The 576716-nt window shown below is 41.9% G+C and overlaps 7 protein-coding genes across 11 annotated transcripts; 2 read left to right on the plus strand and 5 right to left on the minus strand.

The window, feature by feature from the left end:
• Positions 1 to 7513: 7513 nt before the first annotated feature.
• efl1 (elongation factor like GTPase 1) lies at positions 7514 to 147180 on the minus strand. The gene is made up of 23 exons (XM_079555021.1): positions 147145 to 147180; positions 146626 to 146751; positions 146402 to 146469; positions 146236 to 146320; positions 146013 to 146146; positions 144145 to 144282; positions 143674 to 143891; positions 141284 to 141407; positions 135583 to 135662; positions 134262 to 134398; positions 134041 to 134163; positions 128539 to 128638; positions 112724 to 112869; positions 111919 to 112082; positions 107582 to 107720; positions 52471 to 52602; positions 51208 to 51355; positions 32101 to 32230; positions 31894 to 32020; positions 30713 to 30917; positions 28758 to 29233; positions 18264 to 18448; positions 7514 to 8023 (listed from the first exon to the last, which is right to left on the minus strand). Exons 2-23 carry the CDS (start codon positions 146714 to 146716, stop codon positions 7835 to 7837), a joined length of 3339 nt encoding a protein of 1112 aa, XP_079411147.1. The 5' UTR covers positions 146717 to 146751; positions 147145 to 147180; the 3' UTR covers positions 7514 to 7834.
• Positions 147181 to 148442: 1262 nt separating this feature from the next.
• adamtsl3 (ADAMTS-like 3) lies at positions 148443 to 421267 on the minus strand. Its single transcript, XM_079555014.1, has 33 exons — positions 421007 to 421267; positions 416806 to 416915; positions 379431 to 379553; positions 268619 to 268770; positions 256804 to 256849; positions 251771 to 252007; positions 241740 to 241866; positions 231976 to 232050; positions 225945 to 226102; positions 224530 to 224641; positions 221867 to 222005; positions 221411 to 221461; positions 219847 to 220057; positions 219206 to 219353; positions 217992 to 218076; positions 211399 to 211679; positions 210803 to 210932; positions 203105 to 203315; positions 199158 to 199337; positions 192884 to 193037; positions 186790 to 187230; positions 185413 to 185706; positions 185043 to 185283; positions 178354 to 178478; positions 177747 to 177884; positions 177044 to 177241; positions 176053 to 176160; positions 174559 to 174795; positions 172443 to 172626; positions 169512 to 169716; positions 167300 to 167403; positions 163205 to 163425; positions 148443 to 149865 (listed from the first exon to the last, which is right to left on the minus strand). The coding sequence occupies exons 2-33, from the start codon at positions 416863 to 416865 to the stop codon at positions 149747 to 149749; spliced, it is 5295 nt and encodes a 1764-aa protein (XP_079411140.1). The 5' UTR covers positions 416866 to 416915; positions 421007 to 421267; the 3' UTR covers positions 148443 to 149746.
• Positions 421268 to 423656: 2389 nt separating this feature from the next.
• Positions 423657 to 437040, plus strand: LOC306962018 (lamin-B3-like). Of its 3 annotated transcripts, XM_079555032.1 has the most exons (12): positions 423657 to 424068; positions 425266 to 425422; positions 425878 to 426003; positions 426181 to 426351; positions 427031 to 427156; positions 427296 to 427516; positions 427637 to 427856; positions 428764 to 428871; positions 430652 to 430768; positions 430925 to 431026; positions 432055 to 432093; positions 432685 to 432772. In XM_079555032.1, the coding sequence occupies exons 1-11, from the start codon at positions 423659 to 423661 to the stop codon at positions 432091 to 432093; spliced, it is 1797 nt and encodes a 598-aa protein (XP_079411158.1). In that variant the 5' UTR covers positions 423657 to 423658; the 3' UTR covers positions 432685 to 432772. The 3 variants fall into 3 exon arrangements, with proteins under 3 accessions (XP_079411158.1, XP_079411160.1, XP_079411159.1); XM_079555034.1 differs by lacking the exons at positions 432055 to 432093; positions 432685 to 432772 and adding an exon at positions 436922 to 437040; XM_079555033.1 differs by lacking the exon at positions 432055 to 432093 and having other exon boundaries at positions 432685 to 432801.
• LOC306962030 (E3 ubiquitin-protein ligase MARCHF3) lies at positions 434368 to 442837 on the minus strand. The gene is made up of 5 exons (XM_079555051.1): positions 442677 to 442837; positions 440703 to 440913; positions 440425 to 440620; positions 436948 to 437154; positions 434368 to 434621 (listed from the first exon to the last, which is right to left on the minus strand). Exons 2-5 carry the CDS (start codon positions 440897 to 440899, stop codon positions 434457 to 434459), a joined length of 765 nt encoding a protein of 254 aa, XP_079411177.1. The 5' UTR covers positions 440900 to 440913; positions 442677 to 442837; the 3' UTR covers positions 434368 to 434456.
• Positions 442838 to 450881: 8044 nt separating this feature from the next.
• On the plus strand, positions 450882 to 452066 carry gjd6 (gap junction protein delta 6; the record flags this gene model as incomplete). The annotated part of the gene is made up of 1 exon (XM_079555238.1): positions 450882 to 452066. The coding sequence occupies one exon, from the start codon at positions 450882 to 450884 to the stop codon at positions 452064 to 452066; it is 1185 nt and encodes a 394-aa protein (XP_079411364.1).
• Positions 452067 to 456888: 4822 nt separating this feature from the next.
• Positions 456889 to 493412, minus strand: sh3gl3a (SH3-domain GRB2-like 3a). 3 transcript variants are annotated; one of them, XM_079555043.1, is made up of 11 exons: positions 493204 to 493412; positions 466365 to 466433; positions 466169 to 466241; positions 464556 to 464699; positions 464228 to 464361; positions 463989 to 464147; positions 462904 to 463007; positions 461066 to 461190; positions 460918 to 460947; positions 459556 to 459621; positions 456889 to 457477 (listed from the first exon to the last, which is right to left on the minus strand). In XM_079555043.1, exons 1-11 carry the CDS (start codon positions 493246 to 493248, stop codon positions 457275 to 457277), a joined length of 1152 nt encoding a protein of 383 aa, XP_079411169.1. In that variant the 5' UTR covers positions 493249 to 493412; the 3' UTR covers positions 456889 to 457274. The 3 variants fall into 3 exon arrangements, with proteins under 3 accessions (XP_079411169.1, XP_079411170.1, XP_079411171.1); XM_079555044.1 differs by lacking the exon at positions 459556 to 459621 and having other exon boundaries at positions 493204 to 493411; XM_079555045.1 differs by lacking the exons at positions 459556 to 459621; positions 460918 to 460947 and having other exon boundaries at positions 493204 to 493411.
• A 17733-nt stretch (positions 493413 to 511145) lies between these two features.
• bnc1 (basonuclin zinc finger protein 1) lies at positions 511146 to 535460 on the minus strand. The gene is made up of 5 exons (XM_079555022.1): positions 535033 to 535460; positions 523339 to 523441; positions 521483 to 521718; positions 515030 to 516969; positions 511146 to 512448 (listed from the first exon to the last, which is right to left on the minus strand). Exons 1-5 carry the CDS (start codon positions 535039 to 535041, stop codon positions 511635 to 511637), a joined length of 3102 nt encoding a protein of 1033 aa, XP_079411148.1. The 5' UTR covers positions 535042 to 535460; the 3' UTR covers positions 511146 to 511634.
• Positions 535461 to 576716: the final 41256 nt, after the last annotated feature.

Genomic DNA, 576716 nt, shown 5'->3' on the forward strand with positions numbered 1-576716 from the left:
GAAGTGTTCAGCGATTCCCAATTAATATGTGACTTTTTTTCCCCCGCGGCACAGAAAAAAAAGAATAAATGTGTCCAATGTGGCAGAAATTGCTCATATTTTCAAACAGCTTTTATTGTGTATTTTCATTTTAAGTGTACTTTTCAATCAGTTCATACATTTCTGTAAAAAAAAAAGGAACTTTATGTGAACAAACACATGGAATTCAGACACTGAGAGGTGTTCTCTTTTAAAGTGCATATGACAGGTTTTAAATGCTTTTTTTCATCAGTTGCATAATTATCATTTTGTTTCAGTGAAGACACAATTTTAATGACGAAACGTTGGGCAGAAAAGTGATTTTTACTAGAATTTTTAAGCAGCCGACAGGAAGTGATATAGATAAAGGTAAAGTTCCATTTGTTTGTAAAGTGATGATGTCATCGCTCCACTTCCGGGTCCAACAGAGATTTAGCCCTATTCTTTAATGGGATTTTGATGATTTTAACGACAAGGCTCTTTTTAAACATCTGCTCACAAAGAAATACTACTTTTACTCTGGATTTCTTCTAGTGATGCTTTTCTGACATGAATTATCAAATTATTTTCCTCATACACAATGCAGGCTTGTTTTAAAAGCAAAAATCTTTTCATTTTGCTTGGAGAAATGGTGATTTATATTATTCTAATTAGGTGTAAAACAGATTTTGGACTTTTATCTATTGTTATTTCAGCAGGAGATTGTGTTTTTCGCTGTGTTTTTCTAAGGAACTCTCAACAGTTTGGACCCGTTTGCCTCTATCTATGTCACTTCCTGTCGGTGTGCATGAAGGAAGTGAAACTGGGTATAATCTTGAGCAAAAATTGTGTCTAATGTGTCATATGCACTTTAAACATTATCTGCGGCAGTCGGTCAGGTCTATGTTCAGCAACACTATGTCCCCAAAGACCGACATCAAAACAAGACCTTGGTGAAATCTTGCAACACTGACACTGCAGAAGCTGAAACAATGCCACAGCGAATGCGTGCTGTGATCAGAGCAAAGGTCAAGGTCCAACCAAATATAAGAAGGTGTTTTTTTGGGTCAGGCAGTGTATATTCCCTCAGAATTTAAAACAACATTGCACCGGCTGTTAAAAAACTACATGGTGGGGAAAAGTGTGAATGAAGCCTCATATGAATGTACTCGCCCCAATCAACTCAAGTAGCTCTTTGACTTTTGTACTGAAGGGTATGTAAATATGTGTGTGTATTATGAATGCTGCTATACTTGAGTACGGAGCAGGCTAATGGTCAGAAGCTACAAAAAACAACCCCTTATGTTTAGTCTTTGTCAAATAAAGGCTGGAATATAAGTGGAGAAACGTTAAAAGCTTTGTGTTCACACAGTAGCATCTTCAAATGGGAATAGGTGAACTCGATGGGACACAAATTACAGCAAGCATTGAGTTACATTGTGCATGAAATGCGTGGTATAAATAAACATGCCTTACCATCAGCTCAGCTCCAGCTGTACTTTGTTATTGCAGTAGCAGTAGCAGCCTCAATTAGGAACATAAACTTGACACTTAAGGAGCATTTTGTTTTGTCAGACTTTTCTTGACACTCCATTAAAGGCGCTCTACCTGTTTTTTCCTTCTGTTCACAAACAAGGAAAGAGAGAGAAAGTACATATTAAATTGTTAGCTGTGGCGTTTAACATCCAGCCGGCAAAGTGGATCTAAACTTAGTAGTGATGCATCAAATAGCCTGAGCTTGATCACACTATGTAGATGAAAAGGCTTTGTAATTATGTTTTACTATATTGGACTAAACTAATTTGACATGGGGTATATCACACGAGTGGCAGGTTTTCAGGTCTACTTGCATCATTGTTTTAAGGAAGTCTATATCATACGCTCTTGACCCACTGATTACTCGGGAGTCGGTTCGTGAAGCCTGATTTCCTGTCGGAGAGCTCACGCTGAGGGGGGGGAGCTGAAGTGCCCCTCCGCTGATTGCGAATGCCCCTAAAACGGTGCTACATTTCTACATTTATTTTTGTTTCTCGGACAAATCTGTGTCACCAGGAAAACTCATAGAGCAGCAGACGGACCCACGGGGAGAAGGGGGCAATTTGTCTCAGAGAAAAGTGGCATCAGGCAAAACTCAGGTGCGACGAACGGCTTCAAAATCACATCACTGAACCCACAAACCGGACGTTTGGTGGTCTGATAACATGCCCGGACCAGCACCTTTAGTCCTCCTTTAGACCTGATATACTCCTAGTTTAGAGCGTACGGTATTTAACCACAGTCTTTTGTAAACTGGTCTTGGTCTTGGACAAATCACTAAACCCACCTTGCCAATGTATTAGTGTTCTCAGGTTGACTATTTTATAGATTTAAAGCAGTACTAGTGAACTTGTTTACCTTAATAAATCCTTTCCGTAGTTGCTCTGGGGGTAATACAAGTGTTAATGGGATGATTGGGGGGCCTGTGTAGTAGCAAGTTACGATTTTTTAACTTATTAATTGTCTTGGAGAGTAAATACTACACTGACAGGAAAGGCGAAGGGAGAGAGGGTTACTGTGCATCCAATTATACAATGGAAATATTTTTTTCACTCAAACTGGGCTGTAAATACTGTTTAAAGTGACGTTAGCCCGCAGTTAGCTTTGCCCGTTAGCATGTTAGCTTCTTCTTCGTGATTCCATTAGTGTGTATTGGTGGCTCCGGTCCGGTGGCAGTCAAGTTGCAAACATGGTTTTCTGGTCAGAGACCCCAGGGGGAGATGAAAGACCCTCCAATCATCCCATTAACACTTGTATTACCCCCACAGGGACTACGGAAAGGATTTATTAAGGTAAACACGTTACTTAGTACTGCTTTAATGAGTAAAAATAAAAGTGCAAAACTTGCTACGACACCTGCAGTGGCGCTTATGACCTCTAGGGCCGTAACTGCAGGTTCTATATTAAGCTCGTGCATGATGTCACTACGGACCCAAAGTAACAGCTTTTTGAGTGACAGTGCAGGATTTTAGAGGCAGTTGTGGTGAACAGGTCTGGGCTCATTCTACACGTTAGGACATTGCTGGAACATGTAGGGGGAAAAGACTTCGTTTTAACATGTTTAAACTCCGTATAGTCCCTTTAATGCAGACACAGATGCAACGAAAAGCTCGCTGAGGATCTAAAGGTCCTTGAGCAGCATTTGAAACCGACAAATGAACAGATTCATTCTTCTGAAACACTGAGGCGGGACCAAGAGCCCCCACACCGGCAGCACAGTGGAGGCGTCAGAAAAGGCACAAACAAAAATGGGGCAAACGAAGAGGTATCCGGGCAAGACTCGCAGCAAAGCCGCACAAGCCTTCCATCACTATTGTTCAGGCTAATGTACGTTCACTGGAGAATAAACTGGATGGCGGAGTTTCACAGGCGACCCTCAGGGGAAGAATGGAGTCAGAGCCAGGGGAGAAGGAGGAGGACAAAGATGAAGATGAGGAGGAGGAGATGGAGTGGCAGGGGCGGAGGGAGGTGCTGGTCATGTTGGCCCACAGTGATGGCCCGCAGAATCGCAACGGCTCAGGACCAACCCAACATTTGAACGACGCAATTTCGTTGTACAATTGTATAATACAAATAAGCCACTTACGTGTGAAGAAGGAAAGGCACAAAAACCTAACTATTACCATCTGCTTTTTGAAATCCAACAATCATTTTAGTATTATTAAGTGGCCTACAGTGGCCTCACAGTGAAGAAGAAAGGATTTGAAACCAGCAGTGGAACAGTCGAGTACGTACCGCATGTACTGTCCAAGTGTCCAACAGTGAAGCATCAGATGAGTAGCTGTCCCCGAGCGTCCACTCTCTCCTTGTCAGCAGGAAGGTAAAAATAAAAACACTGAAGGACTGATCTGCTCTCATGAACCTATAACATAAAAAAAAGAGAAGAGGGCTCTCGGCAAGGCTCTTCGGCGTGGCTTAACGGTTTAATAAATTGACATTTTTACCTCCATTCTGTGCCCGAGAAACCACAAACTCTTTCGCTCTCACAATCTCAATATAATAATCCGCGAGTGCACTCAGACAGTGGAGGCAAAGTGGGTGAAGATGTGCCTCGGCAAAGGACACATCGACAAAATGAACGGGTGGGAGCGCGACCCAAACCGCCAACTTTGCACCCAGACTCCCTTCGACTTTCAGAAGAACAATTTGAACAGTTTATTGAAAAGGTGACTCTGGGTAAATGCGATTAAACTAAAAAGGAACCGCGCCACTAACCCGGCTCTGGTCTGTCCTAAAACGGTGACACAGTTTGAAGTACTTTTCGAAATGTGCCGTGTTTTGGTGTTGTGTCCGAGTGCCGAGGTACCGGTCTATCCTCGGGCCTCTCTTCACACTTGTCTGGTTCCTAAATGAGCCGTGAGAGCAAGAACAACACACAAAGTCCAGCTCGCAGCAAACACAAGAGAGAGAGAGAGATGGTGAAAGAAAGAGAGAGGGAAGAGAGAAGTCTGACGCTCAGATTTTCACACCGTGTTAGTGAAAATGTCTAAAAACAGCACGAAACCAGGCCTAAAATTGACTGAAATTGGACAAAAATACATGGAGAACAAGGAATACCATGTCTATAATAAACAATATCAACATTAAGTGAATTCATATTCGTTATAGGTAGGGCTGTGCGATTAATCTAAATTCGATTACAATTTCGATTATTACACTAAACGATTATAAAATTAGCATAATCGAAAAAAACAATATATATACATATTTTTTTCTTCACATTTTTGCAAAGCAGTCTTGCATTATTTAATGGCGCTGGGATTATTTTCCCTTCACATTTCACGTGCCATAAAAACAAACAGCGATGTGTGATGATGTCATCAAGCCGCGCTGCTCAGTTTGCTTGTGCAGGTGTGAGGGCTGGCCAGCAGGGGGCAGCTGTGAAACAGAGACCTCTCCTTAATCGAGGCAAACTTGAAATCATTTGTACTTTTATGACTGTTCAGAAAACAGAAAATATTCAGCATCGTTTTTTATAATAATTTTAATTTAATTTAATCATTTAATACATATATAAAGAAAATAAATACTTTTTTTTTTAAAGGCAACAAATAATCGTGATTTCAATTATGACTAAAATAATCGTGATTATAATTTTTTCAATAATCGAGCAGCCCTAGTTATAGGTGATCAATGTTAAAAACTGCATATTTAGCTCAACAGATCCTTGCTATATCACAAAAGCCCACACTTTTCCATAGCTTTCCCCAATCCGTTGCTCTGAATAAGGGGCCAGGAGGAGGTGTATGGGGGGGGGGGGGGGGGGGGGGGGGATCTCTTAGAAAACCTCTTCGTCATGTGAGTCACTTCCCGAGGGTGTGTTTTCTGCAGCTGTGTGCGTGACCCCTGACCCTTGGACCCGAAGGAGAGGAGGGTAGTCACGAGGTACTAACTTTTGAGTAAACAATACTTACACCATAGGATTAGTTCGCTCAAAGCATATGGGTTTTATTGACAGAAACATGTTATAGTATTGCCCATTTCTGTGTTTTAAAAAAAAAAAAATTATCCTGTATTACAACCTGGAAAGTCCCACGGAGTTTTCAGAAACTCATTTTCCGGGGAGTCCTGGCCCCAGGGGAGAATGAGTACTTGAGTTACTTGAAAAGCTTTGGATTAGGGGTCATTCAAACCTTGGAAAGTACAGAACTTCGATGTTATATGAAATTCTAAATGAAATGAAATTTGGTAATAGTGATGTGACGTCATGAGCGACCGGCTCTTTTGACCGGCTCTTTTAGGTGAACAACCGGATCTGAGTTGTGAAAAGAGCCAGTTCTTTTTTTCAGTCAATTTTACCCAGAAATCCCCCCGAACAACACGTTTTTCAAAGTAAATATTAGTCCCATTGTAGATGATTTTAATAAAAAAAAGTTGTATTGATTGTGTATATTAAGTTATGCGGCTGGCGTTATTCAAATTTAATATTAAAAAAAGCCAGTCTTTTGAACTGATCCCAGAAGATCGTAAAGCCGATCACTACATTTTCATCACACTGTGTTGGTTAGAAAATGATGTAATGTTGATCTAAAACGGCGTAAACAGAATAAAAAATGTTGTTTCATTTCCGCATTTTCACGCAAACTCACTGTAAGCCCCTCCACTTCCTCCCCTTCGCTGTGCAGCTGTTTCAACAAAGAGAAAAAAAGAGAAAAACATAGTCCATGCGGCTGCAGTGAAGCTATGGCGATTGATTTTACTTCGCGGTGAAAGGACTAAGCTTAGCACGGGGTCGAGAGGCGGGGAAAGCATTTCCTGGATACGTAAGGACCTCAGGAGGAGGTCTTTGGGAGCCGTCGCTGTGATGCTAAGAACTGAAGAAGATTCAAAGATTACTCAAAGATATGTGTCACAGCTGCAGGTATGTTATTGAACCACATGGTAAAAAACGAGCTCTGAAATGTCAACTTTACATCACACCCCCAGTTTAAATGTTTTCTTTGTTGTCTACTCTCTATAAAGGAACGCACTGTGACAAATGGACACATGGGCCCTCGTCTGTCAGCCCCTCTCGGCTTTGACTGTGTGTCTTTGGGCTCTCGTGTTTCCCCCGGCTCCGGCACTCTCTGATAAAACACCGCCGAGCTCGGGTTTCTCTGTGAGGCCGTGAGCAGGAGGAGAAGGTCAGGCTCATGTCATTTTCCTCAAAACACACAGTTTTTTTTTTTTTTTTGCATTCACGCAGAGCAGAGGAGGAGCTGTGCCAGGGGCATGTCGGGACTTGTGCTTTCTGAGAACAAAACACATGTTATTTTTGACCTGTCCAGTGACATCTGTATTTACCACAATGTTCTCACAAACTTTTAAGTCAATGTTTTTATCATAAAGATAAAAAAAGCACACGCACATGAGTTCTGGATTATTAGAAGAGGTATGCTTACTTTGTGTTAAGGACTCTTTCCCTCAATCCAGTAGAAAATCTTGACCTTTTTGGTATGTTTAATTTGTGCTGACACCCATCTAGTGCATACCCTTGATACCAAGTGTTGATTTTCTTTAAACATTGACTTGTTTGTTGATTTGTTCTTTTTTTTTTACATTAAAATGTAGAAATGTACAACACTAGTTAGTTACATTTCTATTTATCAGGGGCATATGAAAATATACCCCTGATAAAATGCTGCTCAGGACATGCCTTAACTACTCACTGAATACTGAATAATAAAATCTCAAATCTAAGGCAATCCGAGCTGCTTTATCTGTAAGAAAGGGAGAAAGTGGTGATCTGCGTCATCGAAGGGGCACAGCGGCCCTGTTCACAGCTAACCTGGCAAAAGCCAGATTGAGCGCTACGCGATGAGTCTAAAACACTGTGGCTTATTTGCCAAACTTAGAGGTTGAAGTTCTTCATCCTGTATTTTCATCTTGCAGCGTAAAGTGAGTTTTCCACAGCAGTGTATTTAAACCTGAAAGTTCATACACCTCTGTTGGTTGCGTATTCTCTTGACCCCAGCCTCCCCTCCCTCCTTTCAGGTTTCTCCTGTCTCCACGGAGACGGGGCCCTCACCCTGAGTCTGACATCACCCTGAGTCATCAGATCATCTTCTGGTATCAAGGATTCTGGCCCTCATCATCTTTTCAATTTATCTCGTCTAATACATATTTCTAATCTACTTTCTGTTGTGCTGTGGTCCTTGGAAGCAAAATGACAGCGAATTAAGCATCAAAATAACCAATTTATTATATACTAAAGAGGGGTGAATTAATTGTACATTCTTAGAGGCAATGTGTATTTTGTACAGTACAGAGATTAGTCAAAAAAGCAGCTCATTGTCCTTCAGTGAATGTTGTCAAGCTTCGTTCACTTGTTTTTGCCGAGAGTCCTCTGCTTCTCCGCATGCTCCACGGTCTTCTCCTCCACGTACAGGCCTTTGCGCCGGCGGACGGCGTTCATGTATTTGAGTGCCTGGTTGGCAGAGTCGGCCTTCTCCCCGAAGTGCAGGTACTCCTCCTCCGTGGTGGGCACCCAGTACGGGTCACTGCTGATCACCTGAGGACAAGACGAGTGAAAGTGTGGGTTCAGATAAATAGAATTAGGGTTGTTTTTGCCTATTGAATGCTTTTTTTATGCTGTTACAGGTAGACGTCGACTGATATGGGGTTTTCTAAGGCTGATGCCAATTTTGGGGGATTTTTATTGGCCAATACCGATATGCACAGCCAATATTTTCTGCCGATATTTCCAAATGTCTCGTCTATAATCCTATGTGTGACAGTATGGGGGTGCTTTATTGGGGCATAGGGCTGATATATTTATGTTTAGTAGGTACTTTAAAGTTCCATGATATCGGCCGGTGTTTGTATATGTATGTTTTAGCCATAGGATCTGACAAGACATTGACAGATATAGAAAAAAAAAACTAAAAGCTATTTTATTGAGTGTATAATGCTTTCAAAAAAAAAAATATGATCAACAATCAACCAATTCCTTCTCATAACAAGTCAATGTTGTCCGGAGGAACTAAAAAGGCAATCCTAGAGTATGATTAGTTCCAAACAGCTAGCTTATGGGCTAAAGACATTTGAGACCTATATATTTCTTCTTCTGAAACACTGAAGAGGCACCAAGGGCTCCCCACACCACGGCACAGTGGAGGCGTCACAAGAGGCACTACCGGAAACAAAAAAGGGACATACAGGGAGGTATCCAGGCAAGACTCACAGCTCGGCTACACAAATCTTCTATCCCTACGATTGTTCTGGCTAATGTTCGTTCACTGGAGAATAAGACGGGTTTTATTCATCTGCAACGCTCTTCCCAGAAGATGGTGAATGACTGTTGTGGAGCGGAGGGAGCTGTGCAGGAGGAAAAGGAAGGAGGAAGTGGAGGAGATGACTTCCCTGGTCTGCCAAACTACATGCTTTTTCATAGATATTTCAAAGACATGTAGTCTGAGAGCAAGCATGATCATGACGATTTCCCGGTGGGCGTGATTGACAGATGGCATCAACCAATCAGAGCAACGCTAGATATGTCGCAGCAACAAGCGGCAGGAAGCCTTTCCAAAAACGTCCTTTTTTACAAGAAACGCTTTGAACGCTGTTTTGTGCTCCAGTTTTAGGGATTCATTTTTTTTTCAAATGATTTAAAACAGACGAAAGAGCAGAAGAAAACATCGTCACTCGCCGCGCACGCCGTCTCTACTGTTTTGGTAGAGTGTGGTGACGGGGGAATGAAGTCCCGCCTCTCGGTGCGTGATTGGACCGATGTGGCTAAAATCGTGAAATGATGGGCTGCGAGGAGCTGTCCAGACGGTTCTTCTTTTGTACAGAAAGGAGGAGTGTCTGGCAGGCCAGGCAAGGAGATGACCAGTGCAGGACACCACGCTCTGAGACAGGGACAAACCCAGGAGGCGCAGCACCGATTCGGAGGAGCGCTGAAGGCAGCCGGCCTCAGTCCCAGCGGCTCAGGACTAACCCAACGCCTGAACACAATTTCGTTTTACAATTGCAAATAAAGCACTTACTTACTGACTTTAAGCGTCGAGATACTTTGTTAATCAAACAGGCAAATGTAAGTAAAGTAATACGCGTTCGGGCCATTTCTCTGCGGCATTTCCTTTGTTCAATGTTTGGTCTGTGATTGAAACGCTCGCCTGTTGGGTCTAATCCCTCGGCCGTTTCAAAAGGCTGATTCCTGGAACAAAAAACTGGAGAAGCGGCTGTTGGCTGCTCCAGCTGCTGTGTAGTCCCAGAGGAGGAGAATGGTGTACGGTACAGGGGCCCGAGCGCACACACAAACGCCTCATAGAGAGGATGAGGCGTGACACTGCCCCCCCCCTTCCTCTGTCTCTCGCCCCCGTCCCGTTTGTCCTGTCCCCGCTGCGAGGGGCTACAGTAGGCGCACCTGGCTCTTGGTTTACACTGGGACAGATGGCACCGAGCGGCTACAACGACCAACGGCTTACAGCGAGCGGCACACACTGCACTCGTGAGCAGCATATGCCCCGCGCATAATAATAGGGGTGCCGCAGGGGGTGGGAGGGGGGGGCGTTCTGTCACAGTCAAGGGCTCTGCTTCAGTGGCTAAATGCTGTCGGACGTCTGTTGCGGGAGAGGCAGGACTGACGCGGAGTTAATGCGGGCGAGCCGAGTGTGACCGCGGGAACGACCCGGGGAGATCAAACTGAAAACGGCTGCACAAGAGGGAATCCAAAAGTTCTAGAATAAGCCTAAACATAAAAGAATACACAAGCACGGTGAAATGTTAAGCTGCAGTGAGCAACATGCAGATGGTAAACAAACGCAATCACGTATCAAACAGGTAGGTCGAGGTCATGGTGAAAGTTTTGGAAAAAAAAAACATTAGAATTGACAAGAGTTACCCGAATGACTTGACCATAATATAAATCCTTTCACATCTAACTTTTGAAAAACAGGCAATATCGCTTTGATTTTGAGGCTTTACCATTCTGTTATTTTCAAGCACATGATGGAAGGAAACAATAACCAATTTGCTTTTCAAACACAATCTTCTGAATCTCTCTCAATTTGCCAACTTGCAAATTCAGAGTGCCTCGGCTTCTTCTCATTATCCGACACTGTTTTGACTGAATGAATTCGTTCAGACTTTAGCAAACATATCGCTGCCTCGGGCGTCCCAATATTTCAACCTACATAAAAGAGAAAACACCAGTCTCAGTAAGAGTGGGAAGAAAGTGCATCACTTTTTACTTCACAGAACAAATCTCAGCTTCCTTAAATTGCTCACAAAATAAATAGTAAGTGCAGAAGAGAGCGGTTTGGTGATTTGTTCCGACACTGAAATACTTTTTAAATGTTTGTCTCTTTCTGGACGGGCTTTAATTATTATTTATTTCAGTTGTCATGAAGCTCAAATGTAGCTTCCGCCGTCCCGTTTGAGAGTCACTGTGCTGCACATGTTTTGAGTCACTATGTTGTACTTCCTTCTGTCCAAGTACAAAAAAAAACAGCAATAACAAAGTCATACTGAAGTCAAGCTCCGATGTTATGCAATCTATTGTTTCTGCCTGTAACACGGGAAAGTGGCAAGAACAAAGACTAGTGGATATGGTATGACCCGATACAAGTTTATGCGCCGATACTGAACGCGTCTGCCTGTCGAGCTCCTTTTGTCTGCTCATTCTGTATTGGAGGGGGGTTCAGTTATGTAATCCAGCTTCGGGGCACATTTCTGTTGGTACGACAGACACGTAGTGAATACTTTGAATATGTGGCAGCCAAAATATTGTGAAGATCGTGTGAAGGGTGCAATAATGAATTTATTTTATTTATTCATGTGAAGAAGAATCGAATATGGAACAAAAAGGAGCGGGACGAGCTGAAAGCACAATAATGCATAAGCCGTGGCCCTTTTCTCTGTCACATTACATTGTGAGGGTGGGTTTCAGAGACGTCATTTTTCGTATGATTTCCATATCTCATCTCGAGGGATTTTGACCATTCAAAAGATGAAAAATGATAGAATACAGTGTGTTCTGAATTGGCCGCACTGTGGTGAAAACTATTTTAAAGATCCCGTGTTCGATACCCAGTCCAGGTTTTCCACATGTTCGCTATGGCTGCCACTGTTTCCCACACAAGGCGTGCACAGGAGGCTAATACCTCCACTAAAACAAACATGATTAGTGTTGTCACGATACTAAAAGTTCTCAATAAAACATGATCTTCATACTGAAACAAAAAACATCTATACTCGATACCGATTTCGATACCACAGCATAAAAATAAATAAAAAATCCCACTTTCAATATATACCATATTTGGTTCTCTTTTTCCTTCTGCACTGCATTATCTACATTGCAAAACACTCAACTCAATTAGTTAATTGGGTTCAACTATGTTCTTGAAGAATCTTGAATTCTTCAGCTGCAATATTTATAGTTAATACTTATACTGTTCTAGGTGATGTAACCTACAATATAAAGTATTCACAGACTGGATTTGGCCCATGACCATCATGTCAAAACAGTCTGTGTCACCTTCAACAGTGAACAGTCACTTTTAGGTTCATAACAGTGCATTTATTTAAAGAACAGGCCACCGTTTTTCCATACTGAGATGTGTTCTTACCTGAGCTTAGACGAGTTGATGCGTACCTGTCTGGTCTTTGTGCCCGTGGAAGAGCGTGGCAGCTTCCAATTTCACCCCCGTTTGGAGCTATAGGGATACATTGGGAGAGGCCAAATGCTAACAACATCTTTGGTCGTTTTGCGTGACTGAGGGCACGCACAAAGACCAGACAGGTACGTATCAACTCGTCTAAGCTCAGGCAAGAACATATCTCAGTATGAAAAAATGGTGGCCTGTTCCTTTAAAGCATTAAAATGCCTCCAAATAAAGTCAAATACAAATTGTAAACATGTAACTGTACATGATATATACAGTGGGGAAAAAAGTATTTGGTCAGTTTCACATAGACATTGTATTGGATTTTGGCCAAATACTTTTTTTCCCCACTGTACATATACATATCATATACATATATTGATATAATTAAATTTTGTTGAGAATTTATTGAGAAAAACGCCCTAATATCCAATGCAAACTGATGTAAATGAATGGCAGTGGCTAGGCTGAGCTAAGCCATAGTAATGAATGGGAGGCGAAGCTAACATGAGCGGCACTCGCTAATTCTACAGTTTCATCAAAACGCCTGCTCCTTTCATCATGCCCTGGCAGCAGTCGCATCACACATTATGATATCGGATGCATGTAGTTTTAGAACTTGATTCGAGAAAGTTTTGCGATACACGGCACTAACTGCATCGGCCGTGGCGGCTGAGCAGCAGGGGGAGGGGCTGCTCTGAACGTGATAAAAATGAAGCAAAGAAAATGAGAGAAAGCATCGATACCTGCTCAAATTAATATTTAGCCTCAATACAACTTTTAGTGTCAATTTAGTACCGAGTAATAGATTTCTTTGACAACCCTACTGACCAGGATCCTGGCTCAGGGGCTCAAGGGCTGGCTCTCCCTGGACACTGCACTGTGGCCGCCCACTCGTCCTGACAGGTTGCTCTGAGCCACTGGATGAATGATTGATCAAATGCAGAGAACATAAATCTCTACAAGGTCTACACATATGAACATAACACACATGTTAATTGCCATAGCAACAGCCCTATTCAGACCCACGGATGGGCGAAAGGTGCCTTATGAACCAACATATATGTCACGTAAATACCAACAACCGTGTCTAGCAATTGTGCGCAATAATATTGATTCGAAATTTCCAAACAGATGTCTGGCGCATTGACCAGACTGAAAAATGCGTCTGGCCGGCCGTGTTTGAAAAAGCGACAATACAAAACACATATACAGCTATAAGGCCCGCAGTTTGACACAGAGGTGCAGGGCTGATCGATACGAGACGTTATTCATTCACCGCCGCAGTCTCGGGCCGCACAAAGCCCTCTTTCTGATGTAAATCTAATGTACAGGTCCCGGAGGAGCCACTAACCCGGTCCTTACACACAACAGCGCGCCGCTCCAAACGGGCTCCCACACTCGCACTCATTCTTATGTTAATCCAATACACGGGCCATATCAAATTTGTTGTCAGGAGGAATGCTGATATAAGCACTAAGCCACAAGCAGGGAGAGAGAGAGGGGGGAACTGAGGGGGGGAGAGGGGCGCATAGAGGGGACACAGAGGGACCCAGCGGGTTTTTTTTTTGTGACTAAGCGTCTACAGCACACGAGCGAGTGGACACGGACGGACGGGTTTTAATGAGGCAAAGACAAAAGCGGGGAGGGGGGGGGGGGACAATGCGCTGGACACGGGCCGACAGTGACGAGAGGTGACGAGACGGGGAGAAGAGAAACGTTTGAACATGTAGATTCGTGCAGCACATTAAGCTCCTGCATACGAGTGATTAGTGACATTATTTTAAATATTTTTAAAGGTCTAGATTATGAGGGCTCGAAGGATAAAAGCAAACAAAGGCTCAATCATTATTGAAATGGAATCAAACGTGAAAAAAATGGTAGCATGTACATCACACAACCCAACCTCGCTCTCTCCATGCTCCCCATTTTACCGTAAAGCCTTCAATATGTTATCTATACACAGAAGTGGGTAAATACTCACTTACATTTACTCAAGTACATGCACTTAAGTAACTTTTTTTTGTCTTTTTTATTCTTCTACATGAATAATATTACAATGAAGTATCTGTACTCTTAAAGCACAACTGAGTAACTACTAATGTGTCGTAGCATGTTGCGTTTTTTAACTTTTTAATTGTCCGTGAGAATAAATACTACGCTGACAGAAAAGACAAAGAGGGAGAGGGACAGCTTTGCCTGTCAGCCTGTTAGCTTCTATTTCATGATTCCATTAGTGTGTATTGGGGCCTCCGACCCGTAAGGCAGCAAAGTTGCAATTGTGGTTTTCTGGCCAGAGACACCAGGGGGAGATGGAAGACCCCCCGATCATCCCATTAGCACTTGTATTACCCCCAGAGGGACTACAGAAAGGATTTATTAAGTACTTAGTTTAGTATTGCTTTAATATATCAAAAAATCGTAAAAAAAAAACATACCGGGCGCCTCACAGATGGAAAAATACCACATTTGGGTTGTGGTATCATCGCGGGCACCCTTCGCAGAACATGTGGATGTGAAACTGGTTCTAATAATTCCATTCATTATAATCTCTAACCCAGTATGAACACTGCAAATGACCAGGAAACATGGTTCAGGGCGACCAAAGGACCTCAGAATAAATTGGACTCTAAGTCAAACTGAGGTCTACAAGAAGTCTACAAGTCAAATTGCTCAATTATATAATTCTATAGGGGTATATTAACAATAACTGAACTCGAATTCTTTATTCTGGCTTTAAGCCTCCTTTTGGACCACTAGCCTCTGTATTTTTATGATGGAAAAAAAACAAAAACACCTAGACTTCAGATGTTAGAAAATGCAGCTATACAAAACACCAGTTGAGGGCGCCAACCTTAGAGATAAAAGTAAAAACAATAACGTGGGAGACGAAAGATGGAGACAGACTAAATATGCAGGATTACTGAACACGCACGAATGAAACAAAACACCACAACGACATCTTTTGGGGAATTGATCCAGGCTTTGGAACTGGCGCAGAGAACAAACTGTCTCGTGGCCTTTTTGAAATAAATTCAAGGTTGATGCGCAGTACTGACAAATGTGCACTATCCTCCCGGCCTCGCATACCTGCCAACTTCAGATGATGAGCCCTCATTTGTATTCCAGGGGCTTCTCTGTGCTTTCCAACAGAAGGATGTCTCCATAAAGTTAATAATAGTCATTTACGGGGTGCATTTTGGGAAGACGCATCGACTGTCAGGCGCGTCGGGGATAATGGCGGAATATCAAACTGGCTCCATTCCTCACGTGAACCCCACTCTGACGCCACTAAAAAGCCCTTTACCTGATTTCTGAAGTAGTAAAATTTAATTCTTGTCCTTCAGGATACTGCAAACCCTTGTGCGGTGTGCATTCGAATGTAAAGGCGTGTTGTCGTCGTCGTCGTGCGGATCCTTGAAAGATGTAAATTAAAAAGCAGTCCTCTCTGAAATAAAGTGGGATATCTGAAAATGCACTCCCTCTTTTTTGTTTGTGTAAATAATGCTTATAATGCAACACTTTCTCTGAAAACACGGAGCCAGCTCAGTGAATCTGTGCGTCCACATGGATTGACTCAGGTCTGTTATAACGCCGCAATACATCTGCCAGGCCTGTGTGAGGCGCTGTGGCGATACTAAAGAAAACAGAACAAGGCTGTAGAAACCGCACCGTTTGCTGTAAACTTTCTGCAATGAAAACAATAACAGCCTGTGATGCATGACACTCTTCCATGGAGGTGGAGGTGAATTTATTCTTCCGACGTCGCAGGACTAAAGGTGGGAGGGAGTGTCCAGCGCGGCCCACGCTAGAGTTGGGAAATGTTGAACTTTTTGGAGAAATTTGCGAGCGTTGACCAATCAGGAGCTTTCTCCAACAGTGACGTACATATCAGTCACGATGGAGCCACATAAATGGGCCCAGAGTCTGGAAAATGTTAATTTAGAGACCCCTCAAAACACCGGGTTCGTGTGGATGATACATTGGATTGATAAAATATTGTTGCTGAGCTTGACCTCGTGTGGACAGGGGCCTCACTCTGTAATTGTCAATCTAAAAAAATGCAATAAAAAAGGAGGTACCTAACTAAATTTAGCACAATGTAATGTACTCTGTAGTAACGTGTACCTATGCAGTGCTCGTATCAGTACTTTGTAAGTATTTAATGTAATAGGACATGAGACCCTTAGGGTTAGGGCTTAAGTTTAGGGTTAGAGTTAGAATTAAGTCTTATTACATGATGTACCTATAAAACTACAATGTTATTTCATTGTGTATCTAACCCATAGGAACAACTTATTACACATTGTTGCGAAGCTAAATTTAGTTAGGTAAAATGTATCAAGGGTAGTGTAAAAATAAAGTGTTACCAAAAAGGATTTTGTTTTTGGGATGCGCAACTTGAATAGTTTGTATGATTCATTATTGGCAGCATTTTACTAAACAGCTCAGAGACAATATGATCGAAATCGCATTGAAATAGCATTGTACCTTAAAAGAATATCTTTTCATACTGTCTGGTCTTTGTGCGTGCCCTCAGTCATGCAAAACGACCAACGATGTTGTTAGCATTAGGCCTCTCCCAATGTATTCCTATAGCTCCAAATGGGGTGAAGGTAGAAACGACCAAGCTCTTCCAAGGGCACGCACAAAGACCAGACAGGTACGCATCAACTCGTCTAAGCTCAGGTAAGAACATATCTCAGTATGTAAAAACGGTGGCCTGTTCCTTTAAACATTAATGTAATTACATGGAAACAAAGCACAAATGTATTTCATTTAATGGCACATATTGTATCCGTACCTAGTATGAAGCCTATGAATTGCAAGGAAACATTATCTTGGTAATGAAAAAGCTATTTCCATCTTTTTCCTGTTGAGTTAAGTGAGACCTCATTACTGCTCTTCATTGAAATTTAATTTTCAACTTTAGTCCATAAAACTGTCACTACACTGGTAAAACCGAGATCAATACCAGAGGCCCCTCATACTAGATAATAATTAGAAAACACTTTAAGGACTTATTAAGTAACACAAGCCCTTTAAATCCGGGAGACAGTGCTGCGTCACTCCAGCCACCCCATCACGCTCGCCCTTTGACCTGGGCCGACACTGTGCATATGGCGCAGACAATGGCGGGACGCCCTGAGATGAGCCGGGGGCCGGAGGCAGTGGAGCGGCAGGTATAACGGTCCACGGGGCACATGTCGTCTCGAGGGCGCTTTGATCCCCGTTCCCCCGAGAGCGCCGTCTCATTAAGGCAGGACCCGAAAAACAAAACGCACTCAGACACACGAGCCGCGGCTACGCTAACTGTTGCTTTTGCCCAATTAGGAGATTTAAAGCGGTTTAGAGGCACTGATCCCGAGTGCAGCCGTGTTGAATGTACGGCGGGTTCTGAAAGGATAATTACTTTTTGAAATTAGTCTAAGCATCAGAGAGATAAGAGCATAGCGGTGATGTTTAAGGTTTAGAGGCATAATGGGGGATAGGAAAGTTTGAGTTTTACGATTAGATGATTATAAAAAACTTCAGTCAGCGTTAATAATGCGTTTTGATGCAGTATTTCCTGATTTCTTTTGTCATACAAAACGTGTCCCTCCGTTGGAACAAAGTAACCAGTACTGAGGCCGTGAAGTAACCGAAAAGGCTGCCATCCGCCTCTCTAACCCCTGTCCGAAGTATCTGGTTCCAAGACCATCTGACCCAATGTTACCCAAATAGAGACAGCTAGCTCCTTGAATTGGAAATGACAGCGGCAGAATTTTAGATACCATGTTAAATTAAGATGCATTGTGTTGATACTATTTCCGAATACTAATTCAAGATTCTATTTCAACATCTGGACGTGAAAAAACTGCAATCTCAATTTTGCGACTGGTCAATCTCAATTGGTCAAGACTAGACCTGCAAAATGTAATATTTTTGGAAACTGCAGTGGAAAATTACCTGTAGTTTTGTTTAAGCTGAGGTTTATCTAAAAGGTCTATCTTTGCCATGTTCATACCCAATCTACGTATAAATTATATCTATCTGTTATTTATATGAAAAAATAAAATGGAAAAACAAGCATGATCAATGTGAGGAAGAAACAAAAAAAGTTGACTTTATTTTGCCATATGGCCCAGCCCCAGTATTTACCTCCCAGTGGCTGAAGATGAGCTGAGGACTGGCCAAGCCGCTGGTGCGTTTGCGGATCTCGTCGGCGAAGCCAAAGCTCTCAGCGACGGGTAAAATGGCGTTAATGGTGAACATGTCTGTGCCCTCCTTCATCTCCTCGTGCACCACTCGGCCCTCTCTCTTCCCCAGGACGCCGTACACTCGTCCTGGAAACACACACACACAAAAAATCATCATTTATTGTATTATTGCAGAATTAAATCATATTATTAAAATCAACTCAATACTAATATAATAATAATAAGCGTCATGGCGACATGTAGACAAGCAGCAACCTCCCTCTCTCTTGGTACAGCTGAATTTTTGCCTTTTTCTGAGAACTGCATTTGTGGCTTCTGTGTTCCACATTGTTTTACTGGATGCTTTTGTCTTTGCCGTGTTTTTGTGGCGGTTCGGTGGATTTTCTTACTGCAGAGAGTCCACAATGGTCCTGAAGAAAGCAGCTTTTTAAAAAGTAAACAAAGTGCTAGCATTTTAGACGTACACATTTCTTGTTCTGAAACACTGAAGAGGCACCAAGAGCCCCTACACCTGCAGCACCGTGGAGGCGTTACACGAGGCGCTACAGGAAACAATGCAATAAGTCATTATGATGAAGAAGATCGTCAAAAAACAGTTTTTAGGTATGTTCATATATTTTTTAAAGGCACTCAAGTCACGTGCAGTTTTTGGAATTGCTTTAAGTTGTCTCGTCTGATTCCGCGTGGGACTTTCAAACGATTTTCAGAGCAAAGAATGGACTGGAATGAAATGAATCATTATTGTAGAAATCTATTTGTTATATTTTGTGACTTTGCTTATGAAGTGTGCTTACTGACCAATTGGCCAAGTCCTTGATCGCAACAGGTTCTTATCTTATTAAACAAATAACATTTTAAAACATTACAATATTGCCAATTGTTGTTACAGAGGTGTATTGGGTTGAGCGCTCGCCCGCCAACAGGAGCGCAGGCAGTCCATACCCTCAGTCAGTTACTGGTGTATTAATATGGCAAAATCCATTGAAGCAGCTAGATGTGTTCATCGTTGCTCAGCTCTAATTAGCAGGATCTTACTCACTCACAAACCTGTAGGAAAGTATTAAAGTTTTTAGGTGATTTTCTCTGGCTTTCCACGCGGCTGCCTTGATTTGGCCCACGGATCGATTGTGCGCCTAACGAGCTGCAGTGGCCAACGCCGGAGCTGTGTGGCAGCCATTGTTTACAAACATGCTAAACGCCATTTCAGGCCTCATTCTCAGCCTAATGACTTTACACAGCGCCACGGTTTGGGGAGCTCTAGTCGATGGAGGGGCAGAAAGGCCAAACCTGGAACCGCTGTTAATCAAAGGCCAGTGACTCAATGTCTGCTGTAATAAATGCAGAGGGGAGACGATAGATTTTAAACAGAAACTATCAATTAGGTTTACCTTTCTCGCCAATCGATTCAATGGACGTAGGTAACAAACAGCAGCCACACTGGGAGGAGACAGACTCATTCTTTATGTAAATCTTGTGTAGCCAGGCAGACCAATTCATTTGAGGCTAAGTGGAACTGGCCTCGACGAAAACGCAACGGAAACAGTTACTGTGGAAGGAAAAAGTGAGTACACCCTTTGGAATTTCTTACATTTCTGCCTAAATTGGTCATAAAATGTGGTCTGATCACAAGAATGAGTAAACACTGCGTCTGCTTAAACTCATACCACCCAAAAAATTCGATTTTATCAGATTTCTAGTGGCCGTAACATTCAAACATTCACATGACAGCGTGGAATAAGTGAGTACACCCTTGACTCAATAGCTGGTTAACCCTCCTTTGGCTGGAATAACTTCATCCAAATGTTTCCTATAGTTGCAGATTAGACGTGCACAACGATCAGGATGAGTCTTGGACCACTGCTCTTTACAAAACTGTTGCAGTTCAGTGAGATTCCTGGGATGTCTGGTGTGAATCTCAATCGGGCTTAGGTCAGGACTTTGACTGGGCCATTCCAGAACACGGCAATGTTTCTCAACAAGAGACCATTTTTAAAATATGGTATTTTTCAGTGTCTAAATGTCTGCATGAATTTGTCTAATTAGCTTTTGGAGGATCCTCAATCAAGGGGGTGTACTCACTTATTCGTCCCTGTCCAGACACTGTTTACTCATTCTTGAGATTTTGATAAAGATCAGACAATATTTTATGACCAATTTAGGCAGAAATCCGAGAAAGGGTGTACACACTTTTTCCTCCCACTGAACTCGTCTTTGTACCAGCGTCCTTTCCGTTTATATCTAAAAGATCGAACAGGAAGAGCCGTTCAGAAGCACCAAGCGACAGACAATTGGGCTGGTTTTGTCGCCTGGATTGGCAGTGCCCGGTGGTGGCCCCCCCACATCGTCCCCAAATTGCGCTTTAATTTTTTAACCCTAAGAGGTCCATCTACAACATTGCTGACTTTTGGACATAACTTTGGAACGGAAAGTGATAGAGAGTTGCGGCCTTTTGTGTTGGAAAGTAAAGATTTCAAGTTTTCAAACTGGTCCTCCCCGGTCCTTCAACATTTCGGGGGAGCTGTGAACACTGCAGTTGAAATCTGCAAAGTTCCATCAGAAGTGGCGGCTCCTCTTATAAAACTGTAGTGCGCTCAATTGCACATGTGCCAATTGTGAAAAAAAAAAAAAAAGAATAGATCGATTGATAAAAATATTGACCAAATTCATTATAAATAAAACTAGGTTTATACAAAAATGTGTCTAAAAGGAGTGGTATAGCAAAAAAATCTATGAAAAATAAGGAATGCCATTTGGTTGAAGGCATTTCAGAAAAGGCTTTGTCCCTGTATGCACGCGCTAGAAAAACACAAACAAGTATAAATGCTGCCAGTAGAACATGATAACAGTATTTTTAATAAAGGTCTGAACTGTGCACATTTGCTCCAGGTCTTAGCTTTCAAATGAGGCATTACTCTGGCCTATAGGCTGTGCGCTTTTAGATTTGGGTAAAGCTAAACAGGAGAAAATGCACTTGGTTAAGGCAGGGGTTAAGGGGTTAAGATTGCACTCAAAGCCCAATCTTCCCAAGGACAGGTGCAGTGGTCCTCGACTGGGCCTAAAAGGAATTCAGCTATATCTATGGAGACTAAATCTGTATTTGTTTGTTCTCCTTTTCTTCTTTCTGGCGGATTTTGTTCCTGCGGGCTTTATAGGATAAGACAGTTCCGAGTGGAAGGTGATGAAGAGCGGGGAGTGACATACAGTCCATTCTTCTTTTAGAGTTAAAAAATAAGTAAAAATAACCATAAATAGCATGTTCTTGTTTTGGGACCTTTGCTAGAGAATTTTTTCTCAAATTGTAGCTCAGTGAATTTTCGTTCATGAGTCCATGGTATAAGTTAACTGTAAGACACATTATCTAACCTACCCTGGCAGCTGCCAATGGCTTCATGTAGAGAACAGCAGACACTTAACAGAGAACAGACTCCAGACTGATTGAACACTGTCGATTACTGTTGGCTTTGATTGACATAAATAAAAATAAAAAATCCATCTTCCCCTTTGACTTGTGTGCTTTTATCGTAAAGAAGGTAAAGCTAAATGGTAGACTATAAAAGTAATGGCCTTCACGTTGCTCTAGAGAGCCGCAGGTGTTTGAGAGAGGGCTGCCCACTGTGCAATGATTGATGCCGTTTTATTGGAACACCTGAACCATTTGCCTTTAAATCAGAGCCTAAATTACATAGAAGATATTGTACATTACGACAAGTGTCTGGAGAACAGCACGGCTTACACTTGGAGTGGGAGAAAATGTGGGAAAAATACTGAGCAATCATCAATATCATTTTTAGAGTGAAAAAGCCTGCACTTTCACTTCAGTGTACTTGCAGCACTATAGTGCAGTGATAAGAGCTCATGCCTCACACTAAGAGTGTCCCAGGTTCAATTCCCAGAGTGGGTAGGGCCTTTCTCAGTTTGGATGTTTCCTCTTGCGCCCGTGTAGGTTTACCCCATGTCCGATTTCACTTTCCAAATGACAAATTAAATGTTTAAAAGTAAAGGCATAAATATTATAACAGATTTGCACAGACAGAATCATCTATAAGAGTATAAATGATAAATATTGAAACATCCAGTTATCCCCCAGACACACAAGACTCTCCTCTGATAAATCCATCTACTGTCAGTGACAAATGCTGATCTAACGGTGATGTCAGCCCAGTGTCAGGAAACCATTGAAACGCGGTGATGTCATCCTCAGTCAGGTCACATGATCTGTCACCTGACTCCGGCTCGGCTCGTGGAGAAGCGGTGTTTGTTGGCCTCAAAGTGCTATTGATCTTCTCTGATGTCAGCGCTTTGGACGCGGATAAGCTTCCTCTCTTTTTTATCAAATAAGACGCTGCTTTAGAGGAATATCACTGTCATCGTTTATCACCAGCGAAGGATTGTTGCAACGTGAAATTATAGAGTTATAGTAACAATTTCCTCATAACTGACACCGGGAATAAAAGAAAATCTCTGAGACTGATGAATTGTCAAACCTATAATAATGATAACTGAAAGTGTTTGCTTTGAAAGAATGCTTCTGGACAACTGCAATTATTTCTAAGTTGGAACTTTTTATGGCTACATTAATGAAAAGAAGTTGGAACCAAATCTGTATGGTCTAGAGTGTTACTGACATGGGAAGAAAGAAACCCATCAATAGACCACAGGTAATACAATGAAGCATGTATTTCAGTGCTGTCGATTGAAATGAATACATTGATCTAATGAATCACAGTTTGATTAATCATGATTAATCACTGTAATTATTGTAGTGAGCAAGTGCTTTATTTGTCATTGAACACCTGAACACAAAATAGTGTTCAGGTGTTAGTCCTGAGCCGCTGCGACTGTGGGCCAACCTGACCAGCGTGTTTCAGGGAACCCGTAGCACCTGGAGGAAACCTGGCTGGCTGCCTCCAGTGCTCCTCTGATCCTCTGAAACGGTGCACCGTCTCCGGGGTTTGTCCCTGTTTCAGAGCGTGGTGTCCTGCACTGGTCAGCTCCACCTCCTACTTCCTCTTCCTCCTGTGCCGCTATCTCCGCTCCACAACAGTCTTTCCCCATCTCCTGGGAAAAGCTTAGCAGTTAATCTGTTTTATTCGCCAGGGAACGTCCATTAGCCAGAACACTAGTAGGGACAGAAGGCATGTGCGGCCCAGCTGCGAGTCTTGCCCGGATACCTCGTACTTTGTCCCTTCCTTGTTTCCTGTAGATCTTGGTGCCTCTTCAGTGTCTCAGAAGAAGAAATGTGTAGGTCTCAAACGTCTTTATCTCATAAGCTAGCTGTTTGTTGACTTTCTTCAGGAGAATGATGGACTCTTTGCGGTAAAAAAAATCTGCCGAACCCCACAAAAAAAAACAGCATCCAGTTTTAAACAATGCAGAAAAATAATAGTGACGTTTCTTTTCTCTGTAGACATAAAGCATTTGCTCATATTTAATGAATAAACTATAAACTGTTTCATCAGTGAGAAGCCCAATTGCTTACCATTTGTAGAGTCCAATCCAAGCCTAAGCGCTGTGTTTCATATTAAATCCATGTATACAAATGCCTCAGGTAACCCCTACCTCGAGGATCCACTCAGTATTATTACAAAGTGACCAACTAAAGAGATATTATTCAGGGTTTCAAAGTGTGTTTGAAAAGCTAAAATACTCTCACATTCAAACCTTTTACAGGAAAACATCAGTAAAAGAAAGTTTTGATTAAAAGTTGGAGACACAGGCGATACAGCTCACGATCAGGAAATTGTTCTCCGAGTGCCGCACTGTATTTCAGGGTCAAATGCAGCAAACACATTTCCCTATGTTGACAAGAAAGTCTATCCACTCAATCATTTCAGATTTCTTTCAATGACAAACAAGCAGAAATCGACTCCTGCCACATGCAACACAAAGCGTTCCCGAAGCAGATGAGCTGATGCATGAGCTCAGAGACGATGTAAATGTTGAAGTAAGTGTTGCGATGAGTGAAGCACTTCAGATTGAAGTCATTTCCTTACCTGTCCAATTAACAGCTTTGACTTGAGCTCATATCCAGGCTATAGGGAAATGTTTCCACCTCAGCTCTGCCCAGCGCCCCTCCCTATAATAATGTATAGTGCACACTTTATAATGATTACGTCATTTTGTAAGAGTCCAAATGGCCACTTTCTCACAGTACAGGGATCCTACGCACATAAAAAGGTAAACAAAACAATCCATTGGCGTAGAGATTTTTAAACATCTTCATAAGGACGAGCAGAAGCTGGTTATAGCACCCTCTGATGGCACTTTGAATAACTACATTCTATAGCATTTGATGTACTTGGGGTATTTTCTGGACACAAACATTATTTTAAGTCATAACCCAAAAAATGTTGAGGCCAGGGGGTACAAACGTAGTTCCAAAGCCTCCCCCATAATTCTATGAGCCGCGTTGTTAAATTGCTAATAACATCAAGGCTATTTATTTAAAAAAGTAAGGTCAGCTTGTTATGTAAGTCTATTATCGCAATGGTCCGGCAGATGATTACATATAGCCCCGCGCTGCGTGATTAATGGGCCATAAAAATAGCCTGAAACCTTCACCATTGAGCTCATTATTACAGAGCCCTATACATGGACTGTAAAGGAGGGAGGGGCAGTCAGAGAGCAGCATGCATCTGCGCTCACTGCCAGGGAAAAACGGAAAGGTGGATGAGCAAATCACTATGAATCACTTTGTTAGAGACATTTTGAAAGGAGGAAAAAACATTCTTGAGTAAAAGTGATATGCTGCACACTTTTGCTGAAGTGAACTTATTAGAGTAGAAATGCTTAGTGCAATGAGCATACCAAAGACTTGCTTTATTCGTAGATTTTTTTTTTTTTTCTTATCCATCCTTAAAGGGGCTAGATGCAAGTTAGCCATTTTATACTCACTACTGTCACCTCAGGTCATAGGTGTAACTGCAGCGTCTATATCAAGCTCGTGCATGACGGCACTTCGGACCTGAATTTTTGAGTGACAGTGCAGGATCACAGAGGCAGTTGTGTTGAACAGGTCTGGGCTCATTCTACACCTTAGGACATTGTTGGGAAAGGAAAACACTTAATTTTAACATTTTTAAACTCCGTATAGTCCCTTTAACTAGTAGGCCAGAAACAACTTACCGCGCAACAGATAAAATAAAGGACAATAGCGTTGTGAGACTTGATTAATACATGAGCTGTGAGCCTAATTACAGGAGGGTGAACACTATCACAGCGCTATGAACACAGTGCATCCATCTGTCAGTCTGTATAGTGTTCGGCGCATGTTTCCACATTATTTATAGATTTGTTATATGCTGCTTTCAGAGCGAGGCGGGGTGTAAACAAGACAGCGTCAGAGAGGGCTTTTTCTGACGGCGACACTTTTACTAAACTCAATGGCGGCGGAGAGACTGAACAAGATGCCAAAACCGACAGCTCCTGTGAGATAACATTTTTGGGATTCAGCCAAACAAAGGCATTGCGGAGAGCCCGGTGACATTAATGACAATGTTTGTCCAATATGTATGAAAAGCCTGAAGCCCAATCGCTTTAGCCAACAATCACAATACAAGCGGGAGAGTCCCTTAGGGGGAACATTACTCTGAATAAACATGTTAACGTTCAGCACTGTTCAGTGCTTAGAAATATGCTGCTGCGCTTCTCTCCAACAGCCTCTCGAGAAGGAGAGGTTATTTTGAATAAAATAAAAAAACATAGACGAGATATGCTCTAGTTCTGCATTAATGTAATTCAGTTAAGCTACAGTATACTTTAATGATCCCCGTTGGGAAATTCATTCTCTGCATTTGACCCATTTTCAGCTGGTAGGCATGATGTGGAGCCAGGTTAATGGTCATAATCATCTGGCTGGAGGATTAACCTATTGTATATGTTTTAGTTGTCCGCAGGCATGGGAAAAACGCCAAACAGAAAGGCCCCGTCCAGCACTAGTGTTAACCGCTGCGCCACTGTGACACCATTATGTTCAAATCTAATCAGGTTTAAAGTATGACAGAACTGAGTTTTCCTTTACCTAGCATGATTGCACCAGCTTTATAAAACATTCTACAGAAGAATATTGTATATCGTCCTTAAATATATTTTGTGGCAGGCCTATCAACAAGTGCCCCAGGGTACATTGTCTGGAGCAGTGGACGGCTAAAGTGCAGCGCCTGGGAGCCTCCAAATCCTGATCCAGGATCTTGTTCCTAGCGAGAGGATTAGTCCACTGTGCATGTGTTGGGACAATTGGGGAAACCGGAGTGCCTGGAGGATAGCCATCCACGGGAAGAGAGATTTGGCTACTTGCAAATTCCTCCATTGCGAAAAGTATTACTATATGGTGTAATAAAAATGCAGAACACTTCCTTGCAGCAACAACTCATATAGAAACCAACATCATATGGAATGACGGAAAATGTATTAGCTGCCAACAGTTCAGTGAGTTCAGTAAGGTAATTCAGAGCCGGAGACTGGCTAAATAAATTGCGTGCTGTAGTGGTCACCTGCTGTGGATGTTTAATTTATAAAACAAAAACAAAGAGGCTTCTGATGTTATGGCCTGTCTCACACTGGGCACGGCTCAGGTCTCATTAAACTGTCAGAAATGGCGTTATGTAATTTTCATTAGAACAACAGCGTGTGGTCCCGCTTTAATCTCTGCTCTGTGGTTAGCGTTCATAAGCACCTGACAACTGAATTTATGAGCTTTTTTTGTGTAACCCTATACGACCACTCAGGTACTTTTGGGGGGGAGGCTGACCAAGCACCTTTGCATAACATCAAGAGCAAAGATCACTGCCATTAGAGCATTGTTGGCAAACCACGGAATGTAACACACTGAATAAAGTTGTAGCGCTGTATTGTCTGTCTGTCATCATGTCTAAAACATCAACTAGTCACACAAAAGTCTGGGATTTGTATTTACATATTCTAACCCCCCCCCCCTGCAGAAATGACTTTAAATTGAAAAGCCATTGTAGTGCCTGTCATTTATTGCTCAGTTATGCGCCCATTTATATGTAAATAGATCCATGTGTTCCAAGTTACTGTCACTGCATTTATGCTTAAACACGTTGATATTGTCCAGCATGCATTTTCCAAAGTTACCACCAGAGGGCGCTGGAAAATGTACCCAAACGGGAGAGGAAGAGCTGGGATCAAAACAATGTGGCGCTACCCGCAATGTTTTTACACCACATTTAGTCAAGAAAATGAGATAACCCAGTGGTGGTTTTGTTTGCAAATGATTCAAATCACTTTTTAGGAGTTCAGCTATTAGTTCTGCTTCACCTGTTGAGCTGTAGCGGTTAGCTCATGCACTGCTACGTTACAACGTCGCACGGACAGAATCACGCAGGAGTCGGACAGAAAGCTACGTATGCATTTCAAACAGAGAGCAGAAATGAGCCTTTAGTTGGTAAAAGGACACGAAGTGTTGCACTGACCCTCTTAAATCGGAGCTTATTATTTGCATTTGTTCAATTTTAACATAATGTTTAAGAAACAGTGGGTGAACGGGAGAATATTTTGACGTTTGTGTCGTAGCCTACGTTTTTGAAGCTGCTCCATGCGCTGTGCTCGTAGCCTCGTACCTCCTGCACTGCACCTCTATCTCTCCTCTCTCGGTCCTTCGTGAGAATATCCAAACCCATGTGCTCGTCTCGTCATTTTAAAACTGTTTAGTTTCCATACAAAAAGCAAAGCAAGACCATGCGGTGTTAAACACTGAAGCTGCTTTCAGAGAGAGAGCCCCGCGTGTCAAATAGAGCAGCGCTGCGTCTTTACTTTAATATAACGGCTAACGCATCATGTCTTCTGGCTTCTGGCGGGCTACTTAAACTAGCATGCATGCTAGCTATATTTGTGATTTCATTTACAGTGCAATCCCTGTCAGTATGAGTATGTCAACAAAAAAAAGTGAGTCTCTAGCCCATTCCTGTGCGGAGTTTTATAAAGAAATAATCAGAATGCTCACTCCAGCCACTAGGGGGCAGCTTCAATAAAGAAACACGTGTCCAGCGGAGGGCACTGATATAATCAGAGATCAGGATATAAACAACACATTATTGCCCTGGTAAATGGACAGACTGCCCCAGGGGCGTCTGTGGCTACAATGGTAGCTTACGACCACCGAGTGTGGAGTAAATGGATAATGACTACAGTGAAACAGAAACTTGTGACACAGGCTTGTAAGGTGCAATACAAGTGAAAGACATTTTTTATGAGCTTGCAGTCCTATCAGGCTCATTACTCATTCATTTATTGAAAAATAGTATATTTCCAATCAAAGCATATTTTACAGGAGCTTTTGTTTATGGACCCGGCAATACACTCCCAATATCTTTTGGCCCCAGGGAAATTTTGTTGGAAACCCCTGCCCTAGTACACACCAAAATACATACAGTAGATTGAGACCTCGGACAAAAATATCTGCAAGTCCACTCACCCAGCACCTCCGCGGTGGCCATGATCTCGCAGGTGTACATCGCTGCCATCAGTCTCTGGGGCTGGGCCTGGAAGGCGTGTCGGCAGGCCTCTTTGGTGGCTGCTATGAGCTGGCCCGACACCGGCCCGTAGCAATCCGCCTCCGTCCTCCGCTTCGCCTGTCCCACCGCTCTGTTCTCCCCTTCGGCCTCACCGTCCCCTGGAGCGTCCTGGGACACAGAGTCTTCTTCCACCGAGTCCTGGTGGGGCACACTGGTGGAGGTTTGGAGGTCCCAGCGCTCCACGGAGAAGCACACGCCCATCAGAGGCTCTTCGCACAAGGGGCCGGAGAGAGTGGCGAGCTGGAAGCCGCTGACGATGCTGTTGTCCAAGTCCCGGAGCGCGGTTTGCGGTTTGTCTGCGGAGCGGTTCAGGCACTGCCACACAGACGGGCGCTGGTAGGACTCCACACTGTTCAGGAGGATGTTCGGACCGTACCTGAGCCGGACAAAACCAGGTCATTTGGACAGATGGATTAGACACATTTGAGAAAATACTGAAATTACATACACACAACCGCAGAGAGATTGGATATTCTGTTGTCGGCAGCTTTTATGATTTACTCATTGCAGCTATTAAAATTGCAATAAATTTGGCACCTCCAAAAAAACACAATATTTATTTGTCAGGTGTTAATTCATGAACTTAAACAGACCATTTATGCAAACCTCAGCTCAAACAAAACAAATGCTTCCTCCAGTTTCATTTAATGCAGAAATATCTTCCATCATCTCGTCCAAAACTTGGTGCCGTTTCTGCCAAAGAAATGGCCGTAAACCTCATGACTATAAAGTCCCATGACGATTATTGAGTATGACCGAAGTAGAGAATGCGATTTCGATTACATTTCAATTACTTGCCCAGCCCCAGCTCCTGTTGTGGCCACAGCTGCCCTGGGCTAGACTGACTGAAGAAAGGTAGCCAATCTGTGCCATCATCGGGTCAGGGGTTGCAATATAATTTCTGGGGTCAACGCATCATATGGGAGGGGCATCTCCTCCGTAGTTCGAACAATCATGACTAATAAGGTTGAGAAGCTGCTTTATGAGGCGACGGAAGAGACTTAAACTTCACATTTTTGTTCTAGGACAAAACATATTCAAACATGTTCTTTCAGTGTAAAAAAAATTAAATGCAGAAAATTCACAGACATTAAAAAATCACAATCTGATGACACAATAAATCTTCCATAAAGGCTCTTTCAATATAACCGATGTTCCTGGAAAAGTAAATCTCCCATTCGGATAACTATGCAATGCTCATAGTAATCATAATTGGATTTCTAATAGATTGTTGGAATCTACTTCAGCATCACATGGAACCAATGACAACAGGACGGCTCTATCAAGGGCCATTACAATGACCAGAACATGGACATCGAGGAGGATCCAGGTAGAATTAAAATTTCTTATAATATTATTGTGCATTTTTCATTACGTTGACCACTTGTATGTATCCACTTAATTTCATTATACTAAAGCTTTATTGAGAACAGTACAGTGATTCAAGGATAGGTTTTGTATTATTGTATAACTATATCTTTACTCTAAATGCAATAAGTTACTCCTATCAAACATGGATTGATATCTGGATTTGTATATCTGAGTAATGTGGATGTGGAGCAGTACTGTGAACAGTGTTGACCTTTTATTTGCATCATCTTATGAACAAATGCATCTAAAGAGGAAAAGGTCATGCTAATCCTGGATAGAAAAACAGACAGTTTCAGCACTCACAACAAACAAAACCAAAATCTATACTTGTCACCCCTGTAGCTGCATAATACATGGTCAAACCCTCAGTATCACAATACGCAAAATCCCTTTGCAAAACGTCACAGTATTTTACTATGCTGCTGAAAAAGGTGTTTTCCCCGTATAGATACAGATAATCAGAATAAACAGGGTGAGGTCTGACCTGCGCGGCCCAAATGCCCAGATCCGCTCCACTGCGTTCCTCCAGCGATGGCCCGGCAGCAGAGTCTCCAGTCGGTCCTTTAACGCCGCGATGTCCTCCAGCGTCCGGGGGCTCACCTCCAGAGCGCGTCCCTCCCTCAGAGACATGTTCACCTGCTCCAGGGTCCGGATCAGCTCCGCACTGCTCTCCAACAAACTCATCACCTCTGAAGGGCGAGGTGCAGCACACAGGGAATAATGGCATCAGCTATTTTAGGATTTTTAAAAAAAGAGGGGGTATAGTGCTTTTTGCTGTCATTTGGTAATGACATCATATTTTACACTTTGGTTCAGAAAAATGCAAAGTCGATCCAAATCAACTGAAACAAAGGATCCAGTGAATCTAGTGAAACTATGGTGAGTGTTTCCTAGACGAATGTTCTTGAGTCTTCATCTGGTACTCTGCAATTGAAGTCTAGGATGGATAACTCCTGTATGACTTAGTTTACACAGATATAGCGAAAATTGAGAGGTGAGGAAAGCTCAGGAGGAGCCTTTTGGGAGATGCCGCCCAAGATTTAAAGATTACTCAAAGATGCGCGAGTGGATCAGCTCCAGATATGCCTTTGATGAGAAAACATTGTAACATGGTAATTTTGCATAACAGCCCCCTTTGACGCCATGACAACCTTCTAATCATTAAGTAGACGTAATGCAGAATTGTGGTTTATAAACCTGCTTTTGGGCACCTAAAAAGTGATATTTGTAATATATATTTTGTAACAAACTTTCTTTCTGTGTCTGAAACCTCCACTGCCAGGTTTTTTTGTGTTTGAAAGTTTGCTCGACGCGCCTTCCGCAGGCAGGAGGGCGAATTAAACATGCTAAAAATAGTATATAAGCTCCCATTTTTACCCCAAATGGCATGCTATCAAATTGATGGCGCCAAGATAAACACAAATGGAGTCCGGTTTGTGGGTTTGGTAAATAATAATAAAAAATAATAATCCGGGAAGTAAAACTCAGATAGCTGCTGCAGTAGAAGAAGAAAACAACCAAAACCAAAACTGCATGAATGACGTGTAATACTACTCCTGTTATGCATTACAGTATGTGTAATCATTGCATGTATTTTCTGAGGAACTTTATCTCAGAGTGTAATTGCAAATGAAAGTTACGTCTTTAATGGGGCCTTGTTCTCACCCTGTGGCAGAGCGATGGCCCGGATGCTGACAGTGGCCAGTCTGTTCGGGGTGGTGAGAGTGACCAGACCACCGGAGTCCACATGGAGAGTATCTGAGGAGCGGCCCTGCGAGGAGTCTTCCTTCACCTACAAATACACATCCAGTTTCATGTCCCGCAGCAATGACAACATTATTTTTAGGTGAGTAACTCTATTTATAACATTACCTGGTGAATAATAGCTACTTTCTGCTGCTTGCCCAGGTCCTCGTTGACCATGTCCACTTTGGGAGGTCTCACCACGGTCTCCCTGAACGGTATGATGGGCTTCGAGGCGCTGATTTCAATTTTGGCAAACCTGGAAAACGAAAACACAGCAATGTAAACAACGGCAGGAATGTAAAACAGTTAACACCAAGAAAACCTCCAAGTTATGACAGAATAATATTGAAAGAGTCAGATGTGGTTGTTTAGCTCTCAACCTTCTCTACCCAGCTACTTCAGGCCTAATGGGCCAAAATAAGCAATAAACAAGAAGACTTGGTTCAGTATTATTTGAACTAGTTGAATATGACAATAATGGTGACTGTATGGGTAATCCACAGTGCGACATAATGCTACTTTTGTAAAGGGGTTATAATAATCTCTTTTGAGGTAACAGAAACCTCTCACAAAATCATCATTCCTTATCATGTCCACTCCTTTTTTTTTTACAATCGAAATCCCGAAGATAGAGCATGTAAGAGATTTTAGAAATATTTCACAAACGTCATCTATCTGTGTCTCCAGATTTACAAAGTAATGGTGCAGAATGAGAACCACACTGAGGGTTTGCCAGATCCTATGGCTAAAACCATCTTAGAAAGAAGCGAAGCGTCCTCAATCTACACTATTAGGTCAATGATACAATATTTTACTATGTGTATGTGTCTATACAATAAATTGAAAATCAACAATACAAAGCAAAGATCACACATCCTCAAACACTAAGGTGACTAATATGAATATAACCTACAGCAGGTTTATAGCTTTAATCCCAACAAAAACTCCAGGCCAAAGAAAACACACAGCTTGTCTTTGCCACTGATTCATGTACACACATCGTGCCGGCTCTAAATATTCCCCGCCGCTTCGTAAACAACTAGAGAAGGTCTGGATGTGATCTCTGTGTGATAGTGTAAATTTATCATGAACAATAGCAGAGAGTGGGAGGACGAAGGGGAGGCAGCCAAGCCCAGACTGGCAACGCAGCGGTTCACTATGTGCCTGAATTATTCACATTATTACAGTTAGGTAAGTGTGAGGGAAAAAGAGCTTTAAGACGGAGAGAGGAGGGAGCGGAAACCAGGGTAGAGAGAGAGAGAAACTGAGAGAGACTATGTTAGCCACGCAATGCGAGTGGCTCGCAGGGCACTGGAAGCATGCCAAACACTACAAAGCCAAACTAATGTAAATCAGGTTTGTGCGCTACACTAACTCACTCCACATTGTCTGCGCTGCTGCTCACTGTGGCCGGATCATCCTCGGTTCTTTTCAGGATTTATGCAGGTTACATAAATAAACCTCTACGGCAGCCGTACAAATTGGGATTCATTGTGACTAATCAATTCTTGAGGCAATGATAAACAAACTTGGTAATCAAATAATTGTTATCTTGAATATGGGTTCATCACATATACCGCGTCTGAAAAGATATTTCTAAAGCATTTTTTCAAAACTGATGGCATGCATTATTTTTAAGTCTAGAACAGGCATGGGCAAACTAAGGCCCGCGGGCCTTATGCGGCCCTGAGCCCTTCAGTCCAGCCCTCAAAAGATGACTATGTCTGATATGCATTGCCTAATAAGGGAGGAAAAATACCAATGTTTTCATTTACAGTCTATTTGAGAATTGTAATCGCTTGAAACAAGGAAAATCTCAAGGAAAGTTAAAAAACCCAATGTGGCCCTCGCATCAAAAACCTTGCCCATATCTAGTCTAGAACCAGAATGTGTTTAAAGAAGTCTTATTTGTTAAATAACCATTTTAAACATTTTTTAAATATATTTGTAACTTCCCCGCATAAAAAATGTCAGGTGGCTCAACATACTTTTTTTTAAATTAATTAAATAGTTTAGAGTCTCTGTAGTAAGCAACACATTTTTTGGTTGTGTTTTTGTATGTACAGTAATTTAAGATGATTGCATTCTAATGGTCAAATATCTCATGCAAATGATTAAATTCAAGACAACTCCTTTTCTCATCATAGTTATTCACCATTAGTTCACTTAAACCTATGTTTTATTTGTTTAAATTCATCTTTTATCTGGTTGCATCACCTGACAATATCAGTTGCGCCGCCTGACAAATTGAGTAAAGACAAGAAATAAACCAGGTAATTGCATTTTTAACAACTTCAAATATAAAACAATACATTTGTCAACAGTAAAAAAAAAAAGAAAACATGAGCCACAGAACATTTTCCTATTGTTTTCTTTTATTACATTAATTTTGTCGTCTTGCTTCAACAACCCACAGACTCCAACACATGTCATGCGCTGAGAGAAAAGCTTTTGTGAAATTGACACAAGAAATGCAGTGTTTGGATGAAAAAAACTATTTTGACTCCAAGTGCGCTCTATCAAGAAGTCCTCGAGTCGCATCACTTTAGTTTCATCCAACATGTTTTAGTAAAAAGTCTCATATCGATGTGCCTGTCGCAGTTGAATGATCGATTACCACAAAAACCCTGTTTGCTCGATTAACCAGTAACGAAAAGAAATCATTGGTTTTATGGACTCAATGAAAAAGCAGCTGGAGACACTTTTATTTGAACGAACTTTGAATAGATATTTTAAGGCATTTTTATTTTTTAGATAAAGCAGCATAGAGTGAAATGACATTGTCGAAGCCAGCAGTGTTTCCAGATATGTGGCAGCAGCCTGTTATAATGTCAATTGTGTTGTTTCAGCGTGTGTTAAGTGCTTTGAAATTTTCTTTTTTTCCCCCATTACTCATAGACTGATATTGTTTTTTCCCCTGAATGCCAAGTATAAAGTTAACTCACAGCAATCTCAATAATGTCAGCAGCATTACAAAATAAATCATTTGTAAAAGATTTCACATCTGCATAATTCAGTCTAACCCAGCAGCACAGCACCTGTCCATGGAGACCTGTCATCTAAGGGCTTTGTTGAAATGCCAATCACTATTCAAATCTCACTAATCGGAGCAAACTATGTGGCATTAAGACCAGAGCGCCAAGACAAAGCTCCTCAACAGTCGGACAGAGGTCATTAAACACCATTGTTCTGGAGTTACACAACACAGGGCTCAGTCTTCCTGCTTCAGCGCAGGCCTGAGTGAGCAGCCGTCTGCCCGTCTTCATCTGCAGCTCGAGGCGTGGCCCATATGCCCCGTCTCGGCCTGGCGTCCCGCTAACCCAGGGGTCAGTGGGTCATTCCTAAAAAGGCTTAACTACTCATGCTTAGGAGCGTACAAAGGTCAACTAAGGCAGCGTGATATGTTGCAGGATGCCGGTTAATGGCGAGAGAATATCTAAACAGCGAGAAACAGTAAACCAATTGTGATTTTATCTGTCAAAGTCGTAACTGGGTAAAGTAACAGTTTTCTTAATCGTAATTTGGCCTTATTCACAGACACTTTTTGGTGAATCATTCGTCAAGGGTCACCGCAGTGAGCCAGTGGCATAGTCATTTTCCAGCTTTTTTACAACATAACTTCCAATCACTAACCACTACATTACTGATAACACTGACATGTCTAGGCCAAGGATACAAGAAACCTACTGAGAATCAGTAGTGCTTCTGGGGCGGTTTGAACTGGCAACCCAATGGTGAAATGGCAAACCTAAATGGAGCCGCTGTCAACTATACAGTAGTATGCATAAGTATGGGCCCACCTTTAACTTCTCCACATTTTGCCATACTATGGACGACAAAGCTGGGTTCGATTATAAAAAGATTTCCAAAGCTTTGAACATCTCTAAAAGTACAGTTAAATACACCATCCAGGAATGGAAAGAGTATGGTCCAATGCAAACCTACCAAGACCCGGCCGTCCACCTCGACTTACTGACCAAACAAGGACAGCACTGACCACAGCCGTGACCAAGAAGCCTATGATGACCCTGGATGAACTGCAGAGAGCTACAGCTCAGGTGGGGGAAACTGTCCACAAAACAACTATTAGTCGTACACTACACAAATCTGGCCCTTAAAGCTCCTACTGAGAATTCACTCTAAAGTCATGTGACTCGTACTTATTGTCCATTCTCTATTCCACATGAGTCAAGGTCAAGGCCCTTTGAGGAGCATGAATTCCTGAGTTTGTAAAAAATAAAAAAGCCCATTCCTGTGCGGAGTAATGGATTTTTAACGAAATAACCAGTGGGCACTGACATATTAAGAGATCAGGGTATTTCTGTCCCGTTAATTCCTGATGTGTTAGTCGTGGTGTCTGGTCCAAATACATAAATAGCTCAAGATTTTTGTGTGGGGCGACAGTGGCGCAGTTGGTAGGGTGGGTCGTCTGATGATTTACAGGTTTGAATCCCAGCTCCTTGGGCAAGAGCAAAGAATTAACTTGAGGAAACTTCTGCGGTCATCACGATTGGTGCTATAACTATTAAAACATAAAACTATTGACCAAAATTATGAACCAAACGACACATGTCACAACATCTAAATCCACACTTGTTGCCGACTATTTTCTCAGTGCTTTCCTTCTCATTTGGAGCGGCCGTGAGTTAACCCTGCTCTACTCTCTTGACAGCACAGGCACAAAGGCAGAGAGATGGAGTCTTCTCACCTAATCCAGTTATAATATGGGACAGAACGCAGGCAATGCAGACGGTCTGACAAGTCATCTATCTCTCACGGAAATCAATTAGCTCGATACAAGCCGCAGCCCCTGGATGAGCTCAGTGGAGAGGCCTTTGTCTGAGGACGGGAGAAATACGCGGCGCAGGTGACAAATAAGAGGTGCTTGAGACAGTGTAAGCAGCACGCCCACGCCACAATTCAACTTCAATGACAAACGCCGTCAATGGAAGAGGCTCAGAGTTTAAACAAATGTAGATTCAATGTCTTCTTGTTACAGTTACTCAAGAAGATGTTTTAAAGTGGACGTATCGTGTATAACATTCTTCAGCGCACCTCAGCATTGATATTTTACGTTTCAGAATTTAAAATGATGTGTAAGTATAAGAGAGCAAAGACTGGGACACAGGGGCCAGGACAATTTGTCAATATTGAGTACTTTCAATCCAATTTCTGCAGTGAAAGTAAACTATCTTTTGCATGTTGGAAGAGTACGACACTGACGCCAGGAGTCCAGTGAAATATCTCCCAAAACCTCTTTACACTAACAACTATAGATTTTTTTTTTTTAAATAATCCTTTTTTTGGGTCAATATAGAGCACTTTGAATCGATTTCCTCATACTTTCTGCAGTAACAGCGCCTCCGTCCTTTAATTCAGTCTTTAATGATAGGATTTATGGCTGTTTAATGAGAGCTAAACCTTTGGGATCCATTCATTTAAAAAAGGTGCTCGAAAGACTTCTATTCTCTACAAACACATTCATTTAGAGGTTAGGAATTTTCATCAAAATTACAAATGTTTACAGTGGGATTCAACTTTGAACCTTTGAAATGAGGAAAAGAGGCTAAAACCAGAGCCGGTGCTGGCCCTTCTGGGGCCCTAAGCAAACATCCACTCAGGGGCCCTACAGTTCGCATCCCAAGGCTATTTGACGAAGAGTGAATCCATTTACGGTCAAAAACAGTTCCACTGTGGGTGCAGTAGTGCAGGGCCGAACTGGAACATAATGAGCTCAATTTGGGCTGAGACTGGGATTTAAGACGACACTAGTCTATTTTCCCACTTTTTAAAATGGTAAATTGTCTCATTCTCTCAGAGCCGTGGGAAGATAATTTAGTTAGGGGGTGCTGAGGGACAAAATTCACCCCAAAAAACGCTTTTTCTGTGCATATTTCCTATTCATTAATATTGCCTGCAGTTCCCAAACTATCCACCAGGTGGTGCTGCAGCCCCCTCAGCACCCTGGGTTCCCACGGTCTTGTTCTCTCACCTCTGGTCCCTGAACCACAGTTTGAGAACCGCTGATTTAAAACTAACTGAAACCTGCTCCTGATGGTTGTTTCTGACCACTGAGAAATTCAGTAATTCATGTTAGACCATGCACATTCTCAGAACTAGAGTTACTGAAAGTAACTGCGCTCATGAGAACCAAGTGGATTCAACTCCCCTTTAAGACAAATACAAGTTTTTTCTCTCTCGTCTATGCACCAAACTATTGTACTCATACTCCGCAAGAGACAACAAGAAGATAGTTTAAATGAGTGTGTGTCCGATGCAGCCCAGAGTCCACACAGAGAAAACATGAGGCGAGCAGTGCCCGGGAGACGGGACACATGCAGCATGAGGCGAGAAGAGCACCGGGAGACACACAGTCGAGAAGGGGCACGAGCCGAGAAGCACTCGCGCCTTGAGGGTGATGGGGGGAAGGCAGAAGGTCTTTCCTGCTCATCCACTTCAGCAGACTGCTCCATGTTGGTGCTATATGGCAAAGTAGCCATGGAGTGAGTGAGTGCTGTCAAAGAGCCTGTCACCGTAACAACGCGTTCATTCATCAGCGACAACGCCGTCATTTGATTGAGATGTATGGGGCCCTTGCGGCTGTGGGGCCCTGCGCAACTTCCGTAGTCTGCGTATAGAAACGTAAAGCTGTCTTGTGTGTGTGAAAAAGCCTCCCAAAAAACATTCAGTTGTGGTTTCTGCTCAGTTACATTTGTGCAAGATTGCATCAAAGAAAAAAGACCTGTCTCTACACATAAATAATGTCCCATTCAAACTATTCACATCAACGAGCTGATTCACATCACCGCTCTTGACACATTGCCCGCAGGGACTGGTTGAAGGATGGGCCAAAAGCAGAGTACAAGAGGTCGTTCAATAACTGGCCCTATCAGTAAAGAGTTATGCACATTTTATACATTTGAATCTTAACTTTGGATTTGTACCTGCAGGATAACTAATTAGGCAGCGCTATAAAAGTCTAAAATCTAATTCTGTCCTTATTGGTAAACTGATCCTGTGGAAGGAATATAGTTTTCTATCATATTTATAGCACAGGGGGAAGTTTTTTAATAAGCGGCTGAGCTGAAATGACAGAGCCCTAATAGACAAAGTAAATAATCAATCTGGTGTCTTAATATAATTCCTCCCCTTCCTGTTTGGTGCATGTGAAGCCGCTTTGGCACAGAGATCAACGGCGGCAGAGCGCGAGCAGACAGCGGCAGTTAACGAGATCACGCTCGGGCCGCTGTGATGTCACCATGACCTCATTCTGGGTCAGGGAGGCGGCGGGACGAGCACCTGCCCGGCCAATCACGGATCATGACACAAATGGACCAATCAAAAACGCGTGGCCTCGGCCCGGTCGCGAGAGGCTGTCCTGCTTTGGCCGTCTGGGGCGAAGCAGCAGCAGCAGCAGCGAGAGCAGCAGCGAGAGCAGCAGCGGTCGGACACGTGCGGCCTTGTTTGTGTCGACTCTAAATATGGACCAGGAGGACACGCTTCGGAAGTGCTACAGACACACAGGCGGAAAAATATTTACTCAAGCAGGGGAGATGTTACTTTACAATTATTTACTTAAGTGGAATGAAGAAGTCACCCACTTTCTTGAATAAAAGTAGAAAAGGAGAAGGTGTTTGGGTGCAAAAGTCTGTTGCGTTGTAGTAGTGACATAATCTGATAGCAAAATAAATTAAATAAAAGACAAGAAAATGAGAATATTTCTTACGACACAAATAATAAAATAATAAAATAAAATAAATCATTTTGAAGATAATGATACAATCTAGGGCTGTGCAATTAATCAAAATTTGACTTTTCCCTTCACATTTCATGTGCCATGGTTCATGCTTTTGCCTGACATAAAAACAAACATGTATGATGATGTCATCAGGCCGCGCCGCTCAGTTTACTTGTGCAGGTGTGAGGGCTGGCCAGCAGGGGGCAGGTGTGAAACACAGACCTCTCCTTAATCGAGGAATACTTTAAATCATTTGTACTTTTATGACTGTTCAGAAAACAGAAATTTATTTAGCAAAGTTTTTTTTCTTAATAAATATATAAATAAAATAAAGACTTTTTTTTAAAGGCAACAAATAATCGTTTGAATAATCGTGATTTCAATTATGACAAAAATAATCATGATTATTATTTTTTCAATAATCGAGCAGCCCTAATACAATCTTTTTCTATTATTTCTTTCCTATGTGCAGAGCTTTTGTCATCAAAGAGAAACCAACTGTTTATTGATTGACTGACCTGGAATACCAAAACGATAATTTTTCCGATACATATGCTAGAATATTTGTCGTCGAGAAAAATCTACAACATCGGGTTCATCTCCAATGTCAAGAAATGTGTGAAAAACGGGGAATAATAAAAAAAAAAAAAAAAAAGGGGGCATGAATAGAGAAATAATTTGGAGAAAAGTGTAGAACAAATTGTAGAAAAATTGGGCAATTTTTTTTAAATTTTCAAATGGGAAAAAAGCCTTTAATCCTGGACCAAAAGCATCAAAACTTGGACCTAAACATTTTTTTTTTTCGGTACATGCTTTCAATACTGTCATTTTTTTGATACTAGTAGAATCTAAACTTTGCGATACTGTCTGGTATGGTTTAATAGCACCCAGCCGTACCACGGATGTACAATTTCATCATGAAGTTAATAACATCGGCTAAATGCTGCTACCTAACTGTGCAAACAGATAATGGCTGGTTAAGACTGAATGACAAAGATACAGGATTTTAATTCATGACATTTGTCAATTGTCCCACAAATTTAAATCCAAAAAATTTCCAGACTTTGTTGAGTAACCTACTGCTTTATCTTACTGTAATATTTGCTTGGATTTAACCACAATGTCCCGGACCCTTTCCTAAATAACAGACCGAACAACAACAATAGAAAAAAGGTGCTACTTCACATAATGCGTCCTATAAAGTGCAATCAGAACAGCCCTGCAATTTCCATTTTAGAGGTCACAGACGGAGCTCTCTTCTCGAATTAAATTTCTGAACACACATTATTTCAATGGGCGTAATTCAAAATGTCACATTTACATAGACTGTTGAAAGGATGTAGCTTCATAATTGGGTCTATAATCAGAAAAGCCCGTCATTATGGTTTCGGAGGTCACTTTAACACTGTAGCTCTGACTGGCGAGGCTTCTTTTGTGAATTCGTCCAAAAATGTGACAATGGGGAGCGTTTAAAAAGGCACATTCTGGCTGACGTCACCGCTTCAGGGCGCTCGGTACAGTAACAGTGTTGCCTTGAGTTGCATCATGCAATTGTTCCAGGTTTTGCCAAATGAGCCGTGCTAATGCCTTTTCGGATATTCATTACACTAAACCTTGTTTAAATAAAGACTTAAGAGCCAAAAAGTAGTTTTGATCACATGTAATGTTACAGAAATAGGGCTGCACGATTCAAGAAAAATCTCTATTTGTGATATTTCTGATGAGTAATGCAATGAGCTTTTATTGCTTTTTGGTGCTTTTTTATCCTGTTTTCACCATGTTTTTGTCAATTTTTTATTGTTGCTTTTCTGGCACGGTTTTGTTGCTTCTTTGTGGCTTTTTCCTCACTTTTTAATCGTGTTTGTCGCTTGTTTATTGTGGTCTTGTGGCTTTTTTTTTGTGGCTTTATATTTTCATCCTCGGTTTCATCGCATTTTTGACACTTTTTGGGAAACTGGAGAAAATGTGCTCAGTTCAGGTGCGGGTTGAGAGTTTAAACAGCAGATTTGCAGGTTTATGCATAAAAAGACAGCAAGGAGAAAAACTATTCTGTCATCCCTCTAGATAAAATCACTTTAACTTTGATTATCACGGCACAACATTTCTGTGACGTCACAACATTAAGTCTGTCTGGTCACACATTTTGTGGCACTGGCTTTGGCTTTGATTACAGAACGCATTCATTGCAATGTCACAAGATCCAGTGTTGCATTAATCTTTCACCAGGATCTTATATTGATGATGGGAGAGTGTGACCCCAGCGCAAAGCCTTCTCCAGCACATCCCAAAGAGTCTCAATGCTTTTTCAGTTGAGTTTTTGTAGAATTTCCTTGTATTTTGGATGATTTTTTGCTTTCAACCCATAGGCCAGTGCAATGCCTCATTTGAAAGCGAAGACCTTGGAGTTTCTGAAAATATGCGTATGATCTGTGTGAGTAAAACACAACTGTGGTGTATGGGCGCTCTGGTTAAATCCAGATAGATAGATATATATACAAACTGGAGAATTCTTTAGTGGAAATGCAATATTCCACATAGCTGACTTTATTACAGATGACACTCCCTAAATCAGAGTCTGTGCTGGATTTAACCAGAGCTAAATGTTGTTCGTGCTGCAGTGTGGAGTCTGCAGTGTTTACAAGATACAGGCTAATGTTGCTAACTACTAGCCGGTAACTCCCTGCTAACAGTTCTGGCGATTCTTACGCCGTTTTGTGCCCAGGGGCTTTTTCGTCTGAAAAACTAACCCAGCGACTAAAAAGTCCTCAGAAAATCCAAAATAAAGAGATTCCATATTGAGCGAAAATGAGCTGCAGCCATACAATCAAAATTCTGCAGCCACTCGCTAAGTTACTATAAACAAATTAAAAAAAATCCACACAGAACTGTAGTAAAGGCGAAAAAAGACCATTAAGCTGCAGTAATAAGTAACCATCTCAATACTATTGTTAAATAAAAATAGATAAATGAACAAAGCACAAGCATTGAGGAGCTTTTGGACATGAGCTGTTCTGTTTATGATGGACTGAGCAATGAAAATTAAAAATAATATTGAATGAAAAAAAAAAAGTTCAATTTTGATATTACTTCTCTTAAAAGTGTCGGTTTTATTCGGTTTTATTGATTGATTTATTGATTAGAGTCCGATCACTGTGCACAACCTTCTCCATCGCATCCCAGAGATTCTCAATGGGTCCCTCAACCACTCGAAAACAGGACACAGCTTTATCAGACTTTTTGGTGAAATCCTCATCCTTAAAGCTGATGTCTGCCCCCTTAAGAGAGCTATAAATGTTTAATAGAGTCCACTGATCTAATCGTGAGGAGAGCACCTTTAGCGCTTTCACGTGTTATATAAATGTCTTTGCACACTGTGAAAAGATAAGCAGGTTTTTTGAAGAGTCTGACGGACTGGAGTGTTCAGCAGCCTCAGTGAGCGCTGACCTACTGAGCCACTTTCTGCTCTTGAATATTAATGGAGATGTGCATTTATGTAGGAGGTCTGTCTGGCCCGTACAGATGACTTCATATGAGTCTGACCTTCTTCAACTGCCGCTCCTTCTCTCTCACTCTCTCACCCTCCTACACTCCTCCAATCATCCTCTTCCCTCTGCTCCTCTTCTCCCCCTCACACCAATCACCCCACCCCTCCCTCCTCATCCTCCTCCTCCAAAATGCGGTTTTATTCCTCTTGATTTAAACTTGATGAAACGGGGCTCTCGTTTCGCCGCTTGATGCCTGGGTGAATTCAGGAACATGGCTTTTGGTAATTACAAAGTGCAGAGAACAGCGTCCCGCCGAGAAAGTGCTGAGTCGGAGGATCCGAGCTGAGCTGCGCCCAAGCTCGGAGTGAAGGCAGAAAGTAACACTATGGAGACTTTGATTACAAAGAAGAGAGAGCGGCGGAGGGAAGTAACTCAATAAGTCTTTTTTTCTTAAGCAATTACTTTTTGTAGAAGAGAAAATACTATTCTATTGCAATTTCTGTCTTTACATTTTTCTCCAGTCCCTAGAGTTTATTAGACAGGAGAGCAAACAATGAGAAAGAGATGAGAGAGTGCAGGACAAGGTCAAGAGATAGAGATTAGCCTGGAAAGGGAAATATCGCCGTCCACAGACATGGTCACAAAGCGCTTCACATGGGACCCTTTGCATAAACATAATGTACGTACAAACGCACCAATCGTTCGCTCACACACAGCACTCACCCTGGCTTATTTCACATGGTCAAAACCATGGTGTCAAAACTGTTTTTCCCTCGGGGGCCGCATGTTGAAGTGTATGGTATGGAGGGCCACAGATCGGTGGTCAGTGCAGTCAAACCTTCGATGCATTTAAGAGCGGTTTAAAGTGTTCCCCACACCCAACACATTCTCTCTAGTTGGCTTCACCCAAAACCTAAAAGCTTAAAAAAAAAAGCATAAAAATAGCGCTGAAAACGAGGATGTAAACGCAGCAAAAAAATGTGACAAAAACCTTCCGATCACTTTTGTGGGCCTTAGCTTTCAAATGAGGCATTACACTCTTGCCTTCCACATGAGAAGCTTTTAGATTTGGGTAACACTGAACTGGAGAAAATGCACTTGGTTCAAGGAAAGAAGTTAAAGCCCGCTCTGTATCACAATCAAATGTTACTTTTTGAGGTCTTAATCTTGCTGAATTATTCAACTTGCAGTAAAAATCCCCATCTCTGGGGATGTGTGCCTACAGTTAACTAGCCTGAGGGCCCCATTTGGCCCCCGGGCGGCACTTTGGGCACCGATACACTAGGACATCCAGGAAAATATAGAGATTTTTTTCATCATAACCAATTGCAACACTAGGAGCCCAAAGAATGAGATCAGTTGACGACCAGGTTATTCTACCAATGTATTTCTTCGTCCCTGATGGCACAGGCATATTCAAAGATGATAATGCCCGAATTGATTGGGCCCATGTTGTGAAAGAGCAGTTCAGGGAGCACAAGGCATCATTTTCACACATGGATCAGCCGGCCCAGAGTCCAGATCTGAACTTTTCTTTGTTTTGTTTGTTTGTATACTTTATTGTCCCCGTAGAATTTGACCCATCCTTCGATGCCACTGGAGCAACCCGTGAGGAGCAGTGGGCACCACGATGTAGAGCCAGGCTGATGGTCAGAATCACCTTGTTGTTAGTGGCAGGAGAAACCGGAGTACCCGGAGAAACCTACGCAGACACGGGGAGAACATGCAACCTCCACACAGAAAGGCCCCGTCTAGGTAGGAATCAAACCCAGGACCTTCTAGCTGTGAAGCGGAAGCGCTAACCGCTGCGCTACCGTGCCCCATTGAGAATCTTTGGGATGTGCTGGAGAAGGCTTTGCGCAGTGGTCACCCTCGCCCATCGTGTAACACTGGATCCTATGACACAACAAATGTAATCAAAGCTAAAGGTGGTCCAACCAAACATTCAGGTCCGGCAGAGCAGACAGGACCGTAGTAGTGGTCACAGCAGGATTAGTCCGTGCAGTGTGATAGTAGAGGCTAATGAATGTGAGCATATGCGCCTGTCATTGTCTCGTACAAAATGACTGATAATCTGTAGATACTTTACTTAATTTATGAGCAACATCGACTTTTCAGGAACAATTTGACTTTGCTGTTGGCTCGTCTCTCAGGTCGCTTCCACTTAGTTCCTGGCAACTGCACTCTCGTAGGTCTTGGAGCCAAATGCAGCTGTTGCTTCTGCCATAAATACTTTGACACAAACAGGCAAATGAACAAACATCGGAATAATGGGAAGCCTTGTTCACGCCGGATCATTTACTCCGCACCCAGGCTCAAACAACAAATCAATTACAATAATAATTATAAGCTGCTATCTAAGTATCAAGAGAGGGAGCAAATAAGGGTAAGGGTTTTAGCCCCAGGGAGTGAATGCAGTCTTGCCCATGGGTAGACAGATAGATAGATAGATAGATAGATAGATAGATAGATAGATAGATAGATAGATAGATAGATAGATAGATAGATAGATAGATAGATAGATAGATAGATAGATAGATAGATAGATAGATAGATAGATAGATAGATAGATAGATAGATAGATAGATAGATAGATAGATAGATAGATAGATAGATGGATGGACCAAAAAAAAAAGGTGGAAAAACTGGTTAAAAATGGGGAGGGGGGACTACGAAAAACTTGGAAAGTGTTTTTTATGCCCTTTTGTAGTTAAAAGAAGTTTCTTGGTAGTTTCACCTCAATCAAAAAATCAAATATTCCTCTTGTGAAATGTCCGAACGAGGCAAAACGAGGTGGATTTATCACTGAAACCCCACGGCTCGCCACTGGGTTTGGATGAGTCTTGAAATCGTCCTGCCAATGGAACAAGCAGCCTTCCGGTTAGAAAACATTTAATTATCTTTTTTCTATTTCAAGACTAGCGCGAACCTACTCAAACTAAAGATTCCAGATGGTCTTTTCATGTGTGAACAGCCAGAACTAAACTGATTTAGTCTTGTTAAGGATTTGCAGCAGTCTTGCCAGCTGTGTTTAGCGATACATTGCACTTCTACTGTACTGGCTACGCTGTCAGTACGGCAGCAATGAAGCTACTGAACGTAACTTCAAAATGTTCCGAACTCTCAGACTGTGTCCTTGTGCATAACATGGAAATTGAACAAGCTATCTGTCTAGAATTTGAATCAACTCATGGTTCCACACTTTTATCTCATTAAAATAAATACATAAATGCACACTGAAGGCAGAATGCTTGATTGTTTTTCTTTGGTGAACACAAAAGGGAACATGAGCAAACTTTTACCCAACGATACTCCCAAAGCAGGCCTGTATGTATCGACTGCTCTGACGTCACCTCCGCCGATCGCAGGTGCAGGCAGCAGTGACCGATCACATGGATGACAGATGGGTTCCTCAATAATCCATAAGTGTGATTGGGAAGGTTCAACGTATATGCGGCAGAGGTCAGGCTGAAGGCCACAGGGGACATGGATCTCTCCAGGGAATTAGCCCAGTGCATGTCCGCCCATACGCTAAAACCACAGGGAAATGCTAAGTGCCGTCTCAGAGTTAGATACAGAATGTTATGGTTACTCGTGAATGTTATATTGTTTTGGAGCAAGACTAAAACATCTTCACAATATTGTAAGTTAATGTCACCTCCTGTCGTTTTCAAGAGGGAAGAGAGAAAATGCATAAATGATGGTGTAATGCACAGTTTTAAGGTTTGACTTCACAAAAGAAATCTTGCTCAACGAAAATTCCCTAAATGAAACAATCATGAGACATCTAAAGTGCATCAAAAGTCTGGTGATCTGATGGAATAATAGGCCGCATCCTGTACAAGAACACCATGTAAGATCCCTTTGAGAATGTCTCTTTAATCCAATTCAAATGCGATAATAAGGGCCTCATGTTCTTTTTGAAGATTTCAACTCAATGTCAATGAACATACGGCGAATGGGGAAAGTGGCAGGCTAATAATGTTCCACTACATAGAGGACAATAGTGTGATTGGCATCCAGCTGTAGGAATAATACTAGTACTTAAACATGCAGGTCTTTAAAGTGCCCAAGGTAAGTGAGGGCAATTTGTTCAACAAATCCTTCGACTTCTATAAGACGTCTTCTGGCTACATGCAACAGCTATTACTGGTAACAGCTTTATCTCATTACTGAATATGGTGAGGATTTTTAAGCTTTTCCTAGCATCTTGAGAGTTTGGGTGAATCTTCAAAACAACTCAATAACTGAAGCAGATCACTGACCTAACCCACTGTTATTACCCCAGGCCTCCAGTCTCCCTCCTTTTTGTATTAGTTTTGTGTGTGTGTGGCTAATTTCCTCTTTCCCTTTATGGAAACCTGGCTGTGTGAGCTCTGGCCTGGGATTGGAGGACTGGTTTCCAGGTCTGTTCTGATTGGCTGCTGCTTCCTGGTCTTGCTTGGTGCGGCATCTGAACTCCTGGGCCTCCTTAATAAACCACCTGTTGCAGCCACACTTATAAAAAGCCAAACCATGGAACATTTGGAGCTGCTAAATAAAGGAAAAAAAAAGAAAAAAGGAAGTGTCCGAGGCACTTCCAGGTCACCGCTGCCCCTGCGGACAAAACTAACGCACCCCCTGAGCGTCTGAACAGATGTCATGTTTGCGCTGGAAGCTGTGAAGAAGGAGCTCTTTCTAACCTACTCTGGACGCCTGTTCTTTTTTCTTACCTAACGATGATGTCAGAGAAAAGTGAGTTTGGCTGCAAGAGGTACAGAACTTTATTCACCCCAGGCTCACATTAACTATGGTCCGGGTTCGGTCCTGATCCAGTCCTGGTTTGCCCCAAACTACCACTCACAGTGAGTCCACTCGTCAGAAGTTGAAATTTCTTTCCGGGATTCAGCCAAAATAGTGTCTGTGACTGTCTCTTGATGGATGTTTGGTGAACCTTGGCCAGAACCAAAGTGGACTAACTTTTATAACCAACGCGAGTCCCATAACGTAAACAGCGATGGAGCAGAGCGGTGAGTCAATCCAAACGCTTGTGTGTGTTGGCCATTTATGAAGCTGTGTTGCAGATGTCAACTCCTTCTAACTGCACCGTGAAGTAACTTAACTTTTTGTTGTGTATTCATATTTCTACCTAAAAAAGCTAAAGTTGTATGAGCGGAGTTTTTTTTGTGATCTATTTATCACAAAAATGTGTGCTCCATAGTGGTAGAGGTACAATCTATTATAGAAAACGCTATCTCAATGGCCGCCGCCTGGGCGCCGCCATGTTTATTTCCCATACCGACTTTGAAGCTAAGCAGGGACGGGCCTGGTTAGGACTGGGATGGGAGACCGTTTGGGAACACCAGGAAGCCGCGGTGCTGCGGTGCTGCTGTCCGAGGACAACCCACCGTCACAACTACGCGAGTGCACGAGATCTGACTGCCGTGCGTGTGCGCGCATTCAACCAGGGCGATGTGTGTGTGTGCGCGCGTTTGTGTGTGTGCGCGCGTGCATCCAAACAGGGCTGCGTGCGCGTGCGTGCGTGCGTGCGTGTGTGTGTGTGTGTGTGTGTGTGTGCGTGCGCAGGCGTGTATGTGTGTGCGCACGCGCATCCAAACAGGCCGCTGTGTGCCATCGTCACTCACCCTAAACTGCAGCTGTAGACGCTCCGCACAGGTACAGGTACATCCTCCAAAAGACATCTGCGTGTCTTTGTTTAAGTCTCTCCTGCCCAAAACCTGCTCCAACACGAGCCTCTAATCAAACGCGCTGCTCCGACTGATTTATCCTCCGTGTGAGTGAAAGCGAAAATGAAACTACAACTTCACGAGCGCATGGCCTGCACTGCGTAGTTTTTTTCTTTTTTTTTACTTTGCTGCTTTACCATTTGTTTTCTTTTTTGCTTTCACGTATTGTGAGCCCAGAGGTACATTTTATCCTAAAGCAGCTTTGAAAGCATTGCCAATTTTATTGTAAGGTTATACATACTGTCTAACAACGATCATTAGGCTATTTCTGTTCAAAACCTACTCATTATTTGTTTTATTGTACACTACCATGATGCACCAAGCCACGGGTCCTGCACCGTGACCCAAACCGTTAGAGCTCAACCCCTCATATTTATCCATAATTATTCCACTGTCTCTTGAATCCTGTTCCCCGAGTTTAGCGAAAATATTGTCGTAGTTTATAAGAAAGGAGCACGGGTGCATCAAACACTCCAATTGCAGTTTGTTTGAAATTGTTTTTTGCCTTCATTATTTTACACATTTGTAGTGGCCATAGTTTTTGGAATGGGTTGGGAACCACTGGTCTACAGCTGAACTGTGTGACGGGTTGGACATTTCTTTGTAATCACTCATAATCTCAGAATATCAAATGTGGAGACTAGCGAGGCCCGGCCGAAGGCCGGGTCTCAGCTAGTATATCATATAAATGCCTATACTTTACTTTGGAATGGCTAAAATAGAAATATAGGAACTAGAAACAAGTTGGTCATTTATAAACTCACTACTGCCACCTCAGGTCTAACGCATAACTTCAGTTTCTATATTAAGCTCGTGCATGAATTAACACCTTTTTGAGTGACAGTGAAGGATTTAGAGGCAGTTGTGGTGAACAGGTCTGAGCTCATTCCAAACATTAGGACATTACTGGAACATGTAGGGGGAGGAAAATACTTAATTTTAACATTTTTAAACTCTGTATAGTCCCTTTAATGAACACACCACGTCTGATTGAAGCCTTGGGCTAATTTACATCCGTTGTCCCACACTCACACTCTTATTCATCCTGTACATGTTTTTAGTGGTAGGGGAAACCGGAGTACCCAGAGGAAACCTACGCACGGGGAGAACATGCAAACTCCACAGAGAAAGGTGTGACACTTGTTTGTTTAGCTCATTTCAGTAACTTGATTCTGTACACCTTTTGGTTTCCTTAGGTTTCTGTTAACTTGTAAATGTGTGTACAGTATAGTGCAAATATCAATATATATACACAACTTTTCCCCTTCATTTTGCTACCAACTTCCACTAATTCCTCTGTGAAGGCTCCTACAGAAGGTCCTTCAATAGAGCACTTGGGCTTTCAGACGGACTCTCCCTAATCCCACGGAACAGACACGCCCCCTTACCGTGACTCTGCTCACTAATGTTACAAGAACCACAAGTTCAACTGATAATACTAAGTAACTTGAAAACAGGGTGAAGAGAAATTCAAACTGATGATTTTCCTTGGCCTTCAACAAAAAAATAGTATAACCTAAAGGACTAGATATAGATGTTCATGTTGGTACTTCAGGAAACTACCAAGAAACACAGCGTTACCTCATCTCTCCCCTGCCGTCTGCTCAGTCCAATTGATTTCATTAAAACCCCTTTTAATTAACTGGGGCCTCTCCGAATGGTGTCACCTTCCCCTGCGCTAACGAGACAATTACAGCGTTTGATTTTTGCCCAGGCTGAAAGCGTTTGACTGTCTCCTAATGACAAATCTAACAAGGACTTAGGCCCGTTCTGGCAAAAAGTCTGTTTGTCAAGAGCTGCTGTCCATTGCAGTAACTCAGCCGAGCAAGGAGCCGGTCAATAATTCATAGCACTAATGTCATTGTGTAGAGAAAAGTGAAACCAGTCTTTTTCTAAATATTTGAGACAAAAAATATTGGACTGAAAATCCATTAATCTCAACATGGGAAGAAGTCTGGCAAAAGAGTGTGAAGGAAAGTTAAGACAGCAAATTACAAGAAACTATTTTCTAAGCATGATGTGTTGGCTGCAATAGTTGCGCCACTTTATATGCAAATAAAAGAACCACAAATCTAAAACTACTTTTCACTTTTAAAGGTTTACAAGGAATTCCAAGCTAAGATATGCAAATATTTCTCAGCTGGTCCAATACTTTCTGTTTATGCCCAGGGTCTAATATCTTTTCACAGCCTTTTTTTGTGCATATTTGTTGAATGTCTACCTTCTTGAAACTCCTATTTGAATATGAAAATCATATCACAGATTTCATTCTGAGTGACCAGACCTTTGGCGGAGGTCGTCGAGGCAGCGCTGCAGGTGCACCTCTCCAGCTGTGACCAGCACGTGCTCCCCTGTCTCCTGAATGAGCACCTCTGCACACGGGTCGGCCTGGTTCAGCAGACGCATGCCCCGCACCAGCTTTGGCATCTCACCTACACACAGACAGGGTACAGTCAATACAACAAGAGAGCAACAGTGGACCTTTCACATTCACCACCCCTGTACCCCTGTACACACACCGCCGTCCACTCATAGTAATGACTGCAGTTTCCAGCTCGTGACAAGATGGGGGCACAGACACAGAATCCATTCAATCATCTATACATTTTGTAATAACCTTTACTGGTTAGCTGCTGGATGCTAAGAGTGTAGCCAACCCGATGCGAGCTTGTGCCATTGTGCACTGAACCTACCTGTCATGCTTTCAAATGTCCATTTCTCCTGAAAGCTCCAATTAAGAAGTAATAAGAAGTGAGGAGGCTAACTGTGGCTAACTCTAAACATAGTGTAGTGCACTATGATGCTCTTAAAGGGGTATTTCAGGATTTCACATAGGGCCTCACGTCCTAGTTATTCAGAGTGGAGATTTTTTTTTTTTTAATTCATGCAGTCCTTATATATTTGAAGCGTTTAGTGGTGCTAGGCTAGTGCTAGGATAGTGCATGTCCACGGTAAATAGTAGCCTGCATTGAACACTTCTTCAAAATCATGGGGTCGTCCTCCAAACGTTGCCATATCTGATTTGTAGAAAGCTCCTTTGTGAATTCCACGTGTAGTAATGCCGGCCGCAGGTAAACAAACTAATGTAGATCCGGTAACCGAGGAGATCACGCCGCCGGTATGTAGCTACAACCAGGAAGCTGATGCAGCTCAAATATAAGTTCTTTTAAATGCAAAATGGTTATATTTAAAAAAAGATTCAGTGAACACAGACATTAATATTGGTAGTCTGGCGTTATAAGTAATTTCACTCAGGTGCACTGTGCTTGGGTCAGACTATTTTTAATGTCGGCTACTAGTTACCATGGACATGCGCTAGACTAGCACTAGCCTAGCTCCACTAAACTCTTCAAATATAAGAACTGCATGAATTAAAGAAAAAATCTCTCCAGAAATTAACAACACTAACTAGGAAATGAGGCCCTATGTAAAAAATCCTGAAATATCCCTTTAAACAAAAAAAAACATAAAATACACATAATTATTTCCACAATTTTGAGAACCACATTACATAAAAACAGTAGTGCTTTGTTGAGAGGAGACGTACTTGGGTGTTTAGGCTCAATGGCGACCCGTACGATGGGCGTCGCTTCAAAGTTCAGTGGTGTGAAGGGAGGGCAGGCTGGAGATGAGGACAGAGTGGCTGACTTCAATACAAAATCTTCAAGACCGCCAATACCTGCAAGAGAGGAGGACCATGACACAAATGCAAATCTAAGCTTGAATGTATAGTAAAACAAAGTTCTATACAACAATGTAACAGTTAGAGAGGTTTACAAAACAACAAAAACATTGTGAACAGATTTTTAACTTTTCCAAGAAAACATGCTTTCCAACAACAACTGCTGAAATTGCATTCTTCCTCTAAAATGTCATTCACTGCTATTGAAAACACAAGTCACATTCATAAGCAAAGAGAAAAATTCAAATTGAGAGCATGCCAGGGCAAATACAATACATTTTTCAAATGAAATCTCCAAAGGCAAAGCTCAGGTTTATCTTTATCAATGTTTCTTTTTTGATTGATTGAGTGATTGAGCTGTTTACATTCATATTCTTACAGTCGATAAGCTCTTAGTGAGTGTGTTCACAAATGAGCCTTATGTTAGAGCTTAAAGTGTGATAAAGCAATGCAAACACTTATTGATACTTGTGTAAATGTGTTTGTGTTGACCACATCTATGATCATACTATCATAATTAACTTCTGCAATATCCACAACACAAGAAGCCATGACACGTCGCAAGATGTATTCATTTCTTTGCCTAAATATCATCCAAAATAGTTAAAGTGATAGTCTGTAAGTTTGCAAAGTGAGGAGAGATAGGGTGAAATGTGAAAGTGAACTCCTCCCCCTCTTGGACCAGAAAGCCCTTCTTAGTTTGCAAAATGAGGAGAGCAGAAACAGAATTTTAAAGTAAACGATCAAGCTCCTCCCCCTCCCTCCTGATTGGATCTGGCAGGCTGGTTCACAGGAAAAGCTCGTCTCATTTGTCAACGCGGGAGGATACTAGACTGTGATTAGCTGCGGAAACCTGGGAAGGAGGGATTATACAAAAAATAATTTAGGCATATTTGTACTTACTTTACATCAAAATGCAAGACCAGGTGGTTGATTTTGCACATTAAAAAAAAAAATTGTAAAACATTTAGACTTCCAGACTATCACTTTAAGTCCTTTCCAGTTGTGTATGTGATTGTCCTAATTTAGATCTCATTTTGGTCCTGATTAACTGATTAACTCCTCGCTAAGTTTTGATGCTGACACAGCGTGACACACTATCACCATCATGCATTTATTTACTAACCATAATCCACTGAAAATGAAAACTCTATTGTTGTGGCATCAGTGCTAATCATATTTTTCCGTTCTGTCTCAATGAAGATTGACGTCGATATTGTTTATGTTAACATGACAATGCTGTTTTGTTGCTTTACAAAACATCTTCAAATCTCTTCATCTTTGTGGTTTGGAGATTTGGATGACTCTTCTTTCAAAAACTGGCACATCACTTGCACTACCGCCCAAGTATGAACGTCTAAGCCACACTTTTAGAATAAATATGTTTTGACACGCCGCAATTATCAGCAAAAGGACTCCATCCTCAAAAGAGCCCCAGGATTCAAGCAGCAGAGACGGATTTGTGTTTGGTGAAATGTCCGGACCCCGCTGTGGGTGTTACGTGGGTAGGGTCCGACATTCAAAAACACAAATTCACTTTTGGAGCCAAGACACGCACACAAGGCCTGAGCAGAACTGCGAAAAGACTTAAATAAATATGAGGGATATTGACAAAAGAGACCAGGAGTGGTGCTAGCAGCTTCTCTCACATTTCAAGTTTAAATCTGAGCGTTTGTGGGATGAAAACTGGATCGGTTTTAAAGCTCAGCGTGTGCCCAATGCTCTTTCACGCTCATTATGTTTACCTGCGTTTTATTTTTTGCTCGCATTACACAAGAGCTGTCATTCATGTGGCGAGAGTAAAGAAAAAACGCACAAAGGAGAAATAACAGGCATTCTGCGCTGAAACTTCAAACACAATAACGTGACATTTTCTGACATCTAAATTACACATAACAGTTCCAGTCGGGAAGCAAAATGATTCCAAAGAACAAATAGCTAAGTTTATAATTATCTAAAAAAATACATGACATCCTTCCACGACACATGCTGAACTAAATAAATACAGACCACGGTTCCTGCACACAAGCACCCAGTCCAGTCGACATTATTTGATAAGCTCTACAGTGATGGAAAAGTCTAAACTGTGGTGGTAAAGAATCCCCAATAACCCCCAAAGATTAAAGAGGGGGTATTATGCTTTTAGCAGGTATTGATCTCAAACTAATTTTTATCACTGTCTTTCGTTAATTAGTAAAAGCTATATTGATCCAAAATATCCAAGAGTTTCATTTCCTGATTTTTAGCTATCTCCTTTTAGATACAGACAACATCTTAGGAATATATGGCTATGTTCGAAGCAGCCAGAGGGGGAAAACAAAGCGAAAAAACTAAACTTTCCCTCATCCCTCCACCATTATTTTAACAAAATGCTGAATTACGAATACATTTTTTTCTACTAAACAAAGATACAGAGACATTGAGGGGAGCATAGTGGCTCAACAGCTAAGGCTAATCAGAAAGCTACGGTAGCTTCATGCTACATATGCTAACGTTAGCAACAGGTGCCATTTTTTCGATTCTACTAAACACTTTGCTGTGAAAAATATGGACCCAAATTTAGCTTGGGTTTATTGGTGTGTAATAAATATGCTCATAGTCTGCCAGAAAACGGCAAAAACGTGGGAAAAATCGTGATTCTCATGAGAGGTTTTCTTCCCCCTTGGCTAGGCCACGCCCCCTTGTATGATGCGCTTCTGTATTTATACATTTATTTTATTTGACCTTCATTTAACCAGGAAAGTCCCACTGAGATTAAGAATCTCTTTTTCAGGGGAGTACAGGCCCCAGAACCTATTGTACATGTTTTTGCAGGTCGTTGGGTATCATGGCCCCACAAGGGACGAGAGTTTGACCTATATGGGTTTTTCTAAGGCAGGAGCCGTTTTTGAAATTGTTTTTATTGGCCGATGCCGATATGCTCTGCCGATATTTGTTCCTGATATTTTTGGCCGATTTTTCCAAATGTCTGGTCTAAATCCTGTAAAAACATGAATACTTGGCCACTCCAGCAATGGCCGATTTTCTTTTAGATTCTGTCCCAGCTTTGATTAGTTGCCGATAGCATTAGCATACTGTTGCTAGTCGCAGCATTTTGCACACCGATCAAAACTACATTTGCAGAGGTTAAAACTAACTCAGCAGGTTCTGTGCTTCAAAAATGACATGTATTCAACAAACTTGTAGCTAACCAATTTTCATCGCAATGTTTCTCAGCTCGGGAAGACTCTATCACTTTTGGTCCGGGAAATATCGGCGCTAGATCGGCCGATAGTCGATACTGTAAAATTCCCACATATCGGTAGACCACTGAAAGGGACACGATTATACATGTTTTCGGTAGTCAGGAAAACCGGAGGAAACCGGCACAGACACGAGGACACGAGGACACGCCGAAAGGCCCCGCCGTGCTCGCTGAATCCAGCCCGTGATCCTCCTGAGCTAACGGCTGAATATTCCCCGCCACATGCTCAGCGATTAACGTTCGGTGTGAATGAACGGTGCAGAATGAGTTAATGACGTCCACTAAGCTCATCGCTGGGCTTGTTGATAAGTCTGATGGGCGTGGGTTTCTGAGGTGTGATGTGTTAATGAATGGAGATGCCGGGGGCCGTGCGAGGCCAGACACCGGGCTGGAACAAAAAAGCCCCTTCAGACGCTGCTGCCGATAATGAAGTTCGCCGCACTTCACGGAGAGAGAGAGTAAGAGTGAGACAGAGAAGGGGGGGGGGAGCTTGATTGTAAACGCCCCGCACTTCATTAAAGGCGCTGAGGGGAGAGTCGAGGCTTAGCAACAAAAATGACTAATGAACCCGGCTTGCTGAAGTTAACCGGAGCTGCAAGGGCAAAAAGAAAAAAAAAAAACATAACAGCTTAGAGACACGAGGAAAAGCACTTAAGCAGACTCAACTGTTGGCGATGATAATATCCATATGCCACAGACTCAGCGTTATTGATGGACACTGTCGGAGAGCTGCAATATGAAGCATTTGGATATTAGATCAGCTACAGCCACCGTGATTTCAATAAAAGTCGTTTTCTGGCATGTAAACATAACAAGTTTGGCTTTTACGTGGATTTCAACAGTGCGCAAGCCCTATGGAACAAGTGCACTATACGGTTTTTGACATGCAATTTGGAAATTACCTTGGCACAGTGAAGCTGACATAGAACTAGGGCTGCAACTAACGATTATTTTGGTAATCGATTAATCTACCGATTATTTTTAAGATTAATCGATTAATCGCTTGAAAATTGTATTTTTTCATTTATTTTTAATCACATAAAGCTAAAGTGACATCTCTTGAGGACATGTTGATGGAGTAAACTTAAACTGTGTTGTAAAGTGTTTTTGTAGTGCCAGTTCTGCTTTATTAATTGGATGAGACACAGACAGATATGTATGAAATTTTCAATGTACAAAACTCTACAGACCCTAACTTGACCCTAACCATCAAAAATAAAAAATGTTCATGTAATTCTTGCTCTTTTTAAGTCTGTATTCACTAGAAAACCATTAATCGATTACTAAAATAGTTGACAACTATTTCAATAATCGATTAGTTGTTTCAGCCCTACATAGAACAGTGAGCCAACGTGCTGAAATGGATTGTTTTGAAGAGTGAGTGTATTTTTTTTTTTGCCAGAAAACTTTGTAGTATGGCACACACACCACACACACACACAAAGAGTTAAAAAAAAAAGAAGTGCCCAGTCATAGGTTAACAGTACAGGGAGCCTTGTGTTTCATTGTGGTCCATGGGAAAACCCTATGGAACTGTTTCTGAAATATGAGCTGCTCTTATAGAATTAGAGAGTGGGCAGTCTGTCATCACAATCTCATTATACAACGGTGCACTGGCCCGGACTGTAGAAACGGTCGGGTTATTGGGGTTATATGGCCCCACCTGTTTTTGGGAATCAGAGCAGACACCACACACAGTGAACCATGAGAGTTGTTATTGGGGCAGGTGCGGCCGTGGAAATTAAAATAAGCTAAACACTGCCAATCAAAAAAGCTACAAAAACAAAAAAAATAAAAAGGTTGCCATCTGGATTTCAATGATCTGGGGTTGGTGTAGTTGGTCTCGGTTCAGCAACGTCATGCTCAAAGAATGTTGGATTTTTCTTCCCTGATGGCACAGGCGTATTCCAAGATGACAATGCCAGGATAAAATCGTGTTGTAATTATGATAGAGTGGTTCATTTTCACACATGGAGCCCAGATCTGAACCCCCATTGACAACCTTTGGGATGGGCCGGAGAAGGCTTTGCGCAGTGGTCGGACTCTCCCATCATCAACATAAGATTTTGGCCAGGTAGTGTAAGTTCAATGGTCAGTCAGAGTTACATTACCCGAAATTGTTGCTCTCATAAAAACAAAAAATTGGATGGATTCATGATTTTCTTTTTGCAATGATGAGAAGATGAAGGCAAGACGATAAAAAAACATATTTGTGAATGTGGAAAGATGGCCTAATTAAACTGGTTACCAACTACTACCATGTTCACCCATACAACCAGTACAGTCCAGTAAACTGGTCAGGGTGACTGCAATTAAAATCTCAATACAACACAATACAATATTGTTCTAAGTTTAAAACCACGGCAGAATGTGTTCAAATGACGCATATCAGGTTAGTTTTTTATCATGATTTCAATGAAAGACTGATGTGGAGCGGAGGGAGCTGCGCAGGAGGAAGAGGAAGGAGGAGGCGGAGGAGCTGACCAGTGCAGGACACCACGCGCTGAAACAGGCGCCGCACCACTTCAGAGCAGAGCAGTTTCCATACCTCCAAAAACATGCTGTCATGCAACTATGATTTTAATACATTTTATTTGAAATAAACTTTAAACAGTCTCCTGATAGTTCATATGAAGAAAACTGCTCAGATTCCTGCTCATTAATATTTCATAATGTAGCTACAATTAGGCCCATTAAGAAAACATAACCCTTTATTTAAAAATAGTTATTTCTGTTTTAGATATTCCTCGTCTGCTCTCAAAAGTAAACCCTCTTAATAAGAGTTTTCAAAAGTGTTTGTTTTATCGTCTTCATGCCTCTGCTGTGATTGACAACCGTCTCCATGGGGACTCAAGGGAAAGGGGCGGAGTTAAATGGTCCGCTCAGAGCAGAGTGAGAGAAAGGCACAGGAGCAGACCAGGGGAAAGAAAACTCAACCGCGCACTCTTAAAACACAACACGCGGCCTTTGTGAAGCAGCAGAGATCGTCAGAAAGTCTCTGGCTTCACCGCTGGTGTCATTTTGCTACAGAGCACCTACAACGCTGCTAAATTGGCCCCACGTTGGGGCGACATGGAGCGGCGGATGCGATTATATTAGCCATTTTCCAAATCGTCTGTTTTGAAAAGCATTACTTTATTGAATTAAATTTATCGCCCAGCCCTAGGGGGGAACACAGTATATGTATGATATATATTACAAGTTAAATATATATTTGGGTTGCGACTTCTGGAGTAATGGTGGGTCCTGCATGGCTCCATACCAGTGAAGAACCACTGGCATAAAGCAATGACTCTCAACTGGTCTAGCTTTGGGACCCACATTCAATGTATCACAACTAGCCCCGACCACTAAAAAATACCCATTTTATTCAACTTATAACAAACTATTTCTAGTTGGGTTCTGTTTCGGTGCCTCTATCATCAAAATGCAGCTTCCTCACAGAGATTGGTTGATTCAAAGCATAATCTAGCAACACAACATTTTCAGCACTGTTATTAAGCGTCGTGTCTTTGTGGGCTCATCTACAGAATGAAGCCTGTTATTTTGACGTCCTCCACAAACATGTTCCGAAAAGCGTGTGATTCTCTGATTAATTTAGCAATTCATTTCCCAGTCTTCTTTCAAATGGTAATGTTCCTGTCTATGTTGTCCCAGTGTGGTATTATTTTTTCCTAAACTAAACGCATTCTGGCAGCTGAATCAATATTGAACCAGGTATCCCACAAATTATACCGCGCAATCTTTTTCACACTGAACAGGTAAAGACAGCGGGAAAATGCTTTATGTTCTGCAAAGAAGAAGTGGGTGACGCTTCTGCGCCATAAAGTAGTCATCTCAGAATATGAAATATAACATGCCCAATAAACAAGGACGTAAAAGTGGAAGTCCATCATGACCCGAGAGGCCACTGAGTGAGCTGTACGTAGAAAGTTGATTAAAAGAGGCCTTGGTCATGTCCTGTATGAAAGCGGCTCGAGTGTTTTCATTAGAGCACGGGGATAAATGCAGCTCTCTTTTATGTGAGCGAGGTCGGCCAGAGGATGCATCATCAGTGCTGAGAAAACACAGACACGCCGCGCCGTCTAAACATGACAGGGAAACATACGGAAGAAATTGGGATTAAGCAAACATCAACGGTTTCATCTTTTTCCCATGTACATCTTAATTCAGAGCAAATTTCTGACACTATAAATTGGTTAAACCCTTCCTGAATCAAGTCAAATGAGGCTAAAAACAACTAATACAGCTATAGGCCCGAAAAGGATTCGTATTAGGATGGACCTTGGGTTTCCGGACAGTCCAGTAGACGCTCAAAAATTCCATGTGTGCGCCATTTTCCAAGAGGGTTTCCAATGATACCTATTCTGTAAGAAGACCAAATGTCAGACCACGAGGATGACATTTTGGTTGTCTTTTCTTTATTCAGAGAGCCTCTTCTTCTTCTCTGAGGACTGTGATGAGGACATACTCTCCATCCATCCATCCATCCATCCATCCATCCATCCATCCATCCATCCATCCATCCATCCATCCATCCATTTCCACTTTTCCGTTGTTGGGTCACATTGCACCGGCCCCTTATGGCTCCTCCTGCTAGCCGGGCCTATTGGTCTCTCATGAGGAGCTTCTGAACCGCTCTTTGTCTGACCCGTCACCAAGGACATGTTTGCCATGGGAGACCCTACCAGGGGCACGAAGCCCCCGACAACAGAGCCCCAAGGATCATTCGGGTGCTCAAACCCCTCCAACATGTTAAGGTTGCGGTTCCAGGAGCTGAGGACATACTCTATAATGTATTATTCTGAGAAGATAAGGAGGATGAGTAAATAGTATTCAATAGTTACAAAGCAGGAGTGCATCAGTAGATCCAGGTAAAAGCCATTAGGTTCTCTTCATGGACAATAAACGTCGGTACATGAGACATCAGAAAAACGCTCTTGAGAAAGTGAATACAAAGCGTACCGAGAGAAGCGGCGGAAGATCTGAGGCACTCTGTAATGTTTTCATATTAGAGTTTACAGGTAAAAAAAAGAAAAAGAAAATATGTGGAAAAAGATCTGTTTGGTCATATATTATTTTTTGGCGCCTAACATGCTTTTCTGAAAAAGCAGGGCCCAGAGAATATTTATATGAATTTGTGAAGCTTGCGTCACAAATTGAACAATTTCAGGCCTAATCCGCTTCACTAATAAAGTAATCCGAAGGGAGAGCGTCCATTGCAGAGGGACTCTAACCCACCTCTCATGACTGCAGAAGAGCGTTCCAGGCTACACAGCAGTACAAATTGTTTTCAATGCTTAAAGCCACATTTAAAGAAGAGGAAAAAAAAACATTGACAAACACAGTTAACCAATGAACCAAAAGAGCAAAGGAAAGAGCTATAGGCTATATGAACCCAGCTTTATAGAAGAGAAACGTCAACCGGAGATCAGGGCTGAACGATTCATCGCATATGCAATTTTATCGCAATGTTACACAATGCGGGTTCCAAACAGCAGAGGCGTGCCATTTTGGCCCATTGATGTGAATGGAGCGGTGAGAAATGGCGTGCGCTTTGTTTATTCCTCAGTCTGAAAATATCAGCGTTTATAATGCGGCCAACGCAAAGGACTAAGCTATTATCTCTGCTAGCATTGAGTTAGCCGCCGCCCCGATCCCTCCATTCAGAATCCCTCGCTGCTACACGCTCTGATGCACTGATCACATCTCTCTCACCTCCGAGTGTCTCTGCCTCCACAGGGACGAAGGTGAGCCTGTGCTGTTTGCAAAGAGTAAAGAGTCGTTTGCAGCTCACTTTAGGAGGCTTATGTTTGGGAATGTTTTGGATAAAGATAAGAACTTAACTCACAAGCACTGAAGCACAATTAAATTAAGAGCAAATAGCACAAATTTAGAGTCTATTCAATTTGGTAGAAGCTAAATGTAAACGATATAAATGGCGGTTTAGGCTGTATTTTAGTTATGTGCAACAAAAAGTTATCAACGGTAAATGGAGGGGGGGGGTAGGAATCAAAATAAATTCAAAATCGCTATATTGATTTTTGCCGAAATGGTTCAGCCCTTCCGGAGATGACACAGAGACAAAGAGATACTTGAGCCTCTTTGAAGACTGTGTAATGTACAACTATGCCGCTTTATGGAAATATGGAAAACCCCTGAACATAAGGTCCACTTGAGGATAATCACATTTTCCATGCTCACGGTCACAGCTCGGTTCCTCAAATTACTTTTCTCAATGAACAAGATGAGGCTGCAGTACAGGAAGTAATTCGAGCAAATGAGAGCATGTCCAAACGGATGTTTTTCCAAATGTATTTCCTGGCAGAGTTTTAGGCTTCAATACGTATTAGAATATAAAAATAGACGAGTACATCGCAGTGCTGACCTAACGGAGGGGTCGTATGGTCTGGTTACATAGGATATAGAATTTCCCGAGTTGTGGTATAGTATACAACACTGCAAACTTTGAACCCAAGTCATAAGTGTGATAGTACGCATAAAATAAAATAAAAACAAATACGAATATGTCACGTGGAAAGTACTGTATATTGCCACTACTAAAAATTATACTATCGGACACCTGTGTTAATTCAGTGAACGTATGGTTATTACCATTAATGTGCTGCATTTATGATGAAGGTGAAGGGCAGGCACAATAAGCTTTAGCTTCTGCCTGCGCCTGGTCATTTGTTGTGTTCATTGTTTGACTTGTATGTTTTGAATGTTTTGAATCATTTGTAAATGACCAAACCGAAATAAACCGAAACTTTGAAGCAAGCATTTGACATTCTGCTGCAGCACGTTTTGTATGACATCCAACGTACATCTTTTGAGTTGTTAAAGAGGGGGTATTATGCTTTTTTCAATCACATGGCACCAGTCTATAGCACACTACAATGATGACCAAACCTCTTTAGGATCCTAAAGATAAAATAACACAGGGGGAAAAACGCCATTTACGAGATACCATGCAAATCATGCAACAAATCATACATAGGAGAAACAGGACGACCTTTCCAGATAAGAAAAAAGGAACACCAAACAGAATGCGAAAAAGAAACAAGGGGACGTCTCACACGAACAAAAAAAGAAAAGGCAGAACAGGAGAATTTAAAATCGGCTATTTCGGACCACTGCAAAAGAAACAACCATATCATGGACTGGGACGAGGCTCGGGTCATTGGATCGGAAACCAATAAATTCAAACGCTGGATAAAAGAAGCCATAGAAATCAGGAAACGGAGAACCGACACCATCAACCGTGACGAAGGAGCGTTTCTCCTGTCCCACACCTGGGACACCCTCCTCCAATGATTACGCCCCCTGTCGCCCTGAATCCACCGGGCGGCAGGGGGCGTGACCAGTCTGTCGGACCTGTTGGGACCGTCAGACTGGTCACGCCTCGGAAGTAAGAACAGCTGATAAGTGACTCGTCACCGCACGCCGGTGATACTTCTGATGACGGCCTGCAGATGGCGGCTGAAACATGTAGAGGTAAAAGATCTTTAACATCTCTAACCTTAGTGTCTGGCAAAACGAACCTAAAAAGTGATACTAGGCCTCTGTCTCTTTAAGAACTTCTGACCCTTTCAGACACGCCCCCTCCACACGCCCCCTCCACACGCTGTCTGTAGCATCAGTGGGGAGGGGGTTCTGCTGACGAGCAGTGGTTGGTTACTCGGCTGGTGGCGAAAGCTCGGAGGCGTCTCCAGGAGGTGGGGGCGTTCCTAGGAAGACTCAGGCATAGCTATCCTTAAAATGGCTGCCAACAGAGTTTTTACAGATTACTCAAAAATACGTGAATGTGCCAAGGCAACACTTCAGGTATGTTTTTAATGAGGGAATGACATAATAACATGATGTAAAGCTTGAAAAAGTCAATTTTGCACAATACCTCCCCCTTTAAGAACGGCAAACGGATGAGCTCAAATCAGAGTTTTTGCCGTTGAAACTCCGCGGACTGCTGCTGTGTGATTCTCTCTGAGCGCGTTTTCTTCTTGTATGTACATAAAGACAATGGCAGACGCGCAGCGGCTCTAATGGCTTTTACAGGGCACATCGGGACAGGACACAATGTACTGTAAAGACAGACTACAGACACAAAGCAGCTGCCCCTGTTCAACTCTGCAGCACAATTATTACATTTACGGGCAAAGCAAAGGTTTTTCCCAGTGAAACCAAGCTTTTTACGGAGAAAGAGTTCATGCTGGTACACATTATAGACAATATGTGTATTCTATGAAGAGGACAAATTTCCCCTACCAGGCAGACCAACAAATACAACTTACTGAAAACCTTTTGAATGCATTGGGGCTGTTGTGCTTCAACATTTCCAGCGATTACAGGAGGATTATTTGTCCAGTATGCTCCTTATTCTGGAGGTCAGAGCATTTGTCTTAAAGACAAATGCTGTGAGACGTTCATGCATTGGGTGGGATGGGTCTTTTATAATGTCCCGGAAAATGGATGACAAACTGTAACACTCCTGCTTGTTCTCGAAGGACTTTGTGATTAAAATGCTGTTTGTTGCCTATTTTTAGCTCCCCGCGCGAAAGTTGACCAGACAGTGGACCGCGAGAGCTAATCCATTATTTAACAGAGAGAACCGGCAGCATATCTTCAGAGAATGCTCAAAATGTTTCGATTTTCAGCTATGTTTTACCATTTTCGTTTCATCTCTTCCCTGCGCTATTAACTTTCATTTTAGACAAACTTGTTTCTGACTAGATGAAAAGAGAGACTTTCCCTATAGGTTATGTTCTTGTGATGTCATGACATTCTAAAGACCCTGTAAGAAATAGCATTAAAACGGTCATAATGCAGATGTTTTGACCTGGTTTACTAGTAATATTATGTTTAAGTATATCCACATGAAACACAAGTACCCGGTCTGCTAGTACCCGGAAGTGGAAGTCGTGACGTCACACTTAACAAACATCCCAGTGATTTAACAACCGGATTATATATACGAAAATAATGCATGCCTGTTAGCACCCACCAGCCAATCAGAATCGAGTATTCACCCAGAACATGGTATAATGTTTAAAGGAATAGGCCACCATTTTTACATACTGAGATATGTTCTTACCTTGGCTTAGACGAGTTCTTTAGTACCTGTCTGGTCTTCACCCGTGCCTTCAGTCACGTAAACACAGCACAGACGGCGTTAGCATTTAGCCTCTCCCCCTCTCCACTATAGCTCCAAAACAGGTCAAGATAGAAGCTACCAAGCTCTTCCACAAAATTAAATAATGTGGATTTTCTAAGCGGATAAAAGGGGGGACTATATTGTAAGGCGTAATAATACCAGGAGTAGTTCGGCGTCCGCACAGTAAAGTGAAGATATTACTGCGCGGATTTCGAACTACTCCTGCACTGTAAACCCAAATTTTCTTTCACATAATAAGTTAAGCTATTATTACTAATCTTTTCATTATTTTACAAAAGGCGGGACCATTACTAAACCAAATGTGAATTGTAAACTACTTAAAATTAGTATTTGCTATACTAATGACTCTGAGCAGAGATACCTCACATTTACATGTTTTTACCGATTTTGGGAGGGGCTTCACCGGTGAATTCAAACAGGAGCACGCCTCTTCAGACTGTTGGCTGCAGATTGACAGTACCAGAGCTTATGAGATGAAGTGGAGGAATCAACGGCAGTCTGGTTCATAATAGTTTATCAACGCATGGTAAGTGCACACATTTGGTTCCGTTAGCAGCATAATATTTCAACTTGCTTAGTAAAGTAACATTTTCGACGCACGTACCTAAGACAATGTCAACCTCGCAATTTAGCCCTAACCTGCGTTATAAGTCAATCATATCTGAGAGTCCTTTGTAGTTTTCTTTTCTTTTGTGACTGAAAAGTGCTTGTAGTGAACATAAGGCTTACTGCCACCAACAGACAACGGCTAATGCTAAGTGGTAGCCATCGGTAATGTTAGCTTGCTGTTGTGTACAGAGTCATTTATTACATGCTTTACATTTTTCGTAACTTTGACAGACAGGGAACCGTGCAAACAGTGATTCCTGGCGCTGTTGCCATACATTTTGCTTTAGCATAAAAGCATTCATACAAGTGAAGAGTTCTCCTTACATACATAATGCAAAATCTGATGTGACTTCTTTCCTCTAGATGACGGCACCTGAGAAAAGGACCATGAGGGCCATCTTTACTGAAGCTGATGCACTAGAACTGACACTGGAAACCAGACCCACAGAATCTTCCCCAATAGAGAGTGGTGCTGTGAGTGGGGACCTGGTCTGCACTCCTTGCAGGTATACATAACTATTCTGTATGGTCATTTGCTCTCTAGTTGTACAGCACACTAACTTCTTTCTTCTTCTTTTTTACATTTATCTGGAAATCCAAAGGATTGTGGGAAATTGTCAACATTTGGCACAGCTTTTGCAGCAAATGCAGGTAACACTTTATAATCGGGACAACACAACAAAGCACAAATTGTCTTGTATGTTTGTGTCTCTGTTGGAGTGTATGAGATACTACTTTTTCTTTTAAAGTATCATGCTTTCTGTCTTACAGTCACTGGATCCCTCTGGGAAACAAAGAACAGTTGCACTGAGAGGACTTCATCACCTACTCTGAGACAATCACTGAGTTCTTCAAATCTAGCTTTGTAAGTATACATTTAGTTTGTAATGTGCATCTTTAATAATTTGACATTCATTGTCTAATTTGAACAAGCCAAAATTAGCCTTCGTTAGGAGCTCCAGCCAGTCCATAAATATTCTTAATTTAACACAAAACAAAAAGCGAGATAACGTTTCGACATAACCAAAATTAATAATGATTGCAAACAATTTGAAGTATCTGCCACCTGCTTGCTATATGAAACCGCACCCTTAGACACCTCACAGGTCGTCTTTAACTAGTTCCTGTTCTTGTAAGTCTTAATGGTGGTCTGTTGTAATTCAGTCATTTTTTTTCAATAATGGTTATATTTCTGGCAATGTTTTTTGTTTGTCTTTAGGACGGTGATGAGTGCTTTGGCCAAATGGACGTTGGGATCTTGTTGGTGAATCCAGAAGATGCCTCTCCCTCAACATCAGATCTTCACCCAGCGAGCCTGAAAATCATCATTGAGGGCAAAGTTGTGGAAAAGCTGACGACCAGCCGCTGTCTGCCTCCTTTTTGAACTCACATATGGACTCCACCTAAACTACCCCATGAATATCTGAAATACCCTCCAGTTCATTCAACAGGTATTTTATAAAGCAGAGACTTCAAACACTGAAAAATCTATTGCTTATGTAAAATAGTGCCGGTCCTATTTTTTTGGCAAGACAAATAGGTCAACAAAAAGTTTGGTGTTTTGAAAATGTATTTAGCAGCTAGAAGTTTGTATTTTAAAAGGTGGCTACAAATATATCCAGCAGTACATATTTCATTAAAATGTGAAGTGAGTTAAAATGTATGTTTACCTGTCTAAGCCATTCCTGGGTTCCATAGTCTTTTGACCACATTAAAGATGTAAATGATGTACTTTACTGTACTTTACTGTACTTCTTTTTGTTTTATATTAATGTTAAAAATGTTTAACGCTTTGCTTATTGGTAACAGAAGACTGGAATACTTACATTTAAATGTTTAAAATGTTGCTATTGCACTATTTTTACAAAAAAAATTGTGGAAAATAAAATGAAATTGTCTTTTTTATGTAAGAAACAATGGATATACAGTCTATTATTGTGTAATGTAAAATAAAAAAAACATGATTATGATTTACATTTAATAATTCTAATAAACAAGGGTAATACATTCTCATGAATATGATGCATAAATACTCATAAACATGATAAATAAATAATGATAAACATGTATAATGATTACTAATATACACGGGTAATGGTGAAGTTGATTACTCGTAAACATTTGTTTTAAAAGCTTGAGTTCTTTAGTTATGAATTATCTTGGACACAAGACTTTACGTGAACAGAGCTTGATTTGTTAGGTTTTGGATTTTGTAAAAACTAGACATCCCAGTGCAATCACTTACCATGCGCGGCTTTAGTAATGATTACTAATTTGGGTTTACAGTGTGGTATTACTACACCTTACAATATAGTTCCCCCTTTTATCAGCTTAGAAAATCCACATTGTTTAATCTTGTGTAATTATACTTTGTAGTGTAACGCTTCACGTAACCATATTTAAATAGGGAAAACGTGGAAGAGCTTGGTGGCTTCTATCTTGACCTCGTTTGGAGCTATAGAGGAGAGGGGGAGAGGCTAAATGCTAAAGCACGGGTGAAGACCAGACAGGTCCTAAAGAACTCGTCAAAGCTAAAGTAAGAACATATCTCAGTATGTAAAAACGGTGGCCTATTCCTTTAATGCCTTTAATGTCTGTCAGCACAAATGAACTAAGATGAAACGATTTGTTTCACTATAGCAACAAAAAGTGGAGAAGTTCGTCAAACACACGGGTGGAGCAGTGGTTCTCAAACATTTCACATCGAGTACCGCGGCTGGAAATACCTTGTTTACCAAGTACCATGGGGCAAGACCAACACTAATTTCAGTCTAAAAACAGAATCCTAAATGCATTACTGAAATGTCCATCAAACTCCAGCTAAATCAAGTCTATTAAGATGATGACGCTGAGTACCAACAAAGAAGTCCAAGTTGAATAATTACACACAATGTTATTTGAAGACTTTAGTGTAAGATGGAGCTGCATTAAAGGCCCTGTGCCTGACTTGTATCCTGATTTTGGAATGAATGTGTTTTATCCTTCAGTATTTGTTCACGTTTTGTGAAAAGACGCTGTGCATCTAATTATAAAGTGTTTTGTTTTGTTCGCTCAAGGCAAGGCAAGTTGTTGTTTGCGTTACTGTGACAATGACCCTGAAAGTTGTGAAACGTGCCAATAAACTCATCTCTGCGAAGGTTTGGTGTGGTTTGGCCACAACTTGCAATTTAAACTTTACAAACATTAAAAGCAACAGAAGTAAACAAAACAAAAAAAATCAGGTATAAAATCAGGTATCACTTCCATTGGCCCCTGCCTCCCATTTGGAATTCTGACATCAAATTCTAGAGCGTGAACCCAACCTACTCATCTAACGGACTCCAAATGTGCTCCGGGCGATATCCTTCCCTCCTTTCTCACGGCATTCTCCCGGCGGATTTATTTCAGGTTTATCTGCCGATCTCTCTCCCGGGTCATAACTGAGCAGAGAACATGTGAGCGCTGCAGCAGATGCAGGACATTACAGAGCCGCGTAACTCGACACTGTAATTACTCGAAGGTGACTGGATCCCCAGAGGCCAGCGCAGCCAACAAAGAACAATAAAACCAGAAGAAGGAAAAAAAAAAAAAAATCAGGGTGGAAAAATGGAGTGTATGGACCGCGGCCAGTTCAGAACCTGCAGATGTACACATGGCTGCAGGTTGACACAAAGCAGATTTGTAATAAGTTTAACAAAGCCAAGCAGATTTGAACGTAAACTGACTCAACTCACTACTTTACAACTTTTACAAATCTCTTTAGCCTCCCAGTCTGAGATCTTTTTGCCTGTCACACAACTTGGTAACTGGTATATTGGTTATATCAGTTGGGATGTTATTCTGTAAGCCTTCCAGGGTCTGTGGACAATTGTTTTAAATTAGGGATTTGAGGTAAACCCCACAGGAAATAATCACAGGGCTAAATCAGGCGAGCGCGCAGGCCAGTTTACGTCCCCTCTCTGCAATATCAATCGCCCGGGGAAGGATCCTTCCAATCCATTGAAATAATTTAATATGGGTGAAGGTGGAGTTCATCGAGAAGAACGTACCGACATGCCAAGGGCAACTGAATGTTTACGAGCAAGACGCTTATGACAGCGCAGCATAAACAATATTTTCAGGCGTTTCCCTGAAACAAAGCGATTTGCGATCAGGAACATGGCCTCACGTGAGGATTTCCAAGTGACGATGAAAGGCGGAGCCGTTACAAAAATACGCTTCTCAGGCAAAAGTGCGCTGCTGGCAGTACCATCCCACTGTGACCCTCCTTAACATCATCACCCTCTTTTCAAATAAGGAAGATCTTCCACCAAAAACTGATTACTTATACCACTCCAGCATTTTATTAATATAAAACATTACATTTTACTGCCCCAAAGCAGGTGTTGTTACTGCTAATTGCACAGTACTACTTTACATCTTATTATTGTATTCATTAGGGATGGGCGGATCGATGCCAAAGTATTGATTAAAAGTAGCCGTTTGGTATCGATATAAGTATCTATATTGGGCAAAAAGTATCAATACTAATTTGCATATGTAAAAAGAAGGTGGGGCAGCAATTATCAACACAATTTATTTCTTTGTTCTGAGCCAAAACAGTCCACAACAGCAAAGGATTGAACTGAGCCAGGCATATCATTCTGGTTTAGGTTCAGTTTGTCATTTAAAATGTTGTGAATTTATTTAATTTCATATTAGTATTGTTTAATTAACCAGTTAAAGTAATATAATTTTAATTGACCATTAATTATATAAAACAATCACCCATATGAAATGACCAGTAACGGTATCGGCATCGACAAAAATGACCCCAAAAGTAGCGGTATCACATCGATCGAAATGTGGTATCGTCCATCCCTAGTGTTCATACCGTGGTAAATACAATATGTTGCTGTAACTTTACAGACAGTATTTGGTACAGAGACAAAGATATTCAAAGCATCTGGAATCTGAGACAATTGCAGGTTCTCCTCTGTCTTTTCACACAAGCTGTAAATCAGAAAAGACACTTCACAGCCAGCGCTGACCACTGCCTCTCTGACTGGGACCAAGGCGGCTGTTGCATAATGTCACTTGATTTAGGTTCAAAGGAGGCTCTCTGTGGGAATGCACAGTACAGGACAAGCACAAGATGTTACCGTGGGTTGAACTTACTAACAATAGGGTCGAATATACGGGGACTTCAGATTATGATCCGTTTCTCAGATGGAAACAGGGACCACTATTTGAATATCAAACCAGATGGCATTTTTGTTGGACATTTCTAAAATGTTGTTTCCTTCAGGTACCCATCTCCAGCTACTCCAGGCTCAAACTGAAGGGGATAAAAAGTCTCTAGGCGCTACAGAAAAGTCTCCCTCTGCCTGCATTGTTGTGTATTTTGTGTCTTTACTACTAACAAGGCGCTTTTGGAGTAAAGTCATAATCATTTTTATCTGCGGCGGCTCTTTCATTTACTACAAGCAAACCTGAATTTCCCCCATAATTTCATAAAAAAAAGACAAATGAAATCCATTTTATTTAGCAAATTTTGGTATTAAATGTCATGATAAATCCACTACAGTGTGTGAGTCTTCCCGGTCGACTCCCTGTCCCCTCAGAGCTGCTGAAGCTCTTTGGGAATTTCCATTGATGCTCGCTTATTAGAATGTGGCCTCTGATTGGCCGAAACTTGATTGCTTTAAAGGAACAGGCCACCATTTTTCCACACTGAGATATGTTCTTTCCTGAGCTCAGACAAGTTGATATGTACCCGTCTGGTCTTTGTGCGAGCCCGTGGAAGAGCGTGGTAGCTTCCAACTTCACCCCCGTTTGGAGCTATAGGAATAAATTGGGAGAGGCCAAATGCTAACAACATCTTTGGTCATTTTGTGTGACTGAGGGCACACACAAAGACCAGACAGGTACGTATCAACTCGTCTAAGGTCAGGCAAGAACATATCTTAGCATGTAAAATAGGCGGCCTGTTCCTTTAAAGCTCGGCATCAAAGCAAAGGACGGGTTGTAACACCCACCAGCTGAATGCCTCCACAAAAAAGGGGAAAAACAGCTTCTCCTTGAAGCCGATACTTTGTAGCTATAGCATTAGCATTAGCATTAGCTGCTGTTGCTGTAACGCCACAAGAGGAAACTGAGGCTGTTAAGAACAACATGCCTGAGATGGACTTTATTTCAGTCATCTGTTTTATGGAAGCTTTCAAAAGAATGTATTTTGTGGATGAGACTTCTGTAAAGCAGGAGGAGCTAACGCCAGGAAGCATGTTTTCATGCTCCCTGGCGTTAGCTCCTCCTGCTTTAGCTGCCATTAGCCACATACAGCTACATCAAGACACAAGGACAACAGCTCAGAGTTAGCCCTGTGGACCTGGTTTCTTTGTTTAGTCCTAGTTTGGACCTATTTTAGTTCTGGTTTAGCCCCAAATTTTCTATGTTTAGTCCAAGTTTTGTAGCGTTCCAGTTTAAAACCGGTTAGTCTTTGGACTTGGTTTAGATGCCAATGCAGGAATAGCCTACAACATTTCCCCCTAAATATAAGCATAATTTAATTGTTGCATTTTCACATACCCAAAGTCAAAACAAATCTTGCATGCACACAAAGGGCTGTGGTACAATGTTGCCACAGGTATATGCAGGTCCATGATGAAGAAAATATCTTCCTCTGCCGCCACTGGTTTAATGCAACGTTTTAATCAGAAACATCAGGTAACGGGAGGTGAAAAGATGATGATGACCAACTGAAAGAAAGAAAAAGAGCGGCTTCTTTTTGATTAAATGTAGATCTTTTAGATGGACTGCTTTATAGATTTGTCTTTTTTCTTTCAGACACATTTTCATTTAACTTGTGTGCTGAGCTTTGAATCATGATTTAGTCAGAGTTTAGGCCTATTTAAGTCCTTTCCTGTTGGCACTTACAAAGCAAAATTCAGGATGCGGCACTCACAGTAAAACTTTTGAGAACTACACCATGAATAAGTTCAACTAAAACAACAAAGTACATTCCTCTGTACACGTGGAAATGTCGTATTTCATGTGGACGGGTTATAGGGAGGCAGTTAATGCAGCTGTATTGAGTGAATTCGGCCGTGTCCAGGTTGAAGCGCTCAGTCAGACAGCTCTATGGGCCCAGAGCTGCATGACTCAAGCCTGAAGACATTTCCTCTCACCGCGAGCGCTTTGGCTGTGACTCCCGTTATATAAAGCACTTTTTTTTTTTTTTTTCTCATCTTCCTCCTTTTTTACACTTCCACCTCCCAACACTCCCCCTTACAAGATCCATTAAAACTGGCTCCCGACACGAACAAAGAAACCAGGCAGAGATGGGACATGAGCGGAGAGAGAGAAACAGCTACACTTTGGAAGAGGCCAATGCGGTGTCTGGACTGAAAAGCAAATCCTACCTGGTTTGCACTTTTAGATACAATCCTAATCTCTAAACCGGGTATAAAATCAAATATGGTGACACCATGGCTGGAGTGGGTTGAGTTCTTGTCTCAAGAGTGTAAGAAGGTACCGGCTTCCATCCCGGACTGAGAGGGGATTTCTGTGTTGAATTTGTAAGTTCTCTTTGTCTCCATCAATCCAAAACATGCACAACAAGCTGCCACTTGGTAAATCTGAGCATAAAGCTGGCTCAAGTTCTGCAATGAGACTACACTGCGCTTGTCCTGCAGCTTGGAAAAATGGGACACATGCAGAAGATACATTTCCCAGCAAGAACAATAAAGTGTATCTTATTCCTTCTTGTGCTAACGTGTACACATTTTCTCGTCCATTTTTTTTTTAAAACCTGACAGTTTCGACTGCTCACTTTCTGCAGTCTTCCTCAGAGTTTGTCACATGATGTTACTGTGATATGTCTCGTCAGCTCATTTACACAGGTTTTGGTCACTTTGGTCGTTTTCTTCTTCTTCTGTTGAAGCTCTCCTATCGGTTTTCTAGGGTTATACTGCATCTTAAAGGGGCTAGATGCAAGTTAGGCATTTTATACTCACTACTGCCACCTCAGGTCATACGTGTAACTGCAGCTTCTATATTAAGCTCATGCATGACGGCACTTCGGACACGACACCTTTTTGAGTGACAGTGCAGGATTTTAGAGGCAGTTGTGGTGAAAAGGTCTGGGCTCATTCTACACCTTAGGACATTGTTGGAACATGTAGGGGGAGGAAAATACTTAATTTTAACGTTTTTAAACTCTGTATAGTCCCTTTAAGTAAAACATAACTGTCCACCACATTTTTAAACCCCACAATCGGATCGGCTACTACAGTATAACACTTCTGCAGTAAAAGTGTGTTCACACAGTGCCACGGATGTTGCTTACCACGCTGCACTGTAAATTCCCATTGCGGTCATTACATGAAATTAAGTGTCATAATTACTACGAGGCCATAAATCTGCTGTAGTCACCCTCTAGTCTATTTCTCTTTATCCTGTAGCTGCATGGTCTTAGTAACTCTCATCTAACATCCTCTACTGCCCCCCGTAATGGGAACTTGATTGTCTAGTAACCGTAACTGACAAAACTAAGCTATATTTTATGTTGCCCGGAACTGGTTCAGGTCATATGTCACAGACGGTGGGGGAAAAAAAGTATTTGGTCAGTTTCCCATAGACTTTCTATTGCATTTTGGCCAAATGTTTTTTTTCCCCACTGTATACCAGCAGAATAAGCCAATCAGATTGCACTGAAGTGTTTTCAATTCAAAAGAAAAGTGTTCAACAGCCCTCAGTGTATCATCGAGCAGAAACAGCAGAAAACAGAACCTTTCCCCATTTTACTTCTAATTAATCAACATAAGAATGAGAGTTGTTTGTGAGTTTGTATTTGTTTGTATGTGGTTAATGGCTTCTCAGATAGTAAAAAAAATGTAGCCAACATGTGTGCATTGCGACCCCAGCCGCCACTGGTACAGAGTATCTAATGAGGCTTGAATAGAAAAAGGCAACGGTAGCTGATCAGGCAGGGGTGAGTTGGGTCCAGTGGAAAGTTGAAGTTGGTTGAGATTTTGATGGAACAAAGTATTGACTTTTATTTGATGACAGAGTGGGGGCGAGACCACACAAACCGAGACCAAGTACTGAGGCAGACCAGGGAGATCAAGTCGAGACCAGACCAGAGTTTGATGATAGACTGGAAAACTTAATCCAAGTTAAATTCCACGTGAACGGCCAGTCACTTTTACAGGTCCAAAACTGCAATCCCACGGCAAAGACTATAAGACAACGTAAACCAGGTCACATGCTGATTACTCGCAGTCGAGCACATTTCAAAGGGAAAACCTTTTGGGGCTGTCTTGTTGTAATGTTCATTTAAAAAAAAAAAAAGAAGAAAAATCCTTAATGTTGGAGTAATTGAGAGATTCCAGATATGTCTGATGTTGAACATTACTGTCAAAAACGCACAATAAACGTAGAATATAAAGACAGGAATGTCAAAACCAAGGCCTTGGAGTGAAACGCAGCTCTCTGATAGTAAAACCTCTGCTACATGCACCAATTTGAATGATTTACTTTTTTTTTTGCTGATACAAGGCAACATCAGTATGTAGCGTTACGCATTTTCCAGTATGTAGCAGTAAAAGAAAAAAAAATGGACTGGACTGGACGCCCCTGACATATGACAAAATAAAAACATTACTTCAACTGTGTAAAAGGTTTCTTGCGAGATAAATTACAAATCACGGCCATCTGCGTTTGGAAACAATATATTTCATACTGAGCACATTAAAAGCTCATTGTGTGAAGGAATGTGACCACTTTAACAGTTATGGAGACTTTCACGAGCGACTGAGCGCACCTGGACCCGAACGCAATCGGGCACAAGAGGAAAAAACATGTCGGCAAACCAAAAAAACAGTCAATGGTTTTGCAGCTGATCGACTCTTTCTCCCATTTTTCCCCTTGGCTATTAGATTCACGATCACAGTCACAGATCCTCGGCCAAATGCTGAGTATTTTTAGGCCGTTCTCAGTAAAACCCCAGGCCGTTTTGGTGGGGGATTTTGGCAGATTGGAGCCATTGGTGTCCAAGTACTTTGATCAGAGACAGTATTTATCAAACTAAAGTCACTGAGGCACATAATGCACTCACCAGACCACAGACGTGGCTCTGCTCCATGGTTCAAACTAACTCCCCCGTGAGGAATGTTTCAACACACATTTCTATATTATTTATTAGGTTTAAAAATAAAACCAAGAGGCTTTAAAATACTTCTTTCTTAGTTTACACATTTATTTGACTGAAGCGGTAAAACCAAAATGGGCCAATGATGTCTGACAAAGACACCATAACAAGAATTTTTTTTCTTCAAGTACAGAATAAGTACTTATGACCAGTTGCCAGTAAAGTGAGTAAAGTCAGCAGACACAGCAATGACCAAAACAAGGCTGTCACTTGACTGTGGGACCACAACTAAAAATAAATGCTGATTCAGAAAGAACATTATCAATTATCTCCCCTGTAAAAAAAAAAAAAGAGTTAGTACTTCGTCTGTTGATTTGGCTGATGGCACGGTTTCTCGGCCGTCTGTGTGACTTTTATTAGTTTCTTTGTGCTCGGGTATTTTGGTATGGATGGATCATGCATTGTTGTAATTGGTCACTACGCCAACCAGTCATGCCCATCGCAACTCGTGAAGATAACAGGGTCCTAAATTACACCTCGATTGGAAAGGCGTGGTGTACAGTCTGGCTGACCAGGCTGTAGCATTTCTCGATCCCCTTGAAGACAATTTGCAAACCCGATCAATGACACATTGTGTTTCTGAACGCAGCCTGTAGACTGGACTGACAAGCGCTGCTCTGCAAAATCTTATGTTATGTTATGCAGGGTAAAAGTAGTCCTACAGACAGAACAGACTTATACCTACAGACCTACAGACTTACTCTCTATGGTGTAGTGATTGTGCTGAATGTTAACATGAGATTTTCCAACATTCTACCGGTCATTACTTTCTGACCTCTGAAAAAAATAATGACTGCTGCCAATGGCAACGGAGTTCGTGCTTGTAATACAGGTGTTTCGTATCCCGCCGCACGTAGTAGTAGTAGTAGCGGACACTATCTCTGTCCCCGACACTGCGAGAGGAGTTGGGGGAATCGCTTGTGAAGTTAACGAGAGTCCAACTTTCAGCTTACCCAGAGATTCACCACCATTCCTCCTCTCCAACTGCACCTTCATCTAAGTAGCTAGGCTAGCTACTAGCCTTGCTGCTACTAGCCTCGCCAAACGTTTGCCAAGCAACGCACAAACTTTTGGGAACTATTTGCAGCGGAAGTCATTAAATAAACCTTTCGGCCTTAATAAAAAGTGTATGAAGTTTATGTTGTGTGTGTTCAGTTGGCAAATGGCGTCGGGGTCCGGTTCGCCCTGTCGGTACTTATTTTCCCAATAATGACCAGCATTCTATACATTATCCCTTACATAATGATTGTTGCCGTTATTGTTGTATATTGTTTACTTTTGGCAATCTACATCTTGCCCAGGGACTACAGTTGAAAACTAGCTTTAGAGATAAAACTGGCACATTTACGGTGATGTTAACTAAGGTGCATTGTCCCTGTTCAGATAAACTATTAAAATAAAATAAAAAATACATATTTTCGGCATACCGGGGGGGCCAGGGAGGTGGCTGGCGGCACGTGCTGGTGCTTTGATCACGTTTCTGCAGCGTGCGCAGCCCTGCGCTCTTCAATACCAGCACCAGAGAGGGTGGACAGTGTTTAACTCACAGTGGGATAAATGAAATTTGTAGTTTGTCATGACTGAAGTAGATCAACAGTGGATTTTGCGCACTTGCAGCACACCATTCCTCAGTCGGCTTCATTTTTTATAAGCGACATCCTCAAGTCACTGGTCGCAAGCGCTGACCTCGCACGCGGAAGATCAGGCCCTATGACTTCAAATGAAACACTTTTTCAGGGGGTAAAACTGTAACCACATCTCAGAAGCACATGTTATCTATAAATAGTGTATTGCCTGTTTCATTTCCTCTCGGAGCCCGATAACGCTCCTCATTCGGACAGAAGAGGAAGTTCGACTGACTTCATGTCTTTGTTCACAGATGTAACAGAGGAAGTCTTCTGTCATTCTCAGGCAGCGCCTCAAATCAAAGCAAGATTTTGTGACACCCTTCTCCCCTCAAAAAGCTTTTGAGAAGCACCAGATTGAAAAGCGCATTAGAGACTGGATACTGTTAAATGTCTGCAGATAGATCATGTTTTATTAAGTAAGAAAGGCAAGCCTGGAAATGTGCTCTCCTTTAACATCCTATGGAAACTCCCTCGCACTGGAAAGTCCCCCCTCAGCTCCACGAGTCCAACTCTCCATGTGTGTGTGTGTTTTAGAGGGAGCACATTGTGAATGCATTAGGGCCAGACAGGGAGCTGCTGATTATTATATTAAAAAGTCATGGGAAATATGGTTTACATGGGGCTATCTTAATAAAAGCAGACGCCAGAAATAGGCACAGATCAAAGATTGACACGAGTAGGCAGTTTCCAAAAATAATAATAAAGGGGAAGTTAAATGGAGCAGGAATGTTTGAACTGATGGCATTGACTTATTGTGCAAAATAAAGGAAAGGCCACAGTATTACAAAAAAATGAATTTAAAAAACATAGTTTAGTAGATGTATACTCACCATTTCATTTTAAGAACAAAGTCACTTAATTATGAGAGAGAATTTAAGTGAATGAGAATGAAAGTTAATGTAAAAGTAAAAATGGTTTTGCCTTGAACGACTGCTTTTCTTCCTGACCTAGTAAACTGTCTGTACATCAGAGGCGCAGACAGCTTTTTGGACCAAGTATTCACCCGACCTCTGCCAAAGAGGAACTGGCCTGAGGCTAATTCAAACAGTAACCAACACACAATCTGAAAATAATGTGCTCGCTCTCCCTCCAGCTCCAGAAGACATAAAACAGCAATTCATCACAGTGACCGGCGCGCACAGGGTTTATCGCTTCAATAACCTATAGTGCATCGCTGGCAAAAACGGGCTTCATTCACAAACTGGGCTCAGTCATTCAGAATAGCAAGCTTTACGTAATTGCAGAGAACACGTGAGAGTGGCACGGCGGCGCTTTCACCGTTAGAAGGCCCCAGGTTCGATCCACGGACCGGACCTTTCTGTGTGGAGTTTGTATGATCCCGTTTTGTGTGTAAATAGATCAGTAAAAGCGTAGTCACCGTCACTGCGTTTATGCTTCCACACGTTCCTAATGACCAGCATGTGTCATCGACAGCTCCAACCAGAGGGCGCTGAAAGTGCGTGAGAAGATACAAAACGGGAGAAGAAAGCGTAAACAATATGGCGTAGCCCGCAATGGTTTTTACACCACATTTACTGACGAAGAGACAAGAAAGTGAGGGAAAGCAATGACGGTTTGTTTGCTAATTGCTTTAATCGCTATTTCGAAGGTTAGCCGTTTGTTCTGCTTCACCTGTTCTGCTTCATGTACGGAAAACGTGGAATAGCTATTCAGTGTTTTTGCGTGACTGAGGGCACGCGTAAAGACCAGACAGTTACGCATCAACTCGTCTAAGCTCAGGTAAGAACACATCCCAGTATGTAAAAACAGTGGCCTGTTCCCTTAAGACTGCAGTCTTGATCAGTGCCCGGCCCAACTGACAGAACCGGAAGCTGAACTCTCCCCCTCCCTCCCTCCGCAGCTATGTCCCATCGATGATACTGCTCTGTTAAAGCTGGGGTAGCTGATTCTTCCCGTTCAAATTGTGATTTTTTTTTTCTTAAGGTTTTGGCTCATACTCGTTTCTAGCTCTCACAATCCCTCCTGCACACCCACATCGATCAAGCCAATTTATTATTTATATTTGAGCTGTGGCAAAGTGAAGCGTGGGAGATGTCTTCACCTAATATCTCCCATATTAGGTTTTTTTTGTAGTGTTTATAGCATACATTTACTCTACAACACATGTGTGAAGGTCAAGGCCACATGCGAGATGATTTAACGTGGGCCTTTGGAGAGCATGAATTCATGAGGATGTCAACAAAAGAAAATGTCTCTAGCCCATTCCTGTGCAGAGTTATGGATTTTTAACGAAATAACCAGCTTGCTCAGTCCAGCCACTAGGGGGCAGCTTAAATTAATAAAAGGAATGGATTCCACACATGTCCAGCAGAGGGCACTGACATAATAAGAGATCAGGATATAAACAGCATATTACAGCCATGTGGTAAATGGTCAGTCTGCCCCAGTGCAGCTGTGGCTACAATAGCAACTTACTGCCATCGAGTGTTGAGTGAATGAATAATGACTTAATGTAGCACTTTGAGAAACCTGTCTGATAAGTCGTTATCATTTATTAGGCCACAGTCCTTTAATACTTGCGGCCCTCGACCCGCTGTGGGGGCTGAATTTCGGCCCACGACCCAAACGAGTTCGACACCCCTACTATACAACAACAAAAACTATTGTTATTTATGCAGCAAACGTTTAAGAGAAACACAATTTAAATGCTCTATTGACAATAAACTAAGCTGCCTGCTGTCTGTTCTTCTAACAATGTAACTTGAAAGATGCCTTCAGTATTAACTTTCTGTCCCTTCCTGCTCCATTGGGTTTGCATATTGGTGTTTGAGCATTCAACTTATTTCAGAAACCAAAGACATGCCCTGAATACTTATTGCCCCCAAAAACCAAATCCTTACAGTCTGGGCTTAAAAAAAAAAAAACTCCACTCTTTAAACCGTCTCTCTTGCTCGACGTCGATCGTAAAACTGCCACTACACTTTAAACGCTTTAAACTCAACACTTGGCAGTAAAGTCCTCCATTTCCTTCATATCTTAATCCTGGCGTGTATCGTTTTACATGGGCCCCGGGTCACGGAGTGCGGGTCGGTCACGTCCAGCTGCCATCCAGACACCCCTCGGACCGTGCAATCTGGCTCGTTCATCATCGCACAGAGGCGCAGAGAGAGAGAGAGAGAGAGAGAGGAGCATGTTTTTGACTCATTGAACCCCCCCCTAAAAAAAGTCCCATTAGTTGAAGCACTCTGACATTTTTTATCGTTTCAGCATTGTGGTTTTCTCATTATTCTGGATTGAGTTGGACGTTACAGATGTATTTATAGTCTTTCTAATGAAACCTCGTGGATTCGCACAGACTGCCGTGCAAAGAACACTCATACAAAGGCTTTGGTGGAATAATTAGCACAGCGCCGGGTCAATCTGAGCTGAAGCATTGGGCAGAACATGAAGAAGGGGTTAAAGCAATCACTGGAAACTGCTGTGAAGAAAGCGGCGCTGCACGATATGAAAAAGAAAAAATGATATTCGAGATTGAACATTTTACTGAACTATTTTAACATTTGATTACATCCAAACGATAATCTTAAAGAGACGAGATGCAAGTTGGTCATTTTATACTCGCTACTGCCATCTCAGGTCTTATGTGTAACTGCAGTCTCTATATTAAAGGAACAGGCCACCGTTTTTCCATACTTAGATGAGTTGATACGTAGCTGTCTGGTCTGTGTGCCCGTGGAACAGCGTGGTAGCTTTCAACATCACCCCCGTTTGGAGCTTTAGGAATATGCTGGGAGAGGCCAGACAGGTACGCATCAACTCGTCTAAGCTCAAGTAAGAACATATCTCAGTATGAAGAAACGGTGGCCTGTTCCTTTAAGCTCGTGCATGACGGCACTTTGGACCCGAAGCAACACCTTTTTGAGTGACAGTGCAGGATTTTAGAGGCAGTTGTGGTGAACAGGTCTGGGCTCATTCAACACATAAAGACATGGGTGGAACATAGGGGGAGGGAAATACTTAGTTTTAATTTTTTTAAACTCTGCATAGTCCCTTTAAGCAAATGTGCCAAACCAAGATTTAGAAATACTAGATTAGGACCAACACAACGCGAAAATGTAAGTGAGGAAAACCATGACTTACCATGACCGCGCACATTTTCTCAAGTTGGGCTTTGTCTGAATAAAAACTTGAAAAAAAAGTCAAAATAGCGACAAAAACAAGATGAAAACAAACAAAAAGAAGTGACAAACGAGATGACAATTAACCGACAATAACATGACGACAAAAGGGGTGAAAAAAAACGCTAAACATGACGAAAACAAAAACAAAAAAGAGCAACAAAAAAGCGTCAAAAAAGTGACAAAAAAAAACAAAACGCAGTGACAAAGTGACAAAAAAGCTATGATCACTTTTGTCGATCTTAGCTCTCAAATGAGGCATCACACTGTTGCTCTCCAGTTGAGAAGCTTTTAGATTTGGGTAACTGGAGAAAAATGTGTGCTCGGTTCAGGCGGAGGTGAAGTTGACACGCGTTATTAAAGGCTGTGTTGGCAAAAAAAAAAAAATTCTGTGTCATCTCATGCCTCAGAGCAACACATTCAAAGGTTTGCGGGTGCTCCGGTTTTACATAGTTTGCCTGCTGCTAGAGACAGCTTTGCCCAAAGAATGGGTCAATTGTACTTCAAGGGGCTCAAGCACAGCTAAACCTCGTCTCCATCGCTCTTGACCTTGTATCTGATATGCATCTTTATTTTTTGGTCAGATCTGAGATTGCAGGCAGAGCACAACAGACATAAATATTGATAAAGTAATCAGGGGCAACAAAGACAAAAGCAAACATTGTTATCTCCAGCTAGGCCCAACGCTACTCAATGAAAAAAAAAAAGCCAAAATGAATTCTTTGTTGCATGTCTTGAAGTGTCAGACATTTTGCTTGAAAAAAACAAAAAGTGAAAATATCGAAATGAGAAACAAATGCCTTGTAATGGATTCGGTGAGCGAGAAAAATCGTCATGGCAAAGTCGACTCATCCACGGTGTCAGTGCAGTATGCAAAACGTGACCCGTGTGCATAAATAAATAAATTGAACAGGAATTCTCCCCGGGATCCAGGGAGATAAATAAACCAAGTCTGACACACTGACACAGCAGGACAATAATACCATTTCTAGACAACAACTAACTAGAAAAAACACTGTGTGACCAGTGAAACGAATTTGCCATTTTTAACCGATCAATATGGAGAAATACGAGGCTAAAGCTGGCCCCTGATGACCCTACTATCACGAAACAATGGTTTAACAAACACGGATGGGCGTGGTGAGTGCGGACCTCGCCGTGCACTTATCCTCCCACCGGCGAATTGATCAGGAATCCATACTCTGATCAATGACGCCTCATGCATTGGCGCAGGATCCATAAAGACACCAGCATGAATGCGTTGTGCCTATTAAGACTTTAAACGAAACAACACTTAACGCTGTCAGACAAGGTCTCAATGAAGTAAAAAACAAGGCGTACGGAGAGGGAAAACATGACTCTCTCAGTGAATGGGAAAGTCAGAAGTTAAGAATATGCATTAAAACTAAGCAAAACTTTCAAAAATGTAGATGTGTCTAATGGTTCAGTAATTCAGGAATCAAGCATTTTGCTCGATACGTTGAGATTTTGTTTGGCAGGTCATCAACCGCAGCAAATGAATGAGGGTGAAGTGCCTTGCTCAAGGACAAAACAGCTTTCTTTATAATGTTGTTGGGAGATCCCTTGACCCACAGTGCTGATATTTGACCACTGAGCTGGGACAGTGTCAGCTTGTGCTCCACAATTCTCCCCAATCCAATCGAAACTGCAATTTTACAAGTAACAAAACATCCCTTTTCTTGTTATGTCTATCTGACCTTGTAGTTTTGACCTCTTGAATGTGTGGAGATGTTGTACTTAGCAGTTCATAATTCAATCTTCTTACAAATATTATCGCTCCTGGGCATGTTTAAAGTTGTGAGCAGAATTGTGAAATATTGATTTGAAAACGTACATCACAAACCGACTCACCATTTCACTTTAGTGCAGTCAGTGGATTTTATACTCAGCGTTGGGGGCAACGTACAGGTGCTCGTCATATAAATAGAATATCATGAAAAAGTTCATTTATTTCTGTAATTCAACTTAAAATGTGAAACTAATATATGATAGATACGTTTGTTATAATTTTGATGTTTATGGTTTACAGTCCATTCTCAAAATATTCTAATTTTCAGCAATTTTTGATTTGGGGTTTTTACAAGCTGAGTCATAATAATCAAAATTACAACAAATAAAGGCTACATATCTCACTTTGCATGTAATGAATCTATCATATACTAGTTTTACAGTTTAAATTGAATAACAGAAGTAAATGCACTTTTTCATGATATTCTAATTATATGTCGAGCGCCTGTATTACAAAAGTAACGACTTACAAAATATCTCACTTTATTCAGTAATTAAGGAGTATAACATATTACTTACACAAAATACGAGAATATATTAGTCATTACATACACAAGTTACAAGTGCATTTAAATGTATGAACAAAAAATGCCAAACTCCCACCAAAGAAGATGCAGAATAGTTGGACTGTGGTGGTGTATAAAATCAGCAGTCTGTATGTCGTCAAAACAAAACACGAGAGAACTCAAAGTAATGTAACTCAGCTACATTTTTGAAACAGTAATATGGAATACAAACATGTCACATTTTTAAAGCTGTCATCACTAATATAGAATATATTACCATTTTTAAGTAACTTGCCCAACACTGTGTTTATTCCGTACATTAAGTCCATATTATAACTAGAAGTCGATATTTGGGTCATTTACAATATCGGCTATAGGCCAACATCCTGCCACTAAAAGGCCGATATCTCCAGAATCAAAAGTGAAAGAGACTGGAAAGGGCTCAGTCAGAGCCTCAAAATGAGCCCTCCCACAACTTCCTAAGCCTCAAAGCAGCTGAGAAACATCGCGGTCTCAAATCGGTCACACGTTTGTACACATATTACATATATTTTATGTTTTGGAGACCATGTGGACATAGAGATGCACTGTTTTTTGTTTTGGAGTCTGCTGTTTTTCATCTTTCCTCTGATGCATCAACTAAACATCATAAATTAGCAAGATGCCACTAATACAGTTTAGAAGCATCATACACAGGATTATAGACAAGACAAAATCGGCAGTGCATATCGGCCAAACAAAATCTACAAAAATTGGCCTTGGAAAAATCCTTATCGGTCGACCTCCAGTTATAACACGTTTATTATTTGTGCAAAGAAAATGTGACTGCACAAATAACTGCAGGCAGTGCTTTACAGTCCAAACAACGATTTCGATTTGATTGCGCTTAATCTCACTACAGCAAAGATTAAACTCCGTTGCACCGAATGACAGCTGGATATGACGGCGCAGCATTGACTTGTTATTATCACCCGAACTGAGCCAATGGTCGATAAATGAGACAGCTCCCTAAACCGTTATGGCAAAGCGCAAGCCCCAGGCATCACTGAAACAAGAACTGACACTTTCCACTGGACAGAGGCCAAAGTCTCTCCAATCCACTTCAGTGGACGGCGCAATGAGAAATGTGCTCATGTACAGTAAAACATGTGGGCAGAGCCGGCCTCCTCCAACTAATGGTTCAATCGATTTAAAAATGTTTATACCGTAAACGTTGAGGGGAAGGACAATCAAATATTCAAGCAAAGAAATGCCTTGAAGGGCCTTTATTATGAAAATGTGACCTTTTTTTGAGGTTTTAAAGTTACATCCACTAAAAAACATACCTGGGAAGGAGTTTTTGTTTCATTTGTTTTAAGGTTAACGTGTGCAAAGTCGTTATGAAAGTCTGAATGAAGCATAGGATCTTCAACAACAAAAGCTTCACATGAACAGTAATGCATTCTGACGAGAAACGGTGACCATTTCAGGGAACTCCACAGCGTCTTCCAACAAACACAACAACCATTCCTTGGAATCCAACAACAATATTTTTCAAAACCCTTCCGACAACTGAGAAACCTGCATATTACTAATGCAGAAAGTATTTTCACCAGTAAGCGGCTGAATGTAATAAAGGAAGATTATTTTAGGTGAACAGCCAACTTCTGTGGTCAAAGATGAAATGTAACTGTTGGATGTTGATTGTTATTCAGGCTTTTTAAAACCACCACAGGGCACTGGGCAAATAACTTGGAATAACGTGCCTAGGACAATACTTGGTTGCCACGAAATCTGGTACAAAATGGGGCACAAAGACTGCATTTTCTGAGAAGCATTGTGTTAGCCAGACTACTCTCCTCTGTTTATTCTACACAAATGGATTTCGAATGTTAAGAGAAAGAAGTGCGTATGGCTGGCCAGGCTCACATTTTGGATCAAGCAAGCAGCAGTGTTTCTTAACTGCTTAGTGAAGGCAGTATGAGCGCTGACATTTTGGTGTATAGACTTTACAAACATAGAGGAAGTTCTTGGATAGAGGTTTGTTTGGGCCGGGGCCGGGGGGGCTCAAGCATTTACAGTGGGAGGAAAAAGTAAGTACACCATTTGGAATTGCTTACATTTCTGGTGTACTTACTTTTTCTTCCCACTGTATAGTATCTATTTGTTTTAAAGTCCGCGGCTAGGGGACGTTTGCCAGAGGGACTGATTTTGCCCCTGGGCCTGACGTTGCCTTCTTAGAGCACAGGTTTTAAGTTCTTTTTATGAGCCAATACAATTATAACATGGCCAAAAGCACATAAAGTCAGTTTAAGACAGTGTGGGAGTGTGACCTTTGAGCTTTATTCAAGGTTGTCCTGTGATCCAGGACCCTCGAACATCCGTCGATACACACAACCTGCCATTAATCTCAGTGCTATTAAGACGCCTGGATTTTCCACTTGGCAGCACAATGCGGACCCTTGTTGACTTTTGTGTTATTATTATGGGAATGAGGGCCGGGGCTATTTTTAAAGTGGTAGAAAAACAAGGTCCTCCGCCGAGATGCCGGTCTCATTTTACAGCCAGACTGCGTACAGTATGTCATTCTTCCGCGGCGCTGGCAAACACAGACCCTATGACTCACTAAATGTATTCTCTAAAGTGGGGGCTGAAATGTCAAGGCACACAAAGCAACAGCAGCAGCCTGTCTTCAGTCAGAGCGCTGTTATTGAGTGTGTCTCGCTCCACCAGACAGCCTTCAGGTCTCTATATACTGTTATACAAGCTGAGCACGGATATATCTAAAAAGGAAAGATATAAAGATTTAGATGAGATAAACGGCACTGGTGAGTTTTGCAGTGGTTAGGTAAATGAGCTGACTTTCTATAGGCATATTCAAGTGCTGCATGACATTTCAGTTTGGTTAAAACATTCAAAATGAACAATTCCTTCAAATAACTGATTTGTTTATAAGTCTATTCATTCCAGTCTCTACTCATCTGTACTGATGCACAAATACATGGGCTTTATGGCAGGAGTCCTTCAAAGAAGTGACCTGATATCTTCTGCTGTGTAGATAAAAGAAGTGCTGTTTGATTTGGTTTGAGCGCCACATTTTGCAATGATCAGCATTGGGACTGACCACAAAAGCACAAGGAGCCTTTAGTTTGGCTGTTCACAAGTGTGTTTATGTGTTACTGATGTTACTGAAGTTACTGATGCTTTTGTATAGTGTTGTTTTAGCTTCACATCTTCAGTGTAGCAGCCGAGCACATGAATTAGCAAACCAATCTGTAGTCTCAGCAGGCAGTCCCTGTTATTTTATGGCACGCAATCAGCAGGGGACCTAGATGCAATGTTTAATGGCTTGAAATAGCAATCTATAGAAAAGTGAAACAAATGAAGTGCAAGAGAGGATGGAATATTGTCCACAAAAACAATAACAAACAAGTGTTTAGTCGTTTTTTAAGTCTATAATGCCTTATCTACAACAAACTAAGTTTTCCAGCATTGCTGGCACAAAAATTGATCCTGAGATCAATCATGGAGTCTTGATATACAGTATTATAATACAAACAACTATACTATAAAAGCAACTGACTATGTACGCACATTGCAAAACTAAAGGAACTAAATATTTCATTGAGTTTTTGATCGTCATTAACACAGCACTCTTTCCTCACAGCAGGAAGGCCCTGTGTTCGATCCCCAGGCCGGGAGGGGCTTTTCTGTGTCTGTTTATTTGGCCGGGACAGTGCATGTTAATGAACACACATGGGACTCATGCATGTAAATACGCCACACTGGAGTGTAGCCTTGGGCTGATTTCCATCTGTCGTCCCACAGTTCTCTCAAACACACTCTTTCATCCAGGCCTATTGTACATGTTTTTAGGGGAAGCTACGCAGACGGGGGGCGAACCTGCAAACTCCACACGGACAAAGGTCTCAGGAAACAAACCCGTGACCTTGCTGGTGTGAAGCACAAGCTAACTGCTGCACTCTAATCACTAAAAACATGTACAATAGGCCCAGATGGATGAGAGTGTGTTGTGGGACGTCAGATGGAAACTAGCCCATGGCCACAATCTGGTGTGGCGTGTTTTCATCAGACCGATGTGTGTTCATTAGCATGTCCTATCTGACCAAATAAACAAATGAAAATGAATCTGCCGTTTTAAGCCTTGCATTTAATCTAACAACGAAATGACATGCAATTTGATAAGAATGACATTTAAAGATTACAAACAAAAGCGACTGCACAGATTTCACGCAATAGGTGTCCTTAATTTATAATTAATGAAGTCAAATTACAGGAAAAGTGTCTGTTGGTACTAAATACTTCAAGATCCCTCCTGTACCGAGAAACTAGTCTCATGTAGAGCTCATTTCCGATTCTCTTTTAAGTATGTGAAGGATGTGAAAACTGAAGACAATGCCTCTTCCACCTGCTGTATGTTTTCCTCCATCATAACATTTTAGACGAACTGCACTTAACCTTATTTCTTGGAGCCAGGCTGTATCCACGGCTACAAACTGTAAATTTGCTGTCACCATTTCCTTAAAGCAGTGTGGAGAAAGCCTGCTCTGTAGCATCCTTTGTTTGCCTGTCTCTCTTTGTCTGCCCAGCCCCTGCCTCCTGTGGGCCCGTTCCCTTCTCACTAGCGCCATCTATCGTCCGTGTAAAATGCCTGAGCGCTGCAGCAGGATGAGGTCATTACATTTTTGGAGCGGAGCCAGAGTCGGGCCGTGCTGCTGCTGCTGCTGCTGCCATCGGGACAGAGGTGAGACAATGGAGGCAGCGGGAAATGTAGGTTAGCGGCCGAATCCTGGAGGAGCCACCTGCCCCCGCTTTTTTGTCGGATCACGCCCCGCTTCTCGCTGCGGGACGGCTATTTAGGCCACTGACTTTCTAACTTTGCAACATATTGTATTGACCCACCTTCCGGGGACAACTTTTACACATTATATTATAACAACATCACACTGAAGAGGTTTCTCACTACACGTTTCGTTATTCGCACAAAGAAAACATGAATCCGTATCATAACATGTCAGAAACACCTCTTTTATGGCACATCATTGTTGAATTTCTTGAAGATCATCTTGTGACAATGCATCTGTGCTTACGTATTTTTGACAATATGCAAATTCATAACGCCAAGTCAGCCATTACAAAAACAAAAGTCGCCCTCACCTTTTTAATGGGCTTTGGACAGATGCAAGAGCTACATCTGACAGAGAGCTAGTGCTGCGTGTGTCACCAGTATGGGCCAACCTGACCCACATGTTTATTTTAGGGAGGGGAAACCAGAGCACCCAGAGAAAACCTACACAGACACACATGGAGAACATGTAAATTTAATAAACACAGAAAAGCCCAGTCAGGTCTGGGAATCGAACACACGGTCTTCTTGCGGGGACTCTTTGTGCCACTGTACTCCCAGCTTGTGATTTATGTACAGTGCCGGTCAAAAGGTTTGGTAACACTTTTCATATATTCATCTTATTCCGCCCCGCCCACTTTTGCCTCTCTTGGCTTTGTCTCGGCACTTCCTTTGTCATGACACTTTCAGTCGAGCGTGAAGCCCGTTCATAAAGCGGAGAACGAGGGCCGCCAAAATCTGATGTTTGGTAGATTGATTTGTGTAAAATGTCCAATGTTCTTTTGCTCCAACAAGTCAACACTGCACCGTTTCACTGTGCGGACTGAAAACAGCTTTGTATTCATGTAGTAACTGGTTTTCTCTGGACTTCTCCAGTCCTATGCAAACTAATAGAGTGGGGTGGGCACAATTCATGGCGGCGCCCGCGAAAAACCTCTGGAATAAGGTGAATAGCCTTTTCTTTATTTTCAACACTATTTAGATCAGAGGTGTCCAAACTTTTTTCATCGAGGGTCGCATGTTGAAGTGTATACAACGTGGAGGGACACAGACCGGTGCTCGATGCAGTGAAAATTTCAACAGCGTGTGTTTAACAAAGTTTTAACCCGTGCCACTGTTATTTAGGCTCGGAACCTTAACTGAAACCAGTGATTTCTCCCCAAAAAATGATAGTTTTTGAGGCTATAATTGTATACAATTATGAAACTTGTAAAAAGCAACATTGCGATGTGTGCCATTTCATCAAGAAGCTTGGGGGCCACCAAAAATTGGGTCTACGGGCCGCATTTGGCCCCCAGGTCGCGCTTTGGGCACTCCTGATTTACATTGTGTGATTCTCATTGAAGACATTAAACTATGGAAGAACACATGGGATTTAAAATTGCCACCCATTCTTCTTGTCATTTTCTCCATGGACTTCGTAAAGTCGCCCCCTGATGGTTTTCAACAGTCCTGCGCAGTGAATCATCGTGTGTTGCTTCATTAATGAATACCTTCCGTACTTTTGACTGGTAGCGGAGATAGAAAAAATAAATCAACGCTAGTTTACTCTCCACTTCTCACAAAACAGTATCTAATCCTGGATAAGTGGAGATGCCATACCACATTTAAAAGCTCAGAACCTAAAAGAAGCCTGCACTGACACAAATTAGCACTTGATTGGAAACAAGGCCTCTATATGTGGTAGTTAGTGTCGCTATGTAGACTTTATTCATTTTATACACAGATCAATGTATTCATGCATTAAGTTAAGGTCTTTTTCTGGTTTAGACATGGTTTACTCCCAGGTCAGACCTAAATGAATCTGGTCTTGGTGGTCTTGGTGGTACTGGAAAATCTAAATATTCTATGAGGTGGTGAATGGTGTGAAAAGTTACTTATTTGGATCACAGAGAGTCTTTTATAATGACCTCCTTTAGCCTTCGGATGCTAAACCCAAACGCAATTGCATAAAGTAAAAATATATCAGTCAAATCAATACTTTTCGGATGCACAATAGACACATTTCCCCAATGCCAGTCAACGCTGTCACTATCTGTTGATTTATTAACTGGTTTTCCCAAAGACCGACGGTATGGATAGAGCGGCGGATTGACGCAGAGCGCAGGGGACAGAGGGGCCGGCGGTGGGCTGGGTATTTCCGAGGGGAGCGTCAGGACTGATGAGGTGCAGTTACTCCGTCTGCAGTGGGATCCGAGCCGGAGCGGGACGCCACGGAAACTGTGTCAAGGACGAGAAGAGACAGACGAACTCATCGACACCGAGATACCATCAGCGCTGGCATCGCGGAAATGTAACAGGTTTATACACTTGGGGCAGCAGCAGGAGCTCACTTAGCAAAGACGCTATATGGGGCTGAGAGATTCTCTGCACTCAAGATTGAAACTTCTACAAACATGCGGGTGATTGGCTCATACTCCAAATCCTCTCTGAAATGTTAATGTCCTGAATGTGTTTACAGTCGCTGCTCACACGGAGGTACTAAAAAAATCCGTTCAACAAAAAATTCGGCATGCGCGGTGTGAGCAGGAGGCTTTTCGCTCGGCGGTGCTAATGCAATGTGCAGCACCGGTCAAAAACCTGTCTTCCATTTTGGACAGATGGTTGGCAGAGCAGCAGTGGCCGGCCATCTGTGCGGAGTGACCACTCTGCTGACTGCACTGTGCCCACTGCCCACCTTTACCTCTTTACCACCGTGCTCGTTTTTGGAAATGGAAAAGTGAGGAAATGAAAATGCTGCTTTCCGAAAGTAGGAGATGCATTTTATTTTATATCTAAAATAGGACTCCAGTCAGAATTTCCATCCGGGAGGGTATTTGGTGCAAAATGGGTTCCACAATGCTACTACCCAAGGTAGTTATTCGACCTGGTATGACAACCCTTGAACATCAACCCTCCAGCAACTGTGCATCCTCCGGACTAAGATCTTAGCTCCACCCATTGAAGGATGGGTCAACTGCACAATAGAACATTAAATGCAACAGATTCAAACTCCGAAGTTGCTGTTTTTTTCCCCACATTCAGACAAAACAGAGACAGCAGCAGCAAACAGTGGGGAATACTCTTGGCTATCGATACATCCATCAGTTCAAGCTTAACAAAAGGACTAAGCATACAGAGGAAAAAGAAAACGCACGATAAAAATAATGTGAGGAGTTAAGAAGAAACAAATAAGTGCCAAGAACATGTAAACAGATGAGGTGGCTGCGTTCACGAAACGTCGCAACACTCTGAAAGAACATAGTTTAAGATTGAGGTGGTGGAAAAGTAAGAGCTGCAGATGTTCTTGTCTTGGACCTTAGCCAATATCTCTGCCATTACTGGAACAATCCACACGAAACAGAGACTGTGGGGAACTTTGACGTCTTCTATCTCAGCAAATGTAAACCAACTACCAATTATTTTCTCATAAAGGTGTCCAAAAGTGGTGACAATATTCCAAAACACTCGATTGATGTTGGTCAGTGGTAAAGACTCTCAGCAAGATCAACATGACCAGATAATAATCCATTTCAACATTTGTCCATTTTCCTTTCGGATGTTCAAGTGTTTAGTTCATATTTGGATTGTGGCTTGTCATCCCAGAGTGATGGTGGGCCCAATGCCATGTCGGTTGGTTTAGGGAAACTATGGAAACTTGGTTAAAAAGTAACTACAAACCCCATCAATCCTTAATTGTAGGTTTGACTTTCTAGGACAACTGGAAAACTACATTTTCAAGGACGGCAGCAGAAGCAAGGGAAGTGATTCAACCGTTTGACCACAAGCCAAACAGATGTTGCGAGACCAAGTCAAACCAATGCTTCAGCATTATTATTGACAATTTGAACTGTCCCAAGTTGACCAATCGTCGTGACCCCAACTGTCCCGAGTCGAGCTTCAGATGCTAAAACACTTTATTTGGTGCTTAATTCTGGTATAGATCTAGGTCGGGAGTGAGGGCTGGCAGCCTGAGAGGAGCCTAATGCAGAACAAATGTTTTCAGAAAGTCGCCCAGTGTTGAATCAGCATCATTCATTTCACTCAGGCCATTACTTTTTTTTTTCTTCTTCTCCCTTTTTTTTTCTCTTCTCATCCGTTTTCCTGTTTTCCCCTCCCTAAGGACTTTCGCACAGGGGCTGGGGTTGGAGCCTCTGTCCACAGCTGTTTTGCATTTGTTTTTTTTTCGGTGATGAGAGTTTGATTCAGCCCACGCCTTTAACCCCCGAGACAGACTACTGGCCTCTCCATAAGGCTATCATCAAACGGCATCGACAGCGCAGCGTTTCGATGGCTCAACCGAAGCAATCACAGATAAATCCCAGCACTGGCGGCACAAGCCTAATCGAAAACAGGGGAGAAACTCGCCAAAGCTCTTCAGAAGGACTTACGAGTACAAGATACAAGAGACTGCAGTTGCTTGGTCTTTACAAGTGCTTTGAAGTACACCAACTGATGCCACAAACGGCAATCCTATATACACTGTGCAACAAATTCTTAGTGCTGTCATATTAAGTATAAAGTACATAGGCAGGTGATTGGAAAAGAACGTGAACTATTAGATGTAGTGGAATGCAAAACATAATAGTACAATACACAATACAAAGGTAAAGTCCTTAAAATAAGTAAATGATATAAGTAACTCCAGTAATTCCAAGAAATCTGTCCATGTGGAAAGTTTTCTTCAACAATCTTTTTTCAAGTAAAGATTTTTTTAATCTATTTTTGAGTGGAATGAGATTGTTTTTTGTTCATTTAAGAGTAAAAAACTTGCCCTGTAGGCACATTTCTTGAAACCAGAAATTAGGGACCAATTTCGTGTATCTCTGGATTACTTTTTTCAGTGTGGCAATTGATTTCAGTAGCCCGTGCTCAATGACACGTTTTTCCTTTCTTTCTTCCACTTGACTTCTTTGTAACATGTCCTTGCTTGCGTACAATGTGATCGGTTTTGACCAATCGTAGCTAGACACAAAACAAATTTGTACAAAAGCATTGTATTTTTTAGGCTACGTGCAGATTTCAGTAGGACTAGTAAAGATTGTGAAAATAGGGACAAAATCCAACCATTTCTAAAGTTTTTGCCGTTCTGTCAGCCAGACATAAGCAGTTAGTTCTAGCATGATTTCCCATGATGCTCTAAGAGGAGGAGAATGTGCAGAACCATGGAGAGATCACAAAAGCCACTTTTCCACTGGCAAACACTACACAGCCCAGTGCCTGGTCAACCCGGTTGGGGTATAAGTTTTGGCACCAACCTCTGGCTGTGGCCAAAGTGCTGAACCAAGACTAACGTGACGTGAACAGACGCTGGCCTCTGATTGGCAAACGAGAGAGAGGACAGCTCTCATTATTGACACGCAGGTCATACGGATTTAATATTTCACAACATTATACTGCTGTTCTAAAAAGGGGATTTTGCCAATATTAGCATTTAGCCTTCATAGCTCGAATTTTAGCTGCTTCTTTCCTCTAGTATTTGCCTTGACTCCTCTGAATGATTCCATAAACCCCACCAGAAGGCAACATTTGTCCACATTTGTTCTCATTGCAGCTTACAAAACTTTTCAGGCTGTTCTGTAAAGTGTGCTCCTCTGTGGGGCTACCTCCCACAACAAATGCAGTTGTGTAGTGTAGTGGAAACACTGGGTAGAGTTGATACGTAACAAGGTGAGTACATAGATCGTGGTGTGCGTGGTAGAACCGTGTTCAGAGGAAAGGTGGCTTAATTAAATCTGCGACAAGCCAGAGAGGGCGGGACCTTATCCAGATCTTTAAAGAACATCCATGCTTGATTACTTTTACTTCATGAAATAATGAAAATTTTATTATTGCAACAGAAAAATACTACTAAATGGCACAATTGAGACTTGAGTGTTGAGTACTGTGGATCAATGAAGCTCATACAATAGTTTTATCTGCCAACTGTACCTACTCTACATTGACACTCAACAAAACTTACAAAGCGAACACGGAGGACAGAGAAAAGGGCACTTCTGACAAATCAACAGGTGACTTTAAAAACACTGTCAATCAGAGGTCAGAGAAGTCAGAGTTTGCTCTGTACAGTAAATATTTTGCCAATAATGAGGAGTTGTCTTTCGCATGTGTTTGATGTTGCAGATAAATGGCTCAAACTAAAACAAAAAAAGCAAAGAGCAATAAACAACTTATGCCAACTAAATAAGCACATACTATCACTTAAAAGTCTGATCATTCTTGTTGTACATTGACATGTTTGTATCATACTCTCTGCACTAATTTCCTCTCAGTAGCTAATATAAATCGCGCTAAAGTAAGAAGAATCTGTCCTGTTAGCGTTAGCACCAATCGTCTCCGTGATGAAGTGTGTGATTACTTAAAGAGTTGCTGAAGCAGACGGGGCCCTGCTGTGAGAGTTAATACAGATCAACATGAGCAGGGAGCTGGAGGCATCCGAGTCTGAGGAAGGCTTACTCCGTTACAGCCCAAGTCTTCTTGTTAGTCCCCCGCTGGAGCTCATCATCTGAACAGCGCAGGAAGTGGGGGTTTTGAAATAAAGGATATGTCTAATCTGTGATTGAAAATGGGGATTGTTCCAGCTGACATTACGCAGTTAAAGGAATGTGTGTGGTCTTTAATAGTCTGTGGCAAACGTACAGATAAGGGATAAGCAAGAATGACGGCTTTTATCCGTAGGCTCACAGCACACAAAGATCTCAGGTTTGATTCCCAGCATGAGATTGGGAGGAGCCTTTCTGTGTTGGGATTGCATTATTGTCATGAAGACAGATTTGACCCCATTGACCTGCTGTTTTCTATCCAATTATAACTTGAACCATGTTAGAGCAGTTGGCCCAAGACCTCTGGCCTCTCCTGCAGACCTGAGACACTGGACGAGGGGATGCATCATATGCGGGGGACACATTTCTCAGTGGGGACAAAAAAGTTTCCAAATGCAAAATACATATCATATCATGATAAGCAGAAGGATCCCGGTGTCGTATCATTAATCCACGCTGGTTGCAACTTTATATTACGTGATAACAGTCTGCGCTAAACTGGGTGCGGTTGGCAAAGTATACAAGTGAGAACTTCGCTAACTTCTTCAGTTAGCCTTGAGTTTCTCCCCTGCTCCCTTTGTAGCAGCCGCAGACGCTCCACGTTTGATCATGCACCAAATACCGAACTGCCACAGGCTTTTTTTTTCAAGTGTGTACAACATAAACAGGAGAAAAACAGTCTACAAAAGCCACCGATAAACTGTGTAGTTTGTAAAACGCTTTTGCAAGTTCTTCCCATGACCTGCTGAGTGAGGTTTCTATGGGTTCTCTGGGGTTTTTCTTTGCCATCAACCAAGTCCTGACCAACAATCCGATCCTTCGCCCACTGCTTGCTTGCCCCTGTCAAACTTTCCTGAAAACGTCCATCTTCACCTTATCCTTGATTGCAGCGACTTTGCAATTGCAAGTCTTCCAAGTTGTTTAATATTACATGACACATTTTTTTTTTTACATTTTGATTGACACCAGGCTGGGAGTTGACTTTACTTGTTGTGCAAAAAAAAAAAAAAAAAGTATCTCCATTACAGAGCGTAACAACCCACCCCTATAGGAAAGTGCTCCCATCTCAGATAAAAGCAGCATACACCACAGCAGCATCTGCCTTCACTTTGCCTGTCAATGCTACAACTATGTGCACGTGGCCCATTCAGAGCCAAGCACAATGCAGGAGGTCTCACCACACTTATCTGTTTATAAAGGCTCTCTCAGACACAAAGACTGCACTGTGCTTAGAGCCGTGGCCTTCATCAAACGCATCAATTTCAAATGCAGAAACACAAAGAGCACGCAGAGACTTATATTTTGAGAGAAGGTGATGCAGAGGACAAGGATGGAAACGCAGATGATTCGCTGACCACCCTTGGAGAGAAAAAACAACATTAAGAGGTACTTTGACTTCACACTGATTAACTTCATTAATATCATTTCCATAAACACCCTAGCTCTGAAGAGGTGAATCAACACGCAACAGCGCAAGTACGCATAAGGGCTTTACATGAAAAACGTCTTTCTTTTTTGTTGTGCCAATTCATTACAAACCAATGATTAAAAAACAATCAAAGATCAAGTTGCTAGTTGCACCCCTACAGTGTCCTTCCTGTGTGACATTGGCTTCTCTCCTCTTCCTCCCACAAAGATTAGCACGGAGAAGCGATAATTGGAAAATGGAGAGACTACAGCAGTGGCTCCCGACCTTTTCGTCTGGCGCACACCTTGAACCTTCTGTTTGTACTCAGTGTACCCCCGACCTCAAGAGTGTCGATGATTATCTATACAATGTCAACTAAAAGTGTTATTTATCACAAAAAGGGAATAGAATGAAAAAAAAAAAAATCTGTACTTACAAAGGCTGTGCTATTTTATAAAGGGCAGAATTCAAAACTCTTACATACATGGGTGCTTTACTTGCCATTAACCTCTTAACCCCTACTTTAAAGGAGCACATTTTCTCCTGTTCGGCTTCACCACAATCTAAAAACGTATTTTTTCGTCGCTTTTTGTGTCATGTTTTTGTTGCGTTCTTGTTCCTTTTTTGTTGCGTTTTTGTAACTTTATCGCCCCTTTTTTCAATATGGACATGCTGTATCTCTTTATTTTGGATTTTCTGAAGACTTTTCAGTCGCTGGGTTAGTTTTTTTCAGATGAATAAACCCCTGGGCATAAAAACGGCGTAAGAATCGCCCAAACTGTTAGCCGTGAGTTAGCAGCTAGTTTAGCAACATTAGCCTGTATCTTAAACACTGCAGACTCCACGCTGCAGCACTAACAACATTTAAATCTGGTTAAATCCAGAACAGACTCTGATTTAGGGAGTGTAGTCTGTAATAAAGTCAGGTCTATGTGGAATATTGTATTTCTACTAAAGAATTCTCCAGTTTGTTGCAGTTTTCTGTAGGAGCGCCAGGCCACACGTCAAGTGGTATCGGTTTCTGGCATCGGGACCAGAAACCGATGAGTATGAGTACCAGTGTGTGGTATCGGCCCGATACCTAATACTGGTCACGTTGTTGTTGTTGTTGTGTTTTTGTTGCCTTTTGATCCTTATTTACGCTTCATTTTCGTCGCATTTTTGACCCTTTTTTCAGGAAGCTTTTCGATTTGGGTAATGCCTGGATACCTGGATAATAACTAGAGAAAATTTAAAGGTTAATAAAAGGATATTGCCAACTTATTTCTGAATAAACAGGGCATCTGTAATGTATTATTATTATATTATATTTATACGTACGTACAAATATATATGACTCCGAATGCTGGGTTCCATCAGGAGCAGGATCGTGTACAGAACTGGGGACTTTTTTTGTTCGTAAGAGTCCTCCTTACTGTGGTTAGGATTTGTTCTTACAGAGGAACGTTTTCAGCTAAGAACAACTTTTGTGAATGTCAAAAATCTTAATAAGAAGGTGTAATGAACAAATTTGTGCAGAGGAACGTGTCGTGAATGCGGCCCAACTTCATCTTCATGTGACCAACAGTAAAAGGTGCAATGAATTCTGTCACACAAGAACATTAATCGACAGTCAAATGTCAATGTTTTCATTAAAGTTGAAATAAATACGTTTGGGGGGCGGGGTCACGGCTTGCCATGATGCATTCAAGTCGAAAGCCTTTTTTGTGTCAAACTGTTGTTTTTCTTTATGGGAAAGTAAATTTTAGCTCAGTGCACATGTGTGGGTTTCAAACAACCGCATTGAGCAAAGATCTTAAGATGCGTAAGATGCACGGGAGGACAAACGCCGCTCCGTCATGCCGCCGCGCACCGTCATGTGGTGAACTGTCCCACATCAAAACGCAGCTGTGCCTGTGTGTGTGTGAGAGAGAGAGAAAGAGGGTAACGTCGTGGACTCACTTCTTCCCTTTTGCCAATTTTACCTCCAGTGCAGCTATAATGCGGCCCTATTAAAGACCTGGGAACGGTGCTCAATCAGCAACCCCTGGTCCACTAACGGGACAGGACTGATGGCTCCCACATGTCCCGCGAGCGAACAGGCCGCAGCTAAGCAATGGGGCACACAAATTGTTTCCACACAGGCTGCACTTTGGTCGGACTTGTGCTGCTGACTCATGGAGATTCAGGCATGCACTGAAAGCCCCGGGGGAAGAAGAGCACTGTCTAACTTCATCATTATGTACCACTTAAAAGGAAATAGAGACAAAGTGCCCCCCCCCTTCAGATGTAAAACAGCACTGGGCCATGTGCACAGCTGAGGACTAGAGAGTACAGGGGAGGAATTCATTTTGAAGGATTTTTTGGTCCATAGGCTTTATTTGACAGGACAGGTCAAGGTGAAAGGGGGTGACATCCAGCATAATGTGGGAGCACTTGAACCCACAGCGCTGGGGAAAGAACAGTGCTCTCTCATGTGTGCAGCAGCCTTAACCATTAGACTAAGTAATGTAAGTGAAAGATAATTGAATTACATGTATCGGGCAAACATCATCATGGTCTAAAATAGGAGAGGACAATGACTGAACACAAATAGTTCTAACTAGATGTCGACCCATATGGGGACCCATAAGGCTTTTGGGGATTTTTATTGGCCGATGCCCATATGCACAGCCAATATTTTTAAAATTAATTAAAAGAAAAGATTTTTTAATAGGAAATATAAGCCGATCTCCATGGTCCTGCCCTGAAACATTTAACAAATCATTGGTCATAGCCTTCGGTCTGGCGCAGATTTTGCCACATACTATTGCAGATTGTCACTCATTATAAATATACATCATGGGATTCCTTTTTTTTTTTTTTAACGACAGACTACAGACGATAACTCAAGAACTTTTGTCTCGGACTTTTTCATCAAAGCTCAAAAGAGCCGCATGTGGCTCTTAAGATAGAGGTCGCCTTTACCCTGGTCTTGTGTATGATGCCTCTAAACTATGTGTCAGTGTTGAGCTGTGACAGCTTTATTAGGGGCATAAGGCTAGTTTATGCAAGATATTCCGGTTTTCCGGATACTTCAGAGGGAGCTCACTTTAAAGACAAAACAGATTCCTAAAGTAAAAACTGTAGGTCTCTATCTCTTATGGTTCCGAAATTACAAGCAAAAGCAACAAAAAATATATAAAATTACTAGCCTGGCAAACGCCTGACTAAAATCACAAGTGATTTTTAGTCTGGGGACCACCAATTCATTTTCTCGTAGGAGAGGTGTGCTTTATGATCGTCTGCATGTAGCCATAACCAATCGTATCATCGTATCCGATGACGTATGACATACCCGCTGTGAACTTTCGAGCTAAACTATTTAGAACATGGTCTAAACTTTAAAGCTTGATCGAAAGATGACGTCGCGTCTGCTGCTGTCATGGTGGATCCGAAAACAAACTACAAGCTTCCATATGTCGAATATCGCGTCATCGTCTAGTCGTCCCTCCTCGTTCTGTGATTGGTCACTAAAGCCATGTGAAAATTTCGGCCATGGTCCCGGGCTGTTGTGCAGTTCGAAATGATTCGAGCGCACACAGCAGTCTGGTGTTAGCCAGGCTATAAAATTACAACCCAGAGTGTACAAACTTGTAACCAATTTTCATCGCGATGTTGCTCAGTTACCCTGAGGCATTGGAAGTGGTGTGAGGGCTCATCTTAAAGACAGAGCTCTTTCCAATGCAAAAAAATCTATCACTTTCAGTTCTGGATAGCCTGGTCTTACCATACCCTCATACTCATTTCGTACAGAGGGTCTGGAACTTCACAATTGAGCTCAGTTTTTCATGTGGGAGGGGTGAACTCCTTTGAAACAATTAGATCGTTTTTCAAACTACAACCAGCAAATCCGGTGTAAATGCTTAACGTCACCTACAACACCCGCCTCTCCGCTCGCTGAGTGGTAGGTTGAAATTCAACTGATGTAACGCGGCCACTGAGATCAGATCCAGACGTACATGTAGGGAATGATGACTGACTGGAGTTTACAGATGGCTAAGGCCAGGCTAGGTTCTGGAGACATCGGCTTAGCATTAGCATCAGCAGTAGATCTATTGTACAACACCCAAATAGAAGTATTTACCAAAGTAACCCCTCTGAATTTACTATTTAAACCTTGACAGTATTGGTAAAAAATTGATTATTTAGAAATTCCTGAAACAGACAAATGCCGTTACTATTTTGTGATGTGCACTGTGTAACGCTTGCTCCAGTTTTTTCGCCCTAGTTTCCTTGTTTGACATATCTGTCATGTCTTACAGAAATAGAGCATGATGTGAGATTGGAACACTGCTTAGGTGTAATCACACAACAACACTGTCTTCATACATTTGCCGCTGTTCTGTTGTAAAACTATGATCAATACTTTAAAACAACCAGCATATCCTCATCAGACAAAGTAAGAACATAAAAAGCCGTGGTCTGCACTCACAGCTATACATTCTCGGAGCACTGTCATTGGATGGTTTGAAACATGGCCCATGGAACAAAGCAAACACGCTGTGAAAGCTACAAAGTAAGTCATGAGTGTGAATGTCCTTTCAGCTCTCCACAGCCCGTGACCACTCAGTGCAACGGCGCATCAATATCCAAATGCATGGCTCCTTCATAATTCATGACAGCTTGACACTGGTCAGATGTTTATTCAGCGTTTATGGCACTCAGAGAGCACAAGGACACTAATGGGAGGGCACGTCAATACTGCGCTTCTAACAACCACCAGACGGATGAAAGCATTCAAACAATATGAACGAATCGCTGCAGATGGGACTCGAATGGCAAAAGAATACTAATGTAAGGCCATGGTGAGAAATGTTGGAGAAAGCGATGCAAAGGGAAAGGCAGTCGTCACCTGGACAGAATTGTGTAGAAGTGAAGCCAGATCAGTTTTCTTTGCTGTGAAACTTCTGAGCTCAACTTGTGGAAGGAAGTTGAGGAAAAAGAAGTTCTAGAGACAGACGAAAGAGGAGATATAGAGAAGAACAAGAGAAAATGGTAAGTGTGAGAAGATCCAGACGAATATGTTATGTGCATCAAAATCAAGCAGAAATTAATTTAATTGAATGTATTACCTTTACAGATTGCTTTAAAGCTCTTTGAAGTAATCAAAAAAGACTTCTCATTTGCACTTAGTTTCCCCGCTGAAAGCTACGGCAGCTACATAACCACTTCCTGTATTGGATTTGACAGTATAATGTGAAGGAGCCTCGCTGTGAAGCCATTAGGAGAATAATGTGTTATCTGATCCTCACCAGAACATTCTGTACTTTACACAGGTGTGGCTGAGTTCAAGTTTGTGGAGGTTTTTAGTTAGTGGTTTCCGGCTTTCTACAACCATATCACAGCCAGGGTGGAAGCCTGATAAAATGTAGATAAATTTAGGACAATTATGGTAAATATATTCAGTCAGCCGGTAATGTATTGTATTCTGTTTTTTTAATTTTTATCCATAGTTCTAAGTAATTAACAAATGAATGAAATGAATATAAATAACACTTTATAAATACACTTTCCTTAAAATACAGCTGATCCTCGGGTTATCTCATCTTAAAAAAGGATGTAGCCAATGAGCTGACTGGTGAAATGGGTCAGAGAGAATAAGTTGGAACACAACTGAACAACTCATTTAATGGATTTAGTTTCACTTAGAAGTGAAATAAGGGCGACGGTGGTGCAGAGAGTAGAGCAGGTCGTCTTGTGATCAGAGGATTGGCGGTTCCAGTCCCACAGGTGCACACTGTCGTTGTGTCCTTGGTGACTGGTTCCTTGATCTAAAGCGCGTTGAGAGCCTAAAGCAGGTGCGGCAAGGTGGTGCAGTGGTTAGCGCTCATGCCTCACAGCAAGAATGTCCCAGGTTCGAGTCCCATCTGGATGGGGCCTTTCTGTGTGGAGTTTGCATGTTCTCCCCGTGTTTGCGTAGGTTTCCTCCGGGTACTCCGGTTTCCCCTACCACTAAAAACATGTACAATAGATTCCCCTCTGGGGCCAGGACTCCCCTGAAAAAGAGATTATTGATCTCAGTGGGACTATCCTGGCTAAATAAAGGTCAATAAATAAATAGAAAGGCGCTATATAAATGAGACCATTTAGCATTTTACCATAAGCAAATGCAAATGTATTATCTGCATTTCACCCATCCTCCAGTGCCTCTGTGAGCCTGTAAAAGAAAGGGACAGCTGTGCAGTGCAGCACCTGGGGATCTTTTCCGAATTTCTATCCAGGATCCTGGACAGGAGTACTTACAGTAGCTGGTAGCACATACTGTACATGCTTTAGTTGATGGAAACCCATTAAAAAATGTATACTGTGATACACTATACACTACATCATAAAAAAAAATCTTTATCTTTGAGCTTGAACCATGTTATATTCCTCAGAAGAGTCACGTGACCTCATCTGAGGAAGGCCGCAGAAGCATTCTGAAACTGTCAAGGTATGAAATAACACACAGGCCTGGCTATAACAACATGTTGTCAATTTTAATAACAGGAGCTTTTATTTTGTGTTTATTAGAGTAAATTCTCCCGCATGCCAGTGGAAAATGCTCCGAGCAAAATGCGAGATGCTAAAGGAATAGTCCATACTCATACGTACATGTTTTTCATACTAATTTAAGTTTCTTAAACGTGAGATATTAAATCATGAGGTGGCCAGAAGCAGGTTTGTAAGACACAATTACATATACAAATTTCCTTCATAATTATTGCAATCTGATTTTCTATAAAGCTCAAAACAAGACTACAGCAGCTCTAGGCAAAATGCCATTTGAGAGCTATAGGCAGAAAATGTCCTGACAGCACATAGGCAGACTTCAAAGACCATTCTGCACAGTTCCTAAGGCGGAGGCAGGAGCCAGAGGGTGTATAAATAGTGCTTAATTAGCTGTAATAGCAGTCTAAACGTGTTGCTTGGTGAAAGGGGTCATTCATGAATACGGAAAAAAGCAGTTTCCCCCGGTCGAAGGGCAGGAGGTGAAGCGAGCCGGCAGAAAACTCCAGCGGGACCAATCAGCAACAATAACACGGCCTGGGAACAGCAAAATATGAAGGCTCATATTTGTTTAGGTGAGTCATTAAATAAAGACGGAGAAAAGTCCTGTTTTTGTAACTCAGGACACACATAAGTTTTCAAGGGAGCAAAGAGGAAGCGAAACACATGCAAGTTTGTGGTCGGACAATGAATCATCTCTGACACAAGTAGGTCAGTTAAAAGATTCAAGAAGGAATCAAGAAGGATGCAGAGCTAAGATCAAAACAAGCGGTGAAATCTTGTGTTTACTTTTTGTATTTATGGAAACTAGTCGCAAAACAAGTCAAGTGCAAGACAAGTGCACACGATTTGTCATGTCTTCCTGGAGACTTTCTTTGTGCTTGCGCAGAAAAATAATGTATTTTCAGGTAAGCTGATAGGGGGAAATAAAGCACTCCCATAAAATTGATGGAAACTTCAAAATATGACCACAACAAAGTACAAAAGGTACAATCACATGAAGTGGCTTCCATTTTGTGAAAAGTGGTTTGTCTTTTGCTAAGGGTTGTTGACAGACCACAAGAATTTCAGTTCGAGAGACTCTGACCCCGACGTCAATCTCGCCATCGCAATCTCCGGCTCAACAAACTCAAATTCTTACACATGTGTATTTTTCCAGCGTCTGACGCAAGAATATACTTCACTTGACATACATCATACACAGGAGCTACAGTGCTTTACAGAAGGAATAAGGCCCAGGAATATTATAAAAAGGCAATATAAAACAGACATTTCACAGATCATATCAACGCTGCATCAAAATGTTTCACTGCTGCAGATTTGAGAGCCCTTTTCGTTAAGAGCTTTTGGGTTTACATTAGGGTTAAAGAAACTCCACACGCAAAATGGCTTGATTATAAAACAAACACACGTCTTTCCATCTTCTCCAGAGTCGCTCCCAATGATAAAAATCTGCGTGTGTTTTAGTTTAAAATCGGTAAATAAGCGCCACTCCCGACAGTTTAACTCAAGCGCCCAAGCCCCCAAAAGGTAAATATATTCGTTACACGTGCTGTCCATCCTCATTTACAACATGTCACGTCCCGTTGTCTTCACTGAGCCCGTCTCCAAAGGCTGACAGAGCAGATATATTCTCGGTTAAACCGACGCAGCTGTCCTCGGTAGCCACAAATGGATCCATTTCAAACGCTTTGCTCTTGTTATTTAAAAAAAGTGGCAAACTTCTCTTGGCTTTTTTCCGTGAAAACGTTTCCAAGCACGGAGGAGCGCCATGAGGCTATCACGCACTTAAAGTCAAAGATTTTTTTTTTCTTTTACAAACACGGGTCGAGTACATGTGTGTGAAACAAATGTGTGATATTCAGAATTGATAACGTCTGATTAAAGCAGTACTAAGTAACTCATGCCCCTAGAGTCCATAAGCGCAACTGCAGGTGTGGTAGCATGTTGCGATTTTTTTAACTTATTAATTGTCTGTGAGAGTAAATATTACGCTCACAGAAAAGGCGAAGGGAGAAAGGGATATTGTACATCCAATTCCACAATGGAAATATTTTTTTTTCACTCAAACCTGGCTGTAAATAGCTGTTTAAAGTGGCGCTAGCACGTAGTTAGCTTTGAATGTAAATGTAAAGTATCGAAAGCAGGTTTGGTATCGGAAAAAAGTATCACACAAAGTATGGTTAAAGTACTGGTATCACACACAAAAAAATGGCACCCAGCCATAGCAGTGGACAACGCTACACTGCATGTACATTTGTGTAGTGATATCACAGTTAGACAAACGCATGCACATATTATCTGAAAATGAACAGCATTAGCCAGTTGCCGCAGCGCAATAGAAATGATTTTTTATAAATTAATTCGACATTTACCCAAGCTACATGTGTCTTTCACCTTGATTGCTCATCATTTTGGCCTTTCACTTGCGAGGTTTAATGAACTTTCTATTTGAAACCACCTTGGTCCGAATGATTCACTTAGTTTTCCCAACTTTGACTTTGAAAAAAACTCCGGGACATCCAATTTCCAGCTTGTCCCCCATAACTCTTCTTTCCCCCAATAGACCGGCTAAGGCTTGTAAATCACTTCCACCTCTGAGGCTGAATCTGCACCCGAGTGAGAAGATGCCAGTCCAATTAACAGGAGACTTAGCAGCGCTCTAATGAAGCAATCAATATCACCGCGTTACACAGAGCACAGAGAGATTCATATTTAGGTGGAGGGTGGTCAGAATTCTGCGGTTGTATTTGCATATTGCAGCGGTTTAATGGTCAATATCTCGTCTAACTGGATCTATTCATGTGAAACAAGCGCCGTTTTCTTTCAGCTCAAACAAACTTTCAAAGTAGTGTCAAACATTGCCCACAACCACACTGGCCAGTTCAAAACATAAGATTTCTTTGGAAAACAGGGCTTCTATTGGAAATGTTGACATGTCACAAAATGAGCCATGGCAACGTGTAAACAAGCAGCAATTTCCCTCTCTCTTGGTACAGCTGTGTTTTTTGCCTTTTTCTGCGAACTGCTTTTGTGGTTTCTGTGTTCCACATTCTGAAACACTGAAGAGGCACCAAGAGCCCCCCTACACACGCTCTAATATTTTTGTTGGCCTGCCTAGTTTAGATTACAGCACACACTCGCTGTGCCCTTGTTTCAATAAGCTTCTGCAATGTCAAAAGATCCAGTGGTGCATTCATTTTTTTCCCAAGATCTTGTATTGATGATGAGACCATTGCGCAAAACCTTTAAAGATTCTCAAAATTTCACAATGTGAGGCCAATGAACCCTGGCATTGTCATCTTGGAATATACCCGTGCCATCAGGGAAGAAGAAATTCATTTATGGAAAAACCTGGTCATTCAGGGTGTTCATGTCGTCAGCTGATCTCATTCTTTGGGCACATAATGTTGCTGAACCTAGAACTGACCAACTGCAGCGACTCATAACGGCATGCTAAATCCAGGTGGTCAGGTAGAGTATATTATACAGATACAGACGGCATCTCTGGAATCGCCCATATATGGTCATTTTTGAAAACAGTTAAGGGGGAAAACAATTTTGAAAAAATGTATATTTTCTCTAATTATTCAAAAACTACTGTAACAAATGCTGAAATATGAACATAGTTTCTGCTAAATAATGATACAAAGACATGGGGAGGAGCAAAGTGGTTCAACAGCCCATAAATACACGAATAACGGAGAATGCTAACTTGATGCTACATGTTAGCATCGGGCTAATGCTAACGGTTAGCTAGCGCTTGCTACAACTGCCGTTTTTTCACTTCTACTGAACAATCTGCTGTGAGAAAATATCCAAATGGGCCCGATTTACACCTGACTTTATTTATGTGTGATAAATAAGTTGATATTCCACCAGAAAATGGCAAAAAAAGAGTGAAAAATTGTGTTTCTCTAAAGATTCTATTTTCCCCCTCGGCGAAGCCACGCCCCCTTCTATGACGAGATGCCGTCTGTATCTATATAAAGAAACAGGCCACGGTTTTTACATACTGAAATATGTGAACTGAACATGTGCATTTGTTTTGTTTCGTGCAACGCCAGGCCGATCTGCGCCACAGCGGGACCGGCACAGGCTACACTTCTTTCTCTCAAGACATGAACATTGTTTAGCTCACGATGGGGTTAAAAAAGCTTTTAGTTTGACCTGTGAGAGCCTAACGCTTAAGGAAGAACACAAGGCAACGCGACGTGAACGAGGAAATGAATGTCAGTGCTGCTCCTATCAGAGGAGTCACCTCCTTTTGCGACGCCCTCTCACAAGTTGCGAAGGAGCATAACGCATAGCTCCATCATTCTGAAAATCTCATTTCGCTAGGGGCCTGCACCGTGTGCCAGGCACAAGATCTGGCCCTGTATGTCATGCTGTCTGGAGACAAATAGATGGACTTACCCAAGACGTTTCCAGAAGGCACTTCCTCCAGCTCCTCCAGCTCTCGCCCCATCAGGAGGTACAGGCCGCCCAGGGTGCAGCAGGACAGGTGGGGGGTGCCCGGGAGAGAGTCGGACTGAGCGCTGCACCCCTCCGGCAGCTGGGGCGGGAGGAAAAATAAAGAAACCCATGAATTAGTAGAGACAGGGGAGCATTTGTTTCCTAATTGGCCGGACTGATAAACTACAGATGGTCTGGCCCTGATTAAATGCTTTATTAAGACGTGTTTGGCGGTGGCCAGGGCTGAGAGTGTTGTGTGGTCCGTGTTTTCTAATTCCAATAAGTGCACTCTGCTCAGGAGGATACAAGCGGCGGAGATGCTTCTGATAAACGCAACACAAATTTGCTTTCAATTAAACTGACATAGGATTATTAGCAAGTTCTGAAAATTGCTTTTATATAAGACAATGTGCTTCCTTAGAAGGTAAATACTGATGCCTCACAGTAGTACGAGCACAATTCCCATTCATAAACAAGAGACATATACAGAAAGTGTCTTTCTCTGAGTTTCCCATCCCCATAAGTGAGCTCGGTCTGAAATCGAGATATGAAGGTGTCTGATTAGTTTCCTTCTAGATCATTTACATTTTCATGCAACATTTGCAGGAGTTTCGCTGAAGGAGGTTTTGTTTGTTTTTGTATTTAACTGCAAAAGTCCCACTGGGATTCAGAATCTCTATTTCAGGTATGCCCCAGGAGGATTTTTGGAGTCCGATACAGTTATGAAGGGTGTTGGAAAGGTAGTTGATACATAGGCCATTATGATCGGCAATTTTATATACTGAATGTTTTATCTTCCAAATAGCCTATAGTTAAAGGTACATTATGCAACTTCTTATGTGAAACAAAAAATGTTGAAATGTGTGTGCTTTTGACCTTGTAGTGACCCAGAGGCGGTATTAGTGGTCAGCATGACACCTTTACTTTACATCGCAGGTCTCTGAGACGCTCCAGGATCAATTATTTGGAAGGTTTTCGTTGCTGACGTAGCCTCTCACCAGAAAACCTACAAAACAATTGATCCTGGGGCGTTGCAGAGACCATCATGATCGAAACAAAGCGCCACTCGTACAGCCGCTGGGTCACTACAAAGTCAAATACACACAAATATAAACTTTGTTTTGACACTTAAAAAGTTTCATAATGTGCCTTTAATTTACGACTATAATAAAGGTTTCAATCATGCAAATAAAAGTTGTCACATGTAAAAAATTACGCCTTATATACACACATATATATAAAAAGTCAAATAAAATGTCCTATTGCAAAGCCACGTCTTTAGAATAAACAGGTTATTTACATGTAGCTTGAGGGGCTACAAGCTAACACAATCCAAAAAATATTCAAAACATTCAGGCGAAAACTTAAATGGTTATTAATCTGACCTTCCTGGGGGCACCCTGCTTGTTTTCTTACTATTTTGACAGTAATTCTGCTCCATACAGTTGCAAAATGTTTGACACTAAGGCTCAAATCAAAGTTCTGACCCTCCTCTTTTGATGCAAAAGACTGTATCACATTTTTTCCCCTCTGGGTGCTTTTATCAGTCGATTAAATTAAATTCAAATTTGAGGTATTTGTCACATTTTATCACTTTGAATAAGGTTCAGCCTACAAGCATTGATATTTTCTCTTTTATTTATATGCAGTGAAACATTACAAATCTGAATTGAATATATTTAATAGGGAATTTGGCTTACAAGGAGACCGCAGCTTTGGGAATGGCTGACCTTGTCAAAAAGAAGTACTTTGCAACAACTTTTATAGGGCGTTGATTATTTGCAAACATTTGGTTAACAAAGCCACACGCCACCAGTCCGTCAGGAAGCTAATGCAAATTCAGCAGGCCCATGTCATAATGCACATTTATTAAAAGCCTGAGGTAACTCAATTTTCACTGTTAAGTCTGCATGAAAAGGGTTATGTCTGACCTCCTTTGGCGCTGTGTGTCCACTTTCCAATCTTCCCCCATTTACATATTCATTATTCAAACCTTTTTTAGATGAAAGAAAGACGTGCCGAAAATGACTTAAATTGACTTGAGTGTTGTGGCACGGTACCGCGGTTGCCTGGGCGACCGAATAACTGCAGAGCGTCACCATTCACGGCTAAATTGAGTGAGAAGTGAATGAAGGTTTATGAATAGTGGTTCAAATTGTGTGTGTAAAATTGAGTGTGTAAAAAGGAAAATATACATCAGCAAAATATGAAGTCTGGATTTGTCACTTTATCGCACACTTTGCCACACGTATAGACCAACTTCAAGATATTGGGAGGATGAAAAGTGGTGAATCTATCCTAGCTATTTAGTAGGTATTTTCTGCAGATTGACTCATGTGTGTTTGTTGAACGAGAGACGAGGAATGAGAGGCCTAACTGGGGCTAAACGAGGTCTGCAATAGGCAGAGTTTACACACCACAAGTCAAAATGATCACTTTTTGATGCCACTTTAAGGCCTAAACACGCTTTTTTCACTTTTTATGAATTTTTCGCGTACCAAGCAAGGTCCCAGAGTAGAAACATCTGAAAATGCCATTTAAGTGGCTCCATTGTTGCAACTTTTCCTAAAATGAATAATTTTTAGGTTATGAATAATCTACTAACATTATAATGACTTTTACTGCACAATTAGAGATGACCCGATCTGATACTGTTTCAGATATCGGAGCTGATACTGGAAAATGTTTTAAAAACACAAATTTCACCAACTAAATCTCAGTGAACATGAATATGTCATTCTGAAGCTAAACTTGTTTACCAGCAGTAACTCAGCAGCTAACGGAGTTGTTTCACGGCTATTTTCCTCCACTTTTTAAACTGTTTTTAGCTAATATTAGTCAATGGAAATGTATGCTAACAGCTGCAAAGATGGCGGATCTCCATGGTCACTGTAGAATTTCCCGAACTCTATTGCTAGAGGCAGCATGCTAATGCTAACGTCAACTAATCAAAGCTCGGAGAGAAATTATGATTGGATCACCTAATAAAATAAAACAGCCACTGCTGGAGCGGCAAAGTGTTTTAGTTTAGTTTTGGAAATGCTGTTAAAGAATACCTGATCGATCATATTTGTAATGCACAAGTTATAATGATCAGATCACTTTACTGTATGAGAGTTGTTTACATTAATGCAACCTAAAGCCTGTTTTATACACAAGGATATTTAGTGTAGAAAAGTCCAGTGACCCTTGTGAATTGTTTTTCCATTAGTTTATTGAAGTGGAAGTGAAGAAAAGATGACCATTCACTTTTTTCACTCACAGCAGCCACTTTTGAGAAAGCCTCTTGGCTTTGGTAAATATCCGATATGGGCAGATACTCAAACCCCCAGTATCGGTATCAGCTGGATCAGCGCACAATTTCTGGGCACAATCCTTCACTCCTCTGCTCCACCACGAGTCACAGGTGACAAGGAAGAAAACACTATTCACCTTGTTCCGCCCCGCCCACTTTTGCCACTTTTTACTTTGTCTCGGCACTTCCGTTGTACAGACACTTCCGGTCGAGCACGAAGTCCGTTCATTTAAACGGAGAACGAGGGAAAACATTCTCCGCTCAAATCTGATGTTTTGTCGATTGATTTGTGTAAAATGTCCGATGTTCATTTGCACCAACATGTCAACACTGCACCGTTTCTCAGCGAGGCCGAAAAACGGCTTTGTTTTCGTGTAGTGACTGATTTTATGTGGACTTCTCCAGTCCCATGTTAACAGATAGGAGAAAAGGGGCGGGCACAATTAATGGCGGCGCCCACGCGAGCCTCCGGAATAAGGTGAATACAGTTAACCTGCATTCAGTGTGTGTTTTTAGACTCACAGTTCACTGACAGAATTTCTGCTTCACGTCTGAAGCTAAAGCATAAATTCATCTCGTCGTCTCTTCTGTATATCGAAAAGCCGTGGTGCAGTTTCATAATTACCGCAATGTTACTGTTTTCATTCCAGAAAGTTTGCAGCTCACGCGCGATCTTCAGTCTTGTTCTACATTCTGTGGTAGCGTCACAGCGCCACACGGAGGCCTGGCAGATGAATCACACGAGTGGCTCCATGAGGACGTGCACATTTACAGAGCTGGCTCCGTGTTTATAAAAATGTTTTTGAAATCAGACGCGTTTTGTCTTCGTGTGGATACAGCCTTAGATTTACAGACAAAAAAGCGGATGGAAATGTAAAACCAGGAGAAACATTAACCACAGTTTGAGGAAGCCTAGTCTGAACAGTGAAGTCCTTGTTCAAAGCATTAAAGTCAGATTCTTGGGAGACTGTGAGGCAGGTGTTTGACAGACAGCTGTGTTTACCGTGTTCAGCCCCAGAGCCGGATCGTACTTCGGGCCCAGCACAAAAACCCTCTGTCCCGGTCGGACCACACCGCTGTAAACCCGCGCAAAGGCTACGAACGTCTCCCTCTCCTCCTCGGCACTCTGCTCCTTCACTGCCAGCGCCTCCATCTTTGACGACACATCTGGAAGACAACAAGTGAAGTAAGAATTATTGCTTAGATATGTAGATGGACTTTAATTCATAGTAAAGTATTTCATCCATCCATCCATCATCAATCTATCCTCCAATCTAATCCATTCATCCATATTTATTCATTCCCTAAATGTAGGAGTGTACACCGTGGCTTATTGGAATTTCAGTTTATTTATGAAGAGTCATCACAGACAGAGGCAGAGGGAAATATTAGCCGTGGCCTTTGGGGGGAGCCTGTGTGACTCCTAAATCAAATATGACATTTCAGCAAAACACATGCAATATGAATGTTTTGAAGGGAAGATGAAGCAGGGGAAATGTGATAACGGGGGCCTGACCAGAATAAAAAAGGGAGTTTTGAAAGGAGACCTTCACTCTCATGGTTCCCTCTAGTGTAAAAAAACACACGGGAACACTTCTAACCAGACAATTCACAATTCCAGACACTGTTCAGTTACAATAAATACGTAAAGACAATTCTATCAAACAAAGGTTTCTGAATTACTTTCACACCAATCTCTAAAACTTCCATTTTAATTGCAACGACAAATTCACTTTGACTTGACTTGTTGTGGATGGTCAGAGAGACAGATGGGGCGGTTTTGGATCTCAGTGCTGGGCCTGGATTACCTGCGCTGTCTGCAGATGGCTGCTCCTCCTGTGGCGCGGTCCCGGTTTTGACCTGGTCTGCGTGGTTTTCGGCCGACGCCATCCTCTCGGCGTGCCTCTGCCGGGCCACCTCTCTGCGCTGGGCCATCTCCTCCTGGGTCAGCGGCCTGAACGCGGACACACACAGGTCAGATGTAGCAGATGTTTTTGGAGGTTACCGGCTGCACATGATCAGAGCGGAGGGTTGGAAATGTGACTGGAGTTTTAAAAAATGTTTGCACAGCTGTTTAAACACATAAATGCCCCAAGAAGAAAAAGTCAATATTTCAGCAGAGCTTCATGGTTAAGAAAATAAGAATGTATGTATAGTGTATGTTATATAATTTAGTAAATATAAAGATGCTATACAACGTTACATAAACTTGGACTGATGGGGGAGCAATAAGGCCAAAAATTCTATATGATAGGGCTGTGCAATAAAAACAAGGCAACTTTATTTATACTGCGCATTTCGTACACAAGACGCCTTACACAAGAAGATGCAAAATGACCATCAGGTTAAAGTTAAGGCAAAGCACATACATTAAAACAGGGGTCACCAAACTTATTTCAGCTGAGGGCTACTTTAAGAGCATTAAGTTGTTCGAGGGCTACCAGTTAAAAACAAATCCTAAAGACTTAAACGTACACTGTTCACTTATAGGATATTGACCCCAAATTATATTAAAATAGCTTTATTTTAAACTCATACTGAGTCACAAGAAGCGAAATAACTGTAATTTTAAGAATTAGATTCAAGAAAATGAAGTGTTTTACACTTTAGAAAAAGTCCCAAGGGCTACTGGACATGCCCCAAAGGGCCCCTGTGTGACCCCTGCATTAAAACATCAAGACATGGGAAATACACAGTACGCGGTGGAGTTGAGAAAAGGTCATGAATGCAGACGCAGAAGGATTGGGCCATGGTTAATCTTTGCAATACTAACTTTGGTCAATATCAAATATTGTGATGGGCCTCTCCCAAGGGTGTGATACATTATACTGGAATGGAAAGTATTCATTTTCTTACCACCTGCCGTAACCGGGTGTATTTTTTCCAGTTTGGCTTTACCCAAATGTAAAAGCTTCTGAACTCGAGAGGTCACGGCCAAGAGGCCAGTGTAACACCTCATTTTTGTTGATTTTTTTGCATGGCTTTTTCATTGAGGTTTTAGTCACATTTTGCAACTTTTTAAAAGCGTTTTTGTTGCTCTTTTGTTGCTCTTTTGTGGTCATTTTTTGATACTTATTTACTTTATTTTTACTTTTACTTATTACTTTATTGCTTGTTTTCTTCTCATTTTTTTTTCAATATTTTGAGACTTTTTTTCCAAGAAACTTTAAAGCCGTACTAAGTAACGTGTTTACCTTAATAAATCCTTTCCGTAGTCCCTGTGGGGGTAATACAAGTGTTTATGGGATGATTGGAGGGTCTTTCATCTCCCCCTGGTGTCTCTGGACAGAAAACCATGTTTGCAACTTGACTGCCACCGGACCGGAGCCACCAATACACACTAATAGAATCACGAAGAAGAAGCTAACATGCTAACGGGCAAAGCTAACTGTGGGCTAACGTCACTTTAAACAGTATTTACTACCCAGTTTGAGTGAAAAAAAATATTTCCGTGGTATAATTGGATGTATACTACCCCTCTCTCCCTTCGCCTTTCCTGTCAGCGTAGTATTTACTCTCCAAGACAATTAATAAGTTAAAAAATCGTAACTTGCTACGACACCTGCAGTTGCGCTTATGGCCTCTAGGAGCAAGAGTTACTTAGTACTGCTTTAAGATTTGGGTCAAGCCACACTGGAGATAATGTGCTCGGTTCAGCTGGGGGTTAAGAGGTTAATCATTATCATAATACTAATACTAACTTTGTATTGCGCTTTACTAGCTTGAGATGGCAAGTTGAAGTTATACTTTATTCCTTATTGTAAAGAATTTGTCTCTGCATTTGACCCATCCTCAATGCTGCTGTGGCAACATGTAGGAGCAATGGGCAGCCAGCAAGGGCCAGCGCTCTGGGGGTCCCATCTCCAGATGTAGAGCCAGGCTAATGGTCAGAAACACATGGCTGGAAGATTCACCTACTACACTGCGTTCCAAATTATTATGCAAAAGAGGATTTTGTTAGGGAAAGCACGGCTCTTCTTTTTGTAGCATAGAAGACAGTGGTCAGTCAGAAACTCCACATAGTTTTCAATGGTCATTTTCACACCTTCAGGGAGCCTAAAAGGGCCTAAAGGGGCCGACCAGCTCTCTCACCATGATTCTGGCCCAAAACATGACTCCGCCACCTCCTTACTGACGTCACAGCCTTGTTGGGACATTGTGGCCATTCACCAACTATCCACTACTCCATCTGACCATCCAGGGTTACACGGCCTCATCAGTGAACAAGACTGTTTGAAAATGAGCCCTCATGTATTTCTGAGCCACTGCAGCCGTTTCTGTTCATCAGCATTCAATTAACAGTTTAGGGGAGGCCCGGATAGAAGGTTTATGCACAACTGCAGCCTCTGACTCCAAAGGCACCAGCAGCTTCAAATACCTGTATGCTGCTTTGTAGCATCTGTTCTCTTAATCTGATGTGTTTGTCTGGCAGAAACCGTCCATATTGTGCCTTTATCTGCACAAACCGTAGTGTGCTCTGAATCAGCCACAAATCTCTTATCAGTATGATGATTATGCTTAATCTTTCATGAAATATCGAAGGTTTTCATACCTAGACCAAGGCATTCAACTATTTCACTTTTTTCATCAGCAGAAAGACCCTTTTTCTTTACCATATTGCTTGAAAATGATGATCTGCATAATAAAGTGGAACACCCTTTTTCAGTAGTTTTTCAACTGGGCTTAACCTTAACTAATCATCCCAGGTCTCTGAGATTAATGTCAGTGATTCATAGAGCTCCAAGACACGATACCATCCATGAGTTTCATTATTATTGTTTTTTTTTCTACCTTTTTGACACAAAAATCCAATTTGCATAATAATTTGGAACGCAGTGTATATATGTTTTTAGAGGTAGAGGAAGCCGAAGTACCTGGAGAAAACATACACTTCAGGGGAGAACATGCAAACTCCACGCAAAAGGCCCTGTTCAGGTGGGAATCGAACCTGGGACCTTCTTGCCATGAGGCACGAGCGCTAACCACTGCACCACCGTGCCGCCCAAACTGCTTCACTGTACGTCTTTAATCTTTTTCAGCTGCCCCGGGGTAGGCGGACATTTTGACGCCTTTGCAAAGTGGAAAAAAGTTCACAGAAAACACTTTTCTTCCCGTATTTCTTTATACGTTTTGAGCTCCTCGTCAATTCTCCCAACACATCTCAACCTGCCCCTTCACTCCGGTCTCTAAATGCATTTCGAGGCCACGGAACACTGTCCGTTCTGGAGGGCAGAGGAGCTATGAGAGCTGAAAATCATTACTCCCACATTAGTTTAGCTGCAACCTGACCCGAGTGTTTCGAGTGCGGTCAGTGCCATCCTCAAAAGAGCCGCAGTGTCTATAGCAACACAGCTGCACACAATGGACCGACGGACCGAGTTCACCTCCATCACCAGAACCCACTTAAAACAAGCCATAATTTCCCCTCAGACAACAGAAATAACAGAAACAACAGCCACCCAACCATTTGGTATGAAAATGACTTAATACTCTATGCCTGCATGATGAATCCCTGGAAGAAGTTCTAAAGGGCAAAAGCACTAATGAGTATTCAGCCTCAAACTGCAAGAAACGACCGCGGAGGAGAAGTATGTCACAAAATCAGCGTGAGTAAACAAAGGCATGGCACACAGATGTTTAGTTAAAAGGGGGTTCCCGCTCTTTCTTACGGCATTTCCCGAGACACAACGATCAGCTATTTGCTTTGGAGACTTACTTGCCTAAACTGAACTATTCACTGCGGATTAGGATAGTTTATTTTGAATAATCCCTATTTTTTGGCCACAACAACTCAATTCGTCACAGTCGAAATATGAACCCAATGATTTGTTTTGACCCAGTTTTTCAAACAGTCAACTTCATTTCCATGACTTTGACAATTGGAAGTAAGACTATAAATATTTAATTTCCTCCAGGATGTGCGGATGAACACTTAATATCTCAAATCCTGCTGAAACATCAAAAAAAAAAAAGTCAAAAAAACATACATCTTGCAGCAGCAGTCATTGAGGTCAGATGATTGGTAATGATGCGATTGCCAGGACTGGTTTTGTGGCCTGGCTCGCTGCGGTTATGAAGTAATGGCCTCCGAATTCTGGGGCAGGACGACGCTAACCACAAACAGACAGAAACCGAGGAATAAAAACTGCAGTGGAAAAATTCAACATTGTCCTGATATAAAAGCTGTCCATAAAGCAACACTTCAGTGATCACGAGGACTACAGATTTGGGACTTTTTTTTTTGTTTCCATTCCCTCGCATCCTGGATCGAGTGTGCGAAAAAGCCGCAGCCAATGACAAGGGTGAATATGGATTTTGACGTTTATGTGAAGCCCACATGCAGGGGGAGGTATGTTCGGGCCGAGAGCATGGTACGCAAAGACAGCTGTGCAGTGTCTAACATGATAAAGTTCAGTGTGCAGCAAGGGAATAGGGATGTCATGGCTTCCATGTTAGGATTATTATTAGAAGAAACAAGCAAAGTCAGGTGTATTCTGCGTTTCACACTGCCTGACTAACAACAACAAGAAGTTGGCACAAAATAAAAAGGTCACAGCTACTATTTAATATTCCGTTGGACCGTGTTTAACTTTGATTACAGCACGCTTTGGCTAAGCCTCTGTAACATCAAAAGTAGAGGTCGACCAATATATATCGGAATTTACAATATCGGCTATCGGCCAATCTTGCGCCGTTAAAACCGATATCTCCGGGAGCAAAAGTGATAGAGATTTTCCTTTTTTTTGCATCAGTAAGGGCGAAGTCAGGGCTTTAAAACGAGTCCGTACCACAACTACCTCAGCCTCAGGGGGAAACGAGAAACATCTCAATGAAAATTGGTTAGCTACAAGTTTCACTAAAGTTTGTTAATTTCATTAAACCTCGGTGAACATGGACATGCTGTATCTCATTTTGAAGCACAGAACCTGGAGAATTCAATCGCTGAGTTAGTTGTAACATACGCCTTTGTAACACTTTACATTACGTGCCAGTAAGTCCTTGGTACTACAGTGGTAATTACAGTGGTACTTATGATGGCATTTACACTGGTAATTCTAGGTACTTATTGTGGTTCTTCCAGTGGTACTTACAATGGTACTTATGGTGGTAATTACAGTGGTAATTCTAGGTATTTCTAGTTGGACTTCTAGAAACAGTGGTAACTCTTAGTAATGAAGGTTGTACTTCTTGTTTTCCCTAATGCTGTTTTATGTTGATTTATAGTCACACAATCCTAGAAATTACTTCTGTATGTATAAGTACCACATTTATTATGAATTGCTGCTGTAGTATCCTTGAATTACCAATAAGTACCATAGATGTATCACTGAAACTACTAGAAACTATCATTTAAAGTACCAAAAGTACATAGAAGTATGACCTTCATTACTAAGAGTTACCACTGTATCTCTTAGTGAGAGATACAGTGGTAACTCTGTGTCTCCCTAACCCCTAACCCTAATGACTAGTAATTATGACTTTTAGTACCACAATAATAACCTAGTAATTATCCTGTAATTACCACTGTAAGTACCACTGTCATTACTAGTAATTACTACTATAAGTACCACGGACTTACCGGCCCATAATGTAAAGTGCTACCATTACCTTAATTATTATTCTTGAACGCTGCGCAAAATTTCGCGGCTAATGCTACTGGCAGAATGCTAATGCTAACGGCAGCTAATCAAAGCCGGGACAGAAACTATGAGTGTATCACCTAAAGTAATAAAATAAAAATGGCCTTTGCTGGAGTGGCCAAGTCTTTATGTTTTTACAGGATTACACACCAGACATTTGGAAAAATGTTAAAAAATATATCGGTCAAAAACGTCGGTATCGGCATCGGACAATAAAAATCCCCCAAAATCAGCATCGGCCTTAGAAAAGCCTATATCGGTTGACCTCTAATCAAAAGATCCAGTGTTGCGTCAATTTTCCACCAATATTTTGTATTGATGGTGGGAGGATGTGACCACTGTGCAAATAGGATCCAGCACACTGGCTGAGAATTGTGGATGTGTATGTGTCTTCTCTCCTTAACCACTGTGCAAAGCCTTCTCCAGCACCGGAACGATACTTTTTCCCACTTTTTCCCATACTCAAATATTTCTCATCTAGAACCAGAAAACAGAACAATCATGTGTGGGAGATATGCAAATGTACAATATTGAGTTTATCTGCAATGTCAAGAAAGGTGTGAATAATGAGGGAAAATTGTGAGAAATTGTGGCGAAATTAAGGAAAGAATGGTTGGCAAAAATAGGGGGGGGGGGGAATGGTGGGGAAATAGGGAAAGACATTAGGGAAACAAACTGACAAAACAAGACAAAAAATTGGGACACATTTTTTTTTAAAAGGTGAAAAATGGGGCAATATAGGGAAAGATTGGGGGGAAAAAAATGTTTATTTGAGCTGTAACAACTTCCTTTAATGCTGTTCCTGGACCAACAGCATCAACACTTGGATCTAAAAATTGTTTATCGGTACCGGAGACCAGACCAAGTGCAGAAACCTTCAGATCTTAACAGTTTACAGACTTTTTTGTTGGTTTGTATCCAGACGGTCGGGGAATTGTTTTTGCTTTTTGCTTGATATTGTGTTCAGTTTAATTTAAATTTTCTGTATTTAAACTTCTTTTCTTCACCCATACTTGAATACTTAACTTCAATTGTATAATGACAATGAAGTTCTTAATTTGTTTTCATAAATGTGGAGCACAACAATACACACATCACAGCCAGAAAAGATAAAGTAAACTTGCACTACGGTTGAAAATTGTGGACCTTGTGGATTTTCTCCACTGATTTACCAATTTAAACATTTGAACTGAACTCAGATGGTTTTTATCATCCACGAAATATATTTCAGTCATATCTAACTTCGAGCTGTCAGCGCGGGGTTATATCCAAGTCACCTCATAAAATGAAATGAGTCGATCGATATCAAACATGTGGCTCGAAGTGAAACTGAGGCTTTGGAGAAAGAATAAAATAGCAATTCTAGAAAGTCGGCTCTGAACCATTTTATTATGTGTTTGAAACAAGACCCCGATTAACAGCACAATCTATAACCGTCTATGTCACAGTATATAAATAAAGTGGGACCATCTTGGTTAAAGGTGCAACTTAAAGGCACACTGCGTAACATTTTGGACGATACTGTTGCCGTCAAAACAAAACATGCTCCTAATCATCATCAACCTTTATTGCAGACTCGAGTGACCAATTCAACAGAAAATGCTATAACTGCAGTGGGTGATCAAAGAAAGGATTTGGATGAAGACCTAACCTGTTTAAATCTCTAATTCTGCTGCCGAGCTGGAGACGTACCCACTCCCAGTAAAGTTTACAGTCATGTCTTAGGAGAGATGAGCCTCATATGTTTCAATGTTTGTTTGTACATTTATGTGGTATTTTTCAATGATAAAAATATCTGTCATAAAATAAATGCTTGTATTTCAATTATATGTATTGGGTAAAATCCTATGCAGTGTGGCTTTAAGTACAAGTTGGCAACTTTTGGATTATAGGGCAAACAACCAAAACTCCCCAAATATAGAGGGCTGCTTCTAGATAACAATAGGAGGTTTGAGTATTCTTAAAAGTTGCTGCTGAGAGTGAAAAAGTGATGAACTGCTCGTTTGAGATCTCCCACAGTGGCTCAATGATACTGAGGTCAGGACACTGAGATGGTCACTAACGGGACCTTCACTTTATTCTGTTGGAGCCACTAGCCTCAGCGAACCACCTCCATATTTCACAGTAGTTGTATAAACAACTCAAATAAAGTGGTCTGATCATTATAAGTTGTGCATTACAAATATGTTAGATCAGCTATTCTTTAACGACATTTCATAAGCTAAAATACAAAAACTTGGCCGCTCTAGCAGTGGCCAATTTCATTTTACTAGGTTACTTGAGGTTACTTTAATCCAATCAGAGTTTCTGACCCAGCCTTGATTAGTTGCCAGTAGCATTCGCATGCTTCCACAAGCATTAGCATACTGTTACTAGCGCTACTCAAAAATACTTTTGCATACTCATTGAGGTTTAGTTGGTGAAAGTTCCATCCATCCATCCATTTTCTTCCACTTGTCCGTTGCAGGGTCATGGGGGCAGCTTATAGCCCTTATAGCTCCTCCAGCAGGTGGTGGGCCCACAGAAGGACGGCCTCATAGTTCTTACTGGGCCTGTTGGTCTCTCATGAGGGGCTTCTGAACCGCTCTTTGTCTGACCCGTCACCTCGGACCTGTTTGCCATGGGAGACCCTACCCTACAAAGCCCCACCATATTCTGCGTAGTCTGTGACCTGTATTGTCTTTATTATCAACTGCGAATTGACATCCCGGTCAATACTTTGGCGAGTTTTGCCGCCAGGTGCAGGTGGGTCACTGCTGTAAACTGTAAACCGACTGGGGGTGACTGTGAGAGCGCGAGCAGTGGCAACAGAGATGTCGGCGCTGAGTACACAACACAGTGAGGCTGCTGCAGGTATAACAAGCACAGCACTCCTCATTAGAACACATTTTGGACAGCCGCTTGCTTCCTGGCTCCCCATCGGTGCTGACCTTCTCTCGCTGCTTTCTTCTCTGCCTCTTTCATACACAGCAGCGCGGCCGCCTCTCCCCTCTGCTGCAGATTGGTTCCTCTGACAGGCTGTCTCTACCCACCACACGCTCCACAATTAGGCCCCGGAGCTGTCACAGGGAGGAGACTATATCCAGCCAGTAGGCGCGCGGGTTTGGGGAAAATCTCTCTTCAGTGTATCTGAGAGGGAAAAAAAAGGGGAGGATGTCCTGTCTGCTGGAGGTGGAAACTGAGGTGAATAGCAGCACCTTGTGGCTGAGTAAGGTACTACGAAAACAGAACAGTGATTGTCAGGATCAATTTAACGCAATCAGAATCATGAATCAGAGAAAAATGCGAAATGTTTTAATAGTAGTCATGTGGAATCAGTTATTAAGTTGATGATGTTTTACCTCGCAATTAGTTCTATGGTTCTTCAGGGAACTCAACCTAAATATTCCTCTGAGTATGGGAAACATGAAACTAACGTCCAATTTAACTTTATTAATCCAAACAGTGCAGTTAGAGAAATAAAATAAACAATGAACACATCGTTACACACCAAAGAGCAAACAAAAAATAAAAACCTTGTACAACAGGTGCATCATGGGTGCTTTAAAGGGGCAGGCCACCGTTTTTACATACTGAGATATGTTCTTACCTGAGCTTAGACGAGTTGATACGTACCTGTCTGTTCTTTGTGCGTGCCCATGGAAGAGCGCGGTAGCTTCCAACTTCACCCCCGTTTGGAGCTATAGGAATACATTGGGAGAGACCAAACGCTATCAACATCTTTGGTCGTTTTGCGTGACTGAGGGCACGCACAAAGGCCAGACAGGTACGCATCAACCCGTCTAAGCTCAGGCAAGAACATATCTCAGTATGTAAAAATGGTGGCCTGTTCCTTTAAAAGACCGTTATCAAGAGTTCAGCAGCCTGACGGAGGCGGGTACAAACTCCAGCTGGACAGACAGTGACCCTATCTCGGCATGGGCCTATTGTCATGTGCTAAGAGGGTGAAGTGAAACGCCTTCTACAAAATCACCCAGTGTGGATAAATGAAACATGCTCGAATTACGCACTGCATCTCATTCTTATTGTATCTTATTCTGTATTCATATCCAGTCTTCATCAAACTTTGAAATTCAAGGTCTCAAAGATGGGAGTTACATCATACATCAGCTAATCTTGCTCATTTATTTAGAAAAATCCCTTGACAGTGTTGATAAAAGAACTCTATTATAACCATTGGAATTCAAGCATTCTGTATGTATTTATTTTTCCACAATGACCTTGCTGTCCTGCATGTTGTCTGCGTATAACATAAAACCTAATCAAAGCTGGACCAAGATTGAACATGTAACACCACACTTTGCCTGTCCTGTGAGCTGCCGAGTGTCCGCTCTCGGAGAGCACAATGAGGCAGAGACTTTTGGATCATTACTGGTTCGCACATGCTCCACAGACCAGGCCCATTAGGATCACTGTCCACTGATCCAACTCACAGCTTCAATCCCAGCGCACTACAAAGCCACTGCCAATGGGGAATACAAATGTTCCACTCATTAGGCCAATTTATCAAGCACGCTCATCGCCATTTCCATTCTCAATTCATTCGGACTAAAATAACCTCATAAGACCCATCTTCAATGAAAGCTCATATAACGACAGAAAGCAAAAAGTATCTGAAAGTGCCATTAGGGCTGTACAATGTGTTGCCAAATTACTCTTATAACAATATTAGGTGAGGCTATATACAAATTGCAAGAAATAATTTTGCTAAATCAATGAGGTGGCTGGGAATAACACTTTTCTTGCCAACACATCCTTACACAGAAATTTTAACTTATACAAAAATTCATTCAGTTATTTTCAAGTCTTGCGATTACAATCAAAAAACAAAAACGGCTTACAGCTTTTGTTTGAAAGCAATGGAACAATGGTTTGGTAAAATATTCAAGATGCAGTGATAAAATATTGCAATTATTGCTAGTGGATACAGACGACATCGCATGTTTCAGGAACATTTCACTCTTTTTCACTCTGTAAACTGATTTATCGCACACAAATAAAGTCTAAATCCGGCGCATATGGATGCATTTTTTTTCACAGAAGATTGTTCAGTAGAAGCAAAAAAGCGGCTAGCTAGCGCTCATAGCTAGCGTTAGCATGTAGCATGATGCTAACATGAAGCATAATTTTAGCATTCTTTGTTATTTATGCAATTATGGGCTGTTGAACTACTTTGCTCCTCTCCATGTCTTTGTATCTTTATTGGGTATAAAACTATTAAATTAAACTATTAATAATTCTGCATTTCTTAAAGTAGGTTTAGAGTAGTTAAAGAAGGTTTCGATTTTTCTCCTCTTTGTTTTCCCGCTCAACTGCTTCAAACATGACCATATTATATGACGAGCATATAATCGTCATATAATTAGAATATCATGAAAAAGTGCATTTACTTACTGTTATTCAACTTAAAATGTGAAACTAATATATGATAGACTCATTACATGCAAAGTGAGATATGTCAAGCCTTTGTTATAATTTTGATGATTTATTACAGCCCATTTTCAAAATATGCTAAATTTCTGAGATTTTTAATTTGGGGTTTTTATAAGCTGTGAGCCATAATAATCAACATTATTACATATAAAGGCTATATCTCACTTTGCATGTAATTAGTCTATCATATTAGTTTCACAGTGTAAGTTTAAGTACAGAAGTTAATGCACTTTTTCATGATACACGAGCACCTGTAGATGCCGTCTGTATCTGTACCGTGCAGCATTAACGGCCATACTTGCGCATTGAGTATGAAATGTGTGGTATAAATAAATATGCCTTGCCTTTAAATAAACATAGTTTTATCAAATTTGGCAACAGCAGTCACTTTGTATCTGCTGCATTATGTGCCCTTAACAGAACACCAGTGGCTTGTGCATTGGCCCACAATCAAAGTGTTTTTAGAATATGCCCGACAAGTTTCAAATCAAACAACTCCACAACTTTAAAAGCTACACGACTCCCCCTCAGAAGACCCCAATATATCTGCTGTTAGAGCGAGTGTGACTTTGCTCCTCTCTTCATACGAGAGAGTGCAGCTCTGCTAATGATGTTTTGTTATATATGGTATAGTATCACAAAAAACACACACATTTCTGACATTTAACCTATTGTAAATACAAATTGTGCTTCCATGAGGTTTGGGTATTGCATACAGATTATGCATCACCTTGTCTGTATTTACTGGGAAAAGTAGCAATTCAAACAACTGATGCTATTGTGAACACTATGGCATAAGGTGAATATGAACAAAGCTACATGTAAAAACAGCTAAAAGTCTGCAGGCTCATAAGATTGTACAGAAATGTTTTGAAGAGGAATGGCCCAAACTGACAGCGTATTAGCCTCCCACGCGAAGACAGTACATTCATTTTGTTTAACGACTCATCCTCAGAAGACCCCTGACTAACTTTACAGAGGAGTCTGACTTTCCCAATCATCCCAAGGTGGAGCCAACCTTGTCTGTGGGCTTCAAGATACAAAGAGAAGCAGCGGGCTCCCTGGATTAATGGGGCTATGCCGGAGGAGTGTTTGGATATGATTGAACGCACTCTGGCCCTAGAGTGAGACGGGGGGGGTCGTCTTGGGCCAGACCAACCCCATCGATCAGACTGCGGCGCCGGGATAGGGGGCCTTTGGTTTACCCTGGGCTCACCTCCACAGAAGGTGACACGCTTGCTCAGCACAAGCAATTTCAGATTCACTTAACTCGTGCTTTTATTTGTACAGAGAGGAACCCAGAGATATGACAGGGACGTGTAGACAGATTAGCCAGTACAGGCGACAGTGGCTCAGGCGGTACAGTGGCTTTAAATGACCAAAAGAGAGGCAAGAATCTAGAATCTAGAATCAAGAACTAGCCAGGTTTTTAAATCAGATCAATGTAAGGTGAGGTGTGGTAAGGTGTGGTAAGGTGTGGTAAGGTGTGGTAAGTTATGGCAAGGCAAGGCAAGGCAAGGTGTGGTAAGGTGTGGCAAGGCAAGGCAAGGCAAGGTAAGGTAAGGTAAGGTGTGGCAAGGCAAGGCAAGGCAAGGTGTGGTAAGGTGTGGCAAGGCAAGGCAAGGCAAGGTAAGGTAAGGTAAGGTGTGGCAAGGCAAGGCAAGGCAAGGCAAAGTAAGGTAAGGTAAGGCAAGGTGAGGTGTGGTAAGGTAAGGCAAGGCAAGGTAAGGTAAGGTAAGGTGTGGTAAGGTAAGGTAAAGTAAGGTAAGGTAAGGTAAGGTAAGGTAAGGTAAGGTAAGGTAAGGTAAGGTAAGGTAAGGTAAGGTAAGGTAAGGTAAGGTAAGGTAAGGTAAGGTAAGGTAAGGTAAGGTAAGGTAAGGTAAGGTAAGGAAAGGAAAGCAAAGCAAGGTGAGGTAAGGTGTGGTAAGGTGTGGTAAGGGAAGGTAGGGTAAGGAAAGCAAAGCAACGCAAAGGAAAGGGAGGTAAGGTAAGGTAAGGTAAGGTAAGGTAAGGTAAGGTAAGGTAAGGTAAGGTAAGGTAAGGTAAGGTAAGGTAAGGTAAGGTAAGGTAAGGTAAGGTATGGAAAGGGAGGTAAGGTAAGGTATACTTTATTGTCCCCATGGGGTAAATTTGTCCATTCCTATTGACCCATTTTTCAAAACTGTTGGGGCAACCTGTACGAAGCAACACCAAGGTACCCACCTCCAAATCGTGAGCGAGGTCCATGGTCAGGTTCATTTGGATTAATGGGGAAAACGAGAGCAACCGGATGAGATCCACCCAGACAGCATACAAACTCCCCACAGAAAGGCTCAGACAGTCCAGAAATTTAACCCGGGACCTTGTTGCTTGTGAGGCAGAAAGGGAATGCCTAAATAGTGACCTCTCATATTGAAGATCAATATGAATTAAGGGCATTGGAAGAGAAAACGACCCCGGTACCTTGCACGCACATACCTGCTGCGTCAGTGCTTTTGACAAGTGGCCTGAGGGCATCGCCAAGAAAAAAAAAAAGAGTCCGATTGCAGTAGGGTGTGCTGCAAGAGCGCAAAAAATCCGCTGCTTTCCATTTGCAGAGTCTTCTCATCTCATGTAAATGACTTAATTCAGCATTTAAGCTTTCAAGTTCTTACAGGAACTTTATGTATCCCACTGTGAGTTAAACACTGTCCACCCGCTCTGGCGTTGGTAGAGCGTGGGGTTGTGCACACCGCAGAAACTTGAGTGCCATTCACCATGAGTGTCTGTCCAGCCCACTTTATTACGTCAGGTCTGAAGCTGAAGATTTCCCAGAGCAGCCCCCGATCAGCGTCAGCGTCTAGTCATTTAGAAACACCAACATCGGGCCCAATGACTTACATATTCTAATGGGACCATCTATCAGACTGTGGTGCCTTGAGCTTACCCTGGGCTCACCTCTGGAGAAGGAGATGCTCCGTGGGACGGGGAACAGCTGCAGCCCACACTCGGGGAGCGGGAGAGTAATTGGATTTGAAGGCCCAGCGATCACAGGGAGAGTTATAGTGAGATCAGACGTGGGGATAAAAATAACAGCCCTGTCCTCAACTTTAATGGAAACGGCTAAAGTGAGCGATACTGAGGAGGGCTTTGTCTCTTAAGTACAGATTAGGACATGTCAAAATGCTGGGAAAGTTTCTCAAAACACGGACTGGCCAAATTGAAAGTTTAACCTTCGCTGGGCTTATGGGCTTCACAAGTTGAATCAATAGATAAAGATGGTGCATTCACTTTTATGATGAACTCAAGGTTTTATGTTACCTTTCTAAGAAGGCTGAGCAGTGAGAAATACAGAAATAGTGAAATATGAAATGGAACTTAGTCTACCAACCAGCAGTGTAATGGATTTCTCTCAAGATCAAGAGAAAACAAAGAGACATCAATGTAAAATGTAGGTATTCTCAGAAGCGTCTGGTTGAAGGTAGGAACTTTCTGTGCTTGTGTATGTGTGTGTATACGTGGCTATGGGGAGGGGGGCGGGGTGATTATGAGTGTTATTGTCTGCATGTATTTGCACGAGTTGGCAGGCATTGTTTTTAATCTGTAAAGCACTTTGTACTACAATTCTGTATGAAATGCGCTCTATAAACAACAGGACTGTTCAAATAAAAAAGGTTTGGGGTCACCCAGGCCAGTTCTATAGTTTCTCTAAAGAGTTTTCAGCAGTGCTAGCATAATTACACAAGGGTATTCTAATCATCAATTACCCTCCAACACGATTTGCCAAGACAATGTACCATTAGAACTCTGGAGCGATGGTTGCTAGATACGTAGGTATTCTATTAAAAATCACCCATTCCCAGCCAGAATATGAATTCACAACATTAACGATGTCTAGACTGTATTTCTGATTAATTTACTGCTATCCTCAATGAAAAAAAAACAGTGCTTTTCTTTCAAAAAGCACTGTAGCATATGGCACAAAAAATGCCATATGCTACCAGACAGGGCAGCACGATATGACAGAAAGTTCATTCAATTATAATAAAAGTAAACAAAAATTGTAACCAAATTAAATACGGCCAAAACAAGACTTAAAAAATGATGACCAAAACGAGAACTAATTAAGGAATTTCAAGACTTAGTTACCAATCTGTTTCTCAGTCAGTCCTACAACCAGATAAGGAAAACGACAAGCATTAAAGGTTATGTGACGTCCACATTCCAGACATGTCCAAACGTTCCAGCGGGTCATAAGCAAAAGCTGTAACAACAAAAGCTGAGTAGAAAATAAGGCACTGAGGACAAGAAAAAGGTGCACTTTAATGTCCCTGTAGGCAAAGCGGCTCTCTGCATTGGACCACTTATCAACCACAAGAGTGCTAACTTCTTTGTCAGTCAGCTCTCACAACACACTGCTTTGACATGTCTTTTGTTTGGAAGAAGCGGAGACATTACGGCCTAATTCATGCAAGGAGACAGTAAAGTGACCTACCCTGATTATCATGACTGCTAATACAAAATCATCATGTTTTCCCCCAAACCGGACATGAAACAGGAAAGCCGAAGCACAAAAACTAGCCACACTGTACCTCTGTCTGTTGTGAGGAAGGGCCTTGCAGTCCACAGCGAACATCTTCGACACAAACACGATGACAGGAGCGTTATCTTCACCCGAGCACTGGAGAAACACTGCAACAGAGAGAACAGCGCAAATGTCAGGGTCAAAGATGTGTTTTGACAAGACGTTGACTGTGGACATGAGGTTAGGGCATACAATCACAACTGACTGAGCTCAAGCGCCTGAGCTTTTTCAAACAGAAAAAGACACCGGAAGAAATTTCTAAGCAGAGATTTAGAAAAATTCGACAATTCTTTATACTATACAAGGTTGTCAATGTTTTCTTTCTAGTTTCATGTTGTGCTATTTATGCACTGACCTAGCATATACTCATCTTATTCCCTGATTTCCCCCACACTTGGAACATAAAAAAACATTTCTGATCACTTCTCTTCTGTTATGTCTTGCTGGTAGTCTCAGATGGCTGCTCAGAGCGTGCCCAGGCTTCAGCTCTTTTAGTGTAGGAGCCGTGTGAGTCAGGCCCATAGACGCAGCCGTCAGTGGGTGAGATTAGATCATCTAATGAGACGATTAGGGAGGACATGAAAGACAGGGGGCTACCAAGCAGAGACTGCACTTCTTTAGAGCAAGACAGGCAGAAAGAGAAAGAGAAAAAGAGAGAGGGGCAGTTTGCACCTGTGGAGATCATTTTATAGATCTGCAGAAATGGACTAAACCTCCAAATACTGGCTGTGCTGGGGTACTTCTTCAACACTGTGACTCGGGGGTCGGCAACCACTATCTGAAGAGCTGCATGCGCCTCTTTAAGCCTCTGGTGCGGCTCCATTGAGCTTTGAACCTTTGAAGTGCATTAAAACTGTATGAGTGATGAGCTGCGATAGGCAGGTACTATCTGTTGAAATTTCCAGGAAGGGAATTAACAACAATTAGCCACTTTGCAACTGTGCACCTATTAGATTTACATTTCAAAAATAAGTCACAACCAATATTTTGTTGTTCGCTTTAGCACGGTTTCAATACGCTTCTGCAATGACAACCGATTAAATTCTGTCCAGGGCTGCATACATTTTTCACAAATATCATCACATCCCAAAGATTGTCAATGGATTCAAGCTCTGGACTCTGTGGTGGCCAATCCATGTGTGAAATGATGTCTCTTGCGCATAGACGTAATAATTAGAGATACATTATCGCCATTTATGGTAATGGACCCATGTGGTGTGTGAAATTAACATGCTGCTGCACCTTGCTCCTCCTACAGAGAGGCAGGCAGACTGGCAATGAGCCTCCACAATTCTCCAGGGCCTGTAAAACAAAGCCTTAAGCTAAAACTTTAAAAATCCAGAGAGCAAAAAAAAACTGTGTGGTTAAAAATGTGAGACTCTTCTCCGAGTTGTCACAGAAGGAAACATTTTATTATTTTTTTTGTAAAACTTATTGGAGTTAATGTTGACTTTGTAAAGTCCCCATTGTTTTCCATGTCATAACCTTCTGAAGTTGCCCCTTGCCACTAGGGGGTGATATCGCAGCAATCCCAGCACCAAATGAGAACCAAAAAGAAGTGCTATCCTCACTTATTGTTCTTGCTCCCTGAACCACTCTATCACAATGTCAGCTAAATGCATCCTGGCATTGTCATCTTGGAATAAGCCCGTGCCATCAGGGAAGAAAACAAACTGAGAAATAACCTGGAAATGCAATATATTCAGGTAATAAGCTGATCTCATTGCAACCGCAGACCAAGTTGAGTTTTGTTTCTGTCTTGTGTATTTAGTCAATTAAGTCAAAGGTCCCGAAATGAAAACTAAAAACTACAAACCCTCAAGTGCTGTTACAAATAACGATATTTGGGGATTTTACAATATCGGCTTTTGGCCGATCTAGTGCTGGTAAAAGCTGATATCTCTGGGATTGGAATGAGCAATCTTAGGCCTCAGGGGAGCGGAGAAATTGCAATGTGACTAAAGTTAGTCAGTTTCTCTAAACCTAAGTGAATATGGACATGCTGCAGGTGAGGTTTGAAGCACAGAACCTGGAGGATTCAATAGTTTTTGTGCAAAATGTCGCGTCTAGCAACAGTATGCTAATGCTAACGGCAGCTAATCAAAGTGGTGCCAGAAAATAATACAGTAAAATTGTCCTCTGCTGGAGTGGCCAAGTACTTATGTTGTAGTACGATAATAGACCTGACATTTGAAAAAAATCAGCCAAAAATATCGGTCAATAATATCGGTCGATAAAAAATCCCCCAAAATCGGCCTAAGAAAAACCCTTATCATCCAACCACTAGTTACAAATAAATAAAAGTTTGGTGAAACTGCCTTCACAGACAATCACAACCTCCTTTAGAGCGTATTAGGTTCATTTCGTACATCCGAGCAGCTTGCAGAGCATTTGCATATACGCGCCGTACCTGTACTTTGGAGTTACACATTAAACAATAAGTCACTAATACAAGCAGATTCGGATATGCGAATGCACTGCAGCCCATAACAGGATTAGCTGCACTGTATTAGATAAAGAGTAATAAATGGCACACCTTCCAAGGCTAACGATGCATCAGTGAGAGCTAAGTGCCTCAAACTGGAGCAGAGAGGGAAATATCTGATTATACTGTGGGCTTATGCTGCGTGAATACAGGGAGAGTAGCTATACGGCACGGAGGTTATATGGAATACATGATACAGGCTAAAGTACACAACTCCACTCACCATTCATCCTAATAATAGTCTTTAGCCATATTGTGCTGATGGATCATTTCTGCTGACTCATTGGAAATGCTAAATGATGAACTAAAACAATGTGTAGGATTGCTGCAAAACTAACTGGATAACAAAAAGTGTTTGTGGAAATGAATTGGCATTAAAGTAGTTTTAAAAGGTTTTAGTACAGCAGTAGAGCAGTAGAGCAGTTGGTAGTTTCAAAATGAGCCCCCACTACCTGATGCAGTTACAGTCAGAAGGTGCTTAAGAGTGTTCTTCTGGAGTTGCGAGGCTCTTCCGGATATTCTTTTGCCTCTTGTTGCCTGTACGCAGAGGTGGGTAGACGAGCCAAATATTTCCTCAAGTAAGAGTAAAAAAGTACTTGACTACTGTGAGTACCTGAGCAACTGTTAGAGCGAAAAAAGTCTGATTTATTTTCAGTGACGCCTAGCCTGGCTAACACCAGACTAAAATCACAAGTGATATTTAGTCTGGGGACCACCAATTAATTTTTTCGTAGGAGAGGTGTGGTTTACGATCGTCAATAGTCGTTTATTGGGCGATACGAAAAAAAAAAAAAAAAGTCTCATGCGTCTGCACGTAGCCATGGCCAATCGTATCATCGTATGAGATGACGTATGACGCACCCGCTGTAAACTTTTGAGCTAAACTATTTAGAACAGGGTTTAAAGCTTGATCAAAAAATACCATCGTGTCTGCTGCTGTCACGTTGGATCCGTCAATACACTTTTTTTTTATTATCCGTAAATAATCTACAAGCTTCCATATATCGAATAGCGCGTCATCGTCTTGCCGTCCCTCCTCGCTCTGTGATTGGTTCCCAAATCCACCGGAGATTTCGGCCATGGTCCCCAGGCTGTTGTGCAGTTCGAAATAATTCGAGCGCACACAGCAGCATGGTGTTAGCCAGGTTAAGTGACGCCGTAAATTGTGTGAAACAAGATATAAAATATGTGGAAATCGTGATATTTTCTCCATGGAGACGAGCTGGAGACGTACCCACTCCCGGTCATGTCTTAGGAGAGGTGAGCCGCTCACAGCAAAGGCACATGTCTGTTTGTACATTTATGAGATCTTTGTCAGTGATGAAAATATCTGTCATCAAATCAATCGAGTTTACTCAAGAGTATACTTCAGTGTAATTTTACTCAAGTAGAAGTGAAAAGAAACGTATGATAAAACTACTGTTAGAAGTACACTTTCTTACTTGTTGTGAGTCATTGCATTGACAGTAAAGTTGCACAGCGCCACCTACTGTTCTCTTTTCTTTTTTTTTTTATTGTAGACTAGGGCTTACAACTTTTCAATTATTGAAATAGTGAACAACTATTTTAAACATTGAGAAAACTATGTCAGTAGATCATAATAAACAAAAACAGTTCAACTCTGTGTGGAAAGCAATATTTGATGCCCTGTAACTGCCCCAACGCAAGCTCAGCTTAACTCATTTTTTTCTTTTTTTCTTTTTTTAGTGGTTGCTAATTCTAACTTTGTAATGCTAAACTTTTTCCTTTTTCCTTTTTTTCTTTTACAGTTCATTCAAAGAAGCACCACCAGTGTAACGTGTGCGTTTTTTGTGTGAATGTGTGAATGAATGAGTCCTCTTTTTCTTTTTCTTTCTTTTGTTTGTTTTGTTTTTCGTCTGTTTTGTTTTGTTTTTTTTGTTTCGTCTTGTTTGTGTGTCTAGTCTTTTGTGTTATTTGTCTAAATTGTTTGTCTTGTCAATGTCCCTTGTCTTATATGTAATAAAGAAAAAGCGTTGTATGTAAATTGAAGGGGAATGTACATTTTGGTTTTCTTTCCCCTCCCCCTATTGTATAGGGGACATTGTTTACTTGGATGGAAGACCAGTTGTCTGTTTGCCCTGCCATTGTGCTATTTTTTTAATAGCATAATAAAAACAATGAAAAAAACCAACAACAAAAAACAACTATTTTAGTAATCGATCAATGGTTTTCTAGTAAACAGACTCAAATAGAGCAAAAATTCCGTGAAAACTGTGTATTTTTAAGGGAAAACCTACTTTGTTTTTAAATTTAGGGTCTGTAGTGATGTGTACATTGAATGTGTCTCATCCAATCAGAAGCAGGACATGTCCTCAAGCAATGCCACTTTAGAGTTGTGATAAGAAAAATGAAAAAATACAATTTTCATACACCATTCACAGCCAAGCGATTAATCAATTAATCGGGAAAATATATATTTTATAAATATTAATAAATATTAAGCAGAGAAAACTACCACTACCGCCTCCACCACAACTAACACTACTACTAAGACAATAATTTGATAAGAAATTCAGAGTGGAATTAAGTAAATCCACAGAATAGGAAAGGTAACAAATGAAGAAAAATAATCAATGGGTTTCATTAATTAGTTGATAAATAAATTGTTGTAATTGGGCGTGTTCCGCTCATCCAAGGCCAGTTAGTCACGCCGAAGAGAGAAATGTCAGCGCGCCGCCCCACAGCCCACCTACTGTTCTGAGGTGTAAAGATGGGACAAAAGATGTTCATAACTTTTTACTTTGGAGCGTTTGTGGTGAATGTAGTGGAGTAGAGAGTCTTTCAAATGTAAACGTAAGAGCTTTCACCCACCAATCCACAGACAGACTTGGCCCGCCCAGTGTTAGTGACAACATGAATGTAAATTAGCTGACGTCCACAATACATGCATCTCATGTGGACCTTACTTGGCACTGTCCAACCAAATAAATGAATAGTGATAACAAATAATAAACTGAAGGTGATTAATGTGTTGCCCTGACCCGGGGGAGTTGAGCGCTGTACCTTGCTTGAGCTCCTGTGTCTGCTCCGGTAATGAGTCAAACCTCCGCGCTCCCACGCTCAGCAGCTTCTCCACTCTCTCCGCGGACATCTCCAACGGACTGGGCAGCTTCTCACACACCATGGCTGCACAGGCATTAAGGAAATAACAGCAAAGAGAAAGCAGCCATAAGAGCACATAGTAGCAGCAGTGTCCCCCATGGAGGTGAGTGGGTGAAGGATACAGAGCACAGCCTGGGGCACCGGTAACCACTGGCTGCAGATGGCCGACAGAAGGACTTTAGGGTCGGAGTTTCTCGTGTCCCGGGCCATAACCTTCACCCCTAAAGAGGACATCACTTTGTCCACTTTCTCTTTGTCTCTGAACAAAAAACACACAGCACAAAGTAAGATAGCAAGAACAAACCGTATGCATTTATCTCAAGGAAAAGGATTACTGGTGTCAGTTTTCATGTATTTGCCGTATCGAAAAACAGGCACTATTTAAAAGTCAATTGGCCAGGAACTAGCTTATAATGGTAAATGGTAAATAGTCTCAACTTATATAGGCCCAAAAGCGCTTTATAGCAAGGAACCAGTCACCCATTCACACTCTCATTCATACACCAGTGTACGCAGACATTGGAGGCAAGAAGGGTGAGGTGTCTTGCCCAAGGACACAATAACAGTGGGCACCTTCAGGAGCTGAGATTCGTACCCCCGACCTTACGATCATGAGACGACCCACTCTACCAACTGCGCCACCGTCACCATTAGGGATGTACCGATCCGATATTCAGTATCGGTATCCGATCAGGCTTTTTTAGAGTATGGGATTGGATCGGATGTGATGACTGGACGGGTCCGATACAAGACGGCCGTGAATCTGTGGTCCTGAATACCCAAATGCTGTAGGCCAGTGTAACGCCTCATTTGAAAGCTAAGACCTACAAAACTCATCAAAATGGATCTTGTTCCTCATGTCATCAAATTTTTTTCCATCTTTTTTTTGGGGGGTATTCAACTCATTTTGTAACTTTTTTGTAATGTTTTTTAATCAATTTTTGTCATTTTTTGTCTTTTTTTTTGTCATTTTTTTTTCTCACTTTTTTGTCACATCTTCATCATTGTTTTCGTCTCAATTTTGTTGCTATTTTCACAGCTTTTTTCCAGAAGCTTTTGGACTGGGGTAAAGCCAAACTGGAGAAAATGTGCTCGGTTCAGGTGGGAGTTAAGGGGTTAAAATTCAAAGCTAAAGCCAAAACGTCTTCCATGTTTATGAAAAATATACCACTGGTAAAACTAGTGGTAAAACTGGTAATATCCATAGGCAATAATATATAATGATACACAGTATATTATATAAAAATCTAATAATACAAAAAGACTGTATCGGATCGGTATCGGATCGGTATCGGCCAGATGAAGTGTCAAAAATATCGGATCGGATCGGGAGCTCAAAAAAGCGGATCGGTGCATCCCTAGTCACCATCTCATAAAAGAGGCTTCCCCAGACCAGTGCGCTCCATCAGGGAGCATTAACCTCCAAAGGCCACACTGACTCACCTCTTGGTGACCACAGCGTCGTATAAACTCCAAATGTTGTCGAGCACGAGTTGCACAAAGAGCGGCTTCTTCCCTTTGGCCTGTGAGAGCGAGAGAGAGAGGTAGAGAAAGAGAGGGAACACAGGCAGAGATGGATGAGGCAGAGGAAACGGCGCTAAAGCGAAAGCTACAACAAAGATTTACTGTGACTTAGAGGCTGTTATGATTCATCCCAAAAGTCTGCTAAAGTGAAAACACAGGGTTTACTGCCTCATGGCTTTATAGATCTGATATTATGCATTTGTTAGGCAATGCAAAATGCATTTGGACACCTTAGTGTTGCCAAGTCATGTATTATAAATGAAAATAATTGAATAAAGTTCTATTTTATGAGAACACAAAATAGCCAGCAGGCGGTGCATGCATGCAACTGCTAGCCAATTAGCATGTGCTGCGATGGCAAGATGAGGAATAAAATAATTACAGCAAGCCCACGAAAGACTGAACAACACAGGAACAAAAAGGCTTTAGACAAAAAGTGAACAGACGGCTTCAACCTCAACATCTGTGTTAACGGCAGTGTATGTAACATGGGTACATAAGGTACAACGATATCAAAAACTGGGCTTCCTTTAACTTGGGTCACATTAGCTGCGTGAACACAAATACAAGTTTCTGGACATACCACACTGTACCTCAAACTCACAATCCAGGTCAGAATTCAGTCTCGGAAATGAAAGTACTGGAGGCACTGATTAGGACTTGATTGGGGGGCAGAGACTTTGAGAGAGAGAATTCTCCTTTTATGTTACTGTAAGTGCAAACGGCTTTTAGCCATAGGAGTATTATGAAACACAGAACTTACAAAAAAATCCTATTTACTCTACCTTTAAGGCAGCTGAATGTAATATTTGGATGCAGCAAAAAGGCAATGGCACAAACGGCACTGGGAGGAGAGAGAAACTGGAGGTGATTTATTGTTGCACCCCTGAAGCACCCAACACATCTGAGAGTGCATCCAGCCATATTTACTGAGCTTTTCCGAGTATTTTCTACCTTCTGACAGTGAATGGGAGAGCGAGGATAACAGCCTGTTCCTGTGCACCCGTGACCCACACAATCCGGGGCGCGCGCAGAAGCACTAAAGCATTTATCATGAGCTGCTGAGGGGACCAGAGGCTGAGCTAAGGTCCGCACATATCATAGAGCACTGATTACTGCGGCCGGAGCTTCTGTGGAGGGATCCTGGTTAGTGATAGCATCTGAGAAAAATGTCTGACTGCAACTGTCTTTAAGAAGTTTCGCAAAGCCACACATTCTCACATACATGTAGTCGAGAGGTTTAAACAGTCGTCTCGAACAAGCCTTACTGGCTCTTGGCTCTCTTATGACGCCCCCTCTAGGATGATTTAATCCCTCTTCTGTGGAAGCATAGTTATACTTTAATGACCAATACCATCACAGTGTGTTGAGCGTTTATGCCTGAACTGATGGTACATAAACTCTATCTGTTTATACATCCAGTGTCTACTGCCTCTCTTTGCAACTCTACATCAGGACTAGAGGTCGACTGATATGGGTTTTTCTACGGTCGATTTTTGGGTGAGTTTTGTTGCCTGTGATTAAATATTGTAAAATGTCCAAATACCGATATATAGGTTTCTACCTGAGAATATCATATTTGTACTCCACCATGCTATCGTCATGTTTTAGATTAAAGGGACTATACGGAGTTTAAACATGTTAAAACTAAGTATTTTCCTCCCCCTACATGTTCCAGCCATGTCCTAATGTGTAGAATGAGCTCAGACCTGTTCATCACAACTGCCTCTAAAATCCTGCACTGTCACTCAAAAAGCTGTTAAAGAGGGGGTATTATGCTTTTTTCAATCACATAGCACCAGTCTATATCACATTACAATCATGACGAAACCTTCTGTTGGTCTGTAAATGCAGTAAATTAGAATAACTGCCTTGTATAAAATTGCTCTCTCAAAATAGCTGTAGTGAATGTCTTGAAAAAGGCCTCTGTCTCTTTAAGAACCTCTGAGCCTTTCCGACACGCCCCCTCCACACGCTGTCTGTGGCATCAGTGGGGAGGGGGTTCTGCTGAGGAGCAGTGGTTGGTTACTCGGCTGGTGACGAAAGCTCGGAGGCGTCTCCAGGAGGTGGGGGCGTTCCTAGGAGGACTCAGGCAAACCTACCCCTAAAATGGCCACCATCAGAGTTTTGACAGATTACTCAAAAATACGTGAATGTGCCAAGGCAACACTTCAGGGATGTTTTTAATGAGGGAATGACATAATAACATGATGTAAAGCTTGAAAAAGTCAATTTTGCATAATACCCCCCCTTTAATTCGGGTCTGAAGTGCCGTCATGCACAAGCTTAATACAGAAGGTGCAGTTATACGTATGACCTGCAGTGGCAGTAGTGAGTATAAAATGGCTAACTTGCGTCCAGTCCCTTTAATGTCCTCGGGCCGGAATTTTTACTTGCCTGTGATTCAAACAAATTGCTGTCAGAACTCATTTATCCCTTCTGTGATGAGCTTCTGAAACTCACAGTAAGAGTTTTGTGTCTTGCTGGACCTTGTGAACCTGCGAACTGTTGTGGCACATACTGTAAATGTTTGTTCTATGTTTGGCCGGGTCGCTGCAAGGAATTGCAATTCATGGGATTAAGAAAGTTTTCTGATTCTGATTCAGTTGATAGTATATACATCCAAGGTCATTTAACAAGGCTAAACCACCCTTTTCACGCCATTCTTGTGCTTTGCAAAAATATCTAGAGTTGACGCTTTTGAGTATTTAAATTGCGAAAGTGTTTTATTTCGTTTCCTCGTTCTACTATGTTAGACGTGAGCATTGAAAGCCCCTGTTTAATGAACACGCACGTGATGTTGCCTTCGAGGACATGTTTCTTTGTTGGAAGAAGCGTTCCATCCAATTGGACCGCTCCGGCTCTGACCTCGGTTCAGTACGTGCCGCGCTGTAAAGGCAGCAGAGGCTAAAGGGAGACTCCATAAACATCAAAACATCCAACGCTCCTGAGAAAAATATCAATAAAACACAGGCGGGGAAAGCAGAAAAGTGTAGAGCTAATAGTGGATGTATAACTGAGCATATGTGATGTATAATCTGTCTGCAATAAAAGACGCACTTAATTAAAAGCAATGAAAAGATAAATGGCACATTTCTCAATGCAAAGATGAACAAGTGGAATACGCAGATGCTTTCAAAAACAACAAGGCCGGATGAAGGAGCCTTTCATGTTGTCTATTGTTCTGTTTATCTTATACCTCAGCCTCCAGGCAAGTTCACAGTTCTGAAAGGAACATGCATTGCTTATAGTGTTTCTATTGAAATCCAACAGGAAAAAAAAAATCCATTCCTGAGTCAACTTAACAGGATCTTTATGCTGAGAGCGAAGCCTTTGTGATGTAGTGAAATGGAAGTACGGCTGGGCAATGTAGAAAAAAAAATAGATCATAATAATCAAACTCAATACTGATTTCTAGTTGTATTCAAAATAAATATGGTTTTATAGTTAATGCAGACATAGAACTAAGTCACTTTTTTATCTTAATATGTCCTTTTCGAAGTCCCTCTGATGGGATGATTGGAGGGTCTTTCATCTCCCCCGGTGTTTTTGGCCAGAAAACCACACTTGCAACTATCCCTGCTCCGACCCAGCGGCCCCAATAAACACTAATGGAAAACATCTCCCATGCTGCTCTCAGTCGTCGAACAAAATCACTTTTGGTTCACATTTCTGAGGTTTATGACACGATACAGGTAAGTCCGGACTGTATTCCGTCTACAGCTTTCGGTTTCTTGATGAACATTTTGCAAAACGTTGTTATTTGGTTTATCACTATTAGAAGAAGCTAACAGGCTAACGGGCAAAGCTAACTGTGGGCTAGCACCACTTCAGCAATATTTACAGCCCCCCAAAAAATATCTCCATTGTGTAATTATTGGGTTGTGGCACAAAGTACACTATTCCTCTCTCCTTTTGTCTTTTCTCAGAGCATTTACTTAGCCTGGCATAAATCTAGACTGACTTTATTTATAAATACATATAGAGACAGTCTGGAATTGTGGTAATAGGACGCGATTTCCAAATCGAGACTGGAGGCATGGCTAACGATTGTGGCTTGAACGAGACATCTATTAATAAATGAATGGAAAAAGATTGAACAAGGATCACTGGTTTTTCAACACTATTATATCCTAGGGACCGCCTATTGGACATTATTATAAAAAGCTCACATAAAGTGATCTGATCATGACAACTTGTGCATCAAAATATGTTAGATCAGTTATTCTTTAACAACATTTCATAAACTAAAATACAAGCACTTGGCAACTCCAGCAGTGCCCGGTTTAATATTTTTACTTAAAGGTATTTTTATCTGACCCAGCCTTGATTAGTTGCAGCTAGCATTAGCATGCTCTTGCTAGCTTTAGCATGCTGTTGCTAGCCGTTGCATTTTGCATGGCGATCAAAGGAGGCTAAAACTAACTCAGTGATTGAATTCTCTTAGTGACGATATCCAATACCAGTATCCGATCACCGCATCCCTACTTACTGAGACATATTTTAAAAATTACAAGTAAAAAATCAAAGCCAAGGCACCCAAAGTAAGATTTTTGAGCCTATTTTTAAGCTCCACATGCATGACAAGTCCACTTTAATACATGTTTCTGCAGAATAAATCACAGTGTATGCATGACAAGTTCGCTGATAATCATTATGTAGTCAGAATCAGAATAATAAGGTTCAGAAAGTGGACATTTTCTTGGGCAACATTAAATGGACCTGCAGTAAAAACAAATAATAATACTTTAATGGCATGTAAATAAAAAATAGAACAAGTTATGGGAAGATAAAAATGAGCTTGAGTGCTAATTTGGTTAATTCCCATGCCACAATAATTGCAGACACCGACGACAAGCCTCTTGGCCCTTTCCTTGAAGCGCGTATCATCGAACAGCCATTATATTGAACAGACAGGAGTCATCACAGTGACACAGCGGCGGAGTGATGGCTTGATGAGAGTCCAGACTGCACTGTGACTGATACACAGATGGCCCTGGCGCTCTCTGAGTGACAGGAGACCACTGATAACATCGACCCGAACCTGCGACAACTTCACCGCTGACTGCACCGATCAGAGATAACAGGCTCTTCCCACACACCTGCTCTGTGTGTGTCCATGAGCTTAGAATGCAGATGGGGAAACTGCTCAATTGGTCATGAAAGCTGAATACGAATAGGAAACAAGATGTCTCTACAAAATGTCTTGCTTTAAGGGACTTTAAGGGATGGCATGATGCAAAAGTTGTTTGTGGAGATATTGTTGTTTTGTAGTTTTGTAGTCAAGAATATTATCCAACCAGAAAGCAGAATGAGCTCATGCTTAGCGAGACTAAAGTATATCCTCTGGCAAAAGGAATACATTAAGGCACTCTCTCATACTTCCACCATCCCAGCACCTGACCTCAATCAAGGCCTCCTGTAGATAAAAAAAACTCACTGACACTGCCTTTATTTAAACCACTGAGAGCACAATGTCAAAGAAGTGCGGTCTTTAATATTCTCCTCCACACATCCAACATCTCTCACACAGGATTACCTTCCTCTTCCCCTTGTGTTCAAATGTTCAAAGTTTCAGATAAAGGCTGATACAGAGAGACGCGGCTCCCGAGGGCCCTACCTGAGCTCCCTTCATGATCTTCTTCGCCTTGGCGTTGAGGTAAAAGTCTCCCCACAGCGTCTTGAGCAGCACCCCCGGCCTGATGCCCATGCGCTGGCTGTAGATCTCGGCGAACTGCTGGATGCTGCGGGACACAACGTTATATAGGTGAAGATATATCGATCACACAACAGGATTAATGAGACACACGATCCAAACTTACTCCGCATTCATTCATTTTACAAACACTAATGGAACTCTTTGGGTGAGCAATTTTAGTGGTCAGATTTGCTACCAGTCTGTGCCAGAAGCAGGATATCTGTCACCCCGAGACCACCCGTGGCTACAAAACTAACTTACCGTTATCACTATTTCAATTGCTTATATCTTACTTTGAGATCATTTCATTTTTTATGAAGTGACACAGTAAATTAAGGATTCTGGCTTGACACAATTTAAAAGAAATTTAGTCCAATTTAGAATCTTTTCAGACCCGGTTTAGTCCAGGTTTGAGCTTCCTAGACTTGGCGGTACAACAAAAAATATACAAAAGATACATACGCTACCGGTTAGAAGACATTAAACTATAAAAACACACATGGGATTATGTAGGAAATATAAAATGGTGAAATAACTTAAAATATGCTTTACACTTGTTCAAAATTGCCACCCTTTATGCACCCTGAAATAGTTTAACAGTATGTGAAGTGAAAACCATTTCTGTGACTACATCGTGAAGCTCATTGAGAAAAAGTCAAAGGTAGTGTGTATACAGATATATACAAACAATACAGTGGCAAGAAAAAGTGACTACACCGTTTGGAATTTCTCAAAATCACAGGAATGATTGTTTGCCTGAACTAATACCACCCAAACATTTACATTTGATCATAGTTTTATTGGTTGTAACATGTAAACATTCACAGGAGAGCGTGGGATAAGTAAGTACACCGCCTGAATCTCACTGAACTGCAGCAGTTTTGTAAAGAGGAATGATCCAAGATTCTTCCTGATCATTGTGAGCGTCTAATCTGCAACTACAGAAAAGCTGTTATTTCTGCAAAAGAAGGATCAGCAGCTAATTAATACACTTACTTATGCACTTATTCTCGTGAATTTCTCAGGTCTCTCTGCAAAATATCTTGATAAAGCTGTGAATTAATTCTTCTATTGATGAAATCATGTTGTCCAGAACCTGAGGCAACAAAACAGCCCCACACTACGACTCTCCTGCTCCAGACTTCACAGTGAGGATAGTGTTGATAGTATTTTGATGTTGATGTGCGGTTCAATTTGTCCTCCACACATGACGCTGTGTGTTCCTCCCAAACTATTCAACTTTGGTTTGCGTAACAGCTCTTGGATGCTCCACAGCTCTACTGGAAAAATATACTGTGGACTGCTGCAGTTCAGTGAGATTCAGGCGGTGTACTTACTTATTCCACACTCTCATGTGAATGTTTACATGTTATGGCCAATAAAAAATATGATCAAATGTAAATGTTTGGGTGGTATTAGTTCAGGCAGACACTGTTAAATCATTCCTGTGATATATGAATTATATATAACACATTTTAAACACATTACTTATCATAATAATTTACTGTATCGCAATACGTATCATATCGGCCCCTGAGTCTCGTGATATGTATCGAATATATTTATATATTGCAAAGTAAAAGCCACATACTCATTTATAAATGTCTATAATAGTAGAAAGCTAAGTGTAGTGCAGTGTGGTGTCTGATATTTCTTGCAAATTCACACACAAAAAAAGTGCGATCTAATTAGTAAAACTGCGAGACAAAACAACTAAGCCAAATGTTCAGTCAATAAAAAAAAAAAAAGACACTCCAAAACTCAACATAAAAATCTAACGGGCAGATATTAATTATGCCAGTGGCATCTTTCTGAGCGACGAGACAAGCATCAGCAAACATAATTGTGGTTATTAGCTGTGAGTGTCTGGGGTTTGAAGAAGCCTCGAGTGTCCACTGAGAGGCTGCTGATTCGTCTGTGGGGGCGGCAATCACAAAAGGCTGAGAGGGAGAAGTACAAGTGCCAGGGTCTGTGGCATTTTTCGCAGACACACTTGACCTAAGAGATTATTTGCAGGGTTAATATGAGTGGCACTATGGGGAGATAGTTTTGAAGGTTGAAGAAGTTTCCTCTGTGACGTTAGCGTCTGAATCTCGGCCCAGCAGCCTCGAGCTTTCACAATAATCGCCGAGGTCACGTGACTTTGTTATGTAGCTGGTAATGATGACAGCAGCAGAATGACTAACAATCGCCTAGGATGAAATTGAGGGAACACTTCCATCTAGTGGACACTTTGAAAACAGATAATCATGATTGGTTTTTTTTCTCATGATTTCAGTGTTTTCTAAACATCTACACATCAAATCACATACCTGAACCCCCATCCGTCTATGGCGCTGGCGAACACCACGTTGCCCTGGTCCGGAGAGAAGTAAAGGTTGGAGTCGTCCACTTCTTCGAGGCCTGCGCTCCAGTCGTAGACCACCTCCCCCCCAGACACAGACGCTTCCCTCTCGGGCTCCTCGCTGTCCTTCTCCGCTCGCTCCTCCAGCACTTTGGACGTGAACAGGGACCCAGTCACGGCATTCACCTATAAGTCAGGGGTCATGATTATTCGGAAAATAAACCATTCTGTCTCACTTGGTGGATTTTTATGAAAACAAGTTTAGTAGAGTTCCGTAGTCGTATTATACTTGTTCAAACTCCACATTACAAATCAACAATCAATAAATGCCCACTTTGCTTTTACTGTCAATTAACAATAACTTTCCTGTTTGATAAGACTGTTATACTCAATCCTTGCCAACAAATGAGAAAAAACATATCCCAGTGTAAGTGAGTACCTGTTCGAGTATCTTCTGCAGGTGACTATAGGCCTCCAGAGACGTGAGCTTCAGCTCCAGGATCAGTCGGTCAATTTTATTTATGACCAGAACTGGACGGATGTTCTCCAGCCAGGCCTGACGCAGCACCACCTGAGTCTGTGAAGATTCAGGGCAGAATCAGTTTAGAGCTAAGCTTAAAATCTATCCACTACTTTCTACGCCTGTCAATTAATTACAATTACTGTATGTTCTGGATGACATATGAACAGGTGAGTAGTGTAGCCATAACATTTAATGTTACTTTGATATCATTTTACTCTGGTACAAGTAATAAATCGTGACCGAAACAATTACTCAAGTAAGAGTAAAAAAGTAACTAAACTGTGAGTATGGAGTTACGCGGAAAAGTCTAATTCATTTTCAGTGATGCCATGAATAGTGTGAAACAAAACACATTAATGTGGAAATCGTAATAATTACAAAGAAAATGGCAAGAAAATGGCATAAAATACAGAAAACCTAATTCATTTTAAAGAACAAGGTTCATGTGACGATCTACATCTATTTTACAGATCAAAAAGAAGTGTTTACCATTGAAATATTTACTCACAGTGGAAAGTAAGACTCACCTCTGCATATGAATATTTTTCAATGATATTTAGTCATTTAGTTATGATAAGTTTAATGTTCAGACTGTAAGTTAACATCAACCTGTCCAGGGACTACATAACTAGCATGTGTGTGTGTACACTGTATAACATGGTATATGGCATATTTCCTGTTTGATTTTGACAAAAAACATAATTGCGATTTGTCTGACAAATCTTGCATTTGCAATTCGATTTGCGATTTTTATATTTGATGCATTTAAATGCATAAACTGCTAAAATGATGAGTGAAGGAAGTCACACAGCATATTGTTGCTGAAATTGCCCCTCATTAGAATACACAAGAATCTACTTTAAAAAAAATGTGTTTTTATGTGGACAGCACCCACTCTGGAGGTGTTTCCCTGAAATTCAGAGTACCTCTGGGGGACAGCCACGTGACTAAAATAAGTCCGAGATGGAATTACATAATGTCTTAACACTTTAGAATCTGCTTTATGGAAACTCAGACCTTGAATTTTTTGCGACTAAACCTGAGTTGTTGTGTGTGTAATGTTGATTTATCTACGTTTGATAAACATACGAAACAGCAGACGTGTTCGCCGTAACTTTGTGATGGTCCAGATGTTTCAGGTATGTTGTTTTGTTTAATTTTGGCGCTTTGCTCAACTTGGCTGAAACTACCACGGTGTCTAAAAACAAGACGGCCTACACATTCAGATCGTATAGTTTACATCCAGTCTATTGTTAAACGATGAAACATGATGCATTACTGTTTTCAATAGGTCAATCAATTATCATCTATGTCACATAACAGCTAGTCAGTAGATTGAGCACGAAACATCTGCATGTACTCGGGGCACACACCAGGACACACACCCACCGGTCAGTGTTTATTGACAGGCAGACTCGTAGTCAGCGACTTTCAAACTATAACGTAAAAGTCCATTGCATATACATCTAACAAACACATTCCAACACATTTCAGATTTTTTACAGGTTTATTTGCGTATATATTCTTGCATTTGGAATTGTCTCTTCCACCGATAGCCGCCATCTTTATACTCCCTTGGCTGCAAGTCTGCTCCTGAGCTGACTTGCAGCGGAGGGGCCTTTTCAAGGGGAGATAGCCACTTCCTCTTGCTCCCTAAAGTATTGGGACACCCTACTCCTCCACGGGAATGCGCAAAAATCTAGGGGAAGGGCTCAAATCTAGGGCTAGGGTTTGAATTGAGACAGGGCCTAAGAAGTCTCCAAAACAGAGTGAGTAAGAGTTACCTGAGGACACACTCCTTCCACGGCATCCACCACCACTATGGCCCCATCGCACAGCCGCACGGCAGTGGACACCTCAGAGGAGAAGTCTACGTGGCCAGGAGAATCTATCAGGTTCAGCAAATACTCCTGCTCTCCTGGAAACAGACACCATAGGGACACAAATGTAATAATTGCCACAAAACAACACAATTCGGAACTGAAGCAAAATATACACAATGCTTACGGTGTGTGAAGTGAAGCGAGATGGCACTGGACTTCATTGTGATTCCTCTGACCTGTTCATCCTCTCTGCTGTCCAAGTATCTCAACTGGGTGATGGGCATCGAGGGAAAACGTATGAGCACATGCTTTTGACTGTTCAAAGACACTTTTAAGATCAAATCATTTACCTTCCCTGCGAGTCGGCTCGATATGATCCCATTACTGGCAACTAAGCAGTCTGCCAGTGTCGTTTTACCTGTACAGACATCAGATATAAAGACATTTGATATCAGTGGAACAGAAATGTAGATGAATATATTTCAATAATCATGTCTTTCATTCATGTATATCGTTGGTCATACCAACAATAACTCTTTTGTATTTATTGGTAAAGCACTTGCTCTAAACTTACCGTGGTCCACATGAGCCAGAATACACAAGTTCCTGATGTTGGCTGGGTTCTTCTGAAGAACTTTGATCTTCTCCAAACTCGCGAGCCCCATCGTGAACACAAGCTAGCTTCAACTTTGGGAAAAACCTAAACATTACAAAAACACGCCTTAGATGAACGGTATGGGAACACTTATTAGCTTATTATCGTATTAGCTAGCAGGAGGTGCTACGTAGTAAAGGCAAGCAAAAACACAAGCGTTTAGATAACCTGAGATATAAATAGTTTAATTTATACAATGCCAGAAATAAAAGCTCTCAAGCGATTGTAACTGCTGACACTGAAGTTGTTCGAGAACTGTCACTGATGAAGTGGCTACTTTGACAGCAGCTAACAACACAGCAACAAAGTTCCCCAAAACACAGACGTTTATCATATCACAACACTACATTGCGACTTAGCTGTCTTGTTGTACCTTAGATACAAATATACAGATGATTTATGCTATTTTCTACCCCATGTGCAGGCGTCTGTACTCACGTTGTTTTCCCGGAAGTAGCTGCTGCAAGTTAGCTCCGCTTACTCCGCAGACATTGGTGCCGCCTTCAGGAGCGATCGTCCAAAGGGGGACTCCGCTCAAATGTATGTATTTAAAAACATCATTTTGAACGTTCAATAAATTAGAAATATATTTGTTTTGAAATACAAGCTACGAAAGGTAATCCTACGCAAAATCTTGAACACTGTGCACATTAACCATATTATTCTAAACATTAGAGTATAATAAGTTCCTTTTTTCCCTGTATTGAATGCAGCACAAGGGAGGCTGCTCTGTTGCTAAGTAACGTTTTGACAGAGCTTTCACATGTGGATGCAGAGTTTAGACTCCCGAAATGTGCGGCATTTCGTGCATGTGGGGCAGGTTTAGCAAGGACGCCACCACTAATGCTTTATGTCCCTGGCTTTCGCAATATTTGTCCCTCGTTTGATAATGATGATACATTGTTTAACCTCCTTACCCTCGCCCTTAACCGAGCACTTTTTCTCCAGTTCGGCTTTACCCAAATCTAAAGGCTTCTTGAATAGCGACAAAAACGAGAAGAAAACAAGGATGAACAAGCAATTAAAAAAAAAATCAAAAAGTGAACCAAAAACCCAACAAAAGATCAACATGGAAGCAACACGAATGTGACAAAAAAGCGACAAAAGTGACAAAACCTCAACAATAACAGTGGCAAAAACACAATACAAAAACCACACACAAAAAAATCAACAAAAGCAACACAAAAGTGACACAAAAAGCGAGTAAGTCTTGGCTTTCAAATGAAGCTTTACACTGGCCTATGGTTGTAAGGTCCAGTTGAGAAACCTTTAGATTTGGGGAATGTCGAATTGGAGAAAACGTGCTGTTTAGTTGTTGTTGTTGTTGTTGTTGTTATGTCCAGGTTTGGAAATGATATGTTCATTAACTTGCACTGTCCTGACCAAATAAAGAAACAAACAATAGGCCTACCAGATGAAGTTGTATTTTTGCCACAACAAAATATAAAATCTGTAGTTTTTTTATGGTGGCAGTGTTGGCCGACATGACATAGACCCGCCCTTGACGAAATGCACTTAGGAAATCTAACGCCTATCATTTTACATCACATTGTGGTATAAACTAAATACTTTCAGGTTTGAAGTCTGAACATTCATGCTCAAAATCCTTTTTTTTCCTTTTCTTACACATGAACAAATGTTATTGAAACAATAAAATCTCCATGAGCGTAAAGCAGTATCAATACATCGTCTCCAATGTGAAAATTGTCTTTATTCCTCTGCAATGTTAACAAAAAGCACCTTTAAAGGCTTGTTATTTTGTTTTCCATGTCAAACTGCAAGTCTACAAGAAACATACACGACCACAGATACATTATGTAAATGCATCAGCAGCAAAAAGAAAAACTGTAGCATCACCATGGAGCAAACTCTCATTGTAAGGCATGCAAATAAAAACAAAAGTGGCTTGAAGGTCTCACTTGTTCAACATACGGTGTTCTACTATACTTAGTTAAAAAAGACATTTAAAGGTTATGAAAATAAACATCTGAAATCATACACTCATAATGATATTGCACTTTGACCACAGTATTTACAGGACACTGTACATTGCAGCAGACCGCGACCAACATGTCTTTGAACTGCACCTCGGCTCAATAACTGGAGGAACTAAGCATAGTAGCACTACAAAATGATGTGAGTATATGACGAGGGAACGTCTTCAGTTTGAATTGTTTCGTTGCTATGGTCGTCTTTCATTGTTAGTCAACCTTTCAACCTACAAATAGAAGTGAATGGTCTGGGTTTTTCTGATATTCATGTAGTGCATATCACAACAATTTTACAACAAAAAGGTTGTTGCCAAGTCATTAAGATTCTTCATCAACATTGACCTCCAGTGCAGGAATGTTATACATATTTTATTGCATTTATTGTCGTTTAATTTAGACTCACTCGGCATTGGTGTGTAATGATTCTGTTCTTTATCTCCACCTCTTTCTCAGCCAGAATGACATTGGACTCGTGTTTGCAGGTATGGGAAACATGCTTTTAGTGGATTAGGTTTTAAAACTTCATGAAAGGTTCATAAATAAATAATTGTGTTTAAATATAAAAGAATCTAATTTGAACACTATGCATATCCTTTTGAGTTAAATAACACTGGAATTCAGACCCATTCACTGTAAAATCATCATTTTAGATCAGCCAGTGTGCTCCCAAACACTCGTCTCTTTCTCTCAACGTTGTCCGACTCTGATCTGTAAATGCATATTGACTTGCATCAGAATGACTTCACTGTCTCAACCCCTCACCTCAGGGACACTGGCACGAGCTAACTAATTGTCTGTCATGAAATATTCAGGATGGAGGAGATTTGCGCGAGCCGCAGTGCTTCACGATTAAATGCTGGCTGGGGACGCAGGGGGCAGTGGTTCATCATGTGATCCAGTCTCACACACTCTTCCTCTCGAGTCCGTCCCTCCAAACACCCTCGAATGTGTCCATCATTGTCTCTGTTCAGTGTCCCATTAGGAAACGGCGGAGTCTCTCAGTCCATCAGTTCATAAAAGGTAAGAGTATGCAGTTCCGCTGGCTGCCACTAGGTGGAGTCCAAGTCCAGTGAACAGGATTGGCAGCAGCGGTGTTTGTATGTCTGAGAGTGGCACAGTCTGAGCCTCCGCACCGCGCTGCAGTGCTGGGTGCTGTCTCTGCACTCATCTGGAAGAAAAAACAAAATCATAAAAGAAATGATGAGCAACCAAGGCTTTAAAGCGCATATGACACATAGCACCATTTTAGCTAAAACATACCTAAAGGGACTATACAGAGTTTAACAATGTTAAAATTAAGTATCTTCCTCCCCCTATATGTTCCAACAATGTCCTAATGTGTAGAATGAGCCCAGACCTGTTCAGCACAACTGCCTCTAAAATACTGTCACTCAAAAAGGTGTTAATTCGGTCCGAAGTGCCGTCATGCACGAGCTTAATATAGAAGCTGCAGCTACACGTATGACCTGAGGTGAGTATAACAATGATCAACTTACATCTAGTCCCTTTAGCAGAGTAAATACTACAGAAAAGACAAAGGGAGAGAGGGATATTGTACATCCAATTACACAATGGAAATATTTTATTTCACTCAAACTTGGCTGTGAATACTGTTAACAGTGGCGCTAGCCCGTAGCTAGCTTTGCCCATTAGCCTGTTAGCTTCTTTGTGACTCCATTAGTGTGTATAGGGGCCTCTGAACCGGCGGCAGTGAAGTTGCAGTTGTGGTTTTATGGCCAGAGACACCAGGGGGAGATGAAAGCCCGCAATTAGCGGGAAAAGCTATTAGAATCTGTATCATTTCATAGATGCAATTACACAACTCTTCCAATAGAGGGATGTGACGCCTTTTATACCCTTCTGCTGGGGCTTTCTTGAGTTATGGTTCCCAGATAAGTAAGGATTAAACAACGAGGAGCCGTGCATTACGGTTATAATGCACGAGTCAAGAACACCACGACGCACAGCGGAATCCGCTTATACCATGGTCCCACAAACATAACATTTCTAATAAATGTTTTTTTCATTTACTAAACTCACTAAATATGCCAGACCACCGGGACTAGTTTCTGTGGGTTATTAGCCGGTCACTGAAGGCTCTTCTCAGAGCGAGTCATTCTCCACAGCTATTACGAGGATCTCAGTCAGGCTCAACAACACAACATCAGCACAGAATCACAACACAACAGGACAAACCCGGCACTTTTCCGTGGAAGTAAACACCGATATGCGGCACTCGTGGGCAGGAGTTATTTCACTTTTACGCTGTTTAACCTGAAGCTAGCTACTGTTTATGGAAACAGCTGTGGTGGAGTCGCTCACACCTGGGCCCCACGAACTGAAACTTTTATGTTTGACTTTACTAATCCAGACAAATATGCTTAAATGCAGGATCATTTTATGTACGCCTGAAAATTATGAATAGTGCCTTAACCATTTAAATGGAAAGCTTGTATTTTATTAACAGTAGCTAACCTAGCTGCTCACTCTGCTCTACTTCACATTTATCAAACATTTTGTTTTGGCCAAAAACGTTGCAAATAACCACAAAATCCATCTCGTATACGTTCCTGTCAGTCACTAATTACGTGTTTATCTGATTCAGCTGTGCTATGCGTTGCTATGGCGATGCCCACAGCGGAGTGATATCCCAGTGATTTAACTACCGGACTATGTGTGCGGTTATACCAAAATAATGCACGCTTGTTAGCACCCACCAGCCAATCAGAATCGAGTATTCACCCAGACCATGGTATAATCTCTATAATGAGCAATGGGCCTCTGGGACATAACACTCATGCCCCTCACATTGCGAATATAAGAGGAAATAGTTTATTGTAACTCCCTCCAGGACCCACAGAACCTTAGACCTCTATTTTTTATAAATTTTAGACAAATGTTTGCAAAGAAGTGCATGCTGGGAGTTGTCAGGTGACTCTGTCTTGCCCCTCGTCATCTGTGCGCGCAGTTTGGAAATCTTCTAGTTTCCATTGAAAGGATTTACAATGTGTGGCCTTTTTGAGACTTCTCACTCCACACCTCTCTAACTGTGTGGTGAGTTTTATCATTTCATCTTCAATCTACAGTGGGATCATGTGGTTGGTTTTGAGAAGTTTATTTGTGTTGCAGTCGCGAGAGGAACCTCATTAACGGAGCGCACATTTTAAGATTGTTAAGTAATTTTACAAAAGTTCCTTCAAGTTATAAATGAGAAGATTAAAGTGTTGAGTGCTGTGAGGCGGCACGGTGGCGCAGCGGTTAGCACTCACGCCTCACAGCAAGAAGGTCCCGGGTTTGATTCCCACCTGGACGGGGCCTTTCTGTGTGGAGTTTGCATGTTCTCCCCGTGTCTGCGTAGGTTTCCTCCCGGTACTCCGGTTTCCCCTACCACTAAAACATGTACAATAGATTCCCCTTTGGGGCTAGGACTCCCCTGAAAAAGACATTCTTAATCTCAGTGGGACTATCCTGGTTAAATAAAGGTCAATAATAAAACAAATAATGAGGGGTTAGCTTGAATTCGGCAGAAACAACATGAAGCTGTTGCCTCGATCCGTAGCTTATACTGTTTTAGTTCAAGCAAAGGGCTTATTGTTTTGCTCATCACCTCGACTATTGTATTGAATATGACTGTTTTTTTTTTTTTTGAGGGCCAGCCTTGACCCAAAAGTCCCGGGCTGATTTTTTATGCCAGTCCAGCCCTGCCATCAACACTTCTATTAAGAATTTATTATGGTAAACAAGTTACTAAGTACTGCTTTAAAACCTGCCATGAGCAGTGTAGCTTAGAGTTCCTTTTTTGCATGTGTTTTGTTCAGTGACACAATAAATCTGACGTTTAGAAAATCATGTATCGAATTAACAGTGATTAGTTTGTTGCCAAATTATTTGTTCACACTAATTATGGACATTTCTTTCCCTGCTAACTGCACGCCACGCTCAGAGGTTTCACCGCTCCTGTTGACATGGTGACATTTCTCAGCTGTGGTCAGTCGGACAGACCTGTTATGTCCATCCGCCTGACCTCTGCCTCGTCACCACATCACCAGGAGCATTGTTACCTCTGGTGTTAGCTGCAGAAACACGCAGAGCATGTGCAGAAACATCTGTAATGCTAACATTTTCAATTTAAGTGAATAGACGAGTTGCCATGTAGCTTAGAGTAACCTTTCTGCATTTGTTTTTATACGTGCGTGTCTGCCTGTCTTTGCAGGGGTGGGTGGGCATTGTTTTAATCTGTAAAGCTCTTTGCACTACAGCTTTGTATGAAAAGTGCTTTATAAATAATGTTTTGATTGATTGATTGATTGATCACCACAACCTGAATCTGCCAATCTGATTTTTGTGTCACTGAAATTATTTATCAAATTTATAGTAATGCCTGTGAGCCACAATACAATTGCTATTGTCTTATCAATTGTCTTGTTTTGTTGCGTTTGGAGCCCTTTTAATCTGTTATACAATTTATGGACACTTCTTTCCCTGCTACCTGCACGCCGTGCTCAGAAGTTTCACCGCTCCTGTTGACATGGTGTGTTTCTGAGCTGTGGTCAGTCGGACAGACCTGTTATGTCCGTCCTCCTGACCTTTGCCTCGCTCCAGATGTTTCTGCACCTGCTTTGCGTGTTTCTACAGCTAACACCAGAGGTAACAATGCTCCTGGTAATGTCACCACATCACCAGGAGCATTGTTACCTCTGGTGTTAGCTGTAGAAACACGCAAAGCAGGTGCAGAAACATCTGGAAAGCTAACATTTTCAATTTAAGTGACTAGAGTAACCATTTTGCATGGGTTTTGTTGTGTATATGTGTGGGTATATGTGTGTGCGTGTGGGGATTATTTTTAAGGGCTGATTCTTGGGAGCTATGAGGTGTTAATGTCAGCCTTCAATGCCGAGTTCTACTGATGTCCTTTGTAGGATTGGGTTTAGCGGCGGCCAAACCACTTCCACTTCTGTTTGCGCCGATTCTCAGGCTCCTGAATCTGCTCCTCTCTGGTCCTGACAGTTTCCTGAAGCTCGTGGTTCTTTGTGAGCAGAGCAGAGTTGTTCTCCTGTGAAGCCTTCAGTGCGTCAGAAAGCTTCTGTATCTCACACTGCAGAACTACCCTTTGTTCTTCTGAGCTTTGCAACGCGCTCACCTGGTTTCTGTGGACGGCTGTTAGACGCTCAGTTTCCTGTCTGAGGTCCTGCGCCTTCTTCTCCACGTCCTGTTTTTCTGCCAGGGCTGCAGACACTTTGGTGCTGGCGTTCTCAACCATGGTCTTAAACATGTCCCGCGCTGCCATGAGGTTCTGCTCTAAGGCCTGTGCTGTGACCCTCTGGTTTCTTAGCTCCTGCTCCTTCTCAGTCACTTTGGAGCGAGCATCTTCTGTGTCTCTCTGCTGTTTGGTTAAGGCAGTTTTTAGATTTTCCACTGAGGACTGCAGACCGCCTTTTTCCTTCTCCAGAGATTTGACTCTGCTCTGGGCCTTTTGCAGGGCTGTTTTATTTCCTAAGAGGGCAGATTCAAGGTTGCCCACCTGCAACCGTAGGCCATCTCTTTCCGCCTGTAATCCGCCCTTCTCCCCTTCCAGATGTTTATCTTTGGTCTGGGCCTTTTGCAGCGCCAAGTTCTTCTCACAGAGGGCAGATTCTAGGTTGCCAACCTGCAAGCACAGGCCATCGCGTTCTGCTTGTAGTTTCGCTCTCTCCTCCTCCAGAGATGTAACTTTTCTCAGACCCTCATATGCTGCCAAAGTCTTTTCACGGAGAAGAGATTTTTGTCTGCTGATCTGCGAGCGTAGTTGGTCCCTTTCTGCTTCCAGCCCAGCCTTCTCCTCTTGGATACATGTGTTCAGGGCCATTCGGTGGCTTTTTTCTTCACTGAGGTCTAATTGTAGCCTCTTCACTCTCTGCAGCAGCATCTCTCTCTCTTTCATCAGATTTTTATTTTTGATGGGAGAAACTCCTATCATGAAAAGGGGAGTCTCTCTCTTTTTGGTCTTTTTACTTAGGGCAGACTTTAGCTGTTTGATTTCTCTCTTCATGTACTGTGCCTCTTTCTCTAAATGCTCCACTCTGCAAAGGTTTACATCCTTGGCGCCCTCCTGCTTTCTGAGGGATAACATCGAATCAACGTATTTTCCTTTCCACTTTTTCTGCCTCTCAGCCTCCTGAATCTGCTCCTCTCTGGTCCTGAGAGTTTCCTGAAGCTCATGGTTCTGCGTGAGCAGAGCAGTGTTGTTCTCCTGCGAAGCCTTCAGTGCGTCAGAAAGCTTCTGTATCTCACGCTGCAGAACTACCCTTTGTTCTTCTTCTGAGCTTAGCAACGCGCTCAGCTCGTTTCTGTGGACGGCTGTTAGACGCTCAGTTTCCTGTCTGAGGTCTTGGTTGCTGACCTGTGAGCGTAGTTGGTCCCTTTCTGCTTCAAGTCCAACCTTCTCCACATGAAGCTTCAACACGTCCCGCTGCAGCTTCATCACTTCCTGCTGCATATGACTACTCTCGTCCTTTAGACTTTTATCCGTGCACTGAGTCTCTCCCTTTGTCGTGATGGTTTTGTCACGGATCACAGATTTAAGGGTGCTGTTCTGCAAGCTTAGTTTGTCCTTTTCTTTCTGTAATTCAGCCATCTTTTTTTGCAGGTCAGTGAATTGGTTCTGGGGCACTCGGTTTCTTCTTTCCTCGTTAAGGGCAATTTTTAGGTTCTCAATTTCCGTCTTCAGCCCATTTATCTCACCATTCAGACTGATGACTTTGCTCTGAGCCTCTGCATTTCCCTTATTCTCAGCATTTAATCTATCCACCTCCAACTGGAGGCCACATGCACCTTCCTGCAGGGCATTGGTTTGTCCCAGAGTCTCGAAGGCGATGCCTGCTTTCTTCAGATCCTCCCCTCGGCTCTGGACATCTGCACCTTTTGGCTGTTTGCTTAAAGCCGTTTGCAGACTTTTCACTGAGGACTGTAGGTGACCTTTCTCAGCTTCCAAACTTTGTACTCTGCTCCCGGCTTCTTGCAAAGCCTTGTTCTTTTCACAGAGCGCAGACTGAAGCTTCGACACTTTCCTCTGAAGCTCATTTATTTGGTACTGGCTGTTGGAGCCACTGGGCCCTGCTTTCTCCAGCTCTGCCAATCTGCTCATAGCAGCGTCAGTGATCTGCTCTTGTTCAGAAAGAGTTGAGGTTAACTGCGCCACCCGGATACACAAATCCTCGTGTTCTGCGTCGCTGTGGGTTGACTGTAGGATCGATGAGGCCTCTTCCTGGCGCTCTGCGTATGTTTTCACCTGCGTACTGACCCCAGGACCATTCACATGTTCATGGATTTCAATGATTGAGTCTTTTTGAACAATCTTCTTGTGTTGTTCATTTACCTGTGACATCAAAATATCGATTTGCTGTAGGAGATCATCCCGGGAAGCTTGGTATCGCAAATAATCCATAACTTCAGAGTTATTCATGACTCGATGGGTCTGAGCGGTGCCTTCTTTGTTCATTTTGCCTTTGTTTTAAGCAAAGCTCACTCTGTAACGTGAAATTAAAGAACAAAGATGGATTTGCAGCCTTTAAACCAAGTTAAAAGCTGTTTCCGTCGTGAGTCTTAAGCTCACAGCCGCCTGCGTCAGTGTGGGACACCTGAATGTGACAAAATGGTGAAATGGTCGTCATGACATCACTGTCCCCTTATGTTCCGTATATGTACTGTTGCCGCGACGATGCTTTCAGGTTCTATAATGTGATGATGTCATATAGATACAGACGGCATCTATGGAATCGCCCATTTATGGTCATGTTTGAAAACAGTTAAGGGGGAAAACAATTTGGAGAAAAATCTAAACATTATCTATTTATTCAAAAACTACTTTAACAAAAGCTGAAATATGAATATAGTTTCTACTAAATAAAGATACAAAAACATGGAGAGGAGCAAAGTGGTTCAACAGCCCCTTAAATAAAGGAGAATGCTACATGATGCTTCATATTAGCATCTGGCTAATGCTAGCGGTTAGCTAGCGCTAGCTATGACTGCAGTTTTTTCACTTCTACTGAACAATCTGCTGTGACAAAATATCAAATATCAATATATTAATAAGTTAATATTCCACCAGAAAATGGCTAAAAAGACTGAAAAATTATGTTTTTCTAATGATTCTATTTTCTCCCCTGGCGAAGCCACGCCCCCTTCTATGACGAGATCCCGTCTGTATCGCTAAGCATCATGGGATTAGCAGCAGTGATAAACTAGCAGAGTTTTTAGAGTTATTGTTCACATTAAAACACTTGGACACCACAGTGTGACAGATGTATTTTCCAGTAGTGACTCTGCAGCTAACGGAGCTGTTCCATGGCTTTTTATCTAATGTTAGTCTATGGAAAATGTATGCTAACAGCCACAAACATGGCAGATATCCATGATAACAGTGGATTTTCTCAAACTCTATAAACTGCATTACACTTTCACAATATCAAAACAGAAAATGTATGTATTACCCTTAATGACACCTTTAAAAAACTTGCGTTAAGGGAGCTTCGACACAAAAATGTGCTTGCAACTTTAAAGAGCTTTAACTCAATGACGGAACAATATTTTTTAAAACTTTTTTTTTTATTTTGAAGGTGTGACTGTCCTCTTTTCATACATATAAAGATACATATATTATAACTTTATAAATATTTTAACCCTTCAAATGCCAACTGTCTGACCCAAAGTTACAATGGTGCATGTTCAAAAAACACAAAAAATGAAATATCTAAAATTTTCCCGAGCAAAATGGTAAATTTCTGTTCTGGCTGATGTGGCCTGAGGTCTGTGACATTTGACCCGAAGGATTTGTTTCTAAGTTAAAATGTGTTTATGTAGCGACGATTTTAGTAAAAAACTCACGTTAAGGGAGCTTCGACACAAAAATGTGCTTGAAACTTTAGAGAGCTATAACTCAATGAAGGAACAATATTTTTTTAAACTTTTTTGTTTCATTTTGGAGGCTGACCTCTCCTCTTGTCATATATATAAAAATAATCAAACTTTTAAAATATTAGAACCCTTTCATAGCCAACTTTCAATCGTAAAGTCACTAAAATGTATTGCCATTGTGGCCCCATTCATTTACATGGTCCATAGACTTACATTGTAATCATGATTTTTCAAAACGTTTCTAAAAAACAGATTAGAAAAATTATTTCAAACTTCTGCATATTTTCTGAACCTTGAGGCTTCAAACTAACACCCTGACATATTTTTTTCACCATGAGGTCATTTTTACCTAGTGTGGCAAGAGGAAGAACATGCCTGTTATTTCAATTATTAGTACAGTCATAAAGAACAGAAACACCCGCATTACTTCATTGTTACTGAATCTTTCACTTTATTTTGTGAGTTTGTGCATCACAGTGAGTCTGTGGAAGTGTTTATGAAGGGGAAAGACAGAGTTAGAGGTTTTTGAACTGGTATTTGGACAAAAAATATAGGAATTCTACAGTCGTCGCCATGCCCCCTGTAAACAGCTGGTCATCAAGTCTGATAGTCTTTATTTGCCTCTGCAAATGTTCCTTGTTTTTGTACAAATACCAGTTCAAAAACCTCTAACTCTGTCTTGCCCCTTCCTAAACCCTTCCACAGACTCACTCTGATGCAGAAAGTCACAAAAAAAGGGAAAAAATCAGTAACAATGAAGTAATGCAGTTGTTTATGTTATTTACGACCGTTTACTAATATTGGAAATAACAGCCATTTTCTTTCTCCTGTCAAAATAGGTAAAAATGACCTCATGGTGAAAAAACTGTGTCAGGGCGTTAGTTTGAAGCCTGAAGGTTCAGAAAATATGCAGAAGTTTGAAATTAAATTTTTAATCCGTTTTATAGAAGCGTTTTGAAAAATAATGTAAGTCTATGGAGTCAATGGGCACACAATGGAAATCCATTTTAGTGACTTTGCGACAGAAAGTTGGCAATGAAAGGGTTCTAATATTTTAAAAGTTTGAATATTTTTATATGCATGACAAGAGGAGAGGTCAACCTCCAAATTAAAACCAAAAAGTTTAAAAAAATATTGTTCATTCATTTTTTTATAGCTCTCTAAAGTGAAAAGCACATTTTTGTGTGGAAGCTCCCGCAATGCAACATGTTATACTAAAATTGTCGCTACATAAACAAATTTCAACTTAGAAACAAATCCTTCGGGTCATCTTACACAGACATCAGGCCACATCAGCCAGACCAGAAATTTACCATTTTGGGTTTGAAATTTTAAAAATATATAATTTTTTGTGTTTTTGGAGCATGCGCTGTAGCAACTTTGGGTCAGAAAGTTGGCAATGAAAGGGTTAAAACATTATGAAAGTTATAATATTGTTATATGTATGCAAAGAGGAGAGTCAGACCTTCAAAATAAAAAAAAAAGTGAAAAGAAATATTGATCCGTCATGAAGTTATACCTCTCTAAAGTTTCAAGCACATTTTTGTGTCGAAGCTCCCTTAACGTGAGTATTTTTTTTAGGAGTGTTTACAATGGGGTAAAAATCCAAATGATCCTAAAATTATTTTAGATCACCAAAAAATACACCCCCTGGGGAAGCTTCACCCAACTGGCTTTAAAAATGTAGGAGTTCTGCAAAAAACAAAAGTCCCAAAGCACAAAAATGTGCTTGGGTGTAATTAAGGGTTAATAACTCTAGAGGTTGTGAAGTTGTAACCTATGTCTCCACAACTCTAGTTTCAGAGCTTGTCAAATCCCTGTCCACTTTGAGTGTCCCTTTGTTGAAATATTCCTTCACAAAAATAAAAGTCAAACTGCGGGGAATATTTATAGACCACCCAATGTTCCGTCTGAATCCACCAGATGCAATATGTCCACTATTAATTCACTAGGTCATCATAACAACTGGTTAAATCGCATATGTTATAATGATCTGGCGTGTTACCGGAGTCTTTCGTATGGTGTACTGCATATGGAGAAATAGAGTTCCCCTTCGTCCGCCAAAAGGGATTAAAATAAGACAATATAAAAACTTAAACCTTTTATTTTATTTTACTTTTATTCATCGTTTATGAAGGTAAATGCTTTAAAATAGCAAAGAGACAAGACGTGGGTCAAATATCGTCAAACAAGGGGCTCCTCTGATCACAGCAACTACAAAGTTTTAAGACATTTGTGCACTGCCAGAACCCAAAATGCTTAAGCATATTTAGTTGCGGTTAATGGTATATTTGCATTGAGAAAGTGTCAACAAAACAAAAAAGGTGGGGGAACAAAGCCAAAAATGAATATTCATGTCTGCCTTATCCCTAGTTGCCATACTATTTCCATCCCATTACCATGTTATTACAATGCTGTAGTGCTACCTGAATAACAATAACTCAACAAACAATATAAAAATAAGGACGGGAAATAATAAGCAAATTGTTTTCATAATATTGGAAACCACAGTGGCAGTCGACAGTGGATTTCACTACACTTTATACTGCATTAGATATGTTTTTGTGACAAAACTAAACCAATGAGTTGCCCGTATTTTGGACAAGAAGAGGCGGACACGGACACGGCCACATTTTCTTTGAGCGAAGTCCCAATACAGGCAATAAATTCTCACTTAACCTTGTCTTGCTCTTCGCTCATCAGGCCTCTCAGAGTTGAAGAGCTTTTCTTTTTTTTTTTTTAAGAAAAAATACATTTAAAAAAAACTTTCCAATGTCCATCAGAAGGACACTTTAATGCCAGAAACAAAAAGTAAAAGCGTTTCTCAAATTGTGTCATCTGTGTAGGTCTTTGTGCGTTCTCCCATTGCGTGGGTGGGTTTCTCCTCGGCTGTTTTCCCTTAACAACCTCCTAAAACATGTACAATTGGATAAAACAGCTAGCTGGTCCTCAATGAAATCTGGACAAGGGTTCTCGAGGGCTACAGTGTGGTCGCTCCTGACAGACTGCAATAGAATTTAGCATGGTTCAAATACTGGGGTTCACTTCAGTTTTCCTCTTCCTTTTCTAACAATAATTATATTTTTAACGCCTCTTGACAGTCGTACTACGTGCAGAGTTGATCTATTTCCCTTCGTGCTTCCTACTGCTCTTCTAACTTTGTGCCACCCATGCGTCCAAGAGGCATTTCTCCCACAGTTAATGTTTTTATGACTACCCTCTGAATAAGTCTCTCTGAAGTCTGTCTGAAGGGAACAGCAGAGCATTTATCATCTTTAGCAGTAAGTGCATTGAAGTGTGCTACAGTGGCCTGTGGGGGCCAGTCTATAGGGAAGCCATTCGTCATTTTTTTTCGGGATACTTTTTATAAGAACTTTTTCAAAACCTTTTCAGACGCCACAACTTGGAAATTGACTCCCAGTTACAGTCCTGGAGCAGCCTTTGAAACGTGAAGTTGCATTTGTTGAGGAGGGGAATGACATGGGACCAAACTTCAGAGGGCTTTTATTTTTTTTATTTTTTATTTTTTTACGCAGCCAAAGTTGAATATAGCAATCACGGTGCTGTTACTGCGCCCCGTGAACGAGATCCAGACCACTGACTGAGGCGGGTGAACCGAGTGGACCGAGTCTGGCAGACCAGCAAGTGTGGACATGCCCCCGATTAGGAACAAACCATCCACTTCATTTGGTGTCGGGGCGGAGCGGGTCGGGTCGCGGAGGTTGCAGTCTGAGCGGAGATGCCCAGCCGTCCCGATCCACGCACGCTTCCCGTAGCTTTGTCAGGTGAGATCTCAAGGCATTCCCAGGCCATAGAGATATATAGTTGGTCAGCAGAGTAATTTGCACGTTTTGAGCTCACGCAGCATTCTCACATACACATTTATTTGTTTATTCGATAGGGACAAGTCTGTACAAATAACATGTAACAGCGTTTGGAATGATGTCCTAAAGTACAAATCTGATTTACAGCTCTATTTCTGTAATACAGTTTGTAATGGCAAATTAGGTGCAACATGCCCACTTCCTGCTACACTTGCAGTTTCGCACTTATGTAGATTTTTTTTTTGTGACCTTTATTTTACAAGGAAAGTCCCACTGAGATTAATAATCTCTTTTTCCTGGCCCCAGAGGGGAACTTGTTGTTTTTAGTGGTAGGGGAAACTGGAGTATATAGAGGAAACCTGCATAGACATGGGGAGAACATGCAAACTCCACACAGAAAGGCCCTGTTCAGGTGGGAATCGAACCCGGGACCTTCTAGTGTGAAGCATGAGTGCTAACCGCTGTGCTACCGTGCCGCCCTAATGACCCTGAAGGTCTGTCCAGCGAGTCCTAGGTCTTCCCTGGGGTCTCCTTCCAATGGGTGTGCCCGGGAACAAAGATCTTTAATAAAACTCTCGATAGGACATCACCAAAGTAATGAATGAATGGCAATTCTGGCGGCCATATTAGGAATGTCCTTAAGAACCTCGTGCCATGTACACCAATAGGAAACACCTATTTTTGTACCTTTAAAAAACAAACCTGCTCATTTCATGACTTTATTCTAAATACTAAGTGTATGTCAACTGTAGAAAGAAAATGATGGAAAATGATGATTAGTTTTGCTTTTTTTTTTAATTAAACAGTAGAACAGATTTTTTATGGTCATATTTAGCTACATTTTACATACTGTAGATTCCCCCGTAAACATGTATATTTGCATTTGTTTCATAAAGTATTTAATACTGTATTACAGGACTGTTTATATTTGCACCATACTGTACAGAATAGTGCTAAGACAAAACAACAGTCCTTTAAAGGTGCATTATTCAACTTTTTATGCGAAAAAAGAGTTGATATTTGAGTGCATTTGAGTGGTCAGCATGGCGGCTTTACTTTCCATCACGGTCGTCTCCACAAAGCTCCAGGATCAATTATTTTGTAGGTTTTCTGGTGAGAGGGTCTGTCAGCAGTGAAAACCTTTCAAACAATTGATCCTACAGCGTCATAGAGGCCACTGTGATGGAAAGCAAAGCCGCCATGCTGACCACTCACACAGCCGCTGAGTCACTTCAAGGTCAAAATGTCAACTTTTTTTTTTCACATGGAAAAATTGCATAATGCCTCTTTAAAGAAATACAAAACTCGTTATTTCAGAGTAAATATGTCTTACCTGAGACACTTAGACTTACCGGCAATACAACAAATCAAAAACAATAACTGTATCTGGCAGCCAATCACAAGATGGCTGCCATGTCAACTTTTATTAAGAGTTTTGTTAAAGATCTTTGCCCGGGAACACCTCCCCAGGGAAGCAAACAGGATGTGGTAAACTGGCTCCTCTGCACGAGAATGAGCAGGAGCTCTGCTGCGAGCTCAAACCTTTGCATGTAAGTTTGTTAGAATGATAAAATGATTACATTATGAGAGAAAATGTAGCTCAAAGCAGGCAAGACTTGGATAGGCCTCGGCACTCCACACATTTTCAGCAAAAAAACATGAGAACTTGAACTGAGCACTGTGACGCCAGCTTTTGGATGACAGGAGGGCACTGTATACAACGGTATTGACAGCACTACACATCCTCCGCTTTTCCCCCTCTTCATTAACGCCCTACATGAGCCTTACCCGGTCTGCTGCAGTCGCTGGAGGTGCAGGTCTGCCAGGTGGTGGGCCTCTGTATCCAGGCGCAGTGCTGATGGGCCAGAGTGCGCCCCGTCCTGAGGTGCACACAGTCCACTCTGCGCGACTGGAACCCGCCGCAAGGGGGCACACTGCAGCCCCCCCACGGCCCGGGACGCCACTGGACACTGCACAGGTCCGAGGAGCAGTTACGCACCGACGCTGGTCTGGAGAGGGCAGGGGGAGGTTAATGAGAACACGGATGAGGGCCCATTAGGTGGTCCAACTTGTATCAAGGCAGGTTAATTAGGGGTCATTTTAGTTTAGAATTAAAGTAAGTTTATAATTTATTTTCCAGGACAAATATATGTAGGCTAAATAAAATTGCATTTTGCTTAAGGTGTTGGGACATGTACTTCATATTCACAATCTGAAAGTATGTTGACCTTAACTTGTATTGCATTTTTGGCTCTCACTGCTTTAAAAACATAACTTTCACCAACTAAATATAAGTGAATATGCTGTATGTCATTTTAAAGCGAAGAATCTGGAGAATTCAATCGCGAGCCGTGGCATTGACAGCATGCTAATGCTAGCGGCTGTATGCTAATGCTAACGGCAACGAATCAAGGCTGGGTCAGAAACTATGATAGTTCATAAAGGGGCCAAATGAAATAAAATCAGCCAATGCTGAAGTTTCTTTTCTGAAATGCTGTTAAAGAATAACTATGATACTAAGATATTTGTAATGTACAAGTTGTAATGATCAGATCACTTTATGTGGGCTGTGCACAGGTGAAACTCGGAAAATTGAAATATCGTTCAAAAGTTTGTTTATTTCTGTAATTCAACCTAAAATGTGAAACTATATGATATGGATTAATTACATGCAAAGTGAGATATGTAGCCTTTATTTGTTATAATTTTGATGATTATTAAGCTGAGCCATAATCATCAAAATTATAACAAATAGAGGCTACATATCTCACTTTGCATGTAATTAATCTATATCATATATTAGTTTCACAGAGGTGACCAATCCTTCCAGGCTGTTGCTCCCAGGCTCTGGATTGATCTTCCAACCTCTTTGCGCTCTATTGACTCTGCTGATTCTTTCAAAAGCAACCTTAAGACACATTTATTTGTTCAAGCTTTTAATTAGCTACTTTTGGGCTGCTATGATTTCTGTGTTGTTTTGACCCCTTTTTATATTGTATGTAATTTCTGCTTTTTAACTGTGTTGTGAAGCACTTTGTGGCCTTTGTCTGTGAAAAAGGTGCTATATAAATAAAGATTACTTACTACTTACTTACTTTAAGTTTACAGAAATGAATGCATGTTTTAACAATATTTTGATATTCCGAGTTTCACCTGTACATTAATGTAAAATAGCCTGTCACCAGGATAGTGTAGAAAATCCAGTGATCCTTGTTAAATGTATTTCCATTATTATTTATTAATTCATATAATTGATAATTGATCTGTAACATCATGACAAGAAAAGATGGGACTTCATTGATCTTAGAATAGAGAACAGGGGACCATTCACTTTTTCACTCAGAGGAAACACTTTTAAGAAAGTCTCTTAGAATTGGTGAATATTGGATATTGGCAGATATTCAAACCCCTAATATCGGTATTGGATGCAAAAAAGTTGGATCGGTGCATCTAATACAAAATAATATTTGAGTGTAAAGGTAAGTAATGCACTTTGAATAAAAAAAACTAAAGAAAAACTAAATTCTATTAAAAATGTATAAACCGCACAGCACTTAACTGTGATGACTGGATTCTAATCAGCACAGGTTCCGTCCTCTGCACTTAGTGCGCACTCACAGCAACACTATCCTAACTCCATTCAGACTTAAATGTCACCTCCATCTCAGGACAGCCTCCGGTGGGACCTGTGGCCTTTAGCTCTGCCCCGTCCCGCTTCTAATCTGGTCCTCTCACAGTTTGGAGGTGATCGAGTTCAGGACAAAACACGGTGAACTAACTACTGTGCTGTCCGCTACTACCGAAGGACGCTTTTTAAGTAGTGACACATAAAAACAACAGTGTTAAAGGAGCAGAAAAACTAGAGCCGGACATAAAAAATGTGCAATTATCTGGGACAAAGCTGACGGTATTGTGTATTTTGGGTATTTGTAAAGAGTGAAAATAAGACTTAATGTTGCAAAGTAATGGGAAAATTTACTTGTAAAAAGAGGAAGATTCTACAAGTAAAATCAGGGGCAGAGAGAAGAAGGGGGATAACTCTTCTTCTCTCTATCCCTGTTCATTCAAGCTGCATTTTACTGTGAATAAGAAAATATATAAACATAAATATATATATATATGTTCATTTTGACAGTGGTTGAATTTGACTTTGATATACTGTATTTTTTCCCATCTATTTACCCATAAAAAGGCCAAAGCTTCATGGAGAAACTCTTTTTCAAGATGCACACATACATACAGTTGTAGGAGGAACCAGCAATATTACCAAAAACTAAAGTGTAATTAAATTATACTAACTGTTAGTAAAAGCACTGGTAAGATGTACAGCTAATGGTTTTGTGAATAACTTACCGTGTGTACCGTAATTTCCAGATTATAGGCTTTCAAGCTCTGAACCATGCGGCTTATACAACAATGGCTAATTTACACACTTTTATGTGCTAACGGCGTAGTGTCTAGATCTTATGCCCGAGCTTGAGCAGAAATTCGGACCGAGATATGATGGAGGAATTGTCCCGTAGTTCAGCCCCTTTTCAGACCGTGGTGCAGGGATGGAGGTGCGGCAGTGTATTGGTCACGTTTCTAAAGCATGGACAGGCCAGCGCTTTGATACCAACTCTACACCGAGACCATCGCTTTATGCTCTTTATCTCAGAACAGTTGTAACTCACAGTGGGCTTAAAAAGTAGTTTGGTGTCCATTTAGTAAAAGTTTGTGGAAAAACGAGCGAGGAGGAGATGAGAATGAAGCGGCAAAGAGGAGGGACACTTGCGTTGCCTTGTGTTGCTGTTAGTACCTGGTGCAGAGTGTGTGCGCTCTCACGGACAGACACCTGCGGCTCAGACAAGTGCAGCTTATGTACAGTATTTACTTTTTCGTATATTCAGGCAGAGCCGTGGGAAGATATTTTAGTTAGGGGGTGCTGAGGGACAAAATGTACCCCAAAAACACTTTTTCTGCGCATATTTCCTATTTATTAATATGCCTGCAGTTCCCAAACTATCCACCAGGGGGTGCTGCAGCCCCCTCAGCACCCTGGGATCCGGCCTTGTATTCAGGTGCACTCAATAGTCTGGAATTTACGGTCATTGAAAGAGCTTCTACACCGGAGGTCACTATTACGCGCACTTTGGTCAGGATCCAAACCCACGCACCAACCGTTCGGACCCGAAACTTGGATCCGAACTTTGGACCTGACAGTGAATCCCCTCAGACGAGCGGCTGCCTGTGCTCTCTCCCTCTCTCCCTGCACCAGAGCAGTAAACTACAACCCAGAATGAACAGGAAGAGTGTGCCCTGCCCCTGAGCGCTGTGACACTTTTCATTATTTTGTAGAAACGGCCGTGGAATGACTGAAATTCCGCTCGCTAAAGTTTTAAAACCGAAGACTAATAAATATGCACACGCAATCGTAATGTTTCCCGATTGAAAAAAACAAAACAGGACTAAACCTGGATTTGACTAGGACTAAACCGGAACTTAAACCTAGACTTAACCTATACTAAATCAGGACAAAGCAGGGCTCAGTGTGTTGAACTGAGCAGAGGAGAAACACATCACTGATTTAATAAAGGCTGAAAAAACCCCACACAAAAATCCTCACATAACCGTGAATTAACCCTGCATGCTCCGGACCTTTGCTTGACGATTTTATTTTCACTTTGAATCAGAGTGAGATTTCATTCAGGAGCCCTGTTCTGCACTGTCTAATAATCATCAATAATACATAATCAAAAACAAAATGGCCACATAGCTTTGGCTACAATCCACACACTTATTCACTGTTTTGTTTGCCTGGACCACTTCCCTTTTGTTGGATCTTGTCTGGTCTGTTTGGGGAGAACAGGGCTCTGTGTTGACTCTCTCCACATGAGTGTTTACCTGCGGCTCGGATCGCAGTCCGAGTACGTGGTCCCGTTGATCCGCTGGCACCGCACTGACCTCTTCTGCACCGTGGTGGAGGGGCCCAGACACCGGCCCGAGCACTGGACACAAGACAACAAGACACATTCGTATTTCATCAATTTGTGAATGTCCCAGACGAGCAGCGGTTTCTGAGGTTTTGTTTTCCTGCCGTGAGCAACCAGAAAGTTATAGTATAGAACCATTGGACTTGGGTGGAGAAAGCACTGCACATACATTTAGTTTCTTACACTGCAACAGGAGTATTTAATCTCCGTTTACCCTGTGAGAAACTTCTACAAAACAAAAATGGCAGAGTCTACTTATGCTGCGAAGATATATTTCTGCAACTGTTCAAGTCGATGCCTCCCGTTGGCTACAAGGACATTAATTCAAAGCTCATTTGAGAAATTAATGAGACTTTTTAGGGAACAGAGAGCTTTGTGAAAACAATCATGCTTCAAACTGCCTGCTGGAGATGTGATTTTTTTTTTTTTTTTTTCATCGATGTTAAAAATCAATCAAATTCTTTAAATGCCACTTGTATGTCGTTTTATCACACTCTGTTCTCTAATCTCACATTTATGTTTACTGCCTAACAGCTTTAGTTTTACGCATATGTTTGATCCACTTGAATATTTTAAACCAATGCCTTATTTTTCACCCTTACAGGCTAAGAAAGAGCAGATTGTTTTCAGATCCAGCCTCAAGTGATGCGATTGTCTGAACATTGACATGCCAACTGTACATTAAATAATAATATAATACATTAATCCTAGAGTCTTTCATGACGATAAACTACATCTGTGGCCACAGCTGCCCTGGTACTGAATGACTGTAATATGGCTCTTAATTAGGGCTGCACAATTTGAGAAAAGAAAGTGTAGTCATATCTGATAACTGTCAATATACAGTGGGAACCAGATGTTTACATACACTTATAAAAAAGACACATATGCTCTTTTTTTCTCAGTGTCTGAGATGAAACGACAATTAACTTTTACTGTTTTAGGTCAATCAGAATTTTCAAAATTATTTATATTCGCTAAATGCCAGAAGAATGAGAGATTTATTTTTTGTTACTTTTAACAAAGTCAGAAGATTACTATACCTTTAAACAATTTGGAAAAGCCCAGATGATGATGTCATGACCGTGGAAGCTCAAGTCTGGTTCATCCTTGGGTGCACCTGAAGGTGCCAGGTTCATTGGTTAAAACAATTATAAGCAAGTAAAGAAACGATGGAAATGACCAGTCATCAAACAGATCCGAAAGAAGGCGGCTTCTGTGTCCCAGAGACAAACGTGCTATGTGACAATCAACCCAAGAACAAATGCAAAAGACCTGGTGAAGATGATGAACCTGGTAAGAGTTGGTCATTATCCAGAGTGAAACAAGTCCTGTACCGACATGGACTGAGAGGGAACTCTGCCAGGGATTAGGCCTTTTTTTTTTTGGCCATAATGACCATCTACCTACAGGGGAAAAGGGGGAATCTTGCAAGCCTGAGAACACCATCCCAACTGTGAAATATGGGGGGCAGCATCATGCTGTGGGGTTGTTTTGCTGCGATAGGAACTGGTGCGTTTCACAAAATAGATGACGTCATGAAGAAAGAACACTATGTGGAAATATTGGAGCAACATCTCAAGACATCAGCCAGGAAGTTAAAGCTTGAGTGGCTTAAGGAAAACAACGTCAGTGTTTTGAAGTGACCATCACAAATTCCTGATCTCAATCCAGTTGAAAATGTATGAGCAGAGCTCATACATAAAAGAAGAGAATATAAAACCATGTAGAACATTCTATCTCTCATTCTTCTGGCATTTAGCAAATAGAAATAATTCAGAAAATTCTAATTGACCTAAAAAAGTAAAAGGTAATTCTGATTTCATCTCAGACAGTGATAAAAAATGCATATGTGTATTTTTACATAGTGTATGTAAACATCTGGTTCCCACAGTAAATGTTATTGCAATATTCGAGTTTCATAAAATTTCAACAAAAAACACAAGCTATTTCTTTAGTTCATTAAATTGTGTGAACATAGTAAGAGCTAATCCAAGGCTGAAATAAAGCAAATTAGAAAAGTCATGACTTTTGCATGCGCTTTTGTTTAAGGCTGCGTTGGCATAAAAAATAGCGTCAATCTTAGTCAACCAGACGTTTATGGGCAAATACCCCCGTTATACCTTTCCCCAGGGGCTTGTGACCCAGACGGGGCAGTTGTTGGATGTGCAGTTGTTTGTGCTCTCTGGTCGGGGCGTCCCATCGCAGGAGAGGCCGGGCAGGGTCCTGGTGGCTCCCTGCGCGTCGAGCTGCTGACAGACCACCTGCCTCTGCTTCAGCCCCTCGCCGCAGGAGGGCGAGCATTTAGACCACTCGGAAACAGCCCACCTGAGAAACAGAGAGACGGCATCAAAAGGAGGAGTCCAGGCCAGAATGTTCAAATCTGCAATAACTATTTGTCCCGTATTCAAGGTGCGAAAGTCAAAGATAGTTTTTAGTTCTCGCTATATCTCCAGTGCATCCCAATTGTTCATGTGAGTTAATTGTGTGCAAACTTCGGGCTTTATCAGCCACGGAAGTGAAGCAGCGTATCCTGCATCGCAGCCTTATCCTTTGTGTGCGGATTGGAGTGCCAGGTGTTCTCTATGACTATTCAGTCTGGAGCAAGCAGCGTGGGGAACTGATGCTTCTGTGTTTATCTGATGTGTGCGAGGAGTGCAGAGCAGAGGCAAAGTAAGCGAGGAGAATGTCTTGGGATTAAATCAAAAACTGGTGTTACTGGATCTGTACTTAACAAATAAACCCTAACCCTTCAGGGGTTGATTAATTTGGCTGAGCTCAAGCTTAAGCTATGGTACTATGGATCAAACATTAAACTGCAATCTCTCTAGAATGACTAAAAGTTAGTTCAGGATTACAGAAAATATATACAGTAATCCTTTAAGTTGTTTTTCATATTCTCAAATGTGGCCGGGGTGAACGTGCTGGTGTATTGATCACATTTCTGTAATGTGGAGTTTGCCCCGCGCTCTTTAATACTGCCGCTAGAGAAGGACCATCGATATATTCATGAGAGGGACAGTGTTTAACTCACAGTGGGAGAAAGACGTTGTAGTTTGTTCTGCGAGTGCTTTGTTCTGTAAGCGACGCCCTCAGGCTACCGGCCAAAGCACTGGTGCACTAGTGTTTGTATACAAGATTCCTATTTCGTCTTGAGCAACTTGTTGCGCCAAGTGGAAGATCGGTCCCCATAATGTTGTAGACAAGAAATCACATTGCTGCTTTGGACACTGTGTATCACGGAGCTTTGCGCTTTATTACAAACATGAGGACGCTGACTCATCACTGCGTCCTTTACGCCCGGGTGGGCTGGTCATCTTTGTCATTTCGTAGATTGAAACATTGGTATCTTTTGATTTATAAATGTATTGCTGGACTTGTCCCTCCGTATCTGCAGCAGCTCACTGAGCTGAGGAGCAACAGCAGCTCCATCCTGCGCACTCAGGACCTCCTCCTGCTCTCTGTGCCCAGGGTGCAAACAGAACTGGGTAAAAAGGCCTTTAGATTTACTGCTCCGCACTCTTGGAATGAGCTACAGAAGGAGTTTCAGTTAAAAGAACTTGTATCACTTCATACTTTTAAATCACTATTGAAAAATCTAGAAACAAAGTCTTTTACATGTAGCTGTTTTATCTGAGTGTATTTTCTTGATTTAAACTTTAAATTATGCAATGTTTATTTGTGATTATGTGTGTAAAATTGTAACTTGTATGTAAACCTGTTCCCCTGCATCTTGGCCAGGACACTCTTGAAAAAGAGATTTTTAATCTCAATGAGTTTTATCCTGGATAAATAAAGGACAAATAAATAAAATAAAATAAAAAATTATTACAATTTCAAAGGTCTTGAAAATTGTATCACATTGTTCTCGGTGACAATGACAATAAAGGGCCAAACCGCCTTTGCTCTGCCCCGTCAGACCTTGGAAGCTAAGCAGGGACGGGCCTGGTCGGTATTGGATGGGAGACCGTTTGTGAACACCAGGAAGCCTAGCGAATGCAGCAAGTGAGTGAGGGGTTGGTGGTGGTCGGAGGGGCCGATGGCGCAGACTGGTTGCCTCGGCTCCGTCAGTCTACCCCAGGGCAGCTGTGGCTACAATAGTAGCTTACCACCACCAAGTATGGAGTGAATGAATAGTGCAATGTAAAGCGTCTTTGAATGTCCAGAAAAGCGCTATATAAACCAATGCATTATTACTATTATTATTATTATGATTAATATTAAATCTTTTGAATGTTGACCACCACCTCAGTGCCACCCGACCCCCTTTGATAACCCCTTTCGATATGATCATCTATATGCTTTGGATGCTCTTTTTGGTGTGCTTGCCTCCTAGCAAGAAAGTCCCAGGTACGATTCGTGGGCTGAGTGGCTATTTTCTGGGTAAATGTTCTCCCTGTGTCTGCATACAATAGGTTTTCTCCCAGATCACCGGACAATAATGTCCAATCTGGAGCCAGGACTCCCTAAGAAAAGGGGTGACTTTCCTGGGTAAATAAAGGGCAAATGATAATTACAAACACTGTATCCAAACAGCATACGGTCATGGTAGAACAAGTACAAGTTTGTAACAAGACATTGCAGAATCCCCAAACTACTCATCGTTAACTTTGCATTTCCCAAAAACTCACAGTCCTCCCAGGGGAATGGTGCATCCCTGCTTTCCCTCAAAACAAAATGCCTGAAATGCGTGAAGTTTCAGTGGCTTGGCTCCAGGTTTTCTGTGTGTTGTATTATTGATTGAAGCCGTGTGATGTTGGATGGGCTGAATGCCACAAAGCATGCTGGGACCACCCGGGGACGAGAGGGGGGACAGAGGGGGGTCACGGAGCAGGGGGTCTGTGGATCCAGCTCACTCTGGGCTTCAGATCTGAAAACACTTCATGAAGTTATTAACATTTGGCTCTGCATCGAAACCGTCTCTCATCAAAGTGACTGAATGAATAAAAGCTACAGTGTGTGAGAAAAAGCTGGGGAAGTTCAAACCCCAAACCCAGGCCGAGGATATTCGAAAAAATCTCGACAACTACAATGGACAATTCCTGCATGCACACCTGGCGGGGCAGTCCTGTCTGTTGCACGGGGTGGGGGCGCTGAGGGGTTTGGGGCGGTGCAGACACATGGAGAGCGGGACGTCTTTTCCCAGGACAGAGACACAGCGGACCCTCCTCAGCTGACCGCCTCTGCTGCCACACGACGCGCTGCATGTGGTCCAATCGCCCAGACGCCACCCGTACTCTGGGAAAACAGGGGAAGAAAACACCATTCAGACTTCTTTTTTAGCATAACAACAGGACATTTTCGTCAGTTTGGTCAATGCACTCCATGCTGTCAAGAAAGGCGATGTTGTGTTTATTTGTATTCTTTTCTCATCTTTTATCCTAGTTAGTGGGTAGAATGAAAGAGAAGTAAAAATACACACTTAAGATTGTGTCCGTTTCTCCTTGTCTCAGGAAGAAAAAAAGGCGCAGTTAAACACGGATGTTTCCAGACAAAACCTCAGAGCCTATTGGCAATTACAGACTCACGGCGAGTTTGTGGAGTTCATGTGGAGAAAGTTACTGTGAATGAAAAAAGGGCCCTTTTCTTGGTTCCATTGAAACAAAATGAATTGAAGTGTGACCTTTATCAAGCACTTGTAAGACAAAGAGGAGAGCGCAATGACAAGGCAGTTAATTTTCTCCTACGATATTTTAAGCATGTGCTACCGAAAAATGGACCCAGTGGATGCTATGTATCTGTCTATGTATGTAATGGTGACAATTTGACAAGCACCACAGTCAAAGGTTGTTTTATACAGTAAGGGAGAGAAGGAAAGACAGATAAAAGTTCCAACATTGGAGTTTTATCTTGCCTCTTTATTGCAACTCTCGTCTCTGTCCTCAAAGCTCACAGTGATCCTTGTATCAGTCACAGTCAGAACAAACTGTATGTATTATCAGCATAAATAGTATATATAAAAATATAACTTATAGGACAGGTTTGCAGACCGGTTGCAGGGAGAAGCGTCACTGTGCACGGGGGGGGGGGGCTGTCTTTTATCAGGCAATTACTTCTGCTAATCCGGGGATCATAGGACCATTTTCACGACAGTCTGTGCTACATTTGGGTCAAAATCCTTGATTTCGGGATTTAGGGGCCTCCAACAGGCGGCCCGCAGGCCACTTCCGGCCCACGAGATGATGGCCCACGACTTGTAGAGCACAAATTCATGAGTATGTCAAAAAGTAGGTCTCTAGCCCATTCCTGTGTGAAGATAAGAGATCAAGATATAAGCAATGATTTATAGTCATGTGGTAAATGGTCTTCCCCAGGGCAGCTGTGGCTACAATAGTAACTTACCACCAGCAAGTGTGAAGTAAATAATGACTACAGTGAAGCAGCTTTTGACACAGGCTTGTAAATCGAAATACAAGTGTACGCCGTTTTAATGAGGCGATAGTCCTGTCAGGCTCATTATTACTCATTTATTGAAAAACGTTTCCTCAATAGTGTTTTCCCTTGTAAAACATATTTTACTGGAGCTTTTGTTGATGAACCCCAACAATCTATCATCAATTAATATAGGTAGGTAGGTAGGTAGGTAGGTAGATAGATAGATAGATAGATAGATAGATAGATAGATAGATAGATAGATAGATAGATAGATAGATAGATAGATAGATAGATAGATAGATAGATAGATAGATAGATAGATAGATAGATAGATAGATAGATAGAGAGAGAGAGAGAGAGAGAGAGAGAGAGAGAGAGAGAGAGAGAGAGAGAGAGAGAGAGAGAGAGAGAGACAGACAGACAGACAGACAGACAGACAGACAGACAGACAGACAGACAGACAGACAGACAGACAGACAGACAGACAGACAGACAGACAGACAGACAGACAGACAGACAGACAGACAGACAGACAGACAGACAGACTGACTGACTGACTGACAGACAAACAGGAGTTAACCACCTTGATGTCTTGACTTGGATCGAAAAAAAACGTTTTCCCTGTTTCCACAGGCTGTACTTTAGTTTGATTTGAAAGGTTAAATTGCCCTATTGGCAGTTTGATTTTCTTATTTCAGGCCAGACAGACAGAAACTTCAAAAAATACTTTAAACAAGTCATTTAAACCCAGGATGGATATTTGTTTTTTGTAGTGTTGAGAAGCCAAAGTCTAACCTTGTGAGTGGACGTAGATCCACGCCGTCAGTGGTTCCCCGCTGGTCGCGATGCGGGTCTCACACTGGTACCGTCCCGAGAACTTGACCTGGACTGTGCTGACCTCCAGGGCCCTCCCACCGGCCAAGACCTGGTACCGAGGCACGGAGGGAGAGGCTGGCTGTGTTCCCATATCCAGGCTCTGGTTGTTAAAATACCAGCGCACAGGCATGGTGTGCTGTGGCACGACTGGGCAGCCTGTAGACAAAATAAGTTTATAATGCATTACGACAAAAAATGGAATAAAAGATGCGAATACCCATTACCTCTTGTTTTCAAGTACAATTCAAAAACAAGTACAATGTTTTTCATTTAGTGGCAGGGACCAAGAACGGTATACACAAGTTGAACCGGGTAGTTTAGTTTCAATGAGGGAGATATCATCACCCTCCATAGAGAAGCGTCTAATTACACAGATCCAAACACTTCCTTGTAATGAAAAAGACGGCGTGAAGCTGGTAATAAAATGGTTTGTTTGAAAGTTTAATGTATTTTTTCCCCACTACACTTCGAAGAACGTAATTAGGATAATGATTGCACCATAAGATCGGTAATTAAAACCGAAGGCGACAAAGTAGGGTAAATATCACTCAAGGCTCATTGCTTCCGTATTAGCAAACCACTGTAATGCAAAATGTTTAAGACACAACATGCTAAAAATAGGGTTTCAACAGGTGGCAGCAAGGCAGAGAGAATGCTTTTTAATGCCCTTTTGATGCCTAAATACTACATTTTTAATCCAAAAATGCCCAAAAATTAATATTTCAGCATATTTCATTTTGTTTAATTTGTCGACAGTCAAAGAGGGGAATGAGTGGACATTTTTGCTATTCAAATAACGGGAAACCTTTGAGCAAAAGATTGAAAGAAAGACATTTCTGTCAGAACTGTAGCAGAATGTATTCTAGGCCATTGTTTTTTGTGTTTTTAACACATTTGATTTTTAGTAAAAATATTTGTGCTTGTGGGTTCTGCCTCTAAGGAAAAAAAATATTTTCTAAGAAATTTAGATTTAATGCCAGTTTGAATCAGATTTTTAAGACCTTTATTTTGGCATGATTCATTTACTGACTTTACTCATGCTTCTTTATGCCCCATGGAAACCCTGGCCATATATTTAAAAGGCACAACCCAAACATTTCAGATCAGAAAATCTCCTGTAGCTTCTTATAATTAAAAAATAATTTTGCTCAAAGGAGAATCATTTCTTCCGCTTCTTACCAAACATGTATTTTTTTCCCCGTTTGGTTTAGTTGAGAATGTAGCACTCAATAACAGTCGTCTGTTATTGAGTAAATAAAATAACACCCAAACATAGACATCTTTCTATAAATGCATCCGTCTCTCTTTCTAGCCATTTCATTGTTGTTTTGTCAGGATTTTTTCTCTCTCACATGGAGGCATTCTACAGAAGAAATAAATCTCAAAAGTGATAGGGAAAAAATTAAGTTGTACCTATCCTGAGGACGTCTCCGGGGCTTATGTGGACGCTGGTTCCTCTGCTGGACGCCATCAGGAGCCTCCTCCGGCTCAGCTCCTGGGGCAGCGGGGATCTGCCCTCGCCTACAGGATACAGGGATACAATAACCACAAGTGTCAAACTGCAATGTCTCCTCTCCCATTGTTTATGTCTTCACGGGTCACAATGCAGGGAAAGCATTATTGACAACAGTTCATTTATTCCAAGCACCTTTTAAGCAAATAAAGGATAGGCTTGCATCCTTCTCAATGGTTACGTTTACATGGAGACCAAAAATCTGATCGGGATCTGTTTTCTGTAGTTCTCAGATTATTGATTATCTCCAACTGGTTCTGCAGGTGGGTCTGATTGAATTAAGGCGTGGCGAGAAAATCAGTTGCTTTAAAAATCCAAATCTAAATTAGAAACCGGAGTTGTTGATTCTCTGATTTCTGAAGAGAATGTAAACAAATCAGATCTGATTATTGGGTTATCTGATTACTCCCCTTATCTGATTTTTCTGACCATGTAAACGTTGCCACTGACACCAGCGAAGCATTGGTGGGCGATATGGCAAAAATATATAACTTTTTAATTATGCTAAATCTACTTTTCCAGCTTTGTACCGTGTTGCAATGTTGTTCTCGCATCAAAAACATACCTGGAGCTGTGTTCGACCCGCTCATGCAGCTTGGATTAATCTTTGAATGTTACCCAGGGGCTATTCTTAGCAGCGCGGTGGCAGCTCCCAAAAAGCGCCTCCTGTTCCCAAAAATGTTTTGAGGTCCTACATATCCAGGAGATGCTTTCCTCACCTCTTGATCTCTTGCTAAATTTAATCCGCTCAGTAAAACACTCACCACAGCTTTACTAAAGAAACAGGTCTATATATGAGATAGCAAAGTTTCACCAAAGTAAATAATTTCATTCTTTTTTTAGTTTACAGTTAATTTCACAGTTAAAGATTTTATATATAGTAGTAATTACTCTTTGCTGGTGTCTGGGCGTAGACGCGCAGGACGCTGGAGGCGATGGACTTCCCGATGGAGTTGTTGGCGAGACAGGAGTACGTTCCCAGGTCCAAGAGCGACACGTTTCTGATCCAGAGAGACCCAGAGAGGAGCACCGCTGAGGGGGGCAAACCCTGGCCCCGCCTCTGCCAAGTCACCGTGGGCTGGGGGACGCCTGGGAAACAGCAACACAATAATTGAGAAACGAATTAACATAACAGATTCGGAAAACTATTGATCCCAAAGGGCAATTCATTTGTAGCAAACCTCAGAATATTTCACGAGAAATTTAGAGCAGGTTTTGACAATTCATGGACAAACCCTTGTATCAGCAAACAAATGAAAAAGTCAAGAAGTGACTGATATAAGTAATATAAGATTTAAATATTTTTTATATTTTAAATTAAGGTGGTTGCTGTCGCACCACTGGACAAACTATGTCAACACAGGGACACCAGAACTTAACCAAGAACCTATTCTTCTGAGTGGCCCGGCAACTGTTTGTGTACAGTATGAACAGGAAGGGGGACAGAACACATCCCTGAGGAGATCCTGTGTTAGAGATGGATGCTGGAGAAATCTGACCATTTACAAGCACTGGCTGGATCCTGTCAGTGAGAATGATAATAGGCCACAATTAAAATGGCAGAGCCGGAGAGTCGAAGATGAGCGGGACATACCAGTGACAGGACAGTCCAGGGTGAGGTTGGCCCCCTGTTGAACACTGACACTGGCCCCCACAGTGGCTCTGACGCTCTGTCCCGGGACGACTCCATGGTCCGTGATGTTCCTCCAGGAAATAGAGATGGCTGGAGGCTCTGGGAAACATCATGAAAGGTCAGTTTTCAAATTTCAGTATTGATCAACTCCACACATTTAACCTGTATGCTGCCAAAAAACTCTATGAATAAGTACAGTTTTCCTGAAATAAGTAAGTAAGTTAAGTGTTTTTTCACTTAAAGCAAAAACTCATATCATTGCCCTTAAATTAGAAATAAACAAATCACAATTTACCTGAAATAAAATGTTTTCTCTTATTTTAAGGACAAAATACTATTAACTTATCAATATATTTGATAAGTTAAAAGTATTATATTTAGTAGTGTCCTTCCCTCAACACTTATAAATATTTATAAATGTTATTTATCCTGACAGATGTTAACATGTCATTTACTGTACGTATATTTGGATTATATGATATTTTGATCTATGAATTATAACCATGCTGACAAACTAATGATGCATTCTTTGCCAAATTCTACATGTGGATAAATGGATCCGGCTCACCTGCTGAACGGAGCTGGCTGGTCTCCGAGTCGGAGCCGTAGATGTTGCTGCAGATACACTTGTATTGACCCTGGTCTGAGGCTCTGGGCTGGAGGATGTGGAGGCCTTCACTGTCCCAGGACACTCTGACAAAAACAACAAAGACAGAAGAAGTTAGGGGCCATTGTGTGTGCCACTGCTTAGATTGCTGTGACTGTTATTGTTATTTATAAAGTCCTTGGCCAGTGCCTGTGCTGTATCTCTCCCTTGGAATTCAACTCATTAATATATTGGAAAGATGTTTCCAAGTTTGGACTTCCTTCTGCTTCTTCTTTTCAGTCATGATACATCCCCTCTCCCTCTCGCTGAATGCTTAGAGCCCCCTTACAGCTAGAATCAACCACGTTCCTGTCCAAATACAAAATGTTATAGCCCATAGACTGTAGCGGAGCATCTTATAGTTGAATAAATGTTCTTTTGAAAAGGTCAAGCCTGCAGCACTCGGCGAAGGCCAGAGTTATTCAGTACAATACAAGAGTCTACAGAACATTGTGTTTTCAGAGTGGCTGTAAAAGAAAAAAAAGGAAAAAGAAAAGGCTGTAACATCTTTATCTCTGCAGCGTTTGACTCACTGTGGTATAAATTCCTCCGTCGACTTGACTTTTGTGAAGCCCTTTCATATTACCTAAAGCGGAGGATTCAGAGGAGCTGCACTGTGGCATTTACAAAGCTAGGACAGCAAAAAGGGCAAGCAAATATGAGGTTCAAAAGAGTGTTCAAACAATTAACAAAAAACAGCATCCTATATGCAATAGCTGGAGACTAATTTATTCAAGCAATTTAGGGCCAAACCATCAAACCAGTTCTGCACCAAATTGCATGCTGAGTGTCTAAAAAGCTCTAATCGGTTTAGCTCATCATGTTTTATTATGGCACCGTTTACACGACAATAGTCTCCAGGAAAATGCAGCCGTCTCGTCTTCTCTCAATCTGCTTTTATATGAAAACGAGGAGGTGTCAACAAAACCACTATAACTGCATTACACGCCTTTGTCCAGCACCTTTGTGTTGCAAACAGGCTTTTATATGCTCCGTGAGTACGAAGAGGGAGGCAATTTATCTGTTTCTACTTCCTTGGATGTTGTGGCTTTTTAAGACAAATCTGGTGTGTTTCATAAGTCATTAAGAATTACTAACAGGCTGTTATTTGACTAAATATAAGTGTGAGACGCGTCGCCATTCATACAACTGACAAAACGGAATCAAATGGAATCCATTCATTAACAGGCATTTGGGACAAGAGAACAAGGCAGCATCATCACTGTCATGTTTTGGGAAAATATAGATTGTTATTGTACACGGCACTATACATTCTCCCCTGAAGAGATTAGTCCGGTTAACATCTCAAGTGACAAATAGAGCTACACCTCTAGGGGACAGTCCAAAATGTAAATCAGCATTGCACCATCAGCCTTCTCATATGAAGGAATTAACCTCTTAACCCCCGCCTTAATAAAGCACATTTTCCTCATCATGATGTCGTTTTCAACGTGTCAAAAACGCAAGACGAAGAAACAAGGAAGAAGCTTAGATGAGTTTAGTAGGTCTTCTCTTTCTAATGAGGCGTTACACTGGCTGTAAGCTCTCCAGTCAAGAAGCTTTAGATTTGGGTTGAACTGGAGAAAATGTGCTTGGTTAAGGTGGGGGTTAAACTAAAACAGTGGCTGCTGAGCGGTCGGACCTGTACGCACTGACATTGGGATGTTCTCCTGTCTCTGTAAATATGATCAACTTGAACAATTTGTACATTTATGACCTTTAAAGGGCAATAATCCTAACAGAATGTAATGTGTTTTAATATGTGTTGTAGGGATTATGAAAGGACTGATACAAAGTGAAATGCAGTAATGGGGTAGGTGTCGTGTGAGGATGATGACTGGTCTTTGTGAGACTGCCTGACTCTGACGGATGTGTCCGTGTGTGTGTGCATTGCTAATTCATTTTGCATCCGGGGACTACGGAAGCAAACTCAGTTGTTTATGGTGAAACAGCTGAGTTTGCTATTTTTAAAGAAAGAGGCAAAGAAAGAAAGTAACAAAATGACCCTGATCAAAAGTTTACATACCCCAGTTTTAATACTGTATCGCCCCCTTTAACATCAGTGACAGCTTGGAGTCTTCTGTGGTAGTTGTAGATGAGGTTCTTTATTTTTTGCTGTCAACAAGGCCAATGATGGACTATGGTGAAAATTGCACCATACCTACTGAGAAATATGGAGGTGTTTCGCTGATGCCACTGGCTCCAGTAGAATAAAGCGAAGGTCCTGTCAGTGCCATCTCAGTCTCCTGACCTCAATATCACTGCACCACTGTGGGGGCAGCTCAAACGTTCAGTTCATGTCAGACAGCCCAGGAACTTAACAGGAACTGGAGACCTTTTGCCAATAAGAATGGGCCGCTTTACCATCAGAAAAAATAAAGAACGTCATCCACAACGACCACAGAAGACTCAAAGCTGTCATTGACGCCAAATGGGGCAATAGGATCATTTTGGTACTTTCTTTTGTCATTATGATTTAAAAAGAGCAAACTCAGTTGTTTCACCATAAATGGCTTCACACAACCACTAACTATGAGTGATCTGGTATCTTTCATAATCCTTGAAAAATAGTGGTAATGGTGCAGTAGATCTCTGTTCCTATGAGCTTATTGTCTCCAAACATTGTCCCTTAAATAAAGATTATAGTGAAGAAAGCAATTCATCAGCAAGCATAAGTTCAGATGCCCCGACAAAAAGTTAGCAGCCTGCTAGTGTTCTCTACAGCGGCGAGTGAAAGAAACAAGAAAGGAAGGCGCAGAGAGAGAGAGTGACTGGCGTGTGAGCAGGAGCACATTACCCTGGAGCACATCATCCTTCTTTGATTGCACATTTCTCCTGGCTGTTCACACCCCCCCCCCGAGTGTTTCTTGGGAGCTGATGCAAGTGAATTTCTCCATTGTGAGATCAATAAAGTTCTATCTTATCTCATCTTATCTTTTCACTTTCTCATTCTTTACTGTGAGCGTGAGCAGCAGGATTTAATACAATCACAGAATCTACGGCAATATAGAGCAACATCTTGAAAATAGCTCGGCTGCTGCTGTATTTTAAAAGTATTTTGCGTATAAACTATTAACAATGGAAATTACGAGCAAATGTGATTAGCTCACAGGTCTGCGTGACAACTGACAAACAAAGTGTTGTTTTTAGGGGAACTTCAGTGTCCAACATAAACTGATATTGTGTTTTATATTATTACTATTCTCTCTTTTAACTCTGGAAAACTCTGTACAAAGTGTGTACAAACAAGTAAGTTAAGAGAGATACTATGTCAAGTCATGCATGTTAAAAACTGTTCAAAAACTGCTAAAAGTCCAAAAGGATTTCCACAGGGAGTTGCGAGTGAGTGGCAGCGCCTCAGGCAAAAAGTGCAGATAGTTTCCATATGTACTTTCACATTTACATTTAAAACACGCTGTTCTATGAGTGGCACCTGTCGAGGTGCAACCTGCCTTTCCAGACCCCAATGTTGCAAGGAGAGTTTAACTTTGCCCCCTTTAAAATGCAGATGCACATTTTGTACAACAATGAAGTCTTAGGGTCTATTTTTAAAAGTAGTCAATATTTACAGCTTTTTAATGGGACAGAAATTCAATAACGCAGTTCACTGGCTCCGGGAAGCTCGCGGGAAGAATAGAAAAAGTGTAGAATAATATTGGGACTCAGTGATCTGAGCTGTTAACTCACCTACGTTTTGATCAATATGTTAACAATACAATGAAAAATAAAGGGGGAAAACAGCAGTTAAAACCCAGAGTGTCTCTCAGACGATCCACCTTTCACTCCTCAGTCACAGAGGTAGATCTGGTCACCACGGCCCCAAAAATCACACAGTTACACTTTACCCAGGACACAATGTATTAACGGATTTGTTTATTTTATTGATTTTGCTCTTTATTTAAGCCACTGATATTCAGAATCGCCTTTTCAGGGAAGTCCTGTTGTTGATGAGAATGGAAAACCGGAGTGTTTCAGTTTCTTGAACAACTTAAACAAACTCCACACAGAAATGTTCCCCACAATCCTGGAGAATCAAACCCAGGACATGGCATCAAATATCAGTCGCTACGTCTACCTGCAGTCAAAAACCCTTTCATAACCGGAATGTTACCGATAACCCGGTTGCGCACGTCCATGTAAACACAGGTAAAACCCCCAATTATGATCATATTACGTTTTTTTTAAAGGAACAGGCCACCGTTTTTTAATACTGAGATATGTTCTTACCTGAGCTTAGACGAGTTGATGTGTACCTGTCTGTTCTTTGTGTGTGCGCTCAGTTACGCAAAAAGACCAAAGATGTTGTTAGCATTTTGCCTCTCCTCCTCTCCTCTATGGGGCCAAACAGGGCTTACAACTTGGTCTTTTTGCGTGACTGAGTGCACGAGTAAAGACCAGATAGGTACGCATCAACTTTCCTTTTTCCGTAGTTCTCCTCCAGACCAGAGAGGGCGCCATGTCCGTGAGCATCGACGCTATGAGCTCCGCAGCCTGCTCCTGTCCCAGAACATATCTCAGTATTTAAAAACGGTGGCCTATTCCCTTAAGAACCCCGAATATGTCCCCTTTGTTACTCCTTCTCTAACCCGAATATTTGGCCATGTAAACACGACTTGGAATGTCCCCATTGAAAGGAACATTCATTTGTGTTCTGCGCATGTTCTATCTGCAAGGAATCATGGTCTTTTGGCGCGCAGCCTTCCGGAAAAACACAAGAAGCATGAACACGAACATCCCGAGACACACATGGTCCAGCAGGTGGCGGTATGCACCTAAGCTGTTGGTTGCCACCCACCTATCAACTAAAGAAGAAGAAGGCGATCCCCAAACGCAGCACAGGTGAAAGACATGAATATTGACCGTAGAAAGCATCGAGAGCATATTTATGTCATGATGTTCTTCGTGTGTCGCGGTTTGGAAGAGAAAATCTCAATTGTATACAGAAGTACCTGTGTCTAAACAGGTTACTCCAAATGTTTCAGAAACCAGAATATTGACCACAACCCTAATATTGACGAATATATATCGCACCACTTGATTTGTTAAAAGATCAGGAACACTCGAGGTAGAGACGATACAAAAACGAAGCGGAACCCCGATTGCTGCAAAATAAAGCGAATTATAGTTTATTTTCATTTATTTAGAACCCTTTTATAATAGTATGCAGCCGAGACTCTCCTTTATCTGCAGGATCTAATGCATAAGTCATATCCCCCAGTCTCTATAATGAGAAAATATCCCTGTTTGGGTTGGAGAACTCAGTGCCCCAGATTCAGATCATTTCATCCCCAAAACCTGCAGCGTGTTCACTTTCCTCTCTATTAGTGGAAGGCGTTTGGGTTTTGCTGCATCATCGCGGAGTCTGCCCCTGAGCGAGAGGAGCAGACAGGAAGACAACCTGCTGGTGAGCTGTGTCTATTAAAGCGGCGACAAACTCTACATTAAAAGATGTTTCTTTTTTTTTTTTTGAGGTGATGAAAAAAAACAAAGAATAATTTGTTCTACATGGATATTTGTTGCCCTTCATTTAACCGGGAAAGTGCCAAAAAGATCTGGCCTGAGAGGGAATCCCATTGGTACATGTGTGTTTAATACTTTGTCTAAAGTCTAACAATTATGGTTCACAAACTAATAAAAATTGAAAAATAAAAATAGAAAATGGCAATCTAATAAAGTGATTTCTACTTACAGGCCAAAAAACAAACAAACAAACAAACAAACAAACAAACAAACAAACAAACAAACAAACAAACAAACAAACAAACAAACAAACAAACAACAAACAATAAATGTCTCCTCCTCACAGTTTGAGCCCAGTTAAACCATGGCCTGTTCTCAGACTTAAAGGTGCATTATACAACTTTCATGCGGGAAAAAAAAAAGTTGATATTTGTGCGTTTTCGACCGGCTGTACAGTATGAGTGGCCAGTGTGGCACTTTACTTTCCATCACAGTGCTCTCTCGGACGCTCCAGGATCAATTGTTTTGTGGGTTTTCTGGCGAGAGGCTCCGTCAGCAACGACAAACAATTGATCCTGGAGCGTCCTAGTGACCACTGTGACAGAAAGTAAAGGTGCCACGCTGACCACTCATACAGCCGCTGGATCCCTACATGGTCCAATACACACAAATATTGACTTTTTTTCCACATCAAAAGTTGCATAATGCACCTTTAACATAACGCATCCAAATGTGTGCAGAGTCTGTTCAACATGCTGAAAACAAACAGGAAATGGCTCTAAAATGGGACTTGTGAAGCGTGTGGACGAGTTATAGAAAGCCTTTGGTGAGTGACCGACAGAAAGGACTGGAGAGCTACTGCTGGAGATCCCTGATTTCGGGAGTCAGCTGCCCTCATTCTTTGACTGCATAACGCTGCTAAATCTAGACCTGACCGACAGCAGCAACCCCAGATCCAGGTGGAGATGGGTTTTTTTTTTGGCCATGCATTGCAATTACTGTACAGGTAACTTTTGATTTATTTTTTCCCAATAAAAATGTGAGAAAAGGGAGTGTGATTATCTGAGGGAGGAAATAGCTTCAGGCAAAAGACAATGAATGTTAAATTACATGTCTGGTATGAGTGAGTTCTGAAACAAGCGCGCGTTCACCTGCTGTTGCGCTGCAGCAGAGTCCCGTCTTTGCTCCAGACGACTTTCGGGTTAGGGACGCCCCGAGCAGGACACAGGACGGCGACGGAGCGAGTGGAGTTGGTTAGGAGGGCGTTCTGTCCTATAGAGATGTTGACGTTCTTCTGTAGAAACCAAGAGGAACTCTGCTGCTGCCGGACGATCACAGGTTTACCGTGGACCACCTCCACCGGGGGCGCCTCTGACCCGCTTGGAAAGGAATCTGAAGTCAAAGCGACAACGAAAATAAATGATGCAGACATTATATTACCCAGCAAAACTGTTTTTAAGTAAGTATTGCGCTTGTGAAAAATAATTTCTCTTTGGAGTCAATAAAAAAATCGTCTTTTACCGTCTGCTTGTCCTTTTTCCGCAGTTCTGCTCCAGACCAGAGAGGGCGCCATGTCTGTGAGCATAGACGCTATGAGCTCCGCAGCCTGCTCCTGTCCCAGCTTATTTAGATCGCCCTGTAGCGTGATGTTTATCAGTCTCTCCTCCATCTGCGGCTGCAGTGACACCTCCTGCGCTCCAGAGGGCAACAGCACTACTGGGACTCGCGCAAACGGTAGGACCCCAGTGGAGTGGGTTAGGCAGGTCGGCATGAAGTCCTCCCAAGTGGGCACGGTGCTGGGAGGAGGAGAGGGGACTGTGGACAAAAGAGAGAAAACATTTAGTGTGTAAAGACTCTATCCGGTACATTAAAGGTCTGCAAGAGAACACTAGTAGTGATGATCAGCCTGGCAAGTCCAGAGTGACACCCAGGGTATCAGTCTGGTCACCAGGCCCTCATTCGCTGCTCAAGCCAGACTCAAACAAACCAGCGCAATGATATTTGTTTATTTGCACTCAATTAAATCCCACAGACAGCGCATGAGAGAGCTAGGTTTTTTTTCTTTTTTTTTCAATCGATGGTTAAAGCAGTACTAAGTAACTCTTCCCCCTAGAGGCCATAAGCGCAACTGCAGGTGTCGTAGCAAGTTACGATTTTTTAACTTATTAATTGTCTTGGAGAGTAAATACTACGCTGACAGGAAAGGTGAAGGGGGAGAGGGATACTGTGCATCCAAATATACAATGGAAATATGTTTTTTCACTCAAACTTTGCTGTAAATACTGTTTAAAGTGACGTTAGCCCGCAGTTAGCTTTGCCCATTAGCCTGTTAACTTCTTCTTCGTGATTCTATTAGTGTGTATAGCTTTCTCCGGACCGGTGGCAGTCAAGTTGCAAACATGGTTTTCTGGTCAGAGACGCCAGGGAGAGATGAAAGACACTTGTATTACCCCCACAGGGACTACGGGGAGGATTTATTAAGGGAAACACGTTACTTAGTACTGCTTTAATTACCAAAAACACATCAGCAGAAGTAGAGGTGAGTTTCGTAATTCATCACCCCGTTCGAAAATGTACGCTCAACTGCTCATAACACTGCAACAACACAGGTTTGCCCTTTGCTGATTGGTTCACTGAGCCTCCCTTTTGCTTGCGTTTGCTCCGCCCTAGAAATTCATTTGATGCAGTAGTGACCAGTACAAAGCGCTGGTGCAGTGGTGATGCTTTATTAGATATTAAAAGTGCACTTCCCACAGAAAGGCCCATAAGGTTAGTTAATCAAAATCGAGACCTTCTTGCTGAGAACACAATGCTGCCAAAAACACCTCCTCATACTCATATAGTTCTGTCTGCCCGTATGCTTTTCAGCTGTTCTGCGTAGCCTCGCTCTGAACCCACCTCTTGTTGCCGTCAAGTTGTCTTTTCCAATGAGCTGCAGAGTGAATATATCCGATGCGGGCCCGGCGACGCACTTGTACACCCCGACGTGCTCCGGGCCCAGAGTCTGGATCTTCAGTGACCCGGACTTGGTAAAAGTAATCCCCCGAGAGCTGACGAGGGGTCTCATGTCTTTGTACCAGCGGATCGAGGATTTCGGGAACCTCTTCACGGGACACCTGATGATCAGAGATGTGCGGGGCAGGAGGTAAGAGTGCCCCCCGATGGTGAGCTGGAGCCGGTTCACCTTTTGGATCTGGATGTAGATGGCGTGTTTGCCCAGGAGGCGCGGGCACCGTTTCACATAGGGGTCGTAGGGTTTGGGGGGTCGTTTGACTTGCTTCAGCTGGTTTCTGATGGGATAGCGCGATGGGTCCAAGGGCTGCATGGCTTTCTTTTGCTCTATCAAAGATGCACAAACAATCTCGTAAGTCACTTATATTATTCAAGATTACCTTGCTTTGAGTCACAATAACCATCTATAAATGTCTAGTATGGGAGGCTACTTAAAGGGCCTATCTCACCGGATTGGAAACTAGTTGAAGTCTAGTTGGAGACTTTAGTTGCCACTGGTCACAGAGATGTCTCTGAGACGTCTCCTGGAGATAAGGCGAGTCTCCAGGTTGTTTCAAGTCTGGGAGCGAGTGTGATCTCAACGATTTCTCTGTGGGCATGATTGACAGACGGGCTCAACCAATTAGAGAAACACTGGATATGACGCAGGAGCAAGCAACAGGAAGCCTTTTCAAAAACTCCTTTTTCATGAGTGTATGGAAGGCTGCCAATGTGGTTTCCTGTTCCGGTTTTAGGGATTTTATATTTTCCAAATGATTTAAAACAGACAAAAGAGCAGAAGAAAACAATGTACTGCCGCCATCTTTAATGTTTGGGACGATTGCGGTGACGGCTTCTGTTACTTAAAGCATCTCAACTCCCGCCTCAAATCGAGAATGGCTGCCAGCAGCTGCTTAGACGGTTCCTCTTTTGAACAGAAAGGAGGAGCATCTGGCCGGCCAGGCAAGGTCTCCATGTGGTCTCCGTATGGTCCTTGTAAGGCCTCCGAGAGTTCTACAAGATGTCTACGTGGTCTCAAGCGTGTTTCTGTGACGTCCCTGCAATGTCTGTTCGACTCTTTGAATTCTCATAGGTATTCGACAGGTCTCGGAGACATTGCAGGGATGTCACAGAAATGTCTCACAGGTTGAGGACAACGAATCGAGACTGCCCTTATCTCCAGGGGACGTCTTGGAGACATCTCTGGAACTAGTGGCAACTCTAGTCTCCACAACTCTCTCCGGTGAGATAGGTCCTTAAATGGCTACTTGTTATGTATGGTTTATTTTTGCAATTAGCACAACTTTGTATTTTGTGCAGCAATTTGCAGCGTTGTAATTAGCTTATTAATACTTACTGGCTTGTTAATATTTATGGGGGAAAGCTGAACCTCAACGCCCCCTCCTTACACTCACACAAACACACCGGCATACTGTCATCATTATTGGTCTTTTACCAGCACCTTCACAGAAACAGGGACAAAAGTATATACTGTAATGTATACCGGGTGCTTCCACAGAGGCCCCCTATACCTCCTCCCTGAGCTCCACAGCTGGTATTTGGAGTACAGCACATGTGTGTGGTCAGATGTTCCTGGTCTCTCTATGGAATGGTAATTGCGATCTACTTCATTTCATGGTAGTACGTTTTCATGCAATTTGGATATTATATTACCACGCAAGGTCGCACTGAACACCTTTGTTGCACGCTCGGGTGTTGATCCCCTTAAAGTCAGTGTAGCATAACAAGGCACCTCGACACTAATCACCGCAGTTATGAAAAGGCAACTTCAGCAGGTCAGGACGAGAAGTCAAAGTAAGAAAAGTGTCAAATCCAGTCACATCAGATTACAAGCGCTTATCCCTTCCCAAACTTTGTATGCGTATTTAAAAATAAAAAAGGCATTTAAAAAGAATTACTGTTTGTAGATTCATACTAATTTCCTAGCATTCAGAAAGTTTAAAGCCAAATACGGCGAGACAGAGGAAAGCGCTGCCTCAGCTTGCTAGTGTTACAAATATACGTACTTTTGTGCTGAATTGTTCATTATCCTGCATTTTTCAGACCTTTGAAGACTTCGAAGAAAAGTCTACTGAAGACTGATTAACTTTTAAAAACATCATTTTTCATATCTGCTCGAGCACTCCCTCCACTGCTGACCCAAAAGCCTAGGTTTTTTTTCTTCTATACCAACTCATTAAGATTACATTAGCAGCTGCTGTACATTCGCTATTCCTTTGGCAGACGCAGGAAGTCTCTGTGTGCTCTACATAAAGCGGAGATAAGACCGACTGCACTTTTAAAGTTCAAACTCTAATCCCTGGACCATTTACGTTCAAAGTGAGAACAGGATCTGCTGATGGGGAAGATAAGGGGCGCCTCAAAGCCTGAAGGGTAATTAGGAGCGTAATGTATACAAATATGGCAGTTCAAACGCCACTAATCTGCCCTGTCAACACCACCATAGTGTCCCCATGTAGAGGCTGAGAAATGCTTAGCTGCAATAAAGAGCAAAAGCATTATCTCCTAATGTTCTTTCTACAGCATTGATTCTGGAGTAATTGGAATACAAAGAGCATTTTCTAATATTTGACCAGTAGTACATTTACTTTTATTTTTAATTAACTTTACTTTTACTTTTAAGGAAATGTACTTTGACCACTGCCGCATATACATCTCTGGACAGTGTTGGCCTATTAAACTGTACTTAAAGCAGTATTAAATAACTCTTGCCCCTAGAGGCCATAAGTGCAACTGCAGGTGTCGGAGCAAGTTGCAATTTTTTAACGAATAAATTGTCCGTGAGAGTAAATACTACACTGACAGAAAAGGCAAAGGGAGAGAGGGATATTGTACATCCAATTAGACAATGGAAATTTTTTTTTTTCACTCAAACTTGGCTGTAAATAATGTTTAAGTGGCGCTAGCCCGCAGTTAGCTTTGCCCGTTAGCCTGTTAGCTTCTTCTTCGTGATTCCATTAGTGTGTATTGGTTGCTTCAGTCCGGCGGTAGTGAAGTTGCAATTATGGTTTTCTGGCCAGAAACACCAGGGGGAGATGAGAGACCCTCCAATCATCCCATTAACATTTGTATTACCTCCACAGGGACTACGGAAAGGATTTATTAAGGTAAACAAGTTACTTAGTATTGTTTTAACTATTTTTTTGTGAAAGTTGACTGTAATATCAAGCTCCACTTACATGTTTCTAACATTGACGCACATTTAGTTCGACTCCAGTTTTAGGCCTTGTGTAAAATGATTTTGGTCTAACATGTTCTTTGGTAGCCTGGAGTTACCAGACCCTGGTACTCATTGCGTTTCGTACAAGGGCCTGGACCTTAACAATTGAGCTCTGTTATCAGGTGGGAGGGGTGAACTCCTTTAAAACGATTGGATCTGATTTTCGCTAGCGTCTGATCGTGACGTATATGTGTTAGTGAAGCAGCTATTTTCCTTGCGCATTACAAAGCTTCAATTTTAATTTCTGGACATTTGGGAGCCGAGCCAGAACGGATTGAACAGCTTCCTTTACTTTCGTATCCGCCGCCATCGCCAAACTACAACCAGCAAATGCGGCGCAAATGCTTGACGTCACCTACAACACCCGCCTCCCCCGCTCTCTGAATGGTCGGTTAAAATTCAACCGATGTAACGCGGCCACTGAGATCAGACCCAGACGTACATGTAGGGAAATTATAATCGGAGTTTACGGATGGCTATGGACAGGCTAGCTCTTTGGTAACTCCTGGTTTAGTTTTGATTCAGTCCAGATTATATTCCTGGCGAGGTTTTGCCTTGCTCCTGGCTTTGACCTTGATTCGACCTTGTTTCCTTGATAAGTCCTAGTCTGGGATTTGCACAAGTAAGTTTGCAAGTAAGGCCCTCTTAAGGTCCTCTTGGGATAGTCCTGACTCAAGTCTTGGCTCAGTCCAAGTTTAGTTTCATACTTGCAGACATTTTATAAACTTGGTGTAAAAAAGTTGGAGGTGCGAGAGGGGAAGTAATCAGGTCGGATTAGCCGGAAAGAACGCGATTCAAAGGTGTGTGTCGGTCTGTGCAGCCAGATCACCAAGGCCATCTTTTGTCCTCTCTCCTGGCTCTTTCCTCCAGGGCTATTAACTTTCTCCGCACGGACTCACTATAAGCTTCCCTGCCTCCGCCGCCATTGTGATGCAAGAAGCTGCTTTGCCAGAGAAAGAAATAGAGGTTGCCATCGGCTTGGCGTTAGCAATACAACTAAAACCCCTCTACCTGAGAATAAGCAATTTGTCAGAAACATACAGCGGTACTATTGCTCAGAGCGTTCCATTAAAATAAGCCCTCTATTGTAGTCTATGCCTTCTGCAGAGCGCACGCTTGGTTGTTCAGATAAATGCCTGCAAAGCCCCAAAAGCACAGTTACTATAATACGCATTTGTGTTTCTCTAAGCTTTTGTAATGAATCACTTGCAGTTCAGCAGGATTCTGGTTACACAGTGGGGGAAGTAAAATAAGTGGTGTAAGTAATAAAAGAAGCCAAAAACATTAAAAAAAAAAGGGTGTTGAGGCTGCTGGAAGTGTTTTTCAAAGATATTGTTGGCATAGTGTGCAAATGACCAACTACATGTGTCTTGGTGTGCAAAGAAAGCCGATTGCAGCTGAAGGCCCAGGAAAGTGCGATGAAAGCTCAAATACTGTAGATGCAATTAGTGGAGCCTGGCGAAGTGGCTTTCACGACTGAGTGTAATTTGAAGACGGGACCTGTATCACTTCTCCTGTGTGAACAAAATGTTTCCCAAAGCGACCCGCACACGCAGAAAAATACGCATCGCGCGAAGCACAAAGTAAACATGGACTGTTCACAGCACCACACATCTGGCGCTGTTATCGAATTATTTTAAAATGGACGAGAGACAGATATGGCATTTTGCGGCGCAGCGGCACTATTTTCTGTTCAAAGAGAATGAACGTCGATGTGGAGTTCACGGTGGGATCAGTTTAGCGGCTTCACTGATCCAGCCTTTATTCACAATTTTGAATGACAAGAAGAATATGGTTGTTTTACTTCCCACTGATGTAATGTATGTGATTTGCAATATTTCTTTGAAAAAAACAACAACTTCCCACTATACCTATACAGAATAGGTCCCGACCGATATATCGACCGGCCTTTTTATCGGCCCTCCCACAACTTCCTAGGCCTCAGGGAGTGTAGAAACATCGCAGAGAAAAACACGGACACAAGTTTGTACACCTATTTTATGTTGTAGACTTTTGCGTATAATTTTGTAACCATAAGAGACAGAGACTTACCATTTTTTTGTTTTGGAATCTACTGATTTTTGTCTTTCAAGCAAGCTCCCTCTGAAGTATCTATAGTGCCCCCTGCTGTCACAGATCAACACTGACACGTTCAGAAGCATCATACACAGGATTACAGACGAGACATTTAAAATATTGTCCAAAAATATCAGTGGTGCATATCGGCCTTAGAAAACCCACATCGAACGACCTCTATTAGATATAATTCTATATATTTATGTGATTGAAACCTCTACTACAATAATACATGTTTAACTATAGACTAATTTCAATGAAAAAAACAAAACAATAACACATCAAATCAAATTACTTAAAATATTGTCTATCGACCATACCAACCCTCTTCATATCGGTATCGGACCCAAAAAATCCATATCGGTCGGGCCCTAATACAGAACGACATTTATAGTTTATTGACGACATGTAGATTAGATGAATACGATCTGGCCTTTCAAACTGAAGTTGCTTTGCAAAAGATCACATACTGAATGTATTGACTTCAAGGCCACATATCCATTAATACATCTGACTACCTTTTATTTTCGACAAATTACTTTGCTCTTCTCTTTAAAAGAAACAAAAAAGTGGAGCAGCTGTCGCACAACACTGGCAAAAATGCTTTTCATCAGTGAATGATGAGTGAACACAGACCTAAACCACTAATAGTTTCTTTTCATGTAGTGCTGTGTGAGTTCTTACTGGGGCAGGCCATCATGCGGCAGGTGCGGATGAGCGGAGGAGAGGAGAGTCCCGAACACTTGTCCCAGGACAGAGTCAGGAGATGGGCTGAGGCTGTGAGCTGCTGGCACTGGGGCTCTCTGCGCTGGACGCCCAAACCACACGACACCGAGCACTGTCAGCACAAAGCAAGAGGACAAGAAAATACAGCCCCACGGAAATGTAGAGGCACTGCAACTTCTTCAATGACAAGTCATACAGATACAGACAATCTTTTCTTTTTCTTCCATGAGGCCCTAATCCTATGTCGAATTTTTCAAAACAATCCGTGCTGTTTTACAATTGAGCATCTTAGATCTCCCAAGAGCGCAAAAGAATTGTTGTAAACAGCTTGCTACGTCTATAGATTTGCATTACATTTCCATAGAAAGTAAACAAGAGAGCTGAGGAACAACTCGTTTAACAGTACAGGTCACTTATTTAGTGTCCAGATACTTTTATGCGAATTATGAACAGTATTTTACATTTTAACCATTGGCTTATCATTATGAAATGTGCCATGAACCACGGAGTTTCTTTGAAGTGATAATAAGATAAGATAAGATAAGAAGAAACTTTATTGTCTGTCCCCGAAGGCGACAGAAATTCGTCTTTGACAGGCTCAAAACATGCACACACACTTCCATAAAAACACAGGCACATTTACAATCAACATAACAATAATGAACAACAGGACTATGGTTCTAATCTGAACGTTTGCAAAGTGAAATTTCAAAGTAAACAATCCAATTCTTGCCCTCTTGGACCAAAAGGCCACTCCTATGTAGTACGAAGCTGGATTAGACGCTTAGCGGGGTAAGTTTAGCGTTAACCCTGGTTTTGCGGTACTTTCTATCAGGGTCGATCTCCATGGAAACATGCCCTTAGCTCATAACCTGGTCTTTATTTGAAAGGACACGTGGATTTTATAGAGTGGAGAGATCGTGTTGTAACTTTTCCTGCACTAACTTTTTCTGATTTTACAAGACTACTTGAAAAAAGCTTATTTCCCGTCCAAATAATAGCACAAGTGTTGCAATTTAGTTGTAATAAAGATTGTAAACCAATGTGAACATTCTCCTTATGTGCTGCTCGGTTCAGACTCGTGTCAATCATGGCGCTGTATAATATATTCGTCATGAGTTTAGTCATAGATTTTGATATCCATGTGAACTGTGTGTGGTGCTGACTCCTCCTGTTTCACATGAATGCGTCACATATCCTGAGAGAAACCCAGGGTTAACTAAAACAACTGATAACGCGCTTTGTAGCCACACATCTGGTTGTCAACCCGGGATAGAGGAACTAATCCAACACATGTTCAATAACGATGTGACGTTCATGAACAAATTCAGTTCACTTTCATACGTTTTATTCCCTGCAGCGTGAGTGAGAGAGGGCCAGAGAAAAAGTTAAGTGAATGAGAGCAATAGAAGCTTAATCGGGTCGTGTGCTTGTTTTTTGCGATAACAAACTCCATAGAGGGAATTATTGATGTGTGAAATAGTGACATTTTCATTAAAAAATAAAGTCAGTTCGGAGGGCATTTACTTAAAAATAAAAGAAGCATACAAACTCTAAAGAGCCAGTCTTTTAAACGGCTCTATAAAGGGAATGGCTCCCAAATGAACGGCTCCCATTAAAGACCCATAAGTCCCATCACTAATGTTCCACCAGCTTCATTGTATGGGGAGCCGTATTGGACGTAATCCTAAACCTAATATATACTCACTATTTCTCTCTACACATCTCTCCCTCACACTTTGTATAACTCCTGTTACACACTGTATATCCGCTCTCTCACAGAGTACATCTCCTCTCATACACAGTAGGTTAAGTTAAATACACTCTCTGCATTTGACCCATCCTCAATGCCGCTGGGGGCGACCTGTAGGAGCAGTGAGCTGCCAGCATGGGCCGGCGCTCGGGGACCCATCTCCATGATGTGCAGCCAGGCTGGTTGTCAGAAACACTCAGCTGGAGGATTCACCTATTGTACATGTTTTTAGTGGTAGGGGACACCGGAGTACCCGGAGGAAACCTAAGCAGACACGGGGAGAACATGCGAACTCCACACAGAAAGGCTCGTCCCTGGTAGGAATCGAACCCAGACCTTCTAGCTGTGAAGCACGAGCGCTAACCGCTGTACTACCGTGCCGCCCACTGCATAACTCCTCTCACACAGCATAACTCCTCTCAGACTGCATAACTCCTCTCACACAGCATAACTCCTCTCAGACTGCATAACTCCTCTCACACAGCATAACTCCTCTCAGACTGTACAACTCCTCTCACACAGCATAACTCCTCTCACACAGCATAACTCCTCTCAGACTGTATAACTCCTCTCACACAGCATAACTCCTCTCAGACTGTATAACTCCTCTCACACAGCATAACTCCTCTCACACAGCATAACTCCTCTCACACAGCATAACTCCTCTCACACAGCATAACTCCTCTCAGACTGTATAACTCCTCTCACACAGCATAACTCCTCTCACACAGCATAACTCCTCTCACACAGCATAACTCCTCTCAGACTGTATAACTCCTCTCACACAGCATAACTCCTCTCACACAGCATAACTCCTCTCAGACTGTATAACTCCTCTCACACAGCATAACTCCTCTCACACAGCATAACTCCTCTCACACAGCATAACTCCTCTCAGACTGTATAACTCCTCTCACACAGCATAACTCCTCTCACACAGCATAACTCCTCTCACACAGCATAACTCCTCTCAGACTGTATAACTCCTCTCACACAGCATAACTCCTCTCACACAGCATAACTCCTCTCAGACTGTATAACTCCTCTCACACAGCATAACTCCTCTCAGACAGCATAACTCCTCTCAGACTGTATAACTCCTCTCAGACTGTATAACTCCAGTCCTCTCAGACTGTATAACTCCTCTCAGACTGTATAACTCCTCTCAGACTGTATAACTCCTCTCACACAGTATAACTCCCCTCAGACTGTATAACTCCAGTCCTCTCAGACTGTATAACTCCTCTCAGCCTGTATAACTCCAGTCCTCTCAGACTGTATAACTCCTCTCAGACTGTATAACTCCAGTCCTCTCAGACTGCATAACTCCTCTCAGACTGTATAACTCCTCTCAGACTGTATAATTCCTCTCACACAGTATAACTCCCCTCAGACTGTATAACTCCTCTCACACAGTATAACTCCCCTCAGACTGTATAACTCCTCTCAGACTGTATAACTCCTCTCAGACTGTATAACTCCTCTCACACAGTATAACTCCCCTCAGACTGTATAACTCCTCTCAGACTGTATAACTCCTCTCAGACTGTATAACTCCTCTCACACAGTATAACTCCCCTCAGACTGTATAACTCCTCTCACACAGCATAACTCCTCTCAGACTGTATAACTCCTCTCAGACTGTATAACTCCTCTCAGACTGTATAACTCCTCTCACACAGTATAACTCCCCTCAGACTGTATAACTCCTCTCACACAGCATAACTCCTCTCACACAGTATAACTCCCCTCAGACTGTATAACTCCTCTCACACAGTATAACTCCTCTCAGACTGTATAACTCCTCTCAGACTGTATAACTCCTCTCACACAGCATAACTCCTCTCAGACTGCATAACTCCTCTCAGACTGTATAACTCCTCTCAGACTGTATAACTCCTCTCACACAGTATAACTCCCCTCAGACTGTATAACTCCTCTCACACAGCATAACTCCTCTCACACAGCATAACTCCTCTCACACAGTATAACTCCCCTCAGACTGTATAACTCCTCTCACACAGCATAACTCCTCTCAGACTGTATAACTCCTCTCAGACAGTATAACTCCTCTCAGACTGTATAACTCCTCTCAGACTGTATAACTCCTCTCACACAGCATAACTCCTCTCAGACTGCATAACTCCTCTCAGACTGTATAACTCCTCTCAGACTGTATAACTCCTCTCAGACTGTATAACTCCAGTCCTCTCAGACTGTATAACTCCTCTCAGACTGTATAACTCCTCTCAGACTGTATAACTCCTCTCACACAGTATAACTCCCCTCAGACTGTATAACTCCTCTCAGACTGTATAACTCCAGTCCTCTCAGACTGTATAACTCCCCTCAGACTGTATAACTCCAGTCCTCTCAGACTGTATAACTCCTCTCAGCCTGTATAACTCCAGTCCTCTCAGACTGTATAACTCCTCTCAGACTGTATAACTCCAGTCCTCTCAGACTGTATAACTCCTCTCAGACTGTATAACTCCTCTCACACAGCATAACTCCTCTCAGACTGCATAACTCCTCTCAGACTGTATAACTCCTCTCAGACTGTATAACTCCTCTCAGACTGTATAACTCCAGTCCTCTCAGACTGTATAACTCCTCTCAGACTGTATAACTCCTCTCAGACTGTATAACTCCTCTCACACAGTATAACTCCCCTCAGACTGTATAACTCCTCTCAGACTGTATAACTCCAGTCCTCTCAGACTGTATAACTCCCCTCAGACTGTATAACTCCAGTCCTCTCAGACTGTATAACTCCAGTCCTCTCAGCCTGTATAACTCCAGTCCTCTCAGACTGTATAACTCCTCTCAGACTGTATAACTCCAGTCCTCTCAGACTGTATAACTCCTCTCAGACTGTATAACTCCTCTCACACAGTATAACTCCCCTCAGACTGTATAACTCCTCTCAGACTGTATAACTCCTCTCAGACTGTATAACTCCTCTCACACAGTATAACTCCCCTCAGACTGTATAACTCCTCTCACACAGTATAACTCCTCTCAGACTGTATAACTCCTCTCAGACTGTATAACTCCTCTCACACAGTATAACTCCCCTCAGACTGTATAACTCCTCTCACACAGTATAACTCCTCTCAGACTGTATAACTCCTCTCAGACTGTATAACTCCTCTCACACAGTATAACTCCCCTCAGACTGTATAACTCCTCTCAGACTGTATAACTCCTCTCAGACTGTATAACTCCTCTCACACAGTATAACTCCCCTCAGACTGTATAACTCCTCTCACACAGTATAACTCCTCTCAGACTGTATAACTCCTCTCAGACTGTATAACTCCTCTCACACAGTATAACTCCTCTCAGACTGTATAACTCCTCTCAGACTGTATAACTCCTCTCAGACTGTATAACTCCAGTCCTCTCAGACTGTATAACTCCTCTCAGACTGTATAACTCCTCTCAGACTGTATAACTCCAGTCCTCTCAGACTGTATAACTCCAGTCCTCTCAGACTGTATAACTCCTCTCAGACTGTATAACTCCAGTCCTCTCAGACTGTATAACTCCAGTCCTCTCAGACTGTATAACTCCTCTCAGACTGTATAACTCCTCTCAGACTGTATAACTCCAGTCCTCTCAGACTGTATAACTCCAGTCCTCTCAGACTGTATAACTCCTCTCAGACTGTATAACTCCAGTCCTCTCAGACTGTATAACTCCAGTCCTCTCAGACTGTATAACTCCTCTCAGACTGTATAACTCCTCTCAGACTGTATAACTCCAGTCCTCTCAGACTGTATAACTCCTCTCACACAGTATAACTCCTCTCACACAGTATAACTCCAGTCCTCTCAGACTGTATAACTCCAGTCCTCTCAGACTGTATAACTCCAGTCCTCTCAGACTGTATAACTCCTCTCACACAGTATAACTCCTCTCAGACACTTGAAGTTTGTTTGACTTGTCCCATACGGCTCCCCATATCATAGTATTAGTAACAAAATGTTCTAAAGTAAACTATCAAGCTCGTCCCCCCCTCCCTCTTGATTGGACCTGACAGGCCGGTTCAGAGAAAAGCTTCTCTCATTGGTCAAAGTGGTATTCTGGGGATTCATATTAGTGTCTGAAATCAGCAAAGGGAGGGACTTTAGAAATAGAATGATCAATATCAGGCATGTCCAAACATTGCCAGGTATGGTACTTTTTACTGCAAGCCTAATAATTCCACACAATTAAAACCTCAAAAAGTAACATTTATTGTGAGACAGAGCTAGGCATTATGGTTCCAAGCCTGAATAAAGGTGTGTGGCACAGTTTAAACTTCTCTTAAATACACCCAGCTGAATGTTTGGCCCTCCATATTGTATACATGTCAATATGGGGCCCTCGGTGAAAAATATAAATATGCTATTACTCATTACCTCACGTTTCAGAGCCTGGCGGTCACACAATGTATTAAATTTGTAAAACATGTGCCCCGCATGCCCCGCTCACCTTACTCCAGTCTCCGCCGCTGACGAAGGGAGCGCAGTCCGTATTGGCGCAGCCGCGGGTGCTGTTGGGCCTGTTCCCTCCGCACTCACCGTCCCTCAGGGTCCTGTAGGCCCCCGTGGACAGCAGCTGTTTACAGAAGACCTTCCGGAACTGCGCGCCTCCACCACACGACTGCGAGCACTGCGGGACAAACAACAGCAAGGGTTTGAGGCGCAAGAGGAGAGGGAATGTCGCGGGATGACCGGGGTCCCGCTTATCGCACAGGTCCTGTATCTGAGGCAAACCACACCAGCAAACTTCCTTCCTTCAGAACACTTTCAATCGTACGTCTGACAAACCATACATTTTGAGTCTCGGCTGAGCTTTTTTAATTGCACAGCTGATGTGAAGAGACCAAGAGAGAGTTTCACAATTCTGTATGCCAAGAAACTTCAGATTCAGGAGTGCTATTCACTTGCACAGGCGTGTGAGGTGATCTCTGCTCCCCGAAGTCTGCCATGAGCTCTTTCGTTTTTTTCCCACATGCAGGGCCAGATTGTTTTGTTTGCAGCATTTGATCAGGGCGCCAACCTCGTCTCCAGTGCAGCTCATTGTTGTCAGAAATGTAAAGCATCGTATTATCGTCTGCAAGTTTAAATACGCTGTTGTGGGATGTTTTGCCACACAGTATATACTGTACAAATCGATTCCATTTATTCATCTATTAAGCTTTGTGTGTGTATGTGTTTATTTTTTGTCAAATACATTCTACTTTTTCAAATTTTAAAAACAATCTAATTACAAACTATCTACATGCATTATTGATTTAAAATATATCATGCGTGAGTGAGGATTAAAAACATATATTTGGGTACCTCAGCCTCAGTTTTATTTGAAAAGATTTGACATAATATCTAGTAGGAAGAAAAAGGTCTGAACTGAAGGTCGAATTGGCCCGGAGCGCCCAGTGAAGGCAGTAATGTGATTTCACTTTCAGCTGACAGCTTGCTAGCAAATCATCAACTGCACCGCGATGAACACACTTTGGGTGCAGAGCGGTTTGGAGGGGTTAATGGGCTCTAAAAATGAGAGGGGAGGTTTTGTGTTCCTTCTGTGACACAACAAAATCCAGAAAATCCAAATCAAAGCGCTTAAGAAATGGAAAAATAAATGACCAAAGTAAATAATATTACTTAAAAATTGGAGATGCATCAATCCAGCTTCTTTGCTTCCGATACTGATGCCGATACTGGGGGTTTGAGTATCTGCCGATATTAACCGATACCAAGAGACTTTCTTAAAAGTGTCTTTCTCTCAATGAGAAAATTAAAGGTATATCTATTAATAAACTAATGGAAAACGTTTAACAAGGATCACTGGATTTTTTATACACTTGCATTACAGACTTTTAGATTGCATTAATATAAACAGCTCACATGAAGTGATCTAATAATTACAACTTGTGCATTAAACATTTTCATAAACTAAAATAGAAACCCTTGGCTCCAGCAGCGGTTACTTAATTCTATTAGGCTACTTTAGGTATTTCTATCTTAGTTTCTGATTCAGCCTTGATTATTTGCCGCTAGCTTTAGCATGCTGTTGCTAGTCGCGGCATTTTGTGCGGTGATCCAATATACATTTGCGGATGTTAAAAGTAACTCAGCGATTGAATTCTCCAGACTCTTAGCTTCAATGAGGTACAGCAAGCTAAGGCTGCAACTAACGATTATTTTTCTATCGATTAATCTATCGATTATTTTTTCGATTAATCGATTAATCTATCGATTATTTTTTCGATTAATCTATCGATTATTTTTCATGTTACCGATTATTTTTTCATTTAAAATGAAGAAAAAAACATTGATGTGTCCAAATGGCATGGCTTTTATATATTTATTTACTACTAGTCTATTTTCCCCACTTTTTAAAATAGTAAATGGCAAATGGGCCCATTCTCTCACTTCTGGCCCTGACCCACAGTTTGGGAACCGCTGATTTAAAACTAACTGAAACCTGCACCTGACGGTTATTTCTGTCTAACCACTGAGAATTAGCCTGTGAGTCGCTCAACTCGTTATAGACTGTGCACATTCAGAGAACCAGAGTTACTGTAAGTTACTGTGCTCGTGAGAACCATGTGGATTCAACTCCTCTTTGAGACAAAAAGGCCACGGACACGGCTTTACTCTCGTCTGTCCATCAGACTACTGTCCTGATTCTCCGCTCGACACAACAACAAGAGAGTTTAAATGAGTGTGTGGCCGATGCCCCGAGTCCGCGCAGAGAAAACATGAGAACAGCGCCCGGGACACGGGGACGGGATGCAGCCGCGCATGAGGGCAGCATGAGGCGAAGCGAGAACCGGGAGACAGACGGCCGAGCGGGACACGAGCGGAGAAGTAGCCTACTCGCGTGTTGGGAGAGACGGGGAAGGCGGTCGGTCTCTCCTGCTCATTCACTTCAGCAGACTGCTTCGTTTTGGTTTTATATGTGGCAAAGTAGGCGGAGAGTGAGTGCGCGCTGTTAGAGCCTGTCCCCGTAACAACGCGTTGATTAATCAGTGAAACAACACCGTAGTTTGACTGAGATACGGGGCTCTTGCAGCCGCGGGTGTTTTCGTTTCACATGTTCGCTCATAGCCGTTGTGCTGTAGCCTGGCTAACGCCAGACTAAAATCACAGGTGATACTGCAGTTCGAAATGATTGGAGCGCACACAGCAGTCTGGCGTTAGCCAGGTTAGTTGTGCTGCTGTGATATGACATTTCCGCTCGACACAGTGTGCAAACAACAACATTATTAGGCCGTTTCTGGAAATACTCCTACACTTTTGACGACTTTTGACGACTCGGTCGCAGCGTTTGCATTACGCGCAGCCACGCTGGAAGTGAAATGTAAACAAGCGACGCGTCGACGCACAAAAACGGCGTCGACGTATTTACGTAATCGACGACGTCGACGCGTCGTTGCAGCCTTACAGCAAGCCCATATTCACTTACATTTAGGTGGTGAAAGTTGTGTTTTTAAAGTGGGGCGAGGCAAAACTTGTATCGGTTCTATATGGGATATTTGTAGCCGATGCCCGATACTGCATATTTTTTCCAATATAACTCGGTATAACTAACGATATCGGTGCGTCCCTATTAAAAATGTTTAAATAAAACTCCAGGTATGTTTTTGACAAGGTTACCGCATGGTTTAAAGCTTAAAGCAGTACTAAGTAACTCTTGCCCCTAGAGGCCATAAGCTCCACTGCAAGTGTCGTAGAGTGTTGCATTTTTTACACATTAATTGTCCGTGAGAGTAAATACTACACTGACAGAAAAGACAAAGGGAGAGAGGGATATTGTATATCCAATTATACAATGGACATATTTTTTTCACTCAAACTTGGTTGTAAATACTGTTTAAGTGGCGCTAGCCCGTAGTTAGCTTTGCCACCTAAGCCTGTTAGCTTCTTCTTCGTGATTCCATTCGTGTGTTATTAGTGTGTGAGTAGTTGCAATTGTTTTCTGGCCAGAGACACCAGGGGGAGATAAAAGACCCTCCAATCGTCCCATTAACACTTGTATTACCCCCAGAGGGACTACGAAAAGGATTTACTAAGGTAAACAAGTTACTTAAAACTGCTTTAAAAAAAAAAGTAGCATTTTTTTTATACCTCTCTAAGACTTCTGTCCTAAGTCATGGAATTAAGTTGTTTCCACTCATTAATGTGTTTGACGCAGTGACAGAGTGAATCTTCAGGCCCATGATCACCTGCTGTTAACAGTATTCTCTGAATGAAACCGGTCGGACAACATGTCTTTTTCCCCCCCAACCATCCCATTTCTATTTCCACAGCATTGTAAATATTCATCAGCCTCATCCCGGCATGTGGCTATTTATGTAATAAACACATTAACATGCATTGTCCTGACCAAATCAATCGACTGAAATTGAAATGAGACAGCTGGCTCCCCTGTACCTGCTGCCACGGCCCGGTGTCCCAGGTGGGCGGGCAGTCCAGCTGGTTGCAGGGCTGGAGGATGGGGGGCTTGAAGTCCCGGCACTGGTCCTCGGAGACGGTCAGGACGCCGCGCATGTCCACGGAGAGAAGCCTCATGCAGAACACGCTCCGGGTCTGGATTCCCACGCCGCAGGAGGAGGAGCAGGAGGACCAGTCCGTCACCTCCCATCTGCCAACGGGATACGACACGGGGCATTGTTACATTGTTTCTCCCACATTATTGTACACTAACAAAAAAAGTTTTGCTTGCAGAAAATAAAACACCTTCCTTCGTAAAGGTCTTGCATTATGCATTATTCAGGCTTTTACAACTACTTTGCACATCTTAGCCTTGGCGTTTTTCACAGTCACCCTTGTTTTACACAACTATATATAGTTGTTGGCAAAACTAAATGCTAATCTGCTCGGGGGAAAAGTGTTTGAACAAGTTTGGTGACGATGTCTAGACTTTAAAACTCAGATTCACATCGTGGAAAGCTCTGCGTGACATTTACCAGAGTGTGTGGAATGTCATTTTAAAGTGCAGAAGAGGGAGGCGGGCTGAATACACAGGATTACTGAAATCAATGAAACTAAACAACACACCAGACATGTCCTTGATGAAGATATAACACTGACATGACTGCATATGTTTCTTAACGTGAGTAATTGCTTCCCTGCAGACCACAGATATCCCTGGACAATGGAGACTATAATTGCAATTATGCCTGCAAGCATACAGTGGCCGGCAGTCGTTTAAACACCATTAGATAATTACACGTTGATCGATTTATTGCATGCGTGTGTGTCTAAAGGATCAAGGGGTCATGGGCTGGTGTTGAATTTATCATCATTTGATTTAGGCTGGACATATAGGCTCTTAGGGAATTAAGCACATTTTCAAGTCAGAGCAAAAAATAAATTGTGTTATGAGCAGGGAAATAAATTGGCCATGGATTTTTTTCACAAGGACAAAATAGCAAAGCGGTTTGAGTGGGTCATAGAATCTTTTGTGGTGCGTTTCATGTCTGCGGTCGTCAATATCTATCACATTTTGTCCAAAGAAGGAACAGCCGTGAAAGTAGCTGAAATTTCAAGATGCTGCTCGTTCAGACAGACAGGTAGACTACTCAGTCACAGTAATGTTAACGATGGGGCTACACGCTGTGTTAGGCGGGGAAGCCTTTAATGCGTGGCCAAAGCAGTATACAGCGAATTGATGAAGAGCGTTCCTCGTCAGCGCTTGTGCCACGTTGCAGACCCACATATTCTTTCAACTAAACCATAATGCCGTTTAAGAAGCTGGAATTGCATCCGCCGCGTCACAAAGGGACGTCTCAGTTCTGATCATTGGAAGCGAACGGCAGGTGCTGCTGCGAATCTGTGTTTTTACTCGAGAAAACTCGGCAGGGATGATCAAATGTGTGCTCAAACAAACTGCCTTCAGCTGGAGATGAAAGAAGAAGTATCAGTCAAGACAGCGGGCGGCGGGAGAGGACGCAGACGACATGAGGTGGGGATTCACGGCATATATGATCCCCCACACACACACACACGAGATGTCACTTTGAGATAATATGCCCCACAAACAGACACAGTTTATGTAAAGCTGTTAAAGGGATATTTCAGGATTTTTGACATAGGGCCTCATTTCCTAGTTATCCAGAGTGTTGTTGATTTCTGGAGATATTTTTTCTAAAACTCATGCAGTTCTTATATTTAAAGAGCTTAGTGGCGCTAGGCTTGTGCATTTCTATGGTATCAGCTAGCCTGCATTAAAAACAGTCTGACCCGCTCCACAGAGCACCTGAGGCAAATCACTTATAACGCCAGACTAACCATATAAATGTCTGTGTTAATAGAATCAATATAACTATTTTGCATTTATAAGAACTTATATTTGAGCAGCATCAGCTTCGTGGTTGTATAAGCTACGCAGCGGCGGAGTGATCGGCGAGAAAATAGTCCCTCAAAATGCGGTAATTCATGTGATACAAGGTCAGTTATATTCCAAACATGATTCTATTAACGCAGACATTTATATGGGTAGTCTGGCGTTATAAGGGATTTGCCTCAGGTGCTCTGTGGAGCAGGTCGGACTGTTTTTAATGCAGGCTAGCTGTTACCATAGAAATGCACTGGCCTTGCACTAGCGCCACTAAGCTCTTCAAATATAAGGACTCCATGAATTTAAGAAAAAAATATCTCCAGAAATCAATAACACTCTGGACAACTAGGAAATGAGGCCCTATGTCAAAAATCCTGAAATATCCCTTTAAAATCCAAATTCAAATGTTGTAAAAGGATTAGGATACAGAATAGATTTTTCAGTCTGGATATTGATAAAGATATTTAGGTTTAGAGTATCTTCCAATGCAAGCCACCAACACCATTGCAAAAACAAACAATAAAGTGAACATTTGACCTTAAATTACAGGAGGTTAGGAAACTACGGTAGAGGAAACTGGCACATTCTTGCTTAATGTTTTAACCACTAAGCCACTGTCCTGTCCATCAAAACACCAGCATCATCAAACTGAGCAAAATGGAGTAAAACAATGGGAATGACATTTGTTTCAGGGAAAATGTCCATCGTTTTTTCGTCCATAGACTGAAACGAAAAAAATGTCTAAATATCAAAATTTAAAGGGACTATACAGAGTTTAAAAATGTTAAAATTAAGTATTTTCCTCCCCCCACATGTTCCAACAATGTCCTATTGTGTAGAATGAGCCCACAACAGCCTCTAAAATCCTGCACTATCACTAAAAATGGTGTTACTTCGGGTCCCAATTGCCGTCATGCACGAGCTTAATATAGAAGGTGCAGTTACACATATGACCTGAGGTGGCAGTAGTGAGTATAAAATGGCTAACTTGCGTCTAGCCCCTTTAAAGGTATATTGAAGCTTCTGCGCAAGTTCAACTCGGTAGACCAACCTACAGCACTCATTTCCTCATCGCCGGCAGCTCCTCAACCAATCACAGTCTCATCTCAAGCCGCACCTTTGTGACAGCCAATCACCGCAGCTGCTCATTCCTGCTTCAGCCATTCATTGCCCAGGATCCCCTTCTTAAGCTCCCTCATACATCGCTCAGCCATGTCCTAGCTGTGCTGCGCCCCTCCTCCGCCCCTCAACCTCTACCACCACCAGTGTCCAGACTCCAGGGGAAGACTCCATCAATCTTTCATCATAGCCGTGTATTTCATATAGATAAATCAGTCTTCTTCAGAGGTCTGAGCCCCAATCATGATTCATGTCCAATAAATCTCTTCTAACGCCACTCTGTTTCCACTCAGTCTTTCAAGTTGAAATGAAGATTAATCAGCTATGTGGTAACCAGTGAGCATATTTCAAAAACATACATGTAACTTGGTTTATAAAGTTTCAGATAAATCATTAAAATGTCATTCTTGTGATCTTGAGTTACCCCTTGGTTGATAAATTCTTAGAAGTATTTAGTTTTGGATGGGGGAAAATGGATTAAACTTGATGGCATTTGCATACCACTTTTAAAAAACAATCTTGAACACTGCAACAGCTGTCAGTCCTCAATGGCAGCATTAGTATCTCTAATGAATAGGAGTGGTACTGTATGTTCCTGAGATGCCAGGAACACTCGGGGGAATATAGGACGCAGAGCCGACAGATGCGCTCTCACTCGCGCCGATGAAATATGAATAGGCTTTTAAAAAAGGCTTTTCATGTAAAGAATGGCGTCCGACCGCGACTGTCAGATGATGTGCTGTTGAAGAGAAAGGCTTATGGAGATAATATAGCACTCTGCATTACATGCCTTTAGACGGATGAGGAGCGACTAACAGAATCTCAAATCTCACAATCAGTGCATGTAGTCCTCACCGGCGCAGCTGAAACTGAGGGGAGTAGACCTTTGCCGACCTGGAACTGAAGCATCAATAAAAGACATTTGGGCAGAAGGTGGAGTTCATCTTGAGCAATTTAGAGTTGCCAAATTTAGCTGTCACGTTTGGGACAAAAGCAACAGAGCCCAGGATTGTGTTGTCAGAACTACTGTGCGGATGTGTTTTTTTTTCCATTTTCAGATGTCAGTAGTGACCCAGCAGCTAGTGGAGTCTTTTCTCTACTTATGTGCATTTTTATAAAGCTAATGTTAGCCTATGGACATTGGGTCTTATGACCGTCACGTTCTTTCACACACATCTGTTCTTAAAGTCTTCTAAGGAAGGTTTTTGGCAGGAGCACTCTCACACACAAAAATATCTCCATATTAAATAATAATAATTCGATAGAAAAAGTGCACTATCTTGATTAATTCCAGGAAACATGTAAATATAATTATAATAGCATATACTAAGTAGGTAATATTATTAACTGCAAGTAAATGTAATGTATTACTGCAAAAACTTCATATGTGCAATTAATACTGCCGCTCATAAATAGCACTAAACGCTCACTGCCTTGACATTATTTGATATAGATGAGCGTCGGCCTCGATCATGCAAACTAGTGTTTACAAGTAGGGTGCTCTCCTCGTTGAGCTACGCGATGGCATCTACTTCACTTAAAGTTCTGAATTCTTTTGGGTCTATTAGTTTTGAATTTGCATTTTGCCATTCATGTCCTCTGGGTGACTGTGGCACTTTTTGTCATTTTACAGTGAGTGTCAACATACGCTAATTAGTAGGGCTGGGACGATCCACTTTTGTCACGATCCGATACAAATCACGATACTCAGGGGCCGATCCGATGCGCATTGTGATACAGTAATTGTGATTGTGAAGTATTAAGTAATATGTTTACCTAAAAATGTGTAAAAAGAAAATTGTGTTGAAGAATTGAAAGTATTGCAATGCTTAAAATGATACTTATAAAGTAAAGGTACTGCGGTCAGATCCGATATTTTGTCCCAGCCCTATTAATTAGTCCTAACACGCATGCACTTCCAATTTGGCATCCACCAACCTTAAAATACAGGTGGGAATGATTGTCCTTCATTAAAGGAACAGGCCACCGTTTTAATATACTGTGATAAGTTCTTACCAGAGCTTAGACGAGTTGATATGTACCTGTATGGTCTTTGTGCGTGCCCGTGGAAGAGTGTGGCAGCTTCCAATTTCGTCCCCGTTTGGAGCTATAGGAATACATTAGGAGGGGCCAAATGCTAACAACATCTTTCGTCGTTTTGCGTGACTGAGCACACGCACAAAGGTACGGATCAACTCGTCTAAGCTCAGCTAAGAACATATCTCAGTACGTGAAAAATGGTGGACTGTTCCTTTAAGAATGTGTCGTGAATCTGGCACAGTTTTCTGAAAGTGCGGATTTTAAGACGGTTTTTATGAAGATCTTTATGAATGAGGCCCAATGTTTGCCTGCTATAACCCCCTAATCTACTAGATTTCTTTGGTAACGTTGGAATTTACAACAATCGATTGTGAACTCTTTACGCGACTCATAACCTGTGAATCTGTTGATATTTTATTGGCTCTTAAAATGAAAGTAGATGAATGAAAATGAATGGTGAATTTTACACTGCCAGGTCAAAGTCACCTGAATCTAGTCAATAAGCAAGAGCCTCGTATCGGATCATTTCTGCGAGGGCATTTTATGTTTCAGGTGTCAACCACGGCTAAAGCAAGGACTGGCACATTTCTTACAAAACCCTGTCAAAAGGGACATCCCGTGGCTGTGGAAAGGATGTCTGTCTGAGAGAGAGCACACTGTAGAAATTTTGTTAAACTATTATTGCTTCCCGCGTTTTCGCTTGTGCTGTGTGATCTTACTTTCCCCGACTCCGCTGCTGTAATCCCAGTATTTCTTTGACCGCCCCTGTTCGCTCCACCCCTGCGCTTCATCCCCGCGTCGCTGCAGCTTCTTTCCAAACAGCTCGTTGCTTCCTCGCGCAGTTGTTTACGTTACAAATCAGAGCCTTAATTCGCCGTATTGTGGCGTAATTCGGATTGTTTAAACTTTCGCCGATCTTATCTGCCTCTCTCCGCTCCTGGAATCCCAACAGAGACTTTGAAGTTCCCAAACAAACATTTTCTCGTCGCGTTTAGGTCTGAATCTTGTTAAAGTAAAACAGAGAAATGTGCGCTTGTTTCCCCCCCCCGTGTGGCGCGCGGCTACAGACAGATAGATTAAAGATATGGCGGAGAAGAAGATGTTGTTTCTGCACAGTCTGATTCACGAAGGTTAAAGTTTCAGTGTTCGCTCAATACTTGTTTGTTTGGTAGTTAGGACGTCTCCCACATCCAGAGGCATGCTGTTAGTGGTTGAAAAGAAAATAAAGCTAGAAGGAAGCATATTTGTAAATCTAGAAGTAGAAAATAATTTGTTTTGCACTTAATATTCATAATTTACTGCCGTTTTGCCAAAAGCTCATTGTGAATATGATTAAACATAATAGTTAATACATTTGCATTATAATGAGGGGGAAAAAAAACACCCATCAAAGCCTTTTGTATTTGATCCAGTCAAAAAAAAGTTCTGATGGTGAAAAGGCCTCATTATTTTCGAATTATTCTTGTGACAAAACAAAAGAGTTTGGAGGGATTTTGCCCAAAAAAACAATTACGCATTTACCCGACCAAATCAGTAACTTATTTTACTCTTGATTATTTATTGATTTAACCAAGAAAGTCCAAATGAACTCTCGATAGGGGAGTCTAGAACCATGGCAGGACCCTATTGTGCATGTTTGGTTTGATGTGACAAGGGGAAACGTCCACTGACATAGGGAGACCGGGCAAAATGGCAGCGAAAGCCCATGTTGTGTTGAAATATCATCCTGGCTACAAAATAACGCTATTTTTATAGATAGATTAACCTCTTATCGCATATTCTCCAGTCTAGCTTTATCCAAATCTAAAAGCTTCTTGATAACAGCGTCAAAATAGTGTCAAAAATGAGGATGAAAATGCAACAACAAAGTGAGAAAAGAGCAACAACAACACAAAAAAGAAGAAGAAAAAGAGTGACAAAAATGTGCAGGAACAGCAACAATTACAAAATGAAAAAAGCAACAAAAACAAAACAAAAAAGCAACAAAAACATAACCAAACACAACAGAAGAGTGAAACGTAAGGCAAACATGACAAAAACACAACAACAAAAACAATGAAATCATGCCAAAAAGTCGCCAAAAAGAGACGAAATCACAACAAACAGCTTTAAAAAATTTACAATCAGTTTTGTAGGTCTTTGCCGTACACCGGCATTATCCATTGGAGCTGGAGTCCTCATTAGTACACGAGATTTCTAAAAGCCAGGTTTTGTTAATTGTAACTAACCCAGCGTCATCACAGGAGGAATATCTAGCTGTAGAAAGTTTTAAAAATGAGGTACCAGGCTTTACGGTTGTTCAGAACGTGCGTGAAGTGCAATGCTTTCTAATGGAAAACTAGCTCGCTTTGCCGCCACTATATGGAGGTACTACAGCAATAGCGGGCAATGGCGGCCCCTAGCGTTGCGGTCATAAAGCAGTGCAACATGCATCCATTGGTCCTAGCTTTCAATTGAGATGTTACACTGGCCTATAGGCTGTGAGCTCTCCAGTCGAGAAGCTTTTAGATTTGGGTAATGGTCAAACTGTAGAAAATGCGCTCGATTTAAGGCGGGGGTTTAAGAGGTTGAAGTAACTTATTGGCTGAAAACAGTAAGAGACCCCGATACAAATCCTCCAGAGCGCTGACCTGGGAGGGCACGACTCAGTGTTGCAGATGCGGATCATCGCAGGAGGTTTACTGGTCTCGTCGCAGAGAGAGTCGTCCACCTCGTTCCCCTGTACGCGGCCCACGCACTTCACTATGGCCGTCTGCTTACCTGCAAAAACAAAAGAACAACTATGGCTCAATTCATCTGCTGACACATTTGAAAGATGTGAACATATATACATGATTCTGTGTATCAGTGCCCTTTCCTGAGATGGAAGGCAGGGTCTTTTTCATTTGGAAAAAGCCTAATGCAAAACTATGAAACTGATCCCTAAGGGAAGTCATTTATCAAGACAGGTGCTAAATAGCAAGTTCGAGCTGGGAAATTGCAAATAGCTATTTTGTGAGTATGTTGCACCTCATTTACCATTTCAAATTGCCTGTATTACAGTATTAGAAACACTGATCTGAGTGAAGAAAAAAGAAAGGATTAATGAGTCCGCCGCTGCTGCACTTTTACACATGCCACTCGTTTTGCACATGAACAAAATAACAAATGCTTTTTAAATGAAATCGTAATTAAATGACAAAAGGCATTTACAAAAACAACTTTTAATATCTAGTATAACCCTCACCTGTGGCACAGGAGGCTGAGCAATCGGTGAACCCTCTGTAGTCCCAGCTATGGAGCTCTGTCCGGGGGTACAGCAGCTCCTGAGAGGCTCCTGTCCCGGGACCTCCACAGGGGCCCAGGTTGCAGGGCCTCTGCGTCTGGGGCCGGTCTCCTCCACACTCCTCCTCCGGAAGGTCCACTTCTGTTTTAGTGAAGGACAGAAAGACCTGGCATTTCAGCTCCCGTGTCTGCACGCCCAGGCCACAGGAGGCACTGCAGGCAGACCACTGTCCCGGCACAAACCTGGAAAAAGATGAATGAGAAATTCTTTTACAGTGCATTAGTTAAAATTACTTTACACACTTTTAATATTGTGAAGATAAATGTGTTTTTGCTTGCGTTACATCATGTTCAATTGTATTAGGGCTGGAAAGTCTCGTACCAATACACCCTTATGGTTCTTCCCTCCGATACAAACAAACCACCACATGCTCGAAGAGGCGGATGATTGAATAGTGCAAATGCTTTTGTGACATTGCGAGCGGTTAGTCTACACAAAATGTCAATCAACACCAGCTGGAGATGGCCAGCACCAGTAGGTCCGATGTTGATTTATTGATTTATTTAGTCGAGACAGTGCATGTTAATGAACATACATGGGTCTCATGCATGTAAACAAGCCACACCGGATTGTAGCCTTGGGCTAATTTCCATCCGTTGCCCCCATGCGCACTCTCAAACACACTCATTCATCCTGACCGTGATTCATCTTAATAAAATAGTTTACAGAGGCAATTTATACCAACAACACAAAAAGGCGAATCAAAGGCAGAGGAAATGGCAGGTGGCTGATACGACCCTCCTTGACCAAGGCGTATACAGGTATAAAAAGGCGCATGTTAGGAGTATAACTTACCAGAATATTATCACTAAATGGGAGCATGCCACAAACCTGAGCAGGGCATTTGCTTGGGGCTTGGGACAGCAATCCCCTCAGCGACTCGCATGGCCAATGGCCCCATGTACATTTTTTCGTCCAAAAGATGAAATGTGTCCAAAATAACACCGTAAATCTCGCAAATTCTCACACTTCTGCTTTTTCCCCAGGGAACAAGTAGATTTGCCGTCAAATAATTAATTTGTGCTCTTCCGTGCCCACGATCCTCGCCCCCTCCCAGTCCATAATGTGATTTTCCCTTTTGCAGTGCACTGCAAAAGGGATCGTGGGCACGGAAGAGCACAAATACAAGAGCTGGATCCGGGAGGCCATAGAGATCAGAAAGTGAGGAATAAGATCCATCAACAGAGATGAGGGCGCCTTTACCCTGGTGCACACATGGGACGCACTTCTCCACTAACCAGCACTCGGCGGAAGGCGTGACAGGTTTATTGCTTATGTCAGTGTGGCCACGCCTGGGAACAACAACATCCCAATAAGAGACGCATCATGCACGTCGGGAGACGCCTCTGACGAAGTAGTTCCTTGTCCGTCGAAACGCGTAAGGTATTTGAACAGCTTTGTTTTGTTTCTACCTAGTGTCTTTCAAAAAGAAACCAAAAAACTAAAGTTTATTACTCAAGAAGACATAATGAATGTAATAAAAAAACAATTAAAAAAAAGGCAATGCTTTCTAATTTTTCAAAGCTGCTTCATAATCTATCTATAATAGAAAACGCTATCTCAATGGCCGCCGCCTGGGCGCCGCCATGTTTATTTCCCATACCGACTTTGAAGCTAAGCAGGGACGGGCCTGGTTAGGACTGGGATAGGAGACTGTTTGGGAACACCAGGAAGCCTGGCAACAGTAGTGAGTTTGTGCGTGGTTGGTGCTGGGGGCTGATCCGCCGTCACAACCACGCGAGTGCCCGCGATCTGACTGCCGTGCGTGTGCGCGCATCCAAACAGGGCGATGTGTGTGTGTGTGCGCGCGCGTTTGTGTGTGTGCGTGTGTGCGTTCGTGCGTGAATGTGTGCGCGCGTGCATCCAAACAGGGCGGTGTGTGCGCGTGCGGGTGCGCGTGCGTGCGTGTGTGCGCGTGTATGTGTGCGCGCGCACATCCAAACAGGGCGATGTGTGCCATCGTCACTCACCCTAAACTGCAGCTGTAGACGCTCCGCACAGGTACAGATACATCCTCCAAAACACTTCTGCGTGTCTTTGTTTAAGTCTCTCCTGCAGTTACCGAGGCTGTGGTTCATTATAGATCCAGCGCTGGCCGCATTCCGTCTCCAAAGCTTTGTCTCCGAAAAAAAGTACACGCAAAACATTGCCCAATACACGAGCCTCTAATCACACGCGCTGCTCCGACTGATTTATCCTCCGTGTGAGTACAAGCGAAAATGAAACTACCACTTAACGAGCGCATGGCCTGCACTGCGTAGTTTTTTTTCTTTTTTTTTACTTTGCTGCTGGACCATTTGTTTTCTATTTTGCTTTCACGTATTGTGAGCCCAGAGGTACATTTTCTTCTAAAGCAGCTTGGAAAGCATTGCCAATTTTATTGTAAGGTTATAAATACTGTCTAACAACCATCATTAGGCTATTTCAGTTCAAAACCAACTTATTATTTTCTTGATTGTACACTACCGGGATGCACCAAACCACGGGTCCTGCACCGTGACCCAAACCGTTAGAGCTGAACCCCTAATATTTATCCATAATTATTCCGCTGTCTCTTCAATTCTATTCCCCGAGTTTAGCGAACATATTGTCGTTGTAGTTTATAAGAAAGGAGTACGGGTGCATCAAACACTCCAATTGCTGTTTGTTTGAAATTATTTTTAGCATTCATTATTTTACACATTTGTAGTGGCCATAGTTTTTGGACTGGGTTGGGAACCACTGGTCTACAGCTGAACTGTGTGACGGGTTGGACATTTCTTTGTAATCACTAATAATCTCAGAATATCAAATGTGGAGACTAGCGAGGCCCGGCCGAAGGCCGGGTCTCAGCTAGTAAAGTAGAAAACAGCCAGTGTAGGCCATGTGCTCGTTTAGTGATAAGTTTCATTTTCACTTTCCAGCGCATTTGATTTGAGGCTTGTGTTTGTGCTGTTCCTGGACAACATCACACTTGTGCTTTTTTGGAAACAAAGCTTTTGAGGTGGATTATGGCCACGATTGGATTTTACGCATTTGTCAGGCGCACTATATCTATTATTCACCGCAGCCTGGTCATCAGCAGGACTCAAGAGAAACCTTTACAAAGACACACAGATTCATGTGTTTTTGGACAATGTACCTTGCAGGCAGTGTTGGGTAGTAACTAAATACACGCTAGAATACATATTAGAATACTCATTGTATTCAACTGTATTCAGGCACTCGGCCAGGTCACTCTTGTAAAAGACATTATAAATCTCAATGAGTTTTTATCTGGTTAAACAAAGGTTAAATAAAGGTACTTTTTCATTTGTGGGAATTTATAATACAGTTACATTCCTAAAAACAAAGGTGCAGTACTCAATCATTAAATTTCTGTTTCATATTCATAATATTGATAAGAAAGAAAGGATCAAAACAGCAGGGGAAAAGCTTGGCTATGTCCTTCTGGGCTGTGGTCGTTTGCAAAGTTTATTTGCATTCCAAATTAGTGGTAAATAACTTTGTAACAGGCGTATAACAAGTGTAGCCTAAACATCTTCTTATTCATATGCCGCTTTCAAGCATGAATATTATGCAATATTATGAAAGATGAATAAAGTACCCTGATTAGACAAAATACATTTTAAGGCGAGTATTCAGTATCCTGTAACTAAATACAATTTCAAAGTATTCTCCCCAACACTGCTTGAAGGTGTGGTGTCTACCGCCTTCAGTTTAGCGGTAAATGATGATGACACCCTGTTTGGGAGCGCACATACACTCGTGACAAGCACTATACAGACTAAAACTTGCACCGTCACTTTAGTACGATGCAGATCATCACATTTTTGCACGGTGCAGTGTTACACCCCTAGTAAGGGGTCTTGAGTTCATGGCCTGGAGATTGTGGGGGTCGCGGTCTGAAAAGTTGGGGAACCTCATGCACAGGAGGCACATTTCCAGAGGCAGTACAGTCGACCTCAACTTAACTCATTGACTGCCAGCCATTTTCAAATCAGAGAGCCCCCCACTGCCAGAGGTTTTTCAGGATTTTGACAGTTTTTTCAAGACCCACAGAAAATTAAGCTCTAGGTCTATGTCAACACGAAACCCAGAAAAAGAAAGATTAGAATCTCTTCTTTCATCTAAAAAAAACGTTTGTTTGTACCTCTTTCCATTCTTTAGTTATCGTCCGTAGAAAATAGGTGAAATCACCCAAAATGTGGCAAAATTAGGCAGCACCACTAAGATTTTAACACCAGACATGCTCAAGGCTTTAATTGACGTCTATAGACGTCATTGGCAGTCAATGAGTCAAAAAACGTAATCAATTAGTTTCCTAAATATACTGAATTGTACAGAGAGAGAGCTGTACTGTTGTTCCATCTACATAGGGAGCAGCTCGTTATTAAAATTCAGCCATATAATTATGAACTACAGTTCAATAAACTATGCTTTGTTTAATAATGAACCACAAAGTTTCTCTCCTCCTACACCAGGCCTGATGTTTCTTATTATTTGTTTCCATCATGCGCTCTCTTCGTGAATAGTTGCAGCATGTGGGTTGAAGCAGAAACACTTTCCCCTACGTTCACAAACCCTCAGGACGCCGCATAAAAATGCACTTTGAGTCCAGCGCCGGTGTGGCAGACAGCTCCTCAGTTCGCGGCGCTAAGGAGGAGATAAGGACAGCGCACCAGAGAACGCTCCTGTTTTATTTTATTAATATGAATTTGAACCAGGGTGAGTAAACAACAGCCCACAGACAGAGTGAGCGGGTGTGTTTGAAAAACTTACAAAGAAGCAATAATAAACTACAGCTTGTAATTGGTGCGAATCCAAGCTAACACATTTTAATAAGGCTATAGAGAAAGTAGTTATTGTGGTTCGACTGCTTTGTGGGCACAATCTGAACAGTAAGGTAGAATCTGTCGTCCTTGTAAACTTGGCCTCTGCACTAGAAGGAGGAGAGGGTGCGGGAAATAGGCTTGTTTTTTTGAGAAAAGGAATGTAGCGTGACTTGAAATGTTACGTGAACAGAATTCTAACAAAAGGAAATAAGCAAAAGCATACGCCAAAGTAAGACGTTGATGTATGATGCCTTTCTTTTGCTATGTACCTAACAATCTATCCATGGTTACCATAAAAGACACCTGAACCTTCTTGTTCTCAAGAGACTATGCAATCTGTTAAATAAAAGTACAGAAAGGTATCTCCATGGTAACGCAGACAGTCAGAGGCAGCGCCATAGATACAGATGGCATCACGTCATAAGGGGGCATGGCTACGCCAAGGGGGAAAATAGAATCTTTGGGGAAGAATTTTTTTTAGCTATTTTCTGGTGGAATATAAACTTATTTATCACACATAAATAAAGTGTAAATCGGACCCACATGGATATTTTCTCACATCAGATTGTTCAGTAGAAGTGAAAAAAACGGCACTTGTAGCTAGCGCTACAACATGAAGCATCATGTTAGCATTCTCCGTGATTTATGTATTCATGGGCTGTTGAACAACCTTGTTCCTCTCCATGTCTCTGTATCTTTATTTAGTAGAAAACAATATTCATAATTCAGCGTTTGTTAAAGTAGTTTTGAATAATTAGAGAAAGTTTCGATTTTTCTCCAAACTGTTTTCCCCCTTAACTGTTTTAAAACATGACCATATATGGGTGATTCCAGAGATGCCGTCTGTATCTATACTGGGGATAGAAACAGACGGCATTGCGTCATAGAAGAGGGGCGTGGAGAGAGAGTCACAATTTTTCACAGTTTTCTGGCCGACTATAAACATATTTATCACACACCAATGAAGTCAAGCCAACATCATGTCCAGATGGATGTTTTTTTTTCACAGCAAATTGTTCAGTAGAAGCAAAAAACGGCACTCCTTAGCTGAGGTAGCATGAAGCTTACGTTAGCTTCCCGCTAGCATTGTCCGTTTTTCAGTATTTGCTGTTGGACCACTTTGCTCCTCTCCATGTGTCTGTCTCTTTATTACGTAGACAAATATAGTTCAGCATTTGTTAAAGTAAGAAAGAAGTGAAGAAAGTAAAGAAAGAAGCGGAGAAATGGGAGAAAGTTCATGTATTTTCCTCTACTTTGTTTTCCCCCTCTGACTGTATCTGCATCTGTGTCTATAACAGACAACTTTCCATGGCCTTAAAGTAGGCAGAAACTGATCAATATCTATCTCTAAAAGTCTGAAATTACATAATTAAATCAAATTGCCTTTTTGGCCAGCAGCACTTCCAAACACACTGAATAATTTAAAACATTACACGGCATCTTTCAGTCGCCAGATGATTTTTTTTTATACTGTTACAGTTGCTAATCATTCGTTAGCATTTTAGCCAAAATCCCTTGCAATATAGCGATTTTGCTGTATTTTCTGCTGTACTCCGTGGTTGTAGTAATTGCTGTTGCCTCTCGGTGACAGTAGAAAGGTAATAGTTTTTTCTTACTTTCTTTCCCAAACGCTGCATGAAAGTGCTTTGGCTTTTGCAAAGAGACTGTTGTCTTACTCACGTGGGTTCCTCTGTGGCGATGTGGCGCTCCTCCAAACCCTGGGCCTGTTTTAACCACGGCTCTTTGGCTTCCACTGGGACAGACTCTGACAGGAGACATAGAAAATAGTTTTTTTTTTTTTTATAGCACCCTTTTAGCTTTATTTTTTATGGTAGTTTGCATTATATTTTCCCTTGGCTTTAATCTACAACCCTTTGCATTGCTCTTGTGGTTTCAATTAAATGCTATGATAAATATCAGCCTAGTCTTCAGCACCAGGAGGCGACATCGATAGTGTGTGAAAACACTTGCGTCAGCCCGAACACCAATAGGTTGTATTAAAATAAAAGATCGTGGTAAAGTGACTTTTTGGAGAGTATACAGGGTGGGGCGAGGGAACTTCCCGTTTTATAAAAGCCTGTGATGATGTTAATGTAACACGCTGTGGTTGAGGGAGCAGAGCGCCTTTGCCGTAGAGGCCTATTTTTGTTCAGTTTAGCGAATATTTGTACATTCCACCCCGGGTACTTGTGAACTGACTGTAAATAAATGTGTAAATACATTTGTAAACATCTGTCTGTTTGTGAATATGTAGTCGTCCTATTGGTTCATCACATTGAGTCAAGATATTATGTATTAATACCATGGTCTGGGTGAATACTCGATTCTGATTGGCCGGTCATATGGTCAATAAGGATAACATTAAATTAATCAGAAATACAGTCTAGACTTTGTTAATGTTGTGAATGCCTGAAAACGGGTAATTTTTGAAATACCTACAAAAGTGTGCTGGCACATTTCTAACAACCATCACTCAGGTGTTCTATTTGATGATTTTACTAAGTCGAACTCAAACAAATCATTTCCATGGATATTTTGAGAGGCATTCCCCGGGCGAGGGGACTTAAACTGGCCTGCGTACTCGCCTGATTTAGCCCCCGTGATTATTTCCTGTTTATGTTTATCTCCAATCCCTGGTTTATAACAATCGTCCACAGGTCCTGAAAGACTTACAGAATAACATCCGAACCGAAATTGCCACAATACTGGTCAACATGCTTGAAAGAGTAAGCTTTCAAAATGGCCTGAATCAGTGTATTTGCCGTGGAGATTGACATTGAATAGACATTCTTTTTAAAACTGTGTAAAATTAACTGCTCAATGTTGGGTGACAGGAAAAAATGAGAATAAAGAGTTTTGAAACGTGTACATTGGTCCATATAACCTGTGTTTACCTCTCGGTTTGTGGCAGGCAATGGGGACCAGGCAGTCTTCTTTCACGTGAGGTTTGACAGAAGGATCACAGCCGCCGATGTGCTGCCCCCGGTGGTCAATGCAAAGAACTACGCGGTACCGCAAGCCCCTTCCGCAAGTCACTGTGCACTGCAATGAAATAAGCAAAACAACACTATACATCAGTGGGAAGGAAAAGAACACCGTGGAACATCCTCCGAGACACAAGGGGTAGTGGTGGGATCCAATGCTATTAAATATATTTTATGAACTGCATAGTTTTGCTTTCACGTTACTGCGCCAGAGGGACCCATAGTTAAGTGCGTTGGACAAAAATATGACCTAAAGTAATTCTCAAAAGCCTCATACAAATGAGAAGAAGTGAACAAATAAAACTATACTGTGTGTAAATAACAATAAAAACAATAGATTTTGATTTGTAGATAGTTCTCCCCTAAGGCATTTCTTGCTGATAGCCAGAAGGTATTGTTCTCAGCCTTATTTAAACAGTCCATGCGCCCTCTAATGGCAACAATACTGTTTTGCGCACAAAGATATTGCATCGTGTTTTCAAATATTTACGTCCAACGCTAAGATGTCCAAGAAATAAACTCTTTTGATTTGAGCGGGATACCAAACCGACCTGGGACCACTCCATGGCGACCCACTGTGGACAGGGGAAGGCGTTGCAGATCTGCCGCGTGATTGGCCGAGGGACGTGTCCACACCTCCAGTCCTCGAGCGGAGACAGCTGCCCCCTGGTATCCTCCTCCACACACTGCACGCTGCGGTCCTGCCAGCCCCCCGACTCTCCACAGGACAAGGAGCAGCGCGTCCACGGGCCAGGATCCCAACTGAGGTCAACAAGGTCAACAGGATCACCCACACACGTTTCTCTGCATGATCATTTACCAAAACCTGAATACATTTTCCGCATTTTCAGGTGAAGCAACACCCTCAGTGGGGAGCTGTTAATGGGATGCTAACAAATTCATGGCACGATCATCTCAGTTTGAGTAAAACACAGCATGTAAAAACAAACGATGGACAGAGCTCCAACAAAGGTCGGCTTTTGTGGTGAACAGTATCTATTTTTGGATTTTATTTCTCCCTTTTAGCGATGCGAAGTCACCGCATTGCTAAGAAGTAACTTTAAAGACCAAGCCCAGCTCTGCTCCAGCGCCCCAGTCTAGTTTTCTGCCTCGCAGGTTGATTAGATTCGATCATGCGGTGGATCAGTGGCGTTTTCTTGCACGAGGACAACAGTGTGCTCCTTGGGCCAAGTAATGCGGAAACATGTTAAGTAACAACGAAGGAAAAAGTAGGAAGTGAAAATGCTACTCCAGGTATGTTTTTAATGGTGGAGCAATGTTTAAAGGGGCTATAGGGAGTTTAAAAATGTTAAAATTATGTATTTTCCTCCCCCTACATGTTCCAGCCATGTCCTAATGTGTGGACTGAGCTCAGACCTGTTCACCACAACTGCCTCTAAAATCCTGCACTGTCACTCAAAAAGGTGTCACTTCGGGTCCGAATTGCCGTCTTAATATAGAAGGTGCAGTTATACATATGGCCTGAGGTGGCAGTAGTGAGTATAAAATGGCCAACTTGCATCCAGCCCCTTTAAGTGTGGGCAGCACAGTTGTGCAGCGGTTAGCGCTCATGCTTCCTGGACGGGGCCTTTCTGTGTAGAGTTTTCATGTTTTACCCGTGTCTGCGTAGGTTTCCTCCGGTTTCCCCACTAAAAATATGTACAATAGTCCAGGATGTTTGATAGTGCAAGTGTGTGACCACGGATGCAAATTAGCTCATGGCAACAATCTGGTGCGCCATGTACATTAACATGCACTGTCCCTACCAAATAAACCAATAAACTATAAAGTATTTTTTTCAAAAAGCCGATTTTACATAATATGTTCTCTATACACCCAACTTAATGTGGAAGACTGTCATTCAAAATGGTGATTTTTAAGAAATATGCTAAATCTAACCTATTTCACATGGAAAACAGCATGGCAAAACCCACAGACAGTAATTTTCACCTGCGGAAAAGCTTAAAAAGCCTCACAATTATACAGGATTACCACAGACATGGCAACCGTGCCCATATGAAATCATTTCAAAGTAGCATAATAGCCACCAGCAAAAACTGATGTAAAAAAACACATGATCGAGTACTAAGGTTTTTTTCTATTGAGCTCACTCACCGAGGCAGTGGCTGAAAGTGGTCGTATGGCATCACCTCTTTGAATCCGTCGCTATGGGAGACAAGAATAATACAAAAGGTAAACGTTACATAAGGTTTATCGCATACAGAAGGGGGTAAATAACAGCTGCTCTGGGACTGGGCCGCTGACAGGGCACTATTACGACCTCTACGCTCATAATGTATCACCGCTTTGATTTAAAATGCAAATGAAGCATTTCAGACCGCCATCTTTAGCCTATTGATCAGGCTCTCTATTGATCCAGGTCCAAGCGTTAATAAACCGCTCACGTTCTGTTTTTCCATGAAAGTCAAAAGAAAAGCTGCGGATTTGGACGGTCAGCAGCGAGAGCCCGGGGCAGTCAGGCAGCCTCGGGGTTAAGTCCAGGTCAGAGGTGAAATCGACCAATCACAGCCCATTATACAGATTGAATCGACCAATCAAAAAAAACTGTACCTGTCGAGGCAGGGGTCCATGTTGCACTCCCTCAGTTTGGGCGTCGGTTTGGTGTTTTCGGGAAAGCTGCTGCATTGGTGCTCTGGGAAGGTCTGGTTTGAGCGGATGTCAAAGCACTCGGCTGAATTCAATTGGTAACCTGCACGGAGGAGTAAGGTGAATGGAAAAAGTAGTGACTCTTAAGTGACAAAATGTGGGTTGAGTAATAATAGCTTTATTTAGAATATTAGGTGAAATGGCTTGCCCTCCAAATTCTAGGGGTTGTATTCAAGGTTAACTACTCAGAAAAGTGTATGCTGCCTCACGCACCAGTGGCGTAGCGGGAAGAAAGTTAAGTACGTTTTGCCCCAGGACATGATGTGGCCAAAGAAAGATTCCTGCATCCTTACACTCAAAGTTGTTTGACATGGAATTATTCAGTCGCTCTCCATACTGTTTTTTATGAAAAACATGACAAAAAACCACCTGTCACCACATTGGATAATGTTGTTCATGTAAATAATGTCAAACTGAACCCAAACTAAACTAACAAAGCAACTAGCTGCTGAGTTATCCTGCCTTTCTCACTTATATTTAAATTAGAATAGTGTTAGTATTTTGGATAAACTGCTAGCAACTGTGATTAGCTCACGGGTGTAACATAATGCAATACAAAAAGGTGCTGAGTGTCTTTTGTTGCCATTGTTGTCCACTGCTTTACTTTATGCTAGTTTTAATAAACCAATAGCCAAAGCTGCCCTGGGATACACTAATCCTAAAAATAAATATGTCATAAAAATTTGATCCTAACGTATGCGGACAGCAAGTAAGCTAGTCCGGGAATCCATTAGCATGCTCAATGTATTTTCCCTATTCATCTTATTCAGGAAGTCTGCGTGAGGTGGGGGACTTGAGTCACATGACTTGACTCAGCCGTGTCAGACTTAAGTTGCAGTTTTCGGGACTTGAGACTTACTTGACAGAAAGACAGAGCAATGACTTGACTTAGGACTTGCCTTTTGTGACTTGAGACTTAACCCGAGACTTGAGGCTAAAGACTTGTAATGACTTGCTGTGATATTATATTTACTATTGAGTCTAGTTTAATTGTTTAAAGACAACAGCATTCATTGTGTAAAACCAGCACATCTATGTTTACATAATGGTAATTAGGCACATGCTTTTTCGGTTTCCCGACACAGCGCTTCCAATCAATACAGCGGGAAAAGCCAGGAAGAAAAGTGAGTTTCTTTGCAAGTATTAAAATGTTTTCAACAGTGAGTGAAGAGACAAAGATTCATAGACTTTAGAGAAGTTTACTGAGGACAGGAAAACATGCGAGACAATGGACTGTACAGCGCAGGCAGCGCCTCCAGGAGTTTGACGTGAACACAGTAATAGCCAGATTCATTGACAATAATCTTGGAGCTCGATTGATCAAGCAGTGGTTTGCTGTAGCTTGATGCATAAGAGTCTGTTACATTGGCAATGTTTTTTTAAATAAACTTGCAGTAGATGATTAGAATGCGCGATGCAAATCCTCATTCTTTCTCATCTGAGCACAAACACATGCGCAGGCACCACACAAATGTTTGTACAGCATTTTAGTGGCTCTTTTACGCAGCCACACAGAGGCCAGTGACAGCAGGACTGAAGGCTGTGCGGAATCTACTTTGAGCAGGGGCAAATCTGAGTATACAGGGGCGGGGGCATTGTAGGGGAACCCCTGACTCAGAAATGGACAGAATAAGCAAGTAGATTAAACTGAAAAAACTAACTCCAATGTGGGCGACTTGAGGTGACCTGTCGACTCTAGTGTGACTTGACTTGACAAAAGCTATGACTCGACTTGACTTGACCCCATGACCAATGGACTTACTTGGGACTTGGACCTTCACGACTTGCATTTAGTGACTTGCTCTCACCCATAGGCTGTGAAAAATAATAGACAGTATCTGCTCACTCCCCATTTGCCATAATGACCACGTTCGAAAGGGAATCCATGGCAGATTTACAGACTCCTCCTACCCAGCTCCGACCGAGCATGTTGCTAAAATGGGCCTGTAGCTCTAATGCTAACGGCCTGTCAAGCAAAGTCAGGCCCTCATTCATATACAATATTTCTAAAATGTTTCTTACGAAAACCAGCCTGGCGTCTTTAATGGTAGCTAACCCAGTGTTATCACAGGAGCAATATCTAGCTGTAGAAAGTTTAAAACAATTAAAAACCAGGCTTTACAGTTGTTTAAAATGTGTGTAAAGTAAATGCTTTCTAATAGATAACTAGCTTGTTCTGCCGACATCACTTCATCATCAAACCACAGAAATTATATAAATGCCATGAAAAAGACAAAACATACTGTGCGCCTGTTTTCCCTTTCATGCGTGTAGGATGGAACGATCAATTTAAATCAGGTCTGGAATTTGAAGGCTAACAAAATGTGCGCATTTGTGTGAACAGGCTCCGATAGCTAAAGGCAATTCTGTGATTCCTATGATACTGACCCTCTACAACCCCACCACACACACACACCACACGCATACAGAAGCAAAGCAGGGGGCATGTCTTGCCAAAAGACACAACAATATATACAGTGGCCGGAGCGGGTACAGAATGCAACATCGCCAACCCTCCCGTCATGAGACGACCACATCACCTGAGCCGCGACCCACCACCCACTGACCTCCTCCGCAGCTGACGGAGCAGGGGAAGAAGTCCGTCTCTCTCCACTGGAATCGGATCGGCTGATAAAACAAGAACTGCACCACCGTGTCCTTTGGGCCGCCGTACTTCATCTGAAACAAAGGGCCGAGAGTAAAGGAAATGCTGGAGCGCAGAGATTCAACAACAACACAGGTTGACCTGACAACAGGAGGTTTGGGCAAGCACAGAGGTGAGCTCGTGAATATATGGACAGAAGGAAGCCAAAGTGGAGCTGGCAGGAAACACCACCAAGGAGGAGATTTATGGACGTAGTGAAAGAGAACTTCTCCTTAGACTAGATGCAAGTTGGTCATTTTATACTCTCTACTGCCACCTCAGGTCTTACACGTAACTGCAGTCTCTCTATTAAGCTTGTGCATGACGGCACTTAGGACCTGAAGTAACAACTTTTTGATTGACAGTGCAGGATTTTAGAGGCAGTTGTGGTGAACAGGTCTGGGCTCATTCTACACAATGGGACATGGCTGGAACATGTAGGGGAGGAAAAACTTAGTTTAACATTTTTAAACTCCGTAGAGTCCCTTTAAGTCATTTTATTTTAGATTAGAGGTCGACAGACATGCCGATTTTTTGGGGGATTTTTATTGGCCGATGCCGACAAGCTCGGCCAATATTTCCAAATGTCTGGTCTATAATCTTGTAAAAACATAAATATTGAAGCATCAAGACTGTTTATTTATTTTATGTTTATGTCAACATCAACACCCATGTTATTTTGGTCCTTTTTACTTCTACCCGAGCACAATATTTAAAGGTAGCACCGCTCTCTTACTTACCACCTCTGCTGCATGACAACAATAGTTTATACCCACAGTGAGAGATAGTACAGGCGTCTCACTGTGAACCACCATTTTATCACTTTAAGCTCTTAACCCCCGCCTTAATCGAGCACATTTTCTCCAGGCCTCATTTGAAAGCTAAGGCCTACAAAACTGATTGTAACGTTTTTGTTGCGTTGTTTTTGTCACATTTTTGAAGCGTTTTTGTCGGGGGGGTTTTCTAGTTGTTTTCATCGTGTTTTTGTTGCTTTTTCATCCTCGTTTTCATTTGCTATTTTTTTTTCCAACAGGAGAAAATGTGCTCGGTTCAGGTGGGGGTTAAGAGTTCCAATTGGTCTTGGTACAATAGTCCTCATTTAAATAAAGTCCATTGCCTCAATAACTATGACAAACCCTGTCAAAGTGAATGAAACAGTTTCGGGAGACAACGGTAGAGCAGCTACGGAGCCTCTGGCGTAATGTACCCCTCATTTAAAATACATGTTTCGGTGCTTATTCGGAGCTCACTTTCTGCTTAATTCATAATAAATGGAGAACACGGAGAGATGAACGGCCCGGGGCTGTTTTTGCCGGTGTTGTGCGTTGGAGAGCTCACCCTAATATTATAGTCGGCGCCGAGAGGAGAGAGAGCCTTCAGCGTCTGCCTGTCCGGCCCTCGTTGGAAGTCCAGCGAAGTGTTTCCTAAAATGAAGGCGCCCGAGGACACGAGGGCCGTCTCCTCCCTCCGACCCGGGACAGACGCCGCCTCGATCACTGCACAAGCACACGGAAGAGAACACACAGAGATTTGTTATAGAAACCGTCCTGACGTGCATTTTTTGCAATTTGGAAAAGTCTTTTCAATATTGGATTTGCGATACATGCATTAAATTAAATAAGGATTAGATATATGATATACATTAGGATAGAACATGATTAAAAGGGGGGGCATGATGTTTTTTGAAGGTACTTGGTGATCTCTTCCTGATTTTCAACACAATTTCACCGTAAGCCCCTCCCACCGTGCCTCCCCTTCGCTCCCCTTTGCTGTTTGTGTGGCTGTAGTGGAGCTATGTGTTTATACTTTGAGGTAAAAGCACTTCCTGGTCAGAATATATAACTCTTCTACCAGGATACCAAAACACATTATGGTAGATGACGCTTTTATTTGGATGATACTGACATTAGAATAAACGCGTTGGCTCGTTTAAAATAAAATAAAGCCACGTACAAATAATTTTAAACATAACAGTCAAGAGTGCCTCAGAGTGTGTTGGTCAGCTTTTTCCATCTGGCTGGATATATTTTTTGCTTGTTTTAAAAGTAAAATTCACCCATTTGCACTTCCAATGAGCACCTGAAAGGGTATAATGAGTATACCTTAAAGGTGCATTATGCAAGTTTTGATGCGTAAAAAATAAAGTCGATATTTGTGCGTATTTAACCTTGTAGTGACCCAGTGGCTTAAAGTGGTCTGCATGACGCCAACACTTTCGATCACGGTGGTCTTAACGACGCTCCAGGATCAATTGTTTTGTAGGTTTTCTGGTGAGAGGGTCCGTCAGCAGGGAAAACCTTCCAAACAATTGATCCTGGAGCGTCCTAGAGGCCACTGTGATGGAAAATAAGGCGTCATGCTGACCACTCATACAGCCACATGGTCACTACAAGGTCAAATACTTACAAACATCAACTTTTTTTTCCACTTAAAAGTTGCATAATGCACCTTTAACCATATATTCATAATTTTAACATGAGGATCAATGAAGCGCCACCCATCTCTATCTTTTCTAGTTCACCATTGGATTATGCTTGATGTTTGTATGTGACACTGCATTATGACACATCGCTTTATTTAAGTTTGGAGTAGAACTTCCTTAACAATTTGAAAATATTATATAAGAGGAAGAAAGAAGAAACAGCCATCCCACTTTTAGTTGTAAGCAAATATTGGGCCTCGGGGGCACAACAACAACAAAACAAGTGCGGTAAGAGTTTGTGACAGAAACAGAAATTAATTTTAACTACAAACATGTGCCCCTTTTATTTTCACTTCAGATCATTTGGCCTACGAACTGCCAGAACAAATAGCTTTGATTATTTGCATTGCCCTAAAGCCGTAATCGGTCTCTCTTGTCAAAGTTGTTTGTTATTTTTAGAAGTCTTTTGGTAAAAGGGAGGAAAGGTATTTTTTTTCTGCCTTTGGTGCTTGCTTTGTCACAGACAGTGGGAAAGCTTGGGAGTACAAGACGCAAAGTGATGGATGATTTGTCAATGCTTTGACGGCACCAGATACATATGAATAAGGAAACCTGGGTGCAGAAATATAAAATTGCTTTTAGGGGAAATTAGTTTTGTAAAATGTTTGGAAGTCATTTCAAGTGAGACACTGCAGGTGAGCGGGGAATAAAACACATTTAGAGATATTACATGCTGCTGGACCGGTTTGAAATGTGCCCTGTGAACTAAATCCATCATGCAAAACAAGAAAAAATCACAAATAGATGTTTCCGAAACCATTCAACTCTACTGCTTTGTTTAATCATTCACGAGTTGTTCTGGATATGCCAAAAAGCTGCATTGTTGCCTGAAGCGTGACTCTGATCTCGCGTGTATCCTCCTGGCTTTTCCTGATCACTGATGAAAGCACATTTTGTTTAGTCTGAAGTGGATTTAGTTCCACTTGTTCATACTTCTGAGCTAATGATCTTTCCCCTGATCCGGCCGTGAACCTGCGAGGCCAAACAGATGTGTGTGCACTACACGCTTCATTTACAACTGAAGCAAAGAAAGAACAAACGCTAGACACAAAGGGAACGGCCTCAGTCAGAAAAGTCCGCTTTCCGGTACAGATTAATTGAACAACCTATTCTTTTCTTTTCTTTTGGGAAAATCACTCGAACATGAAGTGCCTACACGGGCACCAAAGATAGAAATGACGAAGAAAAGTGAAACGTCTTGCAAAAATGCACGCAAGGTACTGTGGTTTTTGGAATATTGAGCACACCTGAATATACTGTAAGCCACGCCTACTACATTTGGAAAGAAAAAGCATTTTATAGAGACATCGGCCACACTGGTCAATAAGGCACAGCTTATTAGCACACTGTGGCCTACAGGTACATTTACTTTTATAAAAGTGTGTTAAAGGTCCTATATCATGCAACATCGACTTTTTGGAGCTTTTAGCCATATTGTAATGCTATTTCCTTATTAAAAAAGTGGTTTTGACTTCATTCACGCAGTTCTAAGCAATCTGAAGCTCTCTGAGCAGCTGCTCCGCCATCTCCTGATAAACGACTGACTCGTGACACTCTGGCGTTTTTTACGTCATAGTGTTAAACAGGAAGCGCCCGACGTCTGTAATGTAACGCCTTACGGCCTGATTTTAAATTGTAAAACAACTTCTTTATTATTTCTGTTATAAGAACAAACAAAAAAACACACAAAAAAAGGAAGTGCCCAAGCATCCGCGCTGCCCCTGCGGCGAAAGCAAACACACCCCTGAGCGTCTGAACAGATTTCATCCTTGCACCGAAGGTTGTGAAGATGGAGCTCTTTCTAACCTACTCTGGACACACCTGTTCTTTTACTTAACGATAACGTCACGGAGAAATGTGCGTTTGGGAAGGTACAGGACTTTATTCAACCTTCCTAAAGAAGAGGCCACTCACCAGACTATCAGCCAGAATAGTGTTTTTCTGTGACTGTCTCTTGATGGATGTTTGGTGAACCTTCGCCAGAATCAAAGTGGATTAACTTTTATAACCAACGCGAGTCCCAAAACGCAAACACCCGATGAAGTGGCCAGGACAGAGCGGTGAGTCAATCAACGCGCGTTAGCATGTGTGTTAGCGTGTGTGTTAGCCATTTATGAAGCTGTGTTGCAGATGTCAACTCCTTATTGCTGTGACTCACTTATAGCTGTGACTCACTTATTGCTGTGACTCACTTATTGCTGTGATGTTCTATTTCTTTTGCTGCTAAAGTTGCATGGGCAGATTAGCTCGGAGAGAGGGGGCGGAGAGTTAACTGAATCGAAGCGTTGGGTCTTCCGGGTTTGCAAAATACCCCCAGAAAATTCTACAAAAAATAGTACTCCATAGTGGTAGAGGTACAATATATCATATAAATGCCTATAGTGTACTTTGGGAAGGCTAAAATAGCATGATACAGATCCTTGAAGAACTTATAAAGTTTATCATTTCAATTATATTATTATTGAAACCCAGTCAAACTGAAACGCTCCCGGGAGTTTCCGGAGAGCTGGGTCCATGATAAATTGCTCGAGGCAGGCTTTTGATGCCTTTAGCCGCGCTTCGCTTTGTCCCTCCATAATATTCCAGTGGTGAGAGAATTAATCGCATTTATTTTGCACCCAAAGCCACGTTGCAGCGTGGGAGGGCCTTCTACAGCCCCACACCGCGGATAGTGATAGAGTGATAGAGTATGCCACCTCTTCGCACGACACAACAACTGCGCACAGCTTTATGTATAGATTTGGAGCTGTTATTGCGTCTTTCTCATGTCAGAGGTTCCTCAGAAATGAGTGTTTTTGGACTCCCTTGTATTAACTACAGGTGCATTGTTGATAACATGACACAATATTCAGCTGACCATAACAATCTATAAACTAGCCACATCATTGTGTCAGCCGCAAGGTTCAAAGCGTGTGAAAAAAGCATCGGTTTATAGCCCGTGGGTATCACATGCTCTATAACAGTCACGAACCAGAGCAAGCTTTCACTTTCAACAGCATGCTAGCAAATTGATGGCGTCGAGAAGAACCCATTTTGGGCAAAGAATTCAGGGATGGATTGTTGCTTTTGGGCAAAAGAAGAAACAACCAAAGTGAAGCTGACTAAAAACTGTGTGAATGAAGCAAAATGCTACTCCAGTGTGTGATAAGTGAATGGTATAATGAGGCTACAAGCGGAAAACTGTTTATTTGTGCATGATATGTCTCTGCTTTCTGTGTCTATAATAATAACACAGCTCAAACAGACAGAGAGGGGTGAAGCAGGCTATGAAGTGAAAGAACATAATCCGTGGGTGAACTGATATGACAGATTGAGGCATAATCCGTCTCTCTTGTACAATGGTCGCCTCAGATCTAGATCACAGAAACAGCCGAGCTTGGCGATGTAAATAAGGCGTAAGCGATCCCGCAGATCAGAAATATTTGTTAGGATAATGAGTGAAATTGAGTTGAACTGGATAAGCAAAGCGAAGCAAAGTGTCTGTGTCAATTGTAACTGTGAACTCAAACAGCTCAGTCCAAATGACGTCCTGGACTGTACGAATATACGTGGAAAATGAGCCGTACTTGTACTGACTATCCCGATGAAACCAGTCCAAGCACCTGGTGAAAATTTGACAAGTCTTTTAATCATATTCCATTTCACGATCGTGAATGAGACTTCCTTCCTCCGTTCCCGTCCCGTCCGACCTTAGCGCTCCCCACTTCCCCACTAGAGTCCATGAGAAACCTGCTATAGTAATCCCGGGGTCACTGTGGCTCCATTGACCCACACGCGTGCAGTAAATCGCGCGTGTCCCAGGGGCTCGGAGCTGTCAGGAGCAGAGTGTATTAGCAGGGAAATGGTTGTTGATGCCGCCGTATTAAGAGCTCGATGTGGGCGTCTTAAACTGACAATAAATTGCGGCGGAAAACCCATACGACAAACTCGCACACCCACGAGACCGCTGCGTGTAAATCATGTGGTTTAGTCGCCGCTTGATTTATTTTCCATGCAAAGCTGAGGCTGGAAAAGACAATATGGGGGTTTGTAAAAAATGACAAGAATAGGCAGTTTTTGAGGTCCTCCTTTACGTCGATGTAGATCAGTTTTTGTGGTACAAAAACATGCTTTATACCTACCACAACATATTTCTATTGTGTTTGGGGAAATGTCTGTTATGTCCGACTTTATTCTCTAGGACTCTGAACAGGCTGCGTCTTTGAATCTTTCTCAGCTGTAAAGAAATTAAAATGTGGCAAAGATTTATTTCAGTACTTTATTTTGGACTCTGACTTCAAGAACGAGTGTTCAGCGGTACCGCCACAAACAGAGGAAAGTGTAACATACCCCTTAAGCTATCAGCCGCCCATTACTAATACAATCTAAAATATTTATAGATTTTCTTGTTTTATTGAAATCCCCAGTTCAGTCACTTGCAACTCTCACTGTGGGAATCCCTGCTCTACGTCCTAATTACAGATGAGATGCAAATGGAAACATTTGATTGGAAAGTTCTGTCCACTTACGTAGACTTCAAGAAAAGAAACACGGATCCTTAAAAACTTTAACACCTATAGAAGACAAATAAGCTGTCACTTAGACTAACAACGTGAAATAAACAATTCAAAAGTTATTGCTTTTTTGCCTGAACAGGGCAGTAATTTCCATAAAAAGAAAATGTGTATTTTAAGATTATGCCAAGGCATCTTTAAGACGCCCTTCAAACCTTCAACACGTGATTACAGCACCAAATTGTACTTGTTTACTTGGTTTTAATTATGAAGAACTGAAGGGTGTCATAACAACGCAATTGCAGTGGTCTGAAAGTGTCTCCTCGTCTCCTCCGCTTTTGTTTTTGTGCTCTGGCGATAACGTGATGGCGCACTTAAATGAAGGATCACTCACTCATGATGTCCGGTCCTTTGGCGCTGATGCGGAGGAAACGACTCCCCACTGGCACCTCCAGCACAGACTTCACCGCTGAAACACACACAGACGAGGCGGTTAATGAATGTGTGCCATACGAGCACAAGTCCCCTACACAGACTACCAAACAGAGCAAGTTTACATCCTAAGCCCATACAATATTCAGGGACGGCTGGTATCAATGGGCTCGGTGGGCCACTCCTGTCATTATGTTGAGAAAGAAGCAAGCAAAAATGGATTATTCATTTTGTTTAGTTAATTTTGTATCATAACTAATCAGCAAATGTCATTACTGTGTATAATCATTGTGGCTTTATACATCTGATCACCATTTTTACCACAAGACCCAAGAACAAACACTCAATGACAGTAATCGATAGATGGCAGTGCCGCACAGTCCCGACTCAGGCTCAGGCTCAGGCTCAGGCTCAGGCTCAGGCTCAGGCTCAGGCTCAGACACACAGACACAGACACACAGACACACAGAGACAGACACAGACACAGACACACACAGTCTGGGCCTATCACAGAACCCGCAAACCACACTGAAGTCTCCGAGTCCGGGCCTATCACAGACTCCTCATTGGTCACATTCACTTGCACGCGGTCTCTGTAAACACAATGGTAAACTAGCAAATACCAGTGGATTATTCGGATAATTTTAGTGTTTTTGACGACCCCTTGCAACGGGACTTTTCACTGTTTCACCGGTGCCACAAGATGGAGTGGGGAAGCTGCAGTGTGTTTGTGGAGTTTGCTCCTCAATGCTACGGGGGAGTCCATGTTTACACCACAGTTCACACCAGGGTTCAGGGCTATTGTTAACTTTAGCACGACATAAACTATTCCTTTATGCTCGCATATCATTGTGCTCAGTAATAGTCTGCTGTTTAAATGACGTTACGTAGCTGTTTCCCATAGAGTTAACTTTTGCCTTGTTGTGTCTGTAGTTATACTGCATGTCTGATGCTCTGAGCTCTGGGAATAAGAGTTGTCTGTAATGCTAGTCCCGTGGGTATTTGCTGGTATGTGGTTACATGCTTCTTTTCAGTCTCACAAGCAACAGTAAATGCGTTTAAGTAGATCTGATAGTTTGACACGGGGTGCAACAGCCCCACCTAGAGTTTACGTCACCAGCCGCCACTGGCAATATTGGCCTTTGTACATGATTAGTACAAAATCTATCATTGACCCACCCACCCCCAAAGAAGACATAGTTTTGGACATCATATTGACAATACCAAAATCAATCAAAACAATTGTGTTTCCCCAGCTGCAGTTCTAACCGTCCCCATTCACACTCCTCACGATGGGGGCTGGAACTGTGGCAGTGCCCTCTTTTCTGTAAAGTAAAAATAAAAAGCTACAGAAATTACGCAAAATTCCAGGTCAGCTACCAGCCAGAGAAAGACACACTTTGGTTTGTAAAATATGCACTACAAAAGGAAATTGGAGTGGTGAAAACCTAAGGGAGTCACTTATCTAAAGAAACAGATTCCAGCGGCTGCATGGACCTTAATCACGAGAGACAAGGTGGACTTTATTGGCCCCACGGGATGTTGTCCTCGGCCTCTACCTGTCAGGAACAGCGGGAAATCACAGAGCAGTGCCCGGTGCCCTTTCTGGGTCAAGCTCAGGGTCAGAGGCGTCGATCTGGAGTCATGTTCGGTCGATGGGAGGAACTGGTTCATACAAAAAGTTCAACTTAATTGAAAATCTGCATATTTAATAAAAAAGCAAAGTAAGACCGCAAAAGTGCAAAAGAAAAAAAAAAAATCTATTATGTGTACGTACGCAAATCTTATATTTGTCCAAATCCTGATTTAATATTACAGTCCTTTTTATTACTCTATTTGTTATTTAGCATTTAAGACTGTTTTAAGTGTACTATAGAGCTGCAGTGACAACACATTTTCCCTTGTGGATCAATAAAGTACTCAATGTCTTATTATGAGTCTTGAAAATATCATTTCATACTTAAAAACAACATCTCCAGTTCCAATGCTCCTCTCTCTCTCCCCTCACAGACTTGTATCCCAGTCTCCATACTCCGTCTTCCGCATTATAAATTCACCCATAGTCTCCGCTCCCCTGGGATCTTCCTATGCTTTTTATCTCCCTTTAACACAGCTCCTGCTTTACAATTTTTCATCTAATTTTTCTCGTTTCACCCCCTACCCCTCAACAAGCCGCAAGGTCGATGCGCACCGCGTGAACTGCATTTTGCCCAGCGTGAGGTGGTTAAACTGTCACTTCTGATAAAAGCTTTCGACACATTGGTTCTGTCAGCCGCACATCACTTTGGGGAATATATCAAAATGCAAATGAATGTGCCACGACTTGAGTAGGAACATATTGATGCTGTGATAGGGATGCCTGTTGTGGGATGACCAGGGTCATGGATTGTTATTGCGACGTACACCAGATGAATTACTTGAAGAATGGTCTGCGTGGGTTTCATGCTAATCTGTAGAAGCAAAATGTAAACAAATATATCAATGTAATGGCAACTGCGACGAGAATCTGTACGCAGCCAGTATAAGGAATTGCAAACATTTTGAGAAGGAAGCGCGTACATTGGGAGAAGACGAAGCACAACAAATGAGTAGTATTTCTTAAGATGAAATCAGACTTAGTTTCATCAGCATGTGAGATCCCTACCTTCATTGGAATTATCATTACATGGAATACTACACAAATTCAATCAATCAGCAAAGGGTGGGCCTGGCTGTTCAGAGCCACATCCTTTCTGCACAAAAGAAAAGTGTCTGTACACACATGGATGACAGGTTACGGATTGGCGGCAGTGGCACAGCTGAACCAATCGCAGCAGTAGGTAGATTTGTCTTGTAGCATTTGGGTTTGGCATCAGGTGAAACATAGTAATACATATCAAAAACACAGACACACAGGCATGCACTCAGCACTCATGCACCAAAAAATCTGGGACTGTTCCAAAATTGAGGCTTGAAAGTGACTTCAAGTGAGATTGTCCGGACTCCCGAAACTAGCCCAAAACTGTCCCGAAAATGATCCTCGCTCCCAATCAGCAAAGACAGACACGCACAGGACTGGTTAGGACTGGTTATTATTGTCTGAGAGTGCGAGAGCTCAACGCTGCACCTCAGTCTGCAAAGGCCACCGGCGCGGCAGCACGTTTGATTTCTGCAGACAATACATCGATCTGGGATTGTGATTGACACAGGGGTCGCTGTAAACTTTGAGGACAAAGACGTGAGCTGCAGTAAAGAGGCAAGAAGGAAGAATTTCAAATGTGCCAGTTTTGGAACATATGTCTGTCTTTCTCTCACATATAAAACGGCCACTTCCTCATTTTCTCCCTGTGTCGCACTCATCGCTGGGCTAAATTAAATTGGTGAATTGCGGAAATAACACTTAAAACACTCCTCTGCTTGTGCTGAAGATGTTGTGTATGCATCGGTACACAACGTGGTGTGCAGCCGTCTACAGCCCAGATATCAGACCATGTCATGCACCAGGATACATGAGGATTAATCTATGTCACTGTATCAACAATAATACAAATATGAATGAATGGGTTTTTTCACCATCTCCATAGGCATTTTTTAACCTCTTAATTCCCACCTGAACGGATCCCATTTCCTCCCGGCTTTACCCTAATCAAAAAGCTTCTTGGGAAAAAAGCACCAAAACAGCCACAAAAAATTAGAAGAAAACAAGTATGTAAACTCAACCAAAAAGTGACAAAAATTCTACAAAAATGTGACAAAAACTTAACCAAAAAGTGACAAAAAATAGACAAAAATGTGACAAAAACTCAACAAAAATGTGACAAAAACTCAACAAAAATGTGACAAAAACACAACCAAAAAGTGACAAAAATTCAACAAATAAAATGTGAAAAAAAAAAAAAAAACATAAAAAAGGTGACACAACACAGCAAAGCAACAAGGCGAGGAAAAAGATCAGTTTTGTGGGTCTTAGCTTTCAAAGGCGGGTGGTAAGAGGTTAAAAGAATAGCTGCTGTTCCTATAGTGTCTTGTTCCAGATTGGAGCTGACTAAACTGCTTGGACCACAGATCTGACCAGGTCCTGGACTCTTATTTGTTTTTATGCATCAATATATGTTTGTGGTAGGATGCCGGCACTGCAACCTGCCGTAGGAGCCTCCAGCACATAGTGAGAGCAGCAAGATCGTCATTACTCTCCATTTTACTCCATGCACCCATCTCAGGAAAGCTGACGGAGGCGCTGATAATAACGCCACATTTCTGATAATGTATTTTACACTTTGACTCTGACCTTTTAGGTCGCAATAATTAGTACTGCTCACATGTGGAGAACATGAAGACATTGATAAAACTATGTGACTCAGCCCAAAACACATTTTTCCCAGAAGAATTCAAGCATAATAGCAGCTACTCCTCCAACAAGGCAGGCAATAAATAGAATCCTAATTGAGGAGAACTGGAAATGACCAGCTCCACAGTACAAGAGTACAAAGATAATCACACAATTAGTCCCATTCAGAACATTCTAGAGTGCACGCAGGACAAAAGCATATTTTTCACATCATCTTTTGCCTTATTTTTATATTGAATGTGAGGCGGATAACTGTTAAAAGCTTAAAACCAGCTGTATTAATTCAACCCCACCCAGGTACCCGTCTCAAACCTGGTTAAATGGAAATGATTTTGCTACAAAGGGAAACGAGGAAAAGTCAATTACATGTGTGAAAATCACAGCACACCAAAGGCCATTAGTGACTCTGTGACAAGCAAAAAATTGTTACTTGTGCAGCGTTTTGAGAAGATGGATTTAGAAATTCTTTGTGTTTTCTTGGCACATCAGGACCAAAATAACCCAGTGCAGATGACTTCCTATCATTTTCTTCAATGGAAAGCTTCTGTAAGATTGACAGCGTTCACAAACATCTATGAGCATATTAAAGTCTGTTTCCTTTATTTCTCACATTACTGGATCTAAAATGTCGACCGTTTACGCCTGAACTTGTTAACTTCCTCCATAAGAAACTAAGGACTTGGCAACTGCAGCAAACGTCTGTGGGGTAATTTGGGAAAAAAAGAGAAGAGAAAGAGCCAATTTTACAGAGTCTCTGCTAACAAGCCAATTAAAATTCACAGAAAGGGGATTGCTGTTCTGCATGCGTGAAACATTCTAAAAAACCAAAGCCCAAAACAACTTTGTGGAATTACAAAGTTTGTTTGACCTGAGCTGGAGTGCGGCTACCTCCGTTCACCTTCAGCCTAATGAGAAAATCCATTATAAATAAACACTCATCAAAGTCTTAATTGCGGGGATGCTTGAGCAGGGCAAATTTGGGACCACTTCAATAGATCAACAGAGGAATTAATTGTCCATTTGTTTAAACCTCTGCCTCAGTTTTAGACGGTGATTAGTGTCAGCTCAGAAGTCTATTAAATAACTGAAGGAAAAAGGAAAATAACATTTTGACCATGAGCTACGTCCTGCTGTCTGTGTCGAGTGGTTTAGAACGTCATTCAGAAAAGATTAAGGTAGACATCGTCCCCATCCCAAAATGTGTCCTCGGAATTTATTTATTGTTCGCTTCAATGGAAATTAAGTCTTTGGTTCACCCTCACAACTCACAAGAATTACACAAGATAAAAAAGTACATTCCCCGAACTTTTCACTTGCATAGATACAGACGGCATCTCGTCGTAGAAGGGGGCGTGGCTTCGCCGAGGGGGAAAATAGAATCTTTCAGGAAACACAATTTTCCCTCTTTTTAGCCATTTTCTGGTGGAATCTGAACTTATTTATCACATACAAATCAAGTCAAGTGTAAATCGGGCCCATATGGATATTTTCTCACAGCAGATTGTTCAGTAGAAGTGAAAAAACGTCAGTTGTAGCTAGCGCTAGCTAACCGTTAGCATTAGCCTGATGCTAACATGTAGCATCATGTTAGCATTCTCCGTTATTCATGTATTTATGGGCTGTTGAACCACTTTGCTCCACCCCATGTCTTTGTATCTTTATTTAGTAGAAAACTATATTCATAATTCTGCATTTGTTAAAGTAGTTTTTCAATAATTAGAGAAAGTTTAGATTTTTTCAAAATTGTTTTCCCCCTAAACTGTTTTCAAACATGACCATATATGGACGATTCCAGAGATGCCGTCTGTATCTATAGATCGTGACGATGGGAGAGTGTGACCATTGTGAAAAGCCTTCTCCAGCACATCCCAAAGACTCTCACTGGGGTAAAAGATCTGGACTCTGTGGTGGCCCGTCTACATGTGAACCTGTACACCTGGACCTGGCCAGATCAGACTTATTTTTTTTTTGTCAGGCAGCACAGCAATACAGTATGCTACTTGCAGCGTGTTACACTCATGCTTGCCTTGCAGACTGACTGCAGGCACAAACAAGCCCTTTTACACCGATGTAGCTAAAGGAATTCTCTAATAGTGCCCTGAGACCATCAGGTCAAACACAACGAACGCATGAGGCTCGACATGACTCATTATTTGGTGCACCGCAGTCTAGTATCATTTGCAAAAGGTCAGCGCGCTAAAATAAATATTCTGTGTTGGATCTTGGGCGGCTGATTGAGATATTGGCATATTGGTCTGCAGACTCCTCAACAATGCATACAAGATTTGGAGAGGACCGGTATTAGAGTAAGACAAGGCTGCATTCCCCATATCTCTGTGCAAAATACAATAGATCAGCTCACCGGCACGAAGAACGCGCGGCACAAATTGAGGGGGGAAAGAATCAACAGTTGACACTACTCGATGTTTGTACTGGAAAGAAAGGATGGGCATGATTCGCCGTGACTGAAAGTGAGAGGACTGTGCTTCATCGCAGCGCTGGCAATATCACAGTGCTGCATAATATGAGGACTTATGTAGCTTCTTCGATGGTCACAAATGTCATATTCAAGGCAGATCTGCATTATTATCTTTTTTTTTTTTTTGCAGGGGATCCAGTGGACCATGGATGATATGGTGCACCTACATATGCACTGCCATCTACCTTTTTCCTGTGCAGTAGGCTTGGCTTGATAAAGTAACATTCTTTGTCCAACAGCTAAGTCTAAGGAGTCTAAGGACAGGGGACACCCGCGCCGCTCGTCGCTACCTCCTATTGGACATTATATTTGCCTGGATTCACCTGAACTTTTAATGTCATATCTATTGCTCTGTTTTATTGCCTTAATGTTTGGTGCAGCCCTGTGAGGCAACTTCTGTTGTGATATTGGGCTATACAAAACCATTAAACTTGAAACTTGAAACTAAGTGGACGAGCAATACAGTATTTAGCCCCTTCCTTCAGGCTATGTTCCATTAAACCAAGCCTTGCCTTTGGCTAAATCAGTCCAATAGCCACTATGTATTCAGAATCAATCCCCCCCGAAAAAGTCGAAAATCCTTAAAACACTCTCAGGCTAAAATAAGTCAAGCATTTTTAATTGTGTGATAAATATACAAACTCACTATTTTTTTTTAATTACTCTGATCGGTGCCAACTTTATGCAAGAATTCAAATGACTGTTACTCCATAAATAAAACATGCGGTTACTCTCATATCAAAATGGACAATGAGTTTCCTTTCTTCGTTTGTACACTCCTCCTTCCTTTCATATGAGTACTGAAGGCCGTGACACATTTGCAAACACAATATTTTGGCGTGGTGCAGTTTTGATTGAATTTTATTTTTTGGGCAAGGAATTGGTGAATCTCCGTGAGCTGGCAATAAGTGCTGTGTCCAGATGGCACTTTAATAGCCCAGGCTCTGATGAATAAACACTGGAGGAGACAGCGGCGGAGGCACCGAACTGAGAGGACGTGAGAGAGATGGGGATCTGCTCATTGCAGTAGAAGCATAGCTATGTCCGTGTGCGTCACAACATAAGAGGCGTATAGTAGCAAGAGCTGTCTGACCGTGCATGATGATGAACACACGTGTAGGGGCTTATTCCCATCTGTTGTCCCACACTCACACTCTCATTCACAGGTATACATGGCACCTTCAGAAATGCCCATACAGGGTCACCATTACTTAACAATACATGTTTTTCTACTAAATGAGGATGGAGACATGGAGAGGAGCAAAGTGGTTCAACAGCCCATACATATTTAAAAAAAACAGACAATTCAAACCAGGAATGTATATATGCTAACGATAGCAACAAGTGCCGTGTTTTGCTTCCACCGAGAATTTGTTGTGCTAAAACATCCAAATGGACCCGCTTTTGGGTTGACTTTATTGGGGTTTGATACATATGTTAATAGACAGCCAGAAAAGGGCTAATAAGTGGGAAAAGGTGTGATTCCCAAGAGAGGTTTTCATCCCCCTCGGCTAGGCCACGCCCCCTGGTGTGACGCTTTGCCGTCTATATCTATCCTGGCTATTGTACATGTTTTTCGTGGTAGGGCAATTGGAGCAAACGTACTCAGGCACGGGGGCAACTAACTCCACACATATCATTATCCAAAACATACTTAGAGATTTGTTTCATTTGCGCATGTTTCATTAATTTTGCCTATTCACTGAAATCATAGCAAAACGCCAGCCCACGCTCTGGTGAACGTTACAGGGAGATTTTATTATCACCTTTACTGATATTTTCAGATTTTTCTCTTCGTTGCTCTAATAAGCATATTTGGGAGCTTTTGTATTACTATTTTTTGCTTTGCTGCTCTGATCACAGAGCGCACACAGGTGTGGTTTTATTTCAATGAAGCAGCAATTTAATGAAGAAATATTGGGAAGAAAAGTTATTCTCATTTGAATTTTTAAGCTACTGACAGGAAGTGACATAGAACACAATAATAAGCTACTTCCAAACTGTTCTATAGATAAAGACAGCAAAAAACACTTTATCTGAATCTCCTGCTGAAATAACAGCAGATAATGAGCCAAAAACTCATCATTTCTCCAGGCAAAATGAAGACATTTTCATATTTAAAACAAGCCTTCATTGTTCATGGAAAAAAAATATTATTTGATAATAATAAGACAATATACCTGATTTTATTTCTAGTACTAGAACAACATTTGTATAAGTATATTGTAAACTCAGACATTTGTGGGAAAAACACTGTGTATAATTATAAAGTATTTGGAACAATTTTATGAACTTGCAGGTTATTTTTCTAGCATTTCATTGAAAGTCACCCTGAAAAGTGACCCTGCAACTTGTGAAATGTGCCTATAAACTCATTCCTGTGAAGAACTGGGATGCCACAAACATGAGTTTGGACACAACTAACATTGTCATTTTGTGGCTTCCTCTTTCATTGCTTGTTATAAAATAAAAGGTATAGGGCCTTTAATGTCAGAAAAGCATCACGATAGGAAATCCAGTGTAACTGTGTGAGATCAGATGTTTAGAAAGAGTCTTGCAGTCGGCTCTAAAGCAGGTTCAAATCAGCAAAATCCTATAATAGTGAAAAGGACTCAGTTCAGTTGCAGCTGGAAGTGGAGCGATTACATCATAACTTAACAAACGTGTAGCAGAGTGACTCCCAATTCCCATGGACATAACACAATTTTTAGCAAAATCTTATGCTTTAGCAAAAATTGTGTCTAATGTGTCATAATGCATTTTAATAAAGAAAAGGACATTAAAGTAGTTCTAACCAAGTAATATGTCAAAGAGGGACAAACATGTTCCAAAGTCCACAGACGGCTGTTTCTGTATATGTTGTTATTATGTGTCAGGCTTAACAAAATGAAACGAGGCCATAAGTGCGCTGAGTACTCACGTTGATCAGGGGTGAGATGGGGTGAAGCCTGTCCTCGGACCAAGCGGCAGGTGGATCCATCTCCTCCACACACCCCACAGTTGTCCTCTTTAGTCCGACTCCCCAACTGACGGTCGCAGCCCACCTCCTGCGCACGAAAATCAGAGGAGAGAGCGGAGAAAACTTCTCTTAACAATGAGAATAAGAATGAGCTCAGACCTGTTCACCACAACTGCCTCTGAAATCCTGCACTGTCACGCAAAAAGGTGTCACCTAGGGTCTGAATTGCCGTCATGCACGAGCTTAAAGGTCCTATATCATGCGAAATCGACTTTTTAGAGCTTTTAGCCACGACTGACCTGTTCAGTTGGGAGGTCACAGCGGAACGGAAGTGCTCGACGTCTGTAATGTAATGTCTTAATTCTATGCTTACGGACGGATTTTAATTTGTAAAACAGCTTTTTCATTATTTCTGTCGTAAAAGAGATGCAAAGAGAAAAAAAAAGGAAAAAAATAAAATAAAAAGGATGTGCCCGAGGTGCTTCCAGGTCAGCTGTGGCCAAAACAAACACATCGCATCTGAACAGATCAGTCATGTTTGCGCTGCAGCTGTGAAGATGGAGCTCGTTATAACTGGACACACCTGTTCTTCATTCTTACCTAACGATAATGTCACGGACAGAGAAAAAGAAGTGCGTTTGGCTACGAGGACGAGGAGTTTATTCAACCTCAAGAAGAGGCCACTTGAAGTTGTTTTTTTCTCCGGGATTCAGCGACTGTCACCAAAATGGTGTTTTTCTGTGACTGTCACTGATGGATGTTTGGTAAACCTTCACCAGAACCAAAGTGGATTAACTTTTATAACCAACGCGAGTCCCATAATGTAAACAGCGATGGAGCAGAGCGGTGAGTCAATCCAAACGCGGGTTAGCTTGTGTGTTAGCATATTAGCATGTGTGTTAGCCATTTATGAAGCTGTGTTGCAGATGTCAACTCCTTATAACTGCATTGTGAAGTATCTTCACTTATTGCTGTTTATTTATATTACGGTAAAGTATGTGCAGAGAGAGGGGGCGGAGTTAACTGAATCGAAGCGTTGTGTCTTCCGGGTTTAAAAAATTCCTCCAGAAAACATTTATATTTATCACAAAAATGAGTGCTCAATAGCGGTAGAGGTACAATCATTCATATAAATGTCATGGTCCTGTTTTGCCACTCCTCCCCTCCCTCTTGTTTTTGTGTTTGTCTGTTTCCTCCGGTCTGTGGATCGGGAAGTTTGGGCATCTCTGCTGAGACTGCTGCCCCCGCGACCCGGCCCTGGATAAAGCGGAAGAAAATGGATGGATGTTTCCTCACCTGGGCGGAGCAATCAGATCTGCAACCTGTTACGCACCTGCATCCAATCCACAGCTCGTTACCTGCACCTTGTGACCTGTACAAGAAGCCTGGCTCTTCCTCCACACGCTGCCAGTTCGTCAGTTAAACTACCACAGTTAGTTTGGCTTTAGCTTCTGTGAGTCTGGTGAAGATTTTTGTGCCTTAAATAATTTTTGTCTTTTGTCCAGGACCTGTTTGTCTGCCTGCCGTGCTGTGTACCTGCATGTTCGTCCACCTACTGGCCTGCCTGTTCTCCATCTACCAGCCACCAATTCACCTATGCAATAAATGTCCTTTTGTGCACTTGCCAATTTGTGTTCTGCTTTTGGGTCCTAAACCAAACCGTGACAATAAATGCCTATACTTAACTTTGGAATGGCTAAAATAGCATGATATAGATCCTTTAATGTAGAAGGTGCAGTTACACGTATGACCTGAGGTGGCAGTAGTGAGTATAAAATGGCTAACTTGCATCTAGCCCCCTTTAAGGTAAAAAGTCTGTTCTTCTCTATGTACCTGATGTTTTCTCATCACCAAGGCAACGAAGGTAAAAAGGTTATGGCCAATCATGCCACACCGTCGCCCGTCTGCTCCTAAGGTTGCCTGAATAAACTCATGAGAATCCTGTTTTTCCCTCACTATGGGAAGCACCGCAGACCCGTCGAGACGCTGTGTCCCCGAAGGGCTCCCTACTGCGCATGGACATTTGCTGCAGTGATATTTAAAACAAAAACAAAACACAAGAAAAATCAAAACAAGCTCCAGCGAATTCTTTCTAAAGTGTTGCAATATTTCTCACTCGTTCAATAAAGTAAATTCATTTATGATATAGAGTAAATGAGCAAAAGTGAATCAATTGAACCTATGCATCACAATTAGCCAACACACTTGTTTTTGCACTAAAACAACTAAAACAAGTGTTCATTTCAGATAATAAAGAAACTTTGAATAACGGTCAATTACAAAGGAAGCAAATAAAGGATTTAAACATATTCTCTGTCAAAAGTGTCAATTATTGCGATAATTAAAAGAAGCTTTTTCCTCAGTTTTGATGCCGTGACGTCCCTAATTCAGCGTGACGGCACTAAAGTCATCGCTGCTCTCCTCCATTACTTCTGTGTTTGCCTCTGCCTGTGTAGTGTGTAGTGTGTATCGAGCTGCTGTATCCACTGTATGTATTATTAATCCATACACAGCTGCAGGAAGGGCTGGCCTCATTCTATCAGCCCCAAACTTCAGGGCTCATGGTTCCTCCACGGGACAGCACCCCTCGCTGGGATAGGGGTCTGCCACTGATGCTGACAATGCAGCGGCTTCCAGAGCAATTGCTACCACAGCTTAATGGGGTTAAGGTGTACTTCATTGTCCCTGTAGGGAAATGTATACATGATCACGGACAATGCATTTTCGCTTTTTTTTGCATTTGTTACAACTAGGTTCTAACTCGCTCTACACGGAGCAGGGGGAGAGCGCGACTCCTCCGAAGGAAATCCAAGGAAGAACCAAAATATGCGTGTCCCAGCTGGCCCCAGAGCGGACCCCAAAGGAAGACTCGATGAGACAGAATCAGAGTCAGATCAGATTGAGGAAGTACAGCTGACCGCACGACGAGATGAGCGACAGGGACGGGAATGAAACACCGGGATGTTTCTAAAAGGATCTGCCTAAACAGACAAGCTACGACTGTGAGCAATGTGTGTCCCATTACACATGGAATGGAACAAAACGCATCACAGCAACAAAATGTCAGCGAAATTGGGCAGAGAAATGCCTGAAAACACAATGCAAAGTGAAAAACAAAATGAAAAATGGGAGCCTTTGTAGCTATTAAAAAAAATGTTTCAGATGTGTTTTAAAGTTGTGTTTCACAGTTGCATTTATGAAGTGGGAAGCTGCAATTAGTTTTTGGGATGTTTTAAATACTTCAAAACGTTCCGAAATGTTGCAAAAAAGAACTGAATGAAAACTAAGGTTGTTAATTTGCTGATTAAAATGATTAAAGTGAAGTGTAAATGTTTTACAAATTTTATAAAATGTGCAAAATGGACCCCTTGGTCTTGCATTTTGATGTAAAGTAAGTTTACATATTTATGTGTGTATTATTTTTTGTAGTATAGTATAGTATAGTATCCTCCCGCGTTGACCAATGAGATAAGCTTTTCCTGTGAACCAGCCTGGCAGGTCCAATCAGGAGGAGGGGGAGGAGCTTAATCATTTACTTTGTTTACTTTTGAATGGCCATGCTCTCCTCATTTTGAAAACTAAGAAGGCTTTCTGATTAAAGAGGTGAGGAATGTGACTGTTCACTCTATCTCTCCTCACTTTACAAACTTGCAGACTATCACTTTAAAAAGTAACTGATAAATAAACATATATACAATACTTCATTAAAATGGAAGTAGATTCTTGGATCTTTGTTTCAGCATGTAGCATGTGGTTATCAGAGTTGTACGACATTTTCTGTGGGAAGGCAAAGATTGTTGATTGTTTCAGGGGTGTTGATTTGGAAAAAGGGCGGGCAGGCAAAGAATGAAGCCGTCTTCTTGGTAGTTTAAGTGTGGGACGTCGCGCCTCGCGTCCAATAAGCGTCGTCAGCTCTAATAATCTTTGTCTGGCGAGGAAGGTAACACTAATCCAAGTGTGGGCCTTTCTTTGTGCCAAGGCCCTCGCACCTGTGCTCTGCCCTCGATCCATCATCACACTTCCATTACCACAGTCCAAATCCCCCTCTCAACACCAGTGGAGTCCGCAGGCTCATGATGCCACTTGAAAATTGCACGCTGTCCCGCAGGCCTTCGAGCTTAAGTCAAAATTCAAGTCCAATCGCAGCGTGCCAAAAAGTTTCGTCTCGAGTGCAGCCGTGGAGCAACATATTTTAGCCCGCAGGATCAGGAATCCAGTGGAGATTTCTAATATTTTTGTACCACTTACTTCCTGGGTGCATGCCAAACCCAAAACCCGTCTTAATATTGGATTCTCTAAGATGAAGATAAGGTGGGAAATGAGCCTTTTTTTATAGATTCTTTCGGGACATTTTGAGAGGAGACAGCCCCCTGCCAGGAGCACAGCAGGAGACTGTCAGAAGCTTGAGCCAATTAATTAAAGTGGAGTTTGACTTTGAAAAAGGTAGAAATGTATTTTTTGCCTTTTACATAAAACCGTTGCTCATTTTTATAGCGCATCTGATTTCGGCGGGATGGTGCCGGGAAAGTCAATGTCAGCTTCATTGTAAATTCCACCACATGTCCGCACGGATAAGAGAGAGATTATGTTAACTCTCAAACTATCGGCGCAAACAGTTTAAGTCTGGAATCGAACAATAGCCCACACAATATAGACACAATACACACAGAAACTGTCCTATGGCAAGCATAAAGTTCTACATAAAGCTACATGCGGTTTGCTTGACGTGTATTTCTTGTCATTTTGAGTATATTCAAAGACAGTTATCTCCAGCCTTTTCAGAACAGCTCCCCAAAGACTTTCTACTTTTCATGCACTTGATGAGTCAGTATTATAGATGCATTTTTCCCTTTTGAACATGTTGAACACAGTCTGCAAACACGTAACACTTTGTAACATGTCAAGTTAAAGGCGCACTGCGTAACATTTTGGACTATACTGTTGCTATCACTACAAAACATGCTCCTAATGACCAGCTCGACACAGAAAATGATATTTCTGCAGTGTGTCATCAAAGAATGGATCTGGATGACGACCAAACCTATTTAAATCTCAAATTGTATTGACTTTAGTAAACATCTCCCTGGAGACGTACCCACTCCCGGTAAAGTTACAGTCATGTCTTAGGAGAGCTGAGCCGCTCACAGCAATAGCACATGTTTATTTGTATATTTATAAGCTATTTTTCAATGATGAAAATACCTGTCATGAAATAAATGCTTGTATTTCAATGTTATTTACTGGGTAAAATCCCACACGGTGTGGCTTTAAGTAAAGTATATATTTTTTTGTTTTAGTTATGTTAAGATATCATCTCACATGGTAAAAAAGGTGTAGCTAGGTTTGCACCGATCCGATAACTAACTAAATATAGGTGAATATGGGCATGATATATGTCATTTTGAGGGGCAGAATTGTCATTCGCTGAGTTAGTTTTAACCTCAGAAATTGTATTTTTGATCGCAGCGCAAAAACGCGGCTAGCAACAGCATGCTAGAGCTACTGGAAGTATGCTAATGCTGACGTCTACTAATCTAAGTTGGGACAGAAACTATGATGGAAATACCAAAAGTAATACAATAAAATGGGCCACTGTTGGAGTGGTCAAGTGTCTGTATTGTAGTTTATAACTGATCTGACATATTTGCAATGATCAAATCACTTTATGTGAGTTGTTTTTATGTAATCTAAAGAGCCTGTCATATACCCAATGATATCTAGTGTAAATGTGTTTCCATTAGTTCATCAGTAGATATAATTGATGATTGATCTGTAAGACTTTATTTATCTTAAAATGGAGAAAAGAGGACCATTCACTTTTTCACTCACAGCAGCCACTTTTAGGACAGTCTCTTAGTATTGGTTAATATCGGATATCGGCAGATACTCAAACCCCCAGTGTCGTATCAGAAGCAAAAAAGCTGGAAAATACATCTAAAAGAGTGTACAATTTTGGTGCTACAAACCACCGACCAGGCACCTCAGATTGAAAACCTCAGCTCTATAAAGCACTCCAGAACATTAATATGCCAACCACAAATGTGCAGCATACGTGAAATGCTATGAGCTAATATAAATATTCCTTTCTAAACATCGAGTTAAAGGAATCTGAAAGCATGTAGAGCGCTTGGTTGAATCGAGACCGTTGTTATTCTCTCGGCAAACACCGCAGAAATGCAGCCGACTGCATTAAAGCTTATTTTATTAAGATCTTTGACAGAAATGGATCTAAACTAATGGAGGCTATATCTGTGCACGGGCTGACTGTGTGTATTTGTATTTTCAACAGAGCCTCTCAGATCTATTACCGCATATGCAAAGCTATTTATGTAAGATGAAAAGATTGTTTCGCCATGTTCAGCATAAGTCCTATCAGCGGAGAATTGAGAAGTATTCCATTACCACATGATATGGATCTTTGCAATGTTGCTCTGCTCTTCTTATCAAAACCAGCCAAAGTATTGTGACTTGAGAAAGCTGTGGTGACACAAAGTTTAAGTGTACAACTGTTTTAGGACTGAATACGACATGGGACTATTATGCCAATTACTATAAATAACACAAAACATTGTCACTTCATTTTAGCTTTCTATTTTCCGGTCAGTGGCCTAAAAATGTGCATTGGTTTCCGTATTAAAACTTAAAGCCACACTGCGGAGCGTTCCAGATTAAGTAACAAGAGCAACTAAACTGCAAAATCAAACCCAAAATCACCATGTAAACAATCGAGGATCCCTACAGTAAAAACTAGTTTGTAGCATAGATCATATCAAGCAAAATAACATTTAGAATGTGGTTTAGTTATATGCACTTATATTGTTTATTTTGATATTTGTAGTAGGACTTTATGTACTTAAAACCTTAGAAAGCACATAACTGTCTTAAGCTTCCTGAGCCTGTTTGGAAAGTAAGTAAGTAAGTAAGTGCTTTATTTGTCATTGTGCAACCGTACAACGAAAGAGTTCAGGTGTTAGTCCTGAGCTGCTGCGACTGAGCTGCACCGCCACTGTCCAGCATGTTTTTGGAGGTCAGGGAACAGCAGCACACAGGAAGGAAACCAGGCTGGCAGCCTTCAGTGCTCCTCTGAAACGGTGCAGCGCCTCCTGGGTTTGTCTCTGTTTCCGAGCGTGGTGTCCTGCACTGGTCAGCTCCACCTCCTCTCTCCTCTTCCTCCTGTTCAGCTCCCTCCGCCCCACAACAGTCTTTCACCATCTTCCGGGAAGAGCTTAGCAGTAAATGTGTTTATATTCTTCAGTGAACGTCTATTAGCCTGAACAATAGAAAGCATGTGTGCTTTAGCTGTGAGTCTTGCCCGGATACCTCCTCGTTTGTCCCTTTTTTGTTTCCTGTTGTGCCTATTGTGACGCATCCACTGTTCTTACAAATGCTCACATTTTGTCAGCAGTCGAATCCTGGACGCGATTACTAATGTATGGGGAGGTTTTGTCCGTTTCGTGGTATTTATAGAAGTTCTGTGGTTTTGTTGATGATGCTTATGTGTATCCAACCCCACAAAAAGTAGAAAGTTAACTGAATCTGATTTAGCATTGAGCTCAAAGGACATTTTGAACGACAATTTGCATCTAAAGTAAAGTCTTGAAAGGACTGTTTCTAACAAGGCTTTGATCTAAATGTGATCGATGGTTGACAACAGCAGAAAACATCTGGATCGTTCATAATTTGCAATATTTGGTGGCTAATGCTAACAGCTATAGGAAAAACACATTGAGCAGGCTAACAGACACTGAAAAGCATCCTGGACTAGCCTACTTGCCAACTGTCCACATACGTTACGATCGAACGCCACCTCTCCTTTTTATTGCTTTGCTTAAACCTTATAAAGCAATAACTATTCACATACCTTATCTTTATCTTATCTTACTACCACAACAACACAGCACCATTTAACAAGCTCAGTGTGTCATGTTTCTTAACCTGGAGAATCAGACACTGCTGCTTCTCAAATTCTTACACCTTGTGGGACCTTGATGCACAATATTAAATGCCAAACAGATTAATCCTGACATTCATAAACTAGAAAGGTATTTTAGTTCCCCGGACGTGCCTCTTCTTCCAGAAACTACATGTGTAAAATTGAAAATATTCAAATCCGGCTCGCTTAAAAGTTCGGTGTTGACATCTGGAAATGAGAAAAGGTGTAATCCTCCCAGCGCCCATGTAAATCTGTTATTAAAGTCTGGATTTAATTTGCCTGTCAGATTAGTAATTCCTCTGAGAGCCACATCCAGATCTGTTTTGATGCATTAGCGAAAGCGTGTGGCAGTTACACAGTGAAGAAGTTACCAGTCATACTCTTGTGGTTTTGGACTTGTCATTCCACTCCAGCTTTTTTTCCTTTTTTTTTTTTTCTCTCTCTCTCTGTCCTTATTTGCCGAAGCAGACGCCCTGCGGCCCCGACTCTTCAAAAGCTTTCTGTCTCGCTGACTGTCCGGAAAATTGTCCGTCAGATTGTTTAACACAGCATGTCCACAATTGCTCTGACGCAACCGCCGTTTTGGTTGCAAAGCTTGTCACTTAATGCTCAGGATTCTGTGGCAAATACATAAATAAATGAAGGAATACACACGCAAAAAAAAAAGGTGATGAAATGAAACGTGGCTTTTTGCATAATGGCTGAGTGGCGAGCCTCTCGCATCGTAACAAGAAAGGCCCTGAGTTCGATTCCCGGACTGTTTGAGGCCTTCGTTTGTGGAGTTTCCATGTTCTCCTTGTGCCTAGTTATATTTCCTCTGGTACTTTGGTTTCCCCCACCCCAAGACTGGCACAGAACCCAGCTGATGAGTCCGCTGCCCTGCGATCGCCTACTGCAGTGGTTCCTAACCTTTTTTGTCTCACGGACCCCTTGGACCTTTCAGTCGAAGTTCATGTACCACCTACCTCAAGGGTGTTGCAGGTAATTTAGAAAGCAATGACTTAAAGCATTACTAAGTAACTCTTCCCCCTAGAGGCCATAAGCGCAACTACAGGTGTAGTAGCAAGTTACGATTTTTTTACTTATTAAGTGTCTTGGAGAGTAAATACTACGCTGACAGAAAAGGCGAAGGCAGAGAGGGTTACTGTGCATCCAATTATACAATGGAAATATTTTTTTTCACTCAAACTTTGCTGTAAATACTGTTTAAAGTGACGTTAGCCCGCAGTCAGCTTTGCCCGTTAGCATGTTAGCTTCTTCTTCGGGATTCTATTAGTGTGTATTGGTGGCTCCGGTCCGGTGGCAGTCAAGTTGCAAGTGTGGTTTTCTGGTGAGAGACACCAGGGGGAGATGAAAGACCCTCCAATCATCCCATAAACACTTGATTACTTATTAAGGTAAACACGTTACTTAGTACTGCTTTAAAAACGCTATTTGTCAGTAAAATGGCAATGTTGATTTCACAATGAAGCAAAAATTCTCCCAAAACTAGAAATTTTACAGCTTTTCCTGTCAACATAGTGCTCAGTTTCCCCCTTTTTTCCCATCTGTAATAGTTTCAAGTACCCCCTGCTAGGTCCTTGAGTACCCCCATGGATCCCCGTACTCCTGGTTGGGAAACACTGGCCTACTGCTTCTGACTGGATGCGCTCAGGTAAAGGCGGAATGATGTGTCAAATGTGTAGGACAGATTTTACGGCGGGGACCATGCGGTTGAGGCCTAAGCATGCACAGAACGTCTGCTTACTTCTGTCAAGGAAACTATATTTCTGCCAATGTACCCGCCAAAATGTGCTATAGTTGATAAGCCAACACACAACAAAAAACCCCAGCATAAAAAAAAATATGCCTCCATTTTTTCTCAGAGAGGGGTCGCTCAATTTGAACCTGAAAACACAAAGCTATTCGCGCCGCTGCAGTGAATACAGACAGAGCTGTTGCCTTAAACTCTCAGTCTTGTAGTTACCTCAGTTATCAACAAATAAAGCATTTTTCCAGTTCGCCCTAAAAGCCGGGACAGTCCGGTGTTTGTTGAAGAAGAGCAGGCAAAACCGCTGACCTGGCAGACCCCGCTGATGCACATGTCCAGAGCGTCGTCTCGGCAGCGCGTCCCGTCCAGGACTTTGGGGGCCAGCTCCACGGTGAGGGTCCCGGCTTTGGCCTGGCAGCGGAGGGCGCAGGGGGCCGCGGGGTCGTAGGGCGCGGGGATCCACTCGTGGGACGCTCCCTGGAGCTTCATGTCGTTGTGGGCGGAACACTGCTGAGCGCGGAAATCCCCCGACTCCGCGGGGCAGTCCTGTCGGGTTACACAAGCAAAGCAAATAAACACATAAATATCCACCCATTTCATTTGTACTTCTTTGCTGCAATAAAACAAATTAGCTCTCCATTTCCAAAGCGAGTCTCCAAAGGCCTTTCACTAGACGAAAATTAGATACATTTTATTCTAAGCACAGTGGGCCTCTTTCATTACGCTTTCTTACGCACACGTTTGTTGTTTAGATCTTCTCAAGCATCCACATTTTATTTCTGAGTTGAAAGTGGTCTTCTGAAAGAATAAATCGTAAGAACAGGCGGACTGCTAAGCACAAAAGTGTTAGAATAAAAACCACAGTCAAAATGAACCCAAAAACTCTTTTCACATGGTCAGCAAGACATTTCTACAAATCGCGCCCATATATGGAAGTTTAGAGGGCATGTCTTTGTATTTACAGAGTCAATATGATGTAAACACCATGAAGCGAAATGTCCACTTGACAATATTTAAATTTATAATATTCACCAGATAAAAAACCTTCAATTCCTTTCATTTTGAGCGCTTATATCAGAGTCTGCACCGTGAGACCCGTCTTTGCTGCTGGACAGTGAAACTTGTTTGACCACAATTCATATCCGTAGAAGTTGAACGCACTTATTGGACACGTCCTTCAGACAGACGCAAGGAGAGTAAATATTAGGGTAGGAACACGTCTCATGAACCAGAGCTAACCACAGGGAGAAAGCAGCCCGTCTGCGTCTGATTAAAACACTTTGTGAGGGGTGTGAGTGACTGGAGCAGTCTGGCCACACACATTTCACACTTTCCCAGACCACACAGTCGCCTTGTAACACCTAATCAAGCGTGCCATGTCAGGAGAGAGTGCTCCGACAGGTCACGCTAGACAGGCGAGGATCCACAGTGGTCAACTCATTTTTTTTTCTGTGTCAAAACGGAAGCATGTCCGCGAAGCATTCCCACCAACATTGTTATGAAACCAAAATGTCAATAGTGTGCTGGAAACCAGGGTCAAAAAAATATGTTTCTATATAGAAGTAGCTTATACCATGAACTGTCAATGCTGCAAAGTTTTCAGTTTATTATTTCTCATTTGCATGGTTAATAGTTTTATTCTGGAAAACTGGAACCTCAGGCATCTGCTGACAGCACAAGGTCAATACATATATATAGGTGTCATCTTTTTAAACAAGAGAACAAGCAAAAAAACACAACTTTCACCAACTAAATCTAAGTGAAATCTGAGCTGAGTTTTAATCTCCGCAAATGTATTTTTGATCACCGTGCAAAATGCTCTGGCTAGCTACAGTATGCTAATGCTAGCGGCAGCATGCTAATGCTAACGGAAACTAATCAAGCCTGGGACAACAACTATGATTGGATCACCTGAAGTAACAAAATGAAATAGCCACTGCTGGAGTGGCCAAATAATAACTGATAGATGCATAACTTGTAATTCACTTTATGTGCGTTGTTTATGCCATTAAATCAGCCTAAATGTCTGTTATATAGCCATGGATATTTAGTGCAGAAAAGTCCAATCCTTGTTTAATGTTTTTAAAACAGTTTATTAAAAGATTTAATTGATAATTAATCTGTAAGATCTGGATTGCAGGAAAAGACTTTATTGATGTCATAATGGATAAAAGAGTAGGCTACCAACAAATTTTAAGGAATTCTCTTGGTTAATATTGGATATCAGCAGTAGAGGTCGACTGATATGGGTTTTTCTAAAGCCGATGCCGAAATTTTGTGATGTTAATTGGCTGATGCCGATATGCTCGCCCGATATTTTTGACCGATATTTTTGGCCGATTTTTCCAAATGTCTGGTCTATAATCCTGTTAAAACAAACACTTGGCCGCTTCAGCACTGGCCGATTTTCTTCTATTACTTTAGGTGATCTAATAATAGTTTCTGTCCCAGCTTTGATTAGCATTAGCATATTGCTACTAACCGCCCCATTTTGCGCGGCAATCGAAAATACAATAGTGGAGGTAAAAACTAACTCAGCGATTGAATTCTCCACTTTCTGGACTTCAAAATGACATGCAGCATGTCCATATTGACTGAGCTTTAGTCAAACTCCCCTGATGCCGAGGGAGTTGTGGGAGGCCTTGTTTTAAAGCCCTGACTTTGCTCCTTCCAATGCAAAGAACGGGAAGTCTCTATCATTTTTGGTCCCGGAAATATTGGCTTTTTTGGTGCTGGATCGGCCGATAGCTGATATTGTAAAATCCCCAAATATCAGCAGATACTCAAATTCCCAACATTGGTAGTCTATCAGTTAACAAGACTAAGGCAGGGACTAAAATAGGAAAGTTGTGTTTTGGTTTAAAGCCAGGTTAGTAATAAAGTGGGTAAATCTCAGTCAGATGGAAAACCTCAGTGATTTTGTAATAAATTGTGGCCTCTCACAGTATGGATATTGCGTATGTAATTTGCCGTTATATTGTGCAGCCGCAGCCCTAATACTCCATATAATATACTCCATAATGAACTTTTAAAACACCGGGCCAAATTATTCTTCTATCAAATTTCCTCGGCAAACCCATTAACCGTCAAATCACTTTTTATTTCTCAGTGTGGTTTCCTATAAAGAGCCCATGATTAAAGTCTGTCCAAACACTCGCAGACACTATCCGACTCCAGCTGAGGCCATTTGTACCACTTTACTGCAGCCTTGAGACGGACTTTCACACCATTCCGATCACCCTTCTCATTCAAATTTAATATACGCGTTTACGAGCGAGTTTTATATTTCCACTTAATAAACGTGTGCTGAATATGTAAACATTGTTCCAAGGTGACCGGGTCGCAGACACAAACATGGGCCAAGACTATTCTGAAGAAACAAGAGGTTTAACAGTATTGTGATGTTTTGCCCGATGAAAAACATACCTGCAGTTTTGTTTCCTGTTTGAGTAATCCTGCATATTAAGTCTGTCTCCTACTCAAGGGCTCAACACGCTGAGGTCAGGAGGTGATGTGTGGTGCCCCCTGGTTTTTTAAGTGGTGATATCACGCATAATAGAAAAACACTGCAGGTGAATCAGGAAAAATAATAATCATTTCAAGAAATCAATTTGAAACGTTTGCTGTAGTTATCATGTTTTCATACAAAAAATAAGGCATGTATGTAAAAAGGGATAAAATGGTCAAAGTTGAGTTTACTTTCAGCTACAACATCTAAACCAGGTTGAAATATATGGTTTTATTTTTTTATATGTTTGTTACCAAAAAAATTATGTGGGAATTTTTGATATATACTTGTTTAGGTTTGGAATACGCTATTTGTAAGTGAACATTTAGTTTTATTTGTTGGGGATTATTTGGAACTGGGAGCTCGCTCTGCAGACAGCAGTGGGAATGACACAGAGAAAACAAAACGTCAGCTTCAGCAGCCTGTTAGTTCATCTATGGCACAGTCATGAACACACCACTCTTTTGCACACAGTGCACACGGTTCATCTGTGGCTTCTACAGACTATTCTCCTGCGTATGCAGCACATGCTAATAAACGCACATGGTACTTCAGTATTTTGCATATGAACACGAGGAGCATCTGTGGCTGCCACAAGGGGAGTTTGGGGGTTGGGGATGACAGTTTGAAAAAGCGGCAGCATCAGTTCAAGGCTAACTGAAGAAACACAGTCACGGTAATATAAATGCTGATATTTTGACCATACATCCTCTATCGTGTGGAAAAAAGTGAAGAACACAAAGAGTGAAGTGCATGCGGAGGAGAGACACACGGTGTCGTGTTGCCAGCTGTGCCACAAAACATCGCTTTTTCTGGGCAAACCGTCGCCTGCACTCAGCACTCAGGTCAGGGCAGTATCCTCTATGTCAGGGCTTTTCAACCAGGGTGCACCCAGGGGTGCTGCAGTGCAAGTCCAGGGGTGCCATGGGGAAATGTATGATTTATATGACAAATCAAAAAACATTCAGTTTAATTGTTTGTTGCTGAAATGTGTTTGTGATACTTGTTTAAAGGGACTAGATGCAAGTTAGCTATTTTTATACTCACTACTGCCACCTCAGGTCATACGTGTAACTGCAGGTTCTATATTAAGCTCATGCATGACGGGACTTCGGATCCGAAGTAACACCTTTTTGAGTGACAGACACCTTTTTAGAGGCTGTTGTGGTGAACAGGTCTGGGCTCATTCTACACATTAGGACATTGCTGTAACATGTAGGGGGAGGAAAATACATAAGTCTAACATTTTTAAACTCTGTATGGTCCCTTTAAATTGATTTCACCACGGAATAAAAAATAAATTGAGTGATTTACTTCGTAATAAAACATGAGCAGACTGAAAGAGTTGAGATTTTAACATTTCTCTGAGTTTTTATTTGGCTGAAATCGGGCCATGGACAGCTGAGAAACATCCTGTTAAAGTCTTCAATGTGAGAACCAGGCTGTTTATATGCACACACGATAATCAGCGATAGTGATTAGAACACTTTAAAGTGGTGAATCTAAAAAGCCCACCTGTGCCATCCTGGTTCAGATCAGATTTTGACCTTGTTTACGTTTCTAGTCATGTCTGTAGACAAAGGGCTTTGCTTATTTGGCCCTGGTTTTGTTTGCGCTTTATCCTGGTTTAGTCTTACTTCACACCAGATTCGCCTGATTTAAAGCCTTTAATATCGTTTATGAGCGAGTTTGCCATTCCCCGCTTAAATAACCCATTGAATATGTAAACATCAATTCAAGGAGCGTCTGTGTTGCGCAGACACTCTTTTGAGATGAGTGGGTGAGAGAACGCGGAATGAGGTGCTTAATCACTGAAATCAAAGGCCAGACTTACCGTGTTGCTGCAGGTTTTGTAGCGGATGTTTTTCCCATCACAGTTTCTGCAAAAGAAAAGCAAACAGAATTAATTAACACCAAACCTGGGAAGATTTGTTCGAGGCAATGCGAACAGTCTACAGCGGGCACCATTCTTCTAACTTTGTGGCATTAGAAAGCTACAATAACACTTGCGTTGACAATTGAAGGAGCTGGATGCATGGAGCTTTCTTGGGCAAATGGTGAAACGGCACAAGAAGCCGAAAACATGAAGCACAACCTCAATCAAAATGTGTTTTCAAGTAAACAAATCGCTTCATTAATCTCAAATAAAAAAGTCTCCGGAAAGCAATCTTGCAACAACAAATCAAGACATTATTTTCCGTACAGTAAAGTCAATTAAACTTGTATTCAAATGATCCAACGCTTGCAAATGAGATCAAGCTGTAAACAAATGTAGCTCAACATAAAACAGCAGTGATTAACATTCATTTATGCGCCGAGCTGCGTAAACACTCCTGGGTAAATATGCCGCATGTGAGGGTAAATATATTTGCGTTTGAAAAGAAACACCCACCTGCGGTTCCATGTTACATCCTTTTCAGATTTTTTTTTTTTTTTTTTTTTCTTTTCAATGTCTGTACTATTTGACTTGTTTCCCCCCTGACGATAGCTGACGTGGGAGTTATTTCGCAAATGAATTGGCAAAGTCAACACGAGGCATGGTTTATAATGCTTATGACAGGCTGGACTAGGGGTATAGGCAACTGCTATCTCAAGAGCCACATGCGGCTCTTTGAAGCCTGCGGGGCAGCTGGTGAAAAAATACTATTTGACGGTTCTTGAGTCATTTGTACAACAACAATTGTACATTGTAGGCAAAATATGTGCTGGAACGAAGGCTGTGACAAATGATAAGTCAAAATTTTACTTTGAAGTATGTTTATTAATGATCATACTATCAATTAAAAAATGTGTAGGCTTTGTTGTTTGCAGATAAAAATACTATTGCGGCTCTTGGAGGCTTTCGTTTGGTTTAAAACTATCCTCTGATGTTGAAGCAGACCCCTGGGACAGACCCATTAGCCAAGAGGCTCAAAGGAACAGGCCACAACATATCTCACATTCTGAGATATGTTCTTACCTGGGCTTAGACGAGTCGGTGCAAACCTCTCTGGTCTTTGTGCGTGCCCTCAGTCACGCAAAACGACTAAAGATGTTGTTAGCATTTGGCCTCTCCCAATGTATTCCTATAGCTCCAAACAGGGTGAAGTTGGAAGTTACCACGCTCTTCCACAGGCAAGCACAAACACCAGACAGGTACGGATCAACTTGTCTAAGCAAGCTCGTCTAAACATATCTCAGTATGGAAAAATGGTGGATTGTAACTTTTTTGTTGAATATACCTAATATTAATAAAGAAATATTAGGGAACGCAATATCTGTTTTTGAAGAAACCACAGCAATATTGTATAATCAGTGAGGTTTTCCATCGAGCAACACAGCCTAAAACAAATATGTTTGCGTACAAATTCAGCTTAAGGCTTGTTTAAGGCTTGTTTTGACACAATACGATAGAAAAAATATGTAAAATGAAGCGTACTGTCTTGAAATAGTTTAATACTAGCAATAATGCATTGTTTTTATATAGAGCTTTTCTGGACACTCAAAGACGCTTTACATTGCATTATTCGTTCACTCTATACTTGGTTATGGTAAGCTACTATTGTAGCCACAGCTGCCCTGGGGTAGACTGATGGAAGTGAGGCAACCATCGCCATCACTCACTCACTACATTCACCCAGGATTACTGGTGTTTCCCAAACGTTCTCCCATCCATGCTTAGCTTAGCTTCCAAGATCTGCCAGGATCAAGCGGAGCAAAGACGTTTGGCCATTTAATAAATGATTTTATGGAACTTTTCATGGCATCACAAAGATTTTCCCACATCGCCCAGTCCTATTATGTCTGTTTTTTAACTTCCTCATAGGAAATAGAGGCAACACTTTATTATGACTAAACCTTATTTAGCTGTAATAAATGATGAATTAACACTTAATTCATCATGAACAATTAATTATTTAAAGCCACACTGAGTAGGATTTGACCCAATAAATAAAATTGAAATCCAAGTTTGTTTGTTTTTTTTTAAGATAATTTCATCATTGAAAAATACCTCATAAATGTACAAAACAAACATGTGCTTTTGCTGTGAGCGGCTCAGCTCTCCTAAGACTTGACTGCAACGTAACTGGGAGTGGGTACGTCTCCAGCTTGTCGCCATGGAGATGTGGCAAAAGTCAGCAGAATTTGAGATTTAAAAAGGTCAGGTCCTCATCCAAATCTATTCTCTGATTAAGCACGACAGCAATAGCCTTTTCTGTGTTGAGCTGGTCATTATAGGAGCATGTTTTGTACTGATGGCAAAAGTTAAGTCCAAAATGTTATGTTACGCAGTGTGCCTTTAAAATGAACTAACACTTAAGAACTACTTAACTACTACAGTCAATGCACAACTCACAATGAATAGTTCTTCACATACTTCACTTATTCATTGTTGAGTAGTTTTAATTTCTGATGGCTAAATAAAGTGTTACAGAAATAGGCACAGGAGGTGACATAAGCAATAGTTAAAATGCTGTTGCTGTACACCCATACTGTATATTAGTGACTGACTCAGAATGTGTCTATATAACATAACTTTTCAATTTTCCACCCAACTTTTCTTGTATAAAACTTCTGCTTCACTGCTGTAAAAAACTATGACTAATACTTAACCACCAAGATGATTAGAAAAACCGACAAAACCTGTCATGGCCTCTCTATTATTGCAAAGGTTTATCCAATAGCCTAACTGCTGCACCACCATTTTATCGGATTGACTTTTATAAATGTCATGTTCTCATTCTCTGAGGACCCACAGCAAGTCATTGATGTCACAGAGCAAATACTGGCTCTTCTGGCAGAAAAGGATTTAGGAGGAAGTACAAAAATAAGTATACGCCTCGCTGTGGTGCGCGTGACTTTTGGCCTTTTTACGAAACAGATTTGCTGTAAAAGTATTGACGTGTTGTGCCACTTGTGTTGAGAGAAAGAGACGGAGGTAGATACAAACGGCAACGCGTCATACAAGGCTTAGCCGAGAGGGAAGAAAACACACACTCACAATTGTTCCCCTTTTTTTTAGCTGCGTAAATATATAAATATATATATAAATATATTCATCCCGCACAAATAAAGTCAAGCCAAAAGCGGGTCCATATGGAGCGGAAAACAAGACTTGTTGCTAATGTTAGCACATGTAGCATGAAGCTAACATTACTTCCTGGTTAGCGTGGTCCATTTTAAGTATTTATCGGCTGTTGAACCACTTCTCTCCATGTCTCTGCATCTTTATTTAGCAGGAAAATAAAATGATAATGTAGCATTTGTGATAGTAATGGTGGAGACATGAGAGAAAGTTCAATTGTTTTCCCTTTCTTTGTTTTCCCGCTCTGGCTGCTTCGAACATGACCATATATGGGCAATTTATTCTGAAGATACCGTCTATCTATGCAGAGAGCTAGCAAAGGAGAAGAGCTGTGAGTGTCTAAATAGTATATTAAAAGCTGTTTAACATAAATTATGCAGACAAAAAGAATAGGCACTTGAGATTATTTTAGCTTTAATTTGACCGCAACACACTCTCTTTTAACTAATAAGTCATTTATCTATTTCTTATTTTTAAGGAACAGAATGAGCAGATTGTACACAAACTGAAAATGCTCCAGATTATAGCAAATAAATTAAATTTTGGTGAATTTCTCTAGAACAGGTTGTTGTCGAATGTAATAGAACTCCCAACTTACCTCTCTTTAATAAACAACTAAAACATTTAATCAGTCCTGTATGATTTTAATTAATATGTCATTTGCTTACTTTTAATATTGTTCTTTTCATATACACGGCTATGCATTTCTTTTACCTTCCAATTAATTAGCATGCATTTATTTGCTATAATCTGGAGCATTTTCAGTTTGTGTACAATCTGCTCATTCTGTTCCTTAAAAATAAGAAATAGATAAAGGCTAGAGGCGGCTCTTTAAAACAGTGACATGTGACTGTGCTGTGATGACTCCAACATGTATTTTGTCACTTATAAAATGTTTGGCTTGTGCAGAATCGTAGTCCATGTTTTTAAAATTAAATGTGCACCTGTCAATCGCATGAATCTAAAGAGGGGGGCGAGGGGGGTGGGGGGTTTGGCACAGTGGCTAATAGGATGGCACATAGCTCCTAATCACCGGTTAGTTAGCACCAGAAGTCCCTATGCTAAAGTGGCTATGTTAGCATTGAGGCTCCTTTTCCAAACTCCTTTAACTGACGGCCCAATTCGGAGGCTTCTTATCATGGCGGACGCTGACGCACATCCGGTTGTGGCGTAAGACCTCTTACCAATCTGCTCATTTCGGAAGGGGCCCAAGTGTTAAAGGGATGATTGGGGGGTCTTTCAGCTCCCCCTGTTGTCTCTGGCCAGAAGCACCAATACGCACTAATGGAATCACGAAGAAGAAGCTAACAGGCTAACGACCAAAGCTAACTGCGGAAGAGTGCCACCTAAACAAAATTAATAAATTTGAGTGAAAAAAATGATCTCCATTGTGTAATTGGATGTACAATATCCTTCTCTCACTTGTCTTTTCTGTCAGCGTAGTATTTTCTCTCAGCGACAATTAATGATAAAAAAAATCGTAACATGCTACATGAGTTACTTAGTACTACTTTAAGTATTTGGGGGTTATTTTAGACTCTAAATTGAAGTTTGATGCCCCATGTCAGAAAAATGTCTAAGATCATCAAGACACATTTTAATTGTTCCCATATGATTAGGTTTTGTGTATCAATTCAGGCGACACGAGTATATCTACATGCTATGATTTTATCCCACATGTCGTATCGCTCAAATGAAGACCAGTGACAAACGACTCCCCTGGAGGTCGCCGGCTGCGTGTCATATGACATCGGCCAATCGGTGTGTTGATTGGTTTGTAGCAGAGAGAAGGAAATCATTGCGCTACATGGCTGGGATCCAGGCTAATGGGAAGTACCTTCTCTTATAAGTTCATCAGCTTTAGATTAGTTTATATTGGTAGAGGACACTTACGCAGATGCATGAAAACAAATAGAGAGAGTCGAACAAGTGAGACAGAAATGCTTTTAGAAAAACATTGTACATTTCATTATGAAATATCAGGCATTCAATCAACATAGCCCAGGCACAAATTGGAAACGTATTACACACAGAAAAGCAATTTCTTGGATATTTCCGCGGCCAAACAACAAAAAAAAAAAATATTTACAAGAAAGTCCCTTCACCCAAGCAACCTCTCGTCCATTATAAAATCTATACTCCTGTATACAAGTCTATCCTGCCCACGGGAAGCACTGGCAAAGCAAAAATATTCATCAAAATCCCTTAGTACAACCCACCTGCAGCTAACATCTGTCTCTATATTTCTACAACCGACACCAGCTAAATGTCAAACAAGACCGGCCTAAAGCGAGCTGCATCGGGCCATAGCAGGGTGCATGTACCTCTCTGCGTGGAGGCTCGGACACGGCGCTATTTTCATTTCCATCCTGTTAGCGGCGGTAATAGGCAGATTTCCTATAGTGCTAAGTGCTAAATTATCCTGGGGCCGTACAATAACATTGGCTATAAGTGGGAACAGCGTATTTGTCCCTGTGTAAAACCCTGTGTAATCACTGCTGAAAGGAGAAGACAGACCAGTAGATTTATATTAATGAGTCACTTAATGCATTTGAGCCATTGGTTAACTATGCACGCAGCAATGATAGCACTGCAGCGTGGGCAGTCAATTACAGCAAGAGAGCAGCCGTATCGCTCAAAATGTTTAACCCCAGCACTGCCAATAGAAAATGTGCACGATGAAACAGGCAAAACAGGAGGAAATTCAGAGGCAATTTGGTGCCCGATGGCAAGATAGGGCTTTGGCAATGAATGTATTTGGATAGTGTACCGCCCCCTCAGATGTCAGCCATTATAGTGCCTGAAACAGCAATGCTTGGTAGTGCCCACCCAACCCAAAAAAAGTGGGGCGAGAGAGGTGTAGCCGATTTAACACACCCTCTAAACTACAACAAACATAACTGCAGAAATGAATGGTTAATAATTGGAAGAAATGGCTCCTCTCTCTGTGCCTTCCTCTCTGTCTTCTTTCACTCTGCTAACTTTGTGTCGGGGCAGGTGAACTTATGCCTTCTGATGATTGTTTGTTTTACGTTTTGTCTGTTGCATGAATGGGGAGACTTCGTGTACGGAGCAGTGAGTGTGCGTGAAGTCTCCCCGGGTCACTGCCCGCTTTGGCACACACTTCTTTTCCTCCTCTTACCCACTGTTCTCTCTTGAACATTAGGCTGTTTTTTGCAAGCTGCATTAATAAAACAGTGGCGCACGTGCTGTCCAATGCCATTCAATCGCAATGGCCTCAGTGTGGTGCCTCTCGGAGCACTTGCCCTGCGCACAGGAAACTTTATTGATCCCAAAGGACGATTCATTTGGAGCAAACCTCAGAACGTTTCACAAACACATCAAAGTCGCTGTGTGTCAGTCGCAACAATTCAGACAAGAGTAAAGGCTCAAGAGTGTACAGTACAGCAAGCAGCGGCACTAGCGCTGCAGCATAAAAATCCCCTAGGGCCAAAACAGGATTTGAAAATGTATCTTCCTTCAAATGTTTTGTGGCACGAAAAAAAAATACATTTTAAAACCTAATCCAGCATTCTGCTGCACCGGTTCAAAGTACACCGTGTGCCTGCCCACTGAGCCCAATAACGTGGACGCAAACCAAGAGGTAACATGGAAGCAAAGATTTTTTTTTTATAGCGATGTGTGCAAATGAGCACAGGCCATTGAAATCAATACTCCACTTTCCTGGCTCACCGGGCCACCCTCTAATTTCCCCTTTAACCACTGTGATGAGGGAGGGCCAGCAGCAACACGGCATTATGGGACTTGTAGTTTTAGATGTAATGACACGATGGTGCCCAGTGCAGGTCGCTTATGTCCAGAGATGACCATAAGAGCATCATGTCTAAACCAATACAAAACTATGAATACACTAGCAGCCAAAAGACCATTACACAAGTCTAAAATGCACATAGAAATAATTCATATGAATGCCAGGGTATTGTAACAGCTAAAAACGAGTTAGGGAAGCAGCTACCAATATACACTCAATTCCCTCTGACTTTCACAGTTAGAATATTGAAAGAAGTGTGTGTAAATCGTCTGAAAACAAAGCCTGGTGAGGAAAGCCAGCATCTGAATATGAATGAGTTTCCAAATGAGGCAGGTCTTTGCATTCGGTCACTTTCTAGACGTCTGAACTTTGAGCCAATCATGATCAATCTCTTCCAGATGTTTGTCATCCATGATGTTTCTCTGTGATCAAAGCTGGGACCATTTTTCCCCGACAAGGCCCTATAGACCCGCGTTTACCAAGCTCCGCCCCAGACATCAAACATACAGGAGCGCAAAGGTTAAAGCAGATACAACCGAGCTTCGCTGGTTCATCACAGTGGGACGCAGCGGGGGGGGATTAGCATAAATCCGCCAGGAAATGAACAAGGAATGCTAATTATTTGACTAAAAGGGAATAAGTATTATCATATGTTCATTTTCCTATCAATGTGTGTAACTTGAAATTGAAAGAATTGGAAGCCACTGAGGGTTTAATATGCTTTGATGTGCTATGGGGCTATTAAGTAAATTGGTCATTACGGAAATTAGGCAAAGAGCTCATGTTATGCTTCCTCCAGAACAGGGTCACGGGTGGGTAGAGGATTTTCAGTCCCAGAGTTGTAGGTTGCACAAATACAGGGCACGAGTAAGTAACTATTCATTCATTCACTTGAGGTCCTTTAGATTCAACACAAATTAAACAAGCAAACAAAACAATGGTAAAAAATAAAATAAAATACAAGCTCTTCGTGAAGGTTTGATCCAGTTACTCTTAAACTAGAGCTAAAAGTGCTCACTTAAACCATGAATAAAGTTCTAGAACGAAATGCATCCATTGTTGAAATGTAGGATCTGATTACTGGTGCTGGATCATGTCAAAAGGAGCAGATGTTTTTATAGTAACTGTAGAATTTGCAAGTGTGTCTATTTTAGCTTAGCGGCTCCTATTCATTCCTATGGCGTAGCTTAGCATAGCGGCTTCCATTCGTTTACATGTATCATTAACATTCTGGATATTAAGCCGGTTTTATCAACAAAACAAATTGATACCAAAGTCAGTTACACACATACAAGTTTCCTAAATGTACTTGACTCGTGGATCTATTAAGAGGAATGTTAAAGGCCAGTTTGAACATTGTTTGGTGTTTGAATGAATGCACTGTTCTCTTCCTAAATGTGACAGCAGTGACTGTTCATTGTTCATGAAGGCAAACAGTTCTTAACCTGATGGTCACGGGCTAAATCCAGTCTGCATATGGTTTATGTTGTTGTTTGTAACTTAGCATATAGTTCTAGCATTTGACTATGGATATTGCAGCTGAAAAATCAAAACATTTAATTAGATTAGATTTGATATTATTACAATGATTTTTCGGGAACACGGTAAAACCAAATAAAGTATTATACTGTTGAATGTTCTGCTATGTAGATAAAACAACTCAGATGGAAAGAGAGAGTATGCTGTATTTAAAAGATGATTTCTATTTTATTTTTTTGCCATGGCATCAAAATCAGTATCAAGAATTGAGTTTTATTTTCAGTATCGAAATCGAGTTTGACATTTTTGTATCGTGACTAGGGCTGGGCAAAAAATCAATTTGATTTCAAAATCAATTCCTATTTTCAGAATTAAATTAAAATCTTGGTTACAAACTGCACAGTGACTTTTCAGGTTTACAGTGATTGCCGCTAGTCCCAATAAGCTTATGAATGATACAGTACATATATATTTATTTACTCATATAGAGACTACAGTTGCGTAAATACTAGGGCTGGGACGATCCACTTTTGTCACGATCCGATACATATCACGATACTCAGGGGCCGATCCGAGACGTATTGCCTTGCCTTAAAATGTGTAAAAAGTCATGTGTCCAAAGTTTATAAAACAAACGCCATTTGAAATTTACTGATGTGTTTAGATTGAAAAGTGCATTAACGCCAAATGTAACATAGTGCTGTGTAGCTGTTACTGGAAAACAAAGTAGTGTATGGTAAAAAATGCCTCCAAACCAAAGTATTGAAAGTATTGCAATATCCGATCCGATATATTGTCCCAGCCCCAGTAAATACATTGGTTCATTCAGTGAAAGCGGGCAGATGAAAGAGAGCGGTGCACAGGCACATACACTGAAAGCATGGACTGGGCTGACAGCAGCACTGAGAGGACGGATCGTAGTATACATTTGCTTTCGAAGTATTTCGCCAAAAAATATTTTCATTGTGCCAACTACCAATTTGGGCATGTAGGCCTACTTGTGGCTGCGCCAGTGGGGTAAAAAGCCACTGCAAGGAGGCTGAAGAGCTGCATGTGGTTCTGGAGCCGCAGGTTGCCGACTCCTGGTCTAGACGGTATGTTTGATTAATTTAATGTTATCCTCGTTGAAAAAAGCAGTGCTTTTCTTTCAAAAATTGACATTTTAAGTGACCCCAAACTTTTGAACGCTAGTGTATGTATTTAAAATATATTTACAGGCAGCAGTTTTTTTCTTCATAAAGGGTTGAAAAAGTGAATTGAATCATAAATAGAGTTTTTTACAAGAAGACGGGGGGATAAATCATCCAGCTCCAGGTACGCCGCTTTGTAGTGGACTGATGGTGGAGGCTGCCAATCTGCGCCATCAGCCCCTTCAACTCCCAACACACTGTAGTCACAATATGTCTAAAATGTCTAAAGTGGAGCAATAGCAATGACATTAAAACATCTCTTTCTAACTATACTGGAGCATTAATGCGTATATCTGCCATAAATGACAAATGTCGGAGTGGCATCTCTGTCAGGTTTCCTCATTAAGATCCACAGTGTGACAGGAGGTTTTGGTTTGAATTTCGGTGCTGGTTTAATGATGGGCTCCTGCCTTGGGTTGCACATAAAATATTTCAGAGGAGCTGTCAGAATATGTCATGTAATGCAGTGCACTGCGTCTCAAAATGTGGTCCGTAGGGCCACTCTGGTGGTACACAGGGCTGTCTACTCGCCTTCATCCATGTAAATAGGTTGGGTTCATCATCATTATATATTCTCCTATAGAAGTGCAGTTTTTTTTAAACAAATTTCTGAACAGAAAATCCTTAATTATGTTTGGGAGATTGTCATATAGGGATTTAGTGGGTTTTATGTTTAATGCAGTTTTGTGATGGAATTTCGATGCTCAGTGCTTCTGCTGGCCGTTCTTGTCAAGCAATCACAGTGAAGTGTGAAATTTCAGAAGAAACAGACAGCTTTAATTGCCTCTAAAAGGCAATGTACAGATGCTCAAATGCATAGTTTGGTAGAGTTTGTTTTTAGTGACTGAGCAATCTTCAACATCCGTACGCTTGAATGTATTGTCGGCAACTTTGGAATCATGGGGGACTCACGCCCTACCGTGAAAAAGTGAGTTGTTTATTCACAAAATTGTCAATAGTCAAGAAAAGTCCAACTGTATTGACTTATTGGACTTAGGCATCATCCTGGATATCTGAGAATTAGATAGAAAATCAGGTCAAAACATCTTCATATTCAAGGCAATATATCCTTTATTCACGCAGTTCAAAGCATTTCCCCTGAATCCTGCTCTCTGAGCAGCTGCTCCGCCCTCTCCAGGTAAATGACTGACTTATGACACTCTGACGTTCATAGCCTCTGTACTATGATGCCTTACGGCCTTTTGATAAAAGTTGTGAAGAAGGAGCTCTTTCTAACCTACTCTGGACATGCATGTTCTTTATTCTTACCAAATGATAATGTCAATGCATGAGGTACAGGACTTTATTCAACCTTCCTAAAGAATTTCTTTCTGGGATTCAGCAACTATCAGCCCAAATAGTGTTTGTCTGTGACTGTCTCTGATGGATGTTTGGTGAACCTTGGCCAGAATCTAAGTGGATTAACTTTTATAACCAACGTGAGTCCCATAATATAAACACCTGATGGACCAGAGTGGTGAGTCAATCATAACATGTGTTAGCTTGTGTTTTAGCGTGTGTGTGTGTGTTAGCCATTTATGAAACTGTGTTGCAGATGTCAACTCCTTATAACTGCATTGTGAAGTAACTTCATTTGCTGCTGTGATATTTATATTTCTACTACTGCTAATGCTGCATGGGGGGGATCAAATTGGAGAGAGGGGGCGGAGTTAAGTGAATTGAAGCGTCTTATCTTCCGGGTTGGAAAAATATCTCCTGAAAATACGTATATTTTCTCACAAAAATGAGTACTCCATAGTGGTAGAGGTACAATATATCCTATAAATGCCAGTAGTTTACTTTGGAATGGCTAAAATAGCATGATACGGATCCTTTAAAGCTAAAACAAAGTCTGTAACACTCAAGGTTCAGTTGGCCTATTTTAGAAGTAGTTTAGTCTGGATCAAATGTTTTTTCTCGTCTAGTTGTTTCTTCGAAAGGCCAATATTTAACCTTGGTGAGAAAAGTTGGAGAATCAGGGTTTTATTGTAAAAGTATAAAGTTCCTTAAGGCAGACAATAGGATTAGAGATGTTTTTCGTGGCATGTTTCAGCTGCTGGGCAAAGAAAAATATCTCTAATCCTATTGTCTCCGTGCATTGTTTGAAGATGCATTAAAAATGAATGGTATTGGACTCGCTCACCCGGAGTTGAGGCAGCGGCGCAGTGAGTATGAAGCCCCGCCTCCACAGGTTCGAGAGCAGTCGCTCCATGGACCCCAGGCATCCCAGCCACTGTCCCAGCCAAAGTCCTGCTCCGAGTGTGGGTCCTCATCTGCACGGGTCGTCCTGGACGGCTGCGACAGGACAAAACAACAGCAGTTAATATCAGGGGAATGGAAAGGCATTCCTACCCCGTACCATAAGTTTGTTTTTCATTTCTAAAGTGTGAGGAAAAAAGGGATAAACAGACAGTATTCAATTGGAAAACAAGCTGGAAAAAATGTTGTAGTCTGTTCAGAACAATGATCTTTTATAGATAATTAGCTATAGAGTAACTCAGTGTAATCAAGTAGAGTAATTAATGTATGTGTCTATATAAGTTGAGACCATTTACCATGTAAGTACCAAAAAGCCAGAAGCAGACAGTATACTGGTGTTTGTCACTCCATGTTGGTAATGCATCTGTCTGCGTTCAGCGGGCTCCAGTTCCTGCCTGTCCCGTTGGACGAAGCAGGTGTTTGTTTGTGTGTGTGTGTGTGTGTGTGTGTGTGTGTGTGTGTGTGTGTGTGTGTGTGTGTATGTGTCACTCAGATACTATAATGTGGGACAGGTTGGACAGAGAAGGAGAGTTGATTAACCAATCACTTTGACTTGTATGTCTCCAGGGCGTCCAGCCTTAAGGCCATTTTCTGACACTTTATTGGCTGACATTGACAAGCCACAAGCACAGCATGTCAGGTAATGGGAATGACAAGTGAAGTTCTGGGGGTGGACACGTTGGAAGTGGGATTGTATTGCAGGCACCGGCATAAACTTATAGCAGGAGTAGGTAAATTTACTTGGTGGGAGGCCGTGTTTTGATTCCACGTCAAACAAAGGAGAGCTGAGCCTCCCCGCAGTAACCACACTTGCGAACACTATTGTACTTTATGACCCAATCAACCTTTATATAGCACTTTACAACAGCACCTGCTGAACCAAAGTCCTTTCCACAAGTGCAGTGCAAAATACAATTTAAAGGGACTATACAGAGTTTAAAATTATGTATTTTCCTCCCCCTACATGTTCCAGCCATGTCTTAAGGTGTAGAATGAGCGAAGGCCTATTCACCACAACTGCCTCTAAAATCCTGCACTGTCGCTCAAAAAGGTGTTACTTTGGGTCTGAAGTGCCGTCATGCACGAGCTTAAAGAGGGGGTATAATGCTTTTTTCAATCACATAGCACCAGTCTATAGCACACTACAATGATGACGAAACCTTCTGTTGGTCTGTAAATGCAGTAAATTAGAATAACTGCCTTGTGTAAAATTGCTCTCTCAAAATGGCTGTAGCGAATGTCTTGAAATAGGCCTCTGTCTCTTTAAGAACCTCTGACCCTTTCAGACACGCCCCCTCCACACGCTGTCATCAGTGGGGAGTGGGTTCTGCTGAGGAGCAGTGGTTGGTTACTCGGCTGGTGACGAAAGCTCGGAGGCGTCTCCAGGAGGTGGGGGCGTTCCTAGGAGGACTCAGGCAAACCTATCCCTAAAATGGCCGCCATCAGAGTTTTTACAGATTACTCAAAAATACGTGAATGTGCCAAGGCAACACTTCAGGCATGTTTTTAATGAGGGAATGACATAATAACATGATGTAAAGCGATTTTGCATAATACCCCCCCTTTAATATAGAAGGTGCAGCTACATGTATGACCTGAGGTGGCAGTAGTGAGTATAAAACGGCCAACTTGCATCTAGCCTCTTTAAATACAAAAACAAAGATCATTATAAAAAGGAATTCTAAGCAGGTGAGTTTTCAGTCTAGTTTCAGGGCAGGTCAGTAACACTCATAACTCAACAGGCTGAGCGCTCCAGAGTGTGTACTTAAAAGAAGGGGCTGGAGGACCTCTATGGGATTTTTTAAAGGATTTAACAGTATTTCAGTATTTTTGGAGAGTTAAAAAAAACCTCATCTTGGGAGCCAAAAGATACATGACGTTGCCTACCACTCATGTATAACACTTATCTCAGAGAGGCTATCAAATATGCAGATGGGTACCGCACCAATCACTCAGCACACTTCATTTAAACAAGTTAAGCATCTTCCCAAGTGTACAACGACTGCGTCACTGTCGGCAATGAAAGGCATCACACTACTCCAAAATCCCAGTGGACAGGAACACAAAAATCAATAGAGATTTTAAAACGCAAAGTTAGCGTTCACACTAGACAAGCAGTTGCTGAACTTTTCACACCAAGCAGCACCTCATAAAATATTTGACCTTCCGAAGAACCACCAGGCCTAGATCAAGATCAAATCCGAACTAAAAAAGGGTCTGAATTGGACTAAACTCTGTCTTAAAGTGTAAACCACGTCTAAGCAAACAAGAAAAAACTAACTGAAACGCATTACAAAGGCATGAATGAAATGACCTCTAATTAAAACAAAGTCTAAAGTCGCAAACCACTGCACTTCACCATCCTCGTTACTACAATTACAACTACTACCAACAATTACCACGACTTCAACTGCCCACTTAATTCTTGTCCATGCTTAAGCTCTAATTACCGGAGTAAAAGTGTTTAAAAAGATTTCAATGTTAATCCATCATTGGCGCACTTGGCTGCATGTGGCTCTCTCCCCTACTTCATAAATTTGCTGATCCCGAAGTATGCGGTGATTAAAGAATGGTCCGGTGCACTGTCCCGGGCTGAAAAGCTTTGGCTGGACAGATTCTCCTCATGCCTGTGTTATTACTGCGGGAGATCTGCGCCGGCTGCTGCAACAAAAGCTGGTTTTATCCCATTAGTCCAGCGCTAACATGACTAATACCAATGTAGCGGATCGGGCTCGATGCATTCGCAGAGCGAGACAGAGAGTGGTGTAAGCAACTGTACCAGGGTTTTCACAAACTGTTGCTATAAACAGCTAGAATTCTGTTTATTTTTTTTGTCACTCACCACAAAAAAATACTGGCTTTATCCACAGTCATATAAGTCATAGTTGCTGCGTTTTGTATTTGTTCGCACTTTTTCTAATATTTTTCTTGTTTTACAATATGATTATAAAATTCTTCCATCCTGAGTGATTTATGATTAAGTTGACAAAACTTGTCCTCATACTTTCATATATATGCCCATGCTGTACACCGAAAAGTCGAAAAGTTTTCTCATGTAAACGCGCTTTGTGACCATATCTGTGAAACGCGCCAAATAAAGTTCTTCTTCTTCTTCTCTGCAGTGTCGCTGGAGCTCAAAGTAGAGATGCTGCTCCTCCGTGTCCAGAAGAGCCAGATGAGGTGGCTCGGATATCTGTTTTGGATGGAGCCTCCCACCAGTAGGAGGCACCAGGGAAGACCTAAAATACTCTGGAGGACTAAGTCAGGTTGGTCTGGGGACGCCAAGCAGGTAGCAGAAATGTAATCATTTGTAATGCCATTTTAAAACCAGGATACAAACTAAAGATTGACGCATTTACCATTTGAAAACATTCAAAGAGGCATAAGGGGACATACTGATATTCAAAAGTGTACAGGGCACAATGGGCATCTTTTGAGCAAAGGTATGTGTGTCACAAAAAATATTCGCCAAAGTTACAAGCAAATATGTTTGGATTTTAGACAAAGTTAAAGGGATATTTCAGGATTGTTGACATAGGGCCTCATTTCCTAGTTATCCAGAGTGTTGTTGATTTCTGGAGATATATGTAAATATATTTTTAATTCATGCAGTCCTTATATGTGAAGAGTTTAGTGGAGCTCAGGTAGTGCTAGCGCATGTCTATGGTAACTAGTAGCCTGCATTAAAAACATTCTGACCCGAGCACAGTGCACCTGAGGCAAATCACTTATAACACCAGACTACCAATATAAACGTCTGTGTGGACTGATTCATTTTTGAAATAGAACCATTTTGCATTTAAAAGAACTTATATTTGAGCAACATTAGCTTCCTGGTTGCAGCGGCGAAGTGATCTGCTAGCTTACCGGATCTACAGTAGTTTGTTTACCTGCGGCCGGCATTACTACACGTGGAATTCACAAAGGAGCTTTCTACAAATCAGACATGGCAACGTTTGGACGACTACACGATGATTTTGATGAGGTTTTTAGTGCAGGCTACTAGTTACCACAGACATGAACTAGCCTAGCACCACTAAACTTTTGACTCCTATGTCAAAAATCCTGAAATATCTGTTTCAGGAGTGAAGAAAATGCAATGTGAATATTTTCAGAGGAGTTCATTATTCATGACTGAATCAAATTGAATGACATTTAAGGCCATATTTTTGGCATAATTCATTGAATGGCTCTTGATTGTATTATAAATGCACAGCGACAACTCGGCTGGGGGGAGGGGCTGGAGGAAGAGTTTAGACGGCTGCCTCCATGACCCGGCCCCCAGATAATTATGAGGAAGAAAATGGATGGAATTTAAAAGTTTAACACGGATAATCTTCTTTACATAATTCCCTTTATGGATCAGTCTTACATAGCACTTTACGTTCAAGCGCTCTTCACACTTTGATGCATTATTCAGTCAGTCCTTAGTCGCGCTATACTATCCACATATGCTTTGGGGCACGTCGAATGGAGGGCTTGACCGCCAATTTGCACCATCTGACCAAAACCAATCTCATAAACATGTGATAGGATTTGCCTAAGGACACGATCACAAAAGCAATCCCTGCTTGGAGCCGGGAGTATTGTTTAAATTGGACATTCCACATTCTGCCGCCCGGCGCTTTTATCTGCGCTATAGCGCCAGTAAAATTACAGCAGCTTCAATTTCTCCGTGGCTGAATTCATGCTTATTCAGCTCGCGTTATAACATTTCCCCCATGTTAGCAGATCAGGAAGAGGGTGGGGAGGCGAGCCAGGCGCACTGATCCTAAACCCTGTGGTCCCGTCCTAAATGAGCTGGAGGGGTGTGAAGGGGAGTGCGGGGAAAGTGTGTGGGGGGGGGGGAGAGGTGCAGCTCCGCAAGCCCAAGGTCAGTTGCGGGCGGCGGGCTGAAATCAGACCTGCCAGCGCTGTCAGACACGCTCACTCTGGTCGAACGCGCATAAATAACGCTGTCGGGCGCATTAGGAGGGCTTCACGGACAAGGCTGGGGCTGCTGTTCAGTGGAGCCCAGTGATCGGCTGGAATGAAATGTTAGTTGCTCATCAATTACCGAACAGATCGATTTAGCAATTACACAAAACTGGTTGAAGAGGTGAGAAATGTAAAGTGGAATCAGAGTTACATCCTCCGTGGAAAGCTGTCTGTTACTACCAGCATGGCGCTGACTGGCTTGTTTCCATGGAGATCAGCAGTGACTTTAAATCAGTGAAGTGCGGTCAGGGGAGGCCTCATGGAAAAAAAAACAAAATTAAAACATACAAGAAACTTTATTTAAAAAAAACAGTCCCTTTTCTGAAGATAAGGCTTTCCTATGATTCTAATCAAAATGTTTTTTTCAGTTGTCAATATCGTGAAAAGAGGGTGGACCCGCGGCGGGCCTCTGGCATCCCGCACACACTTGCCCTCGGCTCCTTCACTCAGCGTTCTCTCCCATTTGGTGCTTTTTTGGGCCCCCAAAAGTAAAATACATTTGTGAATGGGTTTTTGTCTGGATGAAGAATCCGGCATTAGAACGACATGTTTTATCTGTTCATTTGACTTTAAAGCAGTACTAAGTAACGTGTTTACCTTAATAAATCCTTTTCGTAGTCCCTGTGGGGGTAGTACAAGTACTTTCATCTCCCCCTGGTGTCTCTGGCCAGAAAACCATGTTTGCAACTTGACTGCCACCGGACCGGAGCCACCAATACACACTAATAGAATCACGAAGAAGCCAACATGCTAAGGGGCAAAGCTAACTGTGGGCTAGCGTCACTTTAAACAGTATTTACAGCCAAGTTTGAGTAAAAAAAATGATTTCCATTTAATAATTGGATGCACAGTAACAGGCTCCCTTCGCCTTTCCTGTCAGCGTAGTATTTACTCTTCAAGACAATTAATAAGTTAAAATATCGCAACTTGCTACGACACCTGCAGTTGCGCTAATGGCCTCTAGGGGGAAGAGTTACTTAGTACTGCTTTAAACCGCTTTGTGAAAGACCCGAGGTGAGGCCTGGCTCCAATGATACGAGGGGGGCGTGGAATACAAGTGAAAACCAGCCTGTTTCATTACTCTGCACGGTTTAGGTGAGGAAATTTTAACGTAAAGGAGCAAGTAAAAGTGAAAACTGTTTAGACTCACTTTCTATGGATGAAATGCTGTGCAAATGCTAGCGCCACTATGCACTGTCCGGGCGGGGTACGAGTCTCGGCCATGTACGCTATCTTGTCTTTTAATTTTTATTTGCAATATCGTGAGAATGTATTTCAGTTGAAAATTATATTTATTTTTTTAATTGGAAAATGCTTTCGAATGTTATTTCAAAGTAAGTATAATTCACACAAATACCAGAGACAGCAAGTTGCATTTTCCTGCAGTTTTGTTTACTTTATATTGGAGTCAATACAACATGTGCCTCACCAGCAACTAACCTCTCAACAAACCCTCAATATTTTGACATTCACATGGTCGCCTCACTCTCCCATGCATTATTCATTTGGTTCTGATGGGACTTGTTAAAAATGTCTGAAACTACCCACAAAAGCCAGAATTTAAATTTAGAGAAAATTTTGTGAAATGAGATGTGTACAATACTCCCTAGTCCACTTTGTCATTCAATTCTTATCTTGAGATCGCCTCTTTCTCAAGGTGCCCTAGTAAAATGCTAAGATGCCTTTTTGAGTCCAAGGTGACATCACTGACTCAAGGGGAAGCCAATTTTCCTATTTTTGGTGACACTGAGCCAGAAAAACCCGCCGACTTTCCATTGCAGAGCGCCCTATCACAGCTGTGCTCCTGTCCGCCCCAATGTGGCCGCTTTCATCTAGGCTTTTAGCAGCAGATGAGATGGGCACGTGGTCAAAGGTCACCGGCACTGACTGAGGCAGATGGATTCAAACTAAAACAGAGCACTGAGGGGTGAGACTGAGAGCTTGGGGAGTGGCCCTTGTCAAAACAGAAAATGCAAAAGTTGTTGATCTTCATAGTTTTTACTGGAATCCTTCCCGAGATCTTGAGCAAGTTTTCGGTTAATGAGACTGAAGAAAGCCACCCACACATACAGTAGATGCAAACTCTAAAAGGCCTAGCGCACCGGCCTGGAGGCTAGTTGGAGACTAGTTGGAGATTCAAGTTGCCGCTGGTGCCAGACATGTCTTCAAGACGTCCCCTGGAGACAAGGCGAGTCTCCAGGTAGTCTCGGTGAAAACAAACAGGTTTGATTTCAGCAGAGGCTGCATGGAGACTTGAAAAAGTATCTGTGTCGTCTTCGCATTGGCCTTCACATGGTCTAAGCGGTCTCAAACAGTGGTATATATATGTTGTCCGCAACCTGTGAGACATTTCTGTGACGTCCCCGCTATGTCTCCGAGACCTGTTGGATACCAAGGAGTTCTCAAAGAGACTCCATACGACTCTTTGAGATCTCCTTGGTATCCGACAGGTCTTGAAGACATTGCAGGGACGTCACAGAAACGTCTCACAGGTTGCGGACAATATTGTTCGAACATTGCCTCAGCAGCTTGAGACCACATAGACCTCTCAGAGACCATGGCCCCTTCCGAAACGGGCAGATTGATAAGAGATCTTACGCAAAACCGGATTTGCGTCAGTAACCGCCATGATAAGAAGCCTCCGAATTGGTCTGTCAGCTAGGAAGGTGTTAGGAAAAGAAGCCTCAATGCTAACTATCATAGCTACTTTAGCACACTAACCGTTGATTAGGAGCTATGTGCCATCCCATAAGCCACTGCGCCAATCCCTCGAGTGATTCATGCGCAACCATTGTTGATTGACAGTCGCACATAAAAGATTCTGCACAAGCCAAACTTTATAAAAGTGACAAAATACATGTTAGAGTCATCACAGCATACTGCAGCTTTATGAAACAGCTGGTGAGATAAAATAAGCCTAAAGGGATTTTTCCTTTTTTCTTTATTTGGACACTATGTTGTTGCATATGCAATACAGTAGGTGGCGACATGCACTTTTGTTTGCCTGCCAAAGAAGAAGAACTGCAGCTGTTGGTGATGTCACTTCCTCTTCCCCTGGGTAAGGACGGTCGAATTGGGCAAATGCTGCTGAAGCAAAAGTTCACTAACTGCATAGAGATCTAACAGCTGATCCCATGAAAGGTTAAGGATTAGTTGCTAGTGTTAGTATTTAAAGGCTATAATTTGATGGTTTGTGAAGACTTTTCTGAAATCGAACCTGTTCGTTTTCACTGAGCCTACCTGGAGACTCAACTTATTCCCAGGGGATGTCTCGGAGACATCTCTGTGACGAGCGCCGACTCTGGTCTCTAACTCGTCTCAAGGCCAGTGAGATAGGCTCTTAAGGCCCCACATGGTCTGCTAACTAAAGAACTTACACTCCAGCAAGTCGTAAGCCCAGCAGTCAATGACGGCGTATTACATAAAGCTGCTGTACCCCATTTATTCCATTTTCAACTGTGACTTCAAAATGTTTCAGCCATGGCCCCAACTCGTTTCTAGCTGAGACAAACCCTTCCGTCACTCTTTGCACTCTGAAATTGTGAGCCGGAAGTTTACTGACAAAACAACGACTTGGTTTGTGATCATTTGGTGGAGACGGTCTGCAGCGGTCTCATTTTGTCACAAATTGCTGCTTTTTCAATATACTCTAAGGAGGGAAAAGTATTTTCCGCTTCTACAAGGCCCGAAAGTGGAGAGCATTTAAGTTTTCATTTCCCTCTCACTCTCGGAAACGGGACGCTGGATAGAATTCCCCCAATGTCTTATAATGATAAATTAATGCTCCTACGTAATAAGGCAGGGCAATTAATGGTATTTCAATTATGATGAACAATTTTTTGCGACAAACTAATTAGCAGCGAAACAATTACTGAGCTGCGCGCCGTGATCTCCTCCCCCGTTATAAAGTGAGGGGATCATTTGGCGCCAAATTAACGCTAATGCCCCGGGACTACAGCGTGTGCACAGCAGTCTGAGCGACGGCAGGAACGCATCCATCACACACGGGACAACTCTATCTATTCTCCTCACATTCCGCCTTTTGTTGTTTACAGTGTGTTCAAGTACTGACATTTATAGTCCACAGCCAAAGTTATGTGGGCGTGTGTGCTGTAGCAAAGGAGCAGCGGCGCTCTCCGACTCTCCAGCCCTTTACCAAGTCGCTCCCGGAAGGCCGTCTATATTTTCTACAGCACGCTTGATGGACCACATTTTATTTTTGTTCTGAACATGCTGAACACAATCTGCACACACCAAGGCAAACACACTGACTCTGTTTGGAAACGGCAAAGAAGCAGCTAAAAGGCAAACTACGAAGGTAAGCTAGGTGCTAATGTTATGCTAACACCAAGCTTAAGTTGTGCTAACAGCGGCTAAAGGCTATCATCAGCAAAATCAACTTTTTCAACAGCAATATGATGCTGTGAAATATTAAATCTCGTATGACCTGCCAGTTTTAGTGAGGAGAAATCAACGTTTAAGCGTTATTTTAAGACAGTATTTTTAATGACACACAGATGCTAGCCCAGCCAGCCATACTATTCTCTGTGTTTATTCTAAACTGTGAGAGAAAGGCTGGCCAGGCTACAAAGACGCATGTCTGTTTTATACATTTGTATTAATTCCAGTAAACATGGGAATGATTGAATATTTGGATATTTAAAAGCAAACTGGACACCAGGGGGAAACTTTCAGGCAAAACACCTCCTCTCAGCTTTCTTTCCCTCAATAATATCTTAGTGAGTGAAACTTATGATTGCGTATTTGGAAGAGAAGAAATTTTCAGCAAAACCCAATGTGTTTTGGACCATATTTGTTTGTATTTTTTTTTATACATTTGTGGAGCAAAAAGAAGTTGCGCAATGTTACTATTTCAAAGCATGTCATGTTCTTGAATTGTAATGAAATATCATCTTGGCTTTTAACTGCCAGTCACATTTTACGCAAGTACACTATGGCCGAAAGCCGCAACAGTTAGCGGCTAACACAGTCAGAGTTGAGCATCGTCATAGAAGTTTACAAAAGATCGCCAAATGACAAACATCTGACCGACTTGCTCTGATGCAGCTGAAATCCTCAGGACTGTTTGTTTAATTATCCAATATCTACAGAGAGCCGTTTCTACTCCTTATGATTACAAAGTAGGCACTAGGAGGCTGAGGGGCCTTCAAGGGTTACGGGGAAAAAGCTCTGCACTGTAAACTTAGTTCTGTACTATGTTAAGAATTGTTATCCAAATTGTATTTCAGTGCCATACAGATAAAAAAAAAATCAATTAAACTCATGGATGGTCTTTTTATCACTGACATCAGTCTCAGACAGCTGTGATAATCAGTTTGTCAGGTGAGCCCAGTCAAGGGAAAAACTACTGAAATTATTAATTATGGTTAAATCAGCCATAAATCTGTTAACAGTAAGATGATTATGCTTCATCTTTCATGAAATATCAAAGTTTTTCATACCTAGTCCAAGGCATTCAACTATTTCACGCTTTTCATCAGCAGAGAGATCCTTTTTCTTTCCCATATTGCTTGAAAATGATGATCTGCTTCCTAATGTGTAACGTGCTTTTTCAGTAGTTTTTCTTAACCTGAAAACTAATCATCACAGGCGTCTGAGATTAATGTCAGTGATTAAAACAGCCCTGAGACAAAATACCATCCATGAGTTTCATTTACCTTTATGGCACTGAAGCTATTTGCATAATAATTCTTAACATAGTGGAAATGGAAGTATTATGTTCTAAATGCCAAAAATAAATAAATAACTACTCCAACTACTGACAAAAAAAATCAAGAAGACATAGCTGAGGACAGCTTTGAAACGGAAGTATTTTTGTTATGTAAAAGTAGTTGCTAGGATGAAAAAAATGTCCTAACCAATGCCCATCATACTGTTCATATGTAATGTTACAGAAGAAATCCAAATCAAATTAGCGACAATCAAAAAATAAATAAAATGGCAGCACCAAATCAACCCCAAAACCGCTTAACTCAAACCCCATAGATAACTTTCCACTACATTTCACTGAATATTTGACATTTGCTGATGAAAAGTGTGATAAAAATCTAATTGAAAAACTCCACATTGGTTTAACCCGCACTTTATAAATGCGTGTTTCAAATATTCATCCGCTGTAATTAAAGCCAGAAACATAGTGGGCCAATTCTTTATGCCTTGCTTGACCTTTGAGAAACAGGAGAGCACATTAAAATAAACAGGATGAATAAAAGATGAGTTCGGGGGGGCATTATGCGCTCCAAAATGAACAATCGTCGACAACATCTAATGGGAGCAGAGTTGCAGGGTCAATTTAGCCGAAACGCATCCATTTGTATTAGAGGGTCTGCAATTGTAACGCCGTGAAAATTGCCTTTTTGTTCACATTAACTGGTTTGTTAGACTGATTGGGATAGTTAATAATACTCATTGCAGGTAAGGAAAGGAAAGCCTTGTCTTTCATGTTAATGGTAAAAAGGATTTTGTGCTGTGGTAGAATAAGAGCAAAGCAGGTTTGACTACAAATGAAATATAAAAATGTGTAATGGTAAGTCTGGTAAGTCTAATAGTTGTCATTCTTATAGCACATTTATAGACACTTCATTCACAAAATATAAAGACCCCAGATCAGAGGGAACGCACAGAGAAGTTTTCCCCTTTATATTATTCATTTTCTTCAAGGCAGCAGAACAGCCTTTTTGGAGCCACGATGGTGAGAGGCAAAACCTGGCACATACCGAGAACTGAGCCGGTACAGCGAGCCTAATGTGGCTAATGTAAACAAATTGGGCAAAAACAGAGACATGCGGCCCTGGAGGGGGTGTTTAGGGAACACGGAGGTAATTTGTGCACAAATTATTGCTGTACTTGTATCAGATGAAGTCCTGAGGGCACTGAGTGGGTGAGCTACACTTCTGACAGGGAATGGTGAATCTGTCTTTTATACATATCAATAGTATTTCTTTATGATGATGTGATTGATCATTTATAAGTGTGTTATCTAAAGTTCTGGAGCCGGACCACGCCTCACGTATGCCCCAGCCCTATGAATACATTTAGGTGCGCCTCCCTCCCAACCACTGCTTTGTCATTCCTTCTATGTTTAGGTCAGGGGGATACGAAAGTCCCAGAGCTCGTCGTCGTTGGCTGAAGCTCCAAACCTGCCATCGTCACAACGCTGGCCTTTAATCATCATCTTTGGTTGTTTAATAAAGTTTATTTCACTCTGTTTTAGGGCTGTAATGATTTAATATGCGTAAAATGTGAATGTAAAATATAAAACAATCGAGGTTAAAGCTATCCTCAGCTACTCCATTTTTCCCGACCAGAATAGCTGCATTCTAACATTGCATAGTTAGAAACAGCGAGCTATGTTTTTTTCAAGACAAGCTCCACACCTTCCCTGCCTGCAACAACATTTTTCTTTGGATAGTTGGTAGATCAACCAATCAGCTTAAAGGTACACTGCGTAACATTTTGGACTATACTGTTGCGGCAAAACAAAACATGCTCCTAATGACACAGAAAATGCTGTTACTGCAGTGTGTAATAAAAGAATGGATTTGGAGACGTACCCACTCCCAGTAAAGTTCACAGTCATATCTTAGGAGGGGTGAGCCTCATAAATGTTTGTTTGTTCATTTATGAGGCATTTTTCAATTCTAAAAATGTCATAGTATAAATGCTTGTATTTAAATGTTATTTATTGGGTAAAATTCTGCACGGTGTGGCTTTAGCCCTGACCCTGCCAAGCCACTAACCTTAAGGATAGTGTGCTGGTGTCTAATTTTAATACGTCTCCGATTGGAAGGGAGAATGTCCACCGTCCAACTATCCTAGGAAAAATATAAAAAAATTAAAAATGAAAAAAAAATGTGCCCCCGCCTCACCTCCAGCACACACCACACCATGTAAAGCTAGCTGCGACAGTGTCAGAGTTTAGCATTAGCGGCTAACGCAGAGTTTAGCAAAGATCGTAAACTGACAAACTTGCTGTGTGAGACGTTCGAGGGTTGTGGGGGAAAACAATGCACTGTGAAATTAGCTCTATTGGTAGCATTTTCAAACTGCAAAAAAAAAAGTTTGTGAAGTCTCAAAATGTTTACTTTGCTACATAGCTTATTTATTCTAAAAACATGTAAATGTACAGGCACACAATGATTATAGTAGTGATGCACGATAATGCCAATTTGAACCGATAACCGATAACCGATAATTCCGCATGTCCCGATACCGATAACCGATAATGACACCGATAATTATGTATATATATATTTGCACTTTATTTTGTGACAAGAACTCACTGTAACAGTTCACAGTTCTCCCCAAAATGTATTAACTCTACCAAGCAAAATACAAGTGTATAAATAAAAATCAAATAATGAGTTTTACTTTGGGTTTGGATCTCCACCTTTTTCTAAAGCTCTGTTTTTTTTTACAGTTCCATCATGAGCAGGTCTGACTCTGCTCATCTGTGTCACATCTTATTTAAAAAAGATAAAAAATAATAATAATAATATTACTACTACTGCTTAATTCCTAGTATTTTTCTTTTTGTTGACATCATACTAATGAATTCTTATTTACAATGCTGGAATATAATCCTGCATCATTTATGCATTTGTGCCTCGTGTGGTAAAAAAAAAAAACCCATAGCTGCGTGGCTCATTTCATCAATGTAAAACTCCTCTCGTTCATAGCGCTTTAATCGCGGGGCTATAGTGTTTATTTGATCAGAAATGCTAAGATAATACATGGGTGTTCAGGCCCCGCTGTGTTCCAGTAACGGGTCCGCGGTTCGCATTTCCTCGTCTTTTTCTCATTTTGTTGCGGTGCTAATGTTGAAGTTACTTCGATGTAAAAAGTCGAAAAACTTTTCCTTCACGGAGAGCGCCTGACAGCGCTCTTTCGCTGGAATACTCGTCGTATTTTTCTGCTAAAACCGTGCACAAGTCGGCCGTGGAGAGCGTATATCTGCTGCTGTAAATGTGCTGTCCTGAGTCTGCAGCAGCTCCGGGCTGCAGGACGTGCGGGCGGCGCCGCCGAGAGAAAGGCAGCGAGCTGGAGCCGCAGATTCAATGTAATTTGAGTTTATAATTATCGGGCCTAATTATCGGCCGATTTTTTTTTTATCGGCTTTATCGGGGATGGCGCCAAAATGCCGATAAATGCCGATAATTATCGGCGGCCGATATTATCGTGCATCCCTAGATTATAGTTCATTTTCGTGTCTTTTTCTGTAATGTAAAGTTAAGAGAACTTTTAATATAATAATAATATAATGAGAAAGCTACAATTTGCTACAAGGACACCAGTGCAGATGACGACTTAAGAACGTTTGTGTACGACGCTACTACTTCACACATCCATTCCGTTTTGGAGAAACTACATTTTCTCAAACATATTCTAGTCCCCGTGCGGCAGAGTGAAACCAGAATGCACCCAGTCACCCAGGCATGAACACGCAGACTCCACACTGAGAGCCGCCGCCGCCTGCCGCTTTTTTTTCTTTTTTTTCTCATTATCAAACTTGCGCTGTAGATTTCCTCCCAGTACCACACATAAGAGCCCAAATCCTATTAGTCTTTCTCCACACTCCATCTCCCGCAGAGTTTCCGAGCTGATTCTCACACTTGCATCACTTTGTTTACTGACACAAGCCCGAGCTGGAGGAGAGAGGAAATCGCCAACAGCTTCTCCGAAAGGATCGCACAAAAAGTACCGGCGTGTTGAATGGGATTAGAGTGATTCACGCCTGGTATCTCAGCGAGCGTGAATGAACGCAGAACGCAATCTCCTGCCGATGAAGTCTGCTTAATGTGCTGGGGGAATAAAAAAAACAAGCCAGGCTGCCAAAATCGGTTAAATATGAATGTGAATATGTTCATAAACAAGTTTATACAGTGAAATAAATGTTTGGGAAATATTGGCTTTCAAGGCTGGGTGCGTTTTCATAAATTGGTTTAATAAAGAGAGATCTGTAACATACAAAATAGAAATAATTTCCCCAATTGTATTTGCTAGATAAATTCTATCCACAAACGGGGCAGAGCCATCAGCTTCCACAGAATCTCTCCCTCTTCACTTTTCCCTGACAAGTCTATCATCGTTTCCATTCGGCACAGTGCAAAGTTTATACATGTAGCGGCAAGTCAAACTGAAAGCTTTTTAGTGCCCAAATCATAAATGATTTTTTTTCTTTTTGCTGCAAACACACACACACACACACACAAAAAAAAGTGAGGATATTTTATTTTTTCAAGATTTGCATTCCATCAAACCGAGGAACGAGGCGCAATTTCGATAGTCAAAAGCAAATTGGAAGCAGAAGGAAACTGTTGAGCAGAATACTGGCTTCCAATTCGTTTGAAACTGCACCAGAATGTGTTTTAGACAATCGTTTTTTTTGTATTTTTGACAGTCTTATGCAGTAAAAATGATCAAGCAATGTCATTATTTTCCAAGACAGTTGTTTGATTTCATGACAGTCTGAATTTGAATGCTTTAGATTGACATTTAAAGGAACAGGCCACCGTTTTTCCATACTCAGATATGTTCTTACCTGAGCTTAGACGAGTTGATGCGTACCTGTCTGGACTTTGTGCGTGCGACCAACGCACAAAGATGTTGCTAGCATTTTCCCTCTCCCAGTATATTCCTATGGACCCCAACAAGATGAAGTTGGAAGCTAACACGCTCTTCCACGGGCACGCACAAAGACCAGACAGGTACGTATCAACTCGTCTAAGCTCCGGTAAGAACATATCTGAATGGAATGGAAAAATGAAAAAATGGTTCCTTTAAGGTAAGGTCTAAAATTGGGCAAAATGAATTTACTAGCAAGAATCTAAGTGCCAAAGTTTATTTTGATAAACCAGATCTACTAGATTTAGCAGTTGTGTCATTAGCATTTGATTGTAAAAGGGAGAACTTTGTATTCTGAATTGATATTGCTGTGTTATAAAAAGTATTCAACCCATCTCACTGAACTTTTCTTGTAAAAACAGCAGTTCCGCAACACTGTATGAAGCTTGACCGGCGTGGCCTTCCTCATCATGATTAAATGAAATTAGCGACATTTTGACGGATATATATTTGGAGTTATTATAGCTGGTTCCCACAGATTTCAAGGAGTTAGGAAGGGCACAGCTCTGTTCAATTCCTTCTCCAGTTTGGACTTTGCACTTGTTAGCGGCGATTAAGCTCATTCAGCTCAAACTGCAGCCAAGCCGCTCCGTGGGGGACCTGAACTCAAAATGTCAGAGGGCTGAGAAACTTCCTCCAATGCCGCAACACAGAAGAGGGTTGTCGACGGTGGCAGTAAATACATTGAGTTTGGAGGAACAGCGGCAAAGTGGAATAAGCCTTTCCAATAATCCGAGGATTGTCAGTTTGAACGTCATTCAAATCCAGTTCTTTATCAACCTTAAAAGAGAATGGAATAATAAACTATTGTCTCCCCATTGAAACATAAAGCAGAAATTCATATTTACAGCTTCCGATCATGTTTTAATGTTGCTCCCTTGTAGTAGTATTTCGCTTCATCCTGTGAATCATTTTGTTTGCTTTAGTCTTTTTTTCCTTTTACAGGTGCAGTAACCTTGCGCTGTGATTTCGCAGACTCACAAAAAGCCATCTTGAAAGACTCCAACCTCCACGTTCAGCCAACAGCAACTGGCACTCTTATCTCCACTAATGAACGAAATGGTGACAACAGACAAGCACGAAGCACGTTTGCTACAGACTTACAAACATCTTCTAAAACTAAAACATTGAACTGGTGATTAGTTGTTTCGCTACGGTTTGAGACTTAACTGTGATTGGTCAATTCGAGATTTCCTTGGTCCAATCATTAGCAAGTATCCCCCCAAAAGTCTGTCCTCTTCACGGATGATTTAAATCGGTGCCTTTCCTGATTGGTACTGCACTTCATGAAACTCACTCAACTACCTTTAGAACAACGCCATATATTAGTTTGCAGTTTTGAGTATGCTTTATTCCTCATTTCTGAAATACATGTTAGGTCACTTTGTGCATGCAAACAAGTGAGCTGGAACAAATGTCCCACATCATTGTAAATGAGCCAGAACTGTAGAAATGTGTGTGGAATCATGCTGTAAGCCCATACTATCTCTGAAGTACAGTCATAACCTTGATTTCACAGAAAATAATAGCCTGGCCTTAGTCATCCGTAAACTCCGGTCAATTATCATTTCCCTACATGTACGTCTGGGTCTGATCTCAGCGAGCGGGGGAGGCGGGGCTTGTAGGTGACGTCAAGCATTTGCGCCGCATTTGCTGGTTGTGGTTTGGCAATGGCGGCGGATACGAAAGTAAAGGAAGCTCTTCAATCCGTTCTGGCTCGGCTTCCAAATATCAACATTTTTAAATTGAAGCCTTGGAATGAGCAAGGAATGCCCCCAAGAGTTATGATAGGGTGATGATAGAGTTATGATAGCTGCTTCACTCACTCGGGCGCATTACATCACGACCAAACGCTAGCGAAAATCAGATCCAATCGCTTTAAAGGAGTTCACCCCTCCAACGGAGCTCAATTGTAAAAATCCAGACCCTTGAACGAAACGCAATGACTATGAGCGTATGGTAAAACCAGGCTAAATAAATAGGCTAATCACATCTAACTAAACTAATAACTAAAATAACGCATTCGCAAATGCTAACGCAGCAGAGCTAACTTCGAAACAGCAGCTCATGAATACTCTCGCTGCTGAAACATCATTATTGTTAGGAAAGAGTTACCTTTGAAATCCGGAGCGCTGAACAACTCCTTTTGTGTGCACACGCATATTAAGTGAGCTCCCGATTGCAGCTGTTTGACTCGATTCTGCCAGAGTTCTGAAGGCCACATGGAAACACTGCACAGTCTTCCCTGACAATAATGATGTTTTAGCAGGTGCAGACCCTCCTCAGTGACTGTACCTATAAGCTGCTGTGGACGTTAGCACTAGCTGCATTAGTATTTGCGAATGCCTCAAACTTTCAGGCACAAACCCAACATATCCCTGGATGATAAAGTCTCCTTTCAGTGTTGAAGTGCCCAAAAGCTGATCCAAAAGCCACAATTATGCATGATACTCTTGCTGTGCTTTAAGTGTTTGGAATTCTAGAGACATCCACCGCCAGCACACCGTTGCAGAGGCCGCAGCTTGATCAAGCATTACCCTTTACCTTTGCAAACCCCTTTCCGCGCAACAACGACTTCCACTCGGCACAAATGACTTCAGACTGGTGCTAACCGTCTTTGTTCCTTTACGCTGGTTTGTTCCCTTTCCGTCTGTGTTTACACAATCCATTTACCCGATGTTTCCCCCATTGTATCCGGGCAATTTAATCTTCGTCTGCAGGTTCCAACCCCGAATCCAATCCGAATCAAGAGGGACCAGACCAATTCTTCATAAAATAGGCAGTAATTAAGAAACAGGATGTCTGGCCAAGCTAGCCTTTACAGGTAATCTGTCAGGGTCAGACGAGGACGGGTTATTTCCTGCCTGTGTTCCTCCCATCTCCCCCAGTGTCATTTTTAATCAATATTTTGACAAGGGAGCCATATTTGTTCTGTGGATAAATGGATAGCGTGGAGGGTATAGTATAATATATCGGCTGGGGCAGAGAGGAGCAGCCAGAAGGCACCGCTGCGCTGCTGAGGTGGGCGAGTTTTTAGGTGATAAACAGCTTTCGGCTTTGGGCTGTGTTTTGGTACCTATACATTATTTCAGAGGTATTTTAGGACATTCGGACATTGGAGTAATATGTAGAAGTCTTTTTGCTTCTGTGTGTCACTGATCAAGACAGTAGCTTGCCTTGGATTTGAGGTTTTTCCGTTCCAAATTGTGGATATTTATGAGGGGATTAGCTAAATATAGCCTAATTTACACGAAAATATCACGGCCAAAACCCTTTGGAAAAAGCTTACAAAAGATGCCTAATTCTGCAGGATTTACCGCGGACCTGGCAGCTCGCAGCAAAGACGCACGCTTTGTGAGAAATGTTTTGCGAAGTGAAAGCACCCGTAAGTGGAATCAATACTTCCATTTTCCTCTATGTACAGTGCGAAATGTCAAATGTATGGCCTTAAGTTGAGGTTTATTGAAAAGAGCTATCTGCACACGTTCAGAAAGTACAGCTAGGAATGGTCATTACTGTATTTTATATGAATCTTCAAGTCATTGCACTGTATTTGCTTTGGGCTTTACAATATTGGCTCCTTCCCAATAATGACGTCCTGTTGGAATGCACTGCTGTTTATTCAGCCCTTTATGGATTAGGCTTTTTTTTTTTTTTTCTTCCCCCGTACTGTGGCCAGTTTTCCATTTCCGGATTAACCTTTAAACCCCATGTTTTCACTCAAAATGCCTATAGTCTAAACAGCTTTTGAAGGGTTTATGGAGACCGGAATATATAGAGTGTAATTTGTAATGGTGATATTGATTTGGACATATTTTTAGTCCCGTTTTAATCTATGCAGTTTATCAAAATTATAGTTTTTAGTTGCAGAACGAGTATGAAAATACAAAAAAATAAAATTAAAATCCTCATAAATCCTCAGTACTTCTCCAAAACACCGGTGGACTCTTGCAGGTGTTTCGGAGTGACTTGCAGCTGTTCAGATGGAGCTGCGGGGTTCATTATTCCGATGACAGGTGCCACGGGAGCTCTCAGCGTTTGCGCCTGAAAAAATTGAACAAAAACAAAGAAACTCACGGCTCCCGCTCCCCAAGCACAAAGCTGCCAAGGCAACCAGGTCTATTTTACTGTGAGCATTTGACACTGACAGGAGTCTTATCTTATCTTACCATTTTTTGCGAAAATATTGCCAAATATTTGAGTATGGTGCTGTAATTGCAGTCATGTGTACAACAAATGTACAACAAATGTACAAACTGTGAGGCTTGGGTTCGTACAGGCCGCTGTGAGTCAACGTGAATGCTTTTAAAGGACTAAACTATATCAACTATATTTTCGAAACGCAACAAAAAATGGAGGCATAATTCATTTGTTCTGCAGACATTCAATCAAACAGTGAAATGAGGTGACATTTTGATATTCAATAGGAAATTGGACACAGCAGTGGACTTTTGAACAAAATGATTGGGTACAATTTTAGCAAGAATATGTTTCTAACTTTTTTTTTTGTATTTGGTGAACTTATGCAGTAAATATAGTCAAGGGCCCAAATCTAATATGTCAATGTGAGAATGATGCATGGGTAATATTTTACAATATCAACTACTGATATCTCCAGTACCAAAAGTGATACACCCGTTTGCATCTGAAAGAGCTAAGTCAAGGCTTTAAAACGAGTCCCCCCACAACGTCCTAGGCCTCAGAGGAGCTGAGAAACTTTGCAAAGAAAACTGGTTAGCTACAAGTTTGTTAAATACAAGTTTCGCCAACTTAACCTCAGCAAATATGGACATGCTGCATGTTTGAAGCACAGAACCTGGAGAATTAAATCGCTGAGTTAGTTTAAACCTCCGTAATAGTCTTTCTGATCACCAGGCAATGTGCCGGGGCTAGCAACAATATGCTAATGCTAATGGTAGCTAATCACAGCTGGGAAAAAAAACTTTGAATCACCTGAAGTTGTAAAATAAAATTGGCCACCGCTGGGGAGGCCAAGTATTTATGCCTTTGACAGATTTTAATATCCAGGTTGACTGAGTTTAACATCTCTGATCAAGCACTTTTATGGTTTAAATCTTATCTGTCCCACAGGAAACAGTACGTGGTACTAGATGGTATCAAATCTCCCTGTCTAGATTCTGGAGTTGGTGTCCCACAGGGGTCTATAATTGGGCCGGTTGTGTTCTCTCTTTTTTCACTTTATCAAATCTAAAGATAATGCACTGAGCACACAAGCCTCCACCAGAGGAGACTTGATAATACCCCACAGGCGCACCACCTTCTGTCAGACGGTCCTGTTTGTCCGAGGTGGGAACCTGTGGAATAGTCTTCCTCTAACACTCAGAGAATGCCCAACATATAGCTTGTTCAAAGCCCAGTTGAAAAAAATGACTATGGGCAAACCAAAGTTGCACATATTAGTGGGTATGTTGTATTTTATTGTACATTTCTTTATTCTGTAATGTGTACTTTAAGATAAGTGAACATGCATGAGTGTTTGTGAAGCTGACTGAATTTGTGAGTCTAATGTGATTATGGTATAGAGAACTTTTGATAATTTATTGATAAAGATGTACTTATTGTTGATGTAAATTTTATTCTGCAATGTTTTGTGACCCCTGTGTGACCCTAGTGCGTGGGAATATGGATGGAAATTAGCCTTTGGCAACAATCCGGCATGTCTACGTGCATGTACTGTATTCCATGTTTGTTCATTAACATGCACTGCCCCAATCAAATAAAAGTGTATATAAATTCATTCATTCATTCATATAAATATGTTTTTACCGGATTAAAGACCAGACATTTTTAAAAAATCGGCCGCGCATATCAGTATCGGCCGATAAAAAGCCCCAAAAATCTGAATCGGCCTTAGAAAAACCCACATCGGTCGACCTCTATAAAATACACAAATGACTATTGATCCACTGGATAAATGAGCCCGTTTATGTTTTTTTTATACCCCGCAGTGTTGACATCACGTTTCTTTCTGGCTGGAAACTGCTTGTGTTTAATCAAGCTTACAGTTAATTTGTGGGCCAGAGGCTTTACCGTACTCCCTTCAGAATACAAAATGCACACACTCACATGAAATGCACACAAGATATAAATGTATTATTGTCAGTGTGCGTGCTTTCCTGAAAAAAAACATAGGTGACGGTTTTACAAAAAAAGGTGCATTAAAATGATGAGTCGTTTTGTGGCGGAGAAAGGATTTGGCCAATATTCTCAATGTTATTCCAATGTTACTGTGCCAACCATGAACTACAAACGGCCTTTTATCCTTCATGGGGTGGTCTGCAAGAAAAATCTCAATTTCGCAAATAACAAAAGAAGTCAGAAAATTGCAAATAGATATTTTTCCCCTGACAATTAAAACCCCCTTTTAAAGAGTCCCATTGGACATAATGCAGCACAAGTATAGGAATACCTGCATTATGAAATATTCATAGGGTTCCTGCCAGTAATAGAGCTATAGGAAATCCACTTAGTCAGACAGAATTTATGAATCAAAGTGGCAATTAAGCACCTTCCGTGTAAACAGTGTAATTAATTTTGCTGCTGCCTAATCAACTTTTAATCCCCGCTTTCTCACACACAAAGTTCTGTGACATCGAAATTGGTTCAGGTTTCCACAGTCTAGGAAAGAAAAGAAAAAAATGAATCCACAAGATGAAACAAAGAGTCCAGTAACACGCACAGCCAAAGAGGTCGAAGGATTAGTTGCTTGATGAAGCCCAGAAAAAAAGGGGAATAAGCCATCAGAGCGTTTCTTCAAAAGTACCCCCAAAACATAAAGTATTTCATCCACGTGAGAGTGACCGAGTCAAGCAAATGAGCGAGGTGTGATGAAGCTTCCTGATTGAATAAACTTTGGCATATGAGGTTGTGGGAGGAATTGAATTGAATCAAGTCGTTATTAAATCTGTGGTCAATCTTAATAATTAGCATGATGCTTTTTGATGGACGACATTAGCTCGACGCAACTGCAGATCTTACACACCAGTGTCCAACTTGATTTGATAAGCTACATTTTATTTGGGTGGAGTTTGGCATTTTTTCTTTCGTGCATCAATACAAACATTAAATGCACTTGTAATTTGAGTTTCTGAAATCGTAATGACTAGCATATTCCCGTATTTTGTTTTAGTAATATGTTGTGTTTCGCAGTTACTGAAAAAAGTGAGACATTTTTGTAACTCGTTACTTTGATTCTGAAGCGGAAATAATTTGTTTCTTGTTGAGGCTGTGAGGCCGTTTATTTTGTAACATTTACCCCAATAAACCTTATAGTTAAAGCTACTCTAAGCGATCCCATTTTGCTGGTCCGGCATCGTTGCATTCCCATAATGCACCACACTCGCAGAAAGCAGCGGACTTTGTGCCGTAGAAGGAGACCTGCACCGTAAACTTAGTTCTAAATGGAAGAAAAAGAGACTTTCATGAAAGTTGCAGTTTAGCAAATAAGTGTAAATCTCAAAATGTTTACTTTGCTACATATCTTAAAATATGCGGATGAAAGTGTTTCACACAAGATTATCGAGATTTCCGTATCTCATTGAAAGCAATCAGAGCAACTTGTTTTCTCCGGTGGAGGGGAGTGAGGGGCGTGGGTGACAGGGAAGTGCGGTTAGGGGAGGGGGGTGGTGGTAGCCTGGTTTTACCATACCTTCGTACTCATTGCGTTTCGTACAAGGGTCTGGAACTTCACAATTGAGCTCCATTATCAGGTGGGAGGGGTGAACTGCTTTGAAACAATTGGATCTGATTTTCGCTGGCATTTGGTCGTAACATATGTGTTAGTGAAGTAGCTATCATGACTCTATTATAACTATCATAACTCTATCATAACGCTATCATAACTCTATCATAACTCTATCATAACTCTATCATAACTCTATCATAACTCTATCATAACTCTATCATAACTCTGTCATAACTCTATCATAACTCTATCATAACTCTATCATAACTCTGTCATAACTCTATCATAACTCTATCATAACTCTGTCATAACTCTATCATAACTCTATCATAACTCTGTCATAACTCTATCATAATTCTGTCATAATTCTATCATAACTCTATCATATCTCTATCATAACTCTATCATAACTCTATCATAACTCTATCATAACTCTATCATAACTCTATCATAACTCTGTCATAACTCTATCATAACTCTATCATAACTCTGTCATAACTCTATCATAACTCTATCATAACTCTATCATAATTCTATCACATTTCTATCATAACTCTATCATAACTCTATCATAATTCTATCACATTTCTATCATAACTCTATCATAACTCTATCATAACTCTATCATAACGCTATCATAACTATCATAACGCTATCATAACTCTATCATAACTCTATCATAACTCTATCATAACTCTGTCATAACTCTATCATAACTCTATCATAACTCTATCATAATTCTATCACATTTCTATCATAACTCTATCATAATTCTATCACATTTCTATCATAACTCTATCATAACTCTATCATAATTCTATCACATTTCTATCATAACTCTATCATAACTCTATCATAACTCTGTCATAACTCTATCATAACTCTATCATAATTCTATCATAACTCTATCATAACTCTGTCATAACTCTATCACATTTCTATCATAACTCTATCATAACTCTATCATAATTCTATCACATTTCTATCATAACTCTATCATAACTCTATCATAACTCTGTCATAACTCTGTCATAACTCTATCATAACTCTATCATAACTCTGTCATAACTCTATCATAACTCTGTCATAACTCTATCATAACTCTATCATAACTCTGTCATAACTCTATCATAACTCTATCATAACTCTATCATAACTCTGTCAGAACTCTATCATAACTCTATCATAACTCTGTCATAACTCTATCATAACTCTATCATAACTCTATCATAACTCTGTCATAACTCTATCATAACCCTATCATAACTCTTGGGCACATTCCTTGCACATTCCATGGCATCAATTTTAATTTCTGGATATTTGGGAGCCGAGCCAGAACAGATTGAAGAGCTTCCTTTACTTTCGTATCCGCCACCATTGCCAAACTACAACCAGCAAATGTGGCGCAAATGCTTGACGTCACCTCCAAGCCCCGCCTCCCCGCTCGCTGAATGGTAGTTTGAAATTGAACCGATGTAACGCGGCCACTGAGATCAGACCCAGACGTACATGTAGGGAAATGATAATTGACCGGAGTTTACGGATGGCTAAGGCCAGGCTCCACCTACTGATGAAAAAAATTCCAAAAGACATCACTAAGGGCAGCTTTAAAGCAATGAAAAGCAAAACAAGCATTTCTTCTAAAACATAAAATGCAATCAAGATATGAAATACTATATGAGACAAAGCAATTTTTGGTCCCGTTTCCGAAGCCCGTTAAAATTTGCGTCAACATGACACAACTGGAAAGAGAATCCGGCCAAACAAAAATGGACAAGGCAAAGCGGTGGCAGTCACTGTATCTAGTGAGCAACAACAATGCAAACGAAGGGCCCTGGCTGAACATCTCGAAACAGCATGCCTACCCAAACGTGGGCGAAAAAGGCAGAACTAATCCACAGTGAAGGAAAGATCCTGTGGCTCTGCTAAGTGACACCAAAGTCATGTATGACAGCACGTCACCCAAGTCAGCTCGCGTGCCTGTAGTTTGTCTAGCTTTGTGATGTACAACTGTAAAGTTAGCTGTGGAGGAGATAAGGTGTATAAGGACTGTGCAGCCGAAAGAATGATTGGAAGAATTAATTATAGAAAACTTGTGGACTATTTCTGTACAAAAAATGTTGGCACATGCAAAAAATAAAGAGCAAAAACATTTGCCCAGAATGCGCGCTAAGTCGTGCACTGCCTTTATCAGCTCCACAGCATATGGTATGGTCTTTGAAGCATGAAATGATTAAAGTTGACCAGGCAATCAAGCCAGTTCGAAAGAAAAATCTAAATGAGGACACACGTACCAATGTGTGCCGAAAAAGTTTGGTACATTTGATCACAGCTAAAAGCTCCAAAAACGACTCAATAATGATGCGTGAAAATATCTAAACAAATCAATCCTTTTAAAGTCAACGGTGCAGTATATTTTTACCCAAATGTGACTGACGTCGAGCCGTTTTATGTTATTTTTCTGGGACACGGGGTATAGCGGGGGTCAGGGTGAAGGCGTTTTTTTGCGGCGGTGCGTTGTGGGAGCGAATTGGGAGACGGCGTTTGAAGCTCGTGGAAGAAGAGAAAAGATCTAAAGCCCGTGTTATACAACGACGCAGACAGGAGAGGCTGCAGCGAGAGCGAAGGTGCGACAACAATATGTGCGGAATGAAAAGGCCGGGGCGAAAGGGAGACACACAGCATCATGCAAATGTGACACGGCGAAGCCATTCAGGCAGTGGATGAAGAGAGGAGTCTCAAAAGGATGCAGATTATGTTGGATTGTGTGCAGTTGAGAGCGGGCAAAGCTGCGGCGCATATGGCAGTTCCGATAATTAGTTTGATGTTTCTACCCGAACTCCCCCCCCCTCCCCCTCCGTCTCACCCTGAGGCGTCCAGTCTTAGCAAAAGTTGGATTCTTGCAAATGCACAAATATTTCACCTATTCACACCTGAAGTATGAGACCCTCCATGTGTGATTACTGGGGTGCGTGTGTTCTTCCAGTGTCGGGATGGGTTTCCTTTTCCTGAGGAAGTTCATATTGTTCAAATGTAACATGTTCAAATGCGATTTCACCGTATTTTCAAGTATCGGGTGTTTTCTTGTGAAATATACGCGCAGTGGTCGGTAGTTAGCCTCACGAGGGGGACGGAAGTATGTTATGGAAATCCTTTTTTTCCCCACCACGCTTTTTACTGGCAAAAGCATATTCAGCACACGTAAATGCAGTCCGAATCGGGTCAGTATGAATGTTTTTACAGAGCATATATTCCATGAGAAGCAAAAAAACAGCAGCCGAAGCTAGCGGTTAGCATTAGCATGAAGCTAACACTAGATTTATGGCTTTCTCATTATTATGTTGAGACACTTTGCTCTTCTCTAAGTCTCTGTATCATTATTTAATAGAAATTCTACATTTAATTCAGCATTTGTTAAAGTTTTGGAGTAAAGGGTGGATGACTAGTTCAGTGGGTCGGCAACCTTCAAAATCGCAAGAGCCACTTTGGCTAGTTTTAAACCAAGTGAAAGTCACAAAGAGGCGCAATAGTAGTTTTATTCGCAAACAACAAACACATTTTCAATTGCTGATGAAAAAAATAATAAAAAGTAGAAAATGATGCAAAATCTTTGAAACTGTACTGATTGTAGGACATATAAGCGGATTTGGATGGTCCTTCACTGCAAAATTTCAACAAATCATTTGTCACAGCTTTCGTTATGGCGCAGGTATTGCCTGATACATTTGCAGATCGTCAGCTAAATGTCAATGCTTCTGATCTATTTGCACTGCAAATGAATAGGGAAAAATGTTTCTATATCTCACTTTTGGGCTGTCAAATGATTTTATTCAAATGGGAAGATCCTCTGCCAACCACCGATATGCAATGGGTTCAGGATTTTTACCCTGCGTGGAAAGTTAAATACATGTCCAGTGGAACCCATATCTGCCTTAAAACAATGTTCTTCTGTTATTCTATCTGTTTTATGTTGTTTTAAAGGTTAACTTTCCATGTTTAAAAAAAAAAAAAGTTGATATTATTGATCAACATATTTGACCTTGTAGTGACCCAGTGGATGTATGAGTGGTCAGCATGGAGCCTTTATTTTCCATCACAGTGGTTTCTATGATGCTCCAGGATTAATTGTTTGGAAGGGTTTCTCTGCTGAGCACCAGAAAACCTATAAAACAATTGATCCTGGAGCGTTGTAGAGACCACCGTGATGGAAAGTAAAAGCGCCATGCTGACCACTCATACAGCCACTGGGTCACTACAAGGTCAAATACGCACAAATATCAACTTTTTTTCTTGCATAAAAAGTTGCATAATGCACCTTTAAACTATTCTCATTTTCCATCTCCACCCAATCAAGTCTAAATAATAATGAATAAATTAAAAAAAGGGGGAAATATTTAATTTTTGTGTCAATTTGTAAGTTTTGCTATTGTTTACAGACAGAACGATGAGAAACATATTGTGCTGCACGTTTTCTATCATGTTCATATGAATAATAAAAACTGCCGAAATTGCAAGTAATGTATACAGCCAGGTTTAAATTTAAGGCTTTATTTTTTGTAGATCTCAAATGTCAAAAGCTGTTCTAAAAACGTGTTTTTAGAACTGCTTTTTGAATGAAAATCCAGTATTTTTTACTCTGACCACAATAAAAATGAATTCAACTATGTATTTTGATGAAAAAGAATATTTAATTCTTCCCCTTCCACAGTCTAAGCCTGTCACACTGGTTTCCCCCGTAGTGTGTGGGGCGCTCTGAGCTGTTTTGAGATGATGCTTCTTTTCTCAAATCCTCAACAACATGACTTCAATAATTCTCCCGTTTCCTCCCTCCTTCAGGACATTTCATAAGCGCCTACAGATAACCCAGTTTCTGAAGCTTCTGCCTCTATCCATGTAGTAGTCAAACCCGGTACCACCCCCAGCTCGCTTTTCCAAAGGAGTTAAAGAAGTTAACATGGATTGTAGCGCGCGGATCCAGGGATAGAACAGGTGGGAGTGTGGGTGTTTTGGAAAGCCTGAGGAAGTACTGTATATTGGGGATCGAATCTTGTGAATGTAATTCAGTTATCACCAAACTATAAGATATGATGGCTATACATAAGCACAAACAGATGTAACTGAACCAGAATGATGGAAATTAACTTCACAATACTGTTTGATATGTTGCCTGGAACGCCATGTGCCATAAGTCTGCACATGCCTCTGACTGGAAAATATATGACTATGTCTCCAATCCAAGTACACTTACAAAGAGGGATGCACTGATCCGATACTGGTATTGCATATCGGAGCTGATACTGGAAAAAACATTGGGTATCGGCAACAAATATTGATACCAAACTGATACCTGTTTTGGCTCTCACTGCTTTAAAAACACAACTTTAACTAACCAAACGTCAGTGAATATGGTCATGCTGTACATCATTATGAAGGGCAGAACCTGGAGAAGTCCAGCGCTGAGTTTGTTTCAACCTCTGCAAACATATTTTTGGTGAGCAACAGTAAGCCAATGCTAGCGGCAGCAAGCTAATGCTAGCAACAGTATGCCAATGCTAGCGGCAATAAGCTAATGCTAGCTGCAGCATGCTAATGCTAGCGTTAACTAACCACTGCTGGAGTGGACAAGTGTTTGTATTTTTGTTTATGAAATACAATAACTGACATTATATTTGTAACGCACAAGTTGTAATGATGTGATCACTTTATTCTGTGTGTTAATGTAACCTAATAGGCCATCATATCCCCAAGTATAATTAGTAGTCCAGTGATCCTTGTGTGGCATTGTTTCCATTCCATTTCACTTTTAAGAGAGTCTAAGACACTCAAACCCCTAGAATCGGTATCAGAAGCAAAAAAGCTGGAATGGTGCAGTTTGAATAGTTTATTTCAAACTCCAATTGGATTAAAAGCAAGTGAACAAAAATGGCAACCTTTATGGTCGCAAGCTGTTTCCATTGGGATTTCTCATGTATAAAAGCTTCTAACTCTTTAGTTTAAACCTCGAGCATACTCTGAAATGCATATGGATTCATATTGCATTACAGTCTCTTGAATGTTAATGCTTTTTTCGCCTAAAGTGAATCTTGATTTTAAAACTGCAAATCTGAACAAAAGGTCTGTCAGAAAAATTATAATCAGATAGTTTTCTCCAAAATGTTGCGGTTCTATATCGCGCCAGCCATGAGGGAAAGTGCCTTTTTCACCTTCATTGGTTTGGTATGAGAGCTTTTCCATTTAAAAGCACAATGAGGCTCGGATTTCGCAGTCACTCCGGGGGTCCGATTCATTCACACGCGCTTTTCTTTTCCCATTTCACAAAGCTCTCTTCAGATCTCAACAACCTGTGAAACAGCAATTTTGCTCTTCATTGACTTTTAATTATATCCCAGCTCCTTAGCAGCAAACAATCTGCCGTACCTGCCCCGGGTTGTGTCAGCGTGAGGCCTGTGTTTTTGCATAGACAAGTGGAGCTAACAGCAAAAGGCGAAAAGCTCCTTGACAACGAGGGGCTGCAGTATTTGCCCATTAAAACGAGATTGGAAGTTGATTCACGGCATTTGCATTCATTTACTTGAACATCCGAAAGTGAGCCGCTAAATCCCGGAGACTTGTGACTGGAGCAATCAGGAAAGGTATACGAGATTAGAGGAAGGCCCCGGAGACGAGACATGTCCTGAAGCGAACTGAGAGAGGGAGAGAGAGAGAGATACGTGGTGCAGCAAGCAAGCCGCTGATTAGAGTTCCAGACTCATAAAGTCAGATAGGTTCACTTCTCAGACCGTGAGCTGTTTGCATGTTCATCCTGTGTCTGGGTGTGTTTCAATCAGATGCTTCAATTCCTCCATTAAAAAAAGGAGAAAAGCGGCGACTACAAATCACATGAACAATGAGCTAATCCTCCAGAGGTAGAGCTGACCCAAGGTAAGAGCTGGTCAGCACTTTGGTAACTCACTACTCCTGGCAGATTTTATCTATAGTGTCAAATGCTTTGGGCAGTTTTCCTCACAGGAGCAATTAAGCCGGTCAGTATAATTACTGCACTGCCTGACCAAAAAATAAGTCCCCACCTGGATTTAGCTGTAACAATCCAGGTTTGCTGCAGTTGGTCAGGTCTAGGTTCGGCAACACTATGAGCCCAAAGAATGAGATCAGCTGATGACCTGAACATCCCAACATCCCACAAGTGTGGTTCAGGGAGCATGAGAGCATGAGATAACTTTCACACATGGATTGGCCACTGTAGTTCAGATCTTTAACCTCATTGAGAATCTTTGGGATGTGCCGAAGAGAGGCTTTGTGCAGTGGTCACACTCTCCCATCATCAATACAAGATCTTGGTGAAAAACATTTTCAATAAAGTCTATAGTGTTTTATTGTGCTTCATGTTTATTTCTACTCAAATGTTAATCAATGACAAGAAATACTGAAGATTATTATGCATGAGACAATCACATGTTTGTCGCGTTATTTTCCAGCCTTCAACGTCAGACTTAAAGCAGGGGTGTGAGACATGTGGCCCGGGGGCCAGATGTGCCCCGCCAGATGATTTAATCCAGCCCCTGTCTTGTAGAGCATTTCCCGGGTATGTGAAAAAAAAAAGCATGTCTGTAGCCCAGTCCTGTGTGGACTTATGACTTTTTAAAGAATAACCAGAATGCTCACTCCAGCCACTAGGGGGCAGCTTAAATTAAAAAAGGAAAGATTTTCACAAGTGTCCAGCAGAGGGCACTGACAGAATATGAGATCAAGGTATAAACAACACATCATAGCCACGTGGTAAATGGACAGTCTGCTCCAGGGCTGCTGTGGCTTAAATAACAGCTTACCAACACCGAGTGTGGAGTGAATGAATAATGACTACTATGTAGCACTTTGAGAAACTTGTGACACAGGCTTGTAAAGTGCAATACAAGTGTAAGCTATTGTTATTGATTAGGCTACAGTCTAGTTGGGGCTTTGCCCAAATCACAGCTCATTATTATTATTCATTTATTGGAAAAAAGTTTTCTCTATAGTATTTTCCTGTTTACATTATATGTGACCCACGGTGGAATCTGAATTTCGGCCCACGACCCAAATGAGTTTGACACCCCTGCCTTACATCACGCGGTCTATATCACGCAAAACTGCCTTTTTCATGGTATTAACTTTGTTCTAATGATATTTCATCATCAAAACCACACCCGGGTTATTTCATATTTATTCCATCACTCTCTTCCACACTCAAAATGCCAGCCCGCACGCCAAACGGAGTCCAGGAGGTTTCTCTTGAGTTTGAAAGTCCAAACGCCTTCGCCAAACTTGTTCTGATTCTGCCCGTGGTCAAGCTTTCCCGACTCTCTCCTCCTGCGCAGATTGTTAATCGCTTCAACTTGAGCCGCTTCGCTTTTTCCCTTGCAGCAGGTCGTCTATGGGTATTTTCTGGACACATCGCATTTGGTTGCTGTCTCCCCTGAGCAACAGAGCTCTGTCTGCCCATAGAAGCTCGATAAACCGCCTCGCGACCTCGGTAAGGAGTAAGACAAAATGACAAAAAAGGAATACAATAGAATCAGTCAGGCTGTGTGACTTGTGGTTTACAACCACACGCCGAAACATTGCCAATACCAAAAGTTTAAAGAAATGTGTTGTTAAATAAGGGCATTGACTTATCTAAAAGGCACCCCGGCCAGTTTACCCAGAGACTCCTAAATCGTCTCGAAACCTCTCTCAAGTCCTGCCTGTGTTTTGTTTGGATGAGTCTCAGAGCTGCCCTCTCCAGAGAAGACCATCAATCTGCACTGGGCAGCGAGGTCAGCAGCCGCCTCCTCACTGCCACAACCAGACGGATAGTGCTTTTTATTTCGTTTTTTTTTTTTTTCAGACTTTAATGTGGTTAGATCCAGCGAGATGATGTCAGGAGAGTGCAGGGAAAGACTTGTGTTTACCGGAGCGTGTTTTTATAGAAGAGCAGCCCAAACACCTCAAGGACCGCGATGCAAAACTTCCACACCGCAAATCCCTGTTTGTTGCTGGAAAAAAAGAGTCAAGCACTAGCAGGTGAAGATGACATAAACTGACTGTATTTTTCTGCTAAGTCTGGTTTATGCTCCAGCGCCCAGCTGCGCTCAGCCTCGTGCTGATCTCCTGACACGAGGATGAAGATTCATGGCATGCACTACTCGCTTATTCCTTTTGATAGAACTTCAGATTGTCAAAAAATCGACTGGATGATGCGACGATAATGAAATTGAGATAATTGCGTGTTGGGAATCTAGAGATATTTTTGTTATTGGGATTCAGTTTTCTTCTGTTTGATGCAGCGCTATAAATATGCTCAAACATAATATACCAGAGCTCAGGACATCAACTATACTCAAACACTTTCAGCCATAAGTAGGGATGGGTATCGTTAAGGATTTATCGATACTACTACTCTTATCGATACTCCTTATCGATCCAGTACTTTAACGGTACTCTTATCGGTACTTTAAAAGGTAAAAAAAGATAGATAGATAGATAGATAGAGGCTACTGTATACGTAGGCATCCTCGGCCTCAGTGTTAATTTCGTCGACTAAAATATTTAGTCTTAATTTTAGTCAAAGTGATATTTTTGACGACTAAAATTGGACTAAAACTAAATTAAACGTTTTTCATGAGACTAAAACTATGACTAAAATGTCCAGATATTTTAGTCGACTAAAATAAGACTAAATAAAAATGAAAAGGAGAGACTAAGATCATCCAAACTTCTATTGACCGTCAGAAAGAGCCTTGTGTCATTTAAATTCACTGCCAAAGAATCAGCTCTGAGTTTTGTTCATGTGGAGCAGCTCCATTAAGTCGAGGACCTTGATTAAATATGATTATAATGAATATTATAAATGCAAAGTCGACTAAATTAGTCTTAAATATAGTCGACTAAATTGACATGTAATTTTAGTCGACTAAAACTAGACTAAAATTGAAAATAATGTTTTGACTAAATCTCGACTAAAATGAAATTACATTTTAGTCAAAAGACAAAGACTAAAACTAAAATAAAATATGTTGTCAAAATTAACACTGCTCGGCCTATATTTATTTTTTTACTACTCAACATTTTATTTCCAATTTGCGCATGCACTTAATATATGGGAGTTAAAATACTTCACTTACTTCACAATTTTTCTTTCATCATTATTATTATCTAGTAAATCAAGGCTGTTGGTTAGATTTGGCTGTAGCTCTGGGACTGAGTCTAAATGAAAACTTGTGCTGTAAAATAATGAACTAGACTCGAGCTACAGCCTGTTTTCTGCCTCTCAGCCAGGGGCGGATCTAGAGTAAAGGTCTTGCCACCCCATTGTCATGTGGTCATCTGCTCTAGAAGCTACTTGGGTGCTTACAGGCTCACAGGCTCACTCTCAGTTAGTACTTTTTTGACAGGAAAAACAATTATAACAACTTTATAGCTAAATAAGGAGCCAGGTGCCAACTCCTGTGAATCCTAAGATTAATTTTATTTTATTTTACCTGTTTGTGGAAAAAAAAGCCTCCGCCCGAACTGTGAAAGAAGAAAAGTGCGAGTGGCTCATCTGTTTGTTCAATACGAAGTCATTACGTTTCACTTTTTACAGCGGTTTAGCAGCAGCAGCTCGGGGGGTTCTGAGTAGAGTGAGCACGTTTTGAATGTCTAACACAGCGTGGCTTTCCCGCGTGCACCTGCCTCGCCGCACACGGCTGCAGAGCGGAGACAGATCTATCTCTATCCCAGAACTCGGTCATGTCACAACTGATATTGATAAAGCAAATGTAATGGTTAAAAATCATTCAATACATGCATGAACACTCCAATTTCCTTTTATTTGCTTGACATAAATGCATAGTGGCAATCATTCATATGTTTAAGTACATTTGTGGGGTCACACAAGGGGGGCTTCAAGGAAAACATGGTAAATGGACTCAACTTATATAAAGCGCTTTTCTACCTTTATCAGGCCCAAAGTGCAAAGGAACCAGTCACCCATTCACTCTCTCATTCACACCAGTGTACGCAGACACTGGAGGCAAGCAGGGTGTAGTGTCTTGCCCAAGGACACAACGACAGTGTGCATTTGCGGGAGCTGGGATTCGAACCCGCGACCTTCCGATTACGAGACGACCCGCCCTACCAACTGCACCACCGTCCCAAAACCGTCAAAAAAGGTTGAAAAACACTCTTCTTACTTTACAACCCTGTAAGCCAGTCAGGTTTAGGTGTGAAGGTGTACTTTAGGTGTAGGTATACTCTTCCCTGTCCATTCCATAGCCTTGTCCTTTCTCTGTAACGGTCGTGATTGGTTCAGCTAGGCCTTAGCCGCCAATCAGCAACGTGTTTACCGTGTATGACCAGACCCACCTTCTTTCACGCAGAAAGTAGTGGGTGTGGTTTATCAGGCTACCGCATTTGACCCATCCTTCGATGCCGCTGGAGCAACCCATCAGGAGCAATGGGCGACCCATCTCCAGATGTCGAGGTAGGCTAATAGTCAGACTCACCTGGATAGATTAAGCTATTGAGCCTGTTTTTGGTAGATGGGGAAACTGGAGCACCCGGAGGAAAGATATAGAGACACGGGTAGAGAAACATGCAAGCTCCACACAGAAAGGCATGGTCCAGGAATCAAACCCAGGACCATCTGGCTGTGAGGCGAGAGTGCTATGGTGAGAGTCCCCATATGCTGACATATCCATTTAGCGGACATATGTCATTGTCGTGGTGTTGAAAAAAAACTAACTCTGGGCTCCCCCGTGCGCCATCGGTGGATTGCTATTGAGGGGACTTCTGTGTCCCAAGGGTGACGTTGCTCGCGAACAACACACAGTAAATAAACGTATCTGATTGCGATTGAGTTTTCTCGAGCTGGGGCCCAGTCACGGCTTGTTTGCTTTGTCTTTGTGAGGGGCCCGGCCTATAAAGCTAATAACGCCAACAATAAACAACTTTCTATTTGGTGTGCAGCAAAGTAACACGCAAATAGGCTTTGTTTGAAGGCCGTGCTCTAAAAGCTAATGCCTATAGAGACAACCTTGACTTCCTCTCACAATGGGCCGCTGAAACGAACATGCTAACCACTCTGACAGAAACCCTATAGGCCGCCCACCCACACAGAGCCGTCAATCACGGTCCTATACCATTAGCAAAACTGTTCCTTTGAGCTTCATTCTACAGAACACACAACCAGACCACTCAAAGTCCCTCGCTGCTAATTTCTCCTGCAATAGCGCTGGAGGCCCGGCGGAAACATAAAGAGTGTTTGTGAGGGATCGAATGCTCCCGTTGTAAATCATTTGACCGTACATGGCCGCGGGGCTGCTCCGGCTGTGAGCGGGAATAGGAAAAACCAATACAAACAGAGTTACAGGGTTAGAAAGGTAACTCCAACATGAGCGAATGGATGAAATATAGCGCTTATTAAATACCGGAAATGCTGATGTAGAGACGCTGCAAAGTAGGAAGCTGCAGTGACAGAATAAGGCTACAGTTACTTGTTTTTATTTCAGGCACGTTTTTATGTATGGCGTTATGGCAGGGGGAGCCCAAACATTTTCTCATCGAGGGCCACATGGCATAAAAAATTCAAAAGCAAAGGGACACACACTGATGATTGTAAAATTTAACTGCTCCCCGTATTGGTCAAGTAAGTCATTCAAATGGATGAAAGACTTGCATGAAAATTAGTTCAGTTCATCCCGGGCCATAGTTTGGACACTTCTGGGCTTTTCTTGCACGTCGAAAACATTTTGAAAAGTTGCAATTTTTCCAGTGAATTGTTACTATAATTGATAGCTTTGTGTGGGGACCATACGAATATTTCCTTCATTATGGATCCCCATTACCGCGGCAAGAACCATTCTTCCTTGCAGGGCTTGTCCGATAGTAATATTTGCTAAAAAATAGTTTAAAAGAGTGTCATCTATCCGGACTCCCAATAGTTGTGCTTCTTTTACCTGCTCAATATCTCCTCCATGCAGAGAGACAGTTAGTTTTAGATATGCTCTTAGTGCATAGCTGGATGCTAAAATTATGGCTTTAGTTTTTGCGATGTTTCCTTTTAACTTGTTTTCGTCCACCCTTGTCTGCTCCTCCTGAAGAACCACATTTAACTCTGTTAAGTTACCAGCAGATAAATAAATGGTAGCATCATCAGCGGACATGGCCACTGATGCCTTTTCCAACACTTTTGGCAAATCATTTGTGAATATAGCATATAAAAGTGGCCCCAGACAGCTGCCTTGAGGAACACCACAATTGAATGTTTTAACATCAGATAAGCTCCCACTGAATAGCACACACTGTTGCCTATTTGGCAGATAGTTTTCAACCTAGTTAAGGGCACTTAATTTAAAACCATAGACAGCTAATTTCATAATTAAAAGTTTGTGATCAATAGGCTCAAAGGAAGAAGTAAAGTCTAATAAGACAGAACAGTTGTTTTTTGTTCATGTGTCTCAGGCAGCTGTCTGTTAGTTGGGTCAGGGCAGTGCAAGTGCAATGGCCCGTCCTGTATGCATGCTTTTACCATAAAGTAATGCTGAATATGTTTATATGCAATATTTTCTACCATCTTACTTAACGCAGGCAATAGGCTGATTGGCCGGCGGTTCGGGCCTGCTAATGGCTCATTTACATTTTTTGGATTGGTTATGATTTTGGCCATTTTCTATAATTCCGGAAAGGCACCACTTTCAAAAACTTCATTTAATAATATGGCTTAGTGGTTTAGCAACAATCTTTGCTGAGAGCCTAAACAGTCCATTTTCCATTTGATCAACACCACATGGCTTTTGGTCTTCTGAGCCATGAATGACCACGTTGTAGCTCCCGACCTCATGTGGCGATCCTCTGATTGAACATCCTTGGGTATTTTTTTACGAATATATAAAATACTAAGTCGTCCAAAGTCATTTAAACAGACCTTCAGGCATGTACAGATAATAGTAGTATTTTCACTCATTCAATTTTAACAAGAGAAGCTTTTGTGAATAGATGCAAAACGTCCTAAATTCAACCATCCAGCTTCACTATAATGAACACTCCCTGGACGAATGAGATCCTCCACAAACATTTGGGGCCAGATCTTGTGGCGGCTTGGCAAATTATTTTCCGAGTGGCGGCGCTATATGTGCCATTCGCCTCCGCCACCTGTGAGGGGCGTCACAAGAGGAGGTGACTGCACTGATGGAAACACGGCTGACATTCACTTCCTCGTTTAAACTAAAAACTTTATTTACCCCATCGTGAGCTAAACGATGTTCACGTCTCGAAAGAAAAAGAGCTACAGCGTCCGCTGTGGCGCGGATCGGCCCACGCTTGGCGTGAACGCGAAGCAAAACAAAAGCACATGTTCACCCCACACAACCACTCTCCTGGACGCGGAGTCGATCTGGTCGTAGGAAAATGTGTTCGTCTCCACCCACTTAAATGAGCTAAGTCTGGAGTGGCAAGATCACAAAGTGCTCCTACTTAGCGCAAAATGTCACGCTATCGTCTCCGTTTTGATGCACAAGATCGGGCCCATAGTGTCCAAAGTAGGCAAAGTACTAATCTACTTGCTGAACTATTCTGTGTGCCTTCATATTGTCCTTTGGGAACCTATAAAGTGGATTTATTACTGAATTGATTTACAAAACATGTTTACAACAGGGGCATTAAATGGTTCAACGACAAATACAACTATAAATGTTTGTAAATACACCTAAACCATAATTTATACTGATACTATACCTGATTTCCTCATTACATCTTTTAATGTTTGTCCTACTTTTCGTAGGATGAGAAGCATCCATCACTCAGATGTTTTGACCTCATCTTTGCAGAAGAAACATATGAGACCATCATTTATGAGTCATAATATGAGTCACAATTTATCAGCAAGCAGCTCATTTCAGATAAATTACAAGCTACAACAGACAACATGAACTCCGTAACTGCAGATTGTCAGTAAAAATCAAGACCTTACAATGGCACTATTTTATTGGAAAGTCCTTTATTGTAGCTCTTGCCTCATTCTTAAAAAAGTGCAATGCTTTCAAAGAAGGCTGTGAAGCGGCTCCATCTCTCTGTCTCACAATGGGAGGTGGTATCAAAGGTCCGACAGATGAACTGAGGGGCTTCAGCAAAAATGGGGCAGCCAGCTGAATTTTGAGAGACGGGAGATTACGAAGTGAAGATTAGAGAGAGAAGAAAGATAAAGAGTGTAATGTTTCAAAGCGAGATTGCTCAGTCTCTTCTCTAAGGGGGAGGAAATTATGCTTAAACTGTTAGTTGTGTGGGCGACAGTGGCTCAGGTGGCGGAGCGGGTCGTCGTGTAGCCGCAAGGTTCGAATCCAGGCTACAGTTTATTTGGAAGATGATAGCCTTGTTCTCTTCTCTGGCATTTCTCTGTGCGACTTTACTCATTCTTTTTCCACACTTAAGCCGCCATGTTTGTATTGATACGCACGTACCATGCGTGGCTCTGACTGGTGGAACCTGTCAGCGGAGTTCATGTGAAATCGAATACATGAGACGACAATACGATGAATTTTATCTTTATTTATTTGTTTATTTGGTTGGGACAGCAAATGTTAAGAATATTTTTTAATTGAATAAGTGAATTGGCTGCTATATTGTAATTCCGTAGCTTTGCCCAGTCAGTGAACTGTATTCTGAATACTTAGAATACTTTCACATTGAGTTGAGTTACATGAGAGATTGAATGAGGCGTGTGAAAAAAAAAAATCCCCTTGATACAAATCCTGTTATGAACTTATTTAGGTCGAACATTAAAAAACACTTTGCTGAGCATCACATATAGTATGTGGTGCTCGTCGTGATACATGTGTTCATAGTCCGACCATTATAAATCTGTGTTTCTACCTGAGACAGAATATTGATTATTGGAGAGCAAAGCAGCTTTGAATGTTCCGTAGCCGCCCCAGACTTTTTTTTGTTTTTCCAAGTCTCTTGACCTTTTCTTTCTTATTAATGTTAATACACATATTTTGTTCCTTCCATAGGCTGCAAAAGCATCGCTATTAGCTGCTGAAGTCTAACAGGAAATGGGGGCTGGCTCCGGAAGTTCATGGCCCTTATGGACTTGCCATCGCAACATTCGTCCCTCTTACCTCCATGTCTTTGTCTTAACATGCACCACATTTTGTTCCCCATTTGCTATTTTTTATTTTTACCCTATTCTAAAAACAGAAGTAAAAAAAAACAGGACAAATTACTAGCTTAAACGAGCTTCAGTTAGCCCATGCTGAACGCTATGGGGGAAGCCACCTTCACTCAGTCCATCGCTATTCTACAGTGGCAGTGGCTATGGTTGCTCCCCAACACAAGATAGAAACAGTCGGCAACGCATCATACAAGGGGGCGTGGCCTAGCCGAGGGAGAAGAAAACCTTTCATGGGAATCACAGTTTTTCACTCTTTTTGTGGCGGACAACAAACATATTTATCAAACACAAATAAAGTCAAGCGAAAATTGGGTCCATATGGATGTTTTCTCACAGCCAATTGTTCAGTAGAAGCGAAAAACAATTCCGGAGATGCCGTCTGTATGTGTGTTGTGTTTAGAATAGGAAAAGAATAGTCAGTTTATCGTGACCCTGTCTTTTTTGCCGCATCCTCATTGATTTACATTCAAAATAGAGTTTGTATGTAGAAAATATGGAGCTCATCCCTAACACAAACAGCTTCCGGTTGTCAGCCTTGTCAATCACGCCGTGCAGTTGGTGGAGTTCACTTTTTTTCCGTGTGAGATATTTCCACCTTTATGAGCAAGTAAAAGGCCAACACATGACAGAGTGGCGGAAAGAGAAAGAGAGAGTGAGGGGAGCAGGCGGTGGAGGAGAACCCCAGGGAGAAGATACAATGGTTTGAATGGAGGAAATGAGCCCTGAGGCATGCTGGGTAATGATGAGAAGTGAGATCCCCGCCAGGCCCCCGCTCACTCTGATGAAGCTCAAAATAGAGACGCTGCAGAAAATACCGCTCTGCCTCTGAGAAAAAGTCTGGAACAGAACTCACAACTCTTTGTACAGCATGCGACGGAGAGTGTCAGTGGGGCAGGTATAGGCTGCTGAAACGTGCCTGCTGTGTTTGTGTCCTTGGGCAAGGCACTTCACATCCCAAAGGCTCACTGCAGTCACACTTGGGAGGGTAATGTGGCAGGCTGCGACAGGCTGCAGTGACAGTGCAAAAACTGTAGGAAAACAACAACCTGCCAAAATCATCTGTGACTGTTATGGCGTGTTAGCCCCTGATAAGAAGCGTCCCCCACAGAGCTCCCTCCTGGCCGCAAACAGTCCCAAGCAGGTCTCTATTTCCATCTTTGCCCCGTCTTTGGTCATAAATCATGGTGGACATGCTCCTGGTTTTGTTCATAAAAGGTTTTTGCACATCAAGCTAGACTCAAATTATACACAGGAGTTCTTGGAAGGGAAGGAGGTCTTGATTTTATTTATTAAGAGGAAGCTAAAGTGCAAGCAGAGACGTGATTTCTGAAATATTATTCCATTAATGCATAATATTAATATTGTTGGCTCTCAAGGGAAATGTACTTGCCTTGTGAACCCTGCACTGGCAATGTTGAGACGATTACTTTAAAAAGGTGATTAGTAGGTTCTACTGTAGTTACAGGGCTGATATTTGGGGATATTAAAATAAAAGCCGATATCTCCGGGACTCCCCCTTCTCAAACCGCTACCTTAACGTGGTGGAGGGGTTTGAGCACTCGAATGATCCTGGGAGCTATGTTGTCGGGGGCTTTGTGCCGGGTCAGACAAAGAGCGGTTCAGAAGCCCCTTATGAGAGACCAACAGGCCCAGTTTGAATCATGAGGCCGTTCTTCTATGGACCCCCCACCTGCAGGAGGAGCCAGAGGGGCCGGTGCAATGTGATTGACCCGGCAACGGACAAGTGGAAGAAAATGGATGGATGGATCTCTGTGACTGATATAAATGATAAAGACTTCTGTTTTTTTTGCATTGGAAAGAGCAAAGGGCAGGGCTTTAAAATGACTCCTCCCACAACTCCCTAGTCCTCTGAGGGGTTGAGAAACATCGCAATGAAAATTGGTTGGCCTCAAGTTTGTTAAACGCAAGTTTCACTAAACCTGCTGCATGTCATTTTGAAGAACGGGACCTGGAGAATTCAATCGCTCAGTTAGTTTTTACCTCCGCAATTGTATGTTGGAACAGTATGCTAACGGCAAATAATCGAAGCTGGGACAGAAACTATGATTGAATCACCTATAGTAATAGAATAAAAGTGTCCACTGCTTGAGTGGCCAAGTATTTATGTTCTTACAGGATTATAGATCAGACATTTGGAAAAATCGACAAAAATGTCAGCCAAGCATACGACATCGGCCTTTAGTAGTTGAGTTACAGTACTAGACAAAGGCATTACTGAGTTACTGAACAAATCTGCAAGAAACAGCCATAGACTGTTAAAAAGAACAGACGACTCCTCCCCGTTTACCACAATGACCACGCCTGAGGGGGAAATCATGGCGGATTTACAGACTCCTCCTCCCCAGCACTGAACGAAGCATGTTCCTAAAAAGAGCATAAGGCTCTAAAGTTTTTAACTTTTTTTTAACGCGTCTAAAGTCCAATGTATTCCAATGGGGGAATAGAGGTACTACAGCAATGGCGGCCCAATGGCGGCCTCTAGTGTTGCGGTCATAAAGCAGAGCAAACATCAGAACCCAGAAGGCAAAAGCTACAAGAACACACTGCAGTACAACAACTGATCCGACATCTGTAAGCAGCAAACTAAACTCACAATGATATCCGAACATATCCAGCTATAATGTCAGCGCTTGTCATCATTTGTAAACAACAGTAGCTGAAGCGCAGAGTAAATAAACATCTCTGCCTTTACCTGGCACTGCCGCAGACGGCTGTAAACTCTGCAAACACGCAGCAGCTTCCACACTTCACTTCTGTCGTCGCCAGCTTTAAATCGATCAAAACGAGTCGTCAAATAATGAAACATCCATAAAATCGGCTCGTGTGTCAGGCTGAGTTTGTTTCAGTTTGGTAGAAGACAGAACAACAGGTCACAAGGTGCTTAAACCAATGAACGTGTACTTTTCGCCCACCCACGACCTCCTCTGATTAGTCCCTTTTGCTGTCAGTCACTCTGTCCGCCAGTCACTGTCATCACACTCTTTCTTACTTCCTGAAACCAGTCGCTACATGGAAAAAGAGACGAGGGCAGGATCTGAGGGCGCAGTCTTTCTGCGAACCTTAATAAAATAATTACCTCCATTACTTAGACAGAAACAGGAACAACGGTCTCTCGAAGGAAATAGTAATGAATTAGGTTACTCGTTAATGGAAAATCCAACTGCCGTTATTCCCATCAGTGGATAAATATACAACTGCAAAGATTATGAAAGATATTAGAATATTATTTCAATGATAGCTTCCATTTGTTGAGGTGTTGAAAGAAATAAATCGCATTACTTTGAGAAATGGTATACCCAGAGTTAGTTTCTGAATAAAAATATTCAACATACTATCACTGCTTATGGTTCCACTGGTATGACAACAGCTGCTAGTACTTATATATATGTTTATTTGATAGGGACAGAACAAGAAGCATTGTTACAATAACCGATGCCATGTTCATAGGCCGTATAGCTAAAAGCTAATTCGCAGACCTGGTCCCTAAGACATAAAATAGTTAATACATTTACATAAATCGGTACTGCCGCTTACTCTATTTCCAATCAAAACACATGCTTAAAAGTAGCATCATGGATAAAAAGGAGGAAAAATCATTAGTAATTTAAAGGAATAGGCCACTGTTTTCACATATTGAGATATGTATGTAACTCCTAAAGACTTCCCCGCTCACTTCCGTCAATAACCTTTAGGAGTTACTGCGCGGACGTTGTGCTCCTCGTATCATTACGCCTCACAATATAGTACCCCTTTTTATCTGCTTATAAAATCGACATGTTACATTTCTGCACTGTAAACCCAAATTTTCTTTCACATAATAAGTTAAGCTATCATTACTAATCTTTTCATTATTTTACAAAAGGCGGGACCATTACTAAATCAAACGTGAATTGTAAACCACTTAAAATTAGTATTTGCAATACTAATGACTCTGAGCAGAGATACCTCACATTTACATGTTTTTACCGATTTGGGGAGGGGCTTCACCGGTGAATTCAAACAGGAGCACGCCTCTTCAGACTGTTGGCTGCAGATCGCATGTACCAGAGCTTATGAGATGAAGTGGAGGAATCAACGGCAGTCTGGTTCATAATAGTTTATCAACGCATGGTAAGTGCACACATTTGGCTCCGTTAGCAGCATAATATTTCAACTTGCTTAGTAAAGTAACATTTTCGACGCACGTACCTAAGACAATGTCAACCTCGCAATTTAGCCCTAACCTGCGTTATAAGTCAATCATATCTGAGAGTCCTTTGTAGTTTTCTTTTCTTTTGTGACTGAAAAGTGCTTGTAGTGAACATAAGGCTTACTGCCACCAACAGACAACGGCTAATGCTAAGTGGTAGCCATCGGTAATGTTAGCTTGCTGTTGTGTACAGAGTCATTTATTACATGCTTTACATTTTTCGTAACTTTGACAGACAGGGAACCGTGCAAACAGTGATTCCTGGCGCTGTTGCCATACATTTTGCTTTAGCATAAAAGCATTCATACAAGTGAAGAGTTCTCCTTACATACATAATGCAAAATCTGATGTGACTTCTTTCCTCTAGATGACGGCACCTGAGAAAAGGACCATGAGGGCCATCTTTACTGAAGCTGATGCACTAGAACTGACACTGGAAACCAGACCCACAGAATCTTCCCCAATAGAGAGTGGTGCTGTGAGTGGGGACCTGGTCTGCACTCCTTGCAGGTATACATAACTATTCTGTATGGTCATTTGCTCTCTAGTTGTACAGCACACTAACTTCTTTCTTCTTCTTTTTTACATTTATCTGGAAATCCAAAGGATTGTGGGAAATTGTCAACATTTGGCACAGCTTTTGCAGCAAATGCAGGTAACACTTTATAATCGGGACAACACAACAAAGCACAAATTGTCTTGTCTGTGTTTGTCTCTGATTGAGTGTATGAGATACTACTTTTTCTTTTAAAGTATCATGCTTTCTGTCTTACAGTCACTGGATCCCTCTAGGAAACAAAGAACAGTTGCACTGAGAGGACTTCATCACCTACTCTGAGACAATCACTGAGTTCTTCAAATCTAGCTTTGTAAGTATACATTTAGTTTGTAATATACATCTTTAATAATTTGACATTCATTGTCTAATTTGAACAAGCCAAAATTAGCCTTCGTTAGGAGTCCATAAATATTCTTATTTCAACACAAAACAAAAAGCGAGATAACCTTTCGACCAAAATTAATAATGATTGCAAACAATTTGAAGTATCTGCCACCTGCTTGCTATATGAAACCGCACCCTTAGACACCTCACAGGTCGTCTTTAACTAGTTCCTGTTCTTGTAAGTCTTAATGGTGGTCTATTGTACCTCAGTCATTTTTTTTCACTAATGGTTATATTTCTGGCAATATTTTTTGTTTGTCTTTAGGACGGTGATGAGTGCTTTGGCCAAATGGACGTTGGGATCTTGTTGGTGAATCCGGAAGATGCCTCTCCCTCAACATCAGATCTTCACCCAGCGAGCCTGAAAATCATCATTGAGGGCAGTTGTGGAAAAGCTGACGACCCTGCCAGAAGCTGTCTGCCTCCTTTTTGAACTCACATATGGACTCTACCTAAACTACCCCATGAAAATCTGAAATACCCTCCAGTTCATTCAACAGGTATTTTTTTTAAAGCAGAGACTTCAAACACTGAAAAATCTATTACTTATGTAAAATAGTGCTGGTTCTATTTTTTTGGCAAGACAAAAAAGGTCAACAAAAAGTTTGGTGTTTTGAAAATGTATTTAGCTGCTAGAAGTTTGTTGTTTGTATTCTAAAAGGTGGCTACAAATATATTCAGCAGTACATAATTCATTAAAATGTGAAGTGAGTTAAAATGTATGTTTACCTGTCTAAGCCATTCCTGGGTTCCATAGTCTTTTGACCACATTAAAGATGTAAATGATGTACTCAGATTTTGTTTTATATTAATGTTAAAAATGTTTAACTCTTTGCTTATTGGTAACAGAAGACTGGAATACTTACATTTAAATGTTTAAAATGTTATTATTGCACTATTCATACAAAAAAAATGTGAAAATAAAATGAAATTGTCTTTTTATGTAAGAAACAACGGATATACAGTCTATTATTGTGTAATGTAAAAAAAAAAACATGATTATGATTTACATTTAATAATTCTAATACACAAGGGTAATACATTCTCATGAATATGATGCATAAATACTCATAAACATGAGAAATAAATAATGATAAACATGTATAATGATTACTAATATACTCGGGTAATGGTGAAGTTGATTACTCGTAAACATTTGTTTTAAAAGCTTGAGTTCTTTAGTTATGAATTATCTTGGACACAAGACTTTACGTAAACAGAGCTTGATTTGTTAGGTTTTGGATTTTGTAAAAACTAGACATCCCAGTACAATCACTTACCATGCGCGGCTTTAGTAATGATTACTAATTTGGGTTTACAGTGTGTGTAAATATACTTATACATGAAAACACTTCATGTAACTTTATTTAAATAGGGAACACGTGGAAGAGCTTGGTAGCTTCTATCGTGAGCTTTTTTGGAGCTATGTGACATGTGGGAGAGGCTGCGTATGTGCTCCGTTTGCGTGCCAGAGCGCACGGACAAAGACCAGACGGGTATATATTAACTCGACTAAGGTTAGGTAAGAACATATCTCCATCCATCCATCCATCCATTTTCTTCCGCTTTATCCGGGGCCGGGTCGCGGGGGCAGCAGTCTCAGCAGAGACGCCCAAACTTCCCGATCCACACACACCTCCTCCAGCTGTTCTGGGGGGACCCCGAGGCGACACCAGGCCAGCTCGGAGACATAGTCCCACCACCGTGTCCTGGGTCTTCCACGAGGCCTCTTCCCACTAGGACATGCCTGGAACACCTCCCGCGGGAGGCGACCAGGAGGCATCCGGAACAGATGCCCGAGCCACCTCAGCTGGCTCCTTTCGACGTGAAGGAGCAGCGACTCTACTCCGAGCTCCTCCCGGGTAACTGAGCTCCTCACCCGATCTCGGAGGGTGCGCCCAGCCACCCTGCGAAGGAAACTCATTTCGGCCGCTTGTATTCGCGATCTTGTCCTTTCGGTCATTACCCAAATCTCATGACCATAGGTGAGGGTGGGAACGTAGATCGATCGGTAAATCATAGAACATATCTCAGTATGTAAAAACGGTGGCCTGTTCCTTTAACCTACGAAGACATGGGGGACAACATGCAAGCTCCACACAGCAAGGCCCCATGCGGATGGAAATCAAACCTGGGACCTTCTTGCTGTGAAGCAAGAGCGCTAACCGCTGCGCCACCGTGCCGCCCAAGACTGGAACCAGGAGAGTATGAAGTTGACACCTACTGAAAAATGCATCCCCTGCTCATTTTAACAAGATAACACCTGCACTATTCCTAGTCTCTGAACAAAGTTAGTATCGACAGTGTAATAATTATATTATAGAACTGTACAGTTTTCACTGCATTTTCAAAACGGATGGTCTGGAGTTGACAGCTGCTGAAAAATGCATCTCCTGCTCATTTTAACAAGATAAGACCAACACTCTTCCATTCTGGACAAGGTTAGCACAGATAATACAGTAATGAAGACTTCGAAATCACTTACTTTCCCCTCCGCTGGACATGGAATACACTGTCAAGGTGAAAAACTCTGTTCAAGCCAACCCTCCGTAAGAGCCTTTCATTTATGACTTAAACGGGTTCACCAGCCAAGCAAAAAGGAAGCTTCAGCATAATCTGCATACAATATAACCCTACAGGGAATCGTTTAACTTACAGGGTAACCGCTTTTAAATAGAAGGATGGTTTTCATTCATGACAACTGATAAAGCCCCAGCCACTGTTAATTAGGCACAGACAGACCACACAAAAAGAGTCAATTATGTGCTTATGTGCTGCATATTCAAGTCCCAAAAAGCAAAGTTCAGGAAGACCAAAGATATTCCTATTCTGAGAGGGGAATTTGCCTTTGGATGTTTTGGGAGTCTAGTGAAGCTTAGTCATGGTCTTGCTGAGGTCCATTATGCTGTACACAATTAAAAATTCATTTGCAAAAGCCATCTGGGCGTTTGTGTCAGAAAATAGCGCCGCTGCCAAAAAGCAAATTCAATTCATGCTTCATAGTCGTGTTCAAGAGAAAGCGCAATTTTATTAAAAGCAGAAAATTATCCAGATGTTCGCGAAGCTGCGAAACACAGACATGTACTCCATGCAGCTAAATTGATTTAACAGTGTGTTGGTTTGGAGTGAGTGGAACAAGTGTGGTCTCAAAGAGGTCAGGACCCTGTTAAAAATGTCCCCCCGCCCGCACAGCAGTCCCGGTGGACAACAGCACAGGTGCAAAGCTCCTATATACAGTAAAATGGAAAAGGCATGAGTGGTAAGAACATTAAATTTGAATGATGATGGGGAAGTGAGCGAAAGAAGGTCTAAAAACACACACAGAGTAGACAAGTCAGATGTAAACTCCAATGAAAAGCCACCAGGAAGCAAATATACTAAAGGAACCACTGCATTAACACTTGCTAAGTCCGTTACTGTGGCTTATTGGTATAGTAGTAGCATAAAAAACCGTACAAGCATGGATGGGATGGTAATGAATGTAATAACTCTTATAATTGGTTGATTATCTTTTAATGTAAGTAAGTATCATATGGAAGGCCCTGAGCTGCCGCAATGGGCCGACCTGACCAGCATGTCTTTAGTATTAGAGGAAACCGGAGCACATGGAGGAAACCTACACAGACACAAGGACAACATGCCACATTGAAGGGCCCAGTCCGGCCGGGGACCAAATCTGGAGCCTTAGCTGTGAGGCAAGAGTGCAAACCATTCAGCCACCCACTCATCCATCCATCCATCCATCCATCCATCCATCCACTCACCCATCCACCCACACATCCACCCACCCTTCTCCTTCCTTCCTTCCTTCCTTCCTTCCTTCCTTCCTTCCTTCCTTCCTTCCTTCCTTCCTTCCTTCCTTCCTTCCTTCCTTCCTTCCTTCTTTCCTTCCATCCACCCACCCACCCATCCTTCCATCCATCCATCCATCCATCCATCCATCCACTCAACCTTCCTTCCATCCATCCATCCATCCATCCATCCATCCATCCATCCATCCATCCATCCATCCATCCATCCATCCATCCATCCATCCATCCATCCATCCATCCATCCATCCTTCCTTCCTTCCTTCCTTCCTTCCTTCCTTCCTTCCTTCCTTCCTTCCTTCCTTCTTGGAAAAGACTAACACAATAAGCTGCAGTTTGGGCTGAAATTTTACAGTATTTCTTTCCTTAATTTTTCTGTTGTGTCCAATTTACTTCTGGATAACAACATTTCCCCTCATCACTCTATTTGATAGAATATTAAAAGGTAATCATTAAAAAGCATTCAATTTACAATACCTGTATGAACCCCGCTGCCTCATCCATAAGTACAATCCACTACAACCCGAACAACTTCTCACAAAGAACACAGCCTTATTGGTTACGCTTCCACACTACACTCATTGAAGCTTGGACAAAAGGAGACCAAGCGTTAAGAATATCCGAACACTCCAGTCCAATTAGAACCGAGAAATCTGTGCATAAAATCTGTGGAGGGACATTTTCGGGTTGTTCCTCAGATCGCCGGCCATTTGACAACACTGCGTCCGCTGGTTTGACATTGACAGCTCTGTTAATGTGACGGACGGGCGAACTTTATTACCTTTTGCGCTTGGCCTTTTGGAAATGCCACTTCAGATCGAGAACAATGCGTTTCTCTGCTCTTTATTATCAAGTGCCGAGTGATATCACACAGATAGAAAACGGAGAATTAAATTGTACTGACAGATGAGTTTAGCTAAAGCGGAGAACCCTTTGGCACTAGCAGTGTGCAGCCGAAGCTCTTTCATTAGCTGGCATTCAAGGGATTTAGGGCGGCATTTACGGACCATTTGAATTGTCCCGGTCATAAAAGGACAAAAAAAAAAAAACTTTGATCGCCGGCCACATTCCTGCACTTTTATTGCCCATTTGTTTACAGCTGGGGCGTCTTTACAATGAATTATGAGTTTGTTTATACTTCAGACTGTATGGCCTATGCTAATGAAATGCAAAGTGCATGTCTGTTTGTCCCATTGTCCTTGGGGCACTACGCAAATACACAATAAAGTCATTTGGTCTGGGCAAAAGTTCAAGCATCCTTGTCATTTTGAGCTGGCAAATTGGTAAACTGCCTTCCCTGGTCAGAAAAGACACCTTCCGGATTTATATAAGCAAAAATGTAAGCAGGAGCCTTCCACTGGATTGTTATGTGTCCAAAGAATGTGGTCAGCTGACAATACAGTACATATACTGACGGATTTCAAGGACATTTCCTGAGCAATAAGAATGAATGAATGAATGAATGAATGAAATGTTTTTTTTTATTTTGGTTGCTCACATTCAAAGCATCACTCTCCATGTAAGATGCCCACCCATGTCAAGAAACTCAACAATATGAAAACAAACTTTTTACATCAAATTCACATTCTATAACAATACAACTGTTATGTGATGCTCAATTTGACAAGTTCAGTACATATTCAGTACAAATAATAGCTAAATGAACCTAATCACATAATTAATATAAATTAATTATATCCCATTTCACTGCTTTTTTTGCATTTTGACAGAGGATTTATCAAGTTAAGTATATCATTAAAGTAATTCCATAATTTGACTTCGACAACTGAAACACATCTTTGTTTAGCACTAGTTCAAACCAAAGCACGCCTCTTAAATTATAATGTCCTCTTCTTAAACCAGACGACGATTGAATGCTTGTGGGAAGACTTCTATTCAAGAAACACTATCTTTATTTAAATGCAGTTCAGCGTCCAGTCCAGTGCCACCCCCATCTCTAAATCTTGGTAAGGATTATAGCTAGAAGCTAGTCGTTTGTATATGTTTTGGGTCGATGGGGGGAACTGGGGAGTAACCAAAGTAAAAACCCTCCGGACACGGAAAAACTCAAAGAATCCAACCTGGGATCATTTTGCTGTGAGGTAAGAGTACAATCTACTCAGCCAGACAGCCACTGTGCCGCAACTACAAGGTAAAATAGGATCACGAACGTTGTGGATAATGCTCTCTGGTCAAGGAAAATAAAAAAGGTTCAGGGTTTGATTCCCAGGTTTGAGAGAAGAGTAATCATATTCTTTTCGTGTCTGACCTGGGTTTTCTCAGGATACTTCGGTTTCCGCCAATCAACCTAAAACCTACACATTATCTACTTACTCCTACAAGTGTGGGACATCCATCCTCCATCCATCCATCCATCCATCCATCCATCCATCCATCCATCCATCCATCCATCCATTTTCTCCCACTTGTCCATCGTAAATCACATTGCACCAGCCCCTTTAGCGCCTCCTGCAGGTGGTGAGTCCACAGAAGGACGGCCTCCTGGTTCTAACCGGGCCTGTTGGTCTCTCATAAGGGGCTTCTGAACCACTCTTTGTCTGACCCGTCACCTAGGACCTGTTTGCCAAGGGAGACCCTGGACAACAGAGCTCCAGGATCATTCAGGTGCTCAAACCCCTCCACCACGTCAAGGTGGCGGTTCTAGCAGAGTGTGGGACAATTAAATCTAAATTTTGAATTACATTTCTTGCAATTGTTCTTGTGATATCATCAACAATCGACTTGTTGTCAATTTGCAAACCGACTTATTGTAACTTTGGCACAATCCATTTTCCTTTTTAATGATAGTGATGATGACAGTTTTGTCTATGACATACACACACACACCAGCATCAATAAAGAAAAACAACACAGGGACGTAGCACAAATCTCTTCCCTTCAATGATTATCCGTCTTGGTCGTCCTGACATCTATAGCATCCTTCACTGTCCCTCCTCTGCACCTGTCCAACCACACTCTTCGTCTACGCTCATCTGCTCTTGAAGCACATTTCTCTGCAGCCCGACAAGCTCTAGGCTGCAGTTAGTCTGGCTTAGTGCCGCTACATGTGCAGTCCATTACATGATCAGCCGCTGCACAGTAGTAGCTGGTCACGCTACGAGCGTGGACCTCGCTCATGCATCAAGTGAGACGCTAAATGTCTCTTCCTCCGACTTGTGCATGTTGATGGCTGTTTATGTAAATGCAGACCTCACTCGACTAAACTGAAAATCATTGCGTGCTTTCATCATTCCCCACAGACATGTCAGTCGGGCAACAACATATTTGATCTTTTGAAACTTTTCTTTGGCTTTTCTTTCATGAAAGCGTCACAAAGAAATCATCTGCATATTTTTTTTTTACCATTGGCTTCTACATGCCAAATACCTTCCTAGGAAAAAAAAAAAAAAACATTATCCAAGCATAGCAAAGGTTATTTTATTTTATGTCTGTTTAGATTTCCCAGTCTGGAATGGGGCCTTTTCGTAGGGATTCATTTTGATGAAAACGTTTCAGTATTTGGAACACCTTTATAAAGCATTGGTAAATTTAATTCAATTTCATTTCATCAATTACGAAGCTTTCCAGATAATTTATAATATAATATATAATACATTTATATTCATAGATGCTGTATGTGTTTCCGTAGAAATAAAGCGGTATTGTGCTTTTTGTAGGTATTTGGTGAAAATCTCTAATAATCTGAAATAGCGCAGAGAGTTTCATTCGCACTTGGACGGGACCTTTCTGTGTTGCATGTTCTCCATGTATCTGTGTAGGTTTCCTCTGGGTACTCAGGTTTCCCCTACCACTAAAAACATGTACAGAAGGTTCCCCTATGGAGCCAGGACTCCCCTAAAAAAGAGATTATACTCAGTGGGACTTTCCCTTTTAAATAAAGGTCATCATAAGCCTGCTTCCTTGTATCTAGCGATGGCAAGTGGTTTCAATAATAGAACCACCTCAGGTCATACGTGTAACTACACCTTCTATATTAAAGGGACTATACAGAGTTTAAAAATGTTAAAATAATGTATTTTCCTCCCCCTACATGTTCCAGCCATGTCCTAATGTATAGAATGAGCTCAGACATGTTCACCACAACTGCCTCTCAAATCATTAACTGTCTCTCAAATAGGTGTTAATTCGGGTCCGTAGTGCCGTCATGCACGAGCTTAATATAGAAGGTGCAGTAACACGAATGACCTGAGATGGCAGTAGTGAGTATAACATGGCAAACTTGCATCTAGCCCCTTTAAGCTCTTGCATGACGGCTCTTCGGACCTGCAGTAACAACTATTGAGTGACAGTGCAGGATTTTAGAGGCAGTTGTGGTGAACAGGTCTGAGCTCATTCTACACATTAGGATATTGTTGGAATATGTAGGGGGAGGAAAATACATCATTTTAACATTTTTTAACCCCGTATAGGCTAGGTTAGGGTCGTTAGGATTAGGGTTAGGTTAGGGTCATAACAAAAGTAACAAGCAATTAGTATGCTGTTCGAAGTTATGTTATATGTATGTTATCCGTCAAAAGAAGCATCTCTTTACACTTTCCACATTTTTTCTAAAGACATTTTTATCATTTAGATTTTTTTTATGAAAAACTTGAAATAACTCAGTTACTGACTCCACGCGTATGTTAAGTAGATCAATATCAACCTTCCTAAAAGCTGATCAGTCGAGATCCACTTTTCCAGCAGAGGGCGCACTATCACGGTGGATTTGCTTCATGGTGGATCTGTTTCAGCCCCGGGTCCGCAGCTTTCCCTTACTCAGTGGTTTCACTTTGCAATGACAGGACTAACTAACTTTTAGCAAGAGCTTGAGAGCCCTGTGAGGACACTCCTGTTGTGATATTACACCAAACAAAACCATTGATTGATTGATAATCGATTGATAGATTGACTGAGAGGTGAAAGCATTGCCTGGATTAGACCTCAGGAGGAGTCTTTTGGGAACATGTGGAGCTTTTTGGGAGCTGTAACTGGGATGCTAAAAAAAAAGCCTCTGGGTGAGATTCAAAGATTGGGTCAAAACACAGCTCCAGGTGTATTTCTGATGAGAAAACAACATTGTAACATGGTAAAAAAAAAAGCTCTAGCAAGTTGATTTTGCTAAACTAAACTTAAATGTTTGTGCTTGATAATTATAAAGAAATAGTGAGGAATGCTTTGTCAGTGTCTTGTAGTTGATACATTCATTATTTACAGATGCTTAATAGCTTGAAGCTATTATGAAATGTCACAGCTGCTCAAACAGAACCAGACACATTTTTTAAAACGAGCTCTACAAATCTGAACTGTTTGCGCGAGGTCTTCATAAATTACACATCAAAGAGGGCACTTGAAAAGATGGTGCATTTTTGTGCCCAAACCAGTGTACACTCATAATCCCTGCTGCGCTGTGGGCTTAAACATCCAGTAATAGCTCCTAACAAGGACATTTGTTGATGATTCAGTTTTTGGGGGAGGCAGAACACCTCCACATCATCCACCGTTTCGTAAGAGCCTTATGCAGCGGCTCATGTTACCAGCAAAAACAGCGCTTTGGTGAATTTAAGCATTGTTTGATTTTCTGCCAATTCCCTATTAGGGTTGTATGACATTGTGAGCGGAGAGGTTTGTGCAGATGGACTCAGGATTGTGCTACTGTGTGGACCGACTCGAAACAGAAAACAAGTCAGCTAAGCCATTGATACTGTATGTTCTGACTTCACTTTAGACAAAGAATCTTACCTTATAGAAAAAAAATCCACAAACTGACTACTATCAGCTTGTCTGTAACTTATATGGATCATCAGAAATCAAACCAGCAACTTTTGGGTTACTTGGTCTCTACCATCCGAGCTAAAGCCTTCAACTTTATGATCCTGAACCTAGTTGGTGATGATTTCACACATGTCTTGACCACAATCATACATTGTGTGGTTAAAATGTGCGATATTCTGGCCTACGAGATGATGCAATCCGTCAAAAAGTATGTCAAAAAAAAGTAAGTCTCTAGCCCATTCCTGTGCGGAGGTATAGATTTTTTAAGAAATAACCAGAATGCTCACTCCGGCCACAAGGGGGCAGCTTAAATTTAAAAAAAGGAAAGAATTCCACACGTGTCCAGTGGAGGGAACTGACATAAAAAGAGATAGGATATAAACAATACATTATAGCCACGTGGTAAATGGTCAGTCTGCCTCAGGGCGACTGTGGCTACAATACACTGCGTTCCAAATTATTATGCAAATGACATTTTTCTAAGATTTTCTAAACTGTCAACTCAAATGAGAGTCAGCATAATTTTTAAGTCTTTAACTGGTAGAGGATCATTTAAATGTGGTGGGAAAAAATTAGTATTTTTTTCAAAAATAAATATAGTAAAAACCTCAAAATCCACTGTTCCAAGTTATTATGCAACTCATCGTTTCAATGCATTTTAAAGCTTGTAATTAACTGAAAATGGTCATTTGTTGTATTTGTAGCATTAGGAGATCATACTTACTGAAATCAAAAGCTATTTCAATCCAAAAAATATTAACAGGTCAAGTTATATTTTAACATAGGAGCCCTTGTGTGATAGCAGCTTCAAAATTCTTAACTCCCTTAAAATTGTAAGTTTTTGGACAGTTTCTGCTTGGATTTCTTTGCAGGATGTTAGAATAACCTCCCAGAGCTGCCGTTTGGATGAAAACTGCCTCCCACCCTCATAGAAGTTTTTTTTGTTGAGGCTCCAAATGTTCTCAACAGGGTTGAGGTCAGGAAAGGAGGGGGTCCACATCATGAGTTTCTCTCCTTTTATGCCCATAGCAGCCAGTGATACAGAGGTATTCTTTACAGTATGACATGGTGCGTTGTCAGGCATGAAGAGGATTTTGTTCGGGAAAGCACGGCTCTTCTTTTTGTAGCATAGAAGACAGTGGTCAGTCAGAAACTCCACATATTTTTCAAAGGTCATTTTCACACCTTCAGGGAGCCTAAAAGGGCCTAATGGGGCCGACCAGCTCTCTCACCATGATTCTGGCCCAAAACATGACTCCGCCACCTCCTTTCTGACGCCACAGCCTTGTTGGGACATTGTGGTCATTCACCAACTATCTACTACTCCATTGAGTTGACCATCCAGGGTTACAGGGCGCTCATCAGTGAACAAGACTGTTTGAAAATGAGTCCTCATGTATTTCTGAGCCACTGCAGCCGTTTCTGTTCATCAGCATTCAATTAACAGTTTAGGGGAGGCCCGGATAGAAGGTTTATGCACAACTGCAGCCTCTGGAGGGTCCTACACCTTGATGTTTGGGGGATTCCAGAGGCACCAGCAGCTTCAAATACCTGTTTGCTGCTTTGTGGCATCTGTTCTCCTAATCTGATGTGTTTGTCTCGCAGAAACCGTCCATATTGTGCCTTTATCTGCACAAAGCCGAGTGTGCTCTGAATCATCCACAAATCTCTTATCAGTATGATGATTATGCTTAATCTTTCATGAAATATCGAAGGTTTTCATACCTAGACCAAGGCATTCAGCTATTTCACGCTTTTCATCAGCAGAAAGTCCCTTTTTCTTTCCCATATTGCTTGAAAATGATGATCTGCATAATAAAGTGGAACACCCTTTTCAGCAGTTTTTCCCTTAACTGGGCTTAACCCGACAACTACTTTTTTTTTTACCTTTTTGACACAAAAATCCAATTTGCATAATAATTTGGAACGCAGTGTAGAAGCTTACGACCACCAAGTATGGAATGAATGAATAATGACTATAGTGTAGCAGAAACTTGAGACACAGGCTGGTAAAGTGCAATACAAGTGTAAGCCATTTTTATGAGGCAACAGTCTTATCAGGCACATTATTATCATTCATTTATGGGGAAAATATAAATATATATTCCCAATCAAAACATATTTTACTGGAGCTTTTGTTTATGAACCCCGGCAATCCAGATATATTCTGGCTCCTAGGGAAATTTACTTGTAGTGACCAGCATACGTTACCGAAAGCTACCACCAGAGAGTGCTGGAAGATTTACCCAAATGGGGGAAGAAGAGCTGAGACCAAAACAATATGGCGCCACCCGCAATGTTGTTGTTTTTTACTCCACACTTACTGAAGATTAGTCATGAGGTAGTGGTTTGGTTTGCAAATGGTTCAAATCACTTTTCAGGAGCTTAGTCATTTGCTCTGCTTCACCCGTTGAGCTGTAGTGGTTAGCTCATGTTGTTATGTTGCTATGACTCTGGATAAACAAAGCGCCTGACGGAGTGCACGGACAGAAAGCTGCAGGAGTGCGTTTGAACGGAGAGTATAAATGAGCCTTAAGACTCTCCTCTGGACCGCTGATTGCGAGAAAAACAAACTCCGATCTCTCTCGGCCTGAATGCGAACGCTACAGTTGGATATCAAAGCCTTTATCCTGAGGGGTTTGGGGTTTTGTGGTACCAAAGCTCTGGTGGAAGTTTGGGCCTTCAGCTGCTCTTTGGAGGGTGAGCTGTGTTATGGATCGGAAGTCTGGGAGTCCCCTCCTGGAACCGCCACCTTAACGTGGTGGAGGGGTTTGAGCACCTGAATGATCCTAGGCGCTCTGTTGTCGGGGGCTTCTTGCTCCCATGCCAAACGGGTCCTAAGTGACGGGTCAGACACAGAGCGATTCAGAAGCCCCTTATGAGAGACCAACAGGCCCGTTTAATGGTGAGGCCGTCCTCCCGTGGACCCACCACCAGCAGGAGGAGCCATAAGAGGCTGGTGCAATGTGATTTGGGCAGCTCCACCGGCTGCCCCCACGACCCGGCAATGGACAAGTAGAAGGAAATGGATGGATGGATGGATGGATGGATGGATGGATGGGAGTTGGGAGGTCTGAGGAGATGAAAACTGTAGATGTAAAGTACGAGAAGCTGGCACCATAACACTTCGAATAGTTTCTGCGGATGACGACATACGTGAACAGCTCAAAACCCAACTCCCACTATGTCGACCTTTGATGAGAAACAGCCACTGTAACATGGTAGAAAGCTCTAAAGGTCTATCTCTCATTATATCCCCCTCTATAATGAGAATCCCCACTCAAACGGGCAGTGGCTGCAGAATTAATTGCATGGAAACGAATAGAGACGACTTTCCGGGCGGCTTCTTCCCTCTTCCTATGAAACCCGGTTAAAATGCATAGGGTCCTCCCTACACGATGACCTTTAGAAGCAGTCTTTAAGAGTATAGTCCCCACTCCTCTGACACCACTTCGCAGCCCGCCGAGGGGAGTGCTAATGTCCCGCGTGTTTTAGCTCAGACGTACCTGCTCCTGCCTGCGACTCCCATTTGAACATTAAGGAGAGGAAAATGGGCCAGACATTTGCACAGAGTCATTTCAGGGAGCGCCGTGGGTTTAAACGGACAGCGGGGGCGCCGGGATCAGACCGGCAGAGCGGCTGAAGTTGCTCAGAAGTGGAGCGAGGAGAGGAGACACTGCTGAGAAATGCATTACAGTCCTAATAGGCGCTAAATCCAACTCGGTACAAAGGCGACTTGTTTCATATGTTTCAGGGAGATCGAAGTGGACAAGTCTCGAGTACCGCCTCAGCTTTTGTTGGTTCGAGAACGCCGCGCGTAAAATGACTTTGGAACGGTTTTATTGTTGACATGTTCAAACTTGGTCATAAACTCAAAACAACTATAATGAGCTATTGCCAAAATAACAGAAAAAGTCAAAGAGTTCAGAGGACTGTTCTACTGGATGTCACTCAGAGATGTCCTTGGCAAACAGCGAGGATTCTGGAGTCAGTTCTATGTGTGAACTTATAGGAAGTGTCTCCATCTCGCAATTTCATTCATTAAGCCCACAGAACATTATTTCAGCCTTTAGCAAGATATCTGAAGTTTGCCGACACTTTTGCTCCTCTAATCAGCCGACAGTTGGCATCTCCTCACACACCAGCGAGCGCTCACCCATCCGCCCCTGTCTCCTCTCCACTGCTGCGAGTACTGGAAGAAATTTTCTAACAGACACAGCGCAGCAAAGTGGATCAATCTTTGTACCATTTGCTAAGGAAGTAAAACGTGGAAACAAATCGTGGGAATCACAAACTCCAAAATGAGAAAAAGTAGAGATTTAGTTACAACTTCTTAAAGGGATGTTTCAGGATTTTTGACATAGGGCCTCATTTCCTAGTTATCCAGAGAGTTGCTGCTGATTTCTGGAGATATATTTTTTTGTAATTCATGCAGTTTTTATGTTTGAAGAGTTCCGTGGTGCTAGGCTAGGGCAAGGCTAACACATTACTATGGTATCAGCTAGCCTGCATTAAAAACAGTCTGACCCGCTCCACAGTGCACCTGAGGCAAATCACTTATAACACCAGACTAACCATATAAATGTCTGTGTCGATAGTATAATTTTTGGAATATAACTGACCTTGCATCACATGAATGATCGCATTTTGAGGGACTATTATCTAGCAGATCACTCCGCCGCTGCATAGCTTATACAACCACGAAGCTGATGGTTAAAATGACTCTATCGACACAGACATTTATATGGTTGGTCTGGCGTTATGAGTGATTTGCCTCAGGTGCACTGTGGAGTGGGTCAGACTGTTTTTAATGCAGGCTAGCTGATACCATAGAAATGTGCTAGCCTTGCATTAGCCTAGCGCCACGAAACTCTACAAACAGAAGAACTGCATAAATTACAAAAACAACATCTCCAGAAATCAGCAACACTCTGGAAAACTAGGAAATGAGGCCCTATGTAAAAAATCCTGAAATATCCCTTTAACACATTGAGTGCCAAAAAAGTTTTTAAATGGTCAAAATCGTTCAAGGCCGGCTGACAAACATCTAGGTTACAACTTCAATCCGAGATCCAGGCTTTTTAAATGCACACGCGATAAAAAACGATCGATACATGTGGTGTTTCAAAACATGTCAACAATGTTGTCGTTGAAAATTTACTTGAAACGGAGATATTTAGGTATTTGCCTCTTCACATAACGCTAGTGTCCGTCCAGAACCACCTATACCACTGTACGGTACCACTGTACGGTACCACTGTACGGTACCACTGTACCGGTGACAAACCTCTCCAAACAGCATGTTTTTCAAGCTCTCATTTGTGAACTCGCTCCTCTCGCTGTGGCCAGCTAGCTTTTAGCCCGTGATTAGCTTTGTTTTGTTTTTTTCTTTGCGGTAAAAGAGGTAACCTCCGCTTCTCGCTCACTCCAAACTTTCTTTCTGCTGCTCGATTAGCCTACAGTGCCCTCTGGCGGCAAATAATATATTTGAATTAAAAATTTTTTAAAAATCACATATTAGTCACTCCGGAGACGTCAAACTATGAAAAAAAATGCGACATATAGTCCGGAAAATACGGTAGTAACTTTGTTGGTACAAATACAAACCTTCTTTTGTCATTAGTCAGTGACATTGACATGTCAGCACAGCGCCACCTATAGTTCTGGAGTGTTTATCATATGGTTTTTAAATGGGGCAAAACACAGCCAAGTTGAACTTTTTACTTTGGAGTCTTTAGTCGATGTAATGGAGCAGAAAGTTTTTCTTCTGTAGTGGACAAAAACTAATTCTACAACTTTACTACAAAGATACTACTCAAGTGAAGCACAAATCCACAAAACCTGTACTTACTTTTACAATGCTTTAATTAACTGACTTATTTGCTGACCGCCTCGGGTCACTAGGGGACATACAGTATTTGTTTATTCAACCATGAAAATTGCCACTGAGCTTTCAGTATCTCTCTATGTTCAGTGTCAACCGGCCAGAGATGGGACTCTATTGTACATATTTTTTGTGGTAGGGGAACTCGCAACACACAAAGCAAAACATACAGGGCCGGGCCAGCCCAGGGATCAAACCTGGCTCATTTAGCGTTGGTCTGAAATAAGAAGACTTTATACTCCGTGTTGTGCTGGGAGATTTCTCACTTTTTTCATGATAGGAAGTTTTGTGTCTTTCTTGTAACTGAAATCAAAGCGAGGCCAATTAGAGCAGAGCAAAGAGTGCAGTGTCTGTGAAGTTGGAGAAGTTGACCTTTGAAAATGTTCAAATCAATAAATTCTGACTTTTTTGCGATCCAATCCCATGCTGTTATTTTTCAGCGTGTTATCTGAATGCGGAACATACAGCAAACTTCTCTGACCTCTCTGACAACGTTTCACAAGTTAAGACACATTTTTGGCCTCAAACACACAGATAAAGAAAAATGAAATATAGGCTTGAGTTACTGTAATGTTCAACAGTAAGTTTAAAATATAATTTAAAAAAAGAATCGTCTATATTCCTCATTCACTGCCATGTTTGTTTTGATCGCAATATGCCAAGTCCTTTATTAGCTCCGCCCATAAGCTGAGGGAGCCTCATAACGTTCAGTGCGGGCTAATGGAGCTAAGTGTTCATTATTAGGCAGTATATGTCATTTCAGAAATACATTGACAATGGTTTCTAATCAAAGCTGCTTTGTAATAAAATGTGCCCCATGGGCTCACAATACAAAGCAAAAATAATCACAGTGCTCTAAAGTTAAGAAGAAAAAATTAAAAGCAGTTCAGTGAAGGCCATGTGCTCGTTCAGTGGTTAGTTTCAGTTTTGTTTTCCATAGGCAGCTAAAACAGCAGGGCATTTGTTTTGAGGCTCGTGTTTGCTGCTCCTGGACGACATTCTGCTTTTACTGTTTTGGAAACAAAGCTTTTGAGGTGGATTATGACCAAGAGCACTGGAGCCATGCTTTACCGCAGCCTGGCCATCATCAGCAGGAGAAGTCTTTGCAAAGGTTCACAGATTTCATGTGTTTTTGGAGAATGTAATTTTGCCTGTTTAGTGTTTAGTGGTTAGTGCTGGTGACACACATGCACACGCCACACGTCTGACACGCCCCACGGAGCTTAAATATCAAGAAATATAGACTAAAACTTGCACTGTCACTTTAGTATAATGTAGCCAGCTCCATTACTTAGAACTTGGCGAAAATATAAGATAATACATTTCAAAAGGGGAGAAAGCACGATGTTGTGCATGTTAAGACAAACACATGGAGGTCAGAATGACAAGCTTGTGTTCAATGACTTAAAGTGCAAATTAGGGTTTTTTTTCTTTTGAAAATATGACTTATGTAGATGGAAAACATAAGCAATAATTCTAATTTTATCTCAGAGAAGCAGCGATTTAATGAAGAAATGTTGGGCAGAAAAGTTATTAAGTTAATGTATTTGAATTTTTTAAGCTGAAGGAAGTGACATAGATAAAGGTAAAGTTCCATAGCAGTTTGACTCATTTCCCATTGACTTAACATGGTTGGCACGGCAACAGATTAAAATTGCTTGCCTCTATTTATGTCACTTCCTGTTATTGTCCAATAAGGAAGTGAAACTGGAAACATCACCAAAATGGACAAACTAAAGAAAGCTGGGTACATTTTCAGCCCTATTGCAGAGCACAAATCTTAAATATAAACTTGTCCTTCTCATGAATGTCATAGTTTTTTATCTATTCTAAATGCCCCTTGAATTATCATTTTAATACTTTAATGCTCTTATCAGATACCTCAAATATGCGATAGACTTCGGGTGCGGGTGGGTCGAATTAGAAACACACAGTGTCAGTTTGTTTTGCTGCACAAATTAATACATTAAGACCTTACCCAGGTCAAAGAAGTAAAATATCTGGGCCTAATCTTGGACTCCCGTTTATCGTTTCGAAGTCACGTCAATGAGATCACGAGAACAGCCAAGGCAAACATGTACAGCTTTAGAATCATACAGGACCATTTCAGGCAGCAAATGTATTTATGCATTGATATTCTCAGACGGCTCATAGTCCCACTTCGATCTGTGGTCTCCGTCACACGAGGAGCTGCTCATGGAAATGTGATAGTGCCCCTTAGAAAGAAGACCTCTGGCCTGTCTGCCTTTATTGTCCCGGAGCTAAACTCTGGAACACCTCGTCTCCTGAGCTGAAACAGGACTAAGATCTGGAGGCTTTTTAAAATGAACTAAAGCGTATTTTAAACTAGACATAGTGTTCGATCATATTTAGTTTGCACTCAAATGCACTTCCTTTGTGTAATGTCAGAATGAATGTTACTGTAAATGTATTTTCTGTATTTTCAGTGTGCATTTGAAAAGCCCTTCTAGGGAGAGTTGTAGTCTGATACATGTTGATTGTTCACACATGTCCCCTAGCTTCTCCTCCTTACTAACTTGAGGAGAGCAGGTTCTCGCAGCGTCGGGTCGATAGGCTGCTCCACTAAAGTTACTTTACTTAACTTATTGACTTAAAAAAAGACTTATTTTTTGGGGTCGGAAAAAAAGCTAACGGGCGCATCGCTAAAAAACTACAAGTTCACTAAGTCACAAAGAAAAATAACAAAAACTAGGTCACAAAGAATTGTTAATAATGCGATATTTTGGATAGCACTAATGTAAACGTTTCAATGGAAAGTCCAAGAGCAAGGAACTTCTGGAGCCTTCTCCCACTTCCTTACGGTTTCCAGAAGAATGAGGCTATGATAAGTCCATTGATAAAGGGTCTATGTTCCTTCATGTCATTCTGCTACTTGAGATTTAGGGGGCAAAGAGACAAGATTGTAGACCAGCGATCTCCAGCTTTCCATCCGCTTGATGATGTGAGCAAATTACCGACTTTGTATCGTCTTGTTTTACTCCATTTTCCCACATTTGATATTTGATAGAACCTGCCGGCTGCCAGTTGGCCCCTGCCACATTACGTCCATCACGCAAAGCAGAAATAATTTCAGTTCCAACGGCAAATCCTTTTATTCCAATGTTGCGTAAAAAAGAAAAAAAAAGAAAAAAAGAAGAAGCAGGATAAAAATGCGTGCGTCTTTGAAGTGCACAGTCTCTGCCTCTCCCAGTCCCCAGAGCAGCAGTCGGCACTAATTACGTTTTACATGTTGCTAAACTCACAAGAGAGCAGCGCAAAGAGAAAACACCAGATAAATATATCAACCCAGAAATAGTCTGAAAAAGAAAAATGGACCGGGACTTATTAGGCAGCGGAGCCCGCAGAGGGCACGTACGGAAATGGGATGGAAAAATATAGGAAGAAAATGTGTGCAACTGCGTACACACTTCCACGGGCATTTAACGAATGCAATATTTATGTCTGAACATTGAGGGGGAGGAGAAGATACAAAAGCCATGCTGGAAATGTCATAGGCTAAATATTATGCACTATTACGTCAGGCTTCTATGGAGTCCATTCGAAGCAAGCAACGGGATCAAATGAACAAAATATTACTGTTTTTAAATGCAGTTTTAGCCATAGAAACGTGTAGAAATGAAGATTGAAGCAATAAATATCACATCAGCACATCCAACTTGCTCTACAGATGAAAACATTTCCGGAGAAAGTCCACCTGTCAATATCTCTGCACTAAACGTTACACTCAAAGTTGCCCGTAATGTTAAGGTCATGGTGCTGCCGTGCCCTGTGAACGCGGTTCAGACCAACAAGAGTGAACTCACCCTCAAGAGGAATGACTGATATGACATGACGGCCTTGGTCTTATGCAATGTTCAGAAACATACGGAGAGGCGTGTGTTTCTTTTTTTAGGCAGAACCACAAATAATCCCGCAACAACACATGTCTACCACTCGCTGATTGTTTTACCGTAATTGACTCTGTGCGTAACTTCAAATAAAAACAACGCCGCCCAAGAAGTGACTTCCTGTTTCGATCCAGCACGCCAAAAAAAAAGCACACAGCTCGTCTTGTTGATTAGTTCAGCTCGGGTACTTGCAACATTACAAGAATATAATAAAATACACATCTTTTAAAGAGGGGGTATTATGCTTTTTTCAATCACATAGCACCAGTCTATATCACACTACAATGATGACGAAACCTTCTGTTGGTCTGTAAATGCAGTAAATTAGAATAACTGCCTTGTATAAAATTACTCTCTCAAAATGGCTGTAGTGAATGTCTTGAAATAGGCCTCTGTCTCTTTAAGAACCTCTGAGCCTTTCCGACACGCCCCCTCCACACGCTGTCTGTGGCATCAGTGGGGAGGGGGTTCTGCTGAGGAGCAGTGGTTGGTTACTCGGCTGGTGGCGAAAGCTCGGAGGCGTCTCCAGGAGGTGGGGGCGTTCCTAGGAGGACTCAGGCAAACCTATCCCTAAAATGGCCGCCATCAGAGTTTTTACAGATTACTCAAAAATACGTGAATGTGCCAAGGCAACACTACAGGCATGTTTTTAATGAGGGAATGACATAATAACATGATGCAAAGCTTGAAAAAGTCGATTTTGCATAATACCCTGCCTTTAAGTGTTTTGTCTGTTAATAGTTGGCAGAAAGAAAGTTGAACTAATGAATAAAGATGGCGCCTTTATTTTGGTGTGCTGGATCAAAACAGGAAGTCACTTCTAGGACGGTGTTGTCAAGTTATGCACGAGTCATTTTCCGGACTATAAGCCACTACCTTTGAACTCTGAGGCTAATACAACGGTACGCCTAATTTATAGATTTTTATGGTCATACTGAATATTGTGTCCTCCACATCTGTCTACTAGAGCGGAGGCAGCAGGATGCAAAAATATTTTTCCAAGGATAGTTGGTAAAAGGTGGACATTAATCATCCAATCAGAGACTTATTAAGATTAGGCACCAGCCCACTATCCTAAGGTTAGTGGCTAGGGCAGGGTCAGGGTTAAGCTGATTGGTTGATATATGCGTGACGTTATACTCTCATGACTTGTGACTAGTTGATCTACCAACTATCCTAGGAAAGATATACTCGCCAGCAGGATGCCCTCCCGCGCTATAGCTAACGTGGCTTCGAGTGCAAAATAAATGCATGTAACTCTCTCATCGCTGATATATTATGGAGGGTCCAGCGATGCGCGGGTATCAAAAGCCAGCTGCGAGCGGTCAACCATGGACCCAGCTCAGAGCAGCTTCATACACCAGCAAAAGGCCTGCGCTCCCGAGGCTGTGGTCGCTAACATGCCGAGGAGGGCGGCTCTAAACACGGCCACACTCCCGGGGAGGAGTCGCTGTGCGGGCAGTGCTTTGTCTTTGTCTATAAAGAATAATATAATGGAAGTTCTTAGCACGCTGTAATAAAAGTAAATGCACCTGCAGGCCACCGTTCTCAGGCACGAAGAGAAAAGTCCAGTATTCCCGGCGCCCTGATGGAAGTTCAAATGTGCTTGGAACAGAGGTGGCTTATAGACCAGACTTTATGAATTGTGTTGGTGCGGTTTATATTCACGGTGCACCGTTTCCTGTTTGCTCGCGTAATCTTCAGCTCTGGAAATGTAGTTGATGCCGACTTTGACCAGATTTGATCACTGGTACAGCAATGAGTCTGGATTTTCTCATGGCTACAGTAGGTAATCTTGACCAAGGAACTGGCCCAGGCACCCACACTGTTCCTGACAGGTTACCCTATCACAGCATTGAAGAATACATCAACTGTAGAAGACAAATTTCCCAACCATAGTTAACTTGTGTTGTTCATTGTTCAGTAAATTAAATATTCGAAGTGAAACACAGCCATGTCTTCAAGCAGTGCCACCGCTCCCACGTGCGAATCACACTTTGTGCACAGGCGTCAAGAGCTCTGCACCATTGTGATTTAATGACGTTGTACCTATCAACACAGCTGTATTATTAACAGGGAATGAGCGCTGCCTTTATGTCTTTGTTCTTAAACTAACCAGGGACTAGAGCGTGTCTCTTCGCACTCTCTCTTGTCGGGATTATGTGTGTTTAAGAGGTTAAGGCCCAGCTCCTCGTCAGGTAAAACAAACACACAGACAGATCAGGGCCACAGTTTGCACTCCAGGCCTTCGCTAATCCTCCGGCTGCGGAATTATTTTAATTTGGCGAGAATCGGCCTCATATGCTCTGGAAAAAAAAAGATTAGAGGGAAGAGCTGAAGACGTCCGTGTCAATAGCGCGGCCAACCTTCCAACGCCTGGAGCGACGCAGACACGCAAAGTCTCGCTGTTCAAAATAATAATAATATAGACATCAGAAAACATAAGTCCTGACGCACGGGGGGGGATAATTATAGCCAAGTGGAGAGAGAAAGAAGGCGCAGAGAGAGAGAATAAGTGTCTGAGATGAAGCGCGGACAAAGGTTCTGCCGGACGCTGGGGCACGAACAATTAAACAAATCCATTTTCAAAGTTATTTTAAGTATAATTCCAGAGTGTTTAGGCAAAGGCGCTAGCATCAACCCTGAGCACATGTTGTCCTTTAAGTGTAAATGAAAGAAGCACAATAACGAACAAGCAGGAAGATTTGAGCGAGGCAGAGGCCCACATTGTTATTATGAGATGAACTGCGTGGATCAGAGCGTCTCCAACACTGTCTCCACATCAGAGCTTCACACCTGGTCTAGTCCCGGTTTAGTCCTGGTTAAATCTCTTGTTTCTGGGCGAGTACAGACCCTGGGCACGTGTTCGGCAGTGATCAGTATCAAAAGCGGCTCAAGGGAACAGCGGTGAACCATTTAGCTGGAGTGAGTGGGAAGACAAGTAATGCACCGCGGCTTCTTTCAGTCGTCTGTTGTACTCCAGCCGAGCGTGACCTTTAAAAGTATTTGGGTGGTTATAAAGTAGAAAATTCCTTCAAAAATCCTTTCAGACCGCAGCCACAGCTTTATTCTCCACTTGTGTCGTCCCCCCCCCCCCACAAAGACACTGGCCACGCTCCAATTAGTAACAAGGTTGTACTTACTTTGTGACAGCGGCAATAACAAGAGCAAGAGCTTTACGCTGTTTTAAAACAAGAGCGGGGTTTTCTGAGGACAGCACATTGTGGCGCTCAGGATGTTTTTGTTTTATAGCATGTTTAGATGAAAATTAGAGGTCGACCGATTTATCAGAGGATTTATGTGACGATGTATTTGAGGATTTTTCAATATCGGCTATAGGCAGATCTAGCGCCGATAAAAGCTGATATCTAAGGGACCGGAAGTGATAGAGATTTTGCAATGGAAAAAGCAAAGTCAGGGCTTTAACACGAGTCCTCCCACAACTTCCTCGGCCTCAGGGGCACAGAGACACAGCGCCATGAAAATGGGCTAGCTACAAGTTAAAGGGACTATACAGAGTTTAAAAATGTTAAAATGAAGTATTTTCCTCCCGCTACATGTTCGAGCCATGTCCTAATGTGTAGAATGAGCCCAGTCCTGTTCACCACAACTGCCTCTAAAATCCTGCACTGTCGCTCAAAAGGGTGTCACTTCAGCCCGAATTGCCGTCATGCACGAGCTTAATATAGAAGGTGCAGTTACACATGTGGCCTGAGGTGGCAGTAGTGAGTATAAAATGGCCAACTTGCATCCAGCCCCTTTAAATACAAGTTTCACTAATTCACTAAACTTCAGTCAATATGGACGTTAGGGCTGGGACAAAATATCGGATCGGACTTGGATCGCAATACTTTGTGCTGCAATACCAAGTATCGATACTTCATCAAGTATCGCAATACTTTCAATACTTGTGTTTGGAGGCATTTTTATCACACACTTGTTTTCCAGTAACAAACAACACAGCACTTTTTGTGTTAATGCACTTTTCAATGTTAACACTTTAATGTCAAATGGCATTTGGTTTATAACTTTAGACACATGACTTTTTACACATTTTAAGTACTTATCATAATTACTTACTGTATCGCAATACGTATCGGATTGGCCCCTGAGTATCGTGATAGGTGTTGGATCGTGACAAAAGTGGCCCTAATGGACGTGTTGTGTCAATTTGAAGCACAGAACCTGGAGAATTCAATCGCTGGGCTAGTTTTAACCTCCACAGTTGTATTTGCGATCGTCGTGCAAAATGTCACGACTAGCAACAGGATGCTAATGCTAACGGAGCTAATCAAAGCTGGGGCAGAAACTGATTGAATCACCTAAAGTAATAATATAAAATTGGCTTCTGCTGGAGTGGCAAAGTATTTATGTTTTACAGGATTATAGACCAGACATTTGGAAAAATCGGCCAAAAAATATATCGGTATATTGAGCATAAATGAGATATTTTATACATATTTTCCGGAAAAAGTATGCATACAGTAAATAATGGAAAACCTGTAACCTGTACAAGTTTATGCTTTTACTTTAACATTTTTTTCAGAGGGGATTTTGGAACATCTGTTATTTACAAGTGAAGAAATCTGTAAATATTGAAACATCGCCTTGTTTTTTATTTTCTTGGGTTCAAAGCTCAATAAATCAGGCTTGGAATCAGATATTAAAAAATCCCTCTGAGAAAAAAAAATCAAAATAAGGAGTCTGGAAAGTTTGGAGTCTGTAGAAGCTACTAAAGTAGAAATATTGTAGCAATTGTTGTCTCCCAGAAAGGAAATGACCATATTTGGATTACAGCGTGGAATCAAAGTATTTGTGAATGAATACCCGTGGGGAAAAGGCCAGTGTGGCACAATGGTCTGCGGTCATAACATAACATAAGCATTGTGAAGTGCAAGCTCTGTCATTTTTACACTTATTAAGACTAAGATGTTAATAGAGAAAACAAGCATCACTGCATGAAAATCATTGTCTTCACCTGTATGTATTAAGTATTAAAAAGTAGATAGCTTTAGTTCCCACTTTTTGGTGAGTGTGTGTGCGTGCTTTTAGGTTTGTTCCACTTTTTGGGTGGTGGTGAGTATACCAGGTCTGATCTTATTTGAATAAAAAAGACCAACACTGAAAAAAAACAAGCCTCTCCTCCCTCTCTGTAGCGCCAGTTATATCTCACATCTATATTTCAAACGTGCTCCAAGTGCGGTTCTTCCCATGCGCTCCGCAGAGGGCCCGGATCATGAAGAGAAATTAATATCAGTTTCCCCGGAGGAACGCCACACATTTATCAACGTAATTACACTCCGCCGCCAAAAAGATACATTTGTAAAATAAATTTGGGGGGAAAAATCAAGCTGAGCCCATCTGGGAACAGCACGTATTCAGGCTCCTGGTTATGTCTCTGAAGCTCGTCTGCGGATGAGCGTGAATAGGCTGTCAGATTAGCTGGCTTAACTTTGCTAAATGTGTAAATGTCGGTTAATGTTGACTCTAAAGATTCTCTATATCCTAATACGCTTCTGTCTATTTAATTTCTCCCAGAGAGTTCATAATCGATTTATTTGGGGATGAGTCGTGACTAAAACTCATTTTCCATTTGAATAATTTATTTCTTTTGAAAACAACATGATTCGTTCGATAAAAACAGTTGAGCTGTTTCGCATTTTTCAGCCAAAGCTTGGCTGTGCATGCTGTTTCTGTTCTTCCAGTAAACTTGAGTCACCATCCCTCCACATCAGGCCAATAGCACTGCCGTGTTTACGTCTGCTGAATGTCTGACATGTTATCAGCTGTTTTCAGGGAGTCATGAGTGTCTGTTTCCAAATGCATAAAATGACGCTTTCAAAACACATAGTTGTGCCCCTTCAAATGAGACGCCAGGAGCTCCTCGTTCATCATTCATCACCGTATAGTCATGTCTAGGTTTGGTACCTTTAAACAACACTATTGAGAAAAAAAAAACATTTTATTGTTGGGTCCACGGACAGCGTGTAAACAAGCAGCAACCTCCCTCTCTTTTGGTACAGCTGTATTTTTTTGCCTTTTTCTGCTAACTGCATTTGTAGTTTCTGTGTTCCACATTGTTTTCCTGGATGCTTTAGTACGTGTTAACTGTGTTTTTGTGGGGTTTGGTTGTTGTTTTTTTTACTGCAGAAAGCCCATTATGGTCCTGAAGAAAGCACATTTTTAAAAGTAAACAAACAGTTAGCGTATGAGCTAAAGACATTTGAGACCTACACATTTCTTCTTCTGAAACACTGAAGAGGCACCAAGAGGCCCCTACACCTGCAGCACAGTGGAGGTGCTACAGGAAACAAAAAGGGAAAAACAAGGAGGTATCTGGGCAAGACTCACAGCAAAGCCACATGTGCCTTCTATTGTTCTGGCAAGACGTTCACTGGAGAATAAAACAGATGAACTGCTAAGCGCTTCCCAGGTGATGGTGAAAGACTGTTGCGGGGCGGAGGGAGCTACACAGGAGAAAGATGGAGGAGGTGGAGGATCTGACCAGTGCAGGACACCACGCTCTGAAACAGGGACAAACCCAGGAGGCGCTGCACCGTTTCAGAAGATTAGAGTCCTCCCGATAGGACATGCCTGGAACACCTCTCGGGGGAAGCGAACAGGAGGCTCTGAAACAGATGCCCTAGCCAGCTGGCTCCTTTCGACGTGAAGGAGCAGCGACTCTACTCCGAGCTCCTCCCGGGTAACTGAGCTCCTCACCCAATATTTCACCTACATTTTCACCAACTTTTTTTCCCAAATTATTCAGTTTTTCACACATTTCTTGACATTGGAGATTAACCCGATACAGGTCTTCCAAACATTATTGTTCTGTTTCCTGGTTCTAGATGACAAATATTTCAGTATAGGTGTGGAAAAAACAATATAGTTCAGGTATCGGTATTGGAAACCAAGTATCGTTAAAGTACCGGTATCGAAAAATATGTAACAGTACCCAGTCCTGGTCCTGTCAGACATCTTGGCTCCACAACATTCAAATAATGCCATATTATATTTAAGATATTAAAACAGACCTATTGCACATCCAATCTTTATTTTCACTTTGAAGTCGTTTTTTTTCTCCGGTAAATGCGCTAAGTGAGCAGAGCATGACTGTTCGCTAAAAAAAAAAAACTCATGCTAAGCGAACGGCGCTTCTTTCCAGCACATTTCATTAAAAAACACAAGCCAATATTTGTCAGTCTCCATGTGAACAGCTGCCACAAACAGACTCTCAGCAGACGGGCCGGGGACATGCTGAGTGGGTCTTTGTGCGACGACAGTGACCAGCAGCAAACATGAACAACAGTCACTATGGAAACACAATCAGCTGGATGTATAGGAGTCATGAGAAGAGCTGGACACATATAGGCGTCGAGGGTGGAGGGGGGTTTGACTGAGATAAGGGAGACAATGAAGAAGTTACAAGATTGGGAGAGAATACTCATAACAGAGGACTTGTTGTGGATGGTCATTATTTTTGAATAAAAATAAAGGCTAAATGTGTGAATATAAGGAGAGAGATTGTCCGGTCCCTTCGCTGTGAAAACTATTTTTAGCCTGTAGCTTCCCGTCTTTGTCTGTCGAGTCAAGTTTGGAAAAAAGTTTGCCGCATATATTTTCATTGTTTCTTCCCATTTTAGTATGGAAACTTTAACTAAATGCATCAAATGTCATAATACAATACATTATTATTAGTAGTGTCCCGGCCAAAACGGGAGACTTGACAGCGATGCAACCTCGCGACAACTGCCACTGAGGCTTCTGCAGGCAGCACTTCTTTACATGTTATTATAATACAGGCAATTTACGGGATAAAACTAATACTTCAAGACGGTGGGAAAGAGGGGCATAATATGGTAGTTTACCGGCCAAAACGGGACAGCTATGAGACAAGATAAGAATGAACTTAATCCTCCCCTGAGAGAAATGTTTCTTGGACTCACAACAGGTGACATTCTACAAAAGGACATTAAAAATACATTAAATACAATAGAGGACTGCAGAGGGAACAACTATGAAGGTGCTCGGAGTGTCGGCCTGAGATGATTAAGGATTCATTCATCTCATAAATGTAGGAACAAAGGACTGTTTTTTTGCCTTGATGGTCACATGTCATCCTCTGAGGACAGTGGACGCTGCTGAGGGTCGGCCATGATTTTCTGCCATGTTTTATCACAGTTCATAACCCTTGTCAAATTATTTTCATAGCATATTTGTGAATTTGTTTCACAGTTCAAATATTAAAGCGTTTAAATGCACGACAGAGGCTAATCACTTATAACTACTAACCATGGCGCGGATGTTTTCCAAGAAAGATAAAACCAAATACTTGAAAATACAGTGAAATGAAGCCTATAGGCGTTAATTCAACCTGGGAGACCAATTACTGCATCACCGACCACCAGCCAATGATCGCTTCTGTGAGGGCCACGCACCTCCACCTCAGCCCATACGAGCCGCACCTCCATGGCAGCCAATAATCTACCTCAGTCCCGCTTTTAAGCCCCAGCAATCATGGTTCGTTCACTTCTCAGCTGTGCTGCGACCCACCTCCGCCCCATCTCCGCCTCGTCCGTCCACGGCTTCTACCTGCTGCATCTTCACGGGTCTTCCATACCACCACCAGTGTCCAGGCTCCGGGGAAGACATCCCTAACTCCAACCTGTCCAACCATACTGACTTTCATACATCCATGTCTACCGCCGGGGTCTGATCGCCAAAACTAATATACATGTTAATAAATCTCCCTAATTGCTGCTTTTGTCTGTCTGAGTCTATCCAGATTGAAATGCTTTTATAACTTAACGTTTTTTCAAGTTTTGCATAAATCTTCAACTTATAATTATGTCTTTTATCTGAATCAGAATAGATTTTATTGCCATTGTTATGAACAGGTTCACAACTAGGAATTTTACTCGGCACGTTTCCGCAAGTGCCGAATGTGCCAGGGCGACGGTTAAATGGCCCCTCTTTTTTGCTGGAAATAGAAATTACAAGAAGCAATAAAGCAAATACATACATACACTAATATACACCATTGGATAATACACTTTACGAACAGAAAACACGCTGGAATTTGTTTTGCTGATTAGCTGCTATTGTCCTTTAAAACTCTATATTACTTTTTATCAAAAAGTCTGAGATCCTGAATGGAATTTTTCCTTCCAACACCAGGACGGAGCCTCGATTGCAGATCTTTATACTGTCACACATCAAAGCATCAATTAGCATCTGGGTATTGATTCTGTTTGACGATAACCCTATTGTCGATACCGCTATTAATATTGCGCTTCCCTTCATCAAATTGCTGGCGCCGTTTCAATCGACACGGGACACATCAGCCCCGCGGCCTTTCTCTGGCAGAGGCATGAATCTTTCAAAACAAAGCAAATTTACAGTAACTACTGCTTTAAATGTTCAGTCTTTCCGGGGGCATTATTGATTTCAGTCAGCCCACGGCTCCTTTTGCCCTGGGGCGGTTGCGCTTTCATCTAAAAAAAAAAAAAAACTGGACACACATGGATGTACAGCAGCAGAGGCATTAAGGTTATTTTGATCACCGAACTCCCTCAGGCCGCGCCGACATACGCTCACAGCTCGTCCCGCAGATTAACATTAGGCCAAATGGAGGAGAACGAGAGCCATTTCCATATCCTCAAAGTCACAGGGCACAAGGGAGCGGGTCATAAGGGGCTCTGCAATTATCCCCAAACCTCGGGGAGAGAAGAGAGGCAACCACGCTCATATTGAAGATCAGAAGTCGAATTTTCAATACAGGGTTGTTTTGTTTATTGTTATTATAAGTAATTGTGATGGATGCCGACGCTTCAAGGTTGAAACGGAACATGTTTAAGGCATGAGCACAAACTGTAATTTGGCCTTGTAGGTTTATTTGATTTGTCACTTTTGACCCAACCTTCAGGCAGTCTCCTCAGGGCAGCCTGTCAGGAGCAGTGGCTACAGCTCTTACGGGTCTTTCTGTAACTGTGCTTCCATCAGAGAAAATGCACATCAGTCTAAAATGTGCATAACAAATGAGCAAAGCAAAAGCGCATTTACATGTATCTGTCAAAGGGTTCAAGTGGATGATGTCCGTTGGTTACTTGGGTTACCACAGGCGCTGTAATGACGCAAATGGAGCCTTTACATAGCTACACTGTGCATGATTTGACTATATACTTGAATTATAATTTCACTCTGTTTCACGCTGTTTTTACCTGTAATGTCATAAATGTATGTTTATATAGACGACCTCCAGTTAGTGCAAGAGTAGCAACAAGTTTTAGCGAGTTACTTGGCTATTGTAAGCCTGAACGCAGCTGCAAAGTCAGTAGAGTGATGGCAGAGCTGTAGTACATCTGAGAAAATATTTTTTGGACTAAACCTGCTTCTCATAGGATTACTTTCTTCTTCAGGTCTATCCCCTCTGCCAAAAGTCACGAGTTTCTCCTTCTGAAATCTGAAGAGGCACTAAGAGCCCCCCCACACCTGCAGCACACCGAAGGCGTCACAAGAGGTGCTACAGGAAACAAGGAAGGGACGAACGAGGAGATGGTGAAAGTTGTGGGGCGGAGGGAGCTGTGCAGGAGGACGAGGAAAGAGGAGGAGGAGCTGACCAGTGCAGGACACCACGCTCTGAAACAGGGACAAACCCAGGAGGCGGTTCAGGAGCACTTAAAGCAGTCAGCCAGCTTTCCTCTAGGTGTTACGGTTTCCTTGACCTCCAAAAACATGTTGGTCAGGTCGTCCCACAGTGGCAGCGGCTCAGGACTAGCACCTGAACACAATTTTGTTGTACAGTTGTGCAATGACAAAGCACTTACTTACTTACTTCTTTATATTCGCTATGTCAAACTTTCTGCTATAAATCTTCAAAGATCAAAAAATCAGACAAAACAAACGTACGTTTCCATCACTACTTACGTGAAACTTTAAAATGCGCATTCCAATCGAGTGGAAATGGAAACGCAGCTTGTGTGGAGCTTGCATGTGCTCCCGTTCCCCCTGATGCCACTGAAAACCTTCAAAATAGGCTTCCTTCAATTATGCAGGGGTATGTATGAGAGTGTGTTCGAGAGTACAGCACAGGAAAGGAGATTTCAATCACTTATTTATTTGCTTACTTATTTGATCGGGACAAGTAGAGACATAACAAACTGCAACATTTATAGCCAAGGCTAATTTGCAATGTCTGTCCGTATGGTGGGGATATTAAAGGAACGGGCCACCGTTTTTCCATACTGAGATGTGTTTTTACCTGAGCTTAGACGAGTTGATACATACTGGTCTGGTCTGTGTGCGTGCCCGTGGAAGAGCCATTGTAACTTCCAACTTCACCCCCGTTTGGAGCTATAGGAATATACTGGGAGAGGCCAAATGAAAACAACATCATTTTGTGCGACTGAGGGCACACACAAAGACCAGACAGTTACGCATCAACTCGTCCAAGCTCAGGTAAGAACATATCTCAATATGTAAAAACGGTGGCCTGTTCCTTTAAAGAACACATTTACAAAAAAACAATTACAATTATATACATTTGGACAAAGACCCACTACCGAGATCCACACAGTGTTTAGCCTACATTGTGCACTTTCCTAACCAAATAAACCAAAATACAAAGTGGGAAAACGAGGAACAAGAATCGAACCTAAGACCTACTTGACACAATAAGCTTCATGCCTCACATCACAGGATTATTACTAATGACTTGTTTGCCCAACAGGCTGTTAAAGGAGCAGTTCACCGTTTTTCCACACTGAGATATGTTCTTACCTGAGCTTAGACAAGTTGATGCGTACCTGTCTGGTCTTTGTGCGTGCCCTCAGTCATGCAAGAAGATCAAAGATGTGGCCTCTCCCAATGTATTTCTATAGCTCCAAATGGGGGTTGAAGTTGGAAGTTACCACGCTCCTCCACATGTACGCAAAAACGGTGAACTATTCCTTTAAAGATTGTGCACTCGGTTCAGAAAGAGAAGAAAATGGCATCAATCTAATACTTGAATAGGGCCAATAATACTAAATAAATCCATACCCCTGTTCTGTTTCACAATGTATGTTAGAATTCATTCACACATTTTGCTCTCAATATCAGTGTGTTCTAGGACGAGCCAAATATGGGGCAATTGGACCAAACAGCGGAGAAACTCATTAATATGCGTAACAGCACGACGCTAATAAACTTCATCTGAAACTTCCTGACCTGCTTCATTTAGTTTCCAGGACAGAAAGTGTTTCTCTGCCCCCCCCCGTGCTTATTACCGACGGGGAGAGTTTGGATAGTTTGGATCACAGCGGGAAATCGAGAGTTCAAATCCACAGTCTTTTATTTTTTTGGGGGGGGTGTTTTTTTGGGGGGGGGAAGCGCCCACTGCAGAGAGACGGCTGCTGAGATGAAAAGACGGAGCGTTCTTTGGAAAGTGAGAACATTTGGCACCGAGTTGATCTCGACTTTGACTCATCAGGTAATGATGAAGATGTTTCCTTTTGAATTTCTAAATGGAAACCTCTGTATCAGTTTTTTTTTTATTTTTTACAAAGGTTACAAAAAGAAAAATAATGCTCTTTGGTCAGATGATTATTGTCAAATTAGTGGTACTTCTGAAGCAGCAATTATTTTAAGAATAAAACATATCAAACAGTTTATTGCCAATCTCTGGGAAAATCTCCAGTGATTTAAAACAGCTTCAGGGAAGGTTACAAAGGAATGTTCTAAGCAGTCAAAAGAACAAAACATTCATGACGAAAATCTGGATTTCCCTCAAAATAAAAAAAGAAATAAAGTGTGTCGATGTAAATAGGTCAACAATTGAAAATGCAGGGATAGATTCATAATAAATAAATAGGAAAACCTTCTTTGCTTTGTAATGTAATCCACATGGGATATTACTATTATTATTATTATTATTAATAATAGGCTCCAGTGCAGTAACCTAATAAAAAAATAACTTTATTTCATCTGTGACTTGCTCCAGATGTAAACGTGAACACGAGAGATCCTTTCAGGGCGCCAACGCACTCTAACTGTCTGCAGTGTTTTATTCAAAAGCTAAATATTTCAGTTCGACCCCATTTTCTGGCTGCTGGATTCAGAAAAAAATATATATTTACGACTATAACCAACACTAGACTGCAAGAGAGGATTATTCAAACAAAAAGAGTCCTAGACAGATGCAATGCACTGGTCATAACGTTGTTATACTATAACTTATACACAACAGTCTCAGTTTACATCTCAACTCTCTAACAACCCATGGTTAATCCTGTTTGGAATAGTTCAGGTTGTCATGGTCTTGACATAGTCAGAGTTTGCATCAACATTGTGAAGTGAGTTCGAGGGAGTTAGTGCAGAGTGAACTGTGCTGAGTCTGCTGCTGCAGGGACACTGCAAAGGAAACCACAAAGTGTCGTCAAATATCGCACACACGTCCCTGTGTGTGTCCTCCTCCTCCTGTGAGAAGTATCTTTATGTGCTATATGAGCTGTGGTGATGCGGAGGGCTGGCGGCAGAATGAGAAGAGAGCACTCCACATGCCACACGCTGAAAACCGCCACAACAGCAGTTTCACTGATTGTTATGAATAAGAGCTGTCGCTACTTCACAGAGGCAGGGGAACTTTCAAAAGACTAAACCACGATGGCGCGGTGGTACAGTGGTTAGCGCTCGTGCTTCACAGCTAGAAGGTCCCGGGTTTGATTCCCACCTGGATGGGTTTCATGTTCGCCCCGTGCCAACATAGGTTTCCTCCGGGTATTCTGGTTTCCCCTATCACTAGAAACATGTACAATAGGCCAGGATGAATGAGAGAGAGTTTGAGAGTGCGTATGGGGGACGACGGATGGAAATTAGCCCAAGGCTACAATCCGGTGTGGCTTGTTTACATGCATGAGACCCATATACGTTCATTAACACATTGAGTGCCACGCTGTTGGGAAGCTGTTGAGTGCCAACAATCCAGACCATTTTTCATGATATTTGTAGCACCACAGTGTATTCTATGTTATAGCTATAGACACATGCTCAGGCTCGTTTGAAAGGTGAGACACTAAGCTCTCCATAGGTGGAAACAGTTTGATTCTACATGCCTCAGTTCCTGAGAAATCTAAGCTAAACAGAGGCAGATTTTGATCAAAATCACAATTTTTTTCTAGAAAGGGAGATGACAGGGGTTTTATGCAACACTGATTAACTCCTCTCTCGAGGAGAAACGTTAAAATCTCCACTGTTTCGATCTGTACACGGGAAGCCACTCTGCTTTGTCAAACACGCTCCAGAGCGCGAGAGAAGTGTTGGCTTTACAACTGTTTGCTACGCAACACCACGCCCCCTCGGACAAAAAAAAAGGAAAAGAAACGCAATAATATGAAATGTCCAGATGTGACTTTTCACAAGTTTTTGATCGTCACCTTTTTCAGTTCGATTCATTTTTGTAGCTTTTTCATCACTTTTGTCACCTGTTTTGCTGTGTTTCTTTTGATGAGTTTTTTTGCGTTTCATTCTCATTTACGTCTCATCTCGTTTTTGACGATTTTTTCAAGAAGCTTTTTGTATAACTGGACAAAATGTGCTCAGTTAAGGCAGGGGTTAAGAGGTTTAAAGTACTGTACACACAAATACAAAGTTAAAAACAGATACACGTAAAAAGGACAGTGCATTTATGGTCACTGTGACAAGGCTTTTCTTGGAAAGATTTTATGTGTTTTTATATAATCCATAATAAAGTACAATTTAAATCTTTTCAGTCGTGGCACACATCAATGGAGAACCGCAGCCATAGCGCGCACCTGATTTGAGTCTTAAATCTGAATGTTTTAAAAAGTGTCTGTCTTTGGCCGCATAGAAAAAAAACAAAACAAGTGCTTTGACTGAAGCCAGTGAAGCGCTAAAGACACCATGCTTTTTCCCCCCAAGAGAAGCTAATGCTGTGGAAAATCTATGCAGCGGTGGCACAAACATGATGCAAATCCGTTTTATTGGCCTTTGCGCGGATACAAAGAGGTGGTAAAAGTTAGCGCTCACTGGAGTGTGCGGATTCAATGTGTTTGGTATTTAAGGACATTGAGGGGATTTGAACTGGGGAATTGGTTGGGAGGGGAACAAAGCGGGGGTCGAGACGCAATGCGAGTTCAGAGAGGGCACAAAAAAGACGGAAACAAAGTCGAAAGAAAATGAATTTTTGGCGATTCTGGTTTCAGGTGACATCATTGAGAGTCGGAAGTACTATTTACTCACATTAGACACGTTTTTGTTTTGTTTTTCTTGTCATGAACTGAAACAGAAAAATGACAACTGAAGGAATTTGTTGATTTGTGCCATTAAAAAGTGTTTTTTGTTGTCGTGTGACAGTATATTGATTTTCCGATAAATCGCGATATTTTGCGGGACGATATGATAACTTTTTTTCCCGATATCGATACGTTTGATGACTTCATGCAAATTAATGACTGACGTCACGCATATTAATGAGGCAGCAGTGCTCCACCGTTATCAATTGAGGCCAACAATGATAAAGAATTCAGTCAGGACAGCCGGGGGCAGCACTACAGTTTTAAGCACTTGGACCAAACACTGTCACACAAATAATTTACTTTTAATGATTTTTATATATAGATAATAAGATTAATATGTGGTTGATTTATTCCTTTTTGAATAGGACTGTGGTTTCTTGTTTATTTAAATGTAAATGAAGTCACTGACAGATCTATAGACCCATTATCACTGTGTAAGTCAAGGATCATTTAAAGACACAGAAAAAAGGGGCACAAAGCACATGAAAAGTAATGTAAGTGATGAATAATATGTAGTATGTTAAAATTAAGGTTAAAAGTTGCATGTTTTTATTTATCGTGATGTATCGTAGGTGATTATTGTAAAATATATTGGTTAACGGCGTATCGTGAGATAATCGTTATCGTGAGACATGTATTGCGTATCGTATCGAATCGTGAGGTACCCAGAGGTTCCCACCCGTTGTTTCAACATTCGCGGTGAGAAAAAAAAAAAGGACATCAAACTCACAAGTTTTCACCAGCTCGTGTCTGTGAATTTGGCAACGTTCAAACTGCAACTCCTAATTCCCAGTTTGGATTTTTTTTTTTCCTTTTGATTAAATCCAATTTTTTTGCAAGCTCGTGCACGACACATTTCCAATTACGACGACTGTCATCAATTGCCTGTGAACAAATTCGTCCCCAAAGAGACAAAACGCCGAAGAAAACACGGATAAAAGTAATACTAAAGTTGTTGGAGCCGACATATTTATACCCTCATTATTTCAAGAACATCGAGATGGAAGAGAGCCACTTTTCTGTGGCCTCTCGTGGCAGCGACTTCTGTCTGGTGAAAACATTTGTGGAATGATGAGATATTGATATGAGATATTCCATTGACATATAAGGAGAGCGTTTATTTGAGCTGCATACTTTTCAAACATCACCACTGACAAGGCCCTGGAGAAACCCCACTGTGTATACATTACGTCGCATTCATTACTCTCTAACACCCACCCGCAAATCCAGCCCTTTTCTCTAATTCTCCACAATCTAACCCAGCTGGCGGCGGGCCTGAGTGATGTAATGCCGACAAGGTTGCGTTAATGTTTTAATGTTCTTGTGGCACCAACAGGAGAGTGATCTCAACACATGCAAACCTTCCCCACAGCCAAGAAGTGATGGCTGCTTACCACACGTTTTCTCTGTCTTTGGGATTGCCACACATGAGCTAATCCTTCGAAATCTAGATATGCGTTTAACTACAATCTTAAAATAGTCAGATGAATTTCAATATCTGGGGTTGTTTTTGTGCTTGATTAAGATTAGCATAAATAGCTGGAGAAAACAGATCCCTATAAATATACGCGAAGAATCACCATTAAGCATGACCTTCATCAGAAATGGCCGATGCACTAGAAATGTCCGCCTGAGTTTTTCATTTGGTCTAATTTTGCTTTCGTCTAAAGTTGAATTCATTCAAGTGAAAGATATTTTCTCTTGTTTGTTGACGTTATGTTATGTAACGTTGTGTTAGCAAGACTCTTCAAAAGAGATGCGACTGAGCCGTGCTGTGGGCAAAACTGACCAGCATTAGGAGGTCGGGGAAAACAGAGCACCCTGAGGAGACCTGGCTGGCTGCATTCAGTGCTCCTCTGATTAGGGTTGGGCAATGTTCCCTTAATTGGCCGTTGACGATGTTTACAGTGAACCATCGTGTTGGATGATGATATCGTCCATTTCTCATTATAAGCATTTTTTAAAGACATTAAATAGCCCATATAGAAGCTGCATATTATTATTTATTCTAGGAAAATGTGAGATTGCAGGATAAATGGATCTAAACTAAACATGATCTGAACACAGTCATGGAACACGAATTTTGCAACAGAAATGTGTGTCTGAGAGAACGACTTATTCAGAGCATCAACTCCTCTTCAATAAGGCTCTTATCACACTAATACAAATGTAAATCGGAGCTTATTATTTGCATTTGCTCAATTTTAACGTAATGTTTAAGAAACAGTGGGTGAACGGAACAATATGTACACGTTTGCGTCGTAGCTTACGTTTTTGAAGCTGCCCCACGCGCCGCCCGGTCCATGAGCTCGTAACTTCGTACCTCCTGCACCGCGCCTCTCTCTCTCCTCTCGGTCCTTCGTGAGAATATTCTAAACCCATGCGCGCTCAGCTAGCTCCGATGTGAGAGCAATCTCATCATTTTAAAGCGGTTTAAGTTTCCGTACACAGCAAAGCAAAGCAAAACCACGCGCTGTTAAACTCTGAGCTGTAGAGAGAAAGAGAGAGAGCTCCGCGCGTCAGAAATAGAGCAGCGCTGCGTCTTTACTTTAATAATTACGGCTAACACATCATGGCTTCTGGCAGGTACAGAAACTAGCGTGCATATTAGTTATATTCTTGATTGAATTTACAGTGCAATTCCTGCACAGTTTGAAGGTTTACAAGGCCTACAGAAGATCAGTGCCTGTTTCTGACAGGAGGGGGCGTGGCATCACGATGGTGGCTCTACATCGTGATGTTGCCCATCCATCATGATGGACGATGATATCGTCGCAACCCTACCTCTGATCCTCTGAAACGGTGCAGCGCCTCCTGGGTTTGTCCTGCACTGATCAGCTCCTTCCTCTTCCTCCTGCACAGCTCCCTCCGCTCCCTGCGCTACCACAACAGTCTTTCACCATCTTCTCCAGTGAATGTCCATTAGCCAGAACACGTGTAGGAATAAAAGCCATGTGTGGCTTAGCTGTGAGTCTTGCCAGGATGCCTCCTCGTTTGTCCCTTTTTAGTCTCCCGTGGCGCCTCTTGTGATGCCTCCACTGTGCCGCAGGTGTGGGGCGCTCAAAAACACAGCAAAGATGTACAAAAGTATACACTAAAACATGTGAAAAACAGAATCTACAAATGCAGCTCTCAGAAAAAAGAAAGAAAAAAAAAGCAGCTGCACCAAGAGAGAGCGAGGTTGCTGCTTGTTTACACGTCGCCATGATGTGAATAACAGTTTAAATGTCAGAATGTCAGTTTAAAACCGGTTATTCTTGACATCACATCTGCATCAATACTTAATCAAACTGCTCTGCCAGGGGAATTGGCATATATATAGCAAACATACTAAAAAACATAGTTTTTTTTCTCCTCTTAATGCTCTGTTGCAACCCTGCACCCAACTTTGACTGAGTTGAGTAATGAAGGCGAGTTGTGTTGCCCAGAAACACAACTGCATCCACTCAGACGGGACTCAAAAGCAGCTACTTTCTGGCTCTTACTGCAGCGCCGCCCCCTAGAGTACCGCCTTCCACTTTTTGGGCATCATGACATCTGGGTCCAAACTCTCGCGTCTTCTCTAATGTCTTCTAAAATGTCCCAAGGCTGCGGCATTGTGGCACTTTCGAAGCAAAGCATTGGAGATTTCATTACTGCTTTCTCAATGCTCTGGCGGCCTCCAGAAAGCCCAAATCATGATCTCATCCCAGTGTAAGTTTGCTACTTTCCCGACAATCGCGCACATTTTCAGCATTAGCCTTCACGGAGACAAAGAAGAACAGTCCGGGCTGATTGAAATGGACGTTTTTATTTCAGCGCGGTGCATTGATTTAAATAAGCTCGCCTGTCTCCCGCAGCCGTATATTTTCTCTCCTGTCACATTTCTTTGTTGGTTTCTTTGGCAGGCAATTTATGGTCCTTTTGTCCCTCAGACGGAGCGAGCATAACCACAACTGAGCAATATGTCACCAGTTTGAAACAGCACTGTTTTAGGGACCACAGCGAAGCCATAAAGTTACACAAGGACGCCTCCATTCTCCTTTGGACAACATCTATCACTCTCCAGCAGGGACAGAGAGTTTCTGACAATGCAGAAACACTTGGTCATAAAACTGCGGTAAAATGGCTGAGAAGAGGACACAGCCGCCGATGTTTAGCTAAAAATAAATAGAATATCGAGTCCACAGAGGAAATGGCATCACCGCAGAAAACGCCCCATGCTGCGGGAAACAAAGTGTGCCACTGTTCTACACTGAAATCCTACATGTTCACAGAGACTGACAAAGAAAGTTCTCGAAGATCAGGAGTGGGGGAAAACCCGAGTGAGCCTGGAGACTTTTTCAGTATAATCTCAGCCAAGCCAACAAAAGACCAATTCAAATCTAAATTCCAATTTGAAAGGTCGCAGAAGGTAAATCGGAAAGAATATCCGGTCCTCATGGTGGTTAATATTTGTAAAACCTCTTGGCTGTATAGTCTAGACCGTTTTGTCCCCAAAGGCTGTGGCCTGAGGGACAGACTATCAGCCGTACCCAGAAGCAGCATTTGGATCAATAGGAGGTATAAACTTTTATCGTCCAACAGCTGAATTAAAATAGCGTTCGCCTCCTCATTTTTACAGCTGTCTGTGGCAGCACTTTCAGTGTCTGCAGCAGGGGCTTCACTGGTGGTCTTATGGTGGTCTTACAAGGTTTAGCAGACACAAATGTGCCAGGAACTTTGTCTTATCATAGTTCATCACTCTTTTCATCCCCCGTCAAAATATAAACGGGTCCATCGGCTCCCAGACTCTTGACTGGGCCCATAACCTGTTGGCGCAAACGTAAATCCACACCCCAGAAGTAGGTCACCTGTCAATTAAAGGGATATTTCAAGATTTTTGACATAGGGCCTCTTCCTAGTTATCCAGAGTGTTGTTGATTTCTGGAGATTTTTTAATTTATTTTTTAATTCATGCAGTCCTTATATTTGAAGAGTTCAGTGGTGCTAGGCTAGTGCATGTCTATGGTAACAAGTAGCCTGCATTAAAAACAGTCTGACCCGAGCACAGTGCATCTGAGGCAAATCACTTATAACACCAGACTACCCATATAAATGTCTGTGTTGACTGAATCATTTTTGAAATAAAACCATTTAGCATTCAAACAACTTATATTTGAGCAGCATCAGCTTCCTGGTTGTTAGCTACGCAGCGGCGGAGTGATCTGCTAGGTCACCGGATCTACAGTAGTTTGTTTACCTGCGGCCGGCGTTACTACACGTGGAATTCACAAAGGAGCTTTCTTCAAATCAGTTATGGCAACATTGCTGTGATTTTGAAGAGGGTTTTTTATTCAGGCTACTAGTTACCATAGACTTGCACTAGCTTTGCACTAGCCTAGAACCACTAAACTCTTCAAATATAAGGACTGCATGAATTAAAAAAAAAACTCCAGAAATCAACAACACTCTGGATAACTAGGAAATCCTGAAATATCACTCAAGGAGATCAATGACGTCAGTTCAACAAATGTAAAGTAACTGAATTATTGGAAGATCTAGGCCAGGGGCTGGACCAGATTGTTTGGATTTCCCCCTCGAGCCTTAAGCTGTTCAGAAATGTGATGCTAGTATGAGCTCAGGCGTTCATATCTCAGTCTTCTCTCAGATGCGAAGCTCCCGGCTCTGTTTAAAATGGGCCCTCTGATATGTTTCTGAACCTAAATCGTAAATCTAATCACAACCGCAATACTTTTTGTCAGAGAATTCACACCAGGAAAGTAGAAAATCCCTCAAATCCAGCAGCTCGTCTCTCGCCCGGCACCGGCCTGAGTGAGCTGCAGTCGGTCGGGTAGCAGAGACACTCCTCTGTGTCTAAAGGAGGAGGTGGAGTATACAGATGAGTCAGACTGCTGTGATACTGTGGATACAGACTGAGCACCTGAGGCCTGAACAGGACCCATACATCCAAATAATGATCGCATCTTCCACAGCAGCCCCCAGACTAATGTGTTTAGTCTGAGCTCGATTTGTCAAGAAATGTGGCGCGCGCCGCACAGCACTTCGGCCTAAACGCTCTGCTTTTCTAATTGAAATGCAACCAAACATGTAACGCCACACTCAGGCTTTTCCACTCAAGAGACATACAAACCTTTAAAACTAACTAAAGCGTACTCTATTACTGCACACTATGAGGGCAAATGTGTTATCTGATCACTGCGTGGAATCTTCTCTATTTTCACAAACCATTTCAGCGCATCACATTACATTTAGCACCTTGTTTTTTTCAGTAAACTGTGTCAAACAGGACTCAAATTACAACCAAAACAAGAGTAAAATTGAACAGAATTAGGAAAGCGATGACTGAAACGGCACAAATAAAAAGTAAAACTCAGATGCAAGATCTCAGAGATTCTTGTGAAATGGATGTTCTGCGGCCAAATCAATGTACAGACAGCCTCGTGTGCAAACAATTGGGATGCTCTGGTTATTGGACATATCACAGTCCGCGCAATGTCGTATTTTGTGTGTGTGTGGTTATTATAGAAAAAAAAAGTTTGCTTTTTAAGGTGGCATGGTCTAGAAGTGAGAGTCAGCTTTCATTTCCATGATGAATAGTAATAATCTAAAGAATAAGAAGGTGCCTTAAAGGGACTATACAGAGTTTTAAAATGTTAAAATAATTTATTGTCCTCCCCTACATGTTCCAGCAATGTCCTAATGTGTAGAATGAGCTCAGACCTGTTCACCACAACTGCCTCTAAAATCCTGCACTGTCACTTAAAAAGGTGTTAATTCGGGTCCGAAGTGCCGTCATGCATTAGCTTAATATAGAAGGTGCAGTTACACGTATGACCTGAGATGGCAGTAGTGAGAATAAAATGACAAACTTGCATCTAGCCCCTTTAATTATTGACTAAATACCATGTGTTTTTTTGACTGGAGGTAAAACAAAATCTAAAATGTCCAACTGGGGAGCAATGGGTCAAATTTTGTGTGGAGGGTTGGGTCACAGAGAAGACATTGATTTCCCGAGCCTTTCATCCTCGGCACCTGGTATACATGTTTTGGTGAAATCCCCAATTGTGATTGAAGAAGTGGTGGATCTTCTGTTTTGTTTGTAGACAGAAGATCTTTGTTTTTTAGATATTGTAAAGGACACCTGCTTCATATTTAAATATTCTAACTTTTGGAAATAAACAATAAAAAACTTTTTTGCAGAAAAGGGACCTAAACCACCTCTTGCACTGGGAAAAATTGTCGCGATAATCAAAATGAGTCTTATTCTGTTTCAGTTGAATGTTAAAAGCCTTGTGATTTAGAGGCAGCAACTCATTGTTTCTGGAGAGTGTGCATATACTTCATAGCTTGGATCATTCTGAAAGCCTTGGGAGTAAAGCTAAGAAATGTCTGTCTTATGTGACCCAACCCACCCCGCTCTCCCCCATCTGATAACAAGGTCGAATCTCAAACCCGTTTCTCTCAAGGTTGTCCTCTCTGTGCTGAGCTAGGGCACTCTACTTCGGTCCTACTTTTTCCTACATTTTCTGGTTCACTGAGTGACTGATCACATGAGCACAAAAGGCTATTTTTGTGCTGATGGCATAAGACCCTTGTTGTTGAAAAATACCTCTCTTATTTTCTACTTTTAGAAACAATGTTGGTCTTTTGGTGTCTGTAAGGATCTGTCATTTGGCCTAATTACTTAAAAGCTTTTCTAACACTTAGCTCTTCCAGTGCATCTGTTTATACCAAATTGAGTTCCCTGAAATGAGTGTGCCAGCCGTATCACTTAAAAATCCATTATTAGTGGCATGGGTAAACGTTCATGGCAACTTTTTGCATTTGTCCTGTTTCTGACCATTCATTCAAGCACAATAATAAAAACTCTACTACAACTACAACTATAGCCCTCACATGTATTTCAAAGTCCCACGGCTCTCCGTTTGTTTACCTTATCCATCATAAATAATGTATTTTGCCTCTCTGTAGGTTTGCGCCTCAACAACAACACGGTCACACATGAACCGTTTTTTAAAACTGAATTTACAACAGCTACTAGAGCAGTGGCATCCAAAGTATTGTCTTATATTTCAAAACAAGTTCCACATTTTTTATTGTCAACTTGTAAAACCATGTCAAATTCTTAGAAACAGAGTGGATTATTATTGGGGGGATAGATTGATAAGGCGATCGTGAAACTCGTGGACTCTAGAGCAGTGGTTCCCAACCTGTTCCTTGAAGCCCTTATATTCCACCAGTAAACAGCTAAAAAGAGTGAAAAACTGTGTTTCCCAAAACATACTTCCTTCCTTTAGACGCACTTTCACATCATTTTCATTCCAAACAGAACCTTCACTGTTCCGGCCTGAGAATTAAAACAAATGACAGTTGCTGAACATCTTCAGCTTTCGTTCCCATGCTGTTGCTCTCTATAATACAACTCAACACTACTTCTGCAAGCGGATACCACCACTTAAGATACTTCAATAACAGCTATTATTTATAGAAAACTATTTTGCATGAAAGTACACTTCATCATTAGTGTGAGCTCTCTGTTGTACAGCGGTTTTCCATCAAAGACAAAGGTTATTGAGCCGTCATGCACTCTCATCCCCTCATTTGTCAGCAGCGCTAATGATCTTAAAAGTCCGCCTGCTGCCAAAGATGATATAAGTGCTATTGACGAAATTTTGTCCAAACATCCAACACTTAAAACAAAGAATACAGATGGCAGCTCAAGAATATTTGTGCACACGTTATTGTCTTCATAGGAGAAGACATTTGAGGAGGCCAACCAACCGGCAGCCACCACGCTCCAACGTTGAGAAATCCACAAATGATTAACTGTAATACTAGGTTCTAATTTTGTTTTCCCCTTATGTTGTCTTCTCAACATAAATGCTTTAACAGATCGACAGACAGCACAAATGTTATTGCACTATAATTCCCTGCAATTTGAGCCCTGTCTCGATGGTGCGCGGCGCTGACTGACCATGATGCCCACCAAAGTGCTCCTAATAAGCCTAATTAAAACCAAAACAACAGCGAGTGCGGTCAGCTTGTGTAGCCTTCTGGCCTCTGTCGGTGCGGCGACATCAGAATAAGAATCAGACAGACTTAATTATTGATCCCCAGGCGAAAATTCTCACATGGCAGAAGGCTTCCTCACCTCTCCCTCGACTGCAGAACGAATCACAAAATCATAACTTCCTCTCCAAACTGATTATTCCGTCACTTTATGTGCAAAACCTCCGAACCGAAACGACGGCGAGTGTGGTCAGTTAAGCCCACTGCTTCTGTAGCCGTCCTCTCTCTACGCTCGGTGGCTACTTCACCCCGCTCCCGACCTTCTTCCCTTGTTTTAATGCAAAAATAACACTCTCTGTGATTAATGGCGTTGGGGCGTGGGTTTGACGTGTGGTGAACGCCGCAGTCACATCACAGACACAGCTTTGTGGGCGACAGAAACAATTAGGGTCCGTCAAACTGTAAGACTCTGTGAAGCGGTGGTCACGGGCCCTCGTGCGCACTGCACTTTAGCATCTCGTAGCGATTCAGCGCAGAAACATGTCCAGATGTTTCACACCGACAATTGCCTATAGTTTTCAGCGACATCACGTGAAGGAAAGTCGCCATAGAAACGCTCTATAAATACAGCAGCATAGAGGAAAACGACCTCTATGACCCGTGCCACAGTTTGCATCGGCCGAATTTACGCCACGGCGCCACAAAGAAAAGCTGCAGTCCAGTGCATGCAGGTAAACTCCTGTCTGTTGCTCCCTTACAGATAACACCCATAAAGAGACACATTTGCTCTCTTTGCGCTGTGTTGACCTGTTTTATATCAGTGTTAAGTGGATAGATCACTTGCTTGAAGCACTTCACGGTCTGACAAAAGCGTTGCTCTATAGTGTGCGGTTGCTATTTAGACGCCTGGCAACTCAAGAAATGTATATTATTCATTAAATTGACAATCTATAAAAGAAAACGCAATCTCAATGGCCGCCGCCTGGGCGCCGCCATGTTTATTTCCCATACCGACTTTGAAGCTAAGCAGGGACGGGCCTGGTTAGGACTGGGATGGGAGACCGTTTGGGAACACCAGGAAGCCTGGCGACAGTAGTGAGTGTGTGCGTGGTTGGTGCTGCCGTGGTTGGTGCAGCCGTGCGTGTGCGCGCATCCAAACAGGGCGGTGTGTGTCATCGTCACTCACCGCTAACCTGCAGACGCTCCGCACAGGTACAGATACATCCTCCAAAACACATCTGCGTGTCTTTGTTTAAGTCTCTCCTGCAGTGACCGAGGCTGTGGTTCATTATAGATCCAGTGCTGCGTAATGTCAGAGCCGCAGACAAATGCGTAAGATCCAATCCTGGCCATATCCGTCTCCAAAGCTTTGTCTCCGAAAAAAAGTACACGCAAAACATTGCCCAAAACCTGCTCAAACACGAGCCTCTAATCACACGCGCTGCTCCGACTGATTTATCCTCCGTGTGAGTAAAAGCGAAAATGAAACTAACACTTAACGAGCGCATGGCCTGCACTGCTTTGTTTTTTTCTTTTTTTCTTTTTTTACTTTGCTGCTGGACCATTTGTTTTCTATTTTGCTTTCACGTATTGTGAGCCCAGAGGTACATTTTATTCTAAAGCAGCTTTGAAAGCATTGCCAATTTTATTGTAAAGTTATAAATACTGTCTAACAACGATCATTAGGCTATTTCAGTTCAAAACCTACTCATTATTTTTTTGATTGTACACTACCGTGATGCACCAAACCACCGGTCCTGCACCGTGAACCAAACCGTTACAGCTGAACCCCTAATATTTATCCATACTTATTCCACTGTCTCTTGAATTCTATTCCCTGAGTTTAGCGAACATATTGTGGTTGTAGTTTATAAGAAAGGAGTACGGGTGCATCAAACACTCCAGTTGCAGTTGGTTTGAAATTATTTTTAGCATTCTTTATTTTAAACATTTGTAGTGGCCATAGTTTTTGAAATGGGTTGGGAACCACTGGTCTACAGCTGAACTGTGTGACGGGTGGACATTTCTTTGTAATCACTCATAATCTCAGAATATCAAATGTGGAGACTAGCGAGGCCCGGCCGAAGGCCGGGTCTCAGCTAGTAATGCAATATCTCCAAAGGTAGTGAGTTACTTTTGTAGATTAAGAAAGTAAAAACTGCAAAGGGTGATAACACCTGGCTTAACATGGTTTCTTGGTTTCTTTAAAGGGACTATACAGAGTTTAAAAATGTTAAAACTAAGTATTTTCCTCCCCCTACATGTTCCAACCATGTCCTAATGTGTAGAATGAGCTCAGACCTGTTCACCACAACTGCCTCTAAAATCCCTCACTCAAAAAGGTGTTAAATCAGGTCCGAAGTGCCGTCATGCACGAGCTTAATATAGAAGCTGCAGTTACGCAAAAGACCTGAGGTGGCAGTAGTGAGCATAAAATGACTAACTTGCATCTAGCCCCTTTAAAGGAACAGGCCATCGTTTTTCCATACTGAGATATGTTCTTACCTGAGCTTAGACGAGTTGATACGTACCAGTGTGGTCTTTGTGCGTGCCCGTGGAAGAGCGTGGTCGCTTCCAACTTCACCCCCGTTTGGAGCCATAGGAATATGCTGGGAGAGGCTAACTGCTTTGTGCGTGCGACCAGACAGGTACACATCAACTCGACCAAGCTCAGGTAAGAACATATCTCAGTATGTAAAAACGATGGCCTGTTCCTTTAAGCACTTAGTCTTGAAATCATATGTTATAATTGATCACACTATAGCAGGAAAAAGCTATATTTTCTAGCTCGGCCAGCCAGAATATATGCTTTTCCTTTTCTTTACAAAGACGTGTACTCTGGGATCAGAGGTGATTTCTTTGAATTCCCGATAGGCATGACTGACAAGAGTATTAGCCAATCAAAAAAGCTGAATATGACACAGGCGGCATAGGGCGTATTTTGTCAACAAGTAAATGGCATCGGCCAAAAGAGCGGAGACAACCATAAACGATCCACATCATTAACTCAGGTCAGATTTTAAACGTAGGAGAATTGGTCTGTGATTGGATCGATCAATCAAATGGATTCGAGATTTGATTGGCTGTTAGCAAAGTTCCAGACTGTCCTTCTTCTGAACAGACAAAAAGCAGGAGTGAATGGCTGGCCAGGCATTACATTCGCCTCATGAGCTGATGCAGTCATCTCTCCAAGACCACCACAAGGACTCTTAGTTCAAATCCTTGTATCCAGTTCTGTCAATTGCCAATTGTTTTTGAAGTCTTTCATGACATGTGCGAATGCTTGAAAGCGCACTTTGAGCTACTTAAATCTTTTCATTTTCTGACGTGTTTTTTCCCATACTTCAGACGACAAAGAAAGTGAATCAGATGTCACATGAATGTCACGGTGACTTGCCGAGCAGCGTGGCGCCGTGATATACAGGCTATAAAATTGTACAGACGAGAAACAATCCGCTTGTGACACAGTGTGGGATTCAGACATGGGCAGTTTGTATCAGCGAGAGCCCAGACAGACTTCACGCTGAGATTTAGCTCCGAAATAAAAGTGGCTCTGTCCAGACCTCAAGGAGGAGCTGTCGAAAGAATGAAGTCGTTTGTCAGGGAGTTCAACTCACATCTGAGCAGCGCGCCGACTGTAGAAACTGGCTCGCGCTGAAATGTGCGAGCAATTTGCTTTTACATTCAGGAGCTGCTTATTGTTATTTTGGATGTGATTTTGACCACGGCAGCCTTCGTGGTTTACTCGTTACATGAATAAAGCTCAAAAAGTTGTGCATAATAATGGGCTTTTTAAGAGGTTGAAGGGATTTATTCAACAACAAAATACACAGATGCCTGAAACCATGGTAAAAACAGCAATATTGAGAGCAGTTAATTAGAAAATAGGACTTAAGACTGTAGTGCTATGGTCTGCTATGCTGAAACAGACGCAAAAATGTCATTGGTTAAGATAAAAAAAAACACACTGACCAGCGAGAAAGCCAAACTCCTCTGAATAAAGCTTTTTACACCAATACAAAGCAGTTGGAAAGCTTTGATATCCAAGCTTGTTAAGTAAGTTCGGGGGGAGGGGGAGAGGAGGGAGTTCAGCAGGTGAAATGGTGAGACTCTGAACACCGTGCTATCGGGTGCCTTTCCCCCCACATTGTTTATTTGTTTGAAGATGTTCGGCCATGAATGTTGCATGAGGGAGGCGGGATGGCGCTGCGGTGCGGCGCGGACGGACTGCGGCGAAGCAAACCCTGAACTTTGGGCCAAACAAACACATCAAGTAACTTTGTTTGAGAAAGGAGATAGACATAAAAAGCAACGGCTGGACCATATGGAGAAGACGGAATATGAACTCTGCGGAACAGAATGCAGTATTAATGGGTTTTATATACTGTACTATGCTGTATAGGAAAAGAAAAAAAAAAGCAAAGAAATTAAGGATTCTTGTACCGTAGGCTTTAGCGCAGAGTGAAAGGGTGGGTGAAGAGTAGGGCTGCACGATTTTGACAGAGTGGGACAAGGCCTCGTGGAAGACCCAGGACACGCTGGCGGGACTATGTCTCCGAGCTGGCCTGGTGTCGCCTCGGGGTCCCCCCAGAACAGCTGGAGGAGGTGTGTGTGGATCGGGAAGTTTGGGAATCTCTGCTGAGACCGCTGCCCCCGCGACCCGGCCCCGGATAAAGCGGAAGAAAATGGATGGATGGATGGATTTTGACAGACAAAAACCTAACTGCAATTTTTTTTTCCTGACAAATATTGCGATTCGCATTTAAATGCATGAACTGCAAACAAGATGAATGAAGGAAGTCATGTTACTTTTAGACTATCAAACAACATACATTCTTGCTGTGACGCACAATAATCTACTCTCAATAATATTTGGTTTTATGTGGACACCGCCCTCTTCTGGAGGAGTTCGGCTTCCATCTTTCTCCGACACACAGAGTGCATGGCGCATTGAGTCGCCTTGTGTACGAAATGCGCGGTATAAACAAAGTTGCCTTGCCTTGCCTAGCTCTGGGGGACAGCCACGTGACGAAAATAAGTCCGGGATGGAATCACATGCCGTCTATCTAAACACGTAAAGGAACAGGCCACCCAGAAACACTTTTGCCTGTAATAGCAGGGATCAAAGAGATAACCAACCATGTATAGCCTTGTACCAACAGTTTGCTCAATGTCTCTCCTTCAAAGGGATGTCGAATCGCAATCGAGGTTTTGACTACTGCAATAACCTAACCGCAAGAGGCCAAAGTGTTTTTTTCTATCTGTGGTGTTGAAGTGATTGATGTGATCTCGGGTTCAGCTGTAACAGATAAAACGTTCTGAGCTTCCATAAAGCCAATTCTTAAAGGATCAGGCCAACATTTTATCCATACTGAGACAAGTTCTTACCTGAACTTAGACGAGTTGATGCGTACCTGTCTGGTCTGTGTGCGTGCCCGTGGACGAGCTTGGTCCCTTCTAACTTCATCCCGTTTGGAGCTCTAGGAAAATACTGGGAGAGGCCAAATGCTAACGTCTTTGGTCTTTGGATAAAACGGTGGACTGCTCCTTTCCTGTTCCTTCCTCCAGAACTTTTTATGTGTTGAGCTGATCCCGAGATCACATCTATCACTCCAACACCACAGATTGCGATTCGACATCCCTTGCAGGAGAGACATTGAGCAAACTGTTGGTACAAGGCTATATACGGTAGGTTATCTCTTTGATCCCTGCTATTACAGGCAGAAGTGTTCCCGGGCAGGACATTGAATATGTCGAATGAATAATGAGAGGTGAGTGGTTGCATGTACACATACATAATGGGCGAGTAATTATGCCTTTCTGGTGTCGATGGTGCCAACCACTTAAACAGAGCAGCATAAAAAGCCACTCGTTCGCTAGTTTCCTCCTCTACCATCTGCGTAAGAGCCTTTTTATGCCCCGATTAGGCTTAAGAGAAATTGCCAACCTGCAGAGTGAGACGGCCTGATCGCGGCACCTCCTCTATAACGTCAGACTAAAGACCACTTGTACAATCTGTCCTTGGACTACAGAGCCGTCAGACCTAACTACCAGACCAGTGTTAAGTCCAGAGTCTAATTGCACCTTAATCACCTGCGCAGGCACTTCTACCACGCTCCGATTACACACTCCCCCCCCCCCCCCTTTTTTCCTTTTTAAGCAGCTTTCGGGCCGGTTGCCATGGCGACCCAAAAAAAAAAAAAAAAAAAAAGACAGTCCCGGAGCACTTCCCAGGAGATTCCCGAACAACCTGCTCCTTCACAGCGTGCGGCGGGGAGAGTGTATGTGGCTTTTGCGGGTTCACTTTGAGGACTCCGCTCAGCTCGAAACCGGAAAAATCTGTGTTTAAGCCAGGGTCACACGACAGGAGTTTCAGCTAAGTTTCCAGTCCGATTTGCCTCTCTCTCGGGGTTTGCGGAGGCGCGATCTGGAGTGCTTCTAGTGAGCGATTATTTGTTGCCGTGTTTGTATGGGCACAACTTACTCAGTGGGCTAAAAGTGGGCAACGCACTTTTAGCACTGCCATCTCCGCTCACCTCCAACTGGCTCTGAAGAGTGTTCAAAACCTCTCAAGTGGCGCCTTGTTGTGCAGATGAAAGTGCATAAAGAAGGTCCACCAACACGGTCTGATATCAGCATGTTTGTTATGATCCGGATTATCCATTATTGACGTGAGGTTTCTTAGAGCAGCACCTTGCCTCATATCTACATCATTCAACTGGTGATACAGGTGTGAAATCTGGCAGCCATGTTCTAGATTGTCTATTTTCCCAAAGATTGTCTATTTTTATTTATTGATTTGTTTATTTGGTTGGGACAGTGCATATTAATGAAGCACTTTGACTTTACTGGACAGACGTCGAAGTGCTCCTAAGGTATTATTACGCCTTACAATATAGTACCCATTGTCATTTGTGTAACAAAACTTGGATCATGTAACTACTCATGTAACTGTATTTAAATAGGGAAAACGTGGAAGAGCTTGGTCGCTTCTAACTTCACCCCCGGTTGGGTCCATAGAGGGGAGGAGGAGAGGCTAAATGCTAGTTCTTTTTTCTCTTTTTCCGTGGCTGAGCACACACGTAAAGACCAGACAGTTATGCATCAACTCGTCTAAGCTCAGGTAAGAACACATCTCAGTATGGAAAAACAGTGGCCTGTTCCTTTAACCGTAAAATTCCAAATCTAAAGGCTTCTTGACTGGAGAGCTTACAGCCTATAGGCCAGTGTAATGCCTGATTTGAAAGCAAAAAACTACAAAATAGATTTTTCCTCGTGTTGTTGCCATGTTGTTGTACTTTTTCGTACTTGCAGGTACCGAATACCGATACGAGTACAAGGCATTTTCTTTCACATACTTTTTGAAGTAAATTGCCGGTTTATAGACTGACTTTTTACAGCAGATTGGTTAGTAATTAGTTAATTTACTCATTTACACTTTTAAGATAAGTTATATGGACTCATACCCAAGTTATATTATATCAGAATTGAACAGATGTCATTTGATTTTTCATTCAATATTATTTAAAATTTTTAATTGCACTGTCCATCATAGACAGAACTGTGCATGTCCAATGCTTGTGCTTTATTCATTTATCTATTTTTATTTAACAATAGTACAATTGAGGTGGTTACTTATTACTGCGGCTAAATGGTCTCTTCTCGCCTTTACTTCAGCTCAGTGTAAATTTTCTCGTGTGTTAATAGTAACTTAGCGAGTAGCTACAGCGGTTTCATTGTTTTGCTGCAGCTCATATTCGCTTAATAAGGACATGCTGTGTCTCTTTAATTTGGATTTTCTGAGTGCTTTTTAGTCGCTGGCTTAGTTTTTTTCAGATGAATAAGTCACTGGGCATAAAACAGCGTAGAATCCCCAGAACTGTTAGCCACGAGTTAGCGGCTAGTTAGCAACATTAGCCTGTATGTTGTAAACACTGCAGACTCGCTGCAGCACGAACTACATTTAGCTCTGGTTAAATCCAGCACAGACTCTGATTTTGGGAGTGTCGTCTGTAATAAAGTCAGCTCTATGTGGAATATTGTATTTCCACTAAAGAATTCTCCAGTTTGTGGCTATTTTCTCTTCTCAGCTGAGAGCTGCGTCCTGTAGGAGCACCGGCCACACGGCAAGTGGTGTCGGTTTGTGGTATCGGGACCTCATGAATGAGTACGAGTATGATTACAAGCATGCTGTATCGGCCCGATACCAGATAGTGGTATCGGTGCATAGTTTTATCGCTTTTTTGACTTTTTTAACTTGAGCTCAAAAGTGAGGAATAAGGGTAAAAAAACCTATGGAAAATATGCTATATTTAAAACAGATCAAGCAAACATATCACCCACAATCTTACTTGTTTCCTTCACTGTAAAATCGGGAGATTAGCAGAAGAAATGACTGACCGGGAGCATCGCAGGAGATGGGGTTGAATAGGGTTAAAGCTTCTAAGTGCTCAAGTACCCCTGTTTGGGAAACACTGGTCTAAATGACTCCTAAATTCCAATCCCACCTAATTAACATTTGTATTTACTATTTACATAAGTCTTAGTTTAAGTTCCAGTTTACAGGTGAAGGGGAAAACGTTATGAATGAAGACCACTGTTGTCTGATTTAAAATATTAGAAATAAGTAATTGTTACCTTAGACTGCTCAATTATCTCTAAAGCAGGCAATTACAAAAGATGACATCCACATCTGCAACAATATGGAAGGGCTGGTTCAATATTCTATAATGCATAGCTTACGTTCACAGCGGCACTTATAGCTCATACAAAAATTCATGAGATTTCACAAACGCAGACTCCTCTCCAAACTCCGATGACTTTTCTATTATTTCGTAATGGGCTTTGCGTGAAGCGACTGCAGATAATGAGGGACTGAGGAATGCACTTACAGTCACTGAGGACCGTTACCACCATTCCTACAAAACAGCTGATAACAATGCACTGCGAGATAGGATTTTTATTGAATGCATCTGAATTGGGAGTAGGTAGAAGCAATAAGGCAGGTGTGCTTGTATTTAAAAGCTAGGGGGGAAAGCTCACTAAAATATAGGCAGTATCCCCTTGGGAGCAAAGAGTGGACTAGAGTGCAAAAATCTCCACAGATCTCACCAACGTGCACGCCGCGGAACAAAACAAAATTAACACGGATGATGTGCAGCAGAAGATGCTGGTAAAATTCTATATCTTCAGAAGTGGACTTGATATTTACTCAAGTTGAGTAACGTCGGAGTGCGATACTTGAACATATTTTTTGTTTAAGTACATAAATTCAAATAATTACTGAAAGTAGAAAAGTCTTGGTGAAAATATGTCTGATTTCTATTTCAGCAGTGACATAATTTGACTCACCAACATAAAAGTGAAAATTAGAATGAAGTCTTTTGTCAATTATACACTATAATTCCTATAATACAAAAGACATGGTGGGAAAGCGCAATGGAAAAAGAAATGGTATCGTCATTGAAATAACAGACCTCATAGATAACAGAAAAAAAGTCTTATAACTGAAATAGAAGTATAAAGTACTGTGGCACAATCGTAGTACAGTTACATTCCACACGTTAATGTAGCAGATTACTACCAGGCTCCTCTGCAGAGTGGCTTAACTGAACTGTGCCACTTTAAAGCAAACCTCGGCGATAAAAGCGTCAGCCACAACCACTTTCCCACTTTATCACCCATTGCACATCAACAAACGGCGCCGACGGACAATTGATTTCTATTTGTTGCTTCAGTCAATCGTGGACAAACCTTTTAACACCTTCACCATGGACACCACTCACTTACAGGTGGCAAAAATACCATTAACAACCTATAGGGTAGTTACGAAATCATGACCACCATCGTGATGGAGGACCACCATCACCATGGAGAACCACTCCTGTCGTAGGCTACGATGCAAAGTGCTAAATATTGTCCCGTTGTAATGTTACAATTGCAACGTAATGGTACAATTGAGAAAATTCAAAAAATAAGCTCCGATTTACATTTACACTAGGATAATACGAGCCTTGATATTGAGGAGCAGATGAAGCTCTGAATAAGTCGTCCTCCTCTCAGACTTTTATGCATGATTGTTCTGTAACTCTGTTTATCCTGGAATCTCACATTTTTCCGGACATAAATAAAATGCAGCCTATATATAGGCTATGTAAATGTCTTTAAAATGCATATAATGAGAGATAGACGATATCATCGTCCCTCACGATGATTCACTGTAAACATCGTCAGCTGCCAATTATGTTGCAGTATATCTTTTGCTTGTTAGCAACCCTTTTTATCCCAGTGAGTCAAAACATATGGCACATAGGTATAGTGATAGAGAGATTGATGATATATATATAGGCTACATGTGATATGGTGTGGTGATGCAGGGGTCGGCTTGTTTCTAACGACGGGTGGCGCTGTGTTAGGGAAACTACATCCTGTTTATATTTCATTTTCAATTATTTGACCTCTCTGTCCGATACAATGGATTTACAGTAAATGGTGCTTTCGAAACATTTTCCAAACAAGAAATGCCTGGTTTATGTTCTCGAGGCAAGTGCCCAACTGAAAAATGTGGTTGCTAGTAAGCTAGCTTTGTTTAGCCAAACATTTTAACTCAAGATTACCTTACTATTCTCACCGATTACAAAGCTGATCATCAAAATAGGGAGCTGCAGGTAGGTTAAATATTACAAATGTATGTTTCTGTTTTTAGGCTTGCTCTGTTTAATAATACTCATTATTACACTTGTAATGCGCTTTACAAGCCTGTATTACCAAGTTTCTCAAAGCGTTAGATTGTCGCCATTATTCATTCACTCCATACTCGGCCCCTCTGACCACCTCCAACCACTCAATCACTCACAACATTCACTCAGGCTTCCTGGTGTTACCAAACGGTTTCCCATCCAAGTACCGACCATCTCCTACCCTGCTTAGCTCCCGAGATCTGACGGGATCGGGCAGAGCAAATGGCCTGTTTGCTTGACTGTTCATTCTCCCACACGCAGTCAATGTGTAGTCGCGCGTTATGTGTTTTCGAAGCCCACTCCCAAACCAGTCTAACAAGCAGCCAAAGCCTGTCGCAAAAGTGGCCCCACATCGGAGTGAACTGGATCCCTCGTTGGGCAACAAATGGCTGTGGAAACACCTCGCCTGACGACCTTTGACGGCTATTTTGTCCGACAGAATAGATCTTTTTTCGCTCAAAATCGAATGGACAAATATTGTTGTGGTACTGGTCGGGGTCTCGGCTCATCTTGTCAGAAGCATATTGGCACAATTTGGTCACACACTGGGAAAACCACCATTCAAGATGAAAGTGCTAATTATAACACGTAAAACCCTGGATAATTGCCACTTGTCACCACTTGCAAAGCATTGTATGACAGACTCTATTGTTGCACTGGCGAATTTGCTGCTCCCTCGATAAAAAATGTCTGTACTTGAAATACGAAATACAAATCAATACAAGGTAGTGACAGAGGCAGCCACAATAGCCACAGTGACGACAGGAGCAGATGTGTGGCGTTCTGGGAACAGCATGTGATAAAAGCAGCACGTCTTCAGAAGCGGCACTCGCAGCAGAGAGATGGAGGATCGATGAGGAGGCCCAACAGGTTCATACGGAGAATAGTTACAAGGACAGAGGTCTGAGAATGAAAGCATCAATGAACAGAGTGATATGGCCCATCCTGCACCATGCCGCTGGGGCGACCTGTCATAATAATTGTATATATTATAGCTAAACAAGTGTTTATTTGACCGGGAAGACTGCGTTTCCTTTGTTGTACCCAGGGGTGGGCAATAATCAGCTACATTTACTTAAGTGCATGTAGGCTCACGTGAGTAATCTTTATACTTCAAGGAGTAGTTTTTTTTCACAGTACTTTAAGATTGTTTAGAAAATACAGTGTTCTTACCTGAATGAATGTGTGTGAGTAAATCTGTAATAGAAATAAGCTAATGACAAATTTAAAGTAATTAAACTTTTGATCTTTCATGAAAATATTATGTATTCATTGGAAATATCAAAATTTTATCATGTACATTAAAACATAAAGCAGAAGCTTTACCCTTGAACACTTATTCAGTACTTCAGGCAGGCAGTAATTTAAGTACTTACATATTTACCTCTACTTGAATTATATATTTTCAGTAAAGTTTACTCTTTCCTTTCTTTCTTACCACCCACCTCTTATATACAGCTGTTGCTGTGTGCTATACAATTGGTGATCTTTGTGACTACAATTAAATGTGTGATGAATGTTTTAAATCCAATAATAGAGCACCGCTTTCACACATCCAAGAGTGCTGACAATTGAGAAGACTGCCATATTTGCATATAAGAATCACATGCATTTCAGCACATATGTTGAGGTCTAATTTATAGCCCTCTATAGAGTAGAAAGTGTGGTGTTAGGAGATGTATGTATAATAGAACTCATGGAGACACAATGTATGATTGTTTGTAGATTAAAGCCTAAAACCTACAGTGTGATACTCATGCAGGACTTTTTTTTTAAAGTGAGGTAAGATAAGATAAGTAAAGGGAAGTTATGTGTGCAATGCATTAAACCCATTTAAGCTCTTAGTTGCTACTCAAATTAGATCCGACTGAGGCAGTATTGAAAAATGAACAGGGCGGATCACCAAAGAAAACACTGTGCTAATTTAGACTCTCACTTCTGCGTCAACGATTGGTGATAATGTGTTGCATTTTGACTCTGCATGCGATCTGTTTTTCCGAGACAGAGACGCTCAGGGACCACTGCTATCCAAGGGCTAGGAGGACTAAGTCAGTTCCTGTCATTTTTTATCGCTTATTTCATATAATAACTAATTGCCTAATGTCAAAAATGTGTATAATCATTGTAGTTTCATGCATCTGATCACAATTTTGAACAGTTTCTATTCGTCCTGCGCTCACACACACAAACATGACAGTGATTAGTAGATGGCAGTCGCGCATGGTCCCAGCACATACACACAAATTGGGGCAAGTTTAAGATTAGTCCTGGAGCACGCACAGCATGAGCTGACGTCTGCATAGAGGCTCCTCGTTGGTCACATTCACTTGCACGCGGCTTCTCAAAACACTGAAGAAACCAGCAAAAGACCGCTGGAATATACAGACTGTCTTCTCATATTTTTGGACTACTCTTTGCCAGGGGACTTTTTGCTGGCGACACAGGATGAAGTGGGAAAGCTGCTGTGATTCTGTGAAGTTTCAAAGAGGCTAAACAGACGTAAGGATGAGAGAAACTCCATGCAACTGGGTGAGTGTTTTAACTTACTGTTTTCTTCGCCTGTTTCTCTGCCTGTGTGAACAGCGCTGTTAACTTTAAGCAGGACGTAAATTGTACTCGTTTATGTACTACTACTTGGGGTAAATGCATAGTTACTAGTAAATAGTCTGCTGTTTGAATGACGATATGTAGCTCTTTGATTGCCGTTTAGAGAAAATGTTTGACTTGTTGTGTCTCTGTAGCCACATGTCTGATGAACTGTAGATCTGATATTAAACAACTAACAGAGTTTACATCACCAACCGCCACTGCAATGTAAATCTATGGTGGCAAAAGAAATGTATTCTACTGCAAGAAAATACATTGATTACAGTAACAACAGGTTTAAATCAGTGTGAAGGCTTTGACAATATATATGCAAACCTCTTCTCTACTTCATACCAGGTATAAAGCCTTTGACAAATGCACATTTTCAGCGGAACTACGCCAATACATCACTAAATTGTCATTTAAGTATGACGTCTTTTTTTTAAGTCCTTTCTTTCCTTCACAAAACTCTCCAGCCTCACTGCCATCACTCTTCTGAATCATCAAATAAAAAATCTGCTTCTCACATATGGCTCTGAGCATGGGGAGAAAATGCGGGAGAGACTTATGGCGGAGCCTGAGAAAGGCTTTGGGTGATCAGAGAAATTATTCACTGCTTCTGGACTCAAACATTATGACTGCACTCTCAAAACTGCTTTGAAGTCAAAACCATATGAAAAATGGACCAGGACGGGTCCCTCCATGATTGTTCTTGGTCAGGGAAATATTGTGGATCGGTTTAAGCCCATTTTTGGCCAAATCGTTCAGCTTTCGGCAAGCGAATTTGGCATAAATGTTGCCTTGGTCTCTCTGTTCCAGAAAAGCCCATTATCCCACCAAAGAATTCAATTGGGGTGTCATTTTCCAAGAGGATTTCCAATGATAGCGCTGTAAAAAAGCCACGTGTCAGACCCTGATAATGGTATTTCCCTTCCTAAACGTTTTGTTTTTATTTAGAGCTGACCTCAGCCCAATAAAGGTTCATATTCTTTTGTTCCAACGCCACGTTTCCAACAAAACATGGTGAAGAATTTGTGAAAATGCAAATGAATTCAGTGCGATCAGATTCAGATTCAAGTTCTTCATCCTGTTTGAAAACTGAGATACTTGGTACTACAACTTTAGCAATATCTAACAGCTTTATACTTTCAAAAGACGTTAGCCTTGACATTCACATTGTTAGTGAATTGCATGCACAGCGCGCACCTCTTTATGTCCCATTAAAGCTTTGTCAAGCCAGAGTTACATTACAGCCCACACAGCGGCAAGATCCATTCCAGCCTGTTACATTTTGTTGCTCACCTTTTAATTGATGTGCAGGGACATAATAGATGCATAGTACAATACAGCCTCCTCATCTACATTCCAGGCACTCACGCGCCTGTTAACTAAACACAAAATTACATGGAGCTTAGATAAAGACTGTGGCATTGCTGTCATATGGCCTGTAAACAGTGAGCAGCTCATTCATTGTAAATGCAAAGTGCTGGTATCTGAACTATGGTGTAGGTTTATATAAACACATGAAACACATCGTTAATGGTAAAGACACAGCGTAGGTGCGTGGAACGAGCAGTTTCTTCGCCACAACATGTTAACAATGGCAAACAGTGAATCTGTGCTAAATTGCTGTCATGATGGCGTTTCGAATCCCGGCTCTTGGAAGTACAGGCTGTCGTCATGTTCTTGTGCAAGACACTTCACCCACCCATGTATGAATAAAGTTCGATATATTGAGGCAGGAAAATATTGTGATAAACGCAGACTTAGAAGCTTAAAAATGTCATTAACCCTTACAAGGAAAAATGGGGGAGCAAATATTGAGCTCTAAAGATTATTGTTCAGCTCTCATTTCTTAAAAAGTCGATATAGTAATTATTGTGACAACTCTAAGCCTCGCCTCTGTCAGTCCACCCCAGGGCGGCTGAGGCTACAATAGTAACTCACCGCCATTGAGTGTGGAGTGAAGGAATAATGACAACGGTGAAGCACTTTGAGAAGCTTGTCAACTCAGGTTAGAAAAGTGCAAAGGGTAAGCCATTATCATGATTATTCATTCGCTCACTCCACACTGGGTAGTGACAGCTGCCCTGGAGTGGAGACTATGGCTCTGACCAAAACCAACCACTCACTCACACAAAGACAGTCAGCACCTGCGGGCGCCATCTGAGCCACTGTCGCCCCGCATCAAATCAAGACCAGAACAAGGCAAATGGAACTCATTTAGGAATGAGCTGAAACTAAACTAAACATTGGGTAAAATGTTGGATGGTGTGGTTTTAAGTTGTCATGCATTTTTATTTTAGGATGTATTAGCAAAAAAATAGTGTAAATCAGAGTGAGATGGAAGAACATGAGGATTTTGTGATATATTGTGACTTCCTGCCATTTTATTGCAGCACCTCATCAATAATTTGAGAATCTAAATGCGCCTCATTCTGACACACTGTGTAATATCAATCTTTGAGTTACTCTGTGGAGCTGAACTTTTGTTTTTGGTTGATAGATTGATGTTTATTTCAAGTATCAAATACATGACAAATTCATGCAAATTTGTATGATTATGTGCAGCCTTAGTAATAGCAACAAATTCAAATTCAAATTTTGTATTTGGCAAACCATGTGAATGATTTGAAACTAAATTTCTCTCATCCTTGATTACGGAGAGGAGGGTAAGAGAAGAGGGGTGAGAGGGAGGGCAGGGAGTTCAGCTTCCCGATGGCCTTGTGTTCACTACATATTCTAAAATCACGTACATGTTAGGGTTATAACATCGTCCATCGTGATGGATGAACAACACCATGATGGAGAGCCACCATCGTGATGCCACGCCCCCTCCTGTCAGAAACACAAACTGATCTTCTGTGGGCCTAGTAAAACTACAAACTGTGCAGGGATTGCACTGTAAATTAAATCACAAATACAACTAATATGCACGCTAGTTTAAGTGGCCTGTCAGAAGCCAGAGACATGGCATGTTAGCTGTAATTGTTAAAATAAAGACGCAGCGCTGCTCTGTTTCTGACACGCAGGGCTCTCTCTCTGAAAGCAGCTTCACTGTGTAACACCGCGTGGTCTCGCTTTGCTTTTCGTACGGAAACTAAACAGATTTAAAATGCCGCGATGGATATCACATCGGAGCTGGTTGAGACACATGGGTTTGGATATTCTCACGAAGGACCGAGAGAGGAGAGAAAGAGGCGCAGGAGGTACGAGGCTACGAGCACACGGACCGGGCGGCGCGCGGATGCAAACTGCTCACCCACTGTTTCTTTAACATTATGATCAAATTGAGCAAATGCAAATAATAAGCTCTGATCTACAGTTGTATTAGTGTGATAAGAGTCTTGGAGGAGCAGATGACGCTCTTCTCAGACTTTACACACGAGCTTTAACACATTTCTGTTGCAAAATTCGTGTTCCATGACTCTGTTCAGATCAGGTTTAGTTTAGATACATTTATCCTGCAATACCATCATCCCTCACAATGGTTCACTGTAAACATCGTCAGCTGCCAATTAAGGGGACATCGCCCAACCCTAGTACATATGCATATAATTATTTACATCATGAGTTTACATACATTGAGTTTCATGTACATCTTTAGAGGTAGTCGATTAAGGAGTGGAAAGAAGTAAAACTTATAAACCCCAACCCCCGTAAATGTTATAATTACTTGATTATCGTGGGAGCCAATGCACAACGATCCCAGCTCATCACAAATGCAGCAGGCGGACAACTCAATAACACACCAGTACTGTGTAAGTGTCATGCAGAGCCCTCCAGAAAGTCACCACATATAGTCAGTACCATCATAATACAGAACAAATGTCATATTAGATTATACCTTCCATCATTGTCCTTTTTATTCACTTATTTATTCATTCTGTTTTACTTTTGAGCTATATCTCAGTCTGTGTACATAGGTTTGTGTCGCTCAATCCAACTAGAAAGCGTATATGTGACCATGCATTTCTTTTCCTTCTTTGTGTGTTTAGGTAAAAGTCAGTCCGAACTCTGAGGCAGACTCTCCCTGCTCCGTGTTCTCCCTGTGCACATGTGAAATAAATGACCCCTCTTGATTCATTTCGATTACTTGAGAGCATCAGACAACAAATGCGTAACCCTTCTCCACGCAGCCTCCATTTTGTGTCATCATTATTACGGTATCTGCTTTCTGTCTCTCATATCACTATAGCCGCTCCCTGCATCAAAACCCTAAAAGCTGCATCTTTCAAGCTAAATGACCCTCTTTCCGAACCATTCCCATAATAAACGACTCGAGCTGTAACACAGACGCCTCTCCCTTGTCTGACAAATAACACATGCGCTGCAATTTGTTTTCCGGGGGTGTTTTTTTTCATCAGTGATCGCTAGATTTGGTAAAAGAAAAAAAAAAAAGAGGGGTTTCTTTGAGAGGGAAGTCATCACGGTCTGCCCTAAGCGCTTTCACGGCTTTGATAGTGAGTTTCCTGCTCTTACATCACACAGACACTTAGCTGCATGTTTAACACAAACTTATTAGAGATTCGCCCCAAATAGATTCGTGTGGGAGGAGAGGAGGCAACTTTGAGGAAATTGAATATTCTACAAACGCACAGAATAGAGTTGCTGCCTTAGGGCTGGTGTGTATGCAGGGAACACTGCTCATATTGAAGGTGAAAAAAGAAAAACGGCAACGACGTGGATTAATAAGACACCTGGTGGCTGGTTTGAGAGGTCTGAGAGAGGAGTAAAGAAGGCGATAATTGTGGAGGAGAACATAAAACAAACATCGAGGGCCCTTGCAAGTCTCCGATGAAAACACGTTTAACCTCATAACTCCCGCATAAACCTAGAGGATCTTTTTCCTCACGTCATCAGATTTTTTTCCCATCATTTTTATGTTGGGTATTCAACTCATTTTTGTAACTTTTTTGTCATTTTTTTGTCATTTTTTGTCACATTTTTGTCATTTTTTTGTCAATTTTTTATCACATTTTTGTCATTTTTTGTCCATTTTTTATCACATTTTGTCATTTTTTTGTCACATTTTGTCACATTTTTGTCAAATTTTTTTGTAATTATTTTGTCACATTTTTGTCACATTTTTGTCACATTTTTGTCACATTTTTGTCATTTTTTCGTCATTTTTCGTCATTTTTTCGTCATTTTTTTGTCAATTTCTTGTGACATTTTTGTGAAATTTTCATCAATTTTTCATCACTTTTTCATCACTTTTTAGTCAATGTTTTCTCACTTTTTTGTCACATTTCCATCATTGTTTTCGTCTCAGTTTTGTTGCTATTTTCACAGCTTTTCCAGAAGCTTTTGGTCTGGGGTAAAGCCAAACTGGAGAAAATGTGCTCGGTTCAGGTGGGAGTTAAGGGGTTAATCCACTAAAGAGTAACTGTGTGTATTACCAGTGGAAATAATAATAATGCCTATACGAGAGAGGCAATGTGACTGCACATCTCTAGCAGGTGTTACTGCCCACTGAGAGCGGGCGCAGCCTCCTCCACAGCTCATCAGTCATTACGGAGTCAGACCCACCTGTTGTTACTGCATTGTTCATAGACGCTGTGAGACGGGCTTTGCACAAAACAGTGGCCCCTCAGTGCAGATTATATAAGATCATATACACACTGAAAAGCTATTTTAAATCTGCTGTGGCTTCTTCTCTAATGTGCTAACAACAGGAGTGAGAGGAGAGCACATATCATTGCTTAGAATACAGAGCCAGCATTAAACATATGAACACTGTTACTAAACTGGTCTTCATCAACCATTTCTGACCATATTGTAGTGTTTTTGTTTTCATTATTTATCTTACTTAAAGGGACTATACAGAGTTTAAAAATGTAAGTATTTTCCTCCCCCTACATGTTCCAGCCATGTCCTAATGTGTAGAATGAGCTCAGACCTGTTCACCACAACTGCCTCTAAAATCCTGCACTGTCACTCAAAAAGTTAATTCGGGTCCAAAGTGCCGTCATGCACGAGCTTAATATAGTACCTGCAGTTACGCGTAAGACCTGAGGTGGCAGTAGTGAGCATAAAAATGAACAACTTGCATCTAGTCCCTTTAACGTTCAGGTCTATTCAAGGCTTAAAACTTAAAGGCACACTGCTTATCAATTTTCCAATTGCAGATATGGAACCAGGGACACAAGTCGGCTCTGGGGGCATTTTGAGCTTTTCACAGATTGTTTAAGTGTAGTATCCAACCTTTCCAACAATGTGTAACAGATGGAAATCTGATCATATTTGGAGAAGTGAGAGCAATTTGAAGTTAAGGACCCAGAATATTTCTAACCATTGAAATCGGCCTCTAAACTTTTGGGCTGTTCTCACCTCTCTCTGCTGCTCTGAGTGACAATATGGCTCATTTACATCTCATTTAGATAAGCCCTTTCATAGAAAAGGCAAAAAGCAAGAAAAATGTGGATACTTGGATATTTCACAGCCTAACATGAGATTTAACCCCCACTGGAAAAATAGTGGCATTTCCTGTGTCGAGCTGGTCATTAGGAGCACTCTTGTATTTCTGGTTACAGTATAATCCAAAATATTACAAAGCAACTTTAAATTCAAATCTAAAATTGAAAGACTTTTGGCAGCCTGTGGACACCGCTGCTGCCTTTAGACCTGCTCTACTGTCGTCATGGGGCCACGTGACTGTTAGAATGCCTCCATGGGGTTTCGATTTATAGATTTCCTGTGAATAAGTGATGGGAAAATGAGTTACGATCAAAAGAGACAACTGGAAGCTCCCGGACAGTCGCCGACTTTGTTTTAGAGCTGTTCTCCTCTTTTTAAACAGACCTTCATGGGGAATAATGGCAAAACTGTATATGGTTAAATGCGGCAAAACTGTGGATTTTTAGAAGTGTTCAAGCCCCCAAAACTTTTAGCCACTGTTACCATTTATTTTAGATAGCGTTAGAAGTAAGGGTTGATTAGCTAAATTCAAGGTTTTGTCTAAAGGGATCAGGAAAAAGTCCTGCACACTTGCAAAAATATATCTTATTTTATAAGGGCGTTATAAAAATCACTTTTTGTGAGATATTTGTGTGTATTTGATCATGGTCAGCGTGGCGCCTTCATGTTCCATCATAGAGGCCTTTCCAACGCTCCGGGATCAATTGTTTTGTAGGTTTTCTGGTGAGAGGGTTCGTCCGCAGTGAAAACCCTCCAAACAATTGATCCTGGACCGTCCTAGAGACCACTGCGATGTAAAGTAAAGGCCATGCTGACCACTCATACAGCCGCTGGATCCAATAAAAAGTTGCATAATGCACCTTTAAGTCAACATTTCGGCGCTATGACCTTCATCAGCCAAATGGTCTTTTTAAGGGAAAAACGTGACAATCCATTGTCCCCAGCCTATGTCCCATCAGCCATTACATTTGTCGGGACTCCCAAGAAAAGACAGCAACAACATTCACAAAAACACGACAGACGACAAGAGTGTAAAAAGTAGAAGGTCTTGAGTGGTATTGAGTGGTAATGTCCAAATATAAAATGACTGTAGTTGTAAAATATCTAAATATATGATGTCTGAATAATTAGAGGAAAAACATATTTGGCTTATTGGAAAATGATCATTTTTAATAAACTGATAAATGTATAACAGTTTCAGAGAGGGGGGCGGGAATTAGGTTTTATATATTCTCCTGTTCGAGCAGTCGTGAGCTCTTCTGAGTTTAATCCTTGGTATAATTATGTTGCACGTATTGTTTATTACATACAAAGTAAAACTGACCTAAATGGAAATACCGTATTTCTCATATTCATTTTCTGCACAGGTACAGTATATTCAACTTCCTCTGGTCACTTATTTCATGGCTGACCGGCTCAAACAAGTATTTTTGCTCCTCGTTCACCTACTAAGAGCCTTGGCCATGAATGAAAGCTCATTTATTGTCCCTCTATAACGGCCATCGCATGTGCACAGCCTGCCTCTTCAGACTTCAACAAGTCACATCACAACGCCAGCACTTTCACACATTGTTTCCAATTTACACTCAGTTTGTTTCTATAGGGACTTCACAGCACGACTTCAACAATGTTCGCACCAGAGTTGTCAGCTCCCTCTTCGCACACTGCCCAAGTTCCAACACATTAGCGAAAAATAATAATTGATTTATTCCAACTTAAAATCCTCGGACAAAGCTGGAAAATGTAGCTGTTTCTTCTTCTACGGTGTCAGCGCCTCGCGTCATTGTTCAAACCCAAAAACCTTCCTCCACGTTCTTAAAGCCCAAAAACATTATCGAGTTTGAGTTTCTGTGCTTGAAGTGTGTTCATCGCACTGCTGGAGCTGCTCACACGCCGTACGTCCAACACAAAGTTATTTTTAAGAGAATTATTCTTACAGCTGCCAGCAGGAGGAGCCCCAGTCAAGATCTTCACCAGCTCTTACTGCATGTCATTGTTACTATTTAACCTCTTATCCCCCATTACTCCAAGCGAGCGCATTTTCTCCAGTGCAGCTTTACCCAAATCTAAAACCTTCTCAATGCCTATCGGCCAGTGCAGCACTTCATTTGAAAGCTAAGACCTACAAGACTGATCGATCTGAACTTTTTTGTCGCATATTTTTCTCACTCTTTTGTCACTTTTTTTTGCTGTTTCATCACTTTTGAGTCGTGTTTCTGTTGCTTTTTAATTGTGTTATTTTCATCCTCATTTCCGTTGCTGTTTTGATGCTTTTTTTTTTCAATAAGCTTTTAGATTTGGGTAATGCCAAATGCTCGGTTCAGGTGAGGATTAAGAGGTTAATTCTTACAGAGGCATGTTTTCAAATGACAAAACGTAAAATATATGTGTCCACATGTCCACTTTAAAGCTGTATACCTGACTTTTTGTTCGTCGAGTCAACTTCCTTACAGAGTATGTTGTGAACACTGCAAAACACAGGCCGTATTGCACTGTCCCAATGTTTTATTGAGCGATGGAAGATTGAATTAAAATGCAAATTAGTGCAAGCTGATAGACAAGCAGAGCGTACAACCGTTTTCTGTTACTGTTTTTTTCCCCTCCATGTTCTTGTTAACAAGCCTGTATTACAGTAGATGGTGTGTCTGACCTGGTCGTCCTGTTTGGAGGCGAGGCCGTGCTCCTCGGGGGGCTCCTCGGTGAAGCTGCCCAGCGGAAAGAGGCCGAACTCGGGCAGGAACTCTGCGGCGCTCTGGGGCTGGCCCTCTGCAGCCTGGAGGAGCAGACGGCAGAGGTCATACGAGAAACAGTTCATGTACTGTGCGTCTGCTCATGGAAAATTCATGCTGCAGCCGATCCTCGCTCTCCGATTCCCCAGAGAATTCATCGAACACTTTTTTTTCTCCCCTCCACTGATAAGACCTCGAACTCACTGCAACGAGCCGCCAAATGATTGAACTCATTTCTCAACAAAACATGGCTCTTTTGTCAAAACCTTGAGTGCAATTCGCAGTTCGTACACAGTTTCCCAAAACTGTCGCTCTCCTTTTGTCACTCTTTGAAAGTGTATTCGTCACAACAGCAGCAGCAGCAGCGCGTGAAACGAAAAGTTAACATATCTATAATTGCAATTGCAGTTTTGTGAGAAAACGCATGGATTGCAACAGTGTGTGTGTGTGTTGCAACTGCTCTGTGTGGGCAGGGTTGACAGCAAAGGTCACTTCTTTTCTTTTCTTTTTTTTTCAACAAAGTGCGTTATTTGACCTTTTGTGCATCTGCTCCAACAAAGAAAGTGATGCGTAGTGTTTAGAGAAGGCTGTGCTTTGTGTCGCCGTGCCCACGTCAGGGGAGTAAAACAGTGGAGAGACCTATAAGAACACAGAATACTAGACATAATGCAGCAAGCACGGTTTAACAAATAGGGACGCAACGATCCGACACTGGTATCAGATATCGGAGCCAATACTGGAAAAATACGATATCGGGAATCGGCTACAATTATCCGATACTGAACCGATACCAGTTTTGGTTCTCAACACCCTAAAAACACAATTTAAATCTAAGTGATAATGGGCATGTTGTATGTCATTGTAACGCTAAGAACCTGGAGAATTCAATCACTGAGTTAGTTTTGAAGCTTTACATCATGTTATTATGTCATTCCCTCATTAAAAACATGCCTGAAGTGTTGCCTTGGCACATTCACGTATTTTTGAGTAATCTGTAAAAACTCTGATGGCAGCCATTTTAGGGATAGGTTTGCCTGAGTCCTCCTAGGAACGCCCCCACCTCCTGGAGACGCCTCCGAGCTTTCGTCACCAGCCGAGTAACCAACCACTGCTCCTCAGCAGAACCCCCTCCCCACTGATGCCACAGACAGCGTGTGGAGGGGGCGTGTGGAGGGGGCGTGTCTGAAAGGGTCAGAGGTTCTGAAAGAGACAGAGGCCTATTTCAAGACATTCACTACAGCCATTTTGAGAGAGCAATTTTATACAAGGCAGTTATTCTAATGTACTGCATTTACAGACCAACAGAAGGTTTCGTCATCATTGTAGTGTGATATAGACTGGTGCTATGTGATTGAAAAAAGCATAATACCCCCTCTTTAACTGCCGCGAGATATCGGCGGTTAGCAATAGCATGCTAAAGCTAGCGGGAGTATGCTAATGCTGACGAAAACTAAACAAGGCTGGGTCAGAAACTATGATAGAAATACCTAAATTATCCATCCATCCATCCATTTTCTTCCACTTTTCCGTTGCCGGGTCAGGGGGGCAGCTGTTGGAGCTGCCCAAATCACATTGCACCAGCCCCTGATGGCACCTCCTGCAGGGGGTCAGTCCACGGGAGGACGGCCTCATGATTCAAACCGGGCCTGTTGGTCTCTCATAAGAGGCTTCTGTAGCACTCTTTGTCTGACCCGTCACCTAGGACCTGTTTGCCATGGGAGACCCTACCAGGGGCACGAAGCCCCCGACAACAGAGCTCCCAGGATCATTCGGGCGCTCAAACCCCACCACCACGTTAAGGTGGCGGTTCCAGGAGGGGATACCTAAATTAGCCTAATAAAATAAAATAACCACTGCTGACGCCAAGTGTATTTTAGTAAATAACTGATCTAACATATTTGTACAATACAAATACAATACAATAGAATACTTGTAATTACACACAAGCATAATGAAACTTGTTTGGCTCTCAAACATTATATTATATTATAGTAGCTTAAATCCTGTCATATGCCCAAGGATATTTAGTGTAGAAAAGTCATCCTTGTTAAATGTATTCTCCAAGAGTTTATGAATAGATATAATTTAGTCAATAAAATGCTTCATTCAGAGAAAGCCACTTTTAAGAAAGTCTCTTGGCATCGGTAAATATCGGATATCGGCAGATACTCAAACTCCAGTATTGGCATCGGTTTCAAAAAAGCTGGATCGTTGCATCTCTAATAATAAATAAATGAATACAAAACACTAAAATTCCCCAAGCATTGAGTCTGAAATCCAACTCAAGGAGACACCGTGGAGATTCCTATGTTTCGCCAACTGTTGATCAGGCAGTGGACTAAAGACGATGAAAAAGACGTATTTATACTACTCCCCCAATCCCAACATGTATATATATTTCACAGCAGTGAGTAGTAGCCTACACGCGGTACTCGAGCCGCATTTGATCATCGACTGAGATGTAAATGTCTCCCTCGGCTCCTGTTGACTCTCATAAATTCTCTTTGCTGTTAATTTCACTCTGATTTATGTCCAGCTGAGAGCGAGGAGGGAGCGTTTTCTATCAATCAGCACAAATCTGAAGTGAAGCGAAATACCACGAGACACGGGAGAGATAAGGCCAAGGCTGGCGAACTCCATTTGAAAGCTCTTTACGAAAAAAAAAAAAAAAGTAAGTGATGTGAAATATGTTGGAGAAGATTTATTTGTAAGTGGGACAAAGTGATTCTTAAGCTACACCATTAGATTTCTCTTTCCTCTCCTGCTCTCAACCTATCTCACTCTTGACACCTGTTTTTGTTATATGGCACATCTAAGGGTGCGAAAGAAAGAAAGCTAATCGCATTGTACAAAAGAAAGGAAGGACACTTTACCATCAGCAACTCTTGCCGGGAAAAATGCCTGACTTACGTCTAAAAAATGAGATGTGTTTTGCATTTGCGTCGGTCAGCTCTATTGTCATATTGATATTCCAACAGTGGCATCAGGGAAAAACTCTGTGCGCAGGGCAAAGTGATGGGACATAATACTGTGGGGAAAGTCTCCGCTCTATTATCAGAGATAGTACAGTCAGTTGATCAAACCCTCATTACACAGATGAAGGCAGATTAAAAAGGGCATTGGAGCAGAAACTAAATCGTCTTTGGTGAAACGATCTGGAGCATATTCTCATCAAGTGGTGACATCAAGTGTGGCATTGACACGAGATTACGGAGCCCAAGAAACTGAAAACGATATGGGAATTACTACTGCATCACCAACACAATGTGAAAATAAAACAAGACGAACGGAATATTTCAAGAAATTGAGAAGGGGCTCAGCCAAATTGGGAGAAAAATATCTTAGCATTTCCCTTTCCTTAGAAGTACTACAGTTGTTATTCAGTTTGGAGTTCACACTGCTCTCTGCTGGTCCCGGAGTAAGGATTTAACATATGGTGAGGCTGCGATTCAGTTTTATGCAAATACAATCAACTCTGACAATGTTCAAATCCAGGCTGAATCAGCAGCAGTGAATATGACAACTCTATCTGCACTCTTCACTTTTAGTCAAATCAATTCTATTATGTGTCGGTAGTAAACCCTGTTCTGCATTTACAGTGCAGAGTTTACAGTTTATTTCCCCCAATACTTGAACGCAGAAAGTCAGACAGCTCCCTGTAGATATTGGATTATCAAACAAACCACACGGTCATTTCATGAGGATTTCAGCTGCATCAGAACAGTTCGGTCAGATGTCCATCAGTGCACCATCTTTTGCAAACCTCTGTCAACTGTTGCTTCTTCTGCGGCTTCAAACATTAGCACTTAGTTTGCGATCTCTGCGTGTGTTTGTGTTTGACATGGTGAGGGGGCAGGTGAAGGATGTGCAGTGAGGGGGGGGAGTGTGGAGCTCGTCTCTGCTGCTGCTGAACAATTAGCAGTTAGCTATAGTCCCTCTGGTGGTAATACAAGTGTTGATGGGATGATTTGGGGGGGCTTTCATCTCCCCCTGGTGTCTGTGGCCAGAAAACCACAATTGCAACTTCACTGCCTCCGGGTCGGAGGCACCAAAACACACTAATAGAATCACGGAATAGAAGCTAGCAGGCAATAGCTGTGGGCTAGCGCCACTTAAAGACGGGGTATTATGCTTTTTTCAATCTCATAGCACCAGTCTATATCACACTACAATGATGACAAAACCTTCTGTTGGTCTGTAAATGCAATAAATTAGAATAACTGCCTTGTATTAAATTGCTCTCTCAAAATGGCTGTAGTGAATGTCTTGAAATAGGCCTCTGTCTCTTTAAGAACCTCTGATCCTTTCCGACACGCCCCCTCCACACGCTGTCTGTGGCATCAGTGGGGAGGGGGTTCTGCTGAGGAGCAGTGGTTGGTTATTCGGCTGGTGACGAAAGCTCGGAGGCGTCTCCAGGAGGTGGGGGCGTTCCTAGGAGGACTCAGGCAAACCTATCCCTAAAATGGCCGCCATCAGAGTTTTTACAGATTACTCAAAAATACGTGAATGTGCCAAGGCAACACTTCAGGCATGTTTTTAATGAGGGAATGACATAATAACATGATGTAAAGCTTGAAAAAGTCGATTTTACATAATACCCCCCATTTAAACAGTATTTACAGCCAAGTTCACGGGGGAAAAAAATTATCTCCATTGTGTTATTGGATGTACAATATCCCTCTCTCCCTTTGTCTTTTCTGTCAGCGTAGTATTTACTCTCACGGACAATTAATGAGTAAAAAACGTAACATGCTATGACACCTGCAGTGGCGCTTAGTACTGCTTTAAATCTTTTTCTTTTTCTGTGAAGCACATTGAAATAATTTGACTCTACAAAAACACTTCAAAGATTTTTTGGAAATCATGATTCTGATTCAGATCATACACATGTCCGGGTGGAGGCATTAAAATTTCAGGGAATGTCTTTGAACATCGGCCTATTTTAAGTCACAATCGCCTTTTCATTGTAGGCTTTGAAAAAATACAAACAGACAATGTTTTAACTGTTTGTTGCCGTGGCTGTATCTAAGATTCCAGGAGCTCAAGTTGGAGACAGTGAACAGGTTTGGTGTGCGTGACAGAAGCCCTCTAGACGCTCCTCTGGGAAGTGCATACCAGTGTCTCCTGCAGCCTGTGTCTAAGTGCCTCTAAAAGCCTTGTGCTCAGGCTAACAGGCTAATCTCGACCCTGCACACACACACGCACACACACACACGCACAAACACACACACACAAAACCCACACACACACTGCATCGCCTCCGTGCCCTCCTCCAGGGAGGGCTCTCCAAGGGCCACATGCCAGTTATTCCTGTCCCGACTGCAGTGGACGCAGACAGACACATTTAAGCCACAGCACTGATTGTTTAGGAGGAGTACATTTCTCAGGGAGCAACGGCCTGTTATTGTTGGTAAACATCAAGAGGTGCATGAGAGCTTTGGGGAGAAATGTCAAGCAAACTCGGACAAGACTAAGCTACGTATGTCCAAATGGCTAACTCCACACAGCAGTTTTATGACAGAATGGGCTCCTTTGGTTAAATGAAGGTGCAGTACATTGTCCCCATAGATTATGTTTGTTCACTCCAATCGACCCATTCTTTGGTTCTACTGGGGAGTGAGCTGTAAGTGAGGTAACACAGAAACAGATGACAGGTCGTGCAAGGGGGCGTGGCCTCGCCGAGGGGGACGAAAACCTCTCATGGGAATCTCACATTTTACTCTTTTTAGCTGTTTTCTAGCAGACTATAAACATATTATCGCACATCAATAAAGACAAGCCAAAATCGGGTCCATATGGATGTTTTTTTCACAGCAAATTGTTCAGTAGAAGCGAAAAACCTGCACTCGTTGCTAATGTTAGCATATGTAGCATAAAGCTGATGTAGCTGATTTAGCATTCACCCATTTTTTAGGTATTTCTGGGCAGTTGAACCACTTTGCGCCTCTCCATGTATCTGTATCTTTATTTAGTGGAAAAACATATTCACTAGGGCTGGACGATACATTTTGTCACGATACGATAGGGGCTGATCCGATACGTATTGCGATACAGTAAGTATAAGTAATATGTTTACCTTAAAAGAAAAACATGTGTCCAAAGTTTAAAAACCAAATGAGTGTTAGTGTTAAGATTGAAAATTGCATCAACACAAAATGTAACAAAGCGCTGCGTAACTGTTACTGGAAAACGAAGGAGAGCAGGATGAAACGTATTGAAAGTATTACGATATTTTATACAGTATCGATACTTGGTGTTGCAGGAAAAAGTATTGTGATCTGATCTGATATTTTGTCCCAGTCCAACTATTCATAATTCAGCATTTGTTCAAGTAATAGTGGAGATCCATCCATCCATCCATTTTCTTCCGCATAATCCGGGGCCGGGTCGCGGGGGCAGCAGTCTCAGCAGAGATGCCCAGACTTCCCGATCCACACACACCTCCTCCAGCTGTTCTGGGGGGACCCCGAGGCGACACCAGGCCAGCTCGGAGACATAGTAACACCAGTGTGTCCTGGGTCTTCCACGAGGCCTTCTCCCACTAGGACATGCCTGGAACACCTCCCGCAGGAGGCGACCATGAGGCATCCGGAACAGATGCCCGAGCCACCTCAGCTGGCTCCTTTCGACGTGAAGGAGCAGCGACTCTACTCCGAGCTCCTCCCGGGTAACTGAGCTCCTCACCCGATCTCGGAGGGTGCGCCCAGCCACCCTGCGAAGGAAACTCATTTCGGCCGCTTGTATTCACAATCTTGTCCTTTCGGTCATTACCCAAATCTCATTACCATAGGTGAGGGTGGGAATTGTGGAGAAATGGGAGATTTTTTTTTCTCTATCCCCACTTGCTGCTTCGAACATGACCATATATGGGAAACTCCAAAGATGCCTGTAGCGTGCTAGTCATTGGCGTTTAAGGCAAATGTCTGTAGCTACTGAATTACTGCACCTCCAAAGTATTTTCAAAACGCTGCGGAGAACCAACGATACCTGTGCCACACTTTGAAAAAAACACAAGTATACATCCAGGTTTTCACGCTCTAGCCTCCTTTACTGATGTACTTTAAAGGGACTATACAGAGTTCAAAAATGCTAAAATTTTCTCCCGCTACATGTTCAAGCAATGTGTAGAATGAGCCCAGACCTGTTCACCACAACTTCCTCCAAGATCCTGCGCTGTCACTCAAAAAGTTGTTACTTCGGGTCCGAGGCGCCGTCATGCACAAGCTTAATGTAGAGACTGCAGTTACACGTATGGCCTGAGGTGGCAGTAGCGAGCATAAAATTGACCAACTTGCATCCAGTCCCTTTAAAATTGAGGTAGTGGGCAGCAAAGCCAGTCTATGGTGGAAAAAATAAAAATAAAGTATATTTGCTGGGCCTTTCCATGTGGAACGCCCTAAGTTTAATGTCCTCTCTGTTAGTGCAAAAGAACTATGGTGAAAGTATAATGGTCCCCAAAAGGGCTCTAATGCTTGCTAAAGATAAAACGATCTTTTATTTCATATACAACCAAAAGCTCTTGAGGAGGCAAGCACTAAATCTTCACAGCTAGCTCTAAATGAGAATAAGAAATAACATGTTTTTTTGATTTTGACACATCCAAATCCCCTCATTCCGCGACAAAGCACATGAACTCGAGCCAAGTCGGAACAACATCGTCGAAGATGAGCGCCCAGACAAACCAAGCACGGGAATTTAAGTTCAAAATTGAATTGTGCTGCTTTTTTGTGATGAACTCTAAACGTAATTGTAAGTGTACCATTCATTTATCCATCGTAATTTTAATAACTTTGAATTTACGCAGGAATCGTACAAATAGACATCCCCTGAGTGCGCAGCCATATGCTCACAGACTTACTCATAGACACGTATTACTAAAATATAGAAATCTGCTTGACTTTTGCAGCTTTGGGAGCCACTGAGCAATAATCCTGTTTCTCTGCGGGACATTGCAGTTAGAATAAAAGCCCACAAAAGAGTTGCATTAATGACTTCCTCTAAATCATTGATCGTTTGTTTCTTCCACTTACTGCACTAGAGAAGCACTAAAAGCCTTAATTACAGCTAAAGAACATAAGGATAATGGCGAAAAACATAAGGATGATGGTTAAAAACTATTTCAATGCAACGGCAGTATTTTGTCTGCGAGGGAGTACGGTGTTTATTAGAACTAAAAAATCACCTAAATTTATCTAGATAGTAGGGATAAGATTCTAAACTAGTTGGAAGATCAACCAATCACAACTCACAAGAGAGAAAAAAGTACATATATCAACCAATCAACCCTGACCCTGTCCGAGCCACTAACCTTAAGCATAGTGGGCGGGTGATTAATCTAAATATAATATAATATATACGATAAAATAGGTGGTATTGTAGACTGACCAAAGATCTGAGAAAATGCTTGGTAAATGTTTTTGTATTTCCTTTTTTATTATGTGAATGACCATAAACTACAAAATAGGTGATATTGCTAAACACATGCTGCTGTGTGAGCTCGAATCATTTCGAACTGCACAGCAGCCTGGGGACCATGGCCGAAATTTTCGCATGGATTTGGGAACGAATCACAGAACGAGGAGGGACGGCAAGATGATGACGAGCTATTCGATATACGGAAGCTTGTAGTTTATTTACGAATTGAAAAAAAAAAAAAGTTTATTTACGGATCAAACATGACAGCAGCAGACACGACGCTATTTTTCAATCAAGCTTTAGGCCGTGTTCTAAATAGTTTAGCTCGAAAGTTTACAGCGGGTACGTCATACGTCATCTCATACAATGATACAATTGGCTGTGGCTACGTGCAGACGCATGACACATGCATAGCACCCAATAAACGGCTATGGACGATCGGAAACCACACCTCTCCTACGAGAAAATGAATTGGTGGTCTCCAGACTAAGTATCACTTGTGATTTTAGCCTGGCTAAAATTTAAAAAAAATAAATAAAACTATCCTATGAATAAAACGTTTGCAGCCTGGCAAGACGTGTAATCTGGGATCAGGGCCGATTTCTTTGAATTTCTGATGGCCGTGATTGACAAGTGTATTAACCAATCAGAGAAAAGCGTAACAATATGTGTAAAATGTGTAACAATATTCACCTTATTCCGGAAGTTTGCATGGGCGCCGCTATGAATCGTGCCCGCCCCTTCACTCCTATTACATTACATAAGACTGGAGAAGTCAAGACAAAATCAGTTACTACACCAATACAAAGCCGTTTTGAGACTTGTTGGTGCAAATGAACATTGGACATGTTACCCAAATCAGTCAACTAAACATCACTAAAACAGTTTCTCTCGTTCTCCGCTTCATGAACGGGCTCTGCGCTCCACCTGAAGTGTCAATACAACAGAGGTGCCGATCCGTGGCAAAAAGAATAAGGTGAATACTCACACAGTGGGTATTTATTAAGGGGACCTGCACCATTTATGCACTTTCACAACATACCATGTACTGAAATGCTCCGACGAAATTCCATTGCTGTTTTTATAATAATGACAATAAAGCATTGATTGATTGATTGATTGAACTGAGACAAGGAAGTTCATAGTTTTACAAAGGTATTGGCCAGAAAAGCCAGACAAATGTGAATGATCTTCTACGTCAGGGGTGCCCAAAGTGGGGCCCGCGGGCCAGATTCTGCCCGCCGAAACAATTCTATTGGCCCGCCAGAGAGTGACCTACTTTTGCGCTGCGTGTGGTTAATACTAACTCTCTTCCATTCATTCTCAACGGTAAATATGGATGCAGTATACTTTTTGACCACCAGCGTCAAATTGGGGGCGCTGTTTCACTCCTTTCCCAAAGTTAAGGAAACACTGTTGTTTATCAATCACAGAGCGTTGTAGCAGCAACTTTCACAGTTTTCCAACTTTTATTGCAAAGGTTGTTAAAAATTGACTTATAAAGGAATTGATGCTGAACTGACACTTTCAAAATAATCTAATGTGGCATTTTCTTTGAGTTAACGAATGAGGTAAAGTTACTGTAGGTGCTGTAGATGCAGGCATGTTATTTGCATAGATAAAATCAAATTATATGTATCAGTTATATGTGTTTTTCGTGCTTGACATCGCCGTGTTTGGCCCGCGACTCACAGGCACCTGTTCATTTTGGCCCTCGGAGACAAAAAGTTTGGGCACCCCTGTTCTACGTCATTGTTGCGTCAAAAACTGAAGGATACAAGGAGTCATTATTCAGATTTTAAACGTAGGAGAATTGTGCATTTGGAACGTGACAAAAATACTTTCAATTGACGACAACAACAAGAAAATCCTCTGAACTATCAACATACGCAGGTACATACTTGTTAAGGAAATATTTTAACAGTTTATTCTGTCTTCCTTTCATGACAACGTGGTCTGTGATTGTCTCGATATAAAACCTTGCGAGATTTGAGTTCCAGACAGTCCTGCTTTTGAACAGATACAAAAAGCTGTAGTGAATTGTTGGCAAGGCAAGCAGTGCACTATTCTTTGCACATAAAAATATAAAATCGTTTATGTTTAAAAGCTGCTAGCCCTAAAGTTGAGAACATTAAAATGCATATAATTCTCAGTCCTCTGCCAAATGCTTATGCTCTGGCTCAACGCAGAGTAGCTACTGTTGACCCATCTTCAGATCTTCTCCTATAGGTCTGGGTTAGAAATGAGTGCCTAAGTGGCAGATTAGCCCATTGTGCATGTTTTGGGTGGAGCACATGCAGACTGGGCACAAAAATGAACAGTACAATGCCACTTTAGCGACAGTGGCTCGTCCTCATGTGCCCTCCTGGTTTTTACTCGATTGTTTACCCCCAGCTTTGCCCCGCGACGGCAGCTACAGGGGAGAGGGTCATTGGTGAAGTGTGGAGCGATTTGCTCCCCTGAAGAAGAGGCCAGACTGGGGCACAGGCGCTCACAGCTCCAGCGGGACGTCCCACTGTGGGGTCACTGAGGCTGAGCGCTCCCTGTAATTCACTTTACACAGAGGAGGGGCAGAGGGAGGACATAAAGGACGACAGAGGAGCAGGGCCGTGTTCACTTTGACAACAGATTCTCCACAATCTAAAAGTTTGGTTTCAGACGAGATACTGTATAAACAAAAATAATAACAAAAATGTGTAAAGCAAGGCCCAGCTTGATTGATTCAGCAAACTCTGATACAGCATCTGTCTACCTATGTTTGAGTATTTGTGTTTAAAGTGAAGTCTGGAAGTCTAAATGTTTTACAAATTTGATAAAATGTGCAAAATCAATCACCTGGTCTTTCATTTTGATGTAAAGTAAGTAATAATATACATATATATATATATTACTTTTTTTTAAAGTCCCTCCTTCCCTGATCTCAGCAACTAATCAGTCGAGTATCCTCCCGCGTTAACCAATGAGACTTTTCATGTGAACCAGCCTGTCAGGTCCAATCAGGAGGGAGGGGGAGGAGCTTGATCATTCACCTTAGAAAATGTTGTTCCTGCTCTCCTCATTTTGCAAACTAATGGTGCGTTCCAGGCAACTGGTAACTGATACATTTCCCTGAGACCTAAAGACTGCTACGAGTTTGTACACGAGATGAAGACAGTAATGGCGGCCTCCAGTGAAGGAAAGACACCAGTTACTGGCTGTAACGCACAATAAGGGCTTTCCGTTTAAAGAGGGGAGGCATTTGATTGTTTCATTTCAAATTTCCCTTATCCCTCCTCACTTTGCAAATTTACAGATTATCACTTTAATTTAACAATACTGTAAAACTGTAGTCTGGGAACACCCATGCTGCTTGCATGCTCTTATCATTTCGAACTGCTCGGCAGCCTGGAGACTGTGGCAGAAATCTTCACATGGATTTGGGGACCAATCAGAGAATGGGGAGGGACGGCAAGACGATGACGCGCTATTCGACAGACGGACACTTATGATAGATAGACTGTCTGTCTTCTGTCTATCATCAGATAGACTGATGATAGACATTCGTAGCGCTCAATAAACAGCTACGGACAAACCACACCTCTCCTACGAGGAAATGAATGAGCGGTTGTTAGCCAGGCTAGTAAAACTGACTACATTCTCAGATTTTTATTAAACTAACAAAAATGAACGGAGCATCAAGAGCTCCAATAGAAATCCCATAATTTGTCCCTTTAACCAAAGACCAATTACTTTCACACGTTTCTACATGTGGAAGATTTTCTATAATAGTTACATGAAGTAATATGTTCACTAATATGAATAAATCTGGATTGACACTGGCATTCAGGATTTGACATTGACAAACCTAAAAAAAAAAAAGCAAGTACACATCTTCCTCAAAAGACGAAAGGTTTGAATTACTTTCCAAAATGAACACATGGGCAGAGGGAGGAGGAAAGGTGTGAGAGCAGCAGAGCAGACGGGCAGTGAGAGAGCAGCATCTGCCTCCTGTGAGGTTCACTTTAGAGTAGGGGTTCCCAAACTTCTCAGGCTGCAACCCGCAAAATTACTATACGCAAACAATCTCACAGTAAAAAACAAAAAGGTACTTATAATATTAAACAGGGCTGAATAATGACTATTTAGATACGGCTTTAATGCTGCTTTAAATCCATAATGACATTAAATGCAGTGTCAATATATTTAGTCCCCCAGGGCAGTGCCTCACGACGCCATGAGGGGCCCTAAACCCCACTTTAGGAACCCCTGTTCTGGAGCACCTGCCCCGAACAGCTCCACTCCAATCTCAGGGCAAAAAAGAGCGAGGAACAACGATCCAACAATCCACATTCTGCACTGCATTTCAGAACAGTCCCAGTTCCATAAAGAATACATTTTGGCTCATAATCCTGTTTCCCGAGGCTTCACTTGGATTTCACGACAAAGCGGCTCCAGCCACAAATTAGACAAGAAAACATTTTCACTCATTTTCAGTTTTTTTTTCTTCAGAAGCTGCTTGTGGTTTTCTCCCCTCCCCACAACAGCGTGAAGCCTGTTTTTGTCCAATAACTGATATAGCAGAGATAATGTTGACCTGCGGCGGATAAGAAGCGCGGCAGTACAGCGGCCCGGGGCGAGGTCAGGATTCATAAATACACAATCAGAAGTACAGGCCAGCTGAGGTGAACCACAGAGGACTGAAGTTACCTTCATTTGCAGCAGAAACATTAAGATTTCATGGAATAATGTACAACTTTTGAGTAAAGCGGGAAAGGTACAAGGACGGTACTATTTTACAAAAATACCAAATTAATTTGGAGTGCATAATCTTATTGCAAACTGTGGGAAATATACTGTCCCATCTCGGGAACTCGGGCATCAAAATTATCCCAGTTTCCCAGTGGAAACTACGAGATGAGGTGACGTTCATGTGCAATTTTCCACTCTGCAAAATGTTAAAATGAAGTATTTTTCTCCCCCTACATGTTCCAGCGACGTCCTAATGTGTAGAATGAGCCCAGACCAATTCACTACAACCGTTAATTCGGGTCAGACAAGCTTAATATAGAACCTGCAGTTAAGCGTAAGACCTGAGGTGGCAGCAGTGAGAATAAAAATGACAAATCACAAATCCATTTTTTTTGAGCAGGGATGGGTTAAAAGCAGCTGGTCACGTGACCGCAGGGCTCTCATTTGTACATCCAAATGCTGCTGCTCGAGTCCTGACCAGAACCAGGAGACACGACCACATTAGTCCAGTGCTCCGGTGTCTGCACTGGCTTCCTGTCGCTCAGAGAATAGACTGGGGCCGACAGTGGTGCAGTTGGTAGAGCGGGTCGGCTTGTGAGTGGAAGGTCGGGGGTTCGTTGTGTCCTTGGAGAAGACACCTCACCCTACTTGCCCCCCCGAGCGCCGGCCCACACTAGCAGCTCACTAGCATTGACATTGAGGATGGGTACATACATATTGTCTGAATGTGTTGTTATATATTTTTATGACTTGTATCAATTAATTTGTTTTATTGTGTTTGTGTGTTTTCGGTGTTGCTGAGGCACTTTGAGTTTGTGCATGAAATGTGCTGCATAAATGCATTTGCCTTGCCTAGAGTCATCAGAAACATATGTTCACGCCACCCCAGTTGGCTCCTCTCAATGTGGAGGAGCGGAATCTACTCTGACTGACTGAACTCCTCACCCTATCCCATAGGAGCATCCAGCCACTCTGCAGTCAAAACACTCAGGGTTCTTGTCCTTTCGGTCTTGAGCCAGAGCTCAAGTAGAGGTAGAAACATAGACTGACCGATCAATCAAGAGCTTTGCCTTTCAGCTCAGCTCCTTCACCACAACAGTTCGATACAATCAATACTACAGCATCACAGCAGACGCTGCACCTACTCGTCTGTCAGCCTCACACTCCATCCCTCACTCACTCGGGAACAAGGGCCTGAAATACTGGAACTCCTCCACTCGAGACGAGGACCACGGCTCCAGGTTTTGGGTAGAAAGCTCAAAACACACAGTTCGACGCAGTAAAGGCTTAAATTTAGAGAAAAGTTCACAGCATTGTAGATTATAAGCTATTCAATGTATTTATCCTTTTCATGGACAACTTTTATTAATTCAATTTGCAAACACGATACCGACAATCCATTATTACCTAATCGGCCTAAACCTGTTGGTGTGAGAGAAATGTTCAGATGCAACGAGTCTATTTAAATGGCAAGGTCTCTTTACAGCCTGTATCACATTCAGGCCCAGGGAAGATAATAAGTTCCCACAATAGCAAGTGGAAGAGTGGGATGAAAGGCTTTGATCTCCAGCGGCTAAAAATACTAGGATTATTTGGTCCCCGAACGCCCCGTCCCGAATCTTAAGACCAAGGACCAGCAGTGTCTTTCTCATGGTTATTTCATCAGCGTATGTTTACCATCCACATGGAGGAACGACCGCGCACTGGGGGCTGCACTCGGATTGTATAAGCAACGATTCAAGTCCTACCGCTGTGAAAACAACTGGGTTTGTGTTGACGTTAGGATTAGATTTTTAAAAATAAGAAATCAGTACTTTCAGGTTTGGGGGTTAAAAGTGATCAATAAACTGTTGCACCAACTGACAAAAAAAGTGAAAAAAAGTAGTATTTGCTAGGGCATTCAATAGCTATATTTTTCTTCAAATTGTAGCAAAACAAGACTTTGACAAGACAAGACAAGTTTGTTTTCTTCACTCGTCTAAACACCGGGGCTGAACCGCCAAACCGTGGCCCAAAGTATAGCACCGGATCGCAGTGTTATACATTATATATTACCTATTACATTATATATGACCTAACTGGGTTGGCTTAGATTATTTGATTATGGCCTCTAAGAGCTATCTTGGAGGTTCAAATGCTGGGGGGGCTACATTCTGCCTCCAGGCCTGACATTGCCCCTGCCCTACTATTGTGGTATTTAAAGTGATTGAGAAAGTTTGCAAAGTGAGGAGTGAAATTTCAAATTTAAACAATCAAATGGCTCCCCTCTTTAACAACAAAGCCCTTCTTAGTTTGCAAAATGAGGAGAGCAGGAATAGAATCTTCAAAAGTAAACGATCAAGCCTCTCTCTCCTGATTGGACCAAACGGGTCACAGGAAAAGCTCCTCTCATTGGTCAACGCGGGAGGATACTGGACTCTGATAAGCTGATGAACTTTACAAAAAATATATATATAGAGATTTATTATTACTTACTTAACACTAAAATGCACATTTTATACAAATGTTATATCATGGTAGCGTTAACACAGGCAACAATAATTAATACATTGTAACAAAAATTTACACCAACAATGTAAGGAGAATGAACAACTACGGTAATAGACAATATACCAGCGATGGGAAGGAAACATTGAGCCCTTGTTAACACTATGAGACAGAGAACAACAGCAATTTAAATGAAAAACACTCATCTCTATATTTTGACCTAGGTCTGAGCAATTAATCGAATTTGAATCTTAATAAAGGTCGATCACGATAATCGCATGGTGTGTTTTAATTGAGGAGAATTGTCCAGACCTGTCATATTCTGGAAAAAAATATGGACAGCGCAATGCTGCAGCGCCTGTCAGGTCAATCCCAGGGAAACACTCGGCCTAAACATGATTTTGCGTGTAAAATCAGCTACAAAGCTGCGCTAACTCGTCTAAAGGGAAAAACAGAAACACGCGGGAAGCCTCAGACGACCAGGACGCACACGGGGATGAGGAGTTTACCTCGAAAAGGAAAACTATCGATCGTTATTTGGACCATGTGGATTTGTTTTGAGGCTGCAGCCGTGGATTAGCTGCACTTCTAACAGTGAATTATAAATGCGCGGTTTACTCATTTCTTTATGTACATATAGGGCCAGATCTTGTGACTGGCGCAGTCCGTGCGCAACTCTAAACGCAACTGGTACACGCGCGATCTTGCATGTGGCGCAGGCTATGCGCTAAAGGCTGCGCTGCAAGGGAGAGGGCGTTATTTAAGAAAACGAGGCCGACTGAGGCGTGGTTCATTAAAAGCAGCCCTCGCGCTGCTCTTATATGGCAACCTTCACATTATGTTCCTCTTTACATCGCGCTGCCTTGTCGTCTTCCTTAGAATCGACGTCAAATTGAAAACAAAAGTGAAATTGCCTTGAAAAGTCTGTTTGAGCGTCAGTTACGCACGGGTTTACTTTGATACAGTAGATCAACGCGCACACCCGTAACACCAAAACAACAACAGTTTCCATAAATAAACCACATGCCTTAAAGAGTAACTAAACACCAAATCCACTTTTTTTGGCTGATAAACGGTCTAAATGGTTGTTGAATAGAGTTAGCTACATGTCCCAGTCAATATGTTGACATTTGGTGCAAACTTGTTCAAAATCTCACTTTTGTGTCTAAAACCGCAGGGTTAGCGCCCCTACTGGTTTCACGCAGCAACTACATTTGATATTTTGTGGTTGGAGGAGAGTGTGTCCACGGCGTCCACAAAACGTCATCAGTTCAGCCCGTGGTTCTGCCTCTGTGCCTCTGTGGCCCCGCCCACACACGCCTCCGCCTCCGTCACGTAGCAACCAGGACACACGTTGCGCACACACCGCCTGAGCTCATGAGTCAAACCAGTAGATGGCGCCCCTGCGATTCTCACACTTCGGCGGAGGTGGTGTAGAGGAATAAATCCCTGATAGCGAGCGAGTCGTCTACCAGCGGCGATCTTCTTTTTTTTTTCGTAGGATACTAGTGATGCGCGGGTTGCGGGTTCCACCATCGTCTTTACAGCAGGTTTTTGGTGTAAATATACGTCGGATTTTCATAAAACAAGCAGCGTTTTGCAGCTTGTGATCCAGAGAACGCTTTTGTGGAGCTCATGTCTCCTATTTTCCACCGTATGTGCGACTGTGTGTGACTTCGGTTAGGCCGACCTCTGCTCTCTTCCTCTCTCCCTCTTGCCCAGCGCTCTTCGGAGGGAGAGAGAGAGAGCGCACGATGACACGCCGGTACTGTTCATACGGATCATATTTGTAACGCGTAATATTTAATGGTTGCGGGTGCGGGGCGGGGCGGGTTGTAAAAATAGAACAACGTTGCGGGGCGGGCTGGGTCGGGTTAGAACCTGCTCCAAATGCGGGACCGCGGGTTGAAAAAAACCCTGACCCGCGCATCATAGTTGCTACATCAAGCAATCGCAAGTCATGAGAGTGCACCAACTCTCCTACGAAAAAATCAACCTTGCGCACAGTGGTGACAGCGGTAACAGCAGTCTGTCAGTCCTGTCAGATCTAGGGGCTTGGTCTGAGACTGTCAACAGAGCAGACCCCGCCCACACACTCACCCCCCTCGTCTCCCCCAAAGCCTCCGAGACCACCCCTTTCGCAGCAATTTTTTACTTTTGTTTGTGGGTGGGGAAAGGCTCTGCCACGCCCGTTTAGTTGCACTTTAAGTGCCACAACACCAGGTCTAATCTGCGTTTCAAGGTGACATCGTTACCATTGTGTGTCAGTGTTTACCTCCTGATCATGCTCCTTGTGTAGCGCATTTTACAGGGCGCATAGCAACTTTTTTTCCCCAATTTAGCCACTTCAAGAATCCTGCAGCTGTAGCGCAAATGTTCCAATACGCTACAGTTTTCTTGCAACTGCTGCATAACTCTGCAACTCCTCTGAAGCCGATATAACAGTTTCTGATCAATTCAATCCTTTACATTTCGTAACTTTGCGCATTCGAACGGTGTCCAACGCGAGGCTGCTGCCTCTCTTTCCCCGCCCGCTCGTCTTGGATCTGCAGCGAGTGGCTGCAGCAGCGGAGGGACAGTTATATTTATTTCTTTTCTTTATTAAACATTGCGCGCTGCATCACGCATGTTACGCGTGTACAGGAGAACCTCCCTCGCAAACCACCGCCCTCCGCAGGTCTGGGGAAAGCATGGGGAGGAGGCGGCACCACAACATCGCAATGCGAGTCTGTCCCCCCCTCCTGTCCCGCCCACTTTTTGCGCCAGGTATGACACTGAAGATTGCAAGGAGCGCCACCCGTCTGCGTCCTCGTCTTCTCTACAGCCTGAGCTATGAACCACAAGATCTGGCCCATTAAGTTGTTGGCGCTTCACTGAGACGTTGTGGCCTTTTGAGGCTCCGCGGTCAAAGAAGCATGCACTCGTTGTCGGCTTCTGACATTCTTCAGACATTACAATTTTTTGCGTTTCCTTTGCAGATGCTTGTGCGCTGTTGTGAGGGAGGGGATGTTGTTCTGTGACGCTAGAAATGTGGAGTTTGTTTGTGCTGATGAGTTTGCTGCAGTTTTCACTTTGGCCGCAGCGTCTGTTTACATGCTCGTCCAGGAAAGACCACATTTATTGTTTTATTCTTTTAAACACCATTTCTTTTAATCAAAAATCGAGATCGATCAATATGGGGAAAATGATCTTTTTTTTTTTTTTTTTTCATAATCGCCCAGCCCTAACCACAGCCAATGTTTATACAACAGTTTAAATCGGTGAACAGTTTGACATTGCTTGTGTTGCAAGTCCAGTTTGTTCCAGAGTGTCACTTCACATACAGACACACAAAACGTTTGGTTTGAGCTCTCAGCAACGAAAAACATCCAAAACCTCTCGAGTTATGAGCTCGCACTGGAGTTATAAAAAAAAACGTTAGGCGGTAATAATTTCAATAACTTTACAGATGATAACAACACTATGACTTCTTAATCATATTTTGACAGCTGACAACGTCAAAATGTCAAACTGAAAACGACAAAGTTGCCGATTCATGATGATGAGACATAAGCAACAAAACAAATACAGCAGGAGGTGGAGAGGGAAGAGCTCATTAACTTATTAAAACACTTGAAAGGGCAGCACCGCTCAAACTGAAGGAGGAATCAGCGCCTACAGAGGGTGAGCCCAGCGACAGTCAAGGTACTCCGACTAAACAATAAAAACTGGATTTTTCCTGACACATAAGTGGAGCAGAACAAAACAGACTTGTCACAGGATATATATCGTGGGAGAAATGCTGCCGCTTTCCACCATGAACTCCCTTTTCTTTTCGGCGTATCAAAAACAAAATACCACAATGCACAACTTCCACACAGACCCTCAGCTGTCACGTGATCCTTTTATTAAACCAAAGTACCTATCATTTTAAACAAGAGTGATTAGTAGTTGGATTATTTGCAGATACAGATATTCCAATGTCTAAAAGCCTACACGAGAAAGTCACTGAATTTGCATTGTAAACCATATAATCCAAACGCTCACAGAGGCAGACGGGTTGCACTGTTCTGGCTCATTTCTGTGAACACCATGTCAGGTGCAGTGGAGCCGGGGGGGCCGGGGTCTCTCACTCTGGTCACCGACTCTGTTTTACCGCTGACGGAGGTGAAAATGTGGAGCAGGGCATCTTTATAGCCCAGGTTTGGCCCCATATAGAGAGAGCAAAGACAGCGCAGCACATTTGGAGGATGTAGTATGTTACTCGTCACCATGAACTGAATGAATCAACCAATAGTGAGGTCGCACTTGTACAAGAGTCCCTATATACAGTACGTACCAAGGATTCCTCTCTCACACAGTAAGGGCTGCACAATATGAGGCCAAATTATTGATGCAGTGATATTAGGCGAAGCCATATCCATTCCCAAGAATCTACGATATTGGTAAATCCCTGAGACTTTCCATCCAATAGAGATTCTTTGCTAACGTAATGTGCGGAAAACGCGCAAAGCTCCAGTTTCAGTCATCACTTTGTTAATTTAGCTACATTTTAGTCTTGGTCTGGCCTGATCAAGTGTTTTTACAGTCCTATTTTGACACAATTTGCTGAAAATCAATTGTTTGAAGTGCAAATGACACATTAGATCAGGGGTGGGCAATTCATTTTCATGAGGGGCCACATGAGAAGCCTGAATCGGAGGGCCGCACCAACAATAACTCAAACTTATATCGGTAAGTATATATAAGATATAAGTATAACATATCGGGAGTGCATCGCCGGGGTCCATAAACAAAAGCACCAAAATAAAATTGGGAAAATACATTGAGGACTTTCCAGACCATCCATTTCCCACTTGACTACAATGTGTTGTTTATATCCTGATTTCTTATTATGTCAGTGCCCTCTGCTGGACAACTGTGTAATTCTTTCCTTTTACTTTTATTTAAGCTGCCCCCTGCTGGCTGGAGTGAGCATTCTGGTCATTTAAAAAAGATCATAACTCCGCACAGGAATGGGCTAGAGATTTACTTTTTTGACATACTTATGAATTTATGCCCTTACAAGTAGTGGGCCGGACTGAATCACCTCACCGGCCAGATGTGGCCCGCGGGCCGTATTTTGCCCAGGTCTGCATTAGACACATTTCCAAATTTCTTGCAAAATTGCCTTTTTTTTTTGTATGTGATGTTCATATTTTCACTCCCTTATTGGACACTGACAGGAAGTGACATAGATAGAGGCAAACCATTTTAAACTGTTGCCGTGCCAACCATGTCATGTCAGTGTTGAATGAGTCAAACTGCTCTGGACCTTCACCTCTTCCTGTCAGTAGCTTAAAAAATCAAATAGAAAAACTTTTCTTCCCAACATTTCTTCAATAAATCACTGCTTTACTAAAATGAAATAACAATTATTACTTACAACAGATGTTATCCATCTAAAAAAGTCATATTTTCATCATCACAAGATTGCTGTCTGCTTTTAAAGGAAAGTACTGAAATGGTTTTGTGAAATATCGCATTAATATCGTTTTCACGTTAAAGAGTTGTCAAATTCTCATTAAGATTTTTCCCCATAGGCCCTATGGTAAAAGCAGCAGAAGAAGAAGAAAAATGAGCCTGTCGAATTGTATCATGAGCCATTCTTATCCATCACACGCCCGGATTTGTTTGTGTTGTTTGTGTTGCAACAGTCAAAGCTTCATTTCATGGAAGCAGTATGTATGCACACGACGAAACACAATGTTCATAAGGCTTTGTGAGAACGAGAAACGAGCTGGAGGCGCGAAGCTTGCACTTTAAATTCAACTTCATTCCTCAGGCACAGCGTGAGAATTGGAAAATTCCTGTGTGTTAACGTGTGCGAGGGACTGACTCAGAACTCTAGATAATGTGTTTCTTTTTTGGTGAGGGCACATCATTATAATGTGTTGGAAAGCTCTGAAGAGACTGATCCAGTATAGTGCTTCAGTGCATCGTGTGTTGTTTTTGAATACATGCCGATTTTGATCAATATGGGGTTTAAATGTGTGAATTAGACTGGAACAATACTGTGATAAGATCAGACATGGCAACCTGGCGGCCCGCGGGCCAAATCCGGCCTGCGAGATGATTTAATCCGGCCCCTGACTTGTACAGCTCAAATTCCTTAGTATGCCAAGAAAACAGTAAGTCTCTAGCCTATTCTTGTATTTTTACAGAAATAACCAGTATGCTCATTCCAGCCACTAGGGGGCAACTTAAATTTAAAAAGGGAAAGAATTCCACACGTGTCCAGCAGAGGGCACTGACATAATAAGAGATCAGGATACAAACAAAACTCAATATTATTCATTTATTAGAAACATGTTTCCTAATAGTATTTTCATGTGAACATATATGTGGCCCACGACCAGCCAAGGAAGCTGCTTTTTGGCCCACGACCCAAAAGAGTTTGACACCCCTGGATCAGATCAAGAGTATTAAAGGAGCTGTTGAATTTCACATTCAAATACTACACAAAAACATTCATAAAATATGCTGAAAGGAATAAAGAAAGACAAAATAAAGATGAGTGAGCGCTGGCAGCTGATTGGCCGCGGCCCCCGAGCCCAGAATAAGCCGAATGCCCATCTCAAGTCGCCCGTTGCATTATGGGTAATGGAATTTCATTTGGCTACCAAACAATATTGATAGTTAGCGTAAAGCAACGAAGGCAGCTCTGATTTATTGTTACAATATTAGCTTAAAGTTTATTTTTACATCCAGGGCTGCGTCCAGAGATAGACAGAAACGGAAAGAACTGAACGGCCGTTCATATGTAGAGATGCTTCAAAAGGGACGACCAGTCCTTGTTCACATAGTTGGAACAACATTTCTGACCCTTGAAGGCGACTGTTGGACAAAGTCCAGGGTCTGAAACTGTGGCCTCACGTCACCGACATTCAGAACATTTAAACTGGGATGAGAAATAAAAAACATGGAATCCCTCTTTTTTTTTTGTCAATAATAAGGAGGTGGACAGTAAACCAAATCTTTTTTTTAGAGAGATCCACATACACAAATAGGCTATGCCATCTAAATGTACTTTTTTTTTTTACGAGTGATCTGATGGTACAACATAGCTAATCGATTCCTAATTTGACAGACGGAAATGTACCCACTATATTTAACATCAACACCGTTTTGAAACTTTTCCCTGCAATTCCAAGACGAATTTAAATGATTTAAAAAGTGACGGTGTCTGTGTCGGGTTGATCCCAGGTCCTGTCGTTCCTGACTTGTCCTTCGCTTTCAAGATATTGACAACATACATATTTGCATAAATGTCACTTGAGACTTGTAGTCTTTAAATCAGTGCCCGTAAGCCTTACGGTTCACGGTTATGGCTCAATATACATAAGTGTTCACGCTCCGCTACCTGAACTCCCTCACACATTTCAATGGTGGACTGGTTTGTTTGGTAGCCGGAATTGGGAGCCTGATTGACTCACACATGCGCGGACGCGATGGGCATTGGGCTTATAAAAGCAGTGGTTTGAGTGTGAATGGAGACACTGTGTCCTGGGATGAATGGGCTTTTGACTGTGTCCCAGGGATCGTCTGAGCGAGAGAGGTGTGAGGGGAGCGCTGGCCCAGACACGCACTGCAAAAACACATATATCTGTGCCCCGCAGCTGAACCATTCAGCACAATGACGTCTAAATCTCAGTGAGCAACAAAGCCACATCATGTGCTCTGCAAACATCTAAATATGTTGTGCTCATGGCAGAGGTGTAGACTCTTAAGTCCTGACTTGGACTCGAGTCAGACTTGAGTCATTAAATTGACGACTTGAGACTTGATAACACGGACATGAGACCAGTGACTTAACTTGGACTTGGGAAAACTTGATCATTCTCCTCAAAAATCAGATCTTATTACACTAAACATAAGCGATCTCTGTAATTCACAATAACAAGGCCTTGAACTGCCAGAATATTCAGCAGTAGGACAGAAAAAGATACAAATGAAAGGACTTGAAATTCATATAGATTTGAGTCTTGACTTGGACTCTCAAAACAGGCTTGTTCACCTCCCTGCTCCATGGGATCTTATATAAAAGCTGCCACTTTTGAAACAACCAATAAATCAATCAATCAAAGTTCACTTATTTAATACTTAACTAGAACACCAGGAAGACATCAAAACAAAGCAATGTAAAAACATAAAATGATTACAACCTAGACATAATCCAGTGAGCTCTAGGTATTAAAAGCCAATGTGAAGAGATGAGTCTTAAATCTGGACTTAAAAAAGGACTGATCCGTGAGAACACGCAGACTGAGGGTAAAGCTGTTCCACTGTTTACTCGAGGCAACGATCGCCCACTGTTTGTACAGGGACTTGGGCACATCCAGAACCACTTCGGGGGACCGGAGAGCTCTGCTGGGGCGACGTATAGTCAAAATGTTTATGTATGCTGCTTGTTATTATTATCATGTATATTTGCTTAAAACAGCAATAGACCAAAATATGTTTAAGGGATATAATGAAGCATCAGGACACAATTGAAAACACAGCCATGGTATCTCATATTTGTGCTATTTTTGATATTTCCTCCTCCTCACCTTCAGTTAAAACAACACATGGACAGTGGATTGGCCCCGGACTTCAGGGCTCAGAGGCTCCAGGCTGTTTACAACGTCAGTCCTGAAGGGCAGAAACGACCAGACACGCGTGGGCACTGTGGCCTCACATAAAAATAAAAATGTTTTGTGCTTTCGGCTCAGGATGTGCTTCGATGCCCCTTGAATCAAGCGCGGAAAACGGGGCATGGTTTCTCTACATATTTGCACAGTTTTGAAGGTGCTGTACGTCAGAAGATTTTGAGGAACTGTCAAACGATATGATGATGAAACAAACGTTGCCACGAATAGAAAACGGCACACAATTATTCTGGTTGCGAGCAAGACACTTCTACTTAAACATCAGTGCAGGCGGCCGGGGCCACTCTCAGGTCAACAAGGTAATAGCAGACATGAAGCGCCCCCTCTGTTCACGGCCAGGAAGGAAGTGGGCAGCGCGGCATAACAAACCGACATAACAGCCCCAATTCACGAGTCTGACAAGATAATTCTGCTGTAAACACTCACACCGGCCGCGGAACGTAAACACGAGTCAGAATGTGGCGAAGTCGTGTCAATATTGAAGCCACAGGGGCCTGCCGCGCACGGGCAAAAATGCCTCATGTTTCATTCAATCCTTTTAAGCAGCTCTTGAGCCTTTTTATCTTCGGAGCACAGCTTAAAAATATGTGTGTGTGTAAAAAAACATCCTTAAGATTCCCACTTCGGAAGAGCGGGAAACATGTAGAATCATAGGGAATAAACAGCAGAATGAACAAACCTCTAACCTTCCATTTATTAGCAAAAAATCACCCCAACCCCATCAACTGTCATCAACTACATTCACAACAGGGGTGTGACAATACATCGATTTTGTGATTTATCGCGATATTTTGCGGCACGATGCGATGCCAACATACTTTTTTGATGCCGCTATCGACGCCTTTGATGGCGCCATTAGTTAGTAGTCCCTTTGTTTTTGTGCCTTTTTAAATGTAGATAAAGTGATGTCTCAATAGGCCCGTTTTCAGTGATCATTTATGTACTTATATTTATTTAAAGGGACTAGATGCAACTAGGTCATTTTTATACTCACTACTGCCACCTCAGGTCTTACGCGTAACTGCACCTTCTATATTAAGCTCGCGCATGACGGCACTTCGGACCCGAATTAACAACTCTGAGCTCATTCTACACATTAGGACATGGCTGGAACATGTAGGGGGAGGAAAATACTTCATTTTAACATTCTAAAACATAAGGGAGAACAAGGCAAAACAAATGTAAAAAAATATATTCAAAGCATGTAGTTGTTTATAAAGTCACGTTTAAAAAGTGTTTAGAACTGCAAATGTTTTAGTTTTTTATTGTATAGTAGGGCTGGGCGATATAATATCACGATATAAAAAAAAGAAATATCACGATGACGATATATTTGACGATAAAATTGACAATGGACAAATTACTTCAAAATAGGCATACTAATTTCCTACTCAAGCAGTTTACATCCTTCGTTTCATTATTCCCGTGAGTTGAACATAAATTATATCATGTCCAGAACGATATCAAAAATTACAACAATATCAAAAAAATATCACGATAACGACATGCGATATGACATGGCCCACCCCTATTGTAAAGGTTATCATGTGCAATATATCGATTATCCTGTGAGGTTATCGTGAGCCATAACTCACATATCGCATCCAATACTGACATTCCCACCCAGTTCACAACATGCCACATTCAGCAGTTTGATATGTGGAGGCAAAATATGATCAGAGCTTTAGAAATAACGGTTCGGGTCTTGTTGTTTTGACCTAAACAAGCTACGTTAAAGTTCACTCTCAGGTAATTCCCTCGAAATGTTAACAAGTGGAAACTGTTTGCGGCTACTTAAAATTCTGGGTCAGTTTGGGATTACTAATTGCTGAGGCTCAGACTTCTTACCTCATACACGTTCTCCTTGTGGCACAACCGTTTGTGGCCGGTCTGTTTTGCAAACCTTGTTTTGAAAAGTGGAAGGACAATTGGTTGAAGGTATCTGAGACTAAGGCTATGACTAAAATATCCAGATACTTTAGTTGGAAAAAACTAAATGAAAGGAAGGGACTCAGAACACGTGAACTGCAGTGACACATGTTTGAAAGAGCCTCATATTATTTAAATTCAAAGCCACATGAACAGGTTTGTGCTTGGATCATGTGGAGGAAAATCCACAAAGCAGAGAAACTTGATTAAATACGTAGCATACAAATATATGAATGTAAACTGTTAGCATTAGCTTCACTTTCTGGACACTTTCTCAGATATGCTCATTGTTTGCATTTTTTAATATGTTTTACTCCGTATTTTGTATTTGTTGTGCTAAAGTAAGGTGCCTCGGTGTAATGAGAGGCCCTGCCCAATAAAATTATAATAATCATGAATTACTACGATTACCATAATTCTGGCCTGCCCTCCACCTCACTATTACACTATGAACTCTTTAGAGTGCTTTGATTTCACGCGAACGCAACCCACTCAGGATTTATGGAATTTTACTTCCGAAAATAGAGCTATAAAACTGTATTGGCTGCATTTGTTTAGCGTTTGAGTTTTTTTGCTTGCCTGCCCTTCTTTCTGGCCTCTGGTTGCGCTCTGCAGTTCCTCCATCTCTGTCATCATTTCTGTGCACAATGGCAATGGCAGACTGCATTCCTCCGGCCCATAGCTCACTGTTTGGCATCCCAGACAAAGCAGTTTTATAGTAAGAGGAGAGAGGGGAAAAAGTGGAGATTTTGTCGCAGAGTTGTTGTTGTTGTTGTTGTTGGTGTTGGTGGTGTTGTTGTTGTTTCGGTTCCGAAGGACGAGGAGAAAAGTTTACGACAATCTATTTTGAAGACGTTGATAGAGATGACTCAAGTCTTTTCTTGTGTTGGGAAAACAATGTATACTTTATGACATGACAGTTTTAGTCATGTCTAAGTGGCTCGCAGTCTTGCCAAAACAAGCACAATAGGCTGATTAATAGGCTTATTCCTCCTGGGTATTCTTTAGGGCTGCAACTAACGATTATTTTGTAATAGATTATTTTTACGATTAATCGAGTAATTGCTTGGCTGTGAATGGTGTAGGAAAAAAAAAAAATCTATTTTTCTTTTATCACATATAGCTTAAGCGGCGCTGCTTGAAGATGTGTTGATGGAGTAAACTAAAGGAAAATGTTTGTTGGAGGCTCTATTCATGAAATTAACAATGAACAAAATGTACACAGACCCTAACTATATAAACAAAGTAGGATTTCATCAAAAATACTACATTTTTATGTCATTTTTGCTCCATTTCAGTCTGTGTGAACCAGAAAACGATTAATCGATTACTAAAATAGTTGTCGACATCGATTTGTCGTTTCAGCCCTAGTACTCTTGACCAGGGGTTCCCAAACTTTTCAGAACCCATGGATGGATGGATGGATGGATGATTTTTGATTTTGATTTTTATTAATATCATTACCCTCTGCAGAAATAGCATTTTCTGTGTGGAGCTGCTCATGAGCTGCATGTTTTGTATTGATGACAATACAAGTATAGTCCAAAATGTTACACAGTGTGCCTTTAAATACTTACTTTATGTCTCACTCAATATGACATTTACAGCTGACAATGATTGCCCAATCCCCACCATTTCAGCAGTTTCAGTGATTTTTTAAACCTTCGGCAAATATCGTGATAATATTGTTAATCATAGTTATTTTGGCCAAGATAATCATGACCCCAAATTTCATTATCGTCCCATTCCCATTCCGGTGATACTTGAGGATGGCCTGCAGACGGCAGCTGAAATGCGTAAAGGTAAAACATCTCTAATCCTGTGTCTGAACAAATGAACCTCGAAAAAAGGCTTATTTATTGCTTCATCAACAAACCTGTGTGGGACATTCGGTATTTTACATTGTATTCAACAAATTCAATTCTTTTTTGGGTCACGGCTTGTCCTCATTGGGTGACGATGGGTCCCAACGTGATTTCAGTTTGGAACACTAGACCATGATCTTGGCTGAAGATCTGGAGACCGGTGTCAATTTGGAAAAAAGTATTGAAACCACATTTCCTCCAAAAGATTAAAACTCACTTTCAACCCTCACGTCTGCCTCTCTTTCCCCTCGGCCTGTCATGAAAAACAGTCTTTCTGCTTTGTTCCGCCGGCAGAAGTCAGCGCTGATACATTGAACAGACACCTGTTGGCTTTTCAGCTCGTCTCTCTCAGCTCGTCTCTCTCAGCCTCCACACTGCGCTGAGGTCCACTGTGTCTCTGTAATTGGACACATGTGAGTGAAGAACACCTGCCTCCCCCAGTGGCCCGTCTCCTGCATCTCTCTTCAGGCTGATCTGGGCAGGACATGTGCTGCTTATGTCAGGGAGAAAGAACACACAGCCAGACCTGCAGTATAGTATATATACTATGGTTGTATTGGGTCTCTATTGCGTCGTTGTATTGTAGAACTATTCATCTTCTTCACCTCTTCTTCTTTCATTTGCGCCTGGTTCAGTAATCCTGCACATTCAGTCCAGTTCCCTCTTATGCATCCACAACGCCTGCCCACACTCTTGACTGCGGGAGATCTACATGATGTCCCGCTATGACTGATAACAGTTTCATACAACAGGCCATCAGGAAGCTGAACTCCCTGCCTTCCCTGCCCTCCCTGTGCTCCCAACAACAAACAAAAACAAAAGAAGGAAGTGCGCACTCTACTGGCCTGAAGCATAACTGCATTTCATCACATCATTAAAAACAAGCACATTGTTCTGTATCTTAAGTTAAATTCACAACACAAAAATCAAAGCAAAGGAGTAAAAAAAATAGAAAAAAACGGAGCAAAGTATGATATTGGACCTTTAAATCAAAATATATATTTGACCCCTTTAATTTTTTTGACAGGGAAGTCCCATTGATATAGAAGTACTTTTTTCAGAGGAGTTCTGGACACAGAGAGAAGCCTGCGCAGACACAGGGAAAACAAGCAAACTACACAGGAACACCTGGCCCAAGTATCGAACCCGGGACTAGCCACTGTGCCACTATGCCTTCCGAAACGATTATTGGGTTCATACCGGCAGCAGCAAATGTGACACTTTTTAATGTCATTCTAACGCACTCAAATGCATTAAATCTGAGCTCATTTCATTTTGTGCGATTTGCGAAGATTCAGTCAAGCAGAGGAATTAGTGAAATATTATTCTATTCAAAAGCAAATTAGATACAAGCAACGTTTGAGTAAACTGCAGGCAAATGTGTTTAAGACCAGATGTTTTGTATTTTTGTAAGAAACCTCAATTTAAAGGTGCACTTAGTAAGATTTTGCACTATAAAGTTGCAAGCAATGAATAAAAAAACATTCTCCTAGTGACCAAATTGACACAGAAAATACTTTTTAGCAGTGGGTAATTAAGAGATGGATTTGGATGAGGATGCAACTTATTTAAATGTCCTATTTGGTCGCCTTCAGTCAACATCTCGACGAACTGGAGGCGTCCCCGCTCCCAGTGAAGTTACAGTCAGGTCTGAGGAGAGGTGAGCCGCTCTCAGCAAAAACACATGTTCATTTTTGAGCACGAATAAACAATAAACACATCTGTCATAAAATACATCCTTGGTTTATTTGGTGAAATGTAACGTGGTGTGACTTTAATGCTGGAATCCAATTGAAAGCTTTGAATGTCATTTATTGAATGAATTATAATCCGCCAAGTTTTTTGCATTTCCCATTTTGGCCTTTTTTTGTGCCTCTCCTGAGACTAAATGAAAGAGAGTTGCTGCAGGAGCTTCAGGACCGGCATCTGGAGCAACTTGGACAAAAAAACCTCCCCAACCGCAGATGAAGAAACACAACAATATTCTGATGTAATTCACCCCGTGTGACGCCGTAGACTATATATGATTATCTATCAGTGTCCTTCGGTGAGAGGCGGCAATAACTGTGAACTCAATAAAACTCCCATGCATCTGTCTAACTTACTTATGTCAACTTCTGCAACCACAGCAGAGCGTTGAATCAGCCTTTGAAAACGCACAGAGTTTAGATTTCCCAACAATTCGGAGCAGCTCCCGAGAGGCTGCCTTCAGATTCGACGCCGCCTGTCAGTTTACCTGAAAGCACCGGATCAATACGGAATACAGCGGCGGAGCTCGGGTCCAAGCTTCGCTAAATCGTGGCTCCTTCGCTCGGGCAAAGTGTGGTGGATGTGAACTTCTAATGCAAGCGGACAGGAGGTGATTAAAAATAAAGTTGTTGCTATAAGTTGATGAAGGGAAACCGGGGCCCCGCTGTGGCTTCCTGTCAGGGATTAGGACGAGTCTATATTTTTACCGGAGGAAATCCAGCTTAAAGTATCTCTATAAATGAGGTGGTGACACGCCGAGGAGGGCTCGTAAATACACGGGAGGGACATTTCTAGAAAGTCAGAAAAATATACAAGCAAGGACCGGTATTACCGTATTAACATTCAGAGTCAGTACGTCACTCGCGGGAGAGCGACCAAACATACCAATGAACAAACTACATATAGCAAAACCAAAAAACAAGATATTATAAGATCAAGCTCCCTCACCCTTCCCTCTTGATTGGACCTGGCAGGCTGGTTCAAAGGAAAGCTTGTCTCATTGGTCAAAATGATGGCACCGGGGATTCTGATCAGTTCCAAAGATCAGCAAAGGAAGGGACTTTAGAAAAAATATCATCACTCAAAATGACTTACGTTATGTTAAATTGCAAGCCCAGACGGTCAATTATGGGCAATGATGTTGAATTTGTAAAACATTTAAACTTACAGACTATCACTTTAAAGTAGAAGGAGTGTAGAAGGTGGAAATGTTCAAATTATATATTTTCTACCCCCTACATGCTCCAGCAATGTCCTACTGTGCAGAATGAGCTCAGACCTGTTCACCACAACTGCCTCTACAATCCTTGTCCCTCAAAACGGTGTTAATTCGGGTCTGAAGTGCCGTCATGCACAAGCTTAATATAGAAACTGCATTAACGACGAAGACCAGAGGTGGCAGTAGCGAGTATAAAAGTGACGACTTCCATCTAGTCACTATAAAGCAAGGCAAGGCAACTTTATCTATTCCGTGCATTCCGCACACAAGGCAACTCAATGCTCCTTACACAAGAAGATGCAAAATTAGAATCAGGTTAAAGTCAAGGCAAAGCGCATACACAAAAACATCAAGTCATGGGAAATATACAGTACACGAGGTCACGTGTTGGACTTCTTTTCTTGGGAGGGGAGGGGCGCCTGCCGGTCGACTGGAGGGTGGTTACGGGGAGTTGAGAAAAGGTCATGAACGCAGACGCAGAAGGATTGGGGCGTGGCTAGGGAGGGGATGTGTGTGCAGTTATTTTTAATTGGATCAACCTTGATTGGATTTGATTAAAAAATAAACTGTTTGTTAACTTATAGTGACCAGCCAGAGCTGTGTTTAAAGGGGCTAGATGCAAGTTAGTCATTTTATACTCACTACTGCCACTTCTTGTCTTATGTGTAACTGCAGCTTCTATATTAAGCTCGTGCATGACGGCACTTCAGACCCGAATTAACACCTTTTTGAGTGACAGTGCAGGATTTTAGAGGCAGTTGTGGTGAACAGGTCTGGGCTCATTCTACACATTTGGACATGGCTGGAACAGAACAGAAGACAAAAGACAGTAGTATCATGTCGCAGTAATATTAGAGTATGTTGGATACTTTAGTAGAAGTGAATCCCACGTGTTCACTTCTAGATCACATGATTGACCTGCCGTGCCGGTAAACGCCACATCACAGGGATCTACTGCCGTCTTCATCTCGAAACATGTCGAGATAAATGCTAACAGCACTTGGGCTTTTTGTCTGAAGAGAAGAAAGCTAAAGCTGAAAATACATTTTATTCAACAAGTAGACAAAATTAACTTTATCAGAGGAGAAAATGCAAACTCCACTCTGAAAGGCACCAGTAGACAATCCGGGATAAAACCCAGGACCATCTTGTTATACGACAACATTTCTGACTCTGCCACCCTATTGGCAAACAGCTTATAATATTACTGATTGATTAGAGGAGAATCTATTAGCATATTTATTGATTGCTCCTTCTGCATGGAATCAATAAAGTCTCATAATGCTGCTGAATGATGAATGGTGGGGCAAAGGGAGCTGAATAATTTTCAATTTAAGCATCTTTTTACCCAGAGAAACAGTGCAAATAAAAGTGCATTGTTACAGTGACAGAGAAGGGTTAAAAAATGTAAGAAGCGAAAGAAAGAAAATGAATACTGTACAAGATGACAAGGCCAACACGGGTTTACATCAGGTACTTCTTCTGTTTATTCATCTATTGGAACATTTCACTTTGAATCTGTTGAAAGTAATTTGCTTCTTCATTCATCCTGGCATGGTATTAAGTTAAATTTATGATCATTGCTTATGTTATTTGGATGAATAGGGAAGAGATGGAGTATATTTTAGAGAGCTCCATCTGTGTTTCGTTGTATTTTGTACAATGACAATAAAGATATATCTATCTACAGTAGCAGAAAGAGCTTGTAACAGCACAGGTTGCTGAAATAAAGCATCAGTGGTTTTATCAAATTGTTTTGTATAACACTGCAGTATTTATTTAGGCTTTACGGTCTGTGAAAACGGCGCAATTCATCTTCCAGGCCTGTGTGAGGCGCTGTGACGCCAACACAGATAATAGAACAAGATGCAGAATGCACAGTAAACTTTTGTGGAATGTAAACAGTGAAAATGAAACTGATTCAGGGATTTACGATTTATTCTTCAGGCGTAACGGGACTAAAGCAGAAAAACCTGTCAGAGACCGGACTTTTGCTGTCAGTCCAAAAACACAGACTGACTCGGCCGTGTTTTTCTACTTGTCACCTGTGGCTCATGGACTGCAGTGGAGCAAAGAGGAGCGGAGAAAAACCATCATAGATCCATGAGTAAAAGGTCAGTAGTTTATAGATAACAGACAGATGACTGATGTCATCGTTTTAGGGACTCTGGGACCTAGTTTGGAAAATGTTCATTTACAGACCCCCAAAATGCCGGACGCGTTTAGTCCTCACCTTGACTTTGTATGGACAGAGCCTTAAACTACAAGGGCCTGATCTTGTGACTCAAAGCGCAGACTATAGCGTAACATTTTGCGCGAGTAGGAGCGCACTTTGTGGTCTTGCCACTCCAGACTTAGCGCATTTAAATGGGGAGTACTGGGGTGGAGACACATTTTCCCTCCAACCAGATCGATTCTGCGGACGGGAAGGGGGAAGGAGAGGGTTGTGGGGGAGTTGGGGGTGAACATGTGCATTTGTTTTGTTTTGCGTTTATGCCACAGCGAACGTTGTTTCTTGAGAGACATGAACATTGTTTAGCTCACGATGGGGTTAATAAAGTTTATAGTTTGACCTGTGAGAGCCTAAGGCTTAAAGGGACTATATAGAGTTTAAAAATGTTAAAATTAAGCATTTTCCTCCCCCTACATGTTACAGCAATGTCCTAATGTGTCGAATGAGCCCAGGCCTGTTCACCACAACTGCCTCTAAAATCTTGCACTGTCACTCAAAAAGGTGTTAATTCAGCTTAATATACAAGACACAGTTACGCACAAGACCTGAGGTGGCAGTAGTGAGCATAAAAGTGACCAACTTGCATCTAGTCCCTTTAAGGAAGACCAAAAGGCAGCGCGATGTAAACGAGGAAATGAATGTCAGAGTCTCAGAGCAGTCACCTACTCTTGTGACGCCCTCTCACAAGCGGTGGAGGCGAAAAGCGCCACTTGGAAAGTCTCCGTTCGCTAGAGGATTGCACACCTCATGCACCAGGCACAAGATCTGGCCCCAAACCTTCAGGTAGTCCTGCTGACTCTGGAGTTTAGTCCAGTGGTTCTCAACAGATGTAGCTTCAGGACCCACTTCGACCTATTACAGTGTGACAAATCGTGACCCAAAATCATAACATTTCTTTCAATTTATAATACGTGGCAGATGTGTCCATTCAAGCATTGATCAAAAGGCGGAAAATGGAAAATTAATATAATGATCGACATTCAATGACAACTAGATTTTTCAAGGTGATAAATAGCGGCGCTCATTAACTCTTCCTCAGCCCACACGCCCGTCAAATCTTCTCCCTCCCACCACGCGTCCCGGGGTTTATGAGTTTGCTTAATCCCATTGATCACGGCCGGGGACAGATATTTCGTTTACCGCGCCGCCTTAACTCCGCCTCGCCTGCACCCCCCCCACTCGCACGTGCTCCTGACGATTTGATTTGGGTGGTCGGATCGCGTTAGGCGCAGCGCTGGCAGTCGAGAGCGGCGCGCGGCCCGAGGAAGCGCTTCACTAATTAAGTCTATACGCTCTCACGGTTCCCGCTAAATCTGATGCTTTGTTATGACTGAGAGAGACAGCGCCTGAGAGTGTGCGAGAGAGAGAGAGAGAGGGAGAGAAGGCTGCACTTTGGAATACTCCTGCTTCACTGGGATCAAAGGCAGAGCCCGGACGCTGTTGTGAAAATTACCGGCAGCCAGTTCACCTACACGGGAAAAGAGAAAGGGGGGAAAGAAAAAAGAAAAATCCACTCTCTCAATTCGTCCATTCAGGCGCATTAGAAAGGAGTGAGGACAGGGAGGCTTACTATATACTTATAACAAGAAGGTTTAGCCGCGCAAACGCAAGCTTCCACCAACAGCATTCAGCGAGCACCGCAGACGAGAAGACGACTGAGACGCATTTGTTACTTTAGACACACCTTTACATTTGACAAAGGCATCGGGAGCTTTGGTTCTGTGAAAAGATCGACTTGTCTTCACACAGTCCAAAGTAAATCGCTTGAAAGCAGTTATTAGATGGAAAAAGATGTATTTAATTCTCTTCTGTGCATTGTCTCGTTGAATGTTTATCGTTCTAATCTGTCTGAGGACAATGGATGAAAATAAGCTGTTGTGCTAACTCTTTCTGTTGACATGTGCATTCATCATTCACATGCATTGTCCTAATTCAAATCAATCAATGAAATAAACAGTATTTAAATGATTCTTTGCAGTTTGTTGGCTCTCCGTTCCGTGGGTTGCATTCAGATGAGGTTGTGAAGGACAGCATTTAGCCCGGTAAGTCCAGAATGACACAAATGTTCATATTTTGTTTAAGTCTAGACAGCCCGCGCTTGTTCGCCGCTCGGGCAAACACTCAAAAAGTCCCCTCAGTAACAATCTATGGATGGATACCAAAAACACATCAAAATGGTAAATGGTCACAATTACATAGCGCCTTTCTACCTGCTTTACATCATTTACAACATTTAAAGTGCTTTACATCGAGGAACCAGTCACCCATTCATACAACAATGTATGCAGACACTGGAGGCAAGGTTGGTGTGTCTTGCCCAAGGACACAACAACAGTGTGCACCTGTGGGATTCGAACCGCCGATTCTCCAATTACAAGATGACCCACTCTTCTTCCCTGCACCACCGTCTCCCCGTCAACAAGCCTGGTTGAATATTAACTCAGAACCTCTCAAAACACTGCGACAACGACACACATTCGCCCTTCACTGGTTGGTTTACTCTGCTTAATCTGTGCTTGTGTTTAATTCCACTCTAGAAATGTAGTTGACACAATCACTGGTGTGGATTTTTTCAGGCAAGATTGTTTTTCAATAACTATACTAAAATATTTAAGGCTAAAGTAAACGTTGTTAATCCCGTAGGGAAAATCCTTCTCTGCATTTGACCCAAATCTCAACGCCGCTGGGGGAGTAGTGGGAGCAGTGGGCAGCCAGCAGAGGCTGAGACCCATCTCCAGATGTGGAGCCAGGCACTTGGCTGGTTATATTGTATTGTTTTTAGTGGTAGGGGAAAACAGAGCACCCAGAGGAAACAAACACAGACACGGAGAGAACATGCAAACTCCACACGAAAGGCCCTGTCCGGGGATCGAACCTAAGACCCAAGAGTGTTAACCGCTGCACTACCATGCTGCCCCTAAATGTCATCTGCAACCTGAAAACAGAACAATTATGTTCATTATTCCATTTATTTGAGCTGAAACAACAACAACAATACTGTCCCAGGACCAACAGGCATCTCTAAAGAAATAGATTTCTTTGGTGCCTACTTTCAATACTTTTATTTTTTCCATACCAGTTGTACCTAAACTTTTTTCCCAATACCACACTGCTATTGTTGAACGGTACTGAACCCTATTAATAAATGTCTAATTGCCGAAATAAAAACTGGAACAAAGTTCAAAGCAACCTATTTGCTTTTTGATTAAGCTTTTGATGAAGTTTTTTTCCCCCTCCACTCGCCAGTGATTGAGGTCAAAGTGTGTTTCCCAAGAGCAAGTGCATCTACTGAAAGTTTTCTTCTCTTTATATAAATATATATGTTTTCCTATTGTCTACATTTCTACACTGATTGCTCTCTAAAAAAAATACATTGAAATAAGACATTTTTTTTAAAAGATTTGAAAAAATATGACAAAACCAAAAGACTCTAACAACTTTACAACAACTGAGCGCAGACCCACTCCATTGCACCGCATCATAGTTTTAAACCTTTATAAAAGGGCCATTTAAAAGTCCATTCATTACCCACGATATAGAAAGGTAAAGCCTCTATGCCAGCCTGAGCGCAGGTTAATGGGACTGAGAGAAGAACCCTATCAGGCTCCAACAAAAGTACGTAAGCATGGGGATAAAGAGCTTTCTGGTTTTACTCCTCATTCTCTCCTGCGGCTGACGCCAATAACAAATCCACACCACAACCCATCCAAACAGACAAAGGGTTTGACATGACTTGCCCAGGGACACAACAATTACTTGACCAAACTTCATACTTCACAATACTACTTTTCTTTGCCAACACAGCCATAAACAAAAACAAAGGCGGTTTTAGTCATGATCTGCAGGGGTTTTAAGTCTACCTTTTCTCGTGTGGTGCAGCCCTATAGAACCGTCCCGTGGGATCTTATCAACAACCAACAATAGCAACCGTGTGATAAAAATGTAGATATTGTTTTCCCTTTGGCATTGACGACTCGTTTGAAAGCCAGCTGGGTTTCTTACCTTGATGGTGGTAAACAATTGCAGCACAAGGACAGCCCTCCACCAAAACATCCGCCCCATCTTCGCCGTGTTGAAGAAGTTTGTAAATCCCAGATCCTCCTCTCTCTGACCTGCATGAGAGATGTTAGCGGTGAGTCATAGGAGCAGATTAGCATGAGGCATCGCAAAAAAAAAACATGGAATCTCTGATTAATGGGAAAGTATTTGTATCATGCTCAAAACACTCATTAGTATAAAGTATAAAAAAATCCTGCACAATGGCAAACACGAATTGATGATATTCAAATCTAAATGGCATCTTAAACGGTGGCAATTACCAAATAGCAGAGAAAGTGCTTTTTTTTTTTACAATAATAATGTCCATTGAATATAACCAAAAATCTCTCCCCCATAAGGATTTTTTCCCACAAAGAAGCTCTGAAATCCAGGTGCATCCATCAAACTGAGGAGTGAACACAATTGAATGGAGAGATTTATTGGATCATCTCTATGGGCTAAATGCCTTTTAATCTTTTGTCATCGTCTTTTAAAGCAGTACTAAGTAACTCATGCCCCTAGAGGCCATAAGCGCAACTGCAGGTGTCGCAGCAAGTTGCAAAGATTTTTTTAACTGAGAGTAAATACTACACTGACAGAAAAGGGAGAGAGGGATATGGTACATCCAATTACACAATGGAGATCATTTTTTCACTCAAACTTGGTTATGAATACTGTTTAAGTGGCGCTAGCCCGCAGTTAGCTTTGCCCGTTAGCCTGTTAGCTTCTTCTTCGTGATTCCATTAGTGTGTATTGGTGACTCCGGTCCGGAATCCGGAGTTGCAAGCATGGTTTTCTGGCCAGAGACACCAGGCGGAGATGAAAGACCCTCCAATCATCCCAATAACACTTGTATTACCCCCAGAGGGACTACGGAAAGGATTTATTAAGGTAAACAAGTTACTTAGTACTGCTTTAAATCTATATAGTCTGTTACAAATACAGAATGAATGAGAGGAAATCTCGATATTCAAAACCCAAATAGCATAAAACATGCATCCTTTGAGCTAAAAAAAAATAGTTTACAATACGAGCGATCGCGATGTCGTCACATCCATTGGCTGTGGTAGGCATTTTACATTTTCATATTTGATAAACATTTTATTAAAATCAGCAAAAACAATGTCCATAAACATGGCATTGCTTCTCTTGCGCTCTAACAGATCTATCATTTTATAAGCGTTAGAGGCCTGGATGCATCAGCTGTTGCGGGAGTAAACAATAACAGCGATCGCTCGTATAGGGCTGAACAATATGTTGCAAAAAATATCATATCGCGATATTAGGTGATGCAACATCCGTATCGCAAGAAGCCACAATATATCCCAACACCACTAAAGTCTTCATCTGGCTGAGATCGACACCTTTTTTGCAAACTCATTTATACAAAACGTATAAATGTGTAAAAGTTCAGTTTTAGTCTTCTTTTGACACAATGTGCTGAAAAACGAGTTACTTACGATTTGTGTTTAATTAGAATGGAACATATCGGCTTAGTGAAATATCACAACAATATCGTTATTGTAATATCGCGCAGCCGCATCGCACGTCGCAAGTTCCTCCAACATCATGCAGCCCAAACTGCAGCTGAATGTGCTTTGGATCTCATTTTCTTTACTTTCAATGAACTCACGCAGTAGATTCTGTCAAGCAATGTCCTTATTTTCCAAGAAACGTAGATTTAATGGCAGCTTGAATCCAATTAAGTGCTTCAGAAATGAGACAGAAGGCTTTTATCTTGGCACTATTCAAATAATAAGAAGGGTTGACGCGGTTGAATGAGCGCCGATCAAATAAAACTGCACTCAAGCCGTGACCACTGCGAGCTTCATCTTCAAACTTATACTACTTATACTACTTATACTACAGAAAAACAAGGTCACAGGTGGTACAAATGTTTCAACAGACACGGCGCAAATCAGGTTTATTCATGTGTTTTCGTAAAGGGTCAAATGAGCCTGACCTATTGTGTCCCTATACTGTAGGACGGCGTGGGCGGTGCTGTTCGACGTGCGCCTGCCTCCGCTGACTCTCCTCGGGAAAAGATTGACTGCGCTCCCGCTGTGGTTGGTAGTGGTTTAGCTGAACTCGCGGCTCTGACACTCGGCAGCTGTGAGGTGGGAGCCATGACACAGGATTTGTAGCGTACGCGGTTAATTGGGCCGCGTCAGATGGCACTCGGGAGTTTTTTAGCGGTTCAAGTCGACTCTCTTCTTCTTGGAGATAAACCTATATGACGGACAAATGGAGTTACATTACTGACGACTCTTCGCTTTGTCGTAAATCTGTGAACTCTGAAGTCCTTCGCGCACAGAGAAGAACGCAAAACATGCTAAACCGAAAAATGTGTCCAGTCAGTGCTCTGAAGAGGGGAGAGTAATACGGGTTTTGGGACCGTGCGCAAATCAAGAATTGTGCTCAAGGTTTTGACAAGTGACTGATGCTCGTGGGAAATGAAGCGTGATGTGACTTGGCCCAGTCAGTAGCAATGGTTCCCAAAGTGGGGGTTGGGACCCTTCAGGGTGGTCGCAAGGCATTGGGGTGGGGGTCCCAAGATGGTATTTGAAGATGAAATTAAAAGAAAAATGCTACTGTTTTTAGTCGATTTTTGTGTGCAAAACCGCATACAATTTGTGAAGGCAGTTTAAATACATATTAAAGGGACACTGTGTAACATTTGCCATTAGTACAAAACATGCTCCTAATGACCAGCTCGACACAGAAAATGCTATTACTGCAGTGGGTAATCCAGCAATGAAATTGGATGAGAACCTAACCTGTTTAAATCTCAAATTCGGCTGACTTTAGTCGACGTTTCCATGGAGACGAGCTGGAGACGTACCCACTCCTGGTAAAGTTACAGTCATGTCTTATGAGAGCTGAGCCGCTCACAGCAATGGCACATGTTTTTTTTGTACATCTATCTGGTAATTTTCACTGATGAAAATACCTGTCATAAAATAAATGCTTATATTAAAATTTTACTCATTGGGTAAAATTCTACGCAGTGTGGCTTTAAAAACCACCTCAGGTCATACGTGTAAGTGCACCTCGTATATTAAGCTCGTGCATGACGGCAGTTCGGACCCGAAGTAACAACTTTTTGAGTGCCAGTGCAGGATTTTAGAGGCAGTCGTGGTGAACAGGTCTGAGCTCATTCTACACATTAGGACATGGCTGGAACATGTCGGGGGTGAACTCCGTATAGTCCCTTTAACCTGATTTTAAAATGTCTTTTTGTCCTAAAGTAGCATAACACGCAATAACTTTACCGCACACATTGGGGGTCCCGAGTTGTTTACCTGCCAATTTTTGGGGTCCCAGCCAAAAAAACTTTGGGAACCCCTGTCCTGGTCCCGCTTTACGAGTTACTTTCAGTTCAATTTTGCTCAAGCGTAAAGCGAATGTTACACCTTCGCCTTCACTTCATCACAGTCTCTTCAAGGTGACGCCTTCAGGGAGGAGACTGCGGAATCCACGGGCCAGGTCCAGTCGACTAGTTTTCCCACGGTTTGACAGTTTAGTGACGGCTTTTTTTTTTCATCCTTGGGGCACAAACAGTGACATGAAGGATTCCCAGAACTGATGTGTGCAACCAAACCAATGGAGGGGACGCAGATGATGTCACAGCTTCGCAAAAAGAAGCCGAATGAGTGCAGTTATATCGAGGAATGTTTGCACTCTGCATGCAAAGTTGAGGTTTCTGTTTAGAATGAAAATGATGTAAGAGGAGCCTACTCTCTATGAATGAGTGAGTCTCCCTGTGTCACTGGATACAACATGGAAATTAATACTTTCTTTCAACATGTCTTCACAAATCAGGCGTAAAACTATGATAAATGTCTACTTAAAAGAGACATCATCGTATCAAAATAAATAAATAAAAAAAAATACATGTGTTTAAGCATAAAGATGGAACTGGCATGCAAGAATTCGGGATAGATTTTGGAGCCGAGCTCGCTGAAGTCCCGGTGATGCTGCTGTGGGAGTTGAGTGGGCAGAGAAAGACAAAACAAACACGCTCGCCCGTGTGATACTGAACATTTGCGCAAACGTCTCCAACTTTTCAAAAGGCAAATTGGGGAGACGCTGCCTTCTCCATTCATGGACCTAGTCTCGATACGCCATCACTGTCAGTGCCACACATGACGCACACCTTACTTACCTTGCGGGGAGAGATCTATGCGCCTCCACGGGCTCGCAGCATCATAGTCCAGATTCGGTTCTCACGAGAAAAAAAAGAAGAAAAAAAAGCTCCAAGAAACGCAGTCCCGGCCACGAGAGGCGTGCGCTCCTGCACGGCCCCGCTGCTCTGCGTAAGCCCAGGGGCAGCGCGGAAAGGGGGGAATAAAGCCGTGACAGGAGTTGGTCCGGTGAAGTGTGAGCGAGCTCCGAGCCGCGCGCGCACACACAAGTTGGGACCAGTGCAAAGTTAGCGGGAATCACGCTGCTTCCGGCTGGCGCTGTCAAAACAAAACGTGAGCAGGATGACGTCGGAGCTGGAGATGTTCGCAGAGGTGGAGGAGGTGGATCGAGAGGCAGAAATGTTTTTGGTCCTCATCAAGAGTAACATTACTAAACATACATAAAAGTACAAATAAAAGTCGCTATACTTGGAGTAATGGCTGAGGACATGTTCAGTGTTAGGGTCTAATTTATGTTTCAATAGTGATGAAGAAATGGCTCTCTTGATGAGTTGACAAGCTCATGGTCATATTCATTACTGCTGATGGACAATACATTGGGAATTTATTTCACTGTTTGAGGCTTAGTGCAGCTCCCGCTGTGACATAAAGCGATAGAAAACTTGATTTTGATTTGGCGGTAAGCAGTGATTATAGCCACTGCTGCCCTAGGGTAGACTGACTGAAGCGAGGCACCTACACCATCAGCCCTGACCATATATATATTACTATTACGTATTACGTATTACTATTTATCAGGGCTGGGACGATCCACTTTTGTCACGATCCGATACATATCGCGATACTCAGGGCCGATACGATACGTATTGCGATACGATAAATAATTATTATAAGTGATATGTTTACCTTAAAATGTACTAAAAAGTCATGTGTCCAAAGTTTATAAACTAAATGCCGTTTGACATTTACTGAAGTGTTTCGATTGAAAAGTGCATTAACATAATGTAACAAAGTGCTATAACTGTTCTTGGAGGACAAAGGAGTGTGTGATCAAAAATGCCTCCATACACAAGTATTGAAAGTATTGCAATACTTGATAAAGTATCGATACTTGGTATTGCAGCACAAAATATTGTGATCCTATCTCCTATATAAGTCCTATCCGATATTTTGCCCCAGCCCTACTTTTTATGTGTTGTTTATATGAAATTTGTGTTCGCATTCAAAACATATTCATACAAACAGTAAACAGGATTCTAAAATGTTTTGCAACTGAAATGATCATAATTACATTTTACGGGGGGGTCCCGAGCCGTTGGTCTGGTGACTTTGAGGATCTCGGTCAGAAAAGTTTGGAAACCCCTGCACTATATCTCACTGGCAAAGTGTCTTGCCCAAGGGCACAACGAGCCTACTGTGCTACAAGACTTACCTAAAAAGAGTTCTTCACTTTATTTGAGTTATTTCAGTAAGTAGTAACTGAGTATCTGTCAGGGTGGGTGTTAGGAGAGTGACCAACATCTACATTTTGTGAAATAAAACACAGTAGACCCAAACAAAATGTAGAGTCTGTTTGGAAAAAGTCCCACATCATTTAAATACAAGAGTGTAGAGACACGCGCTGCCGGGACGTGCAGTTGGAAGAGTCTGTGGCGTCTGTTGTGTGAGTCATGGAGATCTGGCGCCATCTCCTGGTCAGTTCCTATTCACTCACTTCTTTGTATTTTCACGCGCATCATCTTTCATTATTTGGGGTTGTCGTAGAAATGAAGCAAATGCACTCACTAAACCCACGCTCTCACAAACAATGATCCATCAAGTTATTTATAAACTTGTTCATAATAAAACACAGATAAATGTCTATAACCTACACCCAACATATTTTCTCTTTTGATCGGTGAAACTCTACCAACGTACGAAAAAGAATCCCAAATGTTCCCTTTAAGAGCGCTCTGTGCTGGATGACATCAGCCGGACGGTCATTCGAATCAGCTGATTCACACCACAGTCAAGTCACACAGCGACACAGCCAACCAGCGGAGGTGCACCCATCAGAGTAAAGTACAGCCGCCACATATCACATGGCTTTGTGGTCATTATAGCCCCGCTCCTCTCACAACAACAACAACAAGGGGCGCGTTTGGAGTGCGCGCGTCCCCTCTTGAGATGAAGAATATGAAATGAAAAAGAAAAAAATGGGTACAAAAAACAACGTGAACCACAATGTTGGAGAAACAAGGGATTCAGATTCTGTTTCCTTTTTAGTCCGTTGTGTATATTTACTCCATGGGTCTTTATTCCAGACTCATGGTCCATTAGAACTATTCAAACAATTAAAGGCGAGATTAATTGTATTTAGCCTAAAACATTTCCATTGAATCAAACAACCTATGAGAGACCGTTTAAATCCGGACTCTTAATGCGCAGAAGTTGTCCCGGATGTACCCGCGTTGACTGCGGCGGACTTGGCGCAAATGTTGCCGCTGCGCAAACTCATCAGAAGTGATAAGTTTCAGCTGCGAACGAGGAAAAAAAAGGCAAGTAAATCATTCCCAACGCCGCTCAGTACCATCCGCCTTAAGGCTGCACAGGCATCTTAAAGGTTGTTCTGTACTTCACTGTATTTGTAATCTAGAACTCGCCCTGTCCTGCCCGTGTATAGCCCTGTGGTTATGGCCTCCACCACCTCCACGCCCCTGCCCGCCGGGACCCGCAGTGGCCGCAGCACCCGCTCCTCCACCGGCGGCCGCACCGTGAACCCGGGCCCCAAGGTCAGCGGTGGCAGCTCGAGCCCCACGCGCCTGTCACGGCTCCAGGAGAAGGACGCGCTCCGCAGCCTGAACGACCGCCTGGCCAATTACATACAGCGCGTTCAGGACCTGGAGTCGGAGCGGTCCGCGTTGCTCATCCGCCTGGAGGAGAGCGATGAGTCCAAAACCAGGGAGATGGGCAACGTGCGCCGACTCTACGAGGAGGAGCTGGCCGACGTGCGCACCACACTGGACGGGGTGGCTAACGAAAAGGCCCGTCTGCAGATCGAAGTGGGGAACCTCGCGGATGATGGGAGGAAGCTGCAGGGCAAGTGCGTAAAGATGGGGCGCTCGCAAAGTTGGGCAGGGAAGTGTTGGTGGTTTCAAATGTCTGTTGAAAATGTTAATGGAGAATTTGGATGCAGGAAAAGTGTCTGTTTTTTTCTCTCATTGGTTGAAGTCTTTCGTCAGGAGACACTATCAAATAGGTCTATATAAAAAGCAAATGAAAGTTCTCATTTGGCAAACTTCATTAAGGCGAGTCACTGCAGGTGAATAGGGAAAAAATGTATATTTACAGATATCCATTTGAAAGTTTTGATGTCGATCACTGGCATAAATGTGAGAAAAAAATACATTGCAAGTTTTCTGTCATTTTATCTTTTCATATAAGAACAAGGTGTTTTATGCCTAAAAATGCCCCAAATTTCCCATCTTTTCAGCGACGAAATCTGAATAATGGATAGAGCTACATTCAAATGTATTGTTTCATTTTATTGATGAATGAGTTACCAAGACGTTTTCAGAGGGGATTTTGGATTTCTTGTTTAGTTTTAAAATAAGCTGTTTTTTAGTGGAAAAATTTGTAAAAAATGTAATTTTCGCCTTATTTTCTGACATTCAAAACTCAATAAATGGGGCTTAAGGATTAGATAATAAAAAATCCCTCAGAAAAAATCATCCAAATATCGTTCAGTCCAAGGCTGGAAAATGTAAAGTCTTTAGGTCCGACTGACGTGGACATAGTGTCGCCACAATGACAGAAAAATGTGTTTGGAGAAAAAGGCCCTTGAAATTGCATTCTCCCATATAAGTCTATGGGGGAACATTGAATCAGCGCAATATTTAAACATGTTACTGTGAAGATTAGGCATATTTTCTGTTTCCGGGTGAAAGCTTAGATGTTCAGAGACCAATTTGGCCCAAAACCTGAAAACTGAAAAAAATGAGTTTTGCCTGTAGTGTCTCCCCTTAAACACCGTCAATTGGTTTTTAAAGCTGCAGTTTCTCAAGTCTGTCCATATTCCAACCAAATTGCGCAACTGGTCTCATTTTTTTTAACTTGAGAGTGAAAACGGATAAACATTTGTACGTTTTCCCTACAATTTAACGCACCCTTCAAACCGCAGGCCATTGAGGATATTAAAGCGCCGTTAACTAAAGTGGTCGGCACCTTTAATTATCAACATTACTCACCTGAAACCCGACAATTGCTGTAATCTTGTTAATGACTACTCCCCTGTTCTTAGGCTCCAGAAGAATGAGGGGGAACTCGCCTCTGCATTGTCCCACTGGAGGAGAGCAGAGGCTGCTTTGACCTCCAGAGATGCCGAAATGTCGAAGCTGGGTTCAGCTCAACGCAGACTGGAGGAGCAGGTGTCCGGTCTCCAAGAGCAGCTCAGAAACGTAGGGACAAAACGCACACTTTTTCTGGACTGGGGCTGCACGATGAATTGCCAAAGCATCGCTGACAATGTTGGCCGATGCTGTCCAAACTGATTTGTTTGCATGGTCATTTTGGGCAACTTGAAACATTTGGGAGCCCCATCTTCATGCCCACGTGATCCAATTCCCAGTTATGCACTTAATTTCTTGAACTTTGATTTCTGTTTCATTTTCAAAGATTTAATTATGAATACATTTCACAAAGAATCAAAATAGTTCTCCCATCCTTGGACTCGGGGAGTAAGGGGTGGAAGGGAGGGAGTTTAGCTTCCTGATAGCCTGGTGTAGGAAGCTGTTCTTCGACTGGACCTGGCCCGTGGATTCCGCATTCTCCACCCTGAAGGCATTACCTTGAAGCTACTGTGTGATGGGTTCTCTGGTGACTCTGTTCACTTAATCTTGTCGTGTTTGCGCAGGTGGAAGGGGAACTGTCTCTGACTAAAGAGCAGCTGAACTCGGAGATGATGCAGCGGATTGATCTGGAGAACCAGGTTCAAACGGCCAAGGAGCAGCTGGCTTTCCACAAGACCCTCAGCAAACAGGTCAGAGATGTGCATGATGACACCAATAACCTCTCGAATAACAACGTCATGAAACTTTTTTGATTAGAAACATGTGCAATGGATATGTCAAACTGTATAACCTTCATAAATGATATGATGTGTAATGATGATGCCCAAAACCCAATATTCTCCTGTTTTGTTGTGTCTGGTCTTTAGGAAACGCAGGAGATCCGCTCTCGCAGTGAGAGCCGACTGCTGGAGGTAGAGACGGTGCGGCGCAAAGAGTTTGAGACCAAACTAGCCGACGCCATGCAGCAGCTCAGACAGGACCACGAGTCTCAGGTCCTGCAGTACAGAGAAGAGATGGACCGCACATTCAGCTCTAAGGTGAGACCTGCATGGACGCAGCCCAGACTGAATTAGACTTGTATTGTTGCATTCATAATGTTCAGCTCAGTTCTGTCGTCACATCATAGTCTTTGACAAATGACAAAAGTTTGCTTTTAAGAGAGCATTGTGCATAAAATTGGATTCCAACTTGAAAAAAAAATTCTTGGAAAGGAATAACATTGCTCGACTATTTCTACTGCATAAGTTTAATGAAAGTGCAAAAGAGAAAAGACACATTCAAAAGCAGTTTAGGCTAACATGGCACTAAAGCTTAGATCAAAGGTTGCCCATTTAGTCCACTTTGCTTTTGTCAAAATCTCATTTGTTTGTATGGAACGTTTGCAAATCTTTTGAACTAAAAAAAAAAATGCAGAGGTGTTTTCTTAGCATTTGATGCATTAGCAGTATTTGAATATTAAAGTAGCATTAAAAGCCTTCAGTCTGACTTACAGCTGTCGGTATAAATCCTGAGAACATTTCTGCTCAGAAATTCCAAAAAGATTCGAATTGTTTTGCTTTGATTGACAGGTTTTTGACGTTTGAAAAGTTTCACTGTCCATTTACCTTCAGGAATCTGTGCATAGACTTCTTATATCTGAAGTATCAATGCTCATTGCTAAACATCAGAGCTTTTTGATTGCTTGGGAATGACCGTAGACTTGCGTGGTGTCTCCAGTTGCAGAACGCGCAGCAGACGGCGATGGACAAAAATAGCGCAGTCTCCGCGACGAAAGACGAACTGGAAAACGCCAAGTTCCGACTAGAGACGCTCAGCTCCCAGCTCCAGCTCTACCAGAAAGAGGTATGACCACAAATCACAGATGAAGGTTCTTGAGCCGTCATAAAGTGCTATGTGTTGGGCGGTTCTCATCCAAGCAGCTTCATCTGTGACACCTTTGGCAGCAGACTCTTTAACTGTCCAAGCTCTCGTGTCTTGTTAGAAATCGACGCTGGAGGCGCGAGTTCAGGACTTGGAGCGGACCCTGGACAGAGAGCGCGAGTCCTGGCAGGACCGTCTCAGCGCCAAGGAGCAGGAGATGTCGGACATGAGGAGCCAGATGTACACACAGCTCGACGACTACGAGAAGCTACTGGACACCAAACTGGCCCTCGACATGGAGATTAACGCCTACAGGAAGATGCTGGAAGTGGAGGAACAGAGGTGAGCGTTTCAAGAGTTCATTTATATGCTGCGTCTCACCAACAAAGAGACGCGATACTCCTCCATCGAGATTGGAGGCACAACAAATGGAAACGTGACACAATTCTGTTTTCAACTCAGGCTGCAGCTGTCTCCGAGCCCCTCCCAGAGAGTCACCGTGTCCCGGACTCAAGAGGAGACGAGGCATAAGCTCAAAGGGAGGAAGCGCAAACACGAAGGACCCACCGGCAGCTCCCCAGCCTCAAAAATAGCCACCTGCTCCTCTGAGAGCGGCCCTATCGGTGTGGGCCACGTCGATGTGGATGGCAGGTTCATCCAGCTCAAGAACAACTCTGACCTGGTACAAATTTAGCTACTACTTTGTAAAAGGGTCCATATTATTTAAAGGTCCCCGAGTTTAGATTCTCCTAGCACATTCTTCGGGAGCGAAGCCGGTCTGTAATGTTGAACGACAGCTAGTCAACAGCTCATCAGGGCCACTTCTGGGTTTGGGATACTTCAAAATACTTCATAATGTGATGCCAATTGTGTGCAGATACACAATGTACTTGGTGATGAAGGCCTTGCCCATCTGGAAATATTCACTTCAATATTCAGTTCATTCAATTCGATAAGAGAACAGAGCTTTGAAATAGGGTGACATATCATTTCATATCAGTAAAGGATAATTGATTATCATCCTATGGTTAAGGTGCTTTATTTGTCATTATACACTGAAATTTGTCCTGCTTTTGACCCATCCTTCGACACTGCTGCAGTGGTCGGCGGCAGTGCCACGCCCAGGGACCCATCTCCAGATGTGGAGCCAGGCTGGATGGAATATTCACCTATTGCACATGTTTTTTAGTGGTAGCGAAAACCGGAATAAGCGGAGGAAACCTACAGACACGAGGAAAACATGCAAACTCCACATAGTTAAAGTAAATACCTGTACACAGCAGTGTATTCTCCCACCTTTTTATAGAAGGAACACCCCTTTGCGGTGCGTGTTAGATTGGGCTTCCAGAGTCATTCCTGCATCTGTGACATCTTACTAGTTTCCCACATTTTATAGTGACCACTGCGGACATGAAGACACTGACCGTCTTCACTTTTAATTCATTTTTTTATTTTTATTTTTATTTTGTCATTTTATGCACTTCAATGTATCCTTGTTTTTTAAAACATGTTCTGTAGTAGTTGGCCTCTACAAATAAGCTTGCCTGATATAACGTTGCCATAAAGTTGCTTGTCTTGGTCTCTTCCAGGAGCAGTCTGTGAGCGGCTGGGTGGTGCGCAGGATTTATCCGGACGCAGGAGAAATCTCCTTCAACATCCCGTCTCCATGTGTCCTGGCTGGGGGGCAGACACTCACTGTAAGTCCTTTAAAAAATATCAATTTGGAGGTAAACTTCGATTATCGTTCCTCCCTAAATGACTGCTATGAGAGTTATTTCTCTTTAAACTACACTGCTCACAAAAACTTAGGGCACACTCAAAAAACACATCCTAGATGTCAATCAATTCGCTTTTTCGGATGAAAATCTTTATTCATAGTGTAGGGCAATGTGTTGAGAACAAAATAACATAAGAATGATAAATGGAAATCAAATTCTCAGCCCCTGGAGGTCTGGATCCAAAATTATAGTCAAAATCAAAGTGACAACTCAGGTCACTGGTTGATCCAAATGCTGTAGAAATTCCTCCAAACGAGTCTGTATCATCCTCAGTAGTGTGTGTGGCCTCCACGTGCCTGAATGCACTCCCTACAACGCCTGGGCATGCTCCTGATGAGACCACGGACGTCCTCCTGAGGGATCTCCTCCCAGACCTGGATTAGAGCATCAGTCAGCTCCTGGACAGTCTGTGGTGCGACGTGGCGTTGATGGATGGACCGAGACATGATGTCCCAGATGTGCTCTATTGGATTTAAGTCTGGGGAACGGGCAGGCCAGTCCAGAACATCAATACCTTCATCATGCAGGACCTGCTGACACACTCTTGCCACATGTGGCCTGGCATTATCAGGCATCAGAAGGAACCCAGGGCCCACAGCACCAGCATATGGTCTTACAATAGGTCTGAGGATCTCATCCCGGTCCCCAATGCCAGTCAGGGAACCTCTGGCTAGCACATGGAGGGCTGTGGGACCCTCCAATGAAATGCCTCCCCAGACCATCACTGACCCACCACCAAACCGGTCATGCTGGATGATGTTGCAGCAGCAGAACGTTCTCCAGGGCGTCTCCAGACTCTGTCACGTCTGTCACATGTGCTCAGGGTGAACCTGCTCTCATCCGTGAAGAGCACAGGGCACCATCGGCCAATCTGCCAATCGCTGTGTTCTCGGGCAAATGCCAATCGTGCTGCACGGTGTTGGGCAGTAAGCACCGGCCCAACTTGTGGACGTCGGGCACTCATACCACCCTCATGGAGTCGGTTTCTGACCGTTTGAGGACCAACATGCACATTTGTGGCCCTCTGGAGTTCATTTTGTAGGGCTCGGGCAGTGCTTCTCCTGTTTCTCCATGCACAAATGAGCAGATAGCAGTCCTGCTGCTGGGTTGTTGACCTCGGTCGCCCCCCCCAGGTCTCCTGGTGTACTGGCCTGTCTACTGGTATCTCCTCCATGCTCTGGACACTGCGCTGGGAGACACAGCAAACCTTCTTGCCACAGCACGAATGGACGTGCCATTTTGGATGATGCATCACTCCCTGAGCAGCTTCTGTGGGTTGTAGATGCTCCTCATGATGCCTCTAGTGGTGAGAACACTGGACAAATGCAAAAGTGTTCGAAAAATAGGGTCCAAAGGATGAAGACAGGGAAATTGTCTGTGGTCACCACCTGCAAAACCATTCCTCTTTTGGAGTGATCTTGCTAATTGCCTCTCATTTCCACCTGTTGTCTGTTTCATTTCCACAACACCAAGTGAAATTGATTCACAATAAGCGTGGCTTCCTAACTGGACAGTCTGATATCCCAGAAATTTGACTAACTTGGAGTTACATTGTGTTTTCTGAGTGTGCCCTAAGTTTTTGTGAGCGGTGTATTTGACCTATATTTTGAGGTTGCAGGAAATGGTTTGGAAGTAGCAGGAAATTGTTTTGGTCCATCAGATTTACTTAAGGGCATCTTGAATTCTTTTTGTTTTTCAGATCTGGGCAGCAGGTTCTGAGGCGGAGGCGGGGTCAAATGATCTGATCCTCGAGGGCCACAGAACCTGGGGCCCCGCAACTGACGTCAGGATCACCCTCCTCAACCCCAAATATGAAGTAATCAATGCAAATAAAATCCTGATTTAATTTAGAATACTCTAGCATTCAGAGGCTACCGTGTACACACATCTGTGCTCTACATTTTAAGTAACTTTTTCAGACTGCTCTCTGTGTGATGTCATTGATTATAGTTGAAGCTTTATGCTCATTCAGGAAATGGCAGAGCGACGGACGCGGCTGCAGGTCAGGGATGAACCGGATCTAGACTTTGAAGAGTTTGTGGCCCGCAGTGAAATGCAGCACTTCAGGAGACCGGTGGGTATTGGCCATAGACATTATTATTATTGTTATTATTATTATTATTTTTATTTTTTTTATTTTTATTTTTATTTTTATTTTTATTTTTATTTTTATTTTTATTTTTATTTTTATTATTTTATTTTTATTATTTTATTTTTATTATTATTTTTGTTATTATTATTTTTTTTTTAATGTATTTATTATTATTATTATTATTTTCTTTTTTTATTATTATTATTTTAATTTTTATAACTTTTATTATTTTCTTTTTATATTTTTTTAATTTTTTTTTATTTGGTAGGTGTAGTAGGTGTAGTAGGTGTAGGTGTAGTAGTAGGTGTAGTAGTAGGTGTAGTAGTAGTAATTATTATTATTATAAGACCATCATTCCTCAATATTCCCCATTTACAATAATGGCACCAATAGAAAATCTATGACAGCAGCTCAGTGTCCTTCTACAGAGCATGTTCCTAAACAGGGCAAAACAACAAAGCTGTCAAACAAAGCCCAAACTTAAAAACAATCCAGATACAAAAACCAGTGCGGTTAAAAAAAATATATGTTTGGACTTGCTTGGACCTTGTGGAGTCACCCTTAGCCACTAGGGCAGAGGTAGACAACATCAGGCCCAGGGGCCAAATCCGGCGCTCTAGCCCCCAAAGATAAATTTGAAGAAAATTGTACAAAACAAAGGTCAAACACCTCTTAAAGGTGCATTATGGAACTTTTCTTGATTGATGTTGAAAATTGATATTATTGTGTATTTGACTTTGTAGTGACCCAGCAGCTGTATGGGTTGTTATCTTATCACATATATTTTTTTTTAACTGGACCTCGTGTCTGCAGTAAAGATTGATATATATTCCATTCAGAGAGGATGCAAAGAGTCAGGGACCATCATCAGAATCTGACCATGTAAAAGGCCTGTGGGAGCTGCTGATTGATCCCTGCCTTTGCTTATCGAGCATTCTGAAAATAATCGCGTAATGTTTCAGTTAAGAGGTTTTGTCTGGACTCTAATTTTATTTCTGCTCACTCTGAAGCCAAAGAAAAAGAGGAGATGTCCGTGCACATTGCTGTAGGTATGTGGTCCCTGCAGCTCCGAGCGCGCCCTGATGCATGGCTCTCCAAAAGCGGCTTCTTTCGAAAACCTACGTGCAGTCAAATCACATCTGCATGCTTTTGTTTTACAACATCTATATCGTTCTTGGAAATTATTTTGGGATGGAAAACGATGCACCTTCTGAGCCGCTCCGACTGCTGCTCATTCGTTGGCTAATCCCTGTGTGAATAACAAGGCATGCTTTTAATATCGTCTTGATCTGTTTTTACATATTCTTTCATTCGGTTCCAGGTTTTGAATATTTTACGAAGCTATGCACTGGCAGAGGTGGATAGAGTTGCAGAAATCTTTCCCCATTAATTAAAATAGAGCTTTTATTGGATGTCGCTTAGTGGGATGACAAATGTTTTTAGAGTAGTGATATTGCGGAAGTAAAATGAATAGGTATTTTCTCATAGAACTACTTACTCCAATCAGAATTCGTACCTACCCACATCTGCCAAAGCGATAATAACCCAGTTTAAAATCCCCGCTTTAGCCACATTTTTCATGTCGAGTTAACCCGGTGTGTACAGAGAATTCTTTTCATTGAATTCTCTTTTATTTGCAGGACGTTAAGGAGGCCAGTTGTGCCGTAATGTGACCAGTGCCTGCTTCCGATCGGACCTGAGCTGCTGAAATGTTTTATATGTTAATGTTTTAATTAAATAATAAAGTCGAGCAAAAATGAAATGGCGTGATTTACTGCAGGTCGCTGTCCTTTGGTCTTGCCCGTTTCGATGGGCCACTTTGTCATTGCTGCACTGGGTATTCCAATTATAGTAAATGGTCACATCGGTTAAATATTTAAAGCTTCACGTCACAAGTTGGTTCCGATGTACATTTGGTGGGACATAGAGGTCGCCCTTCATTACAAAAGGAACATGGTAAAGAATTCCTGTTGGAGCTATTAAATTGCTGAGAAAGTGCATACATACTGCAAGACCCAATCTGAGCAGAATGTCCGTTCATCATGTGAGGGAGAATGAGAGTCACATGTTTGAATCGTGCATGACCTTGAGGAGACCTTCTTTTGCAAGACTTGCATACTCTATCCAAGAAACGGGGGCAGTGCGGGTCAGTGAGGCCATAAACTGTGGGTCATTTACTATAGTTTAATCAGAACAAATATGGTGAAAATATGGTGAAACAACCAAACCGATGTCAAGGTTTAAAATTTTGGCAAGACTTTGGCCAACCCAGTAAATGTGTGGACAAGCCCTTGTACAAGAAATGGGTTGAATTATATTTTAAAGGTGCACTATGCAACTTTATGAAAACAAAAAGTGCGTATTAGCGAGTGTTTGACCTTTGTGACCCAGCGGCTGTGTGGGTGGTTAGCTTGGCGCCTGCACTCTTCATCCCGGTGGCTCATATGATGCTTCAGGATTTTTGGGGATTTCTGGTAGGTTTTCAGATTGGAATGCATATGTAACCATGGCTACGGTTCAATCAGCAGTGACAACCTAAAAAACAATTGATGCTGGAGCGTCCCACAGGCCATCGGGATGGCAAGTAAAGGCACTACGCTAACCACCCAAGCATCCAGTGGATCACTGAGAGGTCAAATACATATTAATATCAACTTTTTATTTAACATAAAAAGTTGCATCGTGCACCTTTAATGTTTACATGTCCAGTGTTCCATCAATCACAAAAGGTAACCACACCTTGCCCAACAAAATATGCATTTGAAAGACTACAGGTCCTTTTGGTCTTCCACATACGAGTTTATACTGCCCTCTAGTGTTTCTGTGTCACATTCTAGGCCGTGTCTTTTAGCCACAGACCGCCTTAAGAACTGTTTTAAGTCTTTGGAAACATGCAAACACTTCCCCTTCTTCAGTTCCTCAGTTGAAATCATCCATTTGATTTCAAACAAAAACAAAAATAAAATTCATCCTCCAGAATGTGAAGTTTCTCCTAAGTTTTTACTACTATAAAACAAAAAAGATTGTTCATTGCAATTCTTGATGCGGAGCCCTGAAACCGCGAACAGGCTCGACATTGAATTGTAACTTTGCAAAAGATTGTCGTCTGACGTTTAAGGTCTACACAAAAAAAAAAAAAGTTTTCAACTTGTCCAGAATATGAAAAAGCCTCTTCTGGATTTTGGTCATAATGGGGAAGCTGGATTCAAATGTTAAACTCATACTAAGACTACAAATTTAAATCCTAGAAGTCAAAAATGAATATCTATTTACATCAAGAATATAAAAATAAAGCTAATACTCTGCATTGAACTGTCTTAAAATGGCTAAAGCGTTGAAAAAGTCAGCAGCATCGTAAGACACACGAGGTATAGAGATGATGTTAGAAGAGCTGGTCAGATCTCCGCCTGGATCACACGATGGTCTCTTTGTTGGTGGTTTTCTCTGAGTTCTTGCGGAACACAGTCTGCGGGTTGGGTTCGGGCTCGGAGCAGCAGGAGGAGGGGATCTTTAGTCGCACTCTTTGGTCTGTGGTCCTCCATGTCCTGAGGAGGTGAAGGTGGTACCGCACGGAGACCTGCGGAGCACATAGGACAGGTATTATTTATATACCTATACTTATATTACTGCGGAAATGGATTTACAGTTGAGGAAAAACATACGATTCTTCCACACACTTTTTAGACATTGTTTCACATACAGTAGCGGAAACAAAAAAGCTACGGTCATACCTTTGGCCTCATCCAGTTCAGTTTTTATAAATGTGTCAGGATAACGACTGTATCGACTTATCGATAAATAACAGATAAGCGATACTTCTGTACATTGATCAGCCTTTTCTGATATGTTTTCTTTGTAAAAACCTAACCGAAGCAAATTGGTTACATTATATTTCATGTTTACTGCAGTTTGTGTGGTACTTTTTGTGTGGTACGGATATGTACTTTTAGGTTTACTGTCATTTTTATGTTTATACTTTAGAGCTGACGATATCTTTACAGTCAATATCGGTTATCGCGATATTTTCCCATCTCAGTATATCGAACTTCAAATTTCCTATTGTGACTGAATCCCTCTTCTCAGACCAGCTGCTGTCGGTCTCAAATGTCCAAAACTTGAAAAACTCATTGTAGTTTACTTAGTTGCTGAATTTCTTGTGGTACAAATGACTGAATAGTCCTATTTTTAGTGAGGGCTTGTAGGAACCGATAACATAATAATTGCCAATAACGCAATAACTGTTGTGCCAATTTCAATTTACTGGCCGATAATGTAATATGTTATTGGCTTGTTTTTACATTGGTCAGACAAGATGAAAATCGTTCACAAATGCAATATAATCATCCAGTAATGTGTGTGCTGTAATGTGCTGCTTTTTCACCAGCTTTTCTATTTTACTGCTTTTGTTTGTTCTCATCACAATCTCTCAGCTCATGTGCATCATAGGCATCGGACCATGAGGGTCAGTTTATGACCGAGAGGTTGCCGGTTCCAATCCATGCTCCCACAAGTGCATGGCATCGCTGTGTCCTTGGGCAAGGCACTTCACCCACCTCGCCTGTATGAATGTGGTGCATGTGATAGTGAGTGGTTGGTGGCAGATCGGACTAACAGTAAGTTCCTTGCTCCTCTATCTGAATCTGTATCCTGTATCTGAGGACTGCTTCCACCACTGACTGAAACACAGCTTGGTACAATGATAAGAGGATAATGATTAAAAAAATATATACAAATATGATGAAGCTCGTTCTCTTGACAAAACCTCTCCCTTTCGGCTATAGACTACTATTGCAGTCACATCTGCCCTGGGTAGGCTGCCAAACTGTGCCATTGACACACAGTATGCTCACGGGCATAATGTAACTGTACATTGTCCTGATAAATAAATAAATAAATGATATGAAAATTGCCCTCTCTGACCACTACAAAGCACTCACTCACACATGCTCATACATATGCTATGTGAGTGAAGTGCCTTGCCCAAGGACACAGCGACGTCATGCACTTGTTGAAGGAGGGACTCGAACTGGCAATCTTTCCATCATAAGATGCATGGAAAAGATGCATGTGAGAAAAAAAGTTGCCGGAAGTGAAAATATAGAACAGTAAAAACAACACAATACAAAAAAGCCTCAAATAATTTAGAGGAAAAGACACAATATAATTTTAACGTATTTAATGTGTTAATTTTTTTTGCTTTAATCAATTCATATGTATGTATTACATTATTGGCTAATTTTATTACATTTTGCTTTTCATCTTGTCAGGCCGATAATGTAAGAACCAGCCAATAACATAATAAACAAGATCGGCCGCTAAATCGCTATTATTACGTTATTGACTCAACAGAGTTATTAAGTTATTGAGTTATTACGTTATCGGCTTATTACATTTCAAAACTGGCCACATTGATTACGTTATTGGCCGTTATTACGCTATCAGTTCCTACAGGGCTTCTCTGAGCATAGAAGCTTTTAACCATCAACATGTTTCCTCCTTGAAAACCTGGCCAGCCTCAGGTCACAAACTGCCTTCATAACCAAACATGTCTTGCCTTAAAAGAGCAATCCTTGATTTTTTAATTTTCTGTTATTGGAATAAAATTAGTTTTGTCTTTTAGTATTTGGTAAAAGCAGACATTTATCCAGAAAAAATACAGTTTTTAAAGCCTTTAAAACAGTCATAAAATGTTAGGCTAATAGGCTTATTTTACAGTGAAGTGACAGCTTTCCTCTCTGAAAGTTGTGAAACCTGGTTTAAACTTTTGATGTTGTAAAAGCATAAGGAAAGTTTGAGACGAGTTTGGACCAGAAAATAGCAATTTGAAATTTGAGTGACCCTGTTTCTTTGTACAATCAGGTATCGCTCCTTTAACAGCAGTGAACTACAAGGTTTTGACGTACGATGCTCCAGAAGACGTAGATGGTGAAGAGCGACACCGTGAGCAGCATCAGCCCCAGGGCCTCGGCCGCGTTGCTGTAGTACAGGTCCATGGCCCCCTGCACGCAGAGCCACCCGGACAGACTGGAGAGGGGCGTGATGAAGAGGAAGCACAGGACGTCCCCGAAAAGAGTCCGCCTCTGCTGCTGCATGGACGACGCACACCACCACTGCGACAGAGGAGGGAAACGCTTAGTCCAACAGGTGACTGACTGCACATTAGATATTCAAATGGATGAGCAAAGTAAAGCCTTTTCTTCATCGTGGCACCTGTGGGGGGACTGTACTTGCTGCAAGTAACATCTTTTAAGTTTGTGGTAGAAAGAAATGACCAAGCACTAGGAGAGTTTTGGTAGCAGTCCTAGTCTTTAAGGTAAAGTGGTCCGGGTCGTTATGGGAGGGGCCAATGTCATTCATTTGCATGTGACAGGCAACAACCACAGCCTGATATCACTGAGCTTTAGTCCTGCATATGTTTTGTATATACTACATGTGGCCATTAGGAGGGACAGAGTGTTTGAACAGTTTTCAAGAAAAAAGAAAAATCACAAAAATGCCCAAAATGAGTAAACCTATTCTTTTTAGTTCAACAGTGAATTCTAAAATAAAAGAGGGATGTATGAGGCAATAAGAAAGAATGTATGGGAAAACTGTGCAAATCAAACTTAAACACTTGAGCAGTTAGATTGCTGTCATAAATATGAGGGAAAATATATCATTTAATTGAATGATTTCACATCAAAATCAGGCATAGGCTATGAGTAGAGGTTTGGCAAAAAATGCCTATATTTTCTGTGAACCAGTCATGATAGAGCCTTGTGAAGAGAAAGAAACTTTGAAAATGCAAACTGACACCAATCAGAGTGGTGACATGCCCCCCTCCCCTTTCCCCCCAAACCGGTCTAGTTTGCAAACCGCTCCAGACCCCATGGCTAAAGTGGTCTGGGACCGGAGCGGTTTGGACCCCCCTTTGGGAGCGGAGCAGTTCACTTTTGGCTGTGGAAACACCTTCACACCGCTCCGGTCCGTTCTGGTCTGGTCCTGTCGTAATGGGACTATATACCATTTTATACACTGAACATTAGGGCTGCAACTAACGATTATTATTCCGATTAATCGACTATCGATCTTTCCTTGTTTAAATTTAAGATGCCCCCTAGTGGCTGGAATGAGCTCTAACTCTGGACTACTCTGGAACTTATCCTCCACAGGGCAGGGGCCGGATTAAATCATCTAGTGGGCCGCATGTTTGACACCCCTGCTGTAACTTTTCACACCAAGCATCACCTTATAAACTGTGAGGCGTGACCTTCCTAGTACCACCAGACATAGATGAAGACCAAATTAAACCGGATTAACATCTTAATCCCCGTTTTGACTGAGTGCATTATCTCCAGTTCAGCTTTACCCAAATCTAAAAGGACCAGTGTAATGCCTCATTTGAAAGCTAAGACCTACAAAACATTGGACACAATGTGTCCAATGTATGTTCAAACTAGGACCAGATAACAGATAACTTAAATGCGTTACAAAAGCATAAATGAAATGATCTTAAATGAGTGAATTGTCTACAATGGCAGATGACACATATTAGTACACATTGACCAATGCTCTGAGCAAAATGAGCCTCTCGCAGCATCCTCTCACTTATGTAACAGATTTGGGGCCCTGTTTCCTTAATGCAAGATATTTCAACCGGTAAATTGGGTGCAACATTGCCCACAAATAGCAATATGCGATTTTCAAGCCTGCACTCGCTTTGTAGCTCCTTTTTCTGTAATTGTCCAATATGTTTACCTCGCCTGTGCTGTGTGTACTGTATTGATGACCAGCTTACACTGTCCCTCTGTAAAGTGCGGTTCTTAATCATCAGATTATGACACCAGCGCCTCGGGACATTGGCACTGTCCCGCACTGACAGAGCACACGGGGAGAGTGCGCCTTTAATCTGACTCTAATCTGGATTTTAAAAAAACAACAACAGGGCGACCAACGTGAAGGGTTCAGGCCCCGCCCCCCTGGACACGCCCCTGTGACATGGCCATTGAAAAAAAGTCAGGACATTGCGGGTTAAGTGGATCTTGGATTAAAGTGGAGGAAGGCAGTGCCGTGTTAATGCAAAGTGATTCTAAGTGCTTTACAGAACAGGAATGGGAGTCTAACCCTTTGTTCTCAGGTGTATTCTGCACCACTACCACTCTTAACCATACATAAAGTACAGTACTGGTAAAGGAACGGTGCATATTACTGAACATCAGCAAACAGTTACAGGCTAAACAGGATTATAGCAAAGATGCTAGTTTTCTATTTCATTCGAGTGGTGGAGGTGAAAGTATGTGTGACCTCAGAGAAATCCATGGCCAGTCTCTCCAGGGAGAGAGCGGTGCCGCTGACACAGCTCTCTGTCAATGTCACTATACAGTAGTATACATGCAGGGGCTGTAGTAGCAGTACTAGTAGAAATAGTTGTAGTAAATGTCCACATTATTTATAGATAGATAGAGTTAAGTGGCTGTAGCAGTAAAGTTATGGTGGCAAGTACTTCTAACTTCTGCTTTGAAGTCGTGCTGACACAACTCAGTGTCTTTAGAATAAATGTGAGTTATACCATTTGTTAGAGAATAAAATTAAATCGCTCTGGGTCTTGCGTAACGGTAGTTCTCATCCACTGGCTTGCATATCAGTGTGATGTACAACGGAGGGTATTTATCCCTATTCCTGTGGAAGCATACGCAGACTTAAATGGACAGACTTCAGTGTCTCAAGTTCATGTCTCCAGGTCTGATAGTAAATAAACTTCTCCTGTATAAGACATATTGTGTATCCTCTCAGACACCATAGTTTCTACTCAAACACTAGTGATATATAAGCATAGAAGCATATGCATTAATCTTAAATGGTGCTTCTTCAGATGCTCAAAGCGGTAAGTTACGTTTGTAGCCACAGCTGCCCTGGGGTAGCCTGATGAAGGGGAAGGTGAACATAATTGATCCCTGTATATGGAAATATTCTTCTGCATTTGACCCATCCATCGAAGGCACTGGGACAAACTGTAAGAAGAAGAGGGCTGCCGCATGGCGCCGGGGGCCCTTTCAATGTGGTAGCCAGGCTGATGGTCAGAATCACCTGGCTTTAGGTTGAACCTATTGTGCATGTTTTGAGTTGAAACCCATCCACACATGGAGAGAACATGCCAGTCCACACAGAAAGGCCCGCTCACTCTGGGAATCAAACCCGGTGCCTTCTTGCTGTGAGGCAAAAGGGCTAACTACTCAACTGTTGTGCCGTGAAGGTGAGGCTGCCAGTCTGCGCCACCACCCGTTCAACCACCACCAACATTACAGTCACACACAGTCTGCACCTGCGGGAGCCGAGAGTACACCTCCAGGAGTACTACAGTAGTTAGCAGTCGCAGTAGAAGCAAAAGTCCTTGTGCTGACCTCAGAGAAAGGCTTGGGCTGTCTCTCCAGGCTGTAATGGTGCTGACACAGCTCACAGTGGCTGCTGTTGGAGGCTGTGAGCCAGTGCTCCAGGCAGCTCTGATGCACCAGAGCCAGGGTCCCGGAGCAGTCACACGGGGACAGCAGCGGCCCGCCCCCTGGACCCTCATGACAGATCCGGCAGAACGGCTCCTCACTGCGGGACAGAGGGAGAACTGTTACATACATGACCTAACTTAAACTCCATGACTGTATTTATTTAATGTTTGTGTTGGTACCTCTCAGTATAAGTGTGCTCAGCCTCCTGAGTTTTATCTGAAGCTGGGGGCTGCTGAAGCGGGGGTTTCTCTGTGGTGTCTGGGTCAGAGAGCTGGACGTCTTCCTTGAGAGTCTGCGCGTCTGTAACATGTCCCTCTGAGGCGGACAGCTCCCCCAATGGCTCCTCCGCTGTCATCGCACTCAGACAAGGGGCCATCCACTCCTCACATCCTGCGGACCACAACACCAGTTCATCCACTTCTGCAAACTGACCTGCTGCCAGTGCCAGGGGACCTATAAGCAAAGTGCGTCGTCATGGTTACTGGCTCCGAGCGATATCAGCGGCGACGATTACGTGACCAGAGGTTTTCGTGCATGAGAGACACTTGATAAGGTTTTCACGTGTCAGCTCATGAATGCACTCTCAGAGGAGCGAAACGCCTGATCAATTGATAGATAGATAAAGATCACATTTTTGCCGTCCTTGTAACTGTAGCCACTGAAATGTATCCGTGACTGGAGTTTACCCTTACATGAGCCCGACATAGACTAGGCTTCGTCCTTGTCCGCTATAGACTTCCATCACACCAATACGCTCCGGGGGATATGGACTGTGGGTGCTTCAGGCTTCAGAGTTTCACAGGGTTGCAAAAAAGAGCTCATTAAACCCACTGTGACGCAACTAGAGCTGAGGGTGCAACATTTCCAAAGTGAGAATGCAATCCGTGTAGATCTGGGCCTTAATTTGACTTATGATACACGAATGCTGCTGCTTCCGTGCTGAATGACAAAGTGAGGCATTGCTGCACAAATCCATGCAAAAAAAAAAAAAAAGATAACATCCATTAAAGTGAGGGCTAGATTTTTGCACAGTTACCACAGCATTAGCACTGCCCTTTCCATTTCAAATTCAATTTCAATACTCAGGAAAAAGCTACACTTAATCTGCTTTCAACACCCTGATAATGAAAATAACACATTGACATATAGGCACACAGTGACCTCTCGCCTCCTTGACCATCTCCACATTATAATCAAAATAGTACACGGTAACACTTCATTCACAATTCATTATGTGTGACTAACACTTAATAACTTTCACAACGACGACATAACCATGGGCATTAACTGTAGTAGTTAAGTAGAACTAATGAATAAAGTGTTAAGAGGAGACACTACAGGCAAATTGGTCTCTGAACATATAAGCTCTCACCTGGAAGCAAAAAAATATACCTTAACTTCACAAGAACGTGTTTAAATATTGCGCTGATTCAATGTTTCCTCATAGATTTATACAGGAAACCGTGATTTCAAGGGCCTTTTTCTCAAAACGCTTTTTTCTCTCATTGTGGCGACACTATCTCCACGTCAGGAGCATCCAAAGGCTTCACATTTTCCAACCTTGGACTCAACAATATTTTGAAGAAGTTTTAATATCTAATTCCTAGCCTGATTTGTTGTTTTGAATATCAAAGAATAAGGCAAAAATTCCCTTTTTTCCACTAAAAAACAGCTTATTTTAAAACTAAACAAGATATCCAAAACTCCCTCTGAAAAAGTCAAAGGCAACCCAAAAATGTTCCCCATTCACCTGCAGTGTCTCACCTTAATTTGTCATTTAATAAGGCTAAGTAAGGTATAGTTATTTTAAAGTCTTGCCAAGAATACAGTATATAAAGTATATACAAAAGTAATCTAGTTTCTTTGATTAGATCCTCTTTTATACTGAATGCAAGTCTAATTTCTTCTTATTTTACTACACATTTAGGATATAGGTGTGGTTCACAATTCAATTTCAGTTGAATGAGAAATAATCAAAACTCACCAAAATTAGTATCTTGTTCATATATTACATTTCTGACAGTTCAAGGGCTGCAGTGACAAATAACTGATCTGAGGAACTCACCTTGTTTCTTTAGAGCTGCAATGACAGACTGTAGTACATTTATCTGGAGTTATATCAGTATAAATAGTTTCTTTAAATGCAGCCCTACCTGTACGTCCTGTTCCTCCGCCAAAGCCAGGGAGCTCCTCTTGGTCCGAGTCCCGCTGCAGATTAAATGACGCTCTGCCTGTTCGTCCCGCGGTGAGAATAGCCCAGGGATTAAGAGAGACGGGACGGGGCGAGGAAGGAGGGAGACAACACTCAGAGGAGGGACCACAGCGCCACCTGGACGTACTGGACCGGACACGCCCCCCCTCCTCCTCCTGTCCCGTCCTGTCGGCAGCAGTAATAATCCTGTTAGGAGCAGTGTGTAAGAGGCACAGCCGGGGGATGGTGGGGGGTTCAGCTCTGGGGTGTGTATGTGAGTGTCTGGGACGGGGCAGGGGCCTCTCTCCTGTCTGGACCAAATGGAAATGGGAAGAGTGGGAGAAAAACAACGCTAAGAGGTTCAGGGGAATGGTCGTTTAAAGCAGATCAACCCTCATCATGAAAAGCCACGACACTTATAATTTATTATTATAAAACAATTTGCAATTTGACCGTGACAGTTTTTCCCCGCAAAAAACAAACCATTGTCTGAGAACTTTGCTCAGAGGTTCTTGACACTTGATGAAAATGAATACAAAACAAACAGCAAGATTAATCATGACCTTTGAATTGTGTGTTGTGTAAATATAACATAGTGTTATCCCGTCCTTTTCTCGTGTTTGCTCAGTTATATTTGTGCAAAGATCCGGTTCGAACCATTCTCTTCAAAAGAGACGATTTCTGAAGAAATGAGGTGAAAGTCAAAACATTAACACTAAAACAAAAAGTAAATATTTTGTATAGATCTTTTTACTTCTAGGGAGAGTCTTGAGACCCATTACAATAACTTGGGGTAAAGGAATATTATTGGTGTAGCACAAGCTGCCCAAAGCAACTGTCCTGTTAGAGTTGAAACTTGAAGCGAAACTACTTGTCTTTGTTGTTTGTTTTAGCGCTGAGCTGTGGACCGGCGGCATTCTTTATACGGCAGGTCATCGCCGTTTATTTGATCCAGATATTGTTTAGTAGCTCTGAGATTCTGGCTGTGGTCTGTCAACAAATGTATGTAACTGACGTGTGTGTCATGAAGCAGCAAATATCCTCAGGAACGAGCTATCGAAGCTTCTTCGCCTTACTATGTCATGCTATCATGTTACCGGTGTTGCGTTATATTATTATTTTTTGTAGATGGTCAAATCTGTATTATATTACCGTTATTTTTGATTGCATGCAGGACACATTTTATTACAGCACATAGTTTTGTCAACCAGAGCTGTTCTTATTCCTTAAACCAGGGGTCCTGGTTGTATGTAAAAAAAAAAGTAAGTCTCTAGCCCATTCCTGTGCAGAGTTAGGACATTTTAACTAAATAACCAGTTTACTCATTCCAGCCACTAAGGGGCAATTTGAATAAATAAAAAATGATTCCACAGGTGTCCAGCAGAGGGCACTTACATAAGAGATCAGAATATAAACACATTATAGCCACGTGGTAAATGAAGCTTACCACCACAGAGTGTGGAGAGAATGAATAATGACCACAGTTTGAGAAACTTGTGACACAGGCTTGTAAAGCGCAATACAAGTGTAAGAAGTTATTACTTTGGTCACATTACATAATGATGTTTCATTTGAAAATAAAAATAAATGGAAATTAAAACAAAGTGTGAAGACTTGAATACTATTTTTGCAAACCACTACAGTGAAACAAATATGTGCCTGGATCATGTGTTGATCTTGTGGATAAAGTCGTGGGGACGACTGTGCAGGCGAGTCATCTCTACTTCACAAAGAGGCCTTTTGGTCTGAGTCATGCAATTCTCTGTTATAGCCAACTCGGTCCGGCCCCCCATCACAGTCAGGAACAATAATGTGGCCCCCAGAGAAAAAAGTCTGAGGACCCCTGCCTTAAACTGTTGAAGAGTTTCAGGTGATGCCACACAATAATAATAATAATGGCTCACACTTGTATTGCGCTTTACAAGCCTGTATTACCAAGTTTCTCAAAGCACTACACTGTCGACATTATTCAGGCGGTGGTATTAAGCTACTATTGTAGCCACAGCTGCCCTGGGGTAGACTGATGAAAGCAAGGCGGGCTATCGGCCCCTTCGACCACCAACCACTCACTCACACACTACATTCATTTTGGCCTATTGTACATGTTTTTAGTGGTAGGGGGAACCGGAGTACACGGAGGGAACCTACACAGACACGGGGAGAACATGCAAACTCCACACAGAAAGGCCCTGTCTGGCCATGGATCGAACCCGGACCTTCGAGCTGTGAAGCACGAGCACTAACCGCTGTGCTACCGTGCCACGCTGCTGACGGACCCTCCCACCAGAAAACCTACAAAACAATTGATCCTGGAGCGTTCACTGTGATCGAAAGTAAACGCGCCATGCCGACTATTCAAAGGTCAAATGCACAGAAATATTGCATTTCCACGTAAAAAGTTGCACAATGTATCTTTAACTTTCACACCAAGCACCACCTCGTTAAATATTTGACCTTCCAAGTACCTATAGCCCTGTGAGACCAGAATGATTCCCCTCTATGTTTTTTCATACAGTGTGGGATCGGTCTGGACACCCCGCCCCTGTTGGCGGCATCAGAAAAATCCAAATGATCCCGTGCAATCAGATTAGTTTATTTGCACGAGAGAGAGACAGAGCGTGCCTCCAATCGGCGCTAAATGACCAAAAACACATCGACAGGAGGTGATATTCATAATCCTGCGCAAATATTAACCTAAAACTGCTACTAACACCACATCAATGGCAGACGCCCGCCCTTCGCTGATTGGTTGACTCTGCTTCCTGTTTTCTTGCGTATGTACCGCTGTGGGAAATGGAATCCTGTTACTGTACGTCAATATCAGAACACCATCTAGCTTAAAGGCACACTGCGTAACATTTTGGACAATACTGTTGCCAGCAAAACATGCTCCTATAATGACCTATAATTGTGTTTTTTGTTTACTGCGTCTTTTCTCATCTCTGTCTGAGCCCCCTTTTGGATCCCCCACGCAGACTCACGGCACAAAAAAAACAACTCACCTTTTCTTCTGAGTCTTATCCTGGCTGTTATTCGTTCCCATTGAGTTCTTTGGAGACAAAGCGGACAGTGAACCCCATGTTTGTGAATTCCTTTATGGACAGACTGAGAATTTGCCTAATTCCTTTGACAGCGGTGGAGTAGACGGACCCAATGAGGTGTGCTGGATTAGAGCTGAATGAAAACATACTCGCGGCCCTGTCCCGCCAAACTCTGGGCAACCACTTCCTGTCCCAGACACAACAGACTAAGAGGGAAAGAAGTTGATCATCATAATAGATTTACAGAGATGTCCGCTCCAGGAAGTATCTGAAGAAACAGTAAATTAAACTTTTTTATTCCAATGTCCAAACTTATTCTTATTCATGATTATTGTTGTTTTTTATGGCAAAGAATTGACGCTTGTATGTCTTTGCATCTTCGTAATTATTTGTATGACTCCTTGTCTTTTGAGCAGAATATATGAAAAGAACAATTATATGACATAATATATTATCTATATCTATGTGAAACTTTTAGGTGTGAAAATCCATGAACAGAACTCACTTTGGCAGCAGTCTCCGCAAATACAATTTCACTTTGTCGATGCCAAGTTGCCCTTTGAGTGCATCTTTCTGTAAAATGGGAAATGAATGGACACTACAAGACCTATCTTTTATGAGCGCATTCAAGCAGTGTAACTATGACTAGTGGAAATGGGTCTGCAAATGACGAATAGGGTCTGAAAACTAACACCACTGTGAAACGCTTAAGTTCAGGGGTCTCCAACAGGCGGCCCGTGGGCCAAATCCAGCCCACGAGATGATTCATAATGGCCCCTAACTTTGACATAACTCACAAATTCTGAGTATGTCAAAAAAAAAAAAAGTCTCGAGCCCACTGCTGTGCGGAGTTATAGATTTTTAAAGAAATAGCCAGAATGCTCACTCCGGCCACCAGGGGGCAGTTTAAATTTAAAAAAGGGAAAGAATTCCACACGTGTCCAGCAGAAGGAACTGACATAACAAGAGATAGGATATAAACAACACATTATAGCCACGTGGTAAATGGACAGTCCGCCCCAGGACAGCTGTGGCTACAATAGAAGCTTACGACCACCAAGTGTAGAGTGAAAGAATTATGACTATAGTGTAGCAGAAACTTGTGACACAGGCTGGTAAAGTGCAATACGAGTGTAAGACATTTTTATGAGGCAACAATCTTGTCAGGCACATTATTGTTCATTTATGGAAAAAAGTTTCCTCAATAGTATATTCCAAATTAAAAAATATTTTACAAGAGCTTTTGTTTATGGACCTGGGAAATACACTCACGATATATGTTTGCCCCCAGGGAAATTTACTTGGAAACCCCTGATTTTGTTTGTAATTTTTCATAATCTTTCAAAACGTTGTTGTCAGAATAGCCTAAAAGGTCTGAAATCGTTTATGTATATGTTTGACAACTTATGGCCTGTTTCGCACTAAATCACCAATTAACAGATGAACTTCTGTCCCGGGCCGCCGCAGTCTGGGCCCACACAAAGTAAAGGTCCCGCGTGAAGCCCCTCACTCCGCAGGTGCCATTGTTCCTGTTGTGTCTGGTCTTCAAGTCACGGTCTCCCCTTTCGTCCTTTGTGACCAAACTGTGTGGCCCCTGCCTCGTTACCTTTGTGTTCTCAGGAGCGGGGCCCATAATCCCGGCTGTGGGGGCCCCTCTGCGGTCCGTCCGTGGGGTCCTGCCGCAGCAGACAGTTGAAGGGGCCGAATGCAGCGTGTGCCCTGGACTGGATCAATGGCAGACAAAGGCCCTGTAGGAGGCTGTCTGGACGTAAATACGGCATATAGACTTCAAATGAATTAATGTGATGGAGATGCCGTCCTGGCCCTAGATCCACTTATTGTGAGGTTTATTTAGAACATTTAAGGGGGACACTCTCATGCACTCAAAGCAAAGAAGTCCTTACCCAAAAAGGCCTTTTTATTGTTATATTGTGTTTATTTGTGTGTTCTCTAACAGTATAATTGTTCTAATATAGACAGTGTTGGGGAGAATACTTTGAAATTGTATTTAGTTACCGAATACTTGCCTTAAAATGTATTTTGTAACATATTCCATTACTTTATCTAATCAGAGTACTGTATTCTGAATACTTTGAATACTTTCAGATTGATTGTCATTATATTTATGTTTAAATATGGCGTATATTTACAAAAATGAAGACTATGAATGTTGGAACACCTGTTATAAACCCACTTACCATTAATTAGGAACTCAAAAACCTTCTTGGCAAATGGAGCCGCAGATACAGCATCACGTGACACATGTGCAGTGTTTGTATGAACTGGCACAAGGCGTTTAAATCTTTATTTTATTTTAGGAGGACAACGGGTGCACGGGTGAAGCCTGATGAAGACCTGTGCGGTTGAAACGTATCTGGTTTTATTTTTTTCTATATAGCTCGATTGCCTCAGACTTTTTTTTTGCCTTTTGCCTATTTTCGCTACTCGACACAAGCTGTTCTACAAGCAAGTCTTAGCTCACCTTTTCATGTTTGTTCAGCCAAGTCTTTGAAGAACGGGTCTGCCTTTCACTTTTTTCTCAGACCATTGATGCACTCGCCCTCTTCTGTTGTTATGGATTAAAAGTTCTTTCTTAATAAAGTTGTGCAATATGGAGCTAAAGTGTAATGATTGATACTGTGATGTTTTCCCTTGATATTTGGAAAGTAATTGTATTCTAAATACTCTTGCTACTCATTTTAGATCAGATCAATCAGTTTTCTATATGGATAATCGGAATGAGCATGTTTTAAAGCGCTGCCATCTACTGACAACAGTGCAGTAAAAAGTATATAAATCTACAAAAATATAGAAGAAATATTGAAAAAACACATTTACATATTTTAGATGAAGGAAAATGAACGTGTCATGTCAGTCCTATCAAACCATTGGGGGTCAAACTACATCTTACTCTATATTCTAACCCAGGTTTAACAGAACCCTCGACCGTACAGTTCCATGGCGCTAATGCCATAGCTGGGTGTGTGCTGAGCTGTGCCACCCAGGGCATGTTTTGACTGCTTCTCTCCAGTCACTCTCCTGCCGTCTTATCTGTGCCTAAAAAAGCCCCTTGAAACGTCCGTGAGCATCAATCCGCTGCGTCTACGAGATAACAAACTAAGTGACCGCCTTCGTTACTTCAAACACGACGCGGCTGAGGCTCCGACACGCTCTCTATTTAGGCATGGATCTGATAAAGATGTTTGACAAGCAATAAACATGGTGCTTTTCCACGGAATTATCCATGTAGTAGATCTGATTTCCTTGAAAGCAATAGAAATGTGGTGATGCTAAAATATAAATATATAGGTTGAATGATGTGGTTAGATTCACTGAGGTGAAAGTGCAAGTGAAAGCTCTGTTCATTTGAGAGTGGTTTGTGTATATGGCATGGCGTTCTTACAACTTATTCAGTGACTAGATGCACACAAATACACAAAGCCTGCAGGATAAAAAATGCAACTAAAGATTCAGAAAGTAGTTGTTTCCTCTGGAGAAGAAAGAAATGTCCAGATGGATTCCTTTATCGAACTCTGATCTAACCATAATTGGTGTCCACGACTCCGTATAGCTGGAAAGTCTAAGTATTTCGATTGCTCATGCTAACAGCTAATGCTAACTCCTCTATTGAAAATGTTTTGCGGGGTTTCTTAGCTTTTGGCGCCATCGTACCTCACACCGCCAAAGTGGCAAAGGGTCTTTCTTTGAGCACTCTCTTCCAAAGCACCATTTAACATCTGCCTCTATTAAAGGAGTGCATTAGTTTGAGTAGGACTAATCGCTGAAGTATGCTGTATCTCCTCACACTATCAGCAGGTGCTTCAGAAGAGGATGGCTCTGTCTCCTGAGTTTAAAACGGTTCCAGGACAAGAGCGGAGTGAGCGCGCCAAGTCACTCGAGTCAAGTGGACTTCCTTATCACGTCGAGATGGCCTGGCCCTCCCCAGATCACTTACCCCTTCAGTTCCAACCAGCAGACCAGACCAAGAACGAACAGCCGAAGCAGAAGGGACGACTGCAATCATTTGGATGGCAAAAAGACTTTTCTGAAAAGTTTTTTGAAAGTTGAAGAAAACAGCAAGACCGCGAGAGTTCACTCAGAAGGCGGGAACAAACAAGATGTGGATATTTGGAGCTCAAGACTACAAGGCTTTTGTTTTGTTTTGGAAAGTACAAGGCTAGAGGAAATTAAAGGACACCATTTTCTTTGTTGGACGTAGAGAAGTCTTTATAGAGGGAGGCAAAGCAGAAATGGGAAGAATCTGAGAAGTTTAATGGATGACAAGGATGAAGCTTTGGATGTGAATAGAGGACTTTTTTTTCGAAGCGTATGGAGCAAAAGTTAACAAAGTGGGCAACTGTTAATTGACAATCCAGATCAATACTTTGATGCAAATGGACTGTTGTTAATTTACGCGAGAGGAGGTTTGTTTTAGATGCCTTAGCAGATACAGTAATCTGTAACTTAAAATAGATCCTTTTTGTTATTCAGGACAGAGCACTATGATGAACAATCACAAACTGTACACATAATTGTTCATTTACATCCGAGGTACTGACATTCAGCAATTTTTGATTGTGCTCTAAAAACATACATGACCCAGTGGTAGAACAGGAAATTGCTCTGTGAGCCGTAAGTTCTAAGACAAAACTTGACACTAGATTAACAAAATTTAAGGAAACCATTGCGTCTCAGCTCCAGTGAAAGAGAGGAGGAAGACATCTATTAAATCTGAGACAAACATTTGCGCCAACATAGATAGTCAATTTAATTTCTTCTAAGTTTGTAAACGTAATGCTCTGATGAACTGAAATCCAAAAGTACCACTAAGACAATCTCACAGTGGCAGACTCACTGGGAGGGAAGATATATGACCAAAGACAGCTACCAAATCTGAAACAGACATTTGCACCAGTGTTTAAGCAATTTATATCCCTTCTAAGTTTCATCGATAAGTCTTGGAACTTACAGTGACTTGTTGCTTCGATGAACTGAAATCCAAAGGCAACAGAAAGACAATCTGGTAGTGGGTGTCCCAGGGGAGGAGAGGTGGATCGGACCGGAGCAGACTGCCCCTCCCCAGGCAGTGGGTCCCTCCTCGCGGCCGCGGGCAGCCCCAGGCCACCATGACGGAGTGGACGCTTCTCAAACGCCTGCTGGACGCCGTTCACCATCACTCCACCATGATCGGCCGGCTCTGGCTCACCGTCATGGTCATATTCCGGCTGCTGATCGTGGCCGTGGCCACCGAGGACGTCTACACCGACGAGCAGGAGATGTTCGTCTGCAACACGCTCCAACCCGGCTGCTCCACCATCTGCTACGACTCCTTTGCGCCGATCTCTCAACCGCGATTTTGGGTCTTCCACATCATCAGCGTCTCAACACCGTCGCTTTGCTTCATAATCTACACCTGGCACAATCTGTCGAAGCAGAACGGCGCGCAAAAGCTGGGGCACATCCAGGAGGAGTACACCGAGAAAGCGGGCCAAGATCACGGCAAAGACGGTGGACGGGAGGCTTACGATAGAAGCTGCGATTCGGATAGCTGCTCAATTCGCTCCCATAAGCATTTGGGACACAGTTTGGCCGACGCTCTCGATGGTCTTACGGCTCAGCAACTGCAAAGGCTCGACGCTCTAAACAAGGCACAAGTTTTCACCGTGAAGGAGACCAACAACGACGTACAAGCCGTTGCTGGAGGAGTTTTATCCAAATGCTACATCTTCCACGTGATTTTGAGAGCCATTTTAGAAGTGGGGTTTGTCTTGGCGCAGTGGAAGCTGTTCGGATTCAGCGTTCCAGTTCATTTCTTGTGCACATCGGCGCCTTGCACCCAGCCGGTGGACTGCTACGTGTCGAGGCCAACGGAAAAGACGGTGTTTTTGCTTTTCATGTTCTGCGTCGGGGTCTTTTGCATTCTCCTGAACTTGCTCGAGCTCAATCATCTCGGCTGGAAGAAGATTCGCCAGATGGTTAAGCTCAGAGAGAAGGCATCCTGGCCGGCGTACTCCGGTCTAAGGAAAGGCTATGAAAGTTTTCCAGCGGACAGCCCATCTCCTACATCTTCATTGGGGTTCAGAGACGTAACCAGCACGACCTCTCTGCCCACTTTGAATTTAGTTGTGAGCCACCAGCCGACGTGGACTTGTGCGGCGAATTGTGGCAAAGCAAAAGAAGCGCAAGAGGCAAGGAATGTAAGATCGGAGCAGCCAAAAAGACAAGATTTGAGAAAGGGAGAGAGACCGTCTTCGAAGGGGAAAAGAGAAGGTAGGACGTCCAAGCAGAGGAGCACGGAGGTGTGGATATGAACTGATAATCAAGAGAGATTCTTTATCTGTAAAAGACTTTGACAGTGTAAGGTTTAAGTGTTCAGAAGTGTAGAAAAGTTTTCGTACAAGTGTTTCTAAAGCCACATTTGGATCATTTAGTTATATATTTCCATTTTAGTTCAGTTTCTAGAAGTGACATTTCGGACAAAACTATCTCTTGTCTACACTTTTATTACTGGAATGCCCCTATTGATTTCCTTTTTATTTCAGCAGATGCAGTTATATTAAGCCGAACAATAAAGGCTGAATACCTGTTTATTTGTTGTAGTTTTCAATAATGAAACTGTTAGTTGTGGTCCAAGGTCATTCCCAAGCATCCCAATTCTGGGTGGCGGTTGTGAAGCCACTTTTCACTATTTTCAGGGTCACTGTAACAATAACAAAAAGCATGGCTCACAATCAATAAAAATGCTTCAAAAAATACACAGCCTTTTGTCACGTCACAAACCACTGCAATCTTTTGAAGGGGGGAGAACTAAATTAGTTAGTAAAATAATATGGGTACAAGGCCTTTAATTATGTTTTATGATGATCTGTGTCCGTTTTTCTGCTAAATTAATCATCCAACAATCACTAATCGCACATCAGTGATCACAAATGTATTTAAGTTATGCAATAATGGAGGTACAGGATAATGAAATTAAAGGTATTGTGAGCGTTTATGCTCTTATTTTATAAATAAATATCATGTATGGAAATATAGTTAAATTCTTGTGTCACTGAAATAAAGGCTATGTTGACTCCGGATGCCTATAAAGTTAATTTTCTAATTGTCGGTGTGTAAAACAACATTCAGCACACAGTGACAAAAAACACCTGCAAAGACGTCTCAAGATTTGTCATTTATTTATGCAATATATTTAATATATTCATTTACAACATCTATAAAACACATTTTGCATAAATTATGCTCCTGAAAAAATAACAGAGAAACATGAGCAGCGAGTTGTCTTTGTTTGTACGAATACTGAAGAGACGGCACCGAGACAAACGGCGGCTACAGAGGTAACAGTGAAAGACTAATCTAGTACAAATCAATACGACACAGTCAGTTATAGATCATTGAACAGACTCTGAAATAAGTGGCAAAAGTTTGTCTTCCATTCAGCTTTCAGGTTACTATTAAGTTGTTTAAAAAAAGATTAAAATGATACAAAAATGTTGACTCCTCAGTCTGTGCAGTGTAATTATATGGCTTATAATCATATGAATTGAATATTATTAGCATTATTCAACACCTTTATTTAAATGTGATGTTTGAGACTGAACTTCTCTTACATAAGACCTGGTCTGAGCAAATCGTCTTATTTCATTTTGTATTCATGTATATTTGGTATATCAACACAACTTTCCGAAAAGTGCAAAATTGTGGATTCCATGATTTGTAACACAAAAAAAAGGCACAGAAATTTGTATTGAGTTCATTGAGATAAAAGCGCTGATTGAAGAAAAACACTTAACGGTCTTTATTGGTCCCTATTAGAAAACGCGGTGCACCAGATGAAAGAACAGAAAAGTGAATGCAAGACAAAGCTCTGATGCGGTCGTCTCCCCAGTATCAACCATTTCTAACGTTACCACATGCAATAAGACGTGAGCAAACGTGAGCAAACAGTACTGGATACAATCGATAAAAAAACAACAAGGATTGCGATGTGTAGGAAATGCACCCATGTCGTTTGAGTCCTGTAAACGTCAGCGTAAAATGGTCATCTATGTAAAAACTGAAAAACAAAACCTAAACATATAAATATTTGGACACAAACATTTTAAATGGGTTGAAATGACAAAGACAACATTAGCCCAGATCATTGGTTCTCAAAATGAGGTCCAGGTACATAATAAACAGTAGTTATATTCAGGCTCTATAGCATTTGGATATTAAAATAAGAGGCCGACCAAAATGTTTTTTTCTAAGGCCGATGCCGATATTTTGAGATGTTAATTGGCCGATTCCGATATGCTCGGCCGAAATTTTTGACCGATATTTCTGGCCGATTTTTCCAAATGTTTGGTCTATAATCCTGTAAAAACAAATACTTGGCTGCTCCAGCACTGGCCGGTTTTATTTTATTACTTTAGGTGATCCAATCATAGTTTAGCTTTCATTAGCATTAGCATATTGCTACTAGTCGCAGCATTTTGCACGGCGATCAAAAATACAATAGTGGCGGTTAAACTAACTCAGCAATTGAATTCTCCAAATTCTGCCCTTAAAAGTTGTATTTAACAAACTTGAAGCTAACCTATTTTCATTGCGATGTTTCTCACCTCCCCTGAGGCCTAGGGAGCTGTGGGAGGACTCGTTTTAAAGCCCTGAATTTGCCCTTTCCAAGGCACGGGAAGTCTCTATCATTTGTAAAATCCCCAAATATCGGCCCGACATATCAGCTGGCCGATATATTGGTTGGCCTCTAATTGAAATAGCATTGAATGAGGATCTGGAGGAAGAAAAAGTGCAAAAAAAAAAATGCAAAAGGTGAAAATGTGCATTGAGGAACATGTGGTCGATACAAGAGCTCCAGTGCATGACAGAAATCTCAACATCCTCGTGATGATCGTTTCATTCAGTCTCCCGAAGGCATGAATTCATATTGCAAGGTAGGGAATAAAACACGGAATGTTAATATGGCTTGGGGCATGAATTCTTATTTGATGGGAAAGCAAACAATGTCAAAACAAGATGTAGATTAATTTCATTTAAAGGCACTGCATTTTAGCGACCACTGGTTTACTCCCTCAAAGTTGTGAAACGTGATGAAAAGAATCAGGGTGCTAGGAATGCGATAAGATTGAATCACTACAGTTTTATTCAGAACTTTAAACTAGATTTCTCTGTCTGACTTTTAAATCTGTGAAAGAAATCTGTACAGGGCCTTTAAATGCCAATATATGTTTCATATTATTTTGTAATTCTCGCCACTTTCCAACCTGTCCAGTCAGCAGCGGTGATTGAATTGGCTTTGGCCCAATTGATAATGTTAACAGTGCGCTCACCAGTCGTAGGACAGACTTCGAGACTTGCCTTTCACATTTTGGGCAGACTGATTAAAACAATCGCTTCATGAACGTAAACAGGTCACATCCAGAGCGTGTAAACAGACGGACATTAAGAGCTGTACTCACAGTAAGAAATGTGTTTTAACAACAACCAAAAACAAAGCGTTTGTGCGGTAAAACCAGTGTATTTCAGACTTCTTTTCTTTCCGTTTTTCTATTTTCTATTCTTTCTTTTTTTTAACTTTGGGCCAGTGTATGACAAAATTAGAGACAAAACATTAAAAAGATGGACCCTGAAGGAAAAAAATAATGAGGGAATTTGCCTTTGTATTAAAAACTGGTGGGTCTGGAATAAGAAGTGGGTTAAAGGACCATTTACAGTGGGACCTGAGCCTTTGCTGAAAATGACTAAGTGTTTTGTGATCATTTCTGATAGTCAACCTCATAATGGTTGGAGGACGGTCCCAAACACTCATTAAGAGCCACTATAGCACATGTGAAAAGGATAACGGTCTACTTGCCTGACCAGCAAATCAAGCAATACAAATATAAAACAGTGGTGCGCATAAGAACCAGTGGAATGTGACAGTGAGGGGATGAAGGAGGTGAAAAAGTGCAAATACATACATATAGGGAATGTTTAAGTGTCATTCAAATTGTCACAATCTGAATGTGAGCGAGCGTGAAAAAGGCCAATGGTGCTTAAGAAACAATATCTCTGTGGTTCACATTATGAGGAAGAGGAAATGGCTACAAGGGCTTGGAATGTGGGCCAAACGCAGTATTATAAACTATAAAAGGCAAGCCTAAAATGGATGCACACAAAGACGCACGGTAATGTATGATCGGAATCTTCATGTGTGAGTTAAACTGTCGGTACTTTGCAAAAACGCGGCCAAGTAAAGCTTTGAATTGAAGTGGAAAATAAAAAAACAACAACATGGTGAATATTACGCAATGCTGTCATTACGCCTTGATTTGTGCCCGTGTTTGAAATGTGGATCTTCTGGAGCTAATAAAAAGTGGAAAAAAATCTATATAAAACACGATAAAAAAATAATTAAAAAAAACGTGTACAGGTAGTTGTTCATTGACTCACTGCAAAAACAACACACGTAGAACACTCAAAACGGATCCGGGAAAAAAAAATGGGACTTTGACATTAGAACGTGTGGCTTCTTAGCTCAGTCAAACCGGCGTTACGACAAGACTTTACGGGCCGAGCGAGTCCGACTTAATGGCTTGGGTTTGAGTTCATACAGTTCATAAATATAATCGACGGTAAAACGCTATAACTCGGGTAAGTCACTTCAGGACAAGACGACTCCATCGTGCTTCCACATAGACTAAACATACAGCTCTGGGAAAGCTATGAGAGACCACCAGTCAGCTGTGCAGGGTCGCTTTAGAACTGAAGACATTTTGCCTAATTGTTTGGAAACTTATTGTTCTGATTTGGAGTGTGAAATCAGTACAGCCAGTGGTTCTTACTTGGGCTTCTGAGATTTCTTTAGATTTTGCTTTATTCTTTAGTCATGTCTTTAAATGATGTGTCTTTTCTCTGGTTTGGACACGGTTTACACCCCGTTTAGACAGAATTTAGTTTGATTTAGACTCTTCTGACGTGGTTTAGTCCTGAATTGTGCTCGATCTCGGCCTGGTAGGACTTGAACTCACTTTTTTCATCAACAGTTAGCTCTCAAACTGAGAACAGCATCTTCGAAGATAGTCAAATCCATCTCATGTTTAACTTTTATTCCTGAAAAGTTTATGAGGGTTTAGATTTGATTTAATCCTGGGCCATATTAGTCCTGCTGTATAGCCCAGGCTGCAACCAGATTTTGTCCTTATAATGCAATGACGTTACTTTATTCCATTTTGTGCAGGATATTGGCGGGTTTGAACTGAATTTCTAAAAGGAACCGTAGTATGACAATCGCTCCTTTACAGAAATAAAACGTATAAATAAGGCAATGTGTTCACCCTTGAATATTGAACACAAACAAGGCTCCACAAAACCAAACAGACCCATCATTTTACAGTGGTTTCTTGTTTCCGCCTCCCAGAGCTGTAGTAGTAGCAGGCCCATATTAAAACTCCGGCCCTCTGTATCGCTCAATACGAGTCCATACTTGGAGATAGCATTATCCGTAAGGGGCCGACTATAGTGCCCTGTAGTTCCAGTCCTCACTGGGGCAGCGGCACCAGCACTTGCACGTAGTTGATGGGGAAGAAGCCCGACTCTCCGTGGATCATGCCCTCGTACCAGTTGTCGTCGATCTGGTTGGTCAAAATAATGATGTCTCCCTCCTTAAAGCCCAGTTCACCTTCGTTCTCCGGCTCAAAGTCGTAGAGCGAGCGGCAGCACGGCTGGTCCAGCACCTCCGTCTCTGCATCGGAAAAAAGACAGGATAGGAGAATAAGTTATAAGGAATAGAACAAAAGTATGAGAATAATGAGCTCTATGCAAGTGCCTTCCGAGTGAAGGCCGCTGTTCTTCCTCTCTTACTATTTCCCCATTAGGGTTTAGCGGTGTCTTGCACAAATCAAAAAATAGTCCAACAAAACATGACAGATAGTTACACATTGTTTTACTGGATGCTTTTATACGCCTATACACCTGAGAAAAGCAGCTTTTTAAAAGTAAACAAACAACTAGCTTATGAGCTACACACATTTGAGACCTACAAATTTCTTCTTCTGAAAGAGGCAGCAAGAGCCCCCCACACCTGCAGCACAGTGGAGGAGTCACAAGAGGAAACAAGGAAGGGACTAACGAGGAGGTATCCGGGCAAGACTCAGAGCTAAGCCACACATGCCTTTTGTCCCCACTAGTGTTCTGACTAATGGACATTCACTGGAGAATAAAACAGATGAACTGCTAAGCTCTTCCCAGAAGATGGTGAAAGACTGTTTTGGAGCGGAGGGAGCTGCGCAGGAGGAAGAGGAAGGGGCTGACCAGTGCAGGACACCACGCTCTGAAACAGGAACAAACCCAGGAGGTGCTGCACCGTTTCAGAGGAGCACTGAAGGCAGTGCCACTGTTTCCCCTAGCTCCAAAATCATGCACAGTGGCGGCGCGGCTCAGTCGCAGCGGCTCAGGACTAACACCTGAACACAATGTCATTGTACGTTTGTACAATGAAAAATAAAGCACTTGCTTACTTACTGATTTACAGTCACTGGCTACATAAAAACATTGAATGCAAACACCCGACTGGAGGAAACGGCTGTGTTCATTAAGAAAGGAGTTTTATATTTGATCTCAGAGCTAACGGCTAGTATCAAAAAACGCCACAAAAATGAAACAACTAAAAGGTATTTGTGATAAAGACAGGCTGGTGGTTTTTGAGCGGCTCCTTCAAAGTCTTGGTGCTACTTTAATGTTTATTTAGTGTTAGCAGAGGTAGTACTCAGGTACATTTACTCAAGTACATGTGCTTCAGTAACTTTTTGAAGAAATTGTATTTCTTAGAGTAGTTTTATCACACAGTACTTTTTACTTGAGTAAATATTTTGGCTAGTCAACCCACCGAAGGTTAGCCTTTGACGTCAAGACACATGGAAATATCCTCCAGTGAATTCTTTGCTCCCAACGTGATGTTTTTAGTGACAGTCCGTCAGTAACTCGCTGCCTGCCATGTCACCTTAAACAATGTGTTCATTTGGACAAGACACTGACGCACGATCTCATCAGGAAACAACGAGAGAGGAAGAGCCCGGACGCCACGTATCGCTCACGTGCGTATATAGCCCATTGGAAAATAAAAAAAACTACTTGTGGCTTTTGGAGACCTATATGTTATGGCTTCAAAATGAAATGATCAAGATGAATGAAGCAGATTTGATGAGTATTTCCCATTAGTTGGCAAGTGTCAATGTGCTGTTTCATCAGTGGTGATCAGAATACATTAGAAAATAGAAGGCAATACGTATAACAAAGCAATGTGTTATTTAGAATCTAAATAATTGGCTTTATAGCAACAGATCTAAAAAAAAAGCACACAAAAAACCCATCCATTATCATTGAAAGTGCAGTACTGGTATTTTTTATAGCTGGGGTATAAAATCGTTTTATCCTGAGTTTATCTAACATTTGATGTGAGCAGGTGATTTTTGATTTAATAACATAACTTTAACATTTGGAAAAGCAGGAGAAGAATTAAGTGGACTATAGGTAGATCATTAAAAGTCAATCACATCATTGCTAATCATTTGTCGAAACTATATGCACATACCTTCCACGTTATCAGTGCGAGAGTTGCTGTAAGAAGTCAAACACTCTGCTGCGGAGGAGAATATTACGAACTGAAGTAAAACATTGCAACCACCCCATTTGTGCCTGCATCATTTGAGTCAAGTTTCATCAAGGCTCAGCTCTGCTTGTGAACAGGTTTACCAGTCAATGTCACATAATCGATAATGGTGTAATGATAATGTGCTGATGGAGGGCGGTGCGGTGACTCACGATGGTGGTTGCCGTTGGTGGCGGGACTGTCAGGCCAAGACACCGGGACAGACGAGATGTGGTCGGCTTTAAACAAAAACACACACACACAAAAAATAATGGAAAACTTGGACATGAGGTCAAAATGATGATAAGAAACTGAGCTTCACTAGCAATGAATGACTGCAGTATGAGTGAAGTGTTATAAAGTGAAGTTATAAAATGATACAAATGTTCAAGAAAATATGCCACTCTTTGTACAGTTTGTAAATACTTTTTTTCTCCAATGGTGCTCCACAAGATTATTCCAGATGCGGCACAAATGATTTGAGAAAAGGTCTCCAATCTTGTATTGTAAAGGCCGACTATCCAATGGCCATTGTCTACATCTGCCACCAGGGGGCACTGGTGTTCCGCTATAAGCGCCTCACCGTTTTGTCTCCTGAACAAGCCTAAAAGCAGAACAGCATGGGCACATTTCCCATTATGCAACCTGTTTGTAGGTTTTCATTAAGACCCCGATTTCAACATGCTATTTTTAACTCGAGAACAGACAATTGACAGAAAAAAACACTTGTACATGAGCTTTCTAAACAAGTGTTGTTCGGTCCTAATGTTTATGTCATTAATACTATAGTGTTACAAGTGTTACAAGCTGGAAGAATAGGAAGGAGTTACAGATGTGAATGACTGAGAAGTGACATCACCACATTTAAAGGGCTTTTAATTGTTGGTGCAGCTACAAGTTCTATTGTGGTAACTACGGCAACCGTCAAAATGCTGACGTTTTGACTTGGTTTGTGGTTAACATCTCCGTAAGGGCTGGACCTATCCATGTGAAACAAACACTGTCACAAAGTTCAACGTCTTCTCTCTCAGCACATATGAAATACGCCCAAATTATTGTCTCATAAAGGCGTCTAAAAGTGGGGACCATATTCAGAATGATGTTGGCCAGATGAAGGGACTTTCAGAAAGTTGCATAGGGCACCTTTACGATTTAGAAAATACATATAACCATCTCTAGAATTACTTTTTTCCCCCATGATGCTTATTTTTACTGGACATGGGCCCAGGACTGACATATAAGAGGAAACACATTAAAAACTGCCTAAGAGCAATGAGATATATACAGATACAGCCTTGGAATATGCAACTCTCACTTTCCCCATTCACTGTCTGAGAGCAGTCGTTCTCCAAACTCTCACAACCGAAAACCATCCCATAAAATATTTGCCCAAGCAACCACTAGGCCTAGATCAAGATGAAACCCTTGACTAAACTGGTCTAAAATGCATTCTTGTGAATGTAGACACTGATGAGTGAATGTAAGGCATGTCATGAAACAAAGTGAACATGCCAGAGAGTAAAAGCAATACATACTTTTCCCATTGACTGTGTGGATCTGGATATCTGCGGAGAGCAAAACCACAAGACAATGCAACTCAAAGAAAGCAGAAACAATGTTCCACACAACTAAATAAACAAACATCGACAAATACAAAAGCATAGAGTTTGTCAGGGGCTGTACCTGTGGATTTGATGGAGGAGCTGTAGGACAGGCCGTTCTGATGATTGCTACCCACTGTCTCCATAGTGCTCTTCACAGACTTTGACTTGAACTCTTTCTTTGGACGACTGTTGGCTGTGGATATCCTGAGAAAAGAAAAAAACAAGACACTTTAGAGCAGAAAGTGAGCCAAAAAAAGGGGCTCTCCAGTCCTTTCCAAGGTACTCCTCAAAAGGTTTCTACAAAGTCTTTTGTTCTGACCATGTTGAACACAAATTCCTGTAGGTAAATATAGTAAAAATCCAAAAGTGAAGCACAATTCATTTTCTGTGCTGTGTTGAAATGTCATCACTGTCTGAATAAAACATGCCTGAAGACGGGGGACACAGACTTGACAATCACTTTCAATTCAAACTATTTGAGCTGGATTTCGGGACTTTCCTGAATTGTTTGGGACGTCTGGTCACCCTAAAAACACAATTTCTTTTATCGTGTTGTTTTGAATATAATATCAGCTCCATGAAAATACTGTATTTGACATATTATATGAAACCTTTAAAAACGTATTAGATATTATTTCATTTTCAATCTTATTTTGGTTTGGGCCGATATTCTGGGATTTTACAATATCGGCTATCGGCCAATCGGGCGCTGATAAAGGCCGATATGATCGTGATAGGCTTTCCTGTCTTTTTCCCGTTTTGGAAAGAGCTGAGTCAGGGCTTTAAAGCGAGTCCTCCCAAACTCCCGAGGCCTCAGGGGAACAGAGAAACATCGCAATGAAAACTGGTTAGCAACAACTTTGACTAAAGTTGGTTAGTTTCATCAAACCTCAGTGAATATGGACAATTGGACATTGCTGCATGTCATTGTGAAACACAGATCCTGGAGATTTCAATCGCTGACTTACAGTTTCAACCTCCGCAAATGTATTTGCAAATGCCGCGCAAAATGCCACGGCTAGCAACAGTATGCTAATGCTAACAGCAACTAACCAAAGCTGGGACAGAAACTCTGATTGAATTACTTAAAGTAATAAAACAAAATTGGCCTCTGCTGGAGTGGCCAAGTATTTATGTTTCACAGGATTGTCGACCAGACATTTGGAAATATCTGAAAAAATATTGATCGAACATATCAGCCAAGCATATCGGCATCGGCCAATAAAAATCCCCCAAAATTCAGCATCGGTCTTAGAAAAACCCATATGGGTCGACCTCTAGTAGGATTATGGCGGATCCCGACACCATAGAGGTTGAGAACCGCAGCTTTAAATTACAGCACAACAAGTATGTGATTCGAATGACACTGAACTGAAAAAATACACTAAAAAGAAAAATATTCTAAAAATCAAGCCTGTACAAGTTTAGCATGAACGCCACGTGAGACAGTAGCTGTTGTACTCATTGCCTGACACGAGTTGACCATGAAGGGAGCACGCTTTCATAGAAAATCTATTTCCACAGTGATAATGGAGATGCCTTACATAAGCGTCAATGCAGACGGGCACTCAAACATGGGACTATTATCTGACCAGAGACTGGATGTACCGCAGAGAATGAAATGCATGACATAACTAACTAATGAAGTAACTATAGAAGGCATAGAGTGCAGTAAAAATATGAAGGATTGTTGAGAGACTGGAAGTTCATAGATAGAAACGTGGTTATGGTTATAATTGTGAAAGCAGTAAGAGTATCTTTCCTCATGACCGTCTGAGTTGCTCAAGTGCACAGCCTGTATGAAGCTCTTAGTGGTTCAAAAAAAAGGCACTACCACATTTAATTATTATTATATCAGTCAGACAAAGGTGTGTGCGTTAGGTAATGGGACTTTATGCAACTCTCTTACGCTCTCACCTTTTCTGTAGATTTGTGCTGAGCTCTTCCAGGATCTGACTCGACTGTTTATGGTACTCCAACGCCGCCTCGATCAGAGCCGACAGCTGGCTCACCTGCTCCACCTGCGGGCCACGAGGAGGTTTACAGAAACATTCTCAACCGTCTTAAAAGTGAATTCAACTGAAGTGCGGGCATGTATTGGACCTGTTTACATCTTCCACTAAGATTTCCAATTGTATTTTTATTTGTATGGAATTTATACAAGTAAGTAGCAGCAAGTCAATGCATTTTAATGACATTTAATACTATATTTCTAATGCCACATACGCACAAAATCAAAAAGGGATTTCAAATTCCTTAACCTCTTAACCCCCACCTTAACCGGGTAGATTTTCTCCAGTTTTCTCCAGATCTAAAGCTTCTTGAAAAAAGGGTCAAAAACGCAGTTCTGCTGCTTTATAAGGCACAGGTGGGGTCAAGAGGTTAATATACATATTATCAAACAGACAAATGAGGGGATATTTGGATTTTCAACAGCAAATGGGACACAATGATCAACTTCAGGGCAAAAAATGGGGTCGAATTTCAGCCAAAACAATGGGTTTACGATACTGGTGGGACTCGATTAAAATGTTAAATCATGTTAATTATGGCCTTTGCAATTAATCGCAATTAATTACATTTAAGCATGATTTCTTTAGGGGTTGTACTTGTTTTTGGAAGGTTTATTTCAGATGTTTCTTGGTATTTTTCTACATTTGAAACTTATTTTCATGGAGATGTGAGGCCTGTGGTCGTTTCCAACACTCTTTTGAACGATCTTTTTAAATAAGTTTGCGTCGGTCTGTGTGAATAAACACGTTTGACAGTGAAATTGTTTTTGCCTTTACGGCGTGTTCGTCCGTAAGCAACATCCTGCAGGAAAAAGGAAAAAGTGTCCGCGCCGCAGAGGTAAGGTCGGATTAATTTCGATTAATATTTAACAAAATCTTACGTAAGAAAGTCCCGGCTCTAATTTTCCGACAATGAAATTTGTATTTGACGTCCTTGTGCTGTAAAAAATAGTTAAACAAAATGACTAAATGCCAGTTGTTATCACTCACATCATTCTCCAGGAAGTTGAACATGCTCCTCTCGGCCAGCTCTTTGCTCTCGTCGAACTTCTCCACGGCCTGTCGGATCTCCTCGTCCGGGATCTTCCCCTGGCGCTTCTTCTTGTAGTCAAAGTCTAACCGCCGGCCCTCCAGCTTCTTCAGGTGGTGCTGAAAACACACGGGCAATGATGTTACCGACACGAGTGCGACGCAGAGGAGCTGTGGCAGTTTGGCCGTAAGCGACGCACCATGATCTCCTTGAGGTCTTTGTCTTGTAGATTCTGGAGCGGGTCGATGAAGTTCTGCTTGACGCTTATGTCCAGAGAGTCTTTGACGTCGGCCATCTGCCTCATGGCCTCCCCGATGTCCACCAGAGAGGAGCCTGGACACATTTTGTAAACATGACCCCAAAGTCCTGTTGTCCTTAGTAACTACTATAAAGCAATAAAGAAATAACACAGCAATAACATATATGGTAATAATAAAATTGTCAATGCAGTGAGGTTAGAATATTTTCCCAAAACCACTTACCTATATCATACATATACATAGTGCTGACTGTGAAAAGACACTGACCGAATATAGAGTCCTCTCCCAGCTCATGTCCGTAGCGCAGCATGCAGTCTCCCAGCAGCCCCTCCGCCTGTGGGTACCCCGTGGTCTTCACCTGCCCCCGGATCTTTGACACCGTGTTCAGCATGTTCAGCTTGGCTCGAGACGCTGCAACGACACACATTATAGAGAATTACGGAGATTAACGCAGGGGAAAACGAGTCAGGGGGTATAAACAAGAAAAACTACAGAGGGAGGAAAAAGTATGTGAACCCATTGGAATTTTTTACAGTACATTTCTGCCTAAATTGGTTCAAATCACAAGACTGAGTAAACAGTGTCTGCTTAAACTAGGACTGCTCGATTATTGAAAAAATCATAATCACGATTATTTTTGTCATAATTGAAATCACGATTATTCAAACGATTATTTGTTCCCTATAAAAAAAAAGGTCATTATTTTATTTATATATTTATTAATGAAAAAAACGATGCTGAATATTTTCTGTTTTCTGAACAGTCATAAAAGTACAAATGATTTCAAGTTTGCCTCGATTAAGGAGAGGTCTCTGTTTCACACCTGCCCCCTGCTGGCCAGCCCTCACACCTGCGCAAGCAAACTGAGCAGCGCTGTTTGTTTTTATGTCAGGCAAAAGCATGAGCCATGGCACGTGAAATGCGAAGGGGAAATAATCCCAGCGCCATGAAATATACAAGTCTGCTTTGCAAAAAAAAAAAAAAAATAATGTGGAAAAAAAAACAAGCTTCGATTAAGCTAATTTTGTAATCGTTTAGTGGAATAATCGAAATTGTAATCGAATTTCGATTAATTGCACAGCCCTAGCTTAAACTAACACCACCCAAACAATTGCATGTTGTCACATTTTTATAGGTCACAACATGTAAACATTCACGGGAGAAATTCCAAAGGGTTCACATACTTTCTCCTCCCACTGTATATGCACACAAAACTAGATGCTAGATGCGTGTGAAGACCTTTCAAAATGCGGCCCTTAGATCATTTTTTGTTGGCCCTCAGGCTTCTTGCTGAATTGGCGCACATTCCCAGGGATGGTGCTTTGTCATTATAAACTTGCATTACAAATAAATAAACTTGCCCTCAGCTACACGGTAGTTGTAGTAGTGACCCCTGTTCTGCTTGGGGCTGAGGCGGAGGAGGTGTGGAGCTAAAAAAAAACTCAATTTCTGCAATTTTCCGAATCAGTGCACATGTTTTTTAGGTTTTTTCCTGTAACCTCATGTTGTTTGTTTAGTTAAATGTGTTTTTAAGCACTGACTGTACTCCTTTCTAATACACATTGGCCAGGCCGTCATTTTTTGGTTCTCCATTGAGTTACCTGGTAAAATAAAGAATAAATAGAATGAAATATTATAAAATGTTTCGAAGGTGGCGTGTCCAGCGATGCAATGTGAGAATGCAACCATCCCAGGCCGGCTTTAAAACCTCTAACAGTTTAGTTTAAGGACACAGCAGGCAGTACCAATCTAAGCAAAAATGTGAGGTTACATCATAACCTTGAATGTTTCACTTCATAAGAGTTCACAAGCTAACAGGCACTGCTTTCATGCCTCTACAGGAAGTTGTGGTCATTTTGTATCAAAGCTATGGGTGTTACCTGGGTTTGGCTGGAGGTATTCTGTTGTTTTGGACAAAAGGTCAAGCACCGACTTGTTGGTGACCTCAATTTTCTGTAAAACCACAACAGCACATTTAGTCTAATGAGACAATAGAAATCAAATGCAGTGAAAAAACAAAATGCTGCCAATTCTATTCAAATGATGCTGGATGTACATTATGAGTTTGGCACTCACCCTCTCCATCTCCAGGAAGTCCTCCTCGAGCTTGGTCCCCTCGGCTCCACTGATCTTTTCGCTCAGGAGCTGCACAGAAACACAGGAAGAAGCAGCTTCAAGAGGAGAAAGACTTTGAACTGATCTGATCCTGCAGTCAAAAAACCAGAGACACATTCACATCCTGCACTTTCAAGTTCAAACCTTTACACTTCAGCATTCGAGTCTTTTCAGTTCGAGAACGGCTTAAAATAGGCCCGTCTGTAGATGGAAATGTCTACCTTGGGCTTGCAATACTACAGTAAAACATGAGAGGCATTCAAGCTTTACAGGAAAGGCTAAGCTTTACAAGTTTTCTGGATTAACCTTCATGTTTTTAATTATATGATTTCAAAATGTCAGATGAGCGCATGGGTTTGCGTGCAAAATTCACTGCATCTTAAAAAAAAAGTCATATGAATCCAAATTAATTAACCTTTATTGTACGCAACCATTATGTGCCCGTAACCCCGCTTACACTGAGTGAACTTTCTGACCTTGTACAGTGCAAAAAGTGTGTCATAAATGAGGACCGTGACACCATTCCGCGACAGATTTAAGCGGATTGAAACTATGAAGAATTGAGGGCATTTGTCCAGCTCAGCACAACACGACTGACTTTTGAGACAAGCCCGGGCCGGTCGGACACATTCCTCCGGGGCTTATGACGTGGGAGACTTTGGGCAGCGACACATTTCTGTGTCGTACCTGCAGAAATGTGTCCTGGCAAAAATGGGAGTTGTTTTCCACAATACTACACAAGACAGTGTGAGAAGAAAGAAGTGCCATTTTTAATCATATAGTTGGTTATAAAGCGGTTCTTAAATTAAACAATGCAAAGATACAAACTGACATGGAAGGTACATATACTTAAACTTATTCCTGATTGACCATTAATTATCACAATGCCTCAAACTACTAGTTATTCTCAGAGTGGTGCTGAAAAGTGTAAATCATATTGTCTAAATTCAATTAAAAAAAAACCTCATGCTCCTGTTTAGATATTTTGTAGTTGAACTGTTTAAGGCCCTTAAACATAAAACAAATAAATACATATTGTACAATTAAGCATTACAGTGGGACATTTCTGCCTAAATTTGTCATAAAATGTGGTCTGATCTTTATGAAAATCACAAGAATGATTAAACAGTGTGTGCTTGATCTAATACCAAACATTTACATTTTATCATATTTTTTTTGGCCATAACATGTAAACATTCACAGGAGAGCGTGGAATGAGTAAGTACACCGCCTGAATCTCACTGAACGGCAGTTTTGTAAAGAGAAATAGAGAAAAGGAAGGATCAGCCAGCTATTTAATACAGGGGTGTACTTACTTATTCACATCATGTGTGAATTTCTCAGGTCTTTCTGCAAAATAACTTGATAAACTTATGAATTATTTTTTTCTATTGATGAAATGATGTTGTCCAGGCCGGAGGCAACAAAACAGCCCCACACCATGATTCTCCTGCATCACTTCAAAATGAGCATAGTGTTTTGATGTTGATGTGCGGTTCCATTTGTCCTCCACACATGACGCTGTGTGTTCCTCCCAAACTATTCAACTTTGGTTTGTGAAAGAGCTCTTGAATGCTCCACAGCTCTACTGGAAAAATATACTGTGGACTGTTGGACCCAAAGTTGAATAGTGATATTCAGGCGGTGTACTTACTTATTCCTTCCTCCTGTGAATGTTTACATATTATGGCCAATAAAAATATGATAAAATGCAAATGTTTAGGTGGTATTAGTTCAGGCAGACACTCTCAGACCACATTTTATGACAAATTCAGGCAGAAATGCAAGAAATTCCACGCGGTGAACTCACTTTTTCCTGCCACTGTATATCATTCTTTTGGGTAAAGCAATAACAAACTGTATTTCACTTTATAACTTTTTTAAAGATGGAAAAAAAAGACATGAGTGAGAGATTGGGCTCTTCAGGATTTTGAATTGGCTTGGAGCACCCTCTGCAGGAATGACATGATACAAAAAAAAGAGAAAACAAGCTTCCACTTTCATCTAACTGCACGCTAGCCAGGCCTGTCACAGAAAAACAACAAAATGAATGGGCGGGGTTTGATCAATTGAGGCAGGAAAATCATGTGATGAACGATATGATCAACCAATTGCAGCTGAAACCAACCAAAAAAATCTGTTACCCCTTTCTTAAAGCCCTTATTAACATGTCTTGTATAAATCTCAATGAAACACAACTTAAATCTGTGAAATTGTTCAACTATTATAACAATAGGATAAAGAAACAAGGAAAACATGTTAAAGGAATAGGCCACCGTTTTTACATACTGAGATATGTTCTTACCTCACTTTAGACGTGTTAATATATCCCCGTCTGGTCTTTGTCCGTGCGCTCTGCCGGGCAAACGGAGCACATACGCAGCCTCTCCCACATGTCACATAGCTCCGAAAAAGCTCACGATAGAAGCTACCAAGCTCTTCCACGTGTTCCCTATTTAAATAAAGTTACGTGAAGTGTTTTCATGCGAAGTATATTTACACAGAAATGTAGCATGTCGATTTTATAAGCAAATAAAGAGGGGGACTATATTGTGAGGCGTAATGATACGAGGAGTAAAACGTCCGCGCAGTAACTCCTAAAGGTTATTGACGGAAGTGAGCGGGGGAAGTCTTTAGGAGTTACTGCGCGGACGTTTTGCTCCTCGTATCATTACGCCTCACAATATAGTCCCCCTCTTTATTTGCTTATAAAATCGACACGTTACATTTCTGTGTAAATATACTTCGCATGAAAACACTTCACGTAACTTTATTTAAATAGGGAACACGTGGAAGAGCTTGGTAGCTTCTATCGTGAGCTTTTTTGGAGCTATGTGACATGTGGGAGAGGCTGCGTATGTGCTCCGTTTGCGTGACAGAGCGCACGGACAAAGACCAGACGGGGATATATTAACTCGACTAAAGTGAGGTAAGAACATATTTTAGTATGTAAAAACGGTGGCCTATTCCTTTAATAACTGCACTGAAGATAAATATTGAGCCCAGAAATGAGGCGTTTATCGGTCATTTATTGAACAATAAGCTGATATAGAAATCATTGTGGTCTAATGCTGGCAAATCGATGGCCCTATGATGAACACACCTTGATCACAGAACTGCTTAGAGTGGGTCGGGTGATGGATTATGGGCTTTATTTTTCATCAGCGATGCAACAGAATCGCTTCAGCAATAGAAACGACCAGAGTGAACTGGATTAAAAAAATCTACATCCTGGAAATAGCACAAAGGCCATGGTTTCGATCGCCTTCTCCTACAAATATCTGCACATTTAAATTTCACAGAATATCTAACTTTTTTTGGCAATGCTGTGAGCTCTGAAACTTTTCCCTTTGAGAGGAATGAGTCTGGCAGCCGTAGCGGGAGGCAGTGGTTTAAAATTAGCACAGACAGCGATGACAGACACGGCCCCTCGTATATAATAAGTCCAATTATCACCTCAGCCCGAAGTGAAAGATTCAACAGCACGATGTGGGAAACCTGTCCAAGAATACTCGACTGAGGGAGAGAGAACCGAGGGTGTGACGGGGGAAATTAAACTAGACGAGCTTCAAAGTGCAAGTAATCGGTGCTGAGGCAAATCCAGCAGCGTGGAATTGTTAATAAACTTGACCTATTATTCATGAATTATCAAGACATTTCCACTCTGCTGCACTTTTAGACAGAAATCTTGACATTGAGAAAAGCAAATGCTGACCTCCCAACTATTGTAGTAATCAGTAGTTGTGTTTCTGTCTGTAAATGTCATTGTCCTCTCAACCGACTTTAAAACAGAACAAGCTTTTGCCCCTTGAGGCCACAAGCGCCACTGCAGCTGTCGTGGCGTTTTTTTTTTACTCCTTATTGTACGTGAGAGTAAATACTATTGTACATTGTGCCACAACCCAATTGCACAATGGAGATATTTTTTTCTGCTCAAACTTGAATGTAAATACTGCTTAAGTGGCGCTAGCCCGCAGTTAGCTTTACCCGTTAGCCTGTTAGCTTCTTCTGATCGTGATAAACCAAATAACAACGTTTTGCAAAATGTTCATCAACAAACCGAAAGCTGTAGACAGAATACAGTCAGGACTTGTCTGCCATGTCATAAACCTCAGAAATGCGAACCAAAAGTGATTTTGTAGACGACCATTAGTGTGTATTGGGGCTGCCGGGTCGAAGCAGGGAAAGCTGCAAGTGTGGTTTTCTGGCCAGAGACACCAGGGGAGATGAAAGACCCACAATCATCCCATAATCCCTTGTATTACCCCCAGAGGGAAATGGAAAGGGATTTATTAAGGTAAAAAAAAAAAAGCTACTTTGTTCTGATTTAACATGTTTTATACTTTTAACTGTCTATAAAGTCCCATCGAGAGACAAGTGCACCCAGTTCTGCTATAAGCACCATGATGCATACTCTTCATCAAGAGCTTGTATTGATGATGGGAGAGTGTGACCACTGCTCAAAGCCCTTTCCAGCACATCCCAAAGATTCTCAATGCATGCGTGACTATGATGTCTCACACTCCCTGAACCGCTCTTTCACAATGTGAGTCTAATGAATCCTAGCATTGTCATCTTCGAATAAGCCCGTGCCATCAGGGAAGAAGAAATCCATTAATGGAGTAACCTGGTCATTCAGGATGTTCCGGTCGTCAGCTGATCTCATTCTTTGGGCTCATGATGTTGCTGAACCTAGACCTGACCAACAACTGCAGCGACCGCAGATCATAACAGTTGGTTAAATCCAGGAGGTGGCGACTTCTTTTTGTTTTGTCTGGTCAAAAAAAAATCAAACCCCAAATCTTTATTTTCCTAATAATGGCACCACTACCGTTATGAACAGGTATTCTCTACCTTTGCAGATCAGTGAAACACTTGTAGCTTAGTAAAAAAGAAAAAAAAAAGTGGAAAGTGTAGCCTGTAATGTCTTCAGGGCTATGTTAGTCACGTCCTGAGCCTCTTATCAGACCCTCGGTTCAATATTCCCGTCCCTCCTTTTATTAAGGCGCTGCTGTAGTGAGTCATCCCTGCTCTGACACCGACTTCACACGTCATTTGCAAACTGTCAGCAGCTGCAGGCTCCGGGGACGGGACGAAGCAAATGACACTAATCTGAGTTAATTATTTACGGGGCCGCCTGACATCACGCCAAATACCGGCAGTACTACGAATGTGACAACACAAAACACAGCAAAAACATGGTATATGCCAACGCACCACAATACATAAATCCAAAAGCATAAACACCTATGGCTGATAGGGCTGCACGGTATGAGAAAACACAGACGTATTCAATAACTGTCTATTGTCATTGTTGTAGGGATTACTCCTTACAAGTAATTCCAACAACTCCTGCATTTAAAAGAAATCTATTTACTTCTTTGATTGCTCTCTTTCAAGTAATCTGATCAGCTACTCTAGTTTAAGAAAAGCATCGAGCCCGGCCTTTTTGCTCTGCCCCATTTAGTTGAGAACATCTTGCTTCCTGCACAGAACCGACAATGGACCTCAATTATCCTTTGCTTTAGACGTGATAACATAATGTCTGTTGTTTTTCTAAATGTCTGACATTCCATGAGTAATAATATGTTTTCAGCCGTCAGAATGTGTTACTTGATACTAAGACTGCGTACAGACTTAGACTGTGCTGTCCAGTGTTGCTCATATGTGTAATAAAGCCCAACCCTCTACCTCTTCTCATATCCTCTTCTCAGCAGGAGTTTTCGTAAATCCTTTATATGACCGCATAATAACTGTAATAATGGTACGGCGTGCCTCCTTCCCAAAACAAGCGCCTCCACGTGGGCTCTGCTGCTGCTCCCGCGATGACCCCCCTCCGCCCTCTCGGTTACTGTACATTGTTTGCACATCCGGCTCCATCCATTACGCAAGGCCCGGCAGCAGAAAAGCGCTGACGCAACAGGGCTACAGGGTAGATTCACATTTATGAACGCTGTAGAACCTGCCATGTTTTATTCAAAATACTTCGGACTCTGCAAGAGCTGAATCTGTGCATTCATTAAACTACAAAGACATATATCAGGGCAGGATTAGCACATCGATCTGTATTGGGATGAATGATGACAACAGTATGTGCAGTCAGATTTGTACTTGCTTCTCTTTATGTTGCTGGGTGATGTCATTTGACTTCTCTCTAAAGACTTTGATCGTTATATTGAAGGGAAGTTAGAAGCTATATGTTGAAAAAACACAGCACTTACACTGTGTCAGCGTCATGTTTTTCAATCACATAAAAGGAGAACGTCAGCAGCAGACATCGATCCAGGCCTCAAGAAATAGTTAAGTCTTTCGACCCGTCAGTTCCTAATTTCCTTTGTCAGTGAAAGCTTCACAAATGAGCGATTTGCTTGGTGGAATGGTGCAGCATGAAAGTAGATTTGTAAAAACAATTCATTGAGAAAGGCATAAAATGAATAATAAATCTGAGATAATGACGAGGAAGCTTTAACCTCTTAACCCCCACCTGAAGCACATTTTTTCAGTTTCGGCATTACCCAAATCTAAAAGCTTCTTGAAAAAAAAGTGTTGAAATAGCGACAAAAACAAGGATGAAAAAAAAAAAATCAGCAAAAAAGTGAGAGAAATGCAACAAAACAGCAATGAAAAAGCAACAAAAACAGTAAAAAGGCGACAAAAAAATAATAAAAACGGGACAAAAAAAGGATCAAGAGTGACAAAAAAGCATAAAAACCATCAAGAAAAGAGTAAAAAAAAGTTACAAAAAATAATTTTAAAAATGTTTAAAAAAAAGCAAAAATAACACACAAAAGAGGATAAAGCATAGTCTGAAAAGTAAATAAAATACAGTAAAGGAGATACACATTATCAAAATATGAGGGCTGTGATAACACTTCAATAAATGTAAAAAAGCACTTTGATTCTAAACTTTGGACACATGACTTTACATATTTTAAAGGGGCTAGATGCAAGTTCTGCCTCACTACTGCCACCTCAGGTCGTACATGTAACTGCAGGTTCTATATTAAGCTCGTGCATGACGGCACTTCAGACCCGAGGTAACACCTTTTTGACAGTGCAGATTTTAGAGGCAGTTGTGGTGAACAGGTCTGGGCTCATTCTACACATTAGGACATTGCTGGAACATGTAGGGGGAGGAAAATACATTATTTTTTAACATTTTAGACTCTGTATAGGCCCTTTAAGCTAAACACATTACTTATCATAATTACTGCATCGCAATGAATCAGATTGGCCCCTGAGTATTGTGATCGGATCGTGACAAAAGTGTGTCGCCCCAGCCTTTCAAAACATACTGTAATTGTTCTAACAAAACACTAACGGTGGAGAAACTGCATGTGCAAATACAAGAGTGCAAGTCCTGCTAATAAAGAACAAAGTAGCGATGCATGATCTGGATGCATGACGGGCCAAAGATTTTCAACTCATGAATCAGATCCTTTATGTAAACCTAACCAAAAACCTGCTCATTAAGATTTTTTTTTTTCTTTTTCTACACGGGCTCCACTCTCAATAGACAGAGCCCACTCCTGACTACTACGTTTCATATTTAACAGAACAGGTGTCTCACTGGAGCGTCCTGGGACCTCTGGGTTTTGTGCCAGTGCTCCATATAAAGAACTGCAGAAAGGCGCAGCACCAAGTGGGTCAGACTCCGCGGGTAAATTTAGCCCATTCAGAGCTGCTCAGGGCTGGGGCTGCGGAGGCTTTCTAGGACATGGAGCAGAGGAAAGAGAGAGAGAGAGAGGGGCTGCGGTGGAAAATAAATGTGGAATCTATCGGCACATAAGGCGGTACTCTGGCTCCTTTTGCAATTAGCCGGTATTGAATTTAGACACCGCTTTGATTGTCCTTTTTCGGCTAGACCTTGTTTTTGAACTATTTTGTCACGGTGTTGGACGTGGATTGAGTCGACTATTCTATTAGCTACTACACTGGAAGAGAAAAGTACGAGAACCGCGGTTGTATAATAATTTCGCGCATGTAGGAGTGCTGATATTTCATCCATCCGTTTGTAAACTCCTTATTCGAAGCATGAAGCAAAGCCAAGTCTATTTGCAGGCAGTGATGGTCAAAGAAGATTTCATTTCCAGAGTAAAAGTACAGATACTGGTCGAACACAACTCCGATAAAAGTAGAAATTGGTCAGTGAAAGTACTAGTAGGTATTTTCTGTAGAAAATATTGAAGCGCTCAAAGCAGAAAGTAAAAAAAAACAGTTTGAAAAATAACTTTGCAGCTTCAAAAAACACAAAAATTGCGCCTGAATTCACCATATGCACGGGGACAAACCTTCTTCCTTGCTGTTAAATGGTGGCATTTGACAGTGCATGTCCACAGCGCCGCCTACTGTTCATAGAGAGTGCATTTTTAGGCTTTTAAAATAAACCAAACACCAAAATGACTTTATAATACTTGCGGTTTTATAAAAATGTGATGGAGTAGAAGTATTAGATTCTCACACAAATCAAGTAATGAGATTGAGATGGCTTTGTTAGAGAACATAAAACTGAAATAACCATAAAAGTTAGAAATGAAGAGTTCCACTGTCAAACATAATCACTCTCAGCCTGGATCTGAGCATTGTCAGAGTCGAGCCCTGTTTCGCATCTTCATGAAGATTGATCCAGGTTTAGCAGCATGAAACTGACACGCAGCCTCATCGCGCTTAATCCTTATACTGTGAGCACCGGCAGGAGACCATTAGGCAGCATTAACATCGAATACAGTGCAAGTAATTGGAATGATAACTCTTCTCCACAACTGTAGACGTTTGGCAGACTGGGGATGGTCATGTGACTAAACAAGGTCCGTATCTATTCAGTGAATGATGCACAGAACACCAGATGTATCCAGGAAGAGGAAAGAGTCCGAGCCCAGTAGGAAACAGATGAGGCAGACTGGACCGGAGACAGCTGTGCCATTATGTAATCTGTGCCTCAGACCTATTAGACTGGACACTGCACTGACGTGAGACATGGATAATAACAGAATACCAAGAAACATAAATAAATCAAAAAAATAATGCAAATCTTTCGTAATTTATTAATAAAGTAGGAGAACAATTCAACCTGGATAGACTCTGTGACAAAAGCTGTGATTAGTGGTGGTATGGGAGACCTGTGAAGGATGTAGCAGGGTGAAGCCACAGACAGAAGAGGCGGTGAAGGGGCGGAGGTGGGTCTCAGCACAGCTTGGAAGCAGACAGGCCATGAGCGCTGGAGCTAAAACGCAGGACCGCGGGCGATGTTTGGCTGCAACAAAGGTGTGACTCTGCACAGAAAGGCTCAGGTGGAGGTGTGACCCTGTGGCTGGAGGTAGGTGATGCACAAATGAGTCTTCCAGGCTGAATTTGCACCTATAGGCTTCACAACTAACACATTCAAGTCACTGGCCTGAATATGGTTTGCAGATGAGATTGGTTAACCATTGCTCGGACATTACATGTTTTTGCAGATTTCCACGAGCCAACTTGTCTCGCACAGCTGTTTCTTCACTTTATGTGGTTATTTCTGTAGCGATCGAAGTAATTACTGAACCCATCTGCCGCAGCACAAAAACTAATTAAATGTAAGCACCTGAACTCCTGATGAGAGGATTGATTTTCCCAAAGTCTAATTCAAAAGAGAGAGACTTGTTTCCCTCCAAATCCTACAGGCACTACTGGGTGTTCAGACCGATTAGTTTAACAGGTTAATGACGCCGGCTCGATAAGGCGGAGGAGGTTAATTTACGCCTGTTCGAGAGCGCTGTACTCGGAGACAATGAATGGACAGATTTCTTCAACATCTCAAGCTCCCATTTCGCACTTCACATTGTGCTGTAGTAGGAAAACTTTACAACCAAATAGGTACGAATGTGTTTCGGGCAATTTAAAGCAGTACTAAGTAACTTATTTAACCTTAATAAATCCTTTCCGTAGTCCCTGTGGGGGTAATACAAGTGTTTATGGGATGATTGGAGGGTCTTTCATCTCCCCCTGGTGTCTCTGGCCAGAAAACCATGTTTGCAACTTGACTGCCCCCGGTGCGGTGAAAGCAATACACACTAATGTAATCACGAAGAAGAAGCTAACATGCTAACGGGCAAAGCTTTCTGCGGGCTAACGTCACTTTAAACAGTATTTACAGCCAAGTTTGAGTGAAAAAAAATATTTCCGTTGTATAATTGGATGCACAGTAACCCTCTCTTCCTTCACCTTTCCTGTCAGCGTAGTATTTACTCTCCAAGACAATTAATAAATTAAAAAATCGTAACTTGCTACGACACCTGCAGTTGCGCTTATGGCCTCTAGGGGGAAGAGTTACTTAGTACTGCTTTAAAGAAAGACAATGGATACAATTTAATAGGATGGTAAAATAAAGAAAAGAAAACCAATCTCAAGTTACATGGTGTTGGCATAGCTTTTCAGTCGTCTGTTCAATTGTTTCAAACATTGTCGACTGGATTGGGTAGATTGAGTTGAGGACGCTTCACTGTCCCATAACACTCACCTTTCTTTGAATCCAGAATTTGCTTGAAAGACTTTTCCATATTACATCACAAGTTTGATGCATTTACGTTTGGTAATTCTTTTGTGATTTGCAGACTACGGTGGGCCTGATCTTGTGTTTCTAAACGCAGACTGTAGACTAGACTTTTGAGCTGTAAGTGGGCTGGACAGACTCCCATGGCGATATGTGGGTGGGTGTGGGGGTTGTGGGGTGCTCACGTGCTGGTGTTTTGATCAGGTTTCTGCGGCGTTTTCCCTGCGCACATTAATAGCCAGAACATTTGGGAGCTGGACAGTGTTTAACTCACAGTGGGAGAAATAGTTTGTCCTTGGTCTTGCGAGCTCTTAAAAAAAATACGAGGCTGTGTAAGATCTTAATGTAACGAAGAGGAGAGCGACGAGGAAGCGCTTGTTGTAGTCAGCCATGTTCATAGGACAACACGCCTTCTCTAAGAGACGCACTCAGGCTACCGGCGAAAGCACTGGTTTGGACGCACAATACCAACGACATGCCAAAGATCAGGCCTTGTGTGTTTTACCTTGTTTTTAAATACACAATCATCTCGACACAGCTTACATGTATTACTCTATTTAGTTAAAAATGAGCCAATTTTTATTTTGTTAAATTATTCAAGACCATGCGGTTAAATGGTGATATCAGATTCTTCCAACCACAGGGATAAAAATGTTATTCAGGTACGTTACCTGTCCCTGAAAAGAGTGACATAACCACTTTCATTCAGGCAGAAAAAGAAGAGATTCAGGTTTGAAACGAGTCTAGACTCGTTCAGAGAGTTCACGCTTCAAGGACCTGTGGCTTTGAAAGATACTGGGGAAAATGTATGAGGCTCACAAAGCACAGCATACAGGACTGACTCAGACGGATTATGTGTGCAGACTCAATATTGATCTCCTGAAGAACAGTGTAATGACCTTATACAGTAGGTGAATTGCATCTTGTATTTTGTTTAAATGGAACCTACAATGTCACACAAATGTGGCGCGTTGTTCATTAACTCCTTCGTTAATCTCAATGAGCTAGCTGTCATTTTATTCAAACATTTTTATCAGGGACAATTTGATTAATTAACACAGACACCAGGCGAGTTTGCCACTGATTTGACACATACAGAACATATAACTCTAACCTTCTGACCACTAGCAAACTGCACAGTCGCACAACTATAGCTCTGTGCACAGAATGTTTCTGGCTAACTTCCTGTCAGCCAGATGAAGAAGAAAACTTATAGGCTATTAATAGCTAAACTCCAAGTGTGTTTAATGTGTTCAGTTTCCACCAGTGAAGTTCATCCTGAGGAAAGTTTTGTTGTAATTAATTATCCAACAGCCGCATGTTTTCTGGCACGTGCTGTTTAAACATTTATTTATGTCAGCAAGACTCCGCATCAATAATGGGTGATAGATCAGAGTCCATAAGCCCTACTATGCACAGTACACTTTGCTGCTTCCTTTCAAAACAAACTTGTGGTACTCTGACTGCCCTTGTGGACGTCAATGTTATTGTATTGTGTTGTAATGATTATGTCTCCCATAGGGGCTGTAGTGAAGGGAGGGACAGGTGAAGTAATAACACAGGGACCTGCACTGGGTTTAAATACACTCAGCCAGAGGGTTAGGCCTTATGTAACAGGTTTCCCTCTGTATAACTGTTCCCAGACCTGAAGGATCACAGTCGTACAAGACTCTTGGCTCTTTCTTTCAGAAGTCAGCAATTACTAGAAATACTGTATCTTTAAATAATAATCATCTGACCAGCCCTCCAGATTTGCCTGAAAAACTCCCAGTTTTGAGCCATGTGGATTTCTCCAAAATCATTGATTTGTCCCAGTTTTCAGAGGTCCTGTCCCAGGTGTCCCATTTATCCCTCAACGTGATGCCCCAAAGTGTCAATGTCTTCTCACTATGTGTATGTTGCAGAACAAACCAATGAAAAGGCTTCCCATCTCAATGCTCACTGGACAAGGGAGTTGACAGTTAAACGTTCAGAATGGGAAAAATAAACTGAACATGTGGCTAACATCGGCAGGTTTAAATTGGATCACAGTTTAGTTTTCATGCACTAATGGAAACTACCAGCTGTAACAATTTGGCCCAATTCAGAAACAACCTAATACGGGCTAATAGTTTGGACACCCCCTACTCTGTATGGTTGTAGAATGTACCTTTCCCCAATAAAAACTAATCACGCTAAGCTTTGTCTGACAACATATTGGCTTTTATCAGTACTTGTCCTAACATACATGCAGCAGTATCAAGACAGAGACCAGCATTAGGAAAAAGAACACACAACAGAAAGTGTCCATGATCATGATTCATTAAATGCTCTTTGTCTTTATGGCAACAACTCACCCACATACACCCTACACACTACCAAGATGACAGTAAAACATTTAAAACAAATCTCAAATACACCTATGTGCTTTCCAATTCCGGATTTTGGCTCGTACACAAACCCACTGATCACCCCCCCACCTCTAATACTACATCAATCTTACGTTTAGCTTGTAGCATAAATAAAGGTGGGGAAAAATGTGTGAAAATGCAACTGATTTCATGTCCGATTTCCATGTGTATTTAAGAAAAAAGCAACATCCGCCCTAAAACCGTGACTTCATCTGTTATCACTTCACACAAAGAAACACAGTGTCCGTTTCGGGAGCAGCCGCTGGACAGACCTTTGGACCTGTTCAGTTCAGTGGATGTTGTAGGAGGAGCCGCTCATTGATAAACAAAGCAGAACAAAGGACATCCATGTGTAGTACATTGATAAAGTTCACATCTTATAACAAAACAAAAAAAAACTTCCAAAATATTGAAGTAATTTGTGAAGAAACTACTACTACCAGCAACAGATAGCATGCCTTTCTACTGTGTGTTGCTAAAAGCATTTACAGTAGCCACACAGTCATTTCCCGGTTAATAATTGATGCCGGTGATTAGCGGAGAGTCCGACGGAGTCCTGGCCAAAACAGAGCCATCAGCTTCAGCACAGGGAGAGGAGAAAGACACGAGACAGAGATAGGCCAACAGAGAGATAGGGAGGGAGGGGGGGAAAGGAGTAGAGCAGTTAGTGCATACCAGAGCTGTGAGATTTACTGGATCTTCTCGTTGTGTAAACATAACTTCTACTGTCAACGTATCTGTAATTATTTAACTAAAGAACTTGGCAAACTGTGAATTACTCACAATCACAGCGCACCACGCAAAACTCTTTTACACCTGAAGGTCTCTATTGTTTAACTTAGCTCCCACCTGAACAGAGCACATGTTTTTGTTTCAGTTTGGCTCTAAAGGCTTCTTGATAAAAAGTGTCAAAATAGCAAAGAAAATATGACGAAAACAAGGATAAAAATGCGACAAGAGAGCGACAAAAAAAACGTGACCAAAAAAAAAAAAAAATAGTGACTTTGATGAAAGCGCTACAAAAAAAAGCCACAAAAGAGCAACGAAAAAGTGAGGATAAGGCGAGGAAAAAGATCCTTACGTTGGGTTTTGGTCTTAGCTTTCAAATGAGGCATTACACTGGGTTGTAATCTGTGGGTAAAGCTGAATTTGAGAAAAAAGGCCCTTGGTCATTAAGGCGGGGGTTAAGAGTTTCAATGCTCCTATGCAAGTCTATTAAAACATATTTTGGTTTGGGGCGCTGCTCCATTTCTTAATACAGCCTGCAATGAGCAAACTATCCACCAGGGGGGTGCTGCAGCATCCTCAGCACCCTGGGGTTCCCAAGGCCTTGAAGGTTAGCCATGGATGTAGCTTTCTAAAGGTTTGGTGAGGACATGTCCCAACCAACTATGAGCAGTCTCCTTTTTCTTTTCCAGGCAGCTACACTTCCGAAAAGTAGTTCTGCCGGTGTTCACAGTGCTATAGAGTCGTGCGGGAGTCGAGTTTGCCGCGTTTCGACGTCATGCTGGCTAATCGGGGGTGCTGGGACGTTTATCCCACTAACTGCTCGTCTTTTGGGCTGCAAAGACAGGGAGCGCGGAATGGTAGGAATGAGGTGTACGAGCGATGGATGGTTGAAATTGTACAGCGATTGTACATTTGTTACAGTGCCATTAGTGTCCTACTGTTATTCCTTTAAATGAGTGAAAGTGGGTGTAGGTCTTAAATCAGTAATCTAACCTTTGCGTGTGCTCTATAGGAAACAGCAGTTCCATTGCAAACAATGTATGAGGTTACAGTGAGACGTTTTGTGGGCAGGAAGGAAGAGACACGAGTCTAGTGCATGTCTCTGTCAAGTCTAAGGCAGCAGAACATTAATGTGCAGGTTGAGATTACATTTTATGATTATGAAGGGTTTAATTCGCATGTTCAACAGGCAGCCTCACTCAGCGTGGTGTGACAACATGAGAGTGATTTCAGTCAATGCTGCCACAGGTAATTGCTTCATTAAAGACACGTCCAGAGCATTAGTCACACTGGTCTAAACTGACCGCAGCGTAAGCAGGGTCCAGTCACGGCAAACGTCATTATCCTTCCATCAATTAAATTATTTAGGAGTCAAACATGAAATGACTATCAAGGAAGACTTATCGGCAAAAACACAGCTAACACAACTGCACCGTTTCTGATTTTTGTCTTTAGATCCGTCAAAGGTTTCAGAGGTTTGTGGAGAGAAAGATCAGCTCCAGGCAATCATATTTTGCAAAAGAAGAAAAAGCTTTATTAATGGGCCAGAAAAGCCTGTTCTACTTTTGCAAAATATGAGTGCCAGGACCTGATCTTTCTCTCCACATCCCATTGCCTCCTTCCATGAGCACCATTTTTTGCTGGATACCAGAAGCTCCCTGTTCTACTTTCTGTTAGGTTTCAGAAGTTTGTTAGGAAGGAATGACAGGCACGATTGGACTAGACTTCTGCAGCAGAAAGCATCTTTCGCCTTGAAATCAAGCAATTAGCTACAACCTTTTCATTCATTTCACAAACGCACAAACCATTTCAGAAACTACGGGTTCTCGTTCTTTTAAACCAAGTATTGAATCCCCGAGGTAGAACACACCTATTTCGCACTCTGTTGCTTTCTCCGGAGCCAGGGAATTGCTTACAACGGCAACAACCACATTCTAAAAATAGTGGTGAATAAAAGGTGCGCTTTTGTCATGGGTGTTCTATGTAAGGGGAACAGGGTGTTTTCTGATGGGATCGTATGACAGTCCTTTGGGAAGACCCCGGTTTGTACGTGTCAGGTGTCGGCTGAAAACAAGAACCGGGCAAATACAATGACGACGAAGATGAACAAGGTGCTGAAATGTTAATGAGCTGAACAGACGTGAGGCCATGACCACTGGGCGACGGCCAGGCCCACCACATCAGAGTCATTAAGGATGGTGGAGACTGGACTGCGGACTCATCTTTGCATCATTAATGATTTTGCCTCTGGGAGCTACCGACGAAAAACGACGGGGGACATCTTGTGCTTTGAGATTTCATGAGTAATGATGGGATGTGACATTTCAACACAAACATAGAAAATTGATTAAGTTTCCTCTCAATACTTAACTATATTTAGAATTGATTACAGATAATGCTCCACTTGATCAGAACACCTGAGAACATGTGCACAGTTGTGGTTTCACAGGGCCCACAAAAGACGCACACAATTGTTCACCCAAATCAGAAAGTGAAACTCGAAACTAGGTCAAAACAAATTTGGAATGGCTGCAACCGAAAAGAAGAAGACAGTATATATCACAGGTATATGTTTATTTTCAATTGCATTAATTATGTTGACAAATGTCCCCGTTACCTTCAACAATACTTTGTAGGACACACCTCAGCCTATCCCACTCCACTCTTGCAACATCAATTTTTTTTGCCCCACCAAGAAGCCATGGGGAAATTGGCCGTTACAAAGCGCCCACGGACTGGAATAACCTCCCAATACCACAACAATGTGTCACATCTTTTCATGTATTTAAACGGGCACTATTCTCACACTGAAAGACACCGTGTTTATGCTTTTAATGGAGGATTATTCTTCTCTGTTCGTAATGTAGTTAATCATAGGCTCTTAAAAATGCTGTAATGTCATGTTAACAGCCTGAGGCCTCATCATGTCATTTTAATTCCTGTCAATGTAAACCTTGTCATTTATTGTGAAATCTGGGGAAGTGGTGGGTCTTAGGGGAAGCATACTGTCAATGTTGTTTTGGTCTTTATTTCTATGCTGTCTTTCTTCTGACATGTTTTATTATATATTGTCATGTTTTGTGCATGTCTGGCTCTTGTTGTTATTTTCAATCATTGATTGAAAGGAGCCCCATGAAAATAAGATGCCATCCAAAAGAAAAGAATTAAAAAAACCAAGATCAACAAGTGGATACAAACAAATCTTTTCTTCTTCATTTTACCAGGTCAATTGAGAACAATAATAATAAACATACATATGACAAAGGAGTATCCACAACACACAATACATGCATCAGAATGGACAATAACAATTACAGTACAGTTAGTATTACACTTTGCATGCTTGGATTGACAAGCATCTCAAACCACCACACCATTACTGAATTCATTTCACACTTTATGACTGTAAGGTACTATTTTAGCCACAATTGCCCTCGCGTCATGATGGAGGCGAGGCTGACAATCTGCTCCATCACCAACTCATACAACACATTCACATTGTATGGAACATGCTTTCAGGATAGAGTGAAACGTTGTAGGGCTGGGCGATATATCGATATATTTTTTAATGAGATGTGGAATTAGACCATATCGTGTATATCGGGATATTTCAAATTGGCATAATCTATTAAAGAGGGGGTATTATGCTTTTTCAATCACATAGCACCAGTCTATATCACACTACAATGATGACCAAACCTTCTGTTGGTCTGTAAATGCAGTAAATTAGAATAACTGCCTTGTATAAAATTACTCTCTCAAAATGGCTGTAGCAAATGTCTTGAAATAGGCCTCTGTCTCTTTAAGAACCTCTGACCCTTTCCGACACGCCCCCTCCACACGCTGTCTGTGGCATCAGTGGGGAGGGGGTTCTGCTGAGGAGCAGTGATTGGTTACTCGGCTGGTGACGAAAGCTCGGAGGCGTCTCCAGGAGGTGGGGGCGTTCCTAGGAGGACTCAGGCAAACCTATCCCTAAAATGGCTGCCATCACAGTCTTTACAGATTACTCAAAAATATGTGAATGTGTCTTAAACTGAGCACTTTATTTTGTTAATTCTTTATAATATATTAATGCTGCCTTATTTTGTTTTCTAGGCAATGTTTATTTAAGATTTGGGGTAGAATGATGGGGAATCTAACTGATTTCATTTTGTTGTAAAGTCGCCAATGGGAACAGATAACATAAGATTAATCTTCTCTCTTCCTTTTTGTTCATGTATGGATGGAAACTACTCGTATTTCACTTTGACTTAGCATTTAATTTCACAGCTCTCCTTTTGCGGAAAAAATATCGGGATATATATTGTATATCGATATTTAACCAATATTTATTGGGATATGACTTTTGGTCCATATTGCTCAGCCATAAAACGTTGGCATTTGTCCATAAAAAGGAAGTCCGGTTGAATGGTTTTTAAACCTAGTAGATATAATGAAGTACCAGGATGACAGAGAATTTGCAGTGGTTTACCCAAAGACTTGTTTTGGATTTGTATCGCTGACTTCTGGATCGAGGGACAAACGACACCTTGCAAAGGGACATCTTTCAAATGTAAGAGAGACATGAATAAACAACTGGAGAAAAATACAGAGAACAATCGACATAAAATGACTTTTTTTTTAGCCCGTTCTCTTCCTCTATTCAGCTCGTTCCCGTGAACTTTCTTGGTGACTCGCTTGTCATCCATCTCCCTGTTGTTAGCTCCATGTCGAGAGAGTGGGCTCTGCACCTGAGACTGAGCAGCGGATTCACACTAAAAGCTCGGATCAAGTCGCTGCTGGAGAGGCTGATTCAGACCACAGTGTCGTCGTGGGCTGCGCCGTGTGTCATCTCTGGGAAAAGAAACACACGGAGCCCGTTCTCACGGATGAGCAATGGATTAGTCACCGGTTTCTCTGATAACGCAAATTGTTATTATTGCAACACTACTACGAGACGCAATAAGGCGAGAATATTGCAAGATGGAGACACTATATACACAACGAAATACACGACGAAGCCTTGTATGCATCTTTTCTTTGAACTTAATCATTTGTGAATATTTATAACTATTCTTTCCCTCGGTCAACCCAAAAGCTCCACATAACTGCAGCTTCGCCCTGAAATGACCCGCTTTATTAATTTTTCAAAACCGTGTTTCCTGTTTCCAACTGTAGCTCCCGTTTGATCCGGAGAGCCGTGTTTGATTTGCGCAGCCGTTTCCTGACACCGGTGACAGAAAGTATGAAAAAATAACAGTATATGAAACACTTCGTTATGCCGGCTTATCAGGGCCGCGCACAAAAGACAAACAGCGACTTGTGAAGCGTGGAGGTTCACAATAGACCCGAAATGATTGTTTGGTGGTTCAGCTGTTTCCTTGGAGGACACATGAGGCAGACGGGGGGGCGGGGGCGTATCAGGACAGGATATACGTGCCGCTTCCCCTCAGAGACAAAACAATAAGCTACAACCCGAGCCTGCCATGGGAGGAGAGACAGGTGGAGTGTCACTCTGATAAGCGGCCGTTTTCAATACAGATTCGGCAAACTGCTGTGGAAAAAGGTGGTTTCAGAAGGACTGCCAGCTGCAATCATACTCGAACAGGACAAGTGGACCAAGAGTCTTGCCCAAGGACTCAATGACAACCAGGGGATCAAGCAGACAACCTGAGGAGTCGCTGCCTAGTGAACCACCGCTATTCAGTTTGAACCAGAGAATCAATGCAGCTTTATTGTTCTCAACTGTTATCTTTCACTGTACTAGACCTTTTCGAAGGCCGCTCAGCTGTATCCTTTGAAAGGCGAGAGCATGTGGGTCAGACAAAGCACCATACCAACTATTCATCTCTAACATTGTCCTTCCTCATCGCTAGGGATGTCACGGTTAACAGTGATTTTACAATTATTCACGATTAACGAAATTAAGGAAGGATTTCTACAAACCTTCACAGTACTGTCTAAATGTTCACAAAAAAGAAGCAAGACATAGTGCATGTTGATTTAAGGGCTGTTTTAATTGAAAACTTGTTGAACATTCAGCCCGTGTTATCATATCTTTATGCTTTTCACCTTTATGTAAAAAGAAAAAAAGATTTTATAATAATAAATAGGCAACAAAATGATGTTAGCGTTTTCAAAGATCTTCTATAATAATTACAAAAGAGCTCCTAAACAAATGAACCATCGGCTAATTTCTAACTGTGTAAACAAACACAGAACTGCCAAGGTTCTTTTGGGACTCTTCCTTCTGCGATGTTATGCAGGAATCATGAAAATGGATCAGATTTGCTCAGTGCACATTGGATTACTGAACCGGTGGATCTGGTGGATTTGCAGCGACACTGGGCTGTTTCTTCGGCCTTTACTGGTGAGTGGCACCTACAGCGGTTTACCGTGGCCCCTAAAATTCTTACGAAAAAGAAAACATCCCTACTCAGCAGCACACATGATATCCACAGCAAGCATCTGGTTCAATAACAAAAACAGCATCAACTATGAACTCTGCATAAAGACAATCACAGAAATTAACACAGATGCCTTCAAAAATACATACTGTTTCATTTTTGAAGATGGCCCGGGGGATGGACCAGGTTAGTAGGAGAGCCCCGTCCGGCTACGATAAGTTGAAAAGGCCTTGAACACAGATATGGCTTGCTCTGCTCACTGTTCCCAAAACCGTACTCCCTCTTTGTCAAAGCACATTGTTGCATTGAACACCACAGCACACATGATGCAATACACGTGAAACCCAAACCCACTTTCAATTTTGACCTATCATTGAATAAATTATGGATAAAAGATATATTTTTGTACCCATTTTTTATTATCTGCAGATATTTTTATTTTTTGTAAAGTAAATTGTACTTTGAGCAACTAGATATGGTAACTTTAGATTAAAAATTGACAAATGTCTAGAGGTCGAGGTCTTTTTCTAATGCCGGTGCCGATTTTTGGGGATTATTATTGGCCGATGCCGATATGCTCAGCCGATATGTCTGTAATCCTGTAGAAACATAAATACTTGGGATTTTAAAACTTTAGGTGATTTAATCATAGTTTATGTCCCAGCTTTGAACAGTTGCCGCTAGTATTAGCATGCTGCCGCTAGCATGCTGCCGTTAGCATGACCATACAGTTGCTAGCCGTGGTTTTTTTCGCCACGATTCAAAATAAAATTGTGGAGGTAGAAGCAAACTCAGCGATTGAATTCTCCAAATTATAAAAATGACATCCATATCATTGGTTTAGTGAAACTTACAATTAACAAACTTGTAGCAAACGAATTTTCATCGCAATGTTTCTCAGTTCCGCTGAGGTCAAGGGAGTTATGGGAGGACTTGTTTTAAAGCCCTGACTTTGCGACATATTGGCCTTTATCGGCGCTAGATCCGCTGATGGCCAATAATGTAAAATCCCCAAATATTGGCCCAATGTATCGGTCAATCTCAACAAATGTCATTTTCATGCTTTTTAGTTTGTTGTATTGGATCTGTGAAGCAAGTTTTAACAAAAAAAATCCTATATTTTAACAACAAAGTGTGCTTTTGACCCAAGAGCGCAGTGCTTTACAAAGTCCTAATGAAGAAGACCATACTGTATTGTGGAAATGCGTGAGCTCTAAAGTTGGAAAAAACCCACCTCACCCACCTTGCTAATGGATTTTCCTCAAATAAACATGATCTAATGACAAATGGATCAAAACAGGAAAACGCTAATCCAACATGACGGTTTGACATTTGGCTTGTGCTCTGAGGGGCGACTTTCTTTCAGCTGAGTAACCGTATAAATTACACCATAGAAATCCCTTCGCTCACATCCACACACCCACAGCATCATTATCCTTTCTGTGAAGTGGACAAAGGGTTAACAGTGGAGCCGGCCTCTGATTCACTGCCCACTGGTCCCAGGTCAGCGCCAATGCCAACGCTCTCTCTGTGCGGCGGCTCCGACAACACTGTGGTGGGAGAAACATATGAGTCGACTCGGTGTCATAGAACGAGTGGGATTCTGGCAATTGTAACCGGCTGTTGATTTAATTAAGTGAATGCATTTTGTCATTGTCAGCGATGCAATGTGGATCTTTGCAAATATCAGACATGCCTGCTGCTGCATCAAGGTCAAAGAAACGTTGGAAAATCAGCTACAACACTTTTACCTACTGGCTAAACTCCTGCTCAAACAAATATAAATCACAAAATGAGAAATGAACATATGTCAAAGTGAAGGTACAGTACATACCACCAAGCCACACAATAATCCCCCAAAACAGAAACAAACAGTACAGAAGCCCTACAATAATCGTAAGAAGCCTCATTCAGAAGTTTAACAAGACTTGCTCGAGACAACAGAGTCAATCAGAGTCCAGGGAATCGATACAGCTGGACGTTTCTTGGCTGACTTTTCGACATTCATCCAAATCCCTTGTCCAGAGCCAGAAAGTTTGTGACAGGGTTAGCAGCAGGTTGCATTCTTGTTCAGTTTAATCACCGCCCACTTTGAAGCCTGCTCGGAGTCCTGTCACAAACCTCGGCTCTGGAGAAGGGATTTAGATGAGTTTGTATCAAGAATTGTCCATCTGCATTGATTCATTCTGAAGAAAAAAAACAATATCATGTAAAAGATTAAAACAAAGGCAAAACCAAACGTACTGATCATATTAGACACCAAAAATGTTATGCTATATAATGAAGCACTTGTATGATATTCAATCCCTCATAGGTGGCTTGAAGCAGAACTAAGCAACTCATGCCCTTAGAGGCCATAAGACCATTGCAGGTGTCGTAGCAAGTTACGTTTTTTACTCATTAATTGTCCGTGAGAGTAAATACTACGCTGACAGAAAAGACAAAGGAAGAGAGCGATATTGTTCATCCAATTACACAATGGAGATCATTTTTTTCACTCAAACTTGGCTGTAAAAACTGTTTAAGTGGTGCAAGCCCACAGTTAGCTTTGTCTGTTAGCCTGCTAGCTTCTTCTTCGTGATTCTATTAGTGTGTATTGGAGCCTCCGACCTGGAGGCAGGAAAGTTGCAATTGTGGTTATCTGGACAGAGACACCAGAAGGAGATAAAAGACCCTCCAATCATCCCATTAACACTTGTATTAAGCCCAGAGGGACTACGAAAAGGATTTAAAGTTACTTAGTTACTTAGTTAGGTCAACGTAAACCTACGAGTCAGGTCTCGGAAAAAGCGTAAATAGTAATGTTTTTCTGAAACATTTTTGGGTGAAATGTTTAACCTCCAAATATCTATTTCAAAGACGTTGTATTGTTGTCATATTATCCAAGTGCCGGTATATGCAACAATAGTTCAAACTAAGAAAAGAGCTGTTCAGGATCTAGATAAAGAGAAATCAGATCCAAGGCATTGAAAATTAAAAGTCCTTATTAAATCTATGGCATTTCGTCGTACCTCGGATCTCCTCTCTCTATAAATCCAAAAATAGTCGCACCATTATTGACCCAAGGTGCACTGCTGCTTTCCAGACTTATTCATCGCAAACTGAAGACACTGAGTTGAGCCGACTCTGTGTCTAAAGACAATGCTTTCTGTTTGTTTGTTCAGTGCATTTTTACCTGGACTCGCTCATCTGGATTTGCCATGGACTTCAGCGACTGCTTATTAAAAAGTCACCTGCTGCGGCTATGCTCCCTTAGGCCAGTGCCATAGACCCCACTCAGTCCCGACTTTCCCAGGCCTTTAAAACAAGGACAATGATACGGTTTCCTTCAAGACACTCCGGAATGTGTGCCCTGGGGCGTTAAAATATGGTTACGCTAAATACAAATACACCGGCTAAACAGGATTACCGCGACAAAGGAAAGACACATAAGAACCTCTGAGCATTTTACAATTATGTGGACGGAAACGCAGGTAGATCAATTATTCAAGGGGCTAGATGCAAGTTTGCCATTTTATACTCTCTACTGCCACCTCAGGTCATGCGTGTAACTGCAGCTTATATACTAAGCTTGTGCATGGGCACTTCAGACCCAAATTAACACCTTTTTGAGTGACAGTGCAGGATTTTAGAGGCAGTTGTGGTGAACAGGTCTGAGCTCATTCTACACATTAGGGCATGGCTGGAACATGTAGGGGGAGGAACATACTTAGTTTTAACATTTTTAAACTCTGTATAGTCCCTTTAAACATGGCATACAGTACAAATGTAATCACACAAACAAATATTTTTGCTGCCGTGACCCAATCATCCATCTATTGCAAAATGCAATATTGTTGCATGATGGTAATGTAAGCAAAACAAAATGTATGCCGTAGTATTAAAGGGTCAGAATAAGTTTGTACTTTCATAAGATTGACAAGCTACTCTCAAAGCACTTCACAGCAGTGGCTCTCGGAAATTCCACAACAAAATAAGTGACCTTCCAACAAACCAACAGGCCCAGACTGAGATCAAATCAGAGCAAAACGATGTGTGAAAAAGGTGTATTGATTCTAAACTGGGTATAAACCACATCTAGTTCAAATGCTTATGATCTGTTATTAGAATGTCTTCAGTCTAAAATTGCAGTTTGAGTGGGGAGTAAAACTGTGCAGCGGTCAGCCGGCAAAACTCCGGTATGAAGCCATTTCTGTGGCCAAAGCTGACGAATAAGTGAGAAACACACACAGTGGCTGATAGGGCTGGGAAGATACACTTTTGCCATGATCCAATACGTATCACAACACTGAGGGTCCGATATGATTGCGATACAATTCTCGTTTTTGTCTATTTTTCGCTACAACGAACTGCAATATTTAACTCCAAATGGATTTGTCTAGAAAGCGCATGTTGAGTTTCCAATATGTGACGAAAATGAAAAGCACAAATGGCAGAAGCATTTTAGAAGTCTGGGTTGTTTTGTTTAAACCAATCAGCACCAAATCTCTATTTAACAAAATTATCTTTAAGTCAATAACAATCGTACATACACACAGTCTTTCAAACCACCAAGCATTCACACAGCGGCATTCGAAGCTCCAATCCTCTAGTTAGACCGGGACTCTATCACCCGCACAGCCCGCGTCATGAAATAAATCTATAACCTCATTAATCTCATGAACAAATTGTCTCTTTCAAAAGGTCAGCATCCCAGTGAAGCCGTACTATTTGTATACAGATTCCATCTAGAATCTCGCACTGGCCATACTTTCTCAGAATAGTTTACGTTGCTATTCCAGCCAAGAAATTCCAACCTCAGCAACCAATTCCAAACAAGAATAAACCCACAACCTTAACGCAAACATGATCACTTTTCTGAAACATTATTCAACTATTTGTCACATAATGATGACAATGACCCACAAAAGAGCCATACAAACTGGGCAACAGTCACCGACTATCGCCCACTGCGGTATGTTTCATTGCCGAGAGCATGTGGGAAATGCGGGTCACTCCGTCTAAATGGAGTTTTATGACTAACATAAATGAGGCGTCTTGTACGGAGGCCAGGACAATGGTGACGATTGTGACGGTGGAGTTTGGGAAGTTTCTCTGGCTTCTGACCCCGGGTTTGGTCTATACATTCAAGTGTCAACACAGCATGACGAACCGGGGGGGAGATCGTATGGTGAGAAATGATTGGGGTTAAAAAACAAATGGGTCAAGAGGAATTGATTCGTTTTGAGTAATTTCTTGAGTTCAGAAAGTCATGCCAAACTAAGGGCTGCGGACAACATGGAAGCCTGAATTGAACAAAGTTGGACCAGACAGCAAACAATAAAGGCCACCACCAGGCAGAATCAGAAAAACAAGATTCCAGGAGCCACTGCAAACATAAAACAGTGTTGGGATCATGCTTAGCTTTGCTCGTTCTTGTGACATAACAACATAAAAGCCGGAATATTCAGCAATGTGGCTTTAAAGGAACAGGCCACCATTTTTCCATACTGAAATATGTTCTTGCCTGAGCTTAGACGAGTTGATGCGTACCTGTCTGATCTTTTTGCGTGCCTTAAGTCACGCAAAACGACCAAAGATGTAGTTAGCATTTGACCTCTCCCAATGTATCCCTATAGCTCCAAACGGGGGTGAATTTGGAAGCAACCACGCTCTTCCACGGGCACAAAGACCAGACAGGTACGTATCAACTCGTCTAAGCTCAGATAAGAACATATCTCAGAATGGAAAGACGGTGGCCTGTCCCTTTAAGATGAAGTCTGGCATCATGCCCCCAAACAAAACTGACATCTCTACAGATGAAGCTATTGTCATCATGGTCAGACATCTAGGCTCTGGAAAGGAACCCCTTTTGACAATCGCAAAAACACACATTTGGAAAGGTTTCCTCTATTATTCTAATCATCAAAACATCTGGATATTCGTCCTTCATTCTTGAAAAACAAAGCAACTACAAAAGTCGTCATATGGTCGACTGTCTGGGGCTAATTTGATGATCCTCATGTCAAACGCAACATAAAACAAGAGAATGAACTCAGGCTATTGTATTATTTCAAGTGGCTGATTATACAGGAGCTATTCTGGTTGTGAAGATTGCCACTTGTGATGTCCCAGGAGATGTTACACAATAGCCCATTAGGATCTCATGTAAACAATCCTCGAATCCTCTCACGTTGTGGGCCACAAGCATTGTTATCTTCACCAGCTGTATGTCACAACGCAACAATGAATCCAAGGTCCATGTTTTTAAAGGAAAGTTTGTCACAGAAGCCCACAGAGAATGCCTCGACCATGTTTTCAGTTGCGAGGCTGGAGTAATTGCTATGGGAGCAAGGTGCACACACAAAAGTAGACTACGCGTCAAGGCTGTGGCACTATTGAACTTTGCTTCGTAAGACAGGCAGATTGTGCGTAAATATCACTGCCGATTGGTTTGAAACGAGGTTTGTACATAGTAAACACGCCTCATCCTAATCACTGATGCAAGTATCCTCCACTTATGCGCAATGGATACATAAATGGTCAGATTACTCAACAGACTTTCACGTTACGCGGTGAGAAACTAACGGGTATGGTTAGGTTAAAGCTGGGGCATGGCTCAAAATATGCCATAGAAGTGTCGAAACAAAGTGGAATTTACAAAAGGGACAGTTTGAGCTGTCTGTGAACCCCCAACATCCAAGCAACAGCGTTAGCAAAGCGTCAACATCCAAAAAAAAAAAAAACGGCGCACACAAGAAAACAGTTGTTGTGGTGGCGAGGGCTCGTACCTGGCTCGCTTTGTGGAACTGCTTCTTCAGCCCGGCCACTGACATCTTGAACCGAGGCCTGGCACTTCCCGTCCGTGGTGAAATGGTGCGGTAAAAAAGTCTGGTTCAAAGAGGAGCCCGAGAGAGGCTAAAGAAAAAGACACGAGCCCGTATCCACAACGCTGCACTCATCCGTCTCCAGCGTTTGAGATTGCAGCAACATCACAGCGCCGTCAAGCTCGCGCAGTGACTCGTGCGCAGCGCAGGAAATGCAGGCGGGGTCTGGAGATTAAAATTAGATTACGCGCCATGTAACCACAAACCGCTCTGGCCCGAACTAAAACGGATTTGTTTTTGCATATTATACAGACAGAAGTTTCAAAGCGACTGCAGTTTTTTTAATTCAATATTTGGCACTTAAGATCACTCAGGGTTAACAGTTAAATGGTAAAAAAAGAAAAGAAAAAAGAGGCAGGCTATCTGGTGTACAATAAGTACAAGCAAACACCGTAAGGGGCAGAAATATAAACAATAAGGAAATAAAGAATAAAATAAAAATAAGAACAGACTGTAAAAAGTAGAATATCAAGGTCAGCATTGGCAGTGCAAAGTTTACAGTCCTAGTGCAGGTTTGTCAATAAGTGACGCTGGTACAGGGAATACTGCATTTGCAAAAGGGGGTTATTGCACATGTTCCTTCAGAGTCTTGTTGTACAGTCTGACAGCAGTGGGGATGAAGGCCCTGTGGTAGCGCTCTTTCTTGTACTGAGTGTCTCAGTCTATGATCTGAGACATCATGAGGCATTCGGCTCCAAGGAGAAGATTCCTGATACAATTGAGCGTCATCCGCCCTTAAGCTGGGTGCAGGTTTGGGTCAGAAGAACAACAGCTCGGCATAGAGCCGCTGCTCCTCCGCATGGCTTGGACATCTGGACGTCTCTTCAGCTGGAACTGGGCACATCCATTGGAACACCTATGAAAAATTCACTGCGAGACTTTGAATCTGTTGGACTCAGATCGATTCAGTCTGTTATTTTGGCCTTGAGCAAGACACTTCACCCACCTCACCCTCTGTATGTGAGAGCAGCTGACCACAACCATAAGAAGTGAATGGATAACCTGCAGAGTGGCTCTTTGAACATCGACAATGATCAGCTTAAGCTTGTAAAGCGCATTACTGATGTTGGTCATTAGAATTACGAGGAAATGTGCGTGGAATCTATTATAATCACTCGTGATAATGGTCAAATTTGTGTAGTTGTGGATCATTTTACTTTGAAAATGATCACCGGAAACGGTGGCGCTCTAAAGGTGGCTTTATTGTTGTGCCTCTGCGGAGGAGGAGAGGTTTTCCTGAACAGAGATGTTGCCCACTTCTCAACGCTCATTGGCTGAACGCTCCTTTGACATTAATGTGACTTAAAGAAAAAAATATTACGCTATCTTTGAGGGTTTTTTCTGTGAAGACTAAATTAGAATGAATAAAACTAAAACATGTATGTATTTATGGATGATTGAGAGTACATTTAAAACGGATCACAGCGCACAAACACAAAAGGCAAGTCAACCCCTCGAACATGTGCAGAACTGCCCCCGTGAGTGACACACATGCACATGGAGCAAGTCAGGTGGCAGATGCTTTGCCCTCGCCTCTCAGGTCACAGGGTTATCAGCGAACGAGCTTCTCTGCAGAGTTCAAGCTCCTCCAGGCTCTCCATGTACGACCTTAACTTGAAACAAACAAAAAAGTCAAATCTTTTTACTGAAATCAGCTTCATTTTGAAATCTGGTAATGCTGCAGCCTTCATTCACCCGTCTCAAATGGATTCAGTAGTGAAGAAACTTGATGAGAAATGCATTTGCCTAAAGAGGGCAGCAGAGGGCGGCAAAGCTTTAATATTCTCATGTGCTGTCAGCGTGAGGCCGACCACCAGAGGGCAGACTTGGCACATCAATGCGCTTCTGTGTCTGCGCGTAATTCATCGAGAACTCCGGTATTTGCGCGCTGACAACATGGTTTTGGTATGTTCAGGCATTTTCGATTATTAATCTAGACACCTCACAAAAGGATCGACTATATGATCGATTACATTATCAGCTGAGCTACAGAGTAAATAAAGAACTGTTTCACATTTTCATTATCCCTATAATTACCTCTATTTTTTTTTATTTTTATGAAATGACAGATATTTGACTATGTTTGACCTTTGCTTTAACACTCTATATTACTTTATTCCTATTAGTTTACATAGTAGGCGTACAAATGAAATATCTCCATTACATATCAAAGTAATGGGTTAAAAAAAAAAAAAAAACTTGCATTACAGTCTACAATATCTGTTTCCCTATGAAGCCCATTTATACTTTTCTCTTTCTTAACTCTTTTTGCCATAAGATAGATCAAATGTTGAGTATTGTTTGGTTTTAATCCTCAAACGTTTTCCTCCAAACCATTACACATCCATCTTCACCATATTTTCTGTGTCTCTGTGTGTTTTTCCACGGCGGGACGTGTCGGGACACAAATGGCGCTGATGAACGTGCCCCGGCCCTGAGTGAGAGAGGAAACCAGCCTCGTAAACTTTCACTTAAAGACTCTCCCTCCGCCGCTCCTCCTCCCTCCTCTGTCGTCTCTGGACCCTCTCTGAAAAAAAAGAAGAGCTCGAGCACGGTGTTAACCAATGAAGGGCACGGGACCCCTGTCAGGTACACAAACATGTCTGTGTGTGGAGGCTTTCAGTTGTCCAGCAATTGTTGGATTGATTGAGCTGAGTTGAAGGTGTTTTGTTTGTAACTTTAGATCAATGGGAACTCACACTTTTGATTGTGGCTTTGCAAGACACTGTAAATATTATTTAAAACTATAATTTCCGTCCCCTTAGAATTATAAAGTTCTGTGTACTGAGTGAGAACAAAATGGATTCATTCATTTCTTTTATTCCTTTTGTGAAAATGCATAATTGTACAGGCCACATACATTTTCAGTGTTTTAGACATTTCCATGATCAGAAAGGAGAGAGAGACTGCTGCCCCCGCGACCCGGCCCCGGATAAAGCGGAAGAAAATGGATGGATGGATGGATGGATGGATGGAGAAAGGATGTTAATCTGCCCCCCTTTTTTTAAAACACAGATAATATTCGATGGCTTGGATATTCCCTCCACCATCACCCGAACTCCAACACTCTTTATAATATTCATGAACACATCCAATCAAAATCTAAATTCAATATGATATGATGCAAGTTGTTTCTTTTTGTTGCTCTTTTTAAATTCAAATTAAATTTCAAATCTGTTTAAAGCCATACGGCCTCCTGTGATTTTCATCTTCATGGGTAAACACAAATAACTTTTGTACGTCCTGTGGAAGAGCTTCGTTTCAGGCTTTGAACTAATAGAGTTTGCAATTCTACAATGTCTTTTAGTTTTCATAATCCTGACCTCATGAAGTGTGGATTTCTGTGGACTCTAAATGCTTTGGAAATAATACAAATGGCTCTTTATTATAAAAGAAATAAAGGCATTATGTTGCTGTGATATGTATTACCCCATATTTACACAATAATTTAAATAAGGTAAAATAATTGAGCAATAACATTCTCATTGTATTATACGGTTAACTGTATTTGACCTTATTCAAAATAAATAAACTTTTAGATACCTTATTCTTGCATGCAATATAGGGGCTTTCCATGTCAACTGCTCATCTACAATGAGAAGTTTTAGGTTATCTTTGTAAACTAAAAGCCCCTATGGACAGAACAAACAATGCATCTGGTTCGTCCAATGTAATTGCTATGTCCATATTAAAATAAATAAATAAATGAAAATGAAATGAAAACGATGACCCCTAGAAATCTGATTTCACCCTCTTAATTTTCACATTGTTAATCTGCCATTCTTTTATTACTAAATATCATAAAGTTAGTCGTTGTCAAATTTAAAGATCATCTGTTTCCATCAAATTTGGTTTGACCATTCAATATTATCAGCTCAGGTTTTCAAATCATCCCCTGAACAGTATAAATAAGTAATACGTACTGTAACATTTTTGAAACCTCACAAATATTTATATAGAAAATAAAAAGTGTAGGTCCGACAATTGAACCTTGTGGAAGTCCACATCCACTATTCACACATTCTGACTTATAACCGTCAAATTCAAAATATTGTTGTTGTAAAAAAGTTTTGCAAATTTAAACCTCAAAAATGCACCAAAACCTGCAAAACTTTGATATTGCACAGCATGTGCCCAGGCACAAAAATATGTGGATAACTCAATTCAGACAAAAATGTCAAATAGAACTTTATAATTCTACAGGACCGTTATAGCTTCAAGGGTGTTCTCTCGATGAAAAAGGTTGGGGGATCACTGGTTCAAATTTAAAAATATTTAACTTTTTATCCTGTTTTGAAAAGTAAAGATTCATTTAATTATAGGTCAAATATTTGATGTACTTGCCAAGAAATACTTCACATCCTTACCATCTAGAATGTCATCATCTCAGATGGGGCAGATTCCTACACTTCATATCTTTAAAGCGTGAATCTTTGAGAGAAATGTACAAACCGAAAACTCACATATGTAAAACTTTTGGTCAGAATCTTGTTGTGTGTGATGCTTGATTCAGACATCTCCACCTCAACTTCAATACAACTTCATAATGTCACAGGATTGGTTGTGATGATATGGATCTGTGTGGAGAAAAACAGTGTGCATCTAATCATTTGTATTATTTGTATCATATTAATAAACTTGTTTTTTAGCATTTCTGCGATGGTGACCCTAGAAAGTGACCCTGCAAGTTGTACAAAAAGCGCCTTTAAACCAGTCCCTGTCAAGAACTGGGACACTACAAATATATGCAGTTAACCTCTTAACCCCCACCTGAACCGAGCACATTTTCTCTAGTTTGGCTTCACCCAAATCTGTCAAACCTACGTTGTGTCAAAACAGCGACAAAAATGAGACGAAAACGAGGATGAAAGAGAAAATGTGTGACTAAAAATGTGACAAAATGTGACGAAAGAGTAACAGAAAAGTGACAAAAATGTGATGAAAGAGTAACAGAAAAGTGACAAAATGTGACGAAAGAGTAACAGAAAAGTGACAAAAATGTGACGAAAGAGTAACAGAAAAGTGACAAAATGTGACGAAAGAGTAACAGAAAAGTGACAAAAATGTGACGAAAGAGTAACAGAAAAGTGACAAAATGTGACGAAAGAGTAACAGAAAAGTGACAAAAATGTGACGAAAGAGTAACAGAAAAGTGACAAAATGTGACGAAAGAGTAACAGAAAAGTGACAAAAATGTGACGAAAGAGAAACAGAAAAGTGACAAAAATGTGACGAAAGAGTAACAGAAAAGTGACAAAATGTGACGAAAGAGTCACAGAAAAGTGACAAAAATGTGACGAAAGAGTCACAGAAAAGTGACAAAAATGTGACGAAAGAGAAACAGAAAAGTGACAAAAATGTGACGAAAGAGTAACAGAAAAGCGACAAAAATGTGATGAAAGAGAAACAGAAAAGTGACAAAAATGTGACGAAAGAGTAACAGAAAAGTGACGAAAGGTGTAATGAAAGAGTAACAGAAAAGTGACAAAAAATGTGATGAAAAAGTAACAGAAAAGTGACAAAAATGTGACGAAAGAGTAACAGAAAAGTGACGAGACGAAAACGAGGATGAAAGAGAAAATGTGTGACTAAAAATGTGACAAAATGTGACGAAAGAGTAACAGAAAAGTGACAAAAATGTGACGAAAGAGTAACAGAAAAGTGACAAAAATATGACGAAAGAGTAACAGAAAAGTGACAAAAATGTGACGAAAGAGTAACAGAAAAGTGACAAAAATGTGATGAAAGAGTAACAGAAAAGTGACAAAATGTGTAATGAAAGAGTAACAGAAAAGTGACAAGATGTGATGAAAGAGTAACAGAAAAGTGACAAAAATGTGATGAAAGAGTAACAGAAAAGTGACAGAAAAGTGACAGAAATGTGACGAAAGAGTAACAGAAAAGTGACAAAAATGTGACGAAAGAGTAACAGAAAAGTGACAAAAATGTGACGAAAGAGAAACAGAAAAGTGACAAAAATGTGACGAAAGAGAAACAGAAAAGTGACAAAATGTGACGAAAGAGTCACAGAAAAGTGACAAAAATGTGACGAAAGAGTCACAGAAAAGTGACAAAATGTGACGAAAGAGTCACAGAAAAGTGACAAAAATGTGACGAAAGAGAAACAGAAAAGTGACAAAAATGTGACGAAAGAGTAACAGAAAAGCGACAAAAATGTGATGAAAGAGAAACAGAAAAGTGACAAAAATGTGACGAAAGAGTAACAGAAAAGTGACGAAAGGTGTAATGAAAGAGTAACAGAAAAGTGACAAAAAATGTGATGAAAAAGTAACAGAAAAGTGACAAAAATGTGACGAAAACACATTCCAAAAAGCAATGAAATAAAGTTTTAAAAAGGACTGACAATGCGGCAGTGAATTTAGTGGCTTCCTCTTTCATTGTCTGTAATAAAATAAAGAGAAGTCAATGCAAAACACACGCTAATGTAAGTTTATGGAACTTACTTTAAACTAAAACCCTTGACTGAATGCAAGTTCCTAAACGGATCAAAACAGCACTATGAGATTCTGAAAGTCTTGTTTAACTTTACACTTTTGCACCAACAAATGTCATCTGCTCCCCATCTGGCTGCTGGTAATGCCCTCCTCGGCCTCTCATGCCCCCGTGGACAATCCCTTCCTCCCCACAGAGGGTCCCAGGACAGAGGGGCCGGATCCGGTGTCAGTGCCCCAGAAAGACCCCTCTCTCTGGGATGTTTTGAGGGAGGGGTGGTGGGGTGGTTGGGTGGGGGGCTGGTTCTGTTTCGCGCGGTGGGATTCCTACAGTAGTGAGCACATGCGCTGGTGCCTCCCAGGTGTGTGGGGCCGACAGACAGGAGAAAGGAGCGATACTACAATGACATGCAAAAACTCAGAACGGGCAGATTCTGCACATGTCAACAATTTCCTTAAAGGCCATTTTAATAATAATAATAATCCGCCGTGTTTCGTTGCGCTTTTCCAGATGCTCAAAGTCGGTTTTCAATTTAACGCAATTTACAGCTGCCTCAGGGCTGACTGATGGAGGCCTGGCTGCCACGGACCACGCAGTCACACTTACACATGCGCATAGCTATTTGTTTTGACATCATTTATGAGATTGTGGGACATTTTGATCTCGGCGTAATAATGTGTTTCACTTGAAAAAGTAAACACGGTCTAATCTTCAACAGTGTTTCCCAAACCAGGGGTGAGGGGACCCGTGGGGGCCTCATTTGAAAGTTAAGACCTGCAAAACTGATCTAAACGTTTTTGTCAAATTTGCAGTGTTTTTGTTCTGCTTTTTTGTGGTGGTTTGTTGCTTTTCCGGCATCCTTGTGTTGCGCTTTTGATCCTATTTTGTCATGGTTTTGTTGTGTATTGCTGTTTTTTCACTGTTTCTGGGTTATTTTGTATTGTATTACTTTTTTGTCCCTTTGTGTCATGTTTTTATTGCTTTTTTGACCATATTTTGTTGCTAATGTTTTTTTTTTACAGCCTATAGGCCAGTAAAATGCCTCATTTGAAAGCTAAGACCTTGTAGTTTCCTTGTAGCCTTGTAGCAGATCTGTGTGAGTAAAACACAACGTGCAGGTGGTGGACTGCAGGCAACTGGTTAAAGGAACAGGCCACCATTTTTTCACACTGAGATATGTTCTTGCCTGAGCTTAGACGAGTTCATACGTACCTGTCTGGTCTTTGAGTGTGCGCTCAGTCATGCAAAATGACCGAAGATGGTGTTAGCATTTGGCCTCTCCCAATGTATTCCTATAGCTCCAAACAGGGGTCAAGTTTGACACTACCACGCTCTTCCACGGGCACACACAAAGACCAGACAGGTACGTATCAACTCGTCTAAGCTCAGGTAAGAACCTAATTGTTTTTACCTTTTTAGTCAAAATGTGACAAAATGGGTATTTTTACCATCATGGCCGTCCTTTGGAGTCAAGATGTGACGAAAAAATGTAAACCCCAGTCACATATTGACCATTTGGGTTGATCATACACAACATCAACAAATCATAATATAATGCAAACTTCCCGCATCCAGGCCCACCTTAATGTACCCATAGGCCCTGGGGCTTAAACAGAATTGTAGGCCTCCACCCCCCCCTCAGCGCAAACCCTAACGCTAATGCTGACCTATAACCCTAATCCTAAATGTCACAAAAACTCTAACTCTGCTGCTCCTACATGTATCCCTCTGGGTCAGGTAGGACAGGCCTACTCCGGGTACACACATAGGCCAGGTACACACATAGGAGCGCAGCACAATCATCGCATATGGTCAGTCATGCCGCAAAGTCAAGTGATTGACATGAAAATGAACGAATCACTGTTCTTTTTCCCCCTTAATTCTGATAGGCCCTTGACTATGGTAGGCCCCTGGGCTCCAGCCCCTGCTAGCCCATTGGATAAGGTGGCTCTGCCCGTAAATTTCTCCATTGTGAGATCAATAAAGGCTATCTTTCCCGCATCAGGCTGATTTTCCCCCCCACAAAAACTACCTTTACAACATACTTTTGTGAGGCAAAAATAATGAAAAGGTACACATTTGCAGTAAAATGTGATTTTTGAGATAATGTTTGAGCACAACATGCTGTAAATTGTAATAAGTTTGATTGATCACTTTCTAAATAATCAGCAGCACCATCGAGGTAGAGGGTTTGTGGATAATAAATGAAAGGCTCCAGAGGTGCTCATCTACAGTACTTCTAAAGAGAGGTTGAGGGAAACATCATATTCACACATGGATGGAGTCCAGATCTAAACTCCACTGAGAATCTTTGGGATGTGCCGGAGACGGTTTTGGGCAGTGGTCACACTTTCCCATCATCAATACAAGACCTTGGTGAAAAGTTAATGCCACACTTTTTTCTTTTTGGTGGCTTTTTTTTCTTCTCGTCAGGCATCCCATCATTGAAAACAAATAAGAGGGTTGTGACTGTCCTGCCACAGCCCAGGATTAATTTATACCTTAAAGCGCATGCATAGCTGTTTAGTTCCTGTTTAACAATCAGAGGTTGAACGCATACAGCCACTGACATACCCAAAATCTTTCTAAAAAAACATATTCAGGAAATAAAACTTCACCCACACCATTAACAAACTCACAACAGCCTCTCTGTTGGTATTTGCGTCCGATTGCTCATAAAAACCAGGAAGCTCCGAAATCCTTTTACTTCTCAGAAATCGCCCAAAGCGGCGCGCACACTTGCATCTTTGTGGAGGAAGCTGCCCTCTCCTTCTCACCCCGATCCAACGCTCGATACTGTCGCCTACACCGCGCTCGCAGGACGTCCCGAAATAACCCACGCCCCTTTTGCGAAGTGCTCCTGTTCTCCAACGCGCTCGGGCCACTTGTCAGCATGGGAGATTTAACGCTAATGTTGCAGTAGATGCGACGTGGGATGGAGTGTTGAGTTTTTTTAGAAGCTTTCAGCCCTCTGTGTCGGTGATGCTTGGTGCTATTGCATAATAAATGTCTCCTTTTTTTTGTCTTTAAAGTGATGGTCATGTCCATATCTGTGCGTGGCCCCCTGACCTCATAGTACATCGTCAGAGCGATAAATGCTGCTCTTCATACGTGAGTGCCTTTTTACAAGAACAGTAGAGGAGGGATTTGGAAAGTTATGCAAATGCTACCACTCGGATTTCATAGTATCTTGTGAAGAGCCTTGGTGGAGCGATGTGCTGTTGAAATCACAAGTAACTATTGTGTTTCACTCCCGCTTTAAAAACAAATGAATTTATTGTATCTGAGCCTATCCGGTGCTGTTATTTGGTCTTGGTGCAACCGTTTGATGCCACAGGGCGTGAATAAAAACAGCAGTGAGGACTGTAAAAGGTTTAAAAAAAAGACACTAAACCTAGTCTACAGTTTCTGCCAAGACTTGTCACTGCTCAAGTCTGACTAATTTCTTCTACTCCAAGTGAAGGAATTGGAGCAGCAATATGTAGACTTTGTGTGTGAATTTATTATAAATGTTTGAATCTGAATAGCCTTCACAGTCAGTATTAAGGCGAGTGATAGTTTTGGCTGCCGGTGGGTTTTAGGGTTGATTTTTAAATTCTTCTTTTTTCTTTTTTACCTTTAAATGTCTGAACAGCCTGGCCCTGTCCTCCCTCTGTGACCTGATTCAGCTCTATGCTCCCTTTCCTACCCTCAGGTCAGCAGATCAGCTGCAGCTTTGAAATCCGTTGCCTGTAGAGATTAGAGAGTCTCTCTCTCTAAAACCAAAAAATCTGGCCTGCTCACTGGCCTCTCTAAACGAGCTGTCAGACAGCTGCAGTACATCCAGAACGCTGCTGCTCGAGTCCTGACAAGAACCAGGAAATACGACCATATTAGTCCAGTGCTCTGGTCTCTGCACTGGCTTCCTGTCACTCAGAGAATAGACTTTAAAACAGCTCTGCTTGTGTACAAGTCTTTTCATGGTTTAGCACCAAAGTACATCTCTGACATGTTAGAGCCGTATGAACCATCTCGGGCCCTGAGAACTTCAGGGAGGGGCCTCCTGGTGGTTCCCAGAGTCAATAATAAACACGGTGAGGCTGCGTTTCAGTTTCATGCAGCTAAAATCTGGAACAGTCTTCATGAGGACGTGAGACAGGCCTCAACTCTGACAATGTTCAAATCCAGGCTGAAAACAGTTCTTTTTGCCCGTGCATATGACTGAAAGTATTTTATCTGCACTCTTGCCTTTTACTGTAATTGATTAATTTTATGTTGATGTCCAGAGGAGAAGGAGTGACAAAGCAGAGGTTAGGTAACTTTGTGTGAACGAGCAAGTAAAAATAGTGCTCAAGACAGAGCCAAATAGTGCTCTTAAAAATGTTTTATGTTGATGTTTTTCTTGATTCTATTTGCTTTCTTGTATTTATGCAACTGTGAAGCACTTTGAATTGCCTTGTGTATGAATTGTGCTCTACAAATAAACTTGCCTTGCCTTGCCTTGCCTAGACAGCAAAGATCTTTAACAAAACTCGAAATAGGACATAGCCAACCCAGTGCAATGTCTTAATACCGTTTTGATCCATTTTTAGTTATTTCATGACTCTCTCATGATTGTGACTGACCTTATGTCACGGCAAGAAAATAAAGTATTTGCAGTTCAACACATTTCATTTCTGTTGCATTGGAGGCATAGACTTTAGCTCCAATTGTTCATGGATTTTCCTCACTTCAAATTGTTCACTTTATTTGTTTCCTACTTTAAAACAGTATTTCTGTATTTTTTAAAGGGACTATACAGAGTTTCAAAATGTAAAAATTTTCCTCCCCCTACATGTTCCAACAATGTGTGTAGAATGAGCTCAGACCCAAAGAGGTGTTATTTTGGGTCCGAAGTGTCGTCATGCACGAGCTTAATATAGAGACTGCAGTTACACGTAAGACCTGAGGTGGCAGTAGCGAATATAAAAAATACCAACTTGCATCTAGTCCCTTTAACTCTACATGACAAATATTTATTGAACGGGGACAATGGCACAGTGAATGCTACAAATGCTAACCACTGAACCCTGGGAATGAATGAAGAAAACAATGCAAATACGGCTAAACAACAAGACCAAAAAGCTAGACATTTCAAAAGAGAGGACCTGATCCTGACTGAGATACCTAGACTTAGAAGTAATAAATCATGAATAATGAGTTGTTTTTGCATTGGTTGCTAACTGGGTTAACCTCGCCGGCCAGTCACAATATGGCGTCAACGAGCGTCACGTCAATGAGCATCACGTCTGATCTAGAGTTTTATTAAACATCTTGGCTCTGTCTCTGCCTGTTTTTCAGTCACTTCTCAAAACACATCTTTTTTCTCTTGCTTTTGAAAATGTTTGATCTGATGTATTACTGATTATGGATTTTCCCCCCTATATTTTGTGATTTGTGAACGGCACCTTGGCCAAGCTGTAAAGTTATAAAGTGCTTTATAAATAAAGTTTGTATTGTATGCAGTGGCCCACATGCAGAATTAGCAAAGTGCTTCTCGCCAATGGGAAATCTGATCACAACAACCCAAATATTTACTCTTCTGAAGTATAGGGATCTCCTGCTTCTTTCTTCATTATAATCTGACTTTTCCCTTGCAACCAAAGGACTATATTGTTACGCAACAATGTAACGTGCTAGTGTAAAGTCACTGTTATTGATGGAATCCGCGCAATGTACAGTATTCCTATGGTGGGCTGATTCCCTTTTTATTTTCCTTTTTGTTCCCACGTATCCTGTGACTCTCACTTCTACTCAAAGTACCCCTTAACTTTACATGTGGACTTCAAGGACTCATGTTAACTAATATGCACTGTCTCATCCTAAATAAATAAAAAACATAAATAACTTGAAGAGGCAGCCCTTGAATTAGAAAATGATCCACTAAACTCTAGATTTATTGGTATGTTGTAGAGTGTTGTGTTCACAATAAAGCTAAAATACTGCAGAACATCATCAAAAATACATAATATACAATTATATAAATATATATATAAAAATACAAATAATATTGAAATACGATTCAGCTAAGATACAGACATTGCGACATACAAGGGGGCGTGGCCTCACCGATTGGGGAGGCAGTATGTTTTAAGAAACACTCTTTTTAGCCATTTTCTGGAGGAATATAAACTTATTTATCACACACAAAGAAAGTCAAGTCTAAATCAGGCCCATGTGGATGTTTTTTTTCACGGCAGATTGTTCAGTAGAAGCGAAAAACCAGCAGTCGTAGCTAGCGTTAGCATGTAGCATGACGCTAATATGAAGCATCATGTTAGCATTCTCTCTCTCCCCATTTCTTTGTATCTTTATCGGGTAGAAAACTATACTCATAATTCAGCGTTTGTTAAAGTAGTTTTGGAGTAATTATAGAAAGTTTAGATTTTTCTCCTCTTTGTTTCTCCCTTAACTGCTTCAAACATGACCATATATGGGCGATTACAGAGATGCCGTATGTATCTGTATCTGCAGCTTTAAATTCTTTGATCTGCTCAAAATTCCCCATTTATACTTCTACTACAAGCGGCGTCATCATTATTTCTGTGCACGTGGCAGTACTGAATAGGCCGAGGCTTGTAAAACATATGGCTTTTATTTAATTGTATGGATACTGTAACAATAACGGACACTTATCAACATGTGACTGGTGCTTCTGCTCTTTTCAGACATATACACGTGTTCAGTATTTCTCTCCTTGGATTTTTCCGCACAATAAAACATGGAACAGGAACACAAAACACCACGAGACGATGTCCATTTCCATTTTGAGGATGAAAAAGAAAAGCTAACATTATTGGTGAAATCGTTTATTTGTATTTTGGATATTTTTTGGTTTTCTTCAAGATCAAGGTAACAACATTATTCACATATTGTACATCGATAAACAGGGTGATGTGGCTGTGCTCTTGTGGTCGGGGGCTTTTATATTATAGGGATTGCATTTTTCAACCATTGGGTTTCAGTGTTGGACTTATGTTCACAGTAAGTGTCGCACGGACCAACCCAGTGTCACCGCTCACGCAGCCAGTTTGATGTCTCTGCAAAAAACGATCAGTGAGTGAAGTGTAGGCACAGTGTCAAGGTTACTGTCCAGTGATATCACCAGTGAGAAGGCCTACACTCTGACGAGGTTCAAAGCCAGGCTGAAAATGTTTTATCTGCACTCTTCGGTCTTAATTTTACAGTGATTATTAACCTCTTAACCCCCACCTGAACCGACCACATTTCCTCCGGTTTGGCTTGACTCAAATCTATAAGGCGTCTTGAAAAAAGCATCAAAACAGGGACAAAAAACGAGACGGAAATGAGGATGAAAATGCAACAAAAAAAGGTGATACAAACGTGACGGAAAAAAACCTTCCAAAATGTGACGAACGAGCGACATAAAAGTGATGAAAACGTGACAAAAAAACGCCGAATATGTGATGAAAGAGCGAAATAAAAGTGATGAAAACGTGACCAAAAAAACGTCCAACATGTCACAAAAGAGCGACATAAAAGTGATGAAAACGTGACAAAAAAACGCCCAATATGTGACGAAAGAGCGACATAAAAGTGATGAAAACGTGATGAAAAATGTCCAATATGTGACGAAAGAGCGACATAAAAGTGATGAAAATGTGACCAAAAAACGCCCAATATGTGACGAAAGAGCGACATAAAAGTGATGAAAACGTGATAAAAAATGTCCAATATGTGACGAAAGAGCGACATAAAAGTGATGAAAACGTGACCAAAAAAAACGTCCAATATGTGACGAAAGAGCGACAAAAAGTGATGAAAATGTGACAAAAAGGCGTAAAAAAGCAACAAAATTGCGAGGAAAAAATGACAAAAAAGCCAGAAAAGACCAACAAAAATGTGACCAAAATGTGACACAAAAGTGATTGGGAAAAAAAGGTCAAAAAAGTGACACGGCAAGCACGCAAGGAAAAGGGTCCATAAAGCCCAACTAGTTAAGGCGGGGATTAGGTGGTTAATGTTAATAATGTGTTTGCACTGCCTGACCTGAAAAAGAAAAAGTTGCAGCTGTGGCTTTGTTTCAGTAGGCTTCAGCAATGTCAAAAGATCCAGTGTTTTTCATTAATTTTTTCCACACAGATCTTGTATTGATACTGGGAGAGTGTGGCCACCATGCAAAGCCATCTCCAGCACATCCCAAAGATTCTCAATGGGGTTAAGATCTGGCCAAAATGACGTCTCCTGTTCCCTGAACCACCCTGTCACAACACGAGCCCGGTGAATCCTGGTATCATCTTGGAATATGCCTGTGCTGTCATCAGGGAAGACGAAATCCATTAATGGAGTAACCTGGACAACCCTTGTCATTCACAGTGTTGCTGAACCTAAACCTGACCAACTTCAGAACAGTAAATGAAATCCAGGTTTTTTCATTTTTGGTCGGGCAGTGTAGTTGCCTTCTAAGTGCCTCCCTGTCCTGTAAAGCATGTGTGCTCTACAAATAAACCCACATTGCCTAAATGGGATATAAAGGCTATTATTGTTTAACCTCTTAACCCCCACCTGAACCGAGCACATTTTGTCCAGTTTGGTTAAAAACGTCTTCAATAAGTGTCAAAATAGCGACAAAAATGGGACAAAAAAGAGAAATGTCCAAACAGTGACAACAATGCAAGGAAAAAGATCCATTTCGATCAGCTATGTAGGTCTTAACTTTCAAATGAGGTGCTGTAGGCGGCAACCTTTTAGATTTAGCTAAAGCTGATACAAAGATCAGGGAGAACATGCACTTGGTGAAGGTGGGGGTTAAGAGGGTAACTATTCAAATAATTGTTGATTTGTGAAACTTCAAAATAAGACAAAATAAGAGTTGGACGGTGGCTCAGGTGTTGATGGGAGAGGACATTGGTGCAAATAGGCAGCAACTTGGAGCGACCCAAAAGCTTTATTAATGGGGTTTGGTCATGGATGGAATATGGATGACATGTTGAAGACCTAGAACAGCGATGATTTGTTTTTTTCTATTGCAGTCGTCCGAATTGCATATTATTTGAAACCGACAATTAACTTCGTCTCTTGGTGCAGATTGATGTGTTTTACCAGAATAATCAAACTCAACTGAAAAAAAAAGAGGAAAAGTGGCATTTCTGATCAATTTTATGTAGGGTTGCGATTTTGCAGAAACATCAAAGTGCAACAAATGCGTGGTAAAGGGTTGGACACATATATCGAACTTTCTCCAGTCAGTCAGGAACCAACATCCACAGTAAAGCAAGCGCTTGGTCAAGTCTTCTCTTTTCCTGCACATTTTTCCATCCTCCTTGTACCAACAAAACACGTATTTACAAAAAAGGCCCACGCCTCAATACTGTTTGCGAGGAATTTAGCACAAAAAAAGAAAAAGAAAAAGTGGGCTATTTCATTTATAATACTGCATACCCCTCGCTCTTCGCAAGGGTTTTCTGTACACACCTGTGGAATGGCAAAAAATCTTTGGTCAACATTAGCAACAACCAAAACGAGAGACGAGTCCATAGAGAAACACACCGTACAATAAATTATCAATTACGACATTAAGATATAAAATAAACAAAAAAACAAAAAAAGATTTGTTTTCGCTCAAAGAAATGTTGATGACGCTTGTAAAACTTTACTACTGGATGTTCAAAATATACAACACAGACGGCATCACGGGGAGGACTTACAGAACGATTACCATTCGAGCCACTGATTTGAACACGCACTTTGACGATGGAATGTAAAACTGGGCAAAAGCGGCGAAAACGGTTACATTTTGTTCAGGGGTGAGCGATTGATTTCATAAGGGAAGAAAGCTGTTGGGAACCAGAAGATTTTTTTGTCTTAATCCTGTGGGAGGGGCTCAGCAGGGGCGTGTCTACGATTTCAGTCAGAACGCGGGGGGCCGAGGGTCTGGGGGTTCTTCACTGGGCAATGAGTAGGAAATGATTTTTGGAGGATAATATTCACATTCCTCAAAACCATCTGCGGGGGCCAGGGGATATGTGGTGGGGGCCCCGATTCGGGTCCAGGGCCTGACGTTGCCTATCCTTGCAAAAGAGGGTATGCCGATGATGTCAAAGTATGGGAACTTTTGTGTACCATTGAAAAACACGTCCCTTACGAAAAGCCTTTTTTTTTTTTTACCTCTACAATTATATTAAAGGTAAAGTCATTTTAGAAAAAGATATTTCATCAAAACCTTTTTTCTTGCGTGAAGATGTTAATCCACTCTAGTTCTGCTAAAAATCCTTAAAACTGAACCAACTTTGCTACAACTGAAATATTTAAACCATGTAAAAGCCAATTTGAAAAAAAAGAAAACCTGTTTTTTTTAGGGCAGAATATTGTGCATTAAAGTGATAGTGTGTAAGTTTAAATATTGTGTGTAATTGACCGCCTGGGTCTGAGATTTAAGGTAACGTAAGTAATGCTAAATACTTTTTTTTCCTAAAGTCCTCCCTTTGCTGATTTCAGCCATTAATCAGAATCCGCGGGATACCACTTTGACCAATGAGACGAGCTTTACCTGTGAACCAGCCTGTCCGGTCCAATCAGGAGAGAGGGGGGAGGAGCTTGACTGAAAATTCTGTTCCTGCTCTCCTCATTTTGCAAACTAGGAAGGGTTTTTTTTACTAAAGAGGAGAGGAATTTGATTGACAGCTAATGCTTGGTTTTTAGTCCTGTCTTTTAATATATGTTATGTTGTATTCTATACTGTTTTGTTTTTAACTATGTTGTCCACCGTAGCACTTTGAGATTTGGTGTCAAATGTAAAGTACATTACAAATAAAATGTATTATTATTACTATTATTATTGATTGTTTACTTTCAAATGTGACTTTTTGCAAACTTACAGACTATTACTTTAATGCCCATTGGATACTTTGAATATACATTTTGAAAATATGTGTCAATTTTGCAACAAAAAAAATACATTGTTTGATTATCTCAACTATGGAAAAGGTTACAGACAAAACTACCCTAAAAGCAACACATTCGGCAAAAAGGGGACACAAGAAAAATAATCCTAATACCCTCTAGTCTAGTCTATTGAGATTATACACTAGGGCCTGCTCCATTTTCATTATAAACCCTCATTTAGCTTCTGTTGCCAGGTTGTGACATCATCTGCATACCCTCTAAAGTGGGGGTTATCGCAAAACAAGTTCAGCAAAATTTTCTAACACTGTCTATCGCCAAATGACAGTTTCTGGCGACGCCTCCTGAAACGTCATCAATTCGAAAACAGTGTATGGATGACAAAAACCTTCTTCTAATCTAAGATATCACCAAAGTTTAACACATCTGGAGACATTAAGATAATTGATCACAAACTTAAACATGAAAGTTTAGCAGAAGCTGAAAGTTCGGTGTTAAAACTCTGCTGCTGAAAGCCTAAAGACACGGGGCAGCCCAAGAATAACCAAGAGCTCCCCTTTGCAGTTCAAAGTCCGGACACGCCCCTGTGGCTTAATTGGTCGAGCAATGATCCAATAACTAGCGGGCCTGTGATTGGCGGCAGTAGTGGAGGCAGTTAGAAAAAGGTTTCCTAGACGAGCTCACTGAGAAAAACTTGATTGTCGATAGTTCATGGCATAATCCTATTTCCAGAGTCAGCTAAGTGTGTGTATCGCCAATGCTTCATTTAGGAACAAGCGGTATTGACTTTGCCTGTGAGATTCCATAATCCAAAACAATCATGTACAAGATTAGGATCTTTGTTTGGGCTACCTACTTTTTTCGTGAAGGGATATAAAAAGTGCTAATTGGTGAGCCTTTTGTGGTGGTGCCCAGGAATACATTAATATAAAAAAAACATACAAACATTAACATTGAAACACTAGTAATCCATGTAAAGTTCAGTCACGTTTCCCCAGTCTCTACTCCTGGTCCATGGGCACCCCTGAGCTCACAGCGAGGTTCCTGTGTAGATTGGGGTTTTGGCTGTGTCTGTTTCGGCTCCGGACCGACGAGAAGGACGTGTCGCACCCGGGGACCTTACATTTGTGGAGCAGCCTCAGGTGCACCGTCTTATAATGCGCTCGGAACGTCCCCTTGTTGCTGTAGACCTTTTGACAGACGTGGCAGGTGATGGGAGACCCCGCGCCGCCGTTCGACTGCCCCCCTCCTCCTCCGCCTCCTCCTCCCGTGCCTCCCCCTTGTCCCGTGCAGTTCACCGTCCCGTCTCCGGAGAGCTCTTGACTTTTGCCAATACCGTCGCAGCTTTCGTCGCTGTCCTCAATCGGGACCGTGTCTAAATCTTCCATGCCTTCTTCGCTGCCCGCCCCGTCCGAGTCCCAGGAGGACCTCGCGCTGCCACTGCCCCGGAGCGGACCGAAGGCGGAGGTGCTCAGGTCTAAAACCGCTCCGTCCTCGCCGCCGTCGCCGCCACCGCGGTCAACGCCCTCCTCGTCCAAATTGTCCCGAGAGGGGGAGTTGCCGTTGCTGTTGGGCGCGCTGGAGATTTTGCTCATGGGGTACACCAGGCCCATGCGATTGTGTCCCCTGAAGATGACAGAAGTCTGGCAGATCTGGTCCCGGGATAGGTGGTCTTTGGGGTCCAGGAGGTCCTGATGGAAGTCCAGGCCGGAGTCCCGGTCCCGGCAGTGGGGCGTGGGGGAGAAGCGGCCGCCCGTGGGGCTGTAGGTGTCTTTGGTGAGCAGCTTGTGGTGGAGGTTCAGGTTGGAGCTGTGCCTGGGGAGAAAGGAGAGGGTTAGACACTTTTCCGTGGCTGGTTCTCGACTCTGGAACTTTAATCATGAAGGACGTCAAGATGAAACTGTAGAAAATAAACTGAACCGAAATGCACTGACCTGCCCTTGATATACCAGACAAGCCAATTCTCTTTCTATCTTTAAACCTTTGTTAAATCTTTGCAAACTTATTTTTTCAGAGAGAAAAAAATGGCATTTAACTATGTTCGAGAGCTGACTTTCCAAGTTGTGTCTTTAATATCTTTTTTTTTTTTACATTACATTGTCTTTTTGTATAGAATTTGTGTCAACTGTGTTTCTATATGTATAAAAAAAAAAGTATAATTGTTCAGTGTACAGTAGATTGAAAACACACCCACAGATTTACATTCAAACAGGTATTTCATTGGGAATATTTTATAATGATCTTCATTTGTTTATTTCTTTTTTTTTGTATTTGACTTGCTCTTTTGGAAAGCACTTTGGTTCAGCGGGTGCTTTACAAATAAAAGTTCATTCAGTGATTGAGAAACCTGTTGAGGGCTGCACAATATGAGATAATATGGCAGTAATTGCAATATTTTTCTGAACTTTTTCAACACAGCCTAAATGTAAACAAAAATGGAAAGCAATTTCAGACACAAAAATCCAAATCTTACCAGACAACTTAAACCATTACTGTTTGTTACGGCTAAATTATATCTCTTGGCTTAACTTGCAAATGTGGGAAAGACTGTAGAAAATAAACAACTATATTCATGTGTTTGGAAACGGTTTGCTTTCAAATGCTGAAAGTCAGATTTTTCTCACTACACAAGAACGTACAAATCAATATCTGACATCGCTGACCCGACTTAACAGCAGCTGCTGGAGGTTTTCAGAATTTATGCCGTTCCTGGCACAGGACGCCAAAAGTTCATCTATGGCTGTGAGAGCGTCGCTGCACAATCTGCAAACTGTGTAACCCAATCGATACAATAACATATTGAAGAACAGCTCATGTGTTTGTGAGATCAAATAAAAATGCATACATTACTGACAAGACTCAAATCCAGTGCATCGTTCACACTGCTGGGTGAGAAGCTTTATGTGCCAGAAACAGCATAAATCAACCAAAAGCCAAGACTAGCAGCTGTTTTTAAAAGTCATGTCAGACTGATTTTCATTTGGAGAGAAAGTGTTCGGAAATAGCCATAGTGAGAAAAGGAACTACAGCACTCAACTGATTGACTGTAAATTGAAACTCTCAGACATGGCTTGAGAGGTCACGTGATTGTAATTGAAATCTTTATAAAACGTTCATCATTACAGTCCTTTTACGAATGTATTTTAAATTGACACTCTTTCAATTGGTTTATGTTGTAGGGTTTGTAAAAAAGGGTGACCACCTCCTTTTGTTGTACTGCAAAGTCTCGTAGGTCTTTGTCCCCCTGTCCCACTTTTTTTTAGATAATGGAGTAAGTGTCTGCAAAGAAGTTCGATTAAGATAAAATGTACAATATTGGATGGCCTACTTTCTGGGTTGGAACCCTATTTGTAAAATACAGTCGGACATGTGTAGAATTATGGCAATTTTTTCCACATCTTTTCTCTATATCACTAACTGAAATAATCCTCTGCTCCTCATCACGTGTCTGTATTGGAAGAAAAAAAAAATCACAATGTATTTCCTCTACAGCCTCTTTGGCACTGATCCAGACTGCAGCCGAAGAAACAGATGTCAAACACAGAAACCAATGAATAAACCATTAGCACTATTGTCTTTGCATTGGCTTCTAGTGCTGTAGCAGATTGCAATAACAGTGTCGGTGCGCAGAGGCGGCTGACTGTGAACTGTTGTGGCAAACCGATCCACCAATTTCCCCCAAAACCACTCCTTCCCACTAAACCACAAGTGAAACGGGAAAGCCTCTCGAACTCCCGATCGTGTGGTAATTTGTACAAGTCAAAGTGTTGTTTATGAATTATCCAGCAAATGTTTCTTCTTTGTGGGTTAGAGACAGACACTTTGATAAACTCTCGCAATGTCTCTCTCTCTCACTCTCTCTCTACTTGTTTTATGCCCCCAGTCAATAAAAATGTGTAAAAAGAAACTACATAGCTGAAGGATGGATTCAACCAAGAAGACAACACTGTTTTCCTGGCTCTACATGTCTCTCACTATCACAGAGTGGTCCTTTGTCTCTCAAACAATTACCTCCTCAGTTGCTCGTACAAACACATACCGATGCACCCCCTTCCTTCCATCATTCTCACGTTTCGAGAGGATTCTACGCAACATCTCCCCACCGCTGTTTTGTTGTGGAAAGCACTTTGAAGCAGTACTCGTTCTGTTCTTACATTTGCTATACAAATACTGTATACTTGACTTTGACCTTGACAGCAGCCGCACAATCAACCTTTTCATTTCATCCACCTTAGTTACCACCACCACCAGTGTCAACAGCACTGTCATTTCAAACTTGACGGGCAGAATAGCAAAGGTTGAGGAGGGTGAAATTCAGGGAAAGACATTTTGTAAATAGACTTAACCACCTCATTAGACAAAACAGCGACTTTATTAAAAACGACCAATCTCTCACCTGTCTCTGCTGCGTCGGGACGGGAAGGCGGCGTTGCACCCCTCCACAGTGCACAGGTGCATCTCCTTCAGGTGCACGCTCTGGTAGTGCATCTTCACACTGTACGGGTTTTTGAAGGTCTTGCTGCAGATCTCACAGTGGTGCGTCATTTCCGGATCCTGGCCCACGATCGAATCTCCGAAATCTTCCAAACAGTCATCGTCTTTGCCCGGGTCTAAGTTCTGCGGCGAGTTCCCATTGGTCAGTCTCTGTTCGCCATCGATCCACCTGCGCTCAGACATTTTGTGCATCGATTTGTCTTCTTTCTCGTCACTGCCGTTGAGTAAATGCTTGTAGTTTTCGTTTTTCTCGAACGGCGACGTTGCGCAAGTTATCACCCCGGTTTCAGCTTGCCTGTCGTCTTGTACGTCTAAATGTTCCTTATCCAAATCGTTCCCGTCAAAGTCAATTTTCCTTGCGAGCATATCATTGTGGCAAACATCAAACTCCTCCTTGCCATGCATCAACCGCTCGTCTTCTGAACTGCTACCTTTGTCCATCAGTTCGTCTTGCTCCATCGTCTCTTTCTCGATCTTTATGGGCATGCTCGATTTGCGCGACTTCTTCTTTGGTATTGGGTCCATGAGGCCCGGTTCTTGCATCGCAGACGGCTTTACCGGCACGGACGACGACAGCAGCGGAAGAGATGGCAACGTCCCAGGTGTGTTCGCGAGTTCGGCTGGCGTCACCAGACTGCGGTAGAAAGGTAGCACTGGCTGCACTGTTTTTAAATTCGGAAACAGGATCCCGCTTTGCCCAAGGCTTGAAAAAGATGTGTTCATCTTCGATCCGGTGTCTACTTGGCTGACCATGTAACTTGGCATGGACTTGTGAGTGTCTGAGATGGGACTTCCATAGTCGTTGTGCTTTTCCTCGGAGCTTTCATCCGCGGACAAGCTTCCACGCAAGTCCTTATCTCGATTGTTTCTATTCATGGGCATGTGCAGGCGCGGGTTGGGGTTGGCGCTGTGGCGGTTGCGGCTACGTAGCGAGCTGAAAACCATGTTGCAGCCTTCGATGGTGCACTTGTGTTTGATTTTGAGATGCACGGCGTTGTAGTGGATTTTCAGCGTTCCTTTATCGTAGAATGTCTTATCGCAGGCGTTGCAATATACCCTCCCTTTCTTCAGAGAGCTCATGCCCCCAGCCCCTACTCCCCCATTCCCTGCCATAACCATTCCAGCACCTCCTCCACCGCTTGGCCCATTTCTCTCTAGGGACCTCATCTTCCCCTCAGGCGACATTTGCGCTATTTCAGAGCTCAGAGAAGGGGTACAGGGAGTTGAGGGCCCATCGGAGTAGTTGTCACTTGTTGAAAAATCCTCGGGCTCGATTTTTGTTGTGCTATTCACCGGAAGACCATCCAGCTGCTTGTCAGAGTCCAAATCGGACGCGAAAGGAGCAGAGTTAGCCCCCAAGAGAGTGGAATCGTTTGTATGCGAAAGACTCATTGGGTTATCCCGCGCGAGAGGGTCCCGACACGGTTCCTCTCGCCTTTGGTTGTCGATCGTTCCCCCACGCTGCTGGTGTTGCTGGAGCATGGAGCTGTTTTGCGAGCCTAAATAAGGCGCGGGCACCGAGCCAAGCAGTTGGAAAGGCAGCATGAACGCCATGCTATTGATGAAGTTCTCGAAATGGTGCATGCTGCTGCCGCTGAGCTTCTCCACGTTGGAAGCGGTGAGGTTGGCGGTGGTTCTCGGGGTGTTGCGCTCGATGAAAGTGCGGATGTCCGAGTTGGTGCGCGTGCTGGGGACTAAGACGGCCTGGCCCTCCTTGTCCTGAAGCGCCATGAGCTCCACGATGGATTTGGTTTCTCCGAAGCGAAGGAACTGCTGCAGAGTGGCGATCTCCTCCTCGAACGTCATGATTGCCCAGCGGTCCAGCACTTTCCCAGCAACATCCTGAAACAAACAAAAAATGAGAATCTTTGTTTATTTGGAATTTAGTTTAGCATCTAAAACAATAAAGGATGATGAACTTGCTTTTCATAAGACAATAAGAAATCAAAGAGGGATGACCAGTGCTCATCAATGACAGGGCTAAGAAGACATAGAAATGGCGGGATAATGACTTGGCTGGTCAGGCAGCTTATTGTGTGGGGTAGAAGCAGTCAAAATGAAACGTCCAAGTCTACAGGTTTTGACTTGGAGGTAGTCAGGCCTTCAGTCAATACAATAGCCTGCTGTTACCATGCTTTTCAAAAGTTTCCGATCAACGGTAATAACTCAAGATTTAGGGTTGATCACATTTCTTTGCTTTTCCTGTTATGGAGGTGAGTTGTGACAATTTGAATGGTAGGCCAGTGACGCTTTGAACTTTATTTTACTTTATAAGTTTATATTGCAGCGGTCCTAATTGTACAAGGTTTAACCAAGGAAGGACCAATTTGTAATAATATGTAATCTATGTAACAATACCAAGCATATATAATGCAATATGAACTATCTGAAGAGGAATTACACTCTTTTTCACCATTTCAGTAATTTAGATGGTTGAAAGAATAGAGTCTGCCTATGTGTCCTTGGGTAAGACACATATACATCAATGCACATATGAATTAATGTTAGCACAACTGAGCCTTGTTATCTAGTTTACTTAGATGAAAGAATAAATTGAACACCAAATACAAAAGCAACCAAATAATAAGAAAATATTGAATGCTGTAACGAATGGTCAGCTTAGGTATTTTTCAACCTCTAGGACATGTTCCAAGGTGACCGTCCCAGAATTCATAGGCACAAACTTAGAATATGTTTTTTTTCTCCACATATAAGCATTTTAAGTCTACTTCGCAACGGTTAATTAATGCACAATAAGTTCAAACTTCTCACACACAGCTCTTAGAAAACATCTCGCCAGTGCCAGGGGACAGAGCAAGGTTAGGCTGCGAGAGAGAGAGAAGGAGCATTGGGATCATTAGTATTGTAAGTGTACGCCGTTGCTCATACATATTCAAACGGGGCTTCAGATGACATAACCCATGGAGCGGAGTGGCAGCGCGGCTAAATAAAGGAATCAGAGTTAGCGTTAATTGCAGCGGGCAGTGACACCGTTTCATCTCGCAGGTCGTTCTTCTTCATTTGAATCAGGGGAGTTAGACGCCGTGTTAAAGCCAGCTGTGACATGCGCCATGGTGCGCCCACTTAGCATGGAACAAGCATCCAATCACATACTAGATGGAGACGCAAGCAAGGCTATGTACAAGCAAATACTAACGGAGTGGGATACTGCTGGGCTGTTAAAGGGATATCGGAAGAAAAAAATGACTTTGTTAATCAGCAATGATCAAGGAGTTGAGGTTTTCAAATGCATTAAATGTATTTTTGTTGTAATCGCTGTAGAGCAGTTCTTGTGCTTCTCAAAGGAGAATCTTTTTCTAGTTGTGTGAACATATTTTCTCTTATTTTGTCATTTTGATTTTTGTTGTTTGTTGTTTGTCAACTTTTTGTTACTATCCTCACATTAGTTGACTTGTTTCTTTTAGTTTTTTTTCCTGATTCCAGAAACACTGCACCTGAAATAAGATGCTTTCTCAAATTTGAATGAAGAAAAGATTTCTGTGCATTCTCAATTGAGAACTTGACAGCTCCCTGACGCCTGTGAGACGCATTTATAAACTCATAACTGTGAAGAATTTGGATACTATAGAAGCGTGAGGAAAGTCTGGACCACAACTAACAATAATTTGCACGCCCTTTCTTTCATAGAGCTTACACCGCGATTGAACATTTGATCAAAGAGAAGAAGAACAGTTTTAAAATCAGCAAAACAAAATGAACATCGGACCAAAGAATAGTGAGATATTCTTGGATTCAACATTTGCTACTTTGCCGCCAAATACACGTATAGCTCCGTATAGACCGGGGCGTCCGTGCTGGAGTTTTGAGTTTCTGATCAGGCCGGTCCTCTCTGCCTTCACCCCTTGCTCTAATCACATGTGAGTCGGGCGTCTTTGAAAAGCGTAACCACGTTTAATATTTGATCACACGGCATCCACTGAGCGCCTGTCGAGGATTCTGAGTCCGCGCTGGTCATTAGACGAGCTAACATGAATTAAACGCGCCCCAACCAGAATACTTGATCATGTGCTAATCGAGCGCGGGGAGAGATGGCTCGCGCTGACACATACATACAGACTCAAGGGCCAGCAGCTCTTGGCTCCATCTTTAGAGGAAATCTTAAGTTAAAAAAGTAATATTTACAAATGCAGTCCCTGGTTCGCGCTGGGGACGGCACAAAAAGCAAAGACCCAGTCGCAACATCCTTCTCCTCTGTCTGATCCAAACTCCCTTTTCGTCAAAAATTCCTTCAGTCCCTCCCTGCAGCTCTGCCCATCACTCACCAGTGGTGTCCTTTCTTGAACTGCACAAAATCAAGCCCAAAAAAAATATACACACTCCTAATTTTTTAACGCTTGAGATTGAAGATGATTTTGACATTTTCGGATTGTCAAAGTTAGGTCCTTGAGTCCGTGCAGTAACCAGGTAATTCCTCTTATATGTTGTAATCGGGCTTTCGACACCGTAGTTTTGATCTGTCTACAAAATACCCATTGGTTTTCAGGCAGCTACACAAAACGAAAGCAGTGAACAGACTTCTTCCTAGGCAGCAGTGGAGAAAGTAACATTTTCAAAGGCTATATATTGGATTTCTCCCTGTGAAACATGTGCGAATGAACTAAAACAACACCGTTATAACAAAGCAAAAATCTGATTTAAAGTCGATTTTGTGTGACGCAAGGCCTTTACCTTCGGACCACCGCAAATTCGAGAATCTTAAAACCATTTGAAAATTTGCGACCCAACAGAAAGTCGTCGCACATTTGCACTGACGACACACACGAGGAACGCCAGAAGAAGAAGAAAAAAAAACGGATTAAGAGGAGCCAAATTTGAGTCATACCTCCCAGAACTCAAATCAAGACTTAAATCTGGCAAATAACTCTGTAGTTTGTTCCAGGCTTTAGACAGGCAATTTATCAAATTGAGATCGAAACACCACAAGTCTAGAGATACAATTACTATTTCTCATGCAATTTTCAATATCTTCCAACCCAAAAGGTTTTTTCCCTTCCATTTTATAGTTTGCTTCTCCATGATGCAAATGATCTGCTGTTGCAATTGCCGTTGGTCGATAGAGGTTTCTGCACCACACTTGGCCAGCGAAATATTTTAGCTGATATCCATTCAATCCATGAGATGAAAGACAGACAAGATTAATCTGCTATTATGTTAATTTAACAGCCTATACCACAGATAATTCTCTTTTTTGAGCATTTAAAGCAATACTAAGTAACTTGTTTACCAAAATAAATCCTTTCCGTAGTCCCTCTGGGGGTAATACAAGTGTTGATGGAATGATTGGAGGGTCTTTCATCTCCCCCTGGTGTCTCTGGCCAGAAAACCATGCATGCAACTTCGCTGCCATCGGGTCGGAGCCACCAATACACACTAACAGAATCACGAGGAAGGAGCTAACAGGCTAACGGGCAAAGCTAACTTGGGGCTAGCGCTGCTTAAACAGTATTTACAGCCAAGTTTGAGTGAAAAAAAATATCTCCACTGTGTAATTGGATGTACAATATCCCTCTCTCCCTTTGTCTTTTCTGTCAGCGTAGTATTTACTCTCACGGACAATTAGTGAGTAAAAAAACGCAACATGCTACGACACCAGGAATGGCGCATATGGCCTCTAGGGGCAAGAGTTACTTAGTACTGCTTTAAACATGCTATTGTGCTACATCCTCATCACATACAGTACATACCTGAAGTGTTTTTGTTTGTAGTTAGTTTGCATTTTTTGTTCAAAACTCAAAACCCTAGTAGAAACCACACTCCGATATACGTCACAGGGAGTAATCTGTAACTTTTTTCAGAATTTGATGCCTTCACCAAACTTCTTCTGTCTTTTACTAAACTCTCTTCTCCCACCTTAATTTGTGTATTCGCACGTTGAACTTGAATCTGGTCTTTTTTCCGCCAAAGCAGTCGAAGTCAGCAGTGCGCCCTCTGATGGAATGATGGCATCAATATTTGGAGTATTTTCTAGTTATCTAGACAATTACGTTATTTCTAGAAGAGGTCGACCGATATGGGTTTTTCTAGGGCCAATGTCGATTTTGGGGATTTTTTATTGGCCAATGCCCATATGCTCAGTCCTGCAGATATTGTTTTTTATCGGTGCTAAATCGGCCGATAGTCGATATTGTAAAACCCCCAAATATCGGCCTGATATATCGGTCGAACTCTAATTTTTAGGCTATACTGTACAAATATCAAGGCCCAGATGTCCAAAAAAGAAAAAAACACTTAATTTTCACCTTAAAATAGTTTTGCAACCACACACCAATATGAAAACATTTGCTCTAACACATCCATCGACATCATTCATTTTCTCTCTACCATGATCTTTTACCTGCAGCACGTATCCCCTGATGTAGTCCTGCAGCGTCCAGTCCAGTGCGCCGAGGATCTGGATGACCTCTTCTTGCTTCAGGACGGAGAAGAGGCGGTCCAGCAGGATTTTGAGGCGTATGGGGATGGCCTGAGTCCCGTAGAGCATCAGGCTGCAGATATCAAAGACCACGTTGGAGTGCACGATCTCCACTTGGCTACTCTGGTACATGTGGTGCACCTTCAGCTTGCTCAGGGCTAAGACACAAAAAAACAAAACACAAAAAAAACCCATCATGCACAAGGAGTGAGAGACGCACAGGGGGAAGGCGAGGGCCTGATCGGGTTTCAGAGGAGCGGACATGTCCCCCGCCTCCGGGCTGGACTCAGAGACGGGACGGCGCGCGGACCAGCGGGGACAAAATGAAAAGACGTAAAGTTTTAAAAATGCATGAAGCGACTAAAGGGGGAAGAGGACAGCATTAGAGTAAGGAATACAAACTTGTTTTTACCCTGCTTTCCCTCTAAGAATAAGTCATAAAAAATGTGCACTTTGTCCACCGTAGGCACAGGTTTTCATGTTGGATGCTCTTACAGCAGTGAACGCCTTTTGCATACTAGTTTGACAAATACCCACTCCCCAGTGCAGTCCCTTGCTTTTATCCAAGCCCAAAAAGTAAGGCTTGTGGTGTCTAGTAACTGTGTCACTATTTTGGAAAAATCCAGTGAAAATATTGCATCATATTTCTTAATTCACTGTATTTAATTTGTGCTATTGATAGCACTTACTGGAGTTCGATATAGAGGTCGACCGATAAGAGTTTTTCTCAGGCCGATTGCTTTTATTGGCTGATGCCGTTATGGTCGGCCGATATTTTTGACCGATATCTTTGGCTGATTTTTCAAATGTCTGGTTAATAATAATAATAATAATCCTGTAAAAAACATACTTTTATTTTATCTCTTTACTTCATCCAATCATAGTTTCTGTCCCAGCTTTTAGCTGCCTTTAGCATTAGCATGCTGCCGCTAGCACTAGCATGGTGCCGTTTACATTAGCATACTGTTTGCATGGCGATCAAAAATACATTTGTGGAGTTTAAAACTCGTCTCCATGTTCTGTGCTTCCAAATGACATGCAGCATGTCTATATTGACTGAGTTTTAGTGAATTAGTGAAACTTGTGTTTAACAAACTTGTACTTGACCAGCTTTCATCATGATGTTTCTCTGTTACCCGAGGTCTAGGGAGTTGTGGGAAGACTCGTTTTAAAGCCCCGACTTGACCCTGAAGATGTTGGCGTTTATCGGTGTTAGATCAGCCGATAGCTGATATGGTAAAATCCCCAAATATCGGCCCCATATATCGTTTACCTCTAGTTCAATATCATGTGATTTACTTGGAATCTTTCCCTGCCTTATGAATTGGTTTTGCAAAAGAAAAAGAAAAAAGACATGACTTGAGCGCATTATCAAAGCTGGAAAATGCCTCACTTTCTCTGTTTATTATATTGACCCTAACAACTGTGGCCTCATTGTTATATCTTTAATTCCTTGATTATAAACGTCTTTGTAATATAAGACAATGGTTCCTTAAGCGAGGTCCCCTGGGCGGCCTCGGTGGCACAGCAAAAGGGCCCCAAACCTTGATAGGGAATTGAAGGAAAAAAAATATTTTGGAAGGAAATGCACAGTATATTTGAATCAGTATTTAGCTTATAGTCACTGCTAATTGTTACTTATATGTCATTTTAAGAAGTAAAATAATGACAAATGTTAATTATCATTCCTGGGATGGCCCCGAGTAACGTTGGGATTGATAAGGGAGGACCGCGGTGTCCTGGACTTTGGGGAATAAGAAATAGCGGAGATTGGTTACCGTGGGCGACCCATCCGTGTTTGCAGTTGTCGCACTGTCTCCTCTTCAGTTTCCCGGGTTTGAAACTGTCACAGCCACAGTTCACCAAAGTGCAGCAGATCGCCTGCAACACACAACATCGAAACAGTCATTGACATGGCAGTGAATCGCAGTAGCAGCAGTAGTAGTTGTAGTAGTGATTATAATGGGAGTACAGACAACAAAACACCTCAATATTGTTCTGTGTGTATGCTGCTGTACTCTTTTCACATTTTAAAGCTCTTTTGAAAGTGTGCTTAAAGAAGTCAAAAAAATCTGAAAATTCTGACACTGTATGGACTCTCAAGGTTATCAGTCGGCTTACAGTGGTGGTTCTCAACGGGCATATTTTCAGGACCTGCCAAGTAAAATGTAAACTAAATCTTGCCTGGCTCAGTAAAATAAGGACAAGCAGCGACCCGGAAAACCTTCATTTAAACCTTGAGCCCTCTCAGACTTCAGCATGAAACTAACAATGGAAAACATAATTATTTATCAACGTTTATCTTTGGCAAACTCGTTCAGAAAAATGTGTAAAGCACTTTAAACCGGCACATCTACCAGCAAAAAGCTCTACATAAATAAAGCTGACGTACGTACTTACTAACAACAACATTCACTCGTCATTCCAAGTTACTTTTCTAAAAGCCCTGCTCTCATCGGCCCCTCATTGTCCTCATTGCACGGAGCAGCGTAATCCCCAAAGTGCTGTGCCAAGTCAGCAACAAAACCTCAAACACGTGGCTCATTAAAAGCCAATCACAGATATCCGAGTTACGACGTTCGTCCCGAGAAAGAGAAGGGGCAAAAGGTTGAAGAGCAAGTTTAAAATCTCCTCCGGCTATTGTAAACACGCCAACCTTTATTCTTGAATGGAAGCATTGTTTTATTGAAGTGAACAAACGTGTTGCTATTGTTATTCTTTTCCATAATGTTGGTTGTATAATAATATTCAAGTACAAGTGCCCACACCTGGCCAAGTTCGTGATGTCTCTGTGTCACAAAAAAAGAAAGAAGAAGAAGAAAAATCAATTTAGCATGTTTTTTTTTTTCCCTCTTAAAATCCAGCTCGTACCCCGAACATGTACACGGCTAATTGCTCTGATTGGCTCACAGCTGGACCCCATCCCGTCCCTTTGTCCCGTGACTGTGGCCTCCTCCCCGGGACCGTCCTGAGGTGTAGCCCCTCTGCTCTCTCCACTCGCTCACCCACGTAATCCCATCATTACAGAGCACAGAGAACCAACACGGCCCAATTAGGCTAATCCTATCCCTCGGTGGGACGCCCTGAACCCCCTGCCGTTTCGCCCTCTCCCTCCCCCCTGCTCCGTCCCAACCCCAATACAGCTCAATCCCGCGCCCCCCTCCGCACACCTACCCCAACACACTCGAGTAATGATATCATTTAACTTCAAGGTTTTTTTTGTTTTTTTTTCATTCGCCCCTTGGCGTTTTTGCGGAATAACTAAAACTGCCCCATGTTGTAGAATGTAGTTCTACAAAATGCCAGCAGGGGGCAAAAACAAGTTCCTCCCTTGTATATTGGAGCACAGATCGACGTTTGGAGTGCAGAAAAATGACATAGACAAAATATAGAATTACTAAAAACACCAGAATCCGTTAATTTCAGAGAGGCTAAAGTTTTTGAGTAGTTTTGATTCGTTTCCAAACTCACAGTGGACAACAATGTCATCCGCAATTATGAAAACAGGCTTGAGCTGAAAACGCCAACTTTTTCTTTTTGAACAAAAGGCTTCAAAGGCTCCTGTTAGGAAAATATGTTATGAAGAAAATAAGAAAAAAAATAAATCCATTCATCATGTCGTTCATGTTAAAAAGCTGCATCACTACAGTATGTCCAGAGTAAGAGTGTGCTGTGTTTGGAACCGGGACTTTACCACAAAAGAAAAGAGTAATATGATTTCGTCATTATGAATCTGAAATAAAGAGTCTATTGCAGTGTGAAATGATATTATGAAGAAGTATTTTGAAATTCAGAGTATTGATAGATTGATTATGAAACTACTCTGTATATTATGGGCACATTTTAAACACATGAGGAGCAGTCATGTTTTTCGATCGAAAAGGTTTTCGCTGCCTTTGAAAGATGCTGTACTCGCTAAATAATTTGACACGCTATCGGGTCAACCTGTATAATCTCAGCCTCATCTCTACCTCACTGACCCCCCCCCCCCCCCCCCTCAGTACACCCCTCCTTCACTCCTTTCTCTCCCTCTCACTCTCTCTAATATTGTCACAACAAAGTCTGCTCATTCACAGACAGCGCCGATAATTGTACTAAATGATGCCACCCTGTCTCTCTCTCTTTCTGTCTCTTTCTGTCCCCCCCCCCTGCACCTCGCCTTGTTTTTGTCCACACTCCCCTGACATATACACCCCTAATCTACATCTTTAATGAACCCAATTTTCTAAGCACAACAGTCGCAATAGACATAACAATCCAATGACGATATGAACATCACACAGTAGCTTTTATGCTTCTGGTGTACCACAACTATCCGTTAAGTAGTTTTAAAGCTTCTATTGTGCATGTTTTCTTTGTAATCCAACCTAATTTGGTCACTTTAATTGTAAAATAATGTTATCAGTTATTAGGTTGTGTGTAATCTTTTAAAATAAACTTGTCTATGTAAAGAATAGACAGCGAGGAGCGAGAGGCTGCGGTGGTCATGGCTTCGAATTGGCCTGGAGCGCCCCCTGCAGGGAGTAGCGGGCAAGGCAGATTTTAAAACAGTGAAAACAAGCTTTCAATTTCAGCTAACGGGTCGGAGCGCTTTCAGCAATAGAAGAAGAAACAACCAAAGTGAACAGACAGTGAAAACTTTGGCAAATATGAGGGAACAACACTCATATCAATTAACAAAGCGACGCTGATTTGATTGTCACGGTCAAATATTGTACTTGCCTTTTTTTTTTTTTTCTTTTCTTTTTTTTTGCTGTGAAAACATGTTGAATTTTTTACTACTTTCAGCCTCTCGCGCCGGTGCATGGCCTACAGTCACTGCGCGCTCTCTGCCCACATCCAGCCATGTAATATTAATGCGCTTTATTGATTACAAAGAGAGGAGCCGCACGGACACATGTACACCGTAGAGGCGCTCAGGCACACCGTAGAGACGCTATAGAGAGGGAAAGAATGGCTCAAGACATCAATAAATAAAGCGCCCGATACGAAACAGCTGGGTGTGAGTGGTCAGTGAAATGTGATGGAAAATATTGTTTTTCCATCAAATTGTTGTTGAATAAGCATGAAATAAACCAACAAATTCAGAAATTCTGATCAAAACAACCTGATAACAGAGTCAAGTACACAAATATTAAAAGAAATGGTTGCTGGGAACTGCTCGCAACCCACTGAAAATGGTTCCGTGACCCACTTTGGGGTCCTGACCCAGTAGTTGAGGACCACTGGCTTAGATGGTAGAGCGGGTCGTCTTTAGACTACAAGTTTAGCAGTTCAGCTCCGGTCATGAGCAGGTGCTGGCAGTCACTGTGTCCTTTTGCCTGTATATAAATGTGAATGGGTGAGTGAGTTGGTGGTGGTTCATCAGGTTTTGGTTCTGCTGGTGTTGGAAAAATAAAAGTATTGAAAGCAGGTACCGAAAAAAAGCAATCTAAAGTGGGAAAAAGGTGGAAAAATTGGAAAGAAAACTGGGTGAAATGTGGGGAAAATGTGGAAAAATGTGTAAAGTGTTTTTTCTGCCCTTCTGCAGTCAAAGGAAGTTTCTTGGTTGTTTCACCAAATGATATAAAGGAAGGGGAAAGGAAAAACATTATTAATCTGTGTTATGGTTCTATATGACAAATATAGTTCAGGTATCTGTATCGAAAACATCTTTTTTTTTTACAGTACAATAGTACGAATTTGGAGAGACTGAACAATATCTACAGTGTAGCGCTTTGAGAAACTTTCATCCAGCTTTTCGTATGCTGTTATTGAGGTAAGTATCTTTTACTGTTGCTTTTGTATTTCGCATTATTCACGTTGTAAAAAGACATGATGACTGTATTTAAATGTGCGAATAAATGGCATCTTAATGTGTGAGAATCCAATTCCCTTCTGCAAGGCCTCGACAGGATGGTGTTTAATTGCCCCCTTATGAGAACAAATGACAATCTTTTGTTTTTTGAAGATTTGAAGGGTAAGCAAGTCCCTCAAACGTGCATCACAGCTTTTAATTCACTCTATACAGTATTCCTGCAACCAACATCCAAAAGGTCGGTCTCTATGGACTGAAGTCACTGCTCAGAAATGCTCTAAGTGGAGTTTCTTAATGGCGTAAACCTAAACCTCGCCGGCCACGAAAGCTTTTTAAACCTTTTCTTTTCTTTCATTGCAGACTCCTCGCTCTTTGCCACTGCTATGGATTCGCACGGCCTCAAAACACGTGGCAACTTTGCCCTTTTGGGAGAATGAAAGCCTATAGGAGTTTGAAAAGGAGAAAGAAGCTACGGGTGAGACTCGGCCATGGACGAATGCGGACCGAAGTCAGTCCGGAGCCGGCACGCAGGACTGCAATACAAAGATCGGAATTTAAATTGAGCTGCGTGGAAGTAAGGAAGCATTAGAGGGGGGGAATAGCTGTCACTGACATTATAGCATAGCCGGTTAGCGCTATGTCTGCTGCATTGTTGACAGGGGCCAAAGGCGACGGCCGTGCAGCTCAAAAGACTCGGGCTCTTTGCGATGTCTGGAATGGTCAGTGAGGACATTCGTTTGACACCAATTACCTCCGAAAATATGTCATCGCAAGACTTTCACGGCACTTTATCAGGACTGACTCGTGCAACAGACACGACGTATGCAAGAAATGATCGGGTTCGTTCGTGATTCATCGGGATTGAACTGTGAAAGGGCGGTTCAGGGAGTTCGATTCACCCAGGGATTCGCCGCCGCAGAGTCCAGATCGCCCACCCCATCGATAATGTGCTGGAGAAGGCTTTGCGCGGTGGTCACACTCTCCCGTCGTACAAGACCTTGGTGAAGAATGAATGCAACGCTGGACCTTTTGAAATCGTTTAACGCAACTAATCAAAGCGAAAGGCCACCCAACAAAATATTAGGAGTTGGTTACTTTTTTTTCTCAGATCAGGCATTGTATAAAGGTTATAGAGACGTAGACGTAGACCAGAAGAAGCAAGTACGACTGGTTGTACCTCGGCTTGTGGAAACATCGGTCTGGCCACAGGGGACAAAATAAAGCATTAAATACACTGCCCATAACGGCTTATTCAATGAGCAGTGCAATAAAACAGGAGGTCGAAGAGGACTGTCTGACTCTGCAAACGTCTGCAGTTCGTGGCCGGTGTTCTCGATCCAAACAAGTCTCACGGTCGCAAAAGACACACACATTCAAGTTACAAGAAAGTACAAGACGAGACTTTTCCTACCGCAATCATTCTATTAAAACACGGATGAACGCACCAGACGATAAAGTCTTTTGAAGGAAGATAGATAGAGATTCTGGTGTTTAAGCTGGTAAAGACGAACGCAGGTGTCTGGCTCAATGTTAAATGTTAAAACAGAACCTGAAACACTAAACAACCAGGCGTCCTTTATCGTTGCGGTTTTATTCAATAGCTGAAGATTTGTCAACTGCTGCCAATGTGTCCTCTGGCAAGACACGTCACCTCTCTTATGTGGAAATGTGTTAGCGCTCGACAGCCAGCGAAATGAAAACTGATTCTGAAAAAGGTCAAAGATGGAGAGAGAAAAAAAACACACAAATAACCTGATTCTGTTTCCAAACCATGTCTGCTTTTGAGCCAGACACTGTAATTTTCGAACGCTGCATAAAACTCATTTTAATTAACGACTCCAGTGATAAGCCAAAGTTCATTTCCCGAACAGCTTTTGCAATTTTAAAAGGAACATATTTTTTCCCCCCTCCGTTTTGGCCGTGCTAGCCCCGCGCTAAACGCCGCATTTGTCAAAGCCCGGTGTTAGGAATGCCGTGGGAGGACGGTGTTCCTGGTACGAATGACTTCAGCCCCAGCGGATCCCCCGCTGCGTTCGCTGAAGCCGGGAATAAATCACGCCCCTCTCCGCCCCGAGCCCTGAGCCCCGAGCCCCGGCGCGGCGTGTGATGTGGCAGTAAATTGTTAATTGACGACAAGTGTTAAGCGAAGGCACCGAGAGGAGATCCGGAGCAGCGGGTCGAGCGCTTCTGCATTTTCACCATGATTACTTTTGTGGACTTTTCGCCATGGGATCAAAGTTACCTCATTGTGGTGCAATTTTTAAATCATAAATCAAAGCTGAGATGATTTTGGGCCTGATAACACTGCAAAAAGTTATCCAGGAATAAGTGTGATGTTCTTGAAATAAGTATAGTTGCCCCTTGGTTTGAATAGGTTAGTAAGTAAAAAAAAAAGTATTTAGTTGCATTTATTTTATTCTATTTTTGAAACGCTTGAACTTTTTATACGGAAAACAAAACAAACCCAGTTGATATTAGATGGAAAGTAAAGACACCATGCTAACCACCCGTACAGCGCTGGGTCACAAAAAGGTCAAACATGCACTAATATCAAGAGTTTTGTTTTGTTTTGTTTTTTCACATGAAAAGTTCGATAATGCACCTTTACTTTTAGGTGATTATGATTTCCCTCTTTTTGAGTTTGTTTCAGTGGCATCAGGCGGTCGTCAATCATATCGTTTATTGCCGTGTATTCTTGCCTCAATATCGAACTTTAAATGTTGTTGTTGTGAGTGAACGGAATAATAAAGCTAGATAATAAATCACCTTGCTTGAAATAAGATGTTTCTTTTTCTCATTTACTTGACAAGTCAAAATAATTGAATATAAAGTCAAATATTCATTTTAACTTATAAAGACATCGCGGGCCATTTTTGTTCTGAAAATCTCGCCGGAACCCTGTAATAGTTATGTTTTAAAATTACTCATATCTATGTCTGTGGGCTGAATGCTGATTTAAAGTGGTCAAATTTAACAAATACATGTCCATTTCCTTTCATACTTTTCTTCTAGAGCTTTGGGGGGGCGTCCCCGGATCCCCTCTATGAGACATGTTGAAAACTTGCAACTCTCTTTTACTTGACAAGTCAAAATGATTCCATTAAAAGTCAAATATCCATTTTAACTGATAAAACATCATTTTTGAAGTAAAGTTCACACTGAAATGCAGTAAATCACAAATACTGTAACTCTGATAACCCTTCAAAAGAGGTGCTAATGTTTCACTGCTTTAAAATGAGAAAATAACAGATGCCAAAGACCAGCGGTTCTCAGCTGGTCTGACATTAGGACCCACCATCACCACAGAATGCCCATCGCCACAACCCAAATCAGAATTTTATTTGTTTTGTATATAGGGTACAATGCTGGATTTTCCAAACAAATCTTTGTGAAAAGCCTCAACAGCTGAAATCGTAATGAAAACAATCCAACAAGAGTCATTTGAACAGACTCGTGGAGTGTTTCAATACCTTTTGATAAATATTGAAGGTTTTTCTGGGAAAGGCTCACGACCCACTCATGAGGGTTCCGTGATCCACTTTTGGGCCCCGACCCCGACCCACCGGCTAAGAGTGTCGGTGTAAATACTGACTAAAAAGCTGTCATAAGATTGATTACTTTTACTGACTAAAAGAAGTCAATTTTAACAAAGACAAACATTTCCTTTTCAAACTCAGTATTTTTAAATACAATTGTTTTCTTGTTAAGCATCCAACAGTGCCAATGAGGCCCCCCCCCCGTTCCCCCGGACCCCGCTTTAGGAACCACTGCACTGCTAAATAATAACTGACCAGATGAGGACAATCCAATCAATATCCAACAGACTGGACACACAAATGCAGACGGTTTAGGCGGATTGATAAAAATATGATTTAAAATGCGCGAGCGTGATTGAATTCTGCCTTGTGAAAAACAACACTTCACCTTTGTTCATTTGTGCTGACTTTGAAAACATTGGGCTTTGAGCCAGTTTTCATGTGGATTTGCAAAGTCATTACAGAGATATTAACGACGAGCCCCAGTAAAGCATCATCAGTTGACATAACCTTGCTGTTTTGCGTCTCTTTGCTCCAAACATTGACAGAAAACCCACAAGTCAAACCGCATCACTGTCTGAATACGTTTGGCTGGAGAACGCTGCATATTTAAGTGTTGCTAAACTCATTGAATTCATCGCACACGTCTTCTGTACTCGGTTTAATCTGTCCGACGCGGAGGAGAGCCACTAATTGAGTTGGTTCGACACAAGAGAAAGTTTTGGCTGCAGGACTTGAGTGTTTTTAAAAGTCCTCCACACCCTCGTCACATCCTCATCGCAAATCCCCGGCTCTTTCTGAGGCAGAGGAGCAGCTCCAGAGGCTCCGGCAGCGATCTGTGTGCTAGCCTCCCACAATACATCACTCTATTGTCATCATTTGGTGATCAACTTGCTTCTTTTTTTCTTCCTAAGCAGCCGCCCTCCGCCCCCCCAAAGTATCATTACATCTGTCAAGCATTACGAGATAAAACACTCGAATTCTGTCTAACACGGTCGGTCTGCATGTCAATTTTTATATTTGCAATGCATAAAATAGAATTACAAATAATACATGTTTAAAACCTAAAGTGGAACAGCAAATAGCTATGACTGTGGGCTGAATGCTGATTTAAAGTGGCCAAATTTAACCACTTGACTTTATTTTCAGGCTACTTTCCTTTAAGAGCCTTTGAGACATATTAAAAACTTGCACCGTAATCCTGATTTTTCAAACGTACATTGAAAATCCGCTTGTCCGGAAAAAAAAAAAAGCCATTCGCTATTTCTCAATCGTTCGACATAGTTTCAGTGTTCGGTGCGGGACAGCGGTGATGGGGCAGCAGCACACAGGGGAGGACGATAGGGCTAAGGCTGTGGGGTCAGAGGAGGAGGAGGAAGAGGACGAAGAGGAGGAGGAGGGGGAGGTTGGGCTGTGGTTTGACGGCTCAAGGTTTTTAGCTCTGGGGCCACAAGTCTCCGGTGAGAAGGGGGCGCGATGAGGCTAATGAAGCCCAGAAGAGCAGTCGGACGAGAGCAACAAAAAAACAAAAGAGAGAGAGAAAAAGAAAAAGGATTTCGGGAACAACAGGCAGTAACTGTGTTGAACGTCGCAATTGGAGGAAGGTTTTTTTTTAAACTCTTGGACTCTTGTGGTAAATCAGGTAAAAACGGCCTTTGAGATCCATCATTACATTTCAACCAGATGAAGCTGAAACATATAAAGAATGAATGAGCATTTAAAAGTAAAGCATATTTTCTAATCAAACCAAATGGATTAGTTTGAATTGCAGTACCGTCTTTGTACTGCAACCTATGTCTGTACGATTATTGATCCCTGTATTAGTCAAATGATAAAGGTCGACGAGTCACGATAAATCTGACCAGTCGGATTTTGAAGGATTTGTTTTCATGCAACGTGCAAATACAAGAAGCAAGAGACGACGTAGAGAAAGGAATTAAAAGTATGGACCGTGAGGGGAAAACATTGAACGCGAAACCACAACGCTAGGACGTGAACAGCGCCCTCTAGTGGTCACCCATTCGATCTCATCAAGCGCAATCCCCGAGTTAAAGACTTGATCAAACGGGATGTCAGCTGCAGACACACACACACACACACACACACACGGATGCGCTAAAGGAGAGAAAACCCCACTCTCGTGACGATTAAGTGTTGCACTAGGAGTTTGGAAACGAAACGGCTCCGTTGGTTTGAATACGTGGGGGATCGGGAGCCTAATCCGCAGATCAAACGTGGTACACAGCATTACAGGCCTCGCTCTTGCAACAGGCCAGGTGTTTCGCACCATCGTCTGCCTCGACTTGCCCCCCCCGGGTCCATCAAAAAAGGGACGGCTCGGGGAGAGACACTTTCGGGCGTGATGATGTTCATATTTGAGAATGCACCCTGACCACATTTCGACTTATCTTTACCGACAAGTGCGAGAGCCGGAATAGACAGTCCAAAGGTGTTCAGTTTATGCATCTGCTTCAGTGTAAAAATATGAAAATTAAACACACAAACCGGAGACACAAACTGGAATGAATGAAAATATAGACAACGGCTGATTTGAATGAAAAGGTAAACCAATACTGGACGCGGATTTCTTCATGTTTTGTCGTTACAGGGGAGTTTTATGCCTTCACTGACCGAAAACACACTTTCCGCAATTATTCTGACAGAGAAGAAGACTCAAGAAGTTTTACAAAAGCAGATTTAGTTTAGTTCAAGGCTAAAAAAAACATGAATAATGCGGTGTGTGTGTGTGTGTTTCTTTTTTTTAATGTGCAACAATTGCTTGTTTTTTTCCCCCCGCCCTCACACACACACACACACACACACACACACTTTCTGTCCACACAACCTCAGAGCTGCTTATTAGTCGTATGCGCAATCGCACTCCTTTGGGCAATTAAAACATTGGACGTCCATTATTCAAATCCCCGCGCAGTGAGAAGAACTTACAGAGAGTTAGACAATATTTTCCCGAAACGCGCCCCGAATAAAAAATGGATGCGTATTGTTATTATTGGGATGCAGGGGTAAGTTTGAAAAATGAAGAGAATCGTCATTGCACAGAACACCGGCGATATCGACACAGGTGCTCCAGTCTCTGCATAATCTCTCATCTAAGCTGCGATTTTCGGATGCGAGGATGAAATGCCTGTTGCAATTACAAAAAGGCGGATCGATTGAGAGGATCAGATGAAGTGCGATCCGAGAGAGACTTTTTAGCGCAAGTTTAAAAAACAATATCTTGTCCACGACTAGAAAAAAACAAAACAATTTTACTCATTACAAAACACTACGAGAAACCATTTGTCATCCAGCATATATTGTGCATTGCAAAATATAATTGGTTTGCCAGGTGTTTATAGCCTATAGCAAAGGTCTCATTTGGAAATTGAACAGAATCTCAAGGTAAAACAGCATCACTTTTTTATCTGTTCATAGACACAGATTCCTGCATTTAGCTCCTAATTATGACCAAGAAGTTTTTATTTTCCTTTTCTTTACAAAGTGAAGACAAAGCAGCTCTATAAAATGTCCTACATGCAAAAGCCATGCAGTCTTTGCCTTTTTTAGTGCCATGATCAATCGCAGAGGACTTTCTCAGTTGTTATTCTACGCCAATAGCGTTATGACGATGATATGAACACGTGCTTATCGTTCTGTGACAATTGAATTCTTTGAAACGTTGCTTTAAATGACTTCTTCTTCTTCTTCTTCTTCTTAGTTGCTGCGCATCCTTAAAATATTACACAGAATAGTTTGTTGTGGGAAAAAGTGTTGGAAACGCTCTACAGCCTTGGAAACATATGAAAACCTTTCTGCCCTGTCTTTTACAGTGAAAAAGTGAACGCTGCTTTTCCACGTTTCCAAAAGGTGAGAGATGCTAGAAGAAGAAGAAGAAGAAGAAGAAGAAGAAGAAGAAGAAGAAGAAGAAGAAGAAGAAGAAGAAGAAGAAGAAGAAGAAAAGAAGAAAAAGAAGAAGAAAAAGAAGAAGAAGAAAAAAGAACTCCTAACGCTCCGACCCGGGCATGCGTTTGCGCGTTTTCTCCCCTCTCTCCAAAGTCACCCCCCCAAACACTCTTTTAAAGAATCAAAGTTTTCGCCAGACGTGACCATCACGCGCACATGACACTATACGGACTCACCTCAGCCATTGTTATTAGTGGGACGTTTCCAGGGAGACTGCGGAGTTTGCCATTCCTCGCGAGTTCTTGCAAAAAGAAAAAAAAAACACACGCGCGCAAAAAAAAAGAAAAAGAAAAAGAAAAGGAAAAATCTGCCAACTCTGTCCCCTCTCCGCTCCTCTCCTAACGCCGCGCGGCCATGGCAGCAGAAAAAGTACGCACAGGTGGGACAAGAAGAAGTGGAAGGGGGGGGAAGTAGCGGCAGTGGCAGCGGCAGCAGTAGTAGGAGTAGTAGTAGTAGTAGTGGTGGTGGTAGTAGTTGCGCCCGCGTCCGAGGTTGTGTCTAAACTAGTGGGATGTGAGAGTGTGTGTGAGAGAGAGAGAGAGGAATGAGAGATCCTCCCACTCCGAGCACCTCAGGATCTGCCTTAGCCCCCTCCTCCTCCTCCTCCTCCTCCCTGAGCCCCTCCCCTCCTCTCCGAACTGTCCGACTGCCTCTTCTCGCCACTTTGGATACGATGGGGTTTTACGCGCAATAATAGCCTCTGCGCGCGCTTTATTGGGGTTGTCTCTCGGTGACGTCTCTTCTCAAACCTGCCACATTGACGTCTCGTGCCAACTTTTTTTCTATGCGTATTTGTGTGCGTACATATGTATATTTTTGGGTTATCTTTTTAAAAGTATTGTAAAGGAGCAACGAGCCGCGTAAATCCCTGCCCAAAACTTAGAGTGGTTTGCAGAAAAGCACTGAACCAAAACTGCAAAAAGGAATCTATAGATAATAACACTAAATATAATTCCTATATATATGTTTAACCTCTTAATCCCCGCCTTAATCAAGTGCATTTTCTCCAGTTCAGCTTTACCCACATCTCATTTGAAAGCTAAGATCTACAAAAGTCACCTTAACTGATCTTTTCCTTGTGTTGTTGTCGCAACCTTTTTGAACATTTTCATTTCATCGTTACTCTTCTGTTGGTCTTTCGTGGCTTTTTTTGTTGCATATTCGTCGCATTTTGTCACTTCCATGTTGTGTTTTTGTCACTTTTCCGTCACTCTTTTGTTGCATATTCATAGTTTAAAAAAAAAAAAAAATTGTCACTTTTTTGTTGTGTTTTTGTCGCTCTATCGTTGTGTTTTCATCCTCGTTCTCGTCTCATTTTTGTCGCTATTTTGACACTATCTTGTTTTAGATTTGGGTAAAGCCAAAAGCGGAGAAAATGTGCTCGTTTCAGGTGCGGGTTAAGAGGATAAATATAGGCTATATTCGCTCTTATTTGAATATGTAAGTGAAAAGGTATAAAGCATTTTTGCATCTCATTGGCCTCAAAATGTGTAAATAAGTGTATTGATTTTATTTAGACCTTTGTTTTCACGCCATAGGACAGTTTGCAGCCCCAAACTGGCCTAAAAATATGACGCACAGTAATATAAAACCCTGCAAAAGTTAATTTCTAGTCATACAGATTGATTGAAGCCATGAATTGGTATTTCTCTTGGTTATGACACTTCAAAAATTGTATATCTATTATAGCTTCAATGACTCGAATTCAGCATGTTCATCTGGATTTGCCGAGTTTAGATTTAGTTGGATATTTGGCTTCTTTCTCGTGTTCTGGGACTTATTACAGTGCAACTTTATTCACATTCATTTATTTGCCATTGACGTGAGAGGATCGCTCATTGGCAGTTTTACTTTCTCATTTCAAGCGAGAATAACTCAACCATTCAGAGTCAAGCAACTGGTCAGATTAGGAAAATAGTTTAAATGAGTGAAAGCTATTCAAGAAAAAATGAATATTCTGAATTAAAGTGACATAAACCCATTGTGATGTTTTGTTTTAGTGGCGCTTTGTTTAGTGGTCTGAAAATATAAAGCTTTTGTCTCTCCTTTTCCACCTCACCTTTCTCCCTCCTGCACACATGTGGCAGTGTGTGTGCGTGTGTGTGTGTGTGTGTGTGTGTGTGTGTGTGTGTGTGTGTGTGTGTGTGTGTGTGTGTGTGTGTGTCCCGTGCACTAACATATGTGCTAACCCCGGAGTCACACGGGCCAGTCCCCCTCACAGCTGGCTGGACGAGGGCAGGACACTCATCTTTCACAGCGATCTGATCAAAAGGCATCACAAAGGCTCCGGGGCCGGTCCTAATGCAGTCCGTCCACCCCCTCCCCTCCCCTCCGCGTCCCCCGTGTCCCGCAGTAATGCCCCGCAGAATCAATGTTTGGTTTTAAGAACGCATGGGATTCTCTCGTAATTACACCTCCACCGCGCCGGGTCTGTGACTTTGCCGACGGGGGTTTGTTGGTATGTTTGTCCGTGGACGTGTCAGCTGGAGTGTAATTAAAGAACTGAATGAAATTTGGGCTTTTAGAAGAAACGTGGGGGGGTCAGATAGATAGATAGATAGATAGATAGATAGATAGATAGATAGATAGATAGATAGATAGATAGATAGATAGATAGATAGATAGATAGATACACTGTAAATTCCAACTCATTGCGCTTACTTGGAATAAGATGTAAACCCAATGCATAATTATCAAGCCCAATGTTAAGCCATGATTACTAGTAACGCTAGTATGATTAAGAGGGATTTCACAGTATCCATTACTTATGATACAAGTTCTGATTACTAGACATGTTAGTACTGACAACTGGGAATTCCAAGTACTGATTACTTTTGTTACTTAAATATGGCCTTAACCTGTACTATTATTCTTAGTAATGGTTACTGGAATATTCCTGTTCCCTTTATGGTTTATTTGTTATTCCCATTAATTAAGTTTTACAAATTTAGTACAAGATATAAATGTAATAAAGCAAAACGGTGTAAAACACTTTATTTTTTTAATCATGTGTCATATGACAGTTACGTGACAGTCAAGTGACAGTGACAGTTACTAAAACCATGTACTGGATAAAGAGAAAAGCAAGTAAAGCCAATATGAAGCCTATATTATTCAAAACTGGCAAATCCTAGTAAATGGGACAGAATCTTATAATGGATACTTTAGAGCACAACAGGACCACAAATAATCATTACTGGCATCATGTAAAGTTAGTCAGTACTGGCAAAACCCTGTTATTGGAACGGAAGCATGTTGCTGTAAAATGGAAAAGCAATTAATCACAATTTTCTCTTGAAAATGTACTTACATGGAATAGAGGGTAAATGCTGAAACATTCAGGTCTCCTAGTGTTTATAACATTTTATTTCATGTTACGACCTTAATCGGAATTTACAGTGTAGATAGATAGATAGATAGATAGTGCAATACTGCATTTTTATAATCTATACTGCAACTTTGAGTATAGAAACTCAAACTGATTTTTTAGCATGCTTTTTTTGTGTGCAAAAACGGTGGCTCGTATCTTGTTTGTGCCTCGAGTAAATTCCGAACATTGCAGATCCCCCTTGTCTGTCTCACATCTTTTCATTTCAAAATATTGATTGATTGTTTGGTGTCCACAAAAGGCGACCGAGAAGACGCTGTAATCCAAATATGGTCATTTCCTTTTTGGCTGACAGGCTATAGCCGCAGCTACAGACATTATAAAACTTTAGGGCCTGTTTTGTCAAAAAAGTAAAATTTTCTTTACACTCTGACAGCCATGTCCTTATGTGTAGAATGAGCCCAGACCTGTTCACCACAACCTCCTCTAAAATCCTGCGCTGTCACTCAAAAAGGTGTTACTTCAGGTCTGAAGTGTCGTCATGCACAAGCTTAAAGCAGTACTAAGTAACGCGTTTACCTTAATAAATCCTTTCCGTAGTCCCTGTGGGGGTGATACAAGTGTTAATGGGATGATTGGGGGGGGTCTTTCATCTACCCCTGGTGTCTCTGGCCAGAAAACCATGTTTGCAACTACACACTAATAGAATCACGAAGAAGAAGCAAACGGGCAAAGCTAACTGCGGGCTAGCGTCACTTTAAACAGTATTTACAGCCAAGTTTGAGTGAAAAAAAATATTTCCATTGTATAATTGGATGCACAATATCCCTCTCTCCCTTCGCCTTTCCTGTCAGCGTAGTATTTACTCTCCAAGACAATTAATAAGTTAAGTAATGGTAACGTGCCACAACACCTGCAGTTGCGCTTATGGCCTCTAGGGGCAAGAGTTACGAGTACTGCTTTAATATAGAAGCTGCAGTTACACGTATGACCTGAGGTGGCAGTCGTGAGTATAAAATGGCCAACTTGCATCTAGCCCCTTTAAGGTGTGCTTGTTAAGTATTATTTAGGTACTAATGAGCATTAATAATATGCTTGTAAAGTATTAACACACTGCTTATTATATTTTTATCTGCTAACACACTAATAGGCCATTAATAATACACTTATTCATAGCCAACCCTTAACCTAACCCTAAAATGATTACTAATACTTAATTAGCACACCTAATCTAAAGTGATATGTTTTTTTTTTCTGTAGAATTTTCAAATTTCTGCTTCCTTGCCTGATTTATTAAGCTTTCAACCACAAAAGCAAGACTTGAATAGTTTATTCAAAAACTACACAAGATATCCAGAACCTCCCCTGAACGGATCTCTGCAACTAAAAATCAAATAAAAATCAAATTCCAAACCTTTGAATCCGTTATTCAGATGTCAAAATATTACAAATTTTGACATTTTTCATGCCTTATTTGGATATGAAAAGATAAACTGAAAGAAAACGTTCTCATGTTAATGCGAACAATCTGCAGTAAACGGTTTCAAATTGGTTTCTCTAAAGACCATGTTGTCCCTTTTCACCTCATATAAGAGCAGTCCTTATTCCTTATTCACACATTCATTGAAGCATCAAAGCTTGGGTGTAATCCACATTATGACTGAAACATCCACACCACTACCTCAGTCTGATGTATATGTGGGCTGCATCGAGCCCTCTGAGCTGCTGCCATCCCCTCGGCCGAGCACGCAGGGATTTCGAGAGACTCCCAGTTCACCTTAACAGGAGCGCGTGAACACGGCCCCAACAAGTCGTGCCTTGTGTGGACAGGAATGTGTCTGGAACAGGGCGACTTCGCACATGACAAACACAGGAGCAGCAGGGGACGAGCGGAGCGACGGGACACGACGGACGGGGCGGCTTTGGCGAAAGGGTTTAGACGCTTTGGTGTTCGAGTCGTGAAGGGAGACACCGCCGGCAAGACCGCTTTTTTTCTCACATTGTTGCGACCAAATTTTAAAATTTTGCAGCACCAAAAGACACCGATTGTTCCGGTCTTTGAAGGTTTGCAGAAGGATTCGTCTTCACCTCATTCCTGACTGATTTATTGAGTTTTTGAACCTTGAAAAACAAGGAAAAAATTTGAATTTCTACAGATTAGCTCTATTAATAACAAGATATCCGACAAGTTTTCTGAGAAAAACATACTTTTAAACCTGGATCTATCCATTATTAACATACATTTTTGTCTCAAAGTTATGCCAGAACCTGCAGGAGTCGTTTCAAATGTTTTCAAATGTCTTCCCTTTACAGTTGAAAGCTCAGAACCTCGAGAATTCCGTTACAAAGCTTTACCTGCTGGGAAACTGCACTAACATTGACTTGACTGTGGACAGTTGAGGGATTTGGGATATTTCCTTGTTCAATTGTATGATGACAAAATAAGTGCTTTACCTTTACCTTTCTTTAATCCCTCGGCATGTCACAATAACCAGATTTTAAGTTTGATTTACTGAGACAGGAAAATAAATTAAACTTAAAAAAAGAAAGAAAAATACATGTACAGATGAATAAACACTGAGCCCAAAAATGTATTGTTAATCTGTCATGAATTGAATATTTTGAATTGATCTGGTAATTGTCATGTCCTGATGCTCCCTGAACCACTCTTTCACAATGTGAGCCTGTTGAATCCTGGCATCAGTGTTGGGGGTAACGTATCACAAAAGTAATGACTTACAAAAATATGTTACTTTCTTAACAAAGGAATTTAATATATCACTTCAACAAAATATAGTAATATATTAGTCATTACAATTTAAAGGGACTAGATGCAAGTGGTCCTTTTTATACTCACTACTGCCACCTCAGGTCTTACGCATAACTGCAGTTTCTATATTCAGCTCGTGCATGACGGCACTTCTGACCCGAAGTAACAACTTTTTGAGTGACAGTGCAGGATGTTAGAGGCAGTTGTGGTGAACAGGTCTGAGGGGGAGGAAAATAGACATACAACATAACATTTTTAAACTCTGTATTGTCCCTTTATGTAACTCGAGTTACAAGTGCATTTAAATGCCAAACTCCGCCCAAATAAAATGCAGCACCAAACCAAGTTGGACACGGCAAGATGTGCAGTTACGTGAAGTTAAGTCGTCGGGAGAACGGGGAGAGCCAAGAAAAAGGAAACCTTTGACTGCACGTTTGCTCGGTGGCATTATTATTACTATTTTCAGATTATATTAAAGGCTGACCGATATATTTAGCGCCAAAAAAAGCAGATATTTCAGGGACTGAAACTTCCCGTTGTTTGCATTGTTAAGAGCAAAGTCAGGGCTTTAAAATGAGTCCACCCACAACTCTTATAGGAGGTGAGAAACATCGAAATGAAATAAGTTAGCTTCCAGTTTGTTAAACCCAAGTTTCACTAAACTCCTGTCAACATGGACATGCTGCATGTCATTCTGAAGTGCAGAATCTGAAGAATTCAATCGCTCAGTTAAAAACCTCCACTATTGTATTTTTGATCGCTGCGCGGTTAGCAACAATATGCTAATGCTAGCAACGACAGCTAATCAAAGCTGGGACAGACACTATGATTGGATCACCTAAAGTAATACAATAAAAGCGTCCAGTGCTGGAGTGGCCAAGTATTTATTTTTACAGGATTATAGAACAAATATTTGGAAAAATCAGCCAAACAATTGGTCAAAAATATCGGCTGAGCATATCGGCATCGGCCAATTAACATCCGGCCTTAGAAAAACCCATATCGGTCAACCTTTAGTTCATATTTTGTGAAATTACATTTTTGAAAACAGTAATACTGTAGTATTACATGTTTAGAGCTGTAACTACCTATAAAGAATATATTACAATTTTAAAGTAACTTCCCCAATGCCTGGCATCGAAGAAGAAATGAATGGACGAACCTGGTCATTCAGGTATTCAGATCTGATCTTATTCTCTGTGAACATAGTGTTGCTGAACCTAGACCGGATCAACTTCCACAACCCCAGATCGGAACAGTAACTTTTTTTTTTTTTTTGGTCATGCAGTGTGTGAATCATCAAGTGTATACCTGTATATAAAACTGTAGAAAGCCCTTGGGGGGAGGGGGGGCTTATACACTGGCGTAGCCCACAGCGCGTCCCCCTGCAGACCGGCTCCCTTTCCTGCAGAATAAGCATCCACCCCGAGACGTCACACCTCTCTATATGACGTCGCCGTCTCTATTATAGACATATATTTAAGTCAATTTGCAGATTACAGGTTCACTTCTCCTGCCCTGGATTCCCCCCCCTTTGTGCTCCTGTGTGTCTGTCCTGCCCAGTGTCTCAGGGAAAGCGCGGATGATTTTTACCCATTAGGAGGCATCTGCTAATCCCCAAATTGCAGCGCGAGTCGGGACAGGTCCTCATACGGGGCTGTCTGCATATGGGGCTCTGGGGCAGCTGCAGCAGGAGGAGGAGGAGGAGGAGGGAGGAGGGAGGAGGTGGAGGGGGAAGGGTGTGTAGAGCTAGGGGGGTAAAGGGAGGGGTTCATGGTTAGGGCTTGTCCCCAGGTGGAGGGACGTCCCGTGAAAGTGCAGGGAGGGAAAGAGAAGGCCACATTGGGCGACGGCGGAGTGGTCGAAGTCAGATCGCAGCCCCTTCTTTGACAAACAATGGAGGGACGTGCAATTCCTTATGCAGCAGTCCTCTTATTAACAAATCTGTAAACATCTACTAAAGTGAATGATCTTTTGCACACTGGGGCCAGGAGTGCAGATAAATAATCTTGTAAACCTCTTTTGCTACCAGTTAAAATATTACAATGGGGGCAGCGTTGAGTGATTTGAATACAATTTACTCTGAATTAGTGCAGTAAAAGTAAAGTAAATGAGGCTATACATACAGTATAAGCAGTGGGGACCCATATTGAACTGCTCTGTGAATTTGTGACCTCAAACTATAGCTCTCTTAAAGCTCTTTAGAGTTATGTGTGAAACAGGTCGTGACACATTTGACACGATTATATTTAACCTCTCACCCCCCCCACTTTAAAGGGACTAGATGCAAGTTGTATTAAGCTCGTGCATGACGGCACTTCAGACCCGAAGTAACAACTTTTTGAGTGACAGTGCAGGATTTTAGAGGCAGTTGTGCTGAACAGGTCTGGGCTCATTCTACACATTAGGACATTACTGGGACATGTAGGGGGAGGAAAATACTTGGTTTAAACTTTTTTAAACTCCGTATAGTCACTTTAACTAAGCGCATTTTCTCCAGGTCAGCTTTACCCAGAAGCTTCTGGACTGGAGAGGATTTCCAGTGTAGCGCCTCATTTGAAATCCAACAACTGCAAAAGTGATCGTAACTCGCGCTGTCGCTGTGTTTTCATCGCTTTTTCCATCGCTTTTTTTTCTCCATTGATTTTTTGACGCTTTTTTTTTCATGTTTTCATCAGTTTTTCATTGCATTTTTGTCTCTTTCTTAGTGGCTTTTCCCTTGTGATTTCGTTATGTTTTTTTTGTCGCTCTTTTGTGGCTTTTTCATCACTCTTCCGTCATGTTTTTGTTGCTTTTGACACTTTTTTGTTGCGTTTTCATCCTCGTTTTCGTTGCTATTTTGACACTTTTTTCAAGAAGCTTTTAGATGCCGCAGCTGAATGCTTTATGTACGAGTATTTTCATATTAGTGAACAGTGTTTCGGCGTAGCATTAGTAATGGCAGTACTTGTAACCCCAAATGGCCTGTTATGACTCGAAACCCATCACCTCTTTGCCAGAAGTGCTAACCACTCTGCCACAGCAGGCCCTCAATCTGTCTGATTCACCTCGCGGTTCTCCTTTAGTTATTTTTGAACGTCACTTTCTGCTGCAGGCTGCGGGATCAAGGATCTACTCTTCCTTTTGCCAAAAGAACTGGATCACTGCCATCTATCGGAAGAATTGGCCGCTTTGTTTTGCGGAAAAGTACATGTCGTCCCTTTGTAAAGGTTCCCTGCAAACACCGACTACCAACACAAACAATATCAAATAACGCTTTAATGCTTTTAAAATGAAATTGGAATTCAAATTACTGAACTGTTTAAAAGTGTCGCCAGAGATTAATACTATAGACGTCTTAAATTTAATCTGTATTTCATTTTATTTTAGACAAATCAGGAAATGGTGTCATTTTGTTCCTAGTCGAGGATCAAGCAGTGATATACAGATTAAAGATGGAAAAGAAACAGGTAATGTTTTATTTATTGAAACTAAAAACACACACACATTAGAATAATGTACTTCATAGAGATATCCATGTGTTAAATCCCCATCAGAAGCATTTTTCTGTATTCTGGATATTTTAGTTTGACTGTTTCTGTACTTAAAATGTCAGCCCATGTGTACACTGTAAAATGTAAACATCATTTCAACTCACAAAAATAGTTCCAAGTGCTGCTGAAAAATCGTATGTCAAATTGTTAAAAAGTTGCTTTAATTAATCGCAATATGAGGGCTTTCATTTTCTTAAGCTTCTTCAGAATATTCAGTTCATTTGGATTCTTAGGTTGACATAACAGCTTTATAAGGTTGTCTAAAAACATGATTTATATCAACTATCTACAGCAATTTACCAAATGTATCATTATTAATTCATAGAACTCTTTTGTGCAGTTGTTTATAAATGGTGAGTGAGCGTTGGATCCTTGATGTAAAGCACTTTGAGGGTCCATCCATCCATCCATCCATCCATCCATCCATCCATCCATCCATCCATCCGTCCATCCATCCATCCATCCATCCATCCATTTTCTTCCACTTTTTCCATTGCCACAGCCCCTTATGGCTCCTCCTGCAGGTGGTGGGTCCACAGAAGGACGGCCTCATGGTTCAAACTAGGCCAGTTGGACTGCCATGAGGGGCTTCTGAACCTCTCATTGTCTGACCCGTCACCTAGGACCTGTTTGCCATGGGAGACCCTACCGGGGCACAAAGCCCACGGGGGCTCAAACCCTTCCAACACGTTAAGGTGGCGGTTCCAGGAGGGGACTTTGAGGGTCTAATGTAGGCCAAATAAGGGGCTATATAAATGTAACTATTTTCCATTTAAAGATCATTTGAGTCAATTAAAAACAGTTGATATGAAATACATTTTAGATTTAAAGGATTTAAAGGAGGTTAACAGAATGTAAGTTTTCATATTGTGATGATTTACTGTATGGCTGGGAGTTAAATGAACTTTTATAACAATTGAACAGAAGATTTTCCAGCAGCCCCTGGAATTTTTTTTGTTAGTTGAAATAATAATTTACATTTTACGGAGTAATGTCCTGACACCTTCATCTTTGCCAGGCTTCCTCGAGGAATTCTTCATTTCCAAAATGCGTGTTAGATCACTTTGCGCCTGCGCAGCTAGAGCCTCAAACAAGTGTGAACAGCCGTAAGTTGGGACAGGCGTCCGTCTCACATCATTGTAAATGAGCCAGAACTGTAGAAGTATTTGGTGGAATCAGGGGAATCACAGACTTAAAACATCTCAATGTATCATGTTGGGTCATGCTGTAAGGCCATATAATCTCTACAGTCATGATTCCATAATGAACAAACAGGCTAATCACAATCCACAATGCATTTGCTAATGCTAACATGGCTAGTGCTAGCATAATGCTAACATGGCCAAAGCTAACATAATGCTAATATGGCTAATGCTAACATGGCTACTGCTAACAAAACGCTAACAAGGCTTGTGCTAACATAATGATAATATGGCTAATGCTAACATGGCTACTGCTAACAAAACACTAACAAGGCTTGTGCTAACATAATGATAATATGGCTAATGCTAACATGGCTACTGCTAGCAAAACGCTAACAAGGCTTGTGCTAACATAATGATAATATGGCTAATGCTAACATGGCTACTGCTAACAAAACACTAACAAGGCTTGTGCTAACATAATGATAATATGGCTAATGCTAACATGGCTACTGCTAACAAAACGCTAACAAGGCTTGTGCTAACATAATGATAATATGGCTAATGCTAACATGGCTACTGCTACCATAATGCTAACATAGCTAATGCTAGCATCCACAGCATCTTATAAATACACTCACTGAGAAGGGTTCGCAAAGGTAAGTCTTTCCTAATAATGATTAGCAGGAGTGTATTCACAAGCTGCATTAGCACAAGCCGCGTTAGCATTAGCGGATGTGTTGCGATTAGCCTACTTGTTTATCTACTATGGAATCATCACTGTACTACAGAGATGGTATGGCCGTACAGCATGACCCGATAGGATAAATCGAGATGCTTTTAGTCCGTGATTCCCCTCTCACGCCACTATTCCTACAGTTCTGGCTCTTTTTACACCTGTCCCGACCATGTCCCAACGACCGGCCCATTCACACATGTTTTAGGCCTGCTGTGCATGCGCAATGACTGTAAAATACAAAACGCAGAATATCAGGCGTATAAAGCTGGCAGGTAAAATCATGTCCACTCCTCCAACCTCCTTGCAGGACATTTGTGATCTGTCCACAATGACTCAGGCTCGTGAAATCACAGCCGATCCCTCTATGTCAGTACGAGCTGCCGCCGTCTGGGAGGAGGCTTAGGATCCCCGTTTGTTCACACAACCGCTATAAAAACTCTTTTCTACTACTACTACTACTACTACTACTACTACTACTACTACTACTACTACTACTCTTCTACTTCTACTTCTACTAAAACTATGTGACTGTGTTAAGCCGGGCCACTGTATGTGTTTTTGTCTCCTTGTTATGTGTTTATGTTCTTGTATTTGCATCTCTGTTTTGCTGACTCTCCTCCAAGATGAATTTCTCCCTCGGGAAACAAACAATAAATGATTCTGATTCTGAATGTGACCTAACATGTATTTTGGTAATGAGTTGGATGGCTTATGAAGATTTTATTAGATGAAAGATACTATCCATGAGTTTTGGTAGTGCTGTTTCCCTTATAAAGTATCTTATAATCAGGGGTCTGTATAATGAATAAACTGACCCTCATAATGAATTGCAATATGTCGGCTGATTTTGGGCTGATTTGGAGAGCCTTTTTCCAGGTCATGTCCATGGTCTCTTTCCCCTGTCCACAGTGACATGTTTTCTCTGTTGTTTTCATTGCTTAAAATGTGTCTTGTTTTTATATTTTGATATTTTGCATGACTATTGTGTCCTACAGGAATAATTTCATTTTTTTTTCTTCCAAAGAAAACACACAAAATATCAAGGCTAAGATGTCAAAAAAAGCAGTTTCAAAAGCCTGGATGATAAAGGGCCTTTTCCGGGTCCTTTAAAAACCATGTCGGATTTCACTTTGAATGCAAAATGTAATCACGTTTCCCTTCATTTCCTCAGAGACCTCATTGATCATTTGGTGTCTTGCTCAAAGGCGATAGCTCTTGGGGGTAACTCATCAACCCCAACACAATCCCCCGTTTCAGCCTCATCCTCCAATCGGCTCGGGCCTCCTCTGGGCTGGCCCCGCCCCCTTTCGGGTTTTGACGTTCAGGGGGAAGGAGGGGGGAAAAAAATGAGCCCGAGCAGCTAATACTCCTTGAAGTTTGGACATTAAAGCGGCATTACTTTGCACGGGAGATCAAAGTTTCTTGTTATTTGTGGAGGAAAATCCTATGAGGTTAACATATTTGGATAAGCGGGATCCTGTCAGAGCGTAGAGAAGTGAGTAGCCGCTCGGCGCCCGCACCATCCACTCACCGGACTCCTCGCATGTATTCCACACCTAAGGGATGCATACCAAACATAGCCCCGCAGCCCGAGTCCTGCTGTGGATTAGGCCCTGTCAGATTGCACCGCGGACGCCTAGGGGAGGGGGGGGGGGGGGGGTTGTCGGAGGGAGGAGAGAGTGCGTGGGGGGGGGGTCCAGGGCAGAGCAAATAAACTCAGTGTGTCGTATTGGAGAGCAGAGAGAGGCCCATGGGGGGAGAGTGTTGGAGAAAATGCATCGTGTTGTTTAAAAAAAAAAAAAAGCCAAAAGTTTTGTGCTCAGAGAGTCTGGGCAAAACGTTGGCACGGTGGCGCAATTCTTAGCGCTCTTGCCGAATGTCTTTTACGGCGATGTATTTGCAAGAAGCGGAATCGAAATAAGCGCTGTTGTAATTTGTCAATGAAAGGTTTCACAAACTGAGAATTTTTCCCGGACTTTTCCTCAGGATTTTCGGTGCACTGGTTGCAGGGTGAAACATAGATTAAAATAAAAAATAGTAAGCGCTGTATAAAACCAATGCATTATTATTATTATTATTATCTGCTGTCTCGGGCCCTTCTAGAATTCAAAACTGATCTAAAGAAAAAAAATCACCCATTCACACCTTCATTCCAGTGTACGCAGACACTGGAGGCAAGGCGGGTGACGTGTCTTGCCCAAGGACATTGCGCACCCATGGGATCTGGGATTCGAACCACCGACCTCTCAGTTAAAGGAAGACCTGCTCTACTGTTTGAGCCACTGTCGCCCCGAATGCCATACAAAGAAATTAGAAGATAATGTTCCCCTCTAAAGAACTAGTTTGCTTGACTCACTTCCTTCCTTACTGCTCTGGTTTCAGGTTCGATTCCCACCTGTTCTCCCCGTGTCTGCGTTTTTATATCCTCCAGGTACTCCTTTTTCCCCTTCCATTAAAACATGTGCAATAGGTGAATCCTCCAGCCAGCTCATACTGACCAGCCAGTTTACCTTAACCTCTTAACCCCCACCTGAACCGAGCACATTTTCCCTAGTTTGGCTTTACCCAAATCTAAAGGTTTCTTGAAAAAATGGCAACCAAATAGCAACAAAAACGTGACAAAAACAAGGATGAAAATGCAACAAAAACGCTGAAAAATACGCCACAAAAGAGCGATAAAAAGTGACGACAAAGTGATGAAAACGCAATAAATAAGCTACAAATAGTTTTTTGGGGTTATTTTAGAAAGACACTAGGTATAACAAAAAGTTGTGTTCAAATACCTGTCGGATGAAGACAGAAGTAATTCAACCTGGAAAGACTTAAACAGACAAAAGCAGCGATTTGGAAGATTTATTGACATGTACATTATTTTTGGCGATCAGACCCCGGCCGTAGACATGGATGTATGAAAGTCAGTACGGTTGGACAGGTTGGAGTTAGAGACGTCTTCTCTGGAGCCTGGACACTGGTGGTGGCATGGAAGACCCGTGAAGATGCAGCAGGTAGAAGCTGTGGACAGAAGAGGCACAGATGGGGCGGAGGTGGGTCGCAGCACAGCTGGGAAGCGAACGAACAGTGATTGCTGGGGCTTAAACACGGGACCGAGTGCGATGAGTCGCTGCGACGGAGGTGCGGCTCTTGCGCTGATGGGCTGAGGTGGAGGTGTGTGGCCCTTTCGGAAGTGATCATTGGCTGGAGGTAGGTGACGATGACATTCACAGAGCTTTACATCCAGGAACCACCCACCCATTCACGCCTACATTCACACACCAATGTACGTATGTGACGTGTCTTACCCAAGAACATCGTGCACCTACGGGAAAGGAATACTGCCACTCTACCATCTGAGCCACTGTCACACTGAATGCAATACAAAGAAACAACAATAATGTTCCTCTGACTGAATGAGAGCGTGTATATGAGTGCAAACGCGGGACGGCGAATGGAAATCAGAACCTTTGGAGTGACAAGTTCACATTTTTGCCAATGGCGAATGTGGAAGTAAGAGCTAGACTAGATGTTGGGGAGATTCTGTCATTTTGTCCAATCAGAGCGCTGTATTCTGTATTCAGCCGTGACAGCAATGGCATCTGGCCTTGAAAAGTAAATTCCCAGGTTAACGTGCAACCCTCACTAAAGGGACAAAGCAAAACAGGAAAGAAAAGTGGTTGACTTTACTTCTTTGTGCAGAGTATTTCAGGGAGTTTTAACGCCATGTGCCTCGAGGGATTGTGCCTTCATAAAATGCTAAATTTAAATGAAATGCTTCACACAGTTATTGTAATAAATAATTTCCTTTTCTGTTGCCACCCCTGCGACCAGTCTATTATAGTGCGCCGCGAACTTTCGAATTGCTCCGATAAAAAGCGTGGCAACTCTATACTAATAATAATCTCTGAAAACATTCGTCCTTTTAATGAAAACGCCGCAGTCTCGCTGTTCAGCCATTATCTCCGCTCAGCCCCTGTCTCGCATGCCCCTCTGCTGCCCATGGGCCCCCTTCAGCGGGACGTCCCAGTGTCTGTGTTTCCTCAGTGGGACAGGACCTAAAAGAAAAGCGTCTCCTCCCTGCTCCCTGTACCAAGCTCAGGCTGCCACCACCTCCACCTCCACCACTGCCGCCGCTGCTGCTGCTGTTTATCCTGACACACTTACACAATACAGGCCGGGATCAGTGTATCAGGGGGTTGTGTCAAAAAGTACATGAAACTACAGCCTGGGTCGTGCCGTGATGAGGAAGTCAATGTTTTGACCGCTATTTAACCAGGAAAGGCCCATAGAGATTCAGAAACTCTGGCACTATAGTGGAATCTATAGCAAATCAAATTGAATGTATTTTTAATTGGACAAATGAAACAACTTTTCAGTATACAAATAGTCTATGATTCCTCAATATGCAGAACCTGATATGTGGATTTCAATACCTTTTACTGTCCTGTAATAACCGTGTCTTGCCCGGTGAGTGTCAGGCTGAAGGCATATACAGACCAGCTCTATTCTGACTGACTAAAGTAGACGGGTTAACCTTTTTGTGTGTGCACGTAAATAACATCTTGGCACATAAAATGAACAGAAATTTCAAATGATAAAAGTGCATAATTTTGCACAGCGTGTCTGATGGTTCGACGTTTGAGGAGAATGAAGTGGTTGGCGTCGCTGCTGCGCATAACAGGAGGGGTCAACGGTGTCAAGCATGTGCTTGAATCTGACAATGTTTTATGAACTGAGCACCACTCTGAAAACACCATTAGAAAACAACATATGGAGAAATGCAGGACAATTCATGTCCCACGGCCCCGAGCAAAGACATCTCTTTATTCCACATCACTTCATCAACCGCTTGCACTATGACTGTAAACCTGCACTGCTAATACATAACATTTTTTGTTATTGTCTGATTATACTCTTTGTCCCCACAAAGTCCTTGGTAGGCATTAGTATTTACTATTTAATTTAATTTAATTATTTTAACATTCCCTGCCTATTTGAGTGTTTCTTAGAGCTGAATGTAACAAGTGAATTTCTCCATTGTGAGATCAATAAAGGCTTATCTTATTTTATCTCTTATCTTAAATGCGCAGCTTAATACAAATTTAATTCATTCAACAAAGCAACAATAGTATGAATTTTATATTGACTTATTTTAATAAGCTCAATTATTATATTATATTTAGTCTTTTCAAAATCATATACGCCTGGAGCAGTATTTTTGCTCCATTCATCCAGCTTTGAGTAATCCCGTTTCCTTGGGTCATTTCCTTTTCTGCAGCTAAAGTTAAAAATAAAGTGTGTTGACATATTATAACTTTTACTATAACAACTTTTTTCTCCATTAAAGTGTCACTGAACTGGTAAAGACAATGATCGAGACTCACCACATGCATAATCCCACCAAACTAAGGAATAAAAACAAAATCCCTCATCCTTTGCTGCCTCTGCCCTGCCCACGTCACTGCACTGTAACAGTGTAACAGTCTCCAGATAAAGCTTCTCCCAGGACTCGTGGCCTCTTGTTTTAATGTTCATATGTTTTGAGAGTAATGGATTACCTGACATATAGTGAAACTAAATTACACATTGAGTGCACAGAAAAAATAAAAACTGTCCAATAGCAGAAGGACGACTTATTGGTTATGTGGGGTGACAGTGGCGCAGATGGTAGAGCAGGTCGTCTCATGATCGGAAGGTCAGGGGTTCGATTCCCACCTCCTGAAAGTGTACACTGTCGTTGTGTCCATGGGCAAGACACTTCACCCACATTGCTGTAAAGCGCTTTGAGTGCCTAATGTAGGTGGAAAAGCGCTATATAAGTTGAGACCATTTACCATTTACCATTTATAGCGACACCCTTGACCAACACAAACCTTACTGACAAAGCACCCTTTCCATACAATAATACATTAAAGCTATAAAATTATCATTGCTGATTAGACCTAAGCAGGTTTAAAAGCCACATTCCATGCATAATATCCACTTTATTTAATTAACTAACATTAGGGTTAACGTGATGAAAGACATTCCACAAATACTGCATTAAACCACGAACGCCGTTGACTTTCTGTTAATTCGATGCAAATGCTGTTATGTGCACTGTGTCCTGCTATTTTAAGCCAATAATGTACTCCCCGACTCCTGCTCCACCACGCTCTCTCCTGTGTCTTCATCACGCGCCGCAGTCATGTTCTGAGACGGGGCTGAAGATACACCGAGCTCCGGAAAATGAAGAAATGCTTTGTGGAGATGGTGCGAGGCGAGGTCAGGCCTTCTCTCTCTGTGTGTGGGAGGATTCCAGCTTTCATACACTCGGCTTGATATAAAACGGCGTCAGTAAAAGCTCTACCACCGAGAGCACTTCACATGTTTGCACCGGACCTGGGCGAATGAATACCTCCGCTCTCCACAGAGGCCCGGTGAAGTAAAGTACAGGACACAAGTACAAATTAATGTGCGGGGTAGAAATGGACACGCACTCGACGGAGATTAGCTCACGGCCGATGCAAGAGCTCTGGTTAAAGCTGGTGTACTCTCCTGACTGTGAGCTGTTTTTCGTTTTGTCCCAAATTCGTTTCTAGCTCTCACGATACCTCCTGTAAATCCAGATTGTTCGAGCAAATCGATTATAGTCATGTTTCACGCTCGTGCACAGCTTTGAGCGGTGGCAATGTCTCCCATCGCTCAATGAAAATGAAGACAATGCATCTGTTCTTTGCCGTGTTTACAACATACTCTGCAAAAATAAACTCTACAACAGCATAAAGTCAGTCAGATTTACAGATCATTTGGAGATAACTTGTGCTCCACGGCGAATCCTTCACATTTTCTTGTCAGCGTTTGTCGCAGCAGTTGCAGTTTGATAAGGTTATGAATGCCGGATTCCACATTACTGTGATTGGAGAGAGCAATAAGGGTTGACTTGCCGAAGGACAAGGTGAATGCTCACCCACAGCTCTTCCTGCGTGAATATGTGATGCACATTTATCACATACTGTAGTTTAGAAATCGCCCCCTAAACCAGGGGTGTCCAAACCTTTATTCAGCGATGGCCGCATATTGAAGTGTTACCGCATGGCAAGCCGCAGATTGGTGGTCAGCGTAGTCATAGGCAGTGCCTTGAAGACACATTCCCCACTCCTTTATTTAGACTTGTTTGTTTTTGAGGTTTCTCTCGTGTGGAATTATTAAACTTGCACCAGCTCTGGCGATGTGTGCTATTTCAGCAAGAAGCCATGAGGGCCGTCGAAAATTAGTCTCTGGGCTGTATTTGGCCCGTGGGCCGCGCTTTGGCTACCCCTGCTCTTAACGGTCATCCAAAGAGATGGAAGCAGAATAATATTGCCTTAAGCTGGAGTAACCAGCTTCTTTCCTTGTTGTGTAATGTTTCTTTTGCCGACATGTACGTAGCAATTTGTGAAATCAGACAATCTGCGAATGCCAGCTCAACTAATTTACTATGGACCTAGTGTTTATCCTCATTCTTTTTATTACTATTATTACTATTATTACGATTATTATGATTATTATGATTATTATGATTATTATGATTATTATGATTATTATGATTATTATGATTATTATTATTACTCCGTCCTGGGCTGCCCCCTGGACTCTGTGGAGGAGGTGAGTGACAGGAGGGTGTTAGCCAAGCTCACCTCCATCATGGACAACACCTCCCACCCACTGCACGGGACTGTAGAAGAGCTGAGCAGCTCTCTCAGTGGCAGACTGAGACACCCTCAGTGCAGGACGGAGCGCTACCACAAAGCCTTCATTCCCACTGCTGTCAGACTGTACAATAAGACTGTAAAGCAACATGTGCAATAATCTCTGTATCAGCTGCACTTTATTTACTCTGAGTGATCTTCTTGAACGCCGACTGTAACAAGTGAATTTCTCCTTTGTGAGATCAATAAAGGTTTATCTTATCTTATCTTATCTTATCTTATCTTATCTTATCTTATCTTATCTTATCTTATCTTATCTTATCTTATCTTATCTTATCTTATCTTATCTTATTATTATTTATATACATTTGGCCTTTAAAGCTTTCTAGTCATTGTATATAAGATACCTCTAGTAGTTACTAGATGATTACTTGATATGACTTGATATGTTTCTTGAGATCTGATGGAACAAGCGACTTTGTCCATTGTGAGATCAATAAAGTCCCGTCATATCTTACCTTATCTTCGCAAAGACGTGCACACGTGAGGTTTGCAACGTAACACAGAAAGGTTGAAAAGTATTCAGCTTTTGTCGTTGTCGCCCACTGAGCTTTTTCTAAGTTCCCCCAACATTTGTAAGCCTGTTGGAAAATTGTTCATCAAACATATCGCCTTTGAATGAACAACATTCAAGATTTTGTCCCTTTTTTACCTTGTAAATGATCCTCCACTTTCATTGCTCAACAGATCTGTATGAACTTGTGATCCGTGCTGGGACACAGTGTGATGTGTGTCACTGCCGCGGGCCGCTGCAGTTTGTCGCGCCTCGTGAGCTGGTTTTCACCTTGGAGGTGCTGAGTTTTGCCGGTCGCTGTCATTTGTCGCCTTTCATGAGCCCATAATACAGAATCAACACATTGTATGTCTATGTTTCATAGGTCATGGTCTGACAATGCTACATGTGCAGAAGGTATCTTGAGAGCCAGAGACAAGTTGAAGCAACAGTTAAAAGTTTACGTTCAACTTCCTCTGAGTTTTTCAGCCTGAAGGACGAGATGGTGTAGCTTTCATTACTTTTGTGCTTTAAAAAATACTTGAAATGGCGAGAACATTTTGATCATATCTTTAAAGCTCTTCTTACAATTACTCTCAGTTCAAGTCACATCAAATATTAGCGACTTTTTGCCGTAATTGAGACTGAATTTCACGCTGCTGTCGCACCTCCTCCACAGACCCCTGCCCCATGGCCGACTCACTTCACATCTGCACCTTTGACTCTGGGCATTTTTAGGGCTTAAATTTATACGCTTGGGACGGCCCTGCGCCCCTCCACACACACACACACACCAGGCCATTATGAAGCCTGCTCCGGGGCGCTATGCTGGGGAAGGGCTCCACCTCAAAGCCCCCCTGTCTGTGCGGTGGAGGTGAGGGCATGTCACTATCACTCCAGTGTGGCCTGAGGTCCCACTGTCCGACCACACAGATCTGCTCTCGCTCAGAGTCGGGGGGGGCGTGTCCAAACGGGTTTTCCGCACTCGTCCTGCAGCGGAGAGGGCTACAGGGGGGCTAACCTGCACTGGACACACTGACTACTACATTGGAGCAGTTATAGAAGACTTTATTCAGGCGTTTTTATTCTTATAACTCAGAATAATGACAACTGTTACAGAGCTGAGTGAAGCCAGGCTAAATAAAGCAAAGAAAGACACACAATAATGCTCGGTTGTGCATGCAATTTAAACAGACCCAGGGCCGATTGGAGTCCCTCAGCAGACGGGTCAAGACCACAGAGGAACGTCCAGTCCTTGTTGGTGCTTCAGCTCCTCTTGTCCAATCCCTGTTAGATAGGGGTACCTCTGTGGATAGGGCTGAAGACTGCGATGCTAAAGACCGATGAACAGACTACAGATAAAAGAACTAGAGGATAGCGCTCAGTGGACCGTACTTCCCATAGCAGTGTTCTGATTAAAAACTAATTGTAAGAAGGAAGTTTTGAGCCTCCACTTAAATGTAGAGACCGAAGCACAGGAGTGATGTGTTTTCTCCTTTTAGCTCCTACCTTAATATGTAAATAATGATATTAATGTGTCTTTATTGCTGCTTTTTGGTCCCTCAAAAGAAGCTTTACAATGCACTAACACACCTACGTAGTATCCTGTTGGTCATCGGAATTTTCTTATGTGATGGGGGCAAGTTACTGTTACTGGGCAAAGCAGTTCGTGTTACAAATGAAGTTGCTATACAATCATGCACCATAAGACATTCTTCATCTCAACTCTGACCAGTGTCCGCCGTCTGCTGTAAAGCACGATGTAAAGCAGCCTCCATTAAAGCGGATGTGAGATTAATTGCGTGTGTGAGAGCTCTTTAGGAAGCAGTGATAATCTTGTTGTGCGAGTTCTGTCACTGCTGGGAACACGGACACGAGAGACATGTATCCAGCTGCCGGCCAAATGTCAAGCAATGTTCATTTCTACTCGTTTAACAACATGTCGCTGCTTAATGTTAACATGGCTTTGGATCCAACATGGCTGTTTTCAGGTCCCACAATGTAATGATGTGGCTCTCCCTCTCAGGTGGGGCAGAAGCCTATTCCTGTATCAATTTTGGCTGTTGTTTGGCAATTTATAAGGCTGTGGATTGGAGACTATGTGGGAATAACATTAGTTGTAGAGAGCAAGCAGAGGGTCGGTGGTTGGAACTAATGATGGGATTTATGGATTTATCTTCTTGGAGCCACGTCTTTGGGATCCATTCATTTCATTGTTATTTTCTTTTAAATATAAAATTTCAATAACGCCTGCCAGATAACTCACAATATCTAAGACACAATCGATAAATGGCACACTTTCTTTTATTTAAATAATCTGAAGTTACAACAGGACTGATTTTTACGCTTTGAAAAACGGCTGCAATTTTTTGAACCTTAGATATTTCATGAAAGATTAAGCGTGATCATCGTACTGTTAAGAGATTTGTGGCTGATTCAGAGCACCCACAGGTTTGTGCAGATAAAGGCACAATGAGGACGGTTTCTGCCAGACAAATACATCAGATTAAGAGTAACAGCTGCTACAAAGCAGCATACAGGTATTTGAACTGCTGGTGCCTTTGGAGTTTCCCAAACATCAAGGTGTAGGACCCTCCAGAGGCTGCAGTTGTGCATAAACCTTCTCTCCGGTCTCCCCATAACTGTTAATTGAAGCTGACAAGCAGAAACGGCTGCAATGGACCCAGAAATACATGAAGACTCCCCTGGATGGTCAGATGGATGGAGTAGTGGATGGTTGGTGAATGGCCACCATGTCCCAACAAGGCTGTGATGTCAGCAAGGAGGGGGCGGAGTCATGTTTGACAATGCACCAAGTCATGCTGTAAAGAATACCTCTGCATCATTGGCTGCTATGGGCATAAAAAGAGAGAAACTCATGATGTGGACCCCATCGCACGGTAACACAGCGGTTCGATTCCCACATAGGCAGAGCCTTTCTGTGTGGAGTTGACATGTTCTGTGTCTGCGTAGGTTTCCTCCTAGGTTTACCACAGAAAACATGTACAATAGGCCAGGATGAATGAGAGTGTGTTTGAGAGTGCAAATGGGGGACGACGGATGGAAATTAGCCCAAGGCTACAATCCGGCGTAGCGTGTTTACATGCATGAGACCCATGTATGTGCATTAACATGCACTGGCCTGACCAAATAAACCAATCCAAACCTGACCTCAACCCTATTGAGAACCTTTGGAGCCTCCTCAAGCAAAATAATCTATGAGGGCGAGAAGCAGTTCCCATCCAAACAGCAGCTCTGGGAGGCTATTCTGACACCCTGCACTGAAGGCAGTACTCTGGTTTCCCCGACCTCCAAAAACATGCGGGTCAGGTTGGCCCACAATGGCAGTGTGCTCAGTCGCAGCGGACTAACCCAGACACCTGAATGCAAGTTTGTTGTCCATAGATAAATATATCAAATAAAACACACACAGAATGAAATGAATCCTTGTATTTTGTTCTTTTTCTTTGGTGATGGTTAGCAGCATGGCTTTGACTGAAGTTTGCAGACATTGGTAGACGCGCTGTTCGAAGTGTTTGCAGATATTGCGTTCATATTTTTAAGAGCAGGCTCAAGACCCACCTTTTTAGTTGAGCTTGTAGCTAATATCGATTGTCTATTTATTTTAGTCCTATTTATTTATTTAGTCCAGTTATTTTATAATGATTTATTATTATAAAGAGCTTATCATATTTGATTTTAGTTTGTATTATATTTGATATATTTTATCCAATTTCTTTAAAGTTACTATTTTTAAATATTTTTTTTTTTTTTTTTTTTAATAAGCTCCAGTGTTGCCAGTTTAAGACCAACAAACTGAGGACAATTTTTCAAAGTGAGGACTTTCACTTTGTGAAAGGAGGATGTTTTAAGGTCAGGATGTGGTTTGAGGGTTAGGGTTAGAATTGGGTTTAGGTGTGTCTTCTTGTATTTGCAAAGATGTGTGGTAGGGCAGGCATGCTTGTTTTAATCTGTAAAGCACTTTGCACGACAACTATTAATGTGTCACTGAAATCATTTGGCGAGTTACTAGTGATGTCGGATATGCCACAATACAAACTTTGTAACGTTCATTGTGTCTACTTGTGTTACAGTATCACTTTTTGGGTTCATTTTGTCAGACACTAGGGTTAGAGATGTTGAAATCTTTCACCTTTACATGTTTCAGCCGCCATCTGCAGGCCGTCATCAGAAGTATCACCGGCGTGCGGTGACGTGTCACTTGGCAGGGGGTGGGACCAGTCTGTCGGACCTTTTGGGACCGTCAGACTGGTCACGTCTCGGAAGTAAGAACAGCTGATAAGTGACTCGTCACCGCACGCCGGTGATACTTCTGATGACGGCCTGCAGATGGCGGCTGAAACATGTAAAGGTAAAATATCTTTAACATCTCTAACCTTAGTGTCAAAATGAACCCAAAAAGTGATACTAAGCCACAATACAATTGCTATTGTCTTATCAATTTTCTTGTTTCGTTATGTCCGGGGAGCCCTTTTAGTTTGTTGCCAAATTATTTGTTCATACAAATTATGGACATTTCTTTCCCTGCTAACTGCACGCCACGCTCAGAGGTTTCACCGCTCCTGTTGACATGGTGACATTTCTCAGCTGTGGTCAGTCGGACAGACCTGTTATGTCCATCCGCCTGACCTCTGCCTCGTCACCACATCACCAGGAGCATTGTTACCTCTGGTGTTAGCTGTAGAAACACGCAGAGCAGGTGCAGAAACATCTGGAAAGCTAACATTTTCAATTTAAGTGACTAGAGTAACCATTTTGCATGGGTTTTGTTGTGTATATGTGTGTGCGTGTGGGTGTGGGGATTATTTTTAAGGGCTAATTCTTGGGAACCATCTGGTGTTAACGTCAGCCTTCAATGCCGAGTTCTACTGATGTCCTTTGTAGGATTGGGTTTAGAGGCGGCCAAACCACTTCTTCTTCTGTTTGCGGCGATTCTCAGGCTCCTGAATCTTCTCCTCTCTGGTCCTGAGAGTTTCCTGAAGCTCATGGTTCTTCGTGAGCAGAGCAGAGTTGTTCTCCTGTGAAACCTTCAGTGCACCAGAAAGCTTCTGTATCTCACACTGCAGAACTACCCTTTGTTCTTCTGAGCTTCGCCACGCGCTCACCTGGTTTCTGTGGACGGCTGTTAGACGCTCAGTTTCCTGTCTGAGGTCCTGCGCCTTCTTCTCCACGTCCTGTTTTTCTGCCAGGGCTGCAGTCACTTTGGTGCTGGCGTTCTCAACCATGGTCTTAAACATGTCCCGCGCTGCCATGAGGTTCTGCTCTAAGGCCTGGGCTGTGACCCTCTGGTTTCTTAGCTCCTGCTCCTGCTCAGTCACTTTGGAGCGAGCATCTTCTGTGTCTCTCTGCTGTTTGGTTAAGGCAGTTTTTAGATTTTCCACTGAGGACTGCAGACCGCCTTTTTCCTTCTCCAGAGATTTGACTCTGCTCTGGGCCTTTTGCAGGGCTGTTTTATTTCCTAAGAGGGCAGATTCAAGGTTGCCCACCTGCAACCGTGGGCCATCTCTTTCCGCCTGTAATCCGCCCTTCTCCCCTTCCAGATGTTTAAGTTTGGTCAGGGCCTTTTGCAGCGCCAAGTTCTGCTCACAGAGGGCAGATTCTAGGTTGCCAACCTGCAAGCACAGGCCATCGCGTTCTGCTTGTAGTTTCGCTCTCTCCTCCTCCAGAGATGTAACTTTTCTCAGACCCTCATATGTTGCCAAAGACTTTTCACGGAGAAGAGATTTTTGTCTGCTGATCTGCGAGCGTAGTTGGTCCCTTTCTGCTTCCAGCCCAGCCTTCTCCTCTTGGATAATTGTGTTCAAGGCCTTTCGGTGGCTTTTTTCTTCACTGAGGTCTAATTGTAGCCTCTTCACTCTCTGCAGCAGCATCTCTCTCTCTTTCATCAGATTTTTATTTTTGATGGGAGAAACTCCTATCATGAAAAGGGGAGTCTCTCTCTTTTTGGTCTTTTTACTTAGGGCAGACTTTAGCTGTTTGATTTCTCTCTTCATGTACTGTGCCTCTTTCTCTAAATGCTCCACTCTGCAAAGGTTTACATCCTTGGCTCCCTCCTGCTTTCTGAGGGATAACATCGAATCAACGTATTTTCCTTTCCACTTTTTCTGCCTCTCAGCCTCCTGAATCTGCTCCTCTCTGGTCCTGACAGTTTCCTGAAGCTCATGGTTCTGCGTGAGCAGAGCAGTGTTGTTCTCCTGTGAAGCCTTCAGTGCATCAGAAAGCTTCTGTATCTCACGCTGCAGAACTACCCTTTGTTCTTCTTCTGAGCTTAGCAACGCGCTCAGCTCGTTTCTGTGGACGGCTGTTAGACGCTCAGTTTCCTGTCTGAGGTCTTGGCTGCTGACCTGTGAGCGTAGTTGGTCCCTTTCTGCTTCAAGTCCAACCTTCTCCACATGAAGCTTCAACACGTCCCGCTGCAGCTTCATCACTTCCTGCTGCATATGACTACTCTCGTCCTTTAGACTTTTATCCGTGCACTGAGTCTCTCCCTTTGTCGTGATGGTTTTGTCACGGATCACAGATTTAAGGGTGCTGTTCTGCAAGCTTGGTTTGTCCTTTTCTTTCTGTAATTCAGTCATCTTTTTTTGCAGGTCAGTGAATTGGTTCTGGGGCACTCGGTTTCTTCTTTCCTCGTTGAGGGCAATTTGTAGGTTCTCAATTTCCGTCTTCAGCCCATTTATCTCACCATTCAGACTGATGACTTTGCTCTGAGCCTCTGCATTTGCACCTTCCTGTAGGGCATTGGTTTGTCCTAGAGTCTCGAAGGCGATGCCTGCCTTCTTCAGCTCCTCCCCTCGGCTCTGGACATCTGCACCTTTTGGCTGTTTGCTTAAAGCCGTTTGCAGACTTCTCACTGATGACTGTAGGTGACCTTTCTCAGCTTCCAAACTTTGTACTCTGCTCCCGGCTTCTTGCAAAGCCTTGTTCCTTTCACAGAGCGCAGACTGAAGCTTCGACACTTTCCTCTGAAGCTCATTTATTTGGTACTGGCTGTTGGAGCCACTGGGCCCTGCTTTCTCCAGCTCTGCCACTCTGCTCATAGCAGCGTCAGTGATCTGCTCTTGTTCAGAAAGAGTTGAAGTTAACTGCGCCACCCGGATACACAAATCCTCGTGTTCTGCGTCGCTGTGGGTTGACTGTAGGATCGATGAGGCCTCTTCCTGGCGCTCTGCGTATGTTTTCACCTGCGTACTGACCCCAGGACCATTCACATGTTCATGGATTTCAATGATAGAGTCTTTTTGAACAATCTTCTTGTGTTGTTCATTTACCTGTGACATCAAAATATCGATTTGCTGTAGGAGGTCTTCCCGGGAAGCTTGGTATCGCAAATAATCCATAACTTCAGAGTTATTCATGACTCGATGGGTCTGAGCGGTGCCTTCTTTGCTCATTTTGCCTTTGTTTTAAGCAAAGCGCACTCTGTAACGTGAAATTAAAGAACAAAGATGGATTTGCAGCCTTTAAACCAAGTTAAAAGCTGTTTCCGTCGTGAGTCTTAAGCTCACAGCCACCTGCTTCAGTGAGGGACGCCTGAATGTGACAAAATGGTGAAATGGTCGTCATGACATCACTGTCCCCTTATGTTCCGTATATGTACTGTTGCCGCGACGATGCTTTCAGGTTCTATAATGTGATGATGTCATATAGATACAGACGGCATCTATGGAATCGCCCATTTATGGTCATGTTTGAAAACAGTTAAGGGGGAAAACAATTTGGAGAAAAATCTAAACATTATCTATTTATTCAAAAACTACTTTAACAAAAGCTGAAATATGAATATAGTTTTCTACTAAATAAAGATACAAAGACATGGAGAGGAGCAAAGTGGTTCAACAGCCCCTTAAATAACGGAGAATGCTACATGATGCTTCATATTAGCATCTGGCTAATGCTAGCGATTAGCTAGCGCTAGCTATGACTGCAGTTTTTTCACTTCTACTGAACAATCTGCTGTGACAAAATATCCATATGGGTCCGATTTACACTTGACTTTATTTATGTGTCAAGTTAATATTCCACCAGAAAATGGCTAAAAAGACTGAAAAATTATGTTTTTCTAATGATTCTATTTTCCCCCCTAGCGAAGCCACGCCCCCTTCAATGACGAGATGCCGTCTGTATCTATCGCTAAGCATCATGGGATTAGCAGCAGTGATAAACTAGCAGAGTTTTTAGAGTTACTGTTCACATTAAAACACTTGGACACCACAGTGTGACAGATGTATTTTCCAGTAGTGACTCTGCAGAGTTCCCCTTTGTCCGCCAAAAGTGATTAAAATAAGACAAGATGATCTGAAAACTTAAACCATTGATGATGTCATTAATATCAGTTGGGAAAGTTTCCAATTAATTTCATCTGTTGAAGATACCTGGAACTAAAGTTTAGGGCATCTGCCATGGATACATGTTTTTACAATAGCAAAGTGACAAGACGTGGGTCAATTATTGTCAAACAAGATCAGATACTAAGCAAATTGAATCTATAAACATTCATAATGATCTTCTTAGGGACCCTGCTGAAATCGCAATGGACTTCGGTATCACTTCTCTACTTGTAATTCTGAAACATCACTTTCTTCCCATTCTGACTTTTTCTTAACAAAAAAAAACAAAAACAAAAACAATAATCAGTCTAATTCATTTTCATTTAAAATATGACTCCAGCCCAGGTGCTGCAGACTAAATAGTTTGAGCTCAGATACTAGTCCTGGGCCAGATGGTTTGGAAGTAAAATTTCTAAAAACTCCTTCACTCCTTCATAGCATTATGCTCCGTCAGATTTATTTAACCCCACTGTCTTGGAAACACACCCGAGTTGTTCCTCTGCACAAAACTGGAGACACTCATGACATAAACAACTATAGACCGCTTTCTATTATAAACAGTGTAGTTAAAGTATTTGACAAAATAATTTATAGTCAGTTATCGCATCATAAATAAGTTTAATATTCTTTCCCCTTTTCAATCGGGCTTTCAGACAAATTATTCCACCACTAGTGTCCTTTTAAAATTTTCCAATGATCTTCTTTTGACTCCAATATGCAAACTGGTGCCATTTCCACAGATGGATGGTGCCTAGAGCATTTGATGTTGTTGACCATTGTGATGTGAACATTACAAGCAATTGGACTGTCGAAGCAAGCTAGACTTTGGTTTAATTCATACTTCCATCATAGGTATCAGTGTGTTTCATATTTAAGATGTAATTCTGACTTTAAGATCATTGATAAAGGAGTACTTCAGGGTTCTTCTCTGAGACCACTTTTATTTTCGATATTCATTAATAATCTACCAAATATTTGTCATAATTTGTGACATATTTTGTCACAAATTCATTTATATGCGGACGGTGCCGTGACCGGGTCCGACTGGCTCCAGTTTGTATTTAAAGTGACACTATTCTAATCAAGATAAGATAAGATAAGATAAACCTTTATTAATCTCACAAAGGAGAAATTCACTTGTTACAGTCGGCGTTCAAGAAGATCACTCAGAGTAAATAAAGTGCAGCTGATACAGAGATTATTGCACATGTTACTTCACAGTCTTATTGTACAGTCTGACAGCAGTGGGGATGAAGGCTTTGCGGTAGCGCTCCGTCCTGCACTGAGGGTGTCTCAGTCTGCCACTGAGAGAGCTGCACAGCTCTTCTACAGTCCCGTGCAGTGGGTGGGAGGTGTTGTCCATGATGGAGGTGAGCTTGGCTAACACCCTCCTGTCACTCACCTCCTCCACAGAGTCCAGGGGGCAGCCCAGGACGGAGCTGGCCCTCCTGACCAGCTTGTTCAGTCTGTTCTTGTCCCGCTCTGTGCTGCCCGGGGCCCAGCACACGGCAGCGTAGTGGAGAGCAGAGGCAACCACAGAGTCAAAAAAAGTCCTGAGCAGAGGCCTGCTCACTCCGAAGGACCTCAGTCTCCTCAGAAGGTGAAGGCGACTTTGGCCCTTCTACAGGGCGTTGGTGTTGTGGGACCAGTCCAGTTTATTGTTGAGGTGAACACCCAGGTACTTGAAACTGTCCACCTCCTCAATGTCCTCCCCCTGGATGTTCAGCGGTGTGTGCGGTAGTGGCTTACTCGTGAAGTCGATCACCATCTCCTTCGTCTTACTGATGTTCAAGCACAGGTGATGACTGACCGGTACTCCAGGTCGTTTCCCTTAGACACACAGCCCACGATGGCGGAGTCGTCGGAGAACTTCTGGAGATGACAACTGTCCGTGTTGTATGTGAAGTCTGATGTGTAGATGGTGAAGAGAATTACCCGACTTATCTAAAAGAGTTTTTATGTCCACATGTTTCCAATAATCACATACATTAAACATGTGTTTTTTAAAGTTCACAAATTTCAAAAAGAAATTGGCCGACATTCATTCAAAGTTAAAGCCACTTCTGATTGGGATAAGCTCCTCGGTTCAATTAGATCCATCACATCCCTCCATCATTTTAAGTCTGCTATCCGTACACATTTACAATTAAACTGCTCCTGTTTCTGACACTAAGGGCGTTTTTCACACAGGCTCTAGTCAGGTCGACTTAAAGGGGCCCGAGAGCGGCACTTTTGGGTCAGTGTGAATCCAACCGCAGCCCTTTAAGCAGGCGCTCCGAGTGCGGCTGAAACAGGTGGTCTTGGAGCGGCCTGCGTCGGAGCGGGTGTGGTGTGAATGCGGCCGACCACTGCTCTCCCTTTGACACCTCTTTTTTGCGCGATGAAAGAATGAACATGAGGACGTTTGGATTACTGCTCTGACGAGGCAGGTGTACGTCTCTCTTTCCCGTCTTTCCCTTCCTGCTGCAGGGAAACTTTCCTCTTCTTGAGCCGAATAAAGAGTGTGAACACGAACTGAACTAACTTTGGAGTAAATGCAGTTGGAACTAGGGCGGTCTCGGGGCCTCCAACATGTGTGAAAACAGCCTAACTTTAGGCAGTACTTTTGTTGTTGTTGATCTTATGTTTGTTTCGTGTTTTTATTGCGCTGTCCTGATTATTGCTTTGGTAATTCTTAAGTTGTATGTTTTCCCCTATCGCCAATGCTATGTTATTTTTATCATTATTATCATCATGATTGTCATTGTATGAAATGCATTTGGAAATAATGTTTTCTTTGTGATTTCAAATTGACTCAACTCAATGTAGAAGTCTCTAAATTTTTTCTCAGACTTAAGCACTAAAAAAAATTCTATGAAACGATGAATCAAGCTCTATTCAGGTGTTACTTTTGAATTTAAAAACGAAATTAAAACTAAAATGTTATTTAGTTTCAGGCCATATTTAGTAATTTTTTGTTTTATGTACATTTAGACTTTTTCATTGGGGATTTTGGATATCTTGTTCTTGAATAAGCTAGTATTGGTGACAGGGCCTCCAGCCACACCATCAGATCAACAAAGTATAAACAGATTTCAGTGTCTCCCCGGCACCTCATTGAAACACTTCAGGCCAAAGGAGTGATGATGTCACCTGAAGCCTATGAATAACGGGGAGCCAGCCGTGTATGCGCTGCAGCTGTCTGTCTGCGTGAGGATGTCCCTGAAGCGCACCTGGGTTCGGTGGAAAAACCCAGTCACTGTGGACCCTCTGCTCAGACAGAGGCCGGCTATGGGACACTAATATTATGACACTGAGGTGCTAAAGGAGACAGTTCAACCCCTGACGTGGTTCACGTGCAGGGCAGGCTCCGTTCAGATATACAGCGCTTTTGTTCCCAAAATACACACCAAGAAGAAAGTTGTCACACAAAATGAAAGGTCACATGCTTTATTAGGCAGTTTATCTGGAAATCTTACTGTAACAGGAAGCAAGGAATCACCGTATTGTAATGCTGCATTGCATAACTGTTAATACATAAGCAACCGTAATTTCCAGACTATAAACCACGACTTTTTTCCCACCCTTTGAACAGTGCGATTTATACAACGGTGCGCCTAATTTATAGACAGGTCTAACTGAATGTCGTGTCATATGTTACCCAATGCTGCACCTCCACCTCTCCGCGGTGATTACTGTCCACCGGAGCGGGGCAGCAAGATGCCCTCCCGCGCTATAGCTAACATGACTTCAAGCGCAAAATAAATGCATTTAATTCTCTCACCACTGAAACATCATGGAGGGTCCAGAGATGCGCGGGTATCAAAAGCCAGCTTTGAGCGGTCACTACGAGTCCAGCTCAGAGCAGCTTCGTACACCAGGAAACTCCCGAGGCGGTGTGCGCTAAAAGGCCAAGGAAGACGGCTCTAAACACGGCTACACTCCCGAGGAAGAGTCGATGTGCGGGCAGCGCTTTGGCTTCACTGAACACACGCGCATTTAAAGAAAAATGTAATTGAAGTTCTTAACACACTTTAATCAAAGTAATTGTACTTGTAGAAGAGTCCAGTATTTTCAGTGCTGATGGCGCTTCTAATAATTAAAAATTTTGTTGGTGCGGCTTGTATATTCAGGTGTGCTCAGTAGACACGGTGGCGCACGGTGGCGCAGCGGTTAGTGCTCGTGCCTCGAAGGTCCCGGGTTCGATTCCCACCTGTACGGGGCCTTTCTGTGTGGAGTTTGCATGTTCTCCCCATGTCTGCATAGTGGTAGGTTATAAAAAAAACATGTGCAGTAGGTTTATCCTCCAGCCAGGTGTTTCTGACCACCAGCCTGGCCCCGCATCATGGAGATGGGTCCCCGAGCGCCCGCCCAAGCTGGCAGCTCATTGCTCCTACAGGTCGCCCCATGCGATACTGAGGATGGGTCAAATGCAGAGAACTAATTTCTCTACAGAGATTTCTCTACAGAGATTAATACAGTATCAGATTTAGATTTAGACTGGAACTTACGGTACAATAAAAAAAAAAAATCTAATCAATAATAATATTGGGTATTTCTATATGGCTCACAACCTCCATAGTCATGTTTGGATGGTTGTGTTTGTTCACAGAATCTATCGTAACCTCTGGTAAAGTATCCATGAAGACCCTCAGTCTGTTCAAATTGAATAATGCCATAATTGAAATAATAAAAAAAAAAGGCTGGATAAGAGATGAGATCAATACATTGATGTTGAACATTTGCAACAGCTGGTTTGCCCAAATCCCCCCAAACTTTAATTTTCAGTTCTGAATCGGCCTTTGACGAAGGGCCGAGGTTAGTAAAGGGGGAGGTCTCCTTTCATTCAACTGAGCTCTCACGGCCCAAACCCTCTCCTGCAAAGAGGAACAGTACTTGATACATGCAAAAAATGACTGTGATCGGCCGCCGCCAGTCTGCAATTCCGTTACTATTTCGGCACATCGAGGAAAAACGTCTGAACGCCCCCTTGGTCTAGAGACTCTACTTTAGACCTTTGCTGCAGGGCTGGACTGCTAATGAAGTACAAGGGCGTTTAAGGCCAGACCAAACTCTCTAAGATATTCAGATTGACAACTCAAGTCAGCTTGTTTGGACCTGGTTTTAGGTGACCCCACGTCTTAGTTTGAGAGACTTGGAAGAATTCCTACATAGACTTCAACTCCAGCAAGATGACACTTGTCCAGTTTGGTGCCGCCGCTGCATTGTCCGGTCCCTCCTTGGAATCTCCAAGATGATGTACGTGCCAGACGGACGGACGGACTTCCTTCAAAAACTGGGTTAAAAGTGTGACCATCGCCCCCGCGTCCCGAGCAGGCGACAGAGCATCCGTCAGTCGTACGCCACATATGGATTAATGTGCTCCTCTCTTTCCTCTCATCCTTATCCCTTCTCTCTGGAGTCTGTTATTGATCAGACATTAGGCATTAGCTGGAGCTGCTGGGGAGGCTTTTATGATAATCTAACCCCCCCCACCCCTTCCCCCCCTCTCTCTCTCTCTCTCTCTCTCTCTGTCTCATGCTCACACACTCTATAATGGCACTGCATTAGACACACACAGCCCTCCATAGTCGACACCTGGCCCCCCTCCCCCTGCCCCCTCTCCCCCCCTCCTCCTCTCTCCCGTCCACTCAGTGTTTGCATTACAGCACTGTTTAATGGCCTCTTTAGAGCGGCGCGGAGGAGCAGACAGGAAACTTTTCCAAGAGGTTCCAGTAGCTGAGGACCCGCTGTCCGAGAATATTTGGGACTACTTTACATGACAAATGATTTTCTGCCGCGTGTGCAAAAGTCACTTAGCCGCCCGCCTGTGTGTTAGCCGGTCTTAATATTCCACCGAGAACGGAGGAAGAGTCGAAAAGCCCTCATGCCAATCAACCCAGTCCAGATGACGCTAAATGAGAAATCTCTACTACAACAGGACATTCCAGTGGAGATTCCTGACGTCTGAGAGGACTTGTAGACATATACATGGTTACAGGTCTGTGCTTGAGTCCTCTGTGATTTAAAAGTGAGTGTTTTTTCATTCTGCTTGACATGAAGGTTGTGTAGCAAATACGTAAAAGTAGCTCATCCGATTTTTAATTAAAAGAGAAGAAACAGTCGTGGAGCAGCTGTCGAAAGCTGTTTTAAAAACTGGGCAATTCTTGTAACTCAAGTCCACAGGCAAGTTTATGTGGAGAGCACAATTCATAGACAAAGTAAATCAGTAATGTGCCTTACAGAACCTAAATGTTTTTAAAGTAGGTTGCATAAAATTACGTTGAGAGGCAAATCCATCAGTGACATCAGCTGGAGGCGGGAAGTATGCAGCGGGAAGAAGATTAAAGCAGTACTAAGGAACGCATGCCCCTAGAGGCCATAAGCGCCACTGCAGGTGTCGTAGCATGTTGCGTTTTTTACTCATTAATTGTCTGTGAGAGTAAATATTACGCTGACAGAAAAGACAAAGGGAGAGAGACATATTGTACATCCAATTACACAATGGAGAAAGTTTTTTTCACTCAAACTTGGCTGTAAATGCTATTTAAAGTGGCGCTAGCCCGCAGTTAGCTTTGCCCGTTAGCCTGTTAGCTTCTCAGGGAAAGTGTGGTTTTCTGGCCAGAGACACCAGGGGGAGATGAAAGACCCTCCAGTCATCCCATCAACACTTGTATTACCCCCAGAGGGACTACGAAAAGGATTTATTAAGATAAACAAGTTTCTTAGTATTGCTTTAAAACATTGACCATGCTGTTTATTTAGGTGTAAGAATCCAGACTGTAAATGAAAGTTTTTTCTGATATATCCAACAACACTTAAACATGTGTTACTAAAGCTAACAATAAACAACATAGAAATAAATAAAGAGAAGTGGCCTTCGATCCAAATGCATGCCAACAATTAGCAAGTCAGCTACTCTTGGTAACTTTTCAGAGTCTGTTAGCCAGTGTATTTATCCTATAGCTGTTAGCATTTAGCCATCAAACAGCGCAAATAATGAATGATAAAGATGTTTTCAGCTGTCAACCCATCGACCATGTGCAGGTGCTGTCAAGGCCTAGTTAGAAGTAATTAATCAATGTACAGACCTAATAAGATTTTAATTTAGATACAGATTTCCCTAGAAAAGTGTCCTCTGAACAAAATGGTAAACCATATTCACTCAAGTTTCTGCTTTTTGTGGGGTCGGCTACACATTCAATGGCCACTGAACAGAGGGTGTTAATGATAAATAAACCTCAGGGTTAGGGTTAGGGTTACCTACCCTAAACCTCATGAAATGGACATAACATACCTCACCATACATTAGTATTGCGCCTGGCTTCCCTGTTCATTTGTATGGGGATATAATGCTCAATTCAAACCGGTCCAGTGCAGGCTCAGAAAGTAAAAGGCATTTCTGTGATTTCTATGGGGGTGATATGACTTCCTTATAGCTTCCTGCCTCCAGCTAAACCCCGCCCACCACACCTAATGTTTACAAAGGCCGCGCGAGTGCTTTCCAGCCGTGCTTTCCTCTCGGCCTCCTCCCAATGGGACAGGCCCAAGTCCAGGGGGCATCCAGAAGAGACGTGTGATTCTCAACTGGTCCAGCTGCATCTCCACTCAGAGCTCCTCCTGCCTGAGCCTCTCACATCTATCTGTTCAACTAATGATGATTTCACCAACACAGATCTTTATTTGCAACTCAAAAATACTATTGCTCAAGTATTACCGGGACTTTTTGCGCCTGTTCAATGAGGTTACCGAAGTAAACTGATGTTATGCTTGAATCCCCACTTTGCGGAGCCACAGTGCGATGGTGATAGATGGCAGTGTAGGTCTGAAGTGCTTTGGGGTCCATTAGCTCCTGGATTACTGACAGGACGCCGCGCCCGTCTAGCCCCACCGCACCGGGCCGCAGCTGCTGCCGTCTGAGGCCTAACCTGTGGAAGACCCAGACACACGACAGATCAATACCTCTCACTGTCTCAGGAACTTCCAGGCAGAGCAGGATTACTGACACGCCAGGCCCGCAAAATCAGCTACACTCAAACGGGCTTGTGTCAATTTAGCACGACACCTGCAAAAACACAAGGCTTTAAACACTTGGAAATAATCAAAACAAATGCAGTATCTTTGTACATGTTTGAGCAAGTGACACAGAAAATGGTTGAATTGGCTACAAATTGGAGATGAGTTTTCCACCTTTTCCACCTGTCATCCGCTGTCATCCGCTTACATATTTGCATACTATCTAAACACGCTCTCCCCTAAACACACTCTCAATCATCCCTGGGTTTTCAACCTTTAATGCCAACACCACCACCACAGTAAACTTTATTTGTAGTGCTATTCACAGATTGCGGTCACAACAAGAAAATTATAAAATGCCATCCATCCATCCATCCATCCATCCATCCATCCATCCATCCATCCATCCATCCATCCATCCATCCATCCATCCATTTTCATCCATCCATCAATCCATCAAACCCTTCCTTCCTTCCTTCCTTCCTTCCTTCCTTCCTTCCTTCCTTCCTTCCTTCCTTCCTTCCTTCCTTCCTTCCTTCCTTCCTTCCTTCCTTCCATCCACTCACACAGGAATAGCCCATTTGTTAGTTTTTGTTTTTGGAAACTGGAGCCCCCGGAGGAAACCCACACAGAGAACTAATCACGCAACCAACATTCAGCTGCTTTTCATGACATCTTATTTATTACTGACTCTAAGTCTGAGTTGATTTCATGTTCAATAATCATTTGCATTCCGCTACAGTGTGACTCCTGCATTTCTAAAGGTCTAAAAATGTATTAACCTGAATATACTAATATCCAGCTATAACCACCCAGGGGATCTGCAGACATCTTTCAGACTTGACACCCACCCAGAGGTTAGACAGAAGCAGCATCAGTCCCTGCAGTGAGAAAGACTGGACTGGATACTCCGCACATCTCTACATGCAGGTCTGGAGGAGGGAGAGCAAACAAAGAATGAATAAATAAAATATCCAATGTGCCTTTAAACATCCCCGAGCAAAGTACAAGCATGTGTTCGGAGCTGACTGTGCTGTGAATGCACCTCAAGCTGTGTGCAAAAGATGCTACTGCTTCTACTCCTGTGTTTGGCTGCAGTGCAAGGCAGCGCTGCTGTGCAGTCCTTGGACTTTAAAATATAGTGTTTCGATAATAAGTACTAATAAGCTAGTACTATGCAACTTAGCCTCCTATTGCTCTACAATGTATTTGGGCGACGGTGGCTCAGATGGTTGGGTTGGTCGTGTCATGAACAGGAAGTTAGTGGCAGGTGCAGACTGTCATTATGTCCAAAAACAGGACACTTTACCCACCAGTGTGAGTGTATAAGTGTAAACCATTATTATTAAAACCTGAAAAGACTCACTGAAACAGAGTGGCATCAGGGGAGTTTTATTGGACATGAATCATGATTGGCGGATGATTGACTTAACATTATAACATGCACGGCAATGATGAATGATTGACTGAGTCTTCCTCCAGAGTCTGGACTCTGGTGGTGGTAGAGACCGGCCAGTTGACCACGGGGAGCACCGGAGAGGAGAGGTCAGGCGGAGGAGGGGCACAGCACAGCGGGGAAAGAGCTGAGCGATGGACGAGGAAGCTTAGAGAAGAACTAAGTAACTTGTTTACCTTAATAAATCAAGTGTTAATGGGATGATTGGGGGTTCTTACATCTCCCTCTGGTGTCTCTGGCTAGAAAACCACAATTGCAACTTTACTGCCTCCAGGTCGGAGCCACCAATACAACCTAATGTAATCACGAGGAAGAAGCTAACAGGCTAACGGGCAAAGCTAACTGCGGGCGAGTGAAAAAAAATGATCTCCATTGTATAATTGGATGTACAATATCCCTCTCTCTCTTTGTCTTTTCTGTCAGTGTAGTATACTCTCACGGACAATTAATGAGTATAAAAAACGAGTTACTTAGTTCTGCTTTAAGAAGGGGTGATGATTGGTGAAGAGATGCCGGTGATGAGGCAATAAATGAGAGCTGCAACATTCAGCTGCTTCCAAGTTGGTCTTCCAGGTTGATTTTGTGCACAAGCTTCATTAAGACAATACATCACTGCCCTTTTCTGATATTTACAGCTTTGGGAGTGCAAAACGAAACAGAAATAAATATTCCACATACAAATTGAATTGTAGGATTCAATTGCAAGGGATTTCTAATCTTGCAATTGATTAGAATTGCAAGATTAACATTAAAAAGCCGAAACATTAAAAAGCCGACAAGCGTCCCTTTTAATGTTTAAACTTTCTAGTAATAAAGCATTATCTACATTTGCAAATGATGAGTGCCTGGACCTGATCTTTTTCTGGAATTCTATCCAAATTGAGATGTTTGCACATTATTTTCTCCGTTAGCAATTAAGAAACATAAGACAAACACAAAGCTAATACATTTGAGAAGTTTTATTAAAAAAAAGTACTTTGGGACAAATGGCAACCTAATATGCTTCTGAAATGTGAAATGAGGGAGAATTCTCTCACAGAGTATGAGTGTGTATGACCTCATCATCCTAACTCAGATGGAAAAATGTCTGTCGCTATAAAAGTTCAAGAGTGAGGTGCTTTTTTGAAATAACAAAAAAAAAACGTTATGTAATACCTGTGACCCATTTCACACTTTTAAAGAAAATTTGAAAATAAAAAACAAATTTAAACAAAAAACTGAATCAACATTGGCTTTTACGCACAGTGTGTCAAAGAGGCTCTCACATTTGACCCATTTCACATGATGTATTTCCAACAAAACCGCTGACAAGATTAAATACTGAGAGCATGTCCCCCCCCCCCCCTCTTTACGTCCCTGCCACTGGTGTGATTTAACTCCTGAGCACTGGTTTCCTTGGCCTGAGCTGACACTTTTAATGGGCCCTTGTTGAACCTGATAAGTGGGGGGCTTTGATGGAGGCAGTGGCCCCAATGCCATCAACTTCCATATGGGGAGAAGGAGTAGGAATTCTGGGGGCCGCGGGGGGAGAGAGATCCAGGGATTAGTCAGACATTTTTCTGAAAGCGTTCACCAGACTTGCTTATACTCCTTCACGGGGACATGGATGAGTGTAGCTGGGACACTGTAAGACCCAAAAGGTTGCATTCATGCGGTATTAAAATACTCTAAAAGGCTATAGTTTAATCACAATGGGGAACAGTACTAGCGTTATGAAATTATGCTTTTGTTTTATATGCTATGAATCCCATCCTTAGTAAACGTTGTGAAGCTCTGCCGTCATTCAGTTCTACAATGTGAATGTTATTTTAGTGGATAGCGGCCGGTGACATGACTTACAACCACGAGTAGTCAGTACGTTTGTGACCCTTGAAGAGCCCTGTCCTGGTAAAGCCCTGGTCGGGTCATAACTCTGGTTCAGTCCCGGTCTGGTCCCCCCACCCCTGCCCCGGTGCCTCTGAGAGATTCCAGGGCTCCTCTCTCGCCCCTGAGTGCCGCTGGGTCACTCGTTTGTCATCATGACCCCTGACCTGTGCGGGCCAGTGTGCCGGGAGGAATGTCGGAGATGTTTACCTTTCTCTGAGACTGATGGTGTCCAGGTGGCTCTAACCTCCACTCCCTCTCTCTGTGTCTTGCTCCTCTTCTTCTTCTTTTTTTCTGGCAGAGGCATCTTAAAAGCCACACCTCGTCCTGCTGTGACACTGGAATGGTTTGGTCAAAAATGTCTGGCTGCTTTCAGACTTGTTTTGGAGGATGCTGCGTTCTCATTCAGCCAATCCTTGAACATTTGTAAAAAAAAAAGAAAAAAGAAAAAGAAAGAAAGAAAAAAATGCAACTTACATATAACTTTGTCCATTAATGAGGCCATATATATTTTGTTTTGAATTCTTTTACAAATAACAAACACTCCTTTAATGTTATTTTATGTCCAATTATCATTTTATGCTTCATATTTCTAGTGTGCTGTGTTCATGACTTTCTAAAATAAATTTCAGAAGGAGGGGCTACACAACATTATGTTAGCAAACATAGTGGTAGCATATTTGTTTTGTTCAATGGAGAGTTAGCCGTGTCTTGCCGAAATCATTCACAGCATGAAGCAAACTTTATGTAGGATGTAAATACTTCACTGGAGTAGACTGTCACTCCTCAGTCCTGCCCATTTACATTAATAAAACCATTCAAGAGAGAATCCGCGATGCAGCTCAGTCTCGCATAGAGCATGGACAAAAAGGCGGGAAAATCCGCTCTGGTGAGGGGGGCCATCTCGGGGGCCAAATCCGGTCCCTGACTTGTAGAGCACAAATCCATGAGTATGTCAGTATGATTTTTTTTCTAACTAGATAACCAGTATACTAATTCCAGCCACCAGGGGGCAACTTGAATACATAAAAATGAATTCCACGCGTGTCCAGCAGGGCCACTGACACAAGAGATCAGGATATAAACAACACATTATAGCCACGTGGTAAATGAAGCTTAACCACCGCAGAGTGTGGAGTGAATGAATAATGACTACAGTACTTTGAGAAACTTGTGACACAGGCTTGTAAAGCACAATACAAGTGTAAGCAGTTATTACTTTGGTCACATTACACTATGATGTTTTATTTGAAAATAAAAATTTATGGAATACTATACTAGTATTTCAAATTAAAACAAAGTGTGAAGACTTGATTACTATTTTTGCAAACCCCTACAGCTAAACAAATATGTGCCTGGAATCAAGTGTTGATCTTGTGGATATAGTGGTAGGGACGACTGTGCCAGGCGAGTAATCTCAACTTCACAATGAGGCCTGCTGCATTTTGGTCTGGGTCACACAATTCTATGTTATAGCCAACCCGGCAAGGCCCCCCATCACAGTCAGGAACGATAATGTGGCCCCCAGGGAAAAACGTTTGAGGACCCCTGCTTTAAAAAGACATGCAATTAAATGGTTTGGTTAAAAATATGACACATGAGTTCTCAAAGGAGGAAACTGTATTTTTAGAAACAATCACCGTCTTTGGAGCCGGCTTTTAAGTTGTTTTTGACACATGTAAAGTCCCTGTTGGTCTCCATATCGCAAAGATTCTGGAGTCGCCACTTGCAGTGTCTGCCCCGCCATGAGGACCAAAAAGAAGTGCTGTCCTCACTGTAGGGGCTTTCTCCCGCCTTTAGCTTTACGACGTTTTAGCATTCAAGCAATAAGCTAACAGCAAATTAATGCTAACAAATAAAAACAGAAAACTGAAACATTTTAATGACACACACTCGGCTTGACATTTAATTATTTATTATATATTTGATCTGCGTTAAAATATGGACAGGAAGTATAGTCTTCACCCACAGGAAGTTAGCCAAAAACATTCTGTGCATGGAGAGCTATTCACTGTTTCGAAAGAGCATCCGCCAATGCTGAAACTCACCATTTTTGTCAGGGGTAGGGTCCTCAAATTTACCATAATAACTTATGGCCTGGATTCCTCTCAGTTGATCCCGCCTAAACCGGGTCAAAACAATACAGTTAAAACGCCGATTTTGTTCTCTACCTCAATGTTGAACAACAGATGTGACTCTTTCCACTATGAACACCATTTTAAAGACTTTCCACCATTAAAAACACACAATATTTCATTTTAAGATCTTAAATTCTCTGGCAGGAGTCCAACTTTGACACCTGTGTGAAATCCATAGACGTTTCAGAATGCAAACACTAACCAAACATGTCCCCGTGACAGCGGCAGGAGTATGTGAAGAGAGTGTGCAGTAGGATGAGGGCTGTTGGTTGGTCATCTGGTTTAGTGATTGTGGGGCAGACTGACACCTGAAGCTGGACTTTAATGT

The sequence above is a fragment of the Gobius niger genome, assembly GCF_951799975.1.
Source record: "Gobius niger genome assembly, chromosome: 4".
Lineage (NCBI taxonomy): Eukaryota > Metazoa > Chordata > Actinopteri > Gobiiformes > Gobiidae > Gobius > Gobius niger.

What these genes read in the sequence shown, in the direction of transcription:
- efl1 (XM_079555021.1), bottom strand. Translation starts at nt 146,716, where the DNA reads ATGGGGCTCGCGAGTTTGGAGAAGATCAAAGTTCTTCAGAAGAACCCA. An exon ending in GACGCTGTGGTCACCAAGAG is followed by an intron (nt 134,399 to 135,582) that starts GTGAGTCAGTGT and finishes TTTTTTGTTCAG; the next exon opens with AGACAAAGAGAAAGTGGACA. An exon ending in CATTGAGCCTAAACACCCAA is followed by an intron (nt 51,356 to 52,470) that starts GTACGTCTCCTC and finishes GTCTGTGTGTAG; the next exon opens with GTGAGATGCCAAAGCTGGTG.
- adamtsl3 (XM_079555014.1), bottom strand. Translation starts at nt 416,865, where the DNA reads ATGGGGCGGATGTTTTGGTGGAGGGCTGTCCTTGTGCTGCAATTGTTT. An exon ending in ACAAAACCTGCAGCAACACG is followed by an intron (nt 252,008 to 256,803) that starts GTAAGTCTGGCC and finishes GTAACCCGACAG; the next exon opens with GACTGCCCCGCGGAGTCGGG. An exon ending in CAACTTGACGGCAACAAGAG is followed by an intron (nt 185,707 to 186,789) that starts GTGGGTTCAGAG and finishes TTTTGTCCACAG; the next exon opens with TCCCCTCTCCTCCTCCCAGC.
- LOC306962018 (XM_079555032.1), top strand. Translation starts at nt 423,659, where the DNA reads ATGGCCTCCACCACCTCCACGCCCCTGCCCGCCGGGACCCGCAGTGGC. An exon ending in CTGGAAGTGGAGGAACAGAG is followed by an intron (nt 427,517 to 427,636) that starts GTGAGCGTTTCA and finishes TTTTCAACTCAG; the next exon opens with GCTGCAGCTGTCTCCGAGCC. An exon ending in TCCTCAACCCCAAATATGAA is followed by an intron (nt 430,769 to 430,924) that starts GTAATCAATGCA and finishes ATGCTCATTCAG; the next exon opens with GAAATGGCAGAGCGACGGAC.
- LOC306962030 (XM_079555051.1), bottom strand. Translation starts at nt 440,899, where the DNA reads ATGGCCCCTTGTCTGAGTGCGATGACAGCGGAGGAGCCATTGGGGGAG. An exon ending in GAGCACACTTATACTGAGAG is followed by an intron (nt 440,621 to 440,702) that starts GTACCAACACAA and finishes TCTGTCCCGCAG; the next exon opens with TGAGGAGCCGTTCTGCCGGA. An exon ending in TCTACGTCTTCTGGAGCATC is followed by an intron (nt 434,622 to 436,947) that starts GTACGTCAAAAC and finishes TGTGCTCCGCAG; the next exon opens with GTCTCCGTGCGGTACCACCT.
- sh3gl3a (XM_079555043.1), bottom strand. Translation starts at nt 493,248, where the DNA reads ATGTCAGTGGCCGGGCTGAAGAAGCAGTTCCACAAAGCGAGCCAG. An exon ending in CTCCTCCATCAAATCCACAG is followed by an intron (nt 460,948 to 461,065) that starts GTACAGCCCCTG and finishes TGCTCTCCGCAG; the next exon opens with ATATCCAGATCCACACAGTC. An exon ending in CCACACAGTCAATGGGAAAA is followed by an intron (nt 459,622 to 460,917) that starts GTATGTATTGCT and finishes TTTTGTTTAAAG; the next exon opens with CCGACCACATCTCGTCTGTC.
- bnc1 (XM_079555022.1), bottom strand. An exon ending in ACACGGATGGGTCGCCCACG is followed by an intron (nt 521,719 to 523,338) that starts GTAACCAATCTC and finishes TTTGTGTCTTAG; the next exon opens with CCCTGAGCAAGCTGAAGGTG. An exon ending in TCCCGACGCAGCAGAGACAG is followed by an intron (nt 512,449 to 515,029) that starts GTGAGAGATTGG and finishes CTTTCTCCCCAG; the next exon opens with GCACAGCTCCAACCTGAACC.